The sequence below is a fragment of the Ylistrum balloti genome, unplaced genomic scaffold (genome assembly GCF_031769215.1).
Source record: "Ylistrum balloti isolate Yb309-2 unplaced genomic scaffold, AGI_CSIRO_Ybal_v1 Utg371114, whole genome shotgun sequence".
Classification (NCBI taxonomy): Eukaryota; Metazoa; Mollusca; class Bivalvia; order Pectinida; family Pectinidae; genus Ylistrum; species Ylistrum balloti.
In genome coordinates this window covers 79,291-625,140 of record NW_026782612.1, presented here as the reverse complement: position 1 = coordinate 625,140, position 545,850 = coordinate 79,291, and the positions used below count along the sequence as shown (strand labels likewise).

At 34.1% G+C, this 545,850-nt stretch overlaps 20 protein-coding genes and 1 non-coding gene across 24 annotated transcripts; 11 read left to right on the top strand and 10 right to left on the bottom strand.

Annotated features, from left to right (window-relative positions):
* Window positions 1–2,296: 2,296 nt before the first annotated feature.
* Window positions 2,297–15,603, bottom strand: LOC132560790 (uncharacterized). Its single transcript, XM_060225466.1, has 9 exons — window positions 15,572–15,603; window positions 11,560–11,675; window positions 9,074–9,178; window positions 8,614–8,712; window positions 7,467–7,608; window positions 5,756–5,883; window positions 4,060–4,187; window positions 3,375–3,546; window positions 2,297–2,532 (listed from the first exon to the last, which is right to left on the bottom strand). Exons 1-9 carry the CDS (start codon window positions 15,601–15,603, stop codon window positions 2,297–2,299), a joined length of 1,158 nt encoding a protein of 385 aa, XP_060081449.1.
* Window positions 15,604–32,220: 16,617 nt separating this feature from the next.
* LOC132560789 (uncharacterized) lies at window positions 32,221–52,754 on the bottom strand. The gene is made up of 11 exons (XM_060225464.1): window positions 52,670–52,754; window positions 51,926–52,186; window positions 51,267–51,557; window positions 45,813–45,932; window positions 45,286–45,307; window positions 45,012–45,076; window positions 44,781–44,808; window positions 44,429–44,496; window positions 43,976–44,006; window positions 42,629–42,684; window positions 32,221–32,396 (listed from the first exon to the last, which is right to left on the bottom strand). Exons 1-11 carry the CDS (start codon window positions 52,752–52,754, stop codon window positions 32,221–32,223), a joined length of 1,203 nt encoding a protein of 400 aa, XP_060081447.1.
* Window positions 52,755–65,396: 12,642 nt separating this feature from the next.
* Window positions 65,397–66,569, top strand: LOC132560788 (zonadhesin-like). Its single transcript, XM_060225463.1, has one exon. It carries the CDS (start codon window positions 65,397–65,399, stop codon window positions 66,567–66,569), a length of 1,173 nt encoding a protein of 390 aa, XP_060081446.1.
* A 27,137-nt stretch (window positions 66,570–93,706) lies between these two features.
* On the top strand, window positions 93,707–174,348 carry LOC132560800 (protein c-ets-1-B-like). Of its 4 annotated transcripts, none has more exons than XM_060225478.1 (10): window positions 93,707–93,895; window positions 94,129–94,236; window positions 99,578–99,731; window positions 166,520–166,642; window positions 168,266–168,466; window positions 169,289–169,384; window positions 169,789–169,860; window positions 170,063–170,269; window positions 172,435–172,692; window positions 173,071–174,348. In XM_060225478.1, exons 2-10 carry the CDS (start codon window positions 94,132–94,134, stop codon window positions 173,412–173,414), a joined length of 1,560 nt encoding a protein of 519 aa, XP_060081461.1. In that variant the 5' UTR covers window positions 93,707–93,895; window positions 94,129–94,131; the 3' UTR covers window positions 173,415–174,348. The 4 variants fall into 4 exon arrangements, with proteins under 4 accessions (XP_060081461.1, XP_060081460.1, XP_060081462.1 ...); XM_060225477.1 differs by having other exon boundaries at window positions 94,125–94,236; XM_060225479.1 differs by lacking the exon at window positions 169,289–169,384 and having other exon boundaries at window positions 94,125–94,236.
* A 14,980-nt stretch (window positions 174,349–189,328) lies between these two features.
* Window positions 189,329–234,368, top strand: LOC132560787 (centrosomal protein of 164 kDa-like). Its single transcript, XM_060225462.1, is given in 34 exon segments — window positions 189,329–189,395; window positions 190,526–190,637; window positions 191,518–191,639; window positions 192,477–192,530; window positions 193,024–193,100; window positions 193,767–193,907; window positions 197,267–197,395; window positions 197,679–197,750; window positions 198,293–198,361; window positions 198,815–198,901; window positions 199,849–199,988; window positions 200,113–200,160; window positions 205,630–205,732; window positions 206,135–206,232; window positions 206,872–207,003; window positions 208,222–208,516; window positions 209,414–209,533; window positions 210,779–210,901; window positions 211,199–211,342; window positions 212,258–212,323; window positions 215,070–215,153; window positions 215,655–215,723; window positions 215,985–216,178; window positions 216,433–216,644; window positions 216,917–217,079; window positions 217,244–217,439; window positions 218,642–218,813; window positions 219,306–219,443; window positions 220,062–220,235; window positions 220,597–220,726; window positions 223,805–223,893; window positions 224,117–224,192; window positions 224,896–225,070; window positions 230,674–234,368. Coding segments are annotated over 34 exon segments (4,269 nt in total). The 3' UTR covers window positions 230,872–234,368.
* Window positions 234,369–244,518: 10,150 nt separating this feature from the next.
* On the bottom strand, window positions 244,519–276,829 carry LOC132560786 (germ cell nuclear acidic protein-like). Its single transcript, XM_060225461.1, has 5 exons — window positions 276,815–276,829; window positions 261,793–261,944; window positions 258,237–258,826; window positions 246,147–246,335; window positions 244,519–244,697 (listed from the first exon to the last, which is right to left on the bottom strand). Exons 1-5 carry the CDS (start codon window positions 276,827–276,829, stop codon window positions 244,519–244,521), a joined length of 1,125 nt encoding a protein of 374 aa, XP_060081444.1.
* A 2,590-nt stretch (window positions 276,830–279,419) lies between these two features.
* On the top strand, window positions 279,420–296,241 carry LOC132560785 (protein DDB_G0287365-like). The gene is made up of 26 exons (XM_060225460.1): window positions 279,420–279,545; window positions 280,249–280,468; window positions 281,065–281,234; window positions 281,395–281,539; window positions 281,846–282,025; window positions 282,569–282,787; window positions 283,828–283,932; window positions 284,275–284,447; window positions 284,599–284,671; window positions 285,065–285,201; window positions 285,738–285,868; window positions 286,183–286,252; window positions 286,583–286,714; window positions 286,980–287,112; window positions 287,557–287,617; window positions 288,431–288,466; window positions 288,770–288,904; window positions 289,467–289,650; window positions 290,027–290,242; window positions 290,667–290,869; window positions 291,498–291,668; window positions 292,888–293,047; window positions 293,204–293,272; window positions 293,822–293,915; window positions 295,619–295,718; window positions 296,181–296,241. Exons 1-26 carry the CDS (start codon window positions 279,420–279,422, stop codon window positions 296,239–296,241), a joined length of 3,504 nt encoding a protein of 1,167 aa, XP_060081443.1.
* Window positions 296,242–303,469: 7,228 nt separating this feature from the next.
* On the bottom strand, window positions 303,470–310,292 carry LOC132560802 (zinc finger protein 28-like). The gene is made up of 2 exons (XM_060225481.1): window positions 310,222–310,292; window positions 303,470–306,173 (listed from the first exon to the last, which is right to left on the bottom strand). Exon 2 carries the CDS (start codon window positions 305,975–305,977, stop codon window positions 303,575–303,577), a length of 2,403 nt encoding a protein of 800 aa, XP_060081464.1. The 5' UTR covers window positions 305,978–306,173; window positions 310,222–310,292; the 3' UTR covers window positions 303,470–303,574.
* A 2,352-nt stretch (window positions 310,293–312,644) lies between these two features.
* On the top strand, window positions 312,645–321,249 carry LOC132560784 (high affinity choline transporter 1-like). The gene is made up of 9 exons (XM_060225459.1): window positions 312,645–312,822; window positions 313,700–313,807; window positions 314,420–314,575; window positions 315,821–315,969; window positions 316,627–316,752; window positions 317,076–317,229; window positions 318,491–318,598; window positions 319,528–319,634; window positions 320,503–321,249. Exons 1-9 carry the CDS (start codon window positions 312,645–312,647, stop codon window positions 321,247–321,249), a joined length of 1,833 nt encoding a protein of 610 aa, XP_060081442.1.
* Window positions 321,250–328,100: 6,851 nt separating this feature from the next.
* Window positions 328,101–365,200, bottom strand: LOC132560783 (transcription factor RFX4-like). The gene is made up of 20 exons (XM_060225458.1): window positions 365,179–365,200; window positions 349,000–349,119; window positions 346,549–346,609; window positions 345,900–346,023; window positions 345,242–345,303; window positions 344,072–344,149; window positions 343,403–343,436; window positions 342,774–342,872; window positions 339,260–339,337; window positions 338,024–338,187; window positions 336,224–336,324; window positions 334,476–334,679; window positions 333,709–333,803; window positions 332,857–332,974; window positions 332,434–332,548; window positions 331,915–332,063; window positions 331,572–331,686; window positions 331,350–331,473; window positions 329,873–330,009; window positions 328,101–328,371 (listed from the first exon to the last, which is right to left on the bottom strand). The coding sequence occupies exons 1-20, from the start codon at window positions 365,198–365,200 to the stop codon at window positions 328,101–328,103; spliced, it is 2,271 nt and encodes a 756-aa protein (XP_060081441.1).
* Trnav-cac (transfer RNA valine (anticodon CAC)) lies at window positions 344,898–344,970 on the top strand. The gene has a single exon. It is a non-coding gene; the product is annotated as a tRNA-Val (tRNA).
* Window positions 365,201–420,024: 54,824 nt separating the features above from the next.
* LOC132560774 (BTB/POZ domain-containing protein KCTD21-like) lies at window positions 420,025–422,556 on the bottom strand. Its single transcript, XM_060225450.1, has 2 exons — window positions 422,378–422,556; window positions 420,025–420,280 (listed from the first exon to the last, which is right to left on the bottom strand). Exons 1-2 carry the CDS (start codon window positions 422,554–422,556, stop codon window positions 420,025–420,027), a joined length of 435 nt encoding a protein of 144 aa, XP_060081433.1.
* Window positions 422,557–426,128: 3,572 nt separating this feature from the next.
* On the bottom strand, window positions 426,129–430,522 carry LOC132560781 (R-spondin-1-like). The gene is made up of 4 exons (XM_060225456.1): window positions 430,387–430,522; window positions 429,630–429,732; window positions 427,954–428,024; window positions 426,129–426,331 (listed from the first exon to the last, which is right to left on the bottom strand). The coding sequence occupies exons 1-4, from the start codon at window positions 430,520–430,522 to the stop codon at window positions 426,129–426,131; spliced, it is 513 nt and encodes a 170-aa protein (XP_060081439.1).
* A 4,494-nt stretch (window positions 430,523–435,016) lies between these two features.
* LOC132560780 (uncharacterized) lies at window positions 435,017–442,413 on the top strand. Its single transcript, XM_060225455.1, has 10 exons — window positions 435,017–435,077; window positions 436,522–436,911; window positions 437,814–438,005; window positions 438,375–438,536; window positions 438,921–438,986; window positions 439,167–439,562; window positions 440,046–440,237; window positions 440,779–440,934; window positions 441,711–441,755; window positions 442,325–442,413. The coding sequence occupies exons 1-10, from the start codon at window positions 435,023–435,025 to the stop codon at window positions 442,411–442,413; spliced, it is 1,743 nt and encodes a 580-aa protein (XP_060081438.1). The 5' UTR covers window positions 435,017–435,022.
* A 9,547-nt stretch (window positions 442,414–451,960) lies between these two features.
* On the top strand, window positions 451,961–455,504 carry LOC132560805 (dnaJ homolog subfamily C member 7 homolog). Its single transcript, XM_060225485.1, has 3 exons — window positions 451,961–452,024; window positions 453,682–454,029; window positions 455,125–455,504. Exons 1-3 carry the CDS (start codon window positions 451,976–451,978, stop codon window positions 455,130–455,132), a joined length of 405 nt encoding a protein of 134 aa, XP_060081468.1. The 5' UTR covers window positions 451,961–451,975; the 3' UTR covers window positions 455,133–455,504.
* Window positions 455,505–472,713: 17,209 nt separating this feature from the next.
* Window positions 472,714–474,637, top strand: LOC132560778 (proteoglycan 4-like). Its single transcript, XM_060225454.1, has 3 exons — window positions 472,714–472,762; window positions 472,991–474,166; window positions 474,582–474,637. Exons 1-3 carry the CDS (start codon window positions 472,714–472,716, stop codon window positions 474,635–474,637), a joined length of 1,281 nt encoding a protein of 426 aa, XP_060081437.1.
* Window positions 474,638–479,016: 4,379 nt separating this feature from the next.
* LOC132560797 (uncharacterized) lies at window positions 479,017–487,981 on the bottom strand. The gene is made up of 12 exons (XM_060225474.1): window positions 487,950–487,981; window positions 487,044–487,165; window positions 485,743–485,827; window positions 485,468–485,589; window positions 484,895–485,097; window positions 484,050–484,211; window positions 483,414–483,561; window positions 482,151–482,207; window positions 481,797–481,872; window positions 480,839–480,960; window positions 480,280–480,324; window positions 479,017–479,234 (listed from the first exon to the last, which is right to left on the bottom strand). The coding sequence occupies exons 1-12, from the start codon at window positions 487,979–487,981 to the stop codon at window positions 479,017–479,019; spliced, it is 1,392 nt and encodes a 463-aa protein (XP_060081457.1).
* Window positions 487,982–496,430: 8,449 nt separating this feature from the next.
* LOC132560777 (discoidin, CUB and LCCL domain-containing protein 2-like) lies at window positions 496,431–512,221 on the top strand. Its single transcript, XM_060225453.1, has 10 exons — window positions 496,431–496,520; window positions 500,428–500,530; window positions 502,546–502,590; window positions 507,513–507,536; window positions 508,473–508,675; window positions 509,402–509,563; window positions 510,259–510,415; window positions 510,736–510,957; window positions 511,467–511,514; window positions 512,034–512,221. The coding sequence occupies exons 1-10, from the start codon at window positions 496,431–496,433 to the stop codon at window positions 512,219–512,221; spliced, it is 1,242 nt and encodes a 413-aa protein (XP_060081436.1).
* Window positions 512,222–512,247: 26 nt separating this feature from the next.
* Window positions 512,248–517,261, bottom strand: LOC132560776 (uncharacterized). The gene is made up of 6 exons (XM_060225452.1): window positions 517,237–517,261; window positions 516,399–516,464; window positions 515,243–515,324; window positions 514,627–514,811; window positions 513,314–513,487; window positions 512,248–512,312 (listed from the first exon to the last, which is right to left on the bottom strand). Exons 1-6 carry the CDS (start codon window positions 517,259–517,261, stop codon window positions 512,248–512,250), a joined length of 597 nt encoding a protein of 198 aa, XP_060081435.1.
* Window positions 517,262–518,051: 790 nt separating this feature from the next.
* Window positions 518,052–518,850, bottom strand: LOC132560775 (uncharacterized). The gene is made up of 2 exons (XM_060225451.1): window positions 518,804–518,850; window positions 518,052–518,520 (listed from the first exon to the last, which is right to left on the bottom strand). Exons 1-2 carry the CDS (start codon window positions 518,848–518,850, stop codon window positions 518,052–518,054), a joined length of 516 nt encoding a protein of 171 aa, XP_060081434.1.
* A 715-nt stretch (window positions 518,851–519,565) lies between these two features.
* Window positions 519,566–541,041, top strand: LOC132560799 (activating signal cointegrator 1 complex subunit 2-like). The gene is made up of 16 exons (XM_060225476.1): window positions 519,566–519,679; window positions 521,956–522,117; window positions 523,195–523,365; window positions 524,272–524,469; window positions 525,189–525,415; window positions 526,624–526,698; window positions 526,978–527,085; window positions 527,533–527,595; window positions 528,315–528,389; window positions 528,905–529,187; window positions 529,733–529,837; window positions 530,373–530,476; window positions 532,542–532,670; window positions 538,822–539,037; window positions 539,553–539,628; window positions 540,288–541,041. Exons 1-16 carry the CDS (start codon window positions 519,599–519,601, stop codon window positions 540,594–540,596), a joined length of 2,382 nt encoding a protein of 793 aa, XP_060081459.1. The 5' UTR covers window positions 519,566–519,598; the 3' UTR covers window positions 540,597–541,041.
* Window positions 541,042–545,850: the final 4,809 nt, after the last annotated feature.

Genomic DNA, 545,850 nt, shown 5'->3' with positions numbered 1-545,850 from the left:
AATTATACCCGTTCTAATTATCATCGTCAACAATTCGTATCCGGATATTATTTTATTTTCTTATCTTGTATTTTATATTATCTCCCGGGGTTACCTGACAAACTCGATTAATTTTACTACAACTGTGAGACAAGATTTTTCAATTTATGTCGTTCATCAATCAGTTCGTCGGATGGAAGCACGGGGGGAGTCTAACTGCGTCACTAGCCAGTTTGATATGTCAATAGTTGAACATAAACATTTCATATTGAACCGAAACATACGATCTTTTTTTTCTGGTGATTAACACGTCCAGGCAAATCAACATTTTTTTATTTTGATTTATTGATTTTTTTATTTATTTATCTATTTTTGTTTGTAGAGAGAATTTTCAAATTATTCGTTACCATAAACAGTATTCACATTAACGTTTCTTTAAGAAATTCATCGTTCAAGTACATATGATAATATTTAAAAGCATTGCTTATCACATATGCTCGAAATTGATTAAATGATAGTAACAATAACTATTCTGATACACCTATCTCGGGCCCCTTTACAAAAACGAAAGCAAAAATACAGGTTCGTTTGTGAAAACATGGGGTCATTAACTATGTTTGTTTTACTTTCGAAAAGTTAAAATCTAGGTCAAGGAAAAATATGTTAGCGACAGTGTCACTGTTTTGCAGGTACATTGACTTTTTGTAAGCAGGTCCATGTATGTAAACCGATCGGATAAACCTGAAACCACTCCAGCTCTTAAGTAAGTTGTTGACTTTACGTATTAATATACATCTCCAGGTCACGTGGACTACTTATACGTACGCGAACGCAGATCGTACAGTTACTGTATAAACCTTACTTCCGGTAAAATTAGACTCTTTCTAAATGGAGTATCCTGTAGGAAACTTTTCTTGTTATAGTTTCTGTATCATCAATTTCACGAATCCTTTCCTTAAGAATATCTATCTAAATCAAAACACATAATATGATCTGTTTCTGCAATCTTACAACTTAACACTGTACTAAAACGTAACACACATCTACAGTGTAACGCTATGTTTCTCCATAGAATTTTATAATGGTCGCTGGTATTTTTTCAACTATTCGTACGAAACTAAATCTGCATTTCAAGAAACATTTTATTAGAGAGGTCGTCAACTTGGAACAATAGTTGTGGCAATTTTATTGTCAAAGTTATAATATTACATGTATTAGATTGATTCTTACGGAATCTTGTCTGTGTATTATGCATACGTGTCAATAAAATATTTATTCAATCTCAGAGTCGATGTAGAAAGGACAAAATATGAACATCACAAAAACAAAGAAACAAACAAATCGATGTGTACAACGACATCTAGCGGTAAAATTTTCTCAGGAAGATGGCGAGTCTTCCGTATGTTGTTCGATGGGATAACACCAGGTATTACAACGACTCTCTGCCATCAGTTGGCCTTAGCTGTTCGCGTGGCGATGAATCGTCAAATAAATATGATATTGCGTGAACGTCTAGGGTCTTTGTCACACATAATTCTTCTCATGATCGTGGAGTAAATACATCCATTTAATTTCAACATGTTTTCTGCAATTTTTCCTACTTTTTCTAAAAGATCACGTTATCAAGATATTTTATTAGTGTGATGAGAAAAAAATAACAACACAAAACTTTGATTTTCGCTATAGCTTGTATCATAGCTGGAGTCTAATCGATGATTCCTTCCTCACTGTAATGGAAATACAATGCCGTTCCATTCCACCTCTTCTACGTTGAAAACAAAACTAAGAAAGAATTTGATATCTATAACAAGAATAGTTGTAAAATTGGTGTAAATTTAACGTTATTATACCCAACTTTATATCAAAATGACATTTGTTCTTTCGAAACGTCGTTTGCTGAAAAACGCATAAACGTCATCATTGATAAGTTATTTGTACTGAAAGATCTTATTTCATGTTACGAAATGTTGCCTAAACTAGAGGGTCTTTGTATTTTCTCTATCTGTTCATAAGACCGTCTCTTTGGACATAACCTCACTCTGATCTGTCTGGCATGTACGAAAGTCACTAAAAAGGATGTTTTCTGTCCGTACTTAACACTCAGCACTGAGCAGAATGCACAGGAAACCGAGAGCCCGTTGTTAATATTACGTCAACGACGAAACGCCGTGCTGAACTACGTCTTCATTGTAACATTTCAGTGTGATGACACTATAAAATACCATTTCAATGCAAGAATCATACCTCTCTGGCTTCTACAAAGACGAAAACTTAAAACCAAAGTAAAAATGAAGATGATTTTTAGTATTTCTCATCCTTATTTTACATCATGTCTTTGACATTTTTTGACAATTACTTCTGTAAAGATGAGGTACGGTTTGTGTGCAGAATGTTCAAACGCATACATCTGTAATCTTGAAAAGAATTTATCAATGATCCTTTCTTTCTCCTCCTCGGTTCTTTTTTTAGACAATCCCCCGTAAAGCACGTGATGCATCCAAGGGTAAATCATAGCAACTGTTTCCCTGGAATACTCTAGCTTTTCGTTGTCATCTGTAACAAACCCTTGAGATTAATACATTCTTATATCATTGCTCATTCCTCCAAGAAGATAATACTGATAAGGAGTTCTCAAACGACAGACAATCTACATTGATTCGTTATTATTTTTCTTCGTTGCTGAATTTGTTGTAACAGAGATTCTTAACAAAATAGTGGCTGTGACAAGTGCATTTCTATTTTTTTACTTTTTTATATCTCTTCGCTAAACATGTAAAAAAAATCAATTGGTTCCAAAATACGTAACGTAATTGTAAATGTTTAATAAAAAGTATCTTAATTAGTAATTTATTGTTCAGGAAAACATATAAGTTCTGTCTTAAGTTTTTTAATTGATGTGTTTCATCGGATATGATAAAGGAAAAAAATAAGATGACAGAGGACGGCTTGTTATGTTTCTTTTCCGGAGTCATGTCTTATATGATGATCGGCCATGTGAGTGAATCGTGCTTGTTTTTGCGGGGCCTAAAATTTCGCGCTAAAGCCTAACTATAAATATTACTGTAAAAATACTAATTTTTGTGAGTACTTTTATTTTCGTTGATTTCATGAGTACTCATAATTCACGAATTCAAATGTCCACTAATTTAAGAATTTTTATGCCCTTTAAATATTGAAAATAAGGTTCAGTATATTGCAAATTATTTATCCTAATATTTTAACTATTTAGCAATTAACTGCTCGTGTTGATCTGTGATCCAGTACTGCTTTCAAAAAAATATAACATTTCAAGGATTGGACTCCGCCGTTGTGGATGTCGGGTCACTAAAATAGAACACTCGTGCTAAAATGTTATGCTTACTGAAATAGGTAAGTAAATATGTATTTCAATTAACCTTTGTTACCAATTTGAAATACTGGTTTTTGCAGGTAGTGTTTCACTGATCTCAAAGACACAAGTTCCAAGCCTAGGCCCATTACTTCTGGGATATCGCTGCTGAATGGCTCCGCAAAATCAGCTGGCGTTCTCATGTAGTGGCTGTTGAAGTTCGTTGCTATGTATTCGTCCTGCGAATAAATATGCTTTTAAATCTTTGACTTAAGCCTCTTATTTATTTCTCCTTTTTTTTTTTTTTTTTTTTTGCTTTTTTGTTTTGTTTTAGTCAACTCAAGGGAAACAAAGAAAATGCTTTCATATGTTACCAACAGCTTAACGTACTAACTTCAGAATATTGATTATAGATTATCAATATCATGTTGCTGTTCTGTATTGTTGGTGGTTTCATTCCAATCTTCCAAGATGGCGTAAATCCGTTAAATATATCATAACGAAATTAATATTGTATAATGGCATATAACATATAATTGCTATCTTTACTCCGCGAGAGACAAACAGACAGGTAAAATGAAAGACAACACCAATAAGATAAAAGGTGGAGACACACATATATCAGAAAAACTTATTAACTGTAGCTTCTCCTGTCTGCGACACGTCTGTAACAATTCACAAATCGAAGGATCGGGATTGTCACTAACGATTTAGATTATTAAAAGGTAAATTTCAAAATTAAAACTGCAAACCTGTGTTATCAGACCCTCTTTTTTCATATCTGACCAGAAGCTGGCAAAGTGGGGAACCCCTTTGTCTATTGGTAAGCATGTTTCACCGATGTCATTAGATGAGATGTTCATTGTGATAAGAAAACCACCTGAAAAGCAACATGTGATTTTATTAAATAAATGTAACATATGACTTTATCAAATAGATGTAGCATCTGACTTTATTAAATAAATGTATCATATGATTTGATAAAATAAATGTGATATATGACTTTATTAAATAGATTTAGCATATGACTTTATCAAATAGATGTAGCATATGACTATTAAAGAGATGTAGCATATGACTTTATCAAATAAATGTAATATATGACTTTATCAAATAAATATAACATGACTTTATCAAATAAATGAAACGTATGACTTTAATCAATAAATGTAACATATGACTTTATCAAATACATGTAATATATGACTTTAATCAATAAATGTAACATATGACTTTATCAAATAAATGAAACGTATGACTTTAATCAATAAATGTAACATATGACTTTATCAAATGCATGTAATATATGACTTTAATCAATAAATGTAACATATGACTTTATCAAATACATGTAATATATGACTTTAATCAATAAATGTAACATATGACTTTATCAAATAAATGAAACGTATGACTTTAATCAATAAATGTAACATATGACTTTATCAAATAAATGAAACGTATGACTTTAATCAATAAATGTAACATATGACTTTATCAAATACATGTAATATATGACTTTAATCAATAAATGTAACATATGACTTTATCAAATAAATATAACATGACTTTATCAAATACATGTAATATATGACTTTAATCAATAAAAATAGTACCTGACTTAAACAAAAGTATCATTTGACTTTATTCAATAAAAATAACCTACGACTTTAATCAATAAAATTTACATAGGATTATAGTCAAAGAAAGTAACAGATTACTTTAATAGTAGAATTTGACGTTATTCCATAAAGTAACATATGTCTTTATTCAATAAAGTAACATGGCTTTATTCAATAAAGTAACATGGCTTTATTCAATAAAGTAACATGGCTTTATTCAATAAAGTAACATGGCTGTCTTTATTCAATAAAGTAACATGGCTTTATTCAATAAAGTAACATGGCTTTATTCAATAAAGTAACATGGCTTTATTCAATAAAAATAAAACAACTTTACTCAACGAAAGTAAAATATGATTGACTTTAAAGCAGGACTAGTATCAAATTAAATTATAATGTAAGTAAACGTCTATATTTATGTTCATAAGATTTTGTGATGTAGAAGACACACAACAAAGTTATGACATTTTTTGGAAATTCAAAGTCTCTAATTTGTTGCGCTGTCATTTTGTCTGAAAATACGACATCATTTCTAGGATATGAAAACCATTTCGATATCAAATTATGACAAATTACTATATTTTTGTTCGGCGTATTTTACAAGTCAGATCACAGGTGTAGGTACATTTTATCCCATCTCAAAGTCAAATATTCAGATACCACTTTTAAGCAGGGAACATTTTCTGGAATTTCATTTCAAATCATATTGAAATTTTTCCATCGAAGTATGATTCTGGTGAGCTAAAATTTAAGGAATGAAAAACTACCCATACTGATTTGATTTCAAACCTTTAGCTATGTCAGTAAAAATACATATTTACAATACCTGGCTTTAATTCCCGTCCTCTAGAAATCACAAAATTTCTCCAGTCTTCTATTCCTTGTTCTCTCATCAAACCTTGCTCGGTATCATCTGCAGTCCCCATGCATATACCATTTTTGATATGGCAGACTCTAAATATAGTAATGATGATATAACTTTAGGAAGTTGTTACGTCATTTGATATCTATTGGCATGCGGAAATGACGTCATTTGTATTTACAACAGTAAAGTGCTTGGAAGCTGACAGCCTTATAACTTATATCTCATTATTTGTGTTATATTGAAGAAGTACTGCTTAAAAGCAAGTGCAAACGAGAGAATGCTCATTTGCATATTCATAATGTAAATATATTATATATACATATGACATTCAACTGTTTGCTTCATGGCTTCATTGAACTTCTTTTTACATCACTTCAAATGAAATTTCATAATCCTTCAAATATTATTAAATTTAAACAAATCTTACAGGTTCAATTTTTTAATTCAGTAAGGACAAAGAGCAACAAAAATATCGCACGTTTCATGCTAAATAAAGACTTTTTCGGCATCTACCGTGTAAGAGACGATGCATTTCTAGTTTACGGAAAGTGACGAAGGCTTCCGAGCCTTAAACGAGAGATCGGGTAAACAGGAATTCTGATGACCTTATCGTCATTGATTAAAAGTGTATTTTTCTAAAAATTATTTTGCAACATCTGTTTAAAACCATTAATGTATTTGCATTTGTCATTTGTCTGAAGTATTTAAGACTTTTAGAATGTTTTTATTATTTATTATAAAGTTTGAAAATGTATTTTGTCAGTCAAAATATTATGAAATCCAGTGTTCAAAAGTTCCTAGGTTTCCCTTGCTACGATAAAGTTCTAGCGACCAACTGTTTAAAGCAATCACAATGTCATACGGAGTTTGTAGTTTTTTTCGTTTTTGTTTTAACCACTCTCAGCTTCCATACAAAAAATCACAAATCCTTCTCTGTGTTAAATCTGTGAGATTCTAAATTCCCTTTCTGGACTTTGGCGTCATGTAGGATTTTCTACATAAGCGCTCTATCCAAACATCGCGACGTACACGATAACACCCGTATAATTTAGCTACACTGATCATATCATCGTTGGTTGACAAACGGTTTAATAATGAATAACCGACGAAATAATTTGATAAAATACTTAAAAAGACGTTACCAAAACCTTTCGTATATACGTGTTTTGATAAATTACTTACAACCAGTTATACCGAAAGTCTTGTGAAAAATCTAAGCTGCACGCCATATTTTAACTCCTTTAAATGGGGACAGCGAGAGTTCAGTCAAAAGAGCATTGATAGAGAAAGATGAGTTTGGTTTCACGCTCATTCTCTTTGCTGTTATGTTGAGTTGGGCAAATTGCTTTACTTTATTCTAACTGCGACGGGCCTCTGGTACGATGTTCAGTGAGGTCGCAACCACACAGTAAAAGCAGACGCTGGATATAAATGAAAAACAGAAAACAAACTCTTTCGAATGATGAAACAGTTCAGAATTACACGTGTTCTTGAGATTCTTTAAAAATGTTCAATATTGGAATTGATTAAATCTATTTATCTTATTTCTTAATTTGTTTGTTGTTTTTTTTATTTAACTTGTGAGTATATAATTATTAATCCTAACCCTATCGGCACGAACCTGATACTGATGTCATTAATCGCAAATTGAGAAATGCTTATACATACATACTTTTTAGAAAGATAGTGTGTAGCTACACTAGAAATAGCCAGGTCCAGGGAATTGTCAGGAAGACATTGTTCATACATTGTCCTCGGTATCATCACAGGATATATGCTGTTGTTGATTGATAATCCGGCACTCTCTTCGTTGCCTGAAAAAATATCGGCATCACTGGATGTCAGTTTGCTTGATTTGAACATGTTTTCATTTGCATATCTATATTACACAAAAGAGATTTGGCACCAGATATCCAACTTATTCAAAGTCCTTTCCCGATAACACGATGACATCATCTATTTTACCCAAAAGAGATTTGGCACCAGATATCCAACTTATTCAAAGTCCTTTCCCGATAACACGATGACATCATCTATGTTACACTTAAGAGATTTGGCACAAGATGTCCAACTTATCCCAAGTCCTTTCCCGATAACATGATTCAGTAAACTTACACATAACATGGCAAACTGAGGTTTAAATGATGATTTTACTTGAGTGTCAAAATGGATTATAGGGAGAGGGTGAAAAATATCATGCTTTTTAAGTACAAGTCAGATATCAGACGCCGTACGGACGCCGGACGGACAGACATCGGACGCCGGACGGGCAGACATCGGACGTAGGATGTACAGACATCGGACGCCGCACGGACAAACAACGTACGCCGCGCCACGGTATAAGAACACTTTGCCTTTCGGTCTAGGTTAGCTAAATGTACGGTCTTCTACCCTGAACACAGTAGTCGATTTGATATCCAGAGAATGAGTTAGACATTAGTGCTTTGAACAAATTTCCCATGTTAAATTAAATGTTCCAGTTTTAGATATCATTGTTCTGAAATTCTCAACTTCATATTTGGGTTAATACAGAGAACAGTATATCACTATGACAACAATTTCGTTTGTTAAAGCAAAAACTTATGTGTATACAAGAGTGCAGTGTAAACGTGCAGGTTTTAACGGTGATTTTATTTTCGTGCTTTTCGCGCTAAAATTTGACTGCGATAAAATATCCTTTTATTGGTCTAAATTTCAGGGTGTCGTTTACATAACAATTATTTTAAATACGGGAATTCAACAAAATTGATTCTTTTGCTAAAATTTGGTTTCACCAAAATAAGAAAGTTTATAGTAAGTAAGAGTATTATTGTCATCACCATGTATAACTTTGCTGAGAAGGTTGAAGTCGCTCATGGGCTGATCATTATAATATATGATGACTGCTTGTTCCTTTCGTAAATCTGTCTGTATGATATCTGTAACAAAAATAGCCAGTATATCATTATAATTTTGTTTGTACCTTTTCAATTCAATTTTTAAAGAACGTGTCTGACCTTGATTGGAGAGACCTATATCAATATGGCCGGTGTAGCTGATGAAGCAGAAAAGTTTGTTTTCAAATTACCTGGTCTTATCTTCAATTTTTTGCCAATATTATCGTGTTTATCAGAATCAACTTAATGCAATTTCAAACTTAAAATGACGATTCTAACATTTTACATTGTCAATTAATACATTATTTTATTGATGTCAATCATTCGGGTTCAGGCACAATGTTAACACACATCTTTTTGTATAGAAACGTAATTTTATTGTGTGTTTTTATACTGTACATACCTATCATTTCATTGACAAGCGAAAGAGATGCTCGTCCGTCTGCGGTTCCAAAATCCGCTATGCTGATTGGTTGTTGGCATTCCAACCTCTGGTCTGTTATTTTCTCTTTGTGAAATAAAGAATCACTGTGATTGAGAAAGTCTACCAAAGCAATAAAAAGGCGACGTATTCTACATATATCTACTGACATAATACTATAATTGTTTGAATTTCATTCCGGAAAAAAACAACTGCAAGTGCAACTTTTTTTTTTGAAAATTAATAAAGAAACACCACGGAAAATGTTGCAAAAAAACCCAATATAGTAATAAAAAGAAATAACTCCAGAAATAAAGTCTCACACACACACACACACACACACACACACACACACACACACACACGCACGCACGCACGCACTGTCTGTCTGTACATACATGTCTGATACCTGTTTGTACATACTGTCTGTCTGTACATATCTGTCTGTACATACTGTCTGTCTGTACATACCTGTCTGATACCTGTTTGTACATACTATCTGTCTGTACATATCTGTCTGTACATACCTGTCTGATACCTGTGTGTACATACTGTCTGTACATACCTGTCTGTACATACTGTCTGTACATACCTGTCTGATACCTGTCTGTACATACTGTCTGTACATACCTGTCTGTACATACTGTCTGTACATACCTGTCTGATACCTGTCTGTACATACCTGTCTGTACATACTGTCTGTACATACCTGTCTGATACCTGTCTGTACATATCTGTCTGTACATACCTATCTGATACCTGTGTGTACATACTGTCTGTACATACCTGTCTGTACATACTGTCTGTACATACCTGTCTGATACCTGTCTGTACATACTGTCTGTACATACCTGTCTGTACATACCTGTCTGTCTGTACATACCTGTCTGTCTGTACATACCTGTCTGATACCTGTCTGTACATACTGTCTGTACATACCTGTCTGTACATACTGTCTGTACATACCTGTCTGATACCTGTGTGTACATACTGTCTGTACATACCTGTCTGTACATACTGTCTGTACATACTGTCTGTACATACCTGTCTGTACATATCTGTCTGATACCTGTGTGTACATACTGTCTGTACATACCTGTCTGATACCTGTGTGTACATACTGTCTGTACGTACCTGTCTGATACCTGTCTGATACCTGTGTGTACATACTGTCTGTACATACCTGTCTGTACATACCTGTCTGTCTGTACATACCTGTGTGATACCTGTTTGTACATACTGTCTGTCTGTACATATCTGTCTGTACATACTGTCTGTCTGTACATACCTGTCTGATACCTGTTTGTACATACTATCTGTCTGTACATATCTGTCTGTACATACATGTCTGATACCTGTGTGCACATACTGTCTGTACATACCTGTCTGTACATACTGTCTGTACATACCTGTCTGATACCTGTGTGTACATACTGTCTGTACGTACCTGTCTGATACCTGTCTGATACCTGTGTGTACATACTGTCTGTACATACCTGTCTGTACATACCTGTCTGTCTGTACATACCTGTCTGATACCTGTTTGTACATACTATCTGTCTGTACATATCTGTCTGTACATACATGTCTGATACCTGTGTGTACATACTGTCTGTACATACCTGTCTGTACATACTGTCTGTACATACCTGTCTGATACCTGTCTGTACATACTGTCTGTACATACCAGTCTGTACATACCTGTCTGTCTGTACATACCTGTCTGATACCTGTCTGTACATACTGTCTGTACATACCTGTCTGTACATACTGTCTGTACATACCTGTCTGATACCTGTCTGTACATACTGTCTGTACATACCTGTCTGTACATACTGTCTGTACATATCTGTCTGATACCTGTGTGTACATACTGTCTGTACATACATGTCTGATACCTGTCTGTACATACTGTCTGTACATACCTGTCTGTACATACCTGTCTGTACATATCTGTCTGATACCTGTGTGTACATACTGTCTGTACATACATGTCTGATACCTGTGTGTACATACTGTCTGTACGTACCTGTCTGATACCTGTGTGTACATACTGTCTGTACATACCTGTCTGTACATACCTGTCTGTCTGTACATACCTGTCTGATACCTGTCTGTACATACTGTCTGTACATACCTGTCTGTACATACTGTCTGTACATACCTGTCTGATACCTGTCTGTACATACTGTCTGTACATACCTATCTGTACATACTGTCTGTACATACTGTCTGTACATACCTGTCTGTACATATCTGTCTGATACCTGTGTGTACATACTGTCTGTACATACCTGTCTGATACCTGTGTGTACATACTGTCTGTACGTACCTGTCTGATACCTGTGTGTACATACTGTCTGTACATACCTGTCTGTACATCACCTTTCCAGAAATGTTGATACATATCACTGAATGTCAATCATTTAAATTTAGATTTAAATTTAAATGTAAAAAAACACTCTTACTTAGACTGTTTAGAATTGCTCTGCGTGAGATATTGCCAGCGTGACCGTGGATGCAGTACATATCGCCTTCCTGTCCACTAAACATGGTATCCATCTTCATTGTTGGGAAAGAAACCCTAAAATTATATCATCAAAACTCATTATGACTAAAGTTACCACATCATAACTCTGTATAACTACAGTTATCACATCCTAACTCGGTATAACTAGTTACCACATCATAACTCGGTATAACTAGTTACCACATCATAACTCGGTATAAACTAGTTACCACATCATAACTCGGTATAACTTATTACCACATCATAACTCGGTATAAAATAGTTATCACATCATAACTCGGTATAACTACAGTTACCACATCATAACTCGGTATAAAATAGTTATCACATCATAACTCGGTATAACTAGTTACCACATCATAACTCGGTATAACTACAGTAAACACATGATAACTCGGTATAACTAGTTATCACCTCATAACTCTGTATAACTACAGTAAAGACATCATAACTAGGTATAGTTACCACATCATAACTCGGTATAACTAGTTACCACATCATAATTCGGTATAACTAGTTACCACATCATAACTCAGTATAGCTACAGTTACCACATCATAACTCGGTATTACTAGTTACCACATCATAACTCGGTATAACTAGTTACCACATCATAACTCGGTATAACTAGTTACCACATCATAACTCAGTAAAGCTACAGTTACCACATCATAACTCGGTATAACTACAGTTACCACACCAAAACTCGGTATAACTACAGTTACCACATCATAACTCAGTATTACTAGTTACCACATCATAACTCGGTATAACTAGTTACCACATCATAACTCGGTATAAACTAGTTACCACATCATCATAACTAGGTATAGTTACCACATCATAACTCGGTATAACTAGTTACCACATCATAATTCGGTATAACTAGTTACCACATCATAACTCAGTAAAGCTACAGTTACCACATCATAACTCGGTATAACTACAGTTACCACATTAACTAGTTACCACATCATATAATAACTCGGTATAAGTAGTATAACCAGTAAAGACATCACATCATACTCGGTATAATAACTGTTACTAGTTACCACATCATAACTCGGTATATATACTACAGTTACACAGTTACCACATCATAACTCGGTATAACTAGTTAGGTATAACTATGTACCACATCATAACTCGTAAAGCTACACAGTTACCACATCATAACTAGTTACCACATCATAACTCAGTAAAGCTACAGTTACCACATCATAACTCAGTATAGCTACAGTTACCACATCATAACTCAGTATTACTAGTTACCACATCATAACTCGGTATAAAATAGTTATCACATCATAACTCGGTATAACTACAGTTACCACATCATAACTCCAGTAGTGATGTAACACATCATAATGTAATTATAGTTCTAGCTGGGTGTTTCCATAATTTCTAGCAATCGTTACCACACCCGGTTTACAAAACCACTACCTATAGTATAACGTCAGTGATAAGCCAGATAACTTAGAATTGGCGAATATCCTTGGCCAACTCAGTATTACTAGTTACCACATCATAACTCGGTATAACTTATAAAAAGTAAAAAATAGCAATGCATCAACTTATAATTGAATCTAGGGGGAAAATATGAAGAAACCAGAACGTCATTGGCCTCGTAAGTCTCTGTTGACGTCTTTTTGGAGTTGTTCCATTTGTAAGATTAAATTTTAATCTGAAATTCACAAAACAGATCTTTATCACTTGATAAAAAATAGTTTTGGCAAATAGTCAAATTTTGGTCTCTCAAAAAATCACTATGCACATTAGGTAATGCAATAGCAAGTATAATGTCAAAATATATAGGCCGTCTGCACTCACGCAATGCTGGTGACACAGTTTTTTGTAGCCAGACATCTGATCTGTGTGAATATTGTCAACTGATCTAATGAAATGCAATATGTTTGACCCTAGTGCAGTGAGGATAAGTCGTAAACAATTTATGGTGTAACTTAAAGCTATTTGAAATTTAATCAAACAGGTGTCTCCGAAGATGTACCAGTGTTGATCTACATACGACAGCCCGATTGTATCAGCGGGCATACTAATCAACATATGCATTCACAAATTTAATAAACATCAACAAATAGCTGTGATGGCCATGAATGACATCGAGTGACAAATCTGTGAAAAAAAGCGGGACATAATTATTGATATGCCGTGTCTTGACGCTTGTGTGAGCGAAGCTATGGAACCATAAACGACACCTAGTCAATGGTATTGGGTATATTCCCAAAAGTATTTCCTGTTTTCGCAGTAGTTTACTTTCCTTCAGATTTCATTTGACACCACTGGGCTTCCGTATACATACGTAGTCACTGTAGTTGTAACAAATACATATATGTAATTATAGTTCTAGCTGTGGTGTTTCCAATCTCCCAATTTCTCAGCAATCGTGTTAAAAATGGCACTTCCGGTTTACAAAACCACTACCTATAGTATAACGTCAGTGATAAGCCAGATAACTTAGAATTGGCGAATATCCTTGGCAAAGTACTTGAAGAAAGACAAGAGCTCTGGAAGGTTCAGCGCCTTCTGCTCAATCGACGACACCCACCAAGTAACTCTTGTTCATTCCAAGTAAGTAATGCTGTACCTCTGTTTCTAGATCTTAACACATTTTCGATCATTGTTGATTTTCTGTAGTCGTCTCCAAGGACTGACACGTCCTAGAAGGACGAAACAACTGTGTGATGTAACATCACTGACGAGTCCTAGAAGGACGAAACAACTGTATGATGTAGCATCACTGACGAGACCTAAATGACGAAACAACTGTATGATGTAGCATCACTGACGAGTCCTAGAAGGACGAAACAACTGTATGATGTAGCATCACTGACGAGACCTAAATGACGAAACAACTGAATGATGTAGCATCGCTGACGAGTCCTAAAAGGACGAAACAGCTGTATGATGTAGCATCACTGACGAGTCCTAAAGGACGAAACAGCTGTATTATGTAGCATCACTGACCAATCCTAGAAGGACGAAACGACTGTATAATGTAACATCACTGACGAGTCCTAAAGGGACGAAACAACTGTATGTTGTAACGTCACTGACGAGTCATAGAAGAATGAAACAATTGTATGATGTAGCATCACATATGAGTCCTATAAGGACGAAACAGCTGTATCTTTCCGTTTGGCTTTGTTCAAATTCTAAATTGTATAAACAAATGCTCATAACATGTGCGTTTTGAACAAACTATGGTTATGCATAGTCTGACTAATTATATTTATGTCTTACTGGGGTGTTAATGTTACTGTGGTAAAAAGATTTTTCACAAACTATTGGTATAACATACGTATCTGTACGATAAATCTGTGAGACGATGGGAATGATACAGGGTACAAATACAGACCTGTACACATCTGATGTTCCTTCATTAACACAAACATTACAGTAGTGTCGGTGACACTATGGTAGTACTACGGAAATGGAAACAACACTACATTCCTAAATTGGACCAGCAAATGTGCTCGGGTTTGTATGTAAGTACTATCTGTTATGTTGTTGACTTGAAATTTTCATTTTATTCAAAAAAGTTCTGAAAGCTCGACTTGCCTTTCTGATATTGATGTCATAAGGTAACATACCATGATAATCCATAAAACACATAAAATAGCAAAAAGGATCATTCTTTCAAGAAAGACCAAATTTGTCTATTACACTGATTAAAGATATCTTTTGACTAAATTACCGCGAAACGAAAATTAATATCTGAATATTCATGACCGATTCAAGAGTCCTGATGACCGTCCATTTATACCATACCGTGCAATACTGAGGCAATTTTTTGTTATTCTGCATGGATAGATGAGAACTAAATAGGGATTTATTGACAGATTCAAAATAATGTAGAATCTTTATCTTAAAGAATAGGTTTCATTAAAAACTCTTGATCAGTTTATATGTTTGAGATATAATATACTCACCCATTTGCAGCCAGGTAGCTCTCCTCCGCCATTTCGTGTAATTGACCTTTCCCCAAACTCCGCCCACAAATTAAATTGACGAATGATAAAAATTGAAGCAATACTGTGCGGGACAGCTATGTTGTTGTTATGTTGGCTTGTTGCCAAGGGCCTGTCACACGTTTTCTGAGAGTGTAATCACGCATACGATGACATATGTACAGACCGTGTGTATGGATATGTACCCTATTTCGTGCACTCTTTTTTGTAGGAATGCTAATGTGTTGTAACACAGATATTGCGCACAAGTAAAGTAATTTAACGGTGTGTTATAGTGTAACGTATATGTAGGCTACACAAATACTTATCCTACCCGGAGAAAACTGACACCTGTTATTGTTAAATCAAATGTATTTCCGCTCTGTTTGTTTGGATTTATTATTTTTATTCATTTTTTTACTTTTATCTAGTGGATGAAAAACAAAAAAGTTTAGAATAATGCTAAAAAATAAGTTAATTTCATATTAGTATTCTAGTAGTATAATGTGATTTAAGTTACTATAATTGCATTGCTGGTCAGTTGTTCATTTTTCAAATGTTTGCAATTTAAGAAAAATGTTACCATGTACAGTAGATCACTAGTACAGTAGATCACTAGTACAGTAGATAAAATAGATAGGATCAAGATTAAAACGTTTTAAGGGTATAACTTAGGAATACTATGGCATTACAAAAATGTTATATATATATATAATATCTTTTACGTTTTACAAACCCCCAACCCCCTTGAACAGCCATGTTTTTTTTTTTTTTTTTTTCTTGAAGCGGGATCTTCTTATAGTACCTAATGGCACACGTTATCCAGAGAAAAATAAGGTAATGATATATATGAGGTACAGGCCCTATTCACGTTGGTTATTATATATCAGATTCAAACGCTAAGGACAATGCAATGGTAGAGATGATGTTCAGACGATCTTAGGGGAAAGTGTATTCTGCACAACAAAAGAATGCCATTGGACAGAGTTGAAACGTATGGTAGATACTTTCATGACAAACATCACAATTACAGTTTAGGGTTTGAATGAACCCAGGCCAAATTGTGCTGAATTAACATCTAAGGGTTGGAATCATGCCATCATCCCAGACAAAATTCAAGTCAATGATTTTATTGTAGCCACACAACAGGCATGTAATAACACTGAGACTGATCAACGGAGTTCACAAGTGACAGGTGTCTTAAAACTACCTACAAACCACACAAGTGACAGGTGTCTTAAAACTACCTACAAACCACACAAGTGACAGGTGTCTTAAAACTACCTACGAACCACACAAGTGACAGGTGTCTTAAAACTACCTACAAACTACATATCAAAGGAAGAGCGTATTGCACTTAAACAAGTTACCAAGACGGCCCTATCATAATTTTACCTGCAGAAAAGCTACTGTCGCCATTGACACTTACGAATAGGGAAACAAAGTCGTGGCTATGCTCGGTGACAACAAAACATATGCATATCTCAAGAGCAACCCTGTCCTACAGCTCACAAAGCATCTGACATCTTTGTTATCAAAACTAAAGAAAAAGCGCCTGCTAAATTGTCCTGTTAAAGTATTGGTACATAGGAAAAAGACACACACACACACACCAATATCTAATCAAACAATACTTTTCGGTAGATGTAAAAGTGTTGATCTACCTACAAGAAATAATTTTATTAGCGATCATGTTAATCCACATAGGGAAAACACAGATCTATGCGAGAGATCCTGTGACAAACCTGTGTGAAATACAGGAACATAATTGTTGACATGCCTTGTTTTGGCGCTTGTATGATCGAAACTGCGGAACTATAAAGGGCATCTAGCCAGTAGTTTTTTGTATATTCGCAAAAAATATGACGTACATTCGCAATATTTTATTTTTTCATGAGACATCTTTTGGAAACATTGGGCTTGCAAATATATTCCGAACATTGCATATTCATTAAGGCAATACGTCCATTGATAACATATAGTGGCTGTATTTTTTATAAGTGTGCATCATTATATGAGAAAAAGATAATGTTCCGTCTTCATCTTAAAAGCAATTTCTGTTTAATGTGTTTCATCACAAACTGTATATAAATTGAGAATTTTAAGATATAATATATTCACCCATTAGCAACCAGGGAAGTGTGTATACACTATATATATATTTATTTACGAATGTTAATGCGTTGTAAATACGTTTTTGTGTCGGTGTAAAGGCCAGCTAATGCAAGGTGTGGTATTATGAGACGTACATGAAGGCTTCTTAAAAAGTTAATACTATCCGAAGAAAACTGAATTTATAACTACTTTTTTAAAAACTTTAATAAAAAGATGACACACATGGATTGATTAAGAAGTGGAACTCTTGCTGTTTTTGTTAAGTTTTTGAGTTCGAAATGTTGATATTTTTGTCCCTATATGCCCTTTTTCTGATGTATTTGTGAACGTGATACTGTTCGGAGTTCTGTAATGATAGTTGTTTTGAAGTGGCGGATCATGAAAATTAAATTCTATTTATTATCGATGACTCGCCTCTCCGGGGATTGATTGAAATTACGATAGCATACCTCACAGGATTAACCATCCACGCTTCACTGGGATAAATTAAAGTTGTCATATTTTTTTTTTTTTTTTTTTAGTTGGGAAGTATTTATAAATATAGCCTAGGTGAATGTATATGAAATAAAGTTGATATGCTAAGAGATCGAATACGTAGGTTTACATTATAACTTATAAAAAAAACATAGTCATAAACACATTAAAGATTCACAACTTGTAACGGAGTTGATGTTTTAACAAAGAATAGTTAATATCATGTATTATAACAGTTTACTTACACATAACATTCATTAACATACTTATTGACAGATCTGCAAATTCACGTTTATTTTTAATGTTTCTGGACACATTTGTTTTTTTTATATAAATTTAACCTTCAAAAATCAAATCCGTTGCATCACATCCACTAATTTTTCCTATTTTTTTTTCCCAAAATTATGAATTGGTATTTCTCTTTGTCATGATATGTATTTAAAGATGAAGAGTCACCTACATGTGTCGTTCTAAAAACTTGTAATGAAAACTGATAAATAAGAATGACAATAATTTGAATTAAACATATTTATTGCAAAAATTATTACAACAGGATTAGGTACAAGTTATTACAACTTATGGAACACCCTTTCCCCAATATATAACAAAATATAGTTAGACAACGCAATAGCCATATGACAACAAATACACTAACTACATATTTTAGAAGAGAGAGAGAGGAGGAAGAGGATTGAGGGGGTAGTTTAGGCGGATGACGTCAAGTGAACCTATTACTAGATTTAATAAAGCTGTATTTTTTATAAGTGTGCATCATTATATGAGAAAAAGATAATGTTCCGTCTTCATCTTAAAAGCAATTTCTGTTTAATGTGTTTCATCACAAACTGTATATAAATTGAGAATTTTAAGATATAATATATTCACCCATTAGCAACCAGGGAAGTGTCCTCCGCCGTTTCGAGCAACGTACGTATGTGTATTCACTATATATATATTTATTTACGAACGTTAATGCGTTGTAAATACGTTTTTGTGTCGGTGTAAAGGCCAGCTAAGGCAAGGTGTGGTATTATGAGACGTACATGAAGGCTTCTTAAAAAGTTAATACTATCCGAAGAAAACTGAATTTATAACGACTTTTTTATTTCGAACTTTAATAAAAAGATGACACACATGGATTGACTAAGAAGTGGAACTCTTGCTGTTTTTGTTAAGTTTTTGAGTTCGAAATGTTGATATTTTTGTCCCTATATGCCCTTTTTCTGATGTATTTGTGAACGTGATACTGTTCGGAGTTCTGTAATGATAGTTGTTTTGAAGTGGCGGATCATGAAAATTAAATTCTATTTATTATCGATGACTCGCCTCTCCGGGGATTGATTGAAATTACGATAGCATACCTCACAGGATTAACCATCCACGCTTCACTGGGATAAATTAAAGTTGTCATATTTTTTTTTTTTTTTTTTAGTTGGGAAGTATTTATAAATATAGCCTATGTGAATGTATATGAAATAAAGTTGATATGCTAAGAGATCGAATACGTAGGTTTACATTATAACTTATAAAAAAACATAGTCATAAACACATTAAAGATTCACAACTTGTAACGGAGTTGATGTTTTAACAAAGAATAGTTAATATCATGTATTATAACAGTTTACTTACACATAACATTCATTAACATACTTATTGACAGATCTGCAAATTTACGTTCATTTTTAATGTTTCTGGACACATTTGTTTTTTTTATATAAATTTAACCTTCAAAAATCAAATCCGTTGCATCACATCCACTAATTTTTCCTATTTTTTTTCCCAAAAATTATGAATTGGTATTTCTCTTTGTCATGATATGTATTTAAAGATGAAGAGTCACCTACATGTGTCGTTCTAAAAACTTGTACTGAAAACTGATAAATAAGAATGACAATAATTTGAATTAAACATATTTATTGCAAAAATTATTACAACAGGATTAGGTACAAGTTATTACAACTTATGGAACACCCTTTCCCCAATATATAACAAAATATAGTTAGACAACGCAATAGCCATATGGCAACAAATACACTAACTACATATTTTAGAAGAGAGAGAGAGAGAGAGAGAGAGAGAGAGAGAGAGAGAGGAGGAAGAGGATTGAGGGGGTAGTTTAGGCGGATGACGTCAAGTGAACCTATTACTAGATTTAATAAAGCTGTATTTTTTATAAGTGTGCATCATTATATGAGAAAAAGATAATGTTCCGTCTTCATCTTAAAAGCAATTTCTGTTTAATGTGTTTCATCACAAACTGTATATAAATTGAGAATTTTAAGATATAATATATTCACCCATTAGCAACCAGGGAAGTGTGTATACACTATATATATATTTATTTACGAACGTTAATGCGTTGTAAATACGTTTTTGCGTCGGTGTAAAGGCTAGCTAATGCAAGGTGTGGTATTATGAGACGTACATGAAGGCTTCTTAAAAAGTTAATACTATCCGAAGAAAACTGAATTTATAACGACTTTTTTATTTCGAACTTTAATTAAAAGATGACACACATGGATTGACTAAGAAGTGGAACTCTTGCTGTTTTTGTTAAGTTTTTGAGTTCGAAATGTTGATATTTTTGTCCCTATATGCCCTTTTTCTGATGTATTTGTGAACGTGATACTGTTCGGAGTTCTGTAATGATAGTTGTTTTGAAGTGGCGGATCATGAAAATTAAATTCTATTTATTATCGATGACTCGCCTCTCCGGGGATTGATTGAAATTACGATAGCAAACCTCACAGGATTAATCATCCACGCTTCACTGGTATCAATTAAAGTTGTCATATTTTTTTTTTTTTTTTTTTAGTTGGGAAGTATTTATAAATATAGCCTATGTGAATGTATATGAAATAAAGTTGATATGCTAAGAGATCGAATACGTAGGCTTACATTATAACTTATAAAAAAACATAGTCATAAACACATTAAAGATTCACAACTTGTAACGGAGTTGATGTTTTAACAAAGAATAGTTAATATCATGTATTATAACAGTTTACTTACACATAACATTCATTAACATACTTATTGACAGATCTGCAAATTTACGTTCATTTTTAATGTTTCTGGACACATTTGTTTTTTTTATATAAATTTAACCTTCAAAAATCAAATCCGTTGCATCACATCCACTAATTTTTCCTATTTTTTTTCCCCAAAATTATGAATTGGTATTTCTCTTTGTCATGATATGTATTTAAAGATGAAGAGTCACCTACATGTGTCGTTCTAAAAACTTGTACTGAAAACTGATAAATAAGAATGACAATAATTTGAATTAAACATATTTATTGCAAAAATTATTACAACAGGATTAGGTACAAGTTATTACAACTTATGGAACACCCTTTCCCCAATATATAACAAAATATAGTTAGACAACGCAATAGCCATATGGCAACAAATACACTAACTACATATTTTAGAAGAGAGAGAGAGAGAGAGAGAGAGAGAGAGAGAGAGAGAGAGGATTGAGGGGGTAGTTTAGGCGGATGACGTCAAGTGAACCTATTACTAGATTTAATAAAGCTGTATTTTTTATAAGTGTGCATCATTATATGAGAAAAAGATAATGTTCCGTCTTCATCTTAAAAGCAATTTCTGTTTAATGTGTTTCATCACAAACTGTATATAAATTGAGAATTTTAAGATATAATATATTCACCCATTAGCAACCAGGGAAGTGTCCTCCGCCATTTCGAGCAACGTACGTATGTGTATACACTATATATTTATTTACGAACGTTAATGCGTTGTAAATACGTTTTTGTGTCGGTGTAAAGGCCAGCTAAGGCAAGGTGTGGTATTATGAGACGTACATGAAGGCTTCTTAAAAAGTTAATACTATCCGAAGAAAACTGAATTTATAACGACTTTTTTATTTCGAACTTTAATAAAAAGATGACACACATGGATTGACTAAGAAGTGGAACTCTTGCTGTTTTTGTTAAGTTTTTGAGTTCGAAATGTTGATATTTTTGTCCCTATATGCCCTTTTTCTGATGTATTTGTGAACGTGATACTGTTCGGAGTTCTGTAATGATAGTTGTTTTGAAGTGGCGGATCATGAAAATTAAATTCTATTTATTATCGATGACTCGCCTCTCCGGGGATTGATTGAAATTACGATAGCAAACCTCACAGGATTTATCATCCACGCTTCACTGGTATCAATTAAAGTTGTCATATTTTTTTTTTTTTTAGTTGGGAAGTATTTATAAATATAGCCTATGTGAATGTATATGAAATAAAGTTGATATGCTAAGAGATCGAATACGTAGGTTTACATTATAACTTATAAAAAAACATAGTCATAAACACATTAAAGATTCACAACTTGTAACGGAGTTGATGTTTTAACAAAGAATAGTTAATATCATGTATTATAACAGTTTACTTACACATAACATTCATTAACATACTTATTGACAGATCTGCAAATTTACGTTCATTTTTAATGTTTCTGGACACATTTGTTTTTTTTATATAAATTTAACCTTCAAAAATCAAATCCGTTGCATCACATCCACTAATTTTTCCTATTTTTTTTCCCCAAAATTATGAATTGGTATTTCTCTTTGTCATGATATGTATTTAAAGATGAAGAGTCACCTACATGTGTCGTTCTAAAAACTTGTACTGAAAACTGATAAATAAGAATGACAATAATTTGAATTAAACATATTTATTGCAAAAATTATTACAACAGGATTAGGTACAAGTTATTACAACTTATGGAACACCCTTTCCCCAATATATAACAAAATATAGTTAGACAACGCAATAGCCATATGGCAACAAATACACTAACTACATATTTTAGAAGAGAGAGAGAGAGAGAGAGAGAGAGAGAGAGAGGAGGAAGAGGATTGAGGGGGTAGTTTAGGCGGATGACGTCAAGTGAACCTATTACTAGATTTAATAAAGCTGTATTTTTTATAAGTGTGCATCATTATATGAGAAAAAGATAATGTTCCGTCTTCATCTTAAAAGCAATTTCTGTTTAATGTGTTTCATCACAAACTGTATATAAATTGAGAATTTTAAGATATAATATATTCACCCATTAGCAACCAGGGAAGTGTGTATTTCGAGCAACGTATATATATATATATATTTATTTACGAACGTTAATGCGTTGTAAATACGTTTTTGTGTCGGTGTAAAGGCCAGCTAAGGCAAGGTGTGGTATTATGAGACGTACATGAAGGCTTCTTAAAAAGTTAATACTATCCGAAGAAAACTGAATTTATAACGACTTTTTTATTTCGAACTTTAATAAAAAGATGACACACATGGATTGACTAAGAAGTGGAACTCTTGCTGTTTTTGTTAAGTTTTTGAGTTCGAAATGTTGATATTTTTGTCCCTATATGCCCTTTTTCTGATGTATTTGTGAACGTGATACTGTTCGGAGTTCTGTAATGATAGTTGTTTTGAAGTGGCGGATCATGAAAATTAAATTCTATTTATTATCGATGACTCGCCTCTCCGGGGATTGATTGAAATTACGATAGCATACCTCACAGGATTAACCATCCACGCTTCACTGGGATAAATTAAAGTTGTCATATTTTTTTTTTTTTTTTTAGTTGGGAAGTATTTATAAATATAGCCTATGTGAATGTATATGAAATAAAGTTGATATGCTAAGAGATCGAATATGTAGGTTTACATTATAACTTATAAAAAAACATAGTCATAAACACATTAAAGATTCACAACTTGTAACGGAGTTGATGTTTTAACAAAGAATAGTTAATATCATGTATTATAACAGTTTACTTACACATAACATTCATTAACATACTTATTGACAGATCTGCAAATTTACGTTCATTTTTAATGTTTCTGGACACATTTGTTTTTTTTATATAAATTTAACCTTCAAAAATCAAATCCGTTGCATCACATCCACTAATTTTTCCTATTTTTTTTCCCCAAAATTATGAATTGGTATTTCTCTTTGTCATGATATGTATTTAAAGATGAAGAGTCACCTACATGTGTCGTTCTAAAAACTTGTACTGAAAACTGATAAATAAGAATGACAATAATTTGAATTAAACATATTTATTGCAAAAATTATTACAACAGGATTAGGTACAAGTTATTACAACTTATGGAACACCCTTTCCCCAATATATAACAAAATATAGTTAGACAACGCAATAGCCATATGGCAACAAATACACTAACTACATATTTTAGAAGAGAGAGAGAGAGAGAGAGAGAGAGAGAGAGAGGAGGAAGAGGATTGAGGGGGTAGTTTAGGCGGATGACGTCAAGTGAACCTATTACTAGATTTAATAAAGCTGTATTTTTTATAAGTGTGCATCATTATATGAGAAAAAGATAATGTTCCGTCTTCATCTTAAAAGCAATTTCTGTTTAATGTGTTTCATCACAAACTGTATATAAATTGAGAATTTTAAGATATAATATATTCACCCATTAGCAACCAGGGAAGTGTGTATACACTATATATATATATATTTATTTACGAACGTTAATGCGTTGTAAATACGTTTTTGCGTCGGTGTAAAGGCTAGCTAATGCAAGGTGTGGTATTATGAGACGTACATGAAGGCTTCTTAAAAAGTTAATACTATCCGAAGAAAACTGAATTTATAACGACTTTTTTATTTCGAACTTTAATTAAAAGATGACACACATGGATTGACTAAGAAGTGGAACTCTTGCTGTTTTTGTTAAGTTTTTGAGTTCGAAATGTTGATATTTTTGTCCCTATATGCCCTTTTTCTGATGTATTTGTGAACGTGATACTGTTCGGAGTTCTGTAATGATAGTTGTTTTGAAGTGGCGGATCATGAAAATTAAATTCTATTTATTATCGATGACTCGCCTCTCCGGGGATTGATTGAAATTACGATAGCAAACCTCACAGGATTAATCATCCACGCTTCACTGGTATCAATTAAAGTTGTCATATTTTTTTTTTTTTTAGTTGGGAAGTATTTATAAATATAGCCTATGTGAATGTATATGAAATAAAGTTGATATGCTAAGAGATCGAATACGTAGGCTTACATTATAACTTATAAAAAAACATAGTCATAAACACATTAAAGATTCACAACTTGTAACGGAGTTGATGTTTTAACAAAGAATAGTTAATATCATGTATTATAACAGTTTACTTACACATAACATTCATTAACATACTTATTGACAGATCTGCAAATTTACGTTCATTTTTAATGTTTCTGGACACATTTGTTTTTTTTATATAAATTTAACCTTCAAAAATCAAATCCGTTGCATCACATCCACTAATTTTTCCTATTTTTTTTCCCCAAAATTATGAATTGGTATTTCTCTTTGTCATGATATGTATTTAAAGATGAAGAGTCACCTACATGTGTCGTTCTAAAAACTTGTACTGAAAACTGATAAATAAGAATGACAATAATTTGAATTAAACATATTTATTGCAAAAATTATTACAACAGGATTAGGTACAAGTTATTACAACTTATGGAACACCCTTTCCCCAATATATAACAAAATATAGTTAGACAACGCAATAGCCATATGGCAACAAATACACTAACTACATATTTTAGAAGAGAGAGAGAGAGAGAGAGAGAGAGAGAGGGGGGAGGAAGAGGATTGAGGGGGTAGTTTAGGCGGATGACGTCAAGTGAACCTATTACTAGATTTAATAAAGCTGTATTTTTTATAAGTGTGCATCATTATATGAGAAAAAGATAATGTTCCGTCTTCATCTTAAAAGCAATTTCTGTTTAATGTGTTTCATCACAAACTGTATATAAATTGAGAATTTTAAGATATAATATATTCACCCATTAGCAACCAGGGAAGTGTCCTCCGCCGTTTCGAGCAACGTACGTATGTGTATACACTATATATTTATTTACGAACGTTAATGCGTTGTAATTACGTTTTTGCGTCGGTGTAAAGGTCAGCTAATGCAAGGTGTGGTATTATGAGACGTACATGAAGGCTTCTTAAAAAGTTAATACTATCCGAAGAAAACTGAATTTATAACGACTTTTTTATTTCGAACTTTAATAAAAAGATGACACACATGGATTGACTAAGAAGTGGAACTCTTGCTGTTTTTGTTAAGTTTTTGAGTTCGAAATGTTGATATTTTTGTCCCTATATGCCCTTTTTCTGATGTATTTGTGAACGTGATACTGTTCGGAGTTCTGTAATGATAGTTGTTTTGAAGTGGCGGATCATGAAAATTAAATTCTATTTATTATCGATGACTCGCCTCTCCGGGGATTGATTGAAATTACGATAGCAAACCTCACAGGATTAATCATCCACGCTTCACTGGTATCAATTAAAGTTGTCACATTTTTTTTTTTTTTTTTTAGTTGGGAAGTATTTATAAATATAGCCTATGTGAATGTATATGAAATAAAGTTGATATGCTAAGAGATCGAATACGTAGGCTTACATTATAACTTATAAAAAAACATAGTCATAAACACATTAAAGATTCACAACTTGTAACGGAGTTGATGTTTTAACAAAGAATAGTTAATATCATGTATTATAACAGTTTACTTACACATAACATTCATTAACATACTTATTGACAGATCTGCAAATTTACGTTCATTTTTAATGTTTCTGGACACATTTGTTTTTTTTTTTTTATATATAAATTTAACCTTCAAAAATCAAATCCGTTGCATCACATCCACTAATTTTTCCTAATTTTTTTCCCAAAATTATGAATTGGTATTTCTCTTTGTCATGATATGTATTTAAAGATGAAGAGTCACCTACATGTGTCATTCAAAAAACTTGTAATGAAAACTGATAAATAAGAATGACAATAATTTGAATTAAACATATTTATTGCAAAAATTATTACAACAGGATTAGGTACAAGTTATTACAACTTATGGAACACCCTTTCCCCAATATATAACAAAATATAGTTAGACAACGCAATAGCCATATGGCAACAAATACACTAACTACATATTTTAGAAGAGAGAGAGAGAGAGAGAGAGAGAGAGAGAGAGAGAGAGAGAGGAGGAAGAGGATTGAGGGGGTAGTTTAGGCGGATGACGTCAAGTGAACCTATTACTAGATTTAATAAAGCTGTATTTTTTATAAGTGTGCATCATTATATGAGAAAAAGATAATGTTCCGTCTTCATCTTAAAAGCAATTTCTGTTTAATGTGTTTCATCACAAACTGTATATAAATTGAGAATTTTAAGATATAATATATTCACCCATTAGCAACCAGGGAAGTGTGTATACACTATATATATATTTATTTACGAACGTTAATGCGTTGTAAATACGTTTTTGTGTCGGTGTAAAGGCCAGCTAAGGCAAGGTGTGGTATTATGAGACGTACATGAAGGCTTCTTAAAAAGTTAATACTATCCGAAGAAAACTGAATTTATAACGACTTTTTTATTTCGAACTTTAATAAAAAGATGACACACATGGATTGACTAAGAAGTGGAACTCTTGCTGTTTTTGTTAAGTTTTTGAGTTCGAAATGTTGATATTTTTTTCCCTATATGCCCTTTTTCTGATGTATTTGTGAACGTGATACTGTTCGGAGTTCTGTAATGATAGTTGTTTTGAAGTGGCGGATCATGAAAATTAAATTCTATTTATTATCGATGACTCGCCTCTCCGGGGATTGATTGAAATTATGATAACAAACCTCACAGGATTAACCATCCACGCTTCACTGGGATCAATTAAAGTTGTCATATTTTTTTTTTTTCTTAGTTGGGAAGTATTTATAAATATAGCCTATGTGAATGTATATGAAATAAAGTTGATATGCTAAGAGATCGAATACGTAGGTTTACATTATAACTTATAAAAAAACATAGTCATAAACACATTAAAGATTCACAACTTGTAACGGAGTTGATGTTTTAACAAAGAATAGTTAATATCATGTATTATAACAGTTTACTTACACATAACATTCATTAACATACTTATTGACAGATCTGCAAATTTACGTTCATTTTTAATGTTTCTGGACACATTTGTTTTTTTTTTTACATAAATTTAACCTTCAAAAATCAAATCCGTTGCATCACATCCACTAATTTTTCCTAATTTTTTTTCCCAAAATTATGAATTGGTATTTCTCTTTGTCATGATATGTATTTAAAGATGAAGAGTCACCTACATGTGTCGTTCTAAAAACTTGTAATGAAAACTGATAAATAAGAATGACAATAATTTGAATTAAACATATTTATTGCAAAAATTATTACAACAGGATTAGGTACAAGTTATTACAACTTATGGAACACCCTTTCCCCAATATATAACAAAATATAGTTAGACAATGCAATAGCCATATGGCAACAAATACACTAACTACATATTTTAGAAGAGAGAGAGAGAGAGAGAGAGAGAGAGAGAGAGAGAGGAGGAAGAGGATTGAGGGGGTAGTTTAGGCGGATGACGTCAAGTGAACCTATTATTAGATTTAATAAAGTTTTGGACATTCAAAAAAATTTTCGAGTTTGTTTCAAAAGAAAGATAATTATTACCATACAATATCAAATCTAAATCACAATGTATAGGTAAATTTAAATCATCTAAATGTTGAAAAAGAACATTTCTTTGTCAATTATAATGACAACACATAAAGAAAAAATGATAAGAATTTTCACACAAATGTCCACAAGAAGAACTGGGGGTATCCACAAGGTTTATCCTGAATAAATCATAATTTACGGTCACCTATCCCAAAATGAGAAGGCGGAGAAATGTGATCGATAGGTTTCAGAGACTTTTTAAAAACACTTAATGAGAATGACGACCTGATTGAGTTATCCAGATTATTCCGACAACGCATAGTAGACGGCAAGAAAGAAGAATTAGTTGTAGAAAGACGGAAAAAGGGAACTCTATAATTATTACTATTTCTCAAAGAATATTGAGCTTGATCTTGTACAGTAGAGAAAAGTAACGAGGAAAGATATTCAGGTGTTTGGTTAGTATTCAATTTGTAGAAGAATTGAAGGCCTGTAATAATTCTAGCTGCTTCACGTTGGGCTTTTTCTAATTTTTCTAATTCCAAATTTGAACAACCATCCCACAATTCACAAGCGTATTCTAAAATGGGTAATATAAAAGTACGATAAATTCTTAAAAGCGCATCCCGTTTTAATACAAATTTCAATTTTCTCAAAACATTTATTTTTTTCATAACAGATGAGTAAATCACTTCAATATGATCCCCCCATTTAATACTTGAGTTGAGAATAACACCTAGATGTCTGTGACTATCAGTGAAATCTAAAATATTTCCATCAAATTCTAATTCTAATAAACCTTCTATTTCATTATTATTAGAGATGAAATGTACATCCGTTTTGTCAGGATTAAAAGTTACAAGCCATGTTTTAGCCCATGAATTAAGAGATTCAAGGTCTTTGTTAAGGATAGTTTGAATTTCTTGATAGGAGGAAGAAGAACATTGGAGAGAAGTGTCATCTGCGAAAAGTCTTGAAGCTGAATCAAATACATCTGCTATATCATTAATATAAATTAGAAATAAAACAGGGCCAAGAATAGAACCCTGTGGAACCCCAGCATCTATAAAACCTAATTTAGAAAATAACCCATTAACACATACTTTTTGATGTCTCTGATGTAAATAGTCCTTCAACCAAGCCAATAGCTCTCCGTCTATTCCATAGGATTTTAACTTAATAAACAAACCTTTATGCCGAACTCTATCAAAAGCTTTTGAGATGTCACAAAAGACGATACATGTATGTTTTTTTTTCTTCGAGTGCTAGACATATATTATGATACATTTCAATCAGTTGATATAAAGTAGAATGTCCGTGCAAGAAACCAGACTGGTATTGATAAAACAACGAATTTTCTATGAAATAATTATAGATATGATTGAAAACTACACGTTCAAAAACTTTGCCGACAGTAGAGATATTGGCCTGTAGTTAGAAGGAGAGTGTCTATCACCCTTTTTAAACAATGGCATAACTTTAGCTAATTTCCATACTTTGGGATAAACACCAACAGAGAGTGACATATTAAACAGTAACTCAAGTGGTTTACAAACAGTATTACAAACATTTTTTAGCATATAATGACTAATTTCATCCTGGCCCGAAGCCTTTCCAAGTTTCAGTATTTGCAACACATCTTTTATTTCTATATAATTTACTCTAATAAAATAAAAAGTTTTATTGATTTTTAGAGCAATATCTGGAACTTGGGCGTCTCAATCATCAATACTAGTTATTCTGCAAAAATAGTCATTAAGTAGATCAGCTTCATCTACATCACTAGTAACTACAGTATTAGTAAAAGGGTCTACCAGAATTGGTATGTCATTAGATGTACCACAAGAATTAATTAACCGTTTGATTAATTTCCAGTAAGCTTTGGGATCAGCAGATAAGTAATTATCAATAAAACCACGGACATGCTCGTAAACCTGTAGCTCGCAGTACTTTTTCATATTATTGACTTTGTTACGTTGTGTTTTAAACTTTTGGATAGCCGAAGAAGATTTCGATTTTCTAACTGCTTTGTGTAAGCTATCACGAAGTCGTATATGTTTCCTTAGCTCAGAAGTCATCCATGGCTTATCATTTGGTCGTATGGTTACAACTTTTGTAGGTATACAAAGTTCCACAAATTTAATAAAAACATTAGTAAAAGTTTCACAAGCAATATCTACTGATGCACAATTTGAAAAAGTTTCATTCCAATCATATTGACTAATAAGCTCATTGAGCTTGTTGTAATCTGCTCTCTTATATAACCAGACTTTGCGTGTATAGACAGGTTTAAAAGAACTAGGAAGTTTAACGCTAACAGTACAACCTTCATGATCACTAACTGACCTATCTTAGATTAGATTCAACATTCATACTAATTAATAACAGCAGCAGAAGAGTTACAGAAAAATGAAAATTTAGAAAGTAAGACCGCATAAAAACACAAAGCAAGTTCATTAAGTTTTTCAGGTTATCATATTTGAGTATTTGGTAAGTATAGAAGGATTTATACTTAAATATGCTTGTACGAACATTCAAGTTTGGGCCATGACACACACTGTTATCACAGACCAAAATAAATTTGAGGGCTAAAATGAACACAATAGTGCTTTGCTTAACTAAGGCTTGCATAAAACTAAGATAAGCGAATAGTATGCACGAAAAACGGCTGTCTTAAACAAGTTATAAAAGGAATCCGACTTGTCGACAAAATACAGTCTTTTACCCATGAGACATGTTTTATAATAAAAGGTACCAATGGCGCACCTCCACGCATCAGTACAACAACCCATCAAGGAGGATAACATACAAAATAGGAAAACATTGCATGGTGGCCAGAGGTATATATACGCTTATTGTAATATGACGTCATCAAAGTAGAGTAACTCGAGAACGAAGGATAAGTACCTGAAAGAGATTAGGTATTGGAAACTAGAGAAAAGTCAAGATATAAAGAGCAGGAAGAGGATAAAAAATAAATGAAAGATAACATAGAATCCCTACTTATATATAGCAGAGCAGTGAAGTAAAGAAAGAGGGTAGATGGTGGACGAAACAAATTCGGTGCATGTCTAAATATTATATACATGTATGTAAACAAAAAGGGCATAAATGGAACAAGTCAAAGACTACTTACGAAAATGGTTTCAATAACGACAGAGTAGTAGGTATTAATGAATATACAGGTTGATGAAACAAAAATGACTATTCACAAGGTATCACTAAATTGTAAATAATTAATTGACAATAATTCCTATGTTATACATTTTCAAGTTTGGCCTATTACATTATTATTTCGAAAACTGAAAAAGAACAATACATGTGAAAGCAAAATCAAGTAAAGATTAAGAAAATATTTTTTAATTCATATTTAACATATTACGTCAGTATTAATTCAATATTTTAAAACAATATATATTTTTAGTCGTTGGAAGTGCGAAAATGTTCATTAGTTCTCAAATAAGCATTATAACTATAAGAGAAATCTGAACTCCTTTCTATTCTAGGAAGGACAATCAGTGTACAGCACATAATCCACCTCTCCCTTCATCAAAAAGCTGGCATCTGTTTCTTTTTCAGCCTGTACACTGTTTCTGCCGTCGTACAAACCGCACCTTCGTGACCATTCTCTTCCTTTGTGGTGACCAGAGTAGGATAATCGTGTGCTGTGGGTTATTTCTGGGAAGTCCAGACTTTATCCCAAGTCAATCCAGTTTTCAGTTCCGCCCAGTGTCCCTACCTTCCATGGTACATTGTACTGTACTTTTTAACTATGCGTTTCATACGAAAAAGAACAACTGAGATATGATTGAGACTCTCGTCAAAACTACCACGTCACAATCATTTTGATGTCACCGATCTTAGTCACTTGGTAGAATAAATACAATACAGAAATCCGTTAATGAATATGTTTCAGAGCGCAAGATATTACATCAACATACAAGCGTGATATTTGAAATCACATATAAATCTGCGTAAGTTCCTTTTGTCTAATTTGATATAGTCTATTTTTTTATTTCTTTTTTGAAAATCTGCGGTTAAGATACGGCTCTATGCACATGCAGGTAGAGCGTTATAGAAACTACTAATAGTTGTAAATAATAAAGTGATTTGCATTGCAATTATGTGACGGTAAATAAAGTATTTATTTTATCATCAAATAATTTAGATTGCATAGCAAAGTACAAACCTTGTGTCACAAGATAATAATAATAATAAACCTTATTTATTGAGGATATAATACATGTTTAACCAACGGCTAATCTTCCACATGGTCCTCTGGTTAGTAAAATAATGTTAGTTAAAATAACGATTTCACCTTGGACATAGTTCAACATAGTCGGCGTGTTACAAACGGTAAATTGCAGTTGGTTTCATTCCAAGCTTTACAGTATCTAATCTTACATTTGAAAAAGGTGCTGATCTACGGAGGCGTATTCCAGCCACGTTGTATGTTATTTTAACTCGACATTTTGAGTTAGTAATCCGAAATTTTGAGATATGAACCCGAAACTCAAAATTTCGAGTTGTTATCTCTAAATTTCGAGTATATTATTATAAGCGTTTTATCTGTTTTATCTTAATAATAATCTTGTGTATCATTGTTTGATCAGAATTTTTTTAAAAGAACTCCAAAGAGTTTTTGATATTCAACGCCTTCTTTAAAAAAACAATCTTCTATAAGAACTTTTGATTTTTCCACCCTTTACAACACCATACATCATTCTAAACTGAAAGAACGATTTCTTTCTCCTGGTATGAAAATTTGTTTCTCCAAGAAAGATGAAATGCGGTGTAAATAAATGGTTGTGAATTGTACTGAAACGTATGTCATGAAAATTACGTCCAAGGCAAAGAAGAAATATACGAAGGACGAAATCATAAAAAAGGATCGAGTTTCAGGATGACAACACTTTAGAGTTTGCTAGTAAGATCTTCCAATAGACTACTAGCATGCCTATGGATACAAATTGTGCCCCTCTGTAGCTGATTTGTTTTATATTTTATCAGAGAGCATATCAAAACAGGTCAAAAAGACATTGCAAAGTACTTGAATTCCAGATATGTTGATGACGTCATGTCGATACGTAATTAGAGATTAATTGGCCACGTCTGTCTTATTTACCGAACAGAATTGAAAATCAAACACACAAAAACTCTTCATGCGTCCCTTATCTCAATTTTTTCGTACAACGAAGTCAATATGGAAGTTTTTCTACCGAGCTTTATGGTGAACGTGATGATTTTATTGTCCTTAATGTGAATTGTCCATTTCTGGAGACCACTGTTAAAGTAACCGATTGTTGTTGCCTACAACTACCAAACAAATGAATAACATCGGACAAATATACATTTATTTTCTTACATTGAGTTGAAACAAACGGAATCGGCGCATCATACACCACACTCTCACACTATTACATATTTTATACAATAATTATGTATATACACTCTATAACACTATACCCTAATTAACGAATCTTGTATCACAGTCTAGCTTTCAATCACTGGTCCTAGAGCTGGATATCACAAAGAAAGTCAGCGTATCTGCTCCTCATCAACCAACAAGTGTCGATGTCAAAATGCTACAGTTGACAAGATGTCGGATCTGTTCTCCAGTACCCGGATGTCTTCACAAGTGGCGACAACGTCATATGATGAGTGCGTTCACTCAGGGACGTCCCTGGTTCACTCTATGTAGTAGATACTCGGTGCCTTCTTTACCTATAAATAATGCGCTATCGAACACCTATTCTAGATCATATACAGGCGTTTACACATCGCAACACTTCGGTTATTACACTACAAAAGAAGCACATATACAATAGCCCATCTTTTGATAACGTGAAAATTGTTATATTCCGGATTTTATCCGACTCCCATTTTACAATGTACCTGTACCGGGAATGCATATGAAGAAATAGTTCAGTAATGGCGACTTCTGTGTATGTTTGTTTGATGCTGCCGCATCACATTAAAGGGCCCAAATACTTAACAAAAATAGATTAGTACTTACTTTGATCTGTGTTTCACACTTTCTTATCGCAACTCTGTTTCTCTACGAATTTGAAAGCTGTTTTCAAAATCTCGTCTATATATATGCACTGGACCTCTACCTTACTAACATAAATGAAGCCACAAGAACCGCACGTAATTCAAACAGTACCTATCTATAACACTTACATATCAATGTGTGACCATAGCAACCGCATGCATCCCCAAACTACAGTGTTCACATGTCGCAGTTGATTCGATGTTAAAGGGCCTGTTCCCATTATCTCGATTTTTGTACAAGGTGTCATCAACTGACGGACATGATGCAGGTTGATGAAAATGACGGGGATATTTAATGGTCGTCATAGTACTCTCATTTGGAAGTAATCGTATTTCTTTGCACGATATTCAGCTGGATGTGTTTGATGTTCGTTCATTTGCTTGTTGGTTCCGTTGTTGTATACCTTGCTCCCATTCGAGAACCTGACATTCCCTACTTGGATTGACCAAGGCTTACATGGTGAGTGTCGTTGATGAAGCAGAACACAATTTCTCTTCCGGAACACATGGTCTGTTTCTCATTGTATTTTTTTCAGGTCTGTAGAAATCTTTCTTTTGATATATTGGTGTTTCCTTGTCTGAATAATGTTTTAAAATGTCAAAAATCATCAAGAAAACATATGTTGCTTTTTATGAATTAGAAACATAGCAACACAACTCCACAAGACTTATTCCCTCGCATATATCGCGAGGTAAATGTTATGGAACATTCATTTCTTACATATTTTGAAGAAGTGGGGCTATTTTGCGAAATATCCTTTTTTAAACAATTTCAGATATAAGACGTTTCATGTGTGTCAAATATGAGATATCGCATTAGCTCGAATACTTACTCAAGTGATTGGCGGAATTTTATCAATTAATGTTATATAAATAGTAAAGGTCATGTCAAATGAGCAACCCGTCAAATTCAATTCGTCAATATTTTTCTATAAATGTATCTTTAAAATATTAATAGTAAGATATTATTTCTTGCAGATGAAGATCACAGTAAATAGGACTTGATTAAGGTCAATGATTCCTAAAATCACATTTACTCACACTTATAATCTTGTTTTGACAAACAACACGACCTACAGCGTTTTCTCATTAAAAAAAGACTGGGAGACGGACCTCTTATGACGCCACTAAGTCAAAGTTCAATTGCAGTCGTAATCGATGCTGATCGACGTATGCCTTGAGCTGTTGCTGTTGTTGTATTTTTTTTTCCATGTTATTTACATTGTATATCTACATAAATCAACAACGTCAATGACGTCCTAACTGTTATGTTTTTCCTCCTCTTTTCGTCAATTGGGGAATAGTATGTGAACAGTATAACTTTAATTGAAACATCAATACTATTAAACATGGCTTGGACATGGTCGTACTTCCATATTCCTCAGGACGTTTGACGTGGTGCGATGTATATAAATTGTCTACACACTAATTACTATCGAAGCCTTTAAGAACATGTACGCTTTAATGCATCTTTTGTTCATGTACTCAGGTTAGTAAAAGTACAAAATACAAAATAGTCATTTTTACAAGTTATATATTGGAAGCTAAAGTCCTTTTCAGCTTGGAGATACACATTTATTTATTCGATTGAGATTATTTTGTAGTTTTGTTTGTATGTAGGGGTTATCGAGAAACAGCCAGGCCTCTATCGAGGCGGGCCTCCTTGTAAAAGTTTTTGAACCGTGAAAATTACGACTCGTGAGAATTACCTGTTAATTAGTATTCAGGTTCTTTTAATGTTTCACAATGTTACAAAACACATTTGCATTGCACTTGTTCGTCAGCAATGTTTAACTCATCCTTGTATGTCTGTTATACAGGTGCTGAAGAGCATTTGTCAACGTCTTCTTAATATGCCATTCCTGGGCATGCTTTTTTGCTGAACCGTCCCGGCTCTAAACGTCAACATCCGATTGAATCGTCGACAACATAATAGCAGAGCAGAAGAACGTACTGCACAAATTAGTGATGATATGTTTGGCGTTAATGTGCAAGCTGTACTGGCGATGATGTACGCCGAATGTCTGCCTCTGTCATTTCTCCAAGATTGTGGTGTTGTTTCTTGTCATCATGCATCCACAAAAACACTACCACGGACCTACATGGTAGTGTAGGGATATATCATCTGACAGAACGAAGCTGATAGTGCAGACTACATACTTAAAGGGAAGAATGCGATTAATGTTAATTATGATAATTTTGAGTATGATTTACGGTAATTTACTTTTTCCATTTTCTCCTCTTCCAGATCATCAATCGGCCAGAAAGTTATTTTAAATCGATTTTAATTTGCAACTCCTTAAGTATTTAATTACTTTTTCTACTAAATTGCTTCATTTAATTTTAAACAAATTGATTTTAAATTTAATTCTACATCTTAACTATGTTTGAAAACGATGGCGGATGCAACAAGTGAGGGAATTGGCATGCAAAGAATACCGTTTAATAAACATGATTATCTCTCATAATCTTCTGACACTTTTAAAGCCTGAACATTTACTCCTAGCTTAGTTCAAGATCAAGACATGATCAGTTTAGAACGGACAAGAAGCGTGTTAACGCCAATTTGTAGTCCCGTGTACTAGTCTTGTTTTCAGGTTCGTTACAGCTGTGTTGTCACTATCATATCTAGGCAGGTCTGACAACACCCACACGACTGCCTCAGCTGTGTTGTCACTAGGATATCAAGACAAGTCTGTCAACACCAATACGACTGCCTCAGCTATGTTGTCACTAGGATATCACGACAAGTCTGTCAACACCAATACGACTGCCTCAGCTGTGTTGTCACTAGGATATATAGACAAGTCTGACATCACCAATACGACTGCCTCAGCTGTGTTGTTACTATCATATCTAGGCAAGTCTGACCACGGGACATACAGTGTACTGCTAACAGTTTAACACCGATTCATTATACATAATGCTTTAATACCAACCATTATTCGCAAGAAAATGTTTAATTTTCCAAGCAATATTCTTCAAAATATGGATGTTTTGCGTCACATTACATTTTCTTCTCTCCGATCTTACAGGGGATTAGCAATGCTAGTGTCTGTATTCATATTAAGAACTGATAAGAAGTTTAACATAGCTATGATGGTGGTGCTCTCAATTTACTGATTTCGGGGCATACTGTAAAAAATATTAATTTTCGTTGGGATTTATTTTTGTTGATTTTGTGATGAGATTAACGAACAAATTTGTCCATGAACTGTTGAAATAAGTGTAAGTACAGTTATTGAGCTTTATTTGGCCATGAGATCGAGTGTCGGTGACAAATGGTTACATGTTGTAAACACACAAAAATTGAGCCCCACTAATATACATGATTAACAGAAGTAAATGTTATTAACATTACATTATGAATGTAATTTTATGTTCAAGGAAAATTAAACGGAGGACAGGATCTGAAGATATGCGAATGGAAAATCGCCCCAGTCAACTTAAATATCTTATACCTACATAGGACATGAAAAATGGATGGCTACTTAAATCACGTTCGTAATACACATCTTTATTTACATCGAGGACATTTCATTTACTAGGTTCCTTTCTGCGTTACCTTCTACAAATATCAATTTTAAGATATGTCTGAATAAAATTCTACAGCTCCATCGGAAGCTACACATAACTATTAAACAAGAACAACTAAAGACTAGAGATAAATAGAAACAACTTTAAAAATCATTACCTACCATGACATTTGATATTTTCAAATGTATGGAATTGTTTAATTGTTGTGCTTGTCCTGTGTTAGTATTTCAATCGTTCTGTTACAGTACCATATTAATTAAAGGTATAAACAGCACAAACGGAACCATTGCCGTCCTTTTACTCAACTCATATTCAATTTGATTTCCGGACGGAGTTTTGGAGAAAGGACTTTTGACCAAATGAAGGTCATTGGGTCATTACCTTTACTACCAGTGGACAAAACACTCAACACGTTTCTTTTGTAGCTTTTTGTAAATGTGATTTTTATTTGCGAACGTGACATTACATTTATTTGTATCAAAAGATATCTTAATGGTGAAACCGTCAATGAAGCATAAAAAATTGTCCCTTCCGAAACATCTGGTCTAACTCTGCTTATTTTTCGTTAATCTTTATGTAAGTATTTTTTGTTCATATTTTGCCCTCGGTTTTAATATTGAAGTGAGATTTACTGACTTGTTTACTTTTTCTATATAAGCTCTCACCACTTAATTCAATTTTAAGCATTTAGACTATTTACAAAATATATGACTTAATGTTGAGTTTTTAAAAAAAAAACCATATATACACACTTGTATCATCTGGTATATCATTTTGCAAAGGAGAGTTTTTAAAAAGATAGAAGTTTAAGAATAACATGGGTACCAGTGTATAGACATTCTGAAATTTAATCTCCGTAACACAAACTGGGCCAACCGTGAAATTTTAGCCCCTCAAAATTAATACAGTGGTACAAAAGTGTAAATTGTTTTCTATCATAATCATTATATATTAATCATTAGTGGCCATTTGAATATCTCTATCAACTATGTCATTTTTGAGTCGAAGGGACAATTTTTTAATTAAGTTTTTAAATAATTTTTAATATATCAAGATTTTTTGTGGGACACATGTCCAAATTCATCTAGTAAGGAAGGTTGCCTCTATACCAGTCATTCCTTAAACCGAAAATGCTGATTTGATCATATCTTAATTATTTTCATGACTATGTGTATGTTAATTATATGTCGTGCAATACTGGAACCTCGTTTACCAGACGAATAAGTGGAATGGTAAAAACCTTTCTCTCATTTCCACCTGTGTCAGATAGGCCTATACAGGGCAATAAACATGGTCATGATAGACGTTTATTACACAGGCGCCTGTGTAATAAAGCCTCGCGCGCGGAGTAATTCATAGTTTTTTAACGCGCACTCATCGACTATGTCCTCGTCAACCGCTTCATCCACAAACACGCATAGTCGATTGGAGTCATTGTTTGCAGGCTCTTATTAACAAAACTGTTCTATAAATATCAATATCACCAACCCTGGGACTCAGCCTTTCCGCCGTCGTCCACGTGTGATTGAAAGTGACAGTGACTAACTTTCCTCCTGTCTGTGTGGCGCGAAATGTGTGACGTAAGTGACGTCATCTCACAAGCAAACCAAGAATTCCATTCATAAATGTGTAAGATTTGTAAGATTACTATTGACAGTGAAGTAGTATTAATAACTTGACCAACATGTTCAAAGATGTAAAAAGTGTTTATGATATATTATACATTGAGCAATAGTAAATATTAAAAAGAAAAGTGTTGTTTTATTGCGTGTTTTAAGGCACTATATTTGAACGCGTACGCATGTCTCTGGGTGATATATTTGACAGGGTATTTGACCCAGCCCGCTTGAAGAAAAAACAGTTAAACACTGACGTTGGATGTTTACATTCAAAGTCCATATTATGTTTTCGACCGCAAACATAGTTTGCAAAATTCGGGGATGGAGAATCTATTTCAGCATTTTTTTTATGTATATGGCCCAAGGAAAAAAATAGAAATCTGAAAAATGGCGGCGTCCAGTGATGGTTACCGCGAGGTGAGTGCACATATTTGATAATATGAGATTAGAAATGAGAGAAAAAAACTCTTTTCTATATGGGTATGTAGGATAGGGATATTCCACCCTCGGGATCACAAAATATGGTAAAAACCCTCGGCAAGCCTCGGGTTTTACCACATTTTGTGACCCCTCGGGTGGAATATCCCTATCCTCGGGATCACAAAATATGGTAAAAACCATCGGCAAGCCTCGGGTTTTACCACATTTTGTGACCCCTCGGGTGGAATATCCCTATCCTACATACCCATATAGAAAAGAGTCTTATATTCCGTCATGTGCCAGGGAACATGAGTGACATAAAATCAACAATCTGATATGGATATGATCAACTTCATAACGTTAAATGTTGTCATGCGTTGCTATGTACAGGCAGTGACTACATAAAAGCTTCTGTTATATCGTACATGTGATAGAAATTCATATTGCGTGGTTTTCCGAATAGATGTGACTTCGGGAAAGTCATTATCCGAGATCAGAAAACTGTAAATACAAAATATTGCTTCATTCAATATAACTAGTACATATAGTGATATATTTCTGTAAAATCATGAAGCTGGTTTAAAATAATAAAAATTCCTTGGAGGATTTTTTTGGCTGAATAATTCTAAAGAAATACACATATTTTGTAAATGTATATATATTTAGCAGTTATCATATGATTCGCATTGCAATAACATATGATTGCGCTGATTTCGTTTCTGTCTATGGCTTTTATAAAGCATCTATGTACCAATTTATCATTTAGCTAATTTCCCGAAATGTATTAATGCACTCAAATTTAATTGCGCTAAATTCAGTACGTTTACAATACTAAACGTTCATGTCATACCTTTACCTGTTTATCGATATAAGTGATTATTTAAGTATATAAACATTAATTTTATCAAACTTTTACAATGACTGTAATTTTCTCAATAAACCAATCACCAGTCTTTCATTCCATTTTGCATATACATTTCTTTTTACTTTCTCCATGTTATTTACATTGTATATCTACATAAATCAACAACGTCAATGACGTTCTAACTGTTATGTTTTTCCTCTTTTCATCAATTGGGGAATAGTATGTGAACAGTATAATTTTAATTGAAACATCAATACTTAAAATGGCTTGGACTAGATAAAATTTAAGAGGAATGTCGGAATATGAGGTAGAACGTCAAATGAGTGATTTGGCAATGCAGCATCTGGAATCCCTCTCATTAATTGGCAGCTCCATATTATCTTCTTGTTAGAATAGTATCGTTCTTTGATGTGCGCTATCATATGTTAACATAAGGTGACGGAGCTGAAATGAAATATACATATGAAAAATGATTCCTCTGTGTACAAAAGAATGAAACATAATTAAACATTTGTAAACAGTTAACATTCGTTCAATAAATACGTAAATTTAAATTAAAACATAAAAAGAATCCGTTTTGGTAGCAATGGATTAATAATTTTCAAATTTTGCTTTATAAATAATTACTATGACATCGACTTAAGTTATCATTGAAGTGAAGATTAGATTTAAGTCCCTGGTAAACGTGACTAGAACTTATTTTACCAAAAGAAAATAAAAATGGAAATTAAACATATTAATAAAAAATATACTTAAGAGGGTATCAATTAATTAATGCACATTCATTACGTTCTTACCGATATAACAGAATCTGAAATGGCCGTCAAGTTGTTCATATTGCTAATTTGAGTTAACGACAGTAAGCCGACATGAACAAAATTAAGATAAGATAAAACGGAAAACGCTTATAATATAAGTTAATGATACCAGACTGATTTTGTTTGTTTTTTTATTTTCGTTTTTGTTTTTGCTTTTTTTTTTTATTTATTTATTTATTTTGCAGGCGGGGAGGGGGTTATCGCCTACAATGTTTAAAATATTTTTTTCGCCAGCGAGTTATTTGAAAAACAAACCAATTATAAATACGTATTTGCGTTGATTTTACATGACTTTTAAAAGAGATTTTCAAAAGGATTTTGTCATATCATGAAAACATATCAAGTTACGTATACAGGGGATCTAATAAAATATTTCTCTCATATCTATACATTCAACGAGTGTACTAGTTATCATAAAAGATATCAGATAAAAAGAACTTTTATTGATTTGCTATAAAGTACTAATGAGGTTTGAAATAAACATTCACACGTTATTAGGTCTGGTCAAATAAAAGATTATCAAAGTGGAATGTGTCTATTTTTTGTCATGAAATTAAGAAATGCTGGTACAATGATAAACAGTTTGAAAATACATACCCTCATCCTGTATTTGTAGGTAGTCATGTGTGTCGGCTGAATCATCCTGAACTGACCTATGGTCAAATATGAACATGCTTAGCATGACACGTGACAATTCTATATCAACATTTTACAATGAGTCATTAATCATGACCTTATTTGGAGAAATCATTTTATAGATAAAGACCTTATTTGGAGAATTCCTTGTAAAGATCAAGACTTTATTGGGAGAATTCATTTTGTTTCGGATTAAGAAATATGGAGTAAGCACAGGGGTTTCTACATTTGTTCCCTGGTGATTTTATGTTCATGTTTGACTACTGACAGCAGGAGTACAGAGAACCAAGGTGACGTAAACCCTAGGAAATCGAGGATGGTTCCGGGGGTACAGAGAACCATGATGACGGTAAACCCTAGGAAATCGAGGATGGTTCCGGGGGTACAGAGAACCATGATGACGGTAAACCCTAGAAAATGGAGGATGGTTTTAGGGGTACAGAGAACCAAGGTGACGGTAAACCCTAGAAAATGGAGGATGGTTTTAGGGGTACAGAGAACCCAGGTGACGGTAAACCCTCGAAAATCGAGGATGGTTCCAGGGGTACAGAGAACCAAGGTGATGGTAACCCCTAGGAAATCGAGGATTCTTCCAGGGGTACAGAGAACCAAGGTGATGGTAACCCCTAGAAAATGGAGGATGGTTTTAGGGGTACAGAGAACCAAGGTGACGGTAAACCCTAGAAAATCGAGGATGGGTTTAGGGGTACAGAGAACCAAGATGACGGTAAACCCTAGAAAATCGAGGATGGTTTTAGAGGTACAGAGAACTAAGGTGATGGTAACCCCTGGAAAATCGAGGATGGTTTTAGGGGTACAGAGAACCAAGGTGACGGTAACCCCTAGAAAATGGAGGATGGTTTTAGGGATGCAGATAACTAAGGTGATGGTATCCCCTGGAAAATGGAGGATGGTTCCAGGGGTACAGAGAACCAAGGTGACGGTAACCCCTAGAAAATCGAGGATGGTTTTAGGGGTACAGAGAACTAAGGTGGTGGTAACCCCTGGAAAATGGAGGATGGTTCCAGGGGTACAGAAAACCAAGGTGATGGTCACCCCTGGAGTATTGAGCGTTGCTTAAGGGGAACAGGGAGTGAAAGTGATCGTAACCCCTGGAGTATCGAGGATGGTTCCAGGGGTACGGAGAACGAAAGTGATCGTAATCCCTGGGGTATTGAGGATGGTTTCAGGGGTACACAGAGCGAAAGTGATTGTAACCTCTAGAGCATTGGGGATAATTCCAGGGGTACAGAGAACGAAAAACGAAACTTCTATGGTTGAGACACAAAAACGGAACCGTTCTCTCACCTGTTTGTTTCAATCATCGCTTCTTTTTTACCTGTGAAAAATTCAAATATGAGCTAGTTAATTTTCTAATTCTAAATTTATATTGGAATATGTTATTCACTTCACTTCATATCAAACAAAGATTACACTTAGACATGTCGTACGTACTTGTGTAAAATTCAGATCATATTTAAATGCGTTCTTTATGCATCATTATGATTCTAAATAAACTCACAAAGAAGACAAGAAGAACATGGAAGACGTCCTATTGAATCGTAACGGACAAACAGACAGACTGAGAATCAATTTTATAAAACTTCCAAAGATATTCCAAATGTTTAAAACAAGAAAACACACGAACAATGTAGACAACAACTTGTCTTACATGAATTGGTAATTTATATTGTCAAGTACTTTTTTTTAATCAGCATTAATTTTGTGATGTACAAGAGGATTTCATACTGCTATATCTACCTTCCGAAAGGCCTGCATACGGAGACGGACGGTTAATGTCTGTCGGATCTAATTCCAGGTAGTTAGACCTAATTAAACATAAATCAAAACATTAAATAATGTTTTAATTTTCTGTCTTAACAATCTTTATTTTAATTTTCTGTCTTAACAATCTTGATATCTCCACGACAAAACGACGAAAGACTATTAAGACAATCCGTAAATTATCAACTCTACGAATATAATATGTTGAACGTTTTGAACAATAACATAAAGAATTGTCTAAATATTCCAAATTTTGTAATATTACTCAATTTTATTCAATTGTAATCTTTACACATCATACCCAATACATTATGACACTCATACCAACCTGTCGTCCTGACTTGTTTGAGGTTTATCTGAATGAAAATGGTAAAATATGTATATACATATAACATGATTCATGTTTAAATCTCATTTCACATACATCTAGTAAATTCAAATATTGTTTAATTCACTGAATCTTAACCAATTAAATGCGCTCATTTCTGTTTTCTCTGTTTCTATAATAATAAGTACTGTTTTCGTTATCTCAATTAGCAAAGCGTGGACAAACTCTTACCTCCGACTGTCTTTGGAACATTGCTGAAAACAACTGGCTTGGGAGGAATATCTTGTTTTTCTGATCTGAAATGATGTTTGATACAAATAAATTTGTCAGGTATCATACTAAACACAATGACGTTTTCCTATTTTTTACATTAAAGAACTCTCGATTATCACTTTATCTACCATAACGCACAAAAACATTGACACATATGAAATACAATGTATCAGGTTACAAGAGAAAAGTTTTATATCCCTCAAATATCATCTTTTAAAAAACTGATACTTACCTGAAACATGATCGAGATTTTCCTAAAATAAAACGTTATACATTCAATGATTTCATCTGAAGGCAAAAAATCACTACAAATCTCCTTTTTATCAATAAAGACGTGATTTCAATCATATCAACCTTTCATCAGCTTCCTCACTTTTTAGTATCAACAATTAAACAACTACCTGCATGAAATGAATTATAAGTACGTAGAATAATAATAGAAATGTTATCTTATTTAATTGTATGTACTTGGATTAATGCTAAAAATAACATCTTATTTTATTAAATGTATTTGGAATAATAATGAAAATATTATCTTATATTATTTTATGTACTTGAAATAATGCTAAAATTATATCTTATACATTTTTATGTATTTGGAATAATGCTAAAAATTATATCTTACATAATTTGATAACTTTGCTGAAATTTCGTTCTACACATAAAACAATAAATTATATATGTAAACATTATTATTGATAAGTATAAAGCTTTGATATGATCCGATTGATTTACTACACTAATACTCTTGATACTTACTGTACAGAAATATCGCAATTCCAAAAACTGCTGCTGCAATCAGGAGAAGGGTCACACCAACTACTAATAAAGCTGTTGAGCCAGCACTGGTATATTCCAACGGAGAACGGCACGTGTCAGCTACAATAGTTATATACATTTAAATTAAAAATTCATCAACAGATTTTTTTATGATATATATACGCTACTTTAAAACAAATGATAATCGTTATTTATTGGACGTTATATGCACTGACGGAACAGCCCGGCAACTAACGGTACAGCCCGACAACTGACGGAACAGCCCGACATCTGACGGAACAGCCCGACAACTGACGGATTAGGAAATTTGCGGGAAAGACTTTCAGACTTGATGTTTACCGAAGTGTAAATAAACATCAATTATGTTGGTAAATAGAAATAAAGAACATACACAAGAAATAGGTAAAAAGAAAATGCATGGCAGAACTGTGCAAGACAATTATGACCTGCGAGATAATCCGATGCCCGATAGTCCGAAGGTTAAATCAATGGCTAATGGCAAGAAAATTGTTTTCATTAAGGATTCATCGGTGAAAAACAAAAGCTAAACGAATGGAATTCCATGAAATGAAACTCCGAATATACTCATCCACAACTCAAAACAAATCCTTCAAACAGAATTTACATTTTACATTCCATATCATTAGTATATCTGAATTTTGTAACCAGTTATCGAAATTCTTCCTTAAATTCATACCAGGCACATATTGTATCAAATGCCTAACTCTAGTACATATTGTATCAAATGCCTAACTCTAGTACATATTGTATCAAATACCTAACTTGAGCATACATTGTTTCAAATACCCAACTCGAGCATACACTGTATCAATTACCTAACTCGAGTACATATTGTATCAAATGCCTAACTCTAGTACAAATTGTATCAAATACCTTACTCGAGCATACATTGTATCAAATGCCTAACTCTAGTACATATTGTATCAAATACCTTACTCGAGCATACATTGTATCAAATGCCTAACTCAAGTACATATTGTATCAATTACCTAACTCGAGTACATATTGTATCAAATGCCTAACTCTAGTACATATTGTATCAAATGCCTAACTCGAGCACACATTGTTTCAAATGCCTAACTCGAGCATACATTGTTTCAAATGCCTAACTCTAATATAAATTGTATCAAATGCCTAACTCAAGTACAAATTGTATCAAATACCTAACTCGAGCATACATTGTTTCAAATGCCTAACTCAAGTACATATTGTATCAATTACCTAACTCGAGTACATATTGTATCAAATGCCTAACTCTAGTACAAATTGTATCAAATACCTAACTCGAGCATACATTGTTTCAAATGCCTAACTCGAGCATTCATTGTTTCAAATGCCTAACTCTAGTATAAATTGTATCAAATGCCTAACTCGAGCATGCATTGTATCAAATGCCTAACTCTAGTACATATTGTATCAAATACCTAACTCTAGTACATATTGTATCAAATGCCTAACTCTAGTACATATTGTATCAAATACCTTACTCGAGCATACATTGTATCAAATGCCTAACTCTAGTACATATTGTATCAAATGCCTAACTCGAATACAAATTGTATCAAATGCCTAACTCTAGTACATATTGTATCAAATGCCTAACTCTAGTACATATTGTATCAAATGCCTAACTCTAGTACATATTGTATCAAATACCTTACTCGAGCATACATTGTATCAAATGCCTAACTCTAGTACATATTGTATCAAATACCTAACTCTATTACATATTGTATCAAATGCCTAACTCGAGCACACATTGTTTCAAATGCCTAACTCGAGCATTCATTGTATCAAATGCCTAACTCTAGTACAAATTGTATCAAATGCCTAACTCGAGCATACATTGTATCAAATACCTAACTCTAGTTCATATTGTATCAAATACCTAACTCTAGCATACATTGTATCAAATGCCTAACTCGAGCATTCATTGTATCAAATGCCTAACTCTAGTACTTCATTGTATCAAATGCCTAACTCTAGTACATATTGTATCAAATGCCTAACTCTAGTACAAATTGTATCAAATGCCTAACTCGAGCATTCATTGTATCAAATACCTAACTCTAGTACATATTGTATCAAATACCTAACTCTAGTACATATTGTATCAAATGCCTAACTCGAGCATACATTGTATCAAATACCTAACTCGAGCATACATTGTATCAAATGCCTAACTCTAGTACAAATTGTATCAAATACCTAACTCGAGCATACATTGTATCAAATGCCTAACTCGAGCATACATTGTATCAAATACCTAACTCGAGCATTCATTGTATCAAATGCCTAACTCTAGTACATATTGTATCAAATACCTAACTCTAGTACATATTGTATCAAATGCCTAACTCGAATGCAAATTGTATCAAATGCCTAACTCTAGTACATATTGTATCAAATACCTAACTCTAGTACAAATTGTATCAAATGCCTAACTCGAGCATACATTGTATCAAATGCCTAACTCTAGTACAAATTGTATCAAATACCTAACTCGAGCATTCATTGTATCAAATGCCTAACTCGAGCTTTCATGGTATCAAATGCCTAACTCTAGTACATATTGTATCAAATGCCTAACTCTAGTACATATTGTATCAAATGCCTAACTCTAGTACAAATTGTATCAAATGCCTACCTCTAGTACAAATTGTATCAAATACCTAACTCGAGCATTCATTGTATCAAATGCCTAACTCTAGTACAAATTGTATCAAATGCCTAACTCGAGCATACATTGTATCAAATGCCTAACTCTAGTACAAATTGTATCAAATACCTAACTCGAGCATTCATTGTATCAAATGCCTAACTCGAGCTTTCATGGTATCAAATGCCTAACTCTAGTACATATTGTATCAAATGCCTAACTCTAGTACATATTGTATCAAATGCCTAACTCTAGTACAAATTGTATCAAATGCCTACCTCTAGTACAAATTGTATCAAATACCTAACTCGAGCATTCATTGTATCAAATGCCTAACTCTAGTACAAATTGTATCAAATACCTAACTCTAGTACATATTGTATCAAATGCCTAAATCTAGTACATATTGTATCAAATACCTAACTCGAATACAAATTGTATCAAATGCCTAACTCTAGTACATATTGTATCAAATACCTAACTCGAGTACAAATTGTATCAAATGCCTAACTCGAGCATACATTGTTTCAAATGCCTAACTCGAGCACACATTGTTTCAAATACCTAACTCGAGCATACATTGTATCAAATGCCGAACTCGAGCATTCATTGTATCAAATGCCTAACTCTAGTACATATTGTATCAAATACCTAACTCTAGTACATATTGTATCAAATGCCTAACTCTAGTACAAATTGTATCAAATACCTAACTCGAGCATACATTGTATCAAATGCCGAACTCGAGCATTCATTGTATCAAATGCCTAACTCTAGTACTTATTGTATCAAATGCCTAACTCTAGTACATATTGTATCAAATGCCTAACTCGAGCATACATTGTATCAAATACCTAACTCGAGCATACATTGTATCAAATGCCTAACTCTAGTACAAATTGTATCAAATACCTAACTCGAGCATACATTGTATCAAATGCCTAACTCGAGCATACATTGTATCAAATACCTAACTCGAGCATTCATTGTATCAAATGCCTAACTCTAGTACATATTGTATCAAATACCTAACTCTAGTACATATTGTATCAAATGCCTAACTCTAGTACATATTGTATCAAATACCTAACTCTAGTACAAATTGTATCAAATGCCTAACTCGAGCATACATTGTATCAAATGCCTAACTCTAGTACAGATTGTATCAAATACCTAACTCGAGCATTCATTGTATCAAATGCCTAACTCGAGCTTTCATGGTATCAAATGCCTAACTCTAGTACATATTGTATCAAATGCCTAACTCTAGTACATATTGTATCAAATGCCTAACTCTAGTACAAATTGTATCAAATGCCTACCTCTAGTACAAATTGTATCAAATACCTAACTCGAGCATTCATTGTATCAAATGCCTAACTCTAGTACAAATTGTATCAAATGCCTAACTCGAGCATACATTGTATCAAATGCCTAACTCTAGTACAAATTGTATCAATACCTAACTCGAGCATTCATTGTATCAAATGCCTAACTCGAGCTTTCATGGTATCAAATGCCTAACTCTAGTACATATTGTATCAAATGCCTAACTCTAGTACATATTGTATCAAATGCCTAACTCTAGTACAAATTGTATCAAATGCCTACCTCTAGTACAAATTGTATCAAATACCTAACTCGAGCATTCATTGTATCAAATGCCTAACTCTAGTACAAATTGTATCAAATACCTAACTCTAGTACATATTGTATCAAATGCCTAAATCTAGTACATATTGTATCAAATACCTAACTCGAATACAAATTGTATCAAATGCCTAACTCTAGTACATATTGTATCAAATACCTAACTCTAGTACAAATTGTATCAAATGCCTAACTCTAGTACATATTGTATCAAATGCCTAAATCTAGTACATATTTTATCAAATACCTAACTCGAATACAAATTGTATCAAATGCCTAACTCTAGTACATATTGTATCAAATACCTAACTCGAATACAAATTGTATCAAATGCCTAACTCGAGCATACATTGTTTCAAATACCTAACTCGAGCATACATTGTTTCAAATGCCTAACTCGAGCACACATTGTATCAAACGCCTAACTCGATGACATCACGTCGTTGATGACACGGTAGTTTTCGCGAACGTCACTACAATATGTGGCTACGGCCATTGTCATAGTCGTTTGTACAAATAACACAAAAGAGTTCCATTCATCTTGCGTAACATTGACATCGTTGTTGATTTTTTTTGTCAAACATTGTAGCCTTGTAGCCTAGTCTATATAAAAATACAGGTAATTGTGCAATCATTACACAATAAAGATACACAAAATATATATCAAAGTGTTTATCTTTACACATCATAATACATGTGAATATTTGCGTTTGATATTTCGCCTTTTTTCGGTTGATCAGTTTTTGATAAATCAAATGATGAAAAATGTTTAAATGGACTTTCCGAGTTATTTAGACCTTAAGGATCTTTCAGGTAACATACATTTGGTATCACTTTTACCTCATTTGACGGTTTCACTTTTTGAAATTCGGTGTCGATATTAATGTTGCTCCATATCCGCATCACGTGACTTGACATAACGTACATATGAACTCAAAACGTCACTATCATGTGTGGGGTGAGGGGGGATGTCCCTGATAGGAAATGACAGAACTCAGGCTTGGAATGCGGAGTAGCAAAATAAAAAAAACAACAGTAATGGTGTCCTATTTGGTTAATGTAATAAATAAATTATATCTTGTCATATGATTATAGTTAAGTACCTGGGGATGTTGATACTATGAGTTCCAAAGGACTGCTTGACCCGGCCATGTTGATCGCTGTAATATTGACATGGTACTGAGATTTAGGGACTAAGTTGGTTAAGGTAGAGGAATAGATGTCTTTGTCCGTCAGGTCAACAGCAGTTGATATTAATGCTGAACAGCCTTTACATCCGTGGGTGATATTAAATATGTTGGCCATAGCTCCCTTGTCGCTAGGTGTCCATTTCACAGTGAGTGTTGATGACGTCACATCCGTAAATCCAACGATGTTTGGTGAGGTTGGCGACGCTGAAGTCATAATGGCATTTTACATCTGACTATCAATTTTACAATAGTAAATCAGTAGTAACGAGTGATTAATATAACTTGAAATAACTTGTTTCGCAGTTGTTGTAAAATAAATGAACGAAAAATGAAAATGTAGATAATTTTTACCAAGTCATATCAAATGAGCCGTGATGGAAGCAAGTGAAAAATTTTGTTGTGGGAGGACACCGGAAAATCCGGGTAAAAACCACGTGGTCAGGTAGATGACCCAATTCTTTTTACGTGCGATCTGGTATTCGGAAGCCTGATGCCTTTGATGACAAACCATCATTTCAACATACACGTATTTTTCATGACTTTACAACATACAAATTACAGTTGATACTCACTTAAAACTTTCAGGGTGATATTTGACGTCGTGGTACCGATGGCATTCATTGCAGAGCACGTGTATACCCCAGCATGGTCCTGTGTGATGACGGGGAGTCTGTAAACGCCGCTGTCGGATACCATCATGACTCCTCTTGTCCAAACCAGGGACGTGACGCGGGGGTTAGCAGAGGTAGTCACACATGTCAAGGTCACATTCGTTTGACTTTCAGTGATGAGATATGGGTCATCTCTCGGTTGTATCGAGATATCAGGGACATCTGATTCATACCAAATCGAATTTCTGACAAAAATGCTTGTATACATCCATACATTTCATACGTTTCCAGATATAATTTTCCCTGGCAGTTTTAAAATCTAAAACTTTATGTATAAATACTTCGAAATTAATATAGAGGATGTTGTACTCCTTTATGTATATGTATATATATATATATATGAAAAAAATACTACATCCCAAAATCCTAACGCATTCGGTGTTTGTAACGTCAATTTTGATTGGCTAGGAACGTTGCGTGGCAAATGCTCAAAGAAAGGAGTCCGTTAAAGAAGTTGAAAATCTTGTGCCTCGTGCTCCATTGATTAAGGGAATATGAAAGTTTATTATTCATATTTTTATCATTTAGTTATTTATTCTATTTTATTATATAAAGAAGAGTGATTATTCCATTCTTTCTTGGCTAACACCCAAACCGACACTTATAGATGAATAAATCTTTACCAATTTGTCTTGCAATACTTACGTTGTACGTTGAGTGCCGGACGTCGTATTGCCTGGGTCTGTTCGTCCGTGTTGAAGGCATAACACACCACTGTGTGTTCAGTCATGTTTCGTTTTGGCGTGAAGATCAGTTTACTTGTGGTAATGTAAAGGTCACCGGACACATTCTGTACTATGGATACACTTTTGGAAGTGTAGTTTACACCTCCAATGGACCATGAGACGCTGGCAAAGGGTCTACATGCGCTGGTCACACATGTCAGGATAGTGGACAGGTTCTCTGTGACGTCAACAGACTGACCAACGCGTGGTTGTAGTTCTACACTTGCCACGGGTACTGTAAATAAAGACAGGTATATAATATAAAGTTTTTTTCACAAATAAAGAATGATGATAAGTATACGGTACATGGTATTTCAGACTGATATTGCCTTCATTTGATTTATTTTCCAAAAAAATAATAATGATGTTAAATGGTAACTTCATCTCAATTTGGATAATTCAATATTCTATCCGACTGCAACCACAGGAGATCAGACCCCGGATGTTCAAAAGCTCCTCAGAGTGATTATTGAAAAATTCGAATGTTGCCACAGAATTAACGTTCCAAGTAACTTGCACATCAATCTGGCCTGTTAAACAAACCTATAGTTGTGATTAAAAATCCGTCTAGCTTTGTTAAACTCATGTGTCAAAATTTCCACAAACCACTGGTTATCACTAACTAGTCATTTGAACAACCGAGGCCAGACATCCGTGACTATTCCGTGACGTCATTACATCCATGACTGGTCAGAGTTTCCTGCTGAAAATTGAATTTGTCTTCTTGGAGGAAACATGGCATGAAAATGAGCGAAAATAACTAAAGTGAATAAAGCATGTACGTCTTATTTAGATATACATCAGCCCCGACCTTACAATATGGCTAGAGATGACATAATTTCATTTTCGACTCCTATCTGCTTCAGACATCAATATCACACGTATATAAATGTGGGTGGTTCTCCTTAACAATAATACATAAATGTGTTTTGTCAGGGAATATTAAGTGAATGTTTTACCAAGGAAAATATCACACAACACGTTTCGCGCATATTTTTTTATGAACTTCGCCGATTGGTCTAGAGGTGAAAGGTCTTTTCAGTTGGACCAATCAGAAAGCTTGTAACATGATTTTCTCCACCTGACCTCCAAACGATAATAGCTGGTATTGCGTCATATTAGTGTTTGAAGCAGTTTTGGATACATCAGTCAACAAAAGAAATAATTTGTTCTTTAAGCATATCTGAAGTTCAATACACCTAGATAATATTAAAATACTGGCGTGTTTCATATCTTGGTTTTTATAAACGATAACATACTGCTTGTGGAAGATACTTTTATTTATTTTGATATACTTCAATACTTGCTTATCAGATCCACTACCAGAAAGTCACTAAATTGTGCTATAGGATTGTTAATCACACATCTGAGTTCTGCATTGTTCCAATCCCTGGTCACATTAGCTACTGTCCAGGAGAACGATTTCCCGTCCGTTGTGCAGGAACACTGCTGGTCGCAGACTTTACCGCTGTCTTTAACACATTCATCTTCCGACAATTGTACAATCCCTAAAAGTGTATTGTTTTGGAAGTTGAAGGAAGCGTAGGTGGAGCTGTTCTTTGATATAGAACATGTCAGCGTCAATGACGAACCCTCTGTGACTGATGAAGGTGACGATGTCAATTTCACGTCGTTACCTTAAACAGTAAAACAGAAATGTGTTCACAACACTCAGTGCAAACAGTAGCTCCACATCTCAATGGACATACACGAGGAAAATATTCTTCTATAACAGACAAATGACGTACAAATTCATATCGTTAAGTTCGTTTCCCGTAAAGGCATTGAAAGGGGTGTGGCACATATGAAAATAACTCGCCCTTACCTGTAAAATAAGGACAAACAATGACAAATTCAGCTCGATTCATTTATAAAAATATAACGTAAAGCGGTAATGGGTTCACAACAGCAACTTAAAACAGGAATAACATCTGAATGTTAAATATAAGGTCGAGAAATATTCATACACATGATACAAATAGCGTTAATTGCGCTGAAAGAACTAGGGCGCGTGTGGCCTTTACTCAAACTTAAATGTCAATTAAGCGTGGGTTTTTTTTTTTTTTTTTTTTTGTCTTTTTCTTTTTGTCTACTTTTGTTTTTGGAACTTTATACCAAGTATATCAAAATCTTCTTATCCATGTACAAATAAAAAACTTTTAATATGATACACATTTTCTTCTAAGTGGTCGTCAAATGTTCTCTTTTGAACAAAACGTCCTAAGACAGAAGGATGGAGGTTGGGTCGGGGAACACGACTTCAGTTGCGATTTCGACACAAGGTACTAACAGATTCCAATTTTTAAACTTTATCTTATTCTTATAATCAAACTCTACTTCAATTCTGTTTGTGGTACAACTATGCGCTAATATAAAAATAATCGAAAATAGATATTTAACAACTAATTCATTCAGTTATAGCATTCTAGTATGAATGAAAAAAATAAAACAGAAACTTAATTGGTAGGAGGGATGGTTTGTTAATTAAGGGTTCATGAATCAGTGACTAATTTTCATTACATCAGATATAATCCGAAAATGATAGCTTCACATCTGCTGTTAAGAAATCTAACGGATTAATAGTATAATATCGTATGTTTGATAATCATGGACGAATGTTACCACATGCGAAAGCAACACATATTTCACATTACGCCACCTTCGACAATGTCTTCACCAAGTATATGCGCTTAAAGGTTTCCAAAGCGGTACAGTGCTCTATTTTCGTTAACAACATGACAATTCTTTAAAAAAAATTTGCACTCAGTAAAACCCTGTATTGTGATTTACGGTATCGAACAACGACTTACTAATTACTCTCTTAATAGCACAATACACAATGACAAACGTAACGCTTCGTGACAAAATTTGAAACATACATTAGCACCTCCTACAACTAATTATAATAAAGACATCAACTAGAACGAAGGAAGACGAGGGAAGAAAAGACAGAAAATGGCGTAATTTCCCGTCTACTCATTTTCGGCACACATCAGCAGTCAAACTTATCGCTATACCATCCGACAGAGTGAAAAGAAGGGCGGTAACTCTGGAATATCAATCCTAGGTTGTCCAATTATTGGTTTCAAACGTTTCTTATTGTTTTTTGAAAATAGTACGACCTGTGGTAAATCTCTGAAGACTCTTGAAAAGACGAGTCATCTGCAGAGTCAAGCATATTTTCAATTTGTCAACAATGTCATTTTTTTAGAAAACGAAAAACAAAATGGGACAGGGACCAATCCTTGTCCAGAACCGCAAAAGATTTTACATAAATTTACATGAATAAACTTTTACATAAATAACAGAATGTTGACAGTTTGTCTGATAAGTGGATTACCAGGACAGCGAATTTCTCTTAATAGCATCCTTCAATACTAAATAATCATCCATAACGACAAGTTTATCCTTTGTCAAATGTCCAACGAAAGTTATAAAACAAGAACACAAGAATCCTCTTTCCTTTCAATATCAAAAGTGACATTATGAATAAATTAGATCAAATGGTAAGTTGTCGAATGACCTGGGACCATTTATTGGTTAATTGACATAAACAAACAAACAAAACAAGAAAAAAGCGGCATGAAATTTGCTTAAATGTTGACAAAACAATTCTTCTCATTACTTAAGAAACACACATTAATAATGAGATCACACGTGGTCTGTAATCTGACGGAAAATATGGATCGACTTAAATTAAATAAAATTAGAGAACACATAATCGTTCAGAGATTGTGATAAGTGGTTTTTATCCTGAACAGGCGGTTGTAGAAAAATTGATATGATATTAAGCGGGTTCTATCTTTATCTGTATACATAAACATTTCATTGTGTCATTTGATAATGTGATATTAAGCGGATTATTATACATGCACATAAAACATTTTTTACATCTATGTCATGAGGAAAAGTTTTATATCACTGATAGCTAACCTCTAGATAATATATATATAACATACCCATATTGATTATGTTTACTTGTTAGTAAAGCTGGCTTTACACCGTATTAAAAAAACAAAAAATATACAATGACATGCATTTGTATTCCACAATTATTACGAGAACAATAACTATTACGTACCTGTAGAGGTGTTGACAATCAGAAGGAATAGAAACAGACGTGACACGATCAACGCCATACTGACTTCCTAGGGTTTTCAACTTCCATGCCTGGATATTCGTCAATGTTACTTCAAAGCATTGTCAGCTTAACGTTGGCGTCTTTTACATGGTTGGTATGGCGACAATGCTTCCCGTCCTTTATGTACATTTATGTCGGGAACGTAATGGAACGTTCAAACGTTCTGACCGCGGTCAGGTAAATTTTTGATGACGTTCATGCTATGGTGAACCTTTTTTTCAAACACCTTTATCAATAACTCGCTGAGAGGAATCTTACGTCAGTGACATATTGCAATTTAACGACCCAAAGGTAGTATATACATTTCAAGCAGAGAAGAGTCTTGTTTCTAAAAACCCAGCGATTCCCCATACTTCACCGCCGGTAAAACATCACAGACGACACCCTATCCTCTGTCACTTCAAATAACAGAATGCCTTATTCCTTCTCCTCAAAGGCCTAAGTGTGAAAACAAAACACGTATAGACAATTTAGAAGGGAAAATAAAGGGAGATGTTTTGAAAACAGTAAACTCTCGTTTCGATTCTAAAAAAGAATCGGATTTATCAGTTGACCTGGGCAACATGCAGAGTATGAACATCGAGTATCAATCATCTGGATGGAATCGATATAAGGACAATTAGAATACGTCCGTTACTAGGGAGACGGGACTTAATTGTAATCAACCTGAATGCGCCATAGAAAATAGCATAATGTTCAAATGAAATCAACAATTTCGTCAGTGATGGTTAAAAATTGTTTCGGCATAATTTTCACTGAGTAGGAATCATAATTTTATATAAATATCTTACATACTAAATTCCAAACATGTCCTGTTTTGATCCTGGTGAGGACATATCTCGATAAACACTTGAACAAACAAACAAAAAACAAAACAAAAACAATCTATAACTCATAATGGATCCTATTTTATAGTTTTGTAGTACCGTAATTGTTCAAACTTAAAATGGGTATTAAACAGTCTGGTTTGTACTGTTTCAATATTGGTTGTTACGGAAGACTGTGTGATTCGACAGCTTTACGATATCTTTATCAATAGTATTATCGAGAAAGAGAAAAATATTTAAAATTCACATATATCATTCGATTTTTGTTGTTTTATTACGTAATATAGCTTAAAATATTGAAACATTGGAGGCTTTATACATCTCAAATTTGCGGTCCTTGATCAGTGATGACAGAGGAAGTGACTGGTGTAAGAATGGGTAGATATTTCTCTTAGACCATTTTTCCTATGAGCTAATTAGATTATCTGCTGTAAGTCAGTAAGTCTATAACATTTATAACCACGCTTTTGAGATTCGGAAATGTGCTGAAACATTCAATGAATGACAGATCAGCCAATCAAATTTTAACAGTCATCTCAAAAGTCTGGAATTTTGCGTTCTATGAAACCTTTTTTTAATCACGTTAAAATTCGGACCTTCGAGAAAAAAGGCACTTGATATGATTTCTCAACATTTGAAGCAATTTGGCAACTTCTGTCCCCGTCCCTCAGGCACAAGTGGGCCATATCATTCACAATTGCGGTTTCCCTGTGGTCATGTAAGATTTCTACAAAATTTCGTGAAAATTGATCCAATGGTTTTTGAGAAGAAGTTTTTTTTTTGTTTGTTTGTTTACGGATGCACGACTACCGGCGAAGGACAAAAAGCTTCGACTAAGGTCACCTGGTCACCTAAAATTCCTGATAAACTCCACCAAATGACAATACAAACAAAAGTTATTTACTCTTCTATAAAATTGCTAAATCTTTATCAAAAAATTAAATTAAATGAAATAATGCTGGTGATCCCTGCTGATAATAAGACGGCCATTATCCACGAATCGCGTTTGGTCCACCTCAGTTTTTTTTTTTTTTTACAGGTCTTCACGGACGTCAGGTAAGCTGTCGATGACACAAGTGAATTTCCGCAGTTGTTCTCCTGTTAATTGAAGCGTACAACTTTGTGGTCGCTGGTTTTTTGGAAGGTTTTAATTTCTTTGTCGTCATTTTCAGTCAACGCTTCGAAAGAACGCGTTAGACGACGTTTTTCGTTTTAGAGTGATGTTACAGAATAATAAGGTTGATATTGTTATGAAAAACATCCCGTAATTTTAGCCAATGCTTTAAGACACTCCAAAATAATGGTAAAATAACATAAACCATCCACTCAGAAAAAGATGAATTTTTTGTTTGTCTTCAATTATACAGATATTTCTATATGTGAGATTTGTTTGTAACTAACACGTAAGTACAATGTAGGTAAACATAAGCCTGAGATAATGGCACGAGATAACACTGTTGATACGGTGTCGACCATCTATCATCATTTACAGGTATATAACTAACCTTTTACAATTTCTATATTAAACGTACATCGTTTTGTGTATCAATCTTCCATCTAGAGACAATAAAGAGCCTATACTTAACAATGATTTTGACAGATGACCAGACAAAGAAATCTCTGTGAGTGTGCCTCGCCCTACAATCCTTACTCGAATGTATCGAGGCCTTGTGTTAAAAGTGGGTGAGTATTTGTCACCCTTGGTTTGAAGGAACAATATGATTGGCTAAGAGGAAATGAGAGGCACTTCAAATGTAAATTATCCAGAATATACAGGTGTTGAATTTCGCTTTCTCTTGTAATTCTGATAGGTACAACGTTTTAAAATTACAAATTTAAGTATTGGTAAATATGTTTGGGTTTTGTATCTGCTTGGGACAGATAATAAATTCTATCATTTTGAATAGCAGCACAACCACTTAACATGTTAACTTACTGGTTCTTTGTCCCAGATTTGATTGCCTTCCCCACAACTTAACTCAGTCAATTACTGGTACTTTTTACCCAGGTTTTAATTGCCTTCCCCACAACTCAACTCAGTCAATTACTGGTACTTTGTACCCAGGTTTTAATTGCCTTCCCCACAACTCAACTCAGTCAATTACTGGTACTTTGTACCCAGGTTTTAATTGCCTTCCCCACAACTCAACTCAGTCAATTACTGGTACTTTGTACCCAGGTTTTAATTGCCTTCCCCACAACTCAACTCAGTCAATTACTGGTACTTTGTACCCAGGTTTTAATTGCCTTCCCCACAACTCAACTCAGTCAATTACTGGTACTTTGTACCCAGGTTTTAATTGCCTTCCCCACAACTCAACTCAGTCAATTACTGGTACTTTGTACCCAGGTTTTAATTGCCTTCCCCACAACTCAACTCAGTCAATTACTGGTACTTTGTACCCAGGTTTTAATTGCCTTCCCCACAACTCAACTCAGTCAATTACTGGTACTTTGTACCCAGGTTTTAATTGCCTTCCCCACAACTCATCTCAGTCAATTAATGGTACTTTGTACCCAGGTTTTAATTGCCTTCCCCACAACTCAACTCAGTCAATTACTGGTACTTTGTACCCAGGTTTTAATTGCCTTCCCCACAACTCAACTCAGACAATTAATAGTACTTTGTACCCAGGTTTTAATTGCCTTCCCCACAACTCAACTCAGTCAATTACTGGTACTTTGTACCCAGGTTTTAATTGCCTTCTCCACAACTCAACTCAGACAATTACTGGTACTTTGTACCCAGGTTTTAATTGCCTTCCCCACAACTCATCTCAGTCAATTAATAGTACTTTGTCCTCGGGTTTTTAGTTGCCTGTTTCTGTACCTGTTCCTCAGGCGGGAAAACTGAGGATCTCGTTTTCTAAAGGCGTAACGACTCCAATCGGGTATAATTGTGGTATAACTTTCTGATTCTATATTTTTAAAAAATAGCGGAAAATGCAATGATCAACATCATTCATATTTTAAACAAGATTATTAACAAAATACATATGACAAACGAATTTGACTTTAGGTGTTGCTTATCTTTGCCCTTTCCTCCAAAACAATACGTTGGTACATAACCTGTAATATTTTTTAATCATTGGTTAAAAAATCACATGGAAGTATAATGCAAGGGAGGCAACTCTTATTGATTTCTGTTTGTTAAAACAAATCCATTTCACTATCCATGTAGTCACCAACAGATAACGTTAACACAGATTTTCATGTTCTCTCATTTGTTCGTATAAACATGTGCTAACATGTAAACACGTTTGTATAGAAGTAGGTGTTTCTAAGTTAAAACATTTCGTTTCCATGGTTACAGAGAAAATATCAGTTATGAAATATCACCGATAGAAGAAAATGAAAACCTAGGACACTGACGTGACATATATACAAAGTTTTCTCAAGATAAGTGGAATGAATTTCAAGTTTCAATAGCAAAGAAAAATTAAATTTTGTATTTCGAACCGTTTGTTAAAAATGAAATCTAGGTTTTAGCAAAAGGCACAATTACAACATTAGTATATATATGAATTGTTTCCTAGAGGTACGTTGTATGGGTTTCAAATTGTTGCCCGAAAAAGATTGTAAGCAGAAACTTTTCTTTCTGGCTGTGTTTCCATTGAAACATCCATATTGAATCCCTTCAACAGAAAGAGGAACAACTAGAATCAGATATGTAGATAAATTTGACAATTGATTATGTTAATTTAATATTAATATATATATATAAACAGGTGTGTTTTTTCTATAATATGTCCAGTCTTTGTTAATGTCAATAGAAAAGTACTTATAACACAATCAGTAGAAGGCACTGATTGTGTTGTAAGAACTTCTATTTCTAATGAAAAATTAAGGGAATGTTACATTGTTTTTCAGAAAAGAACCAAATTGTAAATTACTGTGAAATGAATTCATTATGTTGCAAGAAGTTCTATTCTATAAACCGTATGATCTTTTAGAAACAGCTGTTGTCTAGCATTGTTTTATCACACAATCATACTAATTGGCTTTAATAACATTTACAATTTAAGCAACATTAGTAAAATAGATCTGTTTCACCGAAAACTAGGTACGCCGTGACATTCCAAGATGGCAACAGTCTCGAACGCTTCGAATGTTTACCACTGTAGTTGGCATCAAAACGCGTTTTTATAATATTTTGTATTGCATGGTCTGTGTAACGCCAGTTTGATACATAATTCACAGCGATATTGAGTATTTATAGTGCATTCCAGTTAGAATGAAAATGTTCACGATATGTTTCATGGACATTCGGGCTTTGGATTGCATACCATTCGCCGATCTGTGGATTAAAACGGTATTTTTTAAAATCGTATGACTGGTGATGTTATACATACAGCTTTGTTTTCTGCTGTGTATCGCCGTACTGGTGATAAATTATTGTCCATTTGTACATGTCTGTGTACAGGAGATGACCTGCACAATACGTACGTCAAGCTATTTCTAACATCCAGTGTGAAATTTAACGGTAAACCGATATAGCTCAACTCCATTCTCTTCATATATTATCACTTATTAAATATTTATTTATTTAACTCGGTTTACGTCAACATATATTATCACCCGCACCTGCTGTTACTATAACCATCCATACACGACCATATCTTTCCTTTAGGTGACCGTAACGTACTTAAGGTGAAGGTAGCACGTGGGCTTAAGATTAGTACTTTTGTTTTTTGGGTTCTGTCTTCTGACCGGGTTTTACCAGAGTAAGATGGAAGTTGTTCCTTTTAAAAGTTCATATTTGTATTAGCGTACCGACTGGTGAACCTTATGTCAGTTTAAAGCGATTGTATGGAGTATCTTGTTTGTGTCATCGGTAATATAGTTCAGTGAGATAGCACTATAAAGATAGCACCAATTGCACACTATCAACAGGAGGCTTACACAAGCATATTGCAACCTACCTTATCATATCAACATTACTTTAACAATATGACATGTGTTCTATTTTCAAATTTTCTGTCACCTAGTCAATTTTTTTGGAAAATATGGTCATCGAAATGACATAAGTTAACCGTAAAGTAACCAACGGTTACCAATTTGTGTTTTCATTATTGACCGAGTTTTCATTACAGGCCGAGTTTTCAATATTTGCGCAGTTTTCAATATTTGACGAGTTTTCGATGTTGGTGAAGTATTTCGTTATTGCCAGAGTTTTTATTGTCAGTCTAGTTTTTTTTTACAATGTTGGCCGATTATTTTTTGTATGTTGGCAGAACTTTTCACTTTTGATCGAGTTTTCAATATTGCCCGAGTTTTTTTCAATGTTGGCCGAGCTTCCTCTTTTTTTCCCTTCAATATTGGCCGAGGTTTTCTCCCATATTATTTGTAATTGACGAGATATATTTAAAATCACTCACACACATTCATGGAAATTTTAAGCTATAATTCTAAATGAAAGATATTTTGGCCACTCAATGTTCGAATTCTGGTTACTATGGTGACATAGGACAAAAGCAAAGCGATATGTGGTATAACATGAGTTAAGGATAATGCCAAATTAATGCAATCTTAAATTATTTTTCTCTCTTACTTTTACAGAACCAAATTGTAAATTGCTGTGGAATGAAATGTAAATCGAAAATGATGAGGTTACAATTTGCGGCATGGTTACGTTACATAAAATGATGAGGTTACAATTTGCGGCATGGTTACGTCACATAAAATGATGAGGTTACAATTTGCGGCATGGTTACGTTACATAAAATGACGAGGTTATCAATCTGCGGCGTGGTTACGTTAAATAAAATGACGAGGTTATCAATCTGCGGCGTGGTCACGTTACATAAAATGACGAGGTTATCAATCTGCGGCGTGGTTACGTTACATAAAATGACGAGGTTATCAATCTGCGGCGTGGTTACGTTACATAAAATGATGAAGTTACAATCTGCGGCGTGGTTACGTTACATAAAATGATGAGGTTATCAATCTGCGGCGTGGTTACGTTACATAAAATGATGAGGTTACAATTTGCGGCGTGGTTACGTTACATAAAATGATGAGGTTATCAATCTGCGGCGTGGTTACGTTACATAAAAAGACGAGGTTATCAATCTGCGGCGTGGTCACGTTACATAAAATGACGAGGTTATCAATCTGCGGCGTGGTTACGTTACATAAAATGTTGACGCTACCCCATTGTAAGTGGCATCATAGCGCCTGAAATTGGTCTTAGGAAAAAAAATCTTAGTTTTTTTCTTGAAGAAAAACCGAAATGCATGGGAGAAAAAATAATCATACTTTTTTTTTTTTTTTTTAGAATTGACAAAGCACTAAATAGCTTCGGTGCTATCCTGGCAATATTCCGATCAATCAGATATTAGTTTTGGTAACCATGGCAACAAAGTACGAAGAGGAGACAAAATGAGATGTACCAGTATGTGAAGTGTATATTATGGCACAATATATGAAATCCAGTACATAACCATCACAACGTTATTAGTGAAACGGTTGTTCTACTTGACGAATTACAGTGTCGATAATGACGATTTATTTTAACTTTGATCAATTTCTTATCGTTTAAAGATAGAAGAATGGTAACTGGCTTATCATACAATAAATTTTGCGTACTGTAAACAAACACCTGTGTTGACACTTGTTTATATGTGTGTAGTAAGAAAGCTACTTTACACAGCTGTATACAGGTATACGTGTACAGGGTTGGGGATGCTAACTTACCTACAACAGACACCTGTGTTGACTGCTTACCTATCTGTGTAAAGTCTGTAAGGTAGACAACACAGCTGTATATTTAACCGTGTACAGGGTTGGGGATGCTAACTTACCTACAACAGACACCTGTGTTGACTGATTTCCTATCTGTGTAATGTCTGTAAGGTAGACAACACAGCTGTATATTTCACCGTGTACAAAGTTGGGAATGCTAACTTACCTACAACAGACACCTGTGTTGACTGATTTCCTATCTGTGTAATGTCTGTAAGGTAGACAACACTGCTGTATATTTCACCGTGTACAGAGTTGGGGATGCTAACTTACCTACAACAGACACCTGTGTTGACTGATTTCCTATCTGTGTAATGTCTGTAAGGTAGACAACACAGCTGTATATTTCACCGTGTACAAAGTTGGGAATGCTAACTTACCTACAACAGACACCTGTGTTGACTGATTTCCTATCTGTGTAAAGTCTGTAAGGAAGACTACACAGCTGTATGTATCACCGTGTACAGGGTTGAGGATTCCCAGTCTGACTTCATTAGAGGACAATTGTGTACAGTCTGTACTGTAGCTCTCGGGTGATAATGTAGAACAAGAGGGTGTAGCTGTAGGTGTGACAGTTGCAGCAATCCGGTTATTCTTATCCCCCCACTGTAACTGTCCCAGTGTCCCTCCGTTCAGGTCATACGTACATATCAGCCACAACACATCCCCCTCTGTTACCATGGCGACAGGGGATGGGTAAATGCTTACGTTGGCTGCTACCGGAAATTTCACTGTAAAAAAATAAGAGATCATCAATTTTACAAATTTAACAAGGACATATCATCTACTAGCTAAATGACCGGCTCTTGACGAAGGCCAAACATCAGTCACTCCCCACCATACCTGGGACATAACTTGATTGCATACAGAAATACAACACAAACAAAGTCCGGCAAAAGGGTAGAATTGGAGTCGGAAGCAAAGGGGAAAAAATGGGAAAACACCATATGAAGCCATTGATAACGACTAGGATGAAGGAGAGGCCGTCTATAATCAAGGACACACTGTCTAGAAACAAGGAGACACGGTCTGTAATCAAGGACACACTGTCTAGAACCAATGAGACACCGTCTGTAATCAAGGACACACTGTCTAGAACCAAGGATACACCGTCTGTAATCAAGGACACACTGTCTAGAACCAAGGAGACACCGTCTGTAATCAAGGACACACTGTCTAGAACCAAGGAGACACCGTCTGTAATCAAGGACACACTGTCTAGGACCAAGGAGACACCGTCTGTAATCAAAGACACGCTGTCTAGGACCAAGGAGACACCGTCTGTAATCAAGGACACACTGTCTAGAACCAAGGAGACACCGTCTAGAACCAAGGAGACACCGTCTGTAATCAAGGACACACTGTCTAGAACCAAGAAGAGGCCGACTTTAATCAAGGACACAATGTCTAGAACCACGGAGACACGGTCTGTAATCAAGGACACACTGTCTAGAACCAATGATACACCGTCTGTAATCAAGGACACACTGTCTAGAAACAAGGAGACACTGTCTGTAATCAAGGACACACTGTCTAGAAACAAGGAGTGGCCGTCTGTAATCAAGGACACACTGTCTAGAACCAAGAAGAAGCCGACTTTAATCAAGGACACACTGTCTAGAACCACGGAGACACCGTCTGTAATCAAGGACACACTGTCTAGAACCACGGAGACACCGTCTGTAAACAAGGACATACTGTCTAGAAACAAGGAGAGGCCGTCTGTAATCAAGGATACTCTGTCTAGAACCAAGGATACACCGTCTGTAATCAAGGACACACTGTCTAGGTCCAAGGATACACCGTCTGTAATCAAGGACACACTGTCTAGAACCAAGGATACACCGTCTGTAATCAAGGACACACTGTCTAGAACCAAGAATACACCGTCTGTAATCAAAGACACACTGTCTAGAACCAAGGAGACACCGTCTGTAATCAAGGACACACTGTCTAGAACCAAGGAGACACCGTCTGTAATCAAGGACACACTGTCTAGAACCACGGAGACACGGTCTGTAATCAAAGACACACTGTCTAGAACCAAGGTTACACCGTCTGTAATCAAAGACACACTGTCAAGATTCGAAAAGACGCAGCCTTAACAATCGAGACGCTGACGGGAACCAGTGAGATATCGTCTAAACTATGGACACAAACGTTCTGGGGTACGACATCAGGGTAAATGAAAACCAAAACTATGATTAGAAGTAAACATGTACAAGGTTCTTACGTTAGAACTTGGAAGTGGCGCACACCTTTGTGTACGAGAAGATATTTAACACACCATCTTACCTGTTTGTATCAGAACCACATATAAAAGAAACACAGCACTGTTTGTTGTAAACGCCATGACTAGAGGTTTGTGTTTACATGTAAATAATTTCCTGGTTTGTCGGATATATATAGAACAATAAACTCATACACAAAGTAGATAAGTAGGCCGATACTATTTTCAGATAACTTTATTATCCAAAATGATGGAGGTCTGAAACATACAAAAAGTAACATTGTAAATAAAATCAACTATCTGTTGGTAAGACATAAGTAATAGACTAACAAGTAAATACACAATCCTCTACAATGGAACCAGTATATTTCGTTTACAAATGAATCAATGTGACAATTCTATTCACATTTAAGACGATTGACGTAATATTGTTGTGAAAGAAAAACACTCAATCCTTAATTTTTTTTCGTGAACATCATTTATTCACATTCAATACGTTAGACGTTGTCTGGTCTACCGTGTCGCCAGGATTTCACACTATCGTACGAGTTACTCCGCATCGCACTTCATAGTGTTACAGTTTGTAATCTTGACGAGTTGTTTCCCTTGCATTGTACTATTTAGAAGAGACAATAAACATGTTGTTCTCTCTCTCTCTCTCCCCCCCCCCCCCATCTCTCTCTCTCTCTCTCTCTCTCTCTCTCTCTCTCTCTCTCTCTCTCTCTCTCTCTCTCTCTCTCTCTCTCTCTCTCTCTCTCTCTCTCTCTCTCTCTCCCTCTCTCTCTCTGAAGCTTATGGATGTGATTACAACTAACGCGGTTTATTATTCGTTTAAACCCAATACATACATCAAAAGACTAGAACGAAAAACAAAATGAATCATTTGAATCTATGGCCAAGAGAGTTTTCTTTGAATTTGGAGTCATGGTAAACCCATCGGAATTGAATGACCCCTTCTTTTGGCTAACTTGTTTTTATTTCCAATGTTGAATTTATCAAAGATCTTAGTAGAACATGACAGACTAACTAAGTCCTTCAGATTCGGCTTTGACAAGCACCTATGGTACAATGTCCTCAAAACACCACCTCGGTCGTAATTGAAGTGCACAGTGTTAAATTAGCGTTGATATGTCTGTGTCCGGCAGCCATTTTGTCCAATAAGAAAAAATGAAACCTCGTCGATGTCTTTGTCGTGTCAGACAACACCTTGGCACCGATTTTCATAACAATCAGAAAATACGTAACTTTGAACGAATCTGATGTTCCTCTCGATGGTCATTTATTTAAGCCAGAAAATGAATTCCGACATTCCGTTCCTGAATTTAGACAATGCTTATACACCATTAACACTTTAACCAATCAGGTGTCGTTATGTGGCGGTCATCTTATACAATAAGAAAAACAAACGTCATCGTTGTGTGGCTGGTGTGAAACAACACTTACATACTAGGTTATGGTTTGTAAAATTTCATCCAATAAATTTTGAGAAACGTGTCGGAAATATCGCTATCAGAAGAAAGTGTAGGAAATGATAATGAAAATAATAACTCGCGCACCCCGACATTTTGATGATGAAACAATTTTGAATTCACATAAGTCCGAATTATTTTAAAACTGTTACATCAGCCGCCTACCTCAAATTTTACTCAGGTACATCTAGAATAAATAATTCCACAGCTTTTCACCAAGATGAATAATAAGTGTAAAACGATTTCAGTTTTCTTAGCGTCATTTCCCATTTTCCATCCCTGCTTTTCAAGTCAATGGCGTTTATTTTACGCTGTAAATTCTATATTTTTGGGTTTGTTCCTAATATCAATCATCATCATACAAATCTTCACTGTTATTAAATAATAGAACGTAGCTGTTTACAAGCAGAAATTTATTCCAACATTTAAAAGTATTCTTTATCTATGCTTTCTTATAAAGTTTTTTTTTTTACTTTTATATGTATAGTATATATATACAATGACCTATTATACTTATGTCCTATAAAGTGATGTAGGTATGATGTATTTATATCCAATGACCTATTATACTTATGTCCTATATAGTGATGTTGGTAAGATGTATAGTATTTATATCCAATGACCTATTATACTTATGTCCTATAAAGTGATGTAGGTAAGATGTATAGTATTTATATCCAATGACCTATTATACTTATGTCCTGTAAAGTGATGTAGGTATGATGTAAATCTCCATATCTATACGGTAGAAAGCGGGCGTCCTTAACTTAATAATCCTGTGTCCAATTCCGTTTAAAAAGAATATATATTTGAACCAAAATGTCACAATTTTCTTAGATAGATATCAAAACGGATTGAATAAAAATGAGAAGACATCGTTTCGAAAGATACCGCGTAAAAACAAATTGCAAAATTGTTTTTAACTTAACACTAGTTATTTGGTTAGACCAAGATTTACATGATGTCGTCCATGAAGCAGAAGACCCTTATTCTGTCCAATAACATGGTCTTTTTCTCCTTGTACTTTTTAAAGTGTCTCTTTGTACGTGTTTCCTTTGTTCATATCTCAAACTTATTTTATTTATTTTTATATCGAATTACGATTTTCTAGCATAGGTATTTTCTTCCTATTGAAAAATAACAACTCTTATGTTTTGTTATCATAAAAAAACATCACTTTTATATCATGTCACATAGTAAGTCTTTTATCCTACAACATCTATACATTTGGTTTGAATTAATTAAATTAATTCATTGAAGCATATATTTGAACGTCGGGCAATTTAATTTAAAGAGGATTCAAAAAGAGGTAGACGTGTACTTACGTACTTATGTTTATTGGTTTTCTCTGTTATAAGTTTATACCCTCAAATGGATATGTTAGATAGATAAAGAGGAAGTCCGAGTGTCGGAACGAAAAAAACAAACAATGGAACAGATTTCCCTACCGCTGTCTGTGTTTATAAATACAATTTTAAGATCCATCGAAGGTAAATTGATATAATCAAATTTATATTATCAAATTAATTCAAAGGGTGCCTTTGAGCATTTCCGTCTTGAAACGGTGTATAGCTATTTCAGTTAAAAAAATCGAGAGTGGAGTGTTTTAATGACATGTTGCTGATGGCTCTTTAACAAGCACTAATTCTCTGGAAATGATGTAAATGTTAGATAAAGACACTTTTCAACATCTTTGACTTCCAGTCATGAGCGTCAGACACTTAAGTTATGATAATTTTCCCACGCTTGACAGAACGCATGCTGGTTGACGCGCATTTAGGTCGAGTCACAGCCGAGTGCGCGTGGCTAAATATAGCGCCCTCACGCGCAGCTGCGATAACAACCGGAAGTTGGTCGCGTCCTTTTACCGCGGGAGTCATAGCGTGCTGGTCTAGTCTGCTCTCATCTTATCTTGCGCTTGATCAGTACACATGTTGCACATTTCAATGTCAAGGCCAGAGGTGTCCTTGTAATGGCAATTGGTTTACGCTGAAATGAGACATTTATTTATAAAGTCGTAAAATTTCTAGATAATTCCCCTTTTCATTGAGAATTTCACAGACTGTTTTCTGCTTTAAAATAACTGAAAAGTTATATTGATAAATAAAACTGGTAAAGTTTTCTTTGCAGAAAACGGAAGAGCCATATATAGAGAATGTGTCCGCACACGTCATGCATGCCATTTCTACCAGAGTTGTCTTTCCTGAGGGTCATAATGGTTTACATTCCTATGTCATATCTTACGTCATTAGCTCAAATCAAAGCTTATGATACTACCTTTTAAAATTTAAACATCACCAGTCCTCCTGACAAATTTCACTACTGAAATGTCGCCTCCTGACAAGACTTTTCTGTCAGTGTTTTCGTTGGTTTTGATTTTCTTAGCTAGGTTGATCGTCCCGTGAACACCCAGGGACCTCCTTGTAGTAACTAGCGGTTACCATACAGAACAAGATACGGAAGGCCCGTCGAATGTAATCCAAGGCAACTATGGCCAAGTGACTTTCCGTAGGATACAACCATGACAACACAGATTCCTGAGAAACACAAGCAGTCACGGGTAGGAAACCTCGAACACTCGCCTTAGGTTATGTAAGTCAAACGATCGCGGCTCTGTTTTATCTAGTTATCTTACTTCTCAATTAACTTAAGTTCAGACCGAACAAACGAATATAAAATATAGAAATATTGACACAAATTTTAATTTTGAGTTGCCTTTTTTTCTTTTTTTTTAATACAACGAAATTACATACAAATATAAAATATCAAATTAACTTTCATTACGATTTGTTCAAGCAGAAATAGATACATATGTTACTACTTAGCACGTGGACGATATATATCCTATCGAATACCTATTTTATAGTAACATTCCCTCATGAATACAAGACAAACGAGGATTATAAAATGCATATTATTTCGATAATGTCACATGAGAAAAAAATATCAGTTTAATTTCATAAACCAAAACGTAAATTACAAAAAAGGTGAAATGTTTGTAAAAATTCTTAATGAAATTTTGTTATCAAAGATGCTATTTCAACATAATTTCATTCTAAATGTAGAAACAGCATAATTATGTTGATTTCAAATACTTTGGACTGATTATGTTAATATCTGATCCATGACAAGCGCTATCTGTTGTAGAGTACACTTAGCTCTCATGTCAGCTTTACATTTGACGCGACGGAATTCCTCGATCAGGATTAATCTATTTTAAAGTGTTCATTATGTTCATTCGCGTGGGAAAAAAACATGTGCTTTTCCTATTCTGCGTCTTTCACGTTTGAGTGATTTTATGAACGTTTCTACTTTAGAAGACATTGTGTCGTTTTCAACATCGAACGCGTGAGCACGCGGGGTGACACGCTTAGATTGTCACGTTACCTTATCCCGAGTCTTACCACTTAATCCCCGCGGAGGTTTATCCCAAATTATCCCGCATTATTTCAATGAATTTGTATATGAATTTATCAATACACTGGTAATGGATTTGAACCATCGTAATGCTCTATGTAACATTTTGTAGACAAGAACACGCGAACAGATATTTCTTCAAGTATTCATAAGTTTCTTTACCGAAACAGGATGCGAGTCGAGCGGTCTAGTTGAGTATTTTCACCTGAGGATCTTACCCATCACGTCAAAATCCCAAATTTTATGATGCGCCGTGTAAAATAATATTTAATATCCCATGTTAGTTCAATATTAAACAAATTTTATATGTTTCTATCATGAAAAAGACCCATTTCTATAAATACATATCCTTAATCGCGGACTTAATTTTAATTCTATCTTATGATATCGTCCTAATTTAGGATCTGAACTTTAAATTTCCGAGAGCAAATTGACTTTTTATGAGATGTTTGTTGCCACGACCTCTCCTTAAACTGATTTTTCACGTGTGATTTCGATAACCTGTTGATGTGATGGTATTCTGTCACCTGTCTCCCCCGCCAGCATATTTGCCATATGTTGGCAGTGAAAAGCACGCGAAATTCACGCACGATAGCACACAAATGTTCTTAGTGTCAAATGGAAACAAAAGTCCTTTTTTTCGAAATCACAATCTCGCAAATCAGTCTAATGTGCCACCGCCCAAAATGTCATGCTCCGGCACACACGAATTTGACGTGCAAACAATATGCTAATGAAGCTATCAACACCAAATCGGCAGGCAATTATCGTGACAACATATCTTTATAGCAGTCATGATCTTAAAAGTGACAACAATGATTTAATGACCTAGAGTCAATTTCACGTGCATTTCATTTCGCGGACTAAAAGAATTTTATCTATGTAGTCTCGCTAACAAAAATGTCTAAAATGAAGTTGTATTAATCTTACATATCCGACATCTCTAAACCAAAAATACACAAATAATGTTTGTGTATCATTAGCATATCCGGTTTTTGTTTGTTTTTTTTACGGTAATATTATATATTTATTGACTGGGTTTGAGGTCAACATGTTGAGTCCTATGGTTCAACATAGAATTTCAGTCTTTAAATAGTTAAGGTTTAACAATTTTGCTTGTTTTTAATTCAACACTAATTATAGAAATGTTAAAATGATTTCTTTACGTTATCACAATTCCTTTTAAAATTCTATAGAATTTATAAAAATATTTTCGAAAGTTTCACAATTTTTTTAGAAACTGAAAATGAAAGACATATTGTAATACAATTTTTTCAGTTGTAATACGTGGAACTCAATCTAGAAATCATTTTGTTCGGAAGTCTCCATTTTACCGTGGAGTTTAATATAGAAATCTTTAATTATGTACATATTTTCATAAAGGCAAGCAAAAAAATTGATTAAGTTTAAAATAAGTGAAGTGTTTTGAAAGCTTTATCATTAATTGTACATTTATTAGAAATTAATTCCTGCTGTCGTTCATTATAGTAAAATATATGAATTGTTTATCTGTTAAGAGAACGCGATATCTGATCTTATGCATTTATTTGGCAACTAAATGGATTTGAATTTTTTTTAACTTTAAAGGGTATCCGCTTCTTAGCCGTGACGTGATTTCTTTTCCAAAAGAGCTCCAGGCGTAAGATAAATGATAAACTGTTAAGATAAATCAATTAAAATTAATATGAAATAATTATCGGCTGAATGTGTCACTCAGAAAATCAAGACCATTTTATTTTCTCATATCTAACTACAAAACAAAATCGCGAATCCTATAGCATTAACAAAAGTTATACCGCCAACAGAACTACTACAATAAGACAATTTAGGACCACGTGAAGGGAAGAAACTGTATCTTATACTATTACATATCTTCAACAGGCGTCTGCCGTTACGGGATATTTAGGTCAGAACAAAGTCAGAACATCACTTTCACCAATATTTCTCAAATTAACCTAGAAGGTCACCAATTCAAAATAGGATTTTAAACAAATTTTATCGTATGCCGGTCTATCTATGGTTTACTTTGAATAAATATCGGCTGACCATAAATCACTTTGAGCAAGAGATCACTATTTTAATCAAATTAGTACTGTGTACAGATTTTAAAAAAAGTAGCTATAGACATGTGGTCGTTTGAGCAAACTCATACGACTGTTTTACATGAAAAGTGCTGTTCGATCGTATCACGCCATACTCCACCACAACTGACTTCAGACATATTTCAATTCTCTACAGTTCGCCCCACAGCCTGCCTGATGTAAGTGAATGCGTGTGTCTTACTTGCCGAAAAATGGTTTATATACAAATGTCGACGGTTATCCAGTCAAACTTAATTAACCTTGAAACAAAAGCGCGTCTTCTGCAAACTTACACCCACGCAGTCACGTGACTTAGTCTGGTACAAGTCTTATAAATGTTTGAAGTCTGCGTCCCTGGGCAATATGTAAAATACGAATTTTTCACTGTTTGTATGGTGATATCACAATCGAGGTCTTGGTGGCGTTACCAATTAAAAACACACTAGGGTATATTGCGGTAGTGACATATACTCCCAAATATTACACGGGCGAAATCATTGGAAAACAAGAGGATGATGTGGTAACGTTTCATGTCCAAAAAATAAGACCTAGCCGTACAGTTGTCGGTTGACTGTTGTTCCCATTGTTTCAATGATGACATAAATACGTATAACTTTGATAGTCTGTTTGATGGGTTTACTGTCCCGTGAACAGCCAGGGACATTGTGAGGTGGATTCTCATTGTAGCAGCTGGTGGCTATCTCACTGAACAACATACAGGAGACCCGTCACATTCCGTTCAGAGCAATGTCCTGTCTATGGACACAACCATATAAACACAGACTGGTTCGTTTCTCAGATTCCTGTGAAACACTAATCAGCACGGGTAAGGAGGATCGAACCACGCACCTCAGAGCTTCAGCGGAGTCTCTAACCAAGTGAGCTGTCACAGCCCCTGAAATCCACGGCGTCATATGTATGTATTGTGAAGTCACCAAAGAAAGAGACCGACATTTAGGAATTAACATTGTATGCCATTTCAATTTCACGAATTCCTGCAAAAGCATTTAAGTTTTATGATGAATAGAATATTGCATTCGTTGCCGTTTCCTTTTGATTCTTTATAGTCCATAATTTCCAGAATGTCTGTTCCCTCGTGTGTTTCATATGTCTGACCTGCCTAACTCGATACTATCAAGGTCTAAGGATCGCGTTGCTAAAAATCCCGTCCCCAATTAAATTTTGAAGAGTTAAAAAAACAGATGTATCCGATTTTTTATTGGCGATTCATCCTATGATTTGAAGTGCGAACTGTGGTGAGAATGTATTAGACTTAATATACTGTTGGGGATGATGAGAAAAAGGCTTGGAGGGGAGAAACAATGGATGTACATCACAGGGGCATGATGTGTAGTCCCTGGGTGGTGATAACAAAGGAACAGAGAAGATGAAATTACAGTGTAGGCTGGAGTAGGGAAGGCGGACATAGCTTTAAAATGGTAAAACTGCTACCAGTCTCAAGGTATATAAAGTTTTAAAAAGACTGACCTAAAACCCCTCTAATGCAGGATTACAGTCCATTTGTTTACAAATTGAGGTTTGTAATAAAAAAAACTACGAGAAGGACACTGTTTGTAAGGGAGACAGTAAATATATACTAACGAGGAGAGGGTATGGAGGGGAGACAGTAAATATATACTGACGAGGAGAGGGTATGGAGGGGAGACAGTAAATATATACAAATATATAGTGACGAGGGGAGGGTATGAGGGGAGACAGTGACGAGAGAAGGTATGGAGGGGAGACAGTAAATATATACTGACAGGGAGAGGATATGTAGGGGAATCAGCAAATATATAGTGACGAGGGGAGGGTATGGAGGGGAGACAGTAAATATATACTGACGAGGAGAGGATATGGAGGGGAGACAGTAAATATATACTGACGAGGAGAAGGTATGGAGGGGAGACAGTAAATATATACTGACAGGGAGAGGATATGTAGGGGAATCAGCAAATATATAGTGACGAGGGGAGGGTATGGAGGGGAGACAGTAAATATATACTGACGAGGAGAGGATATGGAGGGAGACAGTAATTATATACTGACGAGGAGAAGGTATGGAGGGGAGACAGTAAATATATACTGACAGGGAGAGGATATGTAGGGGAATCAGCAAATATATACTGACGAGGAGAGGGTATGGAGGGGAGACAATAAATATATACTGACAGGGAAAGGATATGTAGGGGAATCAGCAAATATATACTGACGAGGAGAGGGTATGGAGGGGAGACAATAAATATATACTGACAGGGAAAGGATATGTAGGGGAATCAGCAAATATATAGTGAGGAGGGGAGGGTATGGAGGGGAGACAGTAAATATATACTGACGAGGAGAGGATATGGAGGGAGACAGTAAATATATACTGACGAGGAGAGGATATGGAGGGAGACAATAAATATATACTGACGAGGAGAGGATATGGAGGGGAGACAATAAATATATACTGGCGAGGAGAGGGTATGGAGGGGAGACAGTAAATATATACTGAGGAGGAGGGGGTATGGAGGGGAGACAATAAATATATACTGACGAGGAGAGGATATGGAGGGAGACAGTAAATATATACTGGCGAGGAGAGGGTATGGAGGGGAGACAGTAAATATATACTGACAGGGGGGGAGGGTGGGTATGGAGGGGAAATATATATATATTTATCGTATGTTTGTTTATTTGTTAGGATGTATACATCTTAAACAAACATGTCCTCCTACACGTATTAATTATACAGATACGATGTTTTCCAATGACTCTCACGTTTAACAAGCTCAGAATATGCATGGGGTCAAGATTGTCCCTCAAGCCATGGAGTAGACCTTTTCCAGTAAAAATATATCACCCGTCTAATGTTCTGATAGTTTTATCAGTAGAGGGACAGAGACATACAATATATTATTTACATCCGTGAATTAAGTAACAAACAATCTTCAATTTTAAATCCGAAATTCTATGAAAGCTCTTATCAGTTCTGAACACAAACAACAACAAAATATCTATAAAGTTTGAGACTTTTAAAAAAGCACATCACTTGACAAATGATCCGTTTACATGTATAAAACACTTTGAAGCCTGCAGCTAAGCGGAAATCCTGGATGTAATAAACTACATACAGTGTATTAGGTTGAGTTGTATATACATAGTATATGTAAACAACAACAAGGATTTTTCGCGCCATTTTTCCTGTAATGCTATTAATTTTAACTTACAAGCTTCAGGCAAGCCAAGCCGTCACCGCATAGTACTGAATGTGAGGTAACGAAAGATGACGTAAAACCTCCGCAATAGCCTTACTCAAGTCCGAGATCGTTAAGGGGTAAAAAAAAACAAACATTTGAAATGACCGATTCTCTATTAATTATCACTTATGGCTTTTTATGCCCCCGCCATTTATGGCCATTTATGGTCGGGGGCATATAGCGTTGCCCATGTCCGTCCGTGCCGTCGCGTCGCGTCGCGTCGCGTCCCGTCCCGTCCCGTCCCGTCCCGTCCCGTCGCGTCGCGTCCCGTCCCGTCCCGTCGCGTCCCGTCCCGTCGCGTCGCGTCCCAAATCAGTATATACCATCTAACAACTTCATTCGGAAGGCAATTTTCATGAAACTTCATACAAATATCAAGTATGGAAAGACCTCATGCAGTGTTGAATTTCTCGGCATTCTAAGAAAAGATGGCCACCAGGGGGAGATAACTCAAAAAAGAGGAACATCATCTTATTTCTACATAATTTGGTGCTTGTGGGTTTTAAGGCATAAGGAACTAATATACTCTCTCATTTTTTCCAGAGAACAAAATTCCAAATTCATGTACGTTAAATCAACTTGTCAATTTAAGTGTGAAACTTAAGTTGTACATAGTTGCATACAAATTAACAAAATCATCTCTTTCGGACCTTTCACTATTATTTCACATGGGGGGGGGGGGCATTCATGTCTTACAGACATTTTCTAGTTTTAATATTCATTAGATCCGTAACTACAAACTAAATAAAAGAAAAAAATATTTTTGCACAAACATCTTGTGTGTCATTAACATCATGTCAGTCTTTAAATAATCATGTCGTCGATTTTGGCGTTTTAATATAATTCAGAACAGAGGTTATCATACAGTCACAAACTGTCACGTGACAGTTTTATCATTCTGAGTGGGAATCGCTGTCACTCCCAGGTACCGGTTGATTTCCATGTAACAGTAAAGCACTTAATTGTACAGAAACCTACTGCATACGGGCATCTCATTATACACAGCGAGTGTGTGGTCCGTATGTATTAGAAGATAAAAACAGATCTTAAATTGCGTTCGATGTGTTCTACACCATCTTATACACGTACAAAGGTTTCAAATTATTTTATAAATATATCTGTCGATGTTCTGCACAATCTATTCTGATGACGCCTGTGATGTGTTGTATGCTTTCAAATTCTATTGCCTGCGTTCCGTTTTCATTCTAATATCATTTTTTTAGTGTTAACTGTGTTGTTGACTTTGCTGGTAAATGCTGCTATCAAATTTCATTTATTTTGCCTAATAGATACCGCCAACAAATTTTACTGACTGTGCTCTGTAAATTCGACCCAGCTCTCAGCGCCTGTAATCCCACTTAGCCCACATTCTATTTTTACAGGTAAAAATGTGGGCTAGAAGGAACTGGTGTGTGTTTCAAAACAATGGATTTTAATTGCTCTAAAAGTATAGTCTCTTTCATAAAAATCAGTATAGTATACATGATATATGTATATAAGGGTGAATTTCTGATTTATTTTTTTTTAACTTAAATGCATTGCACAAATATTTCACCAAAATATAAATATTCTCACTTTAACAGCAATATTGAAATAAAAAAGCACAGTAAAACAATATACAAAATGTTTATACTCATCCTTTTTATTTCAATATCAAAATATATAAATTCATGACAGTTTTTTACTCATCTAATTTTAATTCAAATGTCATTCATTAAAAAAACACAGCGCTGAACATATCATACTAAAATTGAAACATATACAACATTTTATAATCATTTTATTTAAAAAGTCATCACACATACAGCACTACAGAAATATTAATTTATTATAATTTAAACATAACTGTACAATACAAGCGCTATCTCTGTTTATTTCATTTTATTGTTTTATATGAAATACACATGAAAAAAGTAAACATACAGAAATAAGATACAGAATTAAAGTATAACCACTATCAAATATCCATTCACAAACTTTTAAAACTATTTTTCACATCTACTCCACATGAATAAGATGAGTCTGCATACTGCACCACATCTATCTGTCCAGCTCCGAATCTGTCTTTCAGTCGTTGTAACTGGGAATCCAACTGGCGGTATTCGCTCTGATCCTGGGTTTCCTCCTACATTGATTTGAATAATCTTTGCTTCATTGGTTGCCTGCTCTTTCTGAAGCATCTGAACAAGAGCATACATGTTGGGATGGGTCTTCTGCAGATCTTGTTAAGGCGGCTGTGCCATCCCCCACATGGTTTGTTGTTTTTGGTCCGTCATTGTCAAAATGGTTGAATTCTGTGCGATCAGTCTCCACCCAGGTCTCTGTGACATAGTCAGTGATCGGATGACTCCTGGTCGGTCGTCATCCAGGTCTTCCAGTGCTGCAAACCACACATTCTCAACTTGGTGCACGGGTACTAAAGATGATTTGACACCTTCAAATGTAGGGGTGCTCTCAATAACACTAACAACATGATCATCACACTCTCTGTCGCACTCGGATGTATATGGTCCCTCCCGAATGAAACTGGCATATTATCAATGGTCGTAATCCTGGAACTACACTGTCTTATATACTCTATCTACATGGCTTAGATTGAACAATTTCTCTAATAATAATCAAATTATCTTATAAGCTTTGATTAATATTCATATTTTCACACTGCAGGACTTTGATAAATATTCACTAACATTTTAATTATTTTATAATTAACTAATAAGGCATAAAACTGTTCGTGAAAACAAAGACAATTCTTTAATATACACAAGATTGGATGCTTGGGTGCAATATTTGGGTTACTTTTAGGTGTGGTTAATTAATTGAAACAAACTATAGCCCTCAGGTATAGAGGTGTGAAAACTACTTGTACCTGTGATGTTTCCAGATGTGGGCTAGGTGGGAATAGACCTCTCTGTAAATAAATGTACTGCCATGAAATTTTATGGTCTGTTCTCCGTAAATACTGACATGGAATCATATTATCTGTTCTCTGTAAATACTGCCATGAAATTTTATGGTCTGTTCTCTGTAAATACTGACATGGAATCATATTGTCTGTTCTCTGTAAATACTGACATGGAATCATATAGTCTGTTCTCTGTAAATACTGACATGTCATTTTATTGTCTGTTCTCTGTAAATACTGACAGGGAATCATACTGTCTGTTCTCTGTAAATACTGACATGGAATCATATTGTCTGTTCTCTGTAAATACTGACATGGAATTTTATTGTCTGTTCACTGTAAATACTGCCATGGAATCATATTGTCTCTCTGTAAATACTGACATGGAATCATATTGTCTGTTCTCTGTAAATACTGACATGGAATCATATTGTCTGTTCTCTGTAAATACTGACATGGAATTTTATGGTCTGTTCACTGTAAATACTGACATGGAATTTTATTGTCTGTTCTCTGTAAATACTGACATGGAATCATATTGTCTGTTCTCTGTAAATACTGACATGGAATCTTATGGTCTGTTTTCTGTAAACACTGACATGGAAATATATCGTCTGTTCTCTGTAAATACTGCCATGAAATTTTATGGTCTGTTCTCTGTAAATGAAATCATATTGTCTGTTCTCTGTAAATACTGACATGGAATCATATTGTCTGTTCTCTGTAAATACTGACATGGAATTTTATTGTCTGTTCACTGTAAATACTGACATGGAATCATATAGTCTGTTCTCTGTAAATACTGACATAGAATTTTATTGTCTGTTCTCTGTAAATACTTACATAGAATCATATTGTCTGTTCTCTGTAAATACTGACATAGAATCATATAGTCTGTTCTCTGTAAATACTGACATGGAATTTTATTGTCTGTTCTCTGTAAATACTGACATGGAATCATATTGTCTGTTCTCTGTAAATACTGACATGGAATTTTATAGTCTGTTCTCTGTAAATACTGACATGGAATTTTATTGTCTCTCTGTAAATACTGACATGGAATCACATTGTCTGTTCTCTGTAAATACTGACATGGAATTTTATTGTCTGTTCACTGTAAATACTGACATGGAATCATATAAATACTGACATGGAATCATATAGTCTGTTCTCTGTAAATACTGACATGGAATTTTATTGTCTGTTCACTGTAAATACTGCCATGGAATCATATTGTCTCTCTGTAAATACTGACATGGAATCATATTGTCTGTTCTCTGTAAATACTGACATGGAATCATATAGTCTGTTCTCTGTAAATACTGACATGGAATTTTATAGTCTGTTCTCTGTAAATACTGACATGGAATCATATTGTCTGTTCTCTGTAAATACTGACATGGAATCATATTGTCTGTTCTCTGTAAATACTGACATGGAATCATATAGTCTGTTCTCTGTAAATACTGACATGGAATCTTATGGTCTGTTCTCTGTAAATACTGACATGGAATTTTATTGTCTGTTCTCTGTAAATACTGACATGGAATCATATAGTCTGTTCTCTGTAAATACTGACATGGAATCATATTGTCTGTTCTCTGTAAATACTGACATGGAATTTTATAGTCTGTTCTCTGTAAATACTGACATGGAATCATATAGTCTGTTCTCTGTAAATACTGACATGGAATCATATAGTCTGTTCTCTGTAAATACTGCCATGAAATTTTATAGTCTGTTCTCTGTAAATACTGACATGGAATCATATAGTCTGTTCTCTGTAAATACTGACATGGAATTTTATTGTCTGTTCTCTGTAAATACTGACATAGAATCATATTGTCTGTTCTCTGTAAATACTGACATGGAATCATATAGTCTGTTTTCTGTAAATACTGACATGGAATCATATAGTCTGTTCTCTGTAAATACTGACATGGAATCATATAGTCTGTTCTCTGTAAATACTGACATGGAATCATATTGTCTGTTCTCTGTAAATACTGACATGGAATTTTATTGTCTGTTCTCTGTAAATACTGACACGGAATCATATTGTCTGTTCTCTGTAAATACTGACATGGAATCATATTGTCTGTTCTCTGTAAATACTGACACGGAATCATATTGTCTGTTCTCTGTAAATACTGACATGGAATCATATTGTCTGTTCTCTGTAAATACTGCCATGGAATTTTATTGTCTGTTCACTGTAAATACTGCCATGGAATCATATTGTCTCTCTGTAAATACTGACATGGAATTTTATTGTCTGTTCTCTGTAAATACTGACACATATTGTCTGTTCTCTGTAAATACTGCCATGAAATTTTATGGTCTGTTCTCTGTAAATACTGGAATCATATTGTCTCTCTGTAAATACTGACATGGAAATATATTGTCTGTTCTCTGTAAATACTGACATGGAATCTTATGGTCTGTTTTCTGTAAATACTGACATGGAATCATATTGTCTGTTCTCTGTAAATACTGACATGGAATCATATAGTCTGTTCTCTGTAAATTCTGACATGGAATCATATTGTCTGTTCTCTGTAAATACTGACATGGAATCATATTGTCTGTTCTCTGTAAATACTGACATGGAATCATATTGTCTGTTCTCTGTAAATACTGACATGGAATTTTATTGTCTGTTCCCTGTAAATACTGACATGGAATCATATTGTCTGTTCTCTGTAAATACTGACACGGAATCATATTGTCTGTTCTCTGTAAATACTGCCATGAAATTTTATGGTCTGTTCTCTGTAAATACTGGAATCATATTGTCTCTCTGTAAATACTGACATGGAAATATATGGTCTGTTCTCTGTAAATACTGACATGGAATCATATTGTCTGTTCTCTGTAAATACTGCCATGGAAAATTTACTTTCTTTAATTTATTATCAAATTTTATACTGTGCCCTTTAAATAATACTATTGAATTATATAAATAAATTCTATCAACAATAACTGTCTTAGAAATGCATGCCTTGTGCTGTTCAGAAGAAGGAAAAAATCATATATTCTGAAGCAAAACAATATCGTGACGTCACGTATACAAGGACAACACAGTAGTGAAGTTTCGCGTATGTTATGTACCGAATTTCTCAGGATCTTTTCTTGTTTTTTTTCTTATTTTTCTTTCGAATTCTTTCCTATCGTTTTACTGTATTGCATCTGTCCATTGATGACAAAAGACAAAAAAATCTATATATATATATATACTTTACTTTTGTATATCAATATAACACGTTGATGACATGCAGTATAAAATAATTGTTATATTTGCGTTCCCTATGCTCGCTATCGTAAGCCAATTATAACTTGATTTATTACAATTAACTCATTATTCATATGCCCACAATATCGACGACATATTGGCCACGTGCTAAATTTAATAATTAAAGAATATCGCCACAAATATCACTTTGAATAGAATAATTGCTGGAAAAGTAGTGAAGGATGAACAAATAGTTGCCTTTATTTCAAACTTCGACTATTAATCGTTCAACAGTGTTATACCAGTGTGTCAAATAGTGGCACGGTTCAGAATTTACAGAATGTGTTTGACGTTGTTCTGATATTATCAGAAATAATCAAATTACGAAATCTATTGAATGATGTGACTAGTGCACCTCCCGTTTAGATATCGTTATGTCTTTCGGTCATTTTCTGAGTCGTCTCCAAGTCTTCAAAAATGAGTCCGTTCCCTAACTAAAATAGAACATACTTTTTATTTTACAATTATTGCAAAAAGGGCTTTTTCCACATCTCTCTGTTTATGATTGTATATATATGTATATATAACAATAGGCCATCATCAACATTTATATTAAATACTAATTACTTGGAACGGGCTTAGTATAAGTTGGAAAACTTGTGCCCAATCCTTTATGTATATTTATATACAATAAAATATGTTTAAATCAAATCATATATATATATATAAATCACCTGTTGGGGGATTGGATGCGTGCAAGGAGTCTCACTGTGGGAGTGCCCGGGGAAAAAACCACGTGGTCAGGCAGGTGACCTCAAGCCTTTTCATGGGAATCGAACCCCGAACGTCTAGGTGAAAGGCGAGTGCGTTTCCACTGCACCACTGACCGCCTCAGCTTCGAATTCAATAACGAGTCTCAAAGTGGCGAAAAAAAAAGTGTGATTTAGTTTAATATATTGTTTGGTTCTACTCTATCTAGCTTTTAAATTGATTACATAATAGGTGCTTCATTTTTTTTAAAGATTTATGAATTGATTTAAAGTACATGTATTAATATGTTGATTTGAAACAGATTTAAATTGAAACGTTCTAACTAAACCGTTTCAACAAAATGTGAGCTGAGGATATGTGTGAGCTGAGGATATGTGTGAGCTGAGGTATGTGTGAGCTGAGGATATGTGTGAGCTGAGGTATGTGTGAGCTGAGGATATGTGTGAGCTGAGGATGTGTGTGAGCTGAGGATATGTGTGAGCTGAGGTATGTGTGAGCTGAGGATGTGTGAGCTGAGGATGTGTGAGCTGAGGATATGTGTGAGCTGAGGATATGTGTGAGCTGAGGATATGTGTGAGCTGAGGATATGTGTGAGCTCAGGATATGTGTGAGCTGAGGATATGTGTGAGCTGAGGATATGTGTGAGCTGAGGTATGTGTGAGCTGAGGATGTGTGTGAGCTGAGGATATGTGTGAGCTGAGGATATGTGTGAGCTGGGGATATGTGTGAGCTGAGGTATGTGTGAGCTGAGGATGTGTGTGAGCTGAGGATGTGTGTGAGCTGAGGGTATGTGTGAGCTGAGGTATGTGTGAGCTGAGGATGTGTGTGAGCTGAGGATATGTGTATGAGCTGAGGTATGTGTGAGCTGAGGATGTGTGTGAGCTGAGGGTATGTGTGAGCTGAGGTATGTGTGAGCTGAGGATGTGTGTGAGCTAAGGTATGTGTGAGCTGAGGAAATGTGTATGAGCTGAGGATATGTGTGAGCTGAGGTATGTGTGAGCTGAGGATATGTGTGAGCTGAGGTATGTGTATGAGCTGAGGTATGTGTGAGCTGAGGATATGTGTGAGCTGAGGATATGTGTGAGCTGAGGTATGTGTGAGCTTGGATATGTGTGAGCTGAGGTATGTGTGAGCTGAGGAAATGTGTATGAGCTGAGGATATGTGTGAGCTGAGGTATGTGTGAGCTGAGGATATGTGTGAGCTGAGGTATGTGTGAGCTGAGGATATGTGTATGAGCTGAGGTATGTGTGAGCTGAGGATATGTGTGAGCTGAGGTATGTGTGAGCTGAGGTATGTGTGAGCTGAGGTATGTGTGAGCTGAGGATATGTGTGAGCTGAGGATATGTGTGAGCTGAGGTATGTGTGAGCTGAGGATATGTGTGAGATGAGGATATGTGTGAGCTGAGGATGTGTGTGAGCTGAGGATGTGTGTGAGCTGAGGATGTGTGTGAGCTGAGGATGTGTGTGAGCTGAGGTATGTGTGAGCTGAGGTATGTGTGAGCTGAGGATGTGTGAGCTGAGGATGTGTGTGAGCTGAGGTATGTGTGAGGTGAGGTATGTGTGAGCTGAGGATATGTGTGAGCTGAGGTATGTGTGAGCTGAGGATGTGTGTGAGCTGAGGATGTGTGTGAGCTGAGGGTATGTGTGAGCTGAGGTATGTGTGAGCTGAGGATGTGTGTGAGCTGAGGATATGTGTATGAGCTGAGGTATGTGTGAGCTGAGGATGTGTGTGAGCTGAGGGTATGTGTGAGCTGAGGTATGTGTGAGCTGAGGATGTGTGTGAGCTAAGGTATGTGTGAGCTGAGGATGTGTGTGAGCTGAGGATGTGTGTGAGCTGAGGTATGTGTGAGCTGAGGATGTGTGTGAGCTGAGGATATGTGTGAGCTGAGGATATGTGTGAGCTGAGGTATGTGTGAGCTTGTGTGAGCTGAGGTATGTGTGAGCTGAGGTATGTGTGAGCTGAGGATATGTGTGAGCTGAGGATATGTGTGAGCTGAGGATGTGTGTGAGCTGAGGATATGTGTATGAGCTGAGGATATGTGTGAGCTGAGGATATGTGTGAGCTGAGGTATGTGTGAGCTGAGGATATGTGTGAGCTGAGGTATGTGTGAGCTGAGGATATGTGTGAGCCGAGGATATGTGTGAGCTGAGGTATGTGTGAGCTGAGGATATGTGTGAGCTGAGGTATGTGTGAGCTGAGGATGTGTGTGAGCTGAGGATGTGCGTGAGCTGAGGATGTGTGTGAGCTGAGGATATGTGTGAGCTGAGGATATGTGTGAGCTGAGGATATGTGTGAGCTGAGGTATGTGTGAGCTGAGGATATGTGTGAGCTGAGGTATGTGTGAGCTGAGGATATGTGTGAGCTGAGGTATGTGTGAGCTGAGGATATGTGTGAGCTGAGGATATGTGTGAGCTGAGGTATGTGTGAGCTGAGGATATGTGTGAGCTGAGGTATGTGTGAGCTGAGGTATGTGTGAGCTGAGGATATGTGTGAGCTGAGGATATGTGTGAGCTGAGGTATGTGTGAGCTGAGGTATGTGTGAGCTGAGGATATGTGTGAGCTGAGGATATGTGTGAGCTGAGGATATGGTTTGAGATATATTTTAGTATCCCTGTTCCTTAATGTCACTTAAACCCAATGTAACTGAATGATGTCGACAGCGTACCTTTGTTTCCCTCAATTACACACAAACCCGATGTTTCTATCTGACGTCACATGTCACCACCACCCCCAACCACCCCCAACCACCCCCACGAAAAGGTACGGGAGGGGGAGGGGAATATGAAAAAGATCCGATGTGTCTGTCTGACATCTTAAAGTTGTGACATTCAATGTCGCAGATGGATCCAACTACATATATCTTTCTGACGTCATAAGTTTGTGTCCCTCAATCTCCCATGGACCCGACGTATTTGTCTATAACCACAGTTTTGTGTCCCTCAGTCTCACATGGACCCGACGTATTTGTCTATAACCACAGTTTTGTGTCCCTCAGTCTCACATGGACCCGACGGTATCTGTCTATAACCACAGTTTTGTGTTCCTCAGTCTCACATAGACTCGACGTATCTGTCTATAACCACAGCTTTGTGTCCCTCAATCTCACATAGACTCGACGGTATCTGTCTATAACCACAGTTTTGTGTCCCTCAGTCTCACATAGACCCGACGTATCTGTCTATAACCACAGCTTTGTGTCCCTCAATCTCACATAGACTCGACGTATCTGTCTATAACCACAGTTTTGTGTCCCTCAATCTCACATAGACTCGACGTATCTGTCTATAACCACAGTTTTGTGTCCCTCACATGGACCCGACGTATCTGTCTATAACCACAGTTTTGTGTCCCTCAGTCTCACATAGACTCGACGTATCTGTCTATAACCACAGTTTTGTGTCCCTCAATCTCACATGGACCCGACGGTATCTGTCTATAACCACAGTTTTGTGTTCCTCAGTCTCACATAGACCCGACGTATCTGTCTATAACCACAGTTTTGTGTCCCTCAGTCTCACATAGACCCGACGTATCTGTCTATAACCACAGTTTTGTGTCCCTCACATGGACCCGACGTATCTGTCTATAACCACAGCTTTGTGTCCCTCAATCTCACATAGACTCGACGTATCTGTCTATAACCACAGTTTTGTGTCCCTCAATCTCACATAGACTCGACGTATCTGTCTATAACCACAGTTTTGTGTCCCTCAATCTCCCATGGACCCGACGTATCTGTCTATAACCACAGTTTTGTGTCCCTCAATCTCCCATGGACCCGACGTATCTGTCTATAACCACAGTTTTGTGTCCCTCAATCTCACATGTCACATGGACCCGACGTATCTGTCTATAACCACAGTTTTGTGTCCCTCAGTCTCAACATAGACCCGACGTATCTGTCTATAACCACAGCTTTGTGTCCCTCAATCTCACATAGACTCGACGTATCTGTCTATAACCACAGTTTTGTGTCCCTCAATCTCCCATGGACCCGACGTATCTGTCTATAACCACAGTTTTGTGTCCCTCAATCTCACATGTCACATGGACCCGACGTATCTGTCTATAACCACAGTTTTGTGTCCCTCAGTCTCACATGGACCCGACGTATCTGTCTATAACCACAGTTTTGTGTCCCTCAGTCTCACATAGACCCGACGGTATCTGTCTATAACCACAGTTTTGTGTCCCTCACATGGACCCGACGTATCTGTCTATAACCACAGTTTTGTGTCCCTCAGTCTCACATAGACCCGACGTATCTGTCTATAACCACAGCTTTATGTCCCTCAATCTCACATAGACCCGACGTATCTGTCTCTAACCACAGTTTTGTGTCCTTCAATCTCACATGGACCCGACGTATCTGTCTATAACCACAGTTTTGTGTCCCTCAGCCTCACTTGGACCCGACGTATCTGTCTATAACCACAGTTTTGTGTCCCTCAATCTCCCATGGACCCGACGTATCTGTCTATAACCACAGTTTTGTGTCCCTCACTCTCACATGGACCCGACGTATCTGTGTGATGTCTTGGAAAAGAGCAGACGTGATAACGAAGGCCCAGGGGTTGGAATTAGATTAACTATGCAAAAAGCATTTAGAATTGCATATTAAATACATACAAAAAGCAAAATTGTGTACAAGATGGCAGAGAACATGTGCCACCATATATATATTCTTTCTGTGTTTCTGATTATTATTCTCATACATATATATATATATATATATATATATATATATATATGTATGTATGTATGTATGTATGTATGTATGTATGTATGTATGTATGTATGTATGTATTTGATATACTATTTGCATACGAAATAAAATTGAACTGAAACTGAATGATAACTCCAACCCCTGAATATATATATACATGTATACATATACAAAAACCATGAATAAGACATCACTCACTACGTCATAATGACGTCATAGTGAAAACAGTATGACGTCATAGTGAAAAATTGATAACAAGCAATCCCAACAGGAAGTGGGCTTATAAAATACCAGGTTATTAAATCAACAATATTCTACTTGCACCGATATAGAAATTGATGTGCACTATTTCACCTCATAACTTTATGAAAAGAGTAAGGAAATCGATATACAACCATAAATTATTAATTTCACATATATATTACATCGAAATATAAAAGATGTGTTTATTAGCTCTGAAATGCAATACTATCCTTCTCGTGAATTAGCTACATACTAGAATTACGAACAGTTTTTACATTATTCTTAGAATACAGTTTAATCAGTTTGAAAACAGATGGTTGACGATAAAAGTATGGTTTGATATATATCATGCTCTTATTTCTGAATATGCTGGACATAATGGTATAAAACGAGTTTCATCCTCAACTTCGTTTTTGTCTCACAGTCGTTGAGTTAAATAAAGGACGTGACAACTTCAATCGGCAATAGGGCTTTTCCTCTTTCTGCTCATTTTTGACTATTTTTTCTCGTTCGCTGAAAGGCCGAAAGGCCGTAATAGTTGACATAAAAGCTGTTAAATTAGATTAAATCAAATGTGTGATGTCACAAGTTTGTCCTCCAATGTCACATGGTCAAGACGGGTTTCTCCGAGGAAGAGGAAGATAGATTATATAAAGATAGAGTGGTATTTTCATAAGCTAAACAATTATTCTGAAATGACGCATGTTTTAGTCATTTTAAAGATAGATTTTAGCTTGAATGTTTTAATAGTTCGTTAATAGATTATATATATATAATTTTGATTTTTGTGAAAATGTAATACACTGTCCCTAATACCTCTAATCGTGAGACGTGTAGGTAAAAATGTAATACACTACCCCTAATACCCCTAATCGTGAGAATTGTAGGTAAAAATGTAACACACTACCCCTAATACCCATAATCGTGAGAATTGTAGGTAAAAATGTAACACACTACCCCTAATACCCATAATCGTGAGAATTGTAGGTAAAAATGTAACACACTACCCCTAATCGTGAGACGTGTAGGTAAAAATGTAATACACTACCCCTAATACCCCTAATCGTGAGAATTGTAGGTAAAAATGTAATGCACTAACCCTAATCGTGAGACGTGTAGGTAAAAATGTAATGCACTACCCCTAATACCCATAATCGTGAGAATTGTAGGTAAAAATGTAATGCACTAACCCTAATCGTGAGACGTGTAGGTAAAAATGTATTACACTACCCCTAATACCCATAATCGTGAGAATTGTAGGTAAAAATGTAATGCACTAACCCTAATCGTGAGACGTGTAGGTAAAAATGTAATGCACTACCCCTAATACCCATAATCGTGAGAATTGTAGGTAAAAATGTAATGCACTAACCCTAATCGTGAGACGTGTAGGTAAAAATGTATTACACTACCCCTAATACCCATAATCGTGAGAATTGTAGGTAAAAATGTAATGCACTACCCCTAATCGTGAGACGTGTAGGTAAAAATGTAATGCACTACCCCTAATCGTGAGACGTGTAGGTAAAAATGTAATGCACTACCCCTAATCGTGAGACGTGTAGGTAAAAATGTAATACACTACTCCTAATACCCCTAATCGTGAGACGTGTAGGTAAAAATGTAATACACCACCCCTAATCGTGAGACGTGTAGGTAAAAATGTAATACACTACTCCTAATACCCATAATCGTGAGAATTGTAGGTAAAAATGTAATACACCACCCCTAATCGTGAGACGTGTAGGTAAAAATGTAATACACCATACCTAATGGTGAGACGTGTAGGTCAAAATGTAATACACCACCCCTAAAACCCCTAATCGTGAGACGTGTAGGTAAAATGTAATACACTGTCCCTAATCGTGAGACGTGTAGGTAAAAATGTAATGCACTACCCCTAATACCCCTAATCGTGAGACCTGTAGGTAAAAATGTAATGCACTACCCCTAATCGTGAGACGTGTAGGTAAAAATGTAATACACTACCCCTAATCGTGAGACGTGTAGGTCAAAAGTTCATATGTATGTGAAAAATAATAGAATTTTCTGAAGAGACGGCAAAATCACATTTAAAAAACACACACGCTTGTTGTAATGAAAAGAATCGTTATGATTTATCAATATGATAAATACTGTTCATACCGTGATAATTACACAGTGTGTGGGAAGATTTTGTTTTTTCAATGTTTCAGAATCGAATGCAAATATAACTCAAATAATATCAGAAACTTTAACAGGGTTTCAAGAGGTTTGAAGAATTAGAAAAAATACAATATTTTATACAAATATTTGGGTCATAATTCTATAATTAAAACGACACTAGATATTTAACAAGATTTTGAGAGGTTCGGAGAATTTTTTCTGTCTTTTTCCACCAACATCTTATGACTTCTGTAAAGGAGTTCGATATCAAAGAAGGTAACATACCATTACGTCACGCTTTTGGGTCATTTTGAATGTGATTGACAGGTAAATATAAATTCTGTATACATCTTGATAGTTGGAGTTCAGGTGTGAAGGGAGGACCAGCCTACCTGCGGCGAGGAGAGAGATCACCCGTGGGGTTCCATTCACACCTACTTAAGTGACCAGTATACCGCCTCCTATTCGGCACGTGCACTACAAAGTGAGTCTGACAGGTGTGAATGCGTGATCCTGCATACCACACGTGTATCGGTTGTATACTATGTAGATGTTTGTGAGTTACGTAATTTCTCAAGTTACCTGGCCGGCAACTTCAAACGATCACAGGTAGCCGAATGGCGCGTGTTATTCTTCTTGACAGAGTTAAACGGTAGCTGATTGGTAAACCAATCAAATTACAGGTGTGCTGAGGATACTGAGGATAAAAGATCCTGAAGGCAAAATAAGACAAAACCATATACACCTGAATTCATCTACCGACTGGTTAGCTGATTTTGAAATGGAAACCTCTCTATGTATTAGCGACCCTTTCAGTGATGGTGCCATGATGAGGTATGTTCGTTATAATAGCTGAGAGTTGTTCACCACCATCTTAGTGGATAGGAGTAAATTTGTTTAAACGCAATATTAAGTGTATATTATAGCACACGCTTTGCTCATTTTTATTGAACCTGGTAACAATTAGGAACGTGAAAAACCAGCATAGCATGTATTTGTATATGTCCCTGTAACAAGCTTACGTGGAATTAGAGTTTTGGTTTCAAACCCCTGTGGTCAATACAGTTCAATTCTATACGTCGACGTGAAAAAAGAAATGCACAAATATATAGAAATTTTACAGAGAATTCCCAAAACGTGTCTAACCATCCGAAGCGTTTACGTTGGTCAATATATTTCTTAATCTTTAATTTTCAAGTCCCTGTGTCCTGATCTACACTATCTGTTCTCTTAACATTATAAGCTAAATTGATCTAGCTTGCAACAATTTCCAAGTCCCTGTGTCCTGATCTACACTATCTGTTCTCTTAACACTATAGGTTAAATTGATCAAACTTGTAACAATTTCTAAGTCCCTGTGTCCTGATCTACACTATCTGTTCTCATTACACTGCACGTTCTGTTAATCAAAATTGAATAATATGCACTCTAAATATCCACGTCACAATAAATTTTTAATAAAGTACTGTACTTTATTGAATGCACAAAATTGTTTTCAGTCAGGAAAAGCTCACACCTACTCAATCTGATATTACATCTTCCTGTTCTAGGAATCGAACCAGATATTAGATAGCTTTGCCAATATATTTAGTACCGTATCAAGTTATCAACTCTAGCTATACAGCAGAAATGTCTACATTTCCCAAAGTAAAGATATGTCTCCCATTTGTTCTTTTCTGCTTGTTTCCCGACACCAAACACCTTGTTATGAACATAAGGCTCCGTGCAACAAAAGTAAAGTAAAGATATGTCTCCCATTTGTTCTTTTCTGCTTGTTTCCCGACACCAAACACCTTGTTATGAACATAAGGCTCTGTGCAACAAAAGTAAAGTAAAGATATGTCTCCCATTTGTTCTTTTCTGCTTGTTTCCCGACACCAAACACCTTGTTATGAACATAAGGCTCTGTGCAACAAAAATGTTTGTTGATTATTAAATATTCATTACTAGAAAAATAAATGATAAAATTTCCCATGTTTTCACTCGGCTCTAAACCAACGATCAAGATTTGGGAGAGGAAATTGATAAATTTTCATGCAAAGTCATATGGATATTTTGACTATTGGAAAAAAGTGATTTAGATGATAATATTTGTTGACTGTTTAAATTGTTTTTCTTTTAATTCAATTATATACGGATCTGGTCAAACATGCATGATATTTTTTTGAAACATGGACCAGAGACATATATATGTGATATATACGTCTGTGCAGGGACTAATAGATATTTGTCATGGAAAACACAGCCTAAGTACAGGTTGTCATAACATTTGGATTATCTTGTTTTCGCTGTTTTGGCAAATTGTTCTAACCAGAAAAATAATAATGATACTAAAAATTAGACCCGGGCGTTCTCTCACTCCTGTACGCCCTCTTCTAAATAAACAATAACACTTTAAGTACAAATGTACTTGATCAGAAGATATAGATAAAGTATTTTACCGTTCAATATGGAACAGTATTATAAAAGTATCATGTATCATTGTATAATCATATTTAATCTGCTGTTGTTAGTGTTATTAACTGAATTTAATAATATATTCATGAATCTATACCAAAATGAAATAAACGTTAAAAAACGAAAGTGACGCGTGCTTTTAATTCCCAACATGACGGTACCTAATCGTGTTGAAAGTAAATACAGTCCTAGCCAATCAAAACTGCTAATACATCTCGGCCTCAATGAGCCAATATTTTCATGGTTAGCTCAGGCGATCACCTGTGCTAACTAGGTCATACCAAATAATCGAATTTTCATCGACTTCGGCGTTGCAAAATTATCCCACAAGTAATTAGAAGCGGACAGTTACTGTTGCCGTGTATATGACAACGTTAGATGGTCTACGAAAGCTGTAGGCCGGGACGAAATCGACCTTAGCTACACTAGACGGGTCAATTTTCTTGTTTCGCCATCGGCGTGGACGTTCTGAAAGTGTTTCACAGCTGTCCGACAATAACTCTACCAAACGGTAAGGTGTCTCGTTTGTCATACACGGTAAATTTATTATTTAGGATATGTCTAATTAACTAGCCACAGTGTTGCACTTCTCTGAATGTGCTTTATCGTGGTGCTTCTGCTATGCCTTATTTACAGGCAAAGTAAACAAATATCACTGATAGGCAAAGATGACGTAGAACTTCCAGGCTTTTTTTCTTGCTGATAAATATTATCAATATATATTTTTTTCTTCTAACTAGCAAGAATATGGACCCGGATGTCTCTGACTTTGGAACGGAGAATGTCGATTTCTTTGGACAGGACTCCAGAAAACCAAAGCCTAACAAGCGCCCCAGGAAAATCCCGAAAATGGTGAGGAGACTGTTTCATTCATAAAAATGCTAGAGGCCCCAGAAGGGATAGTGGAAATATCCTTTAAAGAAAAAATGTTTATTTTCATTTTTTTAAATAGAGGCGGTTTGTTATGCAGTTTTGAAAACAAAGTTTGTGGTTTTGAAATCAATAAAAACTATTATAAAAGAAAGGATCAATGAAAATGTTTATGATTCCCATACATGGACAGAGAAAAAAAAATACTTTCAGAAAGTAAAAAGTCCACCAAAGCTCATCATTATTAGGCATTTCAAAATTGCAAACAAAACAAAACTATTACCTAATTTGAATCCCAAGATACAGGGAAAAAAAGTGACAAAAGTATTTCTGATTGGTCCAAAGTTTGAAGATAAATCTAGACCGATTGAAATTGATAACTGTGTATTGTAATTCCGTCATCTTTAACATTTTTAATTCTTGTTGATCATTTTTTGTGGTATCATTTTAAACTTGAAAATTCAAACTGTTGTATGGCATGAATTGGAAATTTATGGTGTATTCAAAAAAAAAAGAAAAAAAGATTTTCCAAATCCGTAAAATACTGTTATGATTTAAATGTTGGTTTTACATCAAATCAAAAAGTAACAAATCTGCTCGCGGTATTTAGGATACAGATAGGGCTAGATAATGTGGTATTGATGTGGCCATCATTGATACGCGCAGATGTTACAACCAATCCATCGATTGATAAACTTGTTTGAATTATTAAAAGACAAGAAGAAATTGTTGTAAATGTATTCACTTTGATGAAAAATCTGATTGAGAATATGTCAGTTTCTAGACAGTCATGAACAACTGGTTCATTCAAAATCGTCCCTTTGTGTCCCGTCCTGCTTGGTCGTGACGCATCTCCGTTGCATGTCTGAATCAAAATCTGTTCTTAAATACATATCTTATCCAAATCATTGTTAAATCTGCCAAACCTCTCAACAAACATGGTTCATATTTACTTCATATTGTAACATCAAGTTCTACACCTTGTCATTAGTCAAGGTTAAAGGGTCAAAGGCCATATTTGACCACTTATGCCAATTCTTCAAACAATGATACAGATATACACAAGAGCTGGGCAATGTCTTAAAGGATTTAAGATTACATATTACTATCTGATTTCCTGAATGCCACATCAGGTGAAATGTACTGAAACAGGTGTATCAGCCAAAATTTTTTTGAATTTCACTTACAAATAAACTACATTTATATGTGTGGTTATCTGTTAAATATACATTAAATACGTTTAAGTGAAAATATTTAATGATATGTCATGATAAGCTGTTAAAAACTTGAATCATTTGATTATGATAAATTATTTGAAAATTGACTACAGGTGTTAACAGATAAGATTTAAACAAAATTATGTAATAATTTTTCGGAAGTGAATGTGATATTGGTAATGATTCGGTATAAACATTATTTACTGATTTACATACAGGAAGTCGTCTTCTCTAAGGGAGATAACCCAATTTTTGGGTTAATTGCATCCATCTTTGTAATCCAAGTGTGTTAGTTTTGAGTTGAATTATGACACATCTCCTAAATGTTCCGGAATGAATACCTGAAAAGGCCAATATCTGATAAAGCACACTGTGTGTCATATGATTTGTTCAAGATCAATTTTCTAACCAGATTTTATGCAAAGACATGATAATCTGGGTGATTTTACTATTTCTTCGCTGAATGATTCCTTTTTTGTTATATCAAAGAGATCACAGGTATCATTGATTCTGCAATAGTTTAATACTTCTCAACTTTAGATAGTATTATATGTCAAAAATATTGAGAAAAAAAGCAATATGTTATCACATCCATTAGTTTTGGAAGATTGAATTCACATCGTTTATCACTCACATAAACATTTTGGCTAGATTAGAGAGAATAAAAAGTAATTTCAAAACCGGAACTGTAAAATATAAGTGGCAATTTAGATTTACTGAGTAAATATAGTAAAATGTTGAGATCAGTTTTGACACATTCGTAAAATTTGAGATGTTTCAAATAAATTTCCATTTCAAACAAGTTAATCGTTCTCTAAGTTTTGAAATTCAAATTTTGCTGCACTGTAATGTAAAAGACAAAGTCGTGTGATGTTTTCCCAATTTTTCTCTTACTTTTATGAGACAATAACAGTAGTCAATATCAGACTTCCAGCCCAAGGTGATAATTGTAAGTGTAGGTGTTTACATACAATTTGAGTTAGGAATGACGAAGATCAGCTTTTCGTCTTCAAAGGATACTAACTTTTTTCTTGTCGACAATTCCACAGCATTTTTATGGTTAACATTCAAGGGGCTTCAAAAGATATGTCCTCGGTCGACTACAAAAAGAATTATTCAACTGTTTCCATTCAAAAGGCTAGGAATCTGTTCCACGTCCACACCAGAAAATAATTTCAATCGTTATATACCACACAAAGGCAGTAACGCTGGTTTCTGACGACTTGTGGAAAATTGATTAAGTAATTTACTCTTTGTTGGTTAATATTCTTCTATTGGAAATGCAGAGTTTTGCTTTTGGTAATTGATAGAGAACAATGGCCGTATTGACGAAGACCTAATATTATCATTTAGGTCAGCTGTACTGAATCCATATTCCCAAAGTATTGTTAGTTCACAAAATTCTATTTTCTTTAAAACTATAATGTGATATATCTACCCATATACCTTGATTTCAATACAAACATGTGTTTTTCAGTATGAAAATTTATGCAGCAGAGGGTCATTCACCAACAAAATTTTATTTCAGCGTAGAAAGTTCAGATCAAAAAATGATATTTTGAGATATTTCAAGCTTGAGTTCTGGGATGCTTTTGATTTTTCTTCACCATTTGGTAAAGCTTGTATCAATTATCTATATATTATTGTGTTAGTGTGTACAGGGTTACTGGCAAACAATGGGCAATGCTTCTGTCTTGTGGGTAACTGTGTGAAAAAGTCGAAATGCTAGGAATTAAGCAGAGAGACATATTAATTGCTGTGGGAATAACGCAAGACTTAATCAAAGTTATGATATAAAACGGAGAGATCCCCACATGTAAGTAATACTTAATTTATTAGGATAATTAGGAGTCAAGAAAGGAGACAGTTGCTTAATTCAGTGGTATTAATTAGCATGGGAAAAATTCTTGAGGAATGTGTTACCATAGTACAAATCCTCACACAGAAAGGATCCATCCTATAGTTGAAAGCATTTGTACAGAATACAGACAGATTTGAGGTCAATTACAAGCGTTTGTATGATGCATATAATATTGGACAAGTATAAACCAATGTTAGAATATTCTTTGTTGCCATTGACTGACTTATCCTTGGATAATTTTAGTTGGTAGGGAAGGATAATATAATTTCATGTTGGAAAAAAAAAGATTTTATGTTTGTTTTTGCCCTGGTCCTAATTCAGAGACGTTGTTTTAGTGATGGGAAAAGTAAGTAGGAAGTTATTACACTGGAAACTGAAGGCAACATTTGCTGCACTAATTATATAAATAAAAAAAATGGAATGTTAAAATAAGAATTAAATTCATCGTAAAATTATTTCAGTCGGAGCACTACTGAGTGAAAATCCTAGTTGGTCAGGTCATTTGATGTTTTAAAATCTTGAGATAATTCCCAATAAGTTTATCTTATGATGATTTAATGTCTGATAAGCCCACCCATAGTGATTGAATCATGCTTTGATGCATCTTCCTGCAATAAACCTGCTCTCAACAGTCGACAGCTTTTGATTCACCCCGTTGACTTATTACAACATAACACTATCACAGACTCATGGCTGACAGATCCTTGCAAATTAAAGACATAATTAAGATCAGATCCATTGTACCATTCTATACTCTAACAAAGAATGAAATAATTCTCTCCAACAAAAGTGTTAAAAAAGTTGGAACTCTTTCTCAATGAAGACACAAAACAGCGTGAAGTCTCTTCACCCTTAATTTTATACAGATTATTTTTTTTTCCTTTTAAATAAAGATTTAAAAACAAGCATTTTTCATATGGGGCTCACCAGTGTTTCATCAGAAGCATGTTGCATTTATTTTTCGGTGTATTGCATCAGAAAAGAACTTGTTGTTTATTTGTGGTAATTTTGTTTTCATTGGTGCAGAAGTATAATTACATTAACTCTGTACATTAACATGGGCAGTCTTTTACTGATGTCAGGGTAGAAATTAAACTGTGATTATCACAGCCTGGGGAGAGACACACGTGTCATAACATTTTGAGTAACAGCTAAACGAAACAGTTTAAAAGTTCAAGAGTTTTGCAAACATGTTGGCAGGCTATAGGTATAGGAGATAAACTGCCGAACAGGTAAAATAGCCAGATTGATAGCGTTATGGTAACAAACGGTTGGTGGGGTCTATTTTTGGAATATCCAGGTAACAGTATTACTGGTTTAATCTGAACTGTGTGACTCATGTACCTGTATATTCACTTATTGATACCTGCGTAAAAAATTACGCCAATCCGGATTTTGAAAATTGAACGTTATATTTTCTTAGATGTATTTTTAGGATTGTCCTTGTGCATGTAGGGCTTAGCGTGTATGTAAATGTGATCACAACAAGTTGTTGGTTTTCTGTTAGTCATGAGGGAGTTTAAGGTAAGACACGTAAAACTCTGTATTAAAAAGAGCTAGCAGGTAAAAATTTCAGGTACCTAATAATGGGATACAGTAGCAGTTTTTGTTTTTAGGAAAGAGATATTTAAATTTGAAAAAAAAACTAAAGAAAGAAAACAAAAAAAAACTGATGCTGAGTCTTTATAAATTGACCTGGTTGGAGTTTGCTATTTTATCAGTAATTTGTTATTTGAAAGTTGTTGGATTTGTCGCTTGATAAATCTGGGTTAAAAAAAACTTTAGGAAAAGGGATAGTAGATTTTATCCATGTCCAAATCTATTAAAAATATTTCAGATAAATCGTTAGACACGATTAACAGAATATCTTCTTATTTGGTCTCTTAATTTGAACGGAGTAAAATCCCAGCAATACTCAGGGTTGTTCGGTGACCACTTAGTAGGGTGAATATAGTTCCATCCATTATGTCTTATTCATAAAGACTATCTGTGGTGTTGTTTTGCACTTTATGATTTTCCTATCTATAATATGCAAAATACATCCTTTGAATGGAAACTGCCCCCAAAGCAATAATCTTTTAGCATCCTCTCTCTTCCTTGATTGTCATATGCTGTCTTAGTTGTCATTGTATGGTAATGGATTTCAGTCTTATTTCACAGTGCATGAGGAAAGTTAGTAGGACTTTTCCAGTTGCATTAAAAAGAACCTTTTGAATATTAATTACTTTGTAAATTTGTATTTCAGTTGACCTTTGATCCCCAGCTCACCAGGGAGATGGAACAAGCACCGTGCCTATTTTCCCGCCAGGATAGCCTTGATGACCACAGAGTGCCCTCCCTTGGAAATATACAGAAAGTTCCGTCCCTCTCTGAATCGGAGATGTCTGATGAAGGTTCAGGTGAGCTCCAAACTTTACATCTTATCACTTTATGTGTACCATATCAAACGGACATTCGCGAATAGATCAATGACATAAACACATCATCAGGGAACTTCCTTGTTGCAAAAATACAGGTGTCTTGTTTCACCCACAACCATACTGACTCCTAATTGATGTGCATGGAGAAGAAAGAGTTGGAAAATGATATGTTGTTTTATATGTGACTTTTATTTACAGCTTAGTAATAGTAGGAGTTGGTTGTTTTATCTTTTCCTTGCAACGCAAAAAATATTTTCACCATTGTGTTTTGAAACTGGACAACAAATGTGATATTATGAGGATTTAAATTCAACAGGCATGATCTAAAACACATACTACATTTGATGTATAGATGAAGAGAGATTAATTTTTGTATATACTTTACACTACCAAACAATGTAGAAATAAGTAGGATCCCTTAATTAATGACATTAAATGGAATGTTCTGTACAGAATTATACAAATTGAAACTTTCCGACATGATAATAAAAAAAATAATGATATTAAGTGAAATTTTCTAAAAAATATGATATTAAATGGAATTTTCTGAAAATATCACTTTAACTGGTCATTAACAGAATCTTTTTAACAATTATTTCATTTTCTTAATTATTTTTGTTGTTTTTATGGGTATTCTTAATCTACAAATTCATTTGTCCACAAATTGTTAAAATTAGTAGATTGAACCCTAAAATGTATATGATTTTACAGAATATAAATACATATTAAATGGATATATTTCACATATTTGCCCCAAGTAGAAAGATATATAAGATAGATGAGGTCACCGGGATTTCTGTAGACTCATGGTTTAAATATAGTACTGACCAGTAGAGGTGTATAATATATTGCAGTCGTCTGGTCAGTTATGTCCATCCATCAATCAGTCATAGTCTGATACACGGAACTATGATCCTTCAAGATTTAACAGATGGACCTCTCACCTGTCCGAAGCTCGTTAGTAACTTTACAGCATACCTGTATATCAACCAAAACTCCCCATGAAATAAAATATTGATGAACTTGAATCTCCAGATATGTTTGACTTGATAAAGAAAAAAATGACATTTGGGTATTTGGTTGTATTCTTTCGAATTATAATTTTGTTTTGTTTTACAAGGGAGGAGGGGGTTGGGGAAGGAGAAAGGGAGGTAATCATGTAATGACCTGGTCTTACATGAGTTCTGTTCCAGGTAGGACAGATGAAAGTAAGGTTGGAATAAAAGTTTTTGTCTTACAAGGGGGGAGGGTGGGGGGGGGGGGGAAGGAGAAAGGGAGGTAATCATGTAATGACCTGGTCTTACATGGGTTCTGTTCCAGGTAGGACAGATGAAAGTTAGGTTGGAATGATTAAAACATTAACCTCTTCACCTAGAGCTGTCTACATTGTAGTCTCTGAGTGACATAAGGATCACTTTCCTTTGTAATAACTGACTTTGACAACAGCACAGTAGTTAGATACCAAAATTTATATAATGATTTGGTAGCCTCAGATTAGCCCACGGTAAACTGTGCTGTCTGTATATTACAAAACTAGATGATTATTTCATCAAGCCAGAACTTCTCCTTATCTTTGGCCCAGTATTGATGTGTAAATCTGTTGCATGTTATGTCAATACCGACTTTGATGGATGTAGGGAGACGTTGTGAGATCTAAAGAGACAATGCCTGGGTCTGTTTGAGATTAAACAAATGTTTTAGGTAAACCATCACGAATCCTATTTATTATGTAGACAGAAATGTGAATTCCAACACAAAAGTACAATAGATATATTGTCAATGATGTCACGAAAGAAAATTTTTATCTTTGAAGCTTTGTCTTTCCTAAAACAAGTTTTAATTTTCAAAGAACAGCATGACGATTTCTATATATGTATTGGCTTTTTGAGTTTTTTTTACAATATACACACTATGCAAATTAAACATTTAGTTGGTTTAGTGGTCAAAATAAGGTTTAATGCATGAAATGTGTTTGCTCTTTAAACATGTATCAAAATATCAGCATTTATTGATATAATAAACCGAACCTTTGATGCACAAATTTAGCGTCCTACAGTATCAGTGCTGACATATATAATCATATGTTACTTCTCTTAATGGTGGGAGATAGTGTTATTCAGTACACACTATCACAAATGGTTCACTGGGCCAGAGGCCTCAATCGGGGAATTTAGTTTGTCAATGTAGGACAAATTAAAAAGAGGCACCAGAAGGGTTGAAATAAAAAGTTATGGGATGTCAGTAAAATAAGTGGTGTGTTTTATTAGAATTAGTAACAAAATGTTTAATAAACTTTGAAAGAGAAGGACAATTGATTTGAAAGTCTTGAAATTTTACATTAAAGGAATAGCCTTATGATAAAAGAATGGGAAATTTGTGATGGGTTTCAAAATGATTGCATCAATAATTTCTTGTATTGATATGAAGATCAAAATATGTATTCAACATTTAAGTTATTCAAGAATTATCAAATTGTCAAATTTCATAATGATTTAATGAGATAAATGATTAACATTAAATGTTAGAATTATCTCCCTTGTTAACCTTGTCAATTAGGGCATACTTGATTCTTAAATGTAAGACTAGTATTTTTTCATGCTAAACAAAGAAAAGATGGTGAGGTTTTCTCTGATGTTATTTAAACTTTTGACAGAAAGTTGTATACATGTATTTTTCACAATTTTTCCATTGATGGGTGAATGATTAAGGCATCTGGCTCTCTTTATTACAAGCCCTTTACCTCTGGGTGTGGGTTCAAGGCCTATGTGGGGCAGTCACAAAGTTCTGGCCACAGGTCGGTGGTTTTTTCCAGGAATTCGGGATTTCCCACACAACCCCAACCTGACATGTCCTGAAATAACCCTGACTATTAATAGGACATCATTCAACTATACCTTAACCTTTGTTTTACACCAACAAGAGAATTTGATCTCAGACTAGAATGTTGATGTCTCGAGCAAAAGCTGATAAAACAACATTGTCTATAGATATTTGATGGCTAATGAAACCTTGGACTTTCTCCATCTTCCCATTTTACTTCATTATTAAAACTAGTGTGCATGTACAACAGTGGCAGGTCTTCTTGAAGGGGATAGAGATAAAAAAAAAGGTAGGAGGAGGGGTATTTTCACGGTCAAGTCAGTAATTCTGATATTTTTCCAACTGTATTTGCAAGATGAAGGATTTTGTTGCTCTGTAAATAGTCTCAACATCCTTTTACTGCAAGCCAGAAAATATAAAAAATTCAAAAATAATTATTTGTGTTGATGTAGGTATATCATTATGTACCATTCTGACACAATTTTACTTATATTTTTTATATTTCTATACAGTGTTAAAAATTCTATTCTAAAATTTTAAATATTACACAAAATAAAAAAAAAACTTGAAATATCCCCTATGTGCCTTATATGGCAAATGAATTCCCTTTGGGTACCTTAAAAAAGTGTTGGCTGTTTTTATGAATGAAATCTATGCAGTCATATGATAGAAAAGAAAGTTTTTTTCTGTTGATAAGGTTATTGTTATATTCCTAGTGTATAGCAGTACATTTGTCTAGTTTGGTGTCAATCTAGCTGCTCAGTTGGGAGAGAAATTACATTTGAAATTGATCACAGTAATGGTATACTTCAAAGAAATATCAGTTCAGTAAATTTTATCCGCTTGAGTGCTTAAACAAATTTAAAGTAGCGGAATCATGATAACTAGGGTTCAGCATTTTGTTTCTTTTCATTTTTTAGCGCAAATTATGGTTTGATTTAAGATAGAGGACACAGCTGACTTTTTTTTGCGGAAAATTACACAATGATTTTAGATAGTAAACCGAATGTACACTTTTACACACAAAATTGTATTTTATATATTTGAAAAGGATGTTTTTGTCCATTAATTTGTGTAAGGGGTGAGAAAAGATCGCTTTGATAATCAGGTAAAATATTCTAGTGACATATCGTGATCATTTGATGTCGGTGAAGTAACATTTATTTCTGACAGACAGACAGATAAATCACAAAATTTACTGTAAAATTACACTGAATTAAATAAGTAATGAAATTTTATTTGATAGTTCAAATTTTAAAGTTTACGAAGTTCAATTTCATTACATCTCCATAGATGTTTTTTCAAACTGTGTAAATGCAATTTTGTTTTCATCGTATCTTCATGATGATAAATGTTATCTAAGTAAAGATATTTTACAACAAAAAAGATAAAATTTAAAGATTTCATTCTTTTGCAAGTTTACAAAGGGTGCTATTGAATGAGTTCTATACTAAAGTCTTGTTGTGTTGAATTTTATTGCAGCTTTTAATGACAAATGTTCTATTGGAGCCAGTTAGATGTTAATGTGTCTCCACACTACTTAGACATGGTAATAACATATCTTTATCAATAATTAGGTGTAAACTTAATATAACGAATAAAATTATATCAAACATGACAAATTCCAGACATGTTCACAGAATCCTATCGATCAGAATTCATTTGAATGCAGCTTCCACATTGTGTGAAGAAAATTTATGTTCAAATTTGGCGTCGCAAGAATTGAATTATATTCAGATGAGGACAATTTTGGCTATGATTGAGTTGACAATTAAGAGTTACGCTATATTGTAGGCCTGATGCTTTTGATATAAATATATGAAGATAGAGCTAACCGTTGAAAAAAAAATTCCCAAAAGTTCAGAATATTAAGGAAAATACATTAAATACATTAAAAAAAGTATTAGAGAGTTCTTCCAATAATTTATACTCATGAACCTGTTTTGGAAAACAGTAACTTGTTTTGGTAAATACTAAGATAGCTGCTTATCTCAAACAGTGTTTATGAAATTAATATTGATGTTTGATATTTTCACTCCTTACTGACCCTCTGTACTGTCTTTCAAACTTATCACTTTCTAAAATATATCTGATGTTTTGACTTTTTGAAAAAAAAAATTATAAAACTGTTTGAATTTTAAATAATCTTATACATAACTGGAGAGGTACCTGTATTTTGAGAGGTATTATTGTTCTTGAGAGAACTCTCCTGTCAAAATAATTGCATCATTCAGCTGAATTTTGTGTAAAATTAGTTTCAGCATGGTGCCTCCCAAATCCATATGTAGCGATAATATTGTAGCATTTTCTAATTAAGTTCAGATTTTTTTTCTTCATTTCAATATCAGTGATAGTTTCAAATTGATTTTCAACACTGAGGATTAACAGGGTCAGGCAAAATTAGTTTTAGAATACTGGCATAGAAATAATATTATCTTAAAAAAACATTATGTTTGAAAACATTGGAGGTAAAATCTTTTTAAAAAATACAGAATTTATTTGTTATCACATCTCAGAAAAGTGAACAAGGATATTTTATTTTTCCAAGACTTGTGTTGTAAAATAAACAAGCTAATAGAGAGAGCATGTGATGTACCTCTATTAGCTTCATATTCTTACATGCTATTATTGTGTAAAATGTCAATTTTTTTCTTAATATTTATGACGTTACTATCATCTGATATCAGGAACACGTCATATATATTTATGTATTCCATCAAAAAGATAAGGTGGCAAGTTTCGTAGATTGAAATCTCTATCTGTGTTGATCTGCTAGAATACATTTTTAAAGGAGTTGGTTTTAAACTAAATGTAGTAACCTTCCACTAATGTTGTAGACAAAATCAGACATCAGTTTCTGCGTGATTTTGAAAATTGCTTCTGAATTCGTTCATGATGGATACCCGAAGTTTAATGGTGATTGAAATTTTTAGAGAAGACATTTGTTTAAAAATTTTGAAATTCAGTTATTTCTAAATTTTTCTTAGCTCATGTTTTTATATCGTTATACCAAAGGTCATCAGACTTTGTCCAGTTTATGAATTACTGATATGTTACCAGTTTTTGATGAGTTACTTCTAAGTTATAATTACATTTTACCTCTTGAAAACATTTCATTTATATATTTATTTTCATTTCTATTTTTCAAAATATTTTAATCAAATTAATCTTTCAAAAATTTCAGTACTTTACTTCAGTTTTTTTAGTGAACAGCTGAGTAATCAAAATCTGCCTGTGGTAATGGATGTGGTACTGTTATTTTATGTAAATTTCCAGTCTCTCTATTCATGAATTCATGAATGGGGTCCCACTATACACAGGCTCACCAAATTCTGATGAATGAAAACCAGCATCTGCCAGCCAGAAGGGGTCTTCTCCGACTTTTTATAAATACAAGAAGTCATTTGGTGGTCTCTGTCTTAACTATTACACAAAGCATAAGTTCCTATGCATGATTTTTACCCCTGATTTTCAAGTTCATCTTTTTATTTCATGAAAAGGTTTGAAAACTTGTTGAAATTTTTTTTGTAAGTACTGCTTCCAATTTCTAATTTTCAATATTTATTTCTGAAGTTACATTTAGGAAATTTGAAATACACTATGATCACAATATCTGTGATTGTATGACAGGCTTTGAGGGCTAGACATAGGGTTCTGTGGCGTGGAGTTAAAATTAAGTGTTAATTGAGGATAATTTTAAAGCTTTTCGAAGAAAAGTGTAAAATTTGAAAACTTTTTGTTGAAATATATTTAGATATATGTACAATATTCAAATAACAGCCAATGAAAAGATTATGTAAATTACACAGTAGTTTTCGTCCAATGAAAAGACAAGTAAAACGTGTCTTTGATGATCATTTTAATTGTGATAAATTATGTACATAATCTTGCGTTATGTAATGATATAATGACAGTAAAATGATATTGAGGTATTACGTTTCCCAGCCTTTATGTGAATGCCACGCCTATTTTCATGTTGATAATAACTATTGTGGAGTAAACCTATTGATGTCTTACAGATTTGAAAGTTACCTGATACTCCATAATCAGAGTAATTTTAGCAACAAGAATAAAATCTCTGACCTATATTTTAACATTAGCCATTATACAAACCAATGAATAGGGTTGATGTGTGATCTTGGAGTTCATTGAAAAATATCTGTAGGAACTGTAATGAGTGACGCTTGCTTTGTGAGGGCACTGACACCAGAGGGAGCTGTTATAATCGTGTTACAATGTATTCAAACGCAAATAATATGGGTGATTAGATTTATCTATATTTGTGGTGGAGGCGCTGTGTTTTGTGAGGTACACACTGACCTCTGAACCCTCAGTGCTTGAGATGGTATGATACCTCTGTAAGGTAAACATGGAGGTTTTTGAATGGTCTAATAAAAGTCACCTCTGTTGATTTTAAATCTTGTGGATTTGAATAGTTATAAATAGGTCTATGGTTTAAAGTGTTGCTAGCGTAAGGGTCATGTTTTTCATAGTCTTATCAGCTTTATAGTGTAAAGAAAATCTGTCCTTAAAGAAATACAACCTCATCCTTGTGCAGCTAAGAAATTGATTTGTATGTAAGAAAATAACTTATGTTTCATTGGTAAAAAAAAAGAAATTATAACATTTGTAAACTTTACAAAGTTAAAGAAAAACCCCTTTGTAGAAGCTGTTGATAAAATAACTAACCATACATATGAAGGGATTGGATAGGCTTAGCATTATGTAAGCAAGCCTATAGCTTCATATTGACATTTCAACTCCATCATAATCCTATTTTCTGCCCAAACTGACTGCAGTCTGTAGATGAGGCCCTTGAGTACTGACAGACAAAAGTGACCGATCCTTGACCAGTTACGAAAAGCACATCATGATGTTTATCTTCATGAAAGACAGCAGAAAACTAGACCCCACTTGTAATGTATATAGTCTGGTTCTGTCGACTCTCCATGTTTGTAGGTCAACAACACAACTAGCTCTAAATCTATAATTTCACACTCTACATTACATCACCCGACATAAGTACATTAGGGACAACTAGAATCCTGGCTGATTCAAGGGTTCAAGTGGAAGGTCAAATAGGGGACACTAAATGTCCCAGCTTTGTTGCGGTTTATCATGACTGCATGTATAAATGATATTATACATTTTATAGACTGACCCTGGTCTCTAAAAAATTATAAATAAAATTGTGTCTGATGCCTTTGAAGTTCATGACGGGGAGATAAACAAGTAGAAAAATGCAGTCTTCTAAAAAAAATTTAAAAAATCGGGACTGAAGTCTTGAAATGATGTATGTTCCTGTATATTATTAGTCAAAATAATATAGTATGTCATGTGGTTTGTCAAATTGTATTATTTTTCAAAAAATTCATGGAGGTCTGTTTCTAGGAAGCTGTAGTCCAAGGTGTTTAGTCACAAACAAGTGTTATGATTTTGAACCCCTACCTAGTGTCCTGAACCATTCACGGTGCATGGAGATACACTATCTTAGCTTGCTAACCCATCTATATGGACATGGCTGCCTATATAGCTCCCCCTAGATTTTTGTGAAGAAATCCTCTGCTGGCTTATCTCCCTTGATTTGTAGGGAAGACACCTTTGGAAAGAGATCATGTAATAATATGAAGAGATTGTAGTTCTGACTTGGATTTGAACTGTATGACCATGTTGAAATGAAACAAATAAAAATACATTGGACAAAAAAAACTTGCTCATCATTGTTGATAACAGCCTTTATTTTTGGTGTGTGTAGGCTGTACTGTTAACTAACATCAGGGATCAGATTGGCCAGTTTAAATTGTGCTGAAATAAAAATTTGGTCCTTCCTGGAAATTTTCATGTGAAACTGATGACGTAGTCCTGCTGTTAATGTCACATATATGGAAAGCTGTGAAACCAAGTGTGTCTTGTTTTATATCTATAGAATATAAGTGCTGTGTGTTAGAAAACAACTCTATACCTGTGGGAGGGGTCAGGGAGTGAAATGATGTTATATGTAAGATGGAGTAAAATACATCTATTTAGAAATTAAATGTGTAAAGTAAACATTCACAATTTGGTGCTGTCAAATTTTAGCACATAGTCACTTTTACAGAAATCAAGAACAATAATAAAAGTTGACATCGATAGTAGTTACGATATAAAACAACATGAAGAAACTCGTACCATCACAATACAGGTAAATATTATTAACACAAAAAATCTGATTATCGTTGTAATTAGTACATTTAGAATATACGTGTATGCAATGAGAATGTTTCAAGTTTAGAAAAAAGACGAGTATTTAGGTTTTCCTGTTCCATGAAATGTAGAGGTTGTCGTTATATACTGTTACTATCACATGATTCTGTATCAAGCGTATCAGTTGCTTAAACATCCTGTACCTAAGTTTTCTTACGAAATGTATATGTTTACAAATCAGAGTTAGCAATGTTATGTTTCGCAGACTCCTAACAATGGACCTCGCTTCCTCAATTTGCTTTAAGAGACTCTCATATCAACTTCACCTCACAGAAATGGCTTCACAGTCAAGAAAAATAGTCTCAGTTGTGCTTATCAAGCCGTTTTGAGCTTGATAGACAAGCTTTCCAAAATATGTTGGTGTCAGAATTCGACAACTTAGTCTGTACAACTGGTGTCGTAATTCAACAAGGCCGATTGGATATCTAGCACAAAAGTTTCAACAAGGTCATTTGAAGTATAACGTCTACCGGAGTGGTCACTTCGATCTGGGAAAGTTGTCACATGACTAGTCACATTATCTGGCATAGTGGTCATGTGATATTCTAACCTGGTCGGAACCTACGAGTTATAGACAAACAAGATAAAGAGAATAGGATACAAGGTACCATTGATCGGCTCGGTTCAGCCGAGATTGAAGGTGATAGTGTATGCCCTGGACACAGAAATCAATACGCGTTCAGTGGATTAATTGTTTCTGTTTTGATGTTGTCACGATTTAACATCATATTGCGCAAAATACAGGACCACAGAAAGAAATCTTTGCTAGGGTTGCTTCGTTACTTGTCAATAAATCAATTAAATCAAAGAATTAGAGGTAAATGTCTCTAAGATTTAATCCAGTGTTGATAAATGGATTGTCTTGTCTTTATGTTTAATATCTAAAAATACAGTCAAAAATTATGTCAAACATTAAATTTGTTTGACACAGTGAAATTATGTTGTTAAATTGGAGTTTGATGATTTCAAACTGTGTTGTAATTGGATCATTGGAGATGAAAGATGAAAAAAGGCAATTATTTGAATATTAATTCAGCTATTTTCATACATTTATCAAATTTGTAATAGCTTTCTATTGTTTTTATACACCATTACAGATAATAGAAAATGAAGCTTTTCTAGCTCAGTTAGAACCAACGGAATTTGTGTCATTATTACACAATGGCAGCTACCATTGAAACGTGTCAGGGAAGGACAGATACAATAGATATGTCAGGGATCTATCATTAGACATATAAATATGTATTGGTTTTAGACAATGCTACACAATAATTATTAATATGTAATTTGATAGGATGGGTTACCCATGCAATAGCAGTTTTATCTGTTGTGTACAGTTTGAATACATATTTTTTGGAACAGAAGCAACATGACAGCATTGATCTGATCAAACATGTCTGACTCCTTACCTTACATGAAATATCCGAAAGGAATTGTTATAAAATTTCTATGAATTTACAAGATTTTTTACCTGAAGTAAAAAATTATTTCTATGTAATTGAAACTTCAGTTTAGAAGTTAATTATTTTTTTAAATATACCTGTTTCTCCAAATTTCACATTTGAATGGTACTTAAAGTGTTTGTATGTTTGTATCAAGCTTCATAGATATATGAATGCCATGGAATATATAACATTTATTTGTGAAGTATATATGATGGTCAGTAACTCACCTTTTATCTGAAAATTGTTCACTTTTCTTAACAGCAATACTTAAAGAGATCTTTGCCATTTAACTCAACAGTGGATTTTTGAAATGAAATATGCAACATTTAGAAAATTAGATAGCTTGATTGTATGGTCCTAGAAGCTTAGAAGTGAACAAGCAATCTGTTAATGCTTTTGTCTATATGGTTGCAAACATTTACACCAGCAGCAGTATACATTATCTCGACTTAAATGGTTTTTGATGGATTAACCTGCTTTAGAAGATGGGAAGGATTTACAATTTCTGTCAGATGCAAAGAAAATATTTGACTGTGACATAGATATTTGTTTTGTCTTGGCCTTATTCGCCTAAATTTCATAATCATGAATCAGAGAATTTGATATGCTTGGCCTTGCTCGTTGATAATTCCAGTATAAGGCTATCTGTTACTGCTCATTACAGTGTACAAGAAGGCTGTCTACACTTTAGTTAATGAGCTGTGGCAATGACACAATCAATTGAATTACGAAAATCCCCATTTTTGCACAGTTAGTGTTTCTTTTTTGTTTAAACGATAGAATTGATATTGTTTTGCTTTGAGTGGTAGAATGTTTGCACTGTTGTGTGATTAAAATTACCATAATAGTTGGCCTTTCCACGTTTCCAGTTTCTTTTCCATTGTTAATATCGACAACTAGTTACAATACTGTAAAGAATTATTTAAAACCGTAAAAGGTACAGTTTACTGAGTTTTGTTGGCTGAATTTATTAAACAAAAGCAACATCTCCGGAGAAATCTCATGATGTGCGTGTCAGATTTCAGGTCTTTATATATACAGGTGAGATGATACTGCAGCGACGAGGACAGGTATAACATGTAAGTAAGATCGCTGATGATAAAACCATTTACAGGTGTTAAATGGCCGCAGGTGACTCAGTGTTGACATTTCCATTCTCTGCGGCTACTTGTTCACGAGGTAGGCTGTGAATGTTTCTAAGTCTCGTGAGCAAGTCAACACTTATATTTTAATTTGCAAAGGGGCTTAGGGAGATTTTAAGTGAAAGCAAATAAATATTCATTTATTCTGAGCTTTCAGGATCAAAATGCTATACCATCAAATCATTCTGTGTGTTTGTTGCATAAAACATTTCAATTATTGACACAATTAATTGTTATCTCTTGTCAAGTTCATTATAAGATAGAGATCCATGATTATCAATTGTGGTAGATCATTTGACAAACGAATTTTATCATGCAATGAAAGAATAAAAAGTAAAAAAATGCTGCTTGATCGTTTCACATTTCATGAATGTATTCATATAGGTGTAGATTTCTGTTGTGGAAATTCATTGCAGCTGATAACGTATCATTGGTTGCTATAGGTACCAGTTGGGATGGGCAACTTCTTTGGTTAACATGACCTTTATAAATAATAAAATACAATTTTTATTTTTTTAAACAGTAGATAATATTAACATAGTGAGTGACTGATTACTGATCGGTGAACACCCACTCATTATATTCTCTCTGTTACAATTGTTAATCAGCTGTGCTTACTCAACCATGTTGGAGAGCTTTTTTGAAATAATTGTATTGATGCTACAGGTGTAAATCATCCGTAACAATACACTAACTTCAGTACCACAAGTAATTATACAATAATTCTTTTGTCGAAAGAAGAAAGAAAATGGCCGCCATTATTTCTATGACTGATGTCTATCACAATTACAAGATTTATCTCTCGGTGAACTTGTCACAACAAATATCTAATTCTTCAATACTACAGGTTAGTAATTAACCGCCCACTTGTCCATTTTGTCCAAATCATTTACCTTATAAAAGAAAATTCTCAATATAGTCTCAAGGTTTTCCCTGTAAAGCTTGATTTGCTTGTTACTATCGGTTACTCTTTTCTAAACATAGGGTTAAAATTAACGTCTAATGATTTATCAGTTAGTATGGATCGGGAACTATTGATAATATAGAATATCGGACGCATACGTACATCACTATTCAAAAAGAGGCTGTAAAATCCAGTTGATCAATATTGAGCCAGGCGTTCAATAATGCACTATAGATCAGTTGTGAAAATTGAAGGGGAAAAAATGGACCAAATGAAATTATGGCACAACTAATTGTTGCACAGTAACTATATCGTCTTGATATTAAGTTTCTTTTCAACAATTTGAAAACAATACCAAAACTATTTCAGGATAATTGATACTTCTATTGATGTATGGTTGCCTTCTGGTTAATTACTAGCTGTAGTTAAGAAAATTAGTTGCCAAAATTTATAGCAGCCACTTAAAGACGTGACTCATTGGAGACCGTTTATTTTCCCAAAGGACAATCATTATAGCACTACGAGTTAAACCCTCAATTATGTTACAGGTTAATGGACAACAAAAAAATATGATTATGTTGCGTGAAGAAGGTTGAAAATACTTCTGTGGAATAATTCCGTGTTAAAATGTTTTTCAGTGTATGTATAGTTGATGAATTACAAATGTCTCGCTCCCCTGCAGGTTTGGATTGAGAGAAAGAACATACCAATTAATATTCTATAGCATGTCACAGATGGGTATCTATGCAAAATTTACTTGGAATGATAAATACTATTTTTAATTGACAGTATGAATAAACCCTCCCCTGTCTGTTTCTGTACTTTATTGTTCCTGACCTGGCTTTAGGTCAGAATATTGATATAATGAATGGCGCCCTGGGCTTATTTGAGAATCATTGCAATAAGAAACAAACAGGGAATATAGGACTGTACTGAGACCTAAAAAATGTGGCATTGTGGTGTGTCTTGTGACAATGTTCAGGCTATGAAATTACCTGTCATTGGCCTTTTTTTCTCTGAAACAGAAACATGCCAGGATATATTTCCGCTTAGTATAAGTTAAGCACAGGCATATGAATAATGAAGATGATGAAAGAATGCAACCTTAAAAAGGTACATAAAAAATAGTACTGATTTTATTTTGGAATAATCAATTTTTTTTGTGAAAAATTCATTGAAATTTGTTTCCAAATTTGATATGAAGTACTAATAAAAAAACTCTAAGAGGTCACTAATTCTTCTAGTTTTCATTGACTTTTGAAACAAGGGGAGATAACTCCTTTCCCATAGTTGGGTAACCAGACCCTCAAAAATATTATATATTTAAGCTGTTGTTATGTGAATATTTCACACCTTTTCATAATTTCAATGAGGTTTTGTAGAAGATACAAGGACCACAATTACGTAGGACTCTATTGTTCCTACCATTAACAGAGATGCAACAAAAAAATGTTATGGAGTCCAGAAAATGTCAAATTCTTTCAGGTGTCAGGACAACGTGTAAACTTAAGTTTAAGGTTCAGAACTTGGAGTTGTAAGGTACATTCTCTTCAAAAGCACATTTTAAAAGGGTCGTAAAGGATGTTCGACACTAGCTGAGAGAAGTAATTGAACTTCAGAAAGAGACATAAAACAAATTTTGTCGATTATGAAGTGGAGGACGGCATTGCATGGCCATGTATATCTACCATTTCTCAATAATTAAACACTTTTTTACAAGTCTCTTTCACACTTTCAGGCAAGTTGTGGAGATCATCATTCATGCTCTCTGTCATATATTAAATGTTCATTTTTTGAAGAAAAAAATTTGTTGTAATAAAGTAAACCATAAATGTACATAATGAGAAAACATTAACATTATGTATTTATATTTCTTAAATGTTTTGGCATGAAAAAAAAAGGAAAACAAAAAGAAAAAAACAAATCAAAATGTCATGAATGTACCTTGGTGACTTTGCAGTATACTGTTATCTTAAACATTTTTTTTAATTTTGTAATATTTGATAAAGGAATTAATATGTCTTGGTATCGTGGTGTCATCCGGCACCTTATTAATCTCAAATCTGACTTTACAAGTGATAATGGTATATGATGTATATTGAAATCATAGGAAACTTGTAATTTCCTTCATCCACATGGCTAAAACTAGCTCCTCATCGGTACCTTACCTGTCCACTTGACCTGGTTGTTGGGTGGATGTCAAGCCGTGAACATATGGAAGAGAGCTTATATATGTTATGATATGGCCAAGATCTTGTCACTGTGGCGGATATCATGTAGAAGAAAGTTAGGATGAAAAGAGTATCCGGCAGTACATGTTAGTTGTACTTTGTTGTTTTAAAGTCGAATAGAAAAACTAGACAGTATAGTACAAGCTGTTCCATTTATGCTGGTGTCATAGGAAATCAAGATCCCATACTAACACCTGCTTATATCTGTTACCTACCCCTATGATAGAGATATGTGAAGCATTAGTACTGATAATTGCCGTTAAGGGACCTAAATTGGCTGTTTTAAAAACTGAACAAGATTTGGCAGTAATTACGCTAAGTACTTCGCTTTCAGATTAAGTGAAATTGATGTCATTAAATCATTCAAAAAAAGAAAATATAAACTCATACTAGAGTCCATTGTGAGATTTTACGAGGTGGATAACACTTTTAAACAGTCCGTTGTGAGATTTTACGAGATGTATGACACTTTTAAACAGTCCATTGTGAGATTTTCAAATCAATTTGATTGCACTTTGTCATTCAATTCTCCATTGTTGTTTTCAGGATATTTGGGATACTGTATTATTCTTACAGTTTGAAATACCATAAAGAAATCCTGGAATTAGGTCTCTAAGGTACAAGTGATAGATGTGCATCTTAAAAAAAGCAAATCTTTGAATTAATTCATTAGTGTATCATCCTTTGGTACAATTTAAATCTCCAGTGCATCACTGCTCTTGGTATATTGGAAGATGAGAACTATACGATTCAGAGCCCACAGGATACAGTGATGAGATTTTTTACCTTATTATTGTAGATTAATCATGGTACAGACGTAAGGTTTGATATCAAGGGAGATAATTACACAGATTATGGAGGTAAAAAATGTATCGAAAGTGATGTGCCCTTTCTGTCCTCAAATTCTAGTTTTTTGTCGTGAACTGTTGCTTAGTGATATTGAAGTCTATAGAAAATGTTCAGTTATTTGCCAAACAAAGTTTTTTGAAAGATTTCAGACTTATTGAAACAAACGTTTCAGGCTTTGAGTGACTTTGCTATCATATTGGTATGATGGGTGAAATTGATTTTCATTTCTGCCTCAATAGCTTATCATACCTGTCCGTTCTACTATCAAAAGAATTGGAAGTACATTATAAATGATATTCATAAGCAAACTGTTATACTATGACTACATTAGCATATAAATTAACAGGATGAATCGCATGGTGACGTTTTCTGTCACAATCATTCATCTTGGGCTAAGAGTACTAGTTTTCATATCATCACTTAGCAGGAGTTCCTATTGACAACCAAATTGGACATCACATGAATAAAAAAAAGGAGGATATTAATTAACCTAAATGATTTCATATAAAAAATACCACAGGAGTACTAAGAGGGGGCGGGAATCGCTTTATAGATTTTCTCAAGTAAACTACAGTGACAGGTCTGGTTTCATTAATATCAGATGTTTGGGGGAGCATACAGACAAATTGAAGTGACATACATATTTAACAGAGGAAGTTGACTTATTTGCATCAAAGTTATAGAACTTGACTCCCTTTGTGGATGGCTATGGTGTGGGGGAGGAAACGCCAAGGGCCAGAAATCTAAAAATAGAATTAACAGGTGTGAAATGTTAACTCACTCAACCAATCAGATCTAAGTACATCATTTAGCTCTATAATCATTTGTGTATAAAGTTTGGAAGATGAGAGGACCCTGTGGATCGGTTGGACGCATGAACGCCAAATATACTGTTAACTTAGTCGTCAATTACAGATGGATACCTATAAAAATTTGTGTAGGCGGTCTTTGTTAACCCTGTCTCACCTAAAAATCAAAGTAGATTGGTCCATTTACAGTGTCTGGAAATATTCCATTCTTAGTTATAAGGTTTGCAGCATCATAAAAACAGTTTATCTGTGAAAAATATGCCAGTCTTATCCAAAACTTCATATCTGGGTGGTGTAAAAAAGTTAATTTTGAAAGGTCATTTTTAATTTTTGTAAGGTCAATGAAAATGATAATTGAAATTTTCTAAATTCTAATGAAGACTAAAATACTGGGATCACTTTTCCAAAAATCAAAAGTGGCTCAGATTTTTTTTCCTTTAAAGTCAAGATGTACAATATCCGCAATTTGTATCAGTTATGATTGTAAGAATCCCAACTGTCAGAGGCTGGTAGAGACACCGTAAGAATGAAATCTTTTTAGGTTGGAAAATCCCAGCCTCTTAATCTTTCTTTGATTTTAAAAAATTGAAACGATGATACTGAAACCATTAGTGAAATTACCAGTGTAGAAATACTACTTATATGGATGCTAATTTCTGAAACATTATTTGAATCAGACAATTTGTTGATCTTCATGTATATATTGAAGGTCAACTTCAAACAGTTTTGAAGATATGGTGACAGATGCTTGATAAAAGCTAGGATCATCCATACAGTTTTGACAGTTTCTTGTTGGGATCAGTCTTGTATTTGTCAACTTTCCCATTTTATAATGGAGGCATTTGTAGATGTCCTGAATGTAAGCAGAAAAATATGAATCTGTTCACCAGGGGAGGGAACTCATTTCCTGTGTTATCTATCAGAACCATATATTTCCTGATTAATGTAACTCAGCTAGCATAATAGGATTAAAAGAATTAGTTACATTTCTTACCCTATTGAAAATTTTTCATAAAATGTCTAATAATGAAAAAAATAAGTGCCTTGATCTTCTGTGTTGTGTCTGTTAATTCTGATTACAAGATGTCCAACCGACCAAGTCATCTTTTTATTAGAAAAGGAAACCATTTCTCTAAAAATGTATTCAGTGACCCTCAAATTGTTTCATTTATTGCAAACAGTGTTACAAGTTTTTCAAAATTTGCCTTATGTTTAAAGTTAGTTGAAGTTCAGAATTATCTTTTTCAACCTATTCAGCGCCCACCCCCCCTCCCTTTTTTTAGGGAAGAGGACTGGTGTGTTAGGTATTAAAGCCTATAAAATCATTTCTTGCCTCTCTGATCTGCCAATACAATCTTTCATCTTTAATGACTCCATAAATATATATTTTACACCTAGATTTTATATATATGTATACATCAGATAGAAAACAGTGATAAACAATTTTAATGGTGTCTCATTTTTTCATTTGTATTCTAAGATAAATATTTATGTTGATAGTCACCATTGTAATTGACTCTTTTTCATTCTTATTATCAATACACATGGACAATGATAGTCTCTTGTCTGAGCATATTGATATACTGTTATGGTTGAATAGGTCCTGTCGCGTGCAACATCATCATATCAAACACTGGTCTTGACTTTTGCACATTTCCTCAAAATAAAGTCCATAAGAAGTTTAGTCCATGTTCCAATCTTTATCAAACTTTCAAGGTTTTAATATTTTAAACCTGAATTTCTCTCCTATGACACAACAACAGATGCCAGTGAAAAACGATGAAGAAATTAGATGTAGAAAGTGACTGAAGCTTTATCAACCAAATCTTGCCTATTCAGCTAAACTCTTTACATAAACCCGAAAACAAGATCAGAATTTATGGCTTTGTCAAGGTGTATTTGTAATCATATATCTAGAAACAAGAGAAAAAAATAGATTACTTACTTTGATATAAAAGACTGTTAAAATGCAAATTAAGAAGTCAAATGTTAACTTTTCTTTTATCTTTCCAAATGACGAAGGGAGATTTTTGTAATGTTGTTTGATATTCTCGACCGTTAAAATCCGCATTGACTGCACACAGGGAGAAAATCTGGTAGATTCTAGCTTTTCTTTACAGCTGTTTAAGTTCATTCATTTTGGTTGTAAAATGCTTCATTCATTAAAGCAGTGTGTGTTCAGTTTCCTTTTTCAAGGTGATGCATTGATTTTTCTCACCTTTGTTCTTAAAATGATACATCTGAACCTTAAATTGAATTAAAAAAACAGAGGATGATTTTTTTCTTTATTTTTGCTTGGTTTTTGATAAAATTGAATAAGAAGGTTTTTTTTAAAGTCAAAAAAAGAAAATGAGTAATTTCAATGCAATTAATTTCTTTCAAAATTGAAATAGTCCAATGCATCATTACACATGATACGTCATGTCAGCAAAAAAGGTAGAATTGTCGTCAAGCACACAGGTGGCTATGGCAACTAATTATGCACATTTACTTGTGATTTTTACCTGTAGTTTGTAGCTGTCACTCTCCGCACCTGGCTTAGACTTTACTAGCTCAGGGCTAAAGGGGACCAAGTGTCAAAATTGTCACTGTTTGGCGTTTTATTGAAGGAAGATAAAAAGATTTGTTCCCTGTTAAACTGTTAATGGATGGATATAAGATCTTGTTAAGAATCACTTTTTAGAGTTACTGGTACTGCCTTCCATTAGCTTTGTACTTCATGAATAAACACAAACAAGCCTTGAATATGTTTTAGTATTTTGAGGTCTGATGTAGAGAAAACAATTTTGTGCTTGATTCTTCTACTCCTGATAGTCATATTCAAATTTCAATTTTCAATGAAAAAACAATAACTAAACACTGAACTGCTCGTTAAACATTCGTAATGCTCAGATTAGACGTTTTATTTTGTAATTTCTAACAATTATAGGAATTAGAAGATATTCTGTGAAAACATGTTTCAATTATTACATCGGCAACTATAAGGGCCATGATGTTATTGATGTTATTGATGTTACCATGGCCAAGTGGTCAGGTGTTGCACTGTAGCAGGTTTGAGGCTGACATGGTGCAGTGGCCAGGTATTGGCCACAGGACGTGGTAAGGTAATTATCTGTCACCTTGTGAAACATATCACCTTATTTAATATTCATAATGACCATTGGTCAGTTCCAGATACAGTATCAAAGGTTGAGCTTATTGAAGGACAATAGAAGAGTGTGTTAAATTCTTCCTGAATGGCAATATAAATAGATTGTCTATATAACCACATGTATGATGATAAACCTATCTACGCTGTGGCTATATAAACACATGTATGATGATAAACCTATCTACGCCGTGGCTATATAAACCCATGTCTGATGATATACCTATCTATGACGTGGCTATATAAACACATGTATGATGATAAACCTATCTACGCCGTGGCTATATAAACACATGTATGATGATAAACCTATCTACGCCGTGGCTATATAAACCCATGTATGATGATAAACCTATCTACGCCATGGCTATATAAACCTATGTATGATGATAAACCTATCTATGCCGTGGCTATATAAACACATGTATGATGATAAACCTATCTATGTCGTGGCTATATAAACACATGTATGATGATAAACCTATCTACGCCGTGGCTATATAAACCCACGTCTGATGACAGGCCAATCTTAACGACCGTTGAAGCTTTACAAGTGTAAACAGTTTTCATTTTCTTTCAATACTTGATTCAATGTTATATAACAATCAGAAAAAATAACAGAGAAAAAGATTATTGGAATTCTAACGACGAGAGGAAGCCAGGAATTTGAAAAAATGCATATAGATATAAATAGATAGAATACTGTATACAGGAGTGTGAGGCTGATCGTAGAATAGAACCGTTATCTGTATAGTAAGGAGAATTAACGAATACTGGAATACGGAAAAACGAAAAAAATGAAACGAAAAGTTAATTATGAATAGACACATTGATAATTAGTAGAAAATACATCATTGTACTGGTTCATGTTCATATCTGTAGTGATGATACTTAATATGTAGAAAGCTTTAACTTGGGAGTAACACAAATGATAACTAATTTGTTAAGTAGTTGATATGGACAGACCTCAGACCTGTGTCTTTTATACGCATAATTATATATAAGTTTAAATCTTAGTTCTGAGAGATTTTTGTAAGACTGCTAACCTAATTCAAGGATGAAGTATATTTGTGATATGCAGGGAATTGGTGTGAAGAGTTCAGACATTTTCATGGTAAGATTTAAGATGTGACACGCAGTGACAAGAGACAAATGAGGTGGGATGGGAGACAGGATGAATTACAGAATACTGCATTTAGCAAAAATTTAAAGATGATTGTGAGAACTGAAAAAAGAATCAATTAGCCATACATCAAGTGAACATTTTGCACATTTTCTTGGATTGAGTAATTTTTGCAGCATAAAAAGCACGACCGTTACATCACATCTAGATTAAGGCCATTTTCTGGTGTTTTTAAGGACTTTTTATACCGGGAATATAACAAATACAAGCTTGTCGTTACATCAGATCTCATTTTTGAACATTTTTTTTTATGAAGTGCTTTAAAACAAACAGTCGCTACATCACATTCAAATTTTTGGACAAAATTCTGGACTGTTTTGTGGTAGATCGTGTTAGAATGCCCAAGTCTTTATTTAGTTGACTCTGAATTATCACAGCTATTGGTTGATGCCTTTGGGCTTTTGGAGACAGGAAATTTATCAACTTGTAGCATTGTAATACAGATTTTGTTTTCAACAAAATTTGTTATAAAAAGCATTTGACAGAGTGAAGATTGTTGAATTTATATGTAATTCTATGTGAAGTTCATTCATTTTGCTGTGTCAGAAGTGCCGCTTCTTAATCAATAATGTGTAATCGTTGTTTTAGTGATGCACAATGACCAACAGGCTTGGTATGCGCTGGGATGGTTGATGCCCCTAGTCTTGTAAATGTTTGCTATAGATCACCATAAAAAAGCAGTTGGATACTGGAAGTATGTGCCGTTTTTGTATACAGTTGTCTGTAAATTTATACGTCTGATATAAATGAAGCAGATACAGAATAAAAATTGTAGTCCAAGAAGATAACAAAGAAAAAATAAGTTAAATGTTCATTAAGAACAAAAGAAAGAATTAATATGAAAACTAAGGTTTAGCAGGTGTATCTGTTTAAGATGTATTTGTAAAGAGAATTTTTTTAAAAGGAATGGTAAAGTGAGATTTTGGTTTACAGAAAATACATTGTTTACATTGAAATCACAATTTATATATATTCATAATCTATTCCCGGGGGAAAAACTCAGCTGTTTACATAGTTAGGTAATAAAGACATATTAGAAAGTGTAGGTTTCAAGGAAAATTGGGAGGGAGTCAGACTATAGACGTGAAATGTCTCGGATTAGTGTCCAGTTCAGCACCTAAGTTGGAGCCTTTGACCAGGATTATGTCTGATTTCATTCTATTTATTGTGAAGGTTGTTAAGCTTTTTTACCTGTTATGTGGCACTTAACGCCTTTTTAGTGTATGTAATCTGTTGTGTCATCAGACACCTCGAACATACTGTGAACCAAAGGACTCTCTTACCATGACAAACATTTCACAGAAAGGCTACATTACAAAGTTTAATTCAATATACACTAAGATGACATTACATTTCATAACCGTTTCAGTTATGAAAGAGGAAGGTGAAAATGAGGTCTATTTCGAGATCAGAAATGTGCAGTGTATAGTTCTGAGTTATATAGAAGTTGCTAATTGAAAAAGATGAAAAGTTCAAAGGAGAAAAACAAGCAGAAACCTACAAGTTTGAAATATTGATAATTTTCAGTTTATGACCATTAAAGCAAAAACATTTTTTTTTCAGATGAAATGTAAAGAGAAAATCAGTCCTAGATTGAATTTTAAACACTCCAGGACATTATTTATTTTTCTGTTTTGTTTTGTTGCTTTATTGTATACATATTTATACACTAATAGTCCTTCAGTCCAATGTGTGTTTGTAAAATAGATAATCGGGGTATTATTGAAGGGGATTATCCCCCCTGTGAAGAGGATTATCTCCCCTGAGTGGCAAGTGTGTGTTTAGAGACAGATAATTTCATTTGATCTTCTAAATGGAAAGTCGTAGTGTAGTCATCCCACTTGTCAAAATGAAATTAATCCCTTACGTTTATTTGATTTGCTGCATCAGAATAAGGATTGCCTTTCTAGCTTGAATTGTTGGCCTTTGACTTGTAAGTGGTTGTGTAGCTTAAGATACTGTGTCTGAAGTTTTATAAGAAATCTTCTCTAATCTAAAGTGTCTCAGTCTGCAAGGGTATATAATAGGACAGAGGCTTCATTACATGGACTAAAACATTAGTGTCGAGGTGCTCAGTGGATGTGCGACACTGTTTGATGGACTAGTCAATATCTTACAGCTTTGGTAGACTATATCACTGTCGCCCGGTCTGAATATCTTAGTACCTACTTGTGCAGCCCTTCACAGACGCCTGTCGGATAGGTAACCGTAGAGTTGAAACTCAAGACGCTGCAAGTGCAGTTTGTCTTAATTATTAATCCTTCTCAATCAGTTCTACTGTAGCAAGACTTATCTTTGACATTCGCTACAAACTTCAAGATCACAGAAAAGTTTCTTTTTCTCGAGTGAAATTGTGTATCAGGAGTACTTCAAAACTTTGTGATGGAAAGTCCTGTATAAGGTCATTTTAGTAATTACTTATGGTGTGAACTTTCCGACCAATTATTGTACGTCTTCTTCCAAGTTTTATAAACTTTAAAAACATTACACAAACAGAAGAAATAAGACAGTGCACTTTTCCAGACAGTTCTTGCCTAGTACTGAACAGCCTTCACAGATTTCAACAAATTATTTGGCTAAAGTTGTGAAACATTGACACCAAAATTTGAGTAGCCAAATTCGAGTGAACGGTTTCAAGAATATGTACAAAGCATCCGAGCTGACTTCAGCAACAGCATAATGCATTATCTGAGTTTTCTCCAAGGTAAGTGATTAAATCTTATATAATTTGGCTTCATACTGAATACAGACAGTTTTACCTTGTATGTATAAATTGTTAGGTGAGAATATATTCTTCAAATAAATTTATCATGTATGCCATCATTTTTCCCTCTTGAAAAGGAGAATGATACTTAATTCAATAGACAATTATTTAGTAGTCTACATACCATAATTAAAATTTTAATCAAATTAATATTCATTATATCTTACACAATTTTGCATGTTTAATCTGAAAGAAAAAATTGTATTCAAATGTGAATGTTCTCATTAGCACTTTTTATGTCTGTATGATGAGCCCTCGTAATTCATCCCAATACACCTCTCTTTAATAAATTAGTGTCGCCTTCTGCAGAAAGTCGCACGAGAAATACATTAAAAACACAACACTGCTGGTGACACCAGAAATTTTATATGCAAATATAGTATAATGAAATTTGGACGGGTTTTTTGAGAATGTTGCGAACATTTCTTTATATATTGCTCTATTTGAACATTAAAACTTTCGGATTTTTTTTTTTTATAATGCCATCTGGTTGTCAAACTGTCAGACTATTTATTATAACGGTCAATGTTGTCTGACTGACCACTGCTGTGGATGATGGACACTGTCCATTATAATGATAATTGAATGAGTTAACAGTGGCATCTGGTTTATCATAATAGTGCTGATAAGATTTTTGTATTCTGAAACAAATTATTGTATAGAGCTTAGTCAGGTCATCATAGTAAAACAGAGAAAATAACTCAATATTACAGTTTAAAATGGAAAAAAGTCAATATTTAGCATAATATCTGAAAGCAGTAAGGAAGATTTGTATGAATAGTCAAACTCTCTGAGGAAAGAGGAATACTATTTTTAAAAGTTTTGAATAAGAATATTAAAACTTTCGCAGTAATAGGTATTACACGTCTCGGCCAAGTTATGTTATAGACAGATTGCCTGGTGTCCTCGTATTGTTTCATTTTACTCAAAAACTGAAAGCATAGTAATGAGAATGGCTTCAAGATTTCGGAAAAAATATTGAACAGATATGTTTCTGAACTTGTTGCTAAAATTAACAGCTACATGTACCATGACACTGCTAACCATGCTTGGTGAAGAGAGATGGAAGAGATTAGTATTTAATTAAATGAGATTAATATACTAATTAACTCTATCATTGATAAAGTCATCACACTTCATTTGACATGACACGTTTATTGCCCGTTACATCTGGACCCAGTCATCGCAAATCACTAACCGTAAGTTTCGTGGGGAGAAATTTAACGATTTCTTAAATCTGTGTTAGAATAGAAGTATTGTGTGGATTCTGATTCTTAGACAAACTTTTTAAGGATATTTTTTTATTATTGATGCCTTGTATTCCTTCATAGTTTACCTGGTTGCTTGAGTTATGTTTTTTGGGTTTATTTCCTGGTGAACAGCCAGGGTCATTTTGAGGCTGGTCCTCTTGTCAAAGTTGGTGGCTTTCTCATTGAACAACGTACAGGAGGCCCATTAAATGACTTTCAAAACGAGTAAAGTTTTTTGGATGAAATATATCGGCATAGACAGGTTCATTTCTGAGGTTGTCTGCTGTCTTAAGTGAAATTTTGAACTCTGATCTTACACCTGAGGTTGTGTGCGGCAATGCTCTGATTGATCAATTATGGCCAGCAAATTATTTTGAACCAGTGAACTTGGAAATATCATTTTCGTCAAATTCAGTAACTGGTATCAATTCATAATTCTTACTGTTATTTTAATAATCAGACAAAATGTCTGGTTATGACTGACTCTCAAACTTTAAACTCAAACTTTAAATAACATTATATTTGTACAACTCATGTCTGAAATTGTAAATACCATAAAGACAGATTTTATGTAGGTCAAATTTGTCTAATCATCGATCATCAAACATTTGAATTTGAAATGACACACATATTCACATGTTCTTAATGAAGATTTATCAACTGATTCTAAGCCAAACAGATGATAGCACAATCAGATAGTGGCGTCCCTTGGTGGTGATGGACTGCCCTCTGATGGCAGGGGAGCGCCAGATTTATCAACAAACCCCTAGTAGCAGTAGTCAACTATTGTGCATCATTTTGAAATGTGATAAAAAATGTCAGAAAACAAGATTGATCAACCAGACAGAAGTGTTAATATCTGATGTCTTGATTTGTTTTTTAGAAAATATCTTTTACTAAATGCAACGTACCTTTTGATGAAAAGCAGGAAATTTTGACTTTCCATGTAAATACAGTGAGTTTTGCTGATCATTTTTCATAGTTCTTTCAGAAAGTTGAATTTCATATTTATAGTTGAAAGTCATACATTCACTTTTTCTGGAGGGAAAAAAAAAGAATAGAAGTTTTAAGATAGTTCAAAGCATTATGGATTTAACCATAATATGCCCGTACTTGTAACTGCTAGGAAGAAGTGAATGGAAAGCAAACCTGGATGTTAGCCAAAAACATTTCCAGTCCACAGTTTATCAAAACACCAAACAAACAATTTGTATTCCCAAATTGCCTGCATTAGATACAAGACAGTAGTTGGTACCTATAGAAACCCAAAACCTTAATATAATCATAATCATTTGAACTCTTGATTCTCCCAACTCTATATTTATCATCTGAAATAAACTTTGAGTTGATTTAGAATGTGTAGGCACTGTTCAGGAGATAATGAAGAGAGGTTTGGTTAGCTTTGTTTGCAAATTGAAAGTAGAATATTTTAGAAAAACTTGATTTCTAACTAATTTGGTCTCTTCAGTAAGATATCCAGCGATAATGTCAAGGTTATGCTCGAATAAATAGCTGAAATAAGTGATAAATTGAGATTATGGAGCCACATTTTGGATGGAACTTTTTTCTTTATTTTATTTCTTCTTTTTTTTGTAGTGGTGGTTTGGTACTGGTCATAACATCACTGTACATTCATTTCAAATGCTGTGACAAGTCTTTTTCCTTTTGATTAATTTTATTCCTAATATAACAGGATGCAGGATCTTTATTCATCATTAGCTATTAACATAGTAGTGTATCTGAATGCTGAAGATAATGCTTTAAGTGGAAACTTTGATATATCAGTGAGAATTTCAGTGCCAATGTAAATCTGATGACCTCTTTTACAGTAGTTCTGATCGGAGGAGTTTTTATTTAGCCTTTTGTTGTTTTTTATGAAAAAACAATTTTTACACCAGCAGTTTTTCTAAAAAGTCATGATTGACTATCCAGATTTTGACAAAATTTAGTCAGAAGCATCCTTGAGGAAAGTGGACTCAATTTTGTATAAATGTTGGGTCTGACTCCCTCAGGACCTAAGGGATGTGGCCAAAAAGGGGAAATTTTTGTTAATTCTTCAAATTTTTTCCACTATAGAAATTATTGTTTTCTTTTTCCGAGTTTGGTATCCTTAGATTAAGGGGAATTGACTTTATGTACACAGTGGGTCTTTACTGATGGGATGGTAAGGATAGGGTAATACATTAGGTGAGTAAAATTTTATTTCAAAATCCATGTAATATGCAGGTATTAACAGAAGGTTGATATTTTCTTCTAATTTACCGAGATTTTTACCTTTCATGGCTTTCATAAAAAAAGGAAGTGATAGCTGGTAGAAGGGAAAAAAAACAATTCCGTGGTTTGAAAGCCAAAAGAATTTTCTCAATCAACAGTATTTTCTCTGGAATTTTTTTTCTGCTTTAGTTATCTACCCTGCTTTCACCATTTTATCAAGAAAAAAATGGATGATATTTAGCAGCATTACAACTTCCAGACCAAGATTTAGAGGAATTGCCAGTTTGGTATTGCCTTGTCATGATCTTTAATCTGTGAACGATCTTCAAATGTCTAATTAAGACACATGATCATTTTATTTTTGTTTCAATATGTCAGCTGAGCTCAATTATCAGCAGAGATTATTATCGGAAAAATTTGGAAAATGCCCTCCGTAGTCTCCAGTGAAATTAGAGATTATTTTGTCTCGAGTGGCTGGTGAATTTTCACTTTTTTGACACCAATTAAGAAAAGCATCTAGAAATTGTTTCAACAAAGTTTCCTACATAAATCTGTCAGTTTTGATAGTAAAGTAAGTTTATGTCAAATTAAATGTAATTGGGCAGTCATGAACGATCGTATACAATTTTTGATATGATGGCTATATATCTAATTGTCCAAAGTCTATATCGGAATTGATATCATCAGCCTTTTCTTGAACACTGTTGAATTTATGAAATGTAAGGAAATTTATCTGATACAAATTGAACATCATACCATCTCTTGAATAATGGTTGATGTTTCTTAATTTCTGGTTGCCTAGTACATGTTATGAAGGTAAACATTCTGAAATCAGATATATATTTTGGGTATCACATCGGAGCTGATGACTAATTTGACGGAATATCCCTATGGAGCTGATGACTAATTTGACGGAATATCCCTTTCCCCACCCATATAATGTTAGAAAATCAGGAGCTCCACCTATTCGAGACATTAGTTCGTTATTCCTAAATTTTATTTCTCTGCGCAATATTACTGTTAAGAGTTATAACCTTGGTATATGTTATCAGCACATTTAACTGGTTATGTATTTGTGACCTGACTGTTTTGATAGATTTATTGGAGTTGTCCCCCCTTTTAGATAACTCTTTTGTACATGAAGTACCTCTATTGACTTATTCATGTTTGACATGTGAAGTTTGTTTGTTGTTGGGTAATTGCCCGGTGAACACCCAAGTTTTTTTAGGTGCGGTCTCCATGTATAAGCTGATGGCAACCGGACTGAACAAATTATTAAAGTCTTTCCTCATAACAAATGACAGCATTTGGTAAACAAAGAGGTTTTTGCTATTATCAAGTGTAAGTTGAATTATGAAATAAAACAGAAAATACATATGATGAAATTCTCAGAGAAAACTAGGTTCTTTACCACTGTTAAAGGTTGTAACATCTTCTGTGTTCTTTGTTTGGAGTTTTGTCCCTTTATTTTAAATCTGTTTTCAACTGTTGCATAAAATACTGTTTATGTATTCTTGACAAATATTTATTCTGAACTTTTATGGTCAAAATAGTGTTTATCTCACATGAGAAATCTTAAAACATTTCTATTTTATTATTTTCCTCTTGCTAAATGTGTGTGTTTTATCGTTAGTATTGTGTGGTGTTTATACAGGCTTACAGTCTAAGACATTAACAATCTACTTAATGGGAAATGTTAAATAGATTTAAGTTTTGGAGTCTGGCTGTCTGTTTTTATAGATTCTTACAATGGCCCATCCCAATATTGTACTTGTGTAAGTAGTATTTAAAATTTTTATTGTATCTGTCAAAAAAAAAAATAAATTCCATCTGTCATGGTATATGTCACGTTTGCATATTAAGAATTTAAATTTGATCATTCAAATATCATTTTCAGCTATTTTTTAAAAAATTTTTACTTCAGGTTACTTAAAGCACATCTTTCAAAGATTGATAACACAAAGATGTTTAAAATTTTTGTTTGACATAAATTATTAATTTTATCCTTACTAAAGCTATAAGAATATATTTTGAATTGGAGGGAGGGATGATTTACAGTGATTCTGATATGTGTGTATATAGATAGAACAAGTTTTGTAAGGCATTTCAAATATCTATACATTTATTATGTTCTAGATGGATACTGAAAATTTGAAACTGTTTTTATATTTTATTTCATCACATAAAATCTAAGAGAAAGTAAAGGAATACTTCTAGCAGCAGTTAATTGTGTTTATTACGAGGATAACATTACCGCAAACACGTTGTCCCAAGTACTAGAAGTCACAGGCAGGAAACGGACATCAAACAAAACAAGAAAATTCAGTGTTTTTCTGATTAAGATTGATGCATAAATAGCTTCAATGGTCATGTATGTGTGTTCCGCTCAAGACTTGAGTTTCTATATTTAGCAAATCTTTGATTAAAAATAAAATTTGACGTCACAAGATTTTAAGAGACAAACATATTGAAGTGGTAAATATGCTGTTTGAAGATTTCCAGTGTTTAGGGTATTATCATAATTTGAAAATCCAGTATTGTGTGACGTCAATATTTTAATCGGGTTTGTATTTCAGATTGTTTGAAATAGTGTGGATTTTGGTACAAACACTGAAATTTGTTCAAGATTCATATTATTAGTAAACATTCTTTATGATTGACCCTTAATAACCACTTTAGACTGATCCTGGGCAGAGGGATGGACTGGTCTAATACGGAAGTAAGGTAGATAAGGATTTAAATTAAATATCAAAAACTTGAGCACTTTTTCGTGACTTTGAAATTTGAAAGGAAATTCAAATAAGGAATTGACGGAAAGAGGGATTTTCATAATGTCATTATAGGGTTTTGTTATGGGTGTAGGATGAGTACCCTAATCCACTTTAGATCCCATGGGGCCTTTAGGGAGAGTGCTGTCAATATTAACACCAAGGTCATTTCAGTCATGAACTTTACCTCTAAACTGATAAACTTATTGACATATATATTTAAATTCGCAGATTTTATTGGAGAGGGTTCTTCCTTCTTTGACAAATCAAGCCATAGTTTGTGATACATAATTCTGAGATGTTCTGAAATTAGAAAATCTTTTATTTCATGTTTGACTGTGTTTAAAAATCAACTTGTATCCGAATGGAAAGTTTAACTTCTGCAAAAGTTGGTTGTCATAAGGGTTTAGAGCTGGAGTTGTCCAAGAGTGCCTAAGGGGGCTAAATCTCAAGGTTACGCAGTTACACCATAGTGCTAGTTAATATTTGTAAGACAAATTTCTGTCGATGCATTTATTTTAAAATATGTTTGACATTAAAAGTGTCGTGTATATATAGACATGCATCAGTACTGTGATCAATGAATGCCATATTTCATGAAAAATTCTGTTAACATTTAAAACATTTCTTATTATTTTGTAGATAAATGACAGTGAAAATTATAAAAAAAAAAATTAAATAAAATTTGAGCATGTTTCTATCAGATCAGGTTTGGATTGTTCTTCATCATCAAGAGATTAACTGGTTAATTAACATCTTTATCAAATATAACAAAGTTTTAAATGCTGTTTAGGTGGTAAACAAATTCTTGTATATAAACTTGTACCTGGCAGTATCCAATGATGCACTTTTAGACGTCTACATAGGCTAAATTCAGGCCACTACGGACAAAACACCAGTGATCTACGACGGATATTGTAAAAGGCTTTTACTATAGATTTTATGTGATAGTGTTCAGTGCTAACATAATTTGTGTTGACATTTTGAAGAGTGGCTCTAAGTCGACATGTGCCAGCGTTTATTTGCACCAAACGTTAGACCGTATCTTGTACGCGCGTCCGTTTATTTCGCACACGCATGACAGACTATGCGTACGTGTATGTCAGACTGGTGCTGCCCTACTTCAACTGTCGAACATCCAGACATGAAAAATATATTCCAAGGGCTTTTGACTGTTACCTTCATTATGGACAAATTCGCTGTTCTAGCATGTAGTTTACAATGGTCTAGAGTGCATGACCATACAGTTTTATTTTTTATATACAATGTGTAATTGATAAAGATACATTAAATAAATGTAAAACGGCCAAAAATGATCACATGACCTGATGTAAGTGTGGTCTGTATCAGCAATACATTCTAAGTGCCACATCTAGGGTAAAAGCAGTTTAGAAAATTGAAGATTGAATTCTCCAGTTTCAGGCTAGTTGGTAGTGAAGTTATCACTGAAAACTGTTGGGAGTTTAAGTCATCAATCAAGCCTTATAGTTTTCCAGCAAGGTCCACAGATACAGGAATACCTATTATGGAATTAAAAAAAAAAAAACATTTTTAACTGGAAATTTTATTTTCCATTCATGAAAGACTTGCCCTTTGATTTAGTAACTCTGAAATTATCTTGCAATTCTGACTAAAAGTTCCTAAATACACAAAGAAAATGAAATCAGATGAAAAAATGACATCGTGCAAGATTGATATTATAGCTAATATGAATTTCCATAAAACAAGAAAAAAAAAGGAAATAATAAAAAATGACAGCCTAGATTCTCTGACATTGACTAGAAATTATGTGGATTTTTTAAGTGTTGGCCTGACAATTACTGCCCTTCATTCATGGTTATCTAACTGAAAGTTTCCGAATGAGACAACAAAAAAGTGAAAATGCTATCAATGTTTTTTTTTTCTTATTGGAACCACATGTTGAGTGGTGCAATACTTCAAACTACACAAAGTTCTTTTTTGGAAAGTGAGAATATGAATTACATTTCCTGACAATTGAAATGCGGAAAGGAAAATTGTCAAGATGTCCAATATGGAGTAGTTTCATATGCTGTTGTCGGAGTTGAGTATGATTGTATATCTCCTAAAACGTGTAAAAAGCAGCATGAATCTGCCACTTTACTTTGCGATCGTATCAAGTTTTTTCTTAAGTTTTTGGTTGATTTTCAAATTGACGCACTTGAACAGAAAATGGTTCGGTTGAGGCGTTAGGAAGGAGATGGCAACACATGTTGTCGGTGACTTTGATAGAAAATCCACATTGTACTGACACCAGTGAAAACATGCAGGGAAATAAAGTAAGAATAAAAAGTCAGGAGACCCTCCACACATAACGAGGTACAGATGATGCTGCAAACATCTTAATGCCTTCCAGAATCTGTCTAACAACATGTCTAGTTATCTTTTGTCAAAATCTTAATCCAAATATTTCTATATTATAAATTTTTCAAATGTATGTATATTGTAATATTTCACATTAGATTTTGCATTATAATCAAAGAAGTTTGATGTATTTAAAGTGAAGGAATAATTACAGATACCAAAACAATTTCGCTGAAGTAATTTTGAAATTTTAAGCTGATCATGGTTTACAGTGTAATGAAAGCAACGTCAAGTCTTAAAGGGGTTTGCAGTTAGACAATGAAAATGGTGGCGATGAGGGATTGTAATGTTTTAGTGTCTGTAACTTGATTGAATTCTAGTGTCCATCGCTTAATTAGGTTCTAGCGTCTGTAGCTTAATTAAGCTAGACTGGTGTTCATAGCTTAATAAGTTCTAATGTCCATAGCTAGTTAAGCTCTGCTGTCTGTAGCTTAATAAGTTCTAATGTCCGTAGCTAATTAAGCTCTGCTGTCTGTAGCTTAAGTTCTAATGTCAGTAGCTCATTAAGCTCTGTTGTCTGTAGCTTGATTAAGTTCCATAGCTAATTAAGCTCTGCTGTCAGAAGCTTGATTAAGTTCTTATGTCCGTAGCTAATTAAGCTCTGCTGTCTGTAGCTAATTAAGCTCTGCTGTCTGTAGCTTGATTAAGTTCTTATGTCCATAGCTAATTAAGCTCTGCTGTCTGTAGCTAATTGAGCTCTGCTGTCAGTAGCTTGATTAAGTTCAAATGTCAGTAGCTTAATTAAGCTCTACTGTCTGTAGCTAATTAAGCTCTGCTGTCAGTAGCTAATTGAGCTCTGCTGTCCGTAGCTAACTAAGCTTTGTTGTTTGTAGCTTAATAAGTTCTAGTATCCATAGGTAATCTAGTGTCTGTAGCTTAAGTAAGTGTCCATATGTGAAAAAGTTCTGATGTTCGTTGCTTGGTAACCGTAGGTTGTGCATGTGTATAATTTGTACAGGTACTTTTTGGGTTGAAAATGGTGAGTATTCATGTCAGACCAACGATATAAAAAGTACTAAAGCTGAAAGGATTTTCTTCAGAATCTGTCTTCATCATAATTATTGATTTTGAATAACACTGTAGATACAGTAGAAGCTGTAGAATTACTCTTTGCTTGCTTTGACACCTATTTAATCAACCTAGACTCACTAATCTTACACAAAAAACATTTGATTTTGCTTTTAAATAATCAGATAGTTTGTATAAATGCATACAGCTTATATTTCATTTTTGTTGCCCATAAATGAATTGATAATCCCTTGAGTATGGTTTACATACCAGATAGTTCGGACAATCGACAGCCTTGCAGTTTGTAGCTCAATTAAGTTCTAGTGACCGCAGTTTAATTTAGATGTAAATCTGCCTCTTAGAAATGTTTTGAAATATATGAAGTTATTGCTTCAGTGGCTGCATTGCACTTTCAAAAAACTGTTTTAAAATTGTGGGCAAATATTGAGTTTCTTCCTCTGAGTTCTTAAAAGTTCTATCTTGAGTAACAAATTTTTATTTTGTCATTAAGTTATGAAACAATTAAAGACACCCTTGATCATAAGGCTTAAAAATACATTGAATTTTAAAATTACTGTTGTGTAATAGAAATAATGCCATTGATTGGCATGAAATAAAAATATCGCCATAAAACTTTTTCCCAAATCAGTCATATCAATATTAAAAACATATAATGGATAAAAACATTCTTAAAAAGAAAAATTCTGAATGATGTTAGCATGATTAAAGAAACATTAAATGCATGAAGGATTGGTTACTCAAACTTGCTTCTAAAAACTTTACGGTTATTCTCCTCAAATAGCTGGTTTATTTCACAATTTTAGTGAGATTTTATCAGATAGGAACTATAAACTGACAACTTCGGACGGTATTTCTTTCTGACCGACATTTCACAATTGTTAAATTGCAATTAATCTAGATTTGAAAATTAATCAAGTTTTGACCCTGAGAACAGTATAATCTTTGTGTTGTGTTTTTAGTCACTCTTGGTAATCATTGTGTGAGATGTTGTAAGGTTAGAGTTTCATGTATATACCTCAATAGATTTACAGGGTTTATTGCCCTGTAAGTCTGATCGTGGCCTCCTTGCAGTTTGGTGGTGGCTACCACCCTGAACAACATGTTGAAGGCCCACCGCATGCAGTTTTAGTCCAAAGTAAAGACAGTTTTAGACTTAAGATCATTCTATGATGTTTGATAGCATCAAAACTGTAGTTTTAAATGAAGATATTAACACTGATTAGGGATGGGCTTATTACATGACACAGGCCTAATGCAACGAGTTAGTGTGGCTTGTTAAGGAAACATGAATGCCGTTTCAGATAAGTACTGGTACACTTTATAAAGGAGCCAAGGGTTTGCTCTCTGAATAGCTTAACACTCTATGAGATCTCCGCAGATTGTGCCTCATCATAAACAGAGTTATGGCCCTTGGGTTATGATTATTAGATATTTTGGAACAATACTGTTCCAATTAAAGCATACTTTAATTAATAATAAGATGATTGCTTTTGTAGGAAATCTGTAAAATAAAAGGATTTATCATATGATTCAGACAGATAATTATTATGAGCATAATATCATGAATAGTGTATCTGTTTTTGTCATGCAAGTAATATCAGAGTACACACACAATATATTATATGAAGGAGAGAGTAGAGCTACTAAGCCACACTCTGACGATATGTTGATGTATCAGTACTGTTGTAAGATCTTTTGTTACATGTACATTTGTTGTCTGACTCATTCTGGTGTCAACTTTTCTGTTAGAATGTCAAACAATTACATCATGCTTCTATGTGCTCTAATAATAGCTATTACAGTTTTTCAAATTTCCTGATAACATTTAATTTTTTTTAACTTTAATTCTTCTCCATTTTGAAAGTTGATGTGATAGCATAATTATATAAGTATTTATAATATTTAATTATGTTTCTAATGTCTGTTTTAAGTGGTTGTAATTTTTATGTTGAAAATAACGTTTCACCAGGTTAATGCTTGTTAAAATGATAAGCGTGAAACATTTTCGATATCTATATATTTTTGAGGTTTTATGAAAGGAGCAGAAAATTTTATTGTACATTAAAAGGACAGACTAATTCTTTGCGCTACGTTATTAAGTATCATCACAGAAAAGTTGATGTAGAGAATTTTGTATAATGATTTATCTATATCAAATAGTGTTCACAGGTCCTGTCCTATTGTAGAATCATTGATCACAGTTGATCAACTTTGATGGCTGCTGAGCATCAGGGGGTAGACATTTGATATCTTTTATGTATATATTGGATGTCAGTGGGTACAGATTTGGGAGGAAGATAATAGAGTTTGGACTTAACTACCAGTGACCCCGAACTCTTAGGTCAAGTTGTATTACAGCAAGACAAAATTGACCAATGACCATTTGAGAAAGGAAATTTTGTTTTAGAAAAGATTTTGAAAACAGAAGGAAAAGTTTATTACTTTAAGTAATTAATTTAGAACATTTAAGTGAAAAATAGTTTTTTAAAAGTATGCGAGTTGGTTAAAAAGTAGCAGTAGAAAAAGGGAGTCTTTGTCATGAAAAGTATTGCTATAGAAAGGATACAGTACTTGTTAATGATGGGTCTGTTGGAAAGCATTGTGGTGAGGGTCTCTTAGATGTTTGAAGCAAGATGGCATCTGTTTGATACCAACAAAGAGTATAAGAGAGTATGAAATGGTTACTTTAAAGTGATCTTAACTGACAACTGTTGTCGTAACCCATTAAACAACAATTAAAAACCCAAACAACATTTTGTGAAATATTTTCACCTCCTAACATTAAAGAGCTCTATACAAGTGAAGTCTGCGGTCGTTCTGCCCTTTCTCCTTTATAAGTACTCTGAATTTGGCTTTTATCATCCGTCCTCTTTACCCAGATTTTATACACGAACATAGATTTCTGTTTACATGTTTTGTGATATTATTAGAATATTTTGTCTGAAAATTATTCTACAAATTTACGATTTGGATTTCATTTATTAAAAAATTACCATAAAATAAAAATATGCGGTATTACTGATCTTGTTTTTATGATTTTCTGGAAATTATCTGAACATCCCTTGTACAGTATTAACAGCTACCATGGTAAACGTTGCCACATAATTCGTTATGACGTTGTTAATTATCATGTACAATAATAACTGTGACTTTCACTATTTCGTGTTTGTAACAACTTTTTTGATGAGACAGATTTCTCTACATGGTTTCTTTACGTGGTAATGGTGAGTATGACATACACTTGATAAAGATGTTAGACGTACTGTTATTTGGTTGGTTGATTACAGGTTTTCGGTCTCCATGACTCTACGTTCTCTAGGCGTTGGCTCATGGACGAAAGGTGTTCTTGCGACATGTGACATATAGGGTTAAGCTAACTAATCACGTTAACAATACTGTAACTTGTAACAACTGCCTCAGTGTCAGGAGGAAAAAAACTGACAAAGGGATGTAACATAGGCAATCTCATAGATGTTTATCACAAAGGAGAAAGGCCATGATCCATCTCACATAAAATCTTCATGTTTATTGTAGCTGTGGCAACAGGGCATCCAATTGTTGTCAAGGTAACATGATTTGTCATCAGGACACTAAGGACAGTGTAGGTAAAAATTCTACATTAGGTGCTGTAAAGAAGTTTGTCAGTATGTTGAAGGGACATTGTTGCTGATATGGAAACCTATGACACCTTATTGACTCTCATTCTTGCCTGCATTTTTCTCTCTCCATCCTTCTCCAGACCTGACCAGTTCTGTATATTTCTCTCTCCAGACCTGACCAGTACTGTATCTTTCTCTCTTTATCCTTCTCTAGACCCGACCAATTCTGTATCACTCTCTCCCCAGACCTGACCAGTACTGTATCTTTCTGTCACCAGACCCGACCAATTCTGTATCACTCTCTCCCCAGACCTGACCAGTACTGTATCTTTCTTTCTCCAGACCTGACTAGTTCTGTATCTTTCTGTCACCAGACCTGACCAGTTCTGTATCTTCTATCCCCAGACCTGACCAGTACTGTATCTTTCTATTCCCAGACCTGACCAGTTCTGTATCTTTCTATCCCCAGACCTGACCAGTACTGTATCTTTCTATTCCCAGACCTGACCAGTTCTGTATCTTTCTATCCCCAGACCTGACCAGTTCTGTATCTTTCTATTCCCAGACCTGACCAGTTCTGTATCTTTCTATCCCCAGACCTGACCAGTACTGTATCTTTCTATTCCCAGACCTGACCAGTTCTGTATCTTTCTATCCCCAGACCTGACCAGTTCTGTATCTTTCTGTCGCCAGACCTGACCAGTTCTGTATCACTCTCTCTCTTTATCCTTCCCTAGACATGACCAGTATCCCAGACAGTGAAGAGATTGGACTATTACATCATTGTGGTTTGTGCCACTGAACTAGTTGTGGTCTACACACAAAACACACACAGAGCTGGCTTTTCATTGATGGAGTTAGCTAGCCTTTACTGACAGTGGGGTCCCTCACAGGGAAATAGTCTTCACTTGTTGTGGGGTCCCCACAGGGAAATAGTCTTCACTTGTTGTGGGGTCCCCACAGGGAAATAGTCTTCACTTGTTGTGGGGTCCCCACAGGGAAATAGTCTTCACTTGTTGTGGGGTCCCCACAGGGAAATAGCTTTCAATGTCAGTAATGTCCCCACTAGGAAGATAGCTGTAACTGTCAGCAAGGTCCCCAGTAGTTAGGTAGCTGTAACTGTCAGCAAGGTCCCCAGTAGTTAGGTAGCTGTAACTGTCAGCAAGGTCCCCAGTAGTAAGGTAGCTGTAACTCAGCAAGGTCCCTAGTAGTTAGGTAGCTGTAACTCATAGGGAAATAGCTTTTACTGACTGTATGGTCACTCATTTGGAAAAAGAAATTAATTGATTGTGAGGTCCCAAAAAAGGAAGATAGCTAAGTAGATGTGGTGACCCCTTTCACTTAGTGGTCTGGGGTTGGATTCCTAAACGAATGTGAAATATATGGAATCCTCTGCTTGACCACATGGTTTTTCCTTCCGAATTCCAAACCTCTTAAGTAGAATAAATAGTGTGTGATTTTGATAATACTAACACCTTACCACATGATTATAAAAAAGACAAATTGTTTTGCTACTAAAGACTACAGGTAAATTCTCCTTATCTGAAGCTAGCAGAATGACCTTGCTCATAGCTTCTACAGGTTCATTGGTGTTTTTCATTAAGTGCCACAAAGATGTTATTGTGTTAAGATATACAGATTACAATATTGTTACAATATTTCATGGTCATGGCAGGATAAGGTCACTTTGGAGGATGTACCTTAGAATTTGGTATAATTATGGAAATGGAACAAAAATTTCATAATGAATTGCTCGGTCTACAATAATTTTGTACAGATAAAATCAATGTAAACATATTTTGTAGGAAAATCGCTTTCAGCTACATATGTCCCTGATACACATAGAAGAAACAAGCTATTTCATTTAATTATTAGTCATTTTGTTTTGGGCAGTAATGAATATATACATGTTTCTGGTTTGAAATGATTTTCATGTGAAGATATGGTCACACAAGTACAAGTTTGTACCTTGTTCGTGGATGAAGAGGCTGGCGGATACCTAAACACATTTCCTGCATGAGTTGTAAGCCTCTAAGGCCATGGGTGCATTATAAATTCACAAATCTCTCGTTTCCTATCGAAACATCCTTACCCACAGGGGAGGACACTCTAATTAATTCACTGTCAAGGACAGTACAGTGATTTGTGACACAATGATTCTAGGTCAGTAGTTTCAAAAAATCATTTGGACAGTTAGAAAATACTTGAAAATATTTGATATCAGAATTTCTGTCTGATCTGTATGGGAGTTAAGGGAACACACTAAAATCAGGGTAATATTGACAGGACATAATTAATTTAGGAGTTATTCATATTATAGAACTGAGTAGACATGCCAATGTTAGTAATTGTATTGTGGGGACGAATAAATTTTTTTTTGAGGAGACATGCTAAGCTTAGTCATATTACGGAGGGGACACACTAATGTGAAGATATTTTGGAGTAGACATGCTAAGGTTAATCACATTAAGGAGGGGACACACTAATATGAAGAGTTTTGGAGTAGACATGCTCAGGTTAGTCATTACGGAGGGGACATACTAATGTGAAGATATTTTGGAATAGACATGCTCAGGTTAGTCATATTACGGAGGGGACATACTAATGTGAAGATATTTTGGAGTAGACATGCTCAGGTTAGTCATATTACAGTGAGAACATATTAATGAAGCAGTCATGCTAATGTTAGTCATTTTGTGGAGGTAATGCAGTCATTTTGCAAATCATATTATGGAGGGGACACACTAATAATCATATCACAGAGACTACATTGAAGTTAGGGTCATATTATGGAAGATATATGGTAGAGTAAAATCCCAACTACATACAATCAAACATATAAACAACTAAAGACTTAAAGATTCCTTCCGTGCGATACTTTCTCCTTGATCAAATCATAGACCATCAAAAAAAATCATGTGAAAGAAAAAAAAATCAATAAAATACTGAAGGTTATTGATGAATTCTGATAATTGGCTTTTAATTCTGGGCGAAAACCAAGTATAAGTGTTGTGTTATAACCAAGTGAAAAAGGCTTTCATGTTTAAGTAATTTCATATCAGGAAAGTGTGTTTGGCATGAGGTTTACTAATGGGTATGTCCGAGGTATTTTAAAAGGTGACAGATTCCCTGTGGTGAGCCCCAGTTAAATTTAGGGACAGTGGATCTTGTGATGCTAGTAACAGTGAGTTTGATGTGTGTTTAAATAATACAACCTGAACTTCTACAACATTTAGCTTTTAGCTTAATCCAAATTATAGTCCCTCCAGATTTAACTTGTCGGTTTTATTCAAAGCACCATGCAGTCAAAAAATCTGTTTTCTCTATACTCTTTTTCTGTACATTATTTTAAGCTTAAGAACATCTTTAATTAAAATTCATGATTATTGAACATTAAATCATTCAGGTTTTTTTAAAAAGTTGATTTTAGTCCGATTTTTACTGAACTTTTTATTTCTTTTGATATCGTTGTTGATTTAATATGACAGTTTCATTATTTCTTATATTGATAGAAAGACTTCAGTGTTTACTCAGTGTGGTGTTTTGTTTACACAGAACATTGCAACAACAAAGGTGTAAGTGCTGGATTTTTATCTCTGTTATCTGCTCCATTTTATTCAAACCAGTTTCAACACTTATTCCAGTTGTGTAATCTGCTACACTCATTAGTTTGTCATCAAAGAGCGTTGAAAGAAAAATTAAAATTTGTTTTCATTTTTTTTCCATGCCAAGATTTTTTCAAGTCCTACATTTACAAGGGCTACATTAAGATGAAATCTCTTTGAATCTATTGGGGATGAATTCAACTGGTGTTTAAAGACTACACTGATTATTTTACCACAACTCAGTAACCAGATCATAAACACTCGCTAAAGCAACATTTACTGTAATAAACCCAGGCCTGGAAATAAGCACCTTTCCATGTCTATTCTGCGTAGTAAAAAAATGCAAGCATATGCTATTTCCTTGTTTTGCAAATAAGCCCACCCGAAGTTTTAGGCAAACTTTGTTACCCCCTCATCTCCCAATCTCCCCATATCTTGAGGGGGTTTATTTCAAAATAGTACTCTACCAGAGATGCAAGCATGGTTTAAAAGCAAGCCTTTCTTGGACAAATATAGAATAGCAATTTCATACAAATTTTGTTGATTTGAGGGTGTTCTGTTGTGTTGTTAAATGTTTTGAACGTTCCCCTTAAAGGAACCTCTTCTTTCATAAAGTGCCCTTTTAAATTCATTCATAAATTTTAAGAAATACAGCTAAGGGGTTTACTGTCAAGTATAACCAGATGTTTAGGACTTTGTATGCTTGGGTCAAGCTTTATATGTATGGTTAGCATACAGGACCAAACATATAGTAATGTTAGCATTGTTTGATGTCAATAACAATCATTTTTATTCAGGGTGTATTTTTTCTTTTAATATTAATATATTAAACATTTTAATTTGACAAGAGCAAAAAGTTGATTGCGACAGTATTTGTTATAATTAAGCTGGTAAAGCTTCTGAGTGACTCAGATCTGGCTGTTGGGTACATTTACATCAGTGGAGGCTGCACTCACATCATCAGGTGATGGTTCTCCTCCTGTTCACCACCCCCTCCTTCCACCTTCCTCCCCCCTCAGCTGCCTTCTCCACCAAATTAATTTTCCTGGACACATGTTGGTGAAACATAAGATAAAATTTTGTTAGCTTCAATTCAAAATTGTGCAAATCCGTTTATTCTTCTTCATATTTTATTAGAATAATTTTGTGCATCTTATAATTATCAATTCCTCTCACACTTCAAGTGATACTTTTCATAGCAGTGTTTTCTCCCTTTGGAAGAAATCTTCATTGAATAAATAATGTTTGAAGTGTATCTGCCCAGTACTTTTGTATGTAATCTAAAACTGATATTAAGAATTAGATCATTAAATAATAAAGGAATTAGTAGATATTGACATAGATAAATAAGTATTTATCATTGTTGACAGAGTTGAAAAAGAATCCAACACATTACCACAAGGTTTTGTTCCTTGACCTGGCTAACAGGTGTTTGTATCATTAAAATGATATCATCCCAGTTCTGGCTTTAGCTATCAGGAAACAACTTGATTCAATTAAACAAAACTCACATGAATAGAATACATTTATTTATCATATGTAAAATTTCAGTATGATGACAGAGCTTTTCGCTCCTGTTGTGTTGTGGGAGGAACTTCTGGTTTAAGCAATGGAAGATCAGAAAATGTGCGATTTCACATAAATGTCTTGTTTAGAAGTAATTATGACGGATCAAAATGTCTCAAGCTTCACAATTTTTGTGGTTTTTCACAAAATTGCTCCATCATATATTCTGTAATTTCTTCCAAATTAGATTGTAATTTTTAGAGACATACAAGTTGGAGTAAGGGTTCTATATCACTCACACATGTCTGGGGATGGTTTACCATTTACAATAGAGTCAGTTCGTTGAACATTTGAATTGAAATGGAGAAAAATATATGAACATGTCTCATTCCCAGCATGCTACACTTTGATAATTAAAAGATTTAAAAAAAATTGAAATGACTGTAGTTCTTAACATAATTTCATACTTCAGCATTGAGTCTAAGGGAGGGGCTCAGCACATTACCTCTGTCATAAAATCAGATGATGGGCTTATTACAGGACCTCAGGGGGCCAGCAAATTAGCTCTGTCATAAAATCAGATGATGGGCTTATTACAGGACCTCAGGGGGCCAGCACATTACCTCTGTCATAAAGTCAGGCGATTGGCTTATTACAGGACCTCAGGGGGCCAGCACATTACCTCTGTCATAAAATCAGATGATGGGCTTATTACAGGACCTCAGGGGGCCAGCACATTACCTCTGTCATTAAGTCAGGCGATTGGCTTATTGCATGACCTGAGGGGGCCAGCATATTACCTCTGTCATAAAATCAGATGACGGGCTTATTACAGGACCTCAGGGGGCCAGCACATTACCTCTGTCATTAAGTCAGATGACGGGCTTATTGCATGACCTGAGGGGGCCAGCACATTACCTCTGTCATTAAGTCAGATGACGGGCTTATTGCATGACCTGAGGGGGCCAGCAAATTACTTGTGTCTCAAAGTCATGCAATGAGCTTATGAATACAGGATATGAATATTTGTTTGTTATGCTTCCTGAACAGTATGAGATAGGATTGGGCCTATTGCTGTAAATGTACACCTTTTTGTGGATTCAGTCTTGGTGGTTTTCCAATCAATTCAACAAAATAAATCACACATGAAAATAAATGATTTCACATTGCTAGGCATGAGTTCGTTGCTGTAAAACTGGGGTATATTTATTTCTTGTTCATCATGTTCCAGACATATCTGAAATGTCACTTTAGCACCAGGGTTTTACAAGACCTATTTTTGTGATTTTCATAGATTTTCACACATTGTGAAAAGCTTTAAGTTCAAGCCTGAGACAAGACACTCTGATTTTCACCTGTGTTTAGGGATGGTCAGTCACATTTGGTTAAACCATTTATGTTTTGGTTACATGTGAAGAAATTCTAACAGTTTGTATACATGATAATACAGATAACATGTTATAGTTGGATTGCAAATTGACAAATGAATGTTAGTCTCAATACATAAAAGAGGGGATTACAGATTGTAAGAAATTCCCCACCAGTATTTAAAGCTGTAAGTTTGTAATCAATTCTTCATCAGAACTGTCAGAAAGGACTAAAGGTTTGTAATTGGTCCTTCACCTATACTGTTGGGCAAGACTTCAAAGTTTTGTTTTTTGTCTTTCACCAGTACTTCCAAAAGGGACTTAAGTTTTGTAATTAGTCTTTCACAGTGCTGTGACGAGGAACTAAATGATTATAAAAAGTGTTTTAACTAAGGGGACTGTAGGTTTTTAATTAGTCCCCTAAAAGTACCACCATACAGGACTATAGGTGTGTAATTAGTCCCCTACCTGCACTGCCAGAGGGGCCATAGATTTGTAATTAGTCCCCTAAAAGTACCACCATACAGGACTATAGGTGTGTAATTAGTCCCCTACCTGCACTGCCAGAGGGGCCATAGATTTGTAATTAGTCCCCTACCTGCACTGCCAGAGGGGCCATAGATTTGTAATTAGTCCCCTAAAAGTACCACCATACAGGACTATAGGTGTGTAATTAGTCCCCTACCTGCACTGCCAGAGGGGCCATAGATTTGTAATTAGTCCCCTAAAAGTACCACCATACAGGACTATAGGTGTGTAATTAGTCCCCCAACAGTACCACCATACAGGACTATAGGTTTGTAATTAGTCCCCCAACAGTACCACCATACAGGACTAAAGGTGTAATTAGTCTTTCAACAGTACCACCATAAAGAACTATAGGTGTGTAATTATAAAACAGTACCACCATACAGGACTATAGGTGTGTAATTAGTCCCCCAACAGTACCACCATACAGGACTATAGGTGTGTAATTAGTCCCCCAACAGTACCACCATACAGGACTAAAGGTGTGTAATTAGTCCCCCAACAGTACCACCATACAGGACTATAGGTGTGTAATTAGTCCCCCAACAGTACCACCATACAGGACTATAGGTTTGTAATTAGTCCCCCAACAGTACCACCATACAGGACTAAAGGTGCGTAATTAGTCCCCGAACAGTACCACCATAAAGAACTATAGGTGTGTAATTAGTCCCCCAACAGTACCACCATACAGGACTATAGGTGTGTAATTAGTCCCCCAACAGTACCACCATACAGGACTATAGGTTTGTAATTAGTCCCCCAACAGCATGACCATACAGGACTATAGGTGTGTAATTAGTCCCCCAACAGCACGACCATACAGGACTATAGGTATGTAATTAGTCCCCCAACAGCACGACCATACAGGACTATAGGTTTGTAATTAGTCCCCCAACAGCACGACCATACAGGACTATAGGTGTGTAATTAGTCCCCCAACAGTACCACCATAAAGAACTATAGGTGTGTAATTAGTCCCCCAACAGCACGACCATACAGTAATATAGGTGTGTAATTAGTCCCCCAACAGTACCACCATACAGGACTATATGTATGTAATTAGTCCCCCAACAGCACGACCATACAGGACTATAGGTGTGTAATTAGTCCCCCAACAGCACGACCATACAGGACTATAGGTGTGTAATTAGTCCCCCAACAGCACGACCATACAGGACTATAGGTTTGTAATTAGTCCCCCAACAGCACGACCATACAGGACTATAGGTTTGTAATTAGTCCCCCAACAGCACGACCATACAGGACTATAGGTGTGTTATTAGTCCCCCAACAGCACGACCATACAGGACTATAGGTGTGTTATTAGTCCCCCAACAGCACGACCATACAGGACTATAGGTGTGTAATTAGTCCCCCAACAGTACCACCATAAAGAACTATAGGTGTGTAATTAGTCCCCCAACAGTACCACCATACAGGACTATAAGTGTGTAATTAGTCCCCCATAAGTACTGCCAGGAGGGAATATAACTTTATAATTAGTACTCCACTTGTATTTCCTGTCTTTATACTTTCATCAAAGTTATCTGTGGCCTACATATTAACAGGCTTGCAACCAGGACAATACAGAGTAACCTGACACTAAGAGATGAAAAATATTATTAAACCACTTGCCAGGTTTTAAACTAAAGACTACAAACTGATGTGTTATGATAATTTACACTAATGTCAGATTACTATAAAGGAAATCTATTATATTCTTTTTAAATTGGGCAAATTACACTTAATTAGGGAAGGATGTTAGTAGTTAGTGTAGTTAGTGCCCTTTCTGACTGACCAAGGCTGACCAGTCTGGCAATTAAAGCTTGTTGTCTGCTACTGACTGTGGTACTATCAGGGGTAAACTCAGCTGTTAAAAGTTGTAGGTATACAATCCTTATGTGATCTTAAAGTTCATTCACAAGGCAACCAGGGAGGATTGGAAACTGGCTAAGGAACAAAGTGTAAATTAGTTTTAAACTTTAGATCCATTCCAATTAATTTGAATCATTTTAATTTGAAAATGAATATTTGATATACATATCACTATGTAGTGTTTTTCTAACAATTAATTGACACAATTTCTTAATATTTATCTGCTTTCATCTGCAAATTCATAATTCATTCTCCCATCTGGAGCCTCGTTTGCCATTTTATCAACTAGGTCAACCACGCTACTTATCTCACAGAGGCCTCAGCTGATAAACTGTTCATTCATAAACCTGCAGGGATTACAGAGGGGTGGAGCTATGTAAATGAGCTTTGCTTCTATTGGACTAAAGGTGAAGTAGTGATTTATGGGTAACAGGCAGCAGAAGTGGTTCATTCATAAGTGTGGCTGGGCTGTACTATAATTTCCCAGGACAGTGTGTGCTGGTGTACTCATTCATACAATCTTTGGCGTCATTCATAAAGCTGGAGTGTTAGCGCGGGGAAAGGGGCTTTTTCTGTGTATGGTTTACATAGAGGATTACTGTGTACACAAAGCCTCTACAAATGGGACTGGTCACTTTGAGAAAACATTGGGATATTAGCTATTGACTGTTGACCAGTGGAGGTGTTAGCTGGTCTGCTTGATCATAGAAAAGACTATTATCTACCATAACACCTTGGGCAGTTTTGTTTTTGTTATAAAAACGTGGGGCACTGCAGCCAAAGTCATACTGTATACGGAGGTGTAAAAAGGACTAGGGTTGAGTACAGAATATCACCACCATTTAAAGAGCAGAAAGGTGAAGGACTTACTTAGGGATCATTACAGCCCCCTAGGGATTCAACATAACCCTTAACTGTGCAGAGACAATCACAGGTATAGAAAGGGCTCCTGACTTTTACCTGTGACATTTCTACAGGTATGCAATTGCAATCAAGGACGCTGTGACATTCATCGCCTACTTTGGACAATTAGACCACTTATCTTCATGCAGTGGTCAGTGTGGGTTATTTCTGGTTAGTCCTCCAACCCTACTGGACACAGCCTTCTGATAAGACATCAGAGAATTGCCTGGTGTATGATAGTATTGCAATTTTATTATCATAATGCTCAGTGATTAACTACCATTAATTAATGTGAGTGTCGGCATTGTTTAAGCTAATTGCATAGAAAATATGAATGTGCTGCTTTGCTAACTGGTGCAGAATTAGCTGGCAGACTAATACTGAATCAGTTCTGCTGGTTTGTCAGCTGACGACCAGATACAACTTCAGCAAGCAGGGATTTCAAACGGTATTTGACAGAGACTTAAACACTTGAATGTCAGCCGTACCAAATTACTACTACTGTAGCGGCAGCAAGGGAAGATAATTAGTTACAGAAAAAAAATGGATGGCGCTACAAATGCAGAAATACAGTGATCTACACCATTTACCTTAAGGTCAGGTAAAGTGAATGTAGTGCAGAGCTAAACACTGTTTGTTGCCACTGTGGTCAAGTTTCATTGGTCAAGTGTTCAAACTTTACCTATGTAAACAAAAAAAAGCCATTATATCAAAACTTTGTGGAGAACACTTCCAACACATTAAATAATGATTACTCCCACTGTTGAACGTCATGGACATGGAAAGAGAAGAGCTCCAGTATTTCTTCTGCCCTCTTGGCACACTCACGGAAGACAGATTTCTTCCAACAAGACTGAAGGTAGGTATAACACTACAGAAAGCTGAAATCTTAAGTGAAAGTCTGTTTTCATATTTCATCAAGGTTACAAAAAAAAAAAAAAAAAAATAGTCTGGCTGTAATTTCTTATGATAAATGGTTTTACATCAACTTGAAGAGTTAGTTGTAGGATAGTGAAACGCTCATGTCAAGATTTTAATTACCTGTCCTGAAGCTACGGCAGTCAGGCTAACAAATGATCCAGGTGAAGTGAATCATATTTATGACAGTAGAGTTGATGTTTACTAAAGATGAAAATGGTATAGACAGGGTAACATTAATCTCACTTTCCCTGTTAATGATGGAAAGGAATCATTTTACCTATGAAATTTTGTAATTGTAGCAATTCTTTCTTTTCAAATCTGTACAACTATCAGAAACAGACTTTTGGGACTGAGATTTTTCAGAACTGGAGTCGTTCTATTCCTGCGGGATCGACTCAGATTTTGAATGTCCACTATATCTCTTTATGATAGAACATATCAAAATTTCTGAATGGTTATCTGAACTGACCAAGTAAAAACCTGGTTTCTGATGAAAGTGTGTTGGTATTGATCATGTATGGTAACATCATGTATTCCAAGACATTTGTACAAAGGATGTTCACATTTCGTGAAAGTTTCCTGAATAATATTATTACTGTGTTTTAGTTATTTATTCTAAATTTTGATTTAGAGGGAAAGAATGCATACTTCCTTAGTCTTACAAGACGTCTATTCTAAATTTTGATTTAGAGGGAAGGTATGAATGCTACCTTAGTCTTATAAGACTTCTATTCTAAATTTTGATTTAGAGGGAAGGTATGAATGCTACCTTTACAAGACAAGGTATGTATATTGCCTTAGTCTTCTATTCCAACGTTTGATTTTGGAATCTCTATTTGATTCATTGCTTTCCTTAAACATCATGTAGTGAAAATTAGAAGATTTGATGCAAGGCAATAACTGAATACTTCACTAGTTTAAATGAAGTCCAGTGAGATTTTTATTTCCAAATAACAAAGATGTTGTTCACATGAAACTGAAATTTCCTGGAAATTCTCTTGAAAATGACTGAAGCTGGTATAATTTATTGAAAATTTACATGTATACATTTACCACATGCCTTTTGTAAAGACAAAATTTAAAACCGATGTTAATTCATAAACAAAAAAACTTGTGTTTAGTTATGTATATTTGTATAATGTTGCTGTCTACATGCGTAATTCTGTAAATACCAAGTCTTTTTTACACCATTTTGTCAGATTCTAGACCGACTCCCACTTATTGCCCCAGTTGTTGGGCTGAATATGATCATTATCAGACACAAAGCTCAGGAATAAACAAAAGAAATATTCTCTACCAGACAAACCACTCTGCTTTGTTGGGTTACCTCTCTCCATATCTTTGTAAATCAGTCCCGGTATTTTGATATTGTATACTCTCAGATCTACAGTTTTCATCGCTGTCAGAGTTTTTGCTAGCCTGTCTGTTCACATGTAAGCTTCTCTTTTAAAGAGTAATGTTTGAAACGTTTTTCAATTGTTAAGGCCTGATCTATACTTAGAACAAGGAACAATTCAAGTGTAATATGATAAATTCTATTGTGATGTCTTCATTCATATTGGTCATGAAATAGTACTACTACAATAATTCATTTGTAAATTATGTGTCAACATAAATATTCAGTCTATGTAATTTGTCTCGTTCTTCATTGTCTCATTTTCCTACACAGAGTTTGGGGTTACCGTGACTTTTTGGCTGTTCATGGTAAATGTTATAAATAAAATCACGTGGAATGACTGCAACTATTAATTATAGATGTTAGTTTGAATATAACAATATCTTGCTGTATCACGTATTCTATTGATTTTCTCTCTTGTTACTAATAGAGAATTGAATTACCACCATTCATCTAATGTGGTAGACCAGTTCATGAATTGGATTGTAATTTTACTCTAATTTTCAGGATAGGGAAAAATCTTTTTCATGAATGAAAAATAATTTATAATAACAGTTGTTTTTGCATTTGTATATAGGGTTTTACATTACTGTAGAGCGAAACACCCATAACATATTAATTTCATATGTACAGGTGACTACAAGTTGATATGAAATTCGAAAACAAAATTAAATCTGCATTATAAACTATATTTTTTATCATGAATGAATAAGTATGACACAAACGCATGATAGAAAAAAAAAAGGGGAGATATAATTTAAAGTCTCGTATTTTACCTAAAACGTGAGAATAATTAGTCAAATATCATCTGATTTTGTAATTCTGTGAATATCTGAATTAAAAAAATATTTGTGTAAGGATTTCAGTGTTTTTTGAAGATCACTTCACAAAGTTAAAATATGGTATTATTATATTTGATTAAAGCCCACGGTCTCAATTTCGTTGGTATCAAATGTCAACTTTCTATGAAACAATTAATTTAACATTCAATTTAAGTAATGTGAACTACACCCCTCATAAGAGGCAAAAGTAAAATAGAGTCCATGTCACATTTATTTATTATAATGACCCTAGAAATAACATACCATTAAAATGATTGGCTTGTTAAATTGTTTTCTGATGACATAACCAGATGTTTTTGTTGTTGATGTACTAGACTAGAGAACAGACCTTGTAAATACTGTAAAGTGTCATAGAAGTTTTCACATAAATTTCACATCTTTTCTCCCATTTATGTCAAAACTTTTTTTGGCATGTAACAGGTAATGGGACTTTAATTTATGGTTTTCAGTTTTGACAGGAAAGGTCAATTCTACACTGACCACTGTCTAGTTTAATAAACCTTTATAAAGATGATGACATAACTGACCCTTAAGTCACTAAAGATTGAAAATTTTGAAGATTCTCTTGTTAAATGACACTTGAGTGCCTCAAGGTCAGGACTGAAATGTACAACTATAATGGACGAATGGATTTAAGTGGTCCCTACAGGTAACACAAGCCCCTAAAGTCAAATTTGGAATAACAAGATTATCAGGTAGGCTTTAGACAGGTAATGATAGTTCACAGGTAAGATACAGGTAAGATTATAGGTGTTATATAGGTAAAACAAGATCTTAATGAGATAGGGATTCATGAGATCTCAAATGTTTCTTTTGATCAGATAAAGCATAATTATTGAATCTTGATATTAACCAAATTGTACATTTAATTGATGATAGGCCGAGGTTTTTAGTACACATAAGTCAGTCTTATATAGTTACAATGTCAGTAAACATTGTAATAATTACTAAATGATGTTGTATAAAAGACTTTTTTATCAGGAAAACTTGCACAGTTTGGGTATGATATTGGTTAGAAAAAAAATGATTTGTGTATGCAAGGCAGAATATTGGAAAAGGATTTGAGAATAAACAGATGAATAAAACTTGTCCAGGATTGGAATAAGATAGTCACCTTTTTTTAAAAATAGGAAGTTTATCAGTAGCTTTGTAAGTTTTTTGCAGCAGATTGATATCGCAATAAACAGTAATTAAGGATATACATTCAGTTCTAAAAAAAATAATGTAAAGGGAGGTAACTGGTGGTTAACAGATAAATTGTTTTTTCACAATGCAATATTGACATAGAGAGCAAGTTAAAGGTGAATATGATTCTCAGATTTTGGTGGAAGGTACATATCCATAATTATATTTAAAGAATATTTAGATATTTTGGGAAGGGAGATAACTGACAGGAACTCTCACATTTCATCATGGGTTAGGTTATGTGATTTGTCTTGGCTGTTGCAAGTACATTCTCATTATAATGTATCCTCCATCAGCGGAGAGAGGAAGTGGACACTTGATGTAAGGTCAATTTTAATTGGACGTTTTTCTATATTTATAAACCGCCAGTACACTTAACTAGTTAGTACTGCGCTCATTAGTTCTGATTTCTCAAAGAAAAATATGCGGCACACATACACAGTGATGTTTTGTTTGAGTTAATAACACAAATTGGGTGTGAGCATTCGGACTGTCTGACGTAAGTACATACGTTTGAACCTTTAAGATCTGTAGATAGATACAGTGCTTTCATTGACAGTCTCATATGTCACGTTTTTCTCAAGCTGAAGAAAAAAAATTCTTTAGATGCACGTACACAGCTGATGTTATGCTTCACAAACATTCCCATAACACAGATCATATCCACAAACATTCTCATGACACAGATCACATCCCCAGCAACTACTCCTTAGTTTTGAAGATATGTGACCATATTATATATTGATACTAGTCACCACAACTTGATGGTGACAAAATCTACAAATAGGAATTTGAGAACTTTTTTTTGAAATATAATAAATAGGTTTAACTTGAAAAATTACTTCTTTCACTGACACCTGATCCTGGTGTCATGAATTTATCACCATCTTGTCGGCTTTACAAAGGTGTGAGTTTGTACTTATTGCATAATATGAGGACGTGTAAACAGAGACAGAATATGTATATTTGCAAACTGGTTTATCCACAGAGCCTTCAGTGCAGCCATAACAATATAACGTATATTAGTATTTAAACTTGGTATTGGATACAGAATGTAGCAGGGAAGCTACGTGCCACGGAGTTATCTACACACTATAGGGTTGATTCTCTAGCATTTTGCTGATAGTGATCAGTTTAATATGTATTAACTATATATCCTGCCTCTAAAAACAGCCCATCTTCTGTCTGGTCCATGGGCTCTCCCATGAATCTCTATCTAGGTTAGATTTTAAAGTGCATATAAAAATTTGCAGATCCCCTTTTTGTTAAATCTGTTGATGATCTTCTGATTCCATTCAGGGTCCGTTTTGAATTTGAATTAAGAAGTAAATTTTGTTTATACTTTTGTGAAAGAAAAAAAAAAATTCCAAATGCACAACTTCATCAAGAGACTTTTGGTGGAAATTTGCATGTAATGTTTCCTTTTTATAAGTCTGGAGAAAAAAAATGACATCTTGAAGTCTTGATTATCATGTCGATTTTCAATTTTTTTTGATATTTTTAATTGGCATTCATTTGTCGGTGAAAGCCAACTAAAAATCGGTCACAACAACAGCTCCATTTGTCTGATATCATTTCAAAGAAGAATTAGTCATTGAAACGTGTTCAGCTGTTATATTATACATTAGTTGAGCTACTCTATTTCAGCAAGTTATAAAAATATCACTACATAGGTCATTAGATGGTCAACTCTGCGGCAGTCCTCACTTGGTACGCAAGACATTCGTCATATATAGGGCTATATATAGTGGTGTAAATTGTATGCTAAGCAGTGGCTCTAATTCAGTCAGTTCCAAAGAAAAGGAAATCTAGATGACAAAAGTAAACTGAATCTTAACAGAACACAGGTATACAGATAAAGATGTATTGAGGAATATACTTGTATATATGTGTTGGTTTTATTCGTATATTTTGATATTCTATATATCATCCCAATTATGATAAAACTAAAACTTTCCAATGGGAACAGTCCAATTAACTCGTCCTTATGTCTGTTAATAACATTTCAAAATGTATTTTTCTCATCTTTGAAGATGAAGGTCATAAATTTTGTTAGGACATAAAAATCACAAGTTATCTCCCTTTGAGAAGCTCTCTAGAGATAACATGATTTATCAACACTTTAAGTTGCCTCTGTTTATGTTTCCACTTTAACACCAGAACTAAATTGTATCAGGACATATCATAGACCTTACAACTGAATACATAAATTGTTGTAATTTTGTTCACTACAAAACGGTGTTGACGGTTTGGTATAGGGGTAGTTACCGTTGCACATTGCTTTTTACTAGGTGGATCTTGTTGAGCAAGATGACACATGCTGCAAGAAAAATAAGGCACAATGGAAAGATTGTTGTTTTGTAAAAAAAAAATAAACCATGATATATTTCTCAAAAGTGGATATTCGTTTCATGTGACAATGTGATTCAAATTAGATTTGAATAAAATTCTCGTGAGAAAAAAAAAAGCTTAATTCGGTAACAATATGAAACATATCAGGATTACAGTTGACAGAAGGTATATTGTGTGTTTGCTTTTATATGGCTTACTACTGTTTAAATGGCAGACCTTATCTCAAGCCCGACACCGATCGAAGGACGATAAACACATTTTAAGAGACAAAATTTTGATATTTTAAAACGATCTACCTGAACTTTTGTCATGGTAATGGTGACATAAGTAATGATATAAATAAGATGTTGGGAGCTCTAACTTGTGTTGTCAGGACGACAATAGTGGATGTTTTTATGGGAGTAATCATTTTCCTCTGGGAGAAATAATTTTTCAGATTTTAATAGTAGCTGTGTTTCGTCGCCATGTACCTAGGTGGTCTCGCATAGAATGTAAACCTTTTTTGCCACAAAATTTAATTTCTACTTTTATTGGTTTCAATTGCGGGGCGTGCAGGTAAACAGATTAATTTGTGCCTTATTCATCCTATTTAACTCACTGTGACGAAACTTGAGCCCTACAACGCGTCGGAAACTCTCTTTATTTACAATAAGTCACTGAAACAAATTATGTGCGTTACAGGAGTGCAAAATTTAATAGCCTTTTATGTTGTAGAAGAATATGTTGAAATAATATATCTAAAAGTTAAACATCAAGAAACATATTTATAAGAAAAAGTCATGAAGACATAAACTGCTCAAACACGTTGTTTTCAAATAGCAATGGCCGTTATGTATGATATTTTTAGGATGTAAATGTTTAAAATTGTAAATTGAATAATTTATCACATGAAATTTGTACACAAGTTGGTTGTTATTGCGGACATTATGGCTAATGTAACTGAACAATGGGTTGCTTAGAAAAAAGTCCAAATTGTCAATCTGATTTATGAAATTATGTCGACAATTACAGAATGCATTAACTTGGATAGATACGTTCTTCAGTGGAGGATAGATCAGGGACACATCAAAGAGATAGCTGTGACATTTTATTTTGATTTATTCCATTATATCGTTCTAAATCTGTTGCCATTTTACTTAAGATTCACTTAATAGTTGTCCAGAGTAATAACGGACACAGCGAAAATGGACAAAAGTACTTTATAGGGGTAAAGTCTAAATGCACTCTAGTAGCTGTAGATATAGAAAAAACATACTTAACAGTATTTCAGATAAAATTGATGTACTTAAAAACAGACACAAAAATATTGAGAAAGTAATGTGGTCAAACTCATAACAAGAACATATCAGAGTATACTTGCAAATTATGGGAAAATGATTGACAAGAAAAAAAAGAAATAAAAGTTTAATTATCAATTAATAACAATAGTTTAGCTTTATTGGACAATTAATTTGAATTAGGTAGATAGTTATCATAGTTAAATTGATTATCACAAATATATAACTAAACTTAACAATATGTCTTGGCACTACATATCATAAATATAGAAATTTGTTTTCCCTAGTTTCATTTTTGGTATAATTTATATTGACACAATCTTTACATCTGTTTCCAGTCAATGTATGTGATAAGACAGCTGTTAATAATTTTGTAATGTAACAATAAAAGTCTAAACCATTTAGATAATATTAATAAAGATGATTTATATGATTAATTAATTCATAAATAGAATCTACAAATTACTGGTACTTATTTATTTTGGCAACTTGATGCTTAATTGATTTTATTATTGTAATAATGGTATTCCAAAGTATAATTAATAACTTTATCCATAATTTATTAGGAATAATTTTGTCTAGTTTGCCTTATCGGTTTTATTATTAGTGATAAGTGTGTTTTAATACCCAGGAGCACTAATTGTGTCTAATCGTAGTTACCATGGCGATGTGAAGTACTAACCTGCTGCTGAAGAAATTAATATAGTTATCTGTATCGTGTTTCATTTATCTTATCTGTCAGAGCTTGACTTCTCTTCATATCTGCATTAAATCAAGTCATAATTGACAATTAGAAATAATTTTCTTCCTAAACATGTGCCCTCTGTTCTGACATTGTGGTCACTCAACCGTGAGGTTAAAGGTCATTATGGAATCAGTCAAGCAGAACTACTCAAGACTGACAGTAATAACAGGCCAATTGTCACTGACTTGTGACCTATAATGAGAGAATCTCACCTCAGCTAAGTAGGTCAAATTAGCCTAATTGACCCAATTTACTCAGGGGTGGTAGATGTTTTCATTTGCCTATCCTCGCCTCAATTAGACCTAGGGCAGTGAGTAGTGTGTTTGTACAGTGGTCAAGAATTTCTCAAGTCTGAGTATTAGTGTTTTTTGAAACCCATTTATGAGAACTTTTAGGGGTCATTGCTCTCATACTGTCCAAGGACTTGTACTTATTAGAAGTGTTGACCTCTCTGAAGTTCTGAGAAAAAATATATAGCTATACACACTGTGTGGAGATACTTTGAAACCAAACTGAGAGAAAACACTTGGCTGTTAAATAGCATTAGCAGTGCCAACACTTATCCCTTTTGAAGATTTATGTGAAAATACATGATACAGATTAATTTGAAAGGAACCATTTGGAATTTGTACCTGTAGATTAAATGGTGTTACTCTGATTGTAACTAGATGTTATTTCATACACTTTGTGAAAGTTAAGTTATTCTGTGATCTTCATCAGGAGACCTTTTTCTTCCATGATTAAGGAAAAGTGTGTTTGATTCTGTTAACATTTTAGAGAAATTTATTTTTTTATTTAAAAGTGCTTTTCAATTTTCAACAAAATGGGGAAAAGGAAAAATTTGACTGTTACTTTAGTAGATTTGACAATAGATGAAAAGAACAATGTTGAAGAAGATGAAGAGGGTTATATTTATGTGATGCCATTTGAAAGAGGTAAGACTAATTTTATTTAACAGTAATTTGTATCAAAGTCTTAAAAATGCCATTTAGAATGTATAATTTGAATATCTTTAAGGTACCTGTATATACATTTACATTAGGTATTTACATATGGGAAAAATTAGAAAATTGTTTAATTACAAAGAATATTTAATGTTTTGTTTTAAATATATGGTAGCTCATTCAGTAAGAGCTGGCCTGTGAAACCTCCTATCCCAGTAGTGTAGTTTAATGCTTTCCACCCATGGAGGTGTGTGTTTCTCAGAAAGTTGAGAAACAGATCAGTCTATGCTAATGTGGTTTGTGTGTTTGGGTAAGACGCTTTACTCTTGTTGATTTGGTTAGCATGCAATGGGCCTCCTGAATACTGTTCAGTGAGGTTGCCATCAACTAATGCAAGAAGACCCTGACTATGAACTGGATGAAAAACAAACCGATTTGTAAATAAGTGAAACTGATCTTATATTATACTATTGTAACTAACAGCACATGTAGAACATCACAACATGATGGCAGTTTTCTCCAGATTCGTTGGAGATCTTTGAACTTTTCATTTTTGATTGGTCCCGACTTTGATTATAAACTATCAAGCTGGACAGTAAATGAGCCATCAGATGGTCACGTCAGACCGTAAAATCTACAAAGTTGTGAATTAATAGGTGGACCAGTCGAGAATGAAATCACCTGCTCATCTCTGACCATCACTGGTCATTTAATGGTCAGTTTGAGTTTAGAGATGATGCCAATTAGGCAGATAGATGTGGTCAAGGTTTTGACAAGGCGGCCAAAATTATGAGGGGGAGAGTTACCCTAACCCCTCCTTTCAATCACCTCCACAGTCAACATCAAACAGGACCCCGTCCTTCTACCGCCCACACAGTCAAGATCAAACAAAAGCTTTAATTGTTCACAATTGACCTCTATTCGACCTTATTCTGGTTTTATAGCCCTGTTGACCACCATTTAAAATTAAAGTGTTATGTAAATTTGTTGGGTTGGGTGTAGATAATGATATAGTTTTGTAAATCACTTGTCACGTGGAATAGTAAGATATGTAAGGATATCTTTAGTGCTATTCATGGGCTTTTACGTCAAATGCATCATTAATTTGTTTGAATTGAAATGTAAGGGAAGTAGAATGTAATCTTCATCATTGTTAGCAAAATGCTTGTCTGGATTGAGGTAGAAATCAGAGAGGTTTAAAAACAGGCTTTGTGTCAGAAGACTGTATGTGTAAGTATGAAATTTTCTGAAGGCGTAACAAAATTTTTCAGAATTGTGTTAAAAAGATGAATGTGTGAGAGGTATGTTTATGCATTTTATTTCACTCTCTACCTGAATGGTGCACCAACCCTGACGTGAAGTAGACTTGGTTGGATGATTCAGGCATGGTATATGAAGAATTTAGTGAAATATGGTTATTCTTAAACAGATTAATATTAATTCTTTTGTTTTTAAAGAATAAAAACTATGGATATTAACTTTTTGTTCGACCTTAGAAACAATTCACCTAACAAAGTAATATTTTATGAACATATTTTATTGCTGAAATGCAGAAATTTGATTGCACTGTTATGAAAATTTTATCATAGGTATTGTAGGTCAGAACAAATTTACTGACCTAATTTAAACAGTTTTGTTTGGGAAACATTATAACATGTGCCAAATCTCCCAGCAGAGGAGAACAGTGTTGGTTAAACCCTGCTCACTACAGAAGAACTGTGGCATTGTGGGATTTTGTTATGACATAATCGCTCTGTAATTGGGCAGCTAGCCATAATTGCTGCTTTAGATTCAAAATATCAACTCATTTTTGAAGATGATCTGAGAGCCACTGTGGGCTAAGTATATATCATTAGCTGGCTGTGAGGGGAACGTAGAGTTCATTGTTAAAAGAGAAACAAGGGTTTGGCTCCAGCCTTGTACAGACCTCGGCCTGAAGTTGTGTTCATGTATATATTTAAGTAATGGTCTACATTATATATACTTAATCAGGGAATATTTAGTTTACATTAGAACTATGGTGGTGAAATCCTACATTACCCGTCAGAGTGAGAGAACACCTTTTCTAATTTACAGCCATTTATATCTGATACTTTGGTCGTTTGGAATTAGTATTTGAAAATAGGATTAATTCCAAATTTCTGTTGAAGATTTACTTTTCAAATGTAGTGCAGGTGTGTTAAGTGAAATTTGTTACTTTAAGGTCCTGTGCCTGTATACATATTTAGTATGAAAATACTGATTTTAGAAAAGGGTTGCTTTTCTGCTAGACAATTTCTCACTACATATGTACAATTCATATAGTGCAATATCTGTTTGAAAAAAGTTCATTCAATAGAATCCTTGATATTTAAGTGAATTGTAAGATTTGTGGATATGTTGTACCAATTAAGGAAAGGTAATTGTGATATATTACTATCAAAAGTGTAGGATATTTACCCAGTCTTTAACAAATCACACTCCCCCATTCTGCCATCCCACTCCCCCCTCCCCACCCCCTATAGGCAGAACCAGTGATGAAGATAAGGGAGGTTTATATCTCTTTAATTACTGGCAGAAACACATGTTATGATACACCAGTAGAACTTGGCACAGAAATCTCTAGCCAGGTCTATAGTGTAACTACAGACAGGCTGGCGCAGGGCCAGGACTCATTCACAAAATTCTCAAAGGTCAAGGGTCATGCTTATCTCCAGGGAGAGTTGAGGGGTCATTTGTGAATGGAGCTGACTTACCTTCTAAAGACATTCATGGAGTGAAATCTCCATATATAGGAGATGTGTGTTTTTTAATTTGTCAGATGTAGAATTTTTGATACAGGAGTAATATAATATCTAGATTTCATTCATAAAAAAATCTTTTCAATTTAGGTGGAAATTTCATACTAAACTGTGGTTTTAAAGTCATTGAAAACTCCAATTGAGCTGCCGCAGGGAAACTTGTATGGGTAACAGTGGTTTCCATTCAGTGATATTCTTTCATGCTGTCTTTATTTGCATTGGCCTGTGAGGCTCTCGGTTGGCAGGCATCATTAGAAGAGGTGTCGAGCTAGAAGCTAGTTAGATACTAGTCATTTACGCCCAATATAGACGATTATCCCCTCTCGGCACAATATTAAGGCACCTGGCGTTTTACCGAGAGACATGCTCCAACGATCCTTCTGTGTCACTCATCGGTGTGCCAGGTGAAGCGTTGTCACCAAATCTGGAGTTGTTTTAGTATTTAAGGGGAAGCTAACTAGGATTTGCGGTCTTCCATCCATACAGGGTAGAAAAAACAGCAGACTGTACAGTTTTATTTTTGGCAGGGAATGAAAGTATCCGATAATCAGATCATGTTTAGGACTTGACATATCAGCCAGGCGTGTCGTCTACCATTGTCCCTTAATTTCAGACGTTTTTGTATCAAGATGTCAAACCAAATAGCAGCCATTGGCTTGTGTGTCATGTGATCATGCAAGGGAATTTTATTTCATTTTGCTAAAAGTTTTAAAGATAGAAATTTTTGATAAAAAATTGTATGGCACTGATGTAAACAGTTTTGAGTAAGCAGATAAGAAAATGGATGTTTATTTATTTATTGTAGAAATGAAAAATTTTAAATAATGTAGAAGTGAAAAATTTTAAATAATGTATTTGAATCAGTTATTTTGGTGGTGGCTTGTTATTTGAATCTATAATAAAAATTTATAGCTGAGATACTGAAATGAGAACCTTATACCATTCAGATCCTAGATGTTAGATGTTTTGCTTAGTTAAAATGTCCTTTTGGCAAAATTACTTCAATCTTAATGTAAGTTACTATGTTTAACAGTCACAATAAACGTAAGTAGTTAGTAAAAAGGAATAAAAACTGAGAAAAATAATTAAATGTATGTAAGAACAAATTAATTTTATCTTGACAACTACAGGGAAATAGATAAATGGTTGATCCAACAATGCTTGTTATAGAAACATTCATTTTGCTTATTCCAATGTTTGTAACCTATCATCTCAATTTATAAAATATTATATCTACTGATGGAATTTTATTTATTTCTTTAAGCTTTGAAAAGTTTGTCAGATGTTGAAATATATCCGAATTTTTATCATTATAAAAAATATTAAAATAAACTCTCATATAACAAAATGCTCAGGATGCTTGATAGACAGAATATGGTATTGAATATTCAACTTTTTAGATGAGGATAATTTAAGATATGATTACAATATTACAGCAAAAAATGGCACAATGGTAATGACAAGCAATAATTCCAACCTATACATTTTCTAATATGAAACATAAATAGCAGCTTAAAGACATCAAAAACAAATTAATTTCAGCGTTTCTTCTAATTTACATTTAAATTGAAAAAATTTAATTATTTTAAGACATTTTAGTGTTAACTGATTAATATTTATTTATATGGACTAGGACTATTGTCTTCACAAAAATTTAAATGATTCAGTGCATGTTTAAATACTATACAAAAATTAAAATTTTATTCATTTCCTGAAAGAAGGGTTTCAACTCTGTATAAATATATGTAGATGTGTGTATATGTGTATGAGATATGCCTAGAAATCCGACACATGTTACTGCTTACATTTACCACTTATTAAGCGAGAACTAAATGGCAATGACATTTTCATCCATTATAATATACCTCAGACTGTAGGATAACATAACACCATACAGCTACACATTCACAATTATTCTAGCGTATTTCAACATAATTGTTTTGTTATTTGAAAGGGGACAACCTTTTCTAGGTTTAGAAGCTAAATCGTTGTTGTCTGAATAATTCATGCGGTAGAAATATATAATTTCTCTTATTAAAATGACTTACAATTTACACAAATATTTAATGAAAGTGACATGATATTTATTCTGACCTCACATTTATGTGAATGTTGATTTTCTTCCTGGTGGAGTCTACAATATTATATGATTAAAAGTTATATATGGAGAAGACGTTTGAAGTACCTTATCAGCTCATATGCTTTTCACAACAGTTACATGATGAAGATTTTATCCCAACTTATGAATTGATCAACTTTTTTTACCTGTTTCAGAAAGGTGTGTAATTACACTTCAAAGACACTGATCTTAATCACTTGAGAAATTTTAAGAATGTTCACAGATTGTATTGAAACGAAGTTCTTCATACTTTTTAAGAGCTGTAAATCTTGTTGCATAATCTAGAACCTCCCACCTGTAACAGTTTAATCACATTTACCTGTTGATATTGTCATACCTGTAATTCTTCGTAACTGTGTCATAAGAGACTGGTTGTTTGGAAACGAAAACGTCGTGTGGAAAAAATCAATAGTAAGTTGTTTACATAGGAATCTTACATGCATTACTATTGACAGAGGAATGTTGGCCACATTCTTGGGTGGTTGGAATTTGATTTTTCATAGTTAACATAAGTTACCTCCCATTTTATAGATAGTTATCTCTCTTTGAAAAATTGTCTCGAAAATATGAAAACTGCTCAAAGGTTTATGAAGAAAAAGCTTTCGATAAAATAATAATTTTAAAAAAATCTAATTTGAAAATGACAATTCTAAACTTTATTATCTTCAAAATTAGCTTTGAATCTCAAATCTGTTCATTTTCTGTCTTCTATAATAAAAAGAAATGGATAATTTGTCAATGAAACAACTTACCCTGTGAACTGAATGGACTTTCCTGTTCATTGATATGGACTTAGGTTAACTTAGATAACAGGGGTGTTAGCATAGAAGTCATTACCTTTAGTGATCTCCCTTGCTAAGTAGCTGGAATATGTAGGAAATTATGTAACTTGTTGCCACGGAGACATAGTGTAGAAAGGAAACATGTACAACATACTTATCTAGGTCTGAAGTGATTAGCCTTGGAGTAACGGAGCAGGGAGTTTACAATTCAGGGAATGATAGTGCGTGGTCACTATGATTCTGATTTCAAGAAATAACTTAATAAATCACAAATTTGTAATATGTGTGGCATTCAAGAAATAAACCATTCACAATTTGTTAGTAAAAAATTGACTAAGAATTCCATACTTAATAGAAAGTACAATTTCAATTAATAAGGATTTAAAGACATAAAGTTTAAAAGTGTTTGATGTGCTATATATTCTCAGTACTTGTTGATGTATTTCTCATTGTTTTTCATAAAACGAGTCATGATGGCTTCGGCAGAAGTTTGTAATTCTTAAATTTCTTTTGCTCTGTGGGTTGGTTGTGTCAGACCTTGATATCTCATACACACAGCTTAGTAAAGAGATGGAAATAAATTGTCTATGGTGCCAGTGGGATGTAGTTCCTCACCATGCTATCTTCTAATGTCCGTAAAAATCGTATTCATCTGTGTTCAAATGGCTGTACTTGAGACTTGGGAACCATTAGAGGTGATCAAGTGATGGTGGAGATCTGAAATAGGAGTTGCTTTTTAATGATAGAACAGGTTTACCTTATACTGAATAATGTTTTATTTATGTGAAAAAGAGTTGATCAACATACCTGAGGGTCTGAAGAAGGAAGTTGTCAGGTGTTATAACAAAATATCACTTGAAGATAAGGTCAGATTTTATCCTGATTTTAACATTGTTTAACCATTTATTTTGTCAATTACGGAATATTTCCTGCTCTCGTTGTATAATCAAAGTTGGTGTTTTGTCAGTAACATTGTCAGTTAGTTTTCCTAACCATCCCAAGTTTTCAAATATTGGTTTAAAAACTTTTGGTCTCTACTAGCCACCTGTTGGTACCTGTGAAATTGTGTTACCTTTGATTTCACACCTGACTGAACAGGTAATTATGGTCATCCGGTCATCAGGTGGAACACCAAAAGAAAAAGATTTAAAGTGTTTGTTTTCTCGAATATATACAAAAAATAGTATCGACGAAAAAAAGAAATAAAACACTGATGTGACAACATTCACAAAGAACTTTTTATCATCAGAGTATCTCTGGGCAAAGAAAGATGACTTCATTCATAAAAATATCCTTCTTTGTCATTCATCAGAGATATGGCTGTGACAAGCGAACATGATAATTTGTTCTGGTCGTTCTGTTCTTGATGTTAAGCTAAGCTACATCATTATTACGAACATTATCAGCCCTTTGTCAGCGTTTCCTGACCAAAACAAGTCGTCTGACCATAAAAGAATGAATCACAACATTTATTTATAGCCTTGGACTGCCATGTGCTTGACCACAGATAAATTTCTCCAGGTTAAAGGTATACTTGTGGTCAGAAGTGTGTCAAGGAAGTGACCACTTGCTCGGTCAGCCTTTACCTACCAATTAGTCACCTTTATAGTAATAAAACTATGACGTGAGAAATAAATAAGATTTCTTAGAAGAAATAATTGGAAACTTCCAGCATTTAAAACTTTTTGTTTGTTTTTGGAAAGAATATTGATGAATGCTAGATGCTTGCTCAGGTACCTCCGAGACTAAAAGGTTTTCTCCACTCACACAATATGGAACATCCTGCTTGTTGTTCCAGCTCAGATTTGTTTATATTTTCGATGTCACGGTCTTTGCATCCTGTCACCTACTGTCCTATATATCCTGGAGACACTGCGGTTTTGTGTGGGTGTTTTGTAGTTTTTATTTTACAATGATCTTGCTGGTGTAAGCTGTAACAAATGTGATTGAATACAGGCAAAAGAAACTGGAAATTTTTTGTGTTTCCCTTCACTTATAAATAAGCTTGTTTCCGTTTCACTTTTTGTAAAAGGCTTTAAATGACCACCGTCACTCACCAGAAAACTTGGTTTTTATATATATATATAAAAAAACTAAGTGGCCATATTCATTCACTTGAAAACCAAATTAAGAAAAATGAAACAAAAAATTAAAAGGTTTTTTTTTTATCTTTTTCTTTTTGGTGTATCAAATAAGATAGAATGTGAAATTTGAAAACATCTTTTGAATTTTTTATTATTTATGGGCCTTAAAGAAGATATCTTTATGTGCTTTTGTGGATATAAAACAGAAATAAAAACAAGTCCTTTCTCCTGTTTCTTGTAAAATGATAATTTCCTGATGATCAGAAAGCAGTAACATAGAAATAGTATAGATGTACTCTGAAGTATGATTGTAATTTGATATAGGTTACTCTATGTTTCACCTGTACTTTCAATATTCTACGTGCCATTTGATCGATGTTACCTGTACTTTTTCACCTGTAATAATAATTTATTTTTGTTTGTACTTTTAATATTTCACCAGCAATTTGCTACTTTACCTTATAAAGCTAAGGAAATCTTGACAGTTTTTTTACAGTCTCCTTGAGAGAGACTAATTAAGATTTTTCTGAATGGAACATCTTTAACTGGTGGGAAATTAAGCAAATGTACAAAGAATTGGTTTGCTATCACCTATTCCTAAACAAGAAGTTAAAGTTAAAAGAAGTTGCCTACATTTTCTCCATAAAAAAATGGGGATGGTGTATACCTGTGTCTGTAATTCAATATTACCATTATATAGAGAATTGAAAGCTGACATAGACAGTATATTGGGGTGTACAGCACAGCCATAATATCCATACACCTGATTACATCTCGTATGCAGACAAGTGAAAGTAATGTGGACATGTAACTTTGTACTGAATTATATAACCTACCTGTAAGTTTGAAAAATACCTACCTGGCATAGGTAATGAAATCTCTCTAACTTGACTATATATTACCTGTAATGGTGACAGAGGTTATAGCAAAGCATAAATATACACATATTAAATATGGTTACGTGATATTAAGCAAAACTCGGCTATCTGTAATACACAAGTACTTATAGATTCTAATGTATCATTTAGAAGACATCTGTTGTATAGATAGATCTACCTGAAGTAACATATTTCCATGTCATATATTAATATGTTTACTTATTTATAGATAATTTATAAATTTGTAATAGTAATTGACTTTTTTACCTGAATCGCTCTTTCACATTAATAACATTATGAAAAATGTTATCGCGTGAGGTCTTTACGGGATATTGAATTGTTAAACGCTTGGCAGTATTGGTCTAAAATACGTTTTTTGGTCCTTTGGTGAACAATATGTTGTATAAAATAGGTAATGTGCATGATATTAACCTAACTGTGGTCGAAGCATGTAGGTTTCAACAAACATGACAGGTAGTTAAGGTCTAAATCTTTCTGTAGTGTCATTCTGTTTGCAGATGTATTTGGTAATTAAGATGACTTTTACCTGTTGCTACAGGTAATTTGTGTTACCAGCAATGAGGTCACTGTCTTCAGTCCAACAAACATTACGTGTTGTCTTGTATTTGCTCTTCAAAGGCTATTTAACGGGTTTGCTCCCCTCTGATAGCTGAACTAAACACACAGCTTGTCTTGTTAACATTACAGAAACACGGACAAATACCACAGTGTTTAATCTAAGGTTCAGGTGAAAACAGAGAAATGATTATCGCGGTACAATTGTTGTTTTATACTAACCTGTTTGATTTATGTACTTTTCATCTCTGACACCGCTTGTGATGACGTCGTAACTTTGTATAACATACCTTGTCTACAGATCAGAGAAACGTTTACAGAATGATTATCCCATATTCACCTTTTTGTTAGTTAATGCACATGGAAGCATTTGTTTTCTAGAAAGAAATTCTGACGTATAACAATCTAACAGATATTGGATAGTTAGAGAGCAGAGCTGTTTATTTGTGCGTTCTTCTTGTTTTTTATGTGTGAAGATATTACGTTTGATTGCACTTACAGAAACAGCCTTTGCATACCAAAAGATTTCCTTTATACGCGATACAAAACATTCATCTTCAGTATTGCCAAGTGAAAAAGAAACGTTTTCATTTGTAATTTTTCCATGTACATGCATGGATAACCAAGTCTAAGGTTAGCGATGGGTGGATTAAGATTTCCACGAGAGTTCTCCAGTCGTTTTCAGTTGCTTTAACCTTGCTTGATCTTGGGAGAACATTCATTGTTATAAGGGAACAAGGGCCAGCCAGGAACCATTTGGGAAGATAACTCTAATCATCTATCATGATAGGTACGACTCCGATTTCAGACTCATCAGCGGATTAGAGGGCAGGCGTAGGTGCCATGTTAAGATAGTCTTCAGTAGCTTTAATGTGTAAATTGAAATTATACAATTTAAAGATAAGATAACCTATCTTAATTAAGCAACGATTAGCATTGTACCAGAATAGATAAACAGAGTTAAAATCGTGTCTGGATGTTTTTTGTGCCTCTCTTTACAAAAGAGTTCAGATTAAGTATGTGTGTCTGTATGTGATGATGGTATATTCTTCTTTAATGCGTGTTAAATACATCCAGGAGTTTTAAGTATACACCTTTTCACTCCCATCACATGAGGTGTTTTAATGGGTGCAGATGTATTTTTCAAATTTAAGGTAAAAGATTGACGCCGCCCATACACATGATTGTGTTTTCAATATCATGCTTTGTTGACATTCACTCTACAGGTTACAGAGTTTCTTTCCTCTGATTTCTATAAGAAAATTTTCTGTGTTATTATTTTTAGGTACTAATGTAGATTTTTTTTGTGTGTTTTGCAGACATTCCCACAACCCCTCAAGTTCCACCTCTTACGCCAGGATCCAACCAGAAAGTGTCCCAAGCCTTCCTTGAGTGCTTCAAAAGTTTTGACATAGACATGCAGAAATACAATATTCCAAAAGGTAAGTTGATATTTCTTGGTAAATTTAACAATTACATGTTTTAATACATATTAATTTCCACAGTATTAGATCAGCGTTATATGGCCGTGATAAAGTACTGAAAAAGTCAAAATCTTGAATTTTTTCAGAATGGATACAGTAGATAAAACTGAATTAAACAAATCAAAATCTCTTATAAAATGGCAAATTGAATTAAAAAAAAAGGGAAAAAAATGTAAACAATATTGGTATGAAAATGAAAAAGAAATTATTTGAATTTGTCAGGAAAATTTTCTGCTTAATTTTAAAGTAATTAGACAAACATTTTTAAAATTGGGGTCGATGGGATGGGAAAATCGTATGATACCGAGTGTGAACAATGACAAATATAATTGAGTAAAGATTGACTAATTAGACCATCTGTCACTTGCCAAGTGTGATATTTGGTGAAGTCTCTACATATACATACCTCAGTGGTTGCTGGACCATTGGTCCAGGGTCCACTGTGACAGGTGCCTGCTGTTCTAAGTAATGAGTAATTTTCCAATGGCACATCTCTACATTGGTTTACTGGCTGTCTATACAGGCACTTTCAATATTAAAATGACCCTCTCCATTACAGTAGTAACCTTTAATTCTGTGTATAGTGCTATGATTTTGAATCAAAATAATTGTTTTTAAACACCTCGCCCCACTGTTCATCATCCAATTTGGTTAAAATTGAACACAAATCATGTGAATGTAATATCCTTAATCGACAATGATAGCCTAACGTGTTTAGCAAATCACGGGGTTTAATGGCCAAAATAATTATCACTAAACAGGTCCTCGGATTTGTTTTTAAAAATTAACACGCCATTTTATTGTGTCGCTGTGTAAATTCCCTTGTGACAAGGGACAATTAGGGATAAGTGTTTGAGAGAATATGGTGAAGGCCGCTTGCTAGTCGTACAGCTCCACATGACAAAGTTATCAGCGTCATAGAATCACAGATGCTCGTGTGTTTGATTTTCCTTAGGGACCGACATCATAGACGTTTGCTACCTGTGATATCAGATTACATTTAAATTACGTTAACGAGTAATTAGTTAAAACACTTGCAAGTGTTCATTCAGCACAGGTATAAAATACAGGTGCTACTACCTTTCTGGATTATAATTCAAATTGATTTCTACGCAACATTACTAACAAGCTCTTCATCAGGTACATTTACCGAGAAATTTTACCTGTGTTGGTTGGATAAGTAAAGTAGAATGTTTGACCGTTGTAAGTATGATTTACCTGAAATTTCATCGGCCCGGTAACTGAATGATTGTTTTGTTTGTTTCGCTTACTGCAAATTCCCATTAAACTTTTATCAGATCAGTAAACTCAATGTGAAGTCTCCGGTTAAGAGGTTTTTTTTTTCGCCTCCTGTTAAAGATAAAAGGAAATGATGGGAAGAGAATATCATATTTCACTGATGTCAAAGATATGTGTTCTTATATTGAATATTGAAAATATTGCGTCAAAATTCTTATGTTGAAAATTATTACATTTTATATAGGAGAGATCATAATTTTCCTGTTGTAAATACATGTATAAACATGATATTGTGATTGAAACTTAAAAACAAGGCTAATGTGACCTATTTGATGTTTTCAGATCCCCTCCAGTGGAGTGAGATACAAGTGGTGCAGTGGCTTCAGTGGGCAGTCAAGGAATTCAACGTCCAGGGAATCAGCATGGGTAACTTTGCTATCAACGGTCAGCAGATGATAAAAAATGGCAAGGACGAGTTCCTCAAGCTTGCACCACCCTACATGGGAGACATCTTGTGGGAACATTTACAGGAGCTTCAGAAAGGTGGGTGTGGCTTTGTAGGATGGGAGTACAAGGGAATGGTTACAGTAATATGGGAAAGGTGGGCGTGGCTTGTTAGGATGGGAATACTAGGGAATGCTTACAAGAACATGGGAAAGGTGGGCGTGGCTTGTTGTTAGGATGGGAATACTAGGGAATGCTTACAAGAACATGGAAAGGTGGGCGTGGCTTGTTGTTAGGATGGGAATACTAGGGAATGCTTACAAGAACATGGGAAAGGTGGGCGTGGCTTTTTGTTAGGATGGGAATAAAAGGGAATGCTTACAAAAACATGGGAAAGGTGGGCGTGGCTTGCTGTTGGGATGGAAATACTACGGAAATACTGAAAAGAACTTCGGAATGATGGGCATGGCTTGTTGTAAGGAATTGAAATGTAGATAAGGGTCGTTATTGCAAAAGAGATCCTGTGTAAAGCATCATCTTGAAGCAAGAAGGAGGTTTATTCAAATAAAGGGAATAACCAAGAAAATTGTGAAAATGTGACAGAAATCTGTGACGTTGCATGTTGTTTGGGTATAGTTTTTAATAATAGAAAATAAGCCTTGTTATATATTAAAACAAAGGTCTTGTTTTGATTTGTAATTGTCCTGTAATGTTTAAGCATGAATTGATATCGTGAGGGTTTTTGGGTGAACCCAATGTCCGTTTTATTGTTTTGCCTGGCATGTCTTTATTTGTATTTTCACAGAATAAAAAACAAAATATAAATGCACTCAAATTTTTTGAACAATGAAAAAGTCCAATATAGATATAAAAAAAAGTTTTAGAAAAAAAAAACTGTAACAGAGTTGTTCCCCTTTTCAGAGGTTGCCCAAGAGAGGGCGTCACTGTGCAATGTCCCGCCCAATTATAGTGAGCCTGTTTGCATGCCCGACTTTGGTGAACACTTCCTGCAACAAGGTAAATCTCCTTCATAAACTTGTAACAAAAAAAGAAACAGGTCTCCTGCACGCATGAGTGAACATACCAAATGTTTTATGTAGATATGAAGCATGCTGACATCTACAATTGTACACTTTTGCCAACTTTTCCTGGTGGGAGAAATAACATGGTATATATGTATGATTAATTTTTTTCACGGTTCGTAGCAAATTTATTTCAATGCTCTCATACCTGTAGGCGTTTCGTTGGCATGCTGATGTCTGTGTTGTAATTAAACATTTCTCAAGAATTCAATTTCACATTAACAAGTGGCAATTCAAACAAGAAAAGTCAAAATTGTTTGAAGATTTCAGATTTTATTTATGTTTAAACTTTCAAAATCTTTGAGGAATTTTGGTTAATGTGATATTTTTTTGCTTCAGGTTATAACCGAAGTGAGAGTAAGATTGCAACCTCTCAACCTTCTACAAACCAGGGATACCTGGAAAATAAATGTAAGGACTGAGCTATCATCTCCATGATAACATTCATTAATCATCTTTCTGGAATAATTTTCGTGTAAATGGTCCATGATAGGGCCTCAGGGAGAATGAATATTTACATTCATTTGCATAATAGTTCATAAATCTTTTAAAAAAAAATAAAATTTGTTTCATTTTTAGATAAAAAAATACATTTCCAACTCCATAATTTCAGGTACCTACGGTCAGATCAGCGAATCTATGCAGGCGTTGAATGACATCAATAGTGACAATATTGTGAATGGCAACAGTTTTGACGATTCCTCAGATTACCAGCGATTGGAACACAATAGTTACTACGATCACAGCCCTGAATTCTATCCCATAATTCCAGAACAGAAATACCGCCCAAATATTCCACCTCCAGAAAATATGTGTCGAAGTAAGTAAATATTTGAATACTTTAATTCAATTTATTTAATTGGAATTTTCAATAAAACAACTTTTGGAAAGTCTTATGGAAAACTTTTTGAATAAAGATTTGTTGCAAAATGGTCCTAAATTCTGACTTTACAGGGAAATACCTATGTCTGGGTGCCATGTATTGAATGTAAAATTTGAAGAATTCTCAAAAAAAATTTTGCATCATGATGCATTTTCTTGCATAATTTATCAATACTCTAGGTATCCATTAGAGAACAATGACATTTGGTTTTATTGTATCTAAAAGATTAAATGTTCAAAGTTACACAAGAATATTTTCTATGTGAAATATATTCAAAGATAAATTCTTAAAATATGAAAAAAAAAACTAACAACAAAGTGATAGTAAAAGCATGCCAGTGCAGCATGATGTCAGACAATACTTAAACAGGTCAGATGGTAGGTTCAAAAGGTCAAACATTGGCATGTGGGGGTCAGGGGTCAGCTGTAACCACATCTGGTTCATGTTTTAAAAATCAAATTTATTCAGGAACATTTCATTCAATATGGTTCTTGTTAACTGTGAATGAGAGGTCGAGAACTGGAGGAGTGGCAAGTATTTTATTAAATCTGCCGATACAGTGTATCGCTACTTTCTATTTTGGGTATCGGGATGATAAGGAGATGTTGGGTCAAACTTCGGTAGATACAAAGTGTGTAAATATGAAAAAGAACTTCTACATATCTCAGAAAGTTTTGTAGATGTTCTGCAGTTGAGATTTTTGAAAATTTATAGACAAACATAAAAAATGATTAAAACAACAAAGATAGAATAGTTATATATTGACACAACCATCTTATTTCTGTAACATCCATGTACATACACTGGTTCAAAAATCAAGCTCAGAGGTTTTTTAAATTCTCTAAAATATTTTAAATCTAAATGTCATGTTTGAATATTATTCTGAAGTATTTAAAAGATTGATAATACACATTGCAAGGTGAATATGTAGTATCATTAATATTCAGCATTATCATCAATTCATTGATAATTAAGTTTTTTTAAAGCTGAATAAATTCTCGTCTCAGAATTTATGAAAAGATAAAGTTGAAAAAATATGTTTAGATATTATTTGTTTCTAGAACAATCATTGATTTTTGTGGGGTTGGTTAGAAACAGATTATAAGAAAAGATCCATAATGTATGCCTACAGTCCATAATGCATGGTACTCAAAACCAGAGGGGAACCTACCATCTACTTGGTTTAGTGCAAAGTCATGTGTGTGATGTTTGATGTGGGGAGGAGGGGAACCAGGCCACAGACATCAGTACAGTGTTTATACCCCCTCCAACCCCAGTCAGTTGGTGTGGAGTTTGTTAATGATCAAAACAATTTGTAAAAACCTGCATCTGTAAGTTATCATGAGGTTCACTGTGGGGATTGAAAAAAATAATCTTTGAAAGGTCTTTAAACTCATGATAGTTTAATTTATTATTATAGTACTTAATTATTATTATAATCTGCAACCTTTTAGCACATAAATTTGCGAATTTTTAACATTTGAATTTAATATCTATTTGTGGCAACAATCAGCAGATTAATATTTTTGTTGTGATTTCCCTTTGGGGAACCCCATTAAGTCCTTGGAAAGGATTTAGAGGCAGAAGATGATCCTAGGATTTAGGGAAGGTTTGGGCTGCTGTATAATCCATCTGTCTACTGTTGATTACTGACACTGACATCACTAGCCGCAAGATTTTGGAGATTTAAAAATAAAAAAAAAAATTTCTTAACTTAATTTAGATTCAGATTGTCTGGGAGTTAATCATTATTTATAAAATCTTATTATAAAACTTCACAAGACAATTTGAAATATAAATATGACGAAGGAAAGGAGAAAAAAATGATTTAGGCTTTTATCAATGTTTTTTTCATATTAATTTGTTAAAATTGAATTTGTTATGAAAGCAATAGTAATTAACAAGTGATCATATTCCAAATGACAGAATTATTCAGGTTCATTTGATACTTTCTCATTATAGCAAGACATTCAACTTTGTATCAGCTTTTTCGACCATTTCTTTTGATTAATGTATTTTAAAAAGATGTTGTTAACGGGTCAGAATTTTAACTGCTTGTTTGTTTGTGTTTATCTAACTCAATATTTGTTGTTGATTCACAGATCAGTACATGCGACAAGACAGTCTCCCTCACGACAATTATTACGACCAACAGACGTTCCACACGGTGCCAAGCATCAAACAAGAATGTCCTTGGTCACCACAGGATTGTGCTGGTCAAGACTGCAATGAAAGCTGGCAGTCTGCTGACCTTCGGTCAAGTCTGTCCAGTGGGTACCGGTCACTTCAGTCATCGCCGACCAATGTCTACTGCGATGGAAAACCCATGATTCAGGCAGCAGCCCTTGCTGGATATTCTGGTAAGTGTCAGTGATGATAATGGGTAGACAACTCTGACTGAATATAAGGGGAGATAATTACTTGTATATAGTTCAAGGTAATTAAATCATACCATGTCAACAAAGGATAACTGTTATTACGTAAACTAAGGGTAGATAATCTCTACTACTGTGTTAAGGTAGATAACTCTCATAGTTGAAATATGATTGCTGGGAAACTATTGCTGTTTTTTATAAACATGAGCAATGAAAACATGATTAGGGGATCTATATTGTGGTTTATATCACATGTAGAGCTAATCTCATTTTGAAACGTTTCTTTATGGATGAAGCCTCCATGCTATTTAGAAAATTTAAGCATACTTATTGCCTACATTGAATGTTCATTTTGTTTTACAGGAAGTGGTCCTATACAGCTTTGGCAGTTTCTACTGGAGTTACTCACAGACAAGACCTGTGAACATTTCATAAGCTGGACAGGAGATGGATGGGAATTCAAACTTTCCGACCCTGATGAGGTCGCTAGAAGATGGGGCATTCGTAAAAACAAGCCGAAAATGAACTATGAGAAGCTGAGTCGAGGGTTGAGGTATTACTACGACAAACACATCATCCACAAGACAGCTGGCAAACGCTATGTGTACCGATTTGTTTGTGATCTGCAGAGTCTTCTTGGTTATACCCCAGAGGAACTGTTCGAAGCCTGTGATATCAAGCCTCAGGCAGACAAGGATGATGAGTGAGCTAGTCAAAGTTATCAAGAGGCTTTGAATTAAAATTGTTACCAAAATGGTCTACTGCTTTATCAGAGACCTGTCTTGTGACCAAGGTCAAAGGTCAGAAGCTAAGGCAGTTTACAAGCCTTTCTGTGATTGGTCAGCTCAATGACCTGCTTGCGTCAGACCTGTTTGTTCCTTTGATTGACAAATGAAAGAGCTCTGAAGAAGGGGAGTTAATCCTTCCTTTGAAAATGTAAATGGAGATGAGTTTGAAATTGTACCTGGATGGATCAAATCTTCATAGAAAATGAGCAGGAAAAGCAAAGACATTGTAGAGCAGATCAGCCTGCAGGACTGACAGAGAAAGATTAAAAAACTGGATTCCAATTTGAATGGTCTGTTTTAGAACATGAACAAGTCTGGACATATTATCTTGAAAGCTTTGGTTATGCATAATCCATAGGTGTATGGAGAAGTTGGAAAAAAATTTACAGTTTTGTAATGAACAGTAAAAGCTTGGGAATGGATGAAAGTGAAGGTACAGAATGGAGAAAGAATTGGCATCAATTTGTCCTAGAGATCTCACTAATAACAAGGAGGGCAGTCCTTCTTGATATATTTGTTTCTTAAAAATGAAACAAAATTATTTAATAATATTTGTCCTAGTTGTTACGTTTTGAAGTAATTGGTCAGTTTAGAAGCAGATGTTTCCTTCACTGTCAAGTACAGAAACTTTGTTGTACTTTGTATTGTTATCAAGGTGAATTAAATGTGATTTATCCCTTGGGGAGCCTCACTAGGCTCTCCCTTAATGCATCACTGCAGCTATTTCAGATATGTGTACAAATTACATAATGTTACATTTGTTACATAAAATGTTTAAATTTATATATATTAAAGTCATATTTTCAATATTTTAATACTATTGTTCACATGCTTTTCAGTAAAAACTGAAAGATTGGATATCTTAAAAATCTGCCTTTTATTTGTTAAAAACATTTATGTTGCAATATATGTATCGTGCCTTGCTTATCTACCCTTTCCACTTTGTGACATTTGACCTTTTCATGCATTTTGAACTTCAATTTCACAAATGTAGGTGACTTTTCGAGATACATCCTAATTATAATAATGTAAGAAAATCAAAATTTCATAATTTAGAACATAATCTGAGAAAAAAATGGATTTGAGAATTGATTTTAAATTATGAAGTAAGAAAGTTATTAATTGTAACTATCTTTGTTACTTTTCAAAATTTTGGAGTGAGTATGTGCAGTTTTCCTTACAAAATTTAAAAGAAGTTTTAAATACATGAATTAAATGGGTGCATCTTGAAGAGATGGTCATGGAAGTTGTTGTGTCCTCATTGCATCATTGTTGTCCCATTTTTGATATCAGGTAATTTGTATTGTATGTTAAGTGATATCCTACCAAATAAAATCAAAAAACAAATCCATTGCCAAATCACCATCATAGTTTTTTATTTAAGATGAAATCACAGTTTTTTCTAGTTATCCAAAATTCTGCATTAATTTCATTTTTTTTTTCAAATATTATGTACATATACTTTTTTTTTTGAAAAGATTTACAGCCAAATCTTGCTAGCAAGAAAAATAAAAGTGTTCTTTTACTCATTTAAGTTTCACTAGATTCTAAAGATCTCAAAGGCAAAAATTCTCCTGGAGTATGCAAGGTGTTTATTAGTGGGTTTAACAGTTCTCAAAGTGTTAATAACAGCAGTCAGAATATATTATAAATATAAAGACCCTGTGAAAAAAGTGTTGGTAGAAATATGATAATTTCGAGATACGTAAGTATGTGATAACAAATCTAGAATTACAGTTCAGTGCCTGAATAAAGTCGGTGATTAGATCACAGTAACAACAGGTCATAAATTGACTTGCAAAAATATAAGATATAATGCTTTTTCCATTTTTCCACCTAAATATTGTAGCAAACTACAGATACTGCCCATAATATAGTTAATCATGTTGATATGTAGATATTATTGATATATTTAGAAATAACAAGGCATTCATACAAACACCTGTGTGGTTTTTCCAAACGAAAGGTAGAAAATTTGTTTATGTGTTCAAACACCTGGCAAGAGCAGATAACTCTTGTATGGTGTAAATTTAAAGGAATAGGAACTTTTTGGTTCATGACATCCATATAGGATGTGTTCTCATTTTTTAAAGTCTTGTATTTTTCAGTTTGTTCAGTTAATGATAATTATAATACCATTGTGTTCAGAAAAGTTGGTTTTAAGGATCTTGTGCTATGTTTTTTTCTATCATGTTAGTTTTTCAATTTTTTGTTGTTCATTCCTTTTTCATGGTTAGTTTGTTTTAACTTTGAATATTAGAGCAGATTTCAAGAAATGAAAATATATTTCAATTTTTTAAGATGTATTGAAGCTTTCATAAGAAATGATTTAGACATCTTGTTAACTCATAGATATTAAAAGTAGGCATTTTTAGAGATGTTTTTATATGTTTGAAGCATAAAAATTGAAATTTTTAATATTACAAAGATATTGTGGTACATGGTGTTATCTTTTAATGCCAAACCAGTGTCCATTTGTCGGATTTGATCATAATTGTGAGTTTTGAAGAATAACATTTTTCAAGTAAAATAATAAATGCAGTCATATTGCAGGTTATTATTATTTTTTTGTTTTTTTTTATACGAAAATTGTAATTTATTTGAATTTTGAGTTGGATGTATTTTCGTATTTTAAAAATTGTCCTCAGTAATGGGATTATCTCCCCTTGCGGTGCCTTTGTACTGAAATTTAGGTCAATGATTAAGGGATACAATTTTTGTTATTTTTCTATAAGAGTTCTGTTATTGTTCCTTATTGCTTGTTTCTCTAATTTAATCAAATGATTTGTACAAAATTCTGACATAGTTTTTTAAATCAAAAAAGTGCTGTTTAAGAGGTTGGTCAACTTTTTACCATATCTCAAATCAAATGTTGATTGATTTCTTACCTAAGTCTCAAGTGTTACCGGTTTTTTAAAAGTGATACTACTTGATAAAATTTGATGTTGAAAGCAACCCATGCTAGTGTCTAAGTAATATGATCACAAAAGTCATATCAGATCATGTTTTCTTGCACATTTGTTTAAAAAAAAATGATAATCTGTAGTTTTCAATGGTTAAACTATTTTTTGTCCTGTGATTTCAAAATAAAATATCATTTAAGAAAAAAATCAATATTAATATTACAATATGTGCACAAAAATTTTAGGTTTTGAAATGGTATGAAATATTTGATGAAAAACTAAGAAAATGTTAGTTATAAGAGGAAATTAATTGAATTATCGATGATAACAAATAGAAAAATATTTTTTGCATATGTCTAGGTATTTTTATTTGTGATACATGACTGTTCTGAAGTCAGTTATAACTTGCTGTACAACATAAATCTAGAAAAGTATTTATTTTTTAAGATTAAGGTTACAATATAATTATTCTGAATATAGTACAAGTAGTTTTACCGATTTTGATAGCTGTAATAGCTAATAATAAAACTAGGAAAAATTACTCTCATGGTTAAGTTCATGTTATATGGTATTGTAAGTTGACTCAAAAATATTTTCCCTCACAAAAAAGTGATTTTGCAGTATCTAAGGCATATAGAAACAGTGAGAACCCCTACACAAAGTGATATTTATATGTATATAAAGAATCGTGATGGCAGAGGGCTCTGAGAGTTGAGACATGATGACTGTATGTCTGGCTATGTGCCTTCTATGCATTTATATATTGTACATCAGATCCATTATGTGAGGATATTTTTCTGTATACTATTTCGAGTCAATTTAAATAATAAAAAAAACTGTACAAAAGATTTTAACATTAAGTTGGTGTAAATACAACATATTATTATTGAAATGAACAAAAAAATAAAATAATAAATTTCATAATTCTGTTGTGTTTTTATTGATTAGAATGAAGCATCAGCATATTGCCAGAAATAGTTATAGTTGCCAAACTTCATTATTGTTTACAGGAAAATTTTGCCATGGTTAAAGTTAGTTATTTCTTTTCGAAACTTTGAAGGGCTTCATCCTCGGAACATACAAGCCAAACATTATGCATCTAGGCCTTGTAGTTCATGAGAAGAAGTTGTATGAAAGTTTTCACAAAATTGACCCCAGTGACCTTGAACATAGATGAAGGTTATTTATTTTTGCATATTTGTCGGGCTTCATCATAGAAACATACCAGCCAGATGTCCTGCATCCAGGCCCCTCAATGCATAAGTAGTGGTTGAAGGGTTTAACAAATCTGACCCCTGTGACCTTTGATATAGGTCGAGTTAATTTCTTTCGGCAAACTTTGTTGGGCATCATCCTAGGAACATACCAGACAAAAATCACATGAACATTTGGTTCATTGGTTATTGAGAAAAAATAGTTTAAAGAATGAAGCCAATGTCAAGGTCATGGTTTTACCTACTGAATTACCAATGTCATGTAAGCATTACATGATAATAGTTATGTCAAGGTCACAGCTGTACATATAAAGAAGTGAATATCAGACCACAGCTTTACAAAATAAAGACAGTAAAGTCAAGGTCACAGTTTTTCTTAACGAAGGAGCAATGTCAAGGTCACAGATCCACCTAATAAGGACAACAATCAATGTTAAGATTCTAGTTTTATTGCATGAAGTCAGCGATATCAAAGTAAGAGTTTCACCATATAGAGACAACAATGTCAAGGTCACAGCTATGTTATACTAATGAAGACATTAATGTCAAAGTCACAGCTCTGTTTCATGAATAATTAATGCCAATGTCACATATTATCACATGAAGAAGTAAAAAAAGGTTAAAGCTATGCCTGATGTGAAGGTCTGTCAAGTTCACAGCTATACTTAATATATCGGCAAAAAAGTCAGTCATACACAAGATACACAGATTTCAAGATTTTTATCAGTGACACTGTCAATGTAAATGTTTTGTTGATAATAATGTATTGATGTATTAAAATCTCTTACAGAAAGTGCACACGTGTAATGTTTAATCTATATGTATAAACAATGACAAAAAAGCACTTAGGAAATAAAATTCCTTTAATGATTTTAGTGCATTCTCTCTAATACAATATACCTAGACATACTTGATCGGTATATTTTTAATTGACGAACCAGGCTAAACAACAGTATACTGGAAGCAAGTTCAAAGGGAGGTAATCTATTGCGGACAAATATTAGAGATCACATTAATTTATTGCATAACTATTTCCTAAGCATTCTTGATAATTTTTCACGAAATTTTTCCCAGTAATATACAGTTGCATTTCTGTGTGGCAGTAAAATAGATTTCACAAATAACTCACCATCTCTTCTTGTGTTCGTCTTAATAAAGGGGCTGATCACCTCAAAGAATCATCTGGAATGTTGTTATTTTTTCTCTGGTTATATATACATGAGGGTAAAAAAGTCATCCAAATTACAACAAACATATTTCTTTTTGTTATAATATGTACACAAATATAGTGTTATATTTGAATATCATAAATATGAAGGGATGTAATCCAGATATGATTAAGGGGACGTAATCAAGGAAATATGATAAAATGATATAAATCGTAAACAAATTTAAGAGGGATGTAAACCAGAAATATATCTTAAACGGATGTAAATCAAGACATGATCAAGACGATTAAAAACCAGCATTTAAACTTTAATGGCACATTCAAATATTCCTTTATGTGGACACTGTTAAAACACATTTGATTGGCTGTTTAAGGGTCAAAAGGTCATGTGTGTAATGCTTTAGTTGTGTGTACAATTCTGTGAAATAAAAAGATTACACTGTAGCAAGATTTATATATATAAAAAAAATTACCTTAAACATTCTCCTGAAATTCTTAAACTATTCTTTTAATTTGTCTACAAAATTTGAATCATTCTGAAAAGTATTCAAGCATCAACTGAAATATCTTTTTTTTTTCAAAAGTTGGATGTAATTATTTCAAATTTCTTTCTGTAATAATGTTATTTATACACCATTAAATGGTTTATTGTATATATATAAACATCTTGTTGTTTTGACTTTGATAGGAAAAGAAATTTCCATCTTAAGGCCTTTCAAAAATAATTAAAACGTATACCTTTGTAAGGTCATATATATTTTTTTGTATCCATCTTCTCTCTTTCTATAAATGAGGATGTTCGCCAGCATACATAAAAAATTAAAGATACAAGTTGTTTCCAGTCCTTGCCATGTGGAGGCCTCCTCAGTAAAAGACCGCAAAAAATATATTTGATGAATCTATTCTACTCCAAGCTAGATTACATGAATCTATTCTAACCTGAAAACCTACAATCTGTATTCTGTAGAACCTCGCTAGTTACATCACGTATACAAATATATAATCAATATGGCGCTAAAACATTCTCAGATATCAAACACAAAACTGCACCAAACAAACATTCGGAAGAGTCAGATGGTCGGACAGAGGACAAAGCATTCAGAGCCAATTTCATAACTTCATGATAGTCAATTATGTTTTTCTTATATAAGTACCTATAGGGTTCTGGAAGTATCTTCATTTTGTTTTGAAAATGCATTCAACAGATAAATAATGTAATTGCTGGAAATTTATTTTTATTTCATTCTTAAGAATTAGTACTGCTTTAAATGCTAACTGTCTCCCTCTGATTTAAATGGGCAATACACAAGACATTACCATACATTTAGTTTCTGAAAAAAATATTCCTGGTACATTTAGTAAATAAAGAATGAAAAATCTAGATATTTTATAAAGAAAAAAAATATTGGAACTGTCTTATAATTCCTAACCTATTTCTATAGATACCCTACACAGATAACTAACTAAACCTATTCTATTTAACGTGTGATGAGACAGTCACCCACAGATCTTTTAATGTCCAGTCCACCGGACAATGACCACCTAACATAGGTTATTCTGAATAACTCCTGTATGTTAGTTGTTCACATTCCAGTATAATGTGTTTCTGATATTCTGATCATTGTAGGTTCATGCACGTTCTCCATATCTTATCACACACAAATATTGACATAAGGTACATTCACAATATCATATTCCAATATTTCTGATTGTTCAGATTCATGAAAATGTCTTACATTAAATTGAAACGCCAGATATTATTGACAAAACATTGGAATTTCAGAGTGTTACATTACAATATTTCTAATTGTTAAGATTCCTGAAGGTTTCTAAAATCAAATTGAAATTCCAGAAACTGTAGACAATGCAGACATAATGTAATTCTAGAATGTCTAATTTCAATATTTCTAGGTACCTTTTGTTAATTGGTGACTATCATTTTGTACACCTGTATGTTACAGGTAGATATCATTTTGTACACCTGTCTGTTACAGGTAGATATCATTGTGTACTCCAGTCTGTTACAGGAAGATATCATTTTGTACACATGTCTGTTACAGGTAGATATCATTTTGTACACATGTCTGTTACAGGTAGATATAATTTTGTACACCGGTCTGTTACAGGTAGATATCATTTTGTACACCTGTCTGTTACAGGTATATATCATTTTTTACACCTGTCTGTTACAGGTAGATATCATTTTGTACATATGTCTGTTACAGGTAGATATCATTTTGTACACCTGACTCTGTTACAGGTAGATACCATTTTGTACACCTGTCTGTTACAGGTAGATATCATTTTATACACCTGTCTGTTACAGGTAGATATAATTGTGTACTCCAGTCTGTTACAGGTAGATATCATTTTGTACACATGTCTGGTACAGGTAGATATCATTTTGTACACCTGTATGTTACAGGTAGATATCATTTTGTACTCCAGTCTCTTACAGGTAGATATCATTTTGTACACCTGACTCTGTTACAAGTAGATATCATTTTGTACACCTGTCTGTTACAGGTAGATATCATTTTGTTCACCGGTCTGTTACAGGTAGATATCATTTTGTACACCTGTCTGTTACAGGTAGATATCATTTTGTACACCTGTATGTTACAGGTAAATATCATTTTGTACTCCAGTCTGTTACAGGTAGATATCATTTTGTACACATGTCTGTTACAGGTAGATATCATTTTGTACACCTGACTCTGTTACAGGTAGATATCATTTTGTACACCTGTCTGTTACAGGTAGATATCATTTTGTTCACCGGTCTGTTACAGGTAGATATCATTTTGTACACCTGTCTGTTACAGGTAGATATCATTTTGTACACCCGTCTGTTACAGGTAGATATCATTTTGTACACCTGTCTGTTACAGGTAGATACCATTTTGTACACCTGTCTGTTACAGGTAGATATCATTTTGTATACCAGTCTGTTACAGGTAGATACCATTTAGTACACCTCACTCTGTTACAGGTAGATATCATTTTGTACACCTGTCTGTTACAGGTAGATACCATTTTGTACACCTGTCTGTTACAGGTAGATATCATTTTGTATACCAGTCTGTTACAGGTAGATATCATTTTGTACACCTGTCTGTTACAAGTAGATATCATTTTGTACACCTGTCTGTTACAAGTAGATATCATTTTGTACACCTGTCTGTTACAGGTAGATACCATTTTGTACACCTGTCTGTTACAGGTAAATATCATTTTGTACACCTGACTCTGTTACAGGTAGATATCATTTTGTACACCTGTCTGTTACAGGTAATATCATTTTGTACACCCGACTCTGTTACAGGTATATATCATTTTGTACACCTGACTCTGTTACAAGTAGATATCATTTTGTACACCTGTCTGTTACAGGTAGATATCATTTTGTTCACCGGTCTGTTACAGGTAAATATCATTTTGTACACCTGTCTGTTACAGGTAGATATCATTTTGTACACCTGTATGTTACAGGTAGATATCATTTTGTACTCCAGTCTGTTACAGGTAGATATCATTTTGTACACATGTCTGTTACAGGTAGATATCATTTTGTACACCTGACTCTGTTACAGGTAGATATCATTTTGTACACCTGTCTGTTACAGGTAGATATCATTTTGTTCACCGGTCTGTTACAGGTAGATATCATTTTGTACACCTGTCTGTTACAGGTAGATATCATTTTGTACACCCGTCTGTTACAGGTAGATATCATTTTGTACACCTGTCTGTTACAGGTAGATATCATTTTGTACACCTGTCTGTTACAGGTAGATACCATTTTGTACACCTGTCTGTTACAGGTAGATATCATTTTGTATACCAGTCTGTTACAGGTAGATATCATTTTGTACACCTGTCTGTTACAAGTAGATATCATTTTGTACACCTGTCTGTTACAAGTAGATATCATTTTGTACACCTGTCTGTTACAGGTAGATACCATTTTGTACACCTGTCTGTTACAGGTAGATATCATTTTGTACACCTGACTCTGTTACAGGTAGATATCATTTTGTACACCTGTCTGTTACAGGTAATATCATTTTGTACACCCGACTCTGTTACAGGTATATATCATTTTGTACACCTGACTCTGTTACAAGTAGATATCATTTTGTACACCTGTCTGTTACAGGTAGATATCATTTTGTTCACCGGTCTGTTACAGGTAAATATCATTTTGTACACCTGTCTGTTACAGGTAGATATCATTTTGTACACCTGTATGTTACAGGTAGATATCATTTTGTACTCCAGTCTGTTACAGGTAGATATCATTTTGTACACATGTCTGTTACAGGTAGATATCATTTTGTACACCTGACTCTGTTACAGGTAGATATCATTTTGTACACCTGTCTGTTACAGGTAGATATCATTTTGTTCACCGGTCTGTTACAGGTAGATATCATTTTGTACACCTGTCTGTTACAGGTAGATATCATTTTGTACACCCGTCTGTTACAGGTAGATATCATTTTGTACACCTGTCTGTTACAGGTAGATACCATTTTGTACACCTGTCTGTTACAGGTAGATATCATTTTGTATACCAGTCTGTTACAGGTAGATACCATTTAGTACACCTCACTCTGTTACAGGTAGATATCATTTTGTATACCTGTCTGTTACAAGTAGATATCATTTTGTACACCTGACTCTGTTACAGGTAGATATCATTTTGTATACCAGTCTGTTACAGGTAGATACCATTTTGTACACCCGTCTGTTACAGGTAGATATCATTTTGTACACCTGTCTGTTACAGGTAGATACCATTTTGTACACCTGTCTGTTACAGGTAGATATCATTTTGTATACCAGTCTGTTACAAGTAGATATCATTTTGTACACCTGTCTGTTACAAGTAGATATCATTTTGTACACCTGTCTGTTACAAGTAGATATCATTTTGTACACCTGTCTGTTACAGGTAGATACCATTTTGTACACCTGTCTGTTACAGATAAATATCATTTTGTACACCTGACTTTGTTACAGGTAGATATCATTTTGTACACCTGTCTGTTACAGGTAATATCATTTTGTACACTTGACTCTGTTACAGGTAGATATCATTTTGTACACCTCTCTGTTACTAGATATAATTAAACTTAAACTCGTATGTATACCTACAAATTTATATTTTACATGTATTGGACTGAAGTCAAAATCAAGACCATGTGTAGATTTTAAGTGAGGGTAATGCTGCTAAAATCTTTCTTGTATCTTGTTTTTTATGACTAATTCTAACAATCAAACATATATCAATTAGTATTAATATACGTAACAAAAGGTCGATAGGGCCTGTATTGCTCACCTGAATCACCCATCAATGGTATACATGCCTATAGGTTGGGTATTTCAGATATTCCCAAATTACAGCTCATTCACTTTAAACTCCTTTGGGTGGACACGACCAATGTCAGAATCCTCATACAATGACTGGCTTTCTCTTTTGATTTCCATGTGAGAGTATAACTGATTATCAGGTTGGTATCTCAATCGTCAAACAATTTACCCAGAATTATGTCACAGATGTGACAGAGGTGTGCCACACCCAAGGATCAATTCTTACATCACTACTATGTTTATCTCTTGCTCACAAGCAATTCTGTACATGGTTATATATATAACCCAATCTATGTCGACAAAACCATGTTCATCCATAGAGACCTCCTGATTAAGATACATCTAACAGTATGCTAATTAGGGTTAACCAATATCAGGAAATTCCTGCTTGTAGTACATTTCACATTACACATCAACACAGATATGCATCATTTTCGCGCCTTTATTTATTGTGTTTTTCTGTCATTATAATGTCATTCCGTTCAAATGATGATTTTATGTACAACATGTGTACTTCTGGGTCACTGTTAACTATCTTAAGCGTCTCCGAGATTTAGTGATGTCATCAGAATATATCTGGTTGGTGATAATTCGTCGACATAGCGTAGCTAACTTGAAATGGTTCTTCACGGGTCCGAGACTAATGAGCAAAGGATATTTTAAGTACAAACAGAGTAATTTCAATAATAAAAGCGAGGGAAGCGAGCGCTTTACGGTATTGTATGTGATCATTCAAATCCAACAAGCCTATGCTGCTCATACGATCAACTTTAAACGGAAGTGTGGCTGAAACTTTATTACCCACAATACACTTGCCGCATGCAATGATTATAGTCGACTCGTTGCCGAATGGATTAAAATATTTTGACCGACAAAATAACTTTCTAAGCTTTCGTGTGTTAGGGAAATCATAAAAAGTCTTAAAAATTCTAATAAATTTAACAAACATATACGATAGTTGGTTGAAACGCACGTAACCGAAAACTCGTTAAAGAATTACAATTTAAATCATTCAAGATATAGCATGCTTGCTCTCCGATGTACCTGTTTCCTGTTTTAGGTTCGGGAACTTTCGTTACTTTCCGTGAACGAGAAATACATCGTCTCTTACACGGAAGCAGCCGAAAGGTCCGGCGCGAAACCAATCCCGCCCCTAACTTCATTAAAACTGCGATCGTTGGATGTATATGGAAAAGTGTTTGAATGTTTAGAATTTTCCCAGCAAATACCAATATGGTACAGTAATAAGACATCTATTGCTGGCGAGGATCTTTCAGAAAAAGAAAGTTTATGAAATATTGAAATAAAGAATTTCTCATTGCAAATATATTAAAAAAACAACATTTATACTGATTTTCCAAATTACAAGTTCATCTTTATGTTCAGAAGTTTTAAACAAAACTCGATTTACTTAATACCGAATTTAATATGTCTACTATATTATCCTTTACTGAGACATGGCTGGATGAGAATGATATTTCTCATTTCATCTTGCCCGGTTATTCTGACCCATTCTGTCAATGTAGGCCCAATCGGTTTGGTGGGAGTATATCTGTCTATGTTTAAGATTACTGCTAAAAAAAGACGAGATCTAGAATTACCAACCATAGAATGAGTATAACTGGAAATAGTTCTCGGTACAGAGACATTTTACACTGTAAGTTTTATAGGCCTCCAAACTCTCTAGTTATCATGTGGTCTCATATTTCTCAATCTGTCGAATATGCTTTTAACGCTGGTATTATTAATATCGTAAAAACAGGTGATTTTAATGCTAATCTACTCTTGTGACATGATAATCTTTCTTCTCATCTGTATGATATATATTATTTGATCTTGTACAATTAGTAGATTCTCCAACATTCTATACTGAAGTTTTTATCTCGTTAATAGACATAGTCTGCACTAACAACCCTAATATTATTAGCAAATGTATTGTCGGTAAAAGTTTGATCAACCAGCTAGGTACCATTGTCCAGCTTCCTGCTCTTTAATATCACTAAGGCGATGCAGAAAAGTTTCAAGCGCAACATTTAGCTCTTTGATCAATGAAATAATTATTCATTTAGAAACAAATTAAGATTTGTTAGCTGAAATACATTAATTGATGTTGATATATATACTTCAGTTTTAAACTCAGTTACAGATATACTATTTGACATTGCTTGTATTCCAAATAAAACAGTAACTGTTAGATCTCACGAACCAACTTGGATGTCCAATGAAATTCATAGGTTAATTCAGAAACATAAACGTGTTCATAACCAGCCAAACGAACGCCCACTATCACTCACTGAACTGAATTCCGTCAAATTCGTCAAATATCTATTAACACAATTAAACGGGCTAAAGCCAAACATATTCATAACCTCTATGTGTTCCTTAGAATATCTCAGGGTGAAGATGTGGTGGGAAACTGTGTAATGTTGTTGACAGCTGATAGAAACACCACCACACCATCACGTCTTCACAATAACACTGCTACATCAGAGGATTTCGATAAAGCGTCTTTGTTCAAAGTTTTTTTTTCTATTCCCAGTCAGCTGTTGACGATACAAACGCTGTCCTACTAAATACTGATATTGACTTTAATAATATTTTTTTCAAATATCAATATTACTGCTACAGATGTCAGAGATGCTATATTAAATCCTCATTGTTCTAAAGCCATTGGTCCTGATCTCGTAAATCCTCGATTACTTAAAGAATCTGTTGATGTTTTATGTAACCCTCTAAGTTTACTTTGTAACAAATCACTCACATCTAGTGTGATTCCTACAGATTGAAAGATGTCTAATGTAACACCCGTGTACAAAAAAGAAAATTCTATCCAAACTATTTACAGGCCTGCCTCCTTATTATCGATTGTTGATAAACTGATGGAAATATCTATTTTAAAATATGGTTCATTGTAAAGTCCAAAATTTTAGTAAAGAGTACATGCTTATAAATACATTTGTGAACAGCAGAATAGTGTATCCTGTTTGTTTAAACAGTTATTCATATTACATACAGTATGCAAAGATAAAATATAACATATTTCATATAGTTTTATAATTTCCATGACATCAATCTCCTGGCTGTGATCGTCCTATTCCTCCGTTTCTTTCTATTCTTGATTAATTACTTCCCCTCCTTAAGTCACTTTCCAATGTTTTTTCCCATTAAGGTTCTGTAGACTTTGATAAATCTTAGTCTGCTTTTAATTTGATAGATAATCTTTGTGGGTCTATATTTATCTCCGTGGGTCCGAGGACATTAAATCAATGTCCTTACAGAAATGAGATATACTGATAAAAATCCTCATATATATGACAAAGTGTTATTTCTTTATAATAATAACTGCTATTTTTGTTTCTCTGTCACATAAGAATCGCGAGAAACAACCCTATAACAAATTAAAAAAAAAAAAAAAAAAAACCGCACACACACACACGCTACAGGTCTGATCTAAAATACATACATCATTTAATCAAATTAACAATGTAAGGGAGATAACTCCTACATAAATACCTATAAACCTTACAACCACAAAATACGTCACAACACTGCTAATCGTATTTAACGATTAATTTACACAAACTGTCACAAATTGATATTACTTTAAACAATTGATCATTTGATAAATAACATGCCTCATTTATATAATTTCACACAAGAGAGATAATGTGTTTCCTGCATTGCTATAACATGAAAGGTCCTGTTCGGTTAATGTGATGGTATTGATGTTTTGAAACTTTTTGGAAACATTTTTGGAATCTCATATTGGTTGCCTTTATTTTGTATAAATAAAAAAAAAAACATCTATAGAATATAAACTTAATGTATTTTATGACAATTGCAAGAAAAGTAAACTCAGCTTATACTAATCATTCTTGTTGGCCCGGATGTAAGCTTGCGAGGGGTCTTATTGAGGGAGGAAACCGGAGTACCCGTACAAAACCAACGGGTAGGGCAGATGACACATTTTCTTTTCACGTCAGGAATCGAACCTCGGGCGGTAAGGTGAAAAACGATTGTGTTTCCGCTGCACCATCCAACTACCGCCTGATGATGATGCATTCATGTGTAGTAGAGGAAGACAGAGAAGACTACAACACATTAACCAGTACATGTGGATATGTCGGCGTGTGTCTTGTTAAAATTTTGTAAAACTCATGCAAATTTAAATAAAACCAAAACACATGCTTATTGAAGTCATGTATCAGGCGTTCGATTGTGCGTCTTGGTTATCAACTTGCGCTCGCTTTTAGACAGTACCTATTTCATTTTGATAATAATTTTGAAGAAATACATGGATCTACTGTAGTGGCTGATTTTGTTATACAATGCAGAGTTAGATAAAATGTTTCATGAAATTCAACAAATCTCTACTTAATTTTAAAAACGATGCTTATCTGAACAAGCATTTTTGCCTCTTTTGAGAACGTCAGTACAACAACCATGTGGGTATCACGTTTTACGACACAAGGGACGCAACTCTTATAAAAAAAGAAAATAATGATTTCCCCCCATTTTTTCGATCATTTTAAACAACGACGTATTTTTTCGCAGACGTGCATTAAACCAACGATTAAGATAATAGCTTCAAACTACATTGCGACAACATTATGGAATCTTTGTTTAAATGTGCACCATGTCCTTACATTAAATAATAACTAGTCCTCAGGAAGAGGGAAAATTCCCACAATTCCTCACTGTCAAGGAAGCAGTATGGCGTGAAAATAGCAAGATGTTTAAACTTGGTGAAAAATTAAACATGGTTTTAAACTGACGAAACAGGAGAACATGGCGCTTTTGTAATTTGTGCTTCTTCGGAATGTAAGTATATGTCGTAGGGAACCCCTTTTTCTGTGCGATATGTGATATTAAGACGAAAATTGTCGATATTTGTTTATCGGAACGTGTCTGGACAAAAACAATGCTCTGGAGAAATGTCAAAAATGATTCAAGTGTCTTGTTTACATTCTGCATGATTCGATCTACAGCGTATTACATCAGTTCCATTAACAAATATTGTTCTCAGTATACACAAGTCACTTTAAAAACAATTATAAATAGGAAATTATCTTGAGACAAAATAATTTGGCGTGATGCTTTTCATTGCACTTTGCAACAATCAAATGTTTTATTGAAGAAAGTTAAAGAGGACACAGAATGGAGGCGGGAAGGATGATGATCAATGACCAGGTTATCCTGGAGGAGGATTATGACGAGAATTATCAGCCTAGCGAAGATGGTAAGAGCATTGTTGATTATATACTCTTGGAATGATAATGGCTTAAGTTGAATGTCAGTGGTAGAGATCAGTTGGCAGATGGCCCATTAATAATGTATGATTTTTATATTACCATGATATGGGTGTTGTTTTTTATTGTAAGCTACTGATAATGATTATATAACAATCCAATGAGGAAAAGAGTGTTTTAATCAGAATTTGTTAGAAAATATTAAGGTTTTATTCTAATTTTTATAAATTAAATAGAGTGTTGGTCAGAAGCTTATCTTTATGGAACTTATCTTTCTCACCTAAACATGCTTAAGTAGAGAGGAATTAGCAGATTTATATTCCTTCAGTGGAATTTTAACTTCTCATTGCCTCTTTAAGATTGTATTTTGTTTAAACATCCATTCTTTGGTCCTCAACTGCTAACTCTTTAAGATTTCGGCAGGATGAACTGGAAAGTACAACTGATTAAAACTGATGTGATAGAGGTTATTATTTATTTATTTCCCTTAACTTGGATTCTAACCTGGGACATCATTAGTTTTACTGATGCAGCTAAAAAGAATATTCTTTAGTCAAGCGATGTATTGTGGACAGTTTTATACTAGGGCTACCTACTCCCCTACAGAAAATAATTTGTCCCAGTTTTCAGGGGATACAATGATGTTAAACAGGACATGGCAAAATATTATTCTTTGGGTAAATACATGGATGTCAAAGCCAAATGTAGAAGAGGTAATCATCTATTTCAATGCCTCCTTTAGGATTTGAATGCAGAGGTTCTGGTTTACTAGTGTTATGCTCTGTTGATCAAGATAAAGTTAAAGAGATCTATCTAGCCTAGCAGTATATTGCAGCTCATAGTTTACAAGCTCTCACTAAAATGCTTGTCAAGAGTGATGACAACACAAGCAGCTCCTTTATAATTCACCTTGAACTTTTCGATTATGGGACGTTGTGCCTCCACCCCCCTGTGTTAAGCTTTCACAAAGTTAACAACTTATAGATAAAATAGTAATCAGCAGAAAACAATTTTATAAGCAAAAAGGTAAAAAATTCCAACTAGACAATCATTTCTGTGAATTTTTTTAGCTTGAATATGGGTGTATTTAAAAATACAAATTTTCATTCTGGATTTTCAGAGATCATTGAGTATGCACAAATCATCGGTATTGACCCACGTACAGAGCCTCACCTTTTATGGATTGCAAGGGAGGGAATCAATGCTCCCCTGCCAGAACATTGGAGACCATGGTATGTATATCAGTTCTGTCAGTATATTATGGTTGCTTCAAAGTGATATATATCATAGGTGGTCTGGAACACAGCACAGCTGAAGAAGATGTTGTTAAGGATGGTCAGGTGGTGCAGTGGTAACATACTCGCCTTTCACCTAGCTATCAGGGGTTTGAAAAGGCAAGAGATCACCTGCCTGACCATGTGGGTTACTTGGGGTACTCCAGTTTCCTCCCACAATAAGAACCCTCTCACGCTTACATCTGGACCAACAAGAGTGATTAGTATAAGTTTGAAATAACTTGTTTTGCAATTGTAAAATAAATAAAGTTCATATTTTAAAGATAAATTTTATTTATAAGAAATGTTTAAAAAAATCAATACCATCACAATAACCTAACAGGAATGGCATGTTCCTGCGTATAGTGTGCACCCCCTTTTTGACACAGTTTTAGCTTGAAAAAGTTTGCATTATACGCAGAAATTTATGGTAATTATTATGACCTTTCTTGTTATAGCAATGTAGGAAAGCCATCATCTCTCTTGTGTAAAATTATATTGCATGAATTATCAATTAAGAAATTAAAAAAGGTATTTTATTTAACTTCTTCATCGAGCCAAATTTTTTAAAATATTGTATATATAAATTTACTAAGCTAGCATGTAAAAAAAAAAGTATATGGATATACATGAATGGTATCACCGTGGCAACAGTTTATGTATATCAGGATATTAATTTAATAATTGATAGTTGGGTTCTCAGAATATGTGAAAACAAGTTCCAAAATTCATTTTTGAAAGCGAAATTTCATGAAATAAGGTTTTTAGGCCAGGTCTATGTATGTTTGTCGTATTTATTCTTCCATTCATATCATAACTTCCTTTTTTTTTGTTTCAGCCAAGATCCCAATGATGACATCTACTATTTTAACTTCGCCTCAGGGGAAAGCATCTGGGACCATCCATGTGATGAGTTCTATAGAAAAATGGTGGCTGAAGAACGCAAGAAATATATCATGGGTAAGTTAAATTGTTTCAAGTTTGGACACTTAAGCTAGCCAGTCATAGCATAGGATTTATTGCTTATTGTTGTTTTACATCCTGTTAACAGACAGTGTCTTTTAAGGAAGTGCCACAGTGGTATTTTGGGACTCAAATATGTATAACCCCCTCAAGGAAAATATTTACAACCCTGCACCCCCAACAACGTAGTTTGCATGAGGTATACTGAAATCAGGTGCTCTTCCTGTCTATCTGTAGATGCAACAATGTACCAACTACTCCTCCTAAACAACTGAATTGATTGCAACGATACTTGCTGACTATAATCCTTATACATTGTAGATGTGTGTAATCTATATCAGGTTGAGCAAACTTCCCTTCTTGAAAAGGAATTCCCATTTATTTGTTGCAGCGGGGTGTGAGTTGGCCCCTGGATGACTATTCTAGTTGAGTTCTGGACTCCTGTTTTTCGTTTGGGATTTGCCCAAATTTTGAGAAAACATTTTATCTCTTCATGACAGGACTAATCAAAATTTTGGATATTGTACTCTGGACCAGAAAAAATCTACAAAATTACTTGTTGCATTTTTTGTGGCAAGGAAAGCAGGAGTTCCCACAGAAAAATTACTGACCAGTACAAGGCCTGGGGTGGTTGCCAGTACCATAAAACCACCCCATGCTGGCCTCAAACTCATGACCCAGAGGTAGAGGGCTGGTGATAAAGACAATCAGATTACCTTAACCTCTGGGCCACCCCAGTCCCTATAAAAATTAGGAAAGAAATATTTAGCCTGTTTAGGAATCCTCAGGATGCAGATATAATTTTCCATTATAATTGTTTATTTTTATTTACAGGTGGAGGGTCAAGATCAGGGCCTGGAGGTCAAGGACCTGGAGCTGCAACAGTTGGTCAGTTTAAAGTATAAAATGGTTTAACAATTAGATTGACATATCTTGGAATGGTTCTGGATTAAACTTTTATTTCTTTTATTTATAATACAACCTTCAAGTTGAATGTTACCCAGGTAATTCCCTGAAATAATTGTGTTTATATCATTGTTCCTGGACCAGCCTCTTATGAATTACAGATTCTGAATGCTTGTCAATTAGTTGTGTCATATTCAAGTATGATATTGGCTTTGGTTTGGATTAAAATTGTTAAATCTTTTTTATAAATTTGTATGTACAAAGAAGACAATATCTAAACACAAATATCTAAACACATTTTGGTATAAACCATCCGATAATCATAACAAAAAGAATAAAAAGAAAAAGAAAATAGATTTTCCTGTTTTCCATGTTGATAGTACAGTATTGACATTGAGAGGTGTACTAGGATCCATGGTTCCAATATACTGTTTGTATGCTTTGGTTTGGTGAGGTAAAATATCATATTTTTTAGGAGGAAAGAAAGGCAAATTGGGAAAAGAAGATGGAAAGAAGAAAAAAGACAAACAAAACAAACAGTCTACATTAAAAGTAAGTTGATATGTGAAGTTAATGTCTGTCCAAAATAGGATGGACAAAACCCAGCTGTGATAAAATACACATAATACATCTTTTGTTCTGGTTGTTAGGATGTGAAAGTCATCAATATTATACTCTGTGACTCTATTTTGGATAGTTTATGTCCAAAATAGGACGGAAAAAACTCTGCTTTGATAAAATCTATTATTACTGTCGTGATTGTTGAGATACAAAAGTCATCAATATTATGCTCTGTGATGAATTACTTAATTTATATGTAATAATTTAACTTCTTTGCAATGGTATTTAGAATTGATATGAATGACACATGTAAACATGATTTCCCATTAAAATACTGTGTCACAGACGCACATTATGTCATCTGGACTATTCACATAACACCCTGAATGCATAGTACACTATTCATGAAACACTATTCACATCACATCATTCACTTTTCACATAACAATGCTCACATAACAATGTTCACATCACACTTTTCACATAACAATGTTCACATCACACTTTTCACATGTTCACATCACAATTTTCACATAACAATGTTCACATTACACACTTTTCACATAACACTCTTTTCACAAATAATTTGTGATAAATAATGTACAGCATTTCTCATAGCTAATGAACAATCTTGTGTATTGTTTGTATTTATAGCAGCTTGGTCCATTAAAAGCAGAACAGAGCCTGGGTACTCCCTCCCTTCACCGTGGGGGGCCTGGACAAGGGAGTGGACTGGAACCGATGAAGTCTGGAGGATCATTGGGGCCCCTTAGGGGATCTGCTGGCACTAGTCAACCTGTAAGTTGATATAAAATATTCACAATACTGTGTTGTTGTGCTCTGTGATGGATTGTTTGGGTATAGAATTTTTCTGTTTCACATATTTGACAAGTCAACTTTTTTCGTTGATTGACAAATTTATGATATCTTTTTGTTTTGTATCTTTTTTAGTCTTGTAAAACAACAAAGCAGTTTCTTGTTACTTATATGGAAACCAGATGTGTTTTCTGTTTTAAACTTTATTTGTTCTTAATTTATTATTTTTTTCAAACGTTTATAGTTAATCAGACTGATTCTTCAATAATTTAAGGATGAGTGTACCACTTATATGGTTAGGAAATGAATCTCAAAACACAGAAGAGTTCCTCATCTGAACTGTTACTGTGGCCTGTATGTGTAAATATTATAACTATACCTGGGATACCTGGAATAATTGTTTGAGTTTGAATGGAGCTCACTCTAGAAATAGTACCCAGACCTCTAAACATGAGCAGCTGTTACAGTGCTAACTACAATTATATAGATATTTGCCTTTTAAAGTTTAGGAATCCTGCTCTATACTATTCTATGTTTTGAGCTTTTGTAATGTTAACGGCATATTCATAGTCTAAACCTTATATATCATTCACTTGTCAGTATACAGAGCCAAATAAACCCCAACACACCTCAATGTGTTCTGGAATCAATGTTTATAGAAGCACTTCCATCACCATGGACAATGAAATCTCTGTTGTTGAAAATGAGGCTTTTCAAATAGTTGAAGAAATTTATAAATGATGTTCTTGATTTTATCCATGTTTCCAGGTGATTTCTGATCTTCTATTTATCAGAAATACTTAGCAGTAAAACAAAATGTATTTGTTGACCATAGAATGTAAAACCTAGATCATTGGTTGTAAAAAATAGTTAAAAACTTTATCTCATTACATAACTTTATATCCTGTCAAATCCTGTAAAACTTGTCAGGAAACTTTATGAATCACCAGTTATTTTCAATCTTGGTTCTTAATAATGATAATTGAAACAGTACACTCATCCTGAAGGCAAGCATTAGTGATAGGAAATATTTTAAAGGGCAACAACTCTGTTTATTTCTCTTGATGGTAAAAAGGGAGGTAACAATTGAGCTGTGGTTTATGTTGTAGGGCTCTCCAGTGAGTATTCTGTCCGACTAGGTTGTAGTGATTTTACTGCTGTGATATATTTATTTAAATCTTGCCCATCATACTAAAATCATTGCCAAATTTAGAATTCCAATTCATTGCTTTGTCATATCATCTTTCGGATTAAGGTTGACATGTAGTCATGAGAAATTCTTAACATTTTATGTCCGGTTTATGAATATTTATACTTAGAATCAACAATAATTTACACTTCCATTTTTTGAAAGGTATTTTTTTCTATAAAATACTTAATTTTCTTTTTTTAAAATCATATGGGAAAGGAAGGTGTTCTAGATATCAGTATGAAACATATTCAGTGTCTTGACTGCTTGTTCTGAGTGTTTTGTACAGTGATGTGAGAGTGTTTTGAAAGCGCTTTATTCAGGAACCTCATTTACAATCAATCATTTGTAAGAAATGGCAAAATTAAGAAACTTTCAAATCTCATTTGAACAAAGAAAATCCTTATATGATTGTTTTACTTAGTTTTGTTCTTGGTGCAAAGTGAACTAAATATATTCTGAATTTAATGACTGAATTGATCCACAACTACTGAGTTTGCAGTGAATCTGTAGAAATGTAAAAATATTGAATTAGAAAATGAAATATTTTGAAAAATTTCTTAATAAGCAATTTATGCTATAAAATGTTTCAGTTCCTAATTGTAAGACTGCAAAGATACTGTTAAAAAAAGAAATACAAAAGTCGAAACATATCAGATTGAGGTTCTGTGGTATCACCTGTGATGTTTTTCTATGTATGCTTCATTTTTGCAGTTGTGTGTGAACAGGTGTAAGGGAGTTGAGTTCGCTCTCTTCTTTCAGATTTATTTTTTTTATTGCTAAAAATGTTACTCACGAATCTCTGCACCATGTAATTGTTCACAGTGTAATTAAGTAAACACTTTGTAACAATCACTCTGGATGGCATGTGAGGAGCTTCTGTATTTCCTTCAGTGAGGTATCCACCAGCAGAGAAGAGAAACCCTGCTTCAAAAATAATGTCCCTGCTGTTCACAGGGTAGTACATTATTTTAAGTTTGAAATGTGATAGAATATGACCACAGCTGAAAGTGTGTATGTTCAAGATGCTACATAGGTACTTTTGAATAATCTTGCTGAAACAGAATTTTTAATAGAATTTTATGTCATCTCTCAGTGAAAAATAGTTACAGCTGAATGTCTTCTGATAGAGTGTTTAGAGTTTTCTCTATTTACCAGGACATACACCTGTATTATTTGTACTCTTGCTAGAATTCATGGATTCATCTCCGTAGCAGTAATTCATCAAGTATCATTCTAATTGTATGTAGGGGTATCAGGGGGTGGGGGTGGGGGCATTTTTGTACCTTTATTTTTGAGCTACCCAGTATAAGAGTGTAAAGTGATGTCATGATTTTACCCAACAGATTGATGTTGTGGTAGTGTTCTTACAAAAACAGTCTTCACCTGTTGATACTTTGAATATAATTTTTTCAAATTTTTTTTTTATCATTTTGTATGAAATACTGTATATAAATAACAAGTTCTGTTAAACATCATTTAAATGGAATGAAATTAGTTTTAGTCGCAGGCTTTCGTGGACAGTTGTGACTGTTGGTACGCTTTAGAACACAATGGCCGGCAGTTGTAGAAGCATTGATAATGAAGGGGAAAAAATGCAACTTCACAATTATTAATGCATTTTTGTAAGGCGCTATATGAAATAAGAAAATAACTAGTATTACAGTTTAGACAAGATACTCAGTAGTTCTTCATTTTAATGCATGGCAAATATTTCTTGCTCTCAAAAAGTTGTCAAAACTTGGAGATTGTGCATGACATACCTGATTGTATTTGTAATATACTATAGTCATTTTAAATGGAGAAGTGTAAGTCTGATTTGATTTTCTCTCGAAGTCTTTTTGTATTATTTTCATTTGTTAGTAAATTATCCAGTCATGTCTAACTTATAGTGAAACAGACGTTTTATAAGAAAATGTTTGATACTCATTGTTGGAGAAAGATTTTTGTATAAGTTCTTTTTAATATGTTTTTACATATAGAGTAAGTTAAAGGGATTGAAGGGAAGTGATTCAAACTCTAATGGTGATTTGATCCATTATTATTGAATTTTACTCGAGACTTGTTACTGAGGAATGTATTTGAGTGTTATGCTGTTCTTTATATGAAAATATTAAAGAAAAATGAATTACATGATTTTTTTTTGTTATAGATGCGGTCAAGTATGAACACAACAACAGGGTCTTTCAAGTCTGGTCAAGCCGTAAACTTAAGCAAGAGTGGAAATTTGACGAGTAGCATGAGTATCCCCATCTACTCTGTAGAATTTGAGGATGAGGAAGTGAGTATACAATGTACTCCACTATAAACATCAACATCCAGATTATCAAAATGCCTAAAAACGTTAATTTTCAGATTTAAAATTTTTTGAAAATTAAGCAAAACACAACTTAAGTATTTTTTTAAAAGTATTATGTGTAGTAAGCTATATGAGTCCATTTCATCTTCCATTTAAAAAAAAGAAATTTTGATGTTTGTTTTGACTTGGCAGAATGATTTCCCAGTAAGTAAGATGTTATAGATAACCTTTAATTGTCGTTATTAATGGAATTTTCCACTTACAGGCTGATCATGAGCGACCTGGACGTCACAGTGTGGAACTTGAGGTTCACGATGTCGCTGGCCTAGGGTATGAGGTAGGTGAACTTGTTTCACTCTGTATGAGAAGTATAGTACCATCTCATCAGAGAATTCTAATTGATTTTTTTAAAATGTTTTCACGACAGAATTTCAATTGATCCAGTAATTAAATAAAACACGATTTGGTTTTGAGTCTGCTCCTGAAAGAAATGATAAATTGAGAAATTTTATGTGCATGGTAATCGCATAGGTGTCTGATTATTATATCTGTTAAAGAGAGAACGTATGAGTACTGAAACTTTCCCAATTGGTGATTTCTTAGGAAGAATGAATTTCTCGGGCAGATTTTGCCGAGTTTTTTAGCTTTTCTAAAAGGGATTCCTTATCATATTTTTCTAAGACAGAAATAAATTTATCAGGTGTTTGTATTCACAATAGACTATTATGAAAATCCTTCATTTTAAAACATATTTTAAGCGGTATGTGAAATAGCATAGATGATTAAATAATTCTTAGTTTGAAACAAGGTGATTACACCATTAATCAGATCGTTGGAGAAGTAAATTATGAAATTAAAAATATATTTTGTCTTTGATAGGACTCAGACAGTGACAAGATTGGTCACAAGGAATCTGACAGTGATAGCGAGGATTATGGCAAAGACATTGTGAGTACTGACCAGTTATTTAAGCTACCGGTGAAACAGATGTGTGTTTACTGAGGTCATTAAAAATATCAGTACTCCTGGAAAGGATTAGGTCATATACATTTCATGAGGGCTATTCCAGTAAAACGTCTTCATGACCCCAGAATTCGAAAATAAATCACCTCAATTCATAGTTAAACTGCCTGCCTATTACTTCTTTGCAGATGGTCAATTAAATTGTATGGGTGGTACCCTAAACAAAACCTGAAATCTGGGTGTAGGATAGATGTTCTACAGGAATGACTGTTACTTATTTTTTTCAACAACATGTAAACTATTTTCCACATTTCTTCAACCAATATTTTCCTTTGAGAAAGATGTTTTTTTTTTTAATACAAAGTTTTATTGACTTTACAAAGCTTTTTTGTGTTTGTTTTTATTTATCTTTAATTTAAATATAAACTTTTTTATTAGGACTTTGGTATTGACAACAACTTATCAGAGAGAATAATGAACCTGGGAACTGAGAATTTGGACCCTGTCCGAGGCTCGCTGGAAAAGGTGAGTGTAAAAATGTTTCAACAACTTGTTTTGAACTTGCATTTTCTTATTAACTGTTACATCTGCAGAAAGCACAATCTGAGGAAAATAACATAAAGGGAAAAAATTGAAACGTCTATAATGATTAGAGTTTCCAACTTCAAGTTCTCATGTATAAAGTGAAAGATAATGTTTTATTAGGTGATATGTCTGCCGGTTTTGCCTTTTATGTCGGACTTCTTCAGGTTGGTCAGGTTGGTCCTTAAGAAGCCTGACATAAAAGGCGAAACATGCTGGCAAATAAAAGATTGAAGAACCTACCTCTAGGCTGTTGAAATAGATCCTTCTTTCTAATCAATCCCCTGCATACCCTCGGGTGTCCGGGTGAAAGGCGTAGGACCCATTGATTCACTACCTATATAGAAGCAGTGACGTTGGCTGTACTTTCTGATATTTTCATGTAATTCAATTATATATATATTCTACACTTGAATATTATATTGAATGTATCGTCTTTCAGAAATTGATTTTTAAATAGGAAACTATCCATACTGATCCAGATTAATTAAATATGAAGTGATCCAAGCATTGTCGTGAGTTGAGTATCATATAATACAGTCAACATCAGTTGTTTGGCAGAGGGGCCATGATAGTTTAGTTGATTAGTGTGTTGGTCTACGTTTTCTCATATGAAGGTCTGAGGTGCATATTTCATCGCTTCCTACCCGTGGTAGTTTACGTTTCTCAGGAAGCTGAAAAATGGACTAGTTTCTACTGACAAGATTGTGTCTTTGAGTAAGACACTTTGTCCTAATTGCTTCAGATTGAAATAAGCACCAGTTTCTACAAAGAGACCCTGACGCAAAATGACCTTAGCTGTTCTAGATGATAAACCCAGCCAACAAAAAGGCTAGTTGACATAATGAATTCAATAGAGACGATGACTTTGTATTGTATTATGTTAACAGTTACAAGACTTTGACCCTACAATGTCAGCGTTGTCCACGGCGAGGGGAGATTCACCGGGGGGTAACATCAGCCCCCTTGATCGACCTGCACCAGACGACAGGAAGAAAAGGGCGGAGGTTGCTGCTTCGGCTGCTGAAAGGTAAATCTTTTTATTGAAATTGAATCTGTGGAGTATGAGGCTATCAAAGAGAGTGACTTGTTCTGGAGAGTATCTAAGGCTATGAAAGGGAGAGACACACTCTGTAGAGTATGGGACTGTAGAGGAAAGAGATGCATTATATAGAGTATGAGGCTATTAAAGAGAGTGACTTGTTTTGTAGAGTACGAAACTGGTAAAGAGAAAGACACATCCTGTGGAGTATGACATGTTTGAAGGATGAGACACATTCTGTAGGTTTTGAGGCTATTGAAGGGAGAGACACATTCTGTAGGTTTTGAGGCTATTGAAGGGAGAGACACGTTTTGTAGGGTATGAGGCTATTGAAGGGAGAGAAACATTCTGTAGGGTATGAGGCTATTGAAGGGAGAGACACCTTTTGTAGGGTATGAGGCTATTGAAGGGAGAGAAACATTCTGTAGGTTTTGAGGCTATTGAAGGGAAAGACACATTCTGTAGGGTATGAGGCTATTGAAGGGAGAGTCTATTGAAGGGAGAGAAACATTCTGTAGGGTATGAGGCTATTGAAGGGAGAGACACATTCTGTAGGGTATGAGGCTTTTGAAGGGAGAGACACATTCTGTAGGGTATAAGGCTATTGAAGAGAGAGACACATTCTGTAAGGTATGAGGCTATTGAAGAGAGAGACACATTATGTAGGGTATGAGGCTATTGAAGGGAGAGACACATTCTGTAGGGTATAAGGCTATTGAAGAGAGAGACACATTCTGTAAGGTATGAGGCTATTGAAGAGAGAGACACATTCTGTAAGGTCTGAGGCTATTGAAGAGAGAGAAACATTCTGTAGGGTATGAGGCTATTGAAGGGAGAGACACATTCTATAGGGTGAGACTTGACTAGTATTATTTTCTATTACAGTCCTGGAAGATCTAGGTAAGCTTGTTAGTTGAGCTAGTTTTACGGAGTATGTCGGTTATAGTGACTTATTTCTGAAGGGTCCTCTATTATAACACATTAGCTAAACCATCAAGGTCTTGTCAAAAATGAACAAATCGACAACAAAATCTGTAAATGAGATTCGTTTTCATTTAGAATTCAGACATTCATTTATGATAAATAAAATGAAATAAAAAAATATGTGTTAAATATGTATAATGAACTTTAATATAAGGGTAGGTAGTGTGAAGACATTCACTGGATCATGAACGCCTTTGATAGTTAACAGGGTTTTCTGTGACCCTCAAAACCTTTATCTTGACTCCTTAGATTGACAAACAACCCCAAAATTAATTCAGTTTTACGCTATTTGATTTAAGGTGCGAGCCCTTAGATTCTTACAATTCATAGACTTTTTCTGGCCCCACAGAAACCCATGGTTTAAAATAATATTAGGATCTCTTGTATATACATGTACTTACCATCTATGTCTACAATCATACAACATCCCTTATATTTCACATTGTATCCCCTTCATTAAACTTCAGTACATATGTTAGATATAACTATAATGACCATATATTAGCTAAGAATTATAGAGTTGATAAATCTATATTATTTTAAACAGTATAGTCTAATATTTTAACTTTTCTTTATTTCAGTTATCTGTTTTTCGTCATTTTATTTCAGAATGTAAAAGTCATATTAGTCTAGTTTTCATATCAGTATATATTTATTAACAAGTTTTTATCCAGTGGTTCCTACTACCACGTCAATAATATGTTAGACCAAGCATTTATCTACTACTTATCCTGCCAGATAGTACTAAAGAGTTCCCGCGGTAAATCAAATATATCAATAAGGTGGCTTGTCGCAATTAAATATATATAAAGTTCTTTCTAGTGAGTTGAGAAACGTAAATAGTGTTACTGATGTTTTTCTCTCCCTTTCTTGTCCGATTCAGTTTTTTTTCCCATTACAAATCACTCTTGTCAACCTAGCACCTTCATGTCCTAAGGATTTTAATGGAGCTTTATTCAAAAGTCAACTTCAGGGATGCCTTATATTAGTTCATGTACGGTGTGTCAGGATTCGAAGGTCTAAGTCACTGTTGCTATTTATAAAAATTAGTCAAACATTAAATATGTGTATGTATGAGAGCAATTTTTCATGTCTCTTGTAGTTTCTATTTCATCAGAAATCTCTGCATTATTAAGTGTTAAGTGTGGTCAGTATGAAGTGATATTCAATTTTGATCTTTTAAAAGTCCTGAGAGGAGCCACATTTTTGTTTGATAATTTTAGTAATTTTAATGTTTTAAGTGTAGTATATACCCTTGTAGCAAGGCAGATGTAACTTTTAATGTATTGAAAGAAGTAATTTAAAAATTATCTGCTCCTCAGCTTGATGTCTAAAACTTGATAATCTTGTGCTGAAAGTTGATTTCCCCATGTTTGTTGGAGATAGGTGTTCAGCTGTATGTTGATTAAGTAGCTGTATACACTGATCCTTCAAGGAGACGGCTTTCATAGGCTCTGCCTGTTGCCCAATTCCTATTGTCAAACCCACCAAGACAATAAAATATTCTGAAATCAAAATCCTTCAGAAATATCAGAACATGTCTTTCTTTATCTTTCTACATATTTCTCATTTCTTTTATTAAATTGGTTCCTTGAATATCACAAGTAGTATCACCACCAGCACTCAATGAGAATTTGACTGCCTGCCTGTAATGGTAGTCCACACACGATGAAATGTGCATGCTGTATCATTACATAGGGAGCTCCACTTGTCTTTAAGAATTTATATGTTGTCCCTCTGGGCTTATTGTGGGATAAATACAGTATTGATTTTTGTGACATCCTGGTTGTCATCATGGTTAACATTAAAACAGGATTACCTCTGTCATGATGGATAAGTCATGTTATCACCATCAAGGGCTACGCCTTGTAACATGGTTCGTTCTAATCTCTTGCATATATTCTGTCTTCTGATCTTTTATTTTGTGGAAAAAAATTCCTCATATTTACTCCATTTTTTGTTTTTTTCTAACTTCAGACGTCTCACACGACAGGATTCGGCAGAAATGCCTACGTATGTTACTTGTGTTACTGTCAGATATCCCCTGTGTATACAGCTAGCCACCTATAGTACTTCTGCTATATCAGCTGTTTCTGTAATCAGGAATTTATTTCCAAAACAAACTTGCAAATCATTATAATGTGTAAAATAATATTTCTGATGAATTGGATATGAAACATGTCAGTATCTTAGAATTTGTGAATTCACATTTGCATTGAATAATATTTTTGATGATTAACAAATTTCATAAATTTCACTTTGAAAAAAAAATCCTGAAAATTTCTTTAAAAAGATTCAGAAAAAATACAAGTGATGCAAAGAAAAGATAGAAAGGAAAAAAGAAAACAATTTTTTTCTTAAACACGGTGAGAAATTTTGAAAGTTGCACTTGAAAATGAAGAGAATTATTTTTTTGATTTGTTTGACATTGCTGATGTAGCTGAGGTGTATCCACTTGTAGATTAAGCATGTATCCCATCGTATTGTGATAACTCACATTAATACAGTGATCATATAAGTAGATTTGGTCAATAACATTTCGGGACCATTCAGTCTTCACCATATCTTAATGTCTGGTCATACAGTCAAACCTCATTATCTCAAACTCGTACAACTTGAAGACCTTGCTAAACTTGAATCATTTCCTTGATCTCTGCCAAACTTTACTCAAATCATTTGAACTCCTTAAATTGAACACTTGGTTATCTCAAAGTCTTCCCATGATCCCGCTGAGTTTGAGATAAAGAGGTTCATTTGTATTTATATATTAACACTTCATATTCAATTGGTAATTAAGGCATACAATTTGTACTCCATTGATTTTTTGTTTATCATTAAATATTAATTAACGGGTTCATGAACCAGTTTAACTTATTTGTGCGCCCTGGAGATTTTTATTAACTTCATCATGTATCCTGCCACAGAATATGTGTTTCCAGGCACTCTTGTAGTTTTCATATATCTGATAAATATTAACACTGGTGGCCTTTTTTAGACAGACTGAGATCAATAGTATGAAAACTTGAAAATAAATTGAAAATACAGACCGTATTATGAGGTAGTGAATGCTGTTTATATATGCTGATGTGATCATACATATAAAAATGTAGTCATTTAGGACCAGAATGCAACAAATTTTTCCTTGTGTCAGTTAGAACACTATAAGTATACTTATTTTAGCACAATCAATTTTAGCACATCATTGATTTTTAAAAAATAAATGCATGGATGAATTTGCTATGTAAACGCAATACAGAAACTTCAATTAGTCTGATCAAATGTTAGCACTATAATTTGTATGAAAAAATGCTGAAATAAGATATTGCTAAAATTTGTATGTTTATAGTATACATGAAAAATCTGTGATATATCACGACATACTTCCCTGTAGAAGATGCTTGGGTAGGTGCATGGGTGTTTTATGTTGTTATGGTGACGGTATGACAGAGGAATGCAGTCTTAATCTTGTCACATAATGAAAAATAACTCCCGGTAATATAGTTAAATGATAACTTACAAAATACAAGGTAACTGTTCTAATGATGTTTTTTGTGAAAAAAAATGACAAAGTTCATAACTCTTGAAATTATTTTATCAATTTATAAATAATTAATAATTTTTCCCACAATGAATGGAAAGAATCTTACGTAAAATGAGACAAAATTTACCTATTATGAGGGTAAATCTCACCTTTGTGAGTTTAAGCATTGAGATATTACACCTGAGAAAAAGCAAGATCGAGTCAAAAGGTTCATCTCATAAAGGTAATCAGTTGATTTTTCAAGTAGTCTTTAAAAAGGAATGAAAATACTGTAGGATTTATACTATCAAATTAAACTACCTGCCTGTCACCTACTGAAGGCTCCGTAAAGTTGTTCCACAAGCTCTCTATATGTCTAGTGTTTTATAGGTTGCCAGCATCCCTTGTAATTAAATACATTCCTCATCATTATCATGAATGAAATAAACAACTTAAATCAATCATGTACATTTTTTCAGTGTTGAAAATTTTCGAAATTTCTTCATAACGACAACCCAAATTTAATCTGGATCATAAATTTATTTGTTAACATAAGCAATTCAATTAGACATTCTGTAGACTATTAACTATGGTATAAACAGTATACTTTAAATAGTTAGTTGCTGTATGTAATCTCTGTATTTACGTAAATAGAGTTTAATTTCAAAGCTTCCAGTGATGAAACTATTGGGTTATGGGAATTTTAGCAATTAAAATACTAACTATACTCATATCTTTGATAAATGTATCTATTCTTACACTTTATGAAAATATGTGGATTTTTTTCATTACAGATATATGAATCCGTATCAAATTCATTTTGCAAAGAATTCTCTTTCTAGATCTTATAAGTGGATTTGCTATCTTTCTCTTGATGAATTGACTAAATAAAAAAAATAAAATTGTTTGGTGTTTTGTATACTAAGCAGACTTTGTTTAGTTTTCTTGGAAGAAATACACACTTTTTTCTTTTTAAGGCTGTTTGTTCAATTTTCTTTGAGAAGATATGTATTTCATTTTTCCTTTTAAGGCTGGAGAAGTTTAAAGCTGGATTCACACTCAGGAAAAGAATGTACATTGATGTGTGGTTTTTTGTAGGCGGGCAGAACAGGACCGTTTTTTGAGAGAAGAAGAAAGCAAAATCAGACTTGGCAACGAGCGAACACTACAAGATTTAAGACTGAGATTAAAGAAGGAGCTAGAAAATGCCAAGCTGGATTTGTTAGAGGTAATAGAGGTCGAAGGTCAGGTTATAGTATATGTCAGCTCAAAATTTAATGGTAAACTATTAATGGATGACAAAGGTTGGAAGAAGGAACCTTCCCGATCATTAGATATATCAATCATTGCAGTATCCCTTATGAAAAATTTGTATTGAAGATTTTTCTGCCTTTTCTTATTCAAATAATCCAAGTAGCTTAGTGTTCAAAGTTCTATAAGTAATAATTTCCTTTCACCATGAAAATTGTTGTTAGGGGAGAGGGATGAGAAGGAGATCGAGACATTTGAAATTATTTTACAATATGAAACAAAATTTTGATGTTGTTAAACGCAAACAAAAAGATCCAATTTCAAACTTTACTGTAAATCAAGTGTTTTCTTTTCATTGGTTATTGAATTCTTTATATAGGATAAAGACAGAAAACTTCGGAAACTCAAAGAGGAGATAATTCTAGATCAAGAGACAGAAGAAACACGACTGAAGCGAGATAAAGAGCAGCAGTTTAAGTAAGTAGCACAATTAAAATATCATTAGAAGATCAATAATGACGAGTCCCTGTCCTCGAAAGTTGGAGTAAGTTCACAAGGAACGTAACCATATTTCATAAATACAATAAGCAAACTTCAATCTGCAGAAAACTTTTGTTATTAAGGCCTTGTGCATTTAATGTGTTTCCATTTGTCCATTAAACAGTTGTTACTTAAGCGTGTTGATGATATCTTTATAGTTCAAGAATAATGTCATGAAAAGTCTTTGTTAATTTTGTGGGAAATCTGAAAAGCTGATTGATTAAAGGTACAGAAATGTTGCAAATTTTTGTATATTTTTGGAAATTAATGAAAAGCTGTTTCAAGAGTAGTACATACCTGAGTACATACCTCATTTCATCATCTGAATCTTTAAAAATAAAATTCTTCTGTTTAACCAAAATAATTTGGAAAGAGATCTGACTTTTAAATGAGGTATGAAAGCTGTAGAATAAGATTTAGTACAGAGGAGTGTGACAGTTGATTCTACACTTGTGTCTTTTTCTATGTTTTGAAGTGCAATAACTACTATCTACCCTTCAAAGGGTAAATGTGGTGTTATCTCCCTTTGTAAGTGTTACTTCCTTTCTTTATTATCTCCACTGTCACACTATACAGTGAGTTGGACACTCAGATAAAGTCTGATTTAGAGAAAGAGAAAAAATCTATAGAAGAAGAAAAGGCTGCCACACTTGAGCGATTACTGGAGGAAATCAAGGAGAAACATACTGAGGAGGAGGAGAATCTGCGGTAATCTTGACAAGATGAAAGACCAGTTTTTTCACCAGTTGTTGCTTCCTTCCTTCCTGGTGTTGATGTTGTAGAAGCATGATTGTTGTGTGCAGATTTGAATTTTCCATCTGGTGTTTTTCCACAGAGATTTCATTGTTTGTTATTTTGCCTTCATTTCATACCGGTTCCATTTACTGACAATTATTTTGTAAAAGTACTCCTCAGAAAGATTTCCATCTGTAATTATCATAAATCATTTCCCAATTAAATTTCCTTGTTTTCATTCTGTGTTGAGAACTTTGCATGCTGATCATTTTCTTTCGTTTTGGTATCCTCTTCACAATACATCTGATTTTTCTCACTTTGCCCATGGTTGTTCAATCCTATTGTTTAAACAAGTACCTAAACATTCTATTGAAATCAAAAACTTTCCATCTTCATCTGTTGACTTCCTATTCCTGCCCTTGTTGTTGTTGTTTATATTGTCCAACCTAACAATGCAGTTACGACATATAGTGACCGTGAAATTGAAATATTTTCAAAATTCTTCAGTTTAATGTGATGTGTATACTGTAAGATCACTAATTTTTGAGGTTTTTTTTTTCTTGGTTTAGTGGGTATCATTAATCCAAAAATTTACATGTCCTCAAAACGATAAACAATTAAGCATACATGTTATCTTAATACTACAGAATTTCATTAGTATTGTTATCCACAAAATCAAGTTTCAAACAAAATATGTATTTTTTCAAAAACCTCAAAATTTGAGTCCAGTGAAAAAATATGGTTTCACAGTAATACCGTGGTAGTTGGAAATTAAGTTAAAGCCTCTCATTGTTAATGGGGAAGTGAAATATCACATTACAGGTCAGTCCTGCTGGTAGATTTTAGTAGGCAAGGTTATTTTGGCGTAAATATATTAAAAAATTCCTTACTCTGATTCTTCTAGTCTTTAAGTGTTCAGCTGGTGCAATTTTGAATCTGTTTTCTTTGAGTTTTAACTTTCTGTTACAGTTTCAGTTCTGCAGTAAGGACAGAGGTTTAAAACTAAAAATGAAAAAAAGAAGAAAAATTATACAACGATTACAAATGTACTTATTACACATAAGCTTATTAGATAGTTGCTGAAATCGATAAAAAAAAAATACGTCGTCTTTGAATGCAAAGTCATTGGTCTTTCATTCAAATTAATCAAAAATATGCTATATGAATGATTTACTGGTAAATCTTTCGCAGGAAACAAATGGACCAAGATCTGGAAAAGCTGCGGGAGGAAGTAAGATCCCTGCAAAAGGAAGAACAGAGTCGACTTGTTGAGGACAAACATAAGATTCTTGAAAGATTGAAGTCACAAGTTGACTCTGAGACGTTAGAGGAACAACGACGTCTAGAGGAACAGAAACGTGAACAGTTTGAGGCACTACAGGCTAAACACAGACTGGAGTTAGAGAATTTAACTGATGATGCAGAGCGAAAACATCGTGATAAGGTTGACCAGCTCAGGCGTGACTCTTCAGATAGACATGAAAAGGTACCGTAACACAATAGACTAACTTGTTGTGATATTTCAGAACATCTTCTTCAGGTTGTAATGACAAGAGAATAAAAGTTCTTTTAACACAACCAGTAGAAAATTTGAATGTGAAATTTTTAGGTGACTACACAGTCACCTTCACCAGACAACTTACCAATGTGAAGCACACTAGCACTGGTTGAAGTAGTACACACTTCAGTGTTTGTACACTGTACAATGGTCATTTTTCTGATGAAGGTGACTGTGTAGTTTGTACGTCAGTTCTAGAATGCTTCACATCAATCACACTCAAATCATCTACTGGTTGTGTTATAAGAACTTCAGTTCTATTTCTCATTGTAAGTATGTGCTTTCTTGCTTGGTAAAGATGTTTTGGTGATTTAGGCTTGCTAGCTTACTGGTTTAAAGACTCATTGTCACACTTCATGCATTTGGTACAATTATAAAGTTTAACAATAAAAGAAACACTTTTTAATGTTTTCAGATAATTTAGTTCGTAAACTTACTCTAATACTGTCATTTTACAGGTTCATTGAATCCAGTGAAGTCTTTTATTAATTATCATGTACTTTAGTAATTTCGTGAATGTTAAGTGAATGTTTAATTTTACATGATGTGTAAAGATAATAGTGTATGTTTGAGAGCTAGATTTCTGTAAAATCATTTATTTTTGTGGGACTCTATTTTCATGGTTTTGTCAAAAAATCACTTTTTATAGGAATCTGGATTTTGTAAATAATATAGCAAGGTAAACCTACCAATTTTAACAGTTTGTGGTCATGAATTTTTGGATTAAGAGAACGAATGGAAACAAAAATAAAGATCCCCTTGAAAATAAAGGATTTTACAGTAAGTTTGGTGTGTGGTTGCTGAGTGCTTTTGAACTTTATGTAGGAGCTTCATCGCATTAGAGAAGAATTGAAACGTGTTCATGAACAAGAGAAAGAAGAGAAGGAACAAGAGTTAGAGGCTGCGAAACAGCGTCAGAAAGCAATAGATGATCTGGATCGAGGGGTAAGGGCTAGAACACTTTGTTGATGTGATGCTTTATTCAACACTGGACTTTACCAACTTTATATACACACTTGACTTATCTGGCACTAAATTAAAGTCTTTTAACAGCTCATCTTTTGTGTCTGTTGCAGTTCAGTAACATATTCAATAAATACTATTTCATTTCCCTGTAGTGAGTTTGTATCTTTGAGTCAGTATTAATGGGTCGTCTATTTGATTTTATTGTGTAATTATTATGCCTCTGAAAGTATTTGATAATGTAAATAGTATACATTGACATTGAGATAGACACATGCTCGCGGTTCACTGCCCACAAGGTCAAATTGAATCTCTGGTCAGAGCTTGGTTGTAAATGTGAGGTCAGTTGTCGTTAATTAGTGGTCTTTGGGACTGTAAGAAGTGGTCGTAATATGGAATAGCAGGGTGGTCGTAATACTGAGCTACCAATACAAAGATATATAGTAGACAAAATGAGACTGAAAACAAATTGCCCGTTATAGCTGGGTGGTCGTAACTTTGAGGTGGTCGTTGGATGAGGTTTCACTGCATGTAAAGGTGGTTCAGGTATGTTCTACAATACCCCATATCAAGGGCATATTTGTTACACATATAATTATCCCCTGCTTTCACCGAAACAGGGGATATTAATTTGGGTTTTGTCCACCCGTCTGTCTGTCTGTCACACTTTCGTTTCCATGTTCTAACTTCCCCAAATATCATCCAATTTGGGTGAAACTTGGTCAGCAGATGCATCTTGGGGTCATTAAGACTGAGTTGGACTATCAGTGTCATCTGTTAATAATTATGCAAACTAATGAGGTATCCTTTGATTTCATTGGTCGGTTTATTTCCGTGCTCTAACTTCCCTAAATATAATCCGATTTAGATGAAACTTGGTCAGCAGATGTATATTAGGGCACATATATTTACTTGCAATATGTTTGGAAAGTGGGGGATATAAATTCCAGGAAAGTGCTTGTTATCTTGGATATGGTTTCCTCATCATTATCTCAGTTACTTCATAGGATTTTAATGTAAAGATTGTAGCACTGAGCTGTCAGACAAAGAAGCTAATTGATTTTCAAAACGGACATTTAGTAAAATACTTGTAACAGACAGCAGTCAATAAATCCTTAAACAAAAATCAATAGAAAACTTCGTGAGAAACAGATGCTCCTTAATCCTCGAAAGGGGACAACTTTTGATAGCCAGAAGAAAATATGCATTTACCTCCTTGTCTAACAGCTTGATGAGGTAATGGCTGAACGACGACAAGATGTTCAGCAACAGCAACAGAAGGAGCTGTCACGCCTGAGGGATGAACACGATAGTACCATCCGTAAACTTCGGGACGAGTTCCAAGATAAGGTACAAAAAAAATAATGGAGAAATTTTGTTTTATAAAAAATAAAGACTCATTTCTTGTGCATTATATAAATAAAGACTCACTTCTTGTGCATTATATAAGATAAAGACTCATTTCTTGTGCATTATATAAATAAAGACTCACTTCTTGTGCATTATATAAGATAAAGACTCATTTCTTGTGCATTATATAAGATAAAGACTCACTTCTTGTGCAGATTGTGATAAATATTGGGAGGTAGACCTTATTAAATCTCATATTGGTCACTTTAATGGTACTGTTGTCATCACTTTACTTAGGAAAGGAAGGAAAGACAACTCTTGGATGAGAAAATTGAGAGTGAGGTTCGGAAACTACAAAAACAGAGTGAAAGGGATTTAGAAGAAGCACGGCGAAAATTTGAACGGAAACGAGAATCCATGGCTGAACAACTGGAGGATGAGGTAAGATTATTTAAGTTCATCACTTTTTCAGTCGTCCTTGTTTAAATAAATGTATTACGTAGATCATGACATGAGGTTCGTGTCTCCCTCAGGGATACACTCCTTTCTACAATCATTATTTCATGATCAGATGACAACTTTTCATTATGAAAACACAATAAAAATTGTGTCAGTTTCATTGCCGATTCAGCTGTAGAATTCTATATTTTTACCTGCTTAGTAGACTATATAGAAAAGAATATTCTAATCTTATCCAGTATACTATGCTCGTGGAAATTACGAAAAGGAATCTCTAATGTTGACTTAGAGAATGGAAGTTTCTTCTTCATATGCTTTGTACCATCTTGGCCAGAGATTGTAAAGTTCTTGTAGTTTAAGATATATCGTCACATATGTCTGATTGTTGTTTAAAATATCATTACTGCAAAACAGTTGCTTTTTAGTTTAGATATTTTTGCTATACATTATTTGTCATCTTTATATATATATTTATTATCTACATCGTCATTGTCATCTTTATATATATATTTATCATCTACATCATCATTGTCATCTTTATATATATATTTATCAACTACATCATCATTGTCATCTTTATATATGTATTTATCATCTACATCGTCATTGTCATCTTTATATATATATTTATCATCTACATCATCATTGTCATCTTTATATATGTATTTATCATCTACATCATCATTGTCATCTTTATATATATATTTATCATCTACATCATCATTGTCATCTTTATATATATATATTTATCATCTACATCATCATTGTCATCTTTATATATATATTTATCATCTACATCGTCATTGTCACCTTTATATATATATTTATCATCTACATCATCATTGTCATCTTTATATATATATTTATCATCTGCATCGTCATTGTCATCATTGACAGCTTAAACAGCAGCTGAAAGAGCAGAAACACAAGCTCCAACGCCAGACTTCTAGTCTAGATAGAGAGGTGACACATGCACGCTTTCTGCCAAATCTGTATCAATATAAAGCTTGTCAGTTAGTCTTGTCATTTTAGATGTCTGCATGCAAGCAAAGCTTTTATCAGATCATGATGAAATATAATCCTCAATGATATTACATGATATATCTCCCTGGAATTCTTTCCATTAGCATGCCTGGAGCTGTGGTGTAGATAAAAGACTGAGATTTCCTAATGCATTTCTGTTTCTTGTGATGGGAAATTGCATGGATGGTTGTTTGGGATATCAAAAGTGATGATGGATTTCTTACACATACTGTCAAATGCAATATTTTTCTGAATCTCAATTTTTATTTTCAATTCTATGTTTTGAGCACTTGATTTCATGACAAGATCCCAATAGTACTTGCAAAATCCACTTTATGAAAAAATGGTGTTAGATTTTTTAACAGTCTATTAGTGTGTGAAGACCTGGGTTCATGATTAGAGAGTACTCAAAGAATCGATGAAAATGTAATAACCTACCAAAATGAATGATTTCACAGTAATTTTGATGTTTATATTTGTATATTATATGTGTGTATATGTTTTATATGGTGTGTATGATGTAGTGATTTGAGAGGTAGAATTGTTATAGAAATAATGAAATGTAAATGAATTATTGAAATCTTCAGGACTTGTGGAAATGGTATCAGTCAGGAAATTTTTAGCAAATTTTACAAAAAAAAAAAAAAAAAAAATCTTGCAGTAATATTTATATGAAAGGTATTACACTCATTTTAATCTCTATCTATCATTGAAATGATAAAACTACAGCAGTATCTAAAAAGATGAATCCTATAGTAGGTATGCAAATTAGGGTGAAAAATATTTATCAGTCATGATGGAAATATTATAACGTTCTAAAGATATACATTACATTCTGTATGAAAACTTTTTTTCTTGAAAATGGATTAGGAACATGTTTCAAACTATAAGACTTCAAACTACTGTACTAAAACTTCAAACTACCATACAAAGACTTCATATTACTTGCTAAGAACACAAAGCACTGTCTTAAGACATTAAACTACTGTCCTAAGACTTCAGATCACTGTCCATAGACTTCAGATCACTGTCCTAAGACTTCAGATCACTGTCCATAGACTTCAGATCACTGTCCTAAGACTTCAGATCACTGTCCATAGACTTCAGATCACTGTCCTTAGACTTCAGATCACAGTCCTAAGATGCCAGACCACTTTCCTAAGACATCAAACCATTGTCCATAGAGATCAAACCATTGTCTTAGATCACTGTCCAAGACTTCAGATCACTGTCCTAAGACTTCAGATCATTGTCCTAAGACTTCAGATCACAGTCCTAAGACTTCAGATCATTGTCCTAAGACTTCAGATCACAGTCCTAAGATGCCAGACCACTTTCCTAAGACATCAAACCATTGTCCATAGAGATCAAACCATTGTCTTAGGACTCCAAACCATTGTCCTAAGACTTCAGATCACTGTCCTAAGACTTCAGATCATTGTCCTAAGACTTCAGATCACAGTCCTAAGATGCCAGACCACTTTCCTAAGACATCAAACCATTGTCCATAGACATCAAACCATTGTCTTAGGACTCCAAACCATTGTCCTAAGACTTCAGATCACTGTCCTAAGACTTCAGATCATTGTCCTAAGACTTCAGATCACAGTCCTAAGATGCCAGACCACTTTCCTAAGACATCAAACCATTGTCCATAGACATCAAACCATTGTCTTAGGACTCCAAACCATTGTCCTAAGACTTCAGATCACTGTCCTAAGACTTCAGATCACTGTCCTAAGACTTCAGATCACTGTCCTAAGACTTAAAATTACTTAGCCATGTTCTGATATTTAGTATAAAAACTGTAGTCCTATAAGTACAAGAAGCTTTTATAAAAAATTATTCTCACTGACATGATTTATCAGACGGAAAATAAGAAATTGAAAATGAATAAAATAACTCAACTTCCTTTAACAGGAACTGTATAATTCTTAAGATATGAAAGTTATCTGCTTATACGAAACTTTTTATGTCAGAAAACAGCGTTATTAATGGAATGTACTGTATGCTTGTTGGTGTAAGGGCACTGTTAATGCATGCATCTATAATTGCACATCACTTTACATCCAGGTATAGAGTTAATGGTATTATCTGTTATCATATAATCGGATCAAATGTTTAGTTCACTCAATTTATTAAAGCAGTTTGAAGTTATCATGATTTTTTTCAGATATGGAAAAAGTAATTCCTAGTCTGTTAATTTCTGAAAATCAAATATTTGATAATGTTTATCATTTTCAATGAATCACTCTGGATATGTATCTATAGACATTGTGATAGGGTCATTGTGTATGTTCTTATGATTGTTTGTCTTTCATCCAAGTATGTTCTAACATACATTTCTAGTTTAACTGGATCCAGAGTATATTATCAGTTGTAAACAGTACTCCTTGGGTTTGATGTATTTCTCAGATTACCAGAGTAATTTATTATATATGACTGTTAATAACAGAACATTTAATTACTTTGAGAAAGGAGACTGTCATGACTAATATATATATTATATACTAAAAATTATCCTTATGCTCTGATAAAATCTCAGAACCTCGTTGTGTAAATTGACATGGGATGTTTTGACCACAGATGGACAGAGCATAGTTATTTTTAATGGACGTTCATGAATTACTTTGAATTCAGATAGTATTTTTGAGGTTTTTAAAAACTTTTTATCTTTTACTTAAAGGAGGAAGAATATCAAGAAAAATTAGCTGAATTTGAAAGAAAGAAGACAAATCTGGAAAAATCTGCCAAGAATTTAGATGCTCAGGTTTGTATCGATGAAGAAATTTGTCTCCCATGTTTGCTCCATCAAGTCCTGAATCAATGATGCCATTCAAAGCGTTTCATATCTGAACGGATTTTGATAAAACTTGATACAAAAGGTCATCCAAAAAACCATCCAATAACTCAGATGAATTAGGTTGCTGTAGGATATCATTGGCATTGATTTCCTACAGACATATTTTCTAGTATTTTTTAATTTCCTTAAAAATTGAAAAAAAAACCCAACTTTGATTGCACAGCATCTATAAACAAAATATACAAATATCTTTGAATCCCACTTACTTTTGCTAATCAAAGCACGAAACACATGGAGATGATGTGGTCGGGAGAAAGGGGTGGGGGTGGGGGTGTTGATTGGAGGGGTTGGGTCGGGCAGTAGGGGTTGGGGGTTGGGGGGGGGGGGGGTCAGAGTATCAAGTTCACACCTGATTGTCTAATAACTGTAACTTGAAAAAATGAAAATGATTATTTTCTCCCAACACAGGAAAAGAAATTGGATGATAGAAGAAAGAAGTTTAAAGAAGACAAAGACAGCTTTGAATTGGATCAAGATGTATGTGTATTGTAACATTTTTCATGTGAGATGAAGGCATGAAGTTCTATGTTTTTGTATGACACACAAGTACAAGAGGATAGTGCAAATAGTCTTTTTATTCATAATGGTGAGCAAGCTGTTGTTCAGGATAGAAAATATTTCAGAAATGAATGACTTATCAGTTGTTTAAAGACAAAGAAAAGAATTACTAAGACCAATGAAATTTTGTATAAACAAAACATGGACAGATTGCTGATTGATATAATTTTTTTTCTGTAGGAGGCCTTTTCAAGTAAAAATAACCAGCTCAGTACAAGAGAGTTGGAGAGACTGAAGGAAGAACGGAAACAGATCTTGGAAGAAATTAACACAGAGAATGAAACTTTGGAACAACTGAAGGGTGAACGCCGTACAATAGAAGGCGATATCACCAAGATGAAAATTACTCGTGAAAATAACAATAGAAAATTGAAGTAAGAACCGTTTTACTTTGTTTAATTTTCCAGATTGGAAAGGTATGATAAATTGCTCGGTCATGAAAAGTTTAGAGAAACATGTTCAGACATTGTTTCTCTTTAGTTTCTTATAACGAAAATTTCAAAAGATAGAGATAACTTATATCTGTTAGATATAAAATGCAGTAATTTTTGTCGTTTGTACGTAACTGCCAATGTCACTGAGGATAGTGTGTTGATTCCTTGATATAAGTATAGACCTGTTTTTATAGCGAGATGAAGGAACGAATGGATCGTAAAGGCAAGGATCTGGACAGTTTACAACAACGAATCATTGATGCAGCTGACGAGACAAAGTCTCTTGCCGAAGAGAGGCTACGGGCTAACAGTGCAGCGAGGTCATATGGTACCCCTGATATAAATGCCACACCCACACGACGCACGCCAGTCGCAGGTTTACTCAGTGATGATGAAATAATCAGTGGTAAGCTTCATGCCTCATGAAACGTCAAGGTTTGCTTGTGTTGTCGTAACTTCTTTCTGTATATCTTGATGTTAGAGAAGTGTCAGGATTGAAATTTATATTTTACCTCAAATAATTTTTAGCTAGTTTGTCTGAAAATACCTCAAGACTGTCAACATTTTAAGAATTCTATTGAGTTGCACTTAACAGAGTGATTGGCCTTTGAAATTTTTTTCTAGAACTTGGCTACTGTGAACGAATGCTAAAATTTTACTCATTTCTGTTCTGTTCAGATGTGCCTCCAAAAAGACGAGTCAAAAAAATACATTATCTAGATGATCGTACAGATGAAGAGGATGTTTCATCCTTTGGTGGGCGTGTTTGGCAGGATCTTCTGTCAGATGATGATAGCTTGGAGGATGTGCCTATAGCCAGACATGTTTCACGCAGCAATGGGTGAGTTACTGATTATCTCCCTTGACTCTTACCCTTTTATTGACATCTGCATTTTACTCAGTTTCTCAGAAATAAGCATTAAAATGTCTTACATTATTGTGTATACATTTAAATCATGACAAACATTGATATTCGTTGCTAAAAAGAAATTATTTCCATTTAAGTGAACTCAAAGAGCACTTTTCTAAAGAGAAAACTGCCATTTCTGCCACTAAAGAATTCCTGCGCAAACAGAGACAGTCTTTAAAACGACGTCAGTCTGCACTCCAAGCGGCACGTCAGGAGCTTACCAAAGATATTGTCAAACAAAGACAAGGGGTAAGAACATTGTAGATTTATTAAAACAAAAAGTTGAGAGTTGTTAAGCTTACAGTATTACCAAAAATTTTCATGAGTATTTTTTGTCATAGTTTAAACTTGAGACATCATTTTCAGGTTCAAGGTAAAAACTTTTTTAGTACCAGATTCTGTTTAATCATTTATTTTTGTGGAAATTTATTTTCATGGGATTTGAGGTTATTTTTTATCAACAAATTAATTTGTCAACAAATATTTAAAGTAAGATTAAGGAGAGTTATTAAGCAATATTTACTCAAAGTGAAGTGTACACAAAATAGTTTTTTTTTTTTTTTTTAAACATGGAATTAATCCCATGAATTTTATGTTGATGAACCATAAAGATTAAGCACCATGAACATATATTATTCTGCCAGAATTATACATTTTGATCTTTGACATTTTCCCTTGGTGAGCTTAGCCATAAGGGAGACTGTGTTAGGCAAACTGGTATACTAACCTACCAAACTTGTGAAACAGATTAGTTTTCTAGAAACCCATCATCCCTTCTATAGTTACAATGTTCTTTTCATCTGAAATATTTCTTGTAAATTTAATTTTCATGGTTTTGTCTGCAGCCATATAATCAAAAATATCTATATGATTTTAACAAAAATATCTACAACGATTTTAACAAAATTATCTACACAATTTTACAAAAATATCTACACAATTTTACAAAAATATCTACACAATTTTAACAAAATTATCTACACAATTTTACAAAAATATCTACACAATTTAACAAAAATATCTACACAATTTTAACAAAATTATCTACACAATTTAACAAAAATATCTACACAATTTCACAAAAATATCTACACAATTTGAACAAAAATATCTACACAATTTAACAAAAATATCTACACAATTTCACAAAAATATCTACACAATTTTAACAAAAATATCTACATGATTTTAACAAAAATATCTACACAATTTTAGCAAAAAATGTCTGCACAATATACAGGGATATTTCAGGGATACTAACAGATCAACAGTATTTGTCTATTTACCTTTAAAGACAGGTAATATAGTTTTGAAATAAGTTGTAAGGTTTCTTCAAAATTTCTCTTTTAAGCAGATATTGATTTATGCGATACTGGCGCTGATTTTAACATATCAAACCCTGAAGTTCAGGAACTGTTGTTGGATCAGATTGTCATGCTGTCACTATTGTATTTTCATTAAATTTTTAAGTGTTCTTTGATTTTTTATTGAAGAACCTGTCACCAGATAGTGCCTCTGTGCTGGCTGACGTGAAACAGAGCCTGGAGAAGGAAGAGATAGAACTGGATCAGATGGAGTCCCAGATGAGGACAGGTAGTCGCCTCGTCAGGGAGAAGGAAAGACGTCTACGTCAGCTCAAGTCGCAGGTCCACACAGGCACAGCTGGTGTACATGTAAGGCAGTAATCATTTTGATGTATATATAGCTGTTTAAATCTCTTTGTGTATGATTATACAGCCTGATGGTTTTATGACCTTACTTCACTTCTTGCCAAAATATTACGAAATCATACTTCTCTTTTTCCCCACAGATTTTTCCTACACTTTGATTCTTGTATTTTTACTAAACCTATTGCAGTGCAAATATTTCCCAAGAAAAGTAATGGTTACACAGATTATGTTGGATGAACCTATTTAAACTCGACAAATTTTTTCTGAAAAAATATTGAATTTGAACAAAGAAAGACAAGAAATGAAGTGTTTCTGTTTCTGAATATAAGAATTGTCAGTGGGAATGTTTTTTTTTTGTTGAATATCATTATTGTTTATCGAGTTTGAATCCCCTATGGATTTTAACGTATCATGCTGAGAAGATAAAAAATGCTCCATACTCACACCCAGAATTGTCATTTTATTAACCATGTTATATAGCAATCAGAGAGTGACAGCGACATTGATTATTCACCGTTTGAGCACCACTACCGTCCCGCCAGTATGCCGAACCTTGACCTCAGTGAAGACGAGGGTAGCAGTGGCATTAGTAGCAATGACAACAGTCTCGACAACGTTATCAGGGGTAAGTGTCAAAGGTCAAAGGTGACTGAAAATATAACATTATTCTTGATAGTGTCATCTGTTATGAATGTCAAAGGTCAAAGTTAAGGTCAAATATACCAAAACTAAAAACAAAATCTTTTTCTTTCTTTGGGTAACAGTCAGATTATAGTCTTCAATATTTCTATTTCTGATTTGAAGCAGACGTTAGATACATTTTGGGGTATGAGCACCTTTACTTAGTCAAGAGTTTAGGCAAACAAAATTTGATTTTAAGTAATGATAGAGTGGATATTTATATATAACTTTTGTCTACATGTACCGAACAATTAAGTCTTCATAAAGTTGGTCAATAACATGCTAATTCCTATCAATATAAATTAACATTTCTTGATGAAAATGAAAGTTTTTTTTAAATTTTGATAGTTCTGGAACATATTTTTGATTGTTAAGTTTTTACCTGTACACTTGTGAAACATAGATGTATTGATGTCAAACTTTTTACCTGTAAAATGACACTAACTTTAGGTTTCCTGGTGAAAGAAATGGACCCATGGATGTCAATATCTTGTTTAGAATTGTATTGTGACTGTCAATGTTGATAAAATATCTTGATTTGTAACTTTTTTTTCATTATTAGCGCTGACGAAACAAAACAATCAACATCAGTCCTTAGGGCCATTATCTGTGAAAGTTAAACAAGATGGCGATCCTATTGCAGCCTCACTCCAAAAAATCAACACAGAGCTTGCTCAAATCATTACAAAGATAGGCACAAATAGTGCTCCAGTCACGCCACTGATAGGAACACAAGGTAAACATTTATATCATGTTTTTTAAGAACTGGTCCAAAATTAACAATGATATATAAATATATTTTGCTTGGTTGTGGGATATTATCATGTTTTTAAGATTTTGGTGTTAAAAAGGGTCAGCAGTCAGCGTAGCATTAATGAAATCATGATTTAATTAATTTTGTTCAAATTAAAATATCTGTTTTCTGTTTTATCATATGGTGTATTTGAGTACACTAAAAGAAGGATAAAGTTTCTGGAGTAATTTGTATCCATATTTCAACACCTGTAAAATTAATTTTTTTTAAATGTAGTAGCTGCCTTCATTATCGCCAGGATAACAAATTTTTCTAAACTTTTTAAATGAATTTACAATTTCAGGTTCAGGTGAAGGAAAAGCCTACAGTATACCTCTATACACTCCTCCATCACAGTCAACTGGTGTTTACAGCCCAGCGGTTGTACCCCACAGTCAGCCGATACAGGCCTGGGCTCCTCCAAACCCTTATATGTAAGTAGTGTACAATACAGGCCTGGGCTTCTCCAAACTCTTATATGTAAGTAGTCAGTGTACAATACAGACCAGGGCTCCTCCAAACCCTTATATGTAAGTAGTCAGTGTACAATACAGACCTGGGCTCCTCCGAACCCTTATATGTAAGTAGTCAGTGTACAATACAGACCAGGGCTCCTCCAAACCCTTATATGTAAGTAGTCAGTGTACAATACAGGCCTGGGCTCCTCCAAACCCTTATATGTAAGTAGTCAGTGTACAATACAGGTCAGGGCTCCTCCAAACTCTTATATGTAAGTAGTCAGTGTACAATACAGACCAGGGCTCCTCCAAACCCTTATATGTAGGTAGTCAGTGTACAATACAGACCTGGGCTCCTCCAAACCCTTATATGTAAGTAGTCAGTGTACAATACAGGTCAGGGCTCCTCCAAACCCTTATATGTAAGTAGTCAGTGTACAATACAGGCCTGGGCTCCTCCAAACTCTTATATGTAAGTAGTCAGTGTACAATACAGGCCTGGGCTCCTCCAAACCCTTATATGTAAGTAGTCAGTGTACAATACAGGCCTGGGCTCCTCCAAACCCTTATATGTAAGTAGTCAGTGTACAATACAGGTCAGGGCTCCTCCAAACCCTTATATGTAAGTAGTCAGTGTACAATACAGACCTGGGCTCCTCCAAACCCTTATATGTAAGTAGTCAGTGTACAATACAGACCAGGGCTCCTCCAAACCCTTATATGTAAGTAGTCAGTGTACAATACAGACCAGGGCTCCTCCAAACTCTTATATGTAAGTAGTCAGTGTACAATACAGACCTGGGCTACTCCAAACCCTTATATGTAGGTAGTCAGTGTACAATACAGACCAGGGCTCCTCCAAACCCTTATATGTAAGTAGTCAGTGTACAATACAGGCCTGGGCTCCTCCAAACCCTTATATGTAGGTGGTCAGTGTACAATACAGGCCTGGGCTCCTCCAAACCCTTATATGTAAGTAGTCAGTGTACAATACAGGCCTGGGCTCCTCCAAACCCTTATATGTAAGTAGTCAGTGTACAATACAGGTCAGGGCTCCTCCAAACCCTTATATGTAAGTAGTCAGTGTACAATACAGGTCAGGGCTCCTCCAAACCCTTATATGTAAGTAGTCAGTGTACAATACAGGCCAGGGCTCCTCCAAACCCTTATATGTAAGTAGTCAGTGTACAATACAGACCAGGGCTCCTCCAAACCCTTATATGTAAGTAGTCAGTGTACAATACAGACCAGGGCTCCTCCAAACCCTTATATGTAAGTAGTCAGTGTACAATACAGGTCAGGGCTCCTCCAAACCCTTATATGTAAGTAGTCAGTGTACAATACAGTGTACAATACAGGTCAGGGCTCCTCCAAACCCTTATATGTAAGTAGTCAGTGTACAATACAGACCTAGACTCCTCCAAACCCTTATATGTAAGTAGTCAGTGTACAATACAGACCAGGGCTCCTCCAAACCCTTATATGTAGGTAGTCAGTGTACAATACAGACCAGGGCTCCTCCAAACCCTTATATGTAAGTAGTCAGTGTACAATACAGACCAGGGCTCCTCCAAACTCTTATATGTAAGTAGTCAGTGTACAATACAGACCAGGGCTCCTCCAAACCCTTATATGTAAGTAGTCAGTGTACAATACAGGCCTGGGCTCCTCCAAACCCTTATATGTAGGTAGTCAGTGTACAATACAGGCCTGGGCTCCTCCAAACCCTTATATGTAGGTAGTCAGTGTACAATACAGGCCTGGGCTCCTCCAAACCCTTATATGTAAGTAGTCAGTGTACAATGCAGGTCAGGGCTCCTCCAAACCCTTATATGTAAGTAGTCAGTGTACAATGCAGGCCTGGGCTCCTCCAAACCCTTATATGTAAGTAGTCAGTGTACAATACAGGCCTGGGCTCCTCCAAACCCTTATATGTAAGTAGTCAGTGCACAATACAGACCAGGGCTCCTCCAAACTCTTATATGTAAGTAGTCAGTGTACAATACAGACCAGGGCTCCTCCAAACCCTTATATGTAAGTAGTCAGTGTACAATACAGACCAGGGCTCCTCCAAACCCTTATATGTAAGTAGTCAGTGTACAATACAGGCCTGGGCTCCTCCAAACCCTTATATGTAAGTAGTCAGTGTACAATACAGACCAGGGCTCCTCCAAACCCTTATATGTAAGTAGTCAGTGTACAATACAGTCCTGGGGCTCCTCCAAACCCTTATATGTAAGTAGTCAGTGTACAATACAGGCCTGGGCTCCTCCAAACCCTTATATGTAGGTAGTCAGTGTACAATACAGACCAGGGCTCCTCCAAACCCTTATATGTAAGTAGTCAGTGTACAATACAGACCAGGGCTCCTCCAAACTCTTATATGTAAGTAGTCAGTGTACAATACAGACCAGGGCTCCTCCAAACTCTTATATGTAAGTAGTGTACAATACAGACCAGGGCTCCTCCAAACTCTTATATGTAAGTAGTCAGTGTACAATACAGGCCTGGGCTCCTCCAAACCATTATATGTAAGTAGTCAGTGTACAATACAGGCCTGGGCTCCTCCAAACCCTTATATGTAGGTGGTCAGTGTACAATACAGGCCTGGGCTCCTCCAAACCCTTATATGTAAGTAGTCAGTGTACAATACAGGTCAGGGCTCCTCCAAACTCTTATATGTAAGTAGTCAGTGTACAATACAGACCAGGGCTCCTCCAAACCCTTATATGTAAGTAGTCAGTGTACAATACAGGTCAGGGCTCCTCCAAACCCTTATATGTAAGTAAGTAAGCAATTATCCTAGTAAACTTTATCACAGTGTATTTACATGCTTCTCCAATGTTTCCCATTACAACTGATGGTTTAGACTTTTACACATAGTTCCTGAGTTATTTAAATTTTCTTTTTATCTGTTATGTAAGATATGGTTAAATTGTGCAATTGTAACTAGAAAATTACTATTGAATGAAAAAATAGCAAGTGAAATAGTATTTCTTTTGTTGTTTTGTCATGAAGCTCTATAGGTTGATTTTTTACTCTCTGTTTTCACAGAAATAATCCTGCTCACCATGTGGACTATGCTTCCCTCGTCTTATCCGCCGAGCAGTCCTTGGAACGTAAATGGAGGAAATACTTTGGAGGTATAGATGTTATCTTGATATGTCCCCTACATAGTGAAGGGATACCTCTTACTGGTTCTTTCTCAAGTTTGGAAGTGCTAATTTGATTCTGATGAAAATCCCAGTCCAGATTTTACTGAAATATGCCACCAGGATAAAATAGTTTTGAATTGAAATTGTTTAGGCATTAGAACTAAATAGAAAATCTGTAACTGATCATGTATAAATACGCATTTTGTTACAGATCGACGACCTCCCCTTACCAGTGCTTCTTTGCCACCAGGTGGCGCTCCTGCTGCTTTTGGTCATACCACAGTCCGGTGAGTATAAAGTAAAACTTCACATCTGGAGAAGTGGTTTTACTCTTTAATCACCTCCTATCAAGATAAATGACGTTGGCATAGTTACCAGTAAACCCTGTACCCACAAAATTATGAAGGCATGCTGGAATGACCCTGTCTAGTCATCATTCTACAAAATAGTTCCTCCTGAGAAATGCTGAACAATTAACATATTTCCATTTTATGTGACAGCATTTTGTAACGTTTCACACTGCAACAGATTTGAATCAAAAATGTGATCTTTTTTGTGATGAATGTCATAGGTGTTTTTTTTTTTTTTTTAATCATTTTAGGGTTATGCTGTTCCTCTTTTATATCATTTGTTGGAGTGGGAAGGGGTTGGGGGGAGGGGGAATAAAAGTTACATATTGTTTATCAGGGGTAGTAATGATTACTCATTTCTGATGGGCTTTTTTTAGAAATAATTTGAGTTTTGCCACATTAAAAAGGAAAACAAAGGGTTTTTTTTTAAAAATAAGCCACCCTTCATGTTTAGAAGTTCAGACGAGTTTTCTAGGAGGTACGAATAAAACAGCATGAAAATTTTATATCAGGTCTGAAGATAAAGATAAAATCATGATTAATGTAAATTTTAAGTATGAACGTATTGTTTTGAAATACTTTCATGGTATGTGTGTATTGAAATGAAATTTCTGATGATATAAAATTGACTGACCAACAGGGACCAGCTTCGACAATACAGAATAACACTCCAGGAAAATTTGACAAGCAACCCAGCCAGTAGTCTCTCAACTCAAGATAAACTCTCAGAACAGAAAAGATGGCTTCAAAAGTTCGGCCAGGACATCAGCTTCGGAGCGTCTTTCGTCAAAGCTCCTGGATCTGATGCTGGATCTGTGTATCCTTAAAGTCAAAATCTTATGTTAAAGTCAAACTCAAATTCTGGAACTTGAAATTCTTCTTTTATTAAAATTGAATGAAAGAACTTTGGGTTGGATGTCCTCGTTAATCCATCCTTACTATTGGCACAGAATAATTTTGGTAAAGCAGTGTATTTTCCATTTTGGAAACCATATTTCTGTAATATTTTCAACTTTTTTTAAAAACCACATAAAGAAATTTATTTTTTGCAAAGCTGAGAGGAGGAAGACATTTTCATATTTGGGCAAATTGTATCTCGTAAGATCGTTTTTTTTTTCTCATTATTCCTTGCTGTAAAAAATAAGAGAATATAGTTATAGTATTCCTTGTTAAAGAATACAGCATGATGTTTTGAATTACTTAAATATTTATCATAATTTTAAAAAAAGATAACTGATGTTATTGATTTACGAAATCCGTCCATGAAAATGTAATATTGTTTGATTGTTTATATTGTAAGCTAACATTGCTGTACCAATAAAGCAATTCTGGGTTCGTTCTCGTATGGTCATCAAAAAGGAATCTCTTCATAACATTGAGTTTAAAAGTAATGTCTTAATGAGCGTGATTCTAGGACAAAACTGCAAATATTTTCATTGGATAATTTTATGTGTGAGATTTGTTGTTATTTGTTGTTGACTTGTTGATGTGTTTGCTACATGTAGGCACATTTTTTTATAAATTATGCAAAATGTTGGTTAATTAAATAAGAGTTCTCATGAAAGTAATTCAAGTTTATCTGTATTAAACGAACCCAGGTTTGTTGGTTTTAACAATTGGTTTCAAATTGAATGTGTTGTCACTAGAGCTTTAATTAATTGTAGTAATTATTAAAATGGCTTTAATCTGGCTAATATCTGATTGTGTTTAGACAGCTGACGTAATGAAATGGCTATAGGCTAACTAATTGATAGTGTTTTAACAGCTGATGTGGATGTTTATATGAGTGTCATATATATATACTTGTTGTTTTTAAAATTTAGTGCTACTTGCTAAAACAAATTCTTCGGCCTGCTTTACCCCTCAGAGCCATATAGACTCTCCTGTCTACTAACTTGGAACGGTTTATTGTGGTTTATAGGGGATAAAGATATATCAAGTGTGCTACGAAGCGAAATAGATTCATTTATTTAATATTTTTAAACACTTGTACAGCAGCTTAATTTAAAATTAATGTAATTTATTTATTTTACTTTAGTTTTAGTAATTCAACTTAAATGGCAAAAACTAAATGTTAAAAAAATGCAAGTTCATTGCTGTCACTTCTTGAATATGAAAGTCTAGAGATGTGTACTTAAAATTAGATTGCGTGCCCAAACGGGAAATGAACTTTTATCATGGTGACCACTTTCAAATGATTTCTTTTCGATAAGTTCAATAAAGTTACATGGATTGGATATTGGCTCACTTTCAAGATCACTGTGGTCAAATCTGTAAATAGTTTCTCAGCAACCAGGAGGCCTTTGACTGTTATAACGTATATAGAAATAACAGAATTCATCGAGTTATTGGGCTAGTGTATCTCTGAGTTATATTGAATTTTCCTCATTCGCCTCCCAGGCTTTAAAATGTTGTCCCCTATCATCTCTGAATATTCCTATCAGGACAAAACAGCAGTGTGATGTTTAATTCATCTTTTAGCTCTACAGTATCTAACACCAAAGTTGTATTAAAAGGTGCTATTCACTTGTGTGTCTTTTATGCAAACTTAGCAGGGAGCATGCTGCGATGAAGGGTTTCCAGGTAACGTCCTATGCGATGTACCTGGATATATTTAGTAAGGAAGGGATTGTAATGTATGGTATGAAAATGAAAGTCACAAAAATAAATTCCTCCAAGTAATTTGTCTCTGTTCAAGCTGTAGAACGTGTATGTTACAGGCTGTTTGGGCCACTTGTTTGCAGTGGAACCTCATTAGTCCACATGTGTTTGTGTTGAATGCCTGATACAGCTGGCGATTAGTTTGTAAACTTCAGAACTTGAAATCATAATGAAAATATATGACATGAAGATTATGGAAATCTTTTCACAGTATTTTATATGAAATCAGTTTCCACAGGCATGCACTGTTCAGTTTTGATGTTTTGTTTTCTGATTTCGATGAAATAACTTTGAATTCATTTGTAAAAGTGTGTAAATTATCTTTCTGATATCCAAAATTGACCCACTTATTTAATCAGTTACCAGCAAGCATGATACTTTATCACGAAATACAGCACATGTATAAATGTGATTCATGACATAACAAGGTTTCAAGTTGGACAATTCTTGGTTATAAATATGGCAACATAATTGTGATTACATATAACATGTCTATAGCAATAGTCTGGTTTACTTTGAGCTTTTAGTACAGTTGGATGTTGGAATATGTACATAAAACAAAAAGAAATGGATTGGATTTCTGCTGTTTATTGTAAGCCAGCAACTGGACTCTTCCTGCACCACTCACTATTTCCAGTTCCACATCTGTTACTTTTATATAGTGAAATTTTTATGTTTGATCACCTTTCATTTTCTTTTATTTATTCGTTTATATTTCAATTGTTTTTTTCTTTTTCATAATTGATTTCCTACTTGGAAACAGTGAAAGCTAATAAGTGAACTTTAAAGAAAAAGAAAAGTTTTACACGCATGATTGATTCCTTATTCACGAAAGAAACATTAAGAAAAAGCAAAGTTGAGAATTTTAATGTGAAAGAAAAGAAAATTTATACTTCACACATATGGTTAATGCCTACTTCACAAAGAAACTTTGTAAAGCATGCATTGTGATGATTAAAGATTAAATCAAAATGAAAAAAAAAAATTCCGGATTCACCAGCTAAAGTATACCTAAAGTGAAAGTGAAATGATACTTGGCATGAATACTGTACTAAAGTTTGCTTGGATTTTCCATTGTCTGTTATGTTAGCATGTCTGTAATGTATACACAACGGCTGGTGTACAGAGACAGTTTAATCTGTGATATCCACTTAATAGTTTCTGTTGAGGGTGTAGTTGCTAGGTGCTAGAATATAATCAAATATGCATATGGTTTATAGTGATCTTTATGGGAAACTTAATTTACTGTAAATTGGAATCATTCATTTTTCAGTTTTTAATTAGGGCCAGAGGAAAGAGACAGATATATTATTTATGTAATGAAATCATCTTGACTCCAATGCCAGAATCATGAACTTTTAATACTCCTGTTGTCTGCAGAATTCAAACCATAGCAGTCACAATGGATTTGCAAAGATATTGAGATTATATTCATGTTTTCGTCCATTTATTGATAGTGATAAGCAATTCCAAATTAAAGTTAGATTTGTTTTCACAAAAAAAAATTAACGATTCTTAACCTTATATTTTGCCTAAGATTTCTAAGCAGAACATTTCTTGACAGATATATTTATATGATATGAATGATTCCTGTTGAATTATTGATTACCAGGAAGGAAAATAAGTAAAAATATTCATCATAACAATAATATTTAGAGTGCACACCTTAAGTACTGTTTGTCTTGTAAAACCTGGTATGAATTTTTGATAGTTTTATGAAATCTAAGACAAGACAAAATTCACATGTTTACATAATCATCAAATACGAAAGCATCCATAATACTGAAAACACACATATAGTTTGCTGCTGCTGTTTGCTTTGGTTTGTTTGGAAAATACATTTTATTCTGTAGCTTTTCTCTCTCTTTCAGCAATTTATATCTGCTTTTAATTATAATGTTGATATTTAACAAGAAAGTAGAACCTTGTTATCCCCTATATTTGTACTTTTCAGCATTTTGGAACAATAATGATAAACAATTCATGAAGAACAATAGACCATTCATGAAGAACAATAGACAATTAATGAAGAACAAAAGACAATTAATGAAGAACTATAGACAATTCATGAAGAACAATAGACAATTAATGAAGAACAATAGACAATTCATGAAGAACAATAGACAATTAATGAAGAACAATAGACAATTCATGAAGAACAATAGACAATTCATGAAGAACAATAGACAATTCATGAAGAACAATAGACAATTAATGAAGACCAATAGACAATAAAGAAGAATAATAGATAATTCATGAAGAACAACAGACAATTAATGAAGACCAATAGACCATTGATGAAGAGCAAAAGACAATTCATGAAGAACAAAAGACAATAAAGAAGAACAATAGACCATTCATGAAGAACAATTAATGACAATTTCATGAAGAAAAAGACAATTCATGAAGAAAAATAAACTGAAGAACAACAGACAATTAATGAAGACCAATAGACCATTGATGAAGAACAATAGACAATTAATGAAGAACAAAAGACAATTCATCAAGAAAAATAGACTGAAAAACAATAGACAATTAATGAAAAACAAGACAATTCATGAAGAACAATAGACCATTCAAGAACAATAGACAATTCAAGAAGAACTATAGACCATTGATAAAGAACAATAGACAATTAATCAAGAACAATGGACAATTCATGAAGAACAATAGATAATTCATGACAAACAGATTTTGAAAATTTTCTTGAACCTTCTTTGTATTGTCAAGGTGTAGGATGAACAAGGCTCTACAGAATACTTACCTTACTTATCATTCTCTGCTTGTACTTTTTTTTACTGTAAACATACTAATTTTAGTGGTGATATAATTTTGTGGTAACCTGATTGTAGTGGTAGTCTTATTACAACATTAACCTCATTTTAGTGATAATTTGATCAGTCATTTAATCTTATTGCTAAGACGATTTTGAGGTAAACTTTTATTTTGCTGGTAAAGTTTTATCTTTGAAGTGTTTTAGTGTTGAATTGATTTTAGTGGAGAATCATTTTTAGGGATAATTTCATTTTACATGTGGTTGTGTGACTTGCAAATCTGATTTTTAGATGTAACTTGATATGATCTTCACAACAATTTGATTTATCTGATTTCATTTAGTTACTTGTTTTCAGGAGTCCCCTGATTTTAGTTTAAAAATGAAATTATTCAAAATATTCAAAATTTGTCTTTCACTAGCAGATGCTACTGCCAATGGCAACAAATAGTGTTTTCCGATCAGTATGTTTACAGTAGGTTTTTATTTTATATTCATTTCTTATTGTGACTGTTGCTCATATTTGATCAGTATTTAAAAATATATAATTTGTCTCTTAATTGTGATTATCTAACATCATTATCATACACATGCAGTTAAATTAGTTTCAATTTGTTTTTTTATTTATATTTGGAAACACAAAATTCTACGATGAATTTCAAAGTTTACTATGTTATAACAAAGTGTTCGTTTTATCAAACAATTACTTTTGAATTGATTTTCTATAGTATCCATTTCGTGATAGTTCACAAGCTATAAAATTCTTTTGTTTCAAGACCAATCAACATTTTATTCTCCTTGTGATACATGGAAGGTGATACTATACACAGGCATGCAAGATTATGCATTCATAAACCTACAAAGGAATAGGTGTAGTTTTTCATCAATGATTATTCCATTATGAACACAAATGTAACCCACATTGCACCCTGCACGTTTCAGTATCTAGCTGTCAAACCATAGCTTTGGTCACATGAGTAACAGTCACATTATGTCATTTCCTGTTTTTGTTTGACCTTGACCCTCATTCTCAGGAAGAGTTTTGGTGCTGGCTCAGTTTCAAGCTTAAGAATGGCTGACCCAACAATTTCATCGACACCTCAGCGATCTGTTCCCCCGGGCACTGCTCGGCTTGAACTGGATGAAAATGATGAGATCCGTGTCCGACATCTCAACTTCTAATATTTTTAATTTAGTGCCAAAAGGATTCCTACAAAAACTGCTCATCAACCAAAGTCGTCTTTGTTCTTAAAAAATAAAATACAAAATTATATCTATAATCAATTATTGTCGATGGGTACGATCTTTTTATATCAGGACCATTTGTATTAGTTTGTTCCTACTTGATATTTAAATCTCAGAGTAGTCAGTGTTTGCGGATGTCGTAAGACCTGTGTTAGTGAAAAAAGTTCAAAACTCAGAGCAGTCAATGTTTGCGGATGTCGTAAGACCTGTGTTAGTGAAAAAAGTTCAAAACTCAGAGCAGTCAATGTTTACTAATGTCGTAAGATCTGTGTTAGTGAAAAAAGTTCAAAACTCAGAGCAGTCAATGTTTACTAATGTCGTAAGATCTGTGTTAGTGAAAAAAGTTCAAAACTCAGAGCAGTCAATGTTTACTAATGTCGTAAGATCTGTGTTAGTGACGGAAGTTTAGATCTCAGAGCAGTCAATGTTTGCGGATGTCGTAAGACCTGTGTTAGTGAAAAAAGTTCAAAACTCAGAGTAGTCAATGTTTACTAATGTCGTAAGACTTTTTTTTGTTTGTGGCAAAATTTTTAACTCCGAGTAGTCAGTGTTTACTGATGTCATAATACCTGTGTTAATGACGAAAGTTAAAATCTTAGAGCAGTCAATGTTTACTGATGTCGTAAGACCTGAGTTAGTGACGGAAGTTAAAATCTCAGAGCAGTCAATGTTTACTAATGTCGTAAGACCTGTGTTAGTGACGGAAGTTAAAATCTTAGAGCAGTCAATGTTTACTAATGTCGTAAGATCTGTGTTAGTGACGGAAGTTTAGATCTCAGAGCAGTCAATGTTTGCGGATGTCGTAAGACATGTGTTAGTGACGGAAGTTTAAAACTCAGAGCAGTCAATGTTTGCGGATGTCGTAAGACCTGTTAGTGAAAAAAGTTCAAAACTCAGAGCAGTCAATGTTTACTAATGTCGTAAGACCTGTTAGTGACGGAAGTTTAGATCTCAGAGTAGTCAATGTTTGCGGATGTCGTAAGACCTGTTAGTGACGGAAGTTAAGATCTCAGAGTAGTCAGTGTTTGCGGATGTCGTAAGACCTGTGTTAGTGACGGAAGTTTAGATCTCAGAGTAGTCGGTGTTTGCGGATGTCGTAAGACCGGAGTTAGTGACAACAAAATTAATCTCAGCTGTCATTTTTTTATTTCGTATGTAGTAGTTAGCAGCAAAAGGTATTAAGTGCTGCAATGTCACTAGCGATTCATTGAAAATTTCATAGAGCGGGAATGTTAGGGGAAGTGTGAGAGAGTAAGTAATCAGCATTAATACAACAGGTGCTGTGTAAATTGTTTCTGTATTTTTCATCAATTAAATAGGCATGCTGTTACAATTGTAACCCACATACAGGGTTGTCTAGTTGCTGTTGAGAACAAATCAACTTTTTAAAAGGTTAAATTTTGATAAAATTCTCATAATGATTACACATTTCCTTGCATTTAGAAACAGAAATGTGTAGTTAAAGATTATGTACATGGAGGTTTATTTAAATCAACAGTGATGGACAAATTTTCTGTACAAGATGGCACTCGTGTATTCTGTACTGTGGTTTGAAGTTGAGAGCATTTGTGAATATCGGATACATTTGTAGGTAATCGTAAATCATAAATAGTCAGATAGAGCTGTATAGGAAATATCATGTGATTGAAAGTTTCCTAGTAGTCTACTTGGACCGGTCTATAACATAGCATTCATTCTTTTGAAAATTTCGCAAGAATTAATTGTAATTAATGTGTTTAGGAATGATAGAGTTCACTGTTGTTAGAATAGCTTATTATTTAAGAAACAAGTTCCCTTAATGGTTGTGTGTATAACTAGTGTTAAAATCATTTAGCCAAATGTATATAGATTTGAAATTCTGTTCCTCATTTTGTAAATATTCATGATGATTTTTTATTTCCTTGTCCAAGACATCGGTTTTATTTCTTTTCGTTTGATACTCAGAAAGCCTTTTAGCTGTGATATTGATCCAGGTGTATACGCTAAGCTCATAAAGAACGACAAAACTTAGCAGTTGATCCCTCAATTACGGCTTGAACACACTTGCCTATCAGTTTCAGCTGGAAAGCATAGTATGGTGATTTAAAACATGACACACTTCTTAATTGGAAAGAATAAGTAGATAGTTGAATTTTTGTGTAAGACCTCTGTCTGTCTATGATAAACTTGAAATGTTTTCATCTTGAGGGGTATTTTTTTACATAAATTCCTGATTATTTGAAGTGCTTTCACATTTGTTTAAATGAAAACCCGTTATACATCAAATGAAGTGAAATTCAACGCTTCTGAAGAACTAGGATGCCTGGAGGTATATTTTTCTATTTTGCCTTCTTCAGTATGGTGTTTAAGTCTGGGCTCCACTTGTAATCAAGTTGTTTTTCATTTAGACCATTGATAATTCTTCAAGGTCGTAATATGTGAACATAATATAGGGTGAACTAGTTTGTTCCGCTGTAATATTTTGACACGAGTCACTGAGAATATGACATTGATTTTGAATTAGTCATGAGCTCATTTGTACATAACTCACATTAATTCTACCACTGTCGAGATATATGATAAAATAAGTGTTAAACAACTTCTATAATTATTTCTAATGCAGCTAGGTTCTACTACAACGATTTGCAGGAAAAATAGGAGGATTATGTGGAGTCGGAATTGAAATAAATATTTCATTGCAATATTCCTTGTGATTGTACATACCACGCTTTATACATTTAATTGGTTTTCAGGTTTTGCAGTTACGAGTGATCTGAAAGTATATGTATTTTTTTGTCTATTTGTAAAATACATTTTTACTTTAACTGTTATAAAAACAAAAAAAAACCAGAAATTCTGAAATGCTTTCTCTACCTCATTGTTGGATTCCATCTGATGAAGATGATTAAAATAATTGTATTGGAAGTTGTAGTCGAACTACAGTTTCTTTATCTGTACTAGTCGGACTATACGGCTTATGACGAAAATATCGCTATCTACTTTCTTCACTAATATTTATGAAATAAAAGATAAGTACCAAATAGATGGCTTTTCAGATCTGTTTTATGTCTGATTGAAATATTTTAGGGAAGTTTTATTTCTGTATGTTACGTTGTATAAATTATAAACACAATAACACTATTGATAAAAACATATCTGTTAAGATTAGTTATGTTCATTTTGGCCATTATATTTTACCAAATATCGAAACTTTAACAACTTTACGATAAAAACCTGCAATATCACGATATTTATCAGATTAAACATGGGTCAGTACACTAGTAAACGAAATTTTAATGTATTGTAAGGTATTTTTTCTTGTCTAAAATATGAGATATAAATGTGACCTTATGTATATCTTCAAGACACCTTGTCTTTTCTTTTGCTATTTAACGGAATAAAAATCAGCACGACGGTTCGGAATAAATAAAAAACAGTTTCAATTAAATGAATACCTCTGATAATCATTTTTTTTTTTTTTTTTTTTTTGTTTTTTGTTTGTTTTGTTTTTTGTATTTTTTTTTCATGTGCTAGTCTTCATATGAATATTTGCCGGTTCATTTTATTATAGTTTCATTTCCTCAAATATCAAAGGTCAGCTTTCTGTACTCAAAATTATATGTGTAAACTATGCAATATCATCATATACTTTGTAAAAATATCAATAAAATGTATATTTGTAGAAAGGAGATGTTTGTTTATTGTTTATTTTGATAGAGTGATGTATAATGTTGTTGTGTTGATCTGGGAGATGTAATTATCATTAATATTGTCTTCTATTTGAACATCGTAGTAAACCTGATTGGTGCTAAAGGTTATTTTCGCGTGCTACAATTTCAGTCTAAGCAAAGGTGCTAGGTTGCATACGATCCGTTCCAAATCAATGATTTCGTTTTCACACCTGATCAGATTCTGGTTTTCATACGATTGTGAGAAATTTTGTCTTGTTTTATATATACATGCATATATTGTGTACTATTGTGTTTGTTTCCATTAAACAAACACTGAAACAAATCTTGAATCATTCCTGTAGTAAAACACTGTGTCACTGCCATTTTAATCAGATAATCCTGCTTTTATTACACAATCGCCGAATTGATCCGTCATATCGAACCACATTGTACTCACAAGCGTAAAAAAGCAAAAAAGGGACCATAGTTTCGTGTTTAATATTGTAAAAACAAGTTTAACAATGTGTTTGATAAGAAGCCATCACTTTCCAAAAAATCAATATCCTTGATTATGAAAAAGGACCTTTTCAGCTGAATATCTCTCATATCTAGTGATGGTTCGGTGCTAGTTTTGAATATTTTATATGTGCAAAGTTGTCATTGGCTCAAAAGTGAAAATTAGCAGGTACCACTTGACTGAACGAAGTAAACAAATATGAATTAATAACTAAATATTGTGTGTTATATAAGATTAACGTGAAACCTTATAATATTTGTGGATTGAGAAGATGAGTTAATGAGGTAATGGACAAAACAACTCCCAACATAACATCCTCTAACTTCTAGGGGTTACCAAAACTTCTAGTGGTTATCACTTACAACATCCTCTAACTTCTAGGGGTTACCAAAACTTCTAGTGGTTATCATCACTTACAACATCCTCAAACTTCTAGGGGTTACCATCACTTACAACATCCTCTAACTTCTAGGGGTTACCATCACTTACAACATCCTCTAACTTCTAGGGGTTACCATCACTTACAACATCCTCTAACTTCTAGGGGTTACCAAAACTTCTAGTGGTTATCATCACTTACAACATCCTCAAACTTCTAGTGGTTATCATCACTTACAACATCCTCAAACTTCTAGGGGTTATCATCACTTACAACATCCTCTAACTTCTAGGGGTTACCATCACTTACAACATCCTCTAACTTCTAGGGGTTACCAAAACTTCTAGTGGTTATCATCACTTACAACATCCTCTAACTTCTAGGGGTTACCATCACTTACAACATCCTCTAACTTCTAGGGGTTACCATCACTTACAATATCCTCTAACTACTAGGGGTCACCATAACTTACAACATCCTCTAACTTCTAGGGGTAACCTTAACTTACAACATCCTCTAACTACTAGGGGTAACCTTAACTTACAACATCCTCTAACTTCTAGGGGTTACCATCACTTACAACATCCTCTAACTTCTAGGGGTAACCTTAACTTACATCCTCTAACTTCTAGGGGTTACCATCACTTACAACATCCTCTAACTTCTAGGGGTTACCATCACTTACAACATCCTCTAACTTCTAGGGGTTACCATCACTTATAACATCCTCTAACTTCTAGGGGTTACCATCACTTACAATATCCTCTAACTTCTAGGGGTCACCATAACTTACAATATCCTCTAACTACTAGGGGTAACTATCACTTACAACATCCTCTAACTACTAGGGGTTACCATAACTTATAACATTATCTAACTGCTAGGAGTTACCATCACTTATTACATCCTCCAACTTCTAGGGGTTACTATAACTTACAACACACTCGAACTTCTAGAGGTAACCATAACTTCTAGGGGTTACCATAACTTCTAGGAGTTACCATCACTTACAACATCCTCTTATTTCTAGGGGTTACCATCACTTACAACATCCTCTATCTTCGAGGGGTTACCATCCCTTATAACATCAATCAACTTTTAGGGGTTACCATATCTTATAACATCCTCTAACTTCTAGGGGTTACCATCACTTATAACATCCTCTAACTTCTAGGGGTAACCATATCTTTGATTTAAACATATTTTATTTGTACAAAGTATACAAGCAGGATTGGGCACAAGTTTTCTAACTTATATAAAGCCCTTTCCTATAAAATTTTACATAATACATATTAGCAAGACAAGACGACATGTTTAAATACAATTATAATATACAGAGAGAGAGAGAGAGAGAGAGAGAGAGAGAGAGAGAGAGAGAGAGAGTTTAAATAACTTCATGTAGAGCGGTCTCTCCTGATACAAACAACACAAGTAAAAATACAAAACGCTTTTCATAACTTTCAAACTTTTCTACAGTTCATCACATCCCGTGCGAATATCGCTTTCTCCTGGCATCCGGGTCCTTCATAAAAAAAAAACCTCACACCTTGTGTCGGAGCAAGGAGTGACCAAATATTTTTACATTTATCACAGAAGGAGATAGAGGGAGGTAGATAGACAGATAAAGATCAAAATCTGTTTGAATTAAGTATATATTGCTGAGTGATTTGACATATTTTTACATTATCTTCATATGAGTAGATAATACTACCATGTAGGAGTAACTGCAGGTCTAGAGGGATAAAATTATTTAGTTCTCGGTACAGAATGGCTCTCTGGTCCGAATAAATATTACAAACAAAAAAATAGTGGTAAGTATCTTCAACAGGGTGTCCACATTGACAGAAACGATGATCTATTAGATTGGATCTGAAAAGATCATTATTTAAGGTACTGGATTTATTTCTTAACCTAGCGTGTAGTATATTAGCCTTACGACTACCAAGCAAATAATAATATGGAACTAGTGTAGTGGGTCGAAGAGAATGTTTAAAGATAGAGTAAGAAACACTTTGTCTAAGTTCAAGTTCAAGTTGGTTCCAAAGTCGGATAGTGGTTGGAAAGAAAGATAAGTTTGTTAGTTGTAGTCTGAAATTTAGTAAAGAATAATTTTGTGCATTACGGAGGTTATATTGTGAATTTTCAGATACTAAAGGGGGCAATAGAGTAGACAGATAATTTGGAGTGAGATTATTAACTATTTTGTAGAAAAGCTGTAGTTTTCTTCTAGTGCGTCTTTCTGATAATGGTTCTAGACCACTCTCAGAATACAGTGATTCTCTACTGGTATAAGAGGGTAAACCAGTGATAATTCTGATAGATTCTAACTGAAGTTTTTCAAGTTTGTCTGCATCACTGAGAGAACACCCATCCCAAACTTCACAACAGTATTCTAATAATGGAAGTATATAAGCCTTATAGATTTTGACTAAAGTTTGTCTATTTAACATGTATTTTAATTTACGTAGGATACTTACCTGTTTAGATACATCTTTACAAATGTTTTCTATATGTTTACCCCATTTACAATTCTCATCTAAAGTTACACCTAGATGTTTATGATGTTCAACAAAATCGACACTCACATTATTAAATTTAATATCTATGACATGATCATGCTCTATGTTTGAAATAAGTAAGGCTTCCGTTTTTAGGGGATTAAATTTTACAAGCCACTTTTCTGCCCAATGTTGAATTTTAGCTAGGTCGTTATTAATTTTGGTTTCAATGTCCAAAAGGGAAGTACCGGAACATAATAATGAAGTATCATCGGCAAACAGTTTAGAAAGACTTTCAAGGTTATCAGCTATATCATTTATATACAAAATAAAGAGTAAGGGGCCTAATACTGAACCTTTTGGAACACCTGAACTTGTAGATTTAACGGAAGACTTACTATTTCCTACACAAACTTGCTGTTTTCTGTTACTGACATAGTTGTTCAGCCAAACTAAAAGTTTTCCACATATACCATGATTTTCTAATTTCACATTCAGTCCCTTGTGCCATACCCTGTCGAACGCCTTAGAAATATCACAAAAAACTAAACATGTTGACTCAAAATTTTCCATATTTTCACATAATGTATGATAAATTTCAATAATTTGATGAACAGTAGAATGAACAGGCTGGAAACCTGACTGGTATTTAAAAATCAAAGAATTATCAAGTAAAAAGTTATTTAGATATTTTACAACCAAACGTTCAAAAACTTTGCCAAAAGTACTGAGAAGAGCTATTGGTCTATAATTAGAAGACTCATTTTTATTCCCTTTTTTGTATAATGGCATAATTAAAGCTAGTTTCCATTGTGACGGAAAGATACCAGTATCCAAGGAAGATCTAAAAATTAGAGATAATGGATATGCTATCGCCTCTGCAGTATTTTTTAACATAATGTGACTTATTGTATCACTGCCAACAGCTTTATTAACATGTAAAGATTTTAGAATGTCAGTAATGTCGTCTAATTGAAATGGTATATCTGATAGAGTAGCGTCCGTCCGTAGCTCTATTTCTGGTATGTCAACGTCAGTATCGTCAATGGTAGAAATGGAAACAAAGTAATCATTTAGAATATTGGCTTTACCTTCATCTGTCATTTCAAGATTTCCAAAATTGCTAATAAGGGGAGGTATGTTATTTGTTGAGTCAGATGTTTTTAGAAGTCTGCGGACAATTTTCCAAAAATTTCTGGGGTTCGAGTCAGAATAACGATCTAAAATACCATTTATGTCCGCATAGAAATTTTCTTTAGTACGTTTCTTTAAATTATTAACATGATTACGTTGTTTCCGGAAGTTAGTCAGATTGCCTGGAGTGCGGTTAGTTTTAAATTTTTTTAGTAGTCTGTTTCTTTTCCTAATTTCACGTCGTAATTCCGAATTGAACCAGGGCTTGTCGTTAGGTCGGATAGTAACAGTTTTTGTCGGTATGCATTCCCTGGCAATGTCTAGGTATCTGTTTGTAAATGATTCACACATATCATCCGGGGAATGCGACGTCGTAAATAAATCTAACCAGTCAGTGTCGTTTAGTTTGTCATTAAAAAGTTCAAAATTTGCTTCTCTATAACAAGTAATTTTGCGTTCATATGCCCTTTTAACAGCAGTCTCAACAGTCAGTTCAACAGATGTCGCTTTATGGTCAGAAAGGCCGTTATCTATGTCAATTACGTCAGAAAAATTAGAAATACACGTGTCGGAGAGAAAAATTGGGTCAAGTAGTGTAGCAGTCGTGCGTCCAATGCGTGTCGGGCTGTCTATAACGTTGGTCAGGTGAAAAGAGTGAACAATGTCAGTAAGTGCATGTGTGTTTTCTATGGTCAGGAGATCAACGTTAATGTCACCAACAACAACTATATGCGTAGTTTCATGAAAAGCGGATTCTAGAGAAAGTCGAAAGTGATTCCAAAAGGCGTGTGAGATATTCGGAGGTCTATATAAAGTACACAACAAGTATTTCTTCCTTGGAAACTGGATCTCCGTCCAAATAACTTCACCCACCCGAAATTCTAAATCAGCTCTACGACGGGTGCACAAGAGCCTGGATGTGTATACAGCTATACCCCCACCCGGAGATCCCCTATCCTTACGGTATAATTCATAACCATCTAAGAGTACGTCAGCATCCGCTATAGATGTATCAAGGTGAGTCTCAGTGACACAGACAATATCAAAATCAGATGTCAAATTTTCTACTTGAGATAATTTATTCCTCAAACTACGGATGTTAAGGTGAAAGATAGATACATCGTTATTTTCAGAGGGGCCAGGGTTAGGATGGATATCATTACAGACTAGTAGAAGGAGATGCAGTATTATCAGGAAACATGAATTATCAGTTATACAAGAAAGAAGGACATGAAAGAAACAGCACAATCTTGTTAAGATAAATATCACTCTAAACCTGAAGTCATTAAAACACTTAAACATATTTATATAGATGAAAAACTTTTGTGAAATAGGTATACCGGTGATACGAAGATAGAAACAACCGATAGCCGCCCGATACTGGGCTAGATCATTACCCTTGATCGTCAAACAATAACTTAAACATCGAGAGGCCATCGGTCAAATAAACCACAGTTAAATTAAACATGTAATTGTCAAAACACTCAGTCTTAAGGGATGATATATATAGGTCGTGACAGGAATGGTGAAAGGTGAGAAAGAAGAAAATATAGAGAAAGGACACATAAACAAAACACCTAAGTATTCTTATGTGGAATGTCATAATAGGATTGATGGAGAGGAAAAATAGAAAATGGTGAAGTACCTAGATTTGTTATAGAATAATTCTATAAAACAATATGAAACTTCTGTAGTCACTAAGTGAATATAGCTTTCTTTAAAATGAATTTCTATGTACAATAATATGATTCCATCTAGACATGAAAATATTACAGAAAGTGGAAATATTACCAGACTTGCACACAGACACACTTACACGAAACCACACACACATGCATACCCTATACACTGATAAGGACAATTTACAGAAGTATTCATACAGGCACACAAGTAAAAATACACATGTAAAAAATAAACACATACAGCAACAGGAACTATGTACAAAAATATGCAAATTCATTGCATAGATCAAAATGACAATACATGTACAAAAATATCTTATCGGTATACTACACACTATATGTCGATAAACATATAAATTACTGTGTAACCAAGTAAATACCTGGTGTTTTAACACACAATTACAATGCAGCCATGTAAATACCTAATGTATAAACATATAATTACTGTTTAACCAATAAATACTTGATGTATAAACATGTAACTACTATGTAACCATGTAAATATCTGATATAAGAAAACATGTAATTACTCTGTAATAACTGATATTTAAACATGTCATTACTATTAGAGCCATGTAAATACCTGATGTATAAACATGTGATTACTGTAACTGTGTTATCATGTGAGTACCTCCTATATCAGCATGTTATTACTGGATAACCATGTAAATATTGGATGAATAAACATGAAATTACTGTAAAACCATTTGATATAACATAAATCAACTTGCAATTACTGGATAACAAATTAATTACCTGATGTTTCAACATGTAATTACTGTTTAAATATCCAAATACATCTTGTAACAACATGAAATTAATGTATAACCATTCAAATACCTGATGTATTAACATGCAGTTGCTGTGTAACCATGTAAATACCTGATAAATAAACATGTAGTTACTGATTAAACATCTAAACTCATCTTGTAAAAACATGAAATTTATGTATGACCATTTAAATACCTGATATATCAACATGTGATTTCTGTGAACCATGTAAATACCTGATATATTCACTTGTAATTACCGTGAACCATGTAAATACCTGATATATTTACTTGTAATTACTGTGAACCATGTAAATACCTGATATATTCACATGTAATTACTGTGAACCATGTAAATACCTGATATATTCACATGTAATTACTGTGAACCATGTATATATATATTCACATGTAATTACTGTGAACCATGTAAATACCTGATATATTCACATGTAATTACTGTGAACCATGTAAATACCTGATATATTCACATGTGATTTCTGATATATTATATTCACTTGTAATATATTTACTTGTAATTACTGAACCATGTAAATACCTGATATATTCACTTGTAATTACCGTGAACCATGTAAATACCTGATATATTTACTTGTAATTACTGTGAACCATGTAAATACCTGATATATTCACATGTAATTACTGTGAACCATGTAAATACCCGATATATTCACATGTAATTACTGTGAACCATGTAAATACCTGATATATTCACTTGTAATTACTGTGAACCATGTAAATACCTGATATATTCACATGTAATTACTGTGAACCATGTAAATACCTGATATATTTACTTGTAATTACTGTGAACCATAAATACCTATATTCACATGTAATTACTGTGAACCATGCAAATACCTGATATATTTACTTGTAATTACTGTGAACCATGTAAATACCTGATATATTCACATGTAATTACTGTGAACCATGCAAATACCTGATATATTTACTTGTAATTACTGTGAACCATATCTTATAACATCCTCTAACTTCTAGGGGTTACCATATCTTATAACATCCTCTAACTTCTAGGGGTTACCATCACTTATAACATCCTCTAACTTCAAGGGGTTACCATCACCCACAACATCCTCTAATTTCTATTGGTTACCATCACTTCTAGGGGTTACCATAACTTATAACATCCTCTAACCTCTTGGGGCTACATCAATGCATATTTTAATTTTAATTGCAGAATAGAATTGTGTATGTGACGTTATACAGAGCCACAGATTTTGCGGAGGAGGAAAAAAAATCCTCCGATTCTTGATGAATAATTTTATCTCCGAAATATAATAAATATGAGAAACAACACCTTCTCATCTGTCCTGGACTACTGCTCAATACCGTGATCGTATGAGGGATTTGACGTACATAGGCCTAGTAACATCCGTCTTGTAATGTATCACACGCAGTCCAGTGACGCAGTAAAGTGTGACCGTACTAGCTTATGTGTAAATTACAAGGCCTACTGACTGTCACATTTGATCGATTTGATCGATAACATGCGGTGACAAAGGCTGTTAAATTATTCCCAATTTTGAATTTAATTCAAGACATTCTGAAGCCAATGATTTGTTCATACTTGACATATATTTTGTTTCTAATAATCAAGACTGAAACACATAATTTTATCAACACAGCCTGCTTTTGATTTATAAGCAATTAACTGCACATGTTATGTGCAGTGTTAACATATAAACTGTGCCGTCAGTACCGCGTTGATAAACAGTTATTTTATCTAGAAGCTAGTCTCACTACACTAATGACTAATATAAATATATAACTGTTACCTAACAATAGGGTTAATTTGTAACATCCTATATACAAAAACAATACAACGTTACAGGTACAACAATATAAATATCTACATTTGTAATAAATTAATTGGTTTCATCATCCAAAGTAAGTTCAATATATCTTTATAACCAATACCAACACTAACTATCAAATCAATATGAATACTATCTATGGTATCAGCTGTCTTCACAATTAAAGGGAAATATTCCACACTTCTCAGACCTAAGATAATTGTATCAGGGATCGATAACCTGCATATGATTCTAAGCATCCTCATGGAACATAAGGGCTGTATATGATGCAGCTTATTATATCAATAAACTGTACTTTGTCTAATTTTCGTTTGTATCAATAAACTGTACTTATTTTGACGAGCAGCGATCATATTGAACATGTTTTACAAGATAAAAAAACCCACATTATATCCTTAAAACTCTGTAACGGATTTTTCTTAGAAGGTATTCGCCTGCCCCAGGAAGTTTCTTACGTGGTTCGTGAGAATTAATGGTAACAAATTCTATAGGCACAAATTTAAAATGACTACGAGATATATCACAATACAGGCCGTGAAGGCACGCACAGTGCCCATAAACACGACAAAATGCAACAGTGACAATGTTGAAATTAATGCCTTGACGAAAAGTGTTTATAGTGTGAATAGGACTTAGTCAGGTCAAATGCAGCCTATGTACTCCTAAACGTTAATACAATTATGATTGACCCTTTTTGTGAACTTTGTTTTTCTTTGTATCTTTGGTGATGAATTGTTCTCGTGAATTCAGTAAACACGTGATCCTCAAAACTCAGCTAATTAATATCCATGCACGACAAATGTTGTATACATCTGTGTCATATATATGATTCTAGACACATGTTGTCATCACTTTTGCTGTTGTTGTATCCTTGAAAAGGCCTATGAAGATATCTCATAATTAGCGATAGTCAGGTTTTGTTTAGTCTTCGTATAGAGAAAAGTTATCTTCTTTTGTCAAACAAATCATATTGTTTTGGTAGAAGACGAATGTTGATTTGAAGTATTGCCTTACCTTATTAATTTTCAATTTATGAATACCACGAGATTTCTTGTCGTATTCGTAGTAACATAAAGGATCGCTTACGTCAAATCTTCAGAGTATTTCACACACGAAAGGACAAGCCAGGCTGCACTCATGATCATCCAATTTACCGTCATATATAGCAGCACACGGTGTGTACTCGTTCACGACTGAAAGGTACGCGGGAAGGCCACTGCTCCAACTCCAGGTACCATTAGCATTTTGGGAAGCCCCGATTCTCCAAGCACTTTCTGTAACATGGCAATTACTCATAACCAAGATTAATGTAGACAGATTGAGGAATACTGACACATACACAACGTTATAGGTATGTTCTTTTATCATTAAAACCTCACAATGAAGCTTTTAAGATTATTTTCAATACTTCTGCAATGGTCAACACAACCATGAACCGTCATCAGAGCCAACACTGACACCGATCATTGACCACTTCAATACGTTCAGACGATTAAATTGCATCCACCTGTTTCATGAAGTGCATGAAATGGCAATTTCAAAAACTTTATTTACAAATAATTAAGAAATCTCTTAATTTTTATGTATGACTGAACAATAATTTTGTCGATATGCAAGGAAACAACTTTGTCCATACACCATTCTTCTTAGTATACGAATGTACAGTAAAAACTGGATAAGTCGAAGTCGACGGGACCAAATGAAATGTTCGACTTATCCGACGGTTCGACTTAACCGTGTTTTTTATGAATGGATACATTGTGCATCGAAGTTTGACCCTATATGGTATAAATCCTTAATTTATTTTTGTAGATCTTAAAAAGTAGTGATAATATTGAAATCATCATCAGCGTGCGTGCGTTAGATTTTAAGTATGTGCGATATAGACCGATTCTCAACAATATTGATATTTACAGAACTGATTACCGTGTAGTTAGTCATTTTCTCGGGGATGGTACTTTCGATATTTGTGTGTATTAAATGTCATTTTAATCGCGAAATTTAATTTGTTTAAATATAACCCGATCGGTTTAAATGGAAGCCGAGAAAAAATTTGACCCTTGGTAATTACCAGCTATACAGTATGTATAAGAAAAGAACATCCCAACATGTGATTTAATCAAAATTTAAACTAAGGCAAAAAGAAAGGCTCCCGAAAAAGAACAAGGAGAAAAAGACAAAGTGTTCTAGAAGGGTAAGCGTCTTTTGCTTCATCGACACTCGCAATGATTACTCTACAATCAATAATTAATATATATGATTGTAGAGTAACAATAAACTTCTTCCAAATGGACAAAAATAGTATAACCAGAGGTCATGATAAGAAAATCTTCAAAAAACGATGTCGTCTTGACAGACGGAAGCATTTTTTCAGTCAGCGAGTAATTGACTTATATAATAGTTCACCACAAAAGTTGTCAGTGCTAAATCTGTGATTAAAATTTGTACTTTGTAGCCGTTAAACTGGAAGTTAAATCTATTTTATTATGCTTTCTAATGTACATGATATGGACATAGAGGATGTGAAGCCTGCGTCCATTATTTATGCTATTAAATGCTATTAAATGTCAGCCCAAGTAATTGGTGTCAAGTTCTCAAGTGTGAAGAAGGTATACAACAATGGAACCAACAGATAAACCAACAAGCAGCTGATACGTCTAGCTTCATATTGTACGAAGAAATAGAATTTTTGTCAATGACATTACTTTGACGAAATATATTACCTGTAGTCTTCATTACTACATTAGTTACGATGTCATATTTTTTCTGTGTATCCAGTGCTGCCAATCTTCCAGACAATGATTTGCAGAAGTCGTCAGCTTCATCGTACGTTTTGTACAGAGGATACATACCGTAGAGTATGCCATCAATATCAACAAAGCTGGCATCGAAGTTGGCATTATCAGTAAGGACTGTTAAAGGAGTAGAAAAATCAATTCTTCATCAGTCTCAGAGATTGACTAATAAATAAAATACTTTTGTAAAAAATTCCTGTAAAGCCACCCGAGTCTGAAGTCTGAACAAAAACTTTCTGCTGTAGTTTAATATTTTGTCTCTTTAAGTTCGGCTCGATCGCGATCAGATTGGTTAGTCTCGAAATTTTGTTACCTTCCGATTACAGGAACACAGTTAATTCGCAGTGAATTTCTTTCAGGAAAGTTATACTTTCATTGAAATATTTGAATTACACGATTAGACTAACTTTTTAAATTATGAATATTCTTGAATTATGGAGTAATTTTGACATTTCTTTCGAATGCTCCATATTTTTCTCAGTCGACAATTAGGCTTCAAAATTTAGGCCATCAGCATCTCTGACAAGTCGTAGGACGAAACAAATGAATGAATTGTTTCGGTCTTTGGTTTCTACAGCAGTATTAAGGTCGATCAGAGTTAGTTTAACGCTTACTGGTGTCGCGATTTTCTGACGCTGCCAAAAAATGTTCGCTGCAGGCTTTATGTTGATGTTGTGCCAAGCAGGTGCCGTTTTCGAATCTGTGATGCCCGATCACATTAGCATTAACACTAACATTCACTATGACAAAAACAAGTTTGAGAATTATTTCCTTTGTTACATGTTTTGGTCGTCTGCTTAACTATTGGTCGCCTTGGAGCCGAGATGAATCCAGATGTAAAAGAAATCATAGGAAACCTGTCAAACGAAGGTAATTCGTCATATAAAATTGATAACTGGAATAAATTCCAGAACAATTCAGAAATTTCTTACACGGAGAAAAGATCGAGAGAGCTCAGAAAATAAACCGCGAAGTGCAAGACCGAAATTATCATCATGCCGCGGTGACAGACTCCTCTTCGGATGGGAAAGACAAATCGTTGGCAGGCTTTACAAAACTTGATAACTCGTTTTAACGCTCATACAGGTCTAATTTATCTACAAGAACCGTGCGGCAACGTCTCTTTGCTGAAGAACACAGGTGAAGGTCCGTTTTCCAAGGCCAACTGGGTCCCGTTTTGGAGGTGTATTTGCTACAATGGTGTGGAAACCATTATACCTGTCGATGATAACATGAACACTGACAAATACATTTCAATTCTGGATGAACATTCCTGGCCTGTGATAGCTTGAAATTTTCTAATTTAACGCCGAAAATACCTGCAAGACAATGCTCCATGTCATGTTTCCGCGACGGTGGAAAACGGACAACATTCCGACATTTCCTTTGCAAGCACCAAGTCCGGATTTAAATCCCATTGAAAATATATGAAGAGTACTGAAATCAACGTTCAGAAACGAATTCGAAATTCGAAATAGCGCCGACTTCAAATGTGTTAAGACCTGGATGGAGCTGTCTCTTTATTATATGCAGAATCTTTATCAAGATTGTACAAAAGACATACAAGTGAATAGCACATTTTTATAATGAATTAAACTGCATCATGAAGCTTTTGCGTCCTTCTAGGACTCGCCGGTGATGCTAAGGGCCTAGATGTTGAAGCCTAAGGGCGACTAAGGAAAATCCAAAGTGATCAAAAGAAAAGTCAAAATCTAGAGGGGGAGGTGCAGCAGCCCCGTAACTAGATAAATTTCGTAATTTTCATACATCAGATAATTTTTCCAAAGTATGTCGACATGACCTCGCCATGTATTTACAGCACAAGAACGTATAGATACTGCGTTTTATGATCAGTATGACACATTTCTGATGTTTATTTGTTATTCCAATTTTACCAAGTTGAATGCATGCCTTTTTTACCAGAGAAAAAATATCTATTTAACCAAAGGCAAATGAAAAGTTAACATTATGTGTCCTCATACAAGAGGACTTTCACTCGACATATGTTTACTTTCATCCTCTTACACACTCCTTTCATTCTTCGTTATCTCCCTTGGGACCATAAAAAACTGTCAATCTCAAGGTCTGATATAAACAAAAAATTTACAAAAACAAACACTCCGCCGTTTCAATGTCCAGTGGTTAGGGGGAGCCCTACCAAACCGGACACTGTCAAAACAAGAGACGTTTTTTGTGTTGTTAACATATCAATTAAATAAATACTTGCATTATCAACATTTTTTCATGGTAGAATATTTAACTTTCCTTTATATAAATATCACAATTCTGCATTTACCAACATATTTCATGGGTGTAAGAGATTGAGAAGTTTCCCCATCAATAGTATTCATTCATTCATTCATTTATTCAGTTGTTCTTTTGACTGATTTGAAAGCATGCTATAAACACAAACTTTTTAAAATATTATTTAATCAATATTAGAATTTGGCTAGCATATTGTTGTAAGACGAATACAAACCACTTAAAACTATGAGTTTTGTTTTTAAAATTTTTCAATATGATAAAAAAAAGTGTGAAAAAAACCACAAAAACTTGAATAAGTACCTCGATCCGGAAAACAATGTGACGCGTGTTTCAATATAACACAAACATGTGCAACTGGACATTCAATGCTGAGACATCTTTCTTCAATTTTCTTCGATTTATGAAAAAGAAAGAAAGAAAAAAACATCCTCAGGAACCAGAAAGTGCGGTGAATAAAATTTAAACACGAATTAAACATGCAATCAATCATAAGTGTATTCTGGGTTATATCACGTGATATGTGTTATATCACGTGATATGTGTTATATCACGTGATACAATTCATCGGATCACGTTTATACAAGTAATTATGATTTTACAATTACATGTATATTGAAAATAACAATATTGTATCGGGCATTGTTATTGACAAGGGAATTTGCTTTGTGCTATTCTGTACAATCATTGAGAATTGAATGAAAGTTCTAGAATGAAGTTTCATGATAATAAAATAAATATTGAAAGAACGGCAATCTCATGATTTCTGTGAAAAATACATCCATTTGATTTCCAGTGGCCAGTGATGTTTTGCTTTCATCCATTAAACTTTGTACAACATATTGGAAGAAACAGAAAGTGGAAAATGTGGATCTTGCTAGTGTATTGGAGGTCAAGAGAATAAGGTGGATTTAACTATACTATAAGTCGTACAATGAAGATGCCCAGAACACTCTAGGGGTCGGCTAAGGTTATATGATGTAGCTTTGTATAAAAACAGTCCTTTTAATGGTCAGGAAACCAAACAGGTGGTACTCTCAAAGCGGTGTCATTCACTTGTCCTGAAATGTGTTTACTTTTAGCCATCGAAGCAAGGGAAAGAGCTTAGTTGGTTAGGAACCGTTATTTCCTGTCTGACATGGACACGGATATAGACCACAAAGTCGAGAGATTAAGACGTTGCTTGAGACGAAATACACCAGTCAACCAAGCTGTGTGGGATCGGTTTGCATGGATTTCCCGACACTCGAATCTCTATGGTGGGTATGAAAATATCCCGGTTTTATTGAAAATTCACTCGAGTCTCTATGATGGGTATGAAAATATCCTGGTTTTCTTAAATATTAAATCGAGTCAAAATGGTAGGTATGAAAATATCCTGGTTTTATTGAATATTCACTCGAGTCTCTATGGTGGGTATGAAAATATCCTGGTTTTATTAAATATTCACTCGAGTCTCTATGGTGGGTATGAAAATATCCTGGTTTTATTGAATATTCACTCGAATCTCTATGGTGGGTATGAAAATATCCTGGTTTTAAATATTCACTGGAGTCTCTATGGGTATGAAAATATCCTGGATTTATTAAATATTCACTCGTCTCTATGGCGAGTATGAAAATATCCTGTCTCTATGGTGGGTATGAAAATATCCTGGTTTTACTGAATATTCACTGGATTCTCTATGGCGAGTATGAAAATATCCTGTTTTTTTTTAAATATTCACCCTTGTCTCTATGGCGAGTATGAAAATATCCTGGTTTTATTAAATATTCACCCTTGTCTCTATGGCGAGTATAAAAATATCCTGTTTTTATTAAATATTCACCCTTGTCTCTATGGTGGATGTGAATATTTCCTGGTTTTCTTAAATATTCACCCGAACATCTATGGTGGGAATGAAAATATCTTGGTTTTATTAAATATTCACTGGAGTCTCTATGGTGGGTATGAAAATATCCTGGTTTCATTGAATATTCACTCGAGTCTCTATGGTGGGTATAAAAATATCCTGGTTTTATTAAATATTCACCCTTGTCTCTATGGTGGGTATGAAAATATCCTGGTTTTATTGAATATTCACTCGAGTCTCTATGGTGGGTATGAAAATATCCTGGTTTTATTAAATATTCACTCGAGTCTCTATGGTGGGTATGAAAATATCCTGGTTTTATTGAATATTCACTCGAATCTCTATGGTGGGTATGAAAATATCCTGGATTTATTAAATATTCACTCGAGTCTCTACGGTGGGTATGAAAATATCCTGGTTTTACTGAATATTCACTGGATTCTCTATGGCGAGTATGAAAATATCCTGTTTTTTTTTAAATATTCACCCTTGTCTCTATGGCGAGTATGAAAATATCCTGTTTTTATTAAATATTCACCCTTGTCTCTATGGCGAGTATAAAAATATCCTCTTTTTATTAAATATTCACCCTTGTCTCTATGGTGGATGTGAATATTTCCTGGTTTTCTTAAATATTCACCCGAACATCTATGGTGGGAATGAAAATATCCTGGTTTTATTGAATATTCACTCGAGTCTCTATGGTGGGTATAAAAATATCCTGGTTTTATTAAATATTCACCCTTGTCTCTATGGTGGGTATGAAAATATCCTGGTTTTATTGAATATTCACTCGAGTCTCTACGGTGGGTATGAAAATATCCTGGTTTTATTGAATATTTACTCGAATCTCTATGGTGGGTATGAAAATATCCTGGTTTTATTAAAGATTCACCCTTGTCTCTATGGTGGATGTGAATATTTCCTGGTTTTCTTAAATATTCACCCGAACATCTATGGTGGGAATGAAAATATCCTGGTTTTATTGAATATTCACTCGAATGTCTATGGTGGGTATGAAAATATCCTGGTTTTATTAAATATTCACCGTAGTCTCTATGGTGGATGTGAATATTTCCAGGTTTTCTTAAATATTCACCCGAACATCTATGGTGGGAATGAAAATATCCTGGTTTTATTAAATATTCACCCTAGTCTCTATGGTGGATGTGAATATTTCCTGGTTTTCTTAAATATTCACCCGAATCTCTATGGTGGGTATGAAAATATCCTGGTTTTATTGAATATTCCCTCGGGTCTCTAGGGTGGGTACGAAAATATCCTGGTTTTATAAAATATTCACCCGAGTCTCCATGGTGGGTATGAAAATATCCTGGTTTTATTATTAAGTATCCAACCGAGTCTCCCATGGTGGGTATGAAAATATCCCCCCCTGATCAGCAGCAAGACATACCAGTCATACCTCTGATAATATCACACTACGCAATAGAATGGAATTGGACAAGTAAGAATCATACAAAGTCTTACCTCACCAGTTTCTTTTTTCCTCAGGTAGAAATATGAATCATCGGTATAGGAAGAATGAACACAATCTTTGCCATAATAAAGATTACATTCCAAATAAGACTTGCTGTATCGTAATACTTCACAACCGGAGTATCTGATACAGGCCTGCTGACACTGTATGTATCCTACTGTATACAGCGACAGGAAAGCCAAAGAACATTGTATGTCATTAGTGGAATCTGGAAAAGACGATATTAATCCTCTAACATTTAAATTTGTAAATAATTCCATGAACGCCAAAATCACATAGCCATTAATCAAATCCATATTTATGTTTTATGTCCAACAATTTGTAAATGTGTGTTTATAAAATATCGCGTTTGAAGGCTGTCAACACACTGTTGAAGAATTTAACTTGAAATTATAGATATTCTTATTACCACGTACGATATTTATCGAAATAATGAATTTTCGAATTTAAAACCGACTATCCAGTAGGACCTACGTACTTATGAACATTTTGTCATATTTCAGCTTCATCGGATGACGGGCTAATTAACAAGTTATGCTAATTTCTCTTTTCCCCTTAATCTATAATTCATGTGTGAGATATGATTGCTGATTTTTAAACACACCTGCATTGTAATGTGCACTATGTGCACGTTATTAAGGAACTGTATTTTCAATTATCGATTTCATATTTACAAATGTTAATGTGACTTGACTATTCATATATTACTGCTATCAACTGTCATCACATTATCCATAGCACCCTCTACTGAATATCTGATAAGATACTTTGTTTTATAAACATCTATCGGCATCATTCCGCCCAATTCCCCTAACCCTATAAATAAGTAGAAACTGTATATAATAAAAGTAACACTTATTTAGAAGTTTCATTACTTGTTTATGTGTGGTTTTAGTCTTTTACTTAGATAAGATCAAATGTAGACGTTTTCCATGGACAGTATGGATATTCGCTGGCGATTTTATAGTGTTATCATACTGAAATGTATTTTTACAACTTCTACCATAAAACCACATCCAACAACAGTTGATAAAGATGTCACCTGTATTTTTAAGCTTATTCCAAATACAGAGGAGTTTTTAAAGGCTGGTTTTCTCTAAAAAAAACTACGAATTGTTAACATGTTGATGACGATAAAGAAATAACTAAATAAGAACAAAGCGAGGATAGCCAAGCTTTTTAGGTTGAAATTATTGCAGATGAAAAGAGAGAGAATAGCTCCAAGAGGCTTCTCCTCTTGGATGCAGACAAAGGCAGCAAATAGTGTTTGGTAAAGGTATTAAATGGTTTCTGGCTGTAACGTGCAAGTATAATAATAGGAGAATTGATTGAAAGTTGGGTTAATGTTGTACCAAAGAAAGTATCATAGATCCCAACACCTTGTCTGCAGCATAGCTATTGCACTTTGATCGTACGGACGTTAAGATTACGACACATTTTAGGGTCTAAAATGCGGTACACAAAAAGTAGAAATTAACTTTATAATACGTTTATATCCTTCGGCTAATATAAGGTAGGGAAAAAACACCCACCAACGTTTGACTGTGAAATTTGTTGGGCTTAATTCCCACTTCATGGGTCAGAGGGTATATAATTAACACTGTAATGGACGTTATTATCGAGATGTTAAAACATCAAGAAAAAGGACACATAATGGAATTATTAACACAGAAAACATATGACTTCACCTCCTTTTTGCTTTTTCGTATTTCGGTAAAACCATGATTTGATCACGCGATGATAACAGTATAGGTTGGCAATATTGTGGGAATTTTAATCTAAACACATTCCAAAGCCTGGGAGTTATAGCGACTAAACGAAATCGCTTATACTGAATATTAAGTCTCTAATCCCCTGTTGTAGAACATAGCTTTATCGAGCTTTAATTACGTCTCAAACAAATTTACACATGATCGTATCAGCTGTCTAATGTTGTGTATGGTGATCATTATATAAAAAAAGTCCTGAAGGTCATTATTTTCCCTGTGATCAGTTTAGCTAATATTGGATGCGGAAGGTATTTTTATCATTATTTCTATACAGGTAATATAATTAGCTATCAATATTGATACGTTCATTATGTCAATTCTTTCCAGTCATGTACATTTGTAAAGTTAAACGTTGGGCGGGGACAAGGTTTCGCTGGCAAATTTCTATGTTATAGATTAATGCTGCTCCCAAATTATGGAGTTCTCTTTTGTGTAGACATGCTTCAATGTATATCAATCATTGTTAATGTACAATAAGAATTACTTGGGAGTGCTAACTTAATGATGAACAACGAGTTTATACAGACATATCTCATGAAGTAGGTAGCTTAACAAGGAAACCCCGAACAGAATATTTCAAACAAGAAACAGCTACATTAATTTTTTTATTTACTATTTTCTGCAAATGTTCTGAAAAAAAATCTACTGCTAGATATCCTTCATGGCTATATGAAAATAGAAATGTAAGCAAACATTGTGCATCAACAATCGGTATGAGTCATGACAAGTCATGTGTTCTTGCGCATGCCCAATGACAATGCAAATATCGATATAACAGAGGATGGTACTTCATTAAGATATTATGCAGCGCGACAATAAATACTTCGTTTAGCTGTCAGAGTTTTATAACATGTAAGTTGGAAATTTCTTTCATTGTATTGTTGATGAAACGGGGATGGGATTTGGGGCAGAGGACGCTAAGACACCAACTCAGCCAGGTTCAGTTCATACATATTTATTCAGAAATAGATGAAAACCTGAAACAATACAACACTATATTAGATGGACAGTACATTACGGATTACCATAGGACACAATTTCAACAATACTATAAGATAACAATACCATCACAGATTGGACTTTACATTACATTACAATGCATTACATTACATTATCTTAAAATATTTGAAACTTGAGATTACTGATGACTTTACAGACAATAGTTTAATTATAATATTACATGTGTACTATATTAATTACTATGACATGTTACTTTCAACAAACTATATAGATATACCTAATTTGAACTGAACATGAACACTTACTCCATCATTGTGACAGTGTTCTTGAATACAATGTATATGATACGATGGCTATGATGAACAATGGCTTGGCCTAAACAACAAATATAAAAAAGGTTCTCTGAATACAAAGACTACTACAATTACTTCCATAAGATGTACAATACATACATGACTAAATTAGGATTATTTTAAATTCCCAAATTCCTAGAATAAATTAATTACTTTTAAACATTATGGATATTTCAAAATGGCCACAAGCCTGAACACTTTTCACCTGACACACTAGCACAGTGAATCAATTAAAATAAGATATTACAGATATATAAAGTGCACTAGTATAGCACATCATAATTGACTATGTAAATCAGTTACTATTACATTATTAGCATTGAATAAAATTAGACATTAATACATTTAAACAAGTTAAAAGTTCCTACTTCCTGCCTGGTGTCTGTTATCCAGTCAGCACTGAGATACCCCTGTCCAATGCTCATGCCCAGCATGTGCAGTGGGACAGGTAGGGAAAGAGTCACATGACCAGCAGTGGGACAGGTAGGGGAAAGGTCACATGAATAGCATTCAGGTAAAGGTCACAGAACACAAACATAAACAGAAGCACATGACACTACACAGCTGACAGCTGGACAATAACACAGGACAGTACTAGACACCACGATACTGCACAATCATCATTATTATCATGTTATTACAATTTAATTACAATGCAGAATATACTGTTTATCAATAATATATATATATATATATCATCATCTGAAAAAACCCGGACAGGCTGTCTCTGCCACATTGACACAATCACTAGAGTTATATATGCTTATAAAAAGTGTCTTTCCAAACATGTTTCATTGTTATGATTTTCAGCAACAGGAATCGGGCACAAGTTGTTACAACATTATCAAAGCTTTTTCCTCAAAATAAACTACGTTTACAGCATTTGGCAAAGAAAGAGGGCATGAATTTGTAATTACATATATACGGATAGTTACATTAATCTCCAAACTAAGAAAATCAATTAATCAGACTAACTGTAATTTACAGTCTATTGTTAGATTTAATGAAATTGTGTACATTTCTAAATATCATTACATTAGTGGCAACAGGCAGATATTCATTTCTATAAACAAATTAATTTCTAAAACAAAATTACATTTTCAAGATTAACGAAAAACAACATCTCCGCTGCTTATAATTGGGAAAATCAGAGTAAAAATGAAAAGTCCACAAGGGTTTCCACTGGAATGCATCATTAGCCATATTTACACAAATTAGGTCATATCTTAAAGAACTACATCGATGACGTAACTTTATGGGAATCATATTTAACTACCCGTCACCACATCCGTAGTATATCGGGAGTTTTCATTGATCTGGGGTTATAAATGATTTAAAAGTTTGCAGAGATAGTGACGATCTGGGGTGGTCGGGTGGCGCAGTGGTAATGCACTCGCCATTCACCTAGCCGACCGGGGTTCGATTCCCGGAATGGACGTGAAAAGGGTCACCTGCCCGATCACGTGGGTTTTCCCCGGGTACTCCGGTTTCCTCCCACTATAAGACCCCTCGCGCGCTTACATCCGGGCCAACAAGAGTGATTAGTATAAGTTGATATAACTTGTTTCGCAATTGTTGTAAAATAAATAAAGTTTATATTAACGGGACGGTCTGTATGTAATACCAAGCGTACTCCGTAGTGAAAGTGCGGAAGGAAAAAAATAGTTGGAGATAGTCTGTTGTTCAAAATTACCAAATCCTGTTTGTTTCTTACTGGATATGGAATAGTTTGACCATCTGTTGGAGGTTTCAAAAATTCAAAAATTGAAAAATTAAACCACTATTCATCTCATGCAACAATTGTTTTTCCTTTCCATTCTAACCTAAAGTGTTTGAAGACCTGTTTCAACATATATATTCGGTTCTATGCTAAAATGAATAAAAATGTATCACGTTTGAGCATGTTTTTCAAATTTCTTGAAGTATTAATCTTTTTCAAAATTGAAAAAAAAAATCTATGTACTAAATGTTGATTTCAAAATGAATCTTGATTTATTTCTGGGAAATGTCATCCTTTGTCGTAATGGCTCACAATATTTCATATTCTAATTCATCGAAAAAGTTTTAGAAGTGTTACCATTTTTACATACGAATTGAAGAGAAACTGGATTATTTATAAAATTCTAAGTAGATGGAAAACGATGAATATGTTCAAACTGTGATTCAATTATGTGACTTGACATGACATATAATAATTAATTTTCATATTCTATAGATCCGAGAATGGGATGTTAAAGAACTCCTAGACTAACTCCGAGTTATTCTGACTCTCTGGCGACATTTTTTCCATATAATGGTCTGGTGTCGATGAAGGACTCCAGATCGATGTAAGAACGACAGAATAAAGTTCATACAATCCTTCTGGTGAATTGTTCTGTCTATCCATTCATTTGTCAGATCAGAAGAGTGATATTTAGTCTGATGAGAGTAACTGAGTGTCCCTTTTGCCAAATCTATATATATTCTTTATTTTAAAAAGTTTTTTCATATCATGTTTTGTAATAAATGTATATTATGGAACTCGTGCCTTCTTGTAATTTGTTCAGTTTAAACTATGGCAAAATCATCGATATTTTTAAAATATATTATTGATTAATGTTGTTGACGGATCACGCGTATATTATCACGAAACCCACTGAGATTGCATGAGGTACTGCTAGTTGACTATGTATTACAGCATTCCTATTTATGATATCTTTTAACACCTCAGAAATCGACTTAACGTTAAGACGTAATGACTGGGATATACTGCCATTGTACAAAGTATACACGGGCATAACATATCGGAATATGGTCTAAATGTATCTATTTATTTCTACTCTATTTTTCTAAATATTAAACACTTGCTGGCCAACTTACTACGATATACAATCTGATAAAGGAAATTGAATAAATATATGAATGAAACATGTAAAAGCATTGAAACAGCCATATTAATTAAAGTTTCTGAAAGAATGTTATAGACTGGATTTTAAGCATAAACTACAAAATGTGAGTGTAGCCATATCTCCATACATATTATCACTACACATCTACCTGGTCAATTTCCAAACAACTTGCATATCTACTGGGGGTTATTTTTATCTCTCTTTATGTTATATAATGTACGTTTTTAAGGTAGCACTATACAGTTTATCGGCGTATACGTTTTGTCTATTAGATTAATCCGTTATTAAGGGTTTTATCAAAATTTGAAAAATACATTCTCGCTAAAATTGGTCTTGACATGTTGAAACGGACCATGTGAGGCTTCATATTTTCAGAATAACACTTTTGTTTGGGTTTGAGACTAGTATTTAAACAGTTTAGAACCACTAGCTTTACCGGAAGTGAAATGGTTATCATCCATACTGTCATCATCATCCACATTGTTATCATCTTCACAAGCATCATCCACACTGTCACCATCCTCACTAGCATCATCCACTCTGTCATCATCCACTCTGACATCATCCACAATGTCGTCATCATCCACACTGTCATCATCATCCATACTGTCATCATCCTCACTGTCATCATCCACACTGTCATCATCCTCACTGTCATCATCCACACTGTCATCATCCTCACTGTCATCATCCACACTGTCATCATCCTCACTAGCATCATCCACACTGTCATCATCCTCACTAGCATCATCCACTCTGTCATCCTCCTCACTGTCATCATCCACACTGTTATCATCCACACTGTCATCATCCTCACTAGCACCATCCACACTGTCATCATCCTCACTAGCATCATCACCACTGTCATCCTCCTCACTGTCATCATCCACACTGTCATCATCCACACTGTCATCATCCTCACTGTCATCATCCTCACTGTCATCATCCACACTGTCATCATCCTCACTGTCATCATCCACACTGTCATCATCCACACTGTCATCATCTACACTGTTATCATCCACACTGTTCAATCGTTCAAACACACATAATATCTAATTATAGCATCATACACACATACATATCTAATAATAGTGTCATACACACATACATATCTAATTACTGTCATCATACACACATCATCATCTAATTATACTGTATCATACACACATACATATCTACACTTAATAGTATCAAACACACATAATATCTAATTATAGTATCATACACACATACATATCTAATTATATTATCATACACACATACATATCTAATTATAGTATCATACACACATATCAAATTATAGTATCATACACACATACATATCTAATAATAGTATCATACACACATACATATCTAATTATAGTATCATACACACATACATATCTAATTATAGTATCATACACACATACATATCTAATTATAGTAACATACACACATAACATCTAATTATAGTATCTGTCACAATCCGACTCTATTTTTACGGTAAGTATTGCTTTACCGGCGATTGTACGGTTGCTCAGGGCTTCTATAAGATAGAGTCCACCCGGTATTGAATACAGGTACACGGCATGGAAATGCAGATGCCGTTTTATTCTGAAGAAGCGTGAATAACAGTCACGGTAAGTACACAAATGATCTCATATCTCTTTCGCTTTCTTTCTCTGTGTATATATAATCTGTGGTTTGAATGTTTATGCCGAAAGTTATGTTTAAGTGTGTATGAATGGATTTGTTTATTGTGTTTACCGGGTACGCTCGTGCAAGCTCGTGCGAACTGTTTACGTAGCTTTCTACCTGTAAATGTTGCATAATGAAGATACATAACGCTTGTTATGATAACAATATATAATACCTAATGTTGTAAAGGTGTAACGATCATACTGTAGGGTTATTTTCATATTTTGTAGCTTCTTATATGGATAGGCTTTGTCCAAATTGGGAAGTACGGAAGCCGGGAGACTTCATGTGTCTATAGCAGTTCTGACTCTGCTTTATGTATAAAATTGAACAGTACTTGTACCAGAGTTCACAGTGCATGGTGATAGTGGGAGGTAGAGTACACTACGCAAGTGCACTCGAGAGTAGCCAGTACGGCCACTAATTTGCCCTGTGGTTGACACTTACATGTTGGAAACCAAGAGGTGTCGTGCCAGGTTCGTTGCTTCAAACTGAAGCCATCAGCGCTGGAAGGTACAGAACCAACGAGGCATCAGTCGGTTTGGACAACAGTTGTTTCTCCATGAAAGTGTTTTGGACAGACTTTGAAAATTCTATACCATCTGTGATAACCCAACTGTGATAGGAATGTGAGGCTACAAAGACTTTAGGGTTTAGGTTTGTTGGTGATACTATATTTGTGATTTGTGTGTGTATGTACTGGTGATTGCGGATTGTTTCAGTGGAAGGTGTAATAAGTGTATGGTGAACTGATTTTTATAGAAAAAAAAAACAAAAACATAACTTGTATAAATGTAAATATATAAATATATAACAATGTGGTTGTCTGTGTGGCAATCGCTCGGCTAGGTTACAGTATCATACACACATACATATCTAATAATAGTATCATACACACATACATATCTAATTATAGTATCATACACACATACATATCTAATTATAGTATCATACACACATACATATCTAATTATAGTATCATACACACATACACAATTATATATCATACACACATACATTCTAATAGTATCATACACACATACATATCTATCTAATAATAGTATCATACACACATACATATCTATTTATAGTATCATACACACATACATATCTAATTATAGTATCATACACCATACATATCTAATTATAGTATCACATACATATGCATACACTTTGGATTAATCTAATTGAATTTTACAAACATTTTATTGACAAACACGATTCGCACAAACTCTTCAGATATTGTCCTTTTTTAAAATATACATAACTTATTGGAAAAACATTATAGAAATATATATATATGATATTGTCAAGTCTAATTCTACAAATGACGTTAACAAATCCTGTGTGTTCTAACTAAGAGAACTCACTGATATCAATGAAAACAGTTGATAAAGAATGACGAATGATTTACCATATCGTATATTTTCGTTGAATTAAGTTTTCGCATTTTATCTAATATCATAATTTCATTTTGACCTGACGCTGATGATTTCGAGGCTTAGTTTAGCACAACGAATCTACTTTTACTAATTTTAGCAATTCTTGCACATATAAATTCGTTTATTTAGCGTGCACACGAAAGCAACGGAAATTTGACTTTTTTCCAATTTATTCCATAGGAAATGGTGTACGTGTACAGGGACCTTACTGAAAAGGCCTTATTTCTATCTTTCATTATTTTCAAGAATGACATATAACCACAAAGAAAAGAAATAAACTTAATCCGACTAAAAAATATTAATTCAGCCGAAAATATGTCTATCTGACTTTTGATTTCAGTGGAAAATGCATCATATTTGGTTTTGCTAGAACCACGAAAAACATAACTATCAAAACACCCTTTTTACACATGACATTAAAAAAAATTGCATTTAATATTTCAATAACTATATTCAACTTTATTTTGTCGAAGGCAGGGAAACGGATAACATAACGAATAGCTGACTATTTTCGCGGGGTGATATTTTCGGTATTTCGCGGTAAATCATCTTGTTCACGAAATATCAATTTGTGAAATAGCGAGACAAGTGTGTATTGCATATCCTTTTACATTCAAATAGTGATTTTCTTATTCCTTGAAATATAAATCGGTCATTTCAAAAGCAAATCGCGAAAATTGTGACTCCTAAAAAATACCAGCTATACAATCATATAGTTCACGTTAAGACATAGTCTTATTCTTTGCAAATGTCTTATGATCATCATTTTCGTCTTTAATCAATTGTCCATCTGTAGTTTTACAATAATAGTTGAACGAAAACTTAATTTTCAAGTCCGCTAGCTCACAGGATTTCACAAACGAAGTATACCTTGTCATCACACCGGTGATCATCGACTCTGCCTTGAAATACAATACCACATCTAACGTCATGTTCATTTTCAGTGACATGAACATGTTTGCCATTACTCCAAAACCATTCTCCTTCTGTATTCCGGGTAACACCCACATACCAGTACGTACCTGTAACAAAGTAATATTCACATAGTGAAAAATCGTCCAATATCTGCACTTGCACTGCATACCGCAAAATCATATATTTTAGTGGGGTGTCAATTTTCGTTGTTTTTCAAAATATCACTTTTCCGTTGACGCTTGATTTTTTATGGCTAAACATAGCTATATGTACATACTAATACTAATGTCAGCAGTTCGTGGGCATATGGATTCGTCAATTTAGAGTACACAAGAAATCAACGAAAATAAATAGTCAACAACAACATTAATTTGATAATTTGTTCTTGGACTTCTTCTATTCGCGGTGTAGAAAATGACGCTCAGGAGGCGCCGCTATGGGTATGTTTATGAGAGATCACAGTTGAAATCGCTGCGGTTCTAACGATGTGTATCTGGTTATTTTGTTTTTTAAATATTTTTAAATAAAAACAAAAATGTGTGATGACAAAAATGAATATAGTGATTACTTTTTATTTATGTAACAAGATTATTATACATCATGGTAACTACATATCATACGCGCACCAGGCATAAGCATGCAGTCATCCCAACATGAATACATCTGGATTTACGTAATTGTCTCTGTTGCTTAAGGGGAGATAAATCTTTGTTGTTTAAGCAGTCATGAATCATAACAGGTTTACATAAGATAAGCACGACATTTGTAACACTTTTTTATGTTTTAAAACCAAATCTTTCGTAGGTAGTGTAATTACTGGGAATTTTGTGAAAGGTTAAACTAAACATGTGCCGCCATAAAGCAGCTCAGCAGGTCGTATGAAAACATCAGAGAGAGACAGCAAATTTCAGATTATCGTCTAAAGATATACTAGCGTGTCACCAGTACATACTACAACATCAGTAACGCCATTGAACCATTGCGTAAGTAGCATTCCACGCAAGATCACATGTAGATGACAGATAATTAAGAAATGATAATAATCTTTACAGTGACGCCCTAATCGACCCTCTGTTGAATAAATTAGGTTGGCTACAACCAGGCCATAATCAAGTTGCCTTGCTTCGATAATTCCTAGACGACGTGAATTCCCGGTACATAATTCATACGTAACCTATTTTCCATTTCTGTTTGGCGATATTTTTTATCGTTTGATGGATTTAATGAGGGTGGAATTCTAATACTGTTGTGATTGATCCAAACCATGATAACAGAGGGAAAGAAAGAATTGTGTGACGTATGTGAACAAAAGTCTTGCTCCCCCAGCCGGTGACCTCCACCTTATACGGGACAATATTTCCTGTATCATAACGGAAACAAGCCATTCAGAACATTTGGTGCCATATTGTTAGAAATACAATAACATAGAAAAAGGACAGCATCTCCTCTGTTTTAAAGGAAACAAACCAGTTTCCCCTATTTTAAAAAATCTTGTAAGCAACTTCAAGAAACCAGTGTATTCATACATTTTTTTTCAGACTTACTTCAGTATTTTTTCCTTCAACATATCTGAAAAAGTACATAATGCTTTTTTTTTCTTTTTCTTTTCATTTTTCTTCTTAAAACATGTGCAAATACCTCTATACATTTTTTAAACTTAGGTATTACAAGACATACGTTTGGCGTAATACCATTTTTATTTAAATGCTATTTTAACCATTGCTGATCACTGAAGCAATTACGCTGCATTTGGTACTGATGTAAATAAGGACAACGTAGATAAAGGTTTTTTTTTTTTTTTTTTTAAATTGATCTATTTTTACGTAAATTTAGAGAATAGTAGATGACGCATAGAGCGATGAGATTGGATGATGAGGAACAATAGTCGAAAAACATCTTGTAAGATATCGTGCCAGTAAGATATCATTTCATATATCTTATAAAAAAATTTTCCCTTTCATTTGTATTTGTTGTTTTGCTTTGTGGAGGGGGATACGGTAGCCATTATTCAGTTTTACATCTTTTTTCAATTGATGTTTTTACTTTATAGTTGTAAAAAATTTCACATAACTACTGTAGATCAAACCCGTGACCATTTTTTTCAGAAAGAGGTATGGCGCATTACCGTGACGGAACACCTATTTCAGTTCATCGAATTGACCGATCCAAAAATGTACATTCCGACTCACCTTGTCTTACTGTAGAACATGTACGCCCGGAAAGTGGAGTGTTTTTTTTTCCTCTAGTTTTCGGTATCAGCGCTCACTTGTACCAACTTTCAAGGATATGATTAAAACTACATCTGATTGCAATAGGTTGGTTTGGCTAAAAGTTTGTAGATTTGTGCTCTGTGTGTCAAAATTGGGAAACTCGCGTGTTTTATAGCGGATTGCTTATGTAGCAACTTTGACGATCTGTTAAAAAGTAACACGTGACACCTACACAAAATAGGTTTTTGATAATTGTTCTTTGGATAAAGCTTATAGAGATAACCAGTCCAATCTCATCGAAATAGAAAATGCGTTTTTGTGTTTTATTTTTGTTGACATTAAGGTCGAATCGGACCCTTACACACCATACCTCTTTGCAACAAAAAAGTAAGACATTTTTTCCCCGTTTAGATGTACCTGTATACAGTTTACCTAACAAATACCAACGTTTCAAATGATGGAGAGCACCATACTGATTCAAAGCTTCAATTCATATGATTTCGAATTATATTTCATGGTAAAATCATGGTTTTTTAAAAAATTTAAAATGGTTTATTTATCTGCAACCATTACGAAAGTCTGTCACAAATCAGATAATAAAAATGACAATCATTGACGCTGCTTTATAAATGAATGACAACTTACCATAGATATCGTATGTGTTATACCCTATACGTGTATTGCAGTAATACGTGTATATATCAGAATCAATTTTTTTACCATAAAGAAAAAACACCAACAACGTAAAACGAAAGCAATTAAAACAGAAATAATCAGAAAATTAATCGATACAGAAAGGAAACGATGAACATATACATTTATATATGTAGGATCTTACAATGATTTTTAATTTCTTATGAAATTTTTATGTAAGTTTAGATTTTTTTAAGTATCGCAAAAAACGTTTCTTTTCATAACATCTTGTACGAAACAAGATGTATACGCTTTTCGTCACAGAACTCAGAAAAAGTATGACAAGTTTAAAATAAAATTATGGGGGACAAAACCATCGCATTGCGCCATAACATAACGCCATTGTCCATATTAAGACAATACAATCGATTTCTGACTGATGCATGCAATGTAAAATTTCCACGGCATTTAACACTAGTTATCTATACGCAAAATATTTCAATGATTAACAGGTTGATTATGTGATATATATATATAATTGATTTATCTTACTCGAGATCCTTTGTGTTTCATCAGAAATGATCTGTAGTTTCCTCGTCGTATCCAGAACTGCAAGTCTACCAAAATTAGAGTTACAGTAATGTTGAGCTTCCGAGTGTGTTCTTGTTGAAGGATACAACCCGAACTGCTTACCATCAATGTCAATGAAAGTATTATCTCTTCTGACGGAATATTGTTGAAGAACTGCAATCAAATCAAACTAACATTAACAAGCTCCAAGCTGTGTATCTTTTCTAACTGTCGATGAAAAGAATTTTGTTTGTTAGATAAATTGTGCTCAGTGTCCAGATATCCTGCTACTCTCAATATCGTTACATCTGCGTTTAGACTTCAGTGTTATATGGATGTCATCATTCCATATTCTACGAAAACTGTATTAACACAATAATGTATGTAATGCATGTTCTTTCAGTAAAAGTGATTATATGAATATTCATGACTTAAGTAAAACCCATTGAAATATGTTTATTGTAAACTGAATATGCAATAAGTACAGGCAGAATTCGCAGCGAACTTCCTGAAGTCTACATATTTGAGATATTGATCGGGTAACAACTGTTTATAAGAGGGAATGCTTACCTTTATCTGGTAAACAAATGCTCCCTTGTCCGATTGCAATACATGCATTCAAAATATCGCATTCACTAATGAGACAGCTGCCCCCAATCTCCTACAGAGAAAAACTATGAATCAGCAAAACTTAGTATTCAATATCAATATTATAGGAATTATTTTGAATGCTTTAGGTTACAGGAAGTAAATTATGTTCTCTGTATTTCCATCTTATGTTGTAATTATGTGATTAAAAAACACTTCATTCTTTTAAATTTAATAGACAGTTCTTCAGAAACAATGCGTGTGGTTTTCTTGGCTAAGTATGATATGGTAGCTATTGTATCAAAACACACCTGCACAATTCAGTCAGTATTTCAGTACATACCCGTACATATCTTACCATTATATCGTTACGTACCCGCACATATTAAACATAATAACTGTAACTACCTGCACATATTTAGCCTTTGTATCGGTATATGTCTACACATTTCAGCTATTAAATCAGTATATCTGGTACTTTTTTTCATGATTCAAACATACATGCACATATTTAACCGGTGTATTGGTACATACGGGCACATTTAATGAAAAACGAGTTTTAAATGCTAACTGTTATTAAAACACCAACACTTATACATGTGATCAGCCCATGTATAAATTAAGGTTACATATTATAGAAAATTAGAATTAAGAATAAGACAACACCTGATCAATGTTACTTCTTCTCAAGTAGATTTCTGAATGAGAAGTATCTGTTGTATTGCTACATGTATCGCCAAAATAAAGGAAACACTTGAACTGGTGTTTGCTGTATTTTAGTACTTCACAGCCGAGATAGCGGACACATGCTTTCTGACATTGTATAAACCCTATCGCATACAACGACAGGAATGGATTCCCACATGACATGCTATTTGGAGTCATCGCCAATGATGAAATCAGCTCTGTAGCGTTAACTTTGGTTAGAAAATGGATAAACATCTTAACCACAAGCATACTGAATATATCCATGGTTTCAATGTTGATCAAAGTTACAAGTTTCCAATTAACGGCAATGTGTGTTGTGAATCTCAATCACATTTATAAACGACGACGTAATTAACAAATACTTCTGTTATTCGCTGTTTTCACTTTATACATAAATCCCGCCTGTTCGAAAATCAAGTCACCAATTAATCTTTCAGATCCTCAATTAATGGCGTTTTTAAGACTCCACAATCTTTATAAAAGGGAATAAGTAATGGAAATCGTGTTTCAGCACAGCTAGACAAACGCCAGTGATAAGAAGCTTCTTCAATCATGTATTTGTTGAGAGTCAAGACACCCACCAGTATCGTCTGTTGCTTACAGATCATTGGAATAACCAACCTATCCTATCACCTTGTCGCATCAACCTCTCAGAATTCACGTTCGTTTTATCTCGTCAATTTCATGCTTATTGAACCAATGCTATTTAAATATTCAAACTCTGATCAGTTACAAAACCATCAAGTTAAAGATATATAGACAAGATTTTTTGTGTCTAGTGATAAGATTCGAGGAAGATCATGGCGTGCAAGCAACTAGTCGAATGATTTTCGCACTTTCAGAGTTACAGCGGACGAATTCGCTATATGTTATTACTGTTATGTCGTCCGGCAAGGAAACAAATAACCAAAAAGGAAAATCTGTCAAGGAAGGAAAAATGGAAACACATTCATGAAAACAAGTTTTGTTCCAAGAAACTTTCCATCTAGGATTCAATATAAAGAAGTTTAGATGAATCGGCCTGAAAAGGTTTAAAGTAGATATGTCGCATTCAATACGAGAGACTTTTCAGCTACAGAAGAGAGTTCTCTAACATGTGACCTGCGGATCAACAAATTCAATATTTTTTCTAAATTATATCATGTATTGCTGAATTTAATAAATATTATTAAAGTAAAGCATGTATTTACGTGACTCGTTAGTTTGTCTCACAGTTATTGGATTACTGACAAAGTTGAACTCCGGTGTTTTAGTGTCGTCGTTTCATGATTCTGCTAAAGACATGGAATGTTCAGGGCATTTCCTGTCGTTATATACAGTAGGATATATACAGTGCCAGAAGGCTTGTATCCGATACTCCACATGTGAGGTGTTAAAGTATATCAAGCCTCATCTTCAATGTTTTCTTTTTCGTCGCAGAAAGTGTGTTGAAAATCCAAGCTCATCAGATTCAAGCATCTACAAGAAAAGGAGTGAAATAGTCGAGGTAAAATTGTATGAAACTATTTTTGATAAAAAGCTCTCTATTATGAAAGTTTGTCTAAGGAATATTAGATAATTACAATACTGACAGAAATAATTGTTATTCAAAACGATTCCAGTAGTTTCTAGTATGAAGCGGAAAGCAAAATTCCGTCATCACGTTGGATTAAAAAATATGCCAATTTGGGCCTTCTCAAAGCATTCATAGACAAAATTCCTTTTTTGTTTGTATATAAATATCTTTGGGTTAGGTCTTCATGATGTACCATTTAGATCCGGTCCAAGACCAGTCCACTCATGGACAGAATGGGGTTGGGATAAAGGGTGGTACTGTGGGGAAGTCAAAACTATAAACTATTTTTGGAATGTTTCTTCGTATTAAACTGTACAATTCCATGCCTAGAAAGATAACGAAAGAATCTGACTGAAAAAATAGCCCATAAATTACACATATTTGTCACAGTTACACTTTGTCACAGTTTGCTTAATTTAGTTTTTCTTTTTAAAAAAAAATGCTATTTTCTGTGCCACTCATCCCCCATAACACTCTAAATGGTTCCGAGTACCTTAATTTCATGTTATATCATGACGGTCTATCGCCAAGTAGTTTATATAGCCGTCATATAGTCTAAATTGACACCCATTGTTTGTGTAGATTCCATATGTAGTTCCAATGCACGAATACATTTGAATATAATTTCAAGTAGATTCTTTTTGTACACATAATACTTTTTTTTAATGACAAAAACCCCAAACAAACAATAATGAGATAGATACTGATCGATGCATTCGTTTTATACTTTCAATTTGCTGTAAGGAGATAAAGCGGTCATTGATTTGTCATATACATGTATGAAAAACAAAAGAATTCTACGGTAGAATAAAATCATAGAGCACCTGGGAATAAGTGATTAGAACCATGTTTGCTTTGTCAGCGCGAAAGCGCGTCACAAAATGAAATATAGCAACGATGAGAGACAAAACACTATTTTCATTTTTTATCAATGGCGTCACTTGCCGGTAGCGGAATTAAATACTCGCTAAAATAAAGAGACTTTTAGTGGTTAATACCAACTTTCTATCAAAATAACCTGCAGTCCCGCGAGATCTGATTTCAGATCATCTAGTATGTTTACATTTAAAATGTTTATTTTCTCTTGAAATATTGTAGAACCTAGGATCTCCAGGATGTACGGCGCCATACGTCAGTATTAAATTCAGGACTGGGGAGAAGTGTCTTCAAGATATAGGTAATTTAAGAACGTTATTTGCATGCATTTTTTATTAAGGTAGATAATCCTTTGACCGACATCATATTGTGACCTTTAACAACTCCCTCTTACTAAACCAGATTACAATACATTTTTTTCTCTAATTAATTCTTTTAGACAATCCAAATGTTAAGGGCCTTGCCATTTTAGCATTAGCAAGCAGCTGAAACTAAACGCTATCACGTTCATTTACCTTAACTACATTCAAGTTCATAGAGGTCTTAAAGGTCAAATGTGTTCATATTTTTATACACACTCTTCTTATTAACCAAGTTTATAGAGTTGTCATGGAAACGTCACGCACAAATGTTCTAGTTAGTCAGGATATAAGGAAATCTATTCAATATAATAATGAGAACATTTGTCGATTGCACATCTAAATGCCTTGCCATCTAAATGCATATACTGAATTTTTGTTTAAAGGAAGGGAGTTTTACATATGAGAGAATAACAAAGACATTGCTGTTTCAGTTCAGACCCACCATACCGAATATACTGCCACATTTGTTGACATTGATGGTGTCTCTTTCGTACTTTATCCAACACCATTACACAGGAAGAAAGCAAACAAAATATGTGAATCCATTTTGGGGAAGCTGGCAGATCTAGATACTGAAAGGAAAGTCAACATCATATCTGACGAAGCGAAGAGAATTCGTGGTAAGTAATCATCGAAATATATTTTGATTTACAATATTTTGAAGATAATGATTAAATTGGCTGATCAGAACAGTATCTTATGATACCGGGTAGATGTAATGTAGATTTGTTATTTACACTTCTATAAATCTTTCGGTACATAATTAAGTTAAGGCAGTGAATATTTTTAAACTTATAAAATAACTGAAAAAAAAACAATAAGTAAGGTAATTCATATTTATTTTAAATCTAAGACATTATCCTTCAAATAATATAAAGTAAGTGATTAAAGCTCATGCAACACGTTAAAAGTTAAATTCAGAGCGGTGATGATCAATAAAATCAATGAAAGTTTCCTTTCAGTATTTAGGAATATAGTTCTCAATTTCGACTCACTAGGGTTGTTGTTCTTGACAGATACCTACTGTACTTTGCACGATAGTAGAATTTTCACTGCAAATACTTAATAAGATTAGCCAACAATAAATAAATATATAAAAATTTGTTACTTTCAATCAGTTTACATAATACTGATATTCCAACTGTGAAACCTTATATTGTTACGTTACGGAATTAACGTACAGCAAATGAAACCCAACAGCTAGGTTTACAATTCAACAATTTAATAACAACAAATAAATTCTAAAGTAAAGTTACAGATATTATGATGGTGTACAGAGCTAGCCACTAATTAATCAAAAGTCAGAACTGATCTTGCGATGGAAGTCCTCCAAATCCGGCAGAATTCACAAAAGATTGTCCCGAAAACAGGGTATCCAAAGACTAATCCAAGAATTGTTTCCTCGTTGGGTATATATAAGTACAAGTCTACATGGCACTATCACTAAATCAGTGTAAAAGTCCACACTTCACAGACTGTAGTCTCAAAGTAAACTCACTCAAGGCGTTAATATTTCAAAAAGGCTGCTCAGGCTCAGTTCCAGCATGTTTATATACACTAAAGGTTTCTAGAAAGTTCTTTTCTAGATGATTCTAGACTAGCAGGTACCTAGCTTGTTTACATGTGTCTCTAGAAACTTCCGGAGATACCCAGGTAATTCTAATAACCGAACTTCCTAGATTTAGAAACTTCCGGAAACACACGTCATTCTAGTAACCGAGCTTTCTAGAAAAATCTGCCTAGCACTATCTACACATATTATGACAAACAATTATAAACAGATTTTTATGTAAACAATCAATATGATACAAGGCAGGTCAACAATATAAACAAAACGAAATGAATTTTCAATATAAATTACTTGATCATACCTAGTCCGATTCAGCAAGTTTAGGCCCAAATTTGACTGCAAATTCCCTAGATGCATCTGACAAGTTCTCCTTTAATTGACCCAGCACGTTTTCGAAAACTTTACTTGAATTGATATCTTTACGAACTGCTAATAATGGTTCCAGTGGATAAATTGATTTAAATTTATCCACGAAATCAGGTTTCCACGAACGAGTAAACGTATGAATAGCATATCGTATAATTGCTTCTATTGAAACGTTACAGGTAATAACATTTGGTGGACAGGCGGGTATCGCAATGACAACGGCACTTTGTTCTGGAGAAATGGTAAAGTGATAGAAAATTTCATCCCAGTAAACACTGGTTCTTGTGTTTTTGTTTACCACAGGTATATCTTTAATTACAATTGTAATATCAAAGTCCCGTTTGTGTGCGAACTAGTCTGAGGCGCTTTTCATCAAATAACAAACGCAACATTTTTTCCTGGAGAATGATTTAGCATAAACTTACAAGAATGTTTCAATGTACTTTTAGAACCAACTTTGATTCAAAAGTATGTGCAAAAGCAAAGAGATGAAACAATGCTTGTAAGGCACTAGCGTGAAACGGAATTTCGAATAAGGAACTTGCAAAAGGTAGTTCTTTGTTACGTTTTGTACTCTGCATTGATGTTATTGGAAAAGTCGTATGGATATTGAATAACATTTCATGTATATATTGATTCTAGATAGGTTTAGAGTTGGGAACAGTTTTGAGTATACCAAGAGCAGAGATATGGATAATCAGCTGGTATACAAAATGTTGGCAGATTTTAAATATCAACATTTTAAATATTTTAAAAACATATCAATACAAAACTGTACAGTTTTTATTTATGACATGTGTGCGTAGTTGTTAAACAGATATTTACCTCACAACTATATATAATTTAAGTCAGTTCTGACTAATACACAAAATTCAGCACAAACGAAATAGTTGTTAGTGTGTGATGTAATCCGAAATAGAGGTTTAAAATCGTATATAATCATCCTTGATCCTTTACACCTGTTTCAACGAATCTTTACACTTACAATAAATCAATAAGATTTTGCAAAACACAAATACTCAGATGATAACATTCATTCGTGTCCAGCACAAGGATTGTTTTGGTAGGAATTAACCCCTGCCGGTGGTGATGTTATTTTTCCAGTAGATTGTTCTATTTGTTACATTTACGCAGAGAGAAGACGTATTTCATAATATAAGGTATATCAATTCATAGTGCTCTCAGTTTTATACAACTCGCTTCCTACCCTCTGTCTGATTGACCTAATGCGCAGTGTTGGTAAATTTCAATTCAGACGATATATATATGAATATTTATTTAAGCTGATACCATTATTATTGTGTAAGATGTAGACGCTTTTTGCCCGAACAACATTTCAAATGGTGAAGACGCTTACTCTGCCGTAACATCTGGTATTATATCCCTAGTACCTTGTTCAGGAATCCTCATGTAATTCTATATTTCATTCATGTTTATGATATTGTTGATGTTTTCTTTGTTGTTTTTAGTTGCCTATCATATCAGTTCAGACTGTTTTGTTGAATGTATATATGTATATATTGGTCTATATCACTAATTCATAAAAGGACAATCCAGTACTAAAATCTGCATATAGTGATACCAGTGTCAGTAAATTTGTCCTAAACTTTTAAATCTATGATCTAATTTTCATGTTTTTAGTAGCCACACAATTCTATAGAATGAAATAGAATGAGGATATTGCACTATTTTTCTTATTGCTGGAGTTATATTCTATTACATTTTATAAAAGAGGAAATTTTTGAAAAATAGACTTTCCTAAAAGTAAATGCGAATGCCTGTATTTACGAATAAAAAAATCAAATTTTAACTCAAATTGGTATATCACCCACAAGAAAAATGCTGATGCTCGTAGCCAAAAAAAAAAATAAAAAATAAAAAAAACTATCATGTTAACAGACTTTATGATAATTGATCTGACACACGAAATGAAAAATGATAGTTATGATCGATCTGAGGCAAAACGTAACTACATATGCGTGAAGCGTTTTATGCATATCGCGCAATATCTCTCGACAGATACTGAATATTTCATGCTATACTTTTCTCAGCTCCAACCTGTTTTCTTATAAGATAATTCAGGACAAAGTTTTAAAGGATAAATGAAACGCCCTTGACTACAGGATTGTTTTGAAAATGTTCAAAATGCATCCTCATGCGAATACCACGTTCAAACCCCCATTAAGTCATAGACACAGCATGTCCTATTGTAAATAGAATACAACATAGTGCGGTATCGTTTTCCTGTAATTCGTCATGCATATTTGGCATCAAGATACGGCATTCCAGAAAGATAGAAAAAAGACTGTAATTCTAATTTAATTGAAATGCTCTCTTCACTAGCCTGTATTTTGCACTAAATAAAAATCTTCTCAAATGTCTCAACATAGAAATAGGACCAACTTTTATATAAAACAATTACGATGTATTGCATGCAGTTAAGTAGTGCAAATACCTCGTATATATACTTCTTAAACGTATGACACATTTGAAGGTGATATAAGATGAACTCTTCATGTCATATATCACAGAACACAGATAGCAGGTCATTTTTTCTTTTCAGTTTCTTCACCAGATGACTATAAAGTTGACTAATGTTGCCCAATAGAGCGTACCAAGACAAGATTTCTATAAAATATTTATTGACTTTAGAAAGTATTCCATCTTCCCATGACAGCCAGTGACTTTTTATGTCGTTACGTTCAAGTTACCCAATCAGGCATGCTAAAAATCAATTATATCTTAGAATATGAAATCAGATTTACAATCTGAGAGTTCAACTTTATTGCCGTATACAAGTAATGTCCAATCATGCATAACAATTTTACTCTCAATAGTATTTTCTTGCCATTGTCCGCCGCCTATAACTGGGATTCCTTGTCAGATAATGCATACTATAATCAAGCATGTTTGGAACGAATTGATATGATATTAAACATCATATTATAAAAACTGACCAAGTGTGAGGACTGTTCTAGACTGAGACTACAAAGAAGTAAAAACAAGTGACGTAAGGTTCCATGTAAAAGTGGAATCCCCCCTCCCCCGTCACTGTGACGATAATCGTCTTAATTTTCATTTTATACAAAATTTTATAAAACATGTCTTAATCGTTTTTGTTTTTGTGATTCTTCAAATAAATCTCACATGAAAAAAAAGTATTCTTTTATCATTTTACTAAGGAAGTTACATTTACAAAGATTTCTCAAGTGAAAATATGAACAAAAAACAAAAAACAAAAAATTAAACGAAAGCAGTCGTCATTTTCAATCAATGACGTAACGTTGTTGTCCTAAATATGACATCATAATCGATCTCTATTTTGGAAAAGCCATTGTAAAACGCTTCAGGGTGAATTGTACAGTGCAAACAAATTTACAAATAATAACAGTAGGATTATTTGATAAAATAAGATACGATACTCAAAATAACATTATTTTCAATGATCTGTCATCGATTGTTTTTTCCACAGTTACGTATAATTACAAGGAGCATTTTCGCTTGTGATAATTAATATATTACTTTAGATATAATGTTTAGATATAGTTTTTCATATGTTAGAATGTATACAAATCGCAAATAAATATACAATATATATAACAATACAATCAAGTTCGGGAAATTCAAATTGTTATGATTCTATCCGTTTTAATCCCCTCGAGACAGCTGAACTTTAACTATCTACCGGTCATCCGTATATATACGTTGGCGTAAACCAATGATTGTGTTATATCAGGCCTATGCCAACCACACATCAGATTCATTTACCAAGGCCAGTTATATCTTGAAGATATTTATACACATTACCGATTAAGGTCACAACTGGGCCATATTAGAGGTATCTGTCATTGCCAATTGCGAATACTACCACAGACATATCGCAAACGCTGATCTAGAATTGACTTTAAATTCGCGAATGAAGCGACATTAGAGACATGGCCCAGCGAAATTCCAATGTAGGTGACCAAATGCAATTCAGACTTATATTCGTACAAATAATAATGTTACTGTAAATCACATACATTTCGTGAGGGATTTTAATTCGCGATTGAGTATCCTCGGGTATTCACGCGAAAATAGATCCCACGCGAAATATATGTGATTAACAATAACATTTACAGTAAAAGGAAATAATCAACCGTCGCAATGATATGTGACAAATGCGAAAGTATTGTTGATACGGGTAGAAAATAGAAAGGGGCATATTTTATCCAAGGTGCTGATAGTCATTAAACTACAAAATAAGCGGTAAAATTAAAAGTAAAAATAAAACAAATGATCCAGATGATTATAATTTCCTTAATTAACAAATATCACGTGAATTTTTACTCGTTAACATCTTTATTATGCACCGATTTTTTTTTAATTCAACGTAACATTAAGATCAATGTGAATTCATTATTTATTGAATAAATGTGATGTAAAAACACAGAAATTGTAATAAACTACAACAGGTCAAGTCAGAAAGTAAATTCTTTATTTTCATATTTTGTGTTTGTTTATACTTTGTATTGAATTAAAAATGAGCAATGGTAACTACACAAATTGAATCTGCCTTGGAGATAACACAATATATTTGGCTTTCTATCTCATACTCATCATTCAGATTATCTCCTCTTTTGAAAAACAACTGCGTAGCAAAAAGAAGGGTAATATTTCGAATACAGATAAATAGACAGACTACGTTAATGTTACGTTATACGTCTGTATCAGTTCCATAGCTATGAGCCCTGGCCTGGCCAGGTCTGTCCGAGATCAAGGTGTGATTAATTCAGCCCCAGGCAGTTTCGACATCTTCAAATTTGATCTGATTATTGAGGCATTATAATAACATTATCTATCTTTCTAATCCGATTTAAGCGTATGTTAAAAGTCCTTGTCTTTAATTCATCATCAACAGAAAAAACATCACGTGATTGATATATTTACTATTGTTTAATCAGTCGTTACAAACATTTTAATAAGAAGACATTTGGTATGTTACAATACTCACTTTCCAGAGGAACTCTAACTGTGTTGAAGGTAAGTGTTTACGTACCAACTATCCAGTGTAAACCTTTATATATATAATAGTATAACCATGATAAAGGCTAAGGCCAGAACTGTCATCACATTCGCAGTTGCCAAAACTGAACTGAAATGTCATGGAATATAAGGAATTCAAAGCAGATTTTTGATCACATTGAAGTACGCATGGAGGCCTCCAGTAGCTTAACAGAGCAGTACATGAAATTCGGTGGCAATATGCTTTTTGTACTCATACAATGGCAGATGAAAATAACTTATAGCAACTTATCTGACCAAATTACAGAAAACTCTTATAGCGCATTCGTCTATCACCAATATGCCCAAATTTCAATTTCTGGCGTCGCAGCTACTGTATATCCTAACACGTTCGAAAAGACTATAGCACTGTTCACTTTGATCTAATTGTCGAAAGGGTTGCTGAAAATAGACATAATCGTGTAAAAATTGGTAAAACTATAAGATTAAACGTATTGATTATCTTGAATTTGTCAGTAATTTATATCCCTCTTACCGTGGTTTTCACCATTATTATCGTCCTTTCCGATGTTAGCTTCTACCCCAATCATCGGCAAATAGTAATTGTAATGTAAGCACTCTTTATCCCAGATGGCTGTAATTCTAAAGATTAAAGATAACTTTTTTGGAATTGTCCAAGGGGTCCAACGTTTTGGCTGATATACACAAGACAATCGTTGAACCTCATGACGTCACTGTAGTAAAAATACATATTTCCCCAATTTGATATCCTTTTTATATATAAACTAGTGAATGCATTTTCCGCGACAAAATGTTTATATTTACGTCAATTAAATACATGTTGCACACCATTGAATATTACAAATATAGCAGGTGGTCTTTAACATAGGCGTGTAAATCGGCATTCGTACAAAATATACTGAAAGGATAAAGAAACGCAGGGTAATATTTCTTCCGATATTTTGAAAATGCGTTCTCCAAATAAAGTGAAACTTTGTGGATTGAGTAATTAGGTCATATTACACCTTGTCATGTATCGAAAATTTAGTCACGGTACAGTGCGCAGCTCTGGTAAATGGAGGAAGGAAAAAACAAGAATCTCGTGCACCGTGTTGTTCTGGTCTCACGCAGCGTTGGTCAAGTCACTCTTTGTTAGTCTTTATACAGACCAACTGCTTCCCTAAAATTAATTGAGAATTTGATTCGTTTTAAGAATGGCACGACTCACAGAAGTTCAGAGGGTCAGACCATTCACGACGTCACGACGTCAGGATCACTATATCGTCGTTTCTCATGTGCGTAATCGGCGCCTTACTGCCGTTGAGAGTGCACTTAATGTTCATGGAAATCATGGGCGTCCTATAAGTTCAAAAACTGTAAGGAATCGATTACGAGAAGTTGGTGTGAGAGCACATCGCCCCTACGTAGGTCCACACCTTACCCCTGCTCGACGTCAGCGTCGTATGGCCAGGGTCGCTGTACATGCTCCACCACGGTTTCCACTGAGGCAGTGGAGACAAGTTTTCTTCACGGACGAGCCTCGATGCTGTCTTTATCGATCTGACGGCCATCAACGTGTCTACCGACGTCGTGACGAACGTTTTACGGACGCTTGCGTTGTAGTGAGGGATAGGTTTGGGGGCAGTTCAATAATGATGTGGGGAGGAATCTCACACGGGTTAAAATCACAATTGGTTGTTATTGATGGCAATTTAACAGCAGCTAAGTATAGAGATGAGATCCGCCGACCCCATGTTATCCCTTTCTTACAACAGCATAATCTAACCCTCCAGCAGGATAATGCTAAGCCCCACGTAGCAAGGATTAGCCAAGTCTTTCTGGCCAACAACAACATTCAACCACTAGATTGGCCGCCATATAGCCCTGATTTGTCCCCGATCGAGCATCTTTGGGACCAGTTGGATAGACAGGTTCGAAAGCGCCAGCCATCCCCTGCTACTGGAGAGCAGTTGACCAGAGCTCTGATTGAAGAGTGGGACAACATCCCCATAAGACGGATTAACGCTCTCATGAACTCATGACCACAGCAAACGGCGGACACACAAGATATTGATGACTCAGTTCAATTTCAATTTCACAATCCTATGGGTCCATTCAATTTAATCGTTAGTACCTCTAAACCAATTGTCATATGCAAAATACAGACTTTGGAAAATTTTAAGCTTTAATTTATCTGTAAGTATACAAAATTTCGTTTTAAATGAAGCCCGATATCATACTTAATTTCTGGTGTAAAGTTCACCCTGCGTTTCTTTATCCTTTTAGTATATAATACGTGGTTGATATTATATGAAGAGTTGATAATTAGGGAACACAGCTACAGTGTATCATATTTAGTTTTCACATATGGTATCGCATATATTATATCAGAACTGCCGAATTACTGCTTAAGGGTAATATTTGTTCAAGACCATTAAATGAGTGAGAGCAAAAAGCATGGAAATTACGTGTACATTCTGGTAACCTATCTATATGCACCTGTGAATATTATTCCATGGGCTTTTATCTTACACGTGTGTAATGAAAACTTGTAAATAGGATCATGTGTAAATATGTAATGGAATTCTTGGGTCCACCTACCTTTATTTTCCATAGAATTTCAACCATTGCTGACAAATACATATAGCGTTAAAGATGATTACGTGTTTGTAGGATTGGATGAAAGCCTCAGGTATGACATTTGGCAATTTGGGTACATAATAAATGAGATATTAGGAAATAATTATCAAGCTAGAACATAGAAGCATCGAACACGTCAAATAAAAAAGTCCCCATATTTTTCGTCCATTTGCATCTCTCGAAACTTATCTTTTGATTGTATCTGTTAGATGTTGACATTGCTTGAAAAACGTAATAGTGATAAAATCGTTTTACTTCTATATCCATTTCTGCAGGTTGTTCCTGAAAAAACGAATTAGTATTTAGAATAGAAATTTCAATATATATATATATATATATGTATTATATAAACTTTGTACGTAGTACTTAAAAAGAAAATGTAACCCTGCTTGCACTAGCAAAATTCTTACAATATTAGCTATTGTATAACCAGTACAGTTTACTCGTGGGATCCTTTCATCTCCCCTCATTGCTTTCTTGTTTCAGTAATTCTATAGAAAATGTGTACAAACTATTACCTTTGGGCAGTAGTGGTCACGTGGTCTGTGACGTCAGCATTACCATGTCCTCATGAAGATGTTAACTTGATGAGCTGGAGTGAAGCGTCAACATGGCCTGGCAACAGAGTGAGATAGTATTTTAATAGATTTTTAACTAGGTATTTCAGTAACCGTAAGCGTACAAATATATTCAGAAATAATTGAATCATGCCTATTTAATTAATGATAATTGGTTCGAGTTAAAACGAAAACGATGAAAATGGACGCGATAAAATTGTTACATTTTATAAGGTTTACAATTACAATATTGATAGTAATGTAGGAACCAATCATTTTTTGTTTTGTCGTTGTTGTTATTATCATTTTTTATTGCTTTGTGTTCTGTATTTTGTTTATTAAGCATTAATATGGTTATATGATATGATATTTGTACCTGTTGTTATTGCATGTACTTTATGTGAAAATATGACGTGTATTGTACAAACTGAGATTTTCTGTAAAGTGACGTCCTAATTAGGTAAGAAATAAGCGTACAATTTATACCTTTTGTGTAATTTTGTGGTACAGTAATTTTGATCTCAATTCTACTTTAATAACGTAGACATTGACTTGTAATACTTTTAATTTCAAGTCTTAAACATGTGTTGTAATATATTCATTAAGATAAAAAGATAATCAATTATTTTGTGCCTTTATGAAAATAAATTTAAAAAAAAATAAACAAGAATAAATAAATAAATAAGGAAATAACAAAAGCAGTAAGTCTAAGAGTTATGGGTCATATTAGTTGACTTTTAGGAAGTCGTTTCTTACTATGTCAATGTTTTAGGTTCCAGTGGCAGGTGATGAGGTGATAGTCAATGGAAACGTGTTACTAGATATGTCACCTCCGGAACTCAGAAGTCTGACGGTAGAATCTGGTGCTGTCCTCGTTTGGAGTCCGAACGGAGACTATCACGTGATAACAAAATACATCCATGTCAAAGGAGCCCTTCATGTTGGATCTGAGACATGTCCATTTGAAGCAAACGCTCGGATCACTTTGACAGGTGTGTCAAGATTATATTTCTACTTTGTTGACGGAATGTATCGGGATCGGTATATTTAATTTCAATTCACGAATGCATTTTTATGTAGTTGAAAATGTTGACGAGTCCTAGAAGAAACAGCTGTGTGATATAGTTTAGGTTTTGATTTCGCTCTACTGTGCTTGTAGATGCTAAACCCTTATGTCTCTGTGATATCTTTTCATATGCAAACTTGTCTGTAGAGCTGTTTATAGCATACGAAAAGCAATATTGGTTGATGGAATGGAATAAGAGAGTGTAAATATGAAGGTCACTTACTGTAAAATCATATATTTTCATGAGTTCAAATTTTTATGATTTTCTAATAGTATACATTTTCGTCGGTATTCGTGGAATAACCTTGCTCATGAAATCCATTTATACGATAATGCAAGTAATTCATCCGTGGACGTATTCATTGATTTATAGTATTCATGAGTTCAGTGAAAAAAATCCTCCACGAAAAACAATAATTTTACAGTACCACTTGACAAGTATAAATCATGTTACTAATAAATTAAATTTGGGAATATATTTTATTTCGATGAAGAACTTTTCACAATTATCTTTCAATGCAGGAGATCGAAAGGAATATTCTATGCCGAACTTTGGTGCAAAGTTTATTGGGGTTGCCAGTGGAGCTACACTGGAGATTCATGGCAGGAAGAAACTTGGATGGACTAAATTGACAAAAACAGTACCTCGTCTTGACAAAACAAACGGTCTTGTGTATACCAGTCTGGATGTAGTAAGTCGGCAATCTCCACGCGATTTCTGTTTTTCCTATTATTCCTTTTCGTTGTGCTTGCATTGGCTACTATATCTTTGCTAATATGGAATATGATTTCATTTCAAAATTGTACTATTTTGCACATGAAACATCTTCTTTATCTTCCTTTTCTGATAAGGCCAGGAGACGGAATCGTGAAGGACTAGGAATGTACGTGTTTAACCAAGATGGCAGTTTATTCCGGTTAGAAATCCTCTCTACAAGTAGCAAGATGATAGGTGATAGTGAACTCATTATCAACAAAGCTGTCAAATTTCTTATGGGTAAGGCTGTTATTGTTGTATGGTTCAACATTGTTAAGACCAAGTATAAAACGATTACGTTGATTACCAGTATCGACAAACCACACTATTTTCAATTATATTGATATAGACCAACTGGACGCCGTATTTGAATAGGCTCAAAGTTTACATAAAACTAAAACAGCTAATGATCAAATAATAAAAGTAGGTTGTGTTCAGCATGACTCATCACTTTACGAAAAGCAATGCATTAAGTGATAAATAAATGCATGAGCGAATAAACGAATGAATGAATGAATGAATGAAAAGCCAGGATATTAATTTCAGGGACTCCAAACGATAAAGTGATCCTGATTGCAGTACAACATACACTGGTGTCGAACACTCAGACTCATGACTTGTCAAAGATTTTTGACGCTATTGAATCAGTTGCCGGCATCCCAAATGGTGAAAGCAAGATACGAAAAGTAGGACCGCTTGACGCTTACGCACTTGCTACTATACGAGGTATAATTCCCTTCACACAAATTTTGTAATCATTTTTATATTGGATTGATACGTGATTCATATGAGCTGTTTAACAAGAATACGGTATCCAGGGCCCGTATTCATGAAACCATCCTCATGCTTAAGCATAGATTTTTTGCTCAAGGAAATTTTTCATAACTCGCCTAAATCATATAAAATGATACAAATGTCAAATATAAACATTGATTATAACTTTGACTTGAAGTCCTTTCAAACTATTTTTTTTAATCTTTGGCAAAATCAGCCTTATTTATTGATTTTTAACTTAAACAAGACATAAGGCTTGAGCACAACATTTTATGCCTGAGCATGAGAACGGTTTCATGAATACGGGTCCTTGTCTTCCCATCATTGTGAAGAAGCAAGTAACAACCGATAGAAATACACACTGCTTTTTTTATATCCCTCTTTGTTCTTTGTAGGATTCAGCAGTGATGATAATGGTCTTATTTGCGATATTGTTATGAACGCAAATTTCAAAAATGAAGTGCATGTTTCCAAGGTATATTTTACTTGAAACAGGTTACCCAGATTCTACCTGTGAGACGTTGTCCCGAATGAGTCATCTTAAACAGACTGCCACAGCTTCTGTGCCTGTTGGTGACCTAGTTATGATAGCTACAAGCAGGACGCATGCAGTCCCTACAAAATGGAATGATTTCATTGAGTTTCAGGTTGTGCAAAAAAGTGCAAGTGCAATCGTTTTAGATGTAGTTGATGACGTCACTACATGGAAAGAAGGTATTACCTAACGCTCTCACAGTAATATAGATATGAATACTAATTTCATCTTAAAAAACTGTGAAATGACTTCCGTATTTGGAACGGTTTAATGTAATGTTATGTAAATAAAATCTAACATGTTCTAACATCTTAATGTAAATTAATACTTGATTCGTAAGATTTTAGAAAATCACATAATGTTTGTGATATATGGATCAATCCGGTACGTGTTACTGTAGGTTATTTAGTATAACCCTGAGCGGTAGCTCTTCTGTCGTGATTAATAAAAGTAGTTGTATCACCTGGACGCCATTTCTTATGAGTTGATTGTTCCACGTGGGTAGCAAACAAGATATTACAATGTTCACCTTTTGTAAGTAGACATCTCAGCAAATAACAAATAATAATATACATTGTTTCAGCAACCTTTATAATGGTTACTTTGTTCTCTCATCTTACATTGGTTCATATGAAGACAAAATCAACAATATTGGACTTAATAAACTGTCAGTAAATAGGCTCAAGTATTGATAATTAACTAAATTACTTTGAAGTTGTAAAGCTATATCATTAAAAAAAATAAATGATGATTTTACTTACGTATTTTACTAATGTCGATATTAATCAATATCTCATTATACAATAATATATGTAGAAATTCATCTTAAACGTTCATCAGTTCATCATTTGCTTTAAATTACCCAAGTTAAATTGTTTGTCAATTTTAGCATTCAGTTCTTGACTACAGTGTACAATATCAATTAACACAACATAACTAGATATGCAATGTGTACGAATAGTGTATAGCCGGTTATTTCGCGGGAATAATATTTCGCAGTACATTATCGTGATCGCGAAAATTTAAAATACTGAGACATGAGTGAGTTAGATGTCCCTTTACATTAAAACCCAGAAATCTTTTATCGTGAATATACAATTATTTTTTTCCGCAGTGATCTAGATTTCGAAATTCATGTCATTGTTTATGTTTTGAAAGTAAATCGCTGAGATTTTGGCCCATGAAATTTACTAACTATACAGTATATATTTTAACACAGGTGATCGACTGTTGTTGACATCTACTGATTACGACATGGAAAAGGCCGAGGAAACTACAGTTCTCAGTTGTGATGATTGTACAAACAAACAAGTGAAAGTATCACGTGAGTTTTATAATCGTAGAACACTAAAAACGAATAACAATGTTTCATTACAATTTTGCTCACGTTCTAGTATAAGGAAAGAAAAGACGAGGAAATTAGATAGACAAATAAAATACTTATAATAACAACATCGTTTTCCCTCTATATTCGTAGTTTCTAACATGAAAGGAAACGTGCTTAAGGCACAATTTACATAAAAAAAATATTTGTTTGCCATTTTGTAGCCAAACGTTTCGTGACAAATACATGATATGTACTACAATACAGCACGTGTTTACTATTTTTTTAAAAAAAATGTTTTTGTTAACCATGTTTACTTTATCGCCTCTTGTTTCGTTTTAGTTCGACCAAAGTTTATGCATTTTGGTGAAATAGATACCACCATTGATATGAGGGGAGAGGTGGCGCTTCTGTCGCGGAACATCGTCATAGAGGGTGCTGTGAATAGTTACTGTCCAATTGCAAATGAAAATTGCAAAGCATACAATTACGATACATTTGGTGGTCATATCAAGGTACTAGTATGAAAGCGTAAATAGCACACAGGCAATATCTTGGCATTCATAGAGATTGAAAACAATAAATATATTGAATTTATATTATGACTTTAAATACAATATTGTAAGAACATATATTCTTAAAGATAATGCTTATTATTGGTTCCAGATTCTGAAAGGTTTTAGCAATGTGCACATTGAAGGTGCTGAATTACAGAGGATGGGCAAGCAAACCGACATCGGTAAGGGCGTAAATAATTCCACATAAACAGTGTGCAAAATAAAAACTTATATGTAAATTAGAACTTTATCATTGTTCGTTTTTTTAAAAATCCAATGTTTTGAAATGGCACCGAGTGTGAAAACTTTGTGTCTTTATAGATTGACATAGTTGACCAGCAATTATCAAACAAATACACACTTAGTTTACCTAATACAATGCTGTTAAGGCGTTGATTGTCAGCAGTGTCAACTTGTCGGATTATTTTTTTCTTGGAATTGATGGTTGTAAATATTACTAGTTTGTTCTATGGCTTTAATCAGTCTTTAAGTGAATATTTGCCCTTATAAAGTATACAAAACGTGTCAATCAGGGGACATAACCTTGATAATGAGTGATGATGTCTCCATTGCAGGACATTATCCCATTCACTTCCACATGTGTGAAGATGTTGATGGAGACGACTACCCTAATCCACCCTATATCAAAGACAACGTGATACATCATACCTTTGCAAGGTGTATCACGCTTCATGGAACACATGGTGTGATGGTATGTAAATAACTAATGGTGCGAAATTGCAAAACACTTTTTTATAAAAGCTGTAAAATCTTACTAATGATAATTGGTAGGAGTACGTAAAGTTGTAGATATTTCATCACGAAATCTCCAGCGTCTCCGAGGATCAAAGATTTGTTATACTTTTCTTAGAAATAATTGATAATGGGGTTTTCTGTGGTAAAATAGTTATGCATTCACAGCACACCTAGGCGATCCTTGGTTCGCAGAAATATTGTTAACTACGTAGAATTTCAATAAGTACTCTGATTCATATAATAAATCTCGCGAGCTTTCATCCAAGTAAAAGGGTGTGAAAAGGTGATAAGTACATGTTGAAAAAAAAACTTGTTTCGAAGTTAATATGAAGTGAATAGATTTTCTTAAGCATACAAATGTTGGATATAGTGCTCAGTGTGTTATTTCTAGCATATCGTTGTTTGTTTTCGTTAATAAATTGTTTTCATATAATCATCATACTATAATTGTGACAATATGCTACATTGTTTAATCTGTTTATTTGAAAAAAGGTGATGGACAACGTGGCATACGAGTCTTTAGGACATTGTTACTTCCTTGAAGATGGAGGGGAAAAGAGAACTGTTTTTGATGGAAATTTGGGTGCAAGTACTAGACACGGAAGTCTTATACCGCTGGATAGGTACAGTTTACTTTAGAGAACAAAGGAATTGACTTTTTCAATATGAAACACAAGTTTAGAATCTGTCTGAAGAACAAGATTGTTTGAATATGTATCGAAATTACGAAACAGAAGTACTTTCCCCGTACTTCAATACGTTTTCGTAATTTCCATGCACTTTCAGTTAGACGCAACTTGCTTCATTTTCACCAATACCCTGGTTCTGAAACAATGACTCGTCAACATATGTTGGCTAAACTAGTTAAATTTCAGAACTCCGGACTAGTGTTTGAACAACGTATATAACAATAAATGATTTGCATGTTGCTTTACAGGCGACCAACCACCTTCTGGATAACAAATCCACAGACGACCTTTCGGAATAATGTTGCAGCAGGGAGTAAGGTAAAACGTTGTCCGAAAGACACACACGTAAACAGTACCTTAAACATACATAGAGAAAAGTCAAATACTAGATTTAACAGCATCATACTGCTGTGCTGTCCAGCTAGGATGTGTAAGAGATATTGAGGGCATAAAATGTTGACAGCTTTGGGCGACGGATGGAAATCCTAGTTAGCACTGTCCCTACGATGTCTCTCAGACAAAACCAAAATAACCAAAATAAGCACGCACCTGCCGAGACAAATATAACATTGAAATGTTATTCCTAAAGCAGACATATAAACCAGAACTATTAAAAAATTGACGACAGCTTTGTTATATTTTTTGTAGGATATGGGAATATGGTTTATATTCCCTGACTTGCCTCTTGGACCATCTGCTGACAAAGGATTTATGAACATGTATGAAGCTCGTTACACTGCTATTACTGAGTTCAGCAACAATGTTGCCCATTCAAACAAGGTAAGTAAAGTCTAAGAAAAGAAAACTGTATGATATACATTTTCAATGTTAACTAGCACGCCAAATATATAAATACTGAATTCAATTCTGTAAATGTTCATGGTGTTAAATTGAAAGCATACAGACATTTTAAAAATCATTAAGCAATCCTATATGAAATGATACGTTTTAAGTGTTATTCTAAAATTAAGCTTGATAAGTATTAGTTCATATTTTTATGTTTTATATTTCACCACTGTAAATCTCGTACTTCTATGTATCCTAGAATGGTCTCTTCATCGATGACCGCATTGATTTGGTTACGGAAGAGATCGATTCTTGTAACAGGTACGAGCCAAAGGTAGACCCCTCTGATCGATATTCCGCTGACAAGAATGTTATCATTGACCGTCTCACAGGTAGGTTATGACGAAAGTGTGGTGTACAAAGCGTATTAACCAGTATTGTTTGTTTGGATGAATTTCCAATGAATAGCTTTGGGTCGAATATTGTAGTTCTACCCTATTTAAATAATTATATGACGTCTTTCTAAATTTATTAAATAAAACTACTGTTTCACTTAATAAACAGTATAAACCTTTATAAAACATCCGTTTTATCACAACAAATACCATGAATTACATTCTATGTTTCTATGAAGTCGTTTCAAATCAAATGAACTGGTTTCGAAATGTTTTCTTATGAATAACTGTTGAACGACATAAAGGAAAAATAGGAAATATCTATTACTAAAATATCGTCTCTTTCCTTGTTTTAACGCCTGTAGCATTTCATAATATTAGCATATGTTTATTTACTTTTATTAACTTTTATATAGAAATGAATTTTGTCTTTATTTACAGCATACCACAACAGAGATAACGCGTGGTTAAGAGGCGGTTACATAACGCTTTCTAAAGCATCGTAAGTTATCATTACACATTTTATTTAATACTTTAAACAAATCTACTGCTTGCTATTTTGTGAAGTACTCGCCTCATTTGTAGCTGTATGACAGGACTGGTTTGGATATGTTATGGTTGAGGTTTTTTTATTAATCAATAAAAGATATAATTACCCGGTATGCATTCGAGAGGATCGTAATGAGTTTAAAATGAACACGGACATTCCCATTTCCTGCAATAATAAAGATTTTACAAAAATTATCAATCATCAATCAAGATGCAAACTAAGATACATTTGCAGTATCTTGCCCTATGGATGACTGTTGAAAATTGTTTCCTAATGAATTGTTTTTTTTAAGACATTACGTAAAGTATAAAGGATAACATCCTTGTTCCACTTTAAACAAGTTTTAAATCTCCAAACATTTCACTTCATAAAGTTTTGTCCTGCAGATGGCTGTTGAAAATGTTTTAATGGTTCATTTTGGGCAAACATTGCGCATATGAAGTTCAATTTCGAGCAACATTCCTTTGGTCAGGTGTTATTGTTTGAAAAGGAAAATAAGCATTCTAAATACACATGTCGCCAGGTATGGTGCTAAATATCACAGATAATAACAATATGAAGATATGTAAACAAATGAATTTCATGAACGGCAAAACATTACACAATCCATTTTTAACTGTCCATGAAGAACATCTAGCAGTGAACACTATAACGAGATAGACAGATAAACTAGAAAATGTTAAAAGATTTTGAAATTAGATTTAGAAAAGGTTTGAAATTAATTATCATTTTTTTTTTACTTAAAATACTTCTTTTTGGTTGAAGGCTTGGAGGAAGTTTAACATCTATGCTCTTTGCAAGGTTGGTATTCTTTTTTATATTATTTAAATTTGACTAAAACGTGTTTGCTCTTTGAAAACGTAAAGTTTTGATAATATACAATGACTGTACCAGTCCATTCATTAAACACATAATACAACCAATATCCAGATATTGCAGATTAGAGGTATAATTTGCTGTTAAATGGGAAAAAACAACAAAAGATGATTATATTGGAAAAATGAAGAAAAAAAAGAAAAAAATTAAAATATTCATTGAAAATATATTCATATTAGAATTAATGCATATACTACCGTCAATGTTTTTAATTTACTTATTACATAGAAATTCGAGACAAGAGCAATTCGTGGAGAAGAGTGTTATCATAGGTGAGACAAAAAACACTGGCGATCCGACACGAGCCTTCGGTGAGGACGGCTGGAAAAATTTACCTCGATCTATACCACACCAATATAAGTAGTAAGTAATTATATGTATGTGAATGTTAATGGTTGTTGTGTTCATAATAAAAAAATCATTAAGCCACCAAGTGTGATTAGTCTGTCTTTCTGAAGTAAAGAGCATCGTATAAGCATTATGGGGCCGCGGTGGAGTTTTCGTCGGGAACTCTGGCTTTTATCCATCATCCCAACCGGGCATGGCCTTAAATGACTTTGGCTGTTAAGAGGACGTTACGCAACGATAGACTTTAGCATGCTGATAATATATGCATCATAGTTATTATCAAGCAGGTGAAATATGAGTTATATAAAATAATGTGAAAAGAAAAAAATATGACAATTTCTATCATAAGATATCTTGCCTTAATAACAAATGTTAAGAACAAATTATATCCATGTGAATTGTGAAAACTTGTTAAAATAGTTAATTTCAAGATGTAAAGTTATTCTTGTTTTGTATTGTATGTAGAACAACTTATATCAAGATATATGAAATACGATTGATAAAAAAGAACTGAGAACGCATCCCATATATCTATTGACTGTTGAAATAATCCTAAAAATATTTTCCAATATTGTAGCAATTTACCGTTACAAGGATTCGGTTTCTATGACGGACCTGTATTCATTTCTGATACTTACTTTGACAAATTTACAACAAATGAATACCGAAAAGCGGGGGCTTTAGGTTTCAAGCGATTTAACACAGCGTCCAGCTCCTCTTTAAATGGAGCAAAAAATATCCACTTCGGGTTTCCAGACGGGGTAAGTTTTAATTAATGATTGGATGCTATTTCAAAACTGTAACAATTTATTTTCCTTTCTCAACATTTAAGGAACGTACATATTACTACAATTGTATATACACGTAGTGTTGTGAAACACCATGCAATACTATATCACTTAACACAGTTTTATCATATAGATCTGTCCAGTTCAACATAGCCACGTTGAGCATGGAAATTTCCGTGATCAGTCGATGAGAATAGACTTTTACAAAATTTTAGCTGCAAAGATACATTTTCTTAGAATTTAGGAAACGGTCTATCTTTTCTTTGTGTATTCATTTTAAAGAATTTAATATTGAATATAATCAAAAATAGAGAACAATACATTTACAAATGGTACATTTTCCCCACAGTTGACCACAGGAAACCGTGTGTATGACGGAAATAGTAGTATTTACGGCTATGGTGATTTGGATGGCGACCTAGCGGCAACATTCAGAGATATGGACGGGTCTGTTACTACAGTGCCCTGGAGCACAGTCGTGAGGCCTTTCTCCTTCATGAATACGCCGGAATGCACCATGAAGTCAGCATGGAATCTGATGATATGTCCTTATAAATACATGACGGTATGGTTTTTAATGACAATGCAGTAACATATATATATATGTCTAGCCTAAGATGTTCTGGAGCAAAACTATTCGACATTGTTGATAGATATTTGACAACTATTTGGAATTCATTCTTATATCCAGATTGATTGAACATGGAATTACATTTATAACAGAAAACAAAATGATCGCCCTCATAATGCTAAACACGTGCATTACGTACTTCTCAATTATGCATGCATTGTACATGTATTAGATATCTCCCTGACTGATGTGAGGACGTTGAATCTCCTCGAAACTTAATCAACAGCCTACTACTGAGCTGTAATAAGATGAGATGTTGCATAGAAAGGTGTCAGTAAATTACTTAAATCTAAAAAAAAAACAAACAAACAAACAAACAAAAAACAAAAAAAACAATAATTTTATATTCATGATACAGTTACGCTGTCAAGACGTATCGCCCGATAAAGAAGACAGGAAAGCAATATTCGTTCGGGATGATTTGCCTGATTCTCCTTGGCAATCTACCATACCTCATTTCCGTGGATACCCACTTATAAGTGGTGGGAAGTACAGTTACTCCATCTACTGGCCGGACAAGTCACCATCTGAGTTCTTACTTCTTCCAAGGGATCAGGAAAAGTGAGTACGTTTTGTAATGACAAAATGGATATGTTTGTGCATACCCTAGAGATGATTTAGTAAAGCTATCGTATAGACTTGTTTGCTGTATTCTAATTCAGGGAATTCATTGCATCGTAAGATTTAATGGTCGATCTGGAAATAGAAACAGAAAACTTTGAAATTATTTATCGTGGAACTTTCAGAAAAATCACAATAGAATGTACGACATTTGATAAAAAATCTGGTTTAAAATATTAACGATCAAATGTAAATGTCTACTTTCCAGTACCTTATTTTTCCAAATGTCATGTTCAAGACATTGGATATTCCCATGCGAGTTCTTGCTCATTTCGCTTTCATTTTTCCTAAATAAGGACTATGTTGTGCATCATAGTATTAGTGCCTCAATTCCCACTTTCTAAGTTTCAATTCTGGTTTATAAAATTTTCCTTTTTTTTCCTTTGTATTTTCAAAGCTAAAAACTTTCAGCATCACTGACGAGATCTAGAAGGAAACACAAATAATACATGATTTTTGTACAAATTTTTACTGTATTACCTTACAACGTGTCGTATACTGTCTATATTTCAAGTAATTTATGAAGACTTCCTGTACTTTTGAATGTCTTGGTTTCGATCTTTGGTAGAGGTGACCCTGTTCGTGTTGGTGTATGTCTACCACTGGATGCCACAATTAACCTAAAGACATGGTATCCTAAACGATTCGTTGGCATAAATCAATGGACAGAAGTGGACAGTGTCCAGGATATAGACGATGACACTGTTGGAGGCAAATATTTCCGTAACAGAACATCTGGGTGAGTATTGTACTCAAATTGCTGTTATAATCGTCGAGGTGTTTTTTATATATATATTTGTCGCTGTTATGAGAATTGAGTTATAGAAAGAAAAAAAATAACTTGATAATCAGACTAAAACAGAAAATCATACTACTTTACATATCTGTCGTATACAGACATTAATTTATTTTGCCCATCCATTAATCCATCATTTCATCCACCATCCATCCATCCATCCATCATCCATCCGTCCAACCATCCATCCATCCATCATCCATCCGTCCAACCATCCATCCATACATCCATCATCCATCCATCCATCCACCATCCATCTTCCACCCCTCCATCCATCCATCCATCCAGCCAGCCAGCCAGCCATCCATTCATCCATCCATCCATCCATCCATCCATCCATCCAGCCAGCCAGCCAGCCATCCATTCATCCATCCATCCATCCATCCATCCAACATCCATACATCCATCCAACATCCATACATCCATCATCCATCCATCCTTCCATCCATCCATCCTTCCATTCATCCATCCATTCATCCACCCTCCATCCATCCATCCATCCATCCATCCATCCATCCATCCATCCATCCATCCATCCATCCACCATCCTTCCTCCATCCATCCAGCCATCCATTCATTCATCCATCCATCCATCAATCCATCCACAATCCATCTTTCCATCCATCCATCCATTCATCCATCCATCCATTCATCCATCCATCCATCCATCCATCCATCCTAGACACTTATATGTCAAAAAATTCTAACCACAATCAAAACACCAATTCGATGAAACAATGCCTTTGGTTCAGGTGTTTTCATTCTCGTTCCTTATTTGGGAACGAGACATTTAATTCCTTGGAATATTCACGATTTACTTGCCGACTGCTGTCAATGAAGCAGAACAAATATACTCTTCCTGAACATACATGGTGTTATTTTCCTTGTACTGTGGCGGGAGGATCTGTTATTTTTTATTTTGTTCTTGTATGTATTTCATTCAAGTTTATTTGACTTTGAGTTATAATTTAAGATAATGTTGATATGTCGGTTTTTTTTACATTGTTGTAATTTAACCATTTTACACGTAGTTACATAGTTCACATTTAAACACATTCATGTTACATTCGTAGTTAGAGCTACAGAGAGATCAGGAAAATTATACCATCTAAGATTGCTGTCCAAACCTAAAACCTTCTAATCTTTATGAAATGTGTTACAGGATGCTTTACGTGAAGTTACTTACGGATGTAGTGCGGACGGCAGACGACACCGATCCATGTGCTGGAGACAAATGCGTCATTATCAGGGTTTATGTCAACGCAACAGACATGAGCACCGCCCATTGCAGAGAGAGGGACACGCCCACTCCTCCGACTAAGGTATTTCAAAACTAATCATGATCTCTCGGATGTTTTATTTGATGGTTACACTATTGCATTAAGTAGAATGTTAGATAATTGGTTTGGAATTAGCCGTTTTCTTAAAGTATAAAGTTATGCAGTTCAATCTACATTACTTATTGTTGTCTATTACAGAGGTCCGTCGCCAGAAAGAGGAGTGACGATAGCTTATCGTTTGACAAGTACTACGACGGCCCAGAACCGGTAAAATGTCTACAATCAATTTCTCCTATTCAGATTAAATGCTTATAGCCTCGAAGAAAATACTTGACGACCTGAAATAACCAATCTAGTTGATTAATTCAAGAAAAAATCTTATCAATTCATATTCTAATTTCAAATTGAAAGAGTACCAGACAATTTGACAAATTAGATGCTGGTAAAAAAGACACAGAAACGACTAGCATTTTAATACAGGTTTAGGGTAAGATGGAACAGAGACAAACAATGATTTAAACTGCATCATCATTCCCGGACTTGACTCGATATTGATGCTAGGGGTCTAAACTTTGAAGTCTAAGAGGCGACAGAGAAAAATCCAAAGTGATCGAAAGAAAAGTCAAAATCTATTTGAGGAGGTGGAGCAGCCCAATAATGCAATAAGTTTCGAAATGTTCACATGACAGGGAAGATTAAAGTCTGAAATATATCACGTGAAATATAAACCTGATGAATGACTGATACGAAAAAGCTAAAGCGCAACATGTTTTCAGAATTCCTGTCCTCTGTATAGTATAATTTATTCATTTATAGGACTGGGGAGCTGGGCCTAATGTTCCTTTCAAAAGTAGAGTTGCTATTGATGGTGGATACGGTGACTGGAGTGAATGGGGAGCCTGCAGGACTGGTAAGTTCAATTTTTTTATAGCAACTCAAAGTGAGCATGAACATATTTTTAAGCCCCACACTTCTTCCTGTTATCGTCATAAATAGTAAAATGAACAGACTCGATTTTTCTGTCATTTATAGTCAATATGGAATTCTCTGTTCGTAAATATGTTTATCTTTTATGTTATTCCGCAAAGATTCCATCCAAGATATTAGATCAACAACAACAACAACAAAAAAAAAAACAAAAAAAAAAACAAAAAAAAAAAACAAAAAAAAAAAAAACAAAACAAAAAACAAAAACAACAACAAAAAAAAACCCCAAAAAACCAAAAAACAAAAACTTCAAACTTTTAAACAGAACTTAATAGTTTTATTGCTTCATAAAAAAATCCAAAGAATATCACAAATCAATACTAGTTACACTACCAACAGATATACATCTTACATACAGTTTAACAGGACAAAACAATTCTACAAATAAAGATTTCCAAACTGTTATATTTCTGCTATAATTTTGTCTTAACCGAGATGATGGAACACAACCTAAATCAAACGGAATTTTATTTTAGTAAACTCAGTAGACATCTTTTGTCACAATTTCCTGCAATATTTTGCAATTATCAAATGGAAAAGATATCTTCAGAAAATACAGAAAGACATGTTCATGCAAATAGTTATACATTTTATTAAAACCTGTCTTATCTTCTCTTATCCTATCTTATCTTATCCTGTCTTATCCTGTCTTATCTTATCCTGTCTTATCCTGTCTTATCTTATCTTATCCTGTCTTATCTTATCTTATCCTGTCTTATCTTATCCTGTCTTATCTTATCTCATACTGTCTTATCTTATCCTGTCTTATCTTATCCTGTCTTATCTTATCTTATCCTGTCTTATCTTATCTTATCCTGTCTTATCTTATCCTGTCTTATCTTATCCTGTCTTATCTTATCCTGTCTTATCTTATCCTGTCTTGTCTGATCTTATCCTGTCTTATCTTATCTTATCCTGTCTTATCTTATCCTGTCTTATTTTATCTTATCCTGTCTTATCCTGTCTTATCTTATCTTATCCTGTCTTATCCTGTCTTATCTTATCTTATTCTATCTTATCTTATCCTGTCTTATCCTATCTTATCTTATCCTGTCTTATCCTATCTTATCCTGTCTTATCATCTTATCTTATCTTCTTACCTTATCCTATCTTATCTTATCATCTTATCTCATCCTATCTTATCCTATCTTATCTTATCATCTTATCTTATCCTATCTTATCCTATCTTATCTTATCTTATCTTATCAACAAATTCATAATATCACCAAGAGTAGGAAGGACTAGATAATTGTACAATACCGATTCAAGATGTTAAAACTAAATTTCAGTGTAAGTAATTTAATTATTTCGTTTGAACCCTTTAGAAAGAATTAAGCAGATCTATTTCCTTGGCCTTTACTAAGTATGACACCAGATATTTTAATGGTGATTAGCATGTCTGGTGGTTTCGTTGATACAGACTCGGTGTTCATTTTCGGAATCGTTACATTATTAACATTGATATAGGTTAGCATTATTGGTGCTGTCGATGAAAGAGATGAGGCTTGCCCTCATCTGGTCCTAATATCGTTGCACGTGCGTGTGACTTTTTTCAATGGTATCATATTTATTCATTTCTGTCCTTGTTGATTCTAATTTGGAAACATGATTATTCTCTTTTTCCAGACATGATGTCAGTGAGAACACGTACTTGTAATAATCCTATTCCGAGACACGGAGGTGCGGGTTGTTTCGGTCCGAGAGAGGAGACAATGAATTGCGTTCAGTAAGTGACTTTCCCACCAATGTGAATGTAAATCCTCGTCCAGTGATGTCGTTACTCGACAGTAAGGGTCAGGAACGATAACTCTAGGTTTGAATGGCAATGCAGAACCGTGGGTGTGTTTTTAGACAGATTTGACATAACTTTGTTAAACAATAAATGAAAAGTATATATGTGGGGCAGAACAAGTAGATCTCATGAAGCGTATACGTTTTTGTTATAAAAAAAATATTTAGTTGTGACGACAAATGTGGATGCGCCATTGTTTTCAAGCATCACGTTTTACCCTTAATAACCGTAAGTGTGAATGTTGGTAAGGATTTTGTAGGCAAAAGAAGTTTTCGTTCGTCACAGTAGAAAATACCATTTTCGTTTTCACACAAAATTCACATTTTTTAATGATAAACTTGTAGTTAATCATGATCGGTTTAATTAATTAATTCATTATTTCTGTTTATTTTTAAGAGAAAGTGTTCAGTCACCATACATTCGACAACTTCTTGTGGACGGCAAACTGCAGCTGTGATCGAAACGGAATTCGTAAATCTTTTTTTCTGATATCTCATTCAGTACTTTTTTCAAACCTTGTACAAACTGAAAATAAATTCTTCCGTCTATTGTTGAACAATTGGTCATATGATTATTTAAAAATCGGGAGTTTTACTGGTTTTAATGACTAATTTGATTTACTCGGACTCGGGGTAGCGGAGTGGTCAAGATTTCTGACGTCATCAACGCTAGTCCTGGGTCGCGGTTCGAGACCTACGTGGGACAGTCCCCAGGTGCTGGCTGTAGGTTGGTGTTTTTTCTCCGAAAAGTTTGGCTTCTTTCTTCCGGAACCTGGCAACTTTGTAAATTACCGCTCCTGTTAATAGGTCGTAAAGCAACAATAAACCAGACTGCAACTACAAAGCAAGAATTTTACGGAACTTAGTGCAACTGCCGTTCCTATTCTTTTTTATACAAAAGAAAAAAAAAGAAAAAAAACAAACAAACAAAAAATCCCATGTCATAACAAATTAATCAAACACCAGTTTTCATTATTTCTAAGTTACTAAACTTGTGTCATTTTAACTGGGAAATTATTGCAAGAGTAACAACAAAGTCTCAAACTCAGCAGTTATTTCATGTTTTTACCTAAAATCTTAATACAAATACTCAAATAATACATCGAGAATGGAGTTATGCCCAACATTATCCTGCTTAAAAATGAAATAAAGTGTTAAGTCGAAGTCCTCAAACACACTATATTGAATTTGTTTGTTATCCGAGCAGATTTCGATGTGGAACAAATGTTAGGGTCAATATTTTGTGTTTTTATACTTGCTCTTATTCCTCATTTGAAAAATTCAGGAAGAAATCAGTGAAATAAGAAATAAAAGACTTCCTCTAGAAAATCTAATAATGATGATAGATAAAAACCCCAGTGACAATAACACTAAGCCACACTATAGATACTCTGTCATACGCGTGAAATATACACGATATTAAACGGGAAACCATTAAATAGTCTCTGTTTATTGTGAATGTCACTAAATCGCACTCGTGAAACTATAGATACTCTGTCATACGCGTGAAATATACACGATATTAAACGGGAAACCATTAAATAGTCTCTGTTTATTGTGAATGTCACTAAATCACACTATAGATGTTCTGTCATACGCGAGAAATATACACGATATTAAGCGGGAAACCATTAAATAGTCTCTGTTTATTGTGAATGTCACTAAATCGCACTCGTGAAACTATAGATGCTCTGTCATACGCGTGAAATATACACGATATTAAACGGGAAACCATTAAATAGTCTGTGTTTATTGTGAATGTCACTAAATCGCACTCGTGAAACTATAGATGCTCTGTCATACGCGTGAAATATACACGATATTAAACGGGAAACCATTAAATAGTCTGTGTTTATTGTGAATGTCACTAAATCGCACTCGTGAAACTATAGATACTCTGTCATACGCGTGAAATATACACGATATTAAACGGGAAACCATTAAATAGTCTCTGTTTATTGTGAATGTCACTAAATCGCACTCGTGAAACTATAGATGCTCTGTCATACGCGTGAAATATACACGATATTAAACGGGAAACCATTAAATAGTCTGTGTTTATTGTGAATGTCACTAAATCGCACTCGTGAAACTATAGATACTCTGTCATACGCGTGAAATATACACGATATTAAACGGGAAACCATTAAATAGTCTGTGTTTATTGTGAATGTCACTAAATCGCACTCGTGAAACTATAGATGCTCTGTCATACGCGTGAAATATACACGATATTAAACGGGAAACCATTAAATAGTCTGTGTTTATTGTGAATGTCACTAAATCGCACTCGTGAAACTATAGATGCTCTGTCATACGCGTGAAATATACACGATATTAAACGGGAAACCATTAAATAGTCTGTGTTTATTGTGAATGTCACTAAATCGCACTCGTGAAACTATAGATGCTCTGTCATACGCGTGAAATATACACGATATTAAACGGGAAACCATTAAATAGTCTGTGTTTATTGTGAATGTCACTAAATCGCACTCGTGAAACTATAGATACTCTGTCATACGCGTGAAATATACACGATATTAAACGGGAAACCATTAAATAGTCTCTGTTTATTGTGAATGTCACTAAATCGCACTCGTGAAACTATAGATGCTCTGTCATACGCGTGAAATATACACGATATTAAACGGGAAACCATTAAATAGTCTGTGTTTATTGTGAATGTCACTAAATCGCACTCGTGAAACTATAGATGCTCTGTCATACGCGTGAAATATACACGATATTAAACGGGAAACCATTAAATAGTCTCTGTTTATTGTGAATGTCACTAAATCGCACTCGTGAAACTATAGATACTCTGTCATACGCGTGAAATATACACGATATTAAACGGGAAACCATTAAATAGTCTGTGTTTATTGTGAATGTCACTAAATCGCACTCGTGAAACTATAGATACTCTGTCATACGCGTGAAATATACACGATATTAAACGGGAAACCATTAAATAGTCTCTGTTTATTGTGAATGTCACTAAATCACACTGTAGATACTCTGTCATACGCGTGAAATATACACGATATTAAACGGGAAACCGTTAAATAGTCTCTGTTTATTGTGAATGTCACTAAATCGCACTCGTGAAACTATAGATACTCTGTCATACGCGTGAAATATACACGATATTAAACGGGAAACCATTAAATAGTCTGTGTTTATTGTGAATGTCACTAAATCGCACTCGTGAAACTATAGATACTCTGTCATACGCGTGAAATATACACGATATTAAACGGGAAACCATTAAATAGTCTGTGTTTATTGTGAATGTCACTAAATCGCACTCGTGAAACTATAGATACTCTGTCATACGCGTGAAATATACACGATATTAAACGGGAAACCATTAAATAGTCTGTGTTTATTGTGAATGTCACTAAATCGCACTCGTAAACTATAGATACTCTGTCATACGCGTGAAATATACACGATATTAAACGGGAAACCATTAAATAGTCTCTGTTTATTGTGAATGTCACTAAATCGCACTCGTGAAACTATAGATAATCTGTCATACGCGTGAAATATACACGATATTAAACGGGAAACCATTAAATAGTCTCTGTTTATTGTGAATGTCACTAAATCACACTATAGATGTTCTGTCATACGCGAGAAATATACACGATATTAAGCGGGAAACCATTAAATAGTCTCTGTTTATTGTGAATGTCACTAAATCGCACTCGTGAAACTATAGATACTCTGTCATACGCGTAAAATATACACGATATTAAACGGGAAACCATTAAATAGTCTGTGTTTATTGTGAATGACACTAAATCGCACTCGTGAAACTATAGATACTCTGTCATACGCGTGAAATATACACGATATTAAACGGGAAACCATTAAATAGTCTCTGTTTATTGTGGTGATTTTTACCTATTTTTTATGAGTAAATGACCTGCATGCGAAAACTTTTACTTACTGTGAATTCTAAGGTTGAGGAATCTGTAGTGATACCATGTTACTTTTTAAGGACCGCAGTCAAATTAAATACGGAACACTAGTTCGTCTTTACATAGATAGTTCGAATAGAAGAACATTTAGCATTTTTTCATTCCCTCACTTCATTTTCTACAATAAATGTTGGTAATGGAGCGAGAGTTAGGATCCGAGTTTAAATTAGATTGAGGAGCCATCTGTCAGACGTCTCAAAGCACAGGATTTCGCGAGATGAGTTTGATGAAGATCATGAGGAAATTTAACGATCGTGATAATGATCTCATATGAAAATATTATTTTTCCTGGTACAATCTGAAGTTTGGCGTACTCGATCGTTTGTCTAGTGATTCAGTCTTTGTGTGCTGTGATCACATCTGGGAACGTGACATTACTTACTTGAATTTATAAAGATTTTCCTGGCAGGTGTCATTGAAGCTGCAGACGCTTAACATTCCAGAACCCCTGGTTTTATTCTCCTGATACTTTTTCAAGATTTTCAGTCTTAATCTTTCTTTTGTTAAAATCTAAAACATTTTTCAGCGATTATGAGTTTGAATCAAGAATATGTTGACATGTCGGTAATTGTTTTTTTGTTTACAAAATTAAACGAAAAATAAATGAAGTGATATCTTACTATTGAGCTATAACAGTTTAAAGTAATCAAAATCCAACTTTGTCATCAGTTAGCTATCCCACTTTTCCAATTAATCTCAAGATTAAACGAGGGGTTCACAATCTGAGAGAGATCATCTAGCATGCCTCAAGAATACATCCATTACCATCATCCACAGTTGAAACCCATGATGGTCCTTTTGCCATTTTTTCAATCACCATTAGAGATCAAGGGAAAACGACAGGATAAATCTTTGAAACATCTTCAATCCTTTGTTTATGAATGGGAACACAGACGAAAGGTGGTCTGAACAGTATATTTTGATTGAATTGATAAAAAAAAAAAAAAAAAAACATAAAAAAAACCCAAAAAATCCAGCACATATACCATAAAAGTTTATTGGGGGCAACAACAGTTGAAAGGTAACATTACCAAACACTTACAATGAAATTATTATTTCACATTTAAAATTAAGTTATATCCATGTATATACAAATGTATACATAAAATATGCCTTTTCGCAATTATAATTGAGAAACTAAGCACTTAAATTACTGTCTCACACCATTCTATGTTACATCCTTTAAAGGGAAACAACAGTATGTATTCCAAATCCAATATTTAATGTTAATAATATTTGCTAGCAAAAAATGGAATGGAATTTCAAATATTCTTCATATATGTAATGCTGTCTAAATAGAAATACAGAACGAGGTTTATGAAATAACTTTGATATTTCCACAAGGACTTGGCATGAATTCCCAACACATGGTCCATATAAAGCGAATTTGTGGAAGGCTCTGTGTGTTTGTATGCCAATGAAAAGAGAATACAAGCTGTATTTTGGCGAGGGTTAAGAAAGACAAAACTGACGAGCCTCTGATGAGCACCCTTTGTCTTTCTGTCCCTTTAAGTGAATGTATGAAATACAATATTAATCCTGCAACTGGCACCGCTATTGTCGGAATACACATGCCTCATATATTTTCCCTGTGATGGAAAACGGTTAGCACGTGTGTGAATTCGAAGAGAAATTTCTGAATTTACGTTTAACAATATAAAAATACTTATGACATAAGCGATTTTATATGATGTAATGAACAAGTTTATTTACAAAAAATCATAAAGTCATTGCCATATCCGTTGAAGTTTGGGACTATATTTCTGCGCGAACAATTATTTTGGCTTACGTCATCAGGCAAACTTCAATGTACCGTCAAAGTCAGGTAAACAAAGATTGAAAAAATAGTTCGAGTTTTGTTGGTCAGATTTGCAACAAATGTTGCAGGATAAACAGAATACATGGTCAGTGTCTTAAAATATATCAACTGCATTTTGGCTCGCGACAGAAAGACCTTTAAGACACTGACCATGTATTCTCTATGAACTAGATTGCTAATAAATGAAATTTAACTCTATGACGTTGTTTGCTGGGTTTATTGACAATATACAGTCAATTGGGGGTAAATTGTATAACTTTTAATGAAACCTAATTCCCCAATTTATACTTGGCCACCTTACCAAGAGGAATGGAGGTAAGTATATGGTAATTAAAAAAAATTACTCCTAACCACGCCCCCTCTTCCCCCCACCCGCCAACCACACCCCCCTCCCTCCCCCCATGTATAGGGCATTTATAATAACGGCGAAACAATGCATACACAGAAAAAAAGAATCGTCTTGGCTCAAAAAGTTATTCTTGAAAATTTAGATATACTTTTAGATAGATATGAAAAATATAGGGTAAGTTGTGATAATGAAATGCAGTGAAATATAAGGTTTTACAGTGAAAATGTCAGTGATATCTCAACTCAGTTTTGACATTTTCACTCATTATTGGCCAATCAGATCACAGCATTTGCAGTGAAATATCAGTTCTCCCAGAATGCATTGTGAACTTCAGGAATGATAACTCTGATAAGAAATATAAGCCGGTGAAATGGAACTCTTGCTTTGCTATCGTGTATTGATAGTGGTCAATCTTAATTTCATAAGAGTACAGCTATTTCATGTGTTGTAGTTATTTTATGCTATGTCATTTAATATTTGTCTTGGATGTAAAACTGCATTTATATAATATCCAGAAACATGCATATCAGATATATACATTGTGGCAAATTCAAACTGATCTGAAAAAATGTACTGTTAGAATAATTTGTTTCTTGATAAATTACAGACATCTTTTTCTTTATCGATTGAGATGGAAAATTTGATAATCTGAATGCTCTCTGTGCATCTTTTAAAAGTCCTTATACTTTTTCATTTTTTTTTTCATTTTTTTTAAAAAAATAAAATTGATGTACATTATCATGTTGTACAGGGGAGAGATAATGCTGTTTTAACTTTACAATAAAGAAATGAGTATGACAGTACAGTACCTGATTAAATGGCAGAAGAATGATGCTGTTAATGTTGATGATATTGTGTACAATATAGATAACTGAAGTGAGTAAATTGTAACATTAAATATGAATCATTTAAAATTTGAGAATATAAATAGAAAATGTTATATTCCAGAAATTCCATGAGAAAAATGAGACGTGTTTTACATAGATGTTACCTTTCAATAACCAATATACACATCAAGTATGGCTTGATAACAAATGAAAATATCAACATTCAACTTCAAAAGATCTTAATGAATTTTGAAAACATTGTTTAAACATCTAAAACGAGTGGTGATGTATATGCATGTATGTGGTTTGGCCTGGTACTTATATAATTTCATATTGAGATGAAAACAGAAAAAAATTCCAGCTGTGGATTCAAACTTAGAATCTAGGGACCAATTTTTATATGACCTAAGTGAACAAGCGGGACACGGTCAGTTTACAGTTATCAGACCATGACCACCTATATATAATAGTTGTTACTACATTAACACATCAATCATCAAAGTTACGTTACAGATTGCGAAGCTGTACCTACATATAAACTATACATACATATGTTGATTGATATTATTCGTCAGTTTTCAGAACATTAATCTGAAAAGTTTTGCTACGTAATTTTAAAGTAATCAAATTTCAATTTGAAAATAACATTTACAAAATGAGATAATGAAGAAGTTTACACACTTCTTCATATTTATTCACACTTACAGTATATAAATACTTAATTGGATTAATCTATAAATACATCGGAAGTATAAGCACATTTTTAAATATATAGATTTAAACACCAAATTCAATATGCCCTAATATTCAATCACATGGTTCCACTGGATGAGTAAGAATGTGTTTATCAAGATTTATCTTCTGTACAAAAGCTTTACCACATATATAACACTCATAACGTTTGTCATCGTAGTGAATTCTCATGTGGACCGTCAGATTCCAACCCCGTCCAAATGCTTTACCACAGAGTTCACAGATGAATGAACGTTCACCCAGGTGGGACTTGGCATGACGTCTCATGCAACTGCTATCACTGAAACTTTTTCCGCATGTCTCACAGCTGTATGGTCGCTCTCCTGTGTGTGACCGGATGTGACTTTCTAAGTAAGCTTTCTGTGTGTAACCTTTACCACAGAATGAACAGATGTGTGGTTTCTCCTCTGCATGACAGAGCATGTGTGATTTTAAACTCCAGCTCTGTGTGAAAGCCATTTCACAAACCTCACATTTAAATGGTTTGATACCAGAGTGAATTCGTAAATGTCGACGGTAATGACTTTTATCAGCAAATCCCTTTCCACATATTTCGCACAGAAAAGCTTTTTCCCCAGTGTGAGAACGGACATGTGTGTAGAGACTTGCAGCCCGTGTGAATGTTTTCTCACAAAATTCACACTTGAAAGGTCTGTCACCAGTGTGAGTTTTTAGATGTGATAACATATTGCCAGAAAATTTCAGTTTTTTACCACAAATCTTACACTCCTTAAACTTGTCATCAACATGGATCTTTATGTGGTGTCGCCATGTTGATCTTCTAGTGAAAGTCTTCGAACATGTATCACAGTTAAAGATCTTTTCTTTGGAGTTGTTGCTTTCTGTCGTTTTTGATTTCAATTTCTTTTTTTCCTGACAACTTTTTATCAACCTTTCTAATACAAATTTGTCCACTTGCCCTATTTCTTTCTGTTCTGATTCTTCTTCTTTGGTATCAGACTCTCCAAGATCATCAGCTGCACTCCTTTCATTTTCATATTTTCTTTGGCTATCGGAGGATTTTTTCTGTTCCATTTCACTGACAGATACAAGTCTTAAAGAACTGCAAAAGCTTTCCTGATCCTGATCGCTTGTAGTAGCATCAGTGTCACTGAGATGTTTTGAAGATATTTGATCATTCATGCCACTCTTTGACAAGTTTTGACGGACTAGTGTAGCATGCATGGAGTAATCAAGAGGAACATTTTCTTCAGCATCATTGATATTCTCATAATCGCAGTCATTACTTGTAGTTGCTTTTTCTATGCAGCATTTCTCTTCCTGAATACCAGCCTCTCCTAATGTACCAGTACTATCATTTCTTCCACACAAGTCTTGCACTTCAAATTTTCTTTTTTTAAATGTCATTTTGATGGGAGATTTCATTTTCTGCGATGCCTTCATTCTCCCTGATTTCACATGCTGTGACCCTGAGAGGTCGAAATGTGACCCTGACAGTTTACTTACTTGCATTTCCACTTTCCGTTTCTTTGTGATGTAAATGTTTGGTTCAACATCCATGTCTTTACCGCTTTTCATCTGTGAAATATCTTCATCTGAATAATTATTAAAATCACAAGCTTCATCAGAGTTATCTTTCTTTTTCTGGTCTAACACATCAGAAACTGGAGTACTTCTCACCATTTCACCACCAGGAAAATACTTATTATCTCCCTTGCAAAAATTTGAGTCACCTAATGTCCCACTTAATTTTGAAATTGTCTGCTTTGTGTCACTTCCAACATTTTTATCATCACATTGAAATTCATTCTTTTTCTTTTGAATAAAATTGAAATGCATTTCAGTTTCAGACTGAAGATCATTTTCAAACTGAACAACAATATTCTCTGAAGAGTTTGAAGTCCCAGGAGCTGGTTCTGACTGATCCTTTTCTCCCCTTGAAAGATTCAACACAACAATTTCGTCATTGTAATTCCATGGATAATAAGTTACATGTCCGTCACTTACATCCTCTTCCTCTCTAACGAACCCTTGAGAATTGTTAACAATCTTAGAAAAAATATCACTGTCCTTAAAAGATTTTGTATGGTTGCCATGTCGATGTAAGTTTCCTGTGTCCGTTTTTGTTGTACCTAAATCTGTTCCTTTTGTTTCTTGGTTTCTCTGCATTTCCGAAACCAAAAGAAAATTGTCGTTTTGTAAGAATTGAACATTTTGAGAGGATTTTGTAATTAGATATTCACTTGTTAAGTCCTGACCCTGAGATAATGTACTATTGGTGGTGAGCTCGCTCGCATCGCTCCATTCCTGTTTCAAATTGTTATCAGTATCTTCTGTGTTTTGTTTGTCAATCTGGTTCAAATTTATAACTTGTGTTTGATTCCTTTCTGCCATCAAGGAAAAATCCAGATAGGCCTCCATTTCATCTTTATCCATGGTTTTCATAGAAGCTTTAATCTCCACGACCAGCAGCAAAAAATGCAGAAAGCATTGCATTCAAGTTGCTCTGATCACTGATTAATATCATAGATGGTTATAAAACATCTGTCTTTTTTCAGTTGTCACGTCTTTGATCATCATCATCATCCTCTTTAAACCTTGCTTGACACATAAGCTTTTATATTCTGAAGAATTCAATATGGCAGGGTGGAATACAATATGACAGCAGGTCTTCTGAGGTCTTATCCATTAGCTGAAAGAGAATCATAAAAGTTATGAATTAAAACAAAACTTCTATAAAACATATTCTCCTATCAAAATCCTCAATGCAACCACTGGATATGTTTTTTGCAGGTATATCAAATTACTACATTACTTCGGGTAAAGTATGTGATGAAGAGAGCCTATTGATATGTGCCAAAATTTTGGTTACACATTCAACTTGAGGTAATCGTATCTATATTGAGGAGCTGGACTATGAAGAATCTCACTGGACATGTACATATCATAGGTTTTCTTAAGATAATTTCACTGAAAATGTTTGAGATTGAAACTGATTGTATCATGACTCTGACTAACAACAGCAGTGAGACTGCCAGTTACCACAGATAATGATGCTGATAGTATGAAGTGGAAAAACCTTGTGGTGCAATATACAAATAGAGTGTGATATATTGTTTCATTGAAAATCTGGAAATTTTATTGTAAAATAAGCTGAAGTTATATCAAATACACGTACTATGAAAGTATGAATTTTATAATTTTCTAGAATGATCATATGATTAACACCAATTCACAGTCTTGATTGGAGGAGCAATGTCATGTGACAAGCCTGTAAAAAAAATGTGTTACAGACTGCTACTAAAAATAGGCATTGGTAATTTCCCATCCATTGACGCAAAATCAATAAAAAATCTGCATAATTGGAAATCTTGACTGTGAGGTGCTACATGTTTACATCAGCAACACTGAAAATATTCAGTAATGTACTAGATCAACTCTGTTAAATCAAGAGATGTCAATAACATACATAACTCAATGTGTTTCCAATTTTAACCAACTGTAGTAATTGTACCATTAAATTTCAAAATAAAATAGTAGTCACATTTATATTTGAAATTGACTTAATATGGATTTAGATTTATTTGTATCTGAAATACTATGTTCAGTAATTTAGAAATGAACCTTGCCATATCATGACATGAAAAAAAATGACAGACCTCATTGCAAACTGTTTTATAATAAATTTTTTGTGGTCTTCAGTTTTGGTCAATCCCCGATTTAAAGACCTGATCTGAGCAATATTCACCAAAATCCGATAGAGCTTGTCTGAAATCCATAATTGTGTAATGTCAGCTTGAATCACAAATTTCAACCAAAGTTACATCTTTGCAGATTAAACTTGGTCTTTTTATTGGTTATACATACATATAGCTAGTTTATTGAAATAATTCCCAAGTTCATAAATTCAAGTTTATAACAAGTTTCTGAACCCCATGCATCTAGGGACTCTACCTTCATCAGTTAAAAAACCAGATGACTAACTAATGATTTGGCAGAGTAGAAAGTTATGTTGATGATCTAAATGAATAACAAGAGGCCCATGGGCCTTAACGGTCATCTGACATAAAACACAAGATTTCAAATTTTGAACTTGAGAAGAAGTCGAAAATGTGTTTTCAAGATGGCGGCCATTGTGACCATGTTGGATTTCAGACCAACCCAAAATGAACAAACTTTGGTCAGGATCATTTCAGGTAAGTTTCAGCTCAATGAGACATGTAGAACTTGAGAAGAAGTTAAAAATGTTTACAACGCCAGACAAAAGGTGATCGCAACAGATCATCAAACCCTTCGGTCAGATGGCCTAAAAATGTTCAGTTCTAATGCATTGTCTTAAATATTTTGATGTTTGAACTTCTGAACATTCAACAGTTGTTTATCCGTGTATCTGTGGCATGTATTGATTAATTCATATGTGTAATTAACTATTAAAGCTTTAAACAGGTTGGCTACAACCCCGTATATAGTTTATAATCCTGCATTTGTGGGATACTTACTGATTCAATTAATTAATTAGCCAAATGTAGGATCATTTCAAATAAAAAACACAAAGTAATTTACATCTTTGTAACAAAAATGGGCATCATCTGTATATACATTTGTATTTGCATAAGACAAATCCATTTCTGTTACATAACTTTGTGTTAACATGACAATTTGACACTAAATTCTTCATTGCACTATATAGTGGTGTATTACCATTCTGAGAATTTAGAGCAAAAACATCACAGACAAGCATGAATTTACCTGTGTACTAATTTTAGCCACAACATAAGCAATGGAGATGATAAAGTTTTTCCCCTATACTAAGATCGAATCAACTAAATTATCTATTTAAAAGAACTTAACATTTTTTTTTCAAACGATCCTGCATTTGGTGAGTTATGGTTACTTTCTTAAAAGTTTTGAAATATACTTGTTGTCCAGACAATTGTATGGACCTTATTCTGATGTAAAATAGTTTGTGTTAGGCATTCAGTGTGTGGGCGAGCTTTATCCTGCTGGTATAATATGGACATATGTCGAGGCATAAACTACTACAGGAATCAAGTCACAATTTAATCACAGTACCACCATGTAGAAAGTGTTTTCTGTACTGCCTCTAAATCAGTCTTTCATCTCCAACTGATCCCTCCACACACCATCTCACTTCCACCACCATACCAATCGTGTTGGATAATATTACCAGTGTCTTATCACTCCTGACGTCATCTCTATACACATCTTCTTCAGACAGCGCCATGGAAATTGACTCGTCAGTAAAAACAACTTCATTCTATTGTCACTGAATTCATCGAAGATGTGTTGCAGCCCAACTGACACGTCTAATGTGGAAACTTCTGGTGTGATGATTCAGCCCAGTTCAACAAGAAACACAGAGCTATCTAGCTATGTGAAGTTTATCAGTATTTTTGATGCATATAGGAAAATATGACATCTTGAAATTGGTACAATAAAACAGTCCTGACATACCTTCATTCATCTAGGTCTTCTAAATCGAGGATGGTCAGAAACAAATCTGGTCATCTGATAACAGGTCTCCAGTCATGATATTGTTGAAAGGTGAACAGTGAAAAACATCTCTATTGCACTTAACAGCATACAACATCCCTATACAAATGTAGCTGTATGATATCTTGATGTCAACCCATTTGCCCTTTAGTTGAACTTTCAACAGTTTTTGTTGTGCAAACCTTCTCTGATAAATTTGCATACCTCTACATATATCAAAATTGTGTGAAGCAATGTGAAAAGTGCTATGTGGCAGAAATGTCAGAATATATGTGCATATGATCCTGGTGTGCTATTTTATCAAATCTACAATAGACTATCACTATATTCATACATCAAATAAACAAAAATGTATTTGACGCAATAAATATTGAATGGAAAAAAATTAGCGAACTTTTTTGCTGAGTATATAGGAACACATAACATTCTTTTAAAAAATAATTTTTTTTTTTTTTTTTAAAAAGTGCCATCTTTTTAACATAATCAAATAGCCAAAGTGACAATATTTACAACTACTTAAGAAGTTATCCTTTCTGTTGTGATAAAATGACATTTTATATCACTGACTTTGTTCTCCATTGACTACAATGTATTGCCAGTGGTAGCATTAAGTGCAAATGTCACAGGCGTGCATAAATTTACCTGTGTCCTATTTTAAGCCACATTATAAACTGAAGATAAACATTTCAGGTGAAAACAGTTTGCCTTTCTTACAAAAAATGAGGCAACTGAATTATTCAATTTTGTGTAAAAATTAACAATGTTCCATCGGTTATTATGCCATAGGAGATATAAAGTCCTCTTAATTGCAAATGTTTAAAAGAACTTCACTTACTTCTATTTAAAAATGGTCCGTAATTTAAGCAAGTATTTGGTTACTCGAACAACACTATCCCTCAATGCAGGACTATAATGCGGGACATTGTGTCCAACATGTCAAATTAAACACCTTTGACTTTCCTCCATTTCCCGACATAAAATTGATACGCAGCTGTTATAAGGTAATGTATGAAATCGTTTCCACATCACCAGCTCCGAGATCACAGATTCTTGCAGTAAAAATTCTGAACTTGCAGGTCAAGTACCTGTCAGATTGTCAAACTGGAAAATTATGGTTGCAGTCTGGTGACGTGCGAATTTTTTAACATATCCTGTACACTGATGTCATTCAATACCATACATTGTTATATATAAATAATTCTAAACATTCGACATGGAATACCTACATATTGCGAACTGATTCATTTCCTGACGAGAAATATATTCCTGCTCTGATTCTTTGTCAGTTTCATATTATCCCTCAGGCGTCAAATGCCGGAAATTATCCCATCGTTCTAATTTACGATTTCACGATTAAAGCTATCCGGAAATGTCCTCTTTTCCTATGTAGTGAGTTCAGATCGGTGCGTAAATTTGACTATTTCATAATGACAGAATATAGAGAAGTAAATTATCGTATCCTTAAAGCAGAATTTCTACTAAGAAAAATAAACGATCACTTCTGATAATTACCTGTTTTCCGGAAATTATTTCTCCTCCATCTGCTAGTTTTCACCATAATCGGGTTCTCTAAAACGTTTGTTTCTGAAAACGTGTTCAAGAGAATAATGTTTACGTGAAGATGATCGTGTAGTTGATTGATGCCACTGCCGAGTCATATCTGATTTTTGTTAATTGTTGGAGGAGAGAGATTCTGGTAACATGTTGATGTAAGTTCAGTAAGCAATTGTGGATCAGTTATGATGTTCCATACAGATGGATGCATAGTACTTGACGTGAGGTTAACAGAATCTCCATTAAATGCTCTATATATCCTCCTATTAAATATCTTTATACTAATCTAACCATCATACCAGTAGATATCAATGCATTTATTAGACCTGTTATAAATTTGCTACAGTACTGTATATATGATGAAACGAATCACGGAATTCTACAGATAAAACCGATCAGAAGACATACATGTAAGTAAACCATAAAATTTCTACTTGAGGACATATGAGGTGATTTGAAGGGAAACGACAAATTTCGCCAGGATGGTCGGCTATATGTCTACCTGTGTTTGTGGGCTAGATGTCAAGATGAGGGGTGAAGCTTGGCTGGATTAAACTGTGGCTGCCAGCTGGCTTTGTCTGATCCTGGGCCTTGTCACCAGTGTTGAAAACGGTGACCGTTTTTTTGATGATGTTAATGGTGAATCTGTCCTTCCTGGAGAAAATACTATCAATATCTAGACCTGCCTTGAGATCTATAGGTTCATTTGTCAGGAGCATGATCTCATCATTATTAGTTTCTGTTGAGACACATTTTTGTCCCAATAGCACTTTTACACAGCAGGCAGTTTTAGAGAGAGCTTATGGCTCCATTCCACCCTTTAATTGCTATCAAAATGAGGCCATAAAATTGACTTAGCTGATGCTCCCTTCATATTTGATCTCTTTTCTCTCTTATGCTCTTTCTCTATTTCCAGTTATCCTCTCTCCAATACCAGTGACATTTTCCAGTATGGTATAGTTGTAAGTGTTGGCATGGTCTGTGATGTCAGATTTATTGTTTTCTTTTTCTTATGAAACATCAACCGTCCCTGAGACTGTCTGCAGTAGAAGAGTGCTATTGTGAAAAAAACACATCCTCACAATTTGACAGCTGACTTCACACTGTTTTCAAAATAGCAAACTGTCATTAAGACTCCGTCATTTTGCATTTTTTTCTTGATACAGGAAAGAGAAAACAATATTGAAGAACCAACACTCTATGTCTCAGATTGCGGTTAGGTTCCCAATGAATACCAGAGAATCCTTTATTTTGGCTTTATGTTTACCACATTGTAAGGAGCTCTACAGAGAAAATAAGTGTTCCTGGATGTTGAAAATCCTTTATTTTCGCTTTATGTTGATACAGGAAAGAAGCATTTTTAAAATCTCACAAAATTACAATTTTCAATCGCTGTTTGTACCAAAGATAAACGCTTTTAGACATATCTGTACAAAATTGATGAATCTAATTCCAAATGTCCTACATGTTATGTTGTAGATATACCCATTACTGAGGATGTCATTAAATGTTCCTGGCTTGGTTCTCTTTGTTTTCTACATGTTATGTTGTAGATATACCCATCACTGAGGATGTCATTAAATGTTCCTGGCTTGGTTCTCCTTGTTTTCTACATGTTATGTTATAGATATACCCATCACTGAGGATGTCATTAAATGTTCCTGGCTTGGTCGTTCTCCGAGTTTTCTACATGTTATGTTGTAGATATACCCATCACTGAGGATGTCATTAAATGTTCCTGGCTTGGTTCTCCTAGTTTTCTACATGTTATGTTGTAGCTATACCCATCACTGAGGATGTCATTAAATGTTCCTGGCTTGGTTGTTCTCCTAGTTTTCTACATGTTATGTTGTAGATATACCCATCACTGAGGATGTCATTAAATGTTCCTGGCTTGGTTCTCCTTGTTTTCTACATGTTATGTTGTAGATATACCCATCACTGAGGATGTCATTAAATGTTCCTGGCTTGGTTCTCCTTGTTTTCTACATGTTATGTTGTAGCTATACCCATCACTGAGGATGTCATTAAATGTTCCTGGCTTGGTTCTCCTAGTTTTCTACATGTTATGTTGTAGATATACCCATCACTGAGGATGTCATTAAATGTTCCTGGCTTGGTCGTTCTCCTAGTTTTCTACATAATCATACTGGTAGTAGGAATTTATGCTGCCAGGAGAAGGAAGCAGACAAATGGAGAACCTGATACACTGGAATCCTCCATAGTAGCAGGGCGCAGTATAGGATCTGTGGTTGGGGTTTTTACAATGACAGGTACGGAACTGACTGTAGGATTTAAATTTAATTATAATTATAATAAATGGCATTAAATACATACTTAATGTACATTATTTTTTAAAATTTTGTTTGAAGTAAAATATGGTTTGTACATATATGTCTGGTAGCTGATAGTCTTCTCTGGTGTATTAACAGGTCCCTTTATGTACAGATCCTGATGCGTAATATACTGGTAGATATTAATGGGGAATGTGAACTCAATAAAAGGTTATCATAATTCATGTATATCTATAACTAGACTTCTTTTGTACCATTTCTAAATGATATCATGCAACAAGACAATCATAATTTTTAACCCACCATCAGATGTACGGCTATTCAAGTTGCCATGTGTCTGATGTCAGCTGTTCTTACATAGAGAAAAAAAACAAAGTTGGGTGAAAGATCCCTCTGGGATATCTTAGGATTGCTTTTTATGTTGTCATAAACCTTGATTCCAATTCAAGAAGATTGTTGTGAAAATTTTAGTTTTCTAATTGGAATTCATATATATAAATTATTTCAAACTTTTAATTGAAAGAAATTCAGTTTCATTTGTATTAGGTATGATTAGCCTATAAAAATCTTTTTTAAGAAATCAAGAAATCAAACATTTTTGGAATATTTTGGCAGAAATAAGTGACTGTATAGATGAGTAACATGTATGATAATGCCAAATGAGTGATAACTCCTCGAACAATAGTGAACCGGGGAAGTAACTCATATATTAGTATTTGCAATGTTAAAATATACTTTACTTATGAAAAATGACATTTAAGGAGCAACATTGTTTCAAAACCAGAAAATGATTTTGTATTATGACGGACCATCATTTTGTGAAGTGTCTATGTAAATTTGTTATTATCTTTCACAGCTACTACTGTGGGAGGAGGCTACATAAATGGAACAGCTGAATCCATAGCAACCGGAGGTCTTGTTTGGACCCTTGCTCCATTTGGAATATTTTTGGGACTGAGTATTGGTAAACATGTAACTAATTGTCTGTGGATTATCAAAAGTTTTATTTGCGAAATTTTTAAAATGTTTGAACAAAAATACTTGTATTTTGAGCATAAATACTGTGTACTTATTTATGTGCATGTAGGTGGTTAAGCCACATAATAGCTGGTGGTTTTCTAATTGAACAACATACAGGAGGCCCTTCGCTTTCCTGTGGACAAAACGGTGACAACTTTTGCTTTTCAGCTCCCTTCTGTTAAAGTTAGGAAGTTTAAATTTCAAACCTCAGATCTTCATCAAACGTTCCATAGAGTATCAATCTACTGTCTGAGCTAATTGCACCTGCTCTCTCACTTTTCCGTAAAAGAAAAATGAATAAAAAGATGAAGACAAAAAAATATAAGCCTCCCATTTAAACAGACAGCTTGGACAAGTGTACTTTAATGTTATTGAAGGTGTTAACTGTCTAGTACCTTTTTAAACTACACAGAAAAGGTAACTTAAGTTGAAGATAATCTCAAGTTCATCAGTATAAGCAGCATTGTCATTTAGCAGCCTCAATGTAAATGTACCGGTATGTCTGGTAGATAAATATCTAAATATGTTGGGTAAATGTTTGTTTTTTTTTTGGCAGGTGGTATGACCTTTGCCAAAAGAATGCGAGATCAAAGCTACTTGACAATGCTTGATCCATTCCAGGAAGTCTATGGCAGCCAAGTGGTATTTTTGGTCTACCTAGCCTCTATATGGGGCGACCTGTTCTGGACAGCATCAATACTTTCAGCTCTAGGTACAGAAAGATATTGTTAACTTAATCTAGAATATCACACAAAAATGTTGTTCTATTGAAATAGATGGCCTTAGCAAAGAAACACTTAAATTGATACATAACATATATATATTAACTTAAAACATGGTAACTTTTGAGAAAACTTTATTTTTCTCCAAAATTTCACAGGTTATCTCCCTTTTTCTGACACTATCTACCATCAACATATGAATGTCATATATGTGTTGTTCATATTGTTTCATAAAGATCTTTAAATTTCTTTTGAAGTCATGAAGTGTGTTGTATTCACAGAATAGGGGTAGTTAAGAATATCTTCCCAATTTAAAATATAAATTAGGTATGTTTTCCTAATTTTTATTCAGGAAGAGACTACTGTGAAGTGTAAAACCTTAAAAAGACCAGGATCTAGACGCAAGGTCATGGCCATGATGTAGTTGGTCACTGACATGCTGTAATTCTTATATTGTTACTAAATTGATTAACTTATATTCAAACATCAAAGAGTAAAATTTGTCAAAACTGCAAACTTTTTTCCCATAAACCAGAAGTGAAAGCTGATAAAATTATACCAAAACTATGTTTGGGAATGAGTTGCCAGGTCTTTTTAAAGGAATGACCATGCCCCATATCAAAGTCACAAGTGTCAATTTAGTTTAAACTTTTAAATAACATTTTATACTTATTACGATTGGGTCATTATATTTGCTGGGATGAAAAATTGCAGAACCATAATCTTTCAAAATGGTGTTATCTTCTTTAAGTGCTAAATGATAAACTTTCTGAGGATAATAAAATCTTGATGCATCAAAAGCTGTATAAGTTGCATGTAAAGGATACAGGTCAGTTAGGCCTTTTATTAAACAGGATAGGGTGGTCAGGTGGTACAGTATTAATGCACTTGCATTTTACAAAGGTGTCTGGGGTTCAATTCCCCTAACAGACATGTGAAGGTAAGGTGTAACCTGCCCTATCAAGTGGGTTTTTAATAGGTACTCTAGATTACATCTACTGTAAGATCCCTCACACATTTCAGTCCTGACCAGCATTCATTATTAGTATAAGTTGGAATAACGTGTTTCCCAATTGTTGTAAAAGAAACAAAGATTATGTAGGATATGTCAGACAAACTTTAGCCGTGCTAAGTGTGATAGAAGCTTAAATTATTTTTGTTATTTATAGAATTTTAATTCTAAAGGAAAACATCATATATAACATAACTCTATGGGCATGGTATTTTATTGATAGGTACAAGTCTAAGTGTTATTTTGGATTGGAGCCGTACAATTGCCATAGCAACATCAGCGTCTATCACAGTGGTGTACACCATGATTGGTCAGATGATATCTGTGGCATACACAGATGTTGTACAGCTTATACTCATCACTGGGGGACTGGTGAGTAAAACATATACTCCTCACAGGCTGGCTGGTGAGTACAACTTGTACTCCTCATAGGCTGGCTGGTGAGTACAACTTATACACGCCACTGGGGGCTGGTGTGTACAATGTATACTCTTCATAGGTAGGATGGTGAGTATCACTTCTTTATACTTGCTACTAGGGGCTGGTGAGTATAGTTTATAATATACAAATGTATATAGATGTGTTGGTTACTTCATCTGATGCTTATCACAGAGGGCTGGTGAGTATATTATATATTCGAAGGCTTGTATTCAAATTATTGGAGCCATGGTAGTTCTGACTTAAGTAACCTGCGGTAATTGTCCGAGGTGGGTGAATCTACACTTCCTGCCCATGGTTGTTTATGATTCTCATTAAGCGGAGAAATGGATGTGTCTGTACTGTTGTGCTTGTGTCCTTGGGCAAAATACTGTACCCGAATTGCTCTGGATGTCATGAGCTACCTCTATATCATTCATTGATGTAGTCACTAGTTTCTAAAAGGAAGTCACACTTTGAAATGATCTTTGCTGTGTCACAAGTGATAAACGCAGCAAGCAGACAAACATATATAACATTTAAGGATAAAAAACTGGACTGGTATTTAATTGTTGGTGAGATTTTGTTGATATTTTGTCTAATCTCTTTCAGGTACTTTGTGTTCCGTTTGTGCTGGCCAATGAAAACGTTGGAAATATTGGTAATACTACTAGTGACTGGATTGGTCAGTTTGATACCAGTTCGACAAACCTGTGGATAGACCTGTTTATTGCCATGGTAACCACTTAATGACTTTAATTAGATGAAATGGTCAAGGATTAGTATGATAAGCAATAAATAAGAGTATTTAAATTTCATTTGATTCCAGTACAAACCTGTAGTCTAGTTGTTCTACTTACCCTAACAATATTCTATTTACACCTATTATAATCAAAAACTCAATTTATTTTGAAAGTTTTGACAAATCTTGAAATTTGATACAGTTGTTAAGATATGGGGCTTATGGACACTAGCCTTGTTGTTTGACTTATGGACTGGGAACCCCCAACTTTTTGTGAGTTTAATCATCATAATATTTGTGTTTTATTAATTATTTACAGACGTTTGGAACTATTCCCTGGCAGGCTTATTTCCAGCGAGTGTTGTCAGTTCAGGGTGGAAAAGAAGCTCAGATACTGTCAGTGGTGGGCGGGGCTAGTGCTCTTGTACTTTTCCTTCCCTCTCTCCTGATAGGTGCAGCAGCTGTCAGTGCAGGTTGGTAGCTTTGTATACCTCCTCCAGGAACCAACTGTAAACCAATTATTGGTTGACACATCATATTTTAAGGTTCAGTATCATTATTACTGTATAACATAAAATGTTGGCGGATACATTTTTCGTGGTTTAAGTCTATGACATAATTTCTAGGTTAACAATTTCTGTGGACTTCACATTAACATAAACAATTCCATCACCTGAAGACTTATTCATTATATTTCATTTTTTATTGTTTAATTGTTCATAACCACGGAAACCAGGAACGATTCTACACAACAAGCCTTCATGTATTTAATACTAACAGTATTATACTGAATTTGCTGGAGGAAACTGCTGGAGATTAGTTTCCTCCATTGTAGGGTTTGAATGTTGATCTCAAGTTCATTTGTACTTTACATATGGTTTCATTGAGCAGGTGCTTTCCTACATCACAGCACCTAAATAGTGCCGAGGAAAGAATAGGCCTTCTGTGTCTTGCTGTATAGGTTAAGAGGTGACATATTTGTATCATATGTTGCCGGTCAGACTTGGTTTCTCCGATGTCTCCTATTTAGGGGATGTCGGAGAGTCCACATGTGGTCTTCTGTATTCTACTGTATGGTAATAGGCGTCACCTAAAAATAAGCACCTTGCAGAGTCAGAAGTTTTCGTAGTGTCTTCTGTCAAAGGGACTTAACAAAGGAGACCAAAATCAATCTGGAATCTTTTCCTTTCTGTCATGTCTTCTGTAAAATCATATATTTTCATTGGACTAAATTTTCATGGTTTTTCAAAAAAATCTTTTTCATGTGTGCACAATGAATCAACTTACACTAATTTCAGTATATGAATTGTAGGGTGTAGAGTAATCCTGCAATCAAATAAAAATAAATCCTACATGATAATTGATCATTTTACTGTGCTCTTTCTTTGTATTAATTTCTGCTCTTCATGTTTTTCTTGAAACCTGTCCTCATATGACCCTGTCTGTAACTGCGACATCAGGCTAACTAGATATGTTTTCTTACATTCCCTTTCAGAGTTTAAGAGTTAAAGAATAATCTTAATGTAGATGATTTCCTTTATTGTCCAGGAAGGTCACGGAGAATAAAATTCTTCTTTTGTGAAATTGTAGTTTAAAACTGAGAGCCAATAAACATTTTGTGTTTTTTTCTGTTGAATTGTTGAAATTGGTAAAATTTCCCAGAATTGTTTAGCAAGGGCATCGTTATTCTAATGATTCATAATTCTAAACAAGTGTGACGACATTTACCGACAGATTGGACCAACACAACACTTGGCGTGTCACCAATGGCAGTTAATAAAGCAGATATGGTTTTGCCGTATGTACTAAAGGAGTTTACTCCTGTACCTGTGGCTGTGATAGGTAAGTGTTATGTGTGCTATTGAATATATCCCATGATAAGCCTATGTCTTAATAAGCCCACTCATATACACTGCTGTTCAGCTGAATTACAAGCAAATCTTATTTTATTGTCCTATAATAAGCCCATGTCTGGTAATAAGCCCATTCATATTTTCTGTTTAACTGAATTACAAACCAATGCTATTTCATTGTCCTGTAATAAGCCCACCCATATCTAGTGCTGTCTAGTAGAATTTCAAACCAATAATATTACATTGTCCTGTAATACGCCCACCCATATCTATTGCTGTCTAGTAGAATTACAAACCAATGCTATTTCATTGTCCTGTGATAAGCCCACCCATATCTATTGCTGTCTAGTAGAATTATAAACCAATACTATTTCATTGTCCTGTGATAAGCCCACCCATATCTATTGCTGTCTAGTAGAATTACAAACCAATGCTATTTCATTGTCCTGTGATAAGCCCACCCATATCTATTGCTGTCTAGTAGAATTACAAACCAATGCTATTTTTTGTTCTGTAGTAAGCTAATATCTGGTAACTAGCCCACAAATATCTCCTGTAGTTTAATTGAAAGAAAATACTATTTAGATATACTTCAGTAACGATTGACAATCAATCGTAATTTCACCCTCAAAATTCCTGGTGTCACAATCACTAACTCGTTAGGGATTTGTAGTGATATTAGAGACTTTACTTACAAGTACAACCCTTGGAATTTTGAGAATGTCATAATTTGATGTCTACTTATTTATTGTCTGATGAATGAATATACGGAAACATTGACCTAAAAATTCAATAAAAATTGTTGAAAAAGGCCCACTGCTGTCAGATCTCAGATGTTTGTTGTCATTTTTGGTACATTAAGTTATCAATTGTTTCTCCCATTACTAGTATAACACTTGAATGTAATCTTGTTGTCAGGTCTGGGTGCCATCAGTGCTGCTGTCATGTCCTCCATGGACAGCTCTGTCCTCGCATCAAGCTCAATGTTCACCAAAAATGTCTACAAACAACTTTTGCGACCTAAGGTAACAGATGTGTATTACCTTGCTCCAGGCTTATGTTATTTATCAATCACAGGGAAAGTGTTCCAATCTCTGCTTCAGTGCAGTTTTATTCTTTTACTCCAAGTTGATGTATGTTTCAGTTGGAATTTTAAGGAACTGATAACTACATTATATTGTGTACATATTACTGGAGTAATTGTGCCTTCAAAATTTGTTTTGTGAAGTATTGACCCGTTACTGATGAAATCAGAAATTCTATTCCAATCCTTCTATTAGTAAAATGTATCCTGGGAAATTCGCAGGTTCTTTTCACCCTAAAATCAATAACAACATATATTTCAACTTAAACTTGAAGCTCATTCATTGTTTCATTTCCACTTTTTGGACAGAAAATTGAAATAGAAGAATGTTTCATTTTTATGTACAGTAATCACTTAGTGTTAATCTTATAACATTTCACTGATAAGAAGTCTGCCAGTGTTAAATACACAGTACTGAACAGAAATGCTGTTTCACTGACCTGCAATAATTTTAATCTCAATTCTATATACCATTTGTTAACATAGATTACAGATAGTGTTTCGTTGCCCAACACTAGGCCCACACCTCACACTAAGTCAGGGTTTCTATGCTGATTCTTAAGTATAATGGTCAAAATTTCCACAAAACCTTACATAATGGAAATTCTTCTTAAAGCTCCCCCCAATTGTACACCTAATATCAGCTATTTATAGACCCATAAAGGTGAGAATTGATACCTTATATTTCTCTATAGTTTTCTACGATTGAAATAATAATTTTTGCCATTTAATATCATACAGATGTAATAGATAAAATTATTGTAAATTTGTATTGGTAAACACTTATTAATATTGATATTTCTTTTCAGGCTTCAAACACAGAGTTGATCTGGATCCAACGCATGGCTATCCTTACCATTGGCAGTACATCAGCAGTTGTCTCCCTTCTTGTGCCGGGTGTGTACGGGCTCTTTATTTTGGCAGCAGATGTTGTCTTTGTGATCGTCCTTCCTCAGTTAATCTGTGCCGTGTTTCTGAAATGGACCAATAGATACGGAGCTGTTACAGGCTACTTTACTGGGACCTTGCTTCGTCTTGGTGCCGGAGAATCAAGTATTGATCTGGAACCTTTCATATTCTATCCTGCATATGAAGATTTAGTGGGACAGAATTTCCCATTCAGGACATTTGCAATGGTTACATCACTTTTAGTCATTGTTATCGTCTCAGTTCTGACAAATGAACTCGGCCTTCCCCACACAAAATCTGCGAATGCTTACACATTACATTCACGAGATATCAGTTCAGAATATGGACAAGAAAGTCATTTAAACATGTCATGTACGAAATTAGACCAGCAGAATCGACACAATGGATTTACAAACTTTGATTGTCATGCTGTTACGGACAGTAACGAATATAAAGATGATTTTACGAACTGTAACTTTGAGAGTAATGTGAATTCCATTACAGATACAATTGAAATAAAGGATGATGAATTTACGAACTGCAAGCAAAGTAGAAAACGAATATCTGGAATAAATTCGTGTGGAGTTGTGAAAGACAGAGACCAACAGCATCAGGAATTGGTTCATTTAAACTCTGCCCTCACTTAATTTAAAACACAACAATTGTTTTGGTACAACATGATACCCCAGCAGAGGGTATCTCACTGTTTGTTTGGTATTTTACTTATCTTTTCACTAGCAGGTCTATTTTACTGGCAGATTTTGTTTGTTCTTTATTCATAAGCAGGACTTTATTCAGGCAGAATTTGTTAATTTGACATTTTCTTTAACATTTTTCTGGCAGGTATTATTTATCAATTCACTTTGGTTTTTTTACTAGCAGATCTATTTTAATGGAGAATTTTTTTTTCCATCAGTATATTTTTCAATAGCAGGTCTATTTTTAGACAGAACTTATGTGTCTGTCATTTGTCTTCTTACTAGCACTTTTTAATTTTTTGTCTACTTACTGGTAGGGTATATTTGTATTTTTCATCATCTTCTCACCATCCTCTATACTCCAGGGGTTACACTCACTATCCCTCTCTGTACCCCTGGAACCATCCTCTATACTCCAGGGGTTATACTCACTATCACTCTCTGTACCCCTGGAACCATCCTCGATACTCCAAGGGTTATGCACACCATCACTCTCTGTACCCCTGGAACCATCCTCTATACTCCAGGGGTTATGCACACCATCACTCTCTATACCCCTGGAACCATCCTCGATACTCCAGGGGTTATGCACACCATCACTCTCTATACCCCTGGAACCATCCTCTATACTCCAGGGGTTACACTCACTATCACTCTCTGTACCCCTGGAACCATCCTCTATACTCCAGGGGTTATGCTCACTATCACTCTCTGTACCCCTGGAACCATCCTCTATACTCCAGGGGTTACACTCACTATCACTCTCTGTACCCCTGGAACCATCCTCTATACTCCAGGGGTTATGCACACCATCACTCTCTGTACCCCTGGAACCATCCTCTATACTCCAGGGGTTATGCTCACTATCACTCTCTGTACCCCTGGAACCATCCTCTATACTCCAGGGGTTATGCACACCATCACTCTCTGTACCCCTGGAACCATCCTCTATACTCCAGGGGTTATGCACACCATCACTCTCTGTACCCCTGGAACCATACTCGATATTCCAGGGGTTATACTCACTCTCACTCTCTGTACCCCTGAAACATTTTCAAGCAAACTTGTAGACACAAACAAAGTAATTTGATTGGTTCAGAGCGAATTTCAGGAGAAAAAAAACTGACCAATCAGAGATGGATACTTTAAAGCAAACTATTATGTGAAGTTCATATTTTTTTGATATACACAAGGTGTTGCACATAAAACCTTCAGTTTTGCTGTTTGAAATGTTCCAGGGTTGCAGAGAATGATAGTGGACATAATTTCTGGAGTAGCACGGATGGATGCTCAGATTACGAGTAGGTCTATTCTCACAGAGAATTTGTCTGTGTCTTCTCAATTGCAGGTCTATTTCATATAGATTTCATCATTTGTCCACTTTTTTCTCTACTTTCTCACAAGTTTATTTCAACAGAGAATTTTCTTTATATTCCCACTAGCAGGTTTTATTTTTATGCAGATTCAGATAAATTTTCTCATTTATCTTTCTTTTTCAAATAGGTTAAAGGTCAAGGTCATCATTACCAAAAATAGATTTTCACTTTCAGACTCGTTATTGTTACAGTCCTTCATTACATGACACACTCGTGATTAGGACGAAACCTCACCAACATGTTGTGATGAAGTCTGGGCGTATACATGTCTGTTAGCCACACTTTGGACACATTTTAGGGTCACTATGTATAGGAATTACTTTGTCCATGTAATCGTTATTTGATTTTCGTGGTTATGGGTGAAAGTTAAATGTCAAAGGTCAATTTTGGCCCCTTTAGAACTATTTAATGGATTAACCCCTCAGTAGATTTAGATCAGAAGGAAAAGAATGGTGGGATATGTCTATTGGACCCCTGCTCACTTTGTTTTTATTTTCTACATATTTTCAGGATGCAACACTCGCATGTTTGCCTGAATAACATGACCTTTGCTTTGAAAACCCCTTTTATTAATATTTTCAAAGTCTCTGAAAATTTTTGATAATATGTTTTCTTGGGGAACTGTACATATATAATATCAGTTTTTATTGTTCTTAAATTGCGCTGTTTTGTTTTTTTCATATGTCTGATTTGTTATGACAATGATAAGGTTTTTTTTTCATAATAAGTATAGATATCTTAAATGAGTTTTAGTAATGGGTTTGTTTTTGAGAATTTTTTTTGATAGTATTCATCCTGCAGTAAGCCCAGGGGCCAAACCTAACCTCTGTCTCCATGTCACTTGGTGGGCTTATAACAGGACTTCAGGAGGCCAGCACATTACCTCTTGTCTCAAAGTCAGGTGATGGGCGTATTACAGAGCCTCAGGGAGCCAGCTTATAACCTCCGTGTCAAAGTGAGGAGGTGGGCTTATTACAGAGCCTCAGGGAGCCAGCTTATAACCTCCGTGTCAAAGTGAGGAGGTGGGCGTATTACAGGACATTAAAATAGTATTTTTTTAAATGCCACTTATTACACAACAAAAGATACATCGATGAGTTTATTACCAAGTACTGGCCAATTGTGGAATAGATGACATAGAATATGTTCTTGAAGGAAGGTGAATTATATTGAAAAGTAGAACTTTGTTAGTCACAAATGCATTGATAGAATTTTGTCTTTGCTTTGGAATTTTGGGATGCAATTGAAACCTCTTAATGTCACATCATCTTCTGTCACTTTTCTGTTAATATCACATTTCTTGAAATACTTTTTCATTCTCTGTATTATTCAATGTAATCCAATATCTTATAATGTCACTTGCTTACTTTTTTATACAAAATTTGTTCATCATGTTTTATTGGTGATTTTAATAATGATGATTTTAATAATGATGATTTTAAAGCCTAAAATGATATTTAAAACTTGATAAATATCTATAGCTATGAAGGGTTTTTTTTGTAGAAAAATTGACTACTAGTCATAGAATGTGTTATATTGATCCTAAAAATAATAATAAAAAAAAGGATTAATTGAATTAGTGATGAAAAAATTTCTGAAGTAAGAAATAATGACTTATATACATTAGTGATTCTAATGTTAATTGTATCACCATATATGGTTAAAAAAAAAAATGACGGAATCTGTAAATCGGGTATGTTGGTAGAGAGATTGTTTTGTGATTTTTCAGAAAAATACTGATTCGTTTATAACTAGCCCTGTTGGTTCTGTACTTTTTTCATTTTGGAGACATAAGAATTCATGGGTTGAGAATAGCCATGAAATCAATAGAAATAATTTCCCTCAAAAAATTGAAGATCTAGAGAACTACATGTTACTGTTTATAGGTGATAAACACACTTTATTTATTAAATCAGCATTAAATACATCAACCAAAGGAATTCCCAAATGTGGTTTCTGAATCATGGTTAAATATCCTCAAAAAGCAAGCTGAAGTTTTATCATTAACCTCTTACAGTCGAACCTCTTCTTGACTTCGGTGGAACCATGGGAAAACTTCGAGATAACCAAGTATTCCATTTAAGTGAGTTTCAATATTTTGTGTAAAGTTAGGCAGGAACAGACAAAATGCTTCAAATCAACAGGCATCTTCTAGTTATACAGTTCGAGATAAAAGGTTCGACTGTACTATACTCAGGCTTTTCCATCTAATGACGTTACATAGGCAGATAAAGACCAACCAATCACTGCCTTGCTTTCAAATGATACCACATGTGCAGGCGGTATCTAGTTACTTTTGACTGACGAAAGGCAAAACTTCTGTTGAGCTCGAGTCATCTAGATATGTGCATCACAGTGTTTGGTTTCAGTACTCAAGTTTCTAAAAGTGAGTTTAGTCAAAATATAACACAACTCAAGTAATCATTGATGATAAATCTCGGCCATAGCATATTTGATAAAGATGGCCTCTAAAACAGATACTACGGAGAAGTCCTTCGAAAGTTTTGACCCTTCAAATAGAATGATAATCCCCTCAAATAGTTTTGAAATTTAAAGAATCTTAAGCATATATATATATAAGGACCATTTTCTATATCGTTAAGTTTGTGATATGTTAATAATGTTTTAGATAGTTTTGGGTTTTATATATATACCATGATGGTATTTTTTTAAAAACTTTCTGCACAATCATATGTTTTTGAATATCAAACATTAAATTTACATAATTTGCATTAAAATGTTACACCAAGACTTTATATAATTTATTTTTCAGTGCTGTCTGAAATTTTGTGTGCTCAGGTGTACCTTTTTTCCATCAGTTAAATGGTATAATTGTTCACCATCATATGATGCATATTTTTTTTCTGTTCCTTTAATCATGGTTTATTATTGTTATTTTGTTTTATTTTATTTTGTAAAATCATTGAAAAGTGCTACTTTAGCTTGTTGCTTTGCAGATTTTTTCAATATATAAATACATGTTTTGTCCTCAATAGATACCGTATAATGTATACACACCCTCCCCCGGGATTGATAAGCCGTAAATGTATGTTTTATAATAGTTGCTTTCTGATATTTCTTACCATTGCTTCAGAATATTCTTCTTTTTTCTTTCTCTTTCTTTCTAGCCTTCTTTCTTTCTTGATTTCTTTCCTATAGTATTTCAACAGTAAACACTATATTTTGTACTTGGTAAGCTTAAATGTAATTTTTTGATAGAATTAGATTCCTCAACTTTGCTTCAGAAATTTCTTTCTTTCTTTAAATTTCTCTGTCTGTCTGTCTGTTTGTCTGTCTGTCTCTCTCTCTCTCTCTTTCTCTCTCTCTCTATTTTTCTTTCTTTGTCTCTCCCTCTCTCTCCCCCTCTCTCTCTCTCTCCCTTTCTATCTTTCTTTTCTTTCTGTCTTTCTTTCCCATAGTATTGTTACATGAAAGACTGTTGTACATAGTACAATAACTACCATTCTAATGGACATGAACATTAGAAGTATTACATTGAATACATTAATTTTTCCTTCTGTAATGACGGCCAATTTTTAAGTTTTTAGTATTTTAGTTAAAATCAAATTTTTTGGAATTGTGAAGGGATCTGATTTGTTTTATCGTTATACTTTACATATCGCTTGGTGAATGTCCAAATGTCACCCTGGAGTTTGCATGGAGATTTAATAAGTGTAAGTAAGTTTTATTGCTCAGTACACTTACATCAAAGATATCTCTTTAGAAGAGATTCATATTCATTGTGGTGACCGTTTTTAGTATGTCTTTCACGACATAAAAACTTGTTAAAAATTTTCATTAGCATAGCTATAGATTACATCTTGGTGATGTAGGTTTTGTCGTAATAAGATCTTGGTGATTTAGGTTTTATCATCAGTGCCAATGAAAAATAATCAGGCATTGATTAATCAAACTTATTTTTGATACATCACATTCCATTTTGTTTATTATTAATTTCATTGGTTATTGATATTATAATGCAAATCCTACAGATATATGCCAGTCATAGATAATTGCATTTAATTTTTTTTTTTCTATAGAATTTTTTTTTTTAAATGTTAATTTTGTCAAATGCATGAATTTATTTTTGAAAATTCAGTCTCCATGGTATGACATGACATCTTTATAACATGACATCTTTATGACATGACATCTTTATGACATGAAATATTTATGAATTTTAGTTTCTAAATTTAACAGATGTCTTAATTCTCTATCAATCCAGTGCTTGATTTATTTACAGTGCTTTTAAGTGCATTAACAAAGAAAAAGAATGTTTACAAAAAGATTATTAAAATAATTTAATTTGATGATTATGTTTATGAATCTAGTTTTGAATTTAACTGCTCATAGTCTAGTCACTTATTGATATGATAAATTGCATGTAAGTGTTAGGATATCTCAGCAGCATTTTAATATAATGGCTTCTCCACCAGTCAAAGGTGAAGAACAGTAAACGGATTGTTACCCTCAAAAAGATGCTTGAATTTGACTGAATCAGCAAAGTGTTTGCATCCAGTATGTAATAACTTTGCTGCTCATGGGCATCCGAGTTCAATTAAAATGAATGTTTGTTAAGGAAATTCTTGTCTAGATAGAAAGTTCAAATGTTTTTTAAATGATGCTTTGTTTGATGACAAGGTAATGATTTGAAGTCCTTGGAATAGCAAGATGATGATGGAATCCTCAGATACATGTAGCCATCACAAATCAGTGGTATTCCAGTGCACTAGAGAACTTGCAAAAAGCACAGTATTTTTTTCTAAGTCATATTACTTGTTTTGAGAACTTGCCAGAAGGTCAGACCTGTATTTTATCATATTGATCTAACTACTTTAACAATGTACAAAGTTTATATGACTTGATTATGCCCATGGTCAATAGTAATTTTGTACAATATGATAGATTAAAATTTCATCTGATTATTAAACATTCTGAATTCAGATTTAGATTTTGGGTAAAGAAATACACATTGTTTGCTCGTTATGAAAATGAGAATTACATATTCGCCAGAAGAATGTACTTCTGAGGATATAATACTGTATAGCAGGATATTTTTGCTCTGATATTTTCGCCCTTACATGATTATATACACAAATTAATTTCTGTCATGGTCATTTTACCCTCTGGGGATCATATGTAAGGGTTAAATATGTGCATCAAAATTGTGCCCCCCTAAAATTTGGACAAACTTGAACCTAAAATTAAGTGTTTATGGACAAGAACAACGAAAATCAAACTGGGGCAAAACGTTCCTATATACAGTAATTTCCATACCAGGTCAACCACTAATAGTTGTATTTCTGTAGATTTTCTGGTTCAGATGAAAAAAGTATGAAATGTTATTGGCAATTTTATATGTCTTTATTAATTAAACAAATAAATCTTGAGAAGATAAATTTTGTTATTTTATGTGAGTACACCTCAAATAAATCCTTCCTCCATTTGGTGTTGAAGGGAGAACGGATCTCTGTTCTGGCGTTTGTAAGACTTTGTGACGTGATCTTCAATTGGTCGCTTTCCTGAATTCGTCATTCCAGAGTTTTCAACGTGCAAACCCCCAGATGTTGGAAATTGAATGTCATTTGTGAAAGAATGGTAATTTCTGGTGGTGTTTTGTGTGTTATCGTAGTACAGGAATGACTGATGGTCAGTGTGGGGTCGAGGCTGCTGAGGGATGGTCGTCTGGTCCGACCTGTGGACAAAGGTCAAATAATGATGGTAATTTCTAAAACAAAGAAGGGATGTCAACAGTTACCAAAAATACTTAGCGGTTGTGTTGACAACAAACAATAGATAAAAGGAATGAGGATTCTAAACAATCACCAGGAAATGAAATGTCACTGGAGGATGCAACAAAATGTCTAGTGTATGTATATACTGCAGTGCTTAGTACTGATGACATTAACAAACTTATTAAGGACCGAAATTGCTGGCGTGAACAACCTTCATAATGACAAGAAATATTAACACCTTTTAAAGATTAAATTAACAACCTGAAGAGCTACAAATGTTGATGAAGTTAACGAGCTGAAGAGGTACCAGAACAGATGAAGTTAACCACAAGAGGCACCAGAATTGAGGAATTTAACAACCTTAAGAGACACAATCAGTTATGGACGTTAACAACCTTAAGAGACACAATCAATTATGGGTGTTAACAATCTTAAGAGACACAATACATCAAGGTTGTTAACAATCTTAAGAGACACAATACATCAAGGTTGTTAACAATCTTAAGAGACACAATACAACAAGGTTGTTACATCAAGAGACACAATACATGTTAACAATCTTAAGAGACACAATACATCAAGGTTGTTAACAATCTTAAGAGACACAATACATCAAGGTTGTTAACAATCTTAAGAGACACAATACATCAAGGTTGTTAACAATCTTAAGAGACACAATACATCAAGGACGTTAACAATCTTAAGAGACACAATACATCAAGGTTGTTAACAATCTTAAGAGACACAATACATCAAGGTTGTTAACAATCTTAAGAGACACAATACATCAAGGTTGTTAACAATCTTAAGAGACACAATACATTATGGACGTTAACAATCTTAAGAGACACAATACATTATGGACGTTAACAATCTTAAGAGACACAATACATTATGGACGTTAATAATCTTTAGAGGAAGAAGAAATTATGCTGATGTTTACATCCTTGGAAGTTGGATTGGTGAAGAAAATGGTCTAATAATACTTATAACAAAACTGTTTACCATAATTTAACACGTGAATATCGTACACAGTATTTCATATCTGATGTGAAAATCTGGCTGCATTGAAATGAATATTTCAGATATGACTGGATGAAAAATAAGACAACCATCTCTTTTCTTTACCCGTATTGAAAACTCAATGAAGGTTCATTGGTGTTGCTTGACAAGGGAAAACAAATATCACAGATGCAAATACAGCTTCATTTATAAGTTTGATATCAAAGATGGACACGGCAATTATTTATCATAGACAGAAAGATGGGATCGAGAAAATAATTTTGAAACGTACTCCAAGTAAACAAAATATAAAGGATACAGTGTTTTTTCGACTTTCTTTTAATATAAATGGTAATTGGAACATGTACTTTAACGTTATATTTATAAAGAAATGAAATGTGTTCTACCCTGTATATTTATAACACAGTGTACTGATAACATATATTGGTATGTACATACATGCGCGGTAGGTCAATCTGAGATATGTGGCTTATTTGAGCATTCCAGTCCAATGTGTTGGTATATCGCTGACCATCACAGCTGGACACAGGGGTCAGGACATGGCTCGGACTTGCATGAAGTGAGGGAATGGACACCTATAAATTTATAATAGATACATGTATTAGCATGCAAGGGAAGGATTTTTTTTCCAAAAATGATGTTTAGCGATTGATAGAAATGAATAAAGAAGATTTTAAAAATACCAATTGAATCAGAGTATTTAGAATAAAACACATTTTTAGAAAATGTAAACGAATTTAAGTATTCACTAGTGTGTATATTTTCAATTACCAAATTTTCTTATATTTTTCTAATATCTACATGTATGTCTTTCCCAAATTCAATTTAAGAAGATAGTTTTGAATACAAAAAAGCACGTTTTCGCTACTGGTTTAAAACTTAGTCACTTTATTTTCTTTTGTAACAAACATTCGTTGTAATTTTCGTAGTAATCAGTGTTTTGTTTTAACTAATGCATTCTTGTAATGGAATGTAAAAGAGACCCCCAAACTACATAGCGAAAAACAATTAAAAAATGACAGAAATGACTTTGTTCCTTTATTCGAGACGAATTTACTGTTTAAAACCGTGAAAGTCTGACAGAATGTAAGGGGGGTTTATACAAATATGTGTTTCTACACAACTACACATCATTTTGTTTACAACTCCTTTATCTATGATCAAGAAATTGAACAAACTGAAATATCCACTGACATGTGATAAAAATTAAGTGAACGTCGATGTTTGAATTCAGTATTTAGAAACTGTGACTTTAAAAGTTGAGTGAAATCTACCGAAAAATATCAATTTTGTTTTTTAGGAAATGTACGTTCACACTAGCTGCATGTCTAATTCAACCCCCTTACCTTATTCCATCTAGATTACACAATATCGTAATAAATTATTACAATTTAGTTATTATTGTATTACATTTGCTACTATCCTATTACATTTTATTACTATCATATTACAGTTGTTACTATTATATTACATTTGTTACTATTGTATAACATTTTATTACTATTATATTACATTTGGTACTATTGTATTACATTTTATCCTTATATTACATTTGTTACTATTATATTACATTTGTTACTGTTATATTACATTTGTTACTATTATACTATATTTGTTACTATTATACTACATTTGTTACTATTATATTACATTTATTATATTACATGTTATATTATATTACATTTGTTACTGTTATAATACATTTGTTACTGTTATATTACATTTGTTACTATTATATTACATTTGTTACTATTATATTACATTTGTTACTATTATATTACATTTATTACTATATATTACATTTGTTAATATTTTATTAATATATTACATTTGTTTCATTGTGATTGTATTACATTTTATTACTTATCTATAACAATATATTAGATATTATATTGTAATATTCTATATTCATTACCTGTATATGTCTCGGGTTAAAACCGAAGCTAGTGACGTCATCTTGTGGCGGTTGTACCCCTGTGTTAGGTATGGACTGGTGTATGAATGGCGGAGCATACGTGCTGCACTGAGACGAGCTACTCCTGAATTTGAAAATGGATTTCATTACTCTTATCGAACCATAAAAAATGAAAAATAACACTTAACTTGTTCAGATTGATCTAATGTGGAATTAACTTACTGTAACGTGAAACCTGTCTGTAAGCCAATATCAGGTGGACGGTCAAATTCAGTGGACGGCGTGTCGCATCCTACCACTGTATGTGAATCTGACAAACTCTGTCGGTTGTGACAACCTGATAACATGAAACAATGCATTGTGTGAAATCGAAGAGCTTACTGTTGCGTAAACAATTACAAATCAATAATGCGTCTAACAATGAAAACATTCTTATAGAAATTATGTGGGTTTTTTTTTATTTATTTATAAATTTGTATGTGTTGAATGTTTTTTGTTTTTCTTTTTTTGGTTGTTTTTGTTTTTTGTTTTGTTTTGTTTTTTAAATTCTTATATGGATACGAACCCATAATGTCCCTCGTGTTTGTAATGACGGAGTCCCTGGTGTCTGTGTGATCCTCAGAGAAGGTAGGCGTGAATGTTGAGCTGCCCCCAGGTATAATGCTTTCCTTAATGATGCTGGAATCTGGCAGGATGATCTCATCCGCGCAATCTGTGTCGTAATGATATAGCATTTGTAAAGTCAATCACATTTTTTGTTCTAATTAGTCATGTGTAGCATTTTGAACTTCAACGATATTTTATCGGCTAAACATTTACATGACATAGGATAACCTTCTGTACAAAAAATATGTTTAGAATAAAAAAAATAGTATCTATATCTTATTTTTATCGTGATAAAACGGCAAAGTGTGATAAATTCCATTAAAAACTTTCTTTGATAACTTAAAGCAAATATTAAGATGTAGTAAATTAACAAGCTGCAACAAATCGAAAACTGCCGATGGTATGACGTCACAGGCTTCCAAATTTAACTGGCTTCTAAACTTTTGATACATCATATTGCATTGTAACATTACCCGATGAGGCCTCCCCCTTAATGACCCTCAGAAAGTCGTTAGCCCTTTCCTGGCTGTGTATGTTCTCCACCAGATACAGAACGTAATCGTCGAACATCAGATGCATGAGATGAAAGGAACCTAAAAATAGAACAAACACAATTAGTACTTCATCTTTGGGACGTGGCTGCCTACATAACTATGTAATCGTCCACATCGATTATATTTTGCACCAAATACAGTTCTCTCTTAGTTGCTTATCAGTGACAGTATGAAAGCACAATCGATTTCAAAATTCAAACTCATAAATAAATAAATAAAAAAAAAACACATACAAAAAAAAAATGTGTTTTGTTTGTTCGTTACATTTTTAAAAAATTCTTTATTAAAAAAATATAATACAGTAAAACAAACAAAAACAAAATAAAGCAAATAAAAGGATCACGTACCGAAGCTCGGGGCACTGTGCAGTGTCATGTCACGTATCACTCTAGTACCAAAACACGACCACATTAGCAGGAATTGGCGCGCGATCTGACGGAGTGTGCCGGGCTTTTTACGGCTTGGCTGTACAAATAAAACAATTTATTTATATCTTAAAGTAGTGCAACTGTTAAAAACGACCCTTTAAATACATCTCATTATAACTGATGTTTATCATTTTTCCGTGTAAGGAATAAAAATATGAATGTTAAGTTGTATTTATAACAGTTGTAGAATTGAAAGTCGAATATGATTTTTGAAACACATATTTCGTTACAGCTGGTAAGTTTCTCTCTGTATCAGATTAATTTACATCAATAAATTGTTTACCAATTGAATTTGTAGCAGAACAAGAAATACACTTTTACCATAAATTATATTGAATAAATGCACTGATCGTTATGAATAAATATTGGAAAATAAAAAAAAAAAAATATTGTAAACTTACATATATTTTGTATGCTGTATATTTAGCAATATTTGTGGATGCGCAAAGTCATCATTGCATTTATTTAAAGAGTGAGTAAGTGATAAACAGGATTTCGCCAAAACATCCTATCATATAGTTTCCGTACAGCTAATAATTTTCACGGGTTAAACATTTTCGCGATTTACTTTTAAAACGATCAAATTCTACTTATTTTTTTCAAAATTTGTCGATCTTGACATAAAAGGACATATGATACCCATGTATCTCATTATTCCACGGATTATATTTTCGCGATCACGTTAATTTCCATCGAAATAGTGAAAATGTCACCCCGCGAAAATGACGGACTACACGGTAAATTAATATGTAAACATATGGTTACAGATACCTTGACTACACAACGATCCACCATGTTATCCAGCCATTCTATAAACGATTCTAGTGGTGCCTGCTCCTCCATCAACTTCTCGTACTCTGAGCATACTTATATGAAGCAAAATCGAAAAAAATTGTCGTTATTAGGCTTGCGATAGTTTTATACACAGAGTTTCAGCAATCTTGCTTGGCACATTGGATTTCAATTCATGTCTTCGAACACAAAAAGCAATATAGTTTTCTTATGGAAGTTATGTAAAGGTTTTTTTTTTTTTTTTAGTAAAAACTCTTTTCAAAACCTTAGATAATCCATTTCCACCTGATTGGCACATTGGATTTCAATTCATGTCTTCGGACGCAAAATTAATTTGGTTTTCTTATAGAAGTTATGTAACATTTTTTGACAAAAAACTCTTTTCAAAACCTTAGATAATCTATTTTCACCTGATATATTTAGAAAGTTATATCACAAACTGTACGTTTCTTTGTTAATTAATTTTCTTCAGTATGAAACAGATTCCTAACAACGTTTGTTCCACTCTCTAATCTGTGTCGGAGATTTAGAATAATTACAACACATTAAACATATTTTTTTCGACATTGGTGGCAGTTTTAATTCCTAAATAAAAAAGCCAAAAATTTTGTACAGGTAAAGGTTTGAAGACAACTTGTAATGTTGTTCTTAATTCTAAATTTGTATTGATAAGCATGTTCCACACAAGTTGCCTTTTATACGATCCTAATTTTATAAATACCTATAAAACCACACGTTTGACGTACAATTTACGATTATCTGGTGTTCCTTCTCGCTGTAGTTATCCATGGTATATAAAGTCTGTTTGATTATGCTGTTAAGATCAACGTTGAGCCAATCATCTAACATCTGTGACGTAATTTCCGCACTGTGTATAACGGTCCTGGCCGCTTGACAAAGGTGATTCAGAGACGTCTGACGTCGGAGGACCTGCGCAAAGCGTCTTGCAACTGCAAAAGTTGATGTTATGATGATATTGCATTGATATTAAAGGGACAGTTCTTCATTTGAACAACAGAAACACACTTCGCTATTATTTTTCAAATTCATACTTTAAAGAGAATCACACTGCCTGTCAGTGACTATATAACGGACACCGTCTATGTGTACAAGAAATCTTTATATTTCGGGTCGAATTAAGAATTTCAAAGTTTTGTGATCTAAATGCTTTGGTTTGTTCGGAAATTTTGACAGCTGAATAATGACCCTTTAAAGGATTGTGATACATAAACTTTTTGCAAAGAAGAATGAATTTAACAAGTAAAAACGATCGTGCTGAAGAAATATCTTCAGAGAACTATGAACTAAGAATGTATGTTATTAAAACACACATGCGCAATGCATGTTAAGTGGACAGATCCTTAGTGATTCAGTTTGTCACTGAACAAGTACTTAGGCAATCACGTGTTTCTAGTGATGGGCAGTCCTTAAAGGAAGAAGTGATTGGGATCATGAGCCAAATGTTTCAATGATTAATAATATAAAGATCAATTAGAAACATTTATCTATAGTAGTTTGAGAACATAATTATATTCACCGATGTGTTTTATCAAACTTATAACTCAACACCGCATGAAACTGAGTTACATGTCAAGTGAAAAGGCAAAAGTCACCAGTGTCACCTGCCCGGCCACGTGGGTTTTCCCCGGGTATTCCGGTTTCCTCCCACGCGCGCTTACATCCGGACCGACAAGAGTGATTAGAATAAGTTGAACTAACTAAATGGTTGAAAAATAAATAAAGTTTATAGTTAAATAAATACACCAATGAAAGTGTCGAGAGGAGAAATCGACATGGGACATTAATGTTCTTTGGTAATGATCAGTCTCATATTTCTGTATCTGATAAACATGCCTCCCGTGTCCAATCAGAACAGAAAATAGTTGTGTTAACTATTAAATGATACATTTACAACAGAAATGGAATAAGTATTAGCTTTAATTAGTTTTCGTTGCTTGGCAACTTATCCTGTCTTCCAAGTCACAAAAATAATCACAGCGTTACCAGTTGTCGTTTCTTTATTAACTATACTATGCTTTCCGGTACAAAAAAGCTGAACAAATTTGTAATTTTTTCAATAAGTATGCCTCATTATTAAATGCAAGCCTTTCCAAATTTTATGAAATGTCACAGAAGACTGAATATGCTGTGACTGTTACTGCTATTGAGATATCAACAAACGGGATTTAAATTGACATAACTTCTGGAATTAATTTTAAAATAAGGATTACAGAAGATATAAATGTAATGTTGTTAACCTATCTGAAAAGTTTTGAGTTCAACAGCAGATATTATGAAATGATTTGAAATAAGATATCTAAAGTCGTTTAATTCACTATCAATACATAAAGAAAGTTGGTAAAATCACATGAAAAGAAATTCAAAATTCAATTTTAAAAATATGGGGTAACATATTATCATTCAGTTGTAGGTTTTGTAAAAGCGAACAACAATTAGCTATACAGATATATCAAAGCACACAAAGTTTACTCACGATCAAATTTAATTTTTTGAACGCCATGTGGTAAGGAATGAAGCGCCGTTTGTAGCCAATCATCCAGCTGCTTAGCGAATCTTCTGATCACTTGCGTCAAACTGTAACAGAAACTACTATTAGCACTGCAGATCATCAGATATACTTAAAACACGTGTTATTGTAATATAATATAGCAACTCCATGTCAATTTGATATATTCGCAATATTCGCCGGGTGTGAAGAAATATTAAACATAATTTTCTAAAGCTGAATACGACAGATCGGTAACATAGATACTTACACCATTCATCGCAAAAAAAAAAAAAATAAACAACAGCACATTACAAGCATTGTCACAAACACAACTGATATTTGTTTAAAAAATAGTCACTTTTTAGGATTTGTGATGCGCATTTTCAAGAAAATCAAATTATTTTCTACAAAAGAAATTATACTTACCGGATGAAAAAAAACATTTTATCCAATTTAGAAAATACTCCAATGAAGCAAATAAACCTTGTACATTGAATTATTAACATAATTACAGCTGTGTATTAACGTTAAATTTCCGTTACTTCGAAGTATTTAGTTGTAAACGTTCTGTTTCCATGGTATTGTAAACATCTTTGAAGGAAGAACTGATTTGTATTTGTCTGAAGAAAACGGGCTATCACTTGTACAAAGAAGATACACAAATTATATCGATGGCTCTACTTTGTACACTGTGTCCCATTCTATATTTATCGTGAAAGGTTTTGATTCGTTTATGTGTTTTTTGTCTAATATTTTCAGTAGTTTACACTCATGTTGGATTTTCCGTCCTCGGAGGTTGCCGTAGGCAAATAAGAATCTTAAGAAGCACCCCATTCACTAAAATATTTAATGTTAAAGTTGTTATTTTATTGATGTCTCGTTTGTAGTTTCCGCAAATGATTTTCCTTGAAGCCGTAAACTAACTGTGAACGTAAAGGAAAATTCCTTATAAGGTTGTCTGATTGTCTGTGCTTATGAACGGGAACTACGTTTGCAAGCACATCCCTTACGTTACCAATGAAGTGTTATTTTCTATTTTTGCCTTTAATATACAAAATTATTTATGTTATGATATGATGTAACAAAGCCTAGTCCATTACATCTGACTAATTAGGGGTATCTATACGATTTATTGTAAACACATTGGTAGTACAGTGCATATGTAACACTCATTTGGTAGTTTTATGAAGACTAATGTTTGCATTGTAAGAATACTTATATAACTACATATCAGCTTTACAATTAAAACAAAAACAAAAAATAAGTTACAGTTGTTGTTATTGAGTTTTCTTTACTATTAGAGGATTCGTTTTCATATATCCGTGTGCTAAAATGACATCGATTTAACAGTTGTATTTTTAATATTAGATTATAAGTTTTTATAGTTCATCCAGGCCCCAAATGTTTGTAGAACTGTCGGCATGAGGACGTTAGAGATTTGTACAGACTGTCTTACCTTTCTGGCAGAGCTTGTAGAACTGTCGGCATGAGGACGTTAGAGATTTGTACAGACTGTCTTACCTTTCTGGCAGAGCTTGTAGATCTGTGGGCATGAGGACGTTAGCGATGTATACAGACATAGCTTACCTGTCTAGTAGAGCTTGTAGAACTGTCGGCATGAGGACGTTAGCGATGTATACAGATATATCTTACCTTTCTGGCAGAGCTTGTAGAACTGTGGGTATGAGGACGTTAGCGATGTATACAGACATATCTCACCTTTCTGGCAGAGCTTGTAGAACTGTCGGCATGAGGACGTTAGCGATGTATACAGACATATCTCACCTTTCTGGTAAAGCTTGTAGAACTGTGGGCATGAGGACGTTAGCGATGGCTTTGTAGAGGATTGAATCACAGACGCCGACGAGAAGGACAATGGTTTTGTAGTCCAGTATAGGAACAATATGTGATGGCATACCCTGCCAGAAATGAAGCAAAAAACTCTGTACCTGTAATAAAACAATTAAAATATGATATCTAATGGTCCAAATAGAGACAAACGAAGGAGAAGTTAAAACACGTCTTCACTCACCAAGCCGTTAACGACCTGTTGCAAATGAAATCCCTAAAATTTATAGAGAATGTGGGTACACGCAGAACAGAATACGTCTTCAGTATGTCAGAGACAGTATTTCTAACTCGTCAGCTCTTTCAGCGATGTTTTTTTTCCGACGGTACTTTGTATGTTTATGACATCAGTCATAATCTTCAGCATAAATTAGCGGTCAACATTTAGGAAAATTAGTTGTTGAATGCATCAGTCTTGGCCACTGGTCAAAACTGAAGCATTACGAAGTAGTTGAAATCAAAGTTTTCATTTATCATTAATCATTTTGGTGCTATGGGCTATAACCACAAAAATAAATCAGTCAAAAAATAGAAATAAATAGAGTAAAAGGAGAGGAAAATGGACAAGGCGTTCTGATTAGGTCTACCTTATGGCGGGGTACTTTCGCGGGGATGATATTCTCGCTATTTCGCGGTACAATAACGAGAGCGAAAATTCAATCCGTGAAATAGAGTCACGTTATTGGATTGTTTTCATAAGGAAATTATGTAATCATTAAAACTACCAGTTATACAGTATTCTCACTTTTTCAGTTCCGTTGTGTTTGTTGACTTCTTCGTAAACTTAATATATGTTTACTCAAGATAATGTTTTAAATCAAATTTGTCCTTCAATGGAAAGTATAAAGGTATCAGCTTTACTGTTTGTTATAAAAACGATATGATGCATGATTTTTACAACAGTTACGGCACATTAATTCCATTCAATCTTCATTATTTTTTGGCAGAACAACTTCAGGAAAATAAATAAAAGAAAAACAACACATTTAACACAAATGTGAAACAAGTTAGCTTAAGTTCATCACTCCTATTGCATGGGATTTCCCAGTGGTATCGGAATGATAGCCCTGATATAGATGACAACCGATATGTTTAAATGTTTCCATTTGTATTAACTTTATCCACTGTACTTTCCTTATTGAAGTTCAAGTTTATTTGTATTGAAAAACTGACCTCGTCAAAGTTGGCCCTGATGACCGTGTCCAAGATTCTCTGACAGTGCGTCCTGTACATCACCATAAAGGTAAAAACCTGTAATATGGACATATATAATATCAAGTCAGTGGTAGGATATGAAAATCTGTAACACAAAGTCAATGGTAGGATATTAAAATCTGTAACACCAAGTCAGTGATGAGATATGAAAATCTGTAACACCAAGTCAGTGATGAGATATTAAAATCTGTACCACCAAGTCAGTGGTGGGATATGAAAATCTGTAACACCAAGTCAATGGTGGGATATTAAAATCTGTAACACGAAGTCAATGGTAGGATATGAAAATCTGTAACACCAAGTCAATGGTAGGATATGAAAATCTGTAACACCAAGTCAATGGTAGAATATGAAAATCTGTAACACCAAGTCAGTGGTGGGATATGAAAATCTGTAACACCAAGTCAATGGTGGGATATGAAAATCTGTAACACAAAGTCAATGGTAGGATATTAAAATCTGTAACACGAAGTCAATGGCAGGATATTAAAATCTGTAACACCAAGTCAATGGTGGGATATGAAAATCTGTAACACCAAGTCAATGGTAGGATATGAAAATCTGTAACACCAAGTCAGTGGTGGGATATGAAAATATGTAACACCAAGTCAGTGATGAGATATTAAAATCTGTAACACCAAGTCAGTGGTGGGCTATGAAAATATGTAATACCAAGTCAATGGTGGGATATGAAAATCTGTAACACGAAGTCAATGGTAGGATATGAAAATCTGTAACACCAAGTCAATGGTAGAATATGAAAATCTGTAACACCAAGTCAATGGTGGGATATGAAAATCTGTAACACCAAGTCAGTGGTGGGATATGAAAATCTGTAACACCAAGTCAATGGTGGGATATGAAAATCTGTAACACAAAGTCAATGGTAGGATATTAAAATCTGTAACACCAAGTCAGTGGTAGGATATGAAAATCTGTAACACCAAGTCAATGGTAGAATATGAAAATCTATAACACCAAGTCAATGGTGGGATATGAAAATCTGTAACACGAAGTCAATGGTAGGATATGAAAATCTGTAACACCAAGTCAATGGTAGGATATGAAAATCTGTAACACCAAGTCAATGGTGGGAACACCAAGTCAATGGTAGAATGATATATTAAAATCTGTAACACCAAGTCAGTGGTAGGATATGAAAATCTGTAACACGAAGTCAGTGGTAGGATATGAAAATCTGTAACACCAAGTCAATGGTAGGATATGAAAATCTGTAACACCAAGTCAATGGTAGGATATGAAAATCTGTAACACGAAGTCAATGGTAGGATATTAAAATCTGTAACACCAAGTCAATGGCAGGATATTAAAATCTGTAACACCAAGTCAATGGTAGGATATGAAAGTCTGTAACACCAAGTCAATGGTAGGATATGAAAATCTGTAACACCAAGTCAATGGTAGGATATGAAAATCTGTAACACCAAGTCAATGGTAGGATATGAAAATCTGTAACACCAAGTCAATGGTAGGATATGAAAATCTGTAACACCAAGTCAATGGTAGGATATGAAAATCTGTAACACCAAGTCAATGGTAGGATATGAAAATCTGTAACACCAAGTCAATGGTAGGATATGAAAATCTGTAACACCAAGTCAATGGTAGGATATGAAAATCTGTAACACCAAGTCAATGGTAGGATATGAAAATCTGTAACACCAAGTCAATGGTAGGATATGAAAATCTGTAACACCAAGTCAATGGTAGGATATGAAAATCTGTAACACCAAGTCAATGGTAGGATAGGAAAATCTGTAACACCAAGTCAGTGGTAGGATATGAAAATCTGTAACACCAAGTCAATGGTAGGATATTAAAATATGTAACATCGAGTCAACACGTGGTTGTAAAAACTTGTAAACTCAAGTCGACAAGTCATTAAGTCGACACGTGAGGCGTGACAAGTCAGTTAATTGACACGTGAGGCATGATAAGTCATCAAGTCGATACGTGACACATGACGAACACAACGTAGCACATGAGGCGTGAAAAGCCATCAAGTTGATAAGATAATCTACACCCCAAATAAATAAGTATTCCTCATAAACTCCCTTCAAAATTATCTTATTTTTTAATATATCAAATATCGCATAACCTTATCTGTGGTATGGTTAAGCACCGAGCCAGCATTGTTCCGTGATAAAATGGTATCTTTAAGCTTTCCATATAATTATGAATATCCGTATTCTCGATTTAAGCTCATTTTCATTCGTAAGTGATGAAAAAATCATCATATAAGGTTGAAGTTACAACTTAGATGTTTTAATTACATAAGCTTATATTACTAATTGATGACTTTCGATAAAAATATTTTCACATAGCTTTCAAAAAAACCGAGTTCGATCTCATCTGATAAATATTTCGAGAACTATCAGTTCAATCTCATCAGACATTTTCGGCTGTAATAATATTTTTCATCAATTTGTGACCGTGATAGAGTTATCTAACCCGAATCTCGTGTAACTGAATTATACATCTCGGCAATTTCCGGTGACTAAATTATAAACCTCTATCATACCATCTCGGCAATTTCCGGTGACTAAATTATAAACCTCTATCCTACCATCTCGGCAATTTCTGGTGACTAAATTATAAACCTCTATCCTACCATCTCGGCAATTTCCGGTGACTAAATTATAAACCTCTATCCTACCACCTCGGCAATTTCCGGTGACTAAATTATAAACCTCTATCCTACCATCTCGGCAATTTCCGGTGACTAAATTATAAACCTCTATCCTACCATCTCGGCAATTTCCGGTGACTAAATTATAAACCTCTATAATACCATCTCGGCAATTTCCGGTGACTAAATTATAAACCTCTATCATACCATATCGGCAATTTCTGGTGACTAAATTATAAACCTCTATCCTACCATCTCGGCAATTTCCAGTGACTAAATTGTAAACCTCTATCCTACCATCTCGGCAATTTCCGGTGACTAAATTGTGACTAAATTATAAACCTCTATCCTACCATCTCGGCAATTTCCAGTGACTAAATTGTAAACCTCTATCCTACCATCTCGGCAATTTCCGGTGACTAAATTGTAAACCTCTATCCTACCATCTCGGCAATTTCCGGTGACTAAATTGTATACCTCTATCCTACCATCTCGGCAATTTCCGGTGACTAAATTGTAAACCTCTATCCTACCATCTCGGCAATTTCCGGTGACTAAATTGTATACCTCTATCCTACCATCTCGGCAATTTCCGGTGACTAAATTGTATACCTCTATCCTACCATCTCGGCAATTTCCGGTGACTAAATTGTAAACCTCTATCCTACCATCTCGGCAATTTCCGGTGACTAAATTGTATACCTCTATCCTACCATCTCGGCAATTTCCGGTGACTAAATTATAAACCTCTATCCTACCATCTCTGCAATTTCCGTCAGTACTATAAATACATATACTGTGTAGTATGTCTTTTGACCTTACCTTCTCCTCGGCAATATTCGGTGGTAGTTGAATATCTTTGATATCGGGAAACTCCGGAAGTAATGTCCCTAGTTTGGATCGTGGGGAGTAAGCTATAATCTGAAAAAGGACGCATTCCATGTTAAGCAGGTCAGTTAGAATTGTAATGTAAACAATTTCAGGAAATTAAACGGGGAACGTGTCCCTTCAAACATGTAAGGAAAACAACTCAAATTGAGCCGATGTAAAAGTTAAAATAAAGAATTGATGAAATGCGTCTGATAGATAATGGTATATAATATTTTTTACAAAACCTTGTAAGTCTCTAAATAAGAAATAGGTCTGAGTTATATGAAATTTGAACAAAACGTGGTAGGTTTCTACATCAGAAATATATTTGAGTTGTATGATATTTGTACAAAACGTGGTAAGTTTCTACATTAGGAATATATTTGAGTTGTATGAAATTTGTACAAAACGTGGTAAGTTTCTAAATAAGGAATAAATATGACTTTTTCTTCATTTTCAAAAATATTTATGAAAATATATAGAGGAAATAATGTTATTTAGCAACATATGTTGTTCAATAACTCTATTTTCTTTATTTCAGAACGTTAGACTGATGCTATCCGGATAAGTTCGTGTCTTACCTGTTTTACGTTTTCTTTTTTACCTTCCGCCGAACTGTAAATATAGAGTAATAAGTAAATTTATGGAGCCGGATTTATATCTGTTACGGTTCCGGGTACGATTTTCTTCTTCGTTTTGTTTATTAGTTATGTAATTGATTGTCTGTATATGTCAATAAATCATGGAAATCATTATCGATATGCCTGTCAGTATTTGTACTTATTTGTCAAAAACAACGTTAAGACATCAATATGGAACTTGGCATGATTCATGGGAAAATTATATGATAATTGATTACTGAATCACTAATATGTCTACATTATGACTTTCACTCACTCTTTCTGCTGTATTGTCTAATTAGGAATTAATGAAATTAGTGTTTTACTGTTAGGATGATTAATTGAAATCAATATTTCTTATGCAAACTGGGGTTGGTGTTGGTTGGGGAAGAAGGAGTTTAAGGAGATCAGCGAGAAATAAACATGAATAATAAAACCTCCTATCAACTCCCAACCCCGCCCCCCCGCCCCCGGCGTCCCCCCCCCCCCCCCCCCCCCCCCAAAAAAAAAATCCCGAAAATTGAGGATGTATATCTGTGTAACTGTTACCTTTCTTTTGTTGATTCGAAATAATGTAATATTAAAATATAAAAATAAAAAATCGATTGCATTACCAAACAAGGACTATACCTCTGAATGCCTTTGGCGGAGTATATAAGTTCGTAGTAAATAGAGCTCTCCCGCACGCCGATTCCATAATAATGGTACCTATATGTAGAAAAGTGTACAATTATATACATATAAACATTCACGAGATGCGTAAGAATTTCTGTGGATGTACACTAGCCATTACACATTGTATACAACAGGTCAATCATGTGTTTATATACATGTATTGGAGTAACGTTATTCAGAATCCGGTCACTTGTCTGCGACTTCTCATACCCAAGACGCCCTTAACTGATAACAAGTGCCTCGGACTTACAGATGTAGCTGTCTGTGGCAATGCCTTACTCTAAATTTTTGTTAGTACGTATTGAAGGCCTCTTATGAGTCCACCTCATGGCAACGAACAATACAGAAACGAAAGGCGCTACAGAGTGAGTAAGGGTATTTAATAGTGTGAAATATATATAAAGAGAAAGTAGACATATTTAATACACTTCTTAGACTGTAAACAATTAAGAAATATCGTAGTTCGTATATCAACGCTATAGATAAGCATTTTAGTTAAATCACAACAGCTGCGAAGCTATCGCAAGCTGTTTGTGACCATATATGCCACGTGATAAAGGTATATCTGAAATATTCTATATATAGCTGTCTGACCCGCACTCATGTACGCATTGAACCACGGACAGAAAACCTTATTCGTGAAAAAAAGTTGTCAAGTTATCTGGCAATAATAACATTTCTATCAATAAATAATTATGCAAACAAGAACATATAGCTTAAATCATGATAACCCATCACGGGTAATTGAGTCTAATCAAATTGCAACTCGCATTTATGTATCGGTTCCGTAGTGTAGTGGTTATCACGCTCGCTTCACACGCGAGAGGTCCTGGGTTCGAGCCCCAGCGGAACCAAGATATCATTTTTTTTAAAAATTTTTTTTCGTGTCATATTTTTATAGTTGATGGTTAAAAGAAAAGGTTATCTGTTGGATATATGTATTTATATATAAAGGAATACTTTCAATCTTTTTCATAAAATATTGAACAAAATACAACAGATAGATACCAACGTGTCAAGATATGTATACACTAAGTGGATATTTCAAATAAGACACTTTGTATCCATAGAGGTGAACTATTAAATAAAAATTATATTAATTTATAGACAGGAAATAATGCTTACTTTGACTGTCCCCTGGTACCGAGCCTCCGGGTCGTTATCTGGGGAAACTGTTGTCGTATGATCTGGAACAAACGACGAAGCTATCTGTTTTAAAGATTTAAATAGATAATATCTTGTACTCGGTTTTGATCAAGTACAATTAACATATCAACCTTAATAGACCAAATACAAAGCAGCCACTCAAATTGTTTATAAAAGGGTTGTTGTCATGCCAACAGAGATATGGTTAAAATTTCAAGTCTATTCGTGATATTTATACACGTTTTAAATGGGTATATCAACCTTCGGTAAAATGACATCCCTAAGAATCTGTAATTGTTAATTTAACTGGGACCTATCCTGGTCTGTTTAGACATGATGAAGGAGTTACATCAAATATCAGAAATTCAGAAATGCCCCCGCCCCCGCCCCACCTTCCTGTATATCTATATTTACACTCAGAGAGTCTGCACTATATACAGGTACAATGTTTCTGTTGAGTACAAAAGACCGTTTACAGAAAACGCCATTATCTTTATGTTTACTACGACACAAACAGAAAAAAACATATATATGTATTCAGAAAAAAAGTAAAAGTGACATAGTATGAGGAGTGAAATGATAGAACCAATATGACTACTAAGCAGGTTACAGCTTTCTTCCCGACGGAATATTTCACCTTTCCAAAACTGGCAGCATTGACAGGTTGTGTGTCTTTTTTCTCACAGTAGTCGAGATAATGGTAGTACAAGGTGCTTCGAGGAATACAAACTCCAATGGCTATCTCGTAGTTATCCTCCAACCTGTAATTAAATCCAACTCTGTTATCTCGAGCTATATTGCTCAAGAATTAAACGTTTATCTCAGCTTTTTTCTTCTATTTTTATGGTGGCGCAGTGGTAACGCACTCGCCTTTCACCTAGCCTAACCGGGGTGCGATTCCCGGAACGGACGTGAAAAGGTAAGGAATCACCTGCCCGACCACGTGGGTTTTCCCCGGGTAGTCCGGTTTCCTCCCACAATAAGACCCCTGGCATGCTTAAATCGGGGCCAAAAAGAGTGATTAGTATAAATTAACATAACTTGTTTCGCAATTGTTGTAAAATAAATAAAGTTTATATTTATATAATATTTTTAAATCGTTGTATTTGTATCTACTACCCAGTTATCTCGATCTTTTCACTTTGTCATATCGGAGATTTAAAGAATTTGTCCCTATCTGTGATAATATCGGACGTGTCTTATTTTCTTGTCCACACACATTAATTTGGAATAGGAAATCGTTGATCACTGCTGTTGAACACATGTGTAAAGTATCAGGGACTTACCATTTAAGGGTCTGTGGTGTCGAATGGGGCTTCGAGGCAGATCGTAATTTCGCAAATGTACCTAGAAATAAATATATTATTTTCTGAATTCGACACTACAGCGTTTTTACAGGTAGATCCCCGAATCGTTTTGTTAACTTTTACACACATACATTTGTATTCTATATAAACGGACATCATTTCGTCATTTTGTATTCGAGATCTTCACAATAACTCCAAGGAATGACGCCTAATATTTTTTGAACTAAATTAAACCCTCTTGATATCATTTCCACTTTTCAAATAAAATGATCCGATATAGTCTTACATAGCTTCAAGAAAAACCAATTTCCTAATATTTGTAAAAAATAGATCTCCTTCGTATATTTTTATCAAAATATCTGCTGACTTGATCTTAAATTCTATATAAAAAATTCTACACGTGTAAGATGAGATAAAAGTAAAGAGATGATGTGTTACAAATTTGGAACTAGAGGGATCCCCCACAATATGGCTGTAACCGACGTGCACTTTTAGTTGTATAGTGGTTAACTAAAGCCTGTTGATCCCATTATGACTGATGTATACCAAATCAATTACATGTATATATTTTTAAGCGAACACTTGAACATGTCAATTTCAATTTCGCGTTTCACGTACAGCTGAACCGATGCTATCTGTACATTTTTCTGAAATTAATTTCAATATGTTTCAATTTAACAGATTGGAATAATTAAAAAAAATATCATGAAAATTAAAATAAATCAATAGATAAATCAATAAATCGATAGATAAACAGATAAATAAATAGATAAATCGATAGATAAATAAATCAATAGATAAACCAATAAATCGATAGATAAATAGATAAATCGATAGATAAATAGATAAATCGATATATAAATAGATAAATAAATCAATAGATAAACCAATAAATCGATATATAAATAGATAAATAAATCAATAGATAAACCAATAAATCGATAGATAAATAGATAAATCGATAGATAAATAGATAAATCGATATATAAATAGATAAATACATCAATAGATAAACCAATAAATCCATAGATAGATAAATAAATAAATAGATAAACCAATAAATCCATAGATAGATAAATAAATAAATAGATAAATCGATAGATAAATAGATAAATATATAGATAAATCGATAGATAAATAGATAAATAAATAGATAAATCGATAGATAAATAGATAAATAAATAGACCGATTTCTGCGATAGAGTTGATAATGTTACACTCCTTCAGATGATCTACGTATGCATGTTGGTTATCCAAAAGACATAACGAAGAACTGTCCTTAAATCTAATTCACGAGGAAAAGAAATGAAATTTATTTTGTGAAAACTTCAGACATTCAAATATACATAGAGCCAAATACTTATATTTTTGAATTAAACATATTTTATTGCAAAAATTATTACAATAGGATTAGGTGCAAGTTATTACAACTTATGAAACACCCTTTCCCCTTACTTATATTATTGATTCCGTAATGTTTTTTCTCTCCTCTCTATTTTTCACATGTTTATGCATTTGAAAAAATAAAAATACATTGATCTGAAATTATTCAACCAATTTATTCGTATTTTTCAAATGCACAAACATGAGAAAAGTGAAGATAAGAGAAAAAAATATTGCGGTATCAACGTAAGTCATTGGTGAGTTTACAAGTCATTACAATAAATAAAACAAAACTTCGGTTGCTTTCTGTTGATCAACGTCAGCATTATCGTGAACTATTGAAATTTTAATGATTTGTAAGCATATTGTTTTGAAAACATTTAATCTAATTTCTTTATTTATTCATTCCTTTATCTCTAGGTATATTTGTAAACCGCTTGTGAAATGTAATAATACACAGAATAGCCCAGAGGTTAATGGTTAAGTTACAAGGACACTGATTTAATGTTATATTACTTACGAAATGTATTTATTTTACCCCCACCCCCACCCCCGTTTCGTGCGATCATACATCGAATAGTGGCATATATTTCAATAACATTAATTTCAATCTGAATTCCTCAACGATGTGCGGAATACCTTTCAATAGTTTATGTGGAAGACTATTATTTTTAACTTGAATATTTGTGGAGTTCAAAAAAAAGGAAGAAAGAGAGAAAGATTGTCAGACACGTGACATTATATTAGCTGTAATACTACAATGACCATTCTTCCTTGATCACATATTCTTTTTCTCAATTCAGTATAAAATAGTGATAAGACACGGCTGCGGAATGTTTGACATAAAAATGTACTAGTAAATGAACAATCGGCAGATAACATTCACCTCCTCAAATGTTCTATCTGACGAATTGAAATGTAGCCTAAACAACAGTTCGGGAAATATTTTCTTGAAAAAGCAAAAATATTTAAATAAATTGATATGAAATAAATATCAAACATGTTACGTAAGCTATTTTGAAACAATATAAAACCAGTCACCTTTACCTAGTTTGGCGTCAATGTCGTCAGAGAACCCGGATGTGGTATTTTCATCGCGATTGTCGCCGCCCTCATCTGTGGTATCGAGTTCCTTTGGTTCGTCGACACAGTGCTCAAACCAATCATCTAAAAAGACGACAAACAAATATTTATTATTGAAAATAAAATAAATTATATTTCTTGATAATTTTGTGCTTTATCGAGCTGGATGTACGTTCTGATGAGAAACTCTACCAGGAGTGCAAAGCTAAATTTTCTCAGATTTGCCGCAAATTTGTAAGCCCCGTTGTTTTTTTCCTGAACGACGGCATCAATTTAAGGTATAATCTGTTCTCAACGTTCTTGAAATATGGAAAAATCTACCAGTGAAACATTTCGATTTTTGAGTTTTCCCGCTTTGGTCTCTATCATTATTGGGTCCTAAGAGGATGGCAGTCGTTTGACCTGTTTTATCCAGTACTCGGTATAAATGGAATACATTTGTAAACTCTTAATGGAAAAAATGCAACACACTTGTGTGTCTATATACGTGTTGAAAACATCTTCGTTGAGATGGTGATACGATCTTCGAACAGTCTATGGGCAATCACGTTAGAAAGGAGAAATACATTGACCACTGCATCGTAATAATGACGGAAGTTCTCGTTCGGTTACAATATCGGCGTGGATTTTGGTGTAAAGATATTTTAGGGGGCTATGGAAGTTATTTTACTCAGTTGCTCTTCACTCTCTTGGCTGATTTGGTTTTTGTGTCATATCGAATAGCTTATGATTAAGGTTACACAGGCCCTGTCAAATAATCAAATATCATTTTAAACATAGCAACGATGTCTTTTCAGCCAATAACACGACATTGTTGCTTAGATAATCTCACCAGAGTTGGAACAAGAACAGGACTGGTTCTCTATCACAACTTACCTCGGTCTCATTCACGAACACAACCAACAAGGATAGTTTTCCACAAAACTTTAATAAACCGCGAGGATTTTGATTTTTGTAGGCAAATTTAACTAGATAGTAACGTCCTTCATTCTCTGATGGATGTCGAGAGTTGACGGGAAACATCTTCATCAAAACATTGAAATTTGGGAGATGCAAGTTGGTGACAAGTTACAGGGAGGAAATGTAACTCGCCATCTCAATGTTTATGGGTATATCTGAACACAAATGTGTAATTTGGTTTATTTTTTAATTATTAATGATTAACCTTATGATTCATCAGATTAAAACTGTCTATACAATCCTAATCACAGTAGAAACATGAGTAAAAGGAAATGGGTTATTCTTAAAATATCTAAAAAGCGAGATATAAAGGGAACCCTTATCTGAACGAAATTGATCCTTCAGAGAGATTGACTGTTTTAGAGTCGAGTTTACGTGATATGTATCGTCGATGAAACAGAGAACACATACCCTTCCTTCAAAAAGATAAATTAACCAGAAAGAATCTTATGTTTCAATAAAAATATCAAAGTAATGCTGTCACGTGATTGTGATAGTACATTTCGGCAGATAAAGGATACGACATGCAGTTTCTATAAGACATGAGACCAACTTCTGTTCAATGTGAAGGATAGAAATGGTCAGTTAATTTAATGTATAATACAAAAACTTAGTTAACGGGGCACAGACGATACACAGGCCGCAATCTTTTCTGATGAAAACCTAGACTACTGATCTAAACCGAGTAAACGATTATTGATAATCCTGATGGATTCGTTGGACGCTCAAAATGTTAGATTTTTAAAAATATTGTTTACGCTTGATTGCTTTCTGCGGGCGGCGCTGTATTTTTATCGATTTTTAAAGACAAATTTAATAATATATATATATACTTGTATTGCTTCTATAATGTATGTTTCATCATCATCATCATCATCATCATCATCATCATCATCATCATCATCATCACAATCATTGTCGTCGTCGTCATCATCATCATCATCATCATCATCATCATCATCATCATCATTGTCGTCGTCGTCGTCGTCGTCGTCGTCGTCGTCGTCGTCATCATCATCATCATCATCATCATCATCATCATCATCATCATCATCATCATCATCATCATCACAATCATTGTCGTCATCATCATCATCATCATCATCATCATCATCATCATCATCATCATCATCATCACAATCATTGTCGTCGTCGTCATCATCATCATCATCATCATCATCATCATCATCATCATCATCATCATCATTATCATCATCATCGTCGTCGTCGCCGCCGCCGCCCGGTATTATTTACATCAAGGATTCTTTTAAGGCTGTCGTATATATTAGTGTATATCATACATGGTTTGTATTTACTACACAAGACGAAATGAGCACCTTTTTAAATGAAATAAAAAAATATGTTCGATGACACTGATGATATATGACGTAACGGTAAATATTGATAAATGTCTTTGCAGTATAAACACAGAAACGACAGGATACAGTGATTATAACCCGTTGACCATTTCGTTGGAATGTCACAGAGCCTGCAGAAGCCCATATTCAGTAAGTAATCGAAATGAAGTGCGGAAGAACGTCATTTGAATCCACAACAATACGGACATTCATTGAGACCTATAGAAATGGCCCTACGTTGACGGAGTGCATTGCGGTAGTCAAATTAATAAGTGATTACACGGATTTTACGCCGAGTGGGGGACACCTGGTTGAGGAAGTGGTGTGTAAGATCGAAATTAAAGAAATGAAAAATGATCCTATTGAGTCTGTCAGACAACCTTTTCTATGTCGTGTGTGATTAGTTTCCCCGGGCCTGAATTAAACACGAGCTCACGCCGCTAGTTGTCCATATTTACAATTTTCAACCATAACCTATCCTTGATGCGGGCGATCGTGGTATTGGCTTTTTAGCATTATTTACGTTAGAATACGAGACCTGTAAATACTGTACGGTTGCGTGCATCTAATGGTTTAAAGATAAAGGGAAATTACAAAAAGATGTGGGTTTTCCAGAATGCATACCAGAGAAAATCCGTTATTCGGCTTGGTGTCTATAACAAAACATATAGCTGGTGCTTTGATAGATATCGTATATGTGGGTGATTCGTTAGTCACTGTTTTGTGTGGTTAGTTATAGATTCTGTTTTACACTATCTTATCGATAATGTACAGTTTTTTTACTTGATATAGTCATTGATATTAATTTATGGATTCGATGATATCAGCTCTTCCTATATTTTTTGGTTTGAATATTTAATATCTCCAAGTTGAGTAAATCAAATATTTTTTCTTGCAACCTTTCAAATGCAGTATCAGTTAGTCGATGAATCCCAAATTGATGACGTTCGTGTAAACTTATCAAATTATATGAAAATTGTTAATTTTGGTGAATTATGATGCTAGTACGCCAAATTATCTCGATTTTGACTTTTCTTTATTGTTCCTAAGTCCTTGGTAACAAAATGTAGGCCTTTATCATCACTGACAAGTCAAAGAAGCACAAAAAAGCTCTGTGTTTAAGTTAAATTCATTATTTTGATTCTATCGACGATTGTTATTAAAGACATTAACAAAAATGTGCTATTAACTCGATGGTCATTTGTATTATCTTTGCTTTTTCATACATTGGTAAGTGGACTCATTTTGAATCCTAATTATATCCTCTTTGGTAACAGCAGTTTTACATACGTAACAAATACCGGGTACTTACTTCCGTAAATGTAGAGTTATTTCTTTTGTAAACAGTGTAAATTCTTTAATCAATCTTTTAATTCAAACGAGTATTTAACAGAGAGTATTACACTGGTCAGTAACAGAGAGCATTACACCGGTCAGTAATAGAGATATTACACCGGTCAATAACAGAGAGTATTACATTGGTCAATAACAGAGAGTATTACACCGGTCAGTAACAGAGAGTATTACACTGGTCAGTAACACCGGTCAATAACAGAGAGTATTACACTGGTCAGTAACAGAGAGTATTACACTGGTCAGTAACAGAGAGTATTACACCGGTCAGTAACAGAGAGTATTACACTGGTCAGTAACAGAGAGTATTACACTGGTCAGTAACAGAGAGTATTACACTGGTCAGTAACAGAGAATATTACACTGGTCAGTAACAGAGAGTATTACATTGGTCACTAACAGAGAGTATTACACCGGTCAGTAACAGAGAGTATTACACTGGACAGTAACAGAGAGTATTACACTGGTCAGTAACAGAGAGTATTACACTGGTCAGTAACAGAGAGTATTACACTGGTCAGTAACAGAGAGTATTACACTGGTCAGTAACAGAGAATATTACACTGGTCAGTAACAGAGAGTATTACATTGGTCACTAACAGAGAGTATTACACCGGTCAGTAACAGAGAGTATTACATCGGTCAGTAACAGAGAGTATTACATTGGTCAATAACAGAGAGTATTACACCGGTCAGTAACAGAGAGTATTACACTGGTCAGTAACAGTGAATATTACACTGGTCAGTAACAGAGAGTATTGAAATGTCAGTAACAGAGAGTATTACACTGGTCAATAACAGAGAGTAACAGATGTATTACACTGGTCAGTAACAGAGAGTATTACACTGGTCAGTAACAGAGAGTATTACACTGGTCAGTAACAGAGAGTATTACACTGGTCAGTAACAGAGAGTATTACACCGGTCAGTAACAGAGAGTATTACACCGGTCAGTAACAGAGAGTATTACACTGGTCAGTAACAGAGAGTATTACACTGGTCAATAACAGAGAGTATTACACTGGTCAGTAACAGAGAGTATTACACTGGTCAGTAACAGAGAGTATTACACTGGTCAGTAACAGAGAGTATTACACTGGTCAGTAACAGAGAGTATTACACTGGTCAGTAACAGAGAGTATTACACTGGTCAGTAACAGAGAGTATTATACTGGTCAGTAACAGAGAGTATTACATTGGTCAGTAACAGAGAGTATTACATTGGTCACTAACAGAGAGTATTACACTGGACAGTAACAGAGAGTATTACACTGGTCTTTATCAGAGAGTATTACACTGGTCAATAACAGAGAGTATTACACTGGTCAGTAACAGAGAGTATTACACTGGTCAGTAACAGAGAGTATTACACTGGTCAGTAACAGAGAGTATTACACTGGTCAGTAACAGAGAGTATTACACTGGTCAGTAACAGAGAGTATTACACTGGTCAGTAACAGAGAGTATTACACTGGACAGTAACAGAGAGTATTACACTGGTCAGTAACAGAGAGTATTACACTGGTCAATAACAGAGAGTAACAGAGAGTATTACACTGGTCAGTAACAGAGAGTATTACACTGGTCAGTAACAGAGAGTATTACACTGGTCAGTAACAGAGAGTATTACACTGGTCAGTAACAGAGAGTATTACACTGGTCAGTAACAGAGAGTATTACACTGGTCAGTAACAGAGAGTATTACACTGGTCAGTAACAGAGAGTATTACACTGGTCAATAACAGAGAGTATTACACTGGTCAATAACAGAGAGTATTACACTGGTCAGTAACAGAGAGTATTACACTGGTCAGTAACAGAGAGTATTACACTGGTCAGTAACAGAGAGTATTACACCGGTGAATAACAGAGAGTATTACACTGGTCAATAACAGAGCGTATTACACTGGTCAATAACAGAGAGTATTACACTGGTCAGTAACAGAGAGTATTACACTGGTCAGTAACAGAGAGTATTACACTGGTCAGTAACAGAGAGTATTACACTGGTCAGTAACAGAGAGTATTACACTGGTCAGTAACAGAGAATATTACACTGGTCAGTAACAGAGAGTATTACACTGGTCAGTAACAGAGAGTATTACACTGGACTGTAACAGATCGTATTACACTGGTCAGTAACAGTGAATATTACACTGGTCAGTAACAGAGAGTATTGAAATGTCAGTAACAGAGAGTATTACACTGGATAATAACAGAGAGTATTACACTGGTCAGTAACAGAGAGTATTACACTGGTCAGTAACAGAGAGTATTACACTGGTCAATAACAGAGAGTATTACACTGGTCAATAACAGAGAGTATTACACTGGTCAGTAACAGAGAGTATTACACTGGTCAGTAACAGAGAGTATTACACTGGTCAGTAACAGAGAGTATTACACTGGTCAATAACAGACAGTATTACACTGGTCAGTAACAGATAATATTACACTGGTCAGTAACAGAGAGCATTACACCGGTCAGTAATAGAGATATTACACCGGTCAATAACAGAGAGTATTACACCGGTCAGTAACAGAGAGTATTACACTGGTCAGTAACAGAGAGTATTACACTGGTCAGTAACAGAGAGTATTACACTGGTCAGTAACAGAGAGTATTACACCGGTCAGTAACAGTGAATATTACACTGGCCAGTAACAGAGAGTATTACATCGGTCAGTAACAGAGAGTATTACACCGGTCAGTAACAGAGAGTATTACACTGGTCAGTAACAGTGAATATTACACTGGTCAGTAACAGAGAGTATTGAAATGTCAGTAACAGAGAGTATTACACTGGATAATAACAGAGAGTATTACACTGGTCAGTAACAGGTCAGTAACAGAGAGTATTACACCGGTGAATAACAGAGAGTATTACACTGGTCAATAACAGAGAGTATTACACTGGTCAGTAACAGAGAGTATTACACTGGTCAGTAACAGAGAGTATTACACTGGTCAGTAACAGAGAGTATTACACTGGTCAGTAACAGAGAGTATTACACTGGTCAGTAACAGAGAGTATTACACTGGTCAGTAACAGAGAGTAGTATTACACTGGTCAGTAACAGAGAGTATTACACAGTAACAGAGAGTATTACAGTCAGTAACAGAGAGTATTGAAATGTCAGTAACAGAGAGTATTACACTGGATAATAACAGAGAGTATTACACTGGTCAATAACAGACAGTATTACACTGGTCAGTAACAGATAATATTACACTGGTCAGTAACAGAGAGCATTACACCGGTCAATAAACGACAGTATTACACTGGTCAGTAACAGATAATATTACACTGGTCAGTAACAGAGAGATTATTACACTGGTCAGTAACAGAGAGTATTACACCGGTCAGTAACAGAGAGTATTACACCGGTCAGTAACAGAGAGTATTACACTGGTCAGTAACAGAGAGTATTACACTGGTCAGTAACAGAGAGTATTACACTGGTCAGTAACAGAGAGTATTACACTGGTCAGTAACAGAGAGTATTACACTGGTCAGTAACAGAGAGTATTACACCGGTCAGTAACAGAGAGTATTACACCGGTCAGTAACAGAGAGTATTACACTGGTCAGTAACAGAGAGTATTACACTGGTCAGTAACAGAGAGTATTACACTGGACAGTAACAGAGAGTATTACACTGGTCAGTAACAGAGAGTATTACATCGGTCAGTAACAGAGAGTATTACACCGGTCAGTAACAGAGAGTATTACACCGGTCAGTAACAGAGAGTATTACACTGGTCACAGAGAGTATTACACCTGTGTAACAGAGAGTATTACACAGTAACAGAGAGTATGGTAGTAACACCTGTGTTCAGTAACAGAGAGTATTACACTGGATAATAACAGAGAGTATTACACTGGTCAATAACAGAGAGTATTACACTGGTCAGTAACAGAGAGTATTACACTGGTCAGTAACAGAGAGTATTACACTGGTCAGTAACAGAGAATATTACACTGGTCAGTAACAGAGAGTATTACACTGGTCAGTAACAGAGAGTATTACACTGGACTGTAACAGATCGTATTACACTGGTCAGTAACAGAGAGTATTATCACCTGTGTTCATTATCACCTGTGTTCAGTAACAGAGAATATTATCACCTGTGTTCAGTAACAGAATGATATTACACCTGTGTTCAGTAACAGAGAGTGATGATATCACCTGTGTAACAGAGAGTATTACAGTAGTAACAGAGAGTATTACACTGTGTTCAGTAACAGAATGAGATATTACAGTGTTCAGTACAGAGAATATTATCACCTGTGTTCAGTACAGAATGAGATGAATGTGTTCATATATTACACTGTGTGTGTTCAGTACAGAATGAATGATATCACCAGTGTTCAGTACAGAATGAATGATATCACCTGTGTTCAGTACAAAATGAATGATATCACCTGTGTTCAGTAACAGAATGAATGATATCATCAGTACAGAGAGTGTGTTCAGTAACAGAGAATGAATGATATCACCTGTGTTCAGTACAGAATGAATGATATCACCTGTGTTCAGTACAGAATGAATGATATTATATGTGTTCAGTACAGAATGAATGATATCACCTGTGTTCAGTAACAGAATGAATGATATTACCTGTGTTCAGTAACAGAGAGTGTGTTCAGTAACAGAATGAATGATTATGTGTTCAGTAACAGAGAGAATGATATCACCTGTGTTCACCTGTGTTCAGTACAGAATGAATGATATCACCTGTGTTCAGTAACAGAATGAATGATATTACCTGTGTTCAGTAACAGAGAATGAATGATATCACCTGTGTTCAGTAACAGAATGAATGATATCACCTGTGTTCAGTAACAGAATGAATGATATCACCTGTGTTCAGTAACAGAGAATGAATGATATCACCTGTGTTCAGTAACAGAGAATGAATGATATCACCTGTGTTCAGTACAGAATGAATGATATCACATGTGTTCAGTAACAGAATGAATGATATCAGTACAGAATGAATGATATCACCTGTGATATCACCTGTGTTCAGTACAGAGAGAATGTGTTCAGTACAGAATGATATCACCTGTGTTCAGTACAGAATGAATTATATCACCTGTGTTCAGTACAGAGATGAATGATATCACCTGTGTTCAGTAACAGAATATCACCTGTGTTCAGTATCACCTGTGTTCACCTGTGTTAACAGAGAATATATCACCTGAGTACAGAATGAATGATATCACCTGTGTTCAGTAACAGAATGAATGATATCACCAGAATGTGTTCAGTAGTACAGAGATGAATGTGTTCAGTACAGAATGATATCACCTGTGTTCAGTACAGAATGAATGATATCACCTGTGTTCAGTACAGAATGAATGATACCACCTGCGTTCAGTACCGAATCAATGATACCACCTGTGTTCAGTACAGAATGAATGATATCACCTGCGTTCAGTACAGAATGAATTATATCACCTGTGTTCAGTACAGAATGAATGATATCACCTGTGTTCAGTACAGAATGAATTATATCACCTGTGTTCAGTACAGAATGAATGATATCACCTGCGTTCAGTACAGAATGAATTATATCACCTGTGTTCAGTACAGAATGAATGATACCACCTGTGTTCAGTACAGAATGAATGATATCACCTGTGTTCAGTACAGAATGAATGATGAATGATATACAGAATGTGTTCAGTACAGAATGATGAATGTGTTCAGTACAGAATGAATGTATTACCTGTGTTCAGTGTGTTCAGTACAGAATGAATGATATCACCTGCGTTCAGTACAGAATGAATGATATCACCTGTGTTCAGTACAGAATGACTGATATCACCTGTGTTCAGTACAGAATGAATGATATCACCTGTGTTCAGTACAGAATGAATGATATTATATGTGTTCAGTACAGAATGAATGATATCACCTGTGTTCAGTAACAGAATGACTGATATCACCTGTGTTCAGTACAGAATGAATGATATCACCTGTGTTCAGTACAGAATGAATGATATCACCTGTGTTCAGTACAGAATGAATGATATCACCTGTGTTCAGTACAGAATGAATGATATCACCTGCGTTCAGTACAGAATGAACGATATCACTTGTGTTCAGTACAGAATGACTGATATCACCTGTGTTCAGTACAGAATGAATGATATCACCAGTGTTCAGTACAGAATGAATGATATCACCTGTGTTCAGTACAGAATGAATTATATCACCTGTGTTCAGTACAGAATGAATGATATCACCTGTGTTCAGTACAGAATGAATGATATCACCTGTGTTCAGTACAGAATGAATTATATCACCTGTGTTCAGTACAGAATGAATGATATCACCTGTGTTCAGTACAGAATGAATGATATCACCTGTGTTCAGTACAGAATGAATGATATCACCAGTGTTCAGTACAGAATGAATTATATCACCTGTGTTCAGTACAGAATGAATGATATCACCTGTGTTCAGTACAGAATGAATTATATCACCTGTGTTCAGTACAGAATGAATGATATCACCTGTGTTCAGTACAGAATGAATTATATCACCTGTGTTCAGTACAGAATGAATTATATCACCTGTGTTCAGTACAGAATGAATGATATCACCTGTGTTCAGTACAGAATGAATGATATCACCTGTGTTCAGTACAGAATGAATGATATCACCTGTGTTCAGTACAGAATGAATGATATCACCTGTGTTCAGTAACAGAGTATGAATTATATCACCTGTGTTCAGTACAGAATGAATGATATTACATGTGTTCAGTACAGAATGACTGATATCACCAGTGTTCAGTAACAGAGAATGAATGATATCACATGTGTTCAGTACAGAATGAATGATATCACCTGTGTTCAGTAACAGAGAATGAATGATATCACCTGTGTTCAGTACAGAATGAATGATATCACCTGTGTTCAGTACAGAATGAATGATATCACCAGTGTTCAGTACAGAATGAACGATATCACCTGTGTTCAGTACAAAATGAATGATATCACCTGTGTTCAGTACAGAATGAATGATATCACCTGTGTTCAGTACTGAATCAATGATATCACCTGTGTTCAGTACAGAATGAATGATATCACCTGTGTTCAGTACAGAATGAATGATATCACCTGTGTTCAGTACAGAATGAATGATATCACCTGCGTTCAGTACAGAATGAATGATATCACCTGTGTTCAGTACAGATTGAATGATATTACATGTGTTCAGTACAGAATGAATGATATTACATGTGTTCAGTACAGAATAAATGATATCACATGTGTTCAGTAACAGAATGAATGATATCACCTGTGTTCAGTAACAGAGAATGAATGATATCACCTGTGTTCAGTACAGAATGTGTTCAGTACAGAATGATGATATCACCTGTGTTCAGTACAGAATGAATGATATCACCTGTGTTCAGTACAGAATGAATTATATCACCTGTGTTCAGTACAGAATGAATGATATCACCTGTGTTCAGTACAGAATGAATGATATCACCTGTGTTCAGTACAGAATGAATGATATCACCTGTGTTCAGTACAGAATGAATGATATTATATGTGTTCAGTACAGAATGAATGATATCACCTGTGTTCAGTACAGAATGAATGATATCACCTGTGTTCAGTACAGAATGACTGATATCACCTGTGTTCAGTACAGAATGAATGATATCACCTATGTTCAGTATATAATGAATGATATCACCTGCGTTCAGAATAGAATGAATGATATCATCTGTGTTCAGTACAGAATGAATGATATCACCTGTGTTCAGTAACAGAGAATGAATGATATCACCTGTGTTCAGTACAGAATGAATGATATCACCTGTGTTCAGTACAGAATGAATGATATCACCTGTGTTCAGTACAGAATGAATGATATCACCTGTGTTCAGTACAGAATGAATGATATCACCTGTGTTCAGTACAGAATGAATGATATCACCTGTGTTCAGTAACAGAGAATGAATGATATCACCTGTGTTCAGTACAGAATGAATGATATCACCTGTGTTCAGTAACAGAGAATGAATGATATCACCTGTGTTCAGTACAGAATGAATGATATCACCTGTGTTCAGTAACAGAGAATGAATGATATCACCTGTGTTCAGTACAGAATGAATGATATCACCTGTGTTCAGTACAGAATGAATGATATCACCTGTGTTCAGTACAGAATGAATGATATCACCTGTGTTCAGTACAGAATGAACGATATCACCTGTGTTCAGTACAAAATGAATGATATCACCAGTGTTCAGTAACAGAGAATGAATGATATCACCTGTGTTCAGTACAGAATGAATGATATCACCTGTGTTCAGTAACAGAGAATGAATGATATCACCTGTGTTCAGTAACAGAGAATGAATGATATCACCTGTGTTCAGTACAGAATGAATGATATCACCTGTGTTCAGTACAGAATGAATGATATTACCTGTGTTCAGTACAGAATGAATGATATTATATGTGTTCAGTACAGAATGAATGATATAATATGTGTTCAGTACAGAATGAATGATATTACCAGTGTTCAGTACAAGAGAATGAATGATATCACCTGTGTTCAGTACAGAATGAATGATATTATATGTGTTCAGTACAGAATGAATGATATCACCTGTGTTCAGTACAGAATGAATGATATCACCTGTGTTCAGTACAGAATGAATGATATCACCTGCGTTCAGTACAGAATGACTGATATCACCTGTGTTCAGTACAGAATGAATGATATCACCTGTGTTCAGTACAGAATGAATGATATCACCTGTGTTCAGTACAGAATGAATGATATCACCTGTGTTCAGTACAGAATGAATGATATCACCTGTGTTCAGTACAGAATGAATGATATCACCTGTGTTCAGTACTGAATCAATGATATCACCTGTGTTCAGTAACAGAGAATGAATGATATCACCTGTGTTCAGTACAGAATGAATGATATCACCTGTGTTCAGTACAGAATGAATGATATCACCTGTGTTCAGTACAGAATGAATGATATCACCTGTGTTCAGTACAGAATGAATGATATTACCTGTGTTCAGTACAGAATGAATGATATCACCTGTGTTCAGTACAAAATGAATGATATCATCTGTGTTCAGTACAGAATGAATGATATCACCTGTGTTCAGTAACAGAATGAATGATATCACCTGTGTTCAGTACAGAATGAATGATATTACCTGTGTTCAGTACAGAATGAATGATATTACCTGTGTTCAGTACAGAATGAATGATATCACCTGTGTTCAGTACAGAATGAATGATATCACCTGTGTTCAGTACAGAATGAATGATATCACCTGTGTTCAGTACAGAATGAATGATATCACCTGTGTTCAGTACTGAATCAATGATATCACCTGTGTTCAGTACAGAATGAATGATTTCACCTGTGTTCAGTAACAGAGAATGAATGATATCACCTGTGTTCAGTAACAGAGAATGAATCACCTGTGTTCATACAGATATCACCTGTGTTCAGTACAGAATGAATATATCACCTGTGTTCAGTACAACAACGTCTTCCAACAAAGACTGGTATGCGAACAGTGATGGGCCATAAACTACTGAGATCGTTCCTCTGAATAATATGCCAGTGTACATGAGGACTTCCAGCTTACCTGTGTGTCGTTGAGAAGGCCATTGAAGGAAGAACTACAGAATTATATTGTTATACTTTTTAATGGTTTTTATTTTCACTCGATTTTACAAAAACCTTTTCGAAACAATTTTCATGTTTCGACAAAGGTTCAGTGAAAGGTTGTACTAATATTTTCGATGTTAAAGATAATGTGAAGTTAGTATCGGTAATTTCATTAGAGAACTATTCCAGTTCATCAATATTTCACAAAAAAAATTGTTTGGACTTGATTATTTTCTAGGCTTGAGACAGACTATTAGATACAAATTTTGTATCTCCATTTTCATTTAAAATTCTATCATTTAAATTCATCTGTTGTATAAGTGAACATCGTGAGTTTGGAAAATCGCTATATTAAGTCATTTATTATAAATATATCTAGATTTCAACACCACAAATTTGTATTTTTATTTTTCAAATACGTTGAAAATTTATACAGCTGTTACGTCATAAAGCGCAATAATTACAAGCGAAACCCTGTAGAAAGAATGGATAACGAAAATTTTGTAACGTTTCTCAATTTCACTTATAGATCTATTGATGATTGGTTACCATGGTAAGTAATCTATACACCGTGGTCACTGGGAACCTACAAATCGTTATACCTATCTATATCTCCTTACAACGGTCTTTACTTTTAACGAAGCGCAAAAAAACTTGACAAGCATGACATTCTAGGTATTCTTATTGTCGATTTTCCATTTATTAGTAAAACGCCTGATTCACAAAACTACATAGTTAACAATTTGGTAATGAACGCCCCAGTGAAAAGCACATTTGAATAAAAAGAATTTAGAATTAGATACAGTAGAGCCAAACAATGAATGACACTGCACCATACAGCTGTCCTACATTGTTGAAATCTAGGTGGCAACTGAGGATGTCATAAAATTCAATAAATTTCATAAGTTTTTAATACTGAATAATTTTTATGTAAAACTGATATAAACGTGGCGTCAGATATTTCTTAAAAATCCAGAAACATTGGCGCTGTTCTGATTGGTTTAAGATAAAACTTTAAATGCTCGGTATGAAGATAGGATCATGGCAATGAGGATGCAATGTTTCATCAGAACTTTGATAATCTTTTAATGATTAATGAAGAGAGCTTAAATTCTTTTCTTAGCCTGTATGTAAAAATGTTTATAGATATTCGTAGGATAGCGGATGTCGACATGCATTGCGTTACAATTATAATTTCAACAACCTATCCCTAACACGGCCCAATTAGTAGATGTGCATGTTTAACATCTGTTCTGTGACACATTCACGCGCAGATATAATATTTGTTATTGACTGGATTCTTAAAGTTTACCTTTCCTGCATATCTTAGTAATAAATACGATTATGTAGTTTATAGTTGTTTTATTGTCAATTAATATATAGATCTGCCGAGGTTTTCACAAAAAGGGTGTTTCTCTGAGTTTTATTCCCCCTTTTTAACGCTCGATACAAGCTCTGTTGTTTTCCTGTATACTAATCATATCGAGAACTTTAAGTTTTCCAAGTTTTTGAATATTCATGACATGGTAGTTCACAAGGAGAATTGTTGAATTAAATTAACAAAATTTACGTTTTCTTAGTCAGACAAAAATTAAAAAAAAAAGATGTTCCAGTTTGATTGTGCTGAACCACTGTGTTGAATTTAACACAGCTGATTTATCCTTACAATACTTTAAGTAAGTCCCCGTCAAAACAAGACACATTCTTACAATTGTGAGAATTCGAGAAATTCGAAAAACTGCACTTGCCATCGTGGTGTGGATTTCCATAAACGCAAGCTTTCTCTTTCACGCATAAAACTTAGGAAACATACGAGAGATAATTTTTCATACATCGATACGTTTTATGAACTCCTGTAGAAATTTCTAATCTAGAGGATTTCTACTCCATCTTCAAAGTGTGCCCTATATAATGTATGATACCATTTTTTATCATTGTATATCCAAGATTGGAAGATGACTGTATCTACCTGACGGAAATGCAAAACTGAATGAACAGCGGTGTGTACATGGTTTAGAATTCATATACTTTTGGTGACTAATCTGTATCTGAACGGATTTCAGTAACATTCACAAACATATTCTCATCACTCTGAATACCACTCTTTAGTAGAATCAATTATTCAAATATTTTGTTCTTAAAATTTATTTACGGAAAAATAAACCTCTCACCTGTAACTTCCGAACAATCATCCTTGAATAAGAATGAAACAATTTTACACTTTTTGATATTATCTTCCCTAAAAAAAATCCAAATCCATGTTTCGTTTAGATATTTAAACTCCGATTTCTCACGATCCCGAGTTTAGGCCTGAATAGTAATTTCTTACGTGGGTTATTTGGCGCGGATATTCACGATGTTTGCTTCGCCAGTAAACAATTTATCAACCTATCACTTAAAGCTAAAATAACATATTCTGAAAATTCTTTTAAAACTATTTTGTTAATAGACAAACAAAACTAGAGGCGTGTTACATCCGGAACCTATCCCGGAACTGTACCTCTAACTGAAGGTAAACTGATTTGTCAAGCATACTACCATATACCAGGTCAATAACGAGAATTCTGAAAGTTTAATTTTACCTCTGGTGAATTTCACTAGGCAGATAATTAGTTGGGCAAGCAGATGAGACGAATTGACGATAGCCGCCGTCGCATGGTATAGAAATGTTTGCTGGGTAACGGTCTTTCAATAGCTAGCTTGGATTTAATCTCTACCAAATATGCCAATTGGTTTCTGGGATACAAGTCTTCTATGGAATTAACAAAAAAATACAGCTACTCACCTGTCGGTGGGATGTCCCCCATGGTAGTGAACTGATCCATGTGGTGTTGATACACCCTTCGTCGACTAGTAAACGGCGCGCACTCGACCAAACGTAATTGAAACTTCAAAATTGTATCTGTCAACCTGGTCCGGATTACACAGTCACCGGCTTCGGGTTTAATAGAACTATTCTAGAATATTACACGACTTCAATTTTTCATTCCGTCGATTATACAATTAGCATGATCATATGAGGTAGATGTACGTAAAATACTTTTTTATGACATGTGTCACGTGATCATTTGGTCAGACCTTTTGAATATGCATGACGAGATTTGAGGATGCTTGTGAAGGCTCACGTGTGTCTCACAGCGCTGGAAACGGCAGCTTTAATATGCAAGACAGTGATTTGATTGGATAAGAAAATGCTTCTGACGCTGAAAATTAATTTTCCTGAAATTGGACAGGATGTCACTATTGAACTTACAGGAGGATACAAACCTGTTATTATATCATTATGTCTAACTATATCTTAATTGGAAGAATATATATATAACATTTCCTAATTAAGGCAATAGCATCACGTGTCTATTAGACAATATCATATACAATACTTAATGATCACGACTATCATACGAAATGGAACCGTTTATTGGTGTTCCTGCAGACGGAGAAGCTATAATCTTCAGACAGCCGCATCCTTGGTGAAAATCCACAACATATCAAAAAGGAATTGATAGATTATTAACGATTAGGATAAAGTAGACAAAAAAGATAATACAAAAACACCATTCGGAGAGAGAAGAATACTGTCAATTTTTGAGTACGATATTTCAAAATGGTTTTTACACTATATAGCATGATTGCAACCAAAGAGAATTTCTGCCAGACACTTTTCGTGCATAATATCAGAACGTGTTGCAGCCATGAGGTTAACACCAAAATAATTTAACTCACTTGCTTTAAAACATGAAAAACGTCATGAATTTTGGAATACAAATATAGATTGGATTGTTAGTTATTCATTGATAGTACAAATCTAATATGTTCATCATGTATCTACATGGAAAGCTCTTTGAAGTTGTATATATAAACGAAACGGGAATCAAGTATCAATAAATAAATAAGATGGAAAACAAATAAACAAACATTTAACATTCAACACGTATTATACAACCCTATTGTTAGTAATTGAGATATATGTACAATAGAAATACAGTGCAATTATGTGGTTACAAAAAAAATAGAGAACATAGATACAGATTTGAAAAAGAAAAAAAAGTTTACAAATTCTGTTTCAAAAGTAAAAAGGATAAAGAATAATAAATTAACACTGTTAACAACTTTAAAGCCTCGGATTCGTCCTATAAAGGTACTTGACTTAGTAGCTCAGCGGTGAAAGCAGTAATAGAGATGTGATCCTGTCATTTACCAACACAATGGACGAGACGTCCCTACCGCCCTCTATGTCATCAATAGCAGCTTTATTACCGGATTAGGGAAATATACAGCGTCGCTTTTAATAAAAATTGAATAAAGTCGTTACATTCCTTCACACTCCTAACCTGCTGCAGTAGAAAGGTGGGGAGAGTTTCTGTAGAAATAGGTCTCTCTAATTCACCGGTGTTTGTACTTTGTTCTTGGGTGTACATCAAGAAGGGTCATCTCCAGTTGATACATTACAATACAATACAACACAACACAACACAAATACACTACACTACAATACAACACAACACAATACAACACAACACAACACAATACAACACAACACAACACAATACAACACAATAAAACACAATACAATACAATACAATACAATACAACACAACACAAATACACTACACTACAATACAACACAACACAATACAACACAATACAATACAATACAATACAACACAACACAATACAACACAATAAAACACAATACAATACAACACAATACATATAATTTAAATTATTGATTTTATTCAGATACAGACACAGGCTATGCTTTAATGTTATATTGTATGTGGAATATATTTACCTGTAATATAGTAGGTGGAATATATGTACATGTAATATTGTACGTGGAATATATTTAAATGTAATATTGTATGTGGAATATATTTAAATGTAATATTGTATGTGGAACATATTTACCTGTGATATTGTATGAGGAATATATTTACCTGTAATATTGTATGTGGAACATATTTACCTGTAATATTGTACGTGGAATATATTTAAATGTAATATTGTATGTGGAATATATTTAAATGTAATATTGTATGTGGAACATATTTACCTGTAATATAGTGTAATATATTTAAATGTAATATTGTATGTGGAATATATTTACCTGTAATATTGTAAATATATTTACCTGTAATATAGTACGTGGAATATATGTACATGTAATATTGTATGTGGAATATATTTACCTGTAATATAGTAGGTGGAATATATGTACATGTAATATTGTATGTGGAATATATTTACATGTAATATTGTATATATGTTATATAGTATGTGGAATATATTTACATGTAATATTGTATGTGTATATGTTATATAGTATGTGGAATATATTTACATGTAATATTGTATATGGAATATATTTACCTGTAATATTGTACGTGGGATATATCTACATGTAATATAGTACGTGGAATATATTTACATGTAATATAGTATGTGGAATATATTTACCTGTAATATAGTACGTGGAATATATTTAAATGTTATATTGTATGTGGAATATATTTACCTGTAATATAGTACGTGGAATATATTTAAATGTAATATTGTATGTGGAATATATTTACCTGTAATATTGTACGTGGAATATATTTACATGTAATATTATACGTGGGATATATCTACCTGTAATATAGTACGTGGAATATATTTACCTATAATATAGTACGTGGAATATATTTACCTGTAATATTGTATGTGGAATATATTTAAATGTAATATTGTATGTATAATATATTTACATGTAATATTGTATGTGGAATATATTTACATGTAATATAGTATGTGGAATATATTTACATGTAATATTGTATTAGGGATATATCTACCTGTAATATAGTACGTGGAATATATTTACCTATAATATAGTACGTGGAATATATTTACATGTAATATTGTATGTGGAATATATTTATATGTAATATAGTACGTGGAATATATTTAAATGTAATATTGTATGTGGAATATATTTAAATGTAATATTGTACGTGGAATATATTTACCTGTAATATTGTATGTGGAATATATTTATATGTAATATAGTACGTGGAATATATTTAAATGTAATATTGTATGTGGAATATATTTAAATGTAATATTGTACGTGGAATATATTTACCTGTAATATTGTACGTGGAATATATGTACATGTAATATTGTATGTGTACATGTAATATTGTATGTGGAATATATTTACCTGTAATATTGTACGTGGAATATATGTACATGTAATATTGTATGTGTACATGTAATATTGTATGTAGAATATATTTACCTGTAATATTGTATGTGGAATATATTTACATGTAATATTTTACGTGGGATATATCTACCTGTAATATAGTACGTGGAATATATTTACCTATAATATTGTACGTGGAATATATTTACATGTAATATAGTATGTGGAATATATTTACATGTAATATTGTATATGGAATATATTTACCTGTAATATTGTACGTGGGATATATCTACATGTAATATAGTACGTGGAATATATTTACATGTAATATAGTATGTGGAATATATTTACCTGTAATATAGTACGTGGAATATATTTAAATGTTATATTGTATGTGGAATATATTTACCTGTAATATAGTACGTGGAATATATTTAAATGTAATATTGTATGTGGAATATATTTACCTGTAATATTGTACGTGGAATATATTTACATGTAATATTATACGTGGGATATATCTACCTGTAATATAGTACGTGGAATATATTTACCTATAATATAGTACGTGGAATATATTTACCTGTAATATTGTATGTGGAATATATTTAAATGTAATATTGTATGTATAATATATTTACATGTAATATTGTATGTGGAATATATTTACATGTAATATAGTATGTGGAATATATTTACATGTAATATTGTATTAGGGATATATCTACCTGTAATATAGTACGTGGAATATATTTACCTATAATATAGTACGTGGAATATATTTACATGTAATATTGTATGTGGAATATATTTATATGTAATATAGTACGTGGAATATATTTAAATGTAATATTGTATGTGGAATATATTTAAATGTAATATTGTACGTGGAATATATTTACCTGTAATATTGTATGTGGAATATATTTATATGTAATATAGTACGTGGAATATATTTAAATGTAATATTGTATGTGGAATATATTTAAATGTAATATTGTACGTGGAATATATTTACCTGTAATATTGTACGTGGAATATATGTACATGTAATATTGTATGTGTACATGTAATATTGTATGTGGAATATATTTACCTGTAATATTGTACGTGGAATATATGTACATGTAATATTGTATGTGTACATGTAATATTGTATGTAGAATATATTTACCTGTAATATTGTATGTGGAATATATTTACATGTAATATTTTACGTGGGATATATCTACCTGTAATATAGTACGTGGAATATATTTACCTATAATATTGTACGTGGAATATATTTACATGTAATATAGTATGTGGAATATATTTACATGTAATATTGTATATATATTTACCTGTAATATATATCTATGTAATATAGTACTGTGGAATATATTTACATGTAATATATTTACATGTACATGTAATATTCAAACATGTTGAATATATTTACATTTCTATATTGGAATATATTTACCTGTAATATAGTACGTGGAATATATTTATGTTATACTGTGTATAACACAAAATAGTACCTTTTATCATTGTATGTGTAACATTATTTAAATATTGTATGAATATATTTACATGATAATATTGTACATTTAATATGTTATAGTAGTTGATATATTTAAAATATATCATCAAAAATTCATAGTATAATATATTTAAATATATATTATAATATCTTACATGTATATTGTATTGGAATATATTATATGTTATATTTACACTGTAATATTGTATTTAATATGATATATCGTATTACACATTTACCTTAATAATAATATATTTACACCATTTACATACATTATTTACCAATAACACCATTTACATACATTACCAATAACACCATTACCATTACCAATAACACCATTACATACATTACCAATAACACCATTACATACATTACCAATAAAACCATTACATACATTACCAATAACACCATTACATAAATAACACCATTACATACATTACCAATAACACCATTACATTACCAAAAACACCATAACATTAACAAAAACACAATTACAAACATTACCAATAAAACAATTACATACATTACCAATAAAACCATTACATTACCAATAACATTACCAATAACACCATTACATTACCAATAAAACAATTACATCACCAATAACACCATTACATACATTACCAATAACACCATTTACCAATAACACCATTACATTACCAATAACACCATTACATACATTACCAATAACACCATTACATACATTACCAATAACACCAGTACATACATTACCAATAACACCATTACATTACCAATAAAACCATTACATTACCAATAAAACCATTACATTACCAATAACACCATTACATACATTACCAATAACACCATTACATACATTACCAATAACACCATTACATTACCAATAACACCATTACATACATTACCAATAACACCATTACATTACCAATAACACCATTACATACATTACCAATAAAACAATTACATTACCAATAAAACAATTACATTACCAATAACACCATTACATACATTACCAATAACACCATTACATTACCAATAAAACAATTACATTACATTACCAATAAAACCATTAAATTACCAATAACACCATTACATACATTACCAATAACACCATTACATACATTACCAATAACACCATTACATTACCAATAAAACCATTACATTACCAATAAAACCATTACATACCTTACCAATAAAACCATTACATACATTACCAATAAAACCATTACATTACCAATAACACCATTACATACATTACCAATAACACCATTACATACATTACCAATAACACCATTACATACATTACCAATAACACCATTACATTACCAATAAAACAATTACATTACCAATAAAACCATTACATACATTACCAATAAAACCATTACATACATTACCAATAACACCATTACATTACCAATAAAACCATTACATTACCAATAAAACCATACCAACCAATAAAACCATTACATTTACCAATAAACCATTACATTTCCACATTACCAATGAAACCATTACATACATTACCAATAACACCATTACATACATTACAAATAACACCATTACATACATTACCAATAAACCATTACATACATTACAAATAACACCATTACATACATTACCAATAAACCATTACATACATCACCAATAAAACCATTACATACATTACCAATAAAACCATTACATTACCAAAAACACCATTACATACATTACCAATAAACCATTACATACATTACCAATAACACCATTACAATACATTACCAATAACACCATTACAATACCAATAACACCATTACATACATTACCAATAACACCATTACAATACCAATAACACCATTACATACATTACCAATAACACCATTACATTACCAATAACACCATTACATACATTACCAATAAAACCATTACATACATTACCAATAACACCATTACATACATTACCAATAACACCATTACATACATTACCAATAACACCATTACATACATTACCAATAACACCATTACATTACCAATAACACCATTACATACATTACCAATAAAACCATTACATACACTACCAATAAAATCATTACATACATTACCAATAAAACCATTACATACATTACCAATAACACCATTACATTACCAATAAAACCATTACATTACCAATAACACCATTACATTACCAATAAAACCATTACATACATTACCAATAACACCATTACATACATTACCAATAAAACCATTACATACATTACCAATAAAACCATTACATACATTACCAATAACACCATTACATTACCAATAAAACCATTACATTACCAATAAAACCATTACATTACCAATAAAACCATTACATACATTACCAATAAAACCATTACATTACCAATAACACCATTACATACATTACCAATAACACCATTACATACATTACCAATAACACCATTACATTACCAATAACACCATTACATACATTACCAATAAAACCATTACATACATTACCAATAACACCATTACATACATTACCAATGAAACCATTACATACATTACCAATAACACCATTACATACATTACCAATAACACCATTACATACATTACCAATAAAACCATTACATTAACAATAAAACCATTACATACATTACCAATAAAACCATTACATTACCAATAACACCATTACATAATTACCAATAAAACCATTACATACATTACCAATAAAACCATTACATACATTACCAATAACACCATTACATACATTACCAATAAAACCATTACATACATTACCAATAACACCATTACATACATTACCAATAACACCATTACATACATTACCAATAAACCATTACATACATTACCAATAACACCATTACATACATTACCAATAACACCATTACATACATTACCAATAACACCATTACATACATTACCAATAACACCATTACATACATTACCAATAAACCATTACATACATTACCAATAACACCATTACAATACATTACCAATAACACCATTACATAATTACCAATAAACCATTACATACATTACCAATAAACCATTACATACATTACCAATAAACCATTACCATTACATACATTACCATTACCAATAAACCATTACATACATTACCAATAAAACCATTACATTCATTACCAATAACACCATTACATACATTACCAATAAACCATTACATACATTACCAATAACACCATTACATACATTACCAATAAAACCATTACATTACCAATAAAACCATTACATACATTACCAATAAAACCATTACATTACCAATAACACCATTACATACATTACCAATTAAACCATTACATACATTACCAATAACACCATTACATACATTACCAATAAACCATTACATACATTACCAATAAACCATTACATACATTACCAATAAACCATTACATACATTACCAATAACACCATTACATACATTACCAATAAAACCATTACATACACTACCAATAAAATCATTACATACATTACCAATAAAACCATTACATACATTACATTACCAATAACACCATTACATTACCAATAAAACCATTACATTACCAATAACACCATTACATACATTACCAAATAAACCATTACATACATTACAAATAACACCATTACATACATTACCAATAACACCATTACATACATTACCAATAAACCATTACATACATTACAAATAACACCATTACATACATTACCAATAACACCATTACATACATTACCAATAAAACCATTACATACATTACCAATAAAACAATTACATTACCAATAAACCATTACATACATTACCAATAAAACTATTACATTACCAATAAACCATTACATACATTACCAATAACACCATTACATACATTACCAATAAAACCATTACATACATTACCAATAACACCATTACATACATTACCAATAACACCATTACAATACCAATAACACCATTACATACATTACCAATAACACCATTACAATACCAATAAAACCATTACATACATTACCAATAACACCATTACATACATTACCAATAACACCATTACATACATTACCAATAAAACCATTACATACATTACCAACCAATAAAACCATTACATTACCAATAAACCATTACATACATTACCAATGAAACCATTACATAAACCATTACATACATTACCAATAACACCATTACATACATTACAAATAACACCATTACATACATTACCAATAAACCATTACATACATTACAAATAACACCATTACATACATTACAAATAACACCATTACATACATTACCAATAACACCATTACATTACCAATAACACAATACAACCAATAAACCATTACATACATTACCAATAACACCATTACATACATTACCAATAAACCATTACATACATTACCAATAACACCATTACATACATTACCAATAAACCATTACCAATAACACCATTACATACATTACATTACCAATAAACCATACATACATTACCAATAACACCATTACATACATTACCAATAAACCATTACATACATTACCAATAAACCATTACATACATTACCAATAAACCATTACATACATTACCAATAAACCAGTACATACATTACCAATAACACCATTACATTACCAATAAAACCATTACATTACCAATAAAACCATTACATTACCAATAAAACCATTACACAGATTACCAATAAAACCATTACATACATTACCAATAACACCATTACATTACCAATAACACCATTACATACATTACCAATAAAACCATTACATACATTACCAATAAAACCACTACATACATTCTATCCTATGTAAATGTACATCTGAAGATGAAACGACTTATATAACACAGTTTATTTATATAACAAACCGAAAACAATAAAATTGATTAATTTTTTTTTTAAATTGATAAAAATGAAAATTGATTCATAGTTAATCAATGTATATTACAATATACACTTTATACAGATAGGCAGTTGATATAATTTAGTATATTTATAAAGTTATAAAATATTTATATGAAATAAAGCATAGCCTGCATTTTACAATAAAGGATATACACAGTCACAATTATTCCTATTTATTTTACAGTTTTGAAAAAGAAACAAAAGACAACAAATACAACTATTACAATATACAAATAAACAACAGCAGACAAAACAAATAGACTTAACAAACACAACATACAGAACAGCAATGGCTGCAACAAAAACAGCAGAAAACGCCAAATCATAAAAACGAGTATAAACAACCATTAACATAGAAAACAACTGCAGTTAAAACGCATTAGTAATAACAGACAGACACAAGGACACTGTGATACTAATATTAAACAAAAAACATTTGGAAAATTCGAATTAAAACAACAAAAACAATTTCAGGGTAAATTACTCAGTATAATGCTGACGATTACAAGACGAGAGCCTCACACTAAAGTTACATAAATACGGTTTCTTGAGAAGACTATCATACACATTACGGGACATTTACTTCCCGTTTTCGGTTCTAGTTTGTTACATGATCATAGTGAAATACACACTTTTTATTCATCATTTCACTGATCGCCAGCATAGGAGGAACACAATTAATTCCATGTCATGTGGCCACTGTATTAATAATGAGAGGCTGTCAATGTAAAGTGCACTCCGACATCCTCAAAGTCGTCGTCGGCTTTCCCTTACCACCGTCCCTCATATTAATATCGAGCATTTTACACGTGTATGGCGCATGTTTCTCCATGTCGGAGATTTTAGCAATGAAGATTGGAAGATATAAAACAATTGGTTCTCCAAATCTCCCTGTCAAGTTCAAGCATGCAAACCTCAGGGTTATACATAATAAAGAACACACTTGTAATACTTGACGGATATCACAAAGACGGATGGTGCTTAAACCCCTTATCAAAGTCCATTTATAATTGTCCGTTATATCGTTAGATGAAAATATGAACTTGTAACATCTACACTTAGATCGTACAGCCGACGAGGGGGGTGGGGTGGGGGGGGTGGGTGGGGGGAGGGGGGAATGGGTGGGTGGGTTGAGGGGGGATGGGGTCGTTGGGGGGGGTGGGTGGGGGTATCTTTGTCGTTTTTTGCTGTATATTCCTTTTTTTATATTGTTTTCACATTACTTTCGTGTAATTGTGTCAAAGACGACTAATAAAATGAAGCAACACAGAAACCTACAGGAGAGTGACTTTGCTGCGTTTTTGTTTAAATACGGTAATATAAAAAAACCGGATCAATGTTGTTTCAAAGACGTGCAATTAAAAACAACTTTCGTAGAAATCGATTTTAAACCATTTAATTTTTTTCTTTACAAAATAAATGCTAAAACTATTTATTTTAAACATGTTTTATTTTATTTCATCATGTTTTCCCGGCTTGATTTTTGCGGGTGTGGATCAGAAAGAGATATTGGAATTAATGTATAATTTCAAAATCTGCACAATATCTCATATGAATTGATTCAATTGTTGTTCATTTAGAAGTCTTATCAAGACCATTGTTTAAAGATATTTTTTTTTATAAATCCATGCTTAAGTATGAATTAAAAGCAAACGCAGTAAACATTGTATTATTCACTTTACTGGAAGGAACTGCCAACATCAAGAAGACATTAGTTTTATCCACAGAAAATAATTATATTCCGGGATATTTCAGAAAACTGAATCTTGTGTTAATTCCAGCAGACATTGCTGTATATTGGTCATGCTACACTTTTACGGTTACTCAGGAACTCTGTCTACAAATCCCAGAGATTTAATCATATAAAAAAACCAACGTTAACAAGGCACGTATCGAGGTAGCACGTGATATTCTAACCTGCATAATCGAATATAAAGTTCCAGAGGGTTACATTTATGTCATTAGTATTTTACTGAAGCGAGCACCATCTGTTATAAACAAACGAGAAGAAATGACTTTGATTCAATTGTAAAATAAAGACAAAAATAATGGTTTTCGTGTGATTGTGATATTTCATACATTTTGACTTTGATTTTTGACCTACTTTTATACTTTTAACTAGTGATAATTATCAATTATGCCATTAATCAAGTAGATAAATTATAATTTAGATATCTAGCAGAAAAGAATGTTTGGTGATTTGATTAATTTGGAGGCAGAAAGGCAAATGTCACATTTCACATCTAATGACGATGGAACAAGGGTGAAAATGGTTGAAAAAGGCGTATCTTCTACATTAAGGTTGACACATGTGAACTCTTCCTGAACATTTGATCTTATGCCTTAAAATAATCACTTTGCAAAATGTAAATGCATATTTGTTATTTTTGTTATTGAAGTAAATGTAGAAGGCAAGAAAATATGACAAGGGATTCAGAGGCTGGAATTTATTTCCAGAATCATTTCTTAATTTTTTTTTATATCTTTGATATGCAAAACGTCGTTTCTTTTCTTCTACTTTTTCTTGATGCTTAATTTTGTCGACTCTTAATTTATATTTAAGAAGTGATTGACAAGAACTAGTAATATAGCGCAATAATATTAACTGAACCAATTAGGATTAAGTCACACGATCACCTGTATCAAATATCAAATCAATGGTTAGCCGTTTATTTTCCAATTTTCTCAAAAATAAATATGTGTACAACAAAAGTACTTTGGTGGTGATTTATGAAAACGTATAAATAAATTAATAAATAAATAAATTTGGATTTTACACATTTTATCTTCATAAAAAATTCTCAATAAAAGACGTGACAAATTTTACAGGATTAAGTTTTAGAATCCTCTTGGCGGCATGGCTGTTACATCATTTGTCTAGTTTAAAATCATTAAGGGGTTTAAACATAAGTGTTTCATGACTGATTATGATGATAAAATACAGAATAGGCTATCTGTCAACGTGTTCCTCTGTCTTTACAGAAACAAGAAGGATAAATGATATTGGATTAAATAATATCACTCCCTAATAAAATCAGTTTACTGATTGTGGAAACACGTGCTAAATGGTTTGTTAGCATTGTCCCAATTATGAATTGACAAAAGACAAAAGTGGCTCGTCAGAGCGTCGACAATTTGTCAATCTATACCCTCGCCAAAACAAGACTTTATCACTGACTTCTGACAGCAGGCTTGTCACACATGTGGTTCCGGGCCTCTTTTCAGTTCTATCTGTATGACGACACGGAAAAGTTTCAGATAGAAATGATTTCAGCAAATGTAAGTTGATTTCGCTTGACATATTTCACCTTTATGTGTTTATATTTACATTTGCCCGAGACTACCCCGTCACACCGATGAAAATATAACTGCGATCTCAATTGGTTCCGCTATAGTGTGACGTCACAATGCTCTATCTGACCATCCCATATTTCGACTCTCCCGATAACAGAATTTTAACCTACCGGCAAACGATGCGGTATTAATGAATAGTAGCAGAGTTACGTTATTTCAGCAGAACCAAATCTGAAAATAAGTATTACATAATTATATAAGTATTGAAATTGACGGAGTAAATCTCAAACAAATTCCTTCTCTCGATGAGCTACAATTTAAAAAAAATTCAAAATGAGTTTGCCTCTGCTTATTATATCTAGTATATTTAATGATTCCCCGCTTAATAGCATATATATTAAACGAATATGACCGAGTATCAAGAGTGCAAAGTACGAGTGAAAAATACAGATGCATGACGATCGAAATTAAAATGTAATTTAGTGAATGAAACGAAAAAAAAGAAGAGATTTTTACATAAAAAAGCGATGTTTTAAAATATTTTAGGTTTTGTTTGACAGCAAGACGACGTAATTTTGAATGGGCTGATGGACTGAATGTTGTTGTAATCGGGTATTTTATGCTAGCATCATAGCTTACGAAACCGTTTTTGTGTACCTTATTACAAAAATACCACAAATATAAACTGGCATTATTTGATGGAAAAAAACAAATTGTTTAACTTTCGCCATATTTGCGTCCGAGCTGGTAAATTGACGAATCTCATAGCAGTTACTAGAAAGCACTACTACGATTGGTTAAAAATACGAAAGTTATATCCTTACCAGTGTTTATTAATAAGTATTTATATAATTGATTAGTTCCGTTATAGTAGTGGCAGTTATTTAATAGATTATGTAATAGACAATGAAAGTAAAAAAGTAAAAATGTTTTATATCACAACTGATAAAAAATATGTACTGCAATAATGCTTAACATGTAGAAAGACCATTTATCTATCTGTATGTCTAGCTAAACTGCAGCTCTCTTTATTGCAAAACCTCGCCTTAACAACATCTCAAAATCAGAAGAATTTAATTTCAGTCACTCAAATGATTGTCTGATATATGTTCTGTATGATAGATATTATAAAAACTAAATAAAAATTCAAGAATTGTCAAAATATTGATAACAAATGGCCATATGGAAATAACATCCACCTGGTCAACTAAAAACACCTTTTTATGGTCTCTAACAAACTGATAAATATATTAGTAATTAGCATACACCTAACACACTCTTTAAATGGACGGCCTCGTTTCTTACCTTAGATATATACAGTTGGCTGCGATGTCTGCGGGTTTAGTGGGACAGGGGAGGTAACTCCTGTTGGGCTAAAATTGGTTTTGGCGCAGATGTAACCGGAGACAGATTGCTACATGTTCAACAGCTTACAATATTTATATATATTAAAATTCATAAGGACGATTATGCAAGCTATATAGAATGATATACATACACGTGATTCTTCAGCACGCGACAAACTCGCGCTCTACATAATAATGTATCACAAAGGTTATATTTACAATATGTCACAGTAACAAAACCCTAGTGGAGTTACAACATGTCAATACCACAAAGTCTTATACATAAAGCAAATGTCGTTGTTTTGAAAGACGTATTACTAGAGAATAAACTCTGAATGAAAATAGGAACTTACTGTTTGTTGTATTAATATACTTCTGATGTCCCGTCTCTTTGAGTCAAAACTTCCAGAACTACTTTACGATTTCATAATTCTAGCTAGCAATTGACATTACTATTATGATATGCTTTTCGCATCTGATTCAGACCAATGATAAAATTTCGCATTCTATAACTATAAATATTGAAATCATTTGTCTCGTTTGTCGATGGGAACAAATGCATGTTTCGACCAAAATACCTACAGGCCTGTAGGACGAGACCATGAGGTGGGAAGGGAGACCGGTTTATAACTGGCCCTATGATTTGCTGAAGTATACGATTATTTCGGTAACTTATTTGATAAACAGTTGATTCATCAACTGCAAAATGGAAAAAAAAATACGAAAATAAGAAATAAATAAATAAATAAAAATAAATAAATAAATAGATAACAGAGTGTACACATTTGATAAGATAGACATAAAAATGGCTTAGTGATCTGGAACCTTCAAGTAAAATGTCTTAGTGATCTGTAACCTTCAAGTAAAATGTCTCTTAGTGATCTGGTACCTTCAAGTAAAATGTCTGTTAGTGATCTGGTACCTTCAAGTAAACTGTCTGTTAGTGATCTGGAACCTTCAAGTAAAATGTCTGTTAGTGATCTGGTACCTTCAAGTAAACTGTCTGTTAGTGATCTGGTACCTTCAAGTAAACTGTCTGTTAGTGATCTGGTACCTTCCAGTAAAATGTCTGTTAGTGATCTGGAACCTTCAAGTAAAATGTCTGTTAGTGATCTGGTACCTTCAAGTAAACTGTCTGTTAGTGATCTGGAACCTTCAAGTAAAATGTCTCTTAGTGATCTGTAACCTTCAAGTAAACTGTCTGTTAGTGATCTGTAACCTTCAAGTAAAATGTCTTAGTGATCTGTAACCTTCAAGTAAAATGTCTCTTAGTGATCTGGTACCTTCAAGTAAAATGTCTCTTAGTGATCTGTAACCTTCAAGTAAACTGTCTGTTAGTGATCTGGAACCTTCAAGTAAACTGTCTGTTAGTGATCTGGAACCTTCAAGTAAAATGTCTGTTAGTGATCTGGAACCTTCAAGTAAAATGTCTGTTAGTGATCTGGAACCTTCAAGTAAAATGTCTGTAAGTGATCTGGAACCTTCAAGTAAACTGTCTGTTAGTGATCTGGTACCTTCAAGTAAAATGTCTGTTAGTGATCTGGAACCTTCAAGTAAAATGTCTGTTAGTGATCTGGAACCTTCAAGTAAAATGTCTGTTAGTGATCTGGAACCTTCAAGTAAAATGTCTGTTAGTGATCTGGAACCTTCAAGTAAAATGTCTCTTAGTGATCTGTAACCTTCCAGTAAAAGGTCTGTTAGTGATCTGGAACCTTCAAGTAAACTGTCTCTTAGTGATCTGTAACCTTCAAGTAAAATGTCTCTTAGTGATCTGGAACCTTCAAGTAAAATGTCTGTTAGTGATCTTGAACCTTCAAGTAAAATGTCTGTTAGTGATCTGGAACCTTCAAGTAAAATGTCTGTTAGTGATCTGGAACCTTCAAGTAAAATGTCTGTTAGTGATCTGGAACCTTCAAGTAAACTGTCTCTTAGTGATCTGTAACCTTCCAGTAAAAGGTCTGTTAGTGATCTGGAACCTTCAAGTAAAATGTCCGGGGAAATGGTTTTGTGAAAGGGGTTTTATTAACGTAGATGAGCTCTGATTCCTTATATTATTATATTCTAATGTGACATTTTTCATTTTTTTTTCTCGCGTTGAAACATAACGGGGCTTTATTTCTTTATAACTGTATAGCATGCGATGATGTACCAGTAGCTGACGTCACATTTCATTTAAAGTGGGAACTTTAATTGACTTCGGGGTCGCCGATATTTTAGTTTATTTCATTTTATTTGACACAAACATTTTTTCAGTTAAAGCTTTGACCACAAAATAAACGGTGCATTCGAGTTAACGAAGTATAACTGTATGTTCCGACCAAACTATTTGAAACCAAATTTTTGTACTTAAAAAATACCAACGTGTCAACATAATCATAATCTAAACTCAAATTCAATAAAAAATAGGGCAAGCTATGAACAAAAGAAAGTACAAAAAGAAAAGAATACCAGGTGTTCCGGGACAGTAAGCGTCTTCTACTTCATCGACAACACCCGCCATGTAAACCTTGCCCAATCCAAGTAATTAAAGTCACGTTCTCAAATGAGAACAAAGTATACAACAACAGAACCGTCAGGCAAACAGACGAGATCCAAACTTGTCCAGCTCTCAATGAGATCACAATGACGGCCATACTACTTCCCTAGCCCTGTGTTACGAGTTTGTCAACAAACACTGTTGACACGTTACATTAACACAGCTTTAAACTCAACTCATTGCCACTCATATAGTGGTATCAACTTTGTTGAATTATTCATAAAAAACTTTAGATATTTTACAGCAAAATAACAATTATTACAGACAAAACATAAAGAGACAAATATCGATACATTTTATCCCTAAATGTCAGCATCTTGCACGTGCATAGTTTGGAATAAAAAGTTTAGTAAGAAGAATTGTTCAGTACACATTAAAATGATTACAGACTAGTGAAAAAAGGACCTTTCAACGGTTTTTTTTTAATACGGAAAAGTGATGTGAGGAATTTATCTGCTTTTAACTCGTTGGTGCTTTAAACTGACACGCCCATAAAAAGATGAACAAACAAGAATAACATAGATTATAGTACTAGTTGATTTCGTAAGTAACATTCATCCATAGAATCAGGTGCTATCGAAAATGTTATTTTCATGTTCTTTTTTGTTATAAGTATTATGTGAAAATGGTACAGTATTGCGTGTAATTTTGTCAATGGTGGCATAAATCTGACATATCTCTAGTAACGATTAAGTATTCATACTTTAAAGGGACACAACTCATAGATCAGACAAAACAAAATGCTCATCAACAGCTGTAGCAGTAGAAAGTGAAATTAGCACACGAGTTGACATGTACAGGTATATTGTAGCGTTTCCAATGGACATATCCATTCTGATGGGCGTGAGTTTACAGAGCTGATGGGATGTACTTGGGAATTATAATTCTACTGGTTCATTGTTGTACTGGTGTAGGTAAGTAGATTGTTCCTGTGTACAGAATCCTCGTGACTCATCACGCGCTAGTGTTTCTGTGTATCTATTATACATTTATATATATATCAAAACAAACTCAATTTCCTTCCTAACAATCACATTACTTCCCTTGCCCATGCATTAGTTATGTATTGTTTTACACAATGTAGCAAATTTATATCCATAACTTTGTCACTGCCCGAGACAAATCTGTGGGAGGTGTCCTATGTCATTTTCAATGCGATGTCTTTTTTTTCAACTCGTAACTTAGGAAATCATGTCTATCGATATTATAACGATAATCTATCCAGAGGTCGCGGAAACGTCCTTTGACTAGAAATCTATAGTATATTCTGAATTCCTAGTATAAAATTTAATATCTTCAATCATCGGGGTTGTTTTAGTGGGATTTTCATGGAAGGTTGGGACTCCGCAATTCTTATTTACTCTAAATCCGCGAATTTAAGTGTCCGCATATTTTAACAGTGTAAATACAATCAAGTGGAAAACATTTTTAACTAGCTGGATAGACGTTGAAAAAGGTGTTAGTTATGGCAGTGATTATATAAGAATGTGTCCAAAAAGCTGTAAAAATAAGTTTTGGTGTGATGTTTTTAAAGCGTGGGAAAAGTTATTGAATTCTAATTGTAGTGTAAAATATGAACAAGTGTCACTCCTTAAAACCCCCTTATGGTACAACCGAAAGCTGACTGTTAGTGGAACTTCTGTTTTTATAAGGACTGGTTTTCTGAGGGTGTTAGAGTGATAAATGATATGTTTAAAGAGTCGAGCGCACTTTCCTTCTATTCCTTTACTGAATTTACACAGTTATATGGTATTCGAACTAATATCCTTGAGTTCCAGGGGCTTGTTAACTGTACACGAAAAAATTATAATCTCCAGAAGATAAATGGCACTCATTTCACTTTACCTTACCTTCCTCTTAACATAGAATTATTTCTCAACAGATGTAAAGGCACTAAAAACGTATATACTGCTCTATCCAAAAACAATGAAATTCCTACTGGTAAGAAAAAATGGTCTGAGCAATTTGATTTCGAGGAATCAACATGGGCAAATATTTTCTCTTTACCTTTCAAAATTACTAATAATTCAAAACTTCAGTGGTTTCAGTATTGAATCTTACATAATATTTTAGCAACAAATTCGATACTCTTTAAGGCAAAAATAGTCACTAGTCCAATATGTACATTCTGTAAATCTGAAACAGAAACTATAACCCATATCCTTTGGGAATGTGAAAACGTGCAAAATTTTCTACAGAGTTTAGAAACACTTCTTGAAGCCCTCCTTATACCTTTTACTATCAACAAAGAATCTTTTCTATTAAGATACTGGACCCTTAAAAGTAGGAGCAACAGAATTGACAATGAGGTCAATATCATTATTAAATATTATATTTATAAAACCAGATGTTTAAACGGTTTTCTTAACATTAATGTGCTTATTAATTCAATTAAAGATCATTACAATGTTAAAAAATATATTGCAACAGCAAAAGGAAATTCTTTTATGGAAAGTTTCAGTTTAGAGTGGAGAGAATGGAAACAATTGTTAAGTCTTTGAATATAAAAAAATTCTGATACACATGTTTGTCTTATTACTAATAACTCCCTCCAACCCTGACAGGTTTTCACCAAATAGTAGTAGTGAATCTTTTAGATGTTTAAACCTGCATTTAACCGATAATGCCATGCCTGCAGCCTCTCTCTCTCTCTTTCCCTCCCCCTCACCCCTCCTTCTCTCTCTCTCTCATCTTCTCTCTTTTCTCACTCTCTTCCTCTGTGTGTGTGTGTAGTGTGTGTGTGAGAGGGTGTGTGTGTGTGTGTGTGTGTGTGTGTTGATCATGTAAAAATTGTATGTCTGGTTTTGTTTTCTTGTGTGAGAATGTGTAGATGTATGTATATTAAAAATTATACATGGATGATGATGATGATGATGATGATGATGATGATGATGATGATGATGATGATGATGATGATGATGATGATGATGATTGTATATGGATACTGTTGATAAGAATGATGATAATAGCTGTAAAAAGATGTATATATAAATATATATATATATATTCTTTGACGATGATGATGATGATGATGATGATGATGATGATGATGATGATGATTTCATTATCCCTCATGTGAGGATGTGTGGGTATGTATGAGGATGTATGTGTGTGGGTGTTTTTGTCATATGTAATGAAAATTCTTTAAAAATAAAAAAATACAATAAAAAAAAAAAAAAAAAAATACAAAAAAAAAAAAAAAAAAAAATCTTTACAAAAATAAAAAAAAAGTCCGCGAAATAATCTTCCGATACTAGTTAACATGAATTGTAGTACTGGTGGATTTCATGAGCAAGCTTCATCCACGAGAACCAAAATACTTCCTCGAAATTTGAGCAACGTAAAATTTTAAAATTTTACAGTAATATGACAATGCGGAGTGAAGAGTATTGAAATGTACAATAACGAGAGCATTCATGTGTGTAAAGGTACCGAGACTGACCGTAAAGCGGGGACACGTTTAAACATATCGAAGTACCTGCAGATTGTCATTCATTTAAGTGAATATATTTGAGAATTGTTGTTTTCAGGTATACGGAGTGATTACTTAAGATTTGATCACAGGTATAATGGTATTTTACATGTCTCTTACATATTATGGACCAAACAAAGAGTCTCGATAGGGTGTGTTCCCTGAACGCCAACATTTCTAAAACAATAGGTTCAGAGATCAAAGGGACAGCAAGTACAGTCTGTATCATTATATACATCTTGTTTTACCTGAGATTTTTACCTGTGTTTTACCTGTAAAACTTCTATAGTCTAGTATAACAAGTATAGAATATATATAGTATACAGACAAGTCTTAGATACATTTCATTACTTTTATTATTATTATTATTATTTATTTTTACATATATATTTATATAAACTTACATTTATTTTACACAAGTACTAGTTTCATACTTATATATTTTGGCCAAACAATGTATAAACTTACATAATTTTATAAATATTTACATTCACGCATTATTTTTTTACGTACCTATTTTATGGCTTTTATTTGAAATAAATGAAATTTCAAGTACTTGTAGCTATGAATACTATCTCAGTAATATACAAATATTTCAATTTACATTCACACATTATTTTTCCATACAAACACTACTTTTATACATATTTCATATATGTTTATCGGTAATACACAATTAGTTACAATCATTGTTCATAAAACTATCCAAGATGCAGTAACTTTGATGCAGCGTCGGCGTAGGTCATGATGTCGATTATGTTGTTCTCGTATCTGGTCTTCAATGTGGTAAGGCGGTTGTCGATGTTCTGATATTTTCTGGATCGGGGTCTTTGGGTTCCTCCTGCTTGGCGTTGTAGTTTTGTAATGTCGTTGGCTGTTTGGATGTCCTTGAAAATCTGGATGATGGCATAGATAGTTGGGTGGGCGTGTTGTACCATTCTCTTCAGCTTCCCATGCCAGGCCTCTAAGTGGTTGGTGGTGCGGGGTCCTTCTGTCCCGTAGAGATTCCAAATTGTACGGTCTCCGTCTATCCACTGGTCCACGACGTAGTCTGTAAAGGGTGTCACATCTGCTGGTAGGTCGGCGTCCTTAATGTCCTCTAATGCGTTGAACCACACATCCTCTATCTTCTGTCGGGGAACAAGGGGCAACACTGTTGCACGGCGAACAAGTCTCCTGGTGTCGTCATTGTCTCGGTAAGGAAGTTGTAGTCCGGTAGTCTGTGCCTTTCTCCATATACACTGGGTAAAGTGGAAGAAGTCGACGAAGACGGTAGCTGGTGTCATTGGTAGGTGGAGGTCTGCCATAGCTGTCTTTAGTAACGTGAAGAATCTTGTGTAGATCGTCTGACTTTTTCAGGGTAAGAGGGCGTAGATTACTGGGAACATGGGTGCGTCAATCTCGATGTGGATGCTGTATATTTGGTGGGAAAGGCTTGGGCAAGTGTAGAAGGTCCCGTCGCAGAAAATCCTGTCGGCAGTTGCTAGGCTGGTCAGGTTGTCTGTGGTCGCAAAGGCTAGGATCCGGGATATGTCTCCATCATCAATGAAAAGGAAGCTGTCTCCGGTAGCAGTATCGGTCCATCTCCCCTCCAGCTGTATCTCGTGCGTCGTTGTCGGTAGCTTTGGTGTCTGTTTACGTCTGACTTTGTATAAAGTTGACTTCAAGGAGTTGAATGTGGGTATCCTCTCCACTACTGCTTGGGCGGCAGCATCCCACTCGGTGTCACGTAGACTGTTGAGTTCCTCTTGGTAAATGCTTGGGATGGGTCTGACCTCTTTCTGGCAACGGGTAGTGATGCTGGACATAATCTCTCTGGCCACGACGGTGGCGTGGTCTCCTTGGTGGGTGTGTTGATGTTGTCCATGTCTTACGATGATGTTGTTCCTGGCAGCGATAGTAGCTGGGCATTTGGCGATGGTACACCTCCAGTAAGTCCTTAAAAAACGAAAAAATATAATAATGAGTACATTTTTGTAATCATTATTTCGATACAAGTTATAAACTATTATTACCTTTAACAAATTATTTTTACAGTTTATATTTTACTGGGAATTTATCAATAAGTTTCAAATTGTTCACAAATTTTAAAGTGCAACATTATAAAATATTATGATATTATACATATTTTCATTACCTTTCCCCTCGAGAAAATTTTACTCTATAAATATAGCCTTGATAAGTCAAGTTTTGACCTCCTACTCTGTTTCTAACAAATCTAAAATCCAACTGAGCATTAGCCATTTGAATAGTAGCAGAAGCCGAACATTCGTACAACTTTGTGTCAGCTTGGATACTCGCCTCTATCTGCCAAGCAGGAATAGCTTGCCATAATTAACTGTTTTTGTCGCTGCATTTCAATTAGATAGGCATATGGTTAATTTTAATAGTGTTCACATCTTTGAATAACAGTTCACATTAATACTATGTGATTAACAATCATTTAATTATCTTTAATAATGTACATAATGATATTGTAATTTAAATAGATTTTTAAAAAATCCAATAAATATCACGGAGGCAAACAACACTTTCCTATATAATCTTTATTTCTTTATAATTTTTAGTTTTCATTAATATTTTGTTAATTTTGAAAAAAATCTACATATTCATATATATAGCAAATCTTTATTTATTTATTACTATCTAAACTGGGTACCTGTACAGGTAGAATACAGGTAAAAAAACTCAGGTAACTTAGCCTTACTTCAAGGAAATAGGCTATACTTGCCCTGGATACTTTGTTGTTTTAAAATGTTGGCGTTCAGGGAATCAGCCCTCGATAGCTGTGGAATAGAATGCCACATAGACATTGACAGTGGATCTATGCTCAATGGGAATGGACTGTGTTAAGGATATACAGTTGCCTGCACGACTTGGTGATCACTGCTGTTTCTGACAGGTAAACTAATTTGATTGAAAAAAAAAGTTTTATTCACTCCAGATTAACTCAAAATGGATTTTTAAATTGATATGGTAAGTCAAATTTGTTGATTATTATCAGAGTAGGTGAAAATAGAAAATCATTGCTCAGGATCTATTTTTCTATTGTATCGGTCTGGCACAGATGTGTTGGATTAATGATATTTAGAAAATATTTTCATTGTAGGTAGCATTGTTTCACTTATCCCAATCAAACATCTTATTGATCGCGATGCCATTATTATTTTGTATTAGAATCACTCATAGAGATAATGAATTATATTGATCGAATATCAATCATTCATCAATTATACTAATTTACTTACATAAAAATATATTTTCAGCGCATTCAGTCACAAAATAAAAACAAACTGCCAAAATACAGACCCATCGGTAATCTAGCAGCTGGGATGCCTACCATTATGTCGTCTAGCCTCCAACAAATGATTTTGGGTGTAAGCTTGCAGCTGGGTTGCCTACTATTCTGTCGTCTTGTCTACTCAACAAATGATTTTGGATCAAAGAATGCAGCTGGATTGACTAACATTCTGTAGTCTAGCCTAGCCAACAAATGATTTTGGGTGTAAGCTTGCAGCTAGGGCCTACCATTCTGTCGTCTAGTTTACATAACAAATACTTTTAGGTCTAAGCTTACAGCTGGGATGCCTACCATTCAATCGTCTAGTCTAGACAACAAATAATTTTGTGTGTAAGGTAGCAGTACACAGTTTCTCGGTGTGGCCATGGGTGATTTTTTCTGTTCATTAGATTTCCCCATTATAAAGGTTTTAATTAAAGATGAAAAAAAATCCTTGCTAAAATTGGTTCTGTCATGTTAAAGTGGACAATGTGGGGTTTCAATTTTTCAGGATAATATTTTAGCTTTGTGTTGGAGATTACTATTTGGGCAGTCTCGAATTTGTGTCTACGCACCAAAAGCTAGCTTTACAGGAAGTGAAATTTTCATAGTATTTACATGTGGTCATCTTATGAAGAATTTCCTAGTTGGAATTTGCTGAAATGTAAGTACTTTGTTACCATGACAGCGTTGTTGATTGTAAGATAGGTGTTTAGAATGATATTTCTTCTAGAAAGTTGTAGTGTTAGGTTGGAATGAGAAGTATTTTTGCATTTAAAACATTTTTTCAGTAGGTAACCATGACAATCAAATGTCAGAAATCAGAGGAATTTTTTGTTTTACACAAATTTCATCTCTCTACTGTTAATGTTATTATGTTTATATACTAAAAGGATAAAGAAACGCAGGGTGAACTTTAAACCAGAAATTAAATATGATATCGGGCTTCATTTAAAACGAAATTTTGTATACTTACAGATAAATTAAAGCTTACAAATTTCCAAAGTCTGTATTTTGCATCTGACAATTGGTTTAGGGGTACTAACGATTAAATTGAATGGACCCATAGGATTTTGAAATTGAAATTGAACTGAGTCATCAATATCTTATGTGTCCGCCGTTTGCTGTGGTCACGGCCCTTATTCTTCTGGTCATAGAGTTCATGAAAGCGTTAATCCGTCTTATTGGGATGTTGTCCCACTCTTCAATCAGAGCTCTGGTCAACTGTTATCCAACTGGTCCCAAAGATGCTCGATCGGGGACAAATCAGGGCTATATGGCGGCCAATCTAGTAGTTGAATGTTGTTGTTGGCCAGAAAGACTTGGCAAATCCTTGCTACGTGGGGCCTAGCATTATCTTGCTGGAGGGTTAGATTATACTGCTGTAAGAAAGGGATAACATGGGGTCGGAGGATCTCATCTCTATACTTAACTGCTGTTAAATTGCCATCAATAACAACCTATTGTGATTTTAACCCGTGTGAAATTCCTCCCCACACCATTACTGAACCGACCCCAAACCCATCCCTCTCTACAACGCAAGCGTCCGTAAAACGTTCGTCACGACGTCGGTAGACATGTTGACGGCCGTCAGATCGATAAAGACAGAATCACATGTCCACTTCCTCAGTGGAAACCGTCGTGGAGCATGTGCAGCGACGTCGTGACGTTACGCGTGGACGTCCTGACCTAGGTCGATCGGCCAATCGCCCAGTTTCCCGAAGACGTCTTACAAGACGTTCTATGGTGGAAACATTAACACCAAATTGCCTAACAACCTGATTTTGCAGCTTTCCTTGCATCAGCATCTGAATGGCCTGACCCCTCTGAACTTCTGTGAGTCGTGCCATTCTTAAAACGAATCAAATTCTCAATTAATTTTAGGGAAATAATTGGTCTGTATAAAAACTAACGAAGAGTGACTTGACCAACGCTGCATGAGACCAGAACAACAGGGTGCACGAGATTCTTGTTTTTTTCCTTCCTCCATTTACCAGAGCTGCGCACTGTACCGTGACTAAAATTTCGATACATGGCAAGGTGTAATATGACCTAATTACTCAATCCACAAACTTTCACTTTATTTGGAGAACGCGTTTCCAAACTATCGGAATAAATATTACCCTGCGTTTCTTTATCCTTTCAGTATATATACATGTAATGATGTATTTTTCATAACCAATCTGCTATACCTGTATATCTCAAACATGACAAATAATTTCAGGAAAAATGCAAATTAACGGTTTACTGCTACCTAATCTTACGTCTGGGATGCCTACCATTCTGTCGTCTAGCCTAGACAACACATGATTTTGGGCGTAAGCTTACATCTGGGATGCCTACCATTCTGACGTCTTGTCTACACAGCTGTTACAGCTGACTCACGTCGTTATCCTTTTACAACGTGCTGCGTAGTCTTTCCGGTCTTGCTCCAATACGGAATCGGGCGGCCAAAGGGATGATACGCCATTCTAGGAAGTCGACTTGTTATCACTGCATAAAATTAATGCTGAATCGTTTTTGAGCAGGAAAGAATGTTTTGGTGAATGTTACTGATAATGACATATTCAAATACAAATAACAATATTTCCTTAAAAAAAGGAAATGTCAACTGTATGACCTTCATTTATATAAACAATGACTTGGTTAATTACTCATTGATGTTTAAATATATACTAAACTAGACGACAAAACATCTACCATGTTATAATGAGACGAACCCATTTATTTTTCAACTTGATTTTGTTTCAAATTGACCAATGATACACAATTATACTTTTTTCATGTTACTCCGAAAAATGCTGAATTTATGTTAAAATGTTCTTAATTCAAAATTGTTTTGTACAAGATCATGGAAATATCTCAAATCTATAAATCTTAACGATATTCTCTTGTCTGCCTGTGTTGTCTGTCATTTTTAAACGATATTAGCAACTTATTTCAGTCTTAAGGAAATCTGTAAAATTTTGAATTCAAATGACGTTCCCTGGTCACACAAACAGTAGTATAGAAGTGATACTCCTTACAAATGATCCTGGTTTCTGGCGGGGGCCTTTATTCACAATGAAACTTTCTACTTAAAAAAATCTAGATATGTTTCTCTATAAACATGAATCAATTAAACTGTTGAAATGGAACGAAATCAATGGGGAGTTCACATCGAAGGATCTTGATTCGACAAGAGGTGGTTATAAATGGACGTACTTCTGAGTTGTTAGTATCAAGAAATAACTCTTTGACAATGTCATATTATATATGTATCTGCATATTGTTAAATGAAAAATATAAAATGAATGTGAAGAGAACTCATGACCAACTTATGATGTATTTGTGTTGTATTACTTTTTTAAAATATGTTAGAAAGTCAGTCAACAATGAAAGCCGTGTATTTAGACTGTTACCTTTAGTGAGGATCTAGATATCTTTCTTAAAAATATCCCGAAAGTGATCAACATCTTGTTAGCAATATGCAGAACTGAAAAAGTTGTCCTGGTTTAGTAAACGCTTCGAAAGTAATCATTCAGTTGTCTGCAAATGGGGAAAAACAAAACAACTTCATTCACTTGTTCTCATTTTCACAATTCATCAATATTCTCGAAATTCAGCATGAAGCAATATCAGCTATCTACCCATTGCATTGTAGGATGCATCATGTGTTCCCCGAATAGATATGACAATCGCTTTTTTTTCACGTTAGATGAAATGTGGGCACTAAAGCATTGTTAACGTGTATTGTTGTATCGGGTGTATGAACACAGCACCTTTAATTTGCCGTTGCTCATTTCAATTCCAGACTTGCTTAACCTGAAAACAACGATGGTTGTTTTAACATTGTTTAGACATTGTTTAGAACGTCGGTGGAATACAAATAATCAAATAAAAAATTATCGTAGCAGTAATATTTAATACATTAATTTATGGTTTTGTAGATTTGCCTGCTGTGAATATTGCTAATTTCGATGCACTTTAATAATAAAACAATAATAAACAAATCCACCCGAATCGAAGGCTTTATGATGTAAACGTTTGTAATGCCTCGTCAAATGTTTCATTTCGGAGTACTGCGGATATTAGTCACGTGTTTTGTTTATATAAGGAACTGTTAGCCCAACGGATTGTATATCAGAAATGAAGGCCGTGGGTTACGATGGAAGGTCTGAATATTTTGATAGTCTTTTCCTTATTTGCAGGGTTTGCAGGTAAGGCCTATTTATATACTTATTGAATCAAAATAGATTTTGCATAGCTTCACGGTTACATATGTATTTTACCTTTTTGTATATTTTCACGACCATGAAGTGTATTATTCATACCGGAAACCAAAAACTTTTTTCGGCCTTTGTAAGCATGTATCATATCATGTAATTAAAAGTTATAGATGTCTCGTCATATGTTAAACAGTTTTTATATCACATTTAGGTATGTAAACAAACACGGTACATATATACACAAAAAAAAGGTGACAAGAACGTCTATTCCTCTAGCAAGCTTAATTACCAAAAATCGATAAAAACACTGATTGATTTTTAGTTTATTTCGTTAGTACTGTAGTATAAGAGTTAATTAATCACTAATCAATGGTTTATGACACTCGTCGTCTACATTTAAAAATTCCTTTCGGTCCGATTAATTTTGGTCTCCCAAAGTCGCCTTTTTGGTTTCAAGAGTTTACCCCTTAGCACCATGTCATGAAACATGTAATAGTGATGATGATGATGATGATTATGCTGCCTCTGCTATTGCTGCTGATGATGATGATAATGATGATGATGATGATGATGATTATGCTGCTGCTGCTATTGCTGCTGCTGCTGATGATAATGATGATGATGATGATAATGCATGTTACACATCCTTATGTATGTATATTATTTTTTTTTGTGAAAGTCAATGCGTATGCTGTCTGGTCTTTATGTAATGTACGAAATAATTTAAAATAGAAATTACAAAAAAAAAAAAAAAAAAAGAGGTTGGGGGTCGAAACAAATGTATGATGCAATTTCAATTTACAATCTGGCTTTGTTTTATCTAATTGGTATTGAAAGGAGAAATTCACTTTTGTCTCTTTTTGTACAATATTCGGAAAAAAATTGTATATTCTATATAACCAGTTCATATCAAAGTTAATATTACAGTTGTTTTAAAAATCATAAAAATAAAAAAAACTATTAGAAAATATTGCTTTTAACCCACATGCCATGTTTTCATTAATTCGAATAGTAGCATTGTACACACATCAACTTTGGGTACTTTAGAATCAATCATTTCCTATAGTAAATTACACTGGTTTTGATATCAGTTATTGCTCCATCTGAATGGTTTAATTATACTAATGTGGATCTCCGTAGGGCCTAGACATTACGGAATCAGTCGTCTCTACTGTGTTTAATTTTGTTTCCATGTTAGATTTAGTATTTCCAATACAAATTGAGAAACAGATGAAAATCTATCATGCAGTTAACAGGTACCAGTTAGTTACCAACCATTTAGTTGTTGCCGTCCTTTTGTTCTGATTGATTTGATACAATTTTTAACCTCTGATATTTCAAATCTGGTTACACAAGGAAAGAAAATACGAAGTAACAGTAAATCATTGATACGTTAACAGTAAAACAAAATAATTTTGCTTTTTATGCCCCCGCCATTTATGGCCGGGGGCATATAGCGTTGCCCATGTCCGTCCGTCCCGTCCCGTCCTGTCCTGTCCCGTCCCGTCGCGTCGCGTCCCAAATCGGTATATACCACCTAACAACTTCATTCGGACCTTTCACTATTAATGCGGGGGCATTCATGTCTTACAGACATTTTCTAGTTTTCTTTGTTAAACACAATATACAACTACTTTCATTTTTTAAAATTTTCTTTTTGTCGTCTGTGATTGATTTGGAAACATAGTCTGTTTGAAACATGACACTAATTTGATTTTCAAAGTAAGGTTGAAAACATGCGAGAGATTTATGGACTAACAACATAGAGTTTTGTTTTGCTAATTCATACCGTCGTGAAAACAGAGCGACATTATTATAATAACTTATAGCACATACTTTAATTTTTCTGTTTTGCTAAACTTAACTCAGTCCCATGTTCTAAGCTATCTTTGGGTATTGAAACTGAAGTATTGATATTTCATACAGATTTAAAAGCGCTACCTTTTTCGTGCATGACTTTATTAGTACATGAAGATAGCTAATGTAATTGCTTGTGTCCCTGTTGATTTAAGATAGTATTGGTGACTTGTGACTCATCCTTCCTGCTACATTATTTCCACAATTTATGTCCTGTTGCTACGATTAGAATGGATTTGAAATGTTGCATGTGCAAAATATCTTACTTTTGTCAAATGGTTAACATTGAAACATTATGTCTTCATGATTTTTGTTGATACAGCAATTATCAAGAACACAACGTCAAAAAATATCCCATACGAACATTTGTCAAGTTTGTAAAAACAATACATCTACATATACTTTGATACAAAAGTTTCGCGCAATCAATTTTACCCTGACACTTTGACCTTTCAAGAGGACTTGAATCACTTTTATATCTGGACCACTTATCTATCAGTTTTAACACCATGACATTTATTGTTTTACATTTTGATAATTGGGATTTTTAAAGTGTTTAAGTAGATACATTATATTAATCAGTACACGTGAACATTTTATAGCGCTTAACATATGATCATTAGTAACGCACTCGTCTTTCACCAAGCCGTTCCGGCGTTTGACTCCAGGAACGGATGTGAAAAGGTAAGTGTCACCTGCCTGACCACGTGGGTGTTCCCCGGATACTCCGATTTCCTCCCACAAAAGACCCCTTACATCCGGGCCAACAAGAGTGATTAGCATAAGTTGAAATAACTTGTTTCGTAATTGTTGTAAAATAAATAAAGTTTGTAGTATAAAAAGAATCACGTAACAGATAATGACCTAGCCCGAGTTTCAGTTCATATCGGTATCGGATGTGTTAAGCGATTGTTATTTACCCTCGCCTTCCGTATGGAAAATTATGAAAGATGTGTTGATCACCCAAGGAATAAGTTATTTTTACTTTTCAAACATTCATGAATAATGAATTTTATTAGATTAATACCGAAGGAATACCGATCGGTGATAAGTTCACCCATCACCTTTTTCCTTGATAACGACAAAATGACGTCATGATGAATTTGATGTCACATTAAAAACGATGAAAGATCTGTTCGATCAGATAACACATTACATCGATTACGGTTTAGCTTTAATTTTTAGAGAAATTAAAAAAAAAATTAAAAATTTTACATTACATAACATGATGGCTACGCGAAGAAAATGATTCAAGCATGTCATTAAAATGTTATTGATTCTGTATATTGACATTTTAAACGCATTTTTCATCGAAACATTATTAATATTCTTTTGGTACGTTGTTACAGTATGCCAGCAGAGAAGAAGTATATGCCCTCGCACTGAAAATAGAACTTTGAAAGCCTCCTTCAAGGAACAATTCATTACGTCATCAAGAGTTTTTTATTCACGGTATGTATGACTATTGAGGTAGATGATTTTTCTGATCGCACACCTGTTATATTTGATAACTTTACATTTTTTCAGCTAATTAAATGAAATAGGTATGTACATTATTATGTTTTCTATACACAGGGTGATTTTCCTCAGTCTACACCACTGCAATGATAAAGAAATATCAACTTATTTACTTCGTTCCGCCTACATGCAAGATGTTTATTTTAATGAAACACTTGTGCATACTACTACACGTAAAATAGCTATTTTACTGCAGGCATTTTAAGAACACATAACCTTAATTACGAAACAAGCACCCTACTCGTTAATTTCACTATAGCTTACAGTTAGTATAAAGTTGAAACTGGTCCGCGTTAAAAATGCCACTCGTTGAAAATGGACCCTGATGAGAAATTCGGTTCGGTAGAAATAACACGGATATTTCATACACATTATCATTTAAAGGTACACAAAATTGCTATTCGTATGGAGATCAACACGACATTTGTCCTTCACTGATGCAGGGGTTATCCCTAGTCCCTATGGTCTAACCGGCGGGATCCTCCATAGCCCCTGGAGAGTAAGCCCGGGGAGAAAGAAACAATAAGAAACAACATAATCATAGTCCAAAGTGAAATTCAATAAAATCAGGACTGAATATGAACAAAAAAAGATTAACACGGACACTCCTGAACAAGTACAAAGATAATAACTCCAGATGTGCCTGAAGAGTAAGCGTCTTCCGCTTCATCGACAACACCCGCCATGTAAATCATGGTCAATCAAATTAAGTAATGTCACGTTCTCAAATGAGATCAAGGAAAACAACAACGGAACCAACAGGCATGCTAACGAACATCAAACACATCCAGCTTCATCTCGCATAAAAATTTGATATTTTGCAATGAGATCACTATAACGTCAGTAAAACTCCCCCATAATTTTCATTAATCTGCATCTTTTGAAACCCTGCGTGACGTGTTTGGGCGAAAATCGTTATGATGGGAACAGGCATTTGAATAAAGAATCAACTGCGACTTGTAAATAGGCTAGGGATGCAGGGACGTTGTTATTCAGAAATTGAATATTAACTATAGGGATATTGAAATCATGCCGTTTACAATGCAGATTGGTGGAAAGCATATTAGCTTCGTTGTAAGATAAGATCGAACAAAGCGGCTGATGAGAGCCCGTCGTAGCGTAGAAACAGTTGGAATCCTCATCCTAAAACCGCATGTATACACACATGACTTTCGAGCTGACCCCAGGGTTACCAAAAATAACTGGAATCTACGCTCGGAGATAAAAAAAATCAGATCTACATCGTAAAGTAACATGAGTATTACTTGGTAATGGAAAGATAAATACACAAATGACTTTAGAATGGATGGTTATAGCCCAGTGGTTAAATCGTTGAAACAGCTGAGATATCCAACTCTTAAACATATTTCGACATGCATTTGCACAAATATAAAACAAACACACACATGAGTTCAGGATTAATCAGGAGTCATCGCTAACCCATTTTGTCTTAGCTCAAGGGTCAAGGCATGGAAACAGTTGGTATCCCACGCTTCACCATTAGAAAGGTTAGATGAGTCCCATCCTTACTAAAACAATAATATATTCAACACATCAATGTTCATTAAACATGTAGAAGTCCCTCTATACAGTGTTAGGGAAGTATTGTGCACAAGTTTAAACATATGGGAGTTCTTAAAATGTAATACAGTATTTCTCATTTTCGAAAAGTTTGATTATTTTACAACTGTTTATCACTGAAAGAGAGAGAGAGAAAAAAAAAAAAAAAATACAGGAAACAATCACACAAAAAATGTCCATAGTCCCTGTTTGACAGGCTACCAGATCACGAGGGCATGGAATCACAATATGTTCAATATAAACGTTTCTGATGACAATTCATTATTTTGTCTTGATCTTTTATCCATTATATAAAATTAAGATCTCCACATACCTGTGACGTAGCGGATAATTAAATGTCTAAATGAGGAAATAGACTGTTTTTACGGAAGATCAGATGTCTTTCTTTCACCTTGACTCATTATAGCATTGAAAGTTACAAGTGAAATATGTAAAAAGATCGGTGAATCATTGCACAAGAAATCGAGAGAGCAATAACTTTTAGGGATGAACGACATGTTCTGACTACGGACCAAGAAAGAAGGCTAATTTGAAAGGCCCAACAAGGAAATTTTTAAGGTTCACTGGAATTGGCCCTTTGTTTGGGAAGTGTCTTGTTATAACACGATATTGTTGGACTAATGGGTGATAAATATCGGAAAGAAATGAAGACAACTGCTTTTCTTTGCTTTATATTTGAATTCAGATATTTTGAAATATTTTGCAGAGATAGTATGTGCACTTTACATATCGTCAACCCAACTTCATGTAGTATGCTGAGATTGGACACAATAGGCGTAGAGAGATTGACAGTCTACGGAGGTTTATCTGTTACATCCGGTAATGATTCATCTGAATTCTGCTTCATGCAAATGAAGTATCACCTTACAGAAGGTTTTCTACTGTTTTTTTACATAAAGGTATGCGGTACGCGAACCGTATAATTCCATTTGGATATTCGTGGCTGTATTTATGGCGACTTTTAATAACATGTTCGATGTCATAGTTTACATGAGTTTTCTTCTTTTTCATATTCTGCTATTCTTAATCAGATGGAGAGCAACGGACTCTAGTGTCTAACTATTCATATATCATCCATTCCAACAACGCAACTCTAACATTTCGAAGTTATGATCCATATTTTTTTCCACCGTTCAATGTGTCGTATGTAGCTGTAGGTATGTATTTTAGAAACAATTCTTTTTTATTTTCGATAAATCTGATTCAAAAATGAAAACCAAATGTTCCTTACAAATTGATTTGATAAAACTTTATTTCGATTTATGAGATACAATTCTGTCATATTTCAGATATCAATGTTACAACCAAAATGGAGGTTCTCGGATGCCAACAAGTTCAGCTGCTAGCAGAGGAGCATTCTAAATACGTCTATTCATCCAAATATCCAAATTACAATCGGTATGTTCATTTAAAGCTTACACAAGTAGCATACGCTGGCAGACTATCACGGATTTATGTAGATAAATTCATCCATAAGCCCTATGTCTTCTAAGATTATAATCATACTATATACCATATTTTCATTCATTTTGATAATTACATATTTCATGCTTCCCGAAAGGAGAACATATTGTCGCCACTTTGTCCGTCCGTTCGTCCGTCCGTCACAATTTTATCCGGAGCATTACACTAAAACTTTCAGAGGTATCAGCATAAAACTTATCTAAATCTCAACAAGCAGAAATGCAGTGCACCATAACCATAACTCTTTCTGGGGAATTATTTAGGAGTTATTGCCCTTTGTTATTTTTCATACTTCGATTTTGTCCTTAGCATTACACTTTAACTATAAGCGGTATTAACATGAAACTTCTTAGATAGATCAATTTCAACGAGTAGAAAGGCAGTACACAATAATACCTCTCCTATTGTCCTATGCTATTTTCCTACTTTAACCTGAGACACCAAATCAAGTTCTCGACTTTGTTATTTGATGAACTTTTGATAAATTTTTAAAGCGCAAACCAATCCTTACTCTTTGTTACTATTTCATTAATGTTTTATATTTCAAGGGATACGGACTGCCAGTGGAGGATTCATATCGTTGAACCTTGTACAATGACAGACAAAGTTAATTCTGGAAAAACACTCAAGATTGTTGTGAATGACTTCAGATCCAACATATCTACGACAATCGATATATCACAGGGCAAGAGTAACTGCTTATTGTTTATTTATCATTTTATTATTTCCGAATTTTTATTAAATATGCACTTCTACATTTTATTTGTTGATTACTCACAGCTGTTTCCGTTTTGATATGACGGGGCGGAACCAACTATTAGTAGTAGTTTTGATGCATCATTCACTATTGATACATGAATTTCGTATGGAGAGTATGCTAATCTGTGTTCCATGTACATGACGAAGACCCCTTTGTGTTGATAGTGTAGATAGATATACAACAATACAAATAAAGAAAATACCAACGAGTCTACGGAACCATTATACAAATTCAATGAAACTTAAAGCGAAACGTGAACAACAGCAATATTTACACTGAGACTCTTGACCACATACAAGGGGTATACAGCATCTTCTGTTTCATCGGCGACACCTGGTATGCAAATCTTAGTCAATGCAATTAAGTTATTTCGTATTCATAAAATATCCACCTTCATATCACGTTAGAAAGTCAACCATCACATCAATCCTTAAATTTAACAACCATTTTCGTCAATCAGTATCTTTCATAAACTCTGTTTTTTTAGTTTTTCTTTCGTTGTCGACGTCGTTCTCGAAAATCATGATATCGATAACTGAAATGGAAAATTATACGACTTTACAAAGTCGTTGTGATCAGGTTTAAAGCTCTTCGATAATGTTATACGCTTCAGTGAATGAAAGCACGAGAACACTCCAATCCTTCAGATTGGAATTGGGTATGGTGGTGTACAAAAATATCAATTGTTCTTCAAATGGTTTTTAAAAGAAAGTACACAACATTGGTTAAAAACTCTTTGGGTTTTGTTGAAAACCACAAAACATTTAGTTCACTTGACTTTTCACAATAACATTGTAACCCTGATTTGAAGACAGGTAGTAGCAATTTTGTTCAAGGTTTGGTTTAGCTTGGCCAGCTATATAACACCAAATGTTCTTGTTTGTCATATTCCTTTGAGAGAGAGAGAAAGAGAGAGAGAGAGAGAGATGAAATACAAGCTTATTATTGCAAAGTGATTGATGGTCAGCACTTTTGTTTATCATCTAATTGAAAAATTATTGTAAAAGCGAGCGTACTAATGGGAAGTTTGCATCCGATATCAATCCATATTATATTTTGTTGTTTCTATTTTGCAGCAGCCGTTAAAGACTCCATAAAGGTCCGCATTGGTATGGAATCGCCTATGGTTGGACAACCTCTATACTTCTACGATTCTGTTCTGGTTACAACTCGCCATATGAATGTGAATTCTGTGTTCAAATTCTCCTATGAACTAACTGACCTGAAAGTTGGTAAGATCTGTGTTCTCTTGTTTGTCATAGATCCCAGAAAGATTCGAGAAAAATATCATTTTAGTTTATCATTCATTTCTTTCCCAATTTTGATCTAAAGATTCATTGTTGTAAATTGATACTAAAGTCGTTCGGCCGCGCAACCAGTGCCCCTCTCCTTTCCCTCCCCTTCACCCCCCTACTTTGTGACGTATTACATATATACATATTATAAGTTATTGGAACGCGAATTCTACATCATATATATTTATATATATCTGAAAGGAATAAAATATGTTAACCAAAACACTGACCGTTCATTTTTTCGCCCTTATGTACCAGATGTTTATGACAGCGTTTAGAAAAGGACCATTTCAGCGAACCATTCTCCCTCCTGTACCGTGTACATCGAACGATTGACAACAATCATGAGACCCTTGGCGAGTTGTAGAACATGATATTGATCTAAAACACTGTATGCTCTTCTTTTTGTCTAGGCGTGTCCGTGCCAAACGATTGCTCCAACAGCCAGCCAACAACAGGTAAGGAACTGAAACTCTCTTAATATACCGTAAGTCAAACACCAATAACAAATCCATAAAACATGCTATTGGTCCCTGTGTCATCAGATAATGTATTCCTATAGAGATTTTCGTTTATAATGCTTTGTTTTCCTGTTTGTTTATAAAGACGAATCATGTTTTTTTTTACATTATTTTGTACTGTGTAAACAGCAAAGGCCAATTAGAACAATCAATGGTTCCCATTGGCTGAAGATCATATAATTAAAATGGTGTTACATTGCTTCTTAAAGGGGTAGAAAATGTTAATTATCTATGACCGAATAAAAATAGAACTGTTCCGTTTTCTAGAGCCACACGAAAGCTCCAGCCAACAGCAAACAACAGGTAAGAAGCTTTATAACGTTTATGGTTCATACGAAAGTTTTAAAGTGTTTCGGGCATTCGTTGACCACGAATTCTTATCATTATGAAAACTCAAAAGTTTGTTTAAGCTTCCAACCTGGATCTGTAGCGAAAGAGCGGAAACTGATACTATGAAATTTTGACTGAAGTTCATGTTCTTGTATTGCTTATTAAAGGAATAGAAAATGATAATTATCTATAAATGAAAAACAATAGACCTGTTCTGTTTTCTAGATTCGTTAGAGAAACTCAAAAGCTCCAGCCGACAGTCAATAGCAGGTAAGGAGACTGTAAGGTTAATGGTTTAGATGATGGCTACGAAATGATTATGAATGATTCAACGGTGCACCAAGAAAATGTCTGTTATAAGAATTGAAAAATGGACGGAAACTGAAGCTATTAATTTTTTTTTTTTTCATAGCGAAGAATTGTGAGAGTCAATATATTCTGTTAGCCTGTGGGATTAGTGTTCTCGTCATCACTGTCATTGCTCATGTGCTAGTTCGGCGCTATTGTGGGAAACGTTCGTCAGAAACACAGCAGAGTAAGTTTAAAGCAGTGTTACTCGTAATCAAAAATTCAACCTCAAACAGAAAACGGTACATATACATCTGCGTATAATCAATTTGAAGACGCTTGAATATAGAATATTTTACACCATATGTCCTTCTTACATCTTATCGTTGTAATAGTCTATATTTTCCAAAAGCAATAAAAAAATGTTTCCATGGTGTTCCTTCATTAAATAGATACATTTGTCGTTATTTATATCAAAACAGAATTTTCAGTAGTGTAAGATATTTATAAAAAAAAATCAATCCTGAAACATTTGGTCTCAATATAGTTAAAAAACAAATCATCTTGTACAGAAGGCTTGCAATGCACTAAGTTCTATATCACCTGAGTTTCCGTCTCATTACTTTTTTGTCTTTTTTTTTCTGAACAGCTAAATCGTTGTTGTTGTATAATTATCAAGGTGAACATAAGGTTAGATTCTATATACGGGACAGTCATATGGTTTACTCTGTGTCACACCGTATACATTTTTAAGCTTGTTAAACTATTTCATGATATATATGAATATACAAATGACGTGCATTAAAGTATATGGTTATCTCCCTTTGCTGTGCAGACATTTCCCCGACTTTCTTTTCCTAATGAAGTATGACAACGTCTGTTTTGTGTGATTTTCTCCCTGTAGGTAATAATTTGGAAATGCAAAATACAGCGAAAGAAAACAAAGACAAACCGTAAGTATAAATGATATTCTATTCTTGGTAATTAAAACATAACTTTTCATTTAAATTATGAATCAGATTATAAAGGAGTTTCGTTCCAAATGGTATGAGTGAAACTAAAAATACATTTAGTCATATACACAATTAACATTCGAATTTCATAATCAAACCATCTGACCTTTTTCTTTTTCGTTTTGTTTTGTTTTGTTATACACACATATATATATAGCTAGAATAATGATAAATACATTTTTTAAAACGAACATTATATAATATCTCCTGCAGATGTATAACTGTGGATAAACCGGACATTAACAAGGCTAATATCCAAGGGGAGATAAGTACTGGAGAGATCTATGACTATGAAGTTGTTGACGAGGAAAGTGGTAGTGAATCAAACGAGGGAAGAGATTACCTGGAAATGATTACATTGGATGTCGACAAACGTAATGATTCCCACGTTTATATAAACATTGACATTTCAGGACGAGGTAGCGCCAAGGACAAATATGTAGGCCAATACGAAAATGTTGAAAATTATGAAGACGTCCAATGTTATAAAGCATAACATTTAATTTACAAATACACATTGTATCTATCATTTGTGGTAAAATAATAACAATAATGAAGAAGGAAAGAAAAAAAAGAAGACAGTTGGTGATGAATCTCTCTACTACTACATTCCAGCATCCTAAAACTACATTGGTATTTTTCGATGTCGTAGGCAACTGATTTCAGCCCCTTCAAAATCTGAATAACTGACAACTTATTTTTAGTTTACGGAAGTAAGAGCACGTGTTTATTTCTATTTTTGAAATAACAAAACATTAACAACAAAAACACGCATTCAGCCAGTAGAAAAATCGGTCTTTGTAGCCTCAGATGACGTGGGTCGCCATTTATACAATTGGTGTGCTTTTATTTCTCAAGAAGTTGATAAAATGGATAAGCCTGTGCATATATGACTGTTTCCATCGTTGATTTAGACCCTTTACCTAAACTGCTCTGGTTGGCATGCAAGGACCTTCCTTAAGTTATTCATTGAGGTGATGACCAGCTACTACTTTGAGCTTCCGCCTCAAAATGCTCGTTTACGTAGGTGATTAAAAAAAAAAGCAAAAAATGATAATTTAATTTACAATCAGTATAAACATTCTGCCAAACCAGACAACACAACCACAACAAATATAGTAACACGTGATGACATTTAACATTTAGTAACATTAAGTGTTTGTCTTTAACGACGGGAGAAAAATCTGCTCAGGGCGTCACGTTATAGCTGAAACTTGGATGCAAATGAAATACAGACTGTCATTCAGCCGCAAATTAATAAAATAACAAAACTTTTATTTTACAAGTTCTATGTAATCTGATATATACATATATATTTATATATTTCAATAACATGTATATTTTTTTTTCAAATAATTAATTATTGGGTAAAAAAAAATGTTAGAAACTAGATTAGTTGCATTCACGGGAATTACATCTCACAAATCTTTACATCTAAATATGTATATCTTTGATATGTAAAATAATGTATTTTTATTATTATCAGGCACAAATTAGGGGTAATAACCTTTGTATTTTCTCCTCCTCTGTAATCAAACTCTAATATACAGAAAATGATAATTGTTTATTGTTTGTTTAACTTTGTCGTGTAAATATCAACTTAATTCAAGTATCATTTTCATTACCTTTCGTTTTTTGGCTTGTTTCTTTATTTTATTTATTTATTTTTTTTTGGTGGGGGGGGGGGGGGGGGGGTTTATAAAAAAATCCTAGTTAACTTTAACGTGATATCGAGTATCCAGACGGAAAAGTACATTCGTTGTTTTGTTCCGATGAGAATTGGTTCAGTGAAACTGTAAATATTAAGTCTTGGTATACAAAAATTTCATTATACAAATCAATGATTAGTATAAACATTACTTATTAAGGATGAGTATTGTGTTAGGCCCCTCTCAGCGAAGTGTAGGATTGTACTAGTATAAAGCAGGAGTGTTTTGTGTTAGGCCCATCTCAGCGAAGTGTAGGACTGTAGTAGTATAAAGCAGGAGTGTTTTGTGTTAGGCCCATCTCAGCGAAGTGTAGGATTGTACTAGTATAAAGCAGGAGAGTTTTGTGTTAGGTCCATCTCAGCGAAGTGTAGGATTGTACTAGTATAAAGCAGGAGAGTTTTGTACTTGCAAACGTTGAGAAATATGCTAAAAGTACAATGTTTGTATACATATAATCATTCATATCTTCATGAACATTTTTGTAAGTTCATCAACATTGTAAATAATTTAGTTATGAAAAGGTCAGGGAAAAGTTCAAATATCTTACTATTTCTTTTGAAGATATCAAGACTGCACAGCACTACCGAGTTTACGGTGCTGCAAAAGTGTACAGTATTGTAGAGTGTACAGTGTTGTGTACAGTATTGTATGGTATACAGTGTTGTGTACAGTATTGTAGAGTGTACAGTGTTGTGTACAGTATTGTAGAGTGTACAGTGTTGTGTACAGTATTATAGGGTATACAGTGTTGTGTACAGTATTGTAGGGTATACAGTGTTGTGTACAGTATTGTAGGGTATACAGTGTTGTGTACAGTATTGTAGAGTGTACAGTGTTGTGTACAGTATTGTAGAGTATACAGTGTTGTGTACAGTATTGTAGAGTGTACAGTGTTGTGTACAGTATTGTAGGGTATACAGTGTTGTGTACAGTATTGTAGAGTGTACAGTGTTGTGTACAGTATTGTAGAGTGTACAGTGTTGTGTACAGTATTGTAGGGTATACAGTGTTGTGTACAGTATTGTAGGGTATACAGTGTTGTGTACAGTATTGTAGGGTATACAGTGTTGTGTACAGTATTGTAGGGTATACAGTGTTGTGTACAGTATTGTAGGGTATACAGTGTTGTGTACAGTATTGTAGGGTATACAGTGTTGTGTACAGTAGTGTAGAGTATACAGTGTTGTGTACAGTATTGTAGGGTATACAGTGTTGTGTACAGTATTGTAGAGTGTACAGTGTTGTGTACAGTATTGTAGAGTGTACAGTGTTGTGTACAGTATTGTAGGGTATACAGTGTTGTGTACAGTATTGTAGGGTATACAGTGTTGTGTACAGTATTGTAGAGTGTACAGTGTTGTGTACAGTATTGTAGGGTATACAGTGTTGTGTACAGTATTGTAGAGTATACAGTGTTGTGTACAGTATTGTAGGGTATACAGTGTTGTGTACAGTATTGTAGGGTATACAGTGTTGTGTACAGTATTGTAGAGTATACAGTGTTGTGTACAGTATTGTAGGGTATACAGTATTGTGTACAGTATTGTAGGGTGTACAGTGTTGTGTACAGTATTGTAGAGTATACAGTGTTGTGTACAGTATTGTAGGGTATACAGTGTTGTGTACAGTATTGTAGAGTGTACAGTGTTGTGTACAGTATTGTAGGGTATACAGTGTTGTGTACAGTATTGTAGGGTATACAGTGTTGTGTACAGTATTGTAGAGTATACAGTGTTGTGTACAGTATTGTAGGGTATACAGTGTTGTGTACAGTATTGTAGGGTGTACAGTGTTGTGTACAGTATTGTGTACAGTATTGTAGGGTATACAGTGTTGTGTACAGTATTGTAGAGTGTACAGTGTTGTGTACAGTATTGTAGGGTATACAGTGTTGTGTACAGTATTGTAGAGTGTACAGTGTTGTGTACAGTATTGTAGAGTGTACAGTGTTGTGTACAGTATTGTAGGGTATACAGTGTTGTGTACAGTATTGTAGGGTATACAGTGTTGTGTACAGTATTGTAGAGTATACAGTGTTGTGTACAGTATTGTAGAGTGTACAGTGTTGTGTACAGTATTGTAGGGTATACAGTGTTGTGTACAGTATTGTAGGGTATACAGTGTTGTGTACAGTAGTGTGTACAGTATTGTAGAGTATACAGTGTTGTGTACAGTATTGTAGGGTATACAGTGTTGTGTACAGTAGTGTGTACAGTATTGTAGGGTATACAGTGTTGTGTACAGTATTGTAGGGTATACAGTGTTGTGTACAGTATTGTAGGGTATACAGTGTTGTGTACAGTGTTGTGTACAGTATTGTAGAGTATACAGTGTTGTGTACAGTATTGTAGAGTGTACAGTGTTGTGTACAGTATTGTAGAGTGTACAGTGTTGTGTACAGTAGTGTAGGGTATACAGTGTTGTGTACAGTATTGTAGAGTATACAGTGTTGTGTACAGTGTTGTGTACAGTATTGTAGAGTATACAGTGTTGTGTACAGTATTGTAGGGTATACAGTGTTGTGTACAGTTTTGTAGAGTGTACAGTGTTGTGTACATTATTGTAGAGTGTACAGTGTTGTGTACAGTATTGTAGAATATACAGTGTTGTGTACAGTATTGTAGGGTATACAGTGTTGTGTACAGTATTGTAGAGTGTACAGTGTTGTGTATATATAGGAGTTGTGGAGGCAATGGTAGCCATAGAGAAGATAGGAGTTGCGGAGACAATGATAGACAAAGAGACGATAGGATTGGTGGAGACCATGGTAGCCATATAGACGATAGGAGTGGTGGAAAGACTGGTAGCCATAGAGACGAAATGAGTAGTGGAGACACTGGTAACCATAAAGACGATAGGAGTGGTGGAGACATTGGTAGCCATAGAGACGATATGAGTAGTGGAGACACTGGTAGCCATAGAGACGATATGAGTTGTGGAGACGTTGGTATTAATTGATCATTGTATTTCTATGTTCATATTTGTTCAGGTTGAGTTTTGATGAGTAACTTAGTGGTTGAGTTGGTGTTGTTCTAACTATGTTTGTATATATGTTGAAATAAATAAGTGCTTAGATTTTAAATACCTGATGTTGTCTTGACTTTTTGCTGTTAAATGTGTTAAAGCTATATCCACAATTTCTTACTTTACGTTAACATAAACTATTGAGACAATTTTATTGTAACAGAGGTGGCTTGGTGTTTGAAATAAAACACTCCACTTGTTTAGGTTTCTCTGTCCTTTATTGACGGTTTTAATACGTACACAACAAACTCTGCAACCAGCACAAATAACAACAGTTAAAACCTAATATACACGTATCACAAATCACATTCACACGTACACATGACGTATCACAAATCACATTCACACGTACACATTACGTATCACGAATCACATTCACACGTACACATTACGTATCACGAATCACATTCACACGTACACATTACGTATCACGAATCACATTCACACGTACACATCATGTTGAACCTTTGATGGTGTTCGGTTTGTCTGTGGGTTTGATCCCGTTACCAGCACAGAACGGTGCTACATTCTGGCGACGAGGAAAACCAGAGAAACGAAGTAGTTGTTATCACAAATCACATTCACACGTATGTAGTGTATGTGTATGATGTGTACGCTAAAGCGATGATGTGTACGCTAAAGCAGTAAGTACATTGAATAAACATTTTACCCCTGAAGCGAACACCCCATATGAAAGACACGTGTTCCGGTCAATGGCACAGAAACCTGATGAAACTATCGAACAATTTATCATACGGTTGAGACAAAAGGCGGAAAGCTGTGATTTTGGTAACGCCGATGCTGTTAATGTGCAGATTAGAGACCAGGTTGTCGAGAAATGTTCTCAGCATAACTTACGACGTAAACTTCTGGAGAAGGGGAGAGAACTCTCACTCGCCCAACTGCAAGATATTGCTCGGGCTATGGAACAGTCTGAGAGACAGGCTAGAAATATTGAAGGTGTGAAGGAGGAAGTTAAAAAAGTCGGTTGGGGTTCCTCGAAGGGGGCCAAGGCAAAAACTTTCTCAAAACCAAAGACTAGTACTTCAAATTACAAGACAGGTAGTAAAATAGGCCCATGTTTTAATTGTGGACGTGATGGACATCGTGCCAAGGACGACAGGTGTCCAGCGAAAGGACAAAAGTGTAGGAAATGTCATGGTATTGAACATTTTGAAGTCAGATGCAAGTCAAAAGGTCAGAAAATAGTTCGTCAAGTTGATCACGAGTCTGAGATAACTAGTCATTATGCGTTCAGTGTTCAAGGAAGGTCGAATACATCACAAGGTAACATTGTTGTCAACATAGGTGGTGTCGATACAGAAGCTATTATTGATTCCGGAGCTAGTTGTAACGTCATGAATCGTCAGACGTGGGAAGGTTTAAAAAGACAGTCTGTTGTATGTACGTCAAGTAAAAGCGACAAACCGATTTATGTCTACGGAAGTAAACTTCCGATTCCAGTTGTTGGATCGTTCGTAGCCCGTACAGCATGTGGAGATGTGTACGACGACAGTGTTGAGTTTCTAGTCATCGAGGGGACGGGTCAGACTCTTCTCGGAAAGGATACATCTATCAAGCTTGATGTTCTACGGTTAGGGCCGGTACCTACTATTAACGTGAGCCACGCCAAGGTAAACAACGTGATGACCGCGACAGGTGATGACATCAAGTCGAAACTGGTGAGCCAGTATCCGGAAACTTTCAAGGGCCTCGGTACATTGAAAAACTTTGAACTCGACATATCGCTTGACCCTGAGGTCAGACCGATTGCACAACCACTACGCCGAGTGCCATATCACATGAGGGATCGGTTGGAGAAGAAACTTAATGAACTGGAGGAGTTAGACATAATTGAGTCGGTGCAGGGACCAACGTCCTGGGTGTCGCCGGTTGTGGTCGTGCCCAAGGGCGAAACGGACATTAGACTTTGCGTAGACATGCGCCAAGCCAATACAGCCGTGTTGCGTGAACGTTATCCTATACCTACCGTGGATGAGGTGCTCCAAGACATGACCAATAGTAAAATCTTTAGTAAGATTGACATTAAGTGGGCATATCACCAGATTCTGTTAAGTGAAAAATCTCGAGATATCACTACGTTTGTGACGCACAAGGGTTTGTATAGATACAAGCGTCTTATGTTTGGTGTGAGCTGTGCACCTGAGATGTTTCCGAAGGTCATACAACAAGTGAGGGAGTACAGAATATCATGGATGATGTGATTGTACATGGTAGTAGTCAGACAGAGCATGATGAGAGGTTGAAAAAGGCTGTAAGTTTCCTGAGTGAGTCTGGAATGACGTTGAATAGTGACAAATGTGAATTTAACATGTCGAAACTTGTGTTTATTGGTCATGTATTGTCCGAAAAGGGCATTGGTCCGTCAGAGGTCAAGGTCAAGGCCGTCCTGGATGCGCGAGAACCTGCTACCGCAGGCGAAGTACGAAGTTTCTTAGGTCTCGTAAAATATAGCGCTAGATTTATACCGGATTTGGCGACGGTATCCGCACCGCTGCGGAAATTGACAAGAAAGGACGAAGAATTTGTCTGGGGATGTGATCAGCAAACCGCGTTTGAGATACTTAAGAAACGGTTAGGGCAAGCTGAGACGTTAGGTTATTTTGACAAAAACGCGCCGATACAAGTAATTACAGACGCGAGTCCAGTAGGTCTTGGTGCAGTACTAGTGCAGGAGTCACCAGGAGGTGAATCTCGGGTTATCTGTTACGCGAGTAGAAGTTTGAGCGACACCGAAAAACGCTACTCGCAGACCGAAAACGAAGCTTTGGCCATTGTGTGGGCCTGTGAGCGATTCCATGCCTATCTATATGGAATGGAGTTCGAACTACTAACAGATCATAAACCGTTGGAGTGCATATATTCTCCCAGATCGAAACCATGTGCGAGGATCGAGCGCTGGGTCCTTCGGTTACAACCTTATCGGTACAAGGTTCGATATATTCCGGGTCCGCGGAATATAGCTGATTCATTGTCACGTCTTCTCGGAAAGGCGAAAATGTCTAATAGAGACATGAAGGTTGGTGACGACACTGATGAGTATATTAGGTTCGTTGCCAAGGAAGCAACACCGATCGCTATGACGACGCGTGAGGTCGAACGAGAGTCAGAACTCGATTCTGAGCTGGTTGAAGTTCGTGAACGACTACTGAACGGTCAGTGGTATAACGCTAAGTGCACTGCATACTTGCCGGTGAGAAATGAGCTAAGCGCGATAGGAATGATAGTCCTACGGGGGACTAGGCTCGTAATCCCAAAATCGTTGAGAACTCGTGTTCTCGAATTGGCTCATGAAGGCCATCCCGGTATTGTAGGCATGAAGAATTTGCTTCGTAGCAAAGTTTGGTGGCCAGGAATCGACAAAGAGGTCGAACAACATTGTCGAAAATGTTATGGTTGCCAGTTGGTAAGTCAGCCGTGTAAGCCTGAACCTATGAAAAGACGCGAGTTGCCGTCGTCTCCATGGCAACATCTGGCGGCAGATTTACTAGGTCCGTTGCCGACGGGTGATTACGTATTTGTTCTAGTAGATTACTATAGTCGTTGGTTCGAAGTCGAAATAACGAAAACCACCACTTCGGAGAAAATTACCCAGATCCTGGAGAAAATCTTCTTAACCCATGGTTTACCGGAATCTATTCAAACAGACTATGGTCCTCAGTTCATCAGTGAAATTTTTAGGAAGTTCTGTAATAGCTATGGTATTACTCATAGAAGGACAACTCCGCTATGGCCGCAGGCCAACGGTGAGGTGGAACGGCAAAACAGATCCATTATGAAGCGTGTCCGTATTGCGCAAGCTGAAGGTCGATCGTGGAAAGAAGACCTTAATACTTACCTTACTACATATCGTGGTACACCACACAGTACGACTGGTGTTAGTCCGGCGGAACTTCTGTTCGGCAGGAAGTTACGTACCAAACTTCCCGATCTTCACAATCATAGTACCGATGACATAAACATTGAGGTGAGAGATCGAGATTCTGAAAGGAAAGAAAAAGGTAGGGCATATGCAGATGCCAACCGTGGAGCACGTGAGAGTGGGTTGCGTGAGGGTGATCGTGTACTTTTAAAGCAAGATAGACAGGATAAATTTTCCACAAACTTCCGCCCAGAACCATATCAGGTAGTGGAAAATAATGGTAATTCTGTCACATTGGATTCTGGTCATCAACGTAATGTTACACATGTCAAGAAATTTGTCGTAAATTCAGAACCGGAAAATGAGTCGGTTGTGGCACCAGAACCACATGGGGAGACAGATGTATTAGTTAGTCCTGAACCAGTGGTTGAACCTATAAAGGTACAAAATGAACGCCCAAGGCGAGAGGCCATATTGCCTCAAAAGTTCCAGGATTATGTTGTGTACAAGTGAACAAACATTCTCGGGTTAATGTACAAGTGTTATGACTTAATATGTGTTAGTTGTTTGTTTCAGTTTTCAGATACATTTTATTCATAGTATATAGGCAATACTATAAACTGTTCTAGTCGGAAATGCAAAGACTTTATTTAGTCAAAAGACTGTTAATTTGGTGTTTTGATGTTATGGTTGAACATACCATTAGTATGTGATATTAATTACGTAAATAAGCTAAAGGTCAAATTTTTAAAGAACAGGAGGGATGTAGTGTATGTGTATCCTTAATACACTGGTGTGTGAGCGAAGCAGCGTATATCATTCATGTTCTCGTTATATGTTAACGCATGCGCAGGGATAATAAAGCAGACCACGTTGGTGTCATGTTGAACCTTTGATGGTGTTCGGTTTGTCTGTGGGTTTGATCCCGTTACCAGCACAGAACGGTGCTACAACATACACATCACGAATCACATTCACACGTACACATTACCTATCACATATCACATTCACACGTACACATTACGTATCACAAATCACATTCACACGTACGCATTACGTATCACGAATCATATTCACACGTACACATGACGTATCACAAATCACATTCACACGTACACATGACGTATCACGAATCACATTCACACGTACACATGACGCATCACAAATCACATTCACACGTACACATGACGCATCACAAATCACATTCACACGTACACATGACGTATCACAAATCACATTCACACGTACACATTAACTTAATAATTAACTTAATATAAGGGAAATAACTCATACATGTTCAACTGACCGAGACTATACATACGGTTACAATACATTACAATATATAGTTACAAGATGTGACTTGTAATTTGTAAAGTAATTCATTGATAATAAACATATCTTCGATTTTATGACATTACATAAATATACAAAAATATACCATTTGCACATACCTATGTATGGCACTGAGCCTTTCAGATGAACACCATGAACGCCGATACTATTGTCACGTCCGTCCTTTACAACGTCCACTAACGGTACTGGCCCAACTTAGAACAAAGCACGGACACAAAAGAAAAAGGCGCCAAACTGACCAGACGGAACGAACCAAAAAAAACTAACTCAATGACCAATTACTGACCACACCATAGGATACGAACAGAACGACATACCTGACGAGTAACACAACACTATAGTCAATCACAACATGGGATACGATACACGGACGCGGTTTTAACAATACACGAAAACACGGTACAGATAAGGACAGTCGGCGCGTTAAAAAACAGATATTACAACTTATTAATTAAACAAATAAATAAAAACAGCAAATTTCATCCCTGCTACATCATAACTGGTAATACGCATAAAAAACAACTTAGAAACGTATTCCCAGGATGAACTATTGATATAAAACTAGCATGCTTTGCTTAACCCATCATATCCTAAAGATTTCGAAACTTGATAATTATCGTTATCTGTGTTTTACGAAACAATACATACAGCAAAACAGTACTCGTAGACACGTGTACAAGTGCAAATGAAATTCTTGTGTCGTAAACACATTGGTGTTGTATTCGGTGACAAGCTCCGTTCATTTCTCGTGTCGTAAACACATTGGTGTAGTATTCGGTAACAAGCTCCGCCCACTTCTCGTGTCGTAAACACATTGGTGTAGTATTAAACAAATAACAAGCAAATTTCGTCCACTTCTTGTGTCGTAAACACATTGGTGTAGTATTCGCGTGTCGTATAAAACTACATTGGCGTAGTATTCGCGTGTCGTAAACACATTGCTGTAGTATTTTACGGTAACAATACATACAGCAAAACAGCTCATTTCTCGTGTCGTAAACACATTGGTGTAGTATTCGGTAACAAGCTCCGCCCACTTCTCGTGTCGTAAACACATTGGTGTAGTATTAGGTAACAAGCTCCGTCCACTTCTTGTGTCGTAAACACATTGGTGTAGTATTCGCGTGTCGTAAACACATTGGTGTATTATTCGCGTGTCGTAAACACATTGGTGTAGTATTCGGTAACAAGCTCCGCCCATTTCTCGTGTCGTAAACACATTGGTGTAGTATTCGGTAACAAGCTCCGCCCATTTCTCGTGTCGTAAACACATTGGTGTAGTATTAGGTAACAAGCTCCGTTCATTTCTCGTGTCGTAAACACATTGGTGTTGTATTCGGTAACAAGCTTCGTCCACTTCTCGTGTCGTAAACACATTGGTGTTGTATTCGGTAACAAGCTTCGTCCACTTCTCGTGTCGTAATCACATTGGCGTAGTATTCGGTGACAAGCTTCGTCCACTTCTCGTCTGATTGACATGGACAATACACCATGCTATACGGTATTGGTTTAATATTGCAGGTATGTTTGAATCCTCAGTTCACATGCTTCAAACGAAGCTTACTAAAGTCGAGGCAAAATGGGATTAATATCACAGTGTATTTTAACCTGGTATTTCAACATACCAAGTAGGGAGTAATGGTTGACGAAAACCGCAAAGATTGGTAACAAACCTCCAATACATATTTTCATATGTCTCTGCGTTCAAAAAAAAAAAAAACCCAAATATATATTTGTTTCAGTATCTTAAACAAAAAAAATGTTCATAGTTTACATTAGCTATGTCAGGACACGCCAGTTATTTCAGTGTCACATACGATTTTGTTTCTGTTTTTTTTTTATTTTCTTAAGCACATTGGTTATTGTGATGTCTTAGTTTGCCATATCGACAGCTTGTAAGGGCAAGAAACACTCTCTACAACAAACCCTTGGACACCTTTGACCAACAAAGCGTGGCCGATTCGTCTACAGTATATTGTTACCATCTCGTGTGCTTTTATTTCTACCATCTGTTTACCATCTCGTCATACTATTTTCGATAAGGTGTACATAGGACTATAATACAGCCGAAAAAAGGTCGATTCCTTACATCTCGTCCACAAAGTACATCGGTGCTTGTACGCTTCACACAGGTCATTTTTCTGATAAATGTAACCGTGCAATCATTGAAACGTCACACTCAAATTTTCTACTGATTAGAAATTTTCATTGTAACACTATTTATGATATTATACTATTTCATCAAATGATATTATATTAATATATTATATTATATTAAACTATTATGTCATATGATATTATAATATTATATCATGATATTATACTTTTATGTCATATGATATTATACTATTTTCTACCATAACCTGCGTATGTTATGTCATGCCCAGACTATTCATTAAACACCATATCCATTGTTTATTCATACGCATAATACACACGTGTATTATTGGTGACAGCCAAATCTATTGGACGAGGCATTGACATTTGACCCAACAATGATCTGTGACCCCGAACTACTTTCGCCACGTGCGATTGTTTTCATCGTCTGCGGTCCATCATCAACACGGCTGACAGTGACGATCTGTCATTCTTGCCGGCGGTCAAGATCGGTGATGCGGCAAAACTGTGTGGAGGGGAGAGAGGACAGTAATTGCTAAATGCAGTAATTTTGGTTTCCCAACCTTTGATATTGTGATGTACAGTTCTGATGAAAGTGATCAGAAGTTCTCGAAATTACGCGCCATCTTAATCGTGTCTGCGTTCACATTTTCTTGCGAAGAAGCACTACTCTTATCCGCAATAAAATCTAGTTCCAAATTATTTTTTTTTGAAAGATAAACAATTTGTGTAATGTGTTTCAATGAACTAATGTTACGGGATGTTTCCAAACAATATTACTGAATAAATAAGTCTTTTGCATCAAAAATAGCGATTTTGTCTCTTTTTGCATATTAATGAGCCAATTAGACAACATACGATGTATTCTTACGCGAAAGTGTCAATGGGGGCGAAACAATGTTGTACACAATACATATATTTTTACGTTAAAAGGTTATGGTAGAAAGAAGTTCTACAACTCGTGACAGTTGATTATCATCGTTATCAAACTCTCGTTAGTTCATTTTCAAATTTAGAAAAGACACGAGGCTTTCTAAATTTGAAAATTAACTAACTCGAGTTAGATAACGATGATAATCAACTGCCACTCGTTGTAGAACCTCTATATGTCATATGATATTATACTATTATATCATTTAATATTATATTGATATATCATATGATATTACATAAAGTATAAGACTCTATGACAGGAACTTCGCATCAGGAACGATCCAACACGATATGTAATTTAGATAAATATAGGTATATATATAAACAAGTAAAATGATGTATATAAGTATTAAACAGATCTTAATTTCAAACTTCTTATTCGTCTTTCTAAAGTGAATAAAATATACAAACTCGTATTGGCAATTTGTTGTTTTTATTTCATGAACTAAAAAATAAATAATAAAAAAAACCAAACAAACAAAATAACAAACAAACAAAAACAAAAATGACATGCATTGTATACATATGAAAACTAAAGCAATTCTTCGAAACATTAGATATTATCTGTTGCAAGAAATAGTATCTGCTTTGTTATCGAAAGCTTGACTTAACGCTTGTTGGTTTTCAAAGGTTCGAAAATCTCAAACGTAACCGAAAGTTTTAACAAACCAAAAATGGTCTATCTTTTTCCTCAAGGATACAGACACTGAGCTGACCTTTGAATGTAAAGACGTCTTAGAAAATTCATGCGTGCAAAAGCATTAGACAATCTGTGAGGCTCCTGAGTCGACAGTTCTTAAAGTTGGGTCAACTCGAATGAAAAAATTAAAGGACTTTCGAATGGAACCAGCATACAGAAAGTGCAATTAAAATTGTACAAAATACAACACTAATAAAAGTTTAAGTTAATAGAATAGGACAAACCTCTGGTGAGTATATATCTAGATGGAAAGAAAGGTTATACATGTAATTTCTATGTCATAAATAAGAAGAAATACAAACCATGGCTAGTCTGACACCATGAAATATTTCTTATTCAAAATGGACACAAAATTGGAAACCGTCCCACGCTCAGAAATAGTGAAAGCATTAAATGATGGTGACTAGGTCAAATATGGCCGATTATCGTGCTTGGTGTTAAGATTTTATAGTCATCCTCTGGTAAGCATATATAGAGAATACATGGCCAGTGTCTTAAAATATCAGCTGTATTTTGGCGAGAGTGGGAAAAGGCAAAACTGGCGAGCCTTCTGTCCCGAGCCAAAATACAGCTTATATTTTAAGACACTGACAATGAATTCTATTTATCTTGCAACATTGATTGAAAATTAGACTATTGAAAAATGTTTTGTTGTTCAATCTTTGTTTACCTGACATAGACGTTACGCTGAATTTTGACTGATGACGGACGCCATAATAATTGCTCAGCGCGGAAACATAGTTCCAAACGTTATTGGATATAACAGCAATTTCATGACTTTCGTGAATCAACAAGTTCATTACAACATGTAAAATCGCTTATTTCAACAGCTGTTTATATATTTAAACGTACTATTTAAGTAAATTCAGAGAATCATTTTGTCGAATGAGCGCACGTGCTAAAATACAACTGTTTTCCGTCAGCAAACATATGTGGAAGGGGTATTCCGACAATGGCAGTGCCAGTTGCAAGATAAAAAGACTTCCGTGGTGGACGAATCTGTGTGTAAACATTCAAGATACCATGTTTAAGTAGAGTTATTATTCTGACCAATACTGCTGACTATCGGCATGAACCGGTAGTAATCAGAAGCTGGCGTCATGTACTGTATATATAAGATAACTTCCGGTTTATCTTTCTTGATCGACTAATATTTACGGATTTCAGCAACATCCTGGCCCAAACGGAACACCGGAATAGACATGCCAAGCGTTTATATACATATACATGTATTAGTATTGTTCTTACAGAAAATCTACTTCAATGCCCGCAGCACCTACACGACAAATGATCTGAGTTCATCATGATTAATAGGATGATCAGACCACATGGGGACATTTTAAAAGTTTTGATTTGTCGAAATATTCGCTGTTGAACTTCAATCCACGTCGTCTGCTCGAAGACATTCGGTCATTGTGCCGATGTCTTACGCGGTCATTGTGCAAAGTTTACTTGCCTAAATAAACGCCCTGGTTTCCAATGGTCTTGTGTCGGCTGCTCTTCCGTCGCATTAGAGGTTCGGTTGTCTGTGGCATTTTTAACGTTTGGAAGACTCAGTACTGCAAAGCTTCTAAAAGATCATCCTCACAAGAAATATTCTCTTATATGTCGATCGTTTACTAATCTTTTCTGCTCTATCACTTGATTAATAAAAGACAAACTTATTTTTTATCATTAAATACACTTCTCTTTGTTACAAACACTTATTTTTGTGTTAATTTCACCGCGACAGCTGTGTCACAGGACCCTAGAAATATACAGTTATATGCAATTATTTTTTATAGAATATTTCACCCCGATAGCTGTGTCACAGAACCCTAGAAATATACAGTTATATATAATTATTTTTTATAAAATGTTTCACCCAGGAAGCTGTGTCTCAGGACCCTAGAGATATATAGTTCTATATACTTAAGAACTGTTAACTCGTAACAGTTATAATAATAAAAAGTGTACATTTAAATACACATGATTAGAGAGTTTTTTACTCTCCAATTTTCACGATCAATATACTGTAAAATCATATATTTTTGTGAATCTAAAATTCGCGGATTTCCAAAAATATCCATTTTAGCTGGCACTTGATTTCTTGGTTTAATCTTCCCCAAGAAATCCACTAATCATACAATACATGTCATTTATATCCTCTTATCATATCGCGGACACATCAATTCTAGAATTTGAAATCCTACGAATTCAACGAAAATAAATTCGCTAAGAGAATTGACATATTACGGTAGTGGATAGAATTAACATCCTCGAAGAATTTTGTAATTATATTACAGTTCATGCTTTCTATAGAGCCACAGATTATCGTAAGTTTACGATAAAGTCACATGTAGTACGGGTGTCGTTCCTAAGTCTGAATAATGATTAGGTTTCCTTACTGTACTCTTGTGCTCAGGTAGTGCTGAATGATTAGATGCATGAATATGCTAATTAGTTAATCTCTCATTCAGTGGAGCAGTTCAATATTTTTTGTTTGTTATTCTTTTCTTTTCAAAATACGTCCGATCTTAAATCAAGAAAACCATATTTTACAATAAATTAGGGTAAAAGAAATTTTCCAAGAAGAACAAATGAATTCATCAGTCATAGAAATAGTCAGAAGAATCATCCTCAAAGATAACAGTTCCATTTTCGTCACAAATTAAATCCATACTTTTACTCTTCTGTTTCGACATGTGTGGCTTGTTCCGACGTTTCCGGGACCTCAGAATGTTGTCCACTTCGGTGACTAGGCCCGGAAGTCCATAGAAGTCAGCCTCTTCCCTTAGTAAATAAAGCTCCTTGTATCCCTGTGGTACTGTCAATTTTGAGGTTCGTAGAAAGTTCAGAACGAATCTGCAACATGACAGTAAAAATGTGTGTATTTTTGTTTTCATTTTGCTTTTTTTTACATTAATTTATTTATTTTGTTTTTTTCTTGGTTTTGTTCTTTTTCTTGTTTTTTTTCTTCTCTGATTTGGCACGAATTAAAAAAAAAGTCTGATGGACGAAAGCTTTCGAAACATTGTGCAAATATAATATCTTTAAGTCTACAATTTATAACAGTGTATTGTTGCAACCATGGTATTTAAGTTAGCACTTCCGGTAACTATTTGGACAACTCGTGTTATTTTGTGAAATTAACTCGAGTTCTGATCAAATCTATGTCGCCTCATTTGGCCAAAAATTCTTAGTTTTACGAAACAACCAGCATAACTTGTCATGATTATTTGCTTCATTGGTGTTTACGGGATTGTTGTATTTTTCTGTTATCTAGCATAAACATTGTACGCTTCCACGGTTCAGCGACCTGGACATCACTGGCGAGTCCATTATTGACGAATCTGCTGTATGAAGGAATTTGGTTCATTTTTTGCCTTAAAGCCGTCTGCTCTTTTTAGGCTTGTGTGTCTTTTGTGTGACCCTATTGATCAACCTTACAACTGATCAATCAGACAGAATAATTCACCAATTGTCACGATGTACTGTTGATACCAATGTAAACCAACTGTGTATGATACACATGGTTAATACTTTGTAAGGGGAGATAATCGTAAAAGTATGCTTCTTGTAACTCTCCAAATAAGGAGGTGTTTTGAGCATAGGATGATTAATAAACGATGACTCGGTCAAAAATGTTGATCGATATTAAGTAATATTTACATCATTTACAGAATTCTTTTATAAGAAAGGTTAAGAAATGATTTTACAGGTTGACTTATCTAGGCTATAATGTATCTTGTTTATAATTTCAATCGATTTAAACCAATGTGTCAGTTGTATATAACGGTACGCGACAGCTGGTGAGTATTCTAGTATACAACACTATTGAGTATAGTATCGGATGAATAACAGACAGGCTAGTCAATTGCTGCAACAGAAAATATCACATTTATGAACAGTACGCGAAACTTGCCCCGTTTAATCAAATTTTGTCAAAAATGACCAATGATTTATGAAAATTTTTCAAAAAAATATTTCCACAATTTAAAAAAAAAATTCTTTATTATCTAACGGCTTAAGAGATTGGTGAAATGTTTATAAATGTTAATTTAGCTTTGACATTAATTGTGTTATTTTATCATGAACCCTTGGTAACAATTACCTTCGAATATCTGGACTTAATTGCCTGATGAGTCCGCTCGCGTGTTCAGCTAGCGCACTCGCTCACTCACCCATCCACCCGCCCGGCCATTCTTTCATTCATTCATTCTTTCATTCATTCATTCATTCATTCATTCATTCATTCATTCATTTGACATTTTGATATAAACTGTAAAGATATATAATAAATTTATCCCCATCATCATTTGTGTTGTAAATATTTTCTCTGTATATATCGACAGTATCCTTCTGGATAGGAGTGTTTAAGTACTTAAAGTACAAGGTACTTAAACATACATTCCACATTATGGAAATATATGTTATATTTTTTGATATAGGAATAACTCTCAAACTTGTCGTTACATTTTTAAAACAATCAGAACTGAACATACATATCTAATTTCTTCGAATCTTCGAAATACTTTTATTTCTGATACAATGTCGTTTGAACGTTAATGTGTGGAAGTAATAGAGAGAGAGAGAGAGAGAGAGAGAGAGAGAGAGAGAGAGAGAGAGAGAGAGAGAGAGAGAGAGAGAGAGAGAGAGAGAGAGAGAGAGAGAGAGAGAGAGAGAGAGAGAGAGAGAGAGAGAGAGAGAGAGAGAGAGAGAGAGAGAGAGAGAGAGAGAGAGAGAGAGAGAGAGAGAGAGAGAGAGAGAGAGAGAGAGAGAGAGAGAGAGAGAGAGAGAGAGAGAGAGAGAGAGAGAGAGAGAGAGAGAGAGAGAGAGAGAGAGAGAGAGAGAGAGAGAGAGAGAGAGAGAGAGAGAGAGAGTTTGTAGCAACTTTCATATTATGTATCATAAATTCGAATAGCAAACAAAACACGCTACACCTATGGCCTCAATACAAACCTGAATACGTGTCCGTCTCGATCGATGAATATAGTGCCACGATGATCTCTCATAGAGTTAATTTCCCCGACTGCGACTCTGTCCAGAAATCCTCCTCGGACACTGGTCAGTGCGGATTTGGATGTGGTGTAAAGGGTGCCCCCTACATTAAGTTTGATAATTCTGTCCCGTTCCGCCATGTAGATGTGGTGTAAATTATTGATTATGGATATAAACATATTTTTTTAGACGACACATGTTACCAGGTATTTACCAGCTCAGTCAACTGCTTCGCGATAGATTATCTTCTTGTTCGAGTTGCTTCCCTTGGACTCTATCGACGCTAAATGGATGGTTAATTTATCCTATATATAGTTTTTGAAAAACAAAATTAACACTGATGCAATTTTCCCGTCATTGATATTATTGGTAACTGAGGAAATGTTAATGTACAAAATACAGATTGCTGGTATTTAATATCACGTCGTGCGGTCACAAGCCTAAAACAGGAACTCTGCGGCACTTAACTTCAGGTGTAGGAGGGAAGTATTTCTAGTGAGTACTTCGGTTTTTTAGAATTAGCATGTAACAGTACTCCGAAACATTTTGAAAATAGAACTATACAGGCGGGATAAGCTCTGTAAGAGTAGAAAAGGACGTTTATTTTAAGTGTCAATTTTCCCCAATAAACCGATACATAGGGAAACTCGTTTTAACGTTTTAATATTTAACAATTATTTGAAGGACTGCATGGTGTTTTTACTATACATTATTTAGTTTCAACCTTGTTTTCAAACTTGATTTTATATCTCGGTTTCCAAATGAGACATTTTGTAGAAAAAATTATAAGACTGACAACTAATCACGAATCATACTATAACTGGGGACCAGAGAACACATTTGTTTCAGAAAGCTTATAATTGTCATGGTGACGAGGGAAATAATGTATCGCATTATTTACAAGCGGTAATAAACAAATTTCATTTGTAAAAGTACATCTATAAAAACATGTTGTTGAGATTCAAGGTCAACCTCACAGGGGTTCAATTTCTCATCAGATCGTCCCATTTTCATTTGTTTATGAAATGCAGATTCTAAGCTATGTAGATATTTCCACTGGAGTTATTTCTGTTTTTAATAGATGTTTGTCTTTTTTTCCATACACTTTTTCAATTAAAAAATATCTTAATATAATGGTTTTTATGTTTGTTGTGTATTAGGTTGCCTTATATAACATCTGTAAGTACATTATCTTCTAAATCTTCTGTTCTTTACTGAGAGGCGTCAGTGAAACAGAAGATTTATATTAATGCCTCCGATAGGATTCGAACTCGGGACCTCTGCCGCTCAACCGATCGAGCTAAAGAGAAGTTCTCTCTAGCCGAGCGGTATATTGCGGCTAGTATTTTATCAGGGTTACATAGATATTTGAGAATCAGGTTGTCTGTTATCAAACCTGGCGTCAGATCTTTCGTCTCGAGATTTGTTCCCCGTTTCTTAAGCACAGATTGTTTAATTCTGGAAAACTTTGAATTTTAATTAACTGCTTGTTTTATCATTATTATTTTAAGTGTAGTGATATACATTGGTTTTTTTAGTTTATCACATATACATAAATTTTATTTGTAGAAAATCTAATTTAGTCTCGTTTTTAAAGAACACGGGATTTCTTTTCATCATTTCCAAAAACAAAAAAAAAAAAAAAAAACCCAAAAAATATTTGGTCTTAAATATCCTCGTTCATCAGTGTCTTGTATAAACATTTAAAAGCTGCCACTCCTGTTATTGTATTCTATAGATTTATAGTATTTGAGTTATATCAAGAGATTTTGAACAGCTAAATTTGCATAAGAAGTATTTCTGTAACCAATATTTTCCCAAAATATTCCGATTTAGTAACTATGATATTATGATTCTTTATATATATTCTTCACATCTATATTTTCTGATCACATCAGTTTCTGTAAGATCTGTCTGCCTTGGATTGATCCAAATGACAAGTTTCTATTGTCTGCGCTATCACGTATGAAATTTTCGATCTATCGAGCACTTACATCCGGGCCAACAACTTGTTTAGCAATTGTTGTGAAATAAATACAGTTTATATATATATATACATATTTTTTTAAAATTTTCGACAACATGTCCTTAACGAAGGAATAGATAAGTTTGTTAACTGACTGTACTTAACAGGTACCATTGTCAGAGCTATCTCGTATGTATTTTTTGACAAAATGATGGATTTAATTATTGTAATTTTCCCTTGCAAATTAAAAGTTCGATTTTCCTTCTATCAATTAATGTTTTAAGTGAGTCATGATCAACGTTATACCCCTGGTTATCTTAAAACGCTGCAATGTGTTCAACCCATTATATTTTATTATACCTTGGTATTTGCTTCTAAACACCTAGTATGTACATTCCTTGCTCTAGAAGCTATTTCCTATATGCTTTGTGCTTTAAATGTTTCTATTATACATTTTTACGTAAATACCAATAATTGCCACCTGCAAGCATATTCTTCATTGTCTTAACATTAAAAACATAAACCTAATGTATATATTAGTGACCTGTATGAATTAGGCTAAAGGCTCGGCTTGTATGACATAGATACAAGCTGTGAGAGTGAAGCTTTGTTTTACTAAGATACTAAGCTATAAAGAGTTCGAAAGGAACCTATTTATTTGACTATGAAAATTGATGTATGTAATTTCAATCCATCGAACCAGATTATCACCCAAACCAAATTTCTCTAAACACTTTTGAATTAATCTACATTCTACCCGATAGAAGGTCTTCTGATCTGAATGGATAGTCCCATTAGTAATACTCTCTATGTTAGCATACTCCACAACATCGTGAATTAAGCATGTAATTTAATCTGTACTCCTACTTAACTCTAAATCTGGATTTACAAGGCGTGATTAAACCGGTTTAAATATTTCTGTTAACATTTTAGTAACTATCTTATAGTCATTATTTAAGCGGACGATTGGGCGTCAGTTTCTATCGTTTCTACAACAGAGGGATTGTCCCTTTGTTCTGACTCTCTGTTATGCTACTCGTTTAAAGAATACATGCAATTATTTTCGTAAGTTCATTTTATCATAATCTAGGAATAAAACTAGGAATAAAACTATAAACAAACAGAAAACAGAACAGAATACAAAAAAAGGAAAAAGGATATATGTTTTTACTGTAGATTACATGGTAAACTATTGATTATTAAATGTATTGGTGATCAATATGCATCTAAACTGACAATGTTATTATTGTTTCCTGTATGTACATGATAAATCGACACCTCCATATTACGTTTGGTTGAAATCTATACTGTAGTATGCATAATTTCTTAAATATCTTACTGTTTGTCAGTACTAATTCCGATAAACATTAAATTTGACGTGGCAACCTTGTTTTTTTTATCAGTAAACACATAAAACATTTTTAAAAATATCTGTTTTACAACAATAGCCAAACGGCCCAACAGCTGGTTTTTATCACTCTTGTTAACCTGTGTTGAAGGTTGTAAGATGTCTGAGGGAGGAAACATGAAAACTCATAAGTGACCCTCATACTTTTAACGCCCTCTAGGGAAATCGAACCCCGGATGTTTCGTGGATGGCGAATGCAATACCACTGAGCCACCCGTCCACATTGTTTCCTAGTATTAAGTGACAAAGGACGTTGTTTTATATAACAGCACAACGTTTTTATTTATATATATTTACTTCCGGTTATCTCATTAAGTAACTTGTAAAACAGGAAAATATTAACCAACAACTGGCGCCGCTCCGGAAACAGCCGAATCACTCGTCGTTACATCTGTTGTCATATCTGCCGTAGTCTCAGTTGCCATAGGTACCGTTGTAATGTCTGCGTGACAGTTTCCGTCACTCAAACGGGTAAATCCGGAAGCACATTTTGTACATTTACCAAGAGAATCACATGTATCACAATTGGTATCCTTGCACGCTGTTAAAATAAAATAAACAAAATTTAAACAAATAATATCATCGCAACATGTCTGTTTATTTCAAACTTTTCACAGAAAACATATTACAGGAAGCTGTATGTATATTATCAATAATAAGATAGTTTAGTGACCTTGAACTGACCTCAAACGCTTATATGGGGAAGGATGATTAATATGACCTCCACTGATGAAAAAAACACACGGTATTATAATTAGTGCTAGAGTCAGATAAAGAGAAATCTATATTGACGGTAGATACCGGCCATGTATTAATTATCAATAACTGAACCATAAATATTATACGACGAAAATCTGTGTTCTTTTGATGGGTAACTTACGGGTCATCTTAATATATCTATATCTACAGCGTATCAAAACTATCCTTCCCGTTTCTTCACTGCTTACGGAAACATAATAGAAGGGAGATAACTCTCCCTAGTCAACGATTTAGTGCCCATTCTTGCCATGTATAAGCAATAAACCTAATAGCAATTTAGTAATTCAATCCGAAATCTAAGTGAGTATATGATAGGTTAAGCATTATCTTATATGTACAAAATAGAAACAACATTTTGAACATGTTATGGAATAACTGTCTTAAGTCTGTTATCTGATATAAGATATATTTTACACCTATCATTTATCTATAAAAGATAAATCCATAGAAATAAAGAAATAACAACAAAGGCCTGGTTAAAGTAATGTGTAATAGAAGAACTGCGACGCCCGATGAGCGATCCGGAAATATATACAAGTACATCGAGTATAAATTATGGTCACCTGTTGTAAACCATGTTCCGGATCCCGAGGCACACAGAGAGATGTGTACTTAATTTAGCTAGATGACAGTTTAAGGGAAATTACACATGGTATTTGATGACTTGAGATGGGCGAACACGACCTTTTCTTCAGGACAAAATTGCCACCTCTGTAACGAATGCTGAACGCATTTAGAAGCCCCAGGATATCACTAAATTAGTTCTGTTTCCTATGAATACGCCAGAGATGTTATATAATTACAGCATTTGTGACGGAGTGCAGGATACACCGACCTGCTTCTTGACAACTTGACCTCATGCCAGTAAATACACAAGCGATACGTTTAACAAATTAAGGTATAAATGATATAAGACTAGAACTCCGAGCATTAGTTAATTAGTTAATTGTTCCTGAAATTGTCATGTAACTCATCCCCGTTTCGTTTGTAACCAATATGAGAAACAGTTAATGTCATTTTTGAAGGTGGAACAGTTCAACGTCAAACTCATTAATATGAAATAAAAACAACATAGATATTTTCATCGAGACTAATAAACAAGTATAAAGAGAATGAGACTAGGAGATCCGGAAGTGTTAGCGCCTTCTTCTTCATATATGACATCAACTATATAGTCCATCGAAATATTACAATAACGCATTCCGAGTGTATCTTGCTGCATCAGATAGGATCTCCATATCTCATCAACATGTCTGATTATTCACATCATCATTCGAATGTTGTTAAGGTAAAATATCAGAAATCTTCATGTAAAAATCGTTGTATGTTCGCAAACACCAGTAAAGAAAATAGCAATAATCCTTATTCATCGTTATGTAAATCGTCAATAATAATTTTGCTTACCTCTACAAATCGAAAACCGGACTTGCTGACAGTAGAACCCGGATGGACAAGAGGACAAACAAATTCCTTTTCTGAAAAAGAACAGAACATTAACCCAAACTAATAATCGATGAAATAGGTCACTATATGCACAAAAGAAAGGTTTTATAAAGACACTCCTTAAATGTTAAAGGAATACAAGACCAGGTGTTCCGTAAGGGCAGGGCTTCCAGTTTGATCGACGGCACCCGCTGTGTACATCATGGTCTGCCAAGTAGATGACGTCACGTTCCCAAATGAGCACAAGGTCAATAACAATGGAGCTACCTTAACAGATTACAAAATATTAGAATTGCTGAGCACGCGAAGGCTTCAATAAACATCACGAAAATATCATCATGTCAACATAATCATAATCCAAACTCAAATTCCATAAAACTAGGGCAAGATATGAACAAAAGAAGGATATACAGGGAGACTCCTCGTTTAGGAAGAGTAAGTGTCTTCTGCGTCATTGACGACAACCGCCATGTAAACTTTGGTCAATCCAAGTAAGTGACGTCACGTTCTCAAATGAGAATAAGGTATACAAGGAACATCAAACACGTCCAGCTTCAAATGGCACCAAAATAGAATATTCCTCAATGTAAGTAGAATAGTAGTTCAGTGTAGAGCGTATTAGCACGGACGTGCATAGTGTACAAGATGGTACAGAATCGAGCAACGTTTTCGTCTGTACTATATTTCTATGTACACTTAGGTCGTAAATAGTGTGACGAGATAGTAAACAGATTATAGACACAAAATACATCAGATGGTAACAACGTAATGTCGTCAGTTAGGCTACGCTTTGTGTAACACTTGGTAAAAGATGTGAGAGAGTCAGTGGTCCTTCGTCTCTATTAATTGCTGGCCCACTGCGGCGTATCCAGAATGCTTCCATAACCAACCGCTCGATCATTTTGATTATTTCGTCCTCCGTATATTTCTTTGATTTGAACGTATTTTTACGCAATACGCTCCAGTATAGTTTACGGCCATATATTTGTACCGCTGTTCATCTTTCGTGGAGAAGAAATTTCTCATAACAAGAGACGAAGGGGTTCCTTCAGCTAAGTATAGTGTATGGTGGTGTACAGAGTGGAAAAATTAGATGTTGTTATAAAAGAAATGTTGTTATAAGAGGATGTTGAACATTGGTCAAAAGCTGTTCTTCAAAATCCACATACATTTAATTCCACTTTTTGAGTAAACAGTTTTACAATAAGACTGTAACCCAGATTTGATAGTACTTAGAATATTAGTTAAAAGTTGAACAGCTAGACGAGCCAGTAATAAAACGTTGTTTATATGGATTCGTGTGAAGTATGAGAATCCAATATAAACGGGGGAGGTCCGTATCATTAGCATTAACAGGCAATCTAAATGATGGTAATACCGAAGCATGATTAGTCAGTATTTCGTATTTAGATAGATTGCATATTGTTCAGGTACGATTTTCATAGTTATCAAGCAAGCCCAGTTCTTTTTGTATACAGGAAATATAATAACGTTTGCAGACAAGGATCAAGACATTGGACGTCTTATCTGTAGGCACAATCTCATATCTATCATGTAAATATAACAATACCTTCTTAACTTGCAATGATATTGATCATAAAGTTTTCTAATTGGTAAATAGAATTCTAAACACTTACGATGATGTCCCGTTCTTTTGGTAGTGGAGACAGAAACCGTTTTCACAAAGAGAACACCCTACTTGGCTAGCACAAAGCGTTATTTTACAATTGGCGGGACAGGCTGAAATGAAGATTACATATAACCGTTCTATTTTCTAATTTAACTCTAATAGTCAAATCACTTATGTATGGATTATGTATGAATTTAATTAACATGAAATAACCTTTCCATCACGAATTATTCCATCAAAGACGATTATATTTATTTACAAAGAAAAAAAGCTATGGCAAAACATCTTTGACAGCGACTCTAGAGACTAGGCTTTTACGTTTTGTTTCCATGGTTCTCTCTACGTATTCGGTGATCGCACTAATTCTGTGTTTTCCACAGTTATTGCTTTTCAGTTGGTCAATTCGCAAATTCGCCAACACAAAATAAATAAATAGATAAGCCTAGAAATGCTTTCTAAAATTTATATTATAATATAGAGTATGCATGGCATCGAACGTTTGGAAATCTATTTTGTCTCACGCTTGTGACGTATGCAAATGTAGATAAGAATGTGAATAAAACTGATGAACTTGCTTTCTGCTGTGTACTGTAAGCTTGCAGGTGTCCATGATATATTGGTAAGGTAAAAAATGCAGATATTTGTTTGCATGATAAGAATAATGCTGTTGTGCAGACTATGCGTCAACTGAACATGATATTCAAAAAAATTCTAAATATATAATCAGGTTTATTGATAAACTATGTTACACCAGTAATACTTACAGCCATAACCTCCATTTGTTTCTGTTATAATGGTCTCATTCGCCACGAGTAACCCTCGGGAGGAATGGAACAAGGCCAAACACATAAGAGATATAAACAGTATTCTACAAGCCTGAAATAGAGTAGAGAGATCCATAATCACACCTTTGCTTTATTTCATATCAAGTAACAGTATAGTGTCTGCCATAACCACAATGTGCTTTCAGATGTGACATTGGATCGTCCTCAGCAATTAGAGTTTTTCATTTTATCCTTAATGGACTCGTATCAAAAATATATAAACAACAGCAAAGATGAAAGTATATAGGAAAAAACAAACAAATTCATAATAGATTAAAGTATTTGTGTTGTTAGATATCAAATGTAGATACATCTTTATCTACATTGTGTAAACAATCGTTTTGGTAATTCAATGATCTACAAGGGTGAACCCCTCGCTGCACGTGCATCGTCAGTCAATCGTATATTCCAGCAGCACCTGTCGTGAACAACATAAGCGTTGTCTGCGAAGCGTAATATTGGGAGGTCAGACTTTTAATGTAATTATCGTTGGGTGCATTCCATCATTGTGTTTGCAGGCGGATGAGCATACAAATACACAATGTTGGTGATTCCCCGTGATAACGGCATCTGCGTGTTAATTTCCTGGATATCTAACCTACTGTTTTTGGCTGAGATTCTTAAAAAGATTGATTGTTCCGTCTTGTTCTTGTGTTTGTTTTGAGTTTATCGTTCCTAGAGCTGTATGTGGATGGTGACAAAAGAGGATGGGTCAACCATGATAAATACCGGCCTTGTAAAATAACTTCAGATAAGGGTTACAAGGATGAATTGATATTAAGCATTCGCCTGTCGTATCCAGCAAAATATGTCTTTAGTTTACGGGACGGTGGAGAAACCTAAGAATGTTGGTATATATTGGAAATCTGTTCACACAGGATATTGAATCCCATAACAAAACAAAGGAGCAACCGAAATACCGATTGACCGATTTGCAAGCATCTAATTCATCATGATTAAAAGTTAGAAACTTAAACAAATAGTGCTATCAAAATTCAAACTGAATATTAAATATTTAGTCAGAAGTTTTCACTTCATATATCAATAACAACAAAACATGGGAAGTTGACGCTTTAAAAACAAAATTAAATCAGTTTAATATTAAGTCATTTAGTCTATTAGTTTCTATACGTCTATCTAAAGCTATCAAAAGATGTCGATTCTTCAAACAAATAGATTCTATTATATATATCATTATATTTTTCAAGATATTTTTGGAGAAAAAAGTTTAACAATATTTCATTCTAAAAGTAATTATACAAATTGTACAAAAGACACATAAGTTAATTAAGTATTACGACATTTCGACACAGAATTATGTAAGTTATAATACCTACCATGATGACCCGATCTAACGTTGATTTAAACAGTCTAGTTTTGTCTTTGAATGACCTTATCTCGGCGACGTGGGTTTATAATAGGCTCGCAAACAGATAGTGTTTGACGTATCGAAAGTTCTACGTTGATAATAAGGTCAAGTTACTTCCATTTTTACATACACTGATTTTTTTATCGAGAGGACACTTACGTAAAGACAGGTGTAGAAAATATTCAAATATGTATATCTAGCTATATATCCAGTTAATTATCTACTTCAATTCATATAGATAATCGTATTGCCATCTGCTTGTCTTAAAACGGTTCCATTTTACGTTACATTTACACTATTAGCCTTTTGAACACTTTGAAAAATTCACATTCTAAATTACACGTTAAACAGGGAAAATTTCACCATACTTTACCATTCACATGTTTTGCCATTTGGACAAATGAACAAAAATTAAACAGTAAGAAGAGGTTTGAAGGTAAAGGTGCAATTTATGTATGAGATAACGTGAAGGTCGAAGACAACACTTGGTGAAAAAGGAGTCTTATACAAAGCGAAAAAAAAAGCCATAAATCTCACCCGCAAGTATGTTTCAATTAAAAAATTATACAGCTCACAATATGTCAATATTTTGTTCCTTTTATGCAACAAGGGTTGTTAAAACTACATTGTGTGGATTATCGTAGCACATACTGGACGATACTAGATTGTTGTGATATATATGTAGGTGAGGTGGGAAGTAACACCTGGGCATCAAGAATAAATATGTATACCTGTCTGGGTTGCCTAGGTACAGTAGACAGTGTGTAGAGACAGAGAAGAATGGTATGGCAATAGGTTGCTTGAAAAAAGATATGAGTAAATCAAAAGTAGGCATTCAAAATCAGCTGACAGGATTGGATTAAATCTTTACAGTATTGTATTGGGTGATATTTAAACATGAACACTTTTGTCGTTTACTTATCGAACATGAAAATTTTGGAATAAAAAAAATCAACAAATCATAAAAAAACATCTTACACACAGGAAATATACAAACTAAAAACACTAAACTTTTCCATATGTCTAGTAATAAAAATGAAGACAGAATTACAATGTGATTATTTCGATTTCAAAAACCTCAAATATCGTCACATTAACGATACATGTTTATACACGTTACGGTGATTACAAATTATTTTACATAAGTATACCGGTAGGTTTCATTATTGTTTACCGTTTTATCATTTAGCAATGAAACACTATTTGCTTTATTTTGCAAGATTTACATGATTAGTTTGTTCGATGCCGCAGCAGACGCTTACTCCTCGGACACACCTGGTCCCACTTGTATAAGACATCTCAACTTGAGATTTCCTTAAGTCGAGATTTTCCTCAGCTAATATCTCCTTGAAAATATCTTGTATGAAAATTCCTCAAGGAATTTCAGGACATCCTAGCCGATGACTTCCTCCTGTTCCTTGAAAATTTTTTATACAAGCCGTTTTTAAGGAGACATCAGCTGAGGAAAATCTCGACTTAAGGAAGTTTCAAGTTGAGATGTTTTATACAAGTGGGGCCTGGTCTTATTCCCTGTGCTTTGTCAGGAATATTTTTATTTTGCCGTTAGTTGTATGACACGTTTACATTCACTCGAATAGTGACACGGTTAAGAAAATACACATGTAATCGACGATATTCTAAAATTATGTGATGTATGACAATTACGAAATTTATCTAATTATGGGACTGTTGCACCTCCCCGTCTACATTTTGACTTTTCTTCTGACCATTTTGGATTTTCTTTGTCGCCTCCTAGGCTTCAAATTTTAGGCTTGTAGCATCACTGACGAGTCCTACAAGGACGAAACCGCTGTATGATGCAGTTTAATTCATTGTTTGGCTCTACTGTATCTCACTTTAAACTATGAAAAGGTGCTTTTCACTTGTGTGTCTTTGTATAATCTTTATTGAATTAGTTTGAAGCGTGGTTCTATCGATAACCTGGTATTCTCATTTCTCTTGTTGTTTTATCATACAGCATATTCATATCATAATGATTGGATACACATTGAAATTCAGTGCTTAAATTTGAAATTTGAAATATTTCACAGCTAATTGAATATCATACCATATAATTTAAACATGCTTATTTGTTATTCATTTGTTGGTACCGAATAATTTTTAAGATTTATCATAATGATGTTATTGTTATTGATGTCATGAACGAAACTTCAATGGCATTTCATAATAAGAGTTGACCACGTATAATGTAAAGCACTATCAAACTCACTTATAAACCCTTAATAAAGTGTTTAGCAAACACGAAATTCCTGTACTGTCCCACATCAACGCTAGATCTGGTGTCGATCAAATTACACATCATAGCAATGGAGGAATGGCCGAACGCTGCTATACATAGACAAGGTGTATTTGGGTGCATGCCACTCGATGATTTCTTGATTTACATTTTAGTAAGTTTCCTTATCATACCCCCCCTCTCATATCAGAGGTAAAAAATCTTTAAATGCGTGGAGAACAGGTATGACTGTATAAAGAGAATTATTATCTCGATGTAGGGTGACAATCCCAAATACCTTACATATCATAACGGTTCTACAATCTACGCTACAATTACCACAAGAAGTATTCTTTTTTGTATTGTTTCACTTTCAAATATTGAAAACAATAAGGAATATTTTGACACCTTTAATTCATATTTTTTTGCGGGGATGATATTATATCTTAATAAACAGATGTTCTTGAACCATAAAATATAATTGCGCTGAGATATGTTCAGAATTTATCAACACCGTGTTTACTTGAAATTGGAATTACTTAAATGATTATAAAGCACATGTCCTAGTTTAATCTCAAGATGCATTCTGTATTCCATAACTTATACTATAATATATACCGATATCATATCAAGTTAAAGTATCATTGCCATGTATATACAGTGGAGGCAATCGTGTATAGAAAATAATCAATAATATATATAAAATCAATGAAATTGAACACGAAATAATGACTAAATCTGTACTGAGTAAACAATCAGGTGTATATCACCATACATTCTAATATAAAATGCTTGCAATATCAAGGAGTTTAGTGACGCTGTAAACGACAAGGAATTCCCCTGCCATGAACCCCTACATACTCAAGGTTAACATTTCTACCCTGGCATATTTATAAAACTTACATCACAGTCACAAACGCACGTATGTATCTCGTTGAAACGAAATACAACAGAGTGAAATGCATTTCACAATGGGATGGCTGACGGGATACATGTTTATCGCGGTACTCTTCTCACATTCTGCAGGTATAATATACCTATAATTGTTTCTAAATATTTACTGTATATTTGCTTAACGAAATAGTGTTTAGTAATGACTCACTAGTGTATGGTCTCGTTCAGTATCACGATAGGGTATCAGTATGTACACAGAGGGCTCAATTCATTGCTTGTAGTTGATATTCAGTTTTAAGTATTTCGTGTTCCAGTTTTATTTACATATTACATTTTTACGATGATTTATCTCAGCAAGTATTGGGGACAGCTGAGAGAAAGAAAAATGGAAATATTAAAGACGTTTCTTGATGAATGACAATTTACAACTTTAATGTGTTTGACTAACTGGTCGATTTATTTTCAAATTTCTTTTAGATTCAGTTTTATTTAAATCTAAATACCTGACAAGAAAAAAAAATTCTACCAATCACTGAAAGCTTACATGCTTAAGGTACAAATATTGATTTTTTTTGTACCCATAATCTGAGAATCACATTTCACGATTTTTCCAAATAGTCATTTCGTAAGCAATTTGAAGTCTTCTAACACCGAGCGTGTATTTTATTATATTAACAGATCATGGACACGTGAATCCATAGCTAATAAATACATGTATTAACGTAATTAAGGAAAGTAACACATTATGTAATTTATCAGCTTTTGAAATAACTTTAATTGCTATGAATAGTTTTTGATCCGGGTAAATATTTAACATTGCCTACTGCTCAGAACCTGTATTATATCTTAAGTCCTATTTGCAGAATGTCTTTAATTGGATAACTGAAGAATTAAGCGGTAGACACAATATTGGTACATTTCTGAATAAGATTTTAATCCTCTGGATGATTATTTCATGTACAGTTTTATTCAAAATCATTTTGCTCAAATGAATGTCTGTTGGTAGTCAAATAGTGCAATTATTATGTCTCGGTTGCCTTTCATACGACACTAAAACTTCAAATAAATAGACAAAAACATTTAGAAAATACCAACATGGCAACATAATCATAATCCAAACTCAAACTCCTTAAAACTAGACCTAACTGTGAACAAAAGAATGTTTCTAGTCGGAGACTACCGCAAAAGTACAAGGGGAATAAGACCATGTGTTCTGGAAGAGAAAGCGTCTTCTACTTCATCTCATCAATAAATCAATAAATTTATTGATAAAGTCTATAAAATAATGTGAAAAGAGAGAAAATGGTCAACACTTTCATCTCATTAATATATTTTATTGATTTCATATTTAGTTCTATTCGTTAATAGCAATAAGCATAAACACAGCGTTCGGACATTCGAGAAAAGAATTATATGATATAAATTGTTTTTACAGCAGACGACATTCTACAACTTGGAATTACATATAAGTGTTTCACGCAAAAACCGATATTTTGAAATATTGCTATATCTAACATTTCGTTTTAAGATTCATGTACGGGTTTGTTTACATCCTTTCTTAATTTGAATATTTAAGGACTTTTCCTAACCATCGCACCAAGCAAAATACAATACATTGGCAGGAATGACGTCACCATCCGCTGTGAACTTGGTGAGACTGAAATAGCAAACCTAGGATGGATGCAAATATTGAAACAGAACCTATTAATGGAGAAGAGGCCATTTCTATCACTGAGAGTAATTGACGGTGTGGGACCGGAATGGGGTTCCGGAATAGATGTTGAAAAACTGGACGAGAAGACTTCGGTAAGGTTTTCAACCAAACCGATGGAGGAGACATATTTAGAAGTTACACTACATCAGATTGAATGTGAGGATGAAGGTGTATATTCATGCGAAGTTTTCGGAATGAATCTGAACGAAAGTTTGGTAAAGGAATCTATCCGAGAGGAATTGATTGTTAATTGTAAGTCAATCCTTTACTTCGTCTTAGCTCATTTTCCTTGATTATTTTTTCCATTATCTTTATGTTACTTTCCTTAGGACGCAGGTTAACTTATGTGTTCAAAATTCCGGAAATAAGTGAAGGGTTTGAGGTATAAGCTTTTCTAGACAGCTTTGACGAGGATGAAATAATATCATATTATGAATGATTTCTGATTTATTTGACCAACACGTACTTTTGTTATAAGTGTTTGAGGTTCGTGAGGTCAACAGACTTAAAACTAAGGCATCCACTTGTAGATTTGACTCATTCTATATCTCCACAGCCATTCCATCTGCACACATTTTATTATGGGATCGCTATATTAACACCACAATGAAGGGTGTTTCTGTTGTTGACGTGATACCAAAGAAAAGGGTGACAAATTAAATGTACAATTCTTCAAATATATATATATTTCAAATAATGTATTTGTTAACATTCATTGTCTTTGTCAAAAGTATGATTTCAATTCTTATAGTATTACCTTATTTTCTTTATTTGACGCAGATTAAGAACATTTATATTTTCAAGAAAACCCAAACGAGCAAGCTGGTATTACCTGCATTTATCCTGGTAGCACCGAAATAGGGATATAATCAAGAATTCAATTACTTGTAGGTGAACAAGTAAATATAAGATGATATGTACAAAAAATAGTTCTACACGGATACCCTTGGAAAATGCATTGAGAATCAGACCTTGTGTTCCGTAAGGGTATGCATCTTCAACTCGGCATGTAAATCTGGTCAATCAAAGTAAAGAAGTTTTCAAATAAGACGAATGTCAACATCAACCAGACACCTTGGCAAACTAACGAGTATTGAACATTTGTAATGTTGAACATTGTTTCATCAGACATTTCTATCTTTTTTTCATGGAAGCTTTTGGACGTCAGCCAACCATAACGTACTTCTCCACAGAGGTTCCTGATCACAACTTAGTTGTAAGTCCCGGAAGTGACGTCACTCTATTGTGTAGCGGTCTTGTAGGCAAACCACATATGCCGCTCAAATGGTACCGGTTTAACGAAAAAGCGGGAGTGTTCTTAGAATTGAATAGCGGTGTAAGTGAAGGTTAGTAGCTTATACAAAAACTCATTAATGGTAATTGGTATTTATCATAAAGAAAGGAAAGGAAACGAAAACGGATTTTCAAACGGCTCTGACCGGCGACGTTCATTATAGAGTTACGTCGATTCAGCCATTAAGACTCTGATGTTGATGAAGTAGAAATTGAAAATAGTAAAATTGTTATTCAATGAAAAGAATGAAAAGTCCTTAAAACTGAAACACAAAAATACAACATATGTATATGATGATAATGGTTTTACTTAATTGTACCAGAATATATTTTGTTCTCAATATTTAAATTTTTTTCTTAATTAAATTGATATTGAATTTGATCAAGACATGGAATTAATTGATGATAATATTTGTTTATAGAAACTTTGATGGTTGACAAAGACAATATGTGTTCTTACAACGGGAGCAGATACTTAACTTATACCGCGGATTACGAAGAAGGAGAGACTACTTTTCGATGTCAAATCGGACCGTTTTTTGACATCATCACCGTTATGACAACGGAATCAGATAGTAAAAGCTGTAAGTATACTATAATGTAAGTTACAACAAAACCATTATCCTATACAGCGATACATACACGTTTATAAAACAGCTGACTTTTATAATAAAATGTGTGTCACGTTTCATAACGGGAAAGGAAAACAACATTTTATTATTATTTGATTCCTTTTTGCTGATTAATTTTATTAATCATATATCATTTAATTGATTTTATCATTACATAAACCCAGAAATGGGTAAAGAGTACTGTAAGAACAGAAGTTACTTACAAACTAAAGTAACTGATATTGACTTGAATCAGTTCTTAGATATTATGCAGTCTAGAAGAAATAATTGAACTTTATCAAAGAGATAAAACACATGTTTTGTTATAGATTTATCAATTTTTGTTTTTTCTCAAAGTTTATAGCATGTTCAATAGAGACCTACCTAATCTTCAAACGGTTATGGGCAGTGGAAAGGCAAAAGGTTTGTTAACTTTCTTTATTAACCTCAGACAACAATGTAGAACAATAATCTTATTGTTTAACAACATCAAACACGTTCAGGTTAATATCATACAAAGAAATAGAATATTTCTCAGTAAGATCACTATGAGGACCTAAAATGGCCACATTGCTTAATTACGACCTACTTATTTCTTTCAAGGTCTATTGCTCAACATCAATCCATCAAAGGTGCAATACCAGGGTGATTTCGACGTCACAATAAAATGTTCCGTTGGAGATTTGGCCGAAAACCTGACACGACTTGGATATCTTCAACTTCTAAAAGAAGGTCCAGTTTCTTTGAAACGTCCATACCTAACGCTAACAGCTATGAATGGAACAGAACCAGAGTGGGGAACCGGAATAGATAGCCAGAAACTAGATATGAAAAGTACGATTACTTATAGACAATATCCTCCAGAAGAGGCTTTCCTTCAGGTGACTCTACACCGGATGGAATGTGACGATGAAGGAATCTATACCTGTGTTCTTTTTGGAATTGACGATGACAATAACATAATGCAGAAAACTGTCAGAGAAGAACTATCAATCTATAGTAAGTGAATGACAGATTAACCTACATTAGTAACACAGTAAACAACGCATAAGATTGACAAGGAAAAATGGCACATCCTGTCGTCATGTACATCGGTCTGTGAGTCTAGACGTGCGGATCCTACTGTCAGGACAATGATATGACATCACAACAACGTAGTGACGTCATCAAATTAACTCAATATCTTCACGTTAAAAAAAAATGCAATAATCGAGGTTTAAACATTCTAAAACTTGCAGATTGTCTGTTGTATACATACCATATTCAGCTGGCTTATTCCCGATAATCACATAATGGTTACGGGTTTCAAATGAAAGAGAGTACTTAAAGGAAAGCGTGCTGTCACATTTTTTCTAGCCCAAGAGGACGATTGGGAAGTTTATAATGGTCATGGCATAATAAAACTACAGTCTTCAGATTACTTGAGGTTCGAATAATCTTAATATTCTTTATGACTGTATATAATTTTATTCTTTGTTACAGCGTATGCTGGTGAACCGTGGATTTCTATAAATGGCCAGACGTTTCCAACAAAGGAAGTTCATGTTTCCCCAGGCATCAATCTGACTTTGACGTGTGCTGGGCCAGTAGGGAAACCACATGTACCTGTACAGTGGTACAAATACGATATGATGGCTGGAACGTACATCTACACTACGGAAGGAGTCGCTACAGGTACAAATATTGTGTCATCAAATGAATATTGTCATTTTGTTACTTTAAAGAGGTTTTCATCCGGTTGTTTGTTGATACAATGAAACTGCGAAAGATTAAATATGAAGAAAATTATCTAATTTATTTGATAGCTACAAACTGGTAAGGCTTCTTTCCGATGTACTGGGTTTAATATTTCTTCGAATCATTCAACATTGGCACAATTATTAACTGAAATACACTTTACTATTCGCTAGATAAAAATAATGCTTTCTTATTGGTTAATGTGTCTAAATGAACGAAAAACAAAATATAATCTTATTTTGGGGGACAATTGCACAAGGCAAATCTGCTTCAATATTGCTAAACAATCTTTGCAATAAGAAAATGTCATTCAAATCACAACGAGACGTAAAGTAGTAATATAAGTCTTTAATCAAGCCTGACTTTCATACAGTGTAAAAAAGCAGGTCGTTGCACTTCCAGTTTCTCTAAGTAAAAAAACAAAAAAACAAAAAATGAAATATTAGAGTGCTAATTTAAGTATACATTTAAAAAAAAGAATCACTTGACTTACCCATGGACCATCTTTGCCGATATACGGGGACATCCAAGATAACATTTTTCACGACGACTCTTGAGCATGATGTGACTTACGAATGTAAGATAGGGGCTTTTGCGGACACTATTACCGTTGTCATGGATGGAGGACCAAACGGTAAGTACAAAAAGAATATAAGCAATATCTAATAGGTTAAACGAGGCACTCTCTTTATCCAGAAACAATTTTCTGCAATCTAGATATAGTTTGGAGTTTAGTGTATGAGCAGTACAGTATTTGAATGTGCATTCATCATAAGCCGATTTGCAAAGTTTTGCAACGACTGAATAGGAAATTTCGGACCCAAGATCACAAAATGTAAATATTTAAATCGTATTTTGAGAAATATGTATATGAACATTTTCATGTGTTGGCAAAAATATCAGTTTATATGCAAACTGATAACTTGTTGCATAAAAATGACAGAAAAATGATAAAAATGAAAATAAAACAAGAAACAAACAGACAAAACAACACAGAATATATTTTCTTAATGCATGCATATTTGTTTCCATCATATTCTGTGAGTTGTTTCCCCTTAGCTGTAGGTTTTAAGTCATTATAGTTATCAGTAGGAATCCCCGAGGTGCAGATGATTGTTTCTTGAAATAATAATACATCTTGTTTGTAGATTTGTTTTAATTAAGTAACCACTGTCGTACAAACAATTGATGCTGAAATGACAAACAGATTATTGATCATCAGGTGCCGAAACGGATAAAGATAAATATCATTGTAATTTTAAAAAGTAGAATCAAACATACACAACGAATACTATCAAATCTGGCCATTACATTGTAATCCACTTTTGGTTTTCGTTTCACTATGATTATTGTGATGCTTTTACACAAACCATATCTCATTCATAATTTGTATTTTCTGACTAAATTCAGATATATCACTGATGAGAGATCATCAGAAAAAACAAATGAAAGAAGGTAAGTCTATTTATATGTATATTTAAAGAGATCACGGAAGTAATGGAAGTTTTAAATCAAATGCAATATAAAGTTCAAGAAATCACTTGGAATAGCCAGATCAAGGTCACTATGTAATGCAGCTGGCACTTTCTCACTTATCTTTATTTGAAAACGTGACATTTCTTACTTGACCAAGGTTTACATGGGTGCCGTTGATGAAACAGAAAACGCTTACCTTTCCGAACACCTATTCTCCTTGTACTTTTTCAGGAGACTCTGTGTAAATCTTTGTTTTGTTCAAATTTTGCCGTGGTTTTATGGAATTTGAGTTTGGATGGTGATTGTGTTGACATGTTGATATTTTCTTGATTTCCTTTCCACATAAACTGAAAAAAACCCTCTGATTACGTGAAATAACTGTCCATATTAAAGTGTCAAATATAAAGAAAATACAAAATGTACGATGATTCTGAGACATAATACTGGCTCTCTAACTTGGTATAAAATCGCCGATGTTATATGTAAAATATTTGTTATCTTGATGAACTTGCTTATACATGTTGTGCCATATTCTTTTTCTTCTACAGAAATCAATGTCGCAGAGGTACCCAAAGGTTCTAGAGTTCTGTGCATATTCTTAATAATAGTTGGCTTCCTCAACATTCAAAAGGAGTAATTTCTACTGAACATTTACTTTTCTTTGTACATTATTTAGAAATAAATGAAACTCTTATAAGTCATATGATTTATTCCTATTTTCAAAGAAAATGCGATTAATTTCAAACACGTATTATTGAGGGTGTTCTTATATCAACGATGTTGCGCTAATTTCAATAACATAGACAACTTTTATATCAGCTAGCCAGGAGACTAGGGACACAGCGGTCACAGAGAATGCATTCGCGTTGATCGCCGGATTTCACTTGCTATAATTAGAAGTTCATTTTTGATGTTGGTTCCAGTTATCATTTGTATCATATACGATACAATTCAGCTAAGGATTGCAATTGTGTTTGCTAAACATTATTTTACTAACGAGTTAATGATATCATGTTTCTACAATAAGCAGCTAATATGTTTAAAGAGTAACTCGATTCTTCACCCCGAATCAACAAAACCAAAATCCAATGCTTATTTTCTGACGGTTTGTTTTCAATATTTTGAACAGATCCAAGTCTTCAGTTACGAAAACGTGTGAAAGTCGAATGGATTGCGCTAAAAAATGTAGTCCGACATTTAAAATTAGAGAATGGTCAAATAGTATTACTCAGACAAAATACGATATTAAAATCATAATAACGGATTTTGTCAAAATATTGTAGAAATTATGAAAATTCACTGACAGCTACGTGAGAGATTAGCGACTAAACAGGATTCATCACTCTTCTCCGGCTTCGATTCGACTTGGGTGGCAGCCATTTTTTCATTGTCATGCAGCCTGTTTTTGACATTTACCAGTTGCTTATGTATCGATAACATTTGGAAATTAGTAAAAAAGTAATTCTGTATCAATCAGTGGACGATCGGGGCATTTTTTGGAGCTTTTTATTTTCTTGCAGTGGAATGTTAAAAAATGTTGTAGCTGATGAAATTTGCAAGGACTCAATCAGATAGCAAAACACGGAAAACCAATATATTCTGCTAAAAGTCACAGTAATGTCATATTTTGATTTCTTTAATAATTACTATATATATATATATATCTTTATCGATTTCCATTCTACAAATGCTATTACTTTTATTTCAAGATTAGCATCAAGCATGTGTAAGGTCTCTCCTCCTTACAGAATCTGTAAAGGATGTAGTCATACGTCCAGATCAATGTTAATCTTGTCGAATTCATTGGAAATGAAACAGACTAAATTTGGCAGTTTCATTGAGACGATCTTTAGTAGGATTTGAAATATTCAGACTTATGATGTTTGTAAATATTTCTATCAACTAAGACCTCCACTTCAACATGCCGACATACGATGTATGTACACATTCCCAGCCATGTATTGTTTGAGGATATGAGGCTGCATATCCTTGAATGATTTGACTATCTATTGTACATAGGTCATGAATGCACAGGGCCAAGCACTTGCAAGTCCTCATTTTAAGAGATTAAGTAGCCTTTTTTGCTGATTTCAAAACCATATGTTGATAGTAGGACAATGGTAATATTGGGTTTTCCCTTGATTATCAAGTAACCTCTACCAGTGATATCCTTCGCGTGCTCCATCCAGGCCAACAAGAATTATTAATATATCTTTGTGTTACTTAGCTCACAAACTGCACTTAATATAAAGTTTATATTTTATATATCATAGATTATTATTGTACAATTAAGAAATTCACTTATTAAATAGCAAATGTCCACACTATTTTGACAGGTTCAAGATTCGATGAATGTATGTTAGATTTCCAGGTGTAAACAAAATAAATTAATGTCTCTGTCTTATGTTTTGCCACTGTAAACAGATGAACTATTATTTCCGTACAACAGTTACACTTCTGCATTAACGTAAACATAAGAATGCCATTACTTTCACATACTTGACATAGATCTTCAATATCACACGTTCCGGTAGATGACAAACGACTTTTTGCATCAATCTTAATGGTATTGCATATATTTTTACCAATGACACAAAAGTACCAAATGCCAACGTGGTTATAACAAAGATACATATAGATATTATGCAAGATATGAATATGTACAACTATATATTTCGTAATGCTAATTGATTATGTATATTTGTGAGTAGCTATTCCTCAAGAAAACATGTTTTATTTTTGTGTAAGATTTTGCACATATACACGTTAATAATGTTAAATTTGAAAGTTTCCTTTGCAGTCTTTGCTTCATACAGGGCACGAAAACCATTGTGCATACATATATGTCAAACATTCATACAGAGACAATCTGGGGAAATGAAATGTTCTCCAAAATGTAAGGGTGTACAATCGAGAGACTCGTTGGTTGACAAGTAGAGTTTGGTAAAAAGTAAAAAAAAGTCACGTTAATTGGCGTTGTGAAAAACAGAAACTACAACACATATATACTATAGTTTTCATGATTTTTGCGAAATTAAAACAGGCTAGGAGTCATTAAAGCAACATTGGATTTCCTTATTATAATTGTAGGTGATAACATGACATAGTCGAAAATGAGGAATTTGAGATTGACCAGAAAGACATCTTACAAAATATATCGATGATAACTATATTCCAAAGATAAATGATAATCTATTAACATAAACATTGCAGCGTTGATATCAATCACTTATCTGGTGATACTGAGCAAAAATCATTGTCTTATTAAACAGAGTGAATACAGTTATGGAAACAGTCAAAGTATGGAATTGCCAGCAATATCACTGTTATGTAACCTGTTATAGTAATTATAGTCTTATAATTGCAGTGTTCGTCTAGTACTATTGTAATGTAACGACGGCGAAGAAAAGCAAATATTATATGAGTTAAGTATATTGCTGGTATGACCTTATTAATTAACTGTACTGACAATAACTGTACGACTTTAAATATACAGCCATACTCTAAAATTTCATTGACATGGTTATGAAATACACACCGAATAACTCAAATAATCGAAATAATACGTCTTTATATGCACTTAATTTCAAAATTAAATAAAACGAATCGATTTGGTTAAATAAACGTGACCTAATTATTACCAATTTCTTTCTTTCTTACAAGTCTAAAAATTAAACTACATGGACCTTTCGCTAATTGGTAATGTAAATATCAGGCTATGCTTTCACAATGTGTATGCCGCATGAGATACCATATTTATCAGTAGTCTTTAGCAAGAAGGGCTAATCAATTTCAATTTGCTGCAGTTTAGACCTTGATTACTTTGCAACAGACATGATGTAAAAATATAGTTGAAACAATAAAATTCAATGCCAAAATAGATTTTAGAATGAACGCTTCATAGGATTATTTTTTATCAGCTTTAGATAGACTGTGATGTGTAATTTTGTCAGTTGATTTCATTTTAGCTTGACGAAATAAATATGACACGAATTTGACCCAACTGACATAATTTATGACAAATGCCTCACTTACGTGTACGCAATTAAAAAAATCTAGATTTAATTGATAATGATTAAAAAGAAATAGACATGGGGCAAGCACGTACAAGGCTTTTTTTCTGAAAATGAATGAGTAGTAGATCTATAAATAGTGACCCGTGCCAGGGAACCGCTGGTAGTACCAGTGACACATATACCTTTACCACTGTGGTATTGTTACGTGATATGATGGTGACAAATTATTGTCTTAAATATCAACGTTGAAGATATTACGCGTACTGTGAATATTTCTGTCGTCCCATTTTTATACTTGCGATATGGGTGTAAAAAGTGAAACAGATTTTCGAAATAAATTGGTTTTAGTATCACTGTCTTATCACCGATCAGAAGAAATACGAAAGCAACAGAAAACAAAAGAGTATTTTTATACTTAAAATTCTTGATAGTCATATTTTAACGCAATACTTTCAGCGAGAAAATCGCAAAATAAATTTACCTCTAAAATATGTAGGTAAATTTGCATTACTCGGATTAAATTCGGATAACCAAATTCCGTCTTTGTACGTCCGATTAAGAAACCAAACACTGAACTGGCTAGTCACTCACCTTCATAAATAATTCAATCGTCCTTGTAAAACATATCATTTATCTCATATATGATGGCACGGACAGTACAATGTTTTGTTTATAAGCTTTCTTTAAACTTTCAATAATCAAACACGTGCAATCATATCCGTATTTTTGGTTGTTACAAATTCATTTTTGAATTGGTTCGTAGAAATAGCCTCTGCGATAACTTTTTGAAAACGATCAATTTCAACGCCTCAGGGGTTTCGTAAAGGGATATTTTGTTTGCAGTTATTATTCTGTAATAAGAATCAAACTCAAAACGCAAATACAAATGAAATAGCAACACGTGTAATTAATAATAAAAATCACTGATAAATTATTAGCACAACATATTTTAATACCATAATTTATTCTAATTAGTTTGTCAATAAGGCATAATATATATTTGATTTCGTTGTCTGACTCTTTTGTGTCTTACTCTAAATTATGAAAAGGTGCTATTTACTTGTGTGTCTTTTGTACAATATTTGATATATAAACAATAATAAAGTGATGATTAATATCACTGTAGGTACATGTTCATCTGATCAGTAAGTCACAATATATTACAAACACGTTTATATTACATATATCAGCTGGTAGGATCAAGTGTGACAGCATGGTGACAGGCCTGATATGTTTATAACAACCGTATGACATAGATTGTCCTGATTTGTAAATACTTCCTTTTGTTTAGGAGCATTGACGTCATTTATCAATGTATAATCACCAGATAATTAAAATTTGAAGAAATATTCCCATCAGTGATGTATGACAAACAGAAAATTAATCATATGACGGTGATACATCCTTCAATGAAATGATATATCCAGTTAAAATGTATTAATGATATACAGAGCAATACTTTCTGAATGGGTGGAGTAAAATAGATATTACAAGATAAAAATACAAATAAATAGTATTAGAAATAACACACACTGGACTTAATAAAAATTGGGAATCGAATGATTAATGTATTTATACAATAAACTTGATATTATCAGTCTAAAGATAACTATGCTATACAAAACAATACCCCATGTACGTATATAGTAAAATAAGAATGATAACACAATCTGTGTGTATGCAGTAAATAACACTTATAAATCTTAGATATCTTGCTATTTTGCTAAACTTGTGTATCAATCAATAAAACGTAAACTAAATTATCAATTGCATACATCCAATGAACAGGCCTTATTTGATTAAAACGGGGAATAAAACATCCCAGGTAAAACAGAAAAATACTCAGAAAAAGAGAATTTTGACAGAAGCAAAGATTAATCAATGATCGATTGACTCAATACTTCTTTTTGCTTAACAATTCAAACATTATATGGGAAAATAAGGATGTGTTCATGATGTTCGTATAAATGACCTGACGAGAAGAACATATTTCTGTATAAGAAAATGTCCGCGATGCTTTTTATGCACGTTGACATACCCAGCGAAAACATTATATCTACGCTGGTACTCATTTTGGTAATTTGATATTATTCAGATTTCACCACAAGTAATTGATATAAGTGTTTAAGATTATATTGTCAATCCTTATAATGACCTCAGTTTTGACACAATCAGATGTATCCGGTTGAAATATTACACACGACTTGTCCTATATCCAAAGAAGCAAATCTGCTGAAACATTTAAAAAGTCACCGCCATTACATTGCTTTCGCTACTGTTTAATGTATCAACCACCCGAAATCACAGTTTTGGCCTGTCGGACAAGGGAATCCGTGTCAGATGAATAAGAAACATTTAAATATACTATGAGGTATAATAGTTGTTGCGATGCCATGACGTAGCAGTAACAAAATAATGGTAATGGTCAATAACTTTAAACTTTATCACTAATTAGTTATATGGTTTTCAAAAGGAATCTTCAAAAATTAAAAATTCTCACATAAAAAGAAACAATAAAAAAAAATATTTATGCAGAATGAAGAAAGCATTCACTAATTGTAAGATTGTTTGAAAATATGTATCTCATACCAAACAAAACTTTATGTCATTTTTTATCGTCTTTATATTTAACATTTAACATATTTTTCAAATATGTAAGCTCTTTACAAGTAACAAATCAATAAAACTTTGTACTGGAAGACTAAGTGCCAATAAACTTCTTAACGATAGCAGGTGGTAGACAGTGCTGGTGGACTTCAAGTCCTCGAGGTTTGCCGTTACCTGCATGCCACGTTTTAATTCATTCGAATTGTGGCACGGTTTAGAATATACACATGTACCTAACTTTTCTTTGGATAACCTTTGGTTTTACTCAGTCGCCTCCAAAGCTTCAAAAGTTTGGACCCCAGCATTACTGACTAGTCCTAGAAGGACGAAACCGCTATAAGATACAATTTAATTATTTTTTTGACTCTAATGTTTCTAACTCTAAACTCTCGAACTATGCTGTTCACTTTTGTGTTTTTGTACAATCGTCGTATAACGCCATTAAGTTTCCTGCAATAATTAATCAGCTGGTAACGCCTCACTGACACCTTGCCTTTCGGGTTATATTGTCAGGTCATGCACCTATAAAACATCTAATGTAGTATACAATGCCAATGATATACCACATAGGGGTCAAGGTGTTTATGTTAATGGATAAGTGCTACTGACCACAACCCTATAGACTGGACACTGTTAAGCGTCGCCGTACTTTCAAGTTTCTATCAATCATCTCGCATCTCTATGTTATAGTTTACTATTAACTCCTCAGTGCCTCTGAAACCAGATGTAAATACTTTACGTCCACCACTTGGTATATTATCAGATACTAAAGACGTTTTCTCTTACTACATGTGGTACAATTTGTCTTATTGCAATCACCACCTTTTACCCTATGCCCGGTTGCTGCTGCCACAATATGTACCTTTTCCACCAATTCGCACAACCAACCGAAACATTACCGCTGCCACACATTTCACACCATTTCCCTCTGTACAAAAAAAAAAAAAAAAAAAAACATAAAGAAAGCACCAAAGTGTCAATATATTCATAATCCAAAGGAAATTTAAAACAAATGTACACGGGGAATCCTGAAAATGTGAAATGGTGAACAAGACCAGGTGTTCCAGAAGAGTAATCTTCTTTTGCTTCATCATGTGCACCCACCATGTAAACATTGGGCAATCCAAGTAAGCAATGTCACGTTCACAAATGAGTACAAGGTGTACAACAAAGGAGCCCACAGGAGCACTAATGTTTATCAAACTCATTCAGCTTCATATCGCAAAATGAAATATAATATTTCTCAATTAGATCATTTTGGCGACCAAAAGTTATTAAGTCCCATCTTTGCCACCAGTACCAGATTCTCTGCATAACTGTCGCCGACATTGTTCTGTATGCTCCGCTGCTGCCTTCATAATTACATATTGAAAATGAATAAGAATTTCTTACATTAATTCCAATAACTAACGAAAACAATGATTATATACATAGTGTCATAAAAATAACTATATATAGTTTATTCAGTATGATGTGAAACCATAAGTATTAACCTCATCGTTACAACAGTTTACCTGAAGATGTTTTAATGGAGACATGTTTACATTTTTTACAGTTTATAGTGCGTGTCGTTGTCTTGAATATTCTTCAAGAACAAGGAAACCACTAGGAATTTTATTTTCTAGAAATGATGAAATTTATGACTAAGCTACGTGATGTTATTTTGGAATCGAGGCTGCATTGTCTTAAATATTTCAACAGTGTAGTTATGATTGATATCACATCACACGTAAACTACTGCAAGGTCGCTGAGCGACGAATTATCATTTGTTATTCGATGACAGTGAAACAATTACAGCGGACAGTGTACTATCAGAGACACCCATTTAATAGCCGAAACGGTCAAGTAATACATATTACATCGCCATGTAATAATATGTGACACACAGTTATTTGGCTGAAAATTCTGTAAAATAACGTTATTTCCTATTATCGTGAGTCGATATATATCGCATCCATTGTGTCGACATATTATTATCTGCAAATATGTGCCATCATTTCAGTACCATCTCCTGCGACATAATAGGTAATTAAAAACGGTTTATATGCAAAAACTGTAACCTTGGTATAATTACTAAAAAAAACATGAACCATGTGATAAATGCGGATCTACTGCAAGTATTATATAATTGTACCTGTCATGAATACAATCCGTTGATACATAAAGATACAAAAAGGCAAATAGCTGTATAAAATTCTTATCATAGTTCATAAGTATAAATGTGAACTAAAACGTAAAGCAGCACTATCTGTATTGTAGTCATTTAAATCATATTCGCTTTTTAAAATTTCGTTACACATTGGTAGAATACTCCATTCTATTCAGCACGTAATTAATCAACTAATTAAAAAAAACCAAACAGAAGAAAAATAAAATGGAAAACAACGAAACACTCTAACGGACCAAAACGATTTGCCTTGAAAATAAGTGGTGATATTTATTGTTTGTTCTGTCTAATAGGCTGTACAGGAATCCAAAGCGATCCATTCAAACAGTGATGCATCTCTACTTTTCTATACATCAATATACAGTGTTTCCCCGATTTCCTACTAATTCTTTATGTTTGTGTTGTACATATCTATTAATAATACATTGATAAGGAGATCGACAACCTGCCTTGTACTGGTTTTAAGTTATAGTGAGGAAACAAAAAGAAAGAAAAAACTTTATCTTTAGACGCCAGCATCATTTGACATTAGCTGTTACGGAAATGCGAAACATCTACGTAATAAACAAACAACAAGAGTTCTAAAAACAACCACAACTTTAATTTTTTTCCTGTCACGATGCATCCTTAGGTGCACATGAATCACAAGACTTGTAAACATATAACGGTGAACATCGTTTAAAAAACTTGTTTTATAACCACACGATACGCTTCCAGCTGGCAAAAAATGTGCTTTCCTCTTATACACCAGTGGGTTTACGTCAAAATAAAATAAATAAACTGTACTTAATTGTGCCATGTAATATTCGCAAACATATCACATCCTTTATATTGTCATGCATCAAAAGATCTTTAAAGTAATGCGTAATGAAATAATTTCATAAAACAAAATCTAATCAGACACCATCCATAATTTGCAAGTAAATTTGAAAGTTAACGAACTTCTTCAACAAAAGATAAGGTTTTTCAGCAAAATGAACAAAAATAGCCATTGGATGAATTCAATCTTTTTTTATTGTTTTTAAATATGTCTCTACATTATGTCATTTTCACAAGTTATCCATGCGTTGTAACGTTAACAATATCTTTGACCTAAAACGTACTTTTAAAAGTTTCCGGGAGAATTTCTTAATCACTTTATTTGAATATAAACATCCACACATTTTTGTATACGTATATCATCGTTAATTAACACTTTTGACACAGGTGCACATCAGTAATGTGTAATATACATCTTACTTACAGGACAATAAATTCTAGATTACTTCATACTTGACCTAAGGGACATGCTACTTCCCGTCGTATATATTTCACGGTACGTGTATTATACTATAAAGTTACGTCCAGGACAACTTTCTCACTCTCCGACTGTCCGTCTACGTCCACACACTGACCCTCGCTCACAGCCATGTACTATTTCTCCGGACTGGTGTTTTTTGGCTGTCTAGCGCTGGGATGTAAGTTTATTTAACAAATGCTTTTTTTCGAATCTATAAAAATCAAATTATGTCTATTGCTTGAAAATAATATATTTTTTTCTTATCAAAGTCTGAATTTTCAATTATATGGCATTTTCTTCATACTTTCTTTTGTTATATTTGAAGTAAAAGTAATATTAGTGGTATTTTAAATAATGCATGCAATTTTTATAAGTATTTTCACACAACATATTTTCAAAAAAAAAAAAAAAATATTCATGTTAAAGAATAAAAAGAATTAGACAAATTATCAAATTTGAATTTTCAGTCTTGATCACATTAAGCGTAAAGTTTAAACATTCAAAAAGTATTCAAATTTCTACCTATATCTTTGATAGTTTTAGCATCATGAAAACATCAATAAGGAGGTCAGAAGCTAGATGCAAAACTAAACTCATAACATATTAAACTAACACAGAAAAATATTAAAAAGTGCTATATATTCCAAGGTTAGATATAATATTTCATTTCAAGGTTATAAGTAAGAGATGCTTGAAATAGAAAATGTTTCTTGACATTGTCGTAATTATAGAATGGCATAAAATCACATCTGTGATACTATTCATATATATCCCCTATTTACCAGGACAAATATAACTGCTTGTTTGGACAGGCTCCAAAAATAGACAAACGATAAATATATCATTATGATGGCGTGTGTTACCAAAATCATGTGTATTAGATGGATTTATGACAGAAGTTGCACTTGTCCTTCATAAATCTGCCAAGCACTGATTGTCTGTAACCCAGTATGAACATACGTTCTGTGTATTGCAATTCTCCGTTCAACCGTCCATTGCTGTATCATTCATCATATTGCAAGATATAAGCATTAATTGAAGCTTAGGTCAGTAAATATATAGCATGTCCTGAACTATTACTTCAAAAAGAAAAGTTAAAACTATGACATTACGATGTCAGTCTATATAGTAAAGCGTATGGAAAGATGGAAAGTAAGAAAGTTTTGAGGATAAAACTTTTAATGAAAAATAAATTATTTTCTTTTTCTTTCTTCAGTTAAGTTAAAACGATAGCATAAAGGTGTCAGTTGATGTGGTACATTGTATGAAAAGATGGTTGGTAAGAAATTGTTGGGAATAACACATTTGATAAAAACTTTTAGGTACAATTTATGAAGGTAAATTGAAACGATGACATAAAAGCGCTATACGACGTTTACGATTGAATGACTTGTATAATTTAGCTGTTTCGACGAAGGAAATCTTCAGTGATGGAAAAAAAGACCACATTCTTGAAACACTTAGGTCGACTAAGGAAACCGAAATAGATAGAAAGGGGCATTAAACAGTGATTGGAGAATAACATCCACTTCAACATTTTTTGATTGTGGAATATTTGGTGATTTTGAAATGGCGTCTAAAGGGAGGATTTATATTTATTACGAATATTGCTTTTTAGATAGAAACCTTTACTTTATTTAAATATTCTGCAATGAGCTAAAATAACTATTTTTAAGTCACATGAACATTTAGAAAAATATTATGAAATGTCAATTGTTTATTCTACAATTCATTTTTCAATAATGAATTTATTACGTATTAGTTGCTAGAAACAATTACAACCTGACTGCAGACTTTAACGAAAACGAGATACTAACAAAATCCTCCTTTTGTAGATGGGTTCATCGGAGGTACTCAGAACAGTCTGTTTGGATCCAGCGGAGGTTCTGGCATGACGGGGATGGGCGGTGGAGGAGACATGTTTTCAGCTTTATTTGGTATGGGTGGGGGCACTGGTGCTGGAATGGGTGGTATGGGTTCTGGACAAAGTGGAAATTCAATGGATTCCATGATGTACACTCTGAGCAGAATGACTCTTTGTGGCGAGACTCCATCTCGGATCAGGTACAAAACTAGAGGCCGTTGTAGTCCATACGAATGCAACCGAATGACAACCGGACATGACGTAGCTTGCTTGGGGCACTCATGCTGCTGTAAAACCTTTCAATGCACAATGTTGCTCGGTAAGTTTTGGATATGTTTATATCATATTCGCTTTAAAAATAGATAGATCAGCAAAATGGCAGAAATTGCGTAGAAAACATCTTAAATCCATAAAGTATATACCTATTCACCGTTTAGAGTTTTTATATTGTTTATTTCATACTTACAGTTATTGAACTCTGTTTTGTTTGTTCTTATATTGTGAATTTTACACTAGCCATTCAGCTACTCCCATAATGTTCGACCAAACACAACGTTCGATTGCTGTCGCTGTTAAGTTAAGTCTCGAAGAAAGTGATTAAAATGCAGTTCATGTACATAAATATGTCCTGAAAACGAAGTAATTTTAAGGTTGCCTTAGTTGACCAGAAAAGTTTATATATACTGACCTGTTTGGTGTAAGAGGTATCAGTGGATACTATCTCTAATGATATCGCTTTCACCTGTACTGTAAGAATTAAATAGTCTATTGTATAGTGATGTCATTCTGCTTTTCCTATGCTTAGTCATAAGTTATGTAATTTTCTTTTCCACCTTTTTAACGAATCAAAATTTCGGATAAAAAGTGACAATTTATACACTCATGGCCCATTATTTCACAGATCAAATTGCCTTGATCTCGAAATAGCAAATATATCATCCCATATAACCAGCATAAAGGTATTTCTTTTCACGCTGTTTATTTCCAAATTAAAATGCCGTTTTAACAACATTTACTTCGTCACATGATTGAAATGTTGATGCATGATAGTTTTACCTTGGATGGTTATCTGATGTATAATCATAGCTAGGATATAGTAAGTAAGCTGCATAGGCGTATGACTCTTATAATAATGGAATAAATAATTTGAAGCAAAAGTTGATAATTGTCATACAAGTTATAATTTGCTCCAAATTAACAACTCCTGTCAGATAGGTGATATCTAACTCTTTATAGTATTAGAGTAAATGTAAATATGTCAGTTAAGACTGTTTCACTCAATACATTTATCATAAAATATTCAACGTCCTAGATGTGTAGTTGAAACAAATGGATGCGTGTGATGTGATGAAATAAACGAAATAAATCAGATTATTTCTTTATTTACTGATAAAACAATATTCTATTTTTTCAGACGCTTGATCAGTGGATGGTTTTAATATGTGGTGGGGAATCGGATGCGTTCGACCCAAGATTGGTGAATATTTGGACAAACAATATTTTTGGATACGGATATTTTAATTGTACAGGGCATTTGGTGTCGCGGAACAGAATATGTACAAGTATCTTGAACTAAACAGAATTTGTTCTTATTGTAACATCATACCATAGGCACCATTTGAGTGACTGATTATTCACTATTGAACGTATGGAATTAGAAATGTCATGATTATGATAAAATGCTGATCTATCAAATGCATCCATTTTGATTTGAAAGAAAAAATACTTCTGTAAAAGAATGCTCTCCTCCTTTTGTATGTTATCATTAATACTACTATTAAACAAACTATCATATCATTGCGTTTCGATTTCTTTTCCTGGTGTCGATTGAAGATAACTTAGGATTGTTGAAAATTCTAGGAAAGGTGCAATGTGCAGTTATATATGAGGAGAGAACATGAACATGATACGAAATAGCACGGACATTTTCTCCTTAGCAGATCCTGATAAAATAATTAAATTTTAAATCTAATCAGTTTATTACAACAGAAATATTATCTCAAAATTTTAAACACCTTGTGCTTTTATTGTCGTTTATGTAATTGTTGTCATCTTCGTTGTCGTCTACGTTGCCAGAGTTGTTGTTTTTCGTATTGTTTATTATTTTTCTGTATCTTAATGTATTGGAAAAGACATGATGGGAATCAGAAAGAATGATCGTACATTTCTATCTTGACAGAACGTCGGGATTATATCATATGGATAATTTGAAATATTTAATCTAAGCTGCATATATATATATCAGTTTATTTCTTAAATAAGTATCTAGTTTATCTTAAATAAGTGTTTATAACTTGATCATCTCGGAGAATTGAGAACGGAGTTTCAGGACATTTGTTATCTTATCACAGACTGTTTAAATATACGTTACAACATGTATAGATTTGAATTATTTGTTTTACCTGAACTGTTTCTATAACAAAACCGATAACAGTATCGATAATCGATCATCTTCGATCATTACGAGGACAGTATTTTGCGATAGGGATATTGTTCCGAATCATACTAATGTTGACGTTATTTGCAATTTTGCGACTAATATTATTTAGATTTACTTTTCCTTGTGTAAAACAAAAGAAAGGTTGATGATTAACTGGGAGGTTCTTTTTGTACTTTCTATTCCGGAATACACGTGTCATCTTGACATGTTGTAAAATTATGAGACAATTTGTTTTTACAATAATTGCTTTAGTAATAAAAAAGAAAAGATGTTTTATGAAACTGTAACATGAATCTGTTGATGTGACAGAAAAAGAAATTAATATCTATGTAATTGTATACTAATTAACATAGTGAAATAGCCGTCGGCATGAAATATGTTGGACAAGTGTAGACATGAGAAATGCATTGTGCCTTATATTAACACATGTATGCCATATATCTGTCTACTTCGCTCACACGTTACAGGGAACTAAAACCGCGGGTAAGCCTGTCATCTGCTATTAAATACGTCTTAAGGCTGATGTGTTTTGGAGATTCGTGTGTTTATTCAGATTATGAATTAATCACTTAAACACGATCGAAATACATTAAAATTTGAATTATGAAATATTGATATAGACAACAGACTAATTAAGACGAACTAATATTTATCAATAGTTAAGAGAGTTTAAATGGATGAAAATAAGACATCTTGTAGCCAAATAAGATAGATGTAAGTTATTTTTTCCTTAGAGAATACCAGCGATAATGATATTTTCATCTTAAATATAGCACTATTTGTGTTTGTTTCCAATAAAAAAAAATGATACGATCTTTACTTCAGGTATCGCAAATAACAAAACTGGTAAGGAATAGAGGCTCTAACAGATGTATGTTGAAGCAGTATTTTAACGTTATTAATGTAAACATGTACTTAAGTGACAAACATAATAATAAAAATTGATGGAAACATATTTTATTGAATCTAAAAGAGGCTTTGACCAATCTTCAACACTCTCTTCTAAAAGTGTCGTTTGAGAGTTCTTTTCCAAGAAAGTGTACAGCTGTACAAATATATGGTTATAGACTGCACTGAAGTGAAATCCCGTGAAAAAACGTCCAAATCAAAGAAGAAATATACGGCAGACGAAATCATGAGATAATCAGGTTGATGGTTGACAACGTCTTCGTCGAGTTTGCAGTAATGTCTTCCAACAGACTATTGTTATATCCGTGGAAAAGAAATGTGACTCTTCTATAGGCTGACTTGATTTTGTTTCATACAAGACTGGATTTATTGAAGAACGTATCAAAACAAGTCACAAAGACCTTGTAAAGACGTTAAATGTCTCTGGTCTTTAAGTAACAAGAAATTAAAAGACCATGGTATATACCTTCCAGAATTGGAAATCAAGGACACAATATATATTTTTTCCGCATCTAAACCAGAACGGACAGCTTTCCACCAATCTGAATGATAATTGTGATGATTACGTACATAAAGTTGTCAATTGAAGGACAAACTCGTATCACGAGGTATCAAAAGACACAGGTTGATAGAAAGCATAACGGTCGTCATAGAAATCTCCCTGAGAAATGTTAGATATCACTGAATAACTAAGGATAAATTACACAACTTGAGTGTAGTCACGCACCAGAGCTCCTGAAATGCAGAGTCGTTTTCTACTGACAGTAACCATATATTCATTATTATTTGATAAATCATGTTCTTTACAAGGTTTCCCTAATGAAACTTGCTGAAAACTTCATTATTTGATTTTAAAAAGCGAAAACATCAAATGTCAAATGTACAGAGATTTAATATGAATTTTGGTGACGTAAACGTTGATAATTATGTCGGCCTCAAACGGAAAATTCGAATACGTGGTCGATCCATATTTTCAAGCATGTTCTCTGTAAAACAAAACACAAACATATGTTAACGCAAACCGTTCTGCATATTGTGTTTCTCAAATCAACAGATTGTTGTCACCTTATTGTGTGATTCGGCATTTACTTATTTGTTGTTTACCATAACGAAATGATATATTATCAAGTTTCTGTTATATCTTCCCCCAACATCCCCTTACTGGCAGGTTTTTGATAAATGAAAATAATGAAAAGCTAATCTATATGTCATAAATGTGATTGATATTCATGCGCATCTTCGTATGTTTGCATTGCATTTGACAATCAAAAAATCATAAAACTTGCATTTGTCAAACAGTTGTAAAAAGCTGAAATTCAGAAAGTTAAAAAAAGAAGTTATATCAATAACTCATAAATGGAACTTTAACTACAAGAAAAGTTGAATATAAAAGCATTGATTGGTGAACATTTCATTTTTGTATTCAAAGCACAATTATACTTTGGACATCGTTTTAAATATATTTCAATCATTACAGAGAACAAAAATGCTGTTTTCCAATTATAAACCATATGATTTAAGGAAATAAAGATATGGATTTCTTCTCAGGATCAATAGAATACTCACCTAACATTTCCGCATGGGCGTCGCTTGTGGCACAACATTGTCTTGAATAGCATTTCATTTGATGCTGGCAATCCGTATCGGTCCTACACATCTTCCTTAATCTTCTAGGTGTCTCGAAACACAATGCACGTTTCCTGAAGAAACCTAGATACTGAGGCTGCAATGAAGACATACGTAGCCGTCTTCTGTTGACATTCAGAAACCGCGGTGTCAGCAGAGGAACAATAAATGATCCGTCATTTCTTGTTATTATAGCGCGTGGTCTTAAATGACGCACAATGGCATGACTTGACCCCAGTATTTGTGGTAGTACCCGAGCCAATATTGAAGCGATCATTGGATTTTGTCTCTGTGTTTCAGTTATTTGCTTGTGAGTCGATGGTTTTGAAGTCGGTAACGATAGTGTATTTGTCGTCGATGGTGTTGTGTTTTCGGAAGAAACTCTCATAGTACTGCTTCCAAATACACCTATGCTATTATCAAATACGTTTTCGGATTGGCTGGATGTTGCTTGTTGTTGGATTCCGTTGCCAATATTCTCATCGATAATAGTGGATACCTCATACCCTTTCGATCTAGTTAAAGATTGCCTGTCCATATCAGCAGTATTTTGATCTAATTCCACAACACTTTTGAGAGTTTTCTTTATTTCAAATTCTCTTAAATCTTGTCGAGGATCTTCCGGTAATCCACTTGTCACTGACTTCGTTTTCGTCCGATCCGATGATGATAAAGGCAATATTTCCTTGTTAGTCTGGGAACTTTGAATATTTTCAGGTATTCCTAAAGCCACCGGATTTGATGTTGTATAACTTGTGCTACTGAATGGTTCGGTGAATATGCGACCTATTTCTTTCGAAGATTTCGCCTTCAACGTACTCCCATGTTCGTCGAATCGGTGTCCTGTATGAGCTGATTCACTCATTCCTTGTGACGATGGTGTGATATTTATGGTAGACATAGAGTTATCTTTGTATAACCCTGATGTTGTTGGCGTTAAAATTGTCGTGCTGTATGTCTTTTGAACAGTTTTTCTATTGGAGATTTTGGAGGTCTCATTTTCTACCGATTTTGATGGGACTGTCGTCTTTTGTACATTTTTCCCTGCAGCAGCACTAAAGCTTTTAGTTACATGATTAATGCTTTCGGATTTTAGCGGTAGTTGCTTGGTATTTTTTCTGTGACCTCTTGTTGACGAACTCGTTGCTTTACGTGTAGATAGTTTTGTCGAGTTCTGAGATGATCCCGTTGGAAATTTGAGTTTTTTGTTTTCACTTACTGTGTCTTCCTTTGTATTAGCTCGAGGTGGTGTAGTCAACCCGTCTTTTACCGCTGACTTATCAGATGTTCTCACACTTTTCTTCAATTCAGTTGTATTTCTGGTAGATACTTTTTCATGTTTCCTCCGCCTTCTAGATGACCTCCTAGACGATTTTTTTCGTGACCGTCTATTTGTCCTCCTCGTCGACCTGACAGTACTTCTGACCGGAGCGGTTTCCGTGACACCACTTGCTTGGATTTCTACGGACGGTGTTTTCTTTTTCTTATTTTGCAATAGTTGTGGCGATACAGAGGATTGACTTCCCTCTAATTTCATTTCGTTCGTCATAGTTTGAGGCGTTCCTTTTTCTTTGTCAGCATTGTTTGCAGGCGATTCTCCTTGGATACTCAATAGCCTCCTCCGCATGTTAATGCTTCTTGATAAGAAATCTGTATTTTTGCCTTTCGTCGTTGACAGTGGCGAAATAACTAGGTATGGAACAAAACACTATATTTAAAGCTTATTAGGATATGTATCTAGTGTACAAGGTATAAAACACGATGTTTTAATACGTCAACATTCTAATCATATTTGTTTATGTTATTTTGTCGCACTAATGATGAAATATTGAAATTTTCTTTACGATATGAGACTCTGTGGATGTGTCGTTATTATAAAGGGGTTCTGCATTTTAACATTTTCTAGAGTGACAAGGAAGCAGTGAAAATATTAATTGCTTTTATCAAGGGTTTATCAAATTCATGATTTCAACTACAGAAAATAAAACAAATTGCAATTCGAGGTACAGAAATATATGGACACACAATAATATATATTAAACACAACAGGAGATTATCAATATGTGATAAAACAAATTGGTGTCCAGCACTTATAAAGCCGTATCAAAAACACCTGTAAATATCGTTATCGTGTTTTGTTTACATGACGCTGTACCTACCTGACACCAATATGATCGTAAGGAATGCCCAAGATCGGCTCAGGTCCATGTTCCAACTGCATATATCGCAAAATTATGCGTTGTCCAATGTATTATCTGTTATTCAGTAAATCTACAGAGATTCTGTACCTGATAAAGTTTGAACAAGTCAGATCACTATACATGCAAATATCAGTTATAGTACCACATTGCGGCTTTCATCGTCGTAGATATTGCAATTTAGATCTTCTGTGATATTCAAACAACGATGTCGTTTCAGACTTACTATATAAGTGTCCGTTATGCTTTATGAAGGCATCAAGGAAATATGATTAATTTCATGATCTAGAGAAAAACAATTTGTACCAAAGCTTTGTTAGCTTTATGCATTGTAAAGCTTGTCATATCAATATGGCTTATACTTATTATTAACTTACATATTATTTACTACTTATTAACTACATAAAATCTATATGTAGTCATGATTATTTTGTAACTAAAATAAATAAAATTTCATTTGAAATTTCTTTCCTAACATCAAAGCTTTTAATTGTCAAATATATATCTCTCAAGCTGACCCAGTCTGGACACTTCCTGTTACTTACATGAAATTACTTTTAGTGATCATTTTTTCAGCTTTCATACAATATATTTCCCTCGATAACTGGCCATTGTACGATGTTAGGTATTGTTAACATTCATGAATAAACATACAAACTTATGTGACATCAAACTAAAAAGTAAACAGTTTAGTTCACTCAAACTTATATATAGAACACTTCTTGATTACGTGTATCAAATTCTATAACTCCATCGCCGCTGTAGAGTTGTTACGACGAGGTGACTACATTTCCTTACATCTCGCACTTTGAATTAGTGTTATTAATTATTGAGAATTAACCATTTCTTTACAATGTGGATTTATCACATCTATCCATTTTCAACCCAACATGTATATTTGACAGTTTTGCTGTTCCTTTGTTTGTCCTGTAATACATAACACAAGACACATACAGTTAGCTTTACAATGCAGTTTATTTCTAATTTAAATTCAATTGTAGTTATGAAACGAAAGGTGTTTTAAACTGATATTTCTTTTTGCGGTTTTTAATCATTAGATAAAGGGTTTTTTTCGGATGCTCTTAAGCATACCATATATAAATATCTTAACTAGTTTTTGACATTTTTTCGATTAGTTTGGATTCTCCTCAGTCGCCCCTTAGATTAAACATTGATGTCCTCAGTATCTTTTCGAGTCCTAGAAGGACGAAATGATCTATTGTAATTTATTGATTGTCTCCTCTGTATCGGATCTAATTGCATTTAGAGATACTTTATTTCTTATTGCGATAAGAAGCTTGAAGTGTTTGATGTTCGTAGGTTTGCCTGCTGGTTCCCTTGTTGCTCACATTTGAGAACGTGACATTAATTACTTGGAGCAAGGTTGAAGAAGCTGAAGACGCTTACTTTTCCGGAACACCTGGTCTTATTATCATGTTCTTTGTATTAAAAAGAAAAAAAAATCGATATTAGCTTCATTGAAGTATGATCGATGTGAATCTAAAGTTAACGTAAGTAACGTAAATTAAAACGTAACCAAGTTATTCAAAAGTCTTATCTTTGAACGTTTTTGTTAGTTTTGATATCTTTACCAGGTATCGTTTTGGTTGATAATCTCTAACCAATCCCAAATGTGCGATTTGATATGTGCTAGTTCACGTTTGGTGATATCGTTACTGTGTTACATTTATCAAAATCAAACCGAATTAAAAAAAGAAAAGACATTATACAAGTTCGTTTATTGCCCTATTGTGTCATAAAATGACGTACGTTTTCTTAAATACAATGTGTATGAGGTAATTTGGCATAAGAAGACAATGATGAGCTTATTAAAATAAATGTTAATCAGGCGTTATATAGGGCGTTTGTCATACGAAATAAAACTTCAGCCACAACCAGGCACATCCAAACACCTAAACAAAAAATATTTATATAGTAAAACGTATGTGATTAATATATCACGTATATATAATTGAATCTAAATTGACATTAGATCGAAAGGTTTGAAAATGCAAACAGGATATTGACGTTTATTACTAACCACAAATTTATTTGATGTTAATTACTATTCACGATTCATATTCTAAATAGAGAATTGCTTTACAAAAAAAAAAAAAAAAAAACAAAAAACAAAAAAAACAAAAAAAAAAAAAAAAAAAAAAAAAACACTACGTGACAACCCATTATCAATTCGAATTTACGTTTCTTGTTTAATTCTGACTAATGACGTAACTGCACAGATCATATAGTCCCTATATATCATAATGCTTTGTTTATATGTGTATATAATTTTCATAGAAATATATTAGACACGTTTTGAATATTCATTAGATCATTTAGTGTAAAAAAGACAATTCGACAGCTGGTACTGACAGCGTAATTGCTAATTAAGTCTTGTTTTTCAACATTTCACACACTATAAAAGCTAATATGGTTCCTGGATCATCATCATTCATAACCTGACTTTGGAGATTGCTGCCCATCTGGGAGAGCAATAGCACAACACCTTTCTACTGTCGTAACTCTCTTGTGTTGAAAGTTCTACAAAAACAGAAGCTTCAACATGGATACTGCGCTGTTATGCACATTCTTTATGGTGTTGATCACGTCAGGTAAGATAATTATTGCATACATTTAGACTATATATGGTTAAGAATGAGAGAGTGTATGCTATAATATTTCAGTACCATATACATATATATCGCAAATATTACATTACTAATAAGAGTGACTGTATGCTGAAATGAGTGAGTGTGTCATCAGAAGATGTAATCGAAGAGATAAACACCGCATCCTTTTTGAGTTTTTAACGTTTTAATATATTTCCTAACTCTCAGTGCTAAAAGTATCAAATATTATGTTTTCCTCTTATTGTACTTATTAATGTTATATGTTTTAGGTGTGCTAGCTTTAACACCGATGGAGCAGAGCATGAATGCAGACATTATGTCTGATATCATGGATCTTCGAAGAAAGATTATGAAACATCAGATGTTACTGGCCTCCATGAGAGGGGGCAATGGTGGCAATCGTGTTCTTCCTGCTATGGAAATCGCATTAAGGGAGTTCTTTCCTTCCGGTGGAATGACTGGAATGCTTCCTGCAACGAATAAGGGGACACAGACAGGCAGCGTAACATCAGGAATGGGCCCGCAGAATAAGAATATTGCAAATAAGGCACCAAAAAAGAGCACTTCAATCAAGAATGTCGATCAAAGCAGCGGAACGGTTTCTTCTCCAACCAAGGCTGTAATTAAAACAATGATGGCGGCATCAAATAGACAACCCTCTATGGCAGACATTTTGAAAAATGGTCCTATGTCTATGGGTCCCAGTCAGGGAATCAATCCTATGGCTGGAATGGACTTAGCTAGTATGCTCAGTCAAGCCTCAGGTCTTATTCCTAATGCAGGATCCATTCAAGGTAATGGAAAGGTGCCAAAACCGAAAGGTTCTACAAAACCTGGGGCGTCGCAAGCTGCTTCACAAAATGTGCAAATAGGCCAGGCTGGCATGCCTTTTCCACAACAAGGTATCTCAGCTTTAGGTCAATTCTCCGTCGTCCAAGGGGATATATGTTCCGAAACACCGTCGAAGTTGAGATCATTTTGTAAGACAAAAAAGGAATGCAGTCATAGTATGATATGTCATAATTACAGATGTTGTGCAGTCAGCTATGGGCATGCTGAAATACTTGGTAAGTTATGAAGTTTTTTTTATCAATAATGTAAGATATAAAGTAATTATATAGCTCTATGTTTATATTAATAAGGTAAACCTGATTATTGTGATCACGTAGATTCCGCGAACAATTTATCTGGTGAACTTTTCAGAAATATTCGCGAAAACATAATTTTGTGAACGCGGATATAAAATTGACTTATAGTTCGCAACTGATACTAGAGACATGGACACTTCAAGACTCCGATATTCGTAACCACATCAACATGAATGTCATCTCAGATATTTTCGAACAAATATTATCACAAGGAATTTGAATTTGCAAATAGTGTTCTCCGCGTATTACCGCAAAATATATTTTCACTGCTAATATAAATGATAAACAGTATGCGGACATGTAGATCTACTTGTGAAATATAATATTAGTGATTGTCATTACTGTTATGTGGAACTAAAACAAATTATCAATGATTAAATTCTTTCATAAATAAGAAGAATTTGCGATGACTGTGTATATACTTGTACGCCCAGGTAGCTGCGAATTCCATAAATGTCGAGACATTTACGATCAAAGGTTTCAACAGTCAACTATAAATCTGTATTTCTATATTGTATTGAAGCACGAAAATTCCTAATGAATGTTTTTACTGTTGGATTAATTTTACAAATGATCAATGAACGTTGCTTTGTTTTGCAGACAGTATGCTGGAACAACCTGGGATACGACTATAAAGCCTCGACATGTAAATGGACGTTTGTGAAATCGTGACATTTGGTTTACATAACTTGGATTTATTTATACAGTGTTCTGTTAAAGTATATGTATGCTTATTATATATACATTGTGTGCATGTTGTGTTTTGCTTTGTCTATGCATTTGCAATTCGTGTCTAGAATTAGTGAGGTAAAACTACTTTAACCGACGGAAGAGTGAGCAAAATTTAATTATCTTACACGTTCTAAAGCGGTATCAGCTTCAAATGGTATATCATTTTAAAAATGTCACTTAACTTATTCTGTTATATTGTAAATAAATTGTAAAAATTCTTACTGTTTCATTCTTATGGTTTTGTTGATATGCATTCACTTGTATTAATTGATCCAGTGTTTTAGACAGAATTAAATGTGAAAACAGATTAATGAGTTCAGCGCCTATTTGACTTAGTAAAGCTCTAGAATATATATATATACATACATATATAACATTTATATATTATAACCATTTTGCGCAATTACTGAAAAATAGTCCGGTTTGAATTTATATAAAAATGACGGTCTTAAATAAAATCCAATATCCGAGAAAAATCCGTGTGCCCTTGCTCAAAAATGGGTTCTCATTGGTTGTCTTCAAGATGCTTCCAAATAGACACTGAATTGATATTCTTTACATATACCCACTATAAAGATATGGAATTGAAATGCTACTATGACGGCATATGTATATAAAAATTAAAACAATATCCGGAAGCTATTGAAAAAATACGAGAATACAAAAGGATTGTTCGGAAGGGTAAGCATTTTCTGCCAGATTGTAGGCAGTTGCCATATCAATCTTAGTTGATAAAAAAAAGAAAAAGTAATGAAACATATTGCATTCTCAAACACACAGACAAAAAATATTTAATTATCATAACATACTCTCAGCAAAGTGAGAAAAAGCACCGATTGAACTATCCTTATCAATACACTAGATAATGTTCATTTTAATTCGAAAAAGATAAATGAATGTATAAAGACAGAGAGATTTTTGTTGTCTACACAAAAGCAGTGTGATGCTCTTTTCCATCACACAAGAGGATAACTCTTCGTCAGGTAAATATATTAACCTATATTAGCATAATTAATATATATATATATATATATTCTACCATAATATGTTTTGTTTTTACACCATCATAACATTGTCTAAACGTTCCGACGGTTGGTTGTGATATATGGACTCCTGGTCTTTTTATTGGTCGACTAGTTGAACTTTGACTGACAAGGGTTCTTCACGCACTTACGGATATCAAAACACGTTATATTTACGAGTCTTAATTTGATTCTTTATGTTGATTTCTAGCAATACACTGCTTTAAAAATAACACATAAGTTCAGTACAACTTATGCGTTGTAATAAATTATAACATATGTGCGTTTCCATGAAATTGCTAGTTTTGCCTATTGATTATTAATGGACATTTCACTAAAGGTAAATATATAGATGCACTAATGAAGCCGTAGACAACCAACGTTTTCACATCTGTATAAAGGAAGTTAGTTCATTTCCGGAACACTTTTTTATGGTAGAAACAGGTCACGCAACCTTTAAGGTGTTATAATAGCATTCCTTTCACTCCCATTTATAATTTTCCAAAATTCCCAAATTGCTGAAGTTCGTATTCCTTTGCAACATTGAAAACATTTTCAACTTGATCGAAGACAATACCCTATACAATGTACAATAGACACTCTATATTTTTCCTGGTAAAAAAACACCATATGATCTACCAACAGAGTAGTGTAAATTGTTGCAGGTGATGGGGTAGCCTCACACACACACACACACACACACACACACACACACACACACACACACACACACACACACACACACACACACACACACACACACACACACACACACACACACACACACACACACACACACACACACACACACACACACACACACACACACACACACACACACACACACACACACACACACACACACACACACACACACACACACATATATATATACTAAACAAAAAAAGAAAGGTAACACTACTTTATTCTGTGATTAATTAATTTACCCCTTCATAAACACTTACCAATCATGTACGAATAAAGTAATTGATCAATTTTGATAAAACTGCAGTCATGGTTCATTATAAAACTTTGCGTTCAGTTGATTTTATTCGACTGTAAAGGACGTTGAGGTCAATTTCAAAGGTAACACCATTAGTAACGGGAATGGCCACCGTTTGCGAAGTAAACAGCGTTGCAGCGTCGTCGCATGGAACTCGTAAACCGGCGGATAATTCGAGGAGAGATGTTGTTCCATTCAGCGATCAAGGCTTGGGCAAGTTGACGGCTGATTTTGACGTTCTCTCACGCGACGCCCAAGAACGTCCCAGACATGCTCAATCGGTGACGAATCAGGTGATTTAGATGGCCAATCTAACACCTGTACGTTATGCTGCTGCAAGAAAAAATGTTGTGTTAAGAATGGCAGAATCACTGGTCTGCTGACGCGACTGGTGTGCGCTGGTGCGTTATCCTGTTGAAAAATGGCGCCAACGCCATGGCGTCTTAAGAATGGCAGAACGCCGCGCTTTCAATAGGTAGGCCCTCAACCTGTTGCGGACTGTTTGGGGAGACACACACGACGCCCAAACAGTGTCCTTGTAGTCTATACTGCGGTTACGAATCGATTGCGCAAGTGTATCAATCGTATACGACGGTCATCCCTGGCGGTCGTTTTACGGGGTCGGCCGCCTCGGGAACGATCGGACGTTGACCCAGTTTGGTTAAAACGACTTACCAACTGGCAAATTGTCTTAACACTGCAACCAAAATGCCGTGCAACTCGACGGCGAGACTCCCCAGCCTGGATCATACCTACAGCCCTTTCTCTCTGTATTTGTGACAGCCGGGGCATAATGATAAAGTTGATAGATAGCAATATTCGGTGATTTCTAAGACCTAACGATCCAAGGAACAGTTGTCAGTTTGAATGTTTATGAAATTCAAGCGAATATACAAGCTAGTTGCAGAAAACCTCGTGCAGCTCTTTCACTAATACAGACTTTCACGCTTGAATGGTTTTGGTAACCCCCTTGGATTTTGTAATATAAACATTTCTAATATTGCACAAACGTCATTTTGTTTTCACTCATTTACAGGTATTCGCCAAGGAAACATGTTAACCTTTCTTTTTTGTTGAGTATATATATACATATCCCTTTTCCTGCAGTTTGAGGACTTTTAAATGGCTGTTATCAAACTTTGATTTGTTTTATTTACATAAGAGTTTATCCATCAAACCTTAAACTAACTTACGGTGTTACAATACGTATGTGCCAGATTCTGCCTCTAAATCGGTAGTGAATTCATGAATCAGACATAGGTCAAATGAAAATTCCACAAGGGAAAATGTGAAGGTCTACTTTCTCATTTAGAGATTATTGTTGCCTAGTTTTATTGTCCAGTGAACCTCCATGGTCACTTTGAGGCGGGGTATTCTCGAAGTAGCTGTTGGTAACCCATGGATCTTGTCGCATGCCATCCAGAGCAAGAAGAACAAAGTGTCAAAAGACACAACCTCGTCGATATGCCTCTCAATGGCCTGCACAACTCTTCCCACTACCTGATGATATAACAAATTGTTTAATGTGCTCATGTGATAAGAGAAGAATTCCCTTGTCTGTTTTTGTTATCAGAGGGTCAAGTTAGTACCGATTACCTTCGATTAATGTACGAAAAAAGGGTAAAGGGGGAGGGGGTTAGTATTGAAGGGGATCTCTTGCAGTGACTTACTTAACAGAAGCCATAAAAAATCTAAATAATTTTAAACGTTTTCTTTGTTTGTAACACAACTTTGAATGGATATAACAAAAGACGATGTATCTTGTTTCAATTCTTTTCATATCTTTAAAGAACTCAAAATACAGAAAATATCGTTGATTTTCAAGTTCCAAAATACAAATTTCCTGAGTAAAACATACAGTTGATATGTACGCGAATTTCCATATTCAATAATCAGGTAAAAATTTCAGTAAAAGAGGATACCAGTAAAGAAATTATCTTTGTTCAGAGCAAAAGAAAATAGAGACAAGTATATCTTGTACCGGTTACCATTATCCGTCAACTATTACTTCCAAAAGAACCTGCAACAATAAATTGTAAAGAACTCTAAAACAATAAGCTGTTTCAAAGTAAAATATACATATTTGTATATCAGTGACATTGTACTGATGAGATAGCACATTGTAACGACAAATAAAGATCTTTATCAATAATAATAATAATAATAATAATAATAATAATAATAATAATAACAGAAGAAGAAGAAGAAGAAGAAGAAGAAGAAGAAGAAGAAGAAGAAGAAGAAAAAGAAGAAGAAGAAGAAGAAGAAGAAAGAGTGATTATATATGATATCATTAGCGTCATCGCATTAGATATGACGATGAATTACTGACATCGCGTATATTCGTGACACCTTGTCTTATTGTTATTGTACTTTTGTCTCCGTGTAAATCTTTCTTTTGTTAATATTTATTCCTCGTGATATTGAATCTGTGTTTGGATACGAATATGTATAAAGGTATTTTCTTGTTGTTTTTTAGTTATTTTTTGAGAGGGAAATTGATAAATTTGACGATATAATATATTTAGGCTAGACCACCAATACAACACGAGGAGGAAAATAATGCAAAACAAAGGCGAAAAATTAAAAAAAATAAGATAAAAAGAAATATAAAAAAGTCGATTCGGAATGACCTAGAGCAGTGCAGTGATTGGTTTTAGGTCCAAACATTTTCATTACTTCACTTTATACCTTGAGGCGTCACCAACGAAACAGTGAGGATATCACAAATTCAATCTTACATTTGTTTTCCATTACATATGAGAGTTATTAAAAGTCGTTTGTAAGATAATAAAAAAGGCTTTTTATCAATCTCATATGAATCGAACCATATATGGATGCATTATATAATTAACAGAGAATCAATGTATAATTAAAGCTAATATGAGCATTTTAGGTGGTGATATAAATGCAATGGTTTTAAAAATATAACAGAAATATAGCCATATGGACAGTAATGATTACAATTAACTTAGCGGTAAAGCACATAATCAATATTATGAAAAGTATCAGGATGATGATATTAATGTTTGGGTGGCTGGCATTTTTATCTGTATTTCAGATATGACTTATAGCAGTTATACACACGGTCAGGTCACACGTTATTGTAAATCTGAAGTTTGATATGTACTGATATGACGTTTATAGAATATAGGTAATGATAGATAACTATTTCTTATCCATTTGAACTAGAAATGATTATCACAACTAAAACATATAAGACTGTATTGACGTAATGAAATTTCAATTTGCTAACATTTTGAAGCGTTTTTTTTCATTCCTCTGCACCTTTGGAAATCACGTATTGTACAAAAACTATTCACCACAATATCAAATCGTTTCATGAAATTTAGATATTCCCCTTTTACAGAAGGTGTTTGTCAGTCTCTACTTCATTAATAAAGTGAATCTAGAGATTGCTCATCGGACAAAAAATAATTGAATAAGTAGTTTAGAAAGCTAAGGTATTTTGAAGTAATGAGAAACGTCTTGATCTGCAAATTGCATTTCAGAATTTATCACCTTGAGAAATAAATTTATGTCCCTTTGATATCTTCTTTCTTGTTACAAAAACGACACTTCCAGAAGACGATGTGTCGTCTTTGATATATTTTTGTTTATTTTTATCTGATTTGAATGTAATTGATCTTTCTTTACATTGCAAGATTTCAATTTGATTTTGAGATGATAGAGTACAATGCTGTGTATCAAATCACATAAGATATTAATGTTTCCATGTAAGCAAAACATGTACATATTGACATGTATTCGTGATTTCAGGTTAATAACCTGTTGATATATCTTAGGGTAGTGATATCACAATCTTGTACTTTATATAAAATTTGCATGACCACATTTAACGTATATGGTAATTGCTTGAGAGAAGCGTCATGGCAAAACCACACATCGTGATATAATATTTACTGATTCTCACGAAAGTCTGTATTTTAATCAAGTCACCAAGTTAATATCAACAGAGGTTCAAACTTCCTTTTCATGCATGTAAAATTATGTGATTCAGCGCCAAGATAGGACAATCATAGTTTACTTTCAAAATGGGACAAATGCGAAATAGAAAGAGACAATATGCTTGTTTCGGGAAATAATTATGTGCAGCACAAAGTATACAAAGTCATCAAAGTGTCATCAGTAGGTAGTATAAACAAAGCCCTGTAGTTTTATATGGAGACAAATTATAGCATTGATATAGTTTGCACGTACGCACAGATCAATTGGTGTTGTTTTTTTATCATTGTTTATTATTTTATCGTATAGAGATATTAAGGAATCAAGCCTGTGTTTGACAACCGTGTTATTTCATTACACAAAGCTAAAACGTGCTTTTCATTCAAAATGGAGCTTGATATATGACATGTTAATAGAACTGTCTGTTTGCAGCTCTATGTATTTTTTTTGAATTTTTATTTGTTTCGCGCTACTGTCAAAATTATACATATAAATGTCACAAACTTCCTGGCATTGGTTCAGCTTAACGACTTGTAAATTAACGTATTTATTACCTTATAATTCTTCAGCAATTAAGAACAATTATTATCAGTCTACATTTTTCCAACTGACAAACATCTTATTTTTAACGCTTTATGAGAAATTAAATTATATTTAATAACAATTAATGATATATGATATATTTTTCGTTTATTACGCTAAAACAAGGTTACAATTAATTACTAATAGTTATTAATCAGTCTACATTTCTACCACTGACAAACATCTTATTTTATAGTTTCTCTAAATTTCTTGATAAAAAAATCAATATGTTTCTCGTTTCCTAAACTAAATGATGCTATGATTATTCAAGGTCACTATTCATAAACGAAAATTGTACATATTTGGATATAGATTTTTTATGAAACATGTTTCGTGACAGCATCACAACTTGGAACAGCTATCTACCTGTCTGTTACAAATACCGACCGTCACCATTAGATAAATATAAGTCAAAATTAATTATATATTGTCCTTTACATACGAATAGCATAGAGCTAAAGTGTTTGTGAGTGTACTTCAGGATTAATAAAGCAGACACGGATGTTTATCAAATTTTGAATATTTATAAGAACGTTGTCAAATAAGGAGGCGTTTCGACAGCTGGCAGAGACGTCGCGATTTTTAATTAGATCATGCTCTTAGCATCCCGTAAACTATAAAAATGTCCCAAGTTGAGGAGTACCTCACAAGCGCAAATTATGTGCGAAGCTTGTTCACTGACATTACTGTAACTAAGTGATCACCACCATTTACATCTGTTTATCTGATTGTGCGTGTTAAATCAAAATGGATGTGCCAATTCTATTTTCAATATTAGTGACAATGCACGTGTGTGGTAAGTTAAGAAACCAATAGAGCTTAAATGTTGGTGCTTCAAAGTCTATTTTTTATCTTTAATAGAATTTAAGATACTATGCTAATATATCACTTCAATATGGTTTTTTTCAGTTATATATATCAAAACATTTAATGATTCGGCACGATGTCAAATGATGATATGGTTTCTCGATAATCTCACAAAACAGCCCTATGGTTTTATTTACATCATTGTTGTTATTTACAGGTGTATTGTCATTGTCACCGATGATGAATGACATGAATGCAGATATTATGAACGATATTATGAATCTCCGTAGGAAGATCAAAAACCATCAGCGAACATTATCTAGTAAGGTAAAAGGCAAAGAAAACAGTGTCAAACTGCCCGCGGCAGAGATTGCAATGCGAGAATTTTTCCTGCCATCTGAGGGAGAGAAACCGAAAACAGATAAGAATAAATCTCCAATATCAATCAAGGATGGATCTAAAAAAGATGTCAGTATACTTGAATCCCAATCAACCGGAAGTGTACTGCCTGGAAGGACGAAGTCGACAGAGAAATCGAAGAAGTCGAAAAAATCTACAAAAATAGATTCGCAAAAAGTGTCAGAAACAAACGCAAAAGCTGCAGGGACCATTCCCAATGAAGCAAATTCAAAATTATCACAAAGTTCGTCCAAAAAGGATTCCACGAAGACAGCCACAGAAATCAAGTCTAAAACTCCATCAACACAAAAACAAGGAGCTGATTTAACAGTTAGTGCAACAAAAGCGCCGGTTGTCAAGGCAACCACTACATCGGATTCTAAGTCAACAAGACGATCCCGTAGGAGATCATCAAGAAGAAGGAAGTCTAGAAAATCAAGAAAAAGTACTACAACGCCTTCACCCAGTACTACAGCAGCAAATCCGACTACAGATTTACCGAAAGTAGTTAACAATCAAAAGACACCGACACCGTCTGTAGCTCTGGCACCAACTCCAGGAAACCCAATGCAGACTACCATGTCCCACATACTGAGAGAGGGACCAGTGATGCTGGCTTCTATGTTAGCCAGGCTATACCCGCGGTTAATGGGGCTGTTCGGTGGGGTTCGAAATCAAGCGCCTAATATGGACCCCGTGATGATGAACGGTGGCCACATGTTTAATAATCCCACACTCCAAGGAGAAATATTTCGTCAAAGTCAGAGAACGCAACAGTCAAACCCTATTCAACAACAATCACCACAAACTTCACATGTTACAAATGCACCAGCTCAGCTTAATCATATGCAGCTTTATATGCAGGATGAATTGTGCTCCGAGACGCCGTCAAGGTTTGTTACAACGTGCAGCACCAACATGGATTGTAAATATAAGCTGAAGTGTTATTCTGGATACTGCTGTGCAAATAGTCATCGGCATGCTGAAATGCTCGGTAAGTTTGATGTAAATCTTTTGATTTCTAAGACAAGAGCTATAATCTTTTAACGATTTTTAACATTTCCAGAAAGGGTTGTGCTGGTAGCAATAGTGTCAAGTCATTGTAATACATTACACTTCTGTATCTAGGTCATTTGATACGAAAGTCTGCATGCCGTCTGCATTTGTTACAAAGACAACAAATAATGGGTTTTGATTTATTTTCATTTTTTTTCTGGTTTTACTCTATCTTTTTAAAATTCCTTTTCTGATATTGCCATTTAAACAATACTTACACGTCTGTGTAACGCATATATTACGCTCGCCAATGCATGAACTTTCGAGAAAGAATTTCTTAATTTTCTGTATATGGTATTTAAACTAAAAATTTACTCAGTTTAAGTTATCACGTATTTTACTACAATTTTCAGACAATATGCCTGAGTATATTGGGATGCCACATCCATGGAGGAGCTTTTTTCGATGAATTCAACATCCGATCGGATCGTTTTTTCGTGCAAAATACCATTACATCCATGGACACTTTGTTATGAAGAAGCAAAGACAGTACGAAGCATTCATCACTATTGCTAATATACATACCTGTGTACCTGTTAGCCTACAGAAGTGAGATGAAAGGATTATTTTTTCCATAAACTTTGCATCATATTCATAATAATATTCTTACAATTAAAAGTATTCGTGTAATGTAGTCATGCACCTTTTCTCATAGAAATATTTGGTGCGAAATACATCATCACAATATCAACGGAACTTGTAGCTATATTCTGCAGTGTTTTGCTTTGTGGAGTCATAAGAAAAGAGCTACAAGCAACGATGCATTATATACTTCATTCATTAATATTAAAATTTGGATTTTGCTTGAAAGGTAATCTTCTTCCTATTTTATTTTGTACATTCTTTCCATTCGTGTTTTTGCTGATGTTGTTTTTTTTTAATTCCTCTCTTACAATCTATAACCTTTGACCCCTATCCGTAGCGATGAGCCATATACAAACATATCGGCTACATACTGTATTTCTATTTATTATTGTATTTCTTATAATAAATTTGTTACTAAAATATTTTGCTTGGTTTGTTGTTTTTACTTATTACCTGTCTTAAGTTCAATTATATCAATTAATTATATTTTAAAATAGTGTGAAATCCCTATGACGCCCGATTTATATTAGTAAAAATATTTATCTGTTATACAATACGAGCAATCGACATGAACGTTTAGAACGGAATTACTTTAGTGTTTAACTTCGTTTGCGGGCTAATTCGAATCGGAAAATCGTACCATCTAGCAGAATAAAACAAATTACTTTTAATTGCATTGATTTCGATTTCCACAACTAAAGTTCTACGTATAGAGTATCACGTGATATGTTCTAAACCAGCATGAGAAATAGTACTAATCGCGATATTGTGTAAATAATGTTGTTACATTATATATAAAGAGCATAGTTCATGACGCACGTAAAATTTCAATCGTGATTATTCTTATCATCAACAAGTATACTGTCATATGCAAATACAACCAATCAGCGACAGTCTTCGTATATATCTATTTCTGACCTTTATTAAGGACACTTAACAACATGTCCCTAAGACAGTGGGCAGTAGGGCAGTACAGGCTGCTTTATGGTATGAGTTTAGCGTACATCGTCGATGGTGTAGCGAGATCTTAGTCGTATGCTTCTGTCACCTCAGTTTGTCAACCCTGTCAATCATAACTTGATTAATCACCCTCTTAGCGTCTAGTTAACGCTGTCGTTGTCCGAATACATTAATATAACACGCCTGTCATAAATTGAAGAGGTGTCATTGAAGGCCAGTATCTTATACATATTTCCAACACAACACTGAATAACCAACTTCATGTATTGTTATTGCACTGCCAAATATAGACATATAAGCATTTACTTCGTGTTAAGGCATCATGCAGTTTGGATACATGACGTCATATTGAGTGAAAGGATTTAACAAATGTTTCCGATGATTAAGTTTATTATTATCATCATAATTATCTTTCTTAGCATTTATGATTTCGACCTCTTAGACGTACTTACGACAATAATACCTTGTTTTAATTCATTCTAATAATGGCATGGTTCAGAATATATACATGTATTTGACGCTATTCTAAAATTATCTGATGTATGAAAATTACAATATTTTATTTGATTATGAGTCAATGCACCTCACAGACATGATTTTGACTTTTCATCCGATCACTTTGTATTTTCCCCAGTTGTCCCCCAGGCTTCAAACATTAGGTCCATCACTTTTGATTCCTAGAAGGGCGAAACAACCTCATGCTTACTATCAATCTTGATTCCTATAAGGGCGAAACAACTATATGATGCAGTTTAATTCATTGTTAGGTGTTACTGTATCTAACTTTAGATTTGTATTAAAAGGTGTTATTTACTGGCGTTTTTTACCATTCTGAAGACAACCAGCTAACATCTGCTGGACAATCTTTATAAATTCATATAACAGGGCAGCGGTAAGCATACTTTGACTTAATTCCTAACAATGTCGGAAAAGATAGTGCATTATAATTAGTTTAAGGAAATGTCATTACAGAATACAACAATGCAATTATGTCAGCATTATCATAATCCAACTCAACTTCAACAAAACTATGGCAAATTATGAAAATCAGAAAGATTTTCTCTGAGACTCCCGAAAAAACCAGGTGTTCCAGAAGAGTGAGCGTCCAACGTAGGCGTAGGCGTGCTCTTAATGACAAAAGTTTAAATATGTAAATCAACAAATCAAAAGCAAAGGTAGCGCAAGAATTGTTACCAATGTAATATGGTGTGGAGATGTAGAAACTATGCAGAGGCAGGTAAAAGAAGTGATCACTTTAATTCAGGTCTTCAAATTATAGAATATTTATTAACTGGCCTGTCTGTATGCAATTCGGAGGCCATTTAGTTTCACGTTTATATTGAGCTTACCATTATATATTATATTTGTAGTCAAAAAGACCAACCGATATAATACCCGTATCATTAAGCTTCAACTAAATGTGTTTTCTATGCATTAACTGCTTGCTGATACTTTATAGTATTTTTTAAAAATATAACTTTAAAGATAACTCCAATACCAATATCTCTTGAAAGACTTTACACATATGTATTTGTAACTCAAGCGTAGTATTGATTAGGATTGAAACTGTTATTTGGGTAACTAATGTAAATGATTCTATCGAAGATACGAGAAATGGAATTGTTTTCAAAGACTAGTTCATATAATAAAGCTATATCAATACGTAAAAAGCATTTGAAAATATATTTTGCCTTACGTAACGTTAAATTTTTGTGTTAAATCAAACTGATCTGATTTGTCAGTTCTGTGCGTCATTAGATTTAGATAAGGGAAAAACTTCATCATGAATCAGCTTCCATTAAACAATGTATTACGAATGTGACAAAGTGAATTGTCATATTGACGTAAATCTGAATTTCATTTATTCAATATTGATATCCATGTGTCTTACTAGGTATTTGTATATCTGCTTCCATGTTTAGTACATACGAGGTCATTGTGGAAACACAGAAGGATATAAGATTAGTCCTGTCATGCTAATGTACGACGAAACTGATTTGCAAATATAATTGCTTGTGTAATTCAGCAAACAATACACCTGTGTTTAAAAACCAATTACACATATCCCGTTAATGGTTGAAACCATTTCATCCGTCATTTATTTGGAAAGGTTCACCACAAAAACATGGGCGTAGGTCACTCTGCTTTAACTACAAACCTTTACAACAAGACCCTTTGACAAAGTACAATATTTATTATATCACGCATATTTACACATATGCATAAATCGACAACATAAACCATGTTCATTATCAATAAGGTGTGAAACAATGGCATTAAAGAAATTGATAATTGAAACGTATTATTAAATGTGCGTAGTTCGATCCATTGACGTTTTTGTGTGTCTCAATATGTCGAGATCACAGATCGCCATGTGTTCTCGTTGTTATGTCCATGAGCAAGACACTGAGTTATATGTATTAGGAACATAACAAATTATCAAATGGTCCTTCATTTACAACATTTACTTAAGTTTTAAAAAAAATATGAAGTATGAGAGAAGTTTTGAAGGAAATCAAGGGATAAGCTTATGTTCTCTAGATAATATATATAAACGTTTTTTTTTAAGATATCACCTACATGCTTTAAGTCGTCAAATTAAACAATATTTACGATTTGAACATTATAGAAGGATTGCATTTATATCGAATTAAACCAAAAACTTATTTCAAATAAGAAATGAAAAAAATGACGAAACAAGATTTGTTTAATGAAGATAACTTAAAATCATATCGGGCTGATGTGAGCACAAGATCAATTTCTTCCAGATGAAAAAGATGTGAATATATAAACATTTCCCAGATTATTATCAATATCCTATCTGTTTATATATATCAATATCCCTATCAGCAAGGATACTAGTAACAGAAGTGCATTTTTTGAGTACAAATGTGTATATAAAGCTATCAAAATCAACAAAATATACAATATTTGACTAGGGCTTTAAATGTAAACAATTATTCAATATATTACAATAACTAATAGAAAGAATGCTTTCATGTTTTTCTTAAAAAATCAAATCACATTGTCTCAATAGGTTCTTAGTGTCCCCTCTCCACCCTGTTTGATCAAAACAAAACTTGAATTGCTAACGGATATTTTTTGCTGATGTTGAACCAGTTCATTCAATATATTGATTAAAATTTATATTGGAATAAAATTTGACAGTTTCCTTTTACATATTTCATAATAAGAAATTTTACAAAAACAAGTCAGATCCAGCTGGCTTTTAACTCGTGGTTATTATCTCCTTCCCAAGACCGGTTTTCCAATAGCAAATGAGCATGTTGTAGACCGATACTGACAGCTCCCTACAATGGCGTCAAACACAAGATTATCTGGGCAAGGCCGAACGTATGTGTAGCCTTCAGAACAGCTGGCGAAGTAATGACAGTTATCACAAGTGTGGTAGTCACCATTGGTTCTGTGCTGACAGTCGTCTGCACCACCGACACAATCATCTGAAGACAAGACACGAAGACAGCTATATACCGCAAAACTATAAATCCTTCACATAAATAAAGTAGAACCTTATTATCGCGAGGTCGTTGGAACTATGGGGAAATTCGAGTCATTCGAGTTAATCGAGTTTGAATAGTATGAAATCCAGCTAGGACTGACGAATTACTTTTACGGGGTATTCATGTTACAGACTTCCAGATAACGAAGTTCGATTACACCAGAATATCATTAACACTAAACACTGAACAACGCCAATTTTTCAAAATGGTGGAAAGAATAGATATATATCGTACTGATCAAATGAGCAGGATATTTATTCCTGAGGAAGTGATTAAAAATGGCAATCAGAAGCCAAGGGAGATAAATCCGAGAAACTATAATATATGCCCTTACTCGTTATATACATATAATGTATTGTCTAAGATAACACATTTCAAAGACAAATAAAAATTCCAACTCTACAGAATTGATCAATTGACTTAATGATCAATACTAAGTGCGTTATTTTCAGACAAATAGACATATCAATGTTGATCATCACCTTAAATGATTAATTGAATACCCGATAGTCTAGATATTTTCCAAAGCAATAATGTCATAACAAAACCATGATAAATTTGAAACGAATTTCTATGAAAGAAAGGTAAATATTATCTTGCATAACTATTTCTGAAAGAAAGAAATAGTGTAGAATGACTGAAAGAAAGCATAGCTGGTTGTGATACATAAAACAGAGAGCCAAATTGCGAAAGAAATGTGTCATTTTTAACTTACGCTTGCAGGAAGATTATACCATATCTAACACATTACACACAGCGATTTTTGTAATGTAATATATTCAGTTTAGTTACTTGTCAATGTTTGTTGTCAAAAAGTTGTAAATTATTCCTAAACATGTTGCAATAATTGAAATTGTTTGCCCTCTCTGGTTTTTTCTGTTGTGATATCCTTCATCTATGGTTGCATCATACGGTCTAATGTATTCTCACAGCATTTATAAGACATTAAAACTCCAATAGATAGCCAAATAACCTATATACGTACGTGTAATGGGTCTGTAACTTGTCGTAGTGGTAACATACGGCAGCCCTGAAATACATGATAAGTATCACTGTTTTCAAAAAAGGACAATGTATGACGTATGTCTTAAAGCCAAAGTACAATTCTAATGGGTCAGTTAATGATAATATATATGTCAGTACCAAACCATTTCTTTGCAATAAACTCCTTTATTTGCAAATATATCTGTCGTTTTGTTGTATGTGTGATATTCTTTTGACTATTTTAAATCTATTTTGTCCGCTATTTCAAAACATATGACGATTTCTCATATGTTTTTATGATTTTTTAAAAATATTTCATTGTATTTGTCTGAATATTTGATCATATTTAAGTATGAGTTATTAAAATCTTATCTAATTTCTGAGTATCATATTCCATGTCTGCAATACTCGTTTAAGTTGATGATTCATTTCATTTTTTAAAAACAATATTTTCTGTTATTCGTTTCTATTTTTTATTTATTTTTTTTTGTTCATCGTCATAATCCATCATCACGATATACAGAAAAAGAATGAATAAGCTATAATGACTAAATCCATACTGTAACAGGCGGGGAATGGTTGGTCATCAGTCCATGTGTGAGTTTTAAGGTCGCATCTTTTGTTGAGCAGAAAGGCACCGGTATTAAACTTCCAGCCATCCTTACATAGCGCTGTGCACACCCTGGGCAAGCAGAGAAGTTAGAAATATTTTGGTTTCAAAATAACATCAGTGTACGTCAATCAAAGGTGATATACTTTTCTTATTTTTCTCCTGAAAAATCAATTGACTTTTTGCTTTCATTATAAGAATGAATTTAATGTGAGATAATTGTTATCAAGGCGTTTATCCCAACAAATCTGTCCAGAACATCAACAAGTTTGGTTGGCGGTTCAAGTTACATAAATGACGGATTTTAATTATAACGCTACCATGGGATAATGTGAAATCATTATTTTTACTGGATTCAAATTTCAAAGTTTGACATGTTGGCACCTGAATGCGTGGATAAATCCTGTTCACAATATCCAATAGTCCTATCATACATTAATTCCCACTTATCTATCATTTCATGACTACGTATTTTCCTAGATTAAGAGTACCATGTCTTCTCACCAATAGGTAAAGTGTTATACAGTAAGATAAGACATCCAAAACAGAGAAATAATGAAACGTCCAGAAAAGGTATCTCTTTTTAAACTGATATGAGTTATTCTTACTACATGACGGTAGAAACTGGATGTACGAAGTGACTACTATCAGAAGATAGATGAATCGATAATGCTACCATACATTAAACTCGAATCTACCTACAATGGAATACTAAACTATATATCGATATATAAAGTATTATTTGTGAAGTCCAGAGGTTATTCCGAAAAAAGAATGTTTCTGAAGAAGTCATTTCTTTTTTTCTAAATTATAACTTTACTTCAGTTTTGGAAATTTGTGATGTATATATATGTGAAGAAACTCCATATACATATCGAAAGTATGTTTGTGTCCTACATGTTACCTACAGCGCCGTGCCTCTATCTTCACAGTTGATCACACCATTTTTCGGAGGCAACAGTGAAGCACATGTTGGTGAAGGACCTATGATGAGAACGAGTTATTTGTTTAAAATTAGCTACCCAGACATTTTTAAAAACCTTTCATTATATATTGCATTTCTAATTATGAAAATAATAAAAAGACAATTATAATAGTATAGACAATCTCTTTAACAACCTACAGGACGTGATATAATGAAAGGAATATTGTAAAAAAGAAAAAAGAACTTATTTTACAGAATAAGTTTATAAAAGACTTCCTAGGTAGCGAATTGTGTAGATTGCTTATTGTTATGAATTTACATAATCGTTCTTACTTACCGGCTGTAATAGGTGTTGGCGTAGTGTTGCTGGTAAAACTCGTAGTTAACACAGATTCTACAACATGATTTGGATGCATACAACAAAATTCTTCAAATCAATTGTTAATGCATTAATGAGGATGTTATGGTGAAGTGATGTTATTTAAATACAACTCAAAGGTTCTACAATAAACATAGTATGTCATTGATCTTTAAATACGACTCAAAGTTACTACAATCAGTATAGTATGATGCAGATCTTTAAATACGACTCAAAGTTACTACAATCAACATAGTATGATGTAGATCTTTAAATACAACTCAAAATTACTACAATCAACACAGTATGTTATAGGTCTTGATGTTCAAACAATTAAGACACTGTGGCAGAGCAATAGGAATGAACCTCGGACGACACGGTTACGAAAGTAAATTTCCTCCTGGGTTTCTGTAATTTCAAAAGGTTCGTTAGGATAGTTAGGATCATATATGGACACATTCAATAGAAGTGTGATGATGTAATTGTTCTAATCATGTAAGCCTGACAAAACGAATTTACTTACATACCATATAACACTTCCTATCGGGGAATACCATTGTGTAAACAGGATTTGTCCTTAAACTTTGTTAAGTCAAGCAAAGATAACATGATCATGAGATCACTATTACATGTAATTTACACCATAAAATTTCAAGACAGAGCACTCTCTATGTTGAAATAAAGATTCCCCGTTCTCAAACAAATATAAGAACACGTCATTTGTATGAATTATGATACCAGAGAAAAAGAACGTTCAGTTAAGCTTACATGAATATTTCTTTGTCACTTACTCTAAAAACCCATAACCTAAAAAATAATTATTAAATAAGAATTAAAAATAAATATATATGGTGTAAAATGTAATTTACCAAAATAAATTTTATGACTGGAATGTTTGGATTTTCGAGCCTGTAATGTTGTATTGATTTTTTCTGTTCTTACGATTTATATGATTATCTATCGATTTTCAGTTTAATCAAAATCATTTACAATTTTTTCTAAAGACAATATTCATCTAAATAGTTCATCATCTTTAACAATGCATTTTTCACATTTAACTGTTTTGATGAACAACTAAATTTAGTGTCATGTTTTAAACTCTCCGTTAGGCCCTGTCATCACATCAAAGTTACATATTTCGTTACAATGATCTTTGGAGAAATCAAACAAGTTAAGACAAGGATTATTTAGTTAGACAAGATATAGATTAGATTATCTTATTCAAACGTATATACTACACACCTTCGCTGGCGGGACAGCCTAGTACGTCAAATCGTAATCCAATGTGGTCTTTCCAGTCTATTGGGTTGATACGAACGTAAAGTGCAGCGAAAGGACATGAAAACCAGTTGACCTTCTCGCTGCAGGTGTTCGTATTTCCACTGAAAAACTTTATACAGGCAAAACGCTAAAAACACATTTTGAATTGATTTACACAAACAATTTCGAATGATAAACATAAGTAACATGACTTCAATGTTAAATCTACGTTAATTCGCATGAGGGAATGTTGAAGGGAATGGTACGATGTTATTCTTTCATTAAACGATCTGTCGCTCTAATAATAAAAGAGAATATCTGAACCAGATTAAACTGAAAGCTCACTCTGAGTATATATAAATCGTGTAAAATCTTTCTTTTGCTCATATATGACATATTGTTATAGAATTTAAATTTGGATTATAATTATGTTGACATGATGGCAATTTCTAGTTGTTTTTGTTTTGTTTTCGTATTTGCTTTTTTATTTACTGTCTATTTATTTATTTATTTATTTATTTTTTGCGTTTTGTTCCTTTTGAACAGGAGGATGTCATATACTCAATTTCAGACAAACAATAGTGAAGGTCAATGTAAAGGTCAAGGACATATCCTTACCTTATCAAGAACCGTATCATCGCCATACGGTACAAATGACTTTCCATCGGTGCTGTAGAGAACTCGGTACCTGGTTACCACATCCTTGGCGGTGTCACCGGAACTTACACCCCGTCCTTTTGTGACGATTCCAGTAATTTGGCTTACCTTATCTAGCTTCACCTGCAATGCATTCCGGTGTGTCTTCACAATCAAGTTTCCCAAGTTAATTTTATGGCATTCATTTCTATTGCATTTATTTCTAATAAGCGAATTTATATACAAAATCTTATATATCTTAAATTAATATTGCTTTCTGCATAGTGTTCCTTTATACCATAGCAGAACCACCATGTGTTTAATCAAATACTCAAGAATACATACGTGCGTGTATACTGTAGATTATTTTAGATACTGTGAATCACTTTGATTTCTCGAATCTTTTATTTCGCGAACTTACATCTACAAAAATATTCGCGAGTGCATGATTTCGCGAACGCTGCTCTTCAGATGACCTTAGATTCACAAATGATGAGCTATTAGAGATATGGACTTTTCAAGATTCCAATAACGTTAACCGAATCATCATGTATTCCATCTACAGTTATCTTCGCAAAAGTAGAGAAACGTAACGGATTTGAATTAGCGGTTGACTCTCCCCGCGTATTAACGCGAAAACAAATCCCACGCAAAATATAAATGATTAACAGTATGTTTTAAAGATGTAACGATATGCATTGCATTCTATGACTATAAGCAATTGCTTATTACTAAAGAAATATTTCATTCAATTAACATTTGTAAACATTCTTTAGGCGCGTTCGAGTGTTTAAAAATTAGCATATTTACTCGACAAATAAACTAACCTGAATAAACTGCCCGAGGTCATCTCTCGCTGATCGCCAGCCCCCACTCATTAACTGACCGTTAACATATTCGGGACCAGAGGTTATTTTTGCCCGTTCTGGACCAAAGTAAACACCTGTTAAACCTGTCCAGGAACTTGAAGCTGAGAAACTGTCGTTCCCAATGACGTCACTTCCGGAAATAAGCCGTTCTTCACATGTCGCTGCAGGGAAAAATATCTTTTTATTTTATTTTTCTGACACTTTGTCTCTCTGCTGATGGAACGGAACATATGACGGTGAAACCTAAATCCTGTTGATCGGAACTGATCCACATCTTTATTTTTAGAAAAAATAACGAACTATAGAAGGAAAATATTTCATCAATATATTCGTATAATCCATTACAAATAGACGAACTGAAAAACTTTTACAAATATTACTTTTTAAAGATTGTTTTAAGAACAATGATAAAATCCATATAATTGCTTGACGTAATAGAATAACATTCTATACATATGTGTTATCTAATAAGTGACATCAGAGGAAGACATGGAGATGTCTTTAGTAACCATTGGTTAATATAGGACTTACAGACGCACCGCGGTACAGATCTTCCAGTATACCACGTGCCTGTCAAACGATCGCAGATCCGTCTAACTGTGACGTCATGGGTCTCGAACGTGAAACCATTAGTGCACTCCACATCACAAACTCTGAATATGAAGAGGCATGCTGAGTAAAATTTAAAAAAAAACAATAATTATCTTTATTAAAACATATTTGTTTATAAGCTGAATTTTCTGTTGCGCCAAACAGATTTGTTTCTATCATAAATAGTTTGTTTGGATATAAATAGCTATACTCACACGTCAGCTCCGACCTCGCGGCACTTCACAGCTGCTGAATCAGCTGACACATTCAGAGAACCACAACGGTTTACTACATCTACAGCTGTGGAAATAGAAGTAACAATTTCAATTGGGGTTTTACTTAGTACAGTGAAAGCTCGCTTGAAGACAACATCAGAATTAAGATCATCTCACCATTAAGACCCCTTCGGAATTAAGACACAGATAAAAAAATTCCAAAAACCGTTTTTTTTTCGTATGATTTCACCTCAATGATAAGCTATCTACCCCGTCATTAAAAGCCTCATTAAGTAACCTGATGTGTATTTCACAATGTACATGTACCTGATGTCAGATAAGTTTAACTGTATTTGTGTATCAAACTGACTTTTTGTACATCATCATTGTGTGTCTTATGTTACATTTGTTACCATTGCATAAAACCACCTAACTGATTCAATGACTGTAAACACATGGACATACGTGGTAGTGAACGAAGTATGTCTGCCCTATCCAGACCACTTCACTATTAAGACCTATTTTGTCCAGTCCCAAATGTAGTGTTAATAGTGAGTTTACCTGAAAACACTGTAAGACCATACTTAGGACATACACATAAATGGTAGCGCATAATCATCATCAGACCATATATACAGGGCCAGTCCTTACTTATTGTTTAAATATGTTTGAAAAACAAATAAAGAAGTCCAGGACCAAACCAATTCACTTCATGCGACACATTATATATACAGGATGAGCAGAAGATAAGATAAAGAGCGATTTTTTTTCATTTCATATATAAGAAATAATTATCTGAAATACAGCGGTTTCTACTTCAGGGACTTACAAACTACTCGCAAGTTTTAGTACCTTTCGAAACAAATACAAAACTAGATACAGTGGAGTCAGGTAATGAATTGCAATGCATCGTGCCGCTGTTTTCATCCTTCTAGGACTTGACATTGATGATATGTGCCTAAATTGTAAAGCTTGGATCTGACTGGGGAAAACACAAAATGATCAAAAGATAATCTAGATAGGAGATGCACAAGCCGCTTACTTAAACAAATAAAGAAATGTCTTATAATTTGATAAAAAAAGTCAAGTACATACATAAAAATAAAAATCTGACATGCAGGTTAGGGCATACTTCTGGGACGAAAGACCAGCCTGAGTGTCTACCACTTGCTATCTCGAAGAAATAGAATATTGTCACCACAGATGCCGCATGCCATTAAGTACTCCTAAATGTCGACAAAACAGATGATTCCGACAGAAATCAAAGTAACAGACTACTAATACATAAGTATTCGACCTACCTTGGCAGGGTTGAAAAGAAACCATGCCGTCATACCACACGCCGTCTTTGATAGTACACACGAGCTTAGCATTGTCAAAGGCAACGGGCAGGTACCCATGGTAACAGACAGCAGTACAAACCCTACAAGTAAACAGTGGAGACAAGACTGACACAACATCTAGAACTGATGACGTAAACATTTCAGCTTGTTTAAGGTTTAAGACAAACAGAGCATATCATGTTTTTTCTCAAACACAAAAGTCAACAGAGGTAATTATTTATTTCAATGTTTCCGCTAGGATTCGAAGCCGGGGCCTCCGGCTTACTAATCTGATACTCAACAGATCGAGCTAAGAGAAGTTCTCTCTGGTCAAGCGGTATATTGCGGCTAGTATTTATCAGGGTAACATACATATTGAAATATAATTATATAAATTTAGTTAATTTGGCCTAGCTTTAGGAAAGAACTTTCGCTCAATAATGCTCATTGTATATGACATACTGTTAACATCATCAATTAATGAAAACTTTAAAATTTTGGAGTAATTCATCATTCTGATAGATTCGATGGAAGCTCACGAACATCAATGAAAAGTCCTGGAAGGACGAAACAGCTGAGAAATGTAACATCACTGAAAAGTCCTGGAAGGACGAAACAGCTGTACGATGTACCATCACTGAAAAGTCCTGGAAGGACGAAACCGCTGAGAGGATAAAACCGATAGAGCAAAGACCTTTTCGAAAGTGCGCTCGGGCCATTTGAAAACAAACATACAAACAAATCAAACAAATAAAAGCAGGGAGGGATGTCAATTGTTCATGTACTTTCGTTTTTATATAAATATACATCCACAATTTAAATTACTAGTATTAACATTTATTAAGATAATTAGATAAAAGTAAGCATAAAAACATCAATACTCACACCTCTGTGCCCTCCTCTATGCACTTACTCATTCCATTAGTGGGTGGGCTGGGAAGTGTACAGTTTCCGATGACTGCCGCTGAAATAGGATAAACTAGTATATTATGAATGATCCTTGTTTGATTACTCCATCTGAAAGAATTGAACTGACAGCGTTTTGCTTAATTTCATATCTGTTTTTCGACGTGAAATTAGTTACACCTGCAATGTACCGTCTTGATGATAAATAGGATATAATGACTATATATGTCATACGGGAAAAACTATTTTTCGTTCATTTTGCATTTTTTTCTCAGCAGGACGAAAATGAAATGTTTCAAGTAAGCGGAAATGCTTTTTTTTGGCAGAAATGTTGTATGTTACCTATAACGCTACCTTCATTATTTTTATTGTATGTTATTTGAGCAAAAACGACACCTAGTGGAGACATAAGTATATCTCTACTTTGGTTTTGTTACAAAGACAAAACGTCATTATTCATTTACCTTTACAAGCGGGAAGAACATTGCCCGATTCCCACTCTCCGCTTGTGACGTCACATATCCTTGTGATTGTTGTTTCATGGCTAACGAATGTGTAACCATCGTTACAAGTTCCGGTACAGATACTAACAGTAAAAGAACATATTCAAAACATCACCATATTTATTTCAAACGTCAACATATTCTGGCATTCTTTTCAAATCATTTTCGTCATGGAACATTACCTTATGCAGTTCGAAAGCTTGTATATATCAAAAACATTTTAACCCGAAAAGCAATTATGAAAATGGTCAAGGGGAGATAACTCACAGTTTTGTGTCCCTGTGCTCGCATCGAACAACGCCGTTCTCTGGAGGATGTGCTGGTCGACAGTTCTCGCTGCTAAGGGATTCTACCAAATTCAAATGCAGAATGAAATACAACTTTCAGAAAATGAGTTAAGAAAGAAGGAATTATAATTTTTAAAAAATGGACTTCGTCTGAATGCATAAAACCAATACTACGTATCACAATATGTGTGGTTGTTTATTAAGGGTATTTCCGTACATCAGCAAACTCACCTATAGACATACACTGGGGAAGTGCGTTTCCACCATTAAACCATTTACCATCAATGACGTCACACACTCTTCTCTCTACTATATTCATAGATCGGAACCGGAAACCGTCGTTACAAGTAGCCACGCATGTCCTTTATCAAGCGAAATAGTATCATAAACAAGAAAAAATGTAAATAAGATGGACCAGACAAAGAATGGCTATATGATTCTTGACCAATTGACTGATATCAAATATATTTAAGCACAGTGGACGCTAGATGAGAATGAACATTGTAATACTTGAAATTAATTGTTTCGTTTCGCTTTTTCCTGGTAAAAAAAAATCTTTAAATTAATTTTCCGGAACGGGCTGGTACTAAACTAAACACTAATTTGTATGCTGTGCTAGTACTCTTCATACTTGTCATTCGTCTGACGAAGATGATCGTATAGTCATCGGAACGCCACACTTACTTTTATTACTGCTGTATTATAACTACATCTACTCTATATCCTGGTTACCAAATCACATTACCATCGGAAATCGTCACAATGGATTGCACTAATGGTTTATCAAGTAAACATGGTATTGTAATATTTAAATGAATGTTTGTGATTGTAAACCCGTTTCTTTTTATCAGCCATGTCGACTTACAGAAAATTTCCATTCTCCTCACAAGACACATTTCCATTTTCAGGGGGGGATAATTTCTCACAGATGGCCTTTGTTGGAGCTGTTATCACCACTCTTTGTGAACATACTGAAAATGAAATAGAAAAATAGTGTCACAATTTTCACTACTTGTTCATGGTATCACTGTACTTACTCGGTCACACCTGGAAAAAGACGCTTTACGAAAATGATCGTACCAGTCAAGAGCGACTTTAAAGTTCAATATTCTAAATCGAAACCCTTTTTGTTAAATTCGGAAACGGAATAGTCTAGGAAAAAAACGAGATTATTAAGGTTTGTTATAAGGAAATGGCATTATTATGGATTCTCCGATATCACTGCAAAGATGACAAAGAAGAAACAGAATTAAGAAAAGAAGGTAGATTTGTGATTCGCTATGATGTTGAATAGTAAGATTTATGAATACAGCACAATATACGGTTCTGCACTAATAAAATAAATTCCCAACCTCTATAATGGTTCTTTAATAGTAAGCGAGTGCAGATAAAACGAGACCCTCATATACCGAGGTATCAATATCACTATATATAAACTTATGGCATTATGTGCATCGATGTTGAGCCGAAATATTTTTTCTTAGAGATTTGGCCTCAGTTACCCAAAGGTTAACTAAAATGGTTCGTGGAAAAAAATTAATCTTTTGCCACCAAACAAATAAAACAAAATAAAAATAGAGCGATACAGGCTATATTAACACTAAAATATACGGCCTGTCTCATCACATCTACAGCTGAGAAATGTTAATGTATCCAATTTTGTTTTATTCATATTTAAATTTTTTTTCGCTAACCCCTAGTTATCTTTAATCAGCCTTTGAATTACCGGGTCTAAATGTATAACGAAGGACAGCGTATGACAGCTATATTTACATAAAGAAGGAAAATAATGATCAGGATTTTATCATATACAAACAAGGGGCATTATATTGAAAAAAGGGATGCAATAACGAAGGGCTTTAAATAGAGATTTTTTGAGGGGTGCGGGGGTGGGGGTGGGGGTGGGGTGGGGTTCACGCTATGTGTAGTTTTCCACTTATAAGAACTCCCAAGGTGCCGGAACATTTGTTATCTACTACGATTATTTACTTTCCTTATCGCAGCTGTCTGACAGTCAACATATCAGTAAACAAAGTAAACATATTACGTCATACCGAACAGTCACCATCTCATTATAAGTTATCGGAGTTCCCTCCCCTTGTTACGTCATAGAGGATGGATTCCGGATATTTTTATCTCAATGACATCACAATGAAGCGTGATAAGTCGGTATGAGAATTTATTTACAAAGCAGGTGTTTATTTATCATATAACTCATATAGATACATAAATAAAATCGTATGTATATGATAAGCACGCTCTCCCATCTTTCAGTGTGTCTTATTTACTATATAATATAGATAACGTTGTACGTATATGTTGGATTCAAACACATTTTATTGACGTAAATTCAGAGGAGTTGGGCACAAGTTCTAGTAACTTACAAGGCCCTTAACTTATTTTATCTGTTATTGTTTCTCGGATAAAAATAATGCGAATTCTTTCCTCATCGAGCGATTGAACATTCCAGGTTTGATCATATCTCCCTTTTGTTAAATATATTTTATGGTAGATTCTCAAGTTAAGCTTAAGCCTTGGTGTCGTTCATACATCCTTGAACTGTTTGTCCGACTACAACTGCTGTTCAGTTTATGACGGACAAGTGTGAAATGTAGCATTCTGGCATTCTTTTGCATTGTCTATAAAATTTTAAGTTATGTCAAACGTATTCAGCATCCGATCTCGTCTCACTTTATTCTAAACGTTTTGATTTGTCACTGGCTGAATCACGTGACCATTTATAGATATCTTAATGGTCCAATAGCTGAATTATATGATTTCTAACTGTCTTGGGAAAAAATAATTCGTATACTCATTATAGGTAATAATTACGAAATTTAGAATTAAGAGTTCGGACAAATTGTGTGTATTTTTATTGAAGTGATACTAAAATATCGTTTTTGTTTCTTTTTTTTTCTTTTTTTGCTTTTTTTCTACTTTTTTTTTTTCATTTATGAATTCGTGGTAAATTATATGCATTCTGTAAATTGAAAAATGACATTTGTACATGTAATCGTTTACCGTGTAGTTACTATAGATTCCCGTTCCGAATCATATTGCTACATATCAGATTCAAAATCAAGATAGTCTGTTTATAAACATATCCTATATGTCAATGACATACTGAAATATAGGATTAAAAAAAATTGAAGGCGGACGGGAATGTCACTCCATACACAATAAACATTGTAAATGGTCTACAATTTCAAATGAATTTCTCTCTATATGTAAAAAAAAAATAATCTAATACTGAAAAAATTGATTTTATGAGTTAAGACCTTAGAAAAAAATATCTGAAATATAGACATTTCTCTCCGTCTATAAAAAGGGTTAATCTGACGTTAAAGATTTTTTTCTCCATTTGTAAAAGGATTCAAGATGATGCTAAGAATTTTGATATCATAAAGTAAGAATTTGGAGAATAATATCTTAAATTTATCAATAAATTTGCACATTTACTTTTAATTGGGTTAAGGCATACAGTTAACATGTGTTATATCAACTCACGTGTACGTTCTGGAATTATACCATAAACCAACACAGTGATGCAACGGATTCAAAATTATATAATATTACTTACCTGCAATTTCCTCAAAAATACCGAAAATAAAAAATGTAATGACAACAAAATGGGCGTTGGTCGTCATTCCGGAAGTTTTTACAGGGCTTGGTTAGTTCGGAGTCGTTAGCACACTGTCCGGAAGGGTTGGGTCTTTACTGTATTAAGGTATAGTCGATGAACGATTTGTTTTAACTGTCAACCTCCATATCATCTTTATCACAACAATTTTGCCAATAAAGGTGACCGTGTTTAGTAAATAGGGATAGTTTGTACACACAGGTCACGCCAAGTCAAATACCAGTTGTTGGTGCCCGAATTTACCATAGTACATGATATATCAACAACTGGCCTACTGTGGTCAGAATTTTAAATGTTGGTGTTTAGGAAACATACTTTAAGATATACCCATGAAAATAGATTTCCACGTGGATTTGACATTCGGCAGTCTATGGCTTTCCATGTAGGTTTGGTGCGGGTGAACAGTATGCCCCGAGTTGACATTGACTTCAATACTTAAGATATTTTATACTGGTGTTTTGTTCGTGAGTATCATCAACAGTGTCAGCTTGTTTGATTTTTGTTTGCTGTTTTAGCCAGAATCATTTTGAATCCTGGTACAAGATGGTGGCTACCTCACTGAACATTATACGGGAGGTCAGCCGGAAGGCACACATAACAATACTAAAGTGTTCTGCCAAAGAACACAGTCATATCAACATACACCGGTCGTTTTCTCAGCTTCCTGAAAAACACAACACCGCCACGGTTAGGCACCGTCCAACAACAACACTACACCGCCACGTTTAGGCACCGTCAAACAACAACACAACACTGCCACGGTTTGGCACCGTCAAACAACAACACTACACCGCCACGGGTAGGCACCGTCCAACAACAACACAACACCGCCACGGTTAGGCACCGTCGAACAACAACACTACACCGCCACGTTTAGGCACCGTCAAACAACAACACAACACTGCCACGGTTTGGCACCGTCAAACAACAACACTACACCGCCACGGTTAGGCACCGTCAAACAACAACACAACACCGCTACGGTTAGGCATCGCCGAACAACAACACTACACCGCCACGGGTAGGCACCGTCGAACAACAACACTACACCGCCACGGGTAGGCACCGTCAAACAATAACACAAACCGCCACGGGTAGGCACCGTCGAACAACAACACTACACCGCTACGGTTAGGCACCGTCGAACAACAACACAAACCGCCACGTGTAGGCACCGTCAAACAATAACACAAACCGCCACGGGTAGGCACCGTCGAACAACAACACTACACCGCTACGGTTAGGCACCGTCAAACAACAACACAACACTGCCACGGTTAGCCACCGTCGAACAATTCATGTGAACAACAACACAACACCGCCGCCGTATCCAACTCTATGCTATAGTAAGAGGAAAGAACATAAAAACCGCTGTCTTTGCTTCTCTGGTAATGCACTCGCCTTTCACCTAGCCGACCTGGGTTCGAATCCCGGTACTCCGGTTTACTCCCACAATAAGACCCTTCGCGCGCTTACATCCGAGCCAATAATAATGATTAATATAAGTTGACATAACTTCTTTCGCAATTGTTGTAAAATAAATAAAGTTTATATTTATATTTATTTGCTTCTCTTCTGTCCCTTTTTCTGAAACATTCAACGTCGGTTTTACTATATTAAAATGCAATGACTACGAATACCCTTGCCTTGCTGGCAGACAATAGGAAAATAGAGAAATGAATTATTATCCTACATCTAATTTTGATAGTCTTGATTTTAAAAGAAGTTTAAATCGGATTTACACAAGTACTTTATTTATAATTTCCACGCTTGGAAACACAATTTATTTACAATGTACTATATATATTATCCTTGAAGATATATCGACTTACAATATCAAATTCGCTAAAAACCATCATCCATTCTTATATGTAATTCCCCCATAAAATATGTTCCGAAAGCCCAGAGTGTCTGGTTTATCATATATATAGTTTTAGTTATCGTAGTCTAAGTTTTACTTTGCCTTGGCCTAACTCAGCCCAACACAAACAAACAGGAGTCACCGATAGAGTGTTAGGCCTGCATTGCAATCGTAGAGTGTCGTAACTCGTGTCCGGTAACCTGAAGAGTCTAGGTCGTTATCACTTACTTCCTTAAACAGGAAGTCTTTTAAACTTTACAGGGGTCGGAGTGAAACGTTTCTTTTTAGTAACGAAAAAGAGAATTTAAAACGAATGTAGTTAAACGTTACATAAAAACAAAAATTACTTCATAAAGCATCAATATCAGTCAACATTACATGCAAACTCAAATTCGATGATAGTAGAATATGGAAACAACAAATAATTAAAACGGGAATAAGATCGTTCAGATGATCCAAAAGGGTAAGCGTCTTCTGCTTCGTCCAAGACATACACAATATATATGATGTAACGTTACCCAAAAGAGAACAATAGAAACAACAACAGAAAATAATTCCAGAATGCATTTGTATATACTTGAAATTTGTCGCTATATGGTAAAAAATAGGAATAATTAAACTAAAATTAATATCATATATATATATCTATGTTAAATTCTTAGAAATGTCATATGTAACATACATTATAGTAACCATAGTAACTCCGTTATTACTGACATTCACATTAAATTTTGAAGCATCTCCCTGCGTTTGCTCTGAGATTTATAAGTATTAAATCACTGAATCCACCAAAGAAGTGATTCACCAAAGACCAGGTGCTTCATCGATGACACCCATCATATAAATATTGGTCAATTCAAGTAAGTATCTCACGTTCTCAAATGAGAACAAAGTATACAACAATGGAACCTACAGGCAAACTAACGAGCATTAAACATATCGCACAATAAAAAACCATTAGACGACCGTAAAACTTCCCCATCATTTCCATTAACCATAAACCTTCCCCATTATTTTATTAACCATAAACCTTCCCCATAATTTTCATTAACCAGAAATCTTCCCCATAATTTTCATTAACCATAAAACTTCCCCATCATTTTCCTTAACCATAAAACTTCCACATAATTTTCATTAACCATAAACCTTCCCCATAATTTTATTTACCATAAAACTTCCCCATAATTTTCATTAACCAGAAATCTTCCCCATAATTTTCGATAACCATAAAACTTCCCCGTAATTTTCATTAACCAGAAATCTTCCCCATAATTTTCGATAACCATGAAACTTCCCCATAATTTTATTTACCATAAAACTTCCCCATAATTTTCATTAACCAGAAATCTTCCCCATAATTTTCATTTACCATAAAACTTCCCCATAATTTTCATTTACCATAAATCTTCCCCATAATTTTCATTAACCAGAAATCTTCCCCATAATTTTCATTTACCATAAATCTTCCCCATAATTTTCATTAACCAGAAATCTTCCCCATAATTTTCATTTACCATAAAACTTCCCCATAATTTCCATTAACCAGAAATCTTCCCCATCATTTTCGATAACCATCAAACTTCCCCATAATTTTCATTTACCATAAATCTTCCCCATAATTTTCATTAACCATAAAACTTCCCCATAATTTTCATTAACCATAAAACTTCCCCATAATTTCCATTAACCAGAAAACTTCCCCATAATTTTCATTAACCATAAAACTTCCCCATAATTTTAATTTTCATTAACCATAAAATTTTCTTCCCCATAATTTTCATTTACCATAAATAATTTTCTTAACCATAAATCTTCCATAATTTTCATTAACCATAAACCTTCCCCATAATTTTCATTAACCATAAAACTTCCCCATAATTTTCTTTTAAACTTCCCCATTCATTAACCATAAATCATAATTTTCATTAACCATAAACCTTCCCCATGATTTTCATTAACCATAAACCTTCCCCATAATTTTCATTAACCAACATCTAATAAAATGCCATAATGTGTAGCGAGTTTGTCCGTCGGATGACTTCTTTTTTAGTAATATACCTTTTGTTCAAGTGACAGGAAAGTCGAGCTATAACTGTAATATCGGGAATAGTTATTCTTCTCACCCCAGACAGAGGCGTAAACCTTTCTGTGTTCACTGACCAGCTATGGATGGCGGATGGCTTGTCCGAGTTCCCGGTGACTGTGGTATCTGTGTTCAGCTTTGGTATGCAAACATTTCTCTATCAGCCGTACGTAAGGGTAAGATTAGCCAAGATTGGGTACTTACTGATGTGGACAATATAACGTTAACTCGGGTGTCAATATCAGAAGTGGTATACTCGGTTCATAGACCGATCAATTATCTCTTTGTTGGTAGAAAAAAGATATGTCTACCTGATTTATCTATCTTCTCTCATCGTCTTTTTTTTTTATTCAATAAGGTATTTGAATCATTAAAGACACAGATACAGCATAGACGGATTGATATTTTCGCAGTAAGAATCAATCTATGATAAAAAGTGTTAAGATAAGTGTACATGTATTTGATGATATCAATAGATTTGAGCACATGCTTAGGAAGTGGTACATCATAGCTGAATTTACGCGCTGGGCATGACAAATAATTACAAAATTTCTGAAGTTTTAAACAGTTTATGAATGACTATTTATCGTTATGATCACCTTTGTCATTTTATTCTTGTCTAGTTTGAGAAGTGTGCACTCCACATTTATACGTTTCAGATGTCGTTTGCGTTTCAGAGGTCGAATTTCCATTTACACGTATGGAAATTAAATGAAAATTTCAATGAATTTCAAGTAGTGAACCTCATCAATTAAAACGTCTTACACCAATCATCACTTAATACAGCTTTTGCACAAGAGACGACGAAACACCATCATCAAACCTTTTGTACAAATAAGGAAATTTCAGTAAAGTTCAATACGATTTAACTCCCTTTAAATAATTTCTCTTCCCTTTGTCCGTACTTCGTTACCAAGAGAACTTGTAATAAATAACTACCAAATGTGAAAATACCAATATATCTATAATGATTAAACAAGCGATAAATAGTTGAATTAGATACAGATAATGCGAGGGTCTAGTCTTCATGCAAAGGAATGTTAAATGGAATTAATTCTATAAACTTGTTTTATGCTACAAGCTAGAGTAAACATTGTCAAACAGTGAAATGCTTGGTGACGTCAATCAGTAACGATTTATTTACTTGTTGACTCTTTGCTGTATCACATGTCTCTGTATCTCAACAATTAGTGAGGAATGTAGTGACACATCTCTCATACAGACATATTCTAAATAACAGAACATTATAGAACTTTTTATTACAACGTCGAAGAAATGTAAATAAGCTTGTATCAAACAGATTGCACGTGTTTACACCAAAACAATGCACTAGAGAATAGTAACCGGATTTATCTTGTCAAAGAACGAGGTGAATGCTGATAAATGGGCAGTAGATGTATCTATCTGTGTGATGTAGGGTGGGAACGTGAGGTGGCAACGTCATGTATGTTCTTTTTATTGTACCGCAAATACATTACACTATTTGTAAACTTCATTCAACTAAGGTAATATCGGTTAGACTGTTCGTTTGTTTTGTGATATTTTGGAAATTCTCCTCCCATGCCGATGTTGCCGTGGAAAATAAAATGTCTTACCTAGAACGTAGATTTTTAAAAACATTCTGACTCCTATTTTTCACGTCTACCTATATGATTAAGGAAATATTGGATTATCGAACAGACAAGCTCAGGCTTTGTAACGTAATATCCATTGCATGATAATTTACATTGATTTATGTCTCGAGAAACGTCAAATTTTATTGCTAACATGCTTAACTACAGCCAAACCTGTCTATAAAGACCATCAAAGGGACTGAAGAAAAGTGACAGGTGACCTTTACTTAGAGGTTCAATAGCTATGAATTACATTACATAGGAAACCAATATAAAGTGACCTTGACACATAGGTGGCTTTAATGTAGAGGTTCAATAACTATTAATTACATAGGACACCAATAAAGTGGCCTTTATACACAGGTGGCTTTAATGTAGAGGTTCAATAACTATTAATTACATAGGACACCAATAAAATGGCCTTTATACACAGGTGGATTTAATGTAGAGGTTCAATAACTATTAATTACATAGGACACCAATAAAGTGGCCTTTATACACAGGTGGATTTAATGTAGAGGTTCAATAACTATTAATTACATAGGACACCAATAAAGTGGCCTTTATACACAGGTGGATTTAATGAAGAGGTTCAATAACTATTAATTACATAGGACACCAATAAAGTGGCCTTTATACACAGGTGGATTTAATGAAGAGGTTCAATAACTATTAATTACATAGGACACCAATAAAGTGGCCTTTATACACAGGTGGATTTAATGTAGAGGTTCAATAACTATTAATTACATAGGACACCAATAAAGTGGCCTTTATACACAGGTGGATTTAATGAAGAGGTTCAATAACTATTAATTACATAGGACACCAATAAAGTGGCCTTTATACACAGGTGGATTTAATGTAGAGGTTCAATAACTATTAATTACATAGGACACCAATAAAGTGGCCTTTAAGACAGGTTGAAGTGTACATTTTAGTTTGATAGGTATTCGAGTGGGCTACAAGTGGAATCTCCGCTGAGAAAGCATATAAATTGTTTGATCCGGTAGTTATCTAGAATCGGGAAGTAAAAGTCAACATTGTTACCGGTTTTAAACTACACCATCCAGATTGATAAATCTAGTTTACACATTGGTTGTAACCCACAAAGCGGAGCTGCCGAAATTTTAAATGTTTTCACATTTAATTCATAGTTTGTGAATCGGACGTTTTTGATACAAAGTCGTTAGATAGTTAGATAGAGTAGGGCCAAACGATGAATTAAATTGCATCATACACCTATTTCGTTAATTAGAAAAATAAATAAATGGAATTCTTTTATAGTATCTATACTGTAAATAGAATAGAAGCGGATTAGATTGTGACGTTTCGATGACTATATGGTCACCAGACATATGACCAGTGTGAAGCTTACAAGCACGTATACGTAGCGTTTGAGATGGTCAGGAATTGACCAATTTTTTCGACCACTATAATCCTATGTACACTGAGGTCAAAAATAGTGTAACAAAAAATAAACAGATTATATACCAAAGGATACACCAGATGGTAGGAATCTACTGAAGTAAATTTGATTACGCTTTGTTTAATTCTTGGGTCATAGATGTTCGCGAGTTTGTGCCCCCTTGTCCCTGTTTAGTACTGGCACGATGCGGCGTATCCAGATCACTTCCTTAACCAACCGCATGGACAGTTTGTATTCCCTATCGACTATTTTGACATTTTCCCAGTCAATGATATAATTTTACTGTATGGAATGATTTGTAAGTGCCGATTTATTTATTTTGGACTGAGAATGTTTTCAAGTGAACTTTTGTCTTCATGGAATTTCGCGTCTTTCTGATATTCAATGAGTCGGGCCCCGAATATTCCATCTGTTTCTTCGCAAGATCATGCGATGCAGTTTCCTGCACCGCTGTATACGTAATCTGCGACAGTCTCTTTGGGTGTTTCATCCGTAGGATGGTCCAGAATATTTCGAAGAGTCTTGTGATGTTTCCTTGTTATTGTAATACCATGATCAAGGTAAATCCTCTGATTGGGTTTCTGACAGGCCTTAGATGTAAATGATGACTACTTGTCATTTCGTTTTGTTCTTTTCTTTGGTGTTACGTTTTAGAGTCGTTTTTCTTTTATCAAAGTTGTATTTGTCAACATCTTCCATTGTCTGATAAAAAGAAAGCAAACTGAGAACATAAAAATTACAATCTCGATGTTATTTTTGTTTTATTAATTGGAAGTTTTACCAATGACTGATCTTTGTATTCAATTATTATAGAATATTATACAAAGAGCAATGTTTTGCATGTGAAGGTTTTTTCATACATGTTACAACAATTACCAGACGATAATGTTCATATTTGGAAATGTGTTTGCGTATACAATATTCACATCTATCTGGCGAGTAAAGTGCCCCTTTCAGTCTCTTCAGGCTCCCAACGTCACTAACAAGTCCTAGTAGAACGAAATGGTTTTTTGATTTATTTTTTCTTTACCTGCTATTAAGGGCCAGGATCATCTAAGGACGTGCGGGTTTTGGTTGTGGAGGAAAACCGGAGTTCCAGGAGGAAAACAACCGACCTGTGACCAGTGTCTGGCGACGATCCCAAGTAGGCCTTGAACCCGTGATCCAGACGTGGAGACGATCAGTCGCCTTGCCAACCTGGCCACCATGGCCCTAGAAATAGCTGTAGGACGTATTTCAATTTGCTACTTAGCCACAGTGTATACCATTCTAATTTTGAATTGAAAGATGTTATGAATTGTGTAATTTTTGTACAATATTTACAATCCAATTACAAAGTCACGTCAATAGTAGCCTAATACTAACATAATGACACCACCAATGATGTGTTAATGGCGGGTATATACTGTACAAGCTCTGTACCCATAAATTAAACTGATGACGTCGGAAAAAAACGAACAATTGTGCAGTATATTGAAGCTTCATTGCTATACTCACATCTTCAGGTATCACGCATCCCAATGTGATTTTAGGTTACACATAAGCCCATGTCGTTATGCGGTATCAAGAAGCACGCGCAGGACCAATAGAGGTTGTAAAAGTTTATATAAACACTACAAACTTTCATGCCAAACATTGATACATGCTATGTTAAAGGTGGCTAGACAAACAGAGACGTCCAGGCTTAATGCCCCTACCGTGTAACAAATAGATGTTTAAGTGCATCAAATTAAAACACTTCCCTTTGAGTCAACATCAATAATCTTTTACGGAAACACAGTTACTTTGTTCTCGTTAGGAGTTGGTTTGAAAAAAAAATCCATTAGCTTCGCCTACAAAACATATTCTAAACAGACAAATAACGATGCACTGATTGTGTGAAATGAAAAGTTTTGTGTTATTAATCAGTATACATACATGTGTTTTTCTTTCTTTTGTCACTTTTAGCTGCAAATGTTTAACGTGCATCAAAAACATCCAAGAACAGCCAAGTCAGTTTGCGTTATGCAAGGGAGTATAATTTGATCTGAATGTGACGCTTGGAATTAATTAATATCTTTGATTATATGTATATTAATTAATTAATGTAATAACAGTAATTAATGAAATACAATAAAACACACATATTAATTGAATCTAACGATTGAACAAAAGATTCGCAAGTGAATAGAACCTATTAATACAATTTTTAAATTAGATATTGCACAGGCAATTAGTTAATTAAATTGACGCTTACAGTTGCTTCGTCCCTGTAAGACCCGTCAGTGACACCAAGGATATGTCTCATGAAGCCTAAGAGGAGACTTGAGAATATCCAAACAGATCGCCAGAAATGCTAAAAATTTAAATGCAAGGTGCACTACCGCTACAATTCAGTAAATTTCGTAATTGTTATATCTATAGTGAAACCAATATATTCTGAACCATGCCAAAATTGCATTGTTACTTTTAAATGGTAGTAGTGTGATAAATCGGTACACTTCTCTTAACATGATCAACTAATTTTAACATCTCGGAAATGATTTACGTCAAACTAACCAGACTTTACTGTAAAAAGCTCTGTTCCATGAAAACAAAGAAAATCAGACAAATAACGAGGTTGACAGATCTTCGACCATCCACGCCCACTGTTGACTTCATTCCCCATTCCTAAGAAATCCTCTGAAAACAAAACAAACCATCTCTTGTAACAAATTTCGAAAAAGCATCCTGAATTTGTCCAAACCGTCATTAAGTCCACAATGAAGATAATCGTTTAACTTTAAATAAATTGAGATAGTATCCATCCGGAGGTTTAGACATTGTAAAGTCAGGTAAGATGATTTGATAATCCAACATCTATTCACAATGTTGAGTTGTCACAAGCAAGTTCCATCTTCTCCGGAACAAAATCCTCCCGTCTTCTAGTCCGGATATTACACACTCCGTCGTTTATTGACAACCAAAGTCGGCCCTTTATTGAAATCTAATTAGTCACTGTCTTCACGCCCCTCGATACTCGATATGGACCCATCGGCCTAGTAACGGACCTATGTGAGGTAAGTCCCTCCCATGCTCGACTGTCCAGGATAAGGGGACTGGCTTTGTATTGTTTGTATAAGGGTAGACCTATATAGGTCAGAATTAATCCAGAACAAGAATATCTTCAGTTTTGACAAGTGGTCTTCAGGATGAAGGTTTTGCAGTGCGCTATTGTCTTTTTAGGTAAGTCATACGTTTTATTGATGCAAATGCCTCTAAATTTAGTTACATGTATATTTTTATGAGTGTTATGTAGGAAACTTTTGTTTTCTTTTCTTTTGATATTTTATTCAATTATCCAATTCATCTCTTTTGATAAAGATTGTCTCCATTTTGCCTCGGTCATGATTTACCATTGTACCGTGTGTTCACACTTTCTTTGAAATACAATTTTTGGTTAGCATGACATTCCACCCGTCATATTATACTGACTATGACATCATTTCTCCTTGATGATATTTATTTAAACCAGAAGGTTTTAATTGATTTAAAGTGCCAATTCTATGAATATTGTTTTGGAAACAGAACCCATATATTGTCACGGCGAACACTCAGCACAAACCAGAAAAGTGAAGTTGCAAGAGAAAGTTTCAGAAGAAGAGAGAAACTATTGATTCAGATTGTTCTTGTCTTCCAACTAAACCAAATTTTAGACTTACTACAATATCTGCGTATTTACTTAAAACGTTAAGTCGGAAAGAGTAGGTAGTCGGATGGCGTAGATGTAGTGCACTCACCTTTATACTAGCTGTCTTAGGTTGGATTCTCTGGACAGACAGGAAAAGAGAGAACGACGTTGGTTTTCTATAGGTATTTGGGGTTTCTCCGGGTATTTGGAGTTTCTCCCATAATAATTTTCGCAATTGCTGTAAAATGAAGTTTATATTATATGATATTATATATTTTATCATGTTATATTATAATAAATAAATGTCTGTGTCTATTCTGGATGTTGTACAGTTATGATATTCGCTAGAACTGAACAGATACCTATAACGTGCATCCTCGCTAATTGTATTCATTATGGAAAGATGCAGCTTTATGTTCAAGCCTAAGATTTTACATATCAGACATACACACTGTATATCTATTTTTAGAACAAGATATAGCATTTATGTATTGATAGTTTCCTATTGATGTAAGTATTTTGATGTGTTTACTTAACGAATACAGAAAAAAACATTTTTTTGTAAATATTAGGAAATAAGATTGAAATTTATTAGAATGATTGATTTATTGTCTCCGGTTTTGCTGTCATTGAGAAAAAAAACAGCAAAGTACATGTATTCAGTTCATGAACGAAAATATTCTGTATTGTTTCCAAAAGAGATGGATAATCAAAAGACCTGCACTGCATTGCTGTCCGTATGTGTTCTAAAACTTATTTATAACTAAGAATGCCTGTTAGGCATTCATTAGTCTCCGTGCAGTTCGTTCTTTTAATCATAATTATCCTAGTGGTTGGATTATGATAATGTTCACATGTTGGAGTTGTCCTCTATTCAGTTTGACGTTATCAGCGAGGTTTTGTTAACAATTTTGTGAATCCTGTTTATCACCATGTCCCTAAAATATCATCTGTGTGTACATTCGTTAAGAAGGTATCTGATTAACGTTATTAGATATGTTCCTAACGAATTTAAATCTAATTGACAGTTTAGATGTCATAATATGATAAATAAAATGGTAATTATAAAAAACTTACTTGCAAACTTTCCTCAAAACATGTCGAAATCCTAATGCAAGCATTATTGGTACAACGGTTACGTGTTATATACTTACCAGCTATTGGTGTAGTTTGTCATGTTTGTGGCAATCACATCCTGATACTGAATATCAACTCAGCTCAGTGTTGATTGCATATATACAGATTATTTACATTGTTTGTTACGTCCTCTGCTTGTAACAGAGATATCTTTCTTTGTTGATTAAGAACAACTAAGATAATATTTTCTATTAAAATATATTTGCTGAACATTAAAAACAGCATTATTCATACATACAGGTAGAAGACAAATGCGTTCTGTTAAGGCCATGCTATCTAACCATACAGTTGATGATTTGTGTCAGATGTTTGTCCTGATCCCGGCGTGTTGTCAACAACATCACACATACAACATAGACAGCTTTAAAATACACTATTAACACAGGAAAACCTTCGGTGTTGAGCCTAATCTATTAGCGTATTCAATGATACGTCACATTATCTGGTTGGAGTATTTCTAGAGGTTTTGAAAATCAAATAACTTCCTATGTTTTTTGTTTGTTTGTGTGGTTTTTTTGTTTGTTTGTTTTTTGTTTTTTTTTTTGTTTTTTTCTTGAAAGTGTATCGATCATCTTTGGATTAATTGGAATATGCCCCATTCTTTAGCGATGAATGTTAATAGTTGTATGTGGGTGCTTATTTACATATTCTAAATGCTTACACTTACCTCGAAGACAACACGAATACTGCATTTCCTGTAGCTTTAATGTTTTAGACTTTCAGATAATGGGACGAATTTTATGTTTCAGTAGACGTCAGAAAAAAGACAATGCGATAACAACATTAAGAATGACCTGAAATATTAGAAATTATTTCATATACTGTGATATGTTTATTTTCGACGTTGCGTGAAGACTATCAAAATAATTTAAACGAAAATTGTGCAAACTGCATAATGTATGTATTGTAGTCATGAAAGTGATAAGCAGCCTTCAATAAACTGCATTTTACGGCTGTTTTGCCTTTTTAGGACTCATCAGTAAACCTGATGGCGCTAATTGTTTAAGGGATGGACAGAGATAGATCCACGTTGATTATTTTCAGTGATTCTGATTGTCTATATTGTTGAAGGAGGTGGCTAAGGAATATCTAGAGTCATCGAAATGAATGCCATAAACTAGTCGAAAATGCGCACTAACCCTAAAATTTGATAAATTTCGTAATTCGTAATATCTAGTGATTTTGTATGTTCTGAACCCTGCCACTATCAATACATATTTTGTTAAAAAATATTACGAGTATCAACTTTATTTACGGTCCATAGTTAATACATAGAAACAGAAGCTTTTCTCGTTTTATTTCTGTTGTCTTCAAAATGCCCTATTCATCTCTAACTATTTCTGATTATTTTACAAAGACGGACTCCATGAAACTTTTCTCCATAGAATATCTTTTTTATATTATCAAAATTTATAGAAAGCTCGCGTATGATACAAAAATGTTTTTATTGCAATTCTTTTATATGAAAATTGCAACGTAATGTTTAATAATTTTTAGGTATGTTTAAAGCATGACGTTAACTATGAAAACTGAAAAGGCATTTTTATTTCAGTTGATGTAACGGGAAAGCAATGTTTTATATTCAATGATTGCATTTTGTTTTTTTTATAAGGAAAAGGGAGACTTTTCACTTTTATTCTGTTCAATTCTTTATTTCCAGTGCGCCAATGTATTTCAGTTGTTTACCGATATGATACGATAAAAACTAGATAGAAAATAAATGATAAATCAGTTTATTAAACCGTATAAGATGGGTTAGATCCCCGTCATGATATAAATTCATGGAATTCGTTACTTTTCATATTTCATTAATTGTTTTTACATTTACATGGATAATAATGTTGGAAACCGTACTGATTTCTATTAAAGCCGTTGGATGATTTATTCTGTAGTGTCACTCTATATCCAGTAAGCTGTTAAACTCACAGAGAACAAGCAGGGTCAGTTTGAGGCAATGTCTCCTTGTAATCGCTGATGGTTCATACCTCATTCAACAGAAATAATGGAGATACCTCGTTTGCCATTCAGAGGAATTAGGTTAAAATATCCTACCCATGTAAACTAATACATTTGTCATCTTCCGATTAGCTAAATATTAGATTAATTAAAATTGTGTTTATAGTGAGGATGTCAGGCTATCGTTAATATTATAAGTAAATACGACTGATGAATTGAAATGTTCGTATACTTAATGTATCAAGGAATTGAATATTGTTATTTATTTGAGTTTATTTTGAGCACAAGTCTTGCCCTGCTCTTTTGAAAGTATGTTTTAGAACATTCGTATTTGGAGTATTCCGAGACCATTTAAACCCTCATTAATATCTTTCGTCGAATTTTTCAAACATGTGGTAAAAAATATTTTCGGGGTGAAGTAATCGGAATGAATTTCTTGAATTACCATTGATTAATGCTTAACGTTAAATTCAAATACGTTATTTTGATTGATATTTGACATCAATAGTTACTTGTGATTTTGTCATTATCTGTTGAAATTTACAACCATGTACTTCTTACTAATTATCCTTTTGGTTACATTGTAGCAAATCACCATGCAATTACGTTTCTGTAAGTGAGTCTTGTAATATGTGAAATTGATATGATAGAGCGGTAGTAGAGCTGGTATATTCCAGTGGACAATAAAAAACTAGTAAACAAAATGTAATTGCATTGGTTCGTTGTAGAAAAATTAAAGGCTTTTTTATTACTAGAGAATGAGTTTCAAGATACGTTTGTCCATGAAAAGGAAGGGCGCGTTAAAGACGGGGCGAAAATATTATATATTTATTAACCATTTTATATAAATCGGTGAGGGCGAAATGTACATGAAATGAATTCATGTATAATAGTAAAAGGACAAGAACCAGGGGCGAAAATACCCTGGTATATCTTATCATTAAAAAGAAAAAGATAGAGAAGTAAAGTGTTAGTCATTGTGTGAAATCCTAGTTTATAATGAAAGAAAAAGATATAGACTTCATCAGCCGATATTAAACACTTTTTGCTGGTTTAAAGGGGAAATCGCAGTGTAGGACAAAATCAAAGATACATTTGATCTGACAGGTTAAGTCACAAGTTTTCGTTCCCTCTCAGTAATCTTACTCCTGGCGTTATTTTTTATGAAATGTTGTTTGAGTTTTTGCACCATCCGATTACGTTCACGAAAATATGTCTCCAAAATGAAATGACAAATTTACACTAATTTTTTTCTTTTTGTGTGTATGTGTGTTTTCTCTTCTTTTTTCTCTCTTATCTTTACCTGTTTAAGTTGCCTTTATCAAATATGTGTGTTGTTGGGCAGAAAATATGAATCGAATCAATGAATCATTGTTTGTTTCAGTTACCATTGCATTAGCGGCTTCCTGTAAGTATAAACACACTTCACATTTTTCGTTCCTAATAAAGTCAAACATTTAAAATATTTTCTTTCGATTAGTGTTTTGTCCACCATTGTACTTAATGTATTACAGTGAATAACAATACATTGTTATCGTCACTAACTATCTTACAGGTATACATATATACTAAATATAGTCAAATTTGACCCGAGTTGAAGACAGGTAACCATGTGTCCTATTGCAAGAGGCCGGAGATTGATTTTATCAAAACATATTTTCAATTACCATCATCGAGTGCAGATATTAAATGTATATTTGATGAAATATTTACGGGCAAAGTTTTGTAGTCCTAATTGAACACTAACTGATTGGCTTCCAGACATGTTTTAATGTGATATCTTATTTACTACCATATCCTGTTTTAAAATATCTTAAATCTACCTAGGTAACGAAAGAATTATCCCTTGTTAATGTTACATTGTAGAACGCTTAAAAGTTTTAAAAAAATATTTTGAATTTTCATTTGATGGCCATTTCGACATCACTGTCGCCTCATGTCATCGTGCAATATAGACGTTATAAGACACTGTAACATAATATAACATCAATATAATTTACTTATGTAAATAACAGAAATCAGTCATTTCCAGTGTGTATAATTTCTATTAGTGTGATAACGCACTGCAAATAGGAAGTCTTTTTAAAAAATATTACCCGACGTATAAGCGCTAGCGGTTTTATCTGCTCATTTTATCAAAATAAAAAATGCAGATTGTGTTATCATCAGTTTAGATTGATATCGACAATAACTCCTTTTTTAACCTTCTTAAGTAATGTTATAGGGTTTAAATGGCTTCCTGTTTTGCGTAAGGATTCAAATTCTAAACATTCTAAGTCAAGAATGCTATTTAAATTCTTGGTTTTGAAATAATTTTTTTTATTCTCATGATTTCTGTTTTTAGCTGATCCTTGCGCTCAAAACCTTGTAACTGGTCCATATGGAGTACCGGATGACCACATCACCGCTTCAAGCAGTCTGAACGGAAATATCTACGCCGGTCCAGAACGAGGACGGCTTAATACAACAGCAACGCAACTAGCAAACGGAACTTATCTTCAAGGATCATGGGCACCTACTCAAAATTCCAAGAAGGAATACATACAGGCGAGTACCTGAACGATCTTTACGATGTAAAGAATGATAGATGTTGATCACAAATGTCTTGTCGCCTGTTAATGAGAGATTTTTGTTGGATACTTTTTAAAACGTCTATTGAAGAATGATTTTCATTTCGTCAAATTAACATATTTCTTTGTTTTCGTTAATTTGTCTCTTTTGAAGTATAATTACTTCGTTTTCCCCGTTAAATACTCACTATATCATTATTTGTGTATGTAAAGAACTCATCGTATTTAAAGTCCTTTGTTATAAACTTTGTTGATTTTTGTCGCTTCAGCAGCTTACCTATATTGTACTTTACCTGTACTTACATAGCAAGTAACAAAAAATGGCATGAACATCACTGAAGTAAAATATGATTCGTCCTTGCCGAAGGCACGTGGGCTTATTATCATGATCAATTCCTTATACGCTGTATCCGTTTTTCATAGATAATGAGGCCGGGCGTTTGTTTTGCGTTGTTTGTTTATTAGTATTCTCTACTTGACGAATAAAGCATCAGAAAAGAGAAACGGGGTCGAAAAAAAATATATATCAAATCATATTTGTTATTTAACGAAGTTTTTCATTTGCTGATATTTTGTTTCATATGCTGAAGAATGTTTAAGTTCATTGAATTTTATCAATAAAGAAAATAAAATGTGGTTGATGAATCTAAGGTACATAAACTTATATTATAATCTTCTATTATAAGTTTAAAATGTCCCACAGGTGGAATTGAAAGATGCCAGTCTTGTCCGTGGAGTTATGACCCAAGGTCGAAATATTCTTCCAAGTGAAAACAGCGTAGAATATGTCAACCTGTATCATGTAGCTACTAGCATGGACGGCGTCAATTTCACAAGAGTGACCGATAGTAATGGCAAGGACAAGGTCAGTATGGTCACTATAGTTCAATATTTTATTTTATCAAATCAAAAAAGTTATTTTTAATCCGTCGTCGGTTGACTAAGTTAGATTAAAATTTTACAGGAGTTAATTGATACAGTCAGTAGCTGTTCTCTATTTTGATTTCTGTTACCTTGAAGATCATGGCGACATCAACATTCCGTATGCTTACCGTATGAGTTAGAAATGGCTTTATTTGCTCAGGAATAGTGTGTATAATTCAGTAAATTTAAAAGGTCGGGACAACTGCATGATGCATTTATTTCATTGTTTGACTCCTCTCTAAAATCTTATTAAAATGTCAACTACACGTGTGTCTTTTTGTACAACCTTCGAGATTGTAAGTGGTAGACTAATAATTCTAAATCTATATAATAAGGAACTATTCACGGTTTTTTTTCTCGTACAAGCCTGGGTCTGTAGTAACTATTTGAGGTGTGACATATAAATTCAGGTATTATATAAATGTCTCTTTATCACATCCAAGTCAGAATGATAAATATTTGCAGATCTCACTTTAAATTTTTTATATCAGTTTTTTCAAAGAGCCATATCAATTGTGATGTTGTAGAAATAACACGGATACGACAATCTCAGTATCTTCTGAAATAATGTGTTGAAGGATGTCCTAGTTATTTGACTGATTCTTTGTAAATATATACCAATTGATGATTATTTAGATCTTCCGTGGCAACATGGATTCTGATACCATTGAATCAAGCACTTTCCCATGTCCCGTGTTCGCCAAATACGTCCGCATCATACCGGAAGCTTGGTCCCAAAATATCTCAATGCGGTTCGATCTGTTGGGATGCCAGATTGATCAAAGTCAAAAAGGTACATAAAATGAATTCACCCCGATTATGTCCCCTGCTCGCTTATCATCGCTCAAAGTATACTACTGCGAAATCAGTATTTTCCATTAACACGATATCTGGTATCTCTTTGTGTGTACTACATATGTCTTTTATTTCGAAAGTACACAAAAATCAGCAAAACCGTACCTCGGATGTAATTCAATTCTGCGTTGTAATAATACAAGAAAACGGAATCATTTTGGTTCAGCAAGATAACCCGAGCTTTCTAATAAACACGAGTCTTGTTTAATATTCCGAGAGAGACCTTCCCATTTTTACATAATCCTGATTCTGTTACAGCTCCCGTGACAACCATGCAACCTCCGACGTCAGCTCAGCCACTGACAACTGCACAAAGCCAGCAAACGACATCAGCTCAAAGTCAACAACAAACAACAGTTCAAAGTCAGCCACCAACAACAGCTCAAAGTCAGCCACCAACAACAGCTCAACAGACCACGGCTAAAGCAGCTGTGACGACAGCAAATGCCGCCCAAGTGACAACGAATGCAGGAACAACATGTAAGAAATTAATATCACTATGAACGTATAAAATATTTGAGAGTTTGATTTGAGCAGGAAAATAACTAGACAAAATTGCACGTGTTTACAAACATTTTTGCATGAGAAATAAGTGTTAAATATAGGTTTTATTGTTAGTTACAGTCAAAATGTCGATTTACTGTGTAGCTGATAATTTTCACGGTTCTAAAATTTCGCGATTTTCTTCTTAAATGTTCAAACTATATTTCAAAAATAAGAATTTCACGATTTGGATGTAAAAGGAAGTTTAATACACACGTGTCATTATTCCAAGTATAAAAATTTCGCGGTCACGTTAATGTGCCGTGAAATAGCGAAAATACCATCCCCGCGAAAATGATCAGCTCTGCGGTATTTGAATTTCTTTACTTTATTATGTGGTCATGTATGTATTGATAGATCGATAATTGAATCGAACATTTTTCACTTACAACTATCAACATCATTGATAATGAAATATTTCGGTGATACCATTATTTCTATTGTAGCTGCAGCACCGGTAGTGGCTACTCTTGCAGGAAATATTCCGGCTGTCCGTAAGTACAATATGCGTCCCTCTCCAGCGCCAACTTATTTCTATACCTCTATTTAAACCAGGCAGAAAATATACAAACTTTTGTTCATTGTTAATGATGAAGGATGATTTGTCATTCCAGCAATACTTAAAAGTTGTGCTAGATTTTAGTCACACATAAGTAGTTGTGATTGTCATTTATGACAAAGCGATAGAGTTTCAAAGTGATCTTCTGATAAGACAACTATTTTGGGTATTGGAATCAGTATTAATAAATCAGGTTACAAAAGAAATGTTGTCGATCGCACATATTTGTTATATAGAAATAATTGCATATTGCAAACCGATTTCTCTGGATATTCGGTACAAGGTCCAACGTAGCTTAATGGTGTATATCCCCAGTCCAGTAACAGTAGAAATTAGCATTGATTGGGACGAAATTAATTAATGTTTTGGAAAGTTGGTATTAGAAACATTTCCTTTTTGACAGTTTATGTGCTCGGGAAAATATGTTGGTCTACATAATTTCATACACTTCCAGCTTGTGTTAGTGACTGCAAAGGAAAACGCAACGGAGACTACCAGGGCTGCAGCACAACCCAGAAATCTTGTAACATGCCAACTTTTGTGACGTGCTCCAATGGTATACTTTACACCATGCCATGCCCAGCAGGGCTAGTCTGGAATGATGCAGCGTCGTACTGTGATTGGCCAAATCCAAGCTGTTAGTGACACTGGAGTTATTCCCCTTTATATTACGTCACGTTGCCGGGGATGTGACCAGGGTGAAGTGTGTAGACGATGTCAGTATTGCTAACATCTGGAACATTTATAAGGATATGTTTTATGAAGACATGATACGGTATATTTTGAAATTTGATTCTAAAGTATGTGATTTATTTATAACGTTTGATTTTTATTCTTATGGGTGAGATTTGTGTAAGATATTGTTTGATATGTGTATTATACAAAATCTCTATGTGCCTTCGTTTTTTGTTTTTGTTTTTATTAATTTCTATTACTTTGAAAATCAACCACAACGTACATTTTCCCAGTCTTTACGACGTAGTTATCACAAAATAAATCTTACAGGCTCTTGAACTTGTTTTTAGGTCAAATGTCTTAAAATGTTTGGCACTATGACAACGACATATTCGATAACATTACTCCGACAATGTAACGTGAAGGTAACCTCTTTCAGATATATTACTTTTCAAGACTGTCCTACTAATCGTCAGCGACATTCTACGTCATCTGTACTGACGTCATAAACAACTTCGAAAAATTATTTTGGGGTTCTTGTCTTAAACATTCCTTACGTGTACGTTAACATGTGTCCCCCTCACCCCCTCCTTTATGTTATGAATAGACAATCTGAGAACAGTCCGTAAAAGATGTTCATTGTTAACACTATTTGATAAGGATAACGCAAGTCACGTGATCTCATGACCCCGTTGGAAGTATGTGTATTTAACATAACTTGTGGCTGCCGTGTTATAAGTACTTACACTTTCCTTTAAGGATTTGTTTGTTCGTTTGTTTGTTGTCCCAAGAACATCGGGTTAGTTTGAGGCGGTGTTTCCTTGTAATAAATAACATACGGGAGGACGTACTTTGGATGTGTCTTACATTTCTAGAGCAGCGTGAGATACAGAGAAACACAAAATACAACATCAATGGTAATAGTTTAATATGGTTGAACATGATGTAGTTATAATATCAAAATCGGTATAGATGAGTACCCGGATGAAGAGAAATCTACCCGCGTGCAAATCGTGCGCACTGGTTAGATTTCTAACGAATTAAGGCACGTTTACATACAGGTAGATGAAACATGTTCACAATCCTTCTTGGTATCATCCCACATAAGATTCGCTGGGCAGTCTCTCAAAGTAGCTCCATTGACGGAACAGGTCACGTATTTTCTACAATCCGTACAGGCCTGGAAATCTCCCTCGTCCGTTCCACACTCCAAAACATTGTGGATACAACGTCCTACAAAAATATCATCTATTTATTGAGACATTTCAAAAACGGACATAACTTTCAAAAATTGTGTAATTCAGGTTTGATATCACATAATTACAATAAAGACGCCATCTACGAAAGCGAAAAGTTCCGGTTATTATTTTTTTTTCTCAATTTTGTGATATCTCGACTTCCTGGACCAATAACGCACCAATAAAAAAATAGGTACATTACATTTCTTATAATTTTGGAAAAATCTACTAATTTCAGAATGGGTAAAAATAACAATATGTTTATTTATAACAAAACCAACATTGGATTTGATTTCATACGAAATATGAATCTTGCTCGATGGAAGTAAGGGTTTTGTGAATTCTAGATTAAGTTGGGACACGTGTAAATTCAATTTATATAAACTTTTTCAAAAATACTAACATCTGCAAAATATTGCATTGAAATATATTGAAACAATGTACACTAAAGCCTGTTCGTCAAAAGATTCCGTTCAGTACAAAACATCAATCTTATTACACCGTTATGCAGGATGCAATTTGTTTTAGATATAAATGGCTAAAGGTACATTACAATTGGTTTTAAAAATATAATACACAGACAAACAGGTAATACCGAGCATGGGCAAACGTTTTTTTTTAAATAAAGATATCATTTATGCTCCATGCCTATCTACTTCCGGAAGATTTTTTTCTGTGATGCATAAAGTCGCATTGTTTGGACAAATTGTCTTGCACGTGTCACCATTATAGAGTTTTTTATACTTATATACTCCTTTCATCTAACAATGATGAATTCTAACAGTACATCCAATATTTTATTATCACGTGATGGGCCAAAGTATCAAATAATACTACAAGAAATGATGAATATTCCCCCTGGATCGAAAGTCGGTCTGTTTGTTTGTCTGTTGTCAACTTTAACCTTGCCCATAACTATTGCGTCGTAATAGGTCGGGGTTTCAAATTTAGCATGTGCCTTCCTTGTGACAAGACCTTTCTGCTGGTACCAAAATTGTTACCATGTGATCTTCATTTTGTTGCAACTGGATGCATAATGTTTCATAGACACATCTTCTTGGTTCATTTGTTTGTATCTAAATAAAATGGAATCAAAGAAAAAAATCACATTAAAGGATATTCGAGTCTACATACCAGTGCTGACGACAACTGGAGAGTTTGTGACACCTGATGGCAAGGTTGGGGCCAGGGTTGGAATAGCCATACGACAAGCTCCGAATCCAGCCATATCAAATGGCTTGTTGTAGGTACAGACCATTGTTCTAGACATCATGGCAGCATCACCTACAAATCCATTCCCACAGGACGCAGTACATGTCCTAACAAAAACAGACATACTCGTTAACAAATATAATACCGCCATAACGTTTTTACAATCTAATCATTAAAAAGCTATATATAAAACCTCCAGTTATAGTTAGTTCTCAACTTGCCAAATATTTTTTTCGTGACGTAATTAATTTACTTTTGATATGTAAGTTTTGTGACATATTATTTTCTGATATATACACGTTTTCTGAAACAAATCTATCAGCTATGGTCACTGCAATAAAAACCAACAACTTTTTATTTCTATCTGTAAAACTAACGTATTTGATATCAGTGGTGTTTTAATAGAGAATCATTTAAAAATATATTGATAGTTATTATCACATAGATAGATTTTGCGGTAATATTTCATTCGGGAATTTTCGCGCCTTGTCGTAAAGCCGAAAATTTCCGAAAATGTCCGATTATTGTATTCACTCACAGATTAGTATAGTTGTATGCACAGTCTACGCGACCATTAACAGGAGCATCCATTGGCTGACAGGCAGCGATTAGGTTGGGATCTGTAAACAAAGAAAAATAGTATAAGAGCAATATATATATTTATCTTTTCTCCTCTATAATTTGTTTATATTTACAATACATTACTTGTACAGACTAAACATTTACATAAACTTTCACTCACAATGGTTGTTCCAGAGGCGATAATCATTTTTTTTAAATCTTCATCATCATCATCATCATCATCATCATCATCATCATCATCATCATTATCATCATCATCATCATCATTATCATCAAGATAATCAAGGCCATACTTGTCCGCTTATCAGTTTAGCCTTAAGCGCCAATTTAAAACTTTGAAATCACACCTTTTTCACATATTAACGTTTTAAAACAAAAAATGGACAAAAAAGTATTAAAAATAAAAAAAGAGTCTTGTAAAAAATAGTCTGCGCCATCAAAATCACTGTCCTGGAAACAGATCGTAGTGACGATGGACGAATGGCGAATATTTCAAGCCAGAAGCATTAAAAATGACATTTTAGTGTCTTTTTCATTAAGTCTAAGCAGCAAACAAATATATATGTGTACATGTGTATTTTGCAGACTCGCTGCATATATTGTGCAGCATAATATGAGGACGCACACACGGGGATCTAATGGATAATTACAATTCTTCAGTCCAGAAATCTTTTAGAGCAGATGGGGTTTTAATGCAGGTGTTAACTATGGCGGGAAGTATGTAGGGTGGTCCTTTAACGCAGGTGGTCTTCTAATAGAGGTGATTTCTCTAGAATTTTGATAGTTCTAGCAGTAACTATTCTTGACATCGAGAACGTCACATATGATGTATATTGCTCTATAATATAATACGATGTAAATGAAGCCAATGTACTGGTACATTATATAGGGAAAAGAAGGGAAGTAACTCTAGCAGATCAAAATGTGCATCAGTTGTCTAACCTGTAAGACCTGTTAGAGTAACCTTAATATGCATTTCTTTACACTCTTTTCCTGTCTAGGGTTATGATCCGTCAAGTGATTTATGCAAAATGTACGAAACTTACTGACAAGTATTTTTCAAAGTGTCAGATAAATATTATTCTTCATTAAATATGTCACGTGCTACTTACCAATAAATAAGGGTTCTCCGAGGAGATCAAAAGGCATAGCAGAGGCTGTTAGCACTAAAGCAAATCCTGAAAATATATTTGAACGGAAACAAATTTATTCAAGTGTTATATACTAGTTTGTTTATTCAATATCTTTTCTGCTGTGGAACGATCAACAGATTATATTTTTGAATACCGAGAATCGGCCAAAATTTCTATTATTGAAGGTCGGTGACGGCAATCTCTTTACAAGAAACAAAGCGGTATATTTTGTCCATTGTCTAATGCTGAAATATTGACTAATGTCAAAGATGTAGCACTATTGAGCAAAAGAGCTTGGCTTTGTTGTCCTTTATGATAGTCATTCACACAATAATCAGGCACTTTTTCTTAAAACGATTTCTTTGTCTAAATCTTCTCGGAGACATTTTCTTAAATCTCTGTCACAAAACCGCCATAAAATTATCGTTAGATAAATGTAATTCAATTTTCTGTGTATCAATTGAGCATGATATAAATATATGTAAACACTAATTTCCATATTGAAATGTATGTGATGAATTACTTAAGGTTAAGAAGTTTGTCGAAAAGGATTATAAACTATATCGTATATTTTTTTGTCGCTATACATGTTTAAATCACACCGGCTAGTCGGTCCTATGAATAATTACCATGCTTATACATGCTGTCATTGAAAAGGAATCGATATTCTACCATGCTGAATATTTCATTTAGAATATGAAAATCTTTTTAATAAAATTAATATCCGACCTGAATTTTACAGTATACGGACTTTTTCCGTTTCATTGATATTGATAAACTTTAGAGAATGAAGTCTTGTTTACAAAAGTCTACAAACCCGTTAAAGCTGAGAGTGAGTACATGATGAAGATTGTCCGTTAATGTCCGTCCTGGGTTGTGCGAGCGTTGGAGGGTACTGGCTGAGATGTGGCGGGTCATGTATACAAGTGCGCGACCTTATCTCGGCCAATATCGGCCCCTAATCAGAAGAGATGTCCCGATGACCATTTCATCCTATCTACCGTAATAAAGTCAGGTGTCACGAGATAAGGCACGCGCTTTTCGAAATGTTACGAGTTTTGTGACCCTCTTTAAAATGTGACATGTGTAATAGTATACCACGACACTGGTTTCGTCTGGTCTAACAAGAAATTTTGTAATACTTCTGTGAAACCATTATATCTTGTCGAGATAAGGTGTACGTAATACAAAGGCGACAGTTTCACAAGATGTCGAACTTGCAACAGATGTAGCGTGGTTAAAAATTAAGATATCAAAACAAAATGATAGCAAGGTTTGGACATTCGATTTCAAAAAATGTCATTATGTTTCGTGTATAAGTCTGGTCCGACCTTTCCCGACATAGCAGCATCTGGCAGTGATACGTGATGACAGCGTTCAAGCATATACATTTACATGTACGTAACAATTACAGACAAACCTGTCTAAGAAGTCAGTGAAGGGAGCAGAGAAAGTGACCTTTTAACAAAGGTAGCCGTTATAGTGAGGCTCAGTTACTATAAATTACATTACACAGGGAAACAAACAAGTGACCTTTACAGACAGGTGGTTTTATATAAAGGTGACCTTTAAGACAGGTTTGACCGTACGTGAAAAAGAGGCTAGCCATAAATAGTGTATAGCGTTTGTATGTTAGTGGTAGGGTTGGGGGTTTTCTGGTGGCGGAAAGGGGGGTATCTCTGGTGGCGGAAGTGGGTATCTCTGGTGGCGGAAGGGGATATCTCTGGTCTCGGAAGGGGGTATCTCTGGTGGCGGAAGTGGGTATCTCTGGTGGCGGAAGGGGGTATCTCTGGTGGCGAAAGGGGGATATCTCTGGTGGCGGAAGGGGGTATCTCTGGTGGCGAAAGGGGGATATCTCTGGTGGCGGAAGTGGGTATCTCTGGTGGCGGAAGGAGGTATCTCTGGTGGCGAAAGGGGATATCTCTGGTCTCGGAAGGGGGTATCTTGTGGCGGAAGTGGGTATCTCTGGTGGCGGAAGGGGGATATCTCTGGTGGCGGAAAGGGGGATATCTCTGGTGGCGAAAGGGGGATATATCTGGTGGCGAAAGGGGGTATTTCTGGTGGCGGAAGTGGGTATCTCTGGTGGCGAAACGGGGTATCTCTGGTGGCGGAAAATGCAAGATGTCCAATTATTTGTCTGGAAGCCTTTTGTTGATTTACAGGAATCTATTGCTACGTTTTCTTAAGCTTTTATTTGGAATAGGAGAATTAAACTGGTCATGAATGATTATCTTGTTTCTGAACCTCACCTCAACACAATTCCCATACGGTTTTTACCTAATTCAGTAACCATTTATGATCATCTTTGGAATTAGGAGAGCAGCGATATATTCTGAACTCCGAAAGTAAACGTAATAACTCTAACGTTGACACATGTAACTTACAGCACACTGCCACTGATGTTGGCCTGCTTCATTTGTTTTGTTTTCATCTTTTTCCCCCTCTTGATTTTACAATGTAGATACATGTAGATATATAATCATTAAGCATTTTTTATTTTCTTATCATTATTTTCTTTGATCAAGAGACCCAATTAAAATCACAAATGCATATTTCTCGTTTAGAGTATGCTGTGGTCAAAATAAAAACCCAAGTACCTGTAAGATTTTTTTTCAACCATGCAAGTTAACTTTTTTTCTTCCATCCAAGTTAACTTTTTTTCTTCCATCCAAGTTAATTTTTTTTCATCCATACAAGTTAACATTTTTTCATCCATACAAGTTAACTTTTATTCAATAAAGGAAATGATTGTATCATTGATGAATATACAAATATCTGTCTTCCTGAGGAGGTTAAGTTTCATTCTTATTCCGTTTAAGTTGGCGACATTGGAATGTGATTTTTACACATTTGATAGTTTGGTTTTATTACACGATATACATTTTGTATTTCGTGTTAATGAAACAAGAGCACAAAAACGTTCACAATTTACTACCCATAATTAATTCCTGAAATAACTATGTAACAGGGATTTCATCTATCATTTTTGAATGTGAATGTCTTCCATTTCGATTTGCAGATATTTACAATAGTTTCAAGCATTTTTGCTTTTTCCGGAAATAAGGACCGGTATATCGTTTAATATTTTACTATTATTTTATTACGTCCGGTAGTATTTCACTTGAGCAAGAGATAATTCGGGAACATGTTGTGTTGATGTAACAGATGTATATTACACCATGTCATCATGTATACCGCTAGATAAACTTCATGTTAAAGTCGATGTTGCTAAAAACAAGACCGAAGATGTCCCAGCTTTGGTAAGAGATATCACATTGAGAAAACCTAAATTGTGTATTAACCTACAGTAGACATACTGAAATCCCTTTTGGGATTCCTTCTTGGGACTCAGTAAATCGGACGTTTAATAATATCCGGCACCTCCAATATACGGCAAACGTCCCACATCACAAGGAAGGATTACAAAAGGGGTTATACATGTTGTAGATCTGTCAATGACTAGAATACAGTACATCTAGGCTATATATGTTGTACATGTGCATACTAGCTACGATGTTGTACCGGTGAGAAATTTCGACAAAAGTATTAAATGTTCTAATGTTCAAAAGTTTTATTTAAAATCGGCGCTTTAAAACAATAATACTTTACGTCTGATGAGCTATTACATCCGACACATATAACGTTAGAAAACATGCATTTTCATTAAATACGATCTACAATACAGTTTATAAAACATTAAGACATACTCGTCATGGATGTTTGTATGTTCTTTGCCTACATGTGTTGCATCTGCATTGTGACTTGTACAAGCTAGTGTGTTTGTTATTTTGAAGTGCACATTCCATCATTTTGGAGCATGTGACCTGAAAGATTGTTTTCCATATGTTGGGGGGGCCTAACATGCGGTATGTCTGCTGTGTTGTGGTATTGGAATGTGTAGGATTTTCTGTAATGTTGATAAGATTGTGAAGGTAGGTTGTTGATGTTTATTTGTGTGTGATCTTGTATACTTCTACTGAAAAACTTCTGAGGCATCTGATTTTGAGTTTAGGTAATTTTGAATGGGTGAGTAAAATTTCTTTCTTGAATTTTTGAAATTTTTTTGGCATTAGTTTCTACACAAAAGTGCCACGTCAGTGGACAGAAGTTGAAATTTGATAAGATGAAAGAGTGATAGATGGTGAGTTTGCCTTATCTGTGCAAGTATTTTCCTGTTTGATTAAGTGCATTTGGTTGTTTGGGTCCTTTTTCGCAGATGTTTGAGACGTGTGTGAAAATCTAACTGAAAATCTATTGTGACCTCTGACAACTTGACTTCTGGTTCGCATTTGATTGTGTTGTTTCCAAATCGAAAAGTAATGTTTTCTTTTTGTGTTTTTTGCCCATTAGCAATGGTATTTGAAATTTGTCTGGATTTGCTTGCATGTAGCTCTCTGCGAACCAGCGTATGCTATCTTTTTGTAGTTTATGATGTCTAAAGTTGTATGTGATTTACTAATTGTGTTATCATCGCAGTAATTTTAGAGGTGTTGTATGAAGTGAAAGATGTCGTTTTGAAGATATTAAAGAGGAAATTGCCTAAAATTGAGCCTTGAGGTACTCTTTTGTATGGTGAGAGAAAACTGCTTGTGTGATATCCTAATTTTACATTTTGTTTCCTTTGTTTGAGGTAGTCTGAAAGTAGTTGTGTTGCTGAGTTAGAGAGTCGGTATTTCTGTAATGTAAGCCGCAGGAGATTCTGAAGTAGACAATCAAAGTCCTTTGAAGGATTCATAAGTATATAGCCAACAAACTTGTTCTGGTCAAGTGCCACCTACCAGTCTTCAATGACTCTCACTAAAGCTGTTTGACACTCATATCCAGCTCTAAGTGCTAACAGGTGGGGTTGAAAACCACCTTCAAAGAAGTCACTAAGCTTTGTGTGTATGGATCTCTCAAAGAATATAGTCTAGTCATAAATTTGAGAGATCAAAATATGTATGTAAAATCAAGAAGTTTCTTTAAACTCAAGAGAGTCAAATTTTCTGAAAATCAATATACATGATCTCTTTATTGTAAATATGACCTTAATGTTACTGAATACACCGTCAATTTTGTTAAATGTGTCCAGAGGGGGTCGGGAATTAATATGAGCTCAGACAGCTCATGTAAATGAGTTATTTAGCTTTTAGTTGCTATTAGATAGAGCGCTACAAGCTACACACAAAAAAAATATGATTAATGAAAAAAAACATGTAACCCGTCCCCATGTCAATGTCCAGAGGTTATTACATATCATGTAGCTCATTTAGATGGATTGATTTGGCATTGAATCAGTTCAAACCTAATATTATGAATGATGTAAAACAAAATCTGTTCAGTAGAACAATAATATATATAGGACATAGAAATTACGATATTTGTGATCAATATGTCTTTAATGTAAAAATTCAACTCCCTCAAAATTTGGAGCTAAGTTTAATATAGAACTGATTTTAGTGCATTCATTTAACAATTAAGAAACTGGAACCAAATATATAAGGGTGTGAGTATGTATTTCTGACTTGCACAGACAGTGTTCTCTTTTCATTTTTAGCATCCTCGATGGTCACAGAAGATCCAGTTTGTAACGTACCATGCTCCACCTTTGGACATCAGTGACCGTGGTCAGTGTGAAGAATGGGCTGACCGTCTCAAGTTCATTGAAGAAGATCTGCACTGGGCACTGCAATTGCCTCATGATAAGTTTTGGTGTCAGGTAATGGAAGTTGTAACATACGTTAAGCAGATTAACAAAAAGAAATTATAGAGCTGACGTCAGTTCCGAGTGAGTTTGATAAATTGGGGCGATGTGCCTTGGGTGTGAACACAAAACGGTATGCAGGGCAATGAAATGAAATTCAGAGATAAAACTAATCGACCAATAAATAACTGATAACTGGTGACACATTTTGTACATTATAATGGATACTTACATGGATTAATTTTATTGTTTTAAATTATCTGTAATATTTCTATTATAAAATTATTTGAACAATTAAATAGCTGTTGACTAATAAACTCTAGGTCTTAAGATGCAGATTTTTTGCCTTTTTTTTTTGGTCAAAAGGTTCAGTTATTACAGCATAGTTAAGTTGTGCCTCTCAGCTGGGTATCATGTTTTATAGCACTCGAAGTTCCAAAGACACAAAGTCTCAGCAGATCACATTGTCATAACAGTGTAGTGTTCAGAAAATAATGTGCTGAGACATTTTGATTCTCTCTTATGCATATATCATTCCTGTTTTTATTTAGGTTTAAGGCATTTGTAAATATTTGCATTATTATGGGAAAAAATCCCACATAGTTCATCTTTCCTATCATACTGGCTTAATTTATTCATCTTAGCATATGGAAAAAAATGTTGAATAATTCCTGGGGAAAAAGTTTTTTTTTAATGTATAGACCACTTCAAGATATTGACAGCTTCTGTGTATGCAGTTTTCTTCTCCACTGTATTTGAAGGATGGTAACTCTTAAGGGAGATATATATCATTGTTATTGTGATTAAGTATCAATATGGCTTCCTGTGTTTCTGCTGTGTCTCAAAAAAGTAGTCATAATGATTTTTTATTTTGTATTTACAGATAAAAAATTTAAAAAAATAGATTTTGATATATTCATATTTGTATCTATATGTACCATGATTGATGCATCTATTTTTCTACTTATAAAGACGACTAGGACTGACACCTCACCACATTTTTATAAAATGATCAACAACTGTATATATTCAGAGAGAAATCTATAGATTTTATCTTTATAGATGACTGTGAAATAAAACTTGTGACTTCAGATTGTGTTCGACGAGACTTTTATAAGTCTGATTGACAGCTACCTGCGCTATGCCCCAAGAACTCATGACATCTTGATAGAACTCCCAGTGGACACGAAATCACGTCATGATGAGGTTCATCGTCTTGTGTTCATGACTTGTCTTCGTATGGCGACACATAAGGAATCAAAGGTAACAAATGATAAATTGTTGTGATATTCAAGATCCTTCACTTCTCCTATTGCTTAAAAATTGTTGTAATTTGTTATTTTTTCCCAAGTAGACATGTACAACTTGAATATTAGTATTGAGAGTGCTCTGATTAATGTTTAAAGGGTAATTATAATATAAGTCAGTTGGAATTGTGAAACCACATGGTAGTGATGTACAAATTTGTGGATTGTTTATCTATCATAAGGTTTTACACACCCACGTTTTATACCTAAGGTATCATTAAACCCAATTTCAGCACAAATATAGTTTACACCATTCAATCAAAAATATTAATTGATATACAATTTCAAAATTAAATGTTGCCTGTAAGTTATTTTCTTGGGTAAATTACAAGATTAATCTTCTCTCACAGATGTTGAACATTATTAGGTAATTCTGTTTAGATGTCTATGTGTAAATTTCTTTAAAAATTCCAATAAAACTGCTATCTCCTTTCAAATATGAATTAGAGGGACTTGTACTAAATTTAGAAACTTTGTTAGTGTGGTAGAAATAATTCATTACATTCTTGTAAATTTTCATGGTATTTCTTGGTGCAATATTAAATCTAATGTTCAGTGGACGCCTGTTCAGTATAGTACAACTATAGTATTGATTTTCTAAAACTTTGTCTGACATTAATGATATAATTATATATATTGTTGTTTTACTTAATCTATAAAACATTAATTTACAATGTAGTCCACATTTTCACCATAATTTTGGTGCCAAGATTTTTTTTAATTGGAATTACTAACCAATATACAGTTACCCAAATTAAATAACATAGCACTAAAACTTCATTTTGGAACTGATGCATAGTTGGATGTAAATTGTTCTTGATTTTTTCAATAAAAGTGAGAATAATGCATTTCTCAATTACAGGAACATCACATTACTCCAGGCGTGTTTGGTGAAATCTTGTATGAGAACTTCCTGTTTGACATACCTAAACTGTTGGACCTGTGTGTTTTGTATGGCGAGGGAAATGGCCAGTTACTGTACAAGATGATTGATAATATATTTACCACTCAGCCTAAATATAACTATGATCTTCAGAACACAATTCCAACCATTCTGCAGGTGAATACTTCACTTTGTAGTCTAGATATTACCATGACAGGTGAGTGCAATGTTAGGTCTTTTGCAGTCACCAGGACTACCACCTGGGATTCCTGTCAAGAACATGTGTTGTATCCTTGGGCATTATAATTTAATAGTCTCCACTAATTTGGTAGTGATAACTTAACTTGTTAGAGCCTTGGCCTGTGTAATCTCAGGTGAGGATCTGAGGTGAGTGATTAGATGCTTCCTATTCGTAACGATTTGTATTTCTCAGGAAGCTGAATAGCCCACCTTTCTTTGCTTATATGTTTGTGTCCATGGGCAAATCTCTTTAGTCTGATTGCTGTGAATGGCGTGCGACATGCCTCCCATATGTTCAGTGAGGTAGCAATGAGCTTTTTTTAAAGAGACCCCCACCCATAATGAACCTGCCTGTTCATAGGGCAGTATTCCCAGCAAACAAGCAAGCACTGCTTGTTCCAGTTGACTCTGCTGTATAGCGATAATCACAGAGAATGATTTGTGAACTGGTATAAAACAACCTCAATTTACTATTATCATTATTATTATCATTTAAATATACTTTTTCCTGGATAGTATTTTTGACAAAAGACGGGTTTTATGGCTTATTGTATGGGTAGTACACCTAGAAATGTTGTATACTGCAAAACTGTATTTGAATTTGAGAAAGAAAGTTTTCTTTTAAAAATTCATTTTTCTTTCTTGTGAAATGGCAGGTATTTGATAATATTCGAGCCAAGTGCGGTGTGGCAGAAGTTAGTGGGCTGATTCCAAAGAAACTGACAAATCCTGGTCAAGAACAGACAGAACTGGTTACTATGATGGCTACAGACTTTCAAGATGTGGTATTTTATCTAGCAGACACTGGCACCACACTGGCCAGTTTTCTGGACGTCTACCCTCCTGCCTGTAGCCTGTTCTTTAAAGAAGACTTTGTACATCAGTACGTCAACAGACTTTAAAAATCTGCGATTTTAGAAAAAAATTAACTTATCAGTCTGATTCTGAGGTGTTTAGATTTGATAAGCAAGATATTTCATACTTGAATAGATATCCGTAATGAAGTGAATTGACTTACACTGAGTCAAGTTTTATCTTTATGATTTTTGTCAAAACTAAATTTCATTATTTATAGATGGGTAGGAATTCTCTTATCAATACACAGAAAGTAAGAATTTGAAAACAAGTACTAGGTACTTGTATTAATTTGTTTACTTATTCGTAGATTGGTGATGACACTGTTGCACTCATAATGATAGTAAATACATATTTAACAGGGATCAATCAGGGATTATGTAACTACCAATATTGAGTAGTTTCCCCTAGCAGCTGAAATTTTTATCTTATTGGAAGTTTCCCTTGAATCTTACAATATATTCCTCATTTTACATAAATTTACTGTATGAATTTCCTCAATTTCAAACGAAATTACTTTTTGATCTTTTAGTTTTATTGTTTTGGAGTAGAATTTTTTCTTATTAAAAAATGGTTTGAACTGTCAATCACAAATGTGTTAAAAAAATATCAATCATTTTCAGCCCAGGAGGCTTTCTTCTGTGGCCCTGTGGAACCTAGGCTATTTTTCCCAAGTCACAAAAAGGATACTTTCCCCTGTATTCTAGATTAATCCCTGATTACAAAGGAGGGTGGGAGTAGAGGTGTTTTAGGATTTTAAAAGCATGTTGGAACTACATTAGTGTAAGGAAAACCTGGTTGGAATGTGTGATTTTTGATAAAGTAGATTTGATAGAATGTAATACCATAGAGGTGTTTGAAATTGTTATTCAATGCATTTGAAAGGTACTTTTATGTTACAATTTGATTAATGGGGCAAAATTCTTGTATAAATTTGACTAATATTTCTGAAAAAAGTAAATTAAGATAGAGGTTGTTTAGCTTCTGTTTCTCTGATTCATTTGAAAATTTTAAGCAAAACTGTTATCTCAGGTTGATATTAGAACCAATGATTAAGATATGCTATGCTTAGTAGATATGTACAAACAGATTTTCGCGTACTTTGGCCTTATGTTGAAGGGCAAACTCCTGGAAAACTTATTTTGTTTTGAAATTATTTTCAGGAATTAAAAATAACATGCATTTTTTTTTAGATTTAATTAAGAAATAAAAATACTTTACACAAATCTATTACAGTTTGGCTCAGCTATATGAATCGGTGATTCCACAAATAGTAACATCACTCAAGAAACGCAAATTTGACAGCCACAGGTAAATTTTAATCTGATATAAAATATATATCCCACTAATTTCTTTTATCACACATGAAAATAGAAATGTCAAAAGATTTTTGTCTACAAAATTTTTTTTCGATATGATATATGATTTGCAGATTTTGGTATATGAATTTTGATCATTACGATGCCCTTTAAAGTTTAAGATTTGAATGATGGTTTTAAAATATTGATTTTATTTTCAATTTTATATTGTGTATCCTACTTATGATGTTTTTTTCAAAAGTCATGTACAATTTTCGCATTTAATTTTCAGTCATAAGATGCTGTTGAGGCAAAAGACCCAGGAAGCAAAGAATTCATTGTTGAAAGTTGTTCACCTTATCATAAACACCTGCTGCATACAGCCTCTACTGGAAAACATGTATGCATGACAATTTTGCATAATAATAATTTCTGTTCAAAATGATATCCCGGAATTAAAACAATAACAAACATCATTTTTAGATTTAATAAAAGTGATAATTTGTGCAGTATATATGGATACAAAATCTGTTACAGACTGGCTCAGCTGTAATTCTACCTACCCAGTAATTTAAGAACATTTAAAAAATTCCAGCCTCTCCAAAATTTTCTGTGAATTTTCTTTTTGTTCTATCATGGGTAATCTTCATCAACAAATTAATGGGTCAAGTTTAAAAAGATTTATTGTGCTAACTTTATCCATGCAATCCAGTGCCAATTAAATAGTCTTTATATGGAAAACCATAAAAATACCTGATTTTAAATTAGGGCAGGATATTCAGGGATTTGGGGTTTTATCATGCTTCCTATGTATACGCCATACCCTGAAATCTTTGTTTATTTGTAGTGGCGGTGACGAGAGAGTGGAAGATTTCATACATGTGTTTACTTCAATATTAAATGAACGAAGGTGAGGTCCGTGATGGAAACACTAAAAGATTATGCTTCATGTTTTGGCTAATCCAGCTAGTACACCTGGTAATTCATGGAAATTTCTATGTTAAACATGTTAGATTTGTCAGTCAATTAAAAACCAATATTGATATATAGCATTGAGTAATTCTAATTTACTTTATTAGTATGCTGATTTGGAGAGTTGAAACAATTCATTGTGATACATATCATTTTACAATATTTACTTCTATATTCCGTTTTCAATTTCTTTCCATTTCAGTATGATACGTCATTAAGTATTGTCACTCAAAATAGATGTTAAAGATATCATTTGCTGCTTGTCATCAATTATTTCATATATTCTTAAATCTTCTATAACAAGACAAATATTATAATATTTCTTTTTAAAGAAATATTTATTTAAAATCAGTATATAAAGATTTGAAATGCACTTCATGTCAGCATCTGGTTCTGTTATCAGAGTTTGTATGATTTTCAAAAATAATCAAATTGTAGAGTGTATATCGTGATGTGTATCATATCAGAACTAAAAAGTATCGTCACAATAATTTTTATTATATACTATATATCCTTCCCTAAACTGTCTGTTCTTGTTGGATCTTTAGAATGAAAGTCCAGTATGGATTTCACTCTCTTATGTACTTTCTCAGTATGCTATCATCCTCATTATGTGGTAATGTTTTGTATGACAATTATGTAATGCTGTCATTTCAGGTTCCTTGCTGATTTTGAGAGTCGTCACCGTTTTGAAAATTACCAGGAAATACTACTGCAGTCACCGATAGAAATGTATCCTTTTTATCTTCTTTGATATCAGTAATGGTTAAATATCTTGTAACATTTTGTAAGTGTGAATATCTGTAATGTGGACAGAGGATTATCTCCCTTTGAGCTGATCAGCCGTGAAGGAGCCATTTCCTACTGAGAGTTTGTAATATCTTGTTAAAATTAACATAACAACCAGGTGCTGTTCCATTTATGATATTAAAGATAGGAGAGAGCAGTTAATTAGTCATTATGAAAAATTGTTACCCCTCTCTTAATGAAAAAAATGTTGATTATTGAATGAAATTAGCAATGTTACAAACCATTGATGGTATTGGCAAAACTTTCACAGATATCGTATGACAATTTCAGAATATCTTTGTTTTTTCATGTCACGTCTGTCATATAAACATACAATTTTATACCATTGTAGGATTTCGAAAATGAAAAAAAAAGATAAGAAAAGATAACCAGTAGAAAAGAATATTTCTAAAAATAAATAACCTGTAAACATTGTGTTGACCCTTGACCTCAGCCAGTGATGAGATGAGACTTCAGTACATACAGGATGCTATCAGCTCAGCCTTCACTACTCATGGTCGCCGGCGGAAACCAACCGGAGGCACAAACAGAGGGGGCAGGACTAGTCCTGATGGCTCTCCAGGACCCATGGAGGATACTGGTGCTGTTGGAACAATGGGCGGGGCTACAGGTGGAGCAGTGGGCGGGGCTATAGGTGGAGCAATGGGCGGGGCTCCAGGTGGAGCAGTGGGTGGAGCAGATTTCACAGCTCATGCTGACAACTTCCAAGTAGAATCTTATGTAAGTTGGTGCTTCAATCTTGTATCTAATTATTTTATATACATGATTATATAATAAGCCCATGTATTATAAGCCCATACACATATTGCAGTGTCAATAGAAAATGTCAACTGATCCTGTAATTCATTGTCCTGAAATAATTCTTTCTTCCATGAGCAAGAGACTGACTCCCTGTCCTTATTGCAGGAAAGATATACATTTCTCTACAAACACAGATGGAAATGATTTTTTTATATCATATAATTTTTATCAGAAAATTTATTTGATTTCCTAACTAGCTGTGCCAATAAAAAGGCTCTGGACAATTTCATGTGACAATAAATTGTGAATGCCCCTGTGATCTACACTAAACTATGTACTTACTGACAGGTAATCCAGATGATGCCCCGTGGATATCCAAATTTTCTTACTTTCATATGCAGAAATATCTGCTTATCAATGTCAATCATTCACTGAAGGGACATTTAATGTTTAAATGAAGGAACAAAGTGATGCATGATGATATTAATAACATCTGTAATTTGACCTTTTTGACCCTGTTGTAGGAAATGGAAGGCGCCTGTGCAGCACGTAAAACTGGTGTGGAGTTAGAATCCCTCATCTCCTCCGTTAAAGACCTACTTCCTGACCTCGGAGAAGGCTTCATTGAGGTCAGTAAATAAACAAAAGAAAATAGAATGCTAAATTCAAAATAAAAAACCTGAAATCAAATTGAAAACAAATTTTCATTGGACTGGAATCATTCAGGTTTTTTTTCATATGAAGTTATAATTTCACAACAGAAATATTGGGAACCTTCAGCCAATCACAACTCCTCTAGGTCACATGACACATGTGTAATAACAGCAATAACATATAATGAGTGTTATTACTGTAACACTAATAACAGACTAGTTGTGTGAAAAAATTGATTTATATATTTTAAATTATGTAATATACATTATATGGCAGAAATGTAAATAATATGTATATCATAATCAAGAATTTTTCATCTTGGACTAAAAAAGATTTTGAGTCTTAGATTTGTTAAATCTGAAATTATACATAATGCACGAGTGTTGATTTTATTGATGAATTTGATAAAAAAGGAAAACTCCTGAGATATTGATTAGCTTTATAGGTTTATATTTACATTTTGTGTCTTAAGGAATTCTATCCTAGTTGTTTGGTTGGACGTATTTGTAGGTTTGTTTAGAGGAAATGGACTACAACATTGAACGTGTCATCAACTCGGTCTTGGAGGACAAATTACCGCCCTCCTTGCAAGACATGGACAGAAATATGCCTCGGTGAGCAGTTTTATTTGTAGAATTCTTCAATCATATTTGTTTCTCCATTTCCAATGATCTTTGTTGGTGTGTGTGTATAATTGATATAGATCTATAGTGACAAAGCAAATCTCATATCTGAGGATTTGATATAAAGGTAGTGTATGACTTAATTTTTATTTTGAAGAAAGCATAATTATGTTAGTCAATGTACAAACATTGTCAAACAAAAATCATAGTTCAAATTATCGTAATCTTAGATATTTACGGTATCGTCCGGATAATAAGCAGCAGCTTTTTTCCTTGGTGGTCGGGCATGTGGCTTATATGTGGAAGCAGAAAAGTAGGTAGGATGAAAGAAAAAAGCGTATTGATCGGACATTGGTTCCAGATCGAGCACAACTGTAGACAGAATGATTTTTAACATTGGAATAATAGTAACATTCTCGTTGATTTAATTAATCATTTCTTTTAAGATGATTTTAAGTTTGAAAAAAACAACATTCTCATGGAATTAATTAGTCAAACTTTTTGATATGAATCACAATAATATCTTCTGAACTTTCTGAACCATAGCTTAAGTTTGTTAGGTTATAAGTATATAACATCTCTTGAGAGAATGAGGATGAGTGTGAATTAGGATGTGCCCATCCCAACACACCTTGTTTGATGTATTCTAGAGAAACTCCAAAATTTAATAAGACTTAATTTTTTACAACTGCTGTTTGGTTCAAGACCTTAAGGTTTCTGTGTCAAGTTTATAGGTCAAAAGTCAAGGTCCCAGTAGATTGATGTACTTCCTGTCTTATTTCTAAAACCCAGGAAATGCTATGGTATATCTAGCTGTTTGCATGGGGATGATATATTGCTATTTCCAAGTACATTTGTACATGCAAGTGATTGTGAAAATTTAGTCAGTGAAATAATGAAAACTTTGTGTAGAAAATGTCCTTTTACATCCAGACTGGGAAATTTTAAATTTGTTGAAATATTATTTGATTGTTTTAAAAGAAAGTTACAAAAACTTTGACTCATAGAATGAACTGCAACTACATATACATGTACAAAATATTACGCAATGGTTGCATACATCTTGCATGGAGTCAAAGGTCAATTGTAAAGGTCCTTTGTAAAGGTCATACATCAAATATCAAGCTCACAGCATATTCCCATCCCATCTCTTTCACGTCCCATCCCATCCCTTTCATGTCCCATTCCATCCCTTTCCTGTCTCATTTCCATCCCTTTCCTGTCTCATCCCGTCCTGTCCTTTCTTGTCCCATCCCATCCCTTTCCTGTCCTGTCCCATCCCATCCCTTTCCTGTACCATACCGTCTTTTCTTGTCCCATCCCTTCCTTTCCTGTCCCATACTATCCCTTTCCTGTCCCATTCCATCCCTTTCCTGCCCCATCCCATTCCTTTCCTGTCCCATCCCATCCATTTCCTGTCTTATCCCTTTCCTGCCCCATCCCGTCCCTTTCCTGCCCCATCCCTTTCCTGTCCTATCCCATCCCTTTCCTGTCCCATCCCATCCCTTTCCTGTACCATACCGTCCTTTCTTGTCCCATCCCTTCCTTTCCTGTCCCATACCATCCCTTTCCTGTCCCATTCCATCCCTTTCCTGCCCCATCCCATTCCTTTCCTTTCCCATCCCTTTCTTGCCCCCTCCATTACCTTTCCTGCCCCATCCCATCCCTTTCCGCTTCCATCCCATCCCTTTCTATTCCCATCCCTTTCCTGCCCCCTCCATTACCTTTCCGTTTCCATCCCATCTCTTTCCTGTCCCATCCCATCCCTTTCCTGTCCTATCCCATCTTGTCATGTCTTGTCCGTCCTGAATCAGTGTCCTATCTTGTGATCCTCCCAACACAATTTGTTCATGCTTACCCCATAGCATCATAACATCATGTTCTACAATTGATCATATTTTGGTTTTAAGTAGGAACAGGGGCTTTCGTGTCCTATAGATATTTTGAAGTCGTTCACAGATATCAAACTGTTGTTACAGCCTTTTAATCTTTCAGTATACAAATCATCAGATCAATGTTGTAACAATGTTGAGTATGTGCTGATTGTATTTGACAGGGAAGTGTCACAACCTGGGGAAGCACCAAAATCTTTATTGGATGGTCGACGAAACGTGTACGATAATGATGAATTTGATGTGTTCAGCCGTGATTCTGTAGACACGTCTCGTATATTCCATGGGAAACAGTAAGTAAAAATATATATATATATATCCCAGTGCAAAATAATACTGTGAAAATATCAGCATGATTTCTTTACCAGAATTTCTTTTATCTTTGTTAATCATTGTTCATGTTGTCTGCCTGACATCTTTCAATCCTGAAACATTTCTTTTGCAATTTCTGGAGTAAGGTTGGATGGATATTTCTGAAATTTTATTTGTCACCTCCCATTGGCCCCTAGTTGTACATTTTTAATTTTAGGACTGACGGAAAAGAAGAAAATGATTGACAGGTAGCCATATTGGATTCTGAAATTTTCAGTTTATTGTTGTTATTCTTGAGATTATAAATGGATCTTCTTAAATCTAATGTGTGGACTCTCCAGAGTGTGTAGTCCCTCTTATGTTGTCCATTGTAGGAATTGATAGAAATTAGAGTAATAAGATAACCAACAGACATCTATCTTAGATTACAACAGTTGATGTTTATTGTTGATGATCTCCTGCCCATCATCCCCCCCACCCACCCACCCATCTCAAGGTCCTCTTTCCAAATTTTCAGAATGCTTTATCCACTTCTGAATATAAAGATACATTAGGATAAAAAGTGAAATATATACTCAACAAAAAAAGAAAGGTTAACATGTTTTCTTGGCGAATACCTGTAAATGAGTGAAAACAAAATGACGTTTGTGCAATATCAGAAAACGGTGGTGTTTTAGATGACAAAATCCAAAGGGGTTACCAAAATCATTCAAGCGTGAAAGTCTGTATTAACGAAAGAGCTGCACGAGGTTTTCTGCGACTTACTTGTATCTTCGCTTGAATTTCATAAACATTCAAACTGACAACTGTTCCTTAGATCCTTAGGACTTAGAAATAACCGAATCTTGCTATCTATCAACTTTATCATTATGCCCCGGCTGTCACAAGTACAGAGAGAAAGGGCTGTAGGCATGATCCAGGCTGGGGAGTCTCGCCATCGAGTTGCATGGCATTTTGGTTGCAGTGTTAAGACAATTTGCCAGTTGGTAAGTCGTTTAAACCAAACTGGGTCAACATCCGATCGTCCCCGAAGCGGCCGACCCCGTAAAACGATCGCCAGGGATGACCGTCGTATACGATTGATACACTTGTGTAATCGATTCGTAACCGCAGTAGAGACTACAAGGACATTGTTTGGGCGTCGTGTGTCCCCCCAAACAGTCTGCAACAGGTTGAGGGTCTACCAATTGAAAGCGCGGCATCCCTACACTGGACCCAATTTGTTGCGACATCACCGTACTAATCGGCGTAACTGGACCCGTGTTCACCGTCATTGGGCCTTACGACAACGGAACAATGTTCTGTTTTCAGATGAGTCCAGGTTTTATCTGCAACACGGTTACGGAAGGCGCAGAGTGTGGAGGCGACGAGGGGAGCGTTTTGGGAACTGCTGCGTCGCAGAACGGGACCGCTTTGGCGGCAGAAGTGTAATGGTTTGGGGTGGTATTTGTGGGGGGACTCGTACCAGGCTTGTTGTGTTAAATGGCAATTTAACCGGCATTCAAATTTTAAATTTTAAGACCAGTGGTTCTGCCATTCTTAAGACGCCATGGCGTTGGTGCCATTTTTCAACAGGATAACACACCAGCGCACACCAGTTGCGTCAGCAGAACTTTCTTGCAGCAGAATAACGTACAGGTGTTAGATTGGCCATCTAAATCACCTGATTTGTCACCGATTGAGCATGTCTGGGAAGTTCTTGGATGACGCGTGAGAGAACGTCAAAATTAGACGTCAAACTTGCAGGAGCTGGCCCAAGCCTTGATCGCTGAATGGAACAACATCTCTCCTCGAATTATCCGCCGTTTACGAGTTCCATGCGACGACGCTGCAATGCTGTTTATTTCGCAAACGGTGGCCATACCCATTACTAAGGGTGTTACCTTTGAAATTGACGCCAACGTCCTTTACAGTCGAATAAAATCAACTGAACGCAAAGTTTTATAATGAACCATGACTGAAGTTTTATCAGAATTGATCAATTACTTTATTCATACATGATTGGTAAGGATTTATGAAGGGGTTAATTAATTAATCACAGAATAAAGTAGTACTAACTTTCTTTTTTGTTTAGTATATATTTAAATTTTCAATTACTTTAATGAATTAGTTAATTAATTGTATTGCTGATGCTGAATATGGATAGGTATATTTCTAAACACGTCTTGTTGCTCCTGGCTGCCTATAGGCAAATAAACAGTACGTAGACATCATCACCATATCGAAATATGAAGTTAATTTTTTGCCAAATTATTCTTCTTTCCTTCCAGATTTGCCCTGAAAACCCCTACAGTGCCTTTTGCCCCCTGCACCCATAAGTTGAATTTTGTTTGTCAACACATCAAAATTGCTTGCCTATGTAGCCGGATATGTTAAACTCATTGACTCTCTTACAGCACCTAACCACTGGCATTGTTATGCAACTGTGAACGCCACTTGTCAAATATGAAGGGATATTTTACCCTGTGTAATATGTTATATAGAGGTGCATCAAGTTATTATTCAATATTAGCATAAAATATTTTATATTTCCGAGCTGCTGGTGAAGAATATGGTGTAGGAAGTTTTCATATAGTGTGACAGTGTTAACCATGATAACCTGCCCTTAGATAATGTCACATTCTGTTACAAATCAGTGTCATGTCTGAGAATCTCATGACACATTTGTTTTATATTTAAACCAGATTCTGGTTAGTATGGGAGCAGATATATCAAAGTTTTTTTTTTATATATTTTCTAGTTGTTAGACAAGGTGAGGTGGAGAAATCCAAAATTTTGTTGAACAACAAGTTGGAAGCATTAAAACTTTAATTGTATTATTTTCTATATGGCTGTTGGACGTTGTATATAAATAAATGAAATATGTCAGTACATAATGTAAATATTTTATGAAAGTCAAATTTTATGAAATTTTATGAGAATCAACTAAATGACAGATATTTCATGAAAATCTATTCATCATGTAAAATGATAGATATGTTACGAAAATTAATCGGTTATGTAAAAAAAAAAAAAATTGAAAGTATGTCTGCATTCTAAGACTCATTTTTATAAGAATGAGTGGCTTGTTGTTAGGCACTTTTCTCCTTAAAAAAGTATGGTGGTACTAGGGAAGGTACTGTTAAATGTGTTACAATTAGGTAGGAGTGGCCATGTTTATAACATCTTTATTCAGTACTTAGTTCAGTCATTAGAAGGAAAATTTTATAGTGGATATATGAATCAACTGTCAATGTCAGAGTATCAGCAGACATTTTTTGATTAACACTGATACAGTTTAATGTCTTGATTTGCCAAAAGTACATATTTTATATTTTTCTGTCTGCCTCTTCAGGTTGATAAGAAAGTGTCTGTTCCCAAAGATGATGTAACATGGTCTTACTCAATAGTACTGCCCATCCTATACTTACCTCAATCTTTTCTGTACAAAAACATCTTTAGCTTTATGTTTGCTGTCCTTCTAGAATTAAGATAAGACTGAAATAAAACATTATTATGTTTCATGTTTCACTTTATCTAAATATTTTACATATTCTAATTTTATATCTGGAGCTTGGGATAAGAAATATATTAAGATTATTTTTTTTCTAAGAGTGACAAAGAACTGCTTTTCAATTGATTAAGACTGAATGTCACTAATATACATCAGTGTGTTAATATTCTCCAAGAATCATGAACATGTGACATTTTTTTATGACAAAGAGGTTTTAATTGAGGCACTTGTGCCAGAATCACACTGGTATGCAATTTTTTTGTGTAAGTTTTCTATATAAGGATATTTAGATACTAACTTTCAACACAAACCCACTGTCAGGATACATCAGTTACATGTTGTAGACAGTCTGATAGCTAAGATGAATTTCTTCTCATGGCTTACTCAGCTAAATACTTAATATCATGATTTATTTTGTAATCTTTGACCTATGACAACATTATCTCATATCCGTTGTCTCACTCATCATTAGACTGAAGTGCTGAATTTCCTCAAGAAAGGAGGGTTACTGTAAATCTATACATTTTTGTGGTGCTAAAATTTCAAGGTTTTCATTAAATATCCATTTTTTTGCAGCTGATATTGTGCTTAAATCCTAATCATGAGATCAGATAGTACTAAAATCCACCTCAAATTTTATCTGTTTATTATTTTGTGGAGATATAAATTCCTGGATTTAGACTACACATAAATTCCACCAAAACAAATTGCCCACAAAAATTAATGATTTTACGGTATGAGGGTAACTGACTATCTAAAGTCCACAACAGTGTTGTTCACTGCTCTCAGCTTCAAATTTAATTTTTACTGATTTGGTGGGAAGGACTGCTGCTGTTTAATTAATATACGGAATTAAAAGTAAAGTCTTTGTAGAGACAAAAATGACTGTGGTTGTAAAAGTCAGTCACTTTGTTAAATGTTAATCTTTTATAATTCAAAATTTTGATTGATCTGAAATTACACCATTGTTAAACCACTCTTTGGTTAAAGAAAGTTGAGGTTTTGTTTACAATGTGATTTTAACGACTTAGCTGACAATAAAGCATGAATTGGTATCTTTATTTAGAACAGATAACCCCTGTGATGGGAACGCTCTCTAGGTTAATTTGTCCTTTATTAGGGACTCGGTAGGGTAAATGCAGAACTCATAAAACACCGGCGTTCAATGTCTGATATTTCGTAAAACTGCCTTAAAAAGATCAGGGACATAAATAAATGTTAATAGCTGGCTGTAGCTAATGTTTCATTTACCACCTCGCAAATAAAGATGGTCTAATCATGTGCTGATACACAAGGCATATGACCTTTGACCTAAAAACCACAATGAATCCTTTTGATATAAAAGAGATTTTGATTTAATTGTTTATTAAACTATTGATATTTTAGTTACATGCAGCAAACAACTGAAAGTAGGTTTCATTGTATAACACATAAAAGACCTGTGTATAAAGGCCACTTTTATCAAGTTTCATTGTTGCACAATTGAAACTCTATATAAAGGTCACATGTATATAACAAATAAAAAATAATCTCTGTATATTGGACATCTGTATATAACAAATAAAAAATCCTGTCTATAGAGGTTTTAATGCTGTAGAGATATCAATACTGGAAACAAGTGACCGATATACACATGTATAAATGGGACATTATTTTTTTCTCTGTGATAAAAGGCATGTTTAACTGATGACCATGTCATATTGAATTAAGTATTTAACATATCTTACAATTTGATACGACACTTTTGGCTAATAAATCAAGGATTTTACATGGGGTCTGTGTGATACAGAAATTATGAACTGAGTTCAATTGTTTAATTTGTCACAACCTTCAGGCATGTTTTATTCAATATTTTCAGCATTTTCTACTAAACAAGATGAATTGAATTTCGTGATTGGGATATAACAGAACGTCAACAACACATGTGTCTCATTGTTTCACATATCAAATTTTAGATTCCACATTAATATATGTACTGCAAAATAGCAAAAATATCATCCCCACAAAAATAACAGGCTCTACAGTAAGTGCCATATTACATTGGCATGAATGTAAGATTCTATTTATCAAATAAAATGTGTAGCTCGAAAATTTAAGAAAACTCTCAAATTAATTTTCCTTTATTTTGCATCAGGCTCTACTTCTTGAATTCCCGAGACAATCATGTGACATCATCCAGATGTGATTTACAATGGATCTTTGATATCACAATAGTGTCATTACAAATGTGAATATTTGTGACATGACCACCATGACATCACACAACAGGCCAGATACTGTAAAATCACATATTTTCATGGGTTTTAAATTTTGTGGTTTTCTTAACACATATTGTTTCATTTGCATTTGTTTTCATGGAAACGTCTTGCTAAGGAAATCCAATTGTGCTTTAATCCATGTAAACATCTCTCTGTTTGTGATCTTGTTGACACACAAATTGGTTGATTTAGAATATCAAATATATTAAACATTATATTGAAAATTATATTGTAGAACGTGATTTCAACTCTTAAGCTTTAGATAAATTCTCTTTGATGTAGACTTGAATGTGAAAATATGTGAAATCTTAGCTTGATGTGTTAATTTCAGAAATCTGTACACGTGTAGGAAACTGAAAATCTCTGATAATTTTTTTTCAGAAATAAGATGGACAAGATATCACTGGACGATAAGACAATCGGGTCAGAGGACAAATTCAGACTCAACGAAGCCTATGGTTACGTTGTGGAAACGGTGACTGCAGAGGAAGCATCACAATATGCTAAACTGTATGATGATGAGTATGATGATACGTACGACACAAACAATGTCGGTGCAGACGATGCCGACTCGGCTGATGAGCTGCTGCATGGAAGGTAGGTAGAGCAGAATAACGAAATATCATACTGTTAATTCAGAACTCATGTGTCAATGGTTGTCATAGTTTCATAAATATCTTAAGTATTTGGTTACTAAGCTAACCAATTGCAGCTGTCATCTGTTATGCTTCATAAAACATACAGATCACGCCAACTTCTTTTGCTTAAACCTCAATATCAATTAAATTTTTAGGTCATCCTTTGGTCAGATGACCTATTGCGATCGCCTTGCGTCCGTCACCCGTCGTTAACATTTTCAACTTCTTCTCAAGTTCTGCATGTCTCATTGAGCTGAAATGATCATGACATGATTCTGACCAAAGTTTGCTAATTTTGGATTGGTCCGAAATTCAACATTTTGTTTTTTTTGTTTTCAAAATCCTTGATCAAAGTTGGAACATAAAATAATGCAGTGATTTATTTGGTCTTGCTTGTCTTAAGTAACATTAGAATGGGACCAATTTTCATCTCTCTTTATGTAATACATGTGTTATGTCTTAATCTGTCTCCAGGCCACTTACCGTTCCAAGGATACTTGGAGGAGGTAACCAAGGAAGGACACAAAAGAGCAGTGAATCAGAATCACAGGTATGTTTGTTTGTTTTCTTATTATAACAGTAAAGAGTGGAACGTTTTTGACTGAGTGTCTCAAAAAGGAGAAAACTATGTACAGAGTTATAGCCCTTTGTTTGTTTTTGGATACAGATTAATGTTTTAGTTTTCATTTATCAGTTTCACTTCACTAAGTATATATCTCTTTAGAAGATTAATAATTAGTCCAACACTTGCTATAACATCTGGTGCTTGATGTCACAATGTTGCTATTAATAAGATATTGTGCTCACATTTTTTGTATGTTATGAGTAGAAAAACTGTATTTTATCCAGAAGAAACCCTGTTACCCTGGTAAATACTAGCCGCAATATACTGCTTGGCAAGAGAGAACTTCTCTTCAGCTCAATTGGTTGAGCGTCAGACTAGTAAGCCATGGGTCCTGTATTGGAATCCTAAAGGAGGCATTGAAACAAAAAAAATGACAGTTTGTAACTTGCTAAAGGACAAGACTGGTTGACAAATAACAAATAAATTAGGGAAACTACTCCAATGTTGTGGTTGATATCCTTACTTAATGTTAAATTGTAGTAACATGAAGCCTTATTGTCAACATCAAGCACTCTTAACTCTGAATGCACAGTGTGCTATAGCAACAGTTTACTCAAGAAATTATACTAAACATATACCTACAGGATTCAGAGGACGAGAAAAAACAACGGGATCACTTTGTACAAGATCCGGCCCTCCTGAGGCAGAAAGCGGAACAACGCAGAATATCACAGAGAAGAGGTCAAGGTCGTCGGTTTGGCCAAGGTCAAGGTAGAGAACAGGGCCAGGAGGGACAAAAGTATGATGTCAAGGGCAAGGCCAAAGGACAAGGTCAAGATGCAGATGTCCTTAAAAACAGAAAATTTAAGGAGAAAAATAAAGCATCGAGAGGAAATCATAACAGACGTTACATGTCTGATAAAAAGAGGATGGGGTTTGGGGGAGGGCCGTGAAACTTGTACACATAACAGACGTTACATGTCTGATAAAAAGAGGATGGGGTTCGGAGGTGGGCCATGAAAATTGTACACATAACAGACATTGCATGCCTGATAAAAAGAGGATGGGGTTTGGGGGAGGGCCGTGAAACTTGTACACATAACAGACGTTACATGTCTGATAAAAAGAGGATGGGGTTTGGGGGAGGGCCGTGAAACTTGTACACATAACAGACGTTACATGTCTGATAAAAAGAGGATGGGGTTTGGGGGAGGGCCGTGAAACTTGTACACATAACAGACGTTACATGTCTGATAAAAAGAGGATGGGGTTTGGGGGAGGGCCGTGAAACTTGTACACATAACAGACGTTACATGTCTGATAAAAAGAGGATGGGGTTTGGGGGAGGGCCGTGAAACTTGTACACATAACAGACGTTACATGTCTGATAAAAAGAGGATGGGGTTTGGGGGAGGGCCATGAAAATTGTACACATAACAGACATTACAGACCTGATAAAAAGAGGATGGGATTTGGGGGAGGGCCATGAAAATTGTACACATAACAGACTTTACATGTCTGATAAAAAGAGGATGGGGTTTGGGGGAGGGCCGTGAAAATTGTACATATAACAGGCATTACAGACCTGATAAAAAGAGGATGGGGTTTGGGGGAGGGCCGTGAAAATTGTACACATAACAGACGTTACATGTCTGATAAAAAGAGGATGGGGTTTGGGGTAGGGCCATGAAAATTGTACACATAAGACATTACAGACCTGATAAAAAGAGGATGGGATTTGGGGGAGGGCCATGAAAATTGTACACATAACAGACGTTACATGTCTGATAAAAAGAGGATGGGGTTTGGGGGAGGGCCATGAAAATTGTACACATAACAGGCATTACAGACCTGATAAAAAGAGGATGGGGTTTGGGGGAGGGCCGTGAAACTTGTACACATAACAGACGTTACATGTCTGATAAAAAGAGGATGGGGTTTGGGGGAGGGCCGTGAAAATTGTACACATAACAGGCATTACAGACCTGATGATAGAGGATGGGGTCTCAAAGTAAACTAAGGAATAGTGTTCATAACTTGTGTTGTATGCTGTAATAGGAATCAAACACAGGTAGCCAAGTGCTGTCTTTGTAATGTTCTGTAACCATGATAAGATAAACGGCAGAATTTTGTTGAATATTTATTGATGAAGTTAATGAGTTTTATGAAATGTTAATGATCAATGACTATTAAATGTACAAATGATTGACTTTGTTGAGCTTGTTTTCTTTCTTTACATTCCGTGGACAACTCAATGTGATAGATTGTAGACTCATATCAGCTTGACGTGTGCCAGTTGATAACACTACCTCATCTATTACCTTTTCCATATGCTGAGTTGCTTTCAACCTCCCAACCCCCAACAAAAGATAAATACTGGTAGATAAATAAAGAGATTTACACTGATGTATGTTAGCTGACATTCATATTTTAACAATCATTAGGGTTGAAATATTTGAAGTTTTATGGTGTCAGTTGATAGATATTGCAAAAATGTATATTTTTGTGGGGCTTCATTTTCATGGTTTTTCAATTACTTTTTTCGTGGACAATAGATAAAATCATACAAATTTAAACAGTTAATTGTCACACAAATCACCTACGGCAATTAAAGATCTTAAGTAAACACAAATTTTCTTGGGGGTATTTCAGCTGTGGTACATCTTCAATTTGGGCATTTTACTTCATTATGTAATTCGTAAGTCCCCCAAGAATTCTATTTGGCAGTAAATAGTTAAGTTGCCTCTCTTCAGGTACATGGCTCGGCCAGCAGCTTCGATATCTTAACAGTCTATTTAAGCATTTACTTGTTGGCCGTGTAATACACGTACTGAAGTTTTGGCAGGCACTGCAGCTGTTATAGCCCCTTAGCCCATATTATTATAATGCAATAAACTATTAAGATCCCCAGCAATGTGCCTCTGCGTAATTTGTTCATAAAATATTTTCTGCTGATATTTGTCCACATTTGCTGACCATTCATTTAATTCAATACCAGTACAACATAACTATAAAGTCACAATTAGAGATCAACTTTGTTATGCTAGATCTGGATTCCTTAATACAGGCTAATGGTCAAAATAGATATGGAACCTGTGACAACTGAGAATTATCAATTTCATCCCAAGAACTGTTGAAAATCGGAGAAGAGTGGAAACTAGATGAAGGGCAATTTGAATGGGACACTATGAGGTGATGGTAGGCCAAAAAATAAACCTTTTTTTACAATTACAATTATCACACACATACATACCATGTTATCTATATAATAACAGGGGTTATATAACTGTTGTTGTTGCCACACAGGTAATATGACTTGGTGAATCTATGATTGTTTCTAATTAACTGTATATGTACAATACCAGACAACTATATTGTGTCAGATATATTTAGGTCCTTTGCATCACTGACGAGTCCTAGAGGGATGAAGTGGCTGTACGATGTAGCATCACTGACGAGTCCTAGAGTGGTGAAGTTGCTGTACGATGTAGCATCACTGACGAGTCCTAGAAGGATGAAGTGACTGTACGATGTAGCGTCACTGACGAGTCCTTGAGGGATGAAACATCTGTACGATGTAGTATCACTGACGAGTCCTGGAGGGACGAAACAGCTGTACGATGTAGCATCACTGACGAGTCCTAGAAGGACGAAACAGCTGTATGGTGTAGCATCACTGACGAGTCCTAGAAGGATGAAGTGACTGTACGATGTAGCGTCACTGACGAGTCGTAGAAGGATGAAGTGACTGTACGATGTAGCATCACTGACGAGTCCTAGAAGGATGAAGTGGCTGTACGATGTAGCATCACTGACGAGTCCTAGAAGGATGAAACAGCTGTATGATGTAACATCACTGACGAGTCCTAGAAGGACGAAACAGTTGTATGATGTAGCATCACTGACGAGTCCTAGAGGGATGAAACAGCTGTAGGATGTAACATCACTGACGAGTCCTAAAAGGACGAAACAGTTGTATGATGTAGCATCACTGACGAGTCTTAGAAGGATGAAGTGACTGTACGATGCAGTTTTATTCAATATTTGGCTTCACAGTATGTATATAATTCTAAATTTTATCTATAGTACCGATCTTCAGGTTTGCTGGTGGTAGACTGGTAGAGTTTTAGTCCATGAGTTTTGATGTTGACTGCATGTCTTGTTTTACATGTAATTCGTTCAGATAGTGGCACGATAAAAACTATACACATATATATGAAAATCATGAATGGCATTAAACTATTGGGCTAGTGTATCACCCCATCTAGATTTTAACATTTCTTCCATCATTTTTGATTTTCCAACGTTGCCTCCTAGTTTTCAAAATTTAGGTTCTTAGCAACACTGACCAGACTTAGAGGGAGGAAAAAGCGGTATGATACAGCTTACCTCATTGTTTGGACAGGAAGTTCAGGGGTCAGGATCAGAAATATATTTCAAGACTCAAATTATCGATTTTGACAGGGCATGTATTATTTTGACAAAGTTAATTTTAACAATTTCTGATAAAGTATTTGAAATATCCTTTCAATTTACCTAGTTATCCCTGTTTAATTTTGCAATAATTTTGTCCACACAACATGTCAAAGTTTATTTTATAAGAGAAGAGGAATGTAGAGAATAAGTCATTTGTAGAACTGAGAAATTTCTGTCAATAGTGAACTGCCAAAAAAATCAATTTTGAGTCTCTTGTTAAATACCGAGATTACCTGATGGCTTGTTATATAGATGCGTTAAAGATACACGAGGCCCATTGGGTTGTATCTCTAACCTGGATCTTAAAGCCCAGCAGTGATATACATACCTAATTTACAGCTCTGTCGCTTAAACTCTTTTGTAGGGCAAGGCGTCCTATATCATGACGGTCTTTATCCTGTGATGTCCAGTAAGAGTTTGTTTGGTTGTGGGATGGAGATCTCAAACAGAGATTATTAAGATCAGAGGGGCGGGGCCAAACCCAGGAGTCAGCTCTTATATCATGAATGTATATATCTCTCGATGCCCATTATTGCTATATATAGTTCAGGGATGGGGATATCAAATGTCTCAAAGATTCTAACATCATAATTATGTTTGCCGTTTGATGCCAAGCAATACTATGTATGGTTATAAGTTGGGGATCTCAAAAGATATAACCAAGAAACCAAGTACCAAGGGGTAGGGTCAGTGTTATATTTGGTTATGGAGTGGAGATCTCAATAGTTTGGTAGATATTATGTAATTACATACAGCAATATTACCCCGCCCTACAACCTGACCCTTTGACCCGTTAGTTTCATACATTCTAAAGAAGGCCTTTTTAATAATTCAATGTACAATCTCTCTTCTGCTTCTAAAGATAAAGAAGTTTTAAAAAAATGACCCCTTTTTGACCTATATTGCTCCGCCCCTCAGGCCCCAGGGGCAGGGCCGCATAGATTTAATAAATTCTGATCACCTTGTCCTACTTCTGATCCATGCCAAGATTGGTCAAAATTGGCCCAGTAGGTTTGGAGAAGAAAATGAACACGTGTAAATACATGTTTGGGAAACAATAATATTGACCCCGTCCTATCATTCGATCCCTAGACCCCAGGGACATACGTTTTATAAAGTCTAAAGAGGACTAGTTGGGGCTTATGATTGAATGTGCCATTATTTTCTGCTACTTGTAGGGGAAGCGCAGAAGATTTACAAATTTGACCCTATTTTTGACCTGTTTGGGTCCGCCCCTCAGGCCCCTGGGGACAGGGCTGCAAAATCTCCTAATTAAAATCCACGTATCGTACTGATGCATGCTGATCTCACAGAGTTATTGCCCTTCGTTTTAGCGATGAGCTAGACAGCCGATGGGGGCCGAGATTGTGCTGATGATGCATGTCAAGTTTGATCAAAATTGGCTCAGAAGTTTTGGAGAAGAAGATTAACACGTGAAAAGACGCGATGGAAACGTTTTGCATCTACCTATCTAGATTTATTTAGTATCAAAATTTGGTCTAAGAAGAGAAGAGCCTACTAACAAGCAGGTGTGCATGCTATTATATATTAGTTTAAGACTACGAATACAATGTCTGCAATTTATCAAGAGGGACAAAAATAGGGCAGTGGGCTAGAGCATTGTGGCCTTGAATATCAGATTTTAGTCAACTAGTAAGTGGGATGTTCAACCAAAGAAATACTGACAATCAGTTCTCATAGCACTATGTAAAGAAATAGCAACTACTTAAA

Coding starts and splice junctions, on each gene's coding strand:
- LOC132560790 (XM_060225466.1), bottom strand. CDS start 15,603: ATGGCGGAGGAGAGCTACCTGGCTGCAAATGG. Junction 11,676..15,571: donor AGCTACCTGGCTGCAAATGG/GTGAGTATATTA, acceptor ATATAATTTTAG/GGTTTCTTTCCCAACAATGA. Junction 7,609..8,613: donor TCTCAGCAAAGTTATACATG/GTGATGACAATA, acceptor ATATTTTTTCAG/GCAACGAAGAGAGTGCCGGA.
- LOC132560789 (XM_060225464.1), bottom strand. CDS start 52,754: ATGACTGAACACACAGTGGTGTGTTATGCCTTCAACACGGACGAACAG. Junction 51,558..51,925: donor TATCACCCTGAAAGTTTTAA/GTGAGTATCAAC, acceptor TTATGACTTCAG/CGTCGCCAACCTCACCAAAC. Junction 45,933..51,266: donor CATAGTATCAACATCCCCAG/GTACTTAACTAT, acceptor TAACTATTGTAG/CTGACACGTGCCGTTCTCCG.
- LOC132560788 (XM_060225463.1), top strand. CDS start 65,397: ATGGGAAAACACCATATGAAGCCATTGATAACGACTAGGATGAAGGAG.
- LOC132560800 (XM_060225478.1), top strand. CDS start 94,132: ATGGACCCGGATGTCTCTGACTTTGGAACGGAGAATGTCGATTTCTTT. Junction 170,270..172,434: donor TCCAGAAAATATGTGTCGAA/GTAAGTAAATAT, acceptor GTTGATTCACAG/ATCAGTACATGCGACAAGAC. Junction 172,693..173,070: donor AGCCCTTGCTGGATATTCTG/GTAAGTGTCAGT, acceptor TTTGTTTTACAG/GAAGTGGTCCTATACAGCTT.
- LOC132560786 (XM_060225461.1), bottom strand. Junction 246,336..258,236: donor TGATAACCATTTCACTTCCG/GTAAAGCTAGTG, acceptor CTCCTTTAACAG/TCCTTACTGATAATGCCAAC. Junction 244,698..246,146: donor TGTAGTAATGAAGACTACAG/GTAATATATTTC, acceptor GCCATGTTACAG/AAAGTGCTTGGAGAATCGGG.
- LOC132560785 (XM_060225460.1), top strand. CDS start 279,420: ATGTGTACAAACTATTACCTTTGGGCAGTAGTGGTCACGTGGTCTGTG. Junction 284,672..285,064: donor GGGCAAGCAAACCGACATCG/GTAAGGGCGTAA, acceptor TCTCCATTGCAG/GACATTATCCCATTCACTTC. Junction 295,719..296,180: donor GAGACAATGAATTGCGTTCA/GTAAGTGACTTT, acceptor TTTATTTTTAAG/AGAAAGTGTTCAGTCACCAT.
- LOC132560802 (XM_060225481.1), bottom strand. CDS start 305,977: ATGCAATGCTTTCTGCATTTTTTGCTGCTGGTCGTGGAGATTAAAGCT.
- LOC132560784 (XM_060225459.1), top strand. CDS start 312,645: ATGTCATTAAATGTTCCTGGCTTGGTCGTTCTCCTAGTTTTCTACATA. Junction 314,576..315,820: donor ATCAATACTTTCAGCTCTAG/GTACAGAAAGAT, acceptor TTTTATTGATAG/GTACAAGTCTAAGTGTTATT. Junction 315,970..316,626: donor TACTCATCACTGGGGGACTG/GTGAGTAAAACA, acceptor AATCTCTTTCAG/GTACTTTGTGTTCCGTTTGT.
- LOC132560783 (XM_060225458.1), bottom strand. CDS start 365,200: ATGGGGGACATCCCACCGACAG. Junction 349,120..365,178: donor GGGGGACATCCCACCGACAG/GTGAGTAGCTGT, acceptor TCGTCTTTTTAG/ATGATTGGTTTGAGCACTGT. Junction 330,010..331,349: donor TTAACCCGAGACATATACAG/GTAATGAATATA, acceptor ATAAATTTATAG/GTGTCCATTCCCTCACTTCA.
- LOC132560774 (XM_060225450.1), bottom strand. CDS start 422,556: ATGGCGGAACGGGACAGAATTATCAAACTTAATGTAGGGGGCACCCTT. Junction 420,281..422,377: donor CGAGACGGACACGTATTCAG/GTTTGTATTGAG, acceptor GTCATGTTGCAG/ATTCGTTCTGAACTTTCTAC.
- LOC132560781 (XM_060225456.1), bottom strand. CDS start 430,522: ATGGATCTCTCTACTCTATTTCAGGCTTGTAGAATACTGTTTATATCT. Junction 428,025..429,629: donor CAAAAGAACGGGACATCATC/GTAAGTGTTTAG, acceptor GTTCTTTTTCAG/AAAAGGAATTTGTTTGTCCT. Junction 426,332..427,953: donor CCGGTTTTCGATTTGTAGAG/GTAAGCAAAATT, acceptor TTATTTTAACAG/CGTGCAAGGATACCAATTGT.
- LOC132560780 (XM_060225455.1), top strand. CDS start 435,023: ATGGGATGGCTGACGGGATACATGTTTATCGCGGTACTCTTCTCACAT. Junction 435,078..436,521: donor ACTCTTCTCACATTCTGCAG/GTATAATATACC, acceptor TGAATATTTAAG/GACTTTTCCTAACCATCGCA. Junction 441,756..442,324: donor GAAAAAACAAATGAAAGAAG/GTAAGTCTATTT, acceptor TTTCTTCTACAG/AAATCAATGTCGCAGAGGTA.
- LOC132560805 (XM_060225485.1), top strand. CDS start 451,976: ATGTACTATTTCTCCGGACTGGTGTTTTTTGGCTGTCTAGCGCTGGGA. Junction 452,025..453,681: donor TGGCTGTCTAGCGCTGGGAT/GTAAGTTTATTT, acceptor CTCCTTTTGTAG/ATGGGTTCATCGGAGGTACT.
- LOC132560778 (XM_060225454.1), top strand. CDS start 472,714: ATGGATGTGCCAATTCTATTTTCAATATTAGTGACAATGCACGTGTGT. Junction 472,763..472,990: donor AGTGACAATGCACGTGTGTG/GTAAGTTAAGAA, acceptor TGTTATTTACAG/GTGTATTGTCATTGTCACCG. Junction 474,167..474,581: donor TCGGCATGCTGAAATGCTCG/GTAAGTTTGATG, acceptor TACAATTTTCAG/ACAATATGCCTGAGTATATT.
- LOC132560797 (XM_060225474.1), bottom strand. CDS start 487,981: ATGAGTAAGTGCATAGAGGAGGGCACAGAGGT. Junction 484,212..484,894: donor ACCTCGGGCAGTTTATTCAG/GTTAGTTTATTT, acceptor AATGCATTGCAG/GTGAAGCTAGATAAGGTAAG. Junction 480,961..481,796: donor GAAGATAGAGGCACGGCGCT/GTAGGTAACATG, acceptor CTGCTTGCCCAG/GGTGTGCACAGCGCTATGTA.
- LOC132560777 (XM_060225453.1), top strand. CDS start 496,431: ATGGCGGATGGCTTGTCCGAGTTCCCGGTGACTGTGGTATCTGTGTTC. Junction 500,531..502,545: donor GTGTCTGGCGACGATCCCAA/GTAGGCCTTGAA, acceptor AGTTTTGACAAG/TGGTCTTCAGGATGAAGGTT. Junction 507,537..508,472: donor CATTGCATTAGCGGCTTCCT/GTAAGTATAAAC, acceptor TTCTGTTTTTAG/CTGATCCTTGCGCTCAAAAC.
- LOC132560776 (XM_060225452.1), bottom strand. CDS start 517,261: ATGTACTCACTCTCAGCTTTAACGG. Junction 515,325..516,398: donor CGGAGAACCCTTATTTATTG/GTAAGTAGCACG, acceptor CTTTGTTTACAG/ATCCCAACCTAATCGCTGCC. Junction 512,313..513,313: donor TGAACATGTTTCATCTACCT/GTATGTAAACGT, acceptor TAAATGTTCCAG/ATGTTAGCAATACTGACATC.
- LOC132560775 (XM_060225451.1), bottom strand. CDS start 518,850: ATGAAAACAAAACAAATGAAGCAGGCCAACATCAGTGGCAGTGTGCT. Junction 518,521..518,803: donor AACATCAGTGGCAGTGTGCT/GTAAGTTACATG, acceptor TTCCGCCACCAG/AGATACCCCGTTTCGCCACC.
- LOC132560799 (XM_060225476.1), top strand. CDS start 519,599: ATGTCATCATGTATACCGCTAGATAAACTTCATGTTAAAGTCGATGTT. Junction 527,596..528,314: donor TCAATATTAAATGAACGAAG/GTGAGGTCCGTG, acceptor CTGTCATTTCAG/GTTCCTTGCTGATTTTGAGA. Junction 528,390..528,904: donor CTGCAGTCACCGATAGAAAT/GTATCCTTTTTA, acceptor GACCTCAGCCAG/TGATGAGATGAGACTTCAGT.